The following is a 504928-nucleotide window of genomic DNA, read 5'->3' on the forward strand; positions in this document are numbered from 1 at the left end:
CCATTTAAAGTTGCATTAACAAAGTACTTTTTTTTTTAAATGTGCTATCCCACCTTTATAATTACACATAGTTTAATCATTTCACATTTCATATGACTTAATCATTTCCAGGCCTAATTTTTGGGAACTATTTCACATAAAAGTAGTCTTCCATAGTCTAAGACTGCTATATATATGATAGATCTGGGTGTTTTAATTTGGATACCACAATGAAAAGAATCCTGGAGAGAGGTGCCAGAGAACTGGATTCTAGCCCACCTTTATAATCACTGTATAAACTATTTAAGCTATCTGAGTTATAGTTTGCAATATTTGTCAAATGGAGTCATTAGAAGACTAAATGATCTCTAATGCAGAATTTAAAATTCTGTAATTCTCTTATCTGCATGGTAGCCCAGTTACCATGGGTCTCTCAAAATGCCAAGTGGTTAACAGTTAGGAATGTCTACAAGAGGTAGCAAGGCCATTCTTCTGTGTGTGTCACTACCAGTATATTTGCCTTGCCCTTTCTTTAATTGATGTAATGAGAGATAATGGAAGTTTGACCAGCCCCAAAACATCTCTCCTCCCTTATTTTTTGCTCTGAGGCAGTAGAGCCAGTGAAACTCAATTCATCCTCCCCACCGCTAAGAGATTCCCAACATACTTAGTGCTTCTCAAAAAACTCTCCAATAAGATCGAATACAAACTATTCTTGCCATTAAATCTCTTTACAGCAACCCCTCCCCCTTCACTCTCTCCTTTTTCCCCTCCCTCCTTCCCCCTTCTACATTACTACTCTCCTTTCCACAAACTCTAGTTTTCTTATACAATGTACCATTCAGGTTCTTTCTCATACCTGGAATTTAATCCCTCCTCTCTCCTAAGTCTTATAACTTCTAGTTTCATTCAAAACTCAGCTCAAATACCACTTCTTAAATGAGGTCCTTTCTGATTCACTAGGCTTCCTCCTCCCATAATATTTTATTTATATTTATATACTCAAATGTGTACATATCACTTCCCCCCCCACAGAATGAAAACCCCTCAATGATAGGGTCTGGTTTGTTTGCTATTTCTCCCCCCCCCCAAATAGTTTAATTGTTTGTATTTTAGAACTAGGTCTCGATCAAAGTAGTCAGGGTTAGCTGAAATCTTTTACGTGTAGGCTAAATGCTTTAATTAAGCTACATTTTGATATTCCAAGTACACTTTCCAGTACACTTACCATATGTTATGACTTTTCTCCTCTTTTTGATGTATTCTTATCCTTTTTTTCTTGTTGGGTTTTTTTTTTTTATGACCACTTAACACTATGCTGCTTAATCAAAATACCTGTTGACTATCTCAAATCTATGCAGAGAGTTAACATATTAAGCAACTGTCACTTAATTTTTCACCACTGATGAATTTAGAGGGTCCTAAAAGATCCCTGGGCAAACAAGACATAAAAAGTGACTTTTAATTGGGGTGGGATGCACAGATTCAGGAAAATTCCAAAGCAAGGATATTGCTTGGAGAGAGATCTCTGAAAGGGAAATATGCTGAGATAATTGTATAAATATGTATGCATATGTTGGATTTAACATATATTTTACTATGTTTAACATATATTGGATTACTTGCCATCTAGGGGAGGGGATGGGGAGAAGAGGAGGAAAAATTGTTACACAAGGTTTTTCAAGGGTTAATGTTGAAAAATTATCCATGCATATGTTTCGAAAATTAAAAAGCCTATCTCAGGTACTTCCTAGCTTCATGACCCTAAGCAAGTCTCAGCCTCAGTTTCCTTATCTGTAAAATGGGGATAAAAGAACCTACTTTCAAAGAGTTGTTGTGAGAACAAATGAGAATATTTACAAAGAACTCTGCAAGCCTTAAAGGGCCAAATAAATGTTAGCTCTCATCCTCACCATTTTTCCTTCAGGACTATCTAAGATTATTACTTCCTAAGGTCCTATCTCTAGCTCTTTTCTCTTCTGTACATACTTTCTTATTCTTAATCATTCTTTCTACACAGCTTGACACAAATTACATCGCACCTCTTTCACAAACTCTCGTACTGCATTTTCATTTGCCTATGATAGCTCAACCTGTATACTCCCCCTCATCTCCAGTTCAACATATTCAAAACTGAATTGACATTTTGTCCTACCTGCTGCTTCTCCTCATGACTGAGAGGATTGTCTTTGGCACATACCTGTCTATTTTCTATGTTAAATTTGGAGTTATTTTTGCCTCTCTGCTTGGTCCTCACCTCTCCTATCTAAAGAGTTATCAAGTACTATTTACCACTGACTGCCTTCTATTTCCACCTTCACCACACTTGCAAACTACCATTGCCATATCTGCTTGAAGAATAGTTACTTCTTCCAGAGCCTTTTTGTCTCCATTCCAAAGCCATCCTTTGTTGTTGATGAAGGTGGTAATGATGAGCTGCTTCAATCGTGACTCATCTAGGGTTTTCTTGGCAGAGATACTGGAATGATTTGATATTTCTTCTCTAGCCCATTTTATAGATAAGAAAACTGAGGCCAATATATTTAAGTAATTTGCCCAGGGTTACAAGACTAATAAGTGTCTTAGGCCAGATTTGAACCCAGATTTTTCCTGACTCTTATCCAGTTTGCCATCTAGCTACCCAAATATTACTTCTCTGCTTCAAAAGGGCATGTGTGGTGAAAATAGAAATATGTTTAGCATGATTACATATGTATAACTGACATCATACTGCTTTCTTTCTCAAGAGGTAAGAGAAGAACAAGAGGGAGGGAGAGAATTTAGAACTCAGAAACTTAAAGAAATGAATGTTTAAAAATGTGTATGTATACTTATGATTTATTTAACAAAATAAATAAAAATATATCAAAAGTCCTCCTAAAGGGCATGTGGAAATGATTTGGGGGAGGAATGGTCAAGAAATCCCCTGAATTTAAGAGTTAGGAAGTGGAATTACAATATTTAATACTTCATGTATGCTATGGGCAAGGAATGGCTGCAGCCTTCTTCTTAGATACTTCTATGCCAAGTAGTGCATTCTCGATTAGAATGAAAACTGTTAGAACAAGGAACTTCACAGATCACCACCAACAACTCTTACTCTCCTGAAAAAGTTCCCAATGAACATTATGTTAGTGGTGACTGGGGAGAACAGAGAATAGTAGGAGGCATAACCTCAAGATCCAATGAGATGAGAGGTTTTGTTTTTATTCTCAAGTTTATGGAAGATACCGATAAAAATACATGCCTGATAAAAAGAAGTAAATGCTAAGACACAAAACTATCATCTGCATAATGACAAATAACTCAAAAATAACACTCACCAAACCTGGGTTCAAGACCAAGTCTGACATTTAGTTAGTTATGTGACCCTCTGCATATTACTTCCTTGTGCCCCAAAACTTTGGTTTCTTCGTCTATAAAATGAAAATGACAGTTATTACCTACCCCAGTACCCCAAATGATTCTTATCTCCCTAAACTCAATATCTTGCTTAAATATATACAACAGAGAACTCTCCCTGGAGTTTGCTAGGTATGGAGTCCTGCAATTACCTAATGTCACCTTATTTGACTTCCTAGTGAAGGAAGAACAGAGACAATGAAAAATGAACCTATTCATCCCAGTGAGCTCCAGCAGGCCAGTAATATCAAGGACTACTAATAACATCTTATAGAAATGATAGTCATTGGAATTTTGTCCATCATCAGAGGAAATCTATCAATCAATGAAACTAACACAGACTACATTTCATGTTCAAACCTAAAATACATGTGACAGGAAATTAATGCAAAATAATGATGCTTTGAATTTATATACTACTTTTCTCCAAGAACTAAAGAAAATCTTTTACATATCAGTTGCTTAACTTTAGGTAAGTCACAACATTTCTGGGACTCAGTATCTTCATCTATAATAGAATGTTTCAGCTCTGAATAATCACAACTTTAAAACTTTTTCAGTGCCTCATAACTCATCATTTTTATATTCTACATAAAAGGAACTTTTAAATTTATTAGCATAATTACAGAATCAACATTTATTTCAAGATGAAAGGAGTAAATGGGATTACTTATTCTATTCCATGTCAGAAATAAATACCGAAAAGTGAGTTGATATTAATCTCAGTTGATAGTTTCCAAAGCAAGTCAGGAGTGAAGGGACATCTTCCTATCTAATAAAGACTTAGAACAGGCTTTATTGGTAATGGATTCAGAGCACTAATAAGCCTCTAGATTTAATTTTCTGAAATGAAGATGGCTTATTCTTTTCATTGTTTCTGTGCACAGGATTTGGCTCTGGCTTTATGACAAGTCAAGACAAAATTATCAGGAGTACTCTGTTCATACAACCTTGTATTACTGAAATATTCATTTTCTCCTGTTCTGATAGAAACATAAGGTGCAATCTATAGGGTTTGGGAAAATGAAAGCATGACACAAATGTAATTTACAAGAGCAGAACCCAACCCTCCCTCCCACCTGGAATTGCCAATAATGCTTCTACTTAGGTACAAACCAATATTTATGTTTAAAATCATAATAGAGACTGAATTCTGATTCTGATCTGTAATAATGTGTCCTATTTGTGTTCTTTTTTGGTGTATGAAGTGAAAGCACCAGTTTGCAAGTGAATTGCACCAGTTACTTGGAAACTCTGTAGTATTTTAACTTCCTGGAATTAGCCACAAATAGCAGGGATGTACTATACTGCTGCATGATTACCAATCAAAGAATGAGTGATGGAGAGAAGTAGTTCTAATAGTAGTACAGCAGCTCCCCCCCCCACCAAAAAAATATTTATACAACAAGACTACTTGGAATAATGGGTAGAATACTAGACTAGAAATCAAGAAGACCTGTTTTCAAATCCTGCCTCTTGTCAATTATAGGACTCTAAACAAATTACTTAATCTCCTTGGGGATTTAATTTCTCATGTGTAAAAATGACTAGGGGGTTCCTTCTAACTCAATTTATGATTCTGTAATTACTATAGTAGAATTTAGAGAAAATGTCTAGGAGCAAGGAACATGAAAAAAAAGATTCTTCTAAAAAAAAGTCTCTTCTAATATAATTAGGAATCATAAGACTCCTCTAAATTCTCCTATGATATTTCACTCTGGCATAGAAGTGACCCTAGTTGTGATTATGCTAATACAAGCTAGGGCAGGTACAACCTACAAAAATAGAAAAGATTTCAAGTATTAGGTCCAGTCACAGATGGCATATTGCTAGCAATAGCAACCTCCATGCCTTTCACTTGTGAAATTAGAGGTCTACCATCTAAATGACCTTGATAAATACACTTGAAATATTTTTTTAAAAATACATGTTCTTTTATATTAAGCTATGAAATATGTTACACAACAGAGTACATTTACACCTCATATCACTTGAACTAAGGAAAGACTACAAATGAAGTCAGAAGAAAACAAATGTCCTTTCTGACAATTGCAAGTTTTTCAACCATGCACAAGTCATTTAAAGCACTCTATAAGACATAAAGTTACTTAAAACCTTCTGAACATCAGAGTTTCCATCTGTAAAATGATGTTTATATACACAGAGTACCTATAAGAATCAAGTGAGATAATATTTATAAATTTCAATATACGAAAGCCAACTTTTCTTGTTATTCCCAAAAGGCAAGCAATTATAAAAAAAACTATTAGTTATCTTTTTATACAGCTAATGTTTTCTATGTTTTCTTATTAGATACCCCAAAGCACCCCATAAAGTAAAAACTATTATTATTATTATTATTATTATTGTTGTTGTTGTTGTTATTATTATCTCCATTTTACAGAGTAAATTGAGGGAGAGAAGTTAAATTACTTGTCCAGAATCACAAAAGGCATTAATTGTATAACCTGGAGATGAACCCCAGGTCTTCTATACCCTAAGTCCAATACTTTGGCTTTTTTGTACCCCTGAATATGTGTCATAAAGACTAAGAAAATCATCTAAGTGCAAAAGTGAGATTAACTTTTTGGTCTATCTAAAAGGTAAATTCTATGAATTGTTACGGTTTTCAAAGAAAAAACTCTCTGCCTTTGTTAAAGCATCTGTAGCATGGATTAATGCCTCCAATAATTTGGTGGATTTTTTAAAAATTAAGTTCTTTATAAGTTCAGATATGTTTCTCTCAAACCACAGGTTTCAGAAGTTATTTTTGACTGTTCTCTTGCATTTCTGACTTAAAAGTTCAAAACAAAAAGAAAGAAAAGCTGTGCGACAAGTTTCATCTTAATGGAAATATGAAATGACTGAAATACAAATCATGTAAAGGTGAAAAGAAAACATTAAAGGTTTTTCAAATTAAGTATCCATTACATGCTTTGTTATTATTTTTAAAAATTAGATCATGTTAAATTTATAATTCATATTGATAAAATTTGAAATTATTGTTTATTTAGTTATTTAGTCATGTCCAACTCTTTGTGGCCTCATATTAGTTTTTCTGACAAAGACAGTGGAGTGGTTTGCCAATTTCTTCTCGTGTAGTAAAGGAAATAGACATCAATGACTTACCCAATGTAACATAGCTAGTAAGTATCTGAGAGGGTATATGAACTCAGGTCTTCCTTATTACTGGAGCAGCTAAGTGGCAAAGTAGATAATAAAATGCCAGGCCTAAGTCTTAGCTTCCCGAGTTCAAATCTGGTCTCAAACACTTGTAGTTGTATGATGCTAAGCAAATCATTTTAGCCTATTTAGCTCAGTTTTCTCATCTGTAAAATGAAATGCAGAAGGAAATGGTGAACCACTCCAGTATCTTTGTCCAAAAACATCCCCAAATACAATTACGAAGAATTGGACACAAACTTAAAATACTAAAAAAAAATAGCAACAACTTCCCAACTTCAGACCTCTATCCATTGAGGTATCTAGTTGCCTCCTATAATGTGACATGACTACTCTTTAATAATTTTTATTTCAATTAACAGGTTTAATTACTAATTATTTTTGTTAAATTGTCAGGGAAGAGTTAATTCTACAGGGGAGTAATAAATAACTAACTTGATAAGAAAAAATGGACATGCTGAAAAAAGACATTATTTTTTAGTCACTATTACAGTAGATTAAGCAAACAACATCAAGAGTTTCATGAAAGCTCACATACTTCCCAAAGCAGTAAAACTCAAATTCAAAAAGAATATCTATAATTAATCAACAAGTATTTATCAAGTGTCTATTCTTTGCCAAAGTGTCATGGTAGTGGTAGAGAGACTAACTCCAAGAATGCATACCAATGCTAAAGATACAAATTCCAAGAATGAGACTCTATGTTCTCAGACTACCTAAGCATATGACTTCATAAAGAAAATATATTTACAATAAGAGGAGTCTACCTATTACTTATAGAATAAATTATACTTTATGTGATGATGAGGGTTGTCAGATGCTACCAAAATAAACAGAAACAAGGGTAAAATAAAAGGGCAGATCCTGCCTTTAAAAAATGGTGAATTGGGATACCTGGTAATTAACATTTGATTCTGAACCCTGGACTAAGTGTGCCCCCATGACTCCCTTGAAAATAACATTCTGCTTTAATAAATACAGTACTTGAAAGTTTCCAATGCACTATGCATACCTGGGAAAAAAGGTTTATATCCAGTCGTCTGGAGTTAGGAATTCCTGAGTTCAAATCTAGCCTTAGGCACTACAAGCTATGTGACTGAACAAGTTACTTAACTTCTTTTTGCCTCAGTTTCTTCATCTATAAAATGAGGATGGTAATAATAATACTCACCTTCCACGTTTGTTGTGGGAATCAATGAAAGAATACTTATAAAACACTTTAGGACAGCAGCACATATTAACCACATTCATTCTCTTCATCAGTCTCACAACTAAACTTAAACTGCTTACATAAAGTGATTTCCAAGGAGTTAGGCACTGGGTCAACATAAGGAAACCAATGAACACCTAGCTATTCCTGAGTCAATTCTTCATACTGTACCTTCCCTATTTTGTCCAAAATGGATGGGAAATGGTATGCCCTGTTTTTGGAGCAATGAATAAGTCAGCTGAAGGAGGTGACACGAACAGATATGTGCTTATATTTATTGAGTCCTCACTAAGCTAACAGACCCGAATTAACTATTGTGGGTGAGCCAAGTTTACAAGTCTTGCTTTTTAAAGAAAAATATATATATTGTTAAGGGTATTTTATGAGAGTTGATTCTTTAAATAATCCTCATCATTTTATGCATTATTTGGAGAAGGGGTCTATAGACTTCACCAGACTGCCACAGGGGCCCAGGAACCACCACACACAAAAGATTAAAACCCCATAATTATTATTCTCAAGGAGTTAATAATCTAATCAGTGAGAAAAAAGATATAAGCCCTCTCTTTCCCCCAGAAAAATTGTGCAACAAGAAAAGTTTAAGGCAGTGACAAAAGAGACATCAGAAGGTAGTCCATGATTAATGGTCATGAGTTGTACAAACAGTAATTGTTATGGATTCAAAGGAGGAGAGATCCCTTCAGGCTGGGGGCAGCCTGGAAAGCTCTAAAGGAGGGGTTGGGGCTGGCAATCAAACTGCATCTTTGGCTAGACACAGAGTCGGGGAGAGGACATTCCAGGCTGGTCTAAAGAAAAGGAGTTAAAATATGAAGGAAGACAAGGGAGAGGCTTGTTCCAGGATATAAATAAAAGAAATGTAAGTTAAAAATAAACACATTACCAAGACAAATATAAATGATTCTTGGATTATCAATGCCTTTCTCCTCCCCTTCCCCACCTTTCCTCTAGTATAAATACTCTAGAGTTCAATAGTGACCCCTCTCTGGAGAAAACATTATGAGTTGACAATAACATAGTCAGTGTTAACATAGTAAATTGCTTTCCATTCCAATTAACGCATTCTATGAATTACGCCTTCAGAAAGCAATAGGGCACTTTTGGCTCAGAGAGGATGATAATCAATGGGGTTAGATGCTAAGGGGTGTAAATTCCAACAAATGCAGTTGCAACAGAAGAATGTTTATTTGTTTGATAATTCCAAACCAAGAAATCATACGCATCATCCTTTCCTTTCATATTATCACTATTTTATATTCTAATCAGAGAAAATGCAGGTTACTCAGATCACACTTTGGGGTTGGAAAACAAGTTCTCCATGTTCAGGACTAATGTCCAGGACAACATCCCAGCTATTCACCCTTCCCAATTCCCCTCCTAGGTACTTAGTCCCTTGAGTCTATGCATGGAATTTCTCTTAATGCTATATTTCTGGAGGCAATGGCACAATTAAGGATGGCAGGAAAGCTTCTAGTTCAGATGTATGTTTTTCCAATACATGTTTAGAGATCAATGATTGAATTTGACCACAGAGCACAAGAACAAATACCAAAGTACTTCTCAGCACTCATAGATTATAAGAACTAAAAGGGATGGCAGAGGTCAATCTAGTCCAACCCCTTTCATCTTACAAATAAAAGAAAGATAAGGTCTAGAGAATTTCTTTGACTTGATCAAGGGAACACAGCTAATTACTGACAGGTTTCCTAACTCCTACTAACACAAGTGCTCTCTAGATCCTTTAAAGAAATAACATTAAATCCTAATACTAGAACTAGAACCAGATGGGGACTGATAAAAAAAAAATTAGTCCTAAAGTATAAAAATGCTCACAACAGCGTATAACAAAAAGCAGAAACAAGATATATGCCCAGTGATTGAGGAATCACAGGTCAAATTATGGTGTGCAAATGTAATAGAATAGTATAGTTCATAGAGTGATGAATATGAAAAATTCTGAGAAGGATGAGATTTGTATTAATGCAACTGAAGAAAAGAGAGCCAATCAATCAATCAATCAATCAAGAAACATTTATTAAGGGCCTACTACTATGTGCTAAGCACTACGCTAAAGGAGCCAACCACAATTAATACAGTAATATAAACAAGGGCAAACGGAAGACAACACAATGCTTATTTTTATGTCTGTATTCATACCATGCTATTTAATATAAAGATAGAAACTACTTATCTATCCTTTTTTTGTTAACAACAGATAAGATTTTTTCTGGATCTATACTTTGCAGGGAGGGCTATTTCAGTATCTATGAGGAAGTTTCTGTTGTGTCAAAACAAAATCATCAGTATTTTTTTTAAATTAGAAATTAATGTCACAGAAACAAAAAGTAGAAGAGGTTGAGGATCTATCAAAAATACTAAGAAAATACTGTGCTTTGGAACCAGACATATGCTCCAAGTATCAAGAAATCAGCACATTCCTCAAATTACTTTTAGAAAAGAATGCAGTTATTTCAACATTTTTTTCTTTAAATAACTTGAGTAAATATAAGTCAATTATCACATCTTTACCCATTGAAATAAAACCAAACAATAAAAAAATACATCTTTATCTTTTCTTTGTGTATGTGAAGGATTATGAGAGTAAAAAATAGTAAACACTGTCCCCATCAACTGATGGACAGACTGGTTGGTTATGCTGAAATGCTGTATAAAATACTTTTATACCCCTCCTCTTTTCTTTGTTACAAGAGATAAACTCTGAGAAGGAAGAAAGGTGTACCTGGAAATAAAGGTGACATAAAAACAAAATAGATTAATAAATTGTTTTTTAAAAATGAACAGCCTTTTGAGATCTGCAGCCAACAGGACTGAAAAAGAAACAAATGATGTGTCCTAGAAGCACACACTATTTGCAAGCTTTAAAAAATTTAAAAAATTATCTGTATACAAAGAAGGCCAGCTTTAATATTTGCAGTTCTGATTTACTTCAACAGATCTGGAGGGGATGTGATTCATTACAATCCATTTAGCTTTGTAACAATTGCAGCTCAAAAAAAAAAAATCAAAACATTTCTGAAAATGAACATATGTGCTCTCTTTGCAGCATAAACCTCAAACAGCCTGGGGCCAGTGCTAATACAAATGTAGTACAAGGCATTACAAGACTGTTGGATGCTAAAGCTAGCAATTATACTGGTATTTAACCAAATCTATCGCTCATCAGAACAGCGGTTAGTGCAGGAGTCGGAGCGAGACAAGCTGACACGGAGTGCAGCTACTTAACTGTCCCCCTCCAGCGATTATACTTTCTCAGCCTGAGAGTCATGTCAAATTAAACAACTGCACATTGACATTTCGTTTTTGTAAACATTAAGGGGTGATTGACAGCTCCAGGATGTGACTAGCCAATCATTATAATCAGCTAACCTTCAGTTAGCTGATTGGTTATGGAAAACGTTGAGCTCTTCTAATCTGCTTTTCTGAGCATGGTGAAAAGAAGAGAGCTGCTGACTTGGAAGCCAGGAAGATGTGAGTTCAAATCCAGTCTGATATATTTAATGTCTAGTCACTGAACTACTCTATGACTCTCTCTGTTATCTTCACCTACAAAATAAGGAGTTTGGACTCCAGTTCCCTTTTAACTCAAAATCTATGATCCAGTGATTCTTATAACATTTCAGTCATTCTTTTGTGTGAGGGGAGAGGAGTTACAAAAGATTAGGATCCAAATGTATTCAGAAATGCATATTTAAACCCACAGTATTGTTGATGGCTATTTGTCATTCCCTGCATATATATTTCAATTCCTCACTCCTATTTTAAGGAAGAGGCTTTTGCTTTTATTTGTTCTCATTCCCAGTTCCTTTCCCACATTCTTCTAGTAGAAAAAGAAAATAGGTCAAGAATATGTGGAATATTTAGAAGGACATTTTATTTATTTATTGCAGAGGACAAGAAAAAAAAACTTGATTTGTTTCTAAAATTTAATATCTCATTATTGAATAGAGGCAGCGAGGTGATCCAATAGACAGAGCACTGAACAGAGAGTCGGAAAGTCTTAAGTTCAAATATGCACTCAGATACTTCTAGCTATGAGAACTCTGGGCAAGTCACTTTACCCATTTACCTCAGTTTCCTCATCTGTAAAATGAGATGAAGGAAATGGCAAAATACTCCTGTATCTTTATCAAGAAAACAAGAATCAAGAAGAGTTAGATATGACAAACAACCATCACCAAAAAGTGTCTCACAGTAGAGAGAGCACTGAAGAAAGGGATCAGATCTAGTTTGTTTCTGGTTCTAGTACTGTAACACCAGATAGTTTGCAACAATTTCAGGCTCCTCATTTATAAAATGGTAATAATAATTTTTACACCATGTGCCTCAACTTAAGGGAATTAAATGTTTACCATAATAATCAAGTTGCATCATTCAAAAGCAAAGAAGTAAAAAGTATGTATTTCTGTTCAACCTCACAATTAAACTTCTAGAAATCAACCTTTCTAAGAAAAAAGCTTCAAAATTCTTGGAGTAAAAAAAAAAGAAGAAGAACAAATACAGGAAGTGATATAAAAAACAACACTGAGCATCTTACAGCTGTGTTATTAAAAATTCCATATCTAGTACCATATTGTGACTTGAACAATTCAACCAAATTAAAGTGTAAATCTCTTCTCTATTCAATAAACTCCAGGTTTCCTTTTGCCTTTCGGAGCAAATAAAATGTTTTGTTTGGCATTCATAACCTAACCCCTTCTAGTCTTCTTATTTCTTTACACGTATTCTTTTTCCTCCATGTTCTACCACCAAAAGAATCCATCCAACTCTGGGCATTTTCTCTGGCTCTCCTCCATACATGGAATGATCTCTCTTGTCTTCTCTGACTCCCAACCTCCCTAGCTTTCTCTAAGTCCCAACTGAGATCCCATCTTCAATAAAAAAAAAAAAAAAAATCTTCCCTAACACCTATTAATAGAATTAATAAATTCTAATATCTTACCTCTGATTATATATTTTTTATTTTATCTTATCTTATTATGCATCTGTTTGCATGCTATCTCCCCAATTAGACTGCAAGTTCCCTGAGGGCGGGGTACAGTTTTATGTCTCTACTTGTATCTCCCCAGCACTTAGCACAATACTTGGTACATAGTAGGCATATAATAAATATCTATTGATTGATTAATTGATTGATTTAAGAAGAAAACCACAAAGGCAAGAAGGGAACATGCAGTAATTGTTCTGGAAAGGGGCAATTGATTCTGGGGCTGCAGGCAAACAATAAAGTTAGATAGAAGAGGTTAAGACAGTTATGGCCAGTGTATTCAAAATGGGCCTTTTTCAATTTTGTTGAAACAATTCAAGATAACAGCTTGGAGGGAAATGCAATTTAAGTTAAGGTGACAAACAGCAGCTCCATTGACCTTGTGCAACTCCCTGGAGGTCTACCTTTCTCTATGTCTGCCACTGTACTGTGTTGATGTGTAGCCTAGACAGTGGCATATGTACCTCCTCAGGGTTCCTCATTCTATGTGGTCCAGCTGACACCCTTTTAAGCCTGATTTAGGAGTAATTTGTGCCTTTTTACTCTGGACATGCTCCAAAAAAATAATAATAATAAAAATTTAAAAAAAAAGACATGCTCTAACAGGAAAGTAGATTCCTATGACTGAGAACAGTGATTAGAAAAAACAACAATGACTATAAGGTACAAATGCTAGTCAAAGAAACAATTTTAAAATGCTTTCAGAATCTGGCAATTTTAGTACAGTAAACAGAATAACACATATTCCCTTTCTATATTCCAGCTACTAAACAAAAAAATAATTTAAATGTGAAGAAATTATGTTCTATGATAATAACATGTATCAGATTTTGCATGAAAAAAATCATTACAGGTTCTCTAATTAGTTCTCTAGCTTAATTAATGATTAAGGAGCACCTAGGTGGCAGAGTGGATGTCTTGGAGGCAGGAGGATCTGAGCTCAAACTCAGTCTCTGATACTTACTAGCTGTGGGACCCTGGCAAGTCACTTAACCCTGCTTCCCCCCTCATCCCAACTATATAAAGATTGAGTTACAATATTAGAGAAAGAGAGCTAAGTCAGGAAACTTGGGGTAGTCAAGTCCTACTTCTCATACATAATAATAATATCCAGGGCAAATCACTTCACCCCATGAGCCCCAAGTTACTCTCTAAGTGAAAGAGAAGGAAGACAGGAAGTTCCTCATTGGGAGCTCTTTAAAGGAATAGTCCAGTTAAAAAACAAACAAACAAACCAGGACTTATATGGTCTAAAAGGAAGCTTTTAAGAAGAAACCATCATTTCATGATTTGCCGTGGGTATATGTTGCCTCCTTTAGTATGACCTATGAAGAAAAGAGACCATCTTCTTTCCCCAACACTTAGCACAATGCTTTGCACATATAATTCTATAAATGCTTTTTCATTCATTCACCTTAAGGCAGTGTTTCATTCATTCATCTTAAGGCAGTGTTTCCCAAAGTGTGGTATACGTACCCCAAGGGTATGGGAAGAGTTTGGTGGGGGTACACGTTGCACCGGAGTTTGGTGGGGATATGCACCGCACCATGCTTAATTGCGCTTAATTCTTCTCAGGAGTCAAGTCAAGACAATCTTGTGAATCGTGAGATGGTCTGGTGTGACACAGTGTTAATATAATGCACTTCATTACAGAGACAACTTACTTCATTAATAGTGGCTTCTCAAGGCGCCTGTGTATTTTTAGCTTTTGTGCGATTTTTCTTATTGGAAAGTAAGTCCCACTGATTTTAATTATTTTTATATAGGAAGATGAAATTGTTTGTGCTGAGATAACAGATCGTCATAATTTGGTTCCCTGGTTGTTAATTTTAATCTGAGATGTGGCTCCATGTCCAATAGTCTGTTCCTTTTTTTCGACTTAATGTCTACAAATGTTGAAAAAGCAACTTCACATAAATATGAAATTGGAAAAGGCAAGATGTATTTCAGAACTTTTTCTATTGAAACAGGATACACATGTTGCATTTGTAACCAGAATGAAGTTAAAAGTACACTCCTTATGTTTATTTTTCAAGAATCTGTCTAAAGCCAATTTCAACAATTGCTCTTCTTCATCATGCAAGAAACCTTCTGGCATGGATTTTATTATATATTTTATTATATATATATATATATATATTATGAATAATTTTATTTTTCATTTATTATTATTTTGTGTATGTATCAAAAATATATTTTGATTATTATTAAAATACTTTTTTTTATGAGGGGTACTCAGCGTTAATAAATTTATAGAAAGGGTACACATATATCAAAAGTTTGGGAAACACTGTCTTAAGGTATGGTCTCCCTGATTTTATATTAGCTTCCCTAGTTTTAGATGGACATTTTTTGACAGACTATACTACCACTTTCTTTCTCTATTAGGTTTAATGTCACCTACCAAGGCCTCTGTTTTACTCCAGGACCACAGTTTTATATCACATTGTCCTCAATTCACTGGCACAAGTGGAGCCCATTCAACTCACCGAGAGGTAGGATGCCTACAATCTCAAAATTATTTAGACAATTAAGAAGTTTATAGATACAAAGAAAAAAATCAAGAACAAATATAATTTTAGCATTTGTTTTTATGTTCCTGTTTGCTATTGATGTTTGTGTACCATTTTCTTTTGAATTGCATATTAAAATATGTCAATGATAATCACAGAAGCTTAGAAATTGAAGTGGATTTTTGGAGTTAACCTAGTCCAAATTTCTCTTTTTAATAGAAGGAAGGATCCTAGAGAGGTAAAACTTAGTTTAACATCTAGTTAGTGGTAGCACTTTGGTGAGAACACCAATCTGCCCCACCTCCCCACCTCACTCTCCGTGTAATGTCCTTTCCAATAAACCTAGTTTTGTTTTGGGAAATGAAGATAAAAATAATCTCAATACCAAGCCATAACAAATTATTAATATTTTAGTATGATAACTTGGAAAAGAATGATGTGTCTTCTAAGTCAGAGATCTCAATGGGAAAAAGCACTGCAAGCACACATTTTGGCACTCAATGAATGAGTATACATGATGTATGATCATAAAACAAGTTTGTATCACCTGCAGAAAGAAAGGAATCCTAGGACCATTCATAGAACACTGGAGCCCTTTGAATGGGAGATGGACAGCTCTCCATACACAATCAGCTTGCTGTATCCACCTACTGAGGAGTTCTTAGGGACTTACCAGGGAGAGGAATGAAAGAGAGGATTCAGAAAATACTGCAAAGTCTCCCATCCTGAATTCCTATGCCAACTATGCATAAACACTTGTCTTTCATAACAGGACTAGGCATACAGTTGACACGCGATATAAACTGCATTCTAATTGACTCAACGGGAAATAAGCAATCAGTAGGCATTTATTAAGTATCTACTGTGAGAATTGCTTAGTCCTAGAGGGCAATGGGAAAGGAAAGGAATAAGCATTTATTAAGCATCTATTATGTGTCAGGCCCTATAAGTTGTGTCTGACTTTTTATGACCTTATTTAAGGTTTCTTTGGCAGAGACACTTTAAGTGGTTTGTCATTCCCTTTTCTCATTTTTACAGATGAGGAAACTGAGGCAAACAGGGTTAAGTGTCTTGCCTAGAGTCATACTGCTACTAAGTGTCTAAGGCCAGATTTGAACTCACCAAGTTACACCTTCCTGACTTAGCAGCAAATGCTCTATACACTGCACCACTTTGCTGCCCATTTTTGTTGTTTACTTTTTCAAGGAAGCAAAATCTGTCTCAAAGTAGAATGCAAAGTCAAAAAGATTCACTGCCACCTCCACTGTGAGTAGTTTGGGAATTAGTAAATTCCTCTTCAGTGGAGATCACCAAGAAGGGTTCCAGGGTGCTATAGCCAATATTGATGTGTTAGGTGGACAATATTTGATTCTTAAGATCCCCTCTGATTCAGCCATTAGATGATCCGTGATTCTATGATGAAAAACTGTTTGAAACTAAAAAAGCACACTGTTAAGATCACAGGGTTCAAATCCTGTCTCTGATAGTTAGTGCCTCAACCAATTTACTAACCTCTTCAAGTTGTTCATTTATGAAATGAGTGAGCTAGATTAGATGGTCTGAGGTCCCTCCCAGCTTTACAACATCTCTATGAGCCAATAGGAGACCAGCAGGCTGAATCTGAGAAGGGTTTGATTAAAATTTCAAATATGAACAATAGCAGTTTACTAATTATGCTGACATTTAGTTATAAAACTTGCTTGTTTGTATAAGATACAATCTGTTAAACAGCAAGTGGTATAGTATATGCCTGTTTCCTAAGAATAAATTCTGCCTATATTCATATCACCAGTATATTAGAAGTCAAACTCTAAAATTGAGTTGTTAAAATGGATGAAAATACTTTCAAAAAGGAATCTGAACTCACATCAATTTTCCCCCTACTTTTTCTGGACATTATTTTCCCCCACCCATGCAAGCCCTACTTCTGAGACCCCTAACAGTTCAGGTTCAGAGAACACAAATGCTAATACTGTAATGCACTGTTCTTCTTTTGAGCAGCTGGCCAGATATGGGTGGTGTCAAGTCAACCACATAGTATCCACCTCTCTTTTCAGGATTAAAACACAAAAGATACTTTATAGGTTGACCCCACATTACACCCCTCAAAAGATCATCACAGTGAAACTGTGAATGTGTTTTTCTTAAATACATGTTCGGTAAATTCAGATTTAAAATCAAGGCACATGTCACATCCTCATGGCCTCATTTTCCTTCATTTTAAGTTAAAAAAAAGGACAATCCACATGAAAAAAGTTCCAGGACAACAATAAATGCTATCTAATTATTATTATTTATGTCGATCTATTTTTAAAAGCAAAATAAACAATAACAACAAATTATTTGATATGGACCACTGGGGAGAAATTCTAGATTTTAGGATAAAATTCAAATCTGTAAACAGAATAAGACAGGTTATGTAAATATATATATATATATATATATTATGTTTAATATAGAATTTTGTTTAATATAGAATTTTTTTAAGTTGTGTAAGTGAAACAAGAGATGGTATATACTTCAGGGCCTGAATATTTTTAAAGTACTTATTTTTTAATATCAGAGCTTTTAGTACCAATGTAAACAAATTGTGATCATGCAATAACTTCGGTGTGCTCTTTATTTTGCAGATTTTTTTTTTTTGCTATAGTTTATTTTGTTAAAACATCATTAATCTCACCTTGGAAGCAACATCTTTCAGGATGACAGAGGCAGTAGTAGGATTTTCTGATAGTGAAAAATTAATAAATAGCTATCTGGCTACCTTAAAGAGCCTACCTATGTGTACCATACTCAACAACACAAATACCATGCCACACAAGTGACTGTGGTGGTTCTGCAGGGATCTTTCTTGAAGAAATATCTTACAATGTTATCTTAAGATTGTAACTCTCCCATTACACCAATAATGTATCTCCTTGTCTCCATACCAAAGGAGATCTTCAGAATGTAGTTCTCCAACTACAGCAATAATGTATCCCTTGTCTACATAGGAGAGGAGATTTACTAAAACCACAAAAGCACAACAAATGAAACCAAATTCTGTCATGAAGTGGTAACTTAGCAAATCTTCCCAACTCATTTTTGGGGGTTCCTTTTAGACCAATTTCAATTCACCATGAATTGAAGGTACATAAAATTTAGTCAGCATCCATTACAAATACAACCCATTTAGAATATGACCTAAGTCTCTAGAGTATAATCTAAGTATATGTATAAGAAGAGAAATATACACACACGCATATATAAATACATATAAAGCTAACTTTCAGTGTTCAGAAAACAAAACCTATCCCCATATAACAGCCAAATTCCTACATAACTCAATTTGGACATCTCATCTGGTGTGAACTGCACTCATTCCTAGTGTAAACCCCACTGCGCTCTGCAGTGATATACTGTAATGTCACATCGCAATGTGGATTTACTATAAAGGGCTGCTGACGAGTTTCAGAGCAGTAAACATTGCAGCGAGGTGTATTTCACACTGAGCTGGTTTTTATGAAGAACACTTCACCGCCCAGGCACGGCACCAGGATGATGAATGGTGAAAGATGCATGACAAGCTTCATCATTGTTTGTAAATCTTAACTGTTCCTGCTCACTAACTCTGGAGGCAATTTTCAAAGACAGCAGCCGATGGAAGGACAGCACAGCTTTCCTGAAGGTTATTCAAGTTGTACTTGGGCTAAACCGTGTCTAGGAAGGGCTGGGCAGTGAAAATCAACTCGCCAGTTACCCTGAACCCTAGCATTCAAATTGCTGTATACAGAAGAGATTTGAGGGCTCTCAGCGTGGAAATTTTGATTCAGAGGATGTTATACAAAAAAATCAAAGGCACAGTGATATTAGCTATTCAGAAACCTTAACTATTCACTAAATGAATCAGAAAATGGTAAGATCTGATGCTGTAACCAAGTCCAGGAGCATCTCTGTTAAGGGCCAACAGCATCCATAGCAGACAACTCAGTGTTCACAGTTCAGTGACATCAGCTTTTCCCCCCTAATGAACTGAAGCTAATTATTTCACCAAAATTAGGAATTACTACCACATTAAAGATCCTAGTACAAAATACACTATTTTATAAGATAATAAAAATTTGGTAATAGTTAGAAATCATAATAATTTGCTAATGATTTTACTTCAGCATAACAACCACAACAAAAATAATTTTTATTATGAGCAAGAATTACCTCAAGAATTTTTAGCTGAAATCCAAACTTATACATGCTGCTCTAGTCTCTGATCTCAAAAGATCTATATAGGCTATTTTGGTGTTAACATTCTAGAAAGCTGACTTAATTTTTTTTTTTTTTAACAAATTAGTAAAGCTGTAAAGCAGGGGTTCTCAAACTACGGCCTGCGGGTCATATGCGGCCCCACTGAGTACATTTATGCGGCCTGCGGGATTATGGCAAATGGGCTAAGGGGCAGAGACAGAGTGTGAGTTTTTGTTTTTACTATAGTCCAGCCCTCCCATAGTCTGAGGGACAGTGAACTGGCCTCCTATTTAAAAAGTTTGAGGAACACTGCTGTAAAGGAATATTTTCTTTCTTTTGCAAAATCATCTAGAGCAAGGATTTTTAAACATTTTTTATCACCAACTATGGCATGCAAGTGAAACTAATGGATCTCTTCACAGGATACTTTTTATTAAACGCACAAAACAAAATGTGTAAGACTACAAAGGAAACCAAATATGTTAAAATAAATGTTTTTTTTTTTTCCATCCAAGTCCACAGAATCCTTGAAATCTAGAAAATCATATTTAGAATCATAAAATACCTAAATCCAAATTTGGACTTTACTCTTTGTTAATTATATGACTTTGGGCAAATTACTTTGTATCTATCTATGGCCCTGTTTCCTCATCTCTAAGACAAGAAGGTTGGACCAAGTGACCAATAAATCCCTTTCCAATTCAAAATGCACAATCCTAAATGGAAATGCCTTTTAGGATGCTTGCAAAATTTATAACATCTTGACTAAATATCCTATATTCAGAACAGGAAAGTAAAAAAAATGTTTAATTGTAGTTCTGTTGACATTTTCATTTTTAAAGCTAATTACTATTTTTACTCGAGGTCTTCTGCCTTTATGGTAATACTTGTTATATTGACATCACATGTCTATAAAATATATGAAAATGCTTTGAAAAGTACAAAATGTTATGTAAATATAAAGGCATTCTTGAAGGGCACTCAGAGCTTTTTAGAAGGAAGTCAATAAATTCATGGCATATTTCAAGTCTTCCCTCAACTTTTCTTTATATCTTATAGTCAGGAAAAAGAGATCTGCATTGTGCAATTATACCACATATTTATGCACATAATATTAAATTTTACTACAGTGTGTAATACCATCCAATTTATGGATTTATGAAAAGCTATGTATCTCTGGGACTATATAACATTACAAAATAGGAGAAATGTTTTTCTCTAATGTTAGAATAGGGTGCAAACTGACTCTTCTTTTTAAAGTATCACAGTGGGCAGACAGTTTGTCCTTAGATTATCTACTGCAAGTAGTTCTTTTTGAAGTGCCTGCTATTTCTAAACAACAGTTTGGCAGTGATTTTTCCAATGGCAGCACCTTACAGCATATGCATTATGGCCTACGTCCTTCTATTTGGCCAAAGTTTTTCATTATATTGCAAATACTTTTTTTTTCTTCTTCAGGATTTTTTAAAAGAAAAAAAGTTTAAGAAGCCAAGAGAAGGGAAAGAAGAAAGAAGAAAAGATATATGTGTGTGTGTACATATACATACACACACACACACACACACACACACACACACACACATATATATATATATATATATATATCACACTAAGAAGTAGAAAAAGAAAAAACTAAATTGTTACTCATTAATTAGTATTCCAATATAATTTCTGTAATTTTCATAATAGGTGGTATATTCATTCATTCATTCAGATATACCTAAACATCTCATATGTGTCATATATTCTATTAAGCACTTAAGGACCATAGAGAGATATAAAATGTCCTCTACCCTCAAGGAAATTATCATGTAATAGAAGAGATAAGTTATATACATATATAAACAAAATACAACTAGAATGTTATTATATCAAAAGTAGTGATAAGGTCATACCATTTTTCATTAAGTACCTCAATATATTTTTCTAATGTAATTATCACCTAATTAATAATCATAACTCTATACTGTGTATAGCTATTTTGATCTCCCCACAGTATATATAGATATAAGTATCTTTATATCATGAAGGGAAAGGAGAGAGGGAGACAAAGAGAGGGAGGGGGAAAAAGAAAAGACAAATCAATTTGCCAAAAAAATCCCAAATGGATTTTCCATTTTTCCATTCCATTCCATTCCATTAAAGTTGGACATAGCTTAACAATAACTGAACAAGAGAGAGAAATGCATATAAAAAGAGCACTAAAACTCTAGCACCATCATTTTCTCCTCAACTTGTGGGTCAATTAGATTGTGTGGGAAAGAAGAGACTACTGGATTAGAAGAGGAATCACTAAGGGCTACTTCTTTCATTTTGTGACTTTGTGATACTTTGTGACTTTTGATGAGTCACTGGAGCCTTTTCATTTTCTTAAGTGAAAAGGGAGAAAGCAAGGGGAGAAGGGAAAAGATTGGACCAAATTATCTCAAAGAGCTTTTGCAACTTTAAATCCTATATGCTATCTTTTAGTTAATTATGAAAGGAAGAAAGAAGGCAAAATTTATTAAGCACGTATGCCAACCATTATGCTAAGAACTTTACAATTATTATCTCATTCGATTCTCATAACAACTCTGGGAAAGTGAGGCAAGTGGCAGTTAAGTAATTTTTCTGGGTCACACAGTTATTAAGTATCAAAAGTTGATTTAAGCTCAGTTCTTCCTGACTCCAGGCCAGTTGGCCAATCCATTGCACCACCTAGTTGCTAAACTGAATCACTAAATAGTGCCAATATGTTTATTTCAAATGATCTCTACACATGAACAGTCTTTTCAGTTGATTATTTTTAATCTATTAAAATTCAGAGGTTAAAAAGCCAACTTTACAAGCTCATGACTTAATTATCCTCCTAAGTTACAAACCATATGTATAACCAAAATCCTTTATGTGATATTGCCCTAGTACACTTCAATATAGATATTAAAAGGACTTTCTGATCTTCTACCCAAACTTTTAGAAAGTGAAGTCACAGTGTAGAAGTTGTATATGGCAGAAAGCACAAATCATACATGAGAAACCACCAATTAGTTTGTTGGTCTGCTCTGTTCTCCTTTTGTAAGACTCATATAAGTCCCAAAAACTTCAAAAATGGGAAACTAGGATTGTTGAATAATATCTGACCAAAGGAAAAAAAAGACCTTGTGATAAAAGTCACTTAACCTTTTGATTTCTATTTCCTTACATATAAAATAATAGGAATGTACTGGGGTCCTTTTAACTCAAATATCAAATATGACCTAAGTGAGTCTTTAGAATGTTATCACTTTTGTTTCATAACCATCCTAGAATATGGACCTGAAATACCTGGTCATAACAAACCCCAGGTGAATTCAAATTAGATAGAGGCATAATGCATTTTGCATCTGTAATTTCCAAAAAAAATTAATAATTTTACATAACAAATATATGCCAAAAGATATCAACCATAATGATTTTTTTTAATAAAAAGCTTTAAAAATTCTCTTTTAAAACTTCTAGCTTCCATTCTCTAATCGATAAATGGTCAAAGGATATGAAAAGACAATTTTCAGATGAAGAAATTAAAACAAATTCTAGTCATATGAAAAAATGCTCTAAATCACTACTGATTAGAGAAATGCAAATTAAGACAACTATGAAGTACCACTACAAGCTTCTCATAGTGGCTAAGATGGCAGGAAAATATAAGTGATAAATGTTGGAGGGTATGTGGGAAACTGGGATAGTAATATATTGTTAAATGTATTATCATACTTGTGACCTGATCCAATCATTCTGGAGAGCAACTTGGAATTATGCCCAAAGGGGAATTATGCCCAAAGGGTTATCAAACTTTTGACCCAAAAGTGACTCTATTGGGTCTATATCCAAAGACACCATAAAAAGGGGAAAAGGACCCAGATATACAAAAATGTTTATAAGCAGCCCTTTGTAGTGGCAAGGAATTGGAAACAGTGGATACCCATCAGGTGAAGAATGGCTGAATGATTTCTGGTAGATGAATGTAATGGAATTATGATTGTTCTATAAGAAGAGATCAATAGGATTTCAGAAAGGCCTGAAGAGACTTGCATGAACTGATGCAAAGTGAAATACATAGAAGTAAAAGAACATTGTACACAGCAATAAGAAGATTATGCTATGATCAACTATGATAGACTTGGCTCTTTTCAACAATGAGGTGTTTCAGGCCAATTCCAAAACCTGGGATGGGAAATCATTTGCATCCAGAGAGAGGACTGTAGGGACTGAATGTAGATCACAACATAGTATTTTCACCTTTTTGTTGTTTGCTTGTTTTTGTATTCTTTCTCATTTTTTTTCCTTTTGATCTGATTTTTGTTATGCAGCATAATAATTGTGGAAATATGTATAGAGAATTGCACATGTTTAACATATATTGGATTAGATGCTGTCTAGAGGAAGAGGTGGGGGAAAAAGAGATTAAAAAAAATTTGGAACACAATGTTTTGCAAGGAGAATGATGAAAACTACCTTTGCATTTGTTTTGAAAATAAAAAGCTATTATTTTAAAAAAAAGATCTTCTGGTTTCTCAAATATCTGTAATTCCAAATAGCAGATTGGGGGGGGGGAGAGAATGACTTTTAAAAGAGACACTGATTTGGGGCACTAAGACAGAACACCTGGAAATAGCTCAGGTTGAGCATGGGAAGAAAATGAAATCACAAACTATAGATAGATAGATAGATAGATAGATAGATAGATAGATAGATAGATAGATAGATAGATAGATCCAAAAGAGTCAAAAGTACCACAAGAAAAAAACAATTACATACTAAAAATTGAGACTGAAAAACAAATCGACAAGACAGGATAAAGGTACAAGTTTAAGCCATTTTAAATGTGAGCTATTTTATAGCTGTCTGTGAAACATTTCTGTAAGAACTCCTTGCATATTTTTATTTGATAGATTAGTTAGAGAGAGATTAGATAGATAGATAGATAGATAGATAGATAGATAGATAGATAGATACAGTCTCCCACCAGGATAACACTGGACCCCCCCCAAAAAATAACCCTTTTCTAAATAAAAATTAGTATGTTTTCTTTTCATAGGGAAGCTCTCCTTAAAAAAATAAAAAAGCCCTTTCAAAAGACAATCATGTTAAATCACTGGTATCAATTTCAAATTGAAATAATTATTCCAAAATGTTTTGAGTTTTTGCAGTACGGTACATAAAAAGGGAGTGAGGGAAGGAGAGAACATTCCATCTGTCTTTGGAGAAATTGGAAGCTTTGCACCTTCTTATCTTTTATGACTTAGAGCAAGTCATTACACCACAAGTGGACTTCAACTTCCTTTTCTATGAAATGAAGAGTTGCATGACATTTCTTTCCAGTTTTAAGCTAAGGAATTTATGATACTTTTCACTCTCAACTCCCAATAAAGACAAAGAAGGTATGCCTATGAAAAAGTCCTCTAGTCAAGATCCTTAGTAACTCCTATTTATATTTGCTGAAAGATAGCACTGTCATAAGTTTGATCACCTCATGTCCAGGGACCATCTGCTTCCGGAGAGCTTCCCCATTACCATTCACAAAATGAAAGCTAATAAAAGTCAGAGGTCATTTGACTTCCCCTCTTTTGTTCTACTGTGTTGATATAAGTTGATATAAGAGTATAATAGGGTAAGTCAAAAAATATCTACTATTAGAACCCAAGAGATGCTAGGATATGCTAGAACATACACATCTACATGGCAACTTAAGTCACCCAAATTTTATAACTACATGGCAACTAAGTCACCCAAACTTTAGAAATGGGAAGTAAAAATAATACATATCAACATGGCTCTTATAAATATGGAGAAAGAAAAGAAGACACAGAAAAGAAAATTTGTGTTGGTATCCAAATCAATAAATCAACTTGGACAGTGAGGAGAAGAAATTTCTCAGATCTCAATAAGTATTCCAAAAAAAAAATTATTGATGATGGGGCGATTTTTCTTTACTAAATGCAGAAGTCACTCAAGGCAGCAAGTATTGATACCAATTTGTATCTAGGGAAGTACAATTCTTCTATCGGTTTGTATTCCCCTCATCTTAGAGACTTATAGTCTAATTTGTATGACACTTTCAGGAATAGAATTAGGAGACTTCAAGGGCTAGAAGGGACTTTTCCATTAATATATAGCATTGTCTATCTGAACTAAAGAGCAGATCACACCATGTAATGACAAAGGAATGATGGAAATATTACTATTTTGAGAGTTTTTAGGGTATGAGAGAAAGACTTTGAATTGGATATCATTTTAGAAAGAAATATAATGTGGAAGGAATTTTTCGATTCTTATCTTCAACTATGGGGTATGGTGTATGTAGCAACTTACTCTGGTCATACATGTATGTTTACAATAAATTTCTTACAGTCTTAGAATCCCTCCGAATCATACTTTCTCTCCAAGACTCCAAAAGAATTTCTTTTATATAAAATAGTTTCTTTGGAATAAAAAGGCAGTTTTCAGGTTCAGAAGAAATAATTTAATCTTATCAAATTATAAACCTAACAATATTAATATATTAATTAATTACATTCATAATTTATATTATTTAAAATTCATATAATTTATTTAATTTACAATTAATTGAGGTGGGATGAAATAACTTTTATAGATAAGAAGAAGCTTTACTTTCTTTTCAGAATACTATTTTTAAGTTGCTTTTCATTATAATTTTTACTATCACTTTACATTGGGCTTGTAGCTAAGAAAAAAAAAATTAATGGAAGTAATTGGGATGGTGGGATTGGCTAAATTTGACCTGCCTCATGAGGGTCATTAGTTAGTGGCCTAGAGGTGATTGATGTGAAAATTGCCACCTTCAGACAAATGGTAAGCTTGCTCAGCAACCCAAGAAAGAAAACTATGTAGCTTAGTCTTAATTACAGAATAAGGAAGACACTGAGAAAAGTAGATGAGGAATTATATAATTTACTTCCAAAAGCAATTTAAATTCCAATGTAGTCAATAGTCTTGCCACACCTATGCAGAACTTCATGATATGAACTACTTTGTTGTACACCAAACTTTATATAAGGGGAACACTCTCCTGTCATTCCTTTCTTCCCCAACTGTCTTTCCTACTGCTAGCATCCAAAGACACAAAGTACAGTTGGAATTCTTTCCACACAGAAAAGTTTCCAGTAGATCATCTCACCCCTATATTCAATACACCAGATGATACCAAGGATGCCTTTCACTTGAAAAACCTACTATACTATATAACTCCTTATCTCCTTAATCTTTTTAAGGAACCTCTAGTTCTTCTTACAAGGAGAAAACTGACAGGATTTTAAGTGGGAGGGAATATCAAAGATCATCTAGTGTAACTAACCTCTGAAATTCAGAGTTGGATTTAAGTATAAAGAATGTAAATTCTTTGAGGTCTGGGATTGTTTTATTTTTCTCTATGTATCCCTTTGATATGCATTTAATAAGACTTCAGTTTTTAAAACATTTTTCTTATCATTAAGTTGTAATATGTTTTGCTACAACATATGCCCATTACTCCTACTTCTCTCTAATGAAATTAAGAACCAACCCTCTTCCACAAAGCAGTCCTAATATTTGAATAGTTACTTTATCAATTTTGTTTTGATTTCTCTAAGCTAAATGGTACTGATTCCATCAAGCAATCATTGCAAGGAAAGATTTTCAGTCTCTCCCCAATCTAGTCTTCTTCCTTTAGCCATGTTCTACTTTCCAATACTATTCCTAAAGTGGGGCAGCCAAAGTTCAACACAATATTCCAGATGAGATCTGACTACAACTCATAGAAAAAATTATCAAATTAGAAATACCACCTCCTTCATTCTTTTTAAAATAGCTTTTTATTTTTCAAAATACATGCAGAGATAGTCTTCCACATTCACTTCAGCAAAACCTTCTATTCCAAATTTCCCTTCTCCTTTAGACAGCAAGCAATCCAATATAGATAAAACATGTTCAATTTTTCAAAGAAAAAAAAATGAGTAAAAGAACCTAAGCAAGCAAACAACAACAAAAAGATGAAAACACTATGTTGTGATCCACATTCAGCCTCCACAGTCCTCTCTCTGGGTGGAGATGACTCTCTCTGTCACAAGTTTATTAGAATTGGCTTGAATCACCTCATTGCTGAAAAGAGCCAAGTTCATCACCACATAATCTTCTTGTTACTGTGTACAAGATTCTCTTGGCTCTACTCACTTCACTTATCAGTTCATGTAAATCTCTCCAGGCCTTTCTGAAATCATCCTGCTGATCATTTCTTATAGAACATTAATATTCCATAAGATCAATATACCATAACTTATTCAGGCATTCCCCAATTGATGAGCATCCACTCAGCTTCTATATCCTTGCCACTACAAAAGGTTGCTACAAAGATTTTTGTAATCTGGGTTCCCCCCCCCCTTTTATCCAGAGGCTGGGGTTAAGTGACTTGCCCAGGGTCACACAGCTAGGAAATGTGTCTGAGACCACATTTGAACTCGGGTCCTCCTGAATTCAGGGCTGATGCTCTATCCACTGAGCCACCTAGCTGCCCCCTTTTCCCCCTTTTTAATGATCTCTTTGGATATAGACCCAATAGAGACATTTTGAGCTCAAAGGATATACACAGTTTGATAGACCTTTGGGCACAATTCCAAATTGCTCTCCAGAATGATTGGATCAGTTCACAAATCCATCCAGTTTTCCCACATCCCCTCAAACATTATTATCTTTTCCTGTCATCTTACCTAATCTGAGAGGTGTGAAATAGTACCTCAAAGTTGTCTTTATTTGATTTTTCTAATTATAGTGCATTTTTTCATGACTAGAAGAAGCTTTAATAATTCTGTTCATATCTTTTGAATACCTACTTCAGTCTTAATAATATGTTTTATTCAATATAGCCTAAGGCTGTATTAGCTTTTTTTGATACCACATAATACATACAATTTATTCATATTAAGCCTACAATTCACTGACGGTCCTAAATCTTTTCTATTCTAATTTTAATATCACAATGACTATAATGCTTTTTCTCTTTTTAAAAACAAGGGCAGATTCTCCAATTGATAAATGATCAAAGGATATGAATAGACAATTTTCAGATGAAATTGAAACGATTTCTAGTCATATGAAAAGGTGCTCCATATCACTATTGATCAGAAAAATGAAAATTTAAAAAACTCTGAGATACCACTATACACCTCTCAGATTGGCTTTAAGATGACAGGAAAAGATAATGATGAATGTTGGAGGAGATGTGGGAAAATTGGGACATTGATACATTGTTGGTGGAACTCCGAACGAATCCAACCATTCTGGAGAGCAAGTTGGAACTATGGTCAAAAAGTTATCAAATTATGCATACCCTTTGACCCAGCAGTATTATTATTGAGCTTATATCTCAAAGATATCTTAAAGGAGGGAAAGGGCCCCACATGTGCAAAAATGTTTGTGGCAGCCCTTTTTGTATTGGCAAGAAACTGGAAACTGAATGGATACCCATCAATGGGAGAATGGCTGAATAAATTGTGGTATATGCATGTTATGGAATATTACGGTTTTGTAAGAAATGACCAACAGGATGATTTCAGAAAGGCCTGGAGAGACTTACATGAATTGAAATGAGCAGAACCAAGACATCATTATACATGGCAATAACAAGACTCTATACAAAGATCAATTCTGATAGACAAGGCTCTCTTCAACAATGAGATGATTCAAACCAGTTCCAATTGTCCAGTAATGAAGAAAGATATCTACACCCAGAGAGAGAGAGCTATGGGAAATGAGTGTGGACCATAACACAGCATTTTCACTCTTTATTATTGTTTGCTACATATTTGTTTTTCTTCTCAGGTTTTTTTTTTCTTTCTAGATCCAATTTTTCTTGTGCAGCAAGATAACTGTGTGTGTGTGTGTGTGTGTGTGTGTGTGTGTGTAGATATATCTATCTATATCTATATATATATGTATATATATATATGAATTTAACATATATTTTAACATATTTAACATGTATTGGATTACCTGTCATATAGGGGAAGGGGTGCGGTAAAAAGGGGGAAAGTATGGAACAGAAGGTTTTGCAAAAGTCAATGTTAAAAAATTACCTATGCATATGTTTTATAAATAAAAAGCTATAATAATAAAAACATAATGGCAGAACTTTATATTTATCTCTATAACATCTAAAAATCTAAGATGAACAATGAGTTATATTTGTAATTACATCAATCTCCTTTAATAGATACTCTCTTTTCTTCCTCAATGTAATGATTGGTGTATTTTTCATTCTACAGAGCTGGAAGAATTATGAGTGAATATAACACTTCTGGAAAGCAATTTAGAATTATACTCAAAAAAAGTTAATAAAAAATTGAATGTTCTTATCACTTTGAAGATGATATGATGGGTATACTTAGAAAATCCCAGAGATTATACTAAAAAGTTATTAGAAATAATCCACAGCTTTGGCAAAGTTGCAGGATACAAAATAAACTCAAATAAGTCATCAGCATTCTTATTTATCACTAACAAAATCCAACAGTTAGAGTTACAAAGAGAAATTCCATTTAAAGTAACTGCTGATGGTATAAAATATTTGGGAGTCCATCTGCCAAGGGAAAATAAGGAACAATATGAGCAAAACTACAAAACACTTTCCACACAAATTAAGTCAGAGCTAACCAATTGGAAAAATATTAAGTACACGATAGGTTGAGCAAATATAAAAAGTGCTAAATAGGTCAAGCAAATATAATAAAGATGGTAATACTACCTAAACTAATCTATTTATTTAGTGCTATACCAATCAGACTCCCAAGAAATTATTTTAATGACCTATAAAAAAATAACAAAATTCATATGAAAGAACAAAAGGTCAAGAATTTCAAGTGAACTAATGGGGAAAAAATCAAGTGAAGGTGGCCTAGCTGTACCTGATCTAAAACTATATTATAAAGTAGCAGTCACCAAAACCATTTGTATTGGCTAAGAAATAGACTAGTTAGGTTCACAGGACAAAATAGTCAATAACTATAGGAATCTAGTGTTTGACAAACCCAAAGATCCCAACATTTGGGATAAGAATTCACTATTTGACAAAAACTGCTGGGAAAACTGGAAATTAGTATGGCAGAAACTAGGCATGGACCCATACCCATACTCAACACCATTCACCAAGATAAGATCAAAATTGGTTAATGATTTAGGCATAAAGAACGGGATTATAAATAAATTAGAACATAGGATAGTTTACCTCTCAGACTTGTGGAGGAGGAAGAAATTTGTGACCAAAGAAAAACTAGAAATCATTACTAATCACAAAATAGAAAATTTTGATTTTATGAAATTGAAAAGTTTTTGTACAAACAAAACTAATGCAGACAAGATTCGAAGGGAAACAATAAACTGGGAAAACATTTTTACAGTCAAAGGTTCTGATAAAGGCCTCATTTCCAAAATATATAGAGAATTAACTCTAATTTATAAGTCATTCTCCAATTGATAAATGGTCAAAGGATATGAACAGACAATTTTCAGATGATGAAACTGAAATTATTTCTAGACATATAAAAAGGTGCTCCAAATCATTATTAATCAGAAAAATGCAAATTAAGACAACTCTGAGATACCACTACACATCTCTCAAATTGGCTAGGATGACAGGAAAATATAATGGTGAATGTTGTAGGGGATGTGGGAAAACTGGGTGGATTTGTGAACTGATCCAATCATTCTAGAGAGCAACTTGGAATTGTGCCCAAAGGTCTAACTGTGTATATCCTTTGATCCAGCAGTGTTATTACTGGGCTTATATTCCAAAGAGATTTTAAAGAAGGGAAAGGAACCTGTATGTGCAAGAATGCTTGTTGCAGCCCTCTTTGTAGTGGCTAGAAACTGGAAACTGGGGAATGATTGAATAAATTGTGGTATATGAATGTTATGGAATATTATTGTTCTGTAAGAAATAATCAACCAATAATGATTTCAGAAAGGTCTAGAGAGACTTACATGAACTGATGCTGAGTGAAAAGAGCAGGACCAGGAGTTCATTATATACTTCAATAACAATACTATGTGATGATCAATTCTGATTGACATGACTCTCTTCAACAATGAGATGAACCAAATCAGTTCCATTTGTTCAATAATGAATAGAACCAACCACACCCAGTGGGAGAACTTTGGGAAATGAGTGTGAACCACTACATAGCATTACATTATTTCAAAGTCCAGTTCTTCTTGTGCAGCAAATGACTATATGGATATGTATACATATATTGTATTTAACATATACTTTAACATATTTAACATGTATTGGTCTACCTGCCATCTGGGGGAGGGGATAGGAAGAAGGAGGTGAAAAACTGGAACAAAATATTTTGCAATTGTCAATGCTGAAAAATTACCCATGCATATAGCTTTTGTAAATAAAAGCTATAATAAAAAAACTGCATGTTCTTTGACTTAGCTATAACACTGCTAGCCCTACACATAAGAAAAATAAAAAAGAAGAAAAGCTAATATAGGCACACAAATATTTGTAACAGATCTTTTTGTAGTGGCAAAAAATTGGAAGTTAAAGGGCTGCCCATTAACTGAAAAATTGTTGAATAAACTGTGATATAGAAATGTGATAGAATAGTATTTTACTGTAAGAAATTGGGGAATAGATATCAAAGAGACGTGGAAGGATTTGTATAAACTGATACAAAGTAAAGCGAGCATAACAAGAAAAACAATTCATATTTTAACATAAATATTATAAAAATGAACAATTCTGAAGATTATTATAAATGATAAAGAATGAAATGAGCAGAACCAAGAGAACAATCAAGAACTTACTATTTAACAAAAATTGCTAAGAAAATTGAAAAGCAGTTTGGCAGAGACCAGTTATCTCACATTGTATATCAAAATCAAGTCAAAATGGAAAAATAATTCAGACACCAATGTACTTCCATAAGTATACCAGGGAAGCATGGGAAAATGTACCTGTTAGATCTATGGATGATGGAAGAGCTTACATCGAAAAAAAGAAAAATCACAGAAAGAAAAATGGATTTTTAAAAATTTGTGCTTTTATACAAATAAAAGCAATGCAGTCAAATTAGAAGGAAAGCAAGGAACTAGAGATGGAAATTTTACAGCAAATTTCTCTGATTAAGACTTCATTTCCCAAATATATAGAGAACTGAATCAAATATATAAAAATAGAAACCATTCCCCAATTGATAATCAAAGGATATGAATAAGTAGTCTTCAGAAGAAATCAAAGTCATCAATAATCACATAAAAATGCTCTAAATCACTGCTGAGTATAAGAAATCTAAATTAAAACAATTCTAAGTATCACCAGATTGGCAAACATGACAGAAAAGGAAAATGACAAATATTGGTGGGAAAACTGGGATACTAATGCACTGGTGAAGTTGTAAATAGTCCAACTACTCTACAGAGCAATTTGTAACTACACAAAAAGGGTCATAAAACTGCCCTTTAACCCTCTGATCCTGCCACTAGACTCTATCCCAAAGAGATCAAAGAAAGGGGAAAGGATTTATTTGTTTAAAAAAATTATGCCAGCTATTTTTGTGGTGGCAAAGAACTGGAAATCAATTGTAGAATGGCTGACAAGTTGTAGTATATGATTGTGATAGAATACTATTGTGCTGTAAAAAATGAATAGAATGTTTCTTAAAAACCTGAGAGAATTTCTACAGACTGATGCAAAGTGAAGTCAGCAGAACCAAGAAACACTGAATATAATAACAATAATGTAGAATAATAAACAACAGCTAAAGATTCAAGGCAATTCCAAGAGACTTATGATGAAAAATGCTTTTTCCAGAGAGAGAAAAAATGAATTCTGAACTTAGATTAAGTACTTTTATATGGAAACCATAGATGAGTTCATATGCATAATTAATATAAAATTGCTTGTCTTTTCAAGGAGGGGAGATTTTTAAAAGAGAATGTTAACTTTTTTAACATGTAATAGTGAAATATTTAATGAAATAGATAAGAATATAGTTTTAATTTTACTTGGTTAAGTAAACCACTTCATGGAATTGGGGACAATCTGAAAATGATGTCTTCAAGGTAAGAACAAAAGACACCTTTCCAGAAAATATTTAATTTTTTAAGATTTTAAAAGTTTCTTGTCCCTCTTATATCAACTGTCATTGAATTATTTGAAATCTACTCTCTCAATATCTACGGTGAAATGTCAGATTATGTCCAACTTTCATCCTTTTTTTTTATCCCAAATTCTAAGACGAAACAGACTTTTCATTCTTAAATTATCATCATTTCTACTTCAACAACCTTGTTGCTTCCTTGTTTGCAGGAATCAGGTTCAGGAGAGCAGTCCTCATTATTTCATCTACCTTTTGAGGAATGAAATTTTAATTAACAAGTGTCAAGAAATCATCAGCTTTGGGTAGAGAGAACTTCAACAGACACCTAGAAGAACACAAATTCTCTATAACATTATCTCCATGCCACATTTTCGGTCCTGATGTATATTCCAAACTATTTTCCTATTTCAATGTTCTGTCCAAGTAATCTGTAAAATACTCCCAAGATAATAAAGACTACTTACTGTTTCACTAATCCTCACTCATATGTCCTCTTTTGTTTCATGATTTACTAATTTAAGTACCTTCTTAATATACAAGAAGAAAATTATAAGTGAATATAATTTATTTATTCTATATCTTTTGAATAAATTTTTACTCTTCATAGTCATATTACAGGCATAGATCCCATCCCTAATAAGTCTAAGTTATAAACCTGTAAAATCAAATTTGTATCCTCACAAATTCAACTTTCTAATTTATCTGTATTTTGTGCATGAGGATATATATGCCCAGGATCATGAGTATTTTTTAAAATTCTCTTCTTAGATCTCACAACCCTGACATATGTACTGATACTTTTTGGCAGATATAGAAGGGAGTTTTTTTTCCTAGCCCTACATTTTCAATTTAAAGCTGCCTTGTGGATCTTTTTACTGCTCCTGTTTATGGGTATTCTATCTCTGCCATCATTATTCTCATAGTTTAAACTGGACTAGAAATCCAAATTACTGTCTCAGAAATTATCTTATTCCCCTAATCATCCTTTTCTCTTTTGAAGTCTTTACCTTCTCCTACTAATCATAATGAACCTATTACCTATTCTACTCCTTTAGAGTTCTCAAATTTTTTGTTCCAAACTTCAAAATTAATAGAACACTTCTTAGTCTATTTATTCCAAAATACATAATCATAAATAGGTAATAGTTATCAGATTCAACCAAATTTGAAGATTGGCTCTATGTCATTTCACTCATATACAAGGATATTGTTTATGTAAGGTCAACATAATATGATTGCTTTGCTACCCCTTTAATAAGAAATCAAAAGAAGACCCCTATTTGCTGCTTTTTTAACCATTCATCCTGAAAGATTTTAGGAAATTAAGATGTGTATGAATCCATACTTTAAGAAATAGAAACACTTTATTGCCCCTTCTTTTCTCTGCAGAAATCACATCCATTCTGATTTTTTAAGCTTTTCCTACAGAACTATATTGTATTCACAGTACAAAGCGATCAAGTTCTTTGCTATGTCCCATATAAAGTTACTATATTACAAATAAATATTAAAAGAAAAAATTCAAAACTATTCAAATAGTCACTTAGGATGGACAAAAATGTAGGAACATTATCTGACTTCTGGAAGCAACTCTTTTTATCAGCTAGAGTGTGAATATTAAAGCTTACTCATTTTATGCGCATAGTTTAGTTTCAAAATAACTTCTAATGGGGGGAAGGGAGTGTCAATATAGTTCCTGTTTGAAGGTCATCATAATGTTACTTTGCAGAATCCTAACTGGCCTTTTCTTTGTTTCTCTTACTATATTACTTTTCTTTTCTTGCTAAGTTATAATTTTCCATTGGTAGCTGATACTTCTTTTATTCTTCACAGAATTATTCTTGAATCTTATTTCTAATAAATATTTTTATTTAAATTTTTAAAAATATATCTAATGTAACACTACTTTTATCAAAGTACCTCTTTTTTCCTGATGGATTTTTGTTTCCTATCTATATAGTCTTAGGTGCCTAAGTTCAAGTTTTTCATTTCCTTTTCTACTGCTGCATTTATTAAACATAAACTCTTAATTCTTCACAGACACCAACATTTTCCCCTTGTCCTCATTACATGACTTTGTCAATCTGTGTCTCTTCTCATGTACTTTTGTCAAAACTTCCAACATCTTCAGCCATCTTCTATTATGCTTACAAAAAAAGAGTCCTCACTTTTCTTTATGGAAATACTCTTTTACTGAGAATATATTTCAATAATTTCATGGAATGACACATGTCTAACCTATTGAGACACTTATCATATATGACAATATATAGGCTGTATGGGGTAGGACAGAATCATAATTATTTAACTAATCAACCAACATTTATTGAAAACCTAAATCAGGCCTCAGGTATTCAATGTTGAGTATAAAAAGATGAAAATGAAACACACCCTTGTCCTTAAGAACCTTCCATTCCAATGTATTTGGTTTTCATAAAAAGCCTAGTTTAGTTATGTCTAGAAAACAATAAATCAAAGAAATAATTAATTCATTTATTCATTGCTGAATTAATGAACAAGTGAATGAGTCCCTACTGTGCCTATAGAATAGTAAGTTGTCCAAGTCTAAAATAAGGTTAATAAACTTACTACTCTGACACACATAAGATTGGTATTGGGAAGCAGTGAAAAATAAAGTTGGATGAAAGAAGAAAGAGCATACAAATACTAACAATAATAACATTATATGTTGAAAGCACTTTATGAAAGGAATAAATATGACAATATTCACATAGCACTTAGCACAGTACCTGGCACATAATTATACAAGTTCTTAATAAATGTTATCTTCTGTGGAAAGTACAAATTAGGTACTGAACAAGTACAGAGAAGAGGGGAATATAGGGAAAGGGCATTCAGAAGTAGAGTAATTGAAAGATTTATTATGACAGAGGTTTTATCTGAAATGGGCCTTTGGATTACAGACTTTAAGGGCTTTAAATGAACTTAGAAGTCATTAAGCACCAGAGGCAGTATAGGAGAATTTTAGGGTTACAATTTTGTACCTGTAAGTAATCCTTAAAAGTCACTCATTGTGAATTTCCTCATTTTGCAAATGAGTAAGTCAAAACCCCAAAAGATCACCAGGATCAAATATTTACAACAAAAAGGGACCTTAAAGGCTATCTAAGATTCCAACCCAACTGAGGCTTAGATAAGATTAACTTACTTGCAAGAGGTCACACAGGGAGTTCAGTGGCAAAGGAAGAATATGAACCAAAATCCCCTGACTCCAGAGACATTTCTCTTTCCCTGGATCACTCTAAGTGAAAAGAGCCTTAAACTAAGCCCTCTGGTACTGAATTCAATGTCTGCTACATTCCCCATCTCTGCATTCTAAGCAGATAAAATGGCTATAAACAAAGGGGTGTGGAGAGGTAGGAAAACCCATTCTTATGTGGAAGAATATCAAATAATTCAGAATCGACTATCAAAGGTTCTTCTTGAGATACAGTAAGAAATAAGGCTAGAATCCCTGAATGTCAGACTAAAGATTTTGTTTGAAACATAAACATTTAAATATATTTATAATCATGAAATTATTTCTGCAACTAATTTCAATATATTAAATATTTTTCTTAACCTTGATTTCTTCTACTCATTCTTTGTCATTTCAGAAATATAAACAGAAAAAAACTGTTTTGTTAAAAATCAATGCAAAAAGAATAAAGTAACCCAAAACTAAGAGAATAATGTACATACAAAAAAGAGAAAAACAATTCTAAAAAAGTTCAGAAAAACAGTTCAGTGACCAATGGTGATTTCTGAGGACCGATGCTCCCTCCCACCTCAAAGAACTAAAGAAGTAAAATAAGGCATATATTCTCAAATATGACCAATGTATTGTGTTGAATAGTTTCTTTAAAATGTTTCTTTAAAAGATGATTTTAAGAGAATCCATGTAAAATAAATCACTGTGACAAAACTTTCCAACATTAATGAATCTTATCCAATTCGTAAATTAGCTATTCCCTCAGTCTGAGACACTTTCTTCTCCATCTAAACTCAGCTCAAGGTAACTAGGCACCTACCACTTGCTTTGGCTTCAGAATAAGAAGGGCTATCTTCAAAAGCGAAAATCTGTGACACACTCTGGCTTAAGTATGAAGTCGCAGGATAATAAGAATGCATCCTGTACTGGGAACCCATGGCATGACGATTCTCGGTGTTCTTCATCTGTTAAAAGAAAAAATAAAATTAAGAAAAAATTCTAATTTAAAACATATCCCCTTTGTATTATGAGACAAACTCCCCTAATTTTTCAGATTTATGAATGTGGACTAAAGGATCTCATCAAAGAAATATTAATAATCAAGAAGTTAGACTAAGGCTAGTTGCATGGTGATCATAAGGAATGGACAGCCCATTCATTTGCTCAGCTAGAACCCTTAAGATGACAAGAGGGTACTTCAGGACAATGGGTGCATACTCTTTGCCAAATTTATGATTAGGAATGGATAGAATGGAGGAAATGCATTCTGCATCATGGAAGGAAACATCCATGTGCCCCCAGATTTATTTGAACTTTCAAACAGTTCTTCAAATCAAGAAAATAACCTGTATCATTAAAATAAAATAAAAAGATCATAAACTATTTAAACAGAGGCATAACCATAATTTCTGGTTTCCAAAGTACTCTGCCCCAGTCTAAAGGCCTTAATAATATCCTGATGAACTTAGAAGAGTTCCCAACTTTCAAGTTTTTTCTAAGCTATTTTAAGAAGAAAGGGAAAGAAGGAGGGAGGAGGAAGGAAATATAGCAGTCTTATTGCAATCATTCAATATTAAATAATAATAATACTGAGTTTCCAATCCAAGGAATGTGATCTTTATTGTAATATCTATCACACAGAGACAAGATAAGGAATGAACCTGTAATTCCACTGGTGAAGGGAGCTTCTAGTAAAGTTATCTCAAATAACACAGATTGGGCACCTTTTCTGCAATTTAGAGTCCAGAAAGTTGCCTGGAGATTACCAAGGTTGTGTGTGTGTGTGTGTGTGTGTGTGTGTGTGTGTGTGTGTGCGCGCGTGCGCGTGCGCGCACGCCTATGATCACTCATTCATTGTGTGCAAGAGATAGGACTTGAACTCAGGTCTTTCTGGTTTGAAGGCTAACTCTGTTCCACTCTTCCTTCTATAAACCACATAGATGTTATTTCTTACTTTCAACACAAAAGTCTTTACTAAAGATTGCACAGGATAAACTATGTATACATTCACAAGAAATGAAATAATAAATATTTTAATAGATATTTTATGGAATGCTTTTACAGGGTTGTAGTGATGAAGAGGGGCTTTATAAATCTTCAAGTATTATATAAACAAGATTTATTCTTAATTATCAATAATAGTGTCATGGCTAATATGGAAATGTTTTACATTACCTACACATTTATATTCTATACTAAATTGCTTGTCTTCCCAAAGAGGAAAAACTCGAGACTCACTTGGGATTCAAAATTTTAAAAAGCAAAATGTTAAAATATTTTGATTACACATAATTTAGAAAATAAAATAAAACAAAGTTAAGTTTTATGGTTAATTGGATATTTTTCTTAACTTAGAGCTACCACTTAATATTGGTAGCTTTCATGTTACCTTTCCTAATGGAATGGAAGCTCCCTGTGGCAGTTTGTTTTTGCCCTCCTTTTTGACCTCAACACTTTGCACAGAAGTGCATCTGGTGTCCTACACATCTAACTGGTCTCTTTATTTCGGGTTCTCCCTTCTTCAATCCATTCCCCACTCCAATGCCATAGGGTTACATTTTCTAAAGTCAAGCTCTTCCCCTTATAAAATGAGTGCCTGTGGTTCCCTAATCCTTTCCAGAATCAAATGAAAAAAGTTTTGGTTTAGTTTTTGCCCCTTTCCTACCTCTCTAGTGTTCTCACACTTCTGTGTACCCCAGCAACACTGAACTACTTTTGCCAGTCTTTATATATACATATATACACCAACTCCTATATCTCCATACTTTTGCACTGGCTGAACTTGGATATTTCTCTACCTTTTACCTCTTAGGGCTTCATTCAAGCTCTTCCTTCAGCTCTAATCACACCCGCAATAAGAGTTTTCCAGGACCTTTATCCTCTAATGTTTTTCCCTTTGCTATTCTCACCTTTTCTCTAACTATTTATTTATAGATAACTAGTTATTTATATGTGCTCTCCCCCTTTAGACTGTACTTTCCTTGAGAATAGGTACTGCTTTTTCTTTGCTCTATCCCCCAGCTCAGTACAAGCAACTGACTGGCCACTTGATTTCCAAATATAATTTCACTCATTCTAAAAACTGTTTTTTTTCTTTCTTTACTGAAGTTAATGCTATTGTCATTTCATTTTCAACAGATGTATTATTACTTTTTCTGGAAACAGTCCTACAAAAAAGAAGTAAAACAATCTAATACCACATCCATTTATTTAATGTTTCATGTATCACAAAGTAAGGACCCCGGTATTCAAAATTAGAAAGAGGGGGGCAGCTAGGTGGCGCAGTGGATAGAGCACCAGCCTTGAATTCAGGAGGACCGGAGTTCAAATCTGGTCTCAGACACTTAACACTTCCTAGCTGTATGACCCTGGGCCAGTCACTTAACCCTAGCCTCAGAAAAAAAAATAAATAAATAAAAATTAAAAAAAAAATTAGAAAGAGGCTTGGGACATTTTGTCAATGTTGGTAAACCTAAAATCTCCAATTCTGATACAGCATAGTAGTTACATATAGTGTCAGAGATCTAGAATTGAAAAAGTCATGAGATCATCTTCTTATTTTCAAGATGAAAAAACTAAGCTTCATAGTACCTGATTTTCCAGCACATGCAATCAGCCTACAATCTCTCCATTTTTACATCCACATCAACTCTCACATCTGATTCCTTCTTTCATTCACATAGTTATCACCTTAATTGAAGCCCTAAATACCTCTTATTTACATTTTCCTACAATCTCTGAATTGGCAGCCCTGTTGGGTCCATCATTCATCATCCACAAAGTCGATACCAAAGTGATTTTCCTTAAGCCAAACTACGATGATATCACTACTCTTCTTAGTCAATTTCCTACTGCTTGTAAGACCAAATATAAAGTCCTTGGTTTAGTTTTTAAACATTTTTACAATGAATTGTATTATCCCATGCCAATTATCACCTATTCTTCACGGAATACATTCTCTCTTTACCTCTACCTCAATAAAGCCCTCTTTTCCTTTAAGACACAGCCCTAATGAGGTTTCTTCATATCACTTTCTCATTTTTTAAAATTCACAGTATACAAGAAAAATTAAGAAAAACTTGAACTCTAAAGCAATCTCACACACACACACACACACACAACCAAGTAGTTCAAGATATCAGGTCTGTCTGATTTTCCCAAATCTTAAATGACGTACATCCAATTTTTTAGCCACATCCACACACAAGTAATAATCTCTCTATGGGCAGGGGTGCTTATCCTGAAGTTCACAAACTTTTTAAAAAAATTGTTAACTTTTTCAATATAATTGGTTTCCTTCGCATTATATGTATTTTATTTTGTGTGTTTAAAAACATTCTGAGAAGGAGCCATAAGATTTCACCAGCCTTCTAAAGGGTTCTATGATATCAAAAACAAAAAGGTTAAAATCCGTACTCTATGATTTCATCTTTGAACAGAAGCACTATTGAAAGAAACCTGTTTGCAAAGTTCTGCCTAACTGCTTCAAATCAGTTTAAATTTAATTTCTATCTGCAAATATCCCAGAAAGTATAGCAACAACAAAATAACCACCAAAACTGATGGGACATAAGCAAAAGAAGGGGCAACCAAGTGTACACAGTGTATAGAGTCTCAGAATCAGGAAAACTCAACTTCCCAAATTCAAATCCAACCTCAGACTAGCAGTGTGACACAGGAAAAGTCGCTTAGTCCTGTTTTCCTCAATTTCCTCATCTGTTTAAAAAAAAAAAAAAGAACTGGAAAAGAAAATTGCAAATCATTTCTTTGCTAAGAAAACCCCAAAAGGGGAAATAAAGAATCTGACACATTGGGAAGAACTCAATAACAACCAAAGTAAAAGAAGATGTTTTGAGGAAAAGAAATTAGTTGAGATAAAATTCAAAATTTCCAACTGGAAATTTCTTCTCTTCCCTTGCAGCCTAAAAAATTACAATCCTTTTAGAATGTGAATTGGTCATTAAAAAAAAAAAATCGTTGGATACTGAAAACATGAACCCCCTTTAAAAAATGTTTTTTCTTTTTATTTTTTTGTTCCAAAATATATACCAGGATTTTTTTTTAATCTTCTGATAAGGATCTGGGAATGTCACTGAAGCTTCAGAAATAACCAACTGAAGGAACTGGAGAAACCAATCAATCCTGATTAAGTGGACCACGCTTTTGTTTCTTTTGTCTCCAGGAGTGTGTGGAAGATGACCCATTTATTTTCAATATTATGCTTATTTCTAACCCTTTTAAATTAAAAAAATAATAAACAAAAGGAGTAAACTCTAAAACTCCAGGATTTCAATGAATTATGACTACTATTATTATTAGTGTGTGGTAGCTGGCAAGCAAGAGACATGTTTTATAATCTTATTATCCGCACCAACTCTATGAACCAGAGTACAACCAACAGATGGAAGCTAGGCTCTGCCAAGAATATGCATTGTATTAACCACTGAAGAAAATCTAAAGGCTTTAAGTTTTGTTTTATTAAACTGTTCAGAATACACATCACGATAAATCTGAACTATACGGTTTCTTTTTTATAGATCTTGGCTATCCTATTTTATAGTAACAATAAAATATCAACAAAGCATAAACAATGTTTGATCTCATTTCTATAGAAAGATTCCTAAATGAAATTCTTTAGTTTTGAATTAACTCTTCTTCAAAAAGCATTTTTCTACTTGAGTCAAAATCAGTTCTCCTGCCTGGAAATGGTTTTCATTTCATTTTGCTTTATTTTTAAGCCTCTAGTAATTCAGAACTGTTTATACAAGAGTTTATAAGCAGGCTTAGTTGCATCAAAATTAATGGGAAACAAAGGAAGATTTATTCTGGAGAAGAAATGTGGCGAGAAATTCCAAAACATCAGAAAACAAAGCGTATATACATAAAATTTAATATTCAAAATTCTAGGAACTGTTAGACACCATACCCTTGGATTTACTCTTTCAAAAGGACCATTTGAAACGAATCCTAGAATTAAATCAATGTTTCAATGAATTCAGTACACCCTGGACCAGGTGAACTCTGGGAATCCATGCTGATAGTAAGGGTGGTAAAGAATGTGACTTAACTTGTCCCTTTCAAGGATTTTTGTGGTTTTTAAGTGCTTTTGCTTTCTCCCTCCCCCATAAAACTCTCAAATTAGAAGGTGAGGGTAATCTAACTATTCAACCCTGATCTCATTACCCAAATCTGACATTTTTTTAAGAATAAAGATGACAAATCTTATACCTTTGTCATCTCAGACTTATTCAATCCATTTCCACATCTTCCTCTCTTTAACAATTTAAGGTTGCATTTCATAATGTCCTAAGCTGGAAATTACCAGGGGTGGAGGGGGTAAATTTTAAGTTTTTTAAGTTACTGACAAATTGACTGTTCCTGGTCCTAGAATGTTATACATCAAAAATTAGCCAGAGGGAACTGTCTTTTATCATTTCCAATTCTTCAAAGGAAATAATTCTTAAAGCCAAGCCTCAGTTTAATAACTTACTTGATGAGCAGGCTAAATCTTTCAGCTGCTAGATCTTTCTATAGATAATAGTTCTTGGATCACTAGGAAGTGTCTAAAAAGCCTAAAAGAATTTACTTCTTCATGAAAATACTGTTCTTTAACAGAGCCAGAAAAAAATCAAACCAATAAAAAATAATTTGAAATGTAGCCAATTTTCCTAATCAGTAGTACCATGACCAAAAACAGGATTTTAGCCTTTCTATTCCCAAACAGTTCACTATCTACAGTATAACATAGCAAGGACATACTCAAAAAACAAACTTTGCACAGAAGTGCATCTGGTGTCCTACTCATCTAACTGGTCTCTTTATTTCGGGTTCTCCCTTCTTCAATCCATTCCCCACTCCAATGCCATAGGGTTACATTTTCTAAAGTCAAGCTCTTCCCCTTATAAAATGAGTGCCTGTGGTTCCCTAATCCTTTCCAGAATCAAATGAAAAAAGTTTTGGTTTAGTTTTTGCCCCTTTCCTACCTCTCTAGTGTTCTCACACTTCTGTGTACCCCAGCAACACTGAACTACTTTTGCCAGTCTTTATATATACATATATACACCAACTCCTATATCTCCATACTTTTGCACTGGCTGAACTTGGATATTTCTCCCTCTTAACCTCTACCTCTTAGGGCTTCCTTCAAGCTCTTCCTTCAGCTCTAATCACACCCACAATAAGAGTTTTCCAGGACCTTTATCCTCTAATGTCTTTCCCTTTGCTATTCTCACTTTTTCCTCTAACTATTCATCTATAGATAACTAGTTATTTACATGTGCTCTCCCCCCTTTAGAATGTGCTTTCCTTGAGAATAGGTACTGCTTTTTCCTTGCTCTATTCCCCAGCTCAGTACAAGCAACTGACTGGCCACTTGATTTCCAAATATAATTTCACTCATTCTAAAAACTGGTTTTTTCTTTCTTTACTGAAGTTAGTGCTATTGTCATTTCATTTTCAACAGATGTATTATTACATTTTCTGGAAACAGTCCTATAATGTTCTCTTCTCTAAATTATAATTGTTCTGGAAGCTTCTGGAGGCAGCCTTAGTTTCAGTTCAGTATAATCACATCGAATGCAGCCAGGAATTAAAATGCAAATCCTTTATTCTTTTCTTTAATTCTTGTCTCTTTTCCTGGGCCCCGATTAGCTTTCTTAGAGGCCTATCTCTCTCTCCTTGGTTCCAAGAGCTTTTGCCAGTAGTCCTTTGTCTCTTCCAGCTTTAGCCTCTCCACCTTCCCAATGTCTCCAGCCAGCACAAAGTGGGAAGTTGGAATGAATTTGACTCCTCCTCCCAGAGAGTGGGCTTGTGAACTCCTCCTTATATATGCTCTCTAATGTGTGAATGTGTGAACTAATGTATGAACTCCTTTAAAGGTGTGAAGTACATAAGCATTAGCACCTTGTTTCAAGTTCTGGCCCATAACACAGACCTACAAAAAGAAGTAAAGCAATCTAATACCATGAGATCTAAAAAGGTAGAAGAGAATAAGAAATCATGTACAATGGCACTGATGCCATCAACCTTAACTGAAGAATGGTGGGACCCAGTTTGTAAAATCGCTCATTCACCTACTATATTTAAATAACTTCTATTCAGTTCTCCTGGTATAATATTTTACATGGCTGAAACGAAATCCCTATTGAGCTACATATAAAGGATTCATTAAAATGTTCTAGAATGTTTCAATTTCTTTCCAATAATAAGAGCTTATATTTATTATTTGAAAGGAATGAAAACATTAAACATGACCTTCACTGTTAAGGATTCCACCAGATTAGGAGTAGATTTATTCTTCTCATAATAGTATTTTTAAATGTGCAAAGTAAAACTAAAAGGAATACAAAAGAAACCAATTTTACTAGAAAAATATTTTTTAAAACTAAGCTCCCAGACCCAGTTATAGAACTCTTGATGTAAAGCTTTAGTTTCCAAGCAGTTTATATTTATGGCCTTGTTTGTCTTCATAATAGGAAAAAATTCAATATTTTTAAAACTGGAAGCACTGGCAGTATGTAAAGGTGTATGTGATATGGGAGGAGGACATTGTGCACCTTTAAAATTGACCAAATTGTTTAGCCACAACCTAGATGCTAATCACCAAAGCTTAGGCCCTAATTCCCTCCCTGCTGGATTGCTGTACTTATCAGGCCAGTCAGTTCTGAGACTGAGCTGTGAAAAGTGGCTAATCAGCTAATGGCTATTTCAAAGGGAATGATTATAGGTGACAACTTACTATGAAGCCTAAGCCCCAAGAGGACCAGTAGAATATGACAAGAACAGTTCATCTCCAATTAATATTATTCTCAGAACATGAGTCCCTTTCTTGGCCATTTTCCATCAAATCCCTTTCCTTTCCTTCTTTCTTGCTATACCTCCTTCATTTGATTTTCTATATTAATCATCTTCTCGCCTTTCCCAAATCTGCTACTCCAATGACCCTCCTTCCACTTGCCATCAATGGAATAAAAGAAAATATTTAATGTTAATTAATATTTAATATTTAATAATAATCAATAATGAATTAAAATTGTATTTATTGAATGAAAACTCCAACTGTAGATAGAAGTTGGTCTTGGAATTCAAGACCTCTTAACTCAAGTACTGCTTCTGATATATACTGTCTATATGATCACAAATAAGCTGCTAAATGTCATCTCAATACCCTCAGACAACTTTCTATACTATTAGTTATGAGTTTTTCATATGAATCAGTGGACACCAGGAATTCTCCACACTAATCAAGTTCAGTTAATGGCTCTTCCCTCATCCCTCCCTCAAAAAATGTAGATAAAGATTTTTATTCTTAGCTTCAAAACAAATAAAATTAATGCTTAGTACTTTAAAAGACAAAGCTTACTATTACTATGTGCCAGGAATTGTTCTCAGGGTCTGGAGTTACAAATATACAAAGAATAACTTTAACTGCTCTCAGAGATTCCATTCTATTGAAGGAGCATAAATGGAAGTTTTCCCTCTGGGTATAATGTTCACCAGAGAAGAGGCAAGTGGTTTGTTGAATGGCTTTGACTTGGTTCACTGTGGTGCCAATGTAGTTTTGAGAATCCAATTTAAATAAAGATCCAACTTTCTAGGACTGACTCTCACATCTCCAGGAACATGATCATAGAAATTCCTCATCCCAATAAATTCTGATGGACGTGGCCATCTTCAACAATGAGATGAACCAAATCAGTTCCAATAGAGCAGTAATGAACTGAACCAGCTACACCCAGTGAAAGAATTCTGGAGATGACTATGAACCACTACATTGAATTCCCAATCCCTCTACTTTTGTCTGCCTGCATTTTTTATTTCCTTCACAGGCTAATTATACACTATTTCAAAGTCCAATTCTTTTTGGATAGCAAAACAATTGTTTGGACATGTATACATGTATTGTATTTAATTTATACTTTAATATATTTAACAAGTATTGGTCAACCTAACATCTTGTGGGGGGGGGGAAATTGGAACAAAAGGTTTGGCAATTGTCAATGCTGTAAAATTACCTATGCATATGTCTGGTAAATAAAAACTATAATTTAAAAAAAAAAGAATTTTTTCATTCCTCCAGTTCCAAGGCTAGAAACAATGTCTGCCAACTTGACCCTTCTAATGGCTTTTGCCAAGGGAAGCATAGTTTAGATAGCATTTATAAATCTAAGAAAGACAAAATACTTAAGACTTTCAGAGAAAAGTATTGCATTTTCATATAACTTCTAAAGATTATAATTGATTTGTTTTGGGTTGTGTTTAAACAATAAATCAATGATGTAAGTTAGGGGACCCAGTTTCCAAAAATTCAGGAAAAAAATGATTGGTGTGATCAAATGGAAAAAAGGAAAACACATCAAGATGAATGGAATACTCACAAAGAAAAGATCCTGACAAAAATCATGAAAGCTTCTGATAAAGAAGAAAAGGGATATTTGTATGGTACAGAGAAATTATGTAAGGAGTATGGGTTTTATAGCAGTCATTCATTTAACAAATTCTGAGTAACGACTCCAGATCAGTTACTATGCTAGGAATTATAATAATGTGGAAATGGTAGAAAGGTTATGTGCTCAGTATGCAAGAAGGGATGGGGACAAGTTTAGGTAGATGGTAATAGATGTCTAGGTCAGTACTAGGTGCAATAGGAGGCAAGGCAGAGCTGTATAGCAAAGACATTTTACCCTGTGTTCTATAACAATGTTCAGTACTTTTCCCAATGGAAGGGGGTTCGTTATTGTCAGTAAAGGGTTAAGCTTTTGATGGGAAAGCATCTCAGAAACTGTTTTAATACAGTACTTCTTCCAAGAGGCCAACCATTCAGACATCCAAAGTATATACTTGGAAGCTTCAAGTCAAAAACCTTTGTACTTTTTTTTTTTAAGCAATGGGACTAGTTTACATCCTAATATCTGCAATTTACTACCTATTCAAAGTTGGGGATCTCAGTTTCCTTTACAGTTAAAAAAAAGGAGGGGGGGAGAAAGGAAGACTAGACTAGTCTCCTAAGGTCCCTTCTAGTTCTAAATCTATGGTCCTCTGTTTGCATATGAATATATGTTCTTATTTAAATCACTTTCTACCTTCTTTGGGTCAAGGATATTTTCAATATGAGTGTCAATATAGTGAGATTACTAAAAACTCTCCAAGGAATTAGAAGAAATTGTTACCTGTGTAATTCTGGCCTCACTCATTATAATATATTTTATGAAAGAAAAAAAGAAATTATATGCCTTTATGACTTAAACTGAGGATTGATTCAGTTCAGTCTCCAGACTTCACACCCACACCCACACAAACACACACACCCCTAATCTGCTATCAAGTTTTGTCTACCCTCACATGATATTTCTCTTATATGTCTCTCTCCCTGACAAAGGCAATCATTATCTCACAACTTGAATTTGTTGGTCTGGACATAACTTGTTGATTGGTCTCCCCACTTGCTAAAGTGATCCTCTAAGAAAATGCAAGTCTGACCACACCATCACCCTCCTCCCCTGTTCAGTTCCAGTGGTTCCCTTTTACTTCCAGAACATTTAAATTCTTTTGTTAAAGTTTTTAAATCCTTCACAACCAGACCTTCCCTACTTTTCCAGTCCTCTATAATATAATGACATTATTTTAAGGGACTTACTATCCCTTAAAATAAGAGGTGCTCTCCTTTTTCATCTCCATCTCTTGGTTTTTCAAGTTTGCTTCAAGATTTAGCTTAAATCCTAATTTCTGCAAGAAGCCATTCTTATCATTTTCAATTTCTTGTGCCTTCTGGCATTATCTGCCAAAAAAATTAACAAACATTTATTATGTATCTACCACATGTCAGGCACTATACTGAGTGCCTTTAAGGAGCTTACAATTTAGTGAAAGAGAAAATATGCACACAAAGCAAGGAAACTATAGGAAGGATGAATAGAAGAATTTGACAGAGGAGAGGCATTGGGATTAAGAGAGATTAGGGAAGGCTTCCTATAGAAGGAAGAATTTTAGTTGGAATACAAAAGAAATCAGGGAAGTCAGCCATTAGCGGAAGAGAGAATCCAGCATCTATCATTTGTGTGTGTGTGTATGTACATACACGTGCGGGCACACATGCATACAGGCATACATAATATATATATATATATATATATATATATATATATATATATATACATATACATAGATATATAGAATGTCAACTCACTGAGAGCAGAAACCATATTTTTACCTTTCTTTGTGGTTGGTAAACAGTTAGTGCTAGACTTAATTAAAGGGATGATGGGAAAGACCTCTTGCAGAAGGTGAGGTGATAGACAAAAAAGACGGATAGACAAAGAGATGGATGGATAAATGAGAGATAAATGAGTGAATAAAAATGAACAAATGAGTGAATAAATGCTTATTTTTATAATTTTGATAGTGAAGATGACAATGATGATGAAAACTAAAATTAATTTTGAGCTTTTTAGACATCAGTAACAACTAACTCCCCTCACTAAAGCCTATGCTGATGCTTCCTTGTGGTGTGAAGGTGTATGGAAAGGTGAAGAACTTACAGATTAAGCACATATTCATCAGAAACTGTTAGCTAATGTAGATCAGGCCCATAGGCCCCAGTCACATGATTTTAGATAAGGCCTGTCCAAAGAAGGGATTATGGGCAGAAGCTGTATATCACTTTGTCTACTGCCTTCCACTGACCAAATAGGGGAATAAAGGTTTATGTGACAATCACAACATATAGAGGGTGGGATTTTGGAAGTTCTTTGTCTGAAATGTATAAAAGCTGTGAACATTTTCAAGGGAATGGCTCTATCCTGCTGTGAATCTAGCTCACAGACCAGGATGGGGTGAGCTTCTCAAGATTCTAATAAATAATTCTGCTTTCTATGAGTGATCTCTGAGTAGTCAATCTGGGTAGATCTTTTTGTTCCAAACAGTGGTGACTCTGTGTTTTTGTAGGCCATGGCTACAAAATACAAGGTCTGATGGGGTCTACATCCATTGAAATTCCCAAGAATGAGACCAGCAGTAGACTGGATATCTATCACCCAAAGAACAGCCCAGCTAAATTGAGAATCAGCATTAGAAGGTGAGCCATGAAGTTACGGTTTTGGTTTGGCTTTTTTCAGCTAGAACTAATCAGGAAGACTGTCCAAAAACTAGAAGAGTTATAATCTCCTTTAATACTAATGCTGTCTATAAATTGTTTATATATGGCTATCTGATACTGTCTCTCCCATTAGACTGCATGCTCCTTGAGAGCAAGGATTTTCTTGTGCCTTTCTTGGAATCCTCAGTGCTAAACACAGTGCCTGGCAACATAGGTGTCTAAGAAATATTTACAGGATGACTTTTTAAAATAAAATCCTTGAGCATAATCTATCAATGGGGAGAGAGGCCAATCAAATCAAGGATTTCTGAAATAAATATCATTGCAGTTACCACACAAAACCCTTTCTTTCCCAATTTTAATATAACACAGTTGTCTATCACTAATATTTCAAAAACATAAAAATCTTTACAGATAAGACTTTATGCAAATGCTTAAAGATGTTATTTGTAGAACTGGACCAAAAGCCATTTCCCTTATCAAAAATGTTCTTTAAGTCTTTAAGGTAAAATAGAACTCCTCAATTTAGCCTTTAAAGAGCTTATAATTAGGCTCTGACCCTTTTGTTTATTTCACTTTCAGACTTAGCCCCCCTCCCCATCTTCCTCCTCCCACCTACTTCCATAAGATCCAATTCTCCAATTAAAATAACAAAGGCTCAATTTCCTGACCCCTAATTTTGTATACTTATCCCTCATCCTTATAAAATACTCCCTCTTCACCTGTCTTAGAATAGCTTCCTGGCTCATCTCTTTGCTACAAGGATTTTCCTAATTTTTCTAGTTTTAGAGATTTCTACTTCTTCACATTTTCTTGGACTTACATAATGACGACATGTTGTACTCTTCAGTAAAATGTAAACTCATTGTGGGACAGGAACAGTTTTTTTTTTTTTTTTTTTTAAATCTTTTTCTAACATCTAGCAGTGTCTTGCACACTATAGGTGCTCAAACAATATTGGCTAAAAAATGATTGACCTGAGTTTGAATCCTGGTTCTAACAGCTTGTAGTGATGAGACTATTGGAAAATAATCTTAACTTCTCTTAGTCTCATTTTTCCCCCCTCTATAAGATGAAGCTACTTTTAGCTTCATCTTATAGAGGGGGAGAAAATCAGAGTTTGTATTTTGAGGCTAACCTACTGTACAAGATTGATATAACTAAACTTTTAAGATACTGCAGAAATATAATGATGATTTATTATTTGCCATTTAGAATTCTTCTTTTATTTGATTCATAGAAAGACAAAGAAAGATTCCATATAATAAATTTATGTAATTACCACAATATATAAATGAAAATATCTAAAACTTTGTTATGAAAAATATTATAAACATACACCACATTCTTCAGTATGAAAAAGGAAAAGAAAAAGAGATAGTAAAGGCATATTCTGAGATCTACTTTATAATAAGAAATCTTAAATATTCATATTTGTCTCACCTTGATAGACAAACTTAATTAACCTTTTCTATTCTGTTCCAACCTACTGTTTTAGACAAAAGCCATGACCCATAAACAATATGTTGCCATCAGAATCTCAATTGCTGAGACACCAAGAGATATAGCCCTATCAGCAGTATCGGAAAATAAACCACTTAGATTAGTTCCTCTAAGAAATATGGATTATATGCATGTCACACATGAGCTGTCAGAAACATTAGGATACTTTTAGCATAAATCTGCTGTGTGAAGGCTATCTTTTGAAGACAGTACATGATATACTGCCAAAAGGCCAAGTTGGGATTATTTGAGGTTATCTATAAAGTTTGCCTATATACCTAAAAACACAAAGGCAAAGAGAAAAAAAAAATTTACTTATATATATATTTCAAACTTAACTAAAACTGTCAGAGCCCCTCTTTTAAATAAAGAAAATAAATAAAACAGATGAAAGTAATCAAAGAAATACAAAATTTAGAATCACATAACATCTAATTTTCAATAGTTTGCTCAAAACCTCACAATTGCCTTAGAGTATAAGCATAAGGATAAAAAACATCTTATTTAAACTTTGGATCTCTGCTAGCTCCTAATAGGGTGCTCTTCACATAGTAAGCACTTTAAAAATGAATAAATGAATGAAATATAAAAGTGACAGAGCTAAAGCTAGAACTAGAACCCAGCTTTCCTCATTCCCAACTCACCCGTTTTTTCTACTAATTAACTAAGAACATTAAGCACCTAGCTGCCCTGAGTTCTCAAACTTTAAAGCTTCAGTACAAAAATACCAAGAAATCTCATCCCACCAACATATTCTTCAAGATTATGGGTATAGAGGCATATCCACAGAGGCAGGAGTCATAGTTAATCTGGGAAACCCAAGATAAATACCAATAAAGGAGTTTCCTGAATCCCCAATATTGGTCTACAAAAATGTTTGCTTCTAATTGAGCCTTTTTAGAAGTTGTTACCCCTCACTCCAAAAATGAGAGGCAAAGGACCAAAGCTGAGACACAGCAGTCCTTAAATTTTGAAAGACTTGGGTTCAAATTCCACTTCACACATACAGGCTTCATGGCCCTGAGAAAAATGACTTATCTTCTCAGTACTGTGGGCAATTATCTACAACTAAAAAGTGCAAAGAAGGTGGTGATTGTCTTGACACGTGGAATTTCTTATCCAAGAGTCAATGAATACCAATGAAATCACAGGTTCAGTTCCAACCCCTATCTTCACTGTGCAGACATGCTCAATAACACACTTCCTATTTGGAACAGATTCTTCTAGGAAATCCCAGGATACAGTCACCCAGCTTCCCTTTCACAATGCAAAGACCTAGTACCTTTTTAGGATAATTTTATCCACAATGATTCTTTTAATAAAGAAAATGGCTTAGCAAACTCATTTCAAGATTATATATTTAGAACTGAAAGGAACTCAGGAGGTCACAGAATAAAAAACCTTCTCATTTTAGAAATGAAGGCCCAGAATAATGGCCACTAAAGTAACCATCAGAGATAGCATTTGAATCCAACTTAAGTCAGTTATCCTTCCACTATACCAACTTCAGAGAGAAGCATTTTATTTTAAAGTTAACTCTTTTTGATCACTTAACTGAACTTTATTTTAAAATGAGCTTTCTTCAAATAGACTTTGTATTTTCTCAAAATAGTTACTGCTGTTTTTATACATAAAATTAAAGGACCACAAACTGGAGGAAGGTCAAAATAGAAAAAAGATGAAAGAATAAGTCATATCCCTTTGTCATCCTTCCAGAAAACTTAGAAGTGATAGGGGGAAGAGGAGGATGATTATTTCTAGTTCACAAGAAGTTGCAAGGGTGTTGAGAAGTTATCTAGCAAAATCCCTTCAATTTACAGATAAAGAAATCAAGTCTATATTAAATGACCTGACCAAGGTCAACAAGAAAAAAGTAAGTTCTTTTTTGAAAATAAACAGTAAGATTTTTTTTAGAATATGTTCTGACTAATCTAGAAACACAATGATACATTGCACATAATTTGATTTGTCCCCAAAATTATATCTTAGTATGTTAAATGTACAAACAAGGCTAATTAAAATAATTTTTTAAAGTTTCCTAATTCAAAACATTTTTCATTTTTGCTATAAACGCAGCTATAAACTGTTGGTCTTTGAGGAACTCAGCATCTCTTACTTTTTCTAGCTTTAGAAAAACAAAAGAAAACAAAACATCATTTCATGGGACATCTGCCCATCTTGTATTTCAGTGTTTCTTTTAAAAAATTATTTAAAAGATAACTGCAACTTATATACCAACATCCTCTGGGTTCAATCGCCCATTCTTCACTTATTACCTATGTGACTTTTAGAAAAGCACTTTGCTTTCTCTGGTCTTTGTCTTCATCATCAATAAAATAAGGAAAAGATGATCTGAGATCTTGTCCTGTTCTAAATAGTGATTTACTTAATCTTCTGATCTTTTTGCAGAGGATGAGGAGATAGAAAAATTCTGAAAAGAATTCAGTAAGATTCTCCAAATTAAATCAAAATACTTTAGGTTAGAAGGGCATCAACATAACCTGGGTTCAAATACCCCTTTCAACATAACACTGGCTATTTAATTCAAGGCAAATCACTTAATTTCTCCAAGATCCCCATCAACTCACTACAATATTAAGTTTTGCGCAAATGTTGATATACACTGAAGAGAGATTCTTCACTGAGAGTTCCTATACCAATAAGATTAAGTAAAAAGAGAAACTGATACTCCATAATCGCAATGCAAAGGGAGGATATAGAAAAGATGATGAAAAATATGCTGGAAAAATGGTTTAGGATTCAGACCAAAGATTTCTAAATGACACAAGAAACTTGAACAAAACAAGAACTCTTTTTTCAAATTAGTTGGTAGCCATTGGACATAGTAAATACTATGCAAAAATAAAATTGACTGTCATTTTACCAAATATAAAAGTGGATATACCAATCCTAAAGCAGTTTGTAAAACTGCTTTACAAACCAGTTGTCTCTTTCTACCAACAAGCCATTGACATGTTAGGACAATGATCAAAATTTCTATCAGATTAGAGTTAAATGACCTCTAAAACCCCTTCTCAAACATGGGTCTAGTAGTTCTGTGAATTTTTGTCCTAGGTCACTGTTTATCTACAAAATAGCTGAAAAGACACCCTTCTTCTAACCTCCACCTCCTACCTCCCACCTATTAGAATTAGAAAGCTATGCTCTGGCCCTACAGTCATTTTTGTTCAGTTGCCAACAGGTATATTTTTTCAGTGGAAAAAAAAACAACACAAGTAACAAAGGTTTTATCAATGTGCAAAAAAACAAAAACAAAAACAAAAACAAAAAACAGACCTAAACTCCAGTAAGGATTAGAAAAATGAGTTTCTTAATTATCTTTTAACATGAATATATATGATAAAAGTCTTTCACAAAAACAAGATGGAGGACAGTATCATTAAGTAGATTTAAGGCTGATTAAATGATTGTACCAAAGAGTCTTGAATTAATATATTAGTTTTATTTTGGAGGGAAGTCAAGACATGCTGTAAAGCTACATACTTGGCACTGTTCTGCTCAATATTTTTATCAGCACTTTGCATGCTTATCAAAAGCATATTTATCCAAGCTCTAAGAAGGCAATTATCAGGAAGGCACTTATACACTCTTGATTTGTACCCTCTGACTTAGATCATAAGTTGACAAAAGATCATATACTGACACAGCTGGAAAAAATCTTAGAGGTCATTTGGAAAAGCCCTCATAGTTCAGACCAGAAAAGAAAAAATTAGGGAAGTGCCCAAGACCCTATGATCTCTGCTACTGCAAGAGGTGACCTCTGAACTCAGGTCCCCTGATTTTTAAGTTCAACACTGTTTACTTCATTTAACTAAGCTGGAAAATATAGGCCAAAACTAACAAGAACAAATTTTAATAGGAATTTTAATTTAATAGGAATAGGAATAAATTAACCAAACTCAAAAGTACCTACTTTATGCCGGATGCTATATAAACTCCCTGAATGTAAATTTTAAATTAACTATGGGAAATTTAGTCTGAAATAAATTTAAATGAAAAGGTCTTAAGGATTTTGGTTCTTTGAAGTTCAATTAAATCAACCATATGACATGACTAAGAAAAACTCCAATGCCAGCCTGGGCTTCAATTAAGGGAAATAATATCAAGAAAAAAAGTAAGTAATAGTCTTCTAATACTGAGTGTTGTCATAATCAGAGCTACAAAGATCACAGAATAGACAGCCTTGTGAGATAGGACCCAAGTTAAAAATCTGCTCACAATACTACTTAAGTGATTGTGCCTTTCTCAGGCTGGGCACAGGGTGACAATCACTTACTTCCATGGGTACCTGTAGGGAAGTCCATTCTATTCAACATCAAAGACTAGCAGAAGTCTATACATTGTCATTTGGAAGTAACATAGAACAATGGAAATGATTGTTACCTCTTTGAACCTCAGTTTCCTTATGTGTAAAATGAAGGAAGCCTTGGACAAAATGGCCTCTGAAAGCTCATTCTAAAACCACATACTGATTTGCAGAACACTGACTGAAATTAAATGACTAAAATTGTAGAATTACGTGTTGGAATTTTTTTTAAAGAACTGTTGTTTAAATAGCATCACATTAACTACTGGCATAAAGAGTAGAAGTACTGAAGTCTGCATATTACCAGCCATAAACGTATGCACACAGTGTAGACCCAGGCACACCTGATATCTCAAAAAATGTTAGTATTTTGTGTGGTGTGTTTTTTTTTAAGTTTGTGTTTCTCATATGACCCAGCCATACTACTACTGGGCTTATATCCCAAGGAAGTACTAAAGAAGGGAAAGGGACCTGTATGTGCCAAAATGTTTGTGGCAGCCCTTTTCATAGTGGCTAGAAGCTGGAAGATGAATGGATGTCCATCAAATGGAGAATGGTTGGGTAAACTATGGTATATGAATGTTATGGAATATTATTGTTCTATAAGAAATGACCAACAGGAGAAATACAGAGAGGCTTGGAGAGCCTTACATCAACTGATGCTAAGTGAAACGAGCAGAACCAGAAGATCATTATACACTTCAACAATGATACTGTACGAGGATGTATGCTAATGGAAGTGGATATCTTCAACATAGAGAAGAGCTAATCCAATTCCAATTGATTAATGATGGACAGAATCAGCTACATCCAGAAAAGGAACACTGGGAAATTAGTGTAAACTGTTATTTTTACCTTCTGAATCCAATTCTTCCTGTGCAACAAGAAATTCGGTTCTACACACATATATTGTATCTAGAATATACTGTAATATATTTAACATGTACAAGACTGCCTGCCATCTGGGGGAGGGGGTTGGGGGGAAAGGGAAAAAATCTGAATAGAAGTAAGTGCAAGGGATAATGTTGTAAAAAATTACCCATACATAGGTACTGTCAAAAAAAAAGTTATAATCTACAACCTTTCCCAGTAAGATCAGGAGTGAAACAAGGTTGCCCACTATCACCATTACTATTCAATATACCGTGTTTCCCCGATAATAAGACCTATCCTGAAAATAAGACACCCACATACTCTTTAATATTCCGCTAAAATAAGCCCTCCCCCGAAAATAAGCCCTATCGAACTTACTATGAAAACGGTCATCATGGTGATCCCCTGCGCTATATGCTGCGTAGAGGTACCTTCAGTAAGCAGCGCCGCCCTCCCCTCCCGGGTGAAACGCACGTCGCGCTCCGAGCTGCATCCAATCAGAGCTGCAGCAGTGAGCGCGTCATCCTCTTCTTCCCTGGTGATTTGCTTGCTGGCGCTACTGAGAGCAGCGCCGCGGAGTAGAGCTGAGACAGGACCATCTAAAAACTCGGTAAGTTCAGTAAGCGATGGAGAATAAAATAAGCACTCAGGGGGCATGATGGAGGCTAAAAGGGGCATGATGGAGGCTAAAATGGGCATGATGGAGGATAAAAGGGGCATGATGGAGGCTAAAATGGGCATGATGGAGGATAAAAGGGGCATGATGGAGGATAAAATAAGCCCTCCCCTGAAAATAAGCCCTCTGGTGTTTTTTAGTCCCAAAAAAATAATAAGACAGTGTCTTATTATCGGGGAAACACGGTAGTACTAGAAACGCTAGCCTCGGCAATAAGAGCCGAGAAAGAGATTCAAGGAATTAGAGTAGGAAATGAGGAAATCAAACTATCACTTTTTGCAGATGACATGATGGTATAAACTTAGAGAACCCCAAAGACTCTGCTAAAAAGCTACTAGAAATAATTCAAAATTTCAGCAAAGTGGCAGGATACAAAATAAATCCACATAAATCCTCAGAATTTTTATATATCACTAATAAAATGCAACAGCAAGAGATACAAAGAGAAATTCCATTCCAAACAAATGTTGAGAGTATAAAGTATTTGGGAATCCATCTACCAAAGAAAAGTCAGGAATTATATGAGAAAAATTACAAAACACTTGCCACAAAAATAAAGTCAGATTTAAATAATTGGAAAGACATTCAGTGCTCTTGGATAGGCCGAGCGAATATAATAAAGATGACAATACTCCCCAAACTAATCTATTTATTTAGTGCTATACCAATCAGACTCCCAAGAAACTATTTCAATGACCTAGAAAAAATAACAACAAAATTCATATGGAAGAATAAAAGGTCGAGAATTGCAAGGGAACTAGTGAAAAAAAAAACTCAGAGGAAGGTGGTCTAAGTGTACCTGATCTAAAGCTATATTATATAGCAGCAGTCACCAAAACCATTTGGTATTGGCTAAGAAATAGACCGGTAGATCAGTGGAACAGATTAGATACAAAGGACAAAAAAGGGTACATCTATAGCAATCTAATCTTTGACAAACCCAAAGATACCAATATTAGGGATAAAAATTCATTATTTGGAAAAAACTGTTGGGAAAACTGGAAATTAATATGGCAGAAATTAGATATGGATCCACACTTAACACCATATACCAAGATAAGATCAAAATGGGCCCATGATTTAGGCATAAAGAATGAAATCATAAACAGATTAGAGGAACAGAGGATAATCTACCTCTCAGACCTGTGGAGGAGGAAGGAATTTATGACCAGAGGAGAACTAGAGATCATTATTGATCACAAAATAGAAGATTTTGATTACATCAAACTAAAAAGTTTCTGTACAAATAATACTAATGCAAACAAGATTAGAAGGAAAGTAACAAATTGAGAAGATATTTTTAAAAGCAAAGGTTCTGACAAAGGTCTCATTTCCAAAATATATAGAGAACTGACCCTAATTTATAAGAAACCGAACCATTCTCCAATTGATAAATGGTCAAAGGATATGAACAGACAATTCTCAAATGAAGAAATTGAAACTATATCCACTCACATGAAAGAGTGTTCCAAATCACTACTGATCAGAGAAATGCAAATTAAGACAACTCTGAGATACCACTACACACCTGTCAGATTGGCTAAGATGACAGGAACAAATAATGATGAATGTTGGAGGGGATGTGGGGAAACTGGGACACTAATACATTGCTGGTGGAGTTGTGAAAGAATCCAGCCATTCTGGAGAGCAATTTGGAACTATGCCCAAAAAGTTATCAAACTGTGCATACCCTTTGACCCAGCAGTGCTACTACTGGGCTTATATCCCAAAGAAATACTAAAGAGCGGAAAGAGACATATATGTGCCAAAATGTTTGTGGCAGCTCTTTTTGTTGTAGCTAGAAACTGGAAGATGAATGGATGTCCATCAGTTGGAGAATGGTTGGGTAAATTATGGTATATGAAGGTTATGGAATATTATTGCTCTGTAAGAAATGACCAGCAGGAGGAATAGAGAGGCCTGGAGAGACTTACATCAACTGATGCTGAGTGAAATGAGCAGAACCAGAAGATCACTGTACACTTCAACAACAATACTGTATGAGGATATATTCTGATGATAGTGGAAATCTTCAACATAAAGAAGATCCAACTCACTTCCAGTTGATCAATGATGGACAGAGGTAGCTACACCCAGAGAAGAAACACTGGGAAGTGAATGTAAATTGTTAGCACTAATATCTGTCTGCCCAGGTTACATGTACCTTCGGAATCTAATGCTTATTGTGCAACAAGAAAATGGTATTTACACACATGTATTGTATCTAGGTTATATTGTAACACATGTAAAATGTATGGGATTTCCTGTCATCGAGGGGGGGGAGTAGAGGGAAGGATAATTTGGAAAAATGAATACAAGGGATATTATAAAAAATATATAATAAAAATTATTTTAAAAAGTTATAATTATAAAATAAAATAAAAATTAAATTAAAAAAATCAAAAAAAAGTTTGTATTTCTCAGGTAAAGTTGAATTTTTAAGGTTTATTTAAGTTTTAGTTATTTACTCTGATGAATAGAAATAAGATCTTTTAGGACTTAGTGTTCAATAAGTGTTTGCCTTTTTAAAAATGTCTTCAGTGCATATTCTAAATAAATGTGCTGTATACCACCATGGTTCAAGACCAATATGTTTTGTTTTTATGTTACATGTAACACTATGTGTGGCCTAGTCTTATTCCAAAAGTAAATGTATTTGAATAAGTAGTAAAGGGCAAGAGGAGTGATCTGAAAAACTTTTTAAACAGAAAAGGAATGATAAAAGATCAAGGTAGCAATGCATTTAAATAAAATGAAGTATTCATTGTAGGGTTTTTTAGAGGTACATTTTGAAATGTGAGTATAGTAATATTTCTCTTAATGAATAGAATGACTTATAAAAATGCATTTTGTCATGAGTAACTGTTATAGGGGGATAATGAAGGATATAAAGGATTTTATTCCAGTGAATTAATCCCATTTTTCCTTTCTTCTTGTACTTTTCCATTCATGTTATATTTCTCCTCAATCAAGTCCTGATTAAGTACCTGAGACAGTATCCAGCACCTCCTTTTTCAGCTGTCTTTGTTACTGCTCACTGCTGACGAGATCTAAATTAGTACTAACTCTTTCCACACCCAAATTAACTTAAGTGAAAGAATCCTGCTCAGAGATTTGCTAATCCATGTAACAGTGCAGATTGGAGAATAGTGTAAGCTTTATTGGACAAAAATCAGCCATCATCTCTCCAAACTTACACTGGGACTAATCATGTAAAAAAAATTTTTTTGAGACTTTTCCAGAAGAAATGGTTAATTAAGGGATAGTTATTAACTGCTTAAGGAAGTTGTTTTCACATTTCTTCATTGCAATTGATGGGAAGAATGTGTTATAAAATAAAACTTCCTGAAAATCAACTAAACCCAAGAACCTGATTCTCCCCCATCTAGACTATATAGCCTCCTCGTAACTAATTGGTCTCCTTGACTTCAGATTCTTCTCTTTCTAATTCATTTTTTATTCATCTTTCCAAATAAATCTCTATATCTGTTTGTATCTTTCTTTCTGTGTATGTGTGTATATGAAGACATACACATATTTATAAAAAACATATTACAAACACATACATATAGTATGTTTTAAGTATATTTCACACGCCTTGCTTGAAAATAATTTGCTGATTTCCTAGTGTCTATAGACTCCTTAGCATGGCATTCAGGATCCTCATTGGTTTTTAACTCTAGTTTATCTTTCCATTCTTCTTTCAGCCAACTCTCCTCCTCTCTTTCTACATTCTAAGACATCCTGCAATCATGGAATTATATAAGACAATTCTTTATTTTCTGGATTACTCTAGTCAATAGCTCTCCTTCTTCAAGGTCCAACTCAGTTGTTCTTAACCATGATTTAAGCATATTTTGCCTTTATGCTAGGTGTAACTTTTTTTTATCCCCTACCAACCTTCTCCAAAAGAGACCTCCCCTTCACCACATTTGGTAGGATAAAGGAGTGGTCTCCCATCTTATCTCATAAGTATATGAGACTCATAAGCATGAACCAATTGTTGAAAAGCAGCTACAACTTTGACTTGCTCCATTAGGTAGCCAGTTCCCCATCCCCCATCTACTCCTAGGGGCTGACCATTGGACTTAAGATGGACATTCGATCTGCTTTAGCCTTACTATAACACAGAACTCCAAAACCAATACCCTCAGTCTCTCCGGTAGCAGACACCTTGTCACCATGCCAGGACCTCCCCAGATTTCTCAGATTTTCTTTTGTCTGCAGCTCTTCTTTGCCCTTATTACATTCTACCTTTCATCATATTTATGTCACTGTCATATACCTCTATTAGACTTAGATCGCTAAGGACAGGAACTGTGGTGGGGTTTTGTTGTTGTTGTTGTTTGCTTTTTGCTGAAATATACCTTATACTGTCTTGGGCACAGGTGCTTAAAAAGTGCATTGAATTGAATGGCTTGATCAATACATACTTCTTTAGCACCTAATGCATGTGAAAGAAAGGATAAGCTATAGAATCATCATCACCAAGAATATCAAGGTAATTTTATGTTGGGTGCCCCTTATCCAAGGAGCAGCCTCAGAAGAATTTGTCTATCTTTGTCTGCATCTTCAGGCAATAGAAATTTGTGGCCTAATCACAGATTCTCTGTCCTGTTATGCAACAGGAATAACATTTGTGACACTGGAATAAACTCATAATCAATGACTATTATGGTTGTCCAGCAGCTCAGTTTCACTTCTGCATTTAATTGCCTGCAAAAACTGTTTATTGCCTTTTGCTCTCCTCCACCAGCAACATTATCTCTTAAATAAACATGTACTAGGTTGACAAGGGAGAGGCTAAGCCAAGTAAGCAGAAATAAATGTAGAAATGTAGAAAAATGCCTGGTAGAAAAGCCATAGACTTATCCAATGAAGTTGCCACCCCACTTTTGATGCTTTGCTACTTTCCCTTTCCTTTGTTATTACCTCATTCAACCAAATACTTAGGCACAGATCCCAAGCATGACGATTTGCAATACCATAAACAATAAAAATATCATGGCTCCATTTCTTCTTATGGAATTTTAGTTAGTTATTCTTCAGAAAGTCAACTATTGTTCTCTGTAATATACGTACACAGCTTACTATGCCCATCATTATACAATCAGAGAACTGAAATCTAAAGTAGGAAGGGACCCATCTCTTCCAACACCCTCTCATTTTACAAAGGAGGAAACCAAGGCTCAGAGAGTAAAATTAATTGCCCAAGGTCATTCAAGTAAAAAATGGGCAGAGATAGAATTCCAATCCACTTTGTGACTCTAAATCCAGTATTTTTCTCCTTGTACAACACTACCTCCAAGTGACTTCATCTAATATTTCTGATGTAAATGACAAACTTCCCCATAGGTACACGGTGAAATTAAATAATTGGTTGTCATGGGACACATCCTGAGAGAACTAGAAATGGGAATTATTCACAGAAGCATAGATAGACTCCTCCCACTCATCCAAACCCAGGGACAAAATCTTGAGAGGAAAAAGAAGAAAAAGCATTTAACTCTTGGATCAAATGACTATCTCAGATAATTAATTCAGTGCTATGCTAAAGCTGAGAGAGATCTTCAATTCAAGTGATGTAGTCCAAAGGAAGGTACCTTCTTTTTAGAGGCTCCTCTTAACCCCTTCTTAAAACTATAAAGTTTCACTAGTGTATTGGGAAGAAGAAAAAAAAATCTATAATACCCAGAACATAGCAAACACTGTGGGGAAAACAACATAATAAATTTAAAAAGCTGAGTAGATGAATGAATATAGAAATTTCCAGCAAATGAATTAAATCAGACAAATTTATTTCATTATCTTTTTATGGAGGAAAGTGTATCAAGATGTTCTTAACTATATTTTTCATTTTTGGTTGGTTTATTTAACTTCCAGGGGAATATAACAAGGCCTTTTTGACACCTCTCTCCACTTGAATTAGAGTAAGGTCAATTCACAGTGAAAGCAAAAACTTTTATAAAGGTGCCATAGAGTAAATATCATTTGTGGCATTGGGGGAATTTGGGAGGGGGAGGGACTTGAGATTCCAGGCTCAGCTAAAATTTAACATAAACAGATACACATTTTTTTCATATACATACAAACATAAGCATATCCACATACTTCTTTAATTCTTTATCATGTGAATCTTTATGCCTATAACCCTATTTATTCTATTTTCTTCTCCCTTTTAAAAAAAAACTTAAATTTTAATAACAAAAATAAAATAATTTTCTGATTGTAGTCTGTCATTTCCAAAACTAAAACAAAATATATACCAAAATTATAAAGATGGGGAAATTCTCCTTAGAATTTTCATGGGACAGTTCTTTAAAATAATCCAAAAAAGACTCCTCTTAACCCCTTCTTAAAACTATAAAGTTTCACTAGTGTATTGGGAAGAAGAAAAAAAAACTATACCATGAACATAGCAAACATTGTGAGGAAAACAACATAATAAATTAAAAAAGCTAAGTGGATGAATGAATATAGAAATTTCCAGCAAATGAATTAAATCAGACAAATTTATTTCATTATCTTTTTTATGGAGGAAAGAGTATCAAGATGTTTTTCATTTAAAAAAAATTTTAAGAGAAGTGGCATTTTTAGTAAAGTAAATTTTTAGTAAAGTAAATTTTTAGCAAAGCAACATTTTAACAGATAATAAATGAAATCAGAAAGCAGAGGTAATTAACATATGGAGATGGTGTTTGGGGGAGAAAGGTAGAGTATTACCAAACAATATCCTATCAACTCTTATCCCTTTTAATTGTCATCAAATAAATGAAAATATAAAGGAAGAGTTTTTAATTGGGGAGAAATCAGGTCAAAGATATCTCCAAAATCTCAAAGGCAAAATTTTAGAAATATCTCAAAATTTCAAGATCAGCTTACTTCAGGCACACTGTATGTCATACACCTGAAAGAAGGATCACTGTTCTCTCCCACCATATTTTCTACATAGAAAGTTCTCACTGACCTCTATACAATCTGGAGTGATATAGGTTGCTTAGTATGTTTCCACAATAGGAATTACACTGTAGAAAATCAGTCATCACTACTTACACAAACTCTTCAGCACAATAAAGTGCAAGCACTTTCTTTACTCCAAATTTTAAAAATAGCCAAAGTAGGTGCACTGCAGTGGTTCTCAATGTGTGGTTCAGGGACCCCTGAAAAATCCCTGAGACACTTTCAAAATGTCTAAAAGGTCCAAACTTTTCCTAAAAGTGTTAAAAGGTTTTAATTTTTATTACTGGAATTTGTCCTCAAGATAAAGTGATTCTCTTTTCCTAGCCCCCATTTTCTATGTTCATCCTCCCAAAAAAGAACACTCAGAATTTATATAGAGTTCTAAGCTGAGGGGAAAAAACAAAAAAACAAAAAAAACAAAAAACAAGCAAACAAACAAACAAACAAACAAAAGCAGCCTAGGAGTTCATCTATCAAAGTCATAGGACTGTTAGCCATTACGTGTCACAAACCCTTTTGGCAGTCTGATGAAGCTAGGATCCCTCAGAGTAATGTTTGTTACCTACATTAACAAATTTTTAGTGCTAAATTTCAGTTAGTGGTGCTGTGAAATAGCTCTACAGATCCTACAGATAAATCTTTAACACAGTTTAGTCCTCTTATTTTACAAATCAAGAAACTGTCAGAGATATAAAATGACTTTCCCAGAGTTACTCAACTAACTTAAATGACAATAGTTTAAATTGGATCCCAGTTCTTTGTGATCCAAAGTTCAATAGTCTCCCCTCTCATTATGCTTTACCTATGTTTCAGAGAACTGAAGTGAGCACTTCAGATAATGCCTCATGAAAACTCCTTAATCATAGGAAAACAGAAGTATGATCTACTAACAAGTTATCTTTTTCTGGGAGATTTTACCAATTAGACAGTTAAACAAAACAATTTTTAGAAAATTAGAAAAGTGAAATTTAAAATACAAATAAAGAAGCAAGACATTAAAGACTAAAGTGGAATTCTTAAGCTTTCTCTGTGTCACATACCCCCTTTGGCAGTCCAATGAAGCCGATGGATCCTTCTCATTTTGGTATTTAATTGCATTAAATAAAATACATGGAATTACAAAGAAAACTAATTATATTAAAAATAATTATTTAAAAATGAAGTTCATGGGGCACAAGTTACAAATTCTTATATTGAGAAAACTATGTTTTATTTGTTTTCATGTTTGTTTTAAATTCTGGAAACACTCTGTCCCTTTCCCTAATTTTTTTCTTATTCTCTCAAATTTTGTAGTCAAATTTCAAAATTGAGAAAATTTGAAACACAGGGAGAGGAGGAGACGAAGGAGAGCGGGAAAGGGAGAAGAGGGAGATTATGTGCCTCTCTATATATCTGTGTCTATGTGTGTGGAAGCAGGGGAGAAGAAGAAAGAGTGCACAATACGCTCATTTGGGTAATACAGTACCTGCCACTGGTTTCCTGACTGGCCAGACACATAAGTTGCTGGTAGGCTCCGAAGGCTGTTTTTCACTGGGGATCCCCCAAGTGTGCTCCCCATTTCCCCAGAAGAGGAATCAGTAGCCAAAGCCATTGAATACTGAGGGTAATTGTACAGATTGTTGTAGTATGGAAAGAGAGAGGGCTGGTAAAAACTGCCGTAATAGGTGGAATCTGAGACCAGGTCAGATGTGTTCTCCAAGTGCCCTCTGCTGGTGACCGAAGGGATGTCTTGAATGACCATCCGACCCTCTATGGAAAAAGAAAGAAAATAAACATTAACTTTTAAAATGTCCAGATCATCAAGAATTTTCCCTCCTCAACTCTAAGTATACAATTTCCTCATTTTTTCCCACTCTTTTTCTGCTCTGCTGATAATCATGTAGGAATTAGTGTGCATAAACTCAGGGCAAAATCTTTGAGACAATTATTTTAATAAAAATGTACATATTATGTGCAATACTTTTAAGATAAAGTTGAATTGTTTTTTTTAAAGCCAATAAGAAGCAATAAGATACTACAATTCTAAAATAGATGCAAATCAGTGAACCCTTAATATTAGGTTAAACTGTGTACGCAATTTCCTGTCATCAAATAATGAGGCCACAAACAGGGCAATCTGTCAACTTTCTCGGTCTTATCATTTTGAGGGATACACACATACACACATACACACACACACACACACACACACACACACACACACACACACGTAAAAAACACCAATTAAATTTTATATACTATCTGAATTTGAATGGATCAGGCCCAGTAAATTCTCTGCAAGCACATTACTAAACCCTTTCTAGATTTCATCTTCTTTTACTTTTTTCCTTTCTCCAGTTAATGAGGAAAGAAATTAAAATTTCATTATCTGCATCCTCCTGCCCCCAGCTCCTTTCAGTAAATGAGCTGATTATTTCATTTTCTCCCCTTGTGGAAATACAGAGTTTCATAGCTTCTCTTAAGGTAAAGTCTACTTTCTCCAGACTCCCTCAGTACATTTTTTTCCTCTTTTGACAATTAATTGCAAACACACCTTCTTTCAGTTGTCCATTTTTAACTCTTATAAGAAATATACTTAAATAAGACTTCATTGCCCTTTAAATATTAACCAAGTTATCAGGTAAAAGATAACATTAGAATGTGAAAGGCAAAGAACTATATTCTTGATTCACATTTCTCCTCATGGCACCAGTCACATTAGCTTCAGTTCTGACTCAATTTACCAATAAAAAGAGAATAGGAGTAATTCTTAAGGATAAAGAAGCAACATCTACAAATTCTTCCACAAGCAATAAACAAAGACTACATAAACTCAAAAAAATTATTTGACAGCATCTGAATGTGTACCGCTATCACTTTTCTCTTAACCTATTTTCTAAATTTCCTAGTCCCCATTTCCCAAAATAATTGTTTCATATGTTGTTAAATAACAATAGCTGACATATACACACTATGTTTAAGGTTTGCAAAAAAAGCTTTACACATATAATATGATTTGATCCATAAAACCTTCCTGAGTGACATACACTATAATACTGTCATTTTACAAATGAGGGACTAAAGCTCAGAGAGATTTTGTCCTGCCCATTGTCACACAGCTAGAAAGTATCAGAGATAAGAACTTTAGTTCCTAAGCACTGTCAGCAATCATGATCTACTTTGTTCCATTTTTAAAATAAACAGTAGAATAAAATTCTTGACAATGTCAGAAATCCAACTATTTTATACTTCATATATATGGTATTTTACAAATTAAAAAAGATAACTGCTAAGTCTCCTAGTCCTTATGTAAAAGTGGCTGCTTCATGTTATTTTTAATTATGAAGGATCAAGTATCCATGGAAAAGTGATCACACATGCTTTGACTGTGAAATAAAAATAGCGAGATACTCCTGCAACCATCCTGTCAGCAAGTCTAGATGTTAACTGAGACCACTCCCGACATTTTTCCATCTAACTCTCCTGATTTAATAAGTAGCATCTACAAAACTGGTTCTAGGTAAATAACTAGAGTTACTTTGGTACCTAAATCAATCCATTGCCTTATTCACACATCATTTATATAGTATATATGAGAGAAAATTTTTCATACACTCACGCTCCAATTCAATCTTGTCATCTTTTCCTGCCCTCAAATCCCTCTCTATAAAATACAATTATTCTCACTAATGAATGGAAAATCCAGTTGTGAATAATTCAAAAGAACAGATAACAAATCAAAAATATGCATATATTATGTATATGTAAACATATTTTTATTGTTTAGTCATGTCCAAATCTTCATGATCCCATTTGGGGTTTCCTTCACAAAAATACTAGGGTAGTTTGCCATTTCCTTCTTCAGCTCATTTTACAGGTGAGTAAACTGGGGCAAAACAGAGTTAAAGACTTCTCCAGAGGCATATAACTAGTATCTGAGGCCAGATTTGAACTTAAGATGAGCCCTTCATGACTCTAGATCCAGCATACTATCCATTGTGCCACTTAGCTGCTCAATATATATTGCCCAATATACAATAAATAAATATAATCATGCATACACATAAATGCCTATGTATATATAAAATCTTGAAATGTTTTATTGTAAATAGATTTCATTCACAAAAAAAGCATTCACTCAGTGCCTATTGTATGTAATATGTTCTACTAGATGTTATGGAGCGCAATAGACAATATACTCCGTGCCTTCCAGAAATTCATAATCTAGCGATGGGAAATTAACTGTATACAGAAACCTGTCATAGATGTCATAAATGGCAATATATAGGTGCCGTCAATGATTGAGGGGAAAGGAACATAAGATTTCAGAAAGCAACTATGGTGGTCATGAAGGTTTCATAGGGGAAATAATATGGATTTTATTTAAATGGCACAGTACTTGGCTAGAACTTTTAATGAGCAAAAAGGAGGAAAAGCATTGTAGGCATGGCAGAAAAGATAAATTTATATGTCAGGTTAGAAATAAACTTAGCAATCCATGGAATATAAATGCATTTTTAAGAAAATAATGAAATGTATTGTAGAATAAATTATCTTCATTATTTTGGTAAGTGGATTTTTTCTTAATTTATCAACTTTATCTAACAATTAATATCTAATAATCACCAAATTTGACAATTAAAAGAGAAAAATAATTGTTTTAGCCAAAATATGCCACACATATACAGTTTTCCTGTTTAGAAAGTTTTTTCTTTTAAGACCATTTACAAAAAGTTAAAACCAAAGTCACTGTGGCAAAAACAAGATATGCTCACATGGCAATGAAGAAAATAAGACAGAATAAATTGAGGGAGAATTAAAAAAAAAGAAAAAGAAAAAGAAAATGCAATCAAACTGTAAAAGGTTTTAAATTCCAGGTGGAATCAAAACATTATCCTGGATTCAGTGTGATTCATGGGGAGATGACATGATTCAGGGATGTTGTAAAAGAGCTAATCTGGAGATATGAGTAGGATGGAAATAGGCTAGGCATGTGGTTAGGTTAAAAAATAAACAAAAATCCTTATACACTAAAGTGAACGCAAAAGGAATGGAAAGGAAGGGACAGATGAGTCACCATAAAAGCCCATTTGGGGGTTTTTTTGGCAAGATAATTGAGTGATTTGCCATTTCCTTCTCCAGTTCATTTTACAGATGAGGAAACTGACATAAACAGGGTTAAGTGACTTGCATAGGATCATAAGTGTCTGAGGCTGGATTTGAACTCATGGAAATTGAACTCTTCCTAACTATAAGGTCAGAGTTCTATCCACTACACTATCACTATCCATTTCTCAATCCTACAATGCAACTATTCTCTGAAACCCACTGCATGGCAAAAATATGTGATTGTCTTAAAATTATGCACAAGCAGCAGTATCATATAATGCTTTCTTTTGGTTTTCCTTCACAGTATGCAAAAGAATAAAGGTAAAGTACATTTAATCAGAGAAGGTGTACAAATAGCAATAAGATTATGGGGCACATTTAAAAATCACAAATATGCTTTTTCCATGTACAAATAGCCACTTCTTTTGAAAAGGGATATTCCTGTTCATAAATAGCCTGTTTCTATTACAGAAGTCAACAACCAGTTCTAAAATCCTTATTTCACCAGTTTTATCTCTTGCTTTATCTTCTAATCACAGGAGATCTATCAATCCCAATCTAGCACATGAAAGGTCAATATATAAATCTAAAAAGGCATATTAAAGAAGCAACTATTGTAAACATGTAGGAAATCTTCAGGCTGAATTCCATTTTATTATGTTCTAGGATCCAAGTTAGCAATATAACTCCACATTTAAAGAAAAAAGCAAACTAACAAAAAACAACAAAAACCCCCAAGAATACCAGTCTTGGTCCTTAGAAAAATACAATGGCTTTCCAAGATAAATCATTACTTTCAGAATTATTGTTCATAGGTTGCAGTTGGGAAAATAAAGCTAAATACATTAAATATTCTCATTGCTGTTACCAAATCAATTTGTAACAAAGGAAGAAAACAAAAACAATTACTGACAGCAATAAGCCAAAACTAGAAAAAAATGAAGCAGAGGTGGGATATTAATAGAAATCATTTTATTCTATAGGCCAGTGAACTCAGAAAGTAACATAATCCTCCCCTATTCTTCCTCAGAATTAGGCAGAAGTAATGACAGACTTTAATACTTAGTAATCTAATACTAGTACTCAAAAATTTATTCAGTAAACTTTTTAGGTTTTAGGTTAGTCACTCACAGTACCTGATACTTTTTTTTCCCTCCACTAATATATACAGGGTGAAATATGATTCACTCAGTCATGAAAGATCAATATCCACACATGAGAAATATCATTATTGATCTTTCAGTACCGTATGCTAGTTTTCAGTTCTATGGCATATTAATAGCAGTTAACCAGTAATTCATTTTAAGGTATGTGGTTGGTTGGTTGGTTGGTTTGTGTTGGTTTTTTTTCCTCCCTCCAAAACAGATTCTAGCAGTAGCACATCTTGGGGACACTGTCAAATGTGCCTATTGAATTTCTTAAAATCAGACCTCTAGCCTCATCTACCAAATGATACAATTCTAAAAGGTATAAATAAAAATAAGTTTATTTTGTTTTACAAGATAAATGTCCAATATGCTGGTCTGTCCCCATGTCCCCTTCTCTCTCTCTCACTCTTAGTTGTCCAAAAGTAAACAAGAGTCATGGAAAACTAACTGATGAACTTTCTTTTTTTTTTATTTATAATATTATCCCTTGTATTCATTTTTCCAAATTATCTCCCTCTCCCTCCACTCCCTCCCCCCATGACAGGTAATCCCATACATTTTACATGTGTTACAATATAATCTAGATGCAATATATGTGTGTAAATACCATTTTCTTATTGCACATTAAGTATTAGATTCCGAAGGTATAAGTAACCTGGGTAGATAAACAGTAGTGCTAACAATTTACATTCACTTCCCAGTGTTCCTTCTCTGGGTGTAGTTATTTCTGTCCATCATTGACCAACTGGAAGTGAGTTGGATCTTCTTTATGTTGAAGATATCCACTTCCATCAGAATACCTCTTCATACAGCATTGAAGTGTACAGTGATCTTCTGGTTCTGTTCATTTCACTCAGCATCAGTTGATGTAAGTCTCTCCAAGCCTCTCTGTATTCTTCCTGCTGGTCATTTCTTACAGAGCAATAATATTCCATAACCTTCATATACCATAATTTACCCAACCATTCTCCAATTGATGGACATCCATTCATCTTCCAGTTTCTAGCTACAACAAAAAGAGCTGCCACAAACATTCTGGCACATACAGGTCCCTTTCCACTCTTTAGTATTTCCTTGGGATATAATCCCAATAGCAGCAATGCTGGGTCAAAGGGTATGCACAGCCCGATAATTTTTTGGGCATAGCTCCAAATTGCTCTCCAGAATGGCTGGATTCTTTCACAACTCCACCAACAATGTAACTGATGAACTTTCAGTAGTAGTTTAGTACTAAAAACCTAGGAGTACCCATTGACTGAGTTTAAATGGTACATAAATAAAATGGAGTAATACTAGTTCCATAGAGAACAATTAATATAGAGAACTCAGAGAAGCATAGGAAGATTTATATGAATTTATTCGGAATAAAGTCGAAATTAGGGAAATAATGTATACTTTAATTACAAGGCAAACAAAAAACCCCTCTGAAATGCTATATTGGCCCTGAAGATGAGAAAATGTAACATTATCCCCTCTCAACAGAGATTAATGATCATGGGTATGGAATATGGTATACATTCTAGGACATGAATGTTTTTTAATTGGTCCTCAAACATCTTACTCCCCTTTATGTTAACATCTTTGTTAGAAGAAATAGCTCATTAGTTAGGAGAAAGAGGAAATACATATTTAGATGTGTCTCACTCATAGAAGTTAAAAAGGGAATAATGAAATGCCTATGGCATTTCTTGGCATTCAATGTGGGAGCGAGTGTTCCATTGTAAAGAAAAGACTCTTCTTTATACCACACTCTATTGGTTAAGTGGGTTTCTGGTTCTGCCTAATTCTATCTGGGTATAATACTATATCCTCAATTTGAGAGGAGGCCCAAAACAACAGATACATAAAATCTAGATATTTCAAGAGATCATACATTTTCAGGGGAAGAGAGGCTAGATGGAAGACAAACACTTTAGAATCTGTAATTTCATCATGGTGAAGAATTACCTCCACAAATGCAGACCAAGAAAGCCATTTATCTCTTGGTAGTAGCTTGTCTCTGAAGGTTGTGGCCAAAAAATTCATTAACTGAAAGTCAACTTGGATATAATTAGCCTTCACTTGTTACAATAAAATAAGTAAAAAAAAAATCCTTTCCACTTCTGAATGTATGAGCCACTACTGAACAATCTGCCAGGTAGTTCTAAGATAACCTAATATACAGTCTTTGAGAACCCTTTAAGATCCACATCACAATAATGCACCAGTGAAGGATTTTTACTGAAAACAGAAAAATTATGTTGTATTAACTGGAAGTTTGAAGCCAAGTTACAAAGAACTTTAAAAGTTAAAACACAAGAGGAAAAGGGACACACATGTGCAAAAATGTTTTTAGAAGCTCTTTTTGTAGTGGCAAGGAACTGGAAATTGAGTGGATACCCATCAGCTGGGGAATGGCTAAATAAATTATGGTATATTCATATGATAGAATATTACTGTTCTATAAGGAATGTGAGCAGGTTGATTTCAGAAAAGCCTAGAAAAACTTACATGAACTGATGCTGAGTGAAGTGAGCAGAACAAGGAGAGCACTGTACACAGTAACAAGATAATGTGATGATCAACTGTGATGAACTTGACTTTTTTCAGTAATTCAATGATTAAAGAAAATGCCAATAGACTTGGAATGGAAAATGCTATCTGCATCCAGAGAGAGAACTATAGAGACTGAATGTGAATTGAAGCACAGAATTTTCACACTTTTTGTTTGCTTTTTTCTTTCTTGCAGTTTTTTTTTCCCTTTTGGACTGGTTTTCCTTGTTTATGACAAATATGGAAATATGATTAAAAGAATTGGACATATTTAACCTATATCAGATTGCTTGCTATCTTGAGGAGGGGAGAACATATAATCTTACAAAAATGAATGTTGAAAATTATCTTTACATATATTTAGAAATACAAAATACTATTGAGGAAAAAACTGGAAGAAGGCATTAGTTGAGTTGTAATAATAATTCACATTAAATTGTATTTAATGGTTTACCAAAAAAAAAAGCTAAGCACAAATTTATTTACTTCTAGAAGCAATAGGGAGTCATTAGAGTATAATGAGTGGGGGGGCATGACATGGTAGGATCCACATTTAAGAAAAATCACTTTGGGAGCTATGTGAAAAATGGATTAGAGTGGGAAGGACATAAGCATTTTATTAAGTTCTTACTATATGCCAGACATTTTGCAAATATGATCTCATTTAATCTTCAGAACAACCTAGTAAACCAGGTACTATTATTATCCCCATATTATAGTTGAGGAAACTGAAGAAAACAGGTTAGGTGGCATGCCCATGATCACATAGTAAATGTCAGAGGCTGGATTAGAAGTAATCCCTTAATCTACTGTACTACCTTGCTATTCCCAATCTGTGCAGTGAAGAGAATACAAGCAAAATGGCCAGTTAGGGGGCACAGTGATAAGACTAGAAGAAAAGTGAAGAAAGCCTGAACAAAGGCTAGAGAGAAAGGGTCAATTGTAAAAGATGTCATGGAGGTAGAAACAGCAAAATCAGCCAACTGGTTTGATGTGTGAGAGGAAAGATGAGGTCATATCAAGTAGGTGATGAATTACATGCCATTGTCCAGGGACCAGGCTAGTTAAGCTTCAAGAGCCCCACCATTTGCTTAAGCTTCAATTCCCCACCATTGTTCTTGGTGTAATAGCTTTTATGACAGTAACTTTCAAAGACCAATTCTCAAGTTGCAGAAGAGCTGTGATGTATATTAGTGAGAGAAGTACTTCCACTTAGAAAATTACAAATGTAAATATAATTTGTATTTATACAAATCACAATACAAAATTAAATTAAGTATTAATATTTACTATAGCATAGAAGGTAAAGGTGTGAATGTTACACACTCTTAATCCCTTAGGAGGATGGTAGTTCTGAGTTGCAGTAGGATTAAAGCAGACCAAATGTCCCCACTAAGTCCAGCACCTATGGTGCTGGAGCCTCTTGTTGGGGTAGAAGACTGTTTGAGAAGGGGTGAATTAGCCTAGGTCGTAACTCAGGATAAAGATTCTAGACAGACTGTCAAAGGAGTCAAGCCCATGAGAGTGCTGCTTCCAGCAGAGATATGAAGAGAATAAGAGAGGAAGTGAAGGACAGAACAAAGGGAGAAAGGAGGGGGAGAGAGAAAGACAGAAGAAAAAGGGGATAGGAGAGAGGGAAAAGGAGGAAGAAAGGACAGAGATGAGGGAAGAGGGATAGGGAGAAAAAGAGGAAGAAAGAAGGAGAGAGGGAGGGCTAGAAGGAAAGATAGAGACAGACAGACAGATACAAATAGAAAGAGACAGTGTGATTATTGAGGAAGGAGAAAATGCATGATATAGAGAAGAGGAGAAAAAATCAGTAGAGAGGGGGAAAATTCAGTAGTACTTTTAAAAATACAATTTCTAGGTTTCATGTTCATAAAAGAATATTTTCTATAACATTCGAATTTCCATAAAACTCCTCCCAACTTTTCCCTCATGCATCTCAGAAGCCTAACCAAGAAAATTATGTGTAGGGAGTGACAGAATATTTTCTCCTCCTCCTTCCTGCTGTTTGAATAATAGAAGAAAATAAAAGTACATTGGTCCCAAGGTATACATTAAGATGGGAGGCTAATAACTAGGAAAAACTAGAGAAATGAGAATATAAGGAAACCAGAGTCAGAAAGGAATGCAATGACAACATGGTAAGATGTCTTTGATATATTCTCCTTTCCAATGAGATGATTCAGAAATATAAGAACAGTTCAAAGATTATGCTCAAGAAATATCAATGGGGAAAAGATACATACTGATTTTTCCTCCAGTCGTCGTGCATCAAAATAATGGAATATATTAAGATTAGGGATGGTAATATCCATGTAATAGTAAGAGTAACAATAAAATTAACTGAGAAGGCATTAATAACTCTAAACACATATACCTCTCTCATCTCTATAAAACAAAATTAAAGTTGGAAAGCCTAGCCCTTTTATTTATAGATAAGAAAATTGAGACCTGAAAAAGTCAAGTGAGCAAATGCCTGAAAAAAATAGTATCATTTCTTATTTCCCTTCCTATCTCCCCACTACCTCTTTCAATAATGTAAACATAACAGATTCAAAGTATTAAATATCGAACTAAAACTAGGAATGATCACAAAGATAATTTAGTCCTACTCCCTCTTTAGACATTGACTCCCAGGTTTAGATGTCTCCAATGTCCACTTCCTGGCACCTCTGGCTTCTGTTAACAACTAGATCAAATTTTTTAATATATTAAATGGACACCATAATATGTAATTATATGCTCTTTAATAAATACATTATATTCCATGTTATTTATAATTCTTATATATTGTGTTGTGTTATGTTATATGTGGTATATTTGTATTTAGATGTTGAATTTCTGATTTTTTGCTTATTATCTCTCTCATTAGAATATAAGCTCCTTGAGGGTAGGTACTATATTTCTATCTTTCTTTGGAGCTTCCCAGTAATTAACAGAGTTTATGGTCTACACTTAAAGCTTGACAAATCGTGTGATGTTGGGCAAGCCATGAAACTTCTCTGGACTCAGTTTCCCTCATTTTACTCTTCATTGTTTCATGTAAGTTTATCTGTGCTTTTTTTAAAGATCACTGAGCTCATCATTTTTTATAGCACAAGTATTCTACCACAATCATGTACTAACCACAATTTGCTTAACCATTCCCTGGCTGACAGGCATCCCAGTTCTTTTAATTTCCAGTTCCACCTCTACCTCAATAATCTTATTTATTATGGCAGGGTTTGGTTTTTGCATACAAAGGAAAAATATTCTGGATGTAAGAAATTTTGGTGGCCAGGAAGACTGCATTTTCTGATTTACCTCATGTAAGCACCTAAACTTAAGTAATCAGAGGTGAATATTTAGGAACGGATATAGGGCTAGGAACTGGATCTGCGAGAAGGAACTCCCAAGCAATGAAACTGCCTCCAAAGGGAGCATTTAAGTAGCTGACATCATGTAAATTGTCCTTATCCTTAATACTGAGTATTTTCTGTCAGGCAAAGGATAATATCAAAGCAAAACTAATTTGTGTCCCCAAAGAAAAGATCTATCATTCAGCAAAAGATATATAAATAATTCAGATTCGAATTTGCACCTTGAGCACAGCCAAAGGTCAGACTTTAACCTCACAGTCTTTCCCAGTTCAAGTGATCATGGAAATGGACTGGATCCCTAGTTTTACTGCTAAACTATGCTGACTCAATTGCTGGCCCCTTCTCTGAGTTCAAACAGTAGCCTTGAAGGAAGTTGGTATGACATCATCCCTAAAGTCATAATCAGAAAATGTGGGAACAATATGTGTCTCACCAGACAATCAAGACAGAGCTACTATAAATGTTAAATACAAATCCAACCTAAGTACCCCATCTTTATATTTTTTAATGTACATTCAAAAGCAGAGTGGTGGATATTGCTGATAACTTCCCACAAACACACATTTTAATATTTTCCTCCTCTCCTCACTGCCTTTTCCTATTGTCCAGTTCTGCTATTGAGAAGATAGAGTTCTACAGTATTTCTCCTTAAGCAAAAAAAAAAAAGGAATTTTATTTTTTTTGGCTGCTGTTGTTCCAGTGCTAAACTTTTAGCTTGTCATAAAGTTAATGTGCTATTCAATGTTCATTCTAAGTAAGACTGTGGGGCTATGTATTTTCTGCCACCCCTCAAAAGGCCATTATCTGTAATTACCCATTACCATGCATAATTATTTCTCCTCTGGTCTATGACCTCTAGGACTTTATGCCGTCATAGCTCACTGCACCATCTTATCACATTTGTGAAGGAAGCTTTTTTGACCTTTACTGCTTTTCAATGCATGGACAAAAGCTGCCAGTAAATTGCCTAACAGGTAAAGCATGATTTATTATAAGTACACTTTGGGAGCATACACTATATTAATTTAGGAGAATTGCAAATCACCTACCCCCTTCTTGTAATCAGCCTATCACTGGAAGACCTGTTCTTAGGCTACCAAGAGCAGCAGCTACTAACTCAAGTTGCTGAGGACTTTTTTCCCTTATTCCAGTCAACCAATGGATAACCAGAAAACAGACCATTAGTACCACTTTCCACCACTGCATTCAGGTAGTCACAAACTTTCCCTGTCCCCAAACTAACCTCTCACTGCCCACTATATAGTCTCCTATAAATTATAGGATGTCCAATGTCAATTGGATGCTGCTGCCCACTTCCACCGGAAATTAGCTTCTCTAATACTTTACCCCATTATATTCTAAGTAAAGAACATTTCTCTTGCCTGAGGACTTGTCATTTGCCCTACAACTTTCTTGATCAAAACCTAAAACATAAGTACTATCTAGCCCTTCTATCGGTCATAAACTGGGGTTGAACAGCAATGTCTTCTTTTATGTCTTCTCTTTGTCAATTAGTGTGTGAATGATTTTAGATCAGGAAATATCTTGATTTTTCTATTACTATACTTGGTGTTTGGAACACAGTAAATAAGAAATGCAGTAACATTGCACTTTCAGAATCATTTGTTGAAGCCCACCCATTCTTAAAGTAAAAGGAAAATAAAACAGCTTTCAATTAAGTCAGACTCTGCCAAGTATCAAGTCCTTTCCTCCTTCCTCTCTTTTCCTTTTAGTTTTATCACTATCTAATAGCATTTCTACCCAAAAAAGAGAATAGTAACAGAGAGGAGATAAAATTCTAACCAAATACATCTATCTTATTTTAATTCTGTTTTGTATCAAGAAAAGTTATTTAGGATCTTCGTTTTAGATTCAGAATGGGATAGAGACTACTGAATGTAAACCTCTCATTTTCAGATGACCTTGAACAAATAATAACTTCTGGGAAACTCAGTTTTATTACCTATAAAATGAGAGAACTAGACCTCCATGTCGCCTTCCAAATTGAAATGATTTTTTTTATCCTCCTTAAGAGTCTCTCTTTGACTACTGGACATTCTCCTAGATCAGTCTTTCTCCAAAGAACCATTCCTTGAACTTCTAAGGTTTCTCCAAAAACAACAGGGGTTCTGTGAGTAATTTTTTTTATAATTATAACTTTTTTTTGACAACACATATGCATGGGTAATTTTTTACAACATTATCCCTTGCACTCACTTCTACTGATTTTTCCCTTTCCTCCTTCCACCTCCTCCCCTAGAAGGCAGGCAATCTTATACATGTTAAATGTGTTATAGTATACCCTAGAAACAATATACGTGTGCAGAAACAAATTTCTTGTTGCATGAGAATTAGAAGGTAAAAATAACCTGGGAAGAAAAACAAAAATGCAAACAGTTTATACTCATTTCCCAGTGTTCTTTCTCTGGGTGTAGCTGATTCTGTCCATCATTGATCAATTGAACTGAATTAGATCTTTGTCAAAGATATCCACTTCCATCAGAATACATCCTCATATAGTATCATTGAAGTGTATAATGATCTCCTTGTTCTGCTCATTTCACTCAGCATCAGTTCATTTAAGCCTCTCTGTATTCATCCTGCTGGTCATTTTTCACAGAACAATAATATTCCATAACATTCATATACCACAATTTACCCAATCATTTTCCAATTGGTGGGCATCCATTCATTTTCCAGTTTCTAGCCACTACGAAAAGAGCTGCCACAAACATTTTGGCACATACAGGCCCTTTCCCTTCTTTAGTATTTCTTTGGGATATAAGCCCAATAACAGCAATGCTGGATCAAAGGGTTTGATAACTTTTGGGGCATAATTGCAGATTGTTCTCCAGAATGGTTGGATTCGTTCACAACTCCACCAATAATGCATCAGTGTCCCAATTTTCCCACATCCCCTCCAACATTCATCATTGTTTTTCCTGTCATCTTAGCCAATCTGAGAAGTGTGTAGTGGTATCTCAGAGTTGTCTTAATTTGCATTTCTCTGTTCAATAGTGATTTGGAACACTCTTTCACATGAGTGGAAATAGTTCCAATTTCATCATCTGAAAATTGTCTGATCATATTCTTTGACCATTTTTCAACTGGAGAATGGCTTGGTTTCTTATAAATTAAAGTCAATTCTCTGTATATTTTGGAAATGAGGCCTTTATCAGAAACTTGGGTTGTAAAAATGTTTTCCCACTTTATTGTTTCCCTTGTATCAAAGCTTTTCAATTTGATGTAATCAAAATGTTCTATTTTGTGATCAATAATGATCTCTAGTTCTTCTTTGGTCACAAATTCCTTCCTCCTCCATAAGTTTGAGAGGTAAATTATCCTATGTTCTTCTAATTTAGTTATGATCTTATTCTTTATGCTTAAATCAAGAACCCATTTTGATCTTATCTTGGTATAGGATGTTAAGTGTGGGTCCATGCCTAATTTCTGCCATACTAATTTCCAGTTTTCCCAGCAGCTATTATTTCCTCAGATTCCAAAAGGAAGCAAAAGACAAAAATTCTAAACAAACCATTTCAATGTCTCTGAGGAGGCCCAGGGAGCAAGTCAGATTTCTCAGACTATTGACAAAGGCTCAAGGCTAGATAAAACATTTGTTGAGCTTACAATACACCTGGTACTGGACTAAGTCTAAGAAATACAAGTACAGTAAGACAGTACATATCTTCAAGTAATTTGTATAGCAGCAAACTGTGCCTAAAGAGGGACTGGAATAAAGAGCAGGGAACAGAACGCAAGGAAAAGGGATACTGGGTTGGGAGCCCTTTCTAAAATGGTGTTCCTACATAGAGGAGTAATAAAAGAAGGGTCAAGGGCAGAGATTTCTGAGGATCAGGGCAAGAGAATTTACTAGAATCACAGCTAAAAGGGAATCAAAAGTCCTAATATAAATCAAATAATGCTGGCAAAAATTTGATGAAACATCTTAGAAAGATGTAGATTGGGTCCTGAAACCAAAAGCAGAACCCAATTATAGGAAAGAAAGGAATATGTCTCATTGCACTTCTTCCTTAATCCAAGACACTACCCCTTCGTCTCCTGAGTGGTATGCATAGAATCACTATTCAAAGATCCATCTTTTCAATCTCTTTGTGAACACATCAATGATGGGTCGTGCAAACTCAGCAGACAAAATCAAAATCAATAGACAGCCCCAGTTCTGGCTGGAATATCAAGTGAGAGAAAGGGCAATAATGTATGAAACAAGACCTAGAAGGCTGTGCAATTGGGACTGAAAATACTAAATTATAGAGTTTATATTTTAAAATACAAGAAATAATAAGGGCCACAGAAGACTTCTGAGAAAGGAAAAGATTTTCCTTTTTAAAAAATTAAATTTATTTATTTAAAACTTAAATACAAAATAACAAAAGAAAAAAAACTACCATATGCACAGTGGAACATAACAGGATTCAAAATATGAAACAATAAATTTCCATTTCAAGACAGTCTACATGATAAATACTACACACTGTGTTCAGGATTGTCTATCTCCTTTTTTGTGGGTTTCTTTTTATTCTCTGCTGTGCACTTTTTACTTTATTTTTCCTCTTTTTCTCTCCTCTGCCTCCCCCAAGGAGACTATAGTTAAGCATGGGTGTATTTACATAAATATAGATATATACACACATACATATAGCTAAATACATATAATCATACACATATGTACTCATATGCATTCACATACACCTACATAAGGCTATACTATAGTTGCTGTCTGTTTCTGTTTCTTGTCTATTTCTCTGAAGATGGATAATATGATCTTTCATAAGTCTAAGTCTTTTCATATCTTTCTAAATCTACCTACGAACTCATAATTTCCTACACCACAGCAATATGGCAACCTTATACTATCTAGTTATTTTAAATAATCTAAAACCTTATTAATTAGTATGGCTGACATATAGTATAGTTTCCTTATTTTTCTCTTTTGATTAAATCTATTTTAGCTTTGTCTGAAATCAATAATTTTTACTCTTGCTTCCCCCCCCCATAAATCCTACTGCAAATCATCATTATGACTTATTATGTGTCTAATTTCCTCTTAATAACAGATTCTTTCTTAATAGTTCTTTGACAGAGTCTATTCTTGCTAACAGATTAATCACCCCAAATGCTAGTTAGTTACCCATTCCATATCACAGAAGTTAAAGGCACAGAACCCCTGCAATCTGAAAAATACATGTAACATTTTTTAGCCTTCCCTTTGCAATTTAAATGACACAAGAAGAAACTGAAGATGCAAAGATCACTGTGAGATCATTACAAAATGTCACAGAGGAGACACAGCATTTCCAAATCAATAAGAACCACAATTCTTTTTCTACAAATTTAATTTTTTAAAAATATAACTGCTCATTTATGTTACTAAACAGTAAAATATTGTATGTATATATATATATGTATATATATATATATATATCTTATTAAACAGTAATATATATTATACTATTATATCTAGTTTACACATTTTATACATTTTGGGAGTTACTAAATTTCTAAAATATCTCTACATTTCTGGTCAGCTGCCTGCTGAGTTTCACATTCTTTTTGCAAACTTTAACTTATTCTATTAACTTAAAAAAAGAAATTGTGTATATGGCAACAAGAAGACTATATGATGATCAATTCTGATGGACACAGCTCTCTTCAACAATGAGACAATTCAAACTAATTTCAGTTGTTCAGTGATGAAGAAAGCCATATACACTCAGAGGCCTATGGGAACTGAATGTGTACCACAACATAGCATTTTCACACTTTCTGTTGATGTTTGCTTGCATTTTGTTTTCTCTCAGTTTTTTTTTCTTTCTAGATCCAATTTTTCTTGTGCAGCAAGAAAACTGTATAAATATGTACACATATATTGGATTTAACATATGTATAACATGTATTGGACTACCTGCCATCTTAGGGGATAAGGTGAGGGGAAGGAAAGAAAAATTTGGAACAAAAAGTTTTACAAGGATCAATGTTGAAAAATTACTCACGCATATGTTTTGTAAATAAAAATCTTTAATAAAAAAGAAATTGTGTATATTAGTGGTAAAAGATAAAATATGTCTATATTACATAATACCATATATTTATTTTATGCAGTTCTGAGTTTCTAAACTGTTTCTGTGTCATTTCCTGGCCTTCACATACAAAACTATTTAATTTCTTATGTCAATCAATAATATATCAAAAAACCACAACAGAAAAAAATCTGCATCACATTAAGGAAATCCCAGATCCAATGTAAGCTTCAAACTAAGAGAAAGGAAAAGACATAAAAACACAATTACTATTTCAATAAAAACAAGGGTAATATAAGAGTGTGAAAAGACTAAGTCTTGAGTACTGAATAGTTAATGATTTTATCATGGACTGGGCAAGAAAAAGAAAAGCATCAAAGCAACCAGGGCTTAAATGCAAACTATGAATTGAGATGAGAAATGCTGACAGTATCTACTTCTAATAAGAAGCAAAATAAGAAACTATGATGTTTTTTCAGACAGGGATGAGAAACAACTAGAATGGCAGTTTAGAAAGTATGGAAGCTATCACAAATTTAATAGTTAGTACTTGAAACATTTCCCAAAAGATCTTCTTGGAAAAACTTAGTACAAGAATTCTGCAAACCTTAAAAGTAGCTCTGTTTCTTTCCATATTAATTTAAGAATGGCCTAATTTTTTCCCAGGAGGTCCATGCCCCCAATTTGGTACTTATAAATTGGTACTTATAAAGAGATAGTTGCGAACAATTCCAAGATACCCTGCGGATTTGCACTATTACACCTATAGTTAGAGCCCCCATGTGTGTTTAACATGAATACACAGGTCATACATACATTTAACTCCAAACAAATGCACTACTAAAATAGAACAATAAGAATAAAAACTAATAAATATTTCCTTCATAAACGTGCTAATGAGATAAGGAGATATTAGGTTCTTACTAAGTGCTATTGATATAATGAGATATTAGGTTCTTCTAAATGCTAAGTCGGTACTTAACAATTCTCTAGTTCTGGCCTTTAAAGGGAGTTTTACCCTTTGAACTTCTGGGGAGGAGCTTAATGTTTGAAAGGAGCAAGTTCATTGGTTGAAGTATTTTTTCCCAGAAGCTCCTGAGTTATTCCACGCCCATTCTCTGGGAGGATAAAAGAAGCAACATTGAGCAAGGGAAGGGGGTCTCTACTCTAGGTCAGAGTTGGCTCTCTCCAGGAAGAAGAATCTGGCTGAGAGATTGAGTTGAGACAGCAGATCTCCTCCCAGAGAGCGATCGGCAGTTTCTGGAGACAACAGGACATTACAAGTATAGTCTTCCACAAATACACAGTGTCCATGGAAAGAGCAGTCATAAACTTATGAGTATATTGTAGTGAGAAACACATGTAAGGAACACATGGCCAAGGCTATTCAGGTCTCCAATATTGTGGGACATTAATGTCCTTTTTCTTCTCATGAAGTCCCTGAGTGCAAGATTTCTGTTTAGCAGCTTGCTCAACTAAAGCTTTGTCATTCAATTCAACTCCTAAGGTTAGTTCTCTGCCTTGAAATGTTGCCTCAATTTGTCCATATCTGGCTCATGTTCTCTGTCAGATGTATCTCAACTGTGCCTTCTCCTGAGCAAGTCACTCCACGAAGAAATACCATGGCTAATGTGGTTTAGGAAGCAGCAATTTCAGCATAGTTCCCTCATAAAAGCTTATTTGTTTCTCATCTGCAGTCTGAAATGACTGTAAGAACTGGTGAGATTAGCTTTTTAAAAGTCATCATCATGGCCAATAATTCAACAAACTTTTGTCCAATCAAGAGAAAACTTCATGAAGTACCATATAAAGGGATGACAAGGTGTGGCTACATCTATAGAAATAGTCTATTACTTTGATATCTAATCCTCATTTTCTATGATTACTCCTGTGCTTCCTAGGCTAGGAGAGAATCAAAAACTTTCTCTCCCCCATATTCTCTCTCCGGGTAAACATTTGCTTACTATGGAAAAATCCAAAAGCATGTACATACATTTGTATATATCTCCCCTGACATAATATAAAATATTTGAGAGAAAAGAATGATTTTTATCTCTGCATTTTTAGTGTTTTAAAAATCTCATGTTCAGGACACATTGTGACTCCATTTGAAATTTTCTTGACAAAGATGCTAGAGTGGTAGTGGTGGGCCACTTCCTTCTCCAGCTCATTCTACAGATGAACTGAGCAAAACAGGGTTAAATAACCTTCCCAGGGTCTCACAGTTAATAAATATCTGAAGTCAGAGTTGAATTCAGAATGAGTCTTCCCAACTTCAGGCCTGACACTTTATCTAATGCACCACCTAGCTACTCAATACTTCCAAGTGCCTTTAATTACAACACTTAAAAGACTGTTGACTAACTGATTAAAATAAAAAACAGTAGCAAATCATTTGAACCAAAGGAGTTGGGAAGGATGACTAGCATAATGGGTGACAGAGCCAAGATCCAAGCATCTTCATAAAACTGAGCTGAATATAATAAAATGGATTTCAATAGGAATAAAGGTTAAAGTTTTAATTCTTGACAAAAAAAATCAGCTTCACAAGTACAAGATGTGGGGGTAGAGGAGCTCTGGTTAGGGAGCAATTGTTTGAAACCTATCTAAGAGTTAGTGAACTACAAACTCTATGTTTCAGAAGTGAGATGTGACTACCCCCAAAAAAGGCTAATGCAGAATGAATGACACAGTTATCAAAATAGGGAGGTGATCATCCCTCTATACTGTCCTTGTCAGACTTCATCTGGAGTATCATGTTCAGTTCTGGTCGAAATAACTTAGGACATTGATAAGTCAGAGGGTTTTCCAAAAGAGGGCAATCAGGATGGTAGAGAAAAACCTTGAGTCAATGTCATTTAAAGAATGGTTAAAGGAGCAGGACATGGTCAGTCTGAACTAGAAAATTTAAAAGGGGACAGAATATAAGAATTATCTTCTAATATCTCAAGGTCTAACACGTGAAGAAGGGATAAGCTGATAAGGGACACGGAGGAATGGAACCAAGATCAATGGTCTGGAATTTGCAAAATTGTTATAAAAAAAAAAAAAACAAACAAACAAAAAAACTTTCTAACCATTAAACTTGTCTCCACCTGGCATGGGCTGCCTCAAGAGACAATGATTTCCCCCTCTCTGGAGGGTCTTCAGTCAGAGATGTGATGCCCTTTGTCAACTATATTATTCCTTTTACATAGGGATTCCTTTTGTGTATGGTTGAACTAGATGTTCACAGAGAGCCTTTCCAATTTTCAAATTCCAGGATTCTATAATTCTGTAAAATATCACTTCTATCTAAATTTTCAACACAATACAACACAGCTTTAAACAACCAATTTTGCTAACTAATCATAAAATCCAAGGGACTCAAATGCTCCTCTGAAAAGATGATGCTACCCACAAGCCAAATAATTATAGCTTAGTACCAGGCATGTACTACCATTTTTTAAACTTTCAGAACATTTATTATATTTGTGTCCTGAGTCTTCTCACCTGTTCATCTTTTTTTTATTTTATTTTTTATTAATTTTTACAATTATAACATTTTCTTTCACAGTACATATGCATAGGTAATTTTTTTAACAACATTATCGCTTGTACTCCCTTCTGTTCCAAATTTTTCCCCTCCTTCCCTCCATTCCCTCCCCTAGATGGCAGGCATTCCCATACATATTAAATATCTTATCCTAGGTACTATATATATATATATATATATATATATATATATATATATATATATATATATATATATATATATATATATGCAGAACCGAATTGTTGTTGTTGCAAAGGAAGGATTGTATTTGGAAGGTAAAAATAATCTGGGAAGAGAAACAAAACAAAACAAAAACAAACAAACAAACAAAAAAAAAACAATGCTCACAGTTTACACTCATTTCCCAGTGTTCCTTTTCTGGATGTAGCTGATTCTGTCCATCATTGATCAATTGGAATTGGATTAGCTCTTCTCTATGTTGAAGATATCTACTTCCATCAGAATATATCCTCATACAGTATCATTGTTGAAGTGTATAATGATACCCTAGTTCTGCTCGTTTTACTCAGCATCAGTTGATGTTGATTTAAGTCTCTCCAAGCCTCTCTGTATTCCTCCTGCTGGTCATTTCTTACAGAACAATAATATTCCATAACATTCATATACCATAATTTACCCAACCATTCTCCAATTGATGGACATTCATTCATCTTCCAGTTTCTAGCCACTATGAAAAGGGCTGCCACAAACATTTTGGCACATACAGGTCCCTTTCCCTTTTTTAGTATTTCCTTGGGATATAATCCCAGTAGTAGCACTGCTGGGTCAAAGGGTATGCACATTTTGATAACTTTTTGGGCATAATTCCAGATTGCTCTCCAGAATGGTTGGATTCTTTCACAACTCCACCAACAATGCATCAGTGTCCCAGTTTTCCCACAGCCCCTCCAACATTCATCGTTATTTGTTCCTGTCATCTTAGCCAATCTGACAGGTGTGTAATGATATCTCAGAGTTGTCTTAATTGGCATTTCTCTGATCAATAGTGATTTGGAACACTCTTTCATATGAGTGGAAATAGTTTTAATTTCATCATCTGAAAATTGTCTGTTCATATCCTTTGACCATTTATCAATTGGAGAATGGCTTGATTTCTTATTAATTAAAGTCAATTCTCTATATATTTTGGAGATGAAGCCTTTATCAGAACCTTTAACTGTAAAAATGTTTTCCCAATTTGTTACTTCCCTTCTAATCTTGTTTGCATTAGTTTTGTTTGTCCAAAAACTTTTTAATTTGGTGTAATCAAAATGTTCTATTTTGTGATCAATAATGGTCTCTAGTTCTCCCTTGGACACAAACTCCTTCCTCCTCCACAAGTCTGAGAGGTAAACCATCCCATGTTCCTCCAATTTATTTTTGATTTCGTTCTTTATGCCTAAATCTTGGACCCATTTTGATCTTATCTTAGTATGTTAAATGTGGGGTCCATGCCTAGTTTCTGCCATACTAATTTCCAGTTTTCCCAGCAGTTTTTGTCAAATAAGGAATTCTTATCCCAAAAGTTGGGATCTTTGGGTTTGTCAAACACTAGATTGCTATTTTTATTCACTATCTTGCCCTGTGAACCTAACCTATGCCACTGATCAACTAGTCTATTTCTTAGCCAATACCAAATGGTTTTGGTGACTGTTGGTTTATAATATAATAATAGTTCTAGATCAGGTACAGCTAGACCACCTTCATTTAATTTTTTTTTCATTACTTCCCTTGAAATTCTCAACCATTTGTTGTTCCATATGAATTCTGTTGTTATTTTTTCTAGGTCATTAAAATAGTTTCTTGGGAGTCTGATTGGTATAGCACTAAATAAATAGATTAGTTTAGGGAGTATTGTCATCTTAATTATATTCGCTCGGCCTATCCAAAAGCACTTAATGTCTTTCCAATTATTTAAATCTGACTTTATTTTTGTGGCAAGTGTTTTGTAATTTTGCTCATATAATTCCTGACTTTCCTTTGGTAGACATATTCCCAAATATTTTATACTATCATCAGTTATTTTGAATGGAATTTCTCTTTGTATCTCTTGCTGTTGGATTGTGTTGGTAATGTATAAAAATGCTGAGGATTTATGTGGATTTATTTTGTATCCTGCAACTTTGCTAAAATTCTGAATTATTTCTAATAGCTTTTTAGCAGTCTTTGGGGTTCTCTAAGTATACCACCATGTCATCTGCAAAGAGTAATAGTTTGATTCCCTCACATGTACTACCATTTTTGAAAGACAAGAAAATATAAAGATAATATAGCTAAGAAACAAATTACAACTGGCTTTTTTCTCATCTAAAAATTTGTTTGAGTCACTGGAAAATCAAGTCCCATGAAAATTAATCTTGTTCTCCTATATTCTATTTCTACCAGAAAGTGATCACTGATAACAATCTCAGTTCAGTACTCCTCAAAACAGTATCTCCAGAAACCTTAGAAAAAGTTGCTTCCAGTATATCTTGTAACTTACATGGAGGTCAGCAGTATCATGTCAATTCTATAAAAAATTACACAGTTCTAAGTCCTATCTTCGGGAAAACGTTTTTCAAGTCTGTGGGCAGTGGCTGGCATGATCTAAAATATCTCAAATGCCAACTTCACCAATATATCTCAAGGTTTATCCTGTTGCAAGAACAATACTGATTTGAATATCAAGGGGGAAAAGACCGGAAAAAAAAAATCAAGGAGGCAAGTTATTATCGGAACTTGAAAACATAAGCATACTCCTACTAAAATATACATTTAGTGATTTGAGTTCTAAAACTATCAAAGAATGAAAACAATACTACAAAAGAAAAAGAAATAGGAATTTGAAAAATCTTAACCATCTTAAGATGTAGTGGGTAGTCCATGTGGTTGGTATTCCATTTCTTTTTTACATTATATAATATATATTATATTTACATTATATTTTTATATTACATTACATTTTTTAGGCTTAAATTCTTCACTAAACCTGTTCCCCTTAGATCTGGCTTTAGGAAAAAAACAAGACTACTGGTCAAGCTGAACATTTTTCAATTCTTCTCCCTAGTTTTTTCCCCTTCTACAGGCTGAAAAGATACAGTATTGAACACTTTGGAGAGGAAGAATTCAAGGTTTTACTTATTCATAGGTTATAGACTTAGAGCTGAAAAGTCTCCCAAAAACTATTACTACAATCATTTTATAAGGAAATTGAGATCCTAACATCTTTTCAGGGTCACAAAGGTAATTCAGAGTCAAGATAAGAACCCAAGTTCTCTGATCCCAGACCCAGTATTTTTCTACTACAATAATGAGTTAATATTTATATAGCATTTCAAAGTTTATTAAGCACTTTACAAATCTCAGTATCTCATTTTTCCTCACAATCCTGGGAGGTAAATAATATAATTATTCCCATTTTACAAATGAAGAAAATAAAGGCAGAGATTTGCCCTGAGTCACTTAGTAACTTGATTCAACAAACTTAAGTCCAACTCATAGGTGCCAATCAAATACATTTTTCTTTTGTAGTCACTGTGATTAGTACTGTTTTCATTCACCTTTTAATATTTGATATTGCAAGTATATTTATTAGCACTTCCTATGTCCATCAAATCTGCACTTGTTTCTATCAGTTTTACTGATTATATTTATTTCCTATTCCACTCTTTCCCTTCATTTTAAATTATCTAAGTATGATATTTTTATATTCTTTCCATTATAAAGGCCTGGTTTCAAAGATAACTATGAATTGCAGACTTTCAACAAGAAGTCCACAAAGAAATCATTTCAGAAATAGACATGTAACTGATTTACAAATTTAAGGGACTACATGTAAAATTGCAATACTGGGAGCTAGGAAGAGAGTCATGATTCAAAAAAGATCCAAAAAAAGTTGGAACACTGACTCTTCAACCAAAAAAAACCCAAAAAAACAAAAAAACACCTCATCACTTAACAGGCTCTATCAGTGGTTTCTATTTAGAACAAAGAGGACCAAGAAACTGAAAATATGGATCTATGGAAAGAACAATGTTCTGTTGAAAAGATTGCGGAGCTGTTAAGATTTGAAAGTGAAAATACTAAAGATGCTCTTGTGTAGGAGGATTCATGAAAAAGTAATCAAGGAGAAGGAAGAAAAACTTATTTCTAAGCAATATGCAAGTATTATATTTTTGTAATTATTTGTCATAAGGAGATTGAATGTTCATTCCCACTCATAATTTTTCTCTAATAAAAAGGATGGACCATTTTATATTATAACTCACATATGCATATGTTTACTAGAAGTTCAGTTAAAAAAAACCCTCATGAGTGTGTGTGTGAGAAAGAGAAAGAGAACACAACTATGAAACAACCCCAAAAGAATGTGGCAGACTGAATTATCACAAGCCAAAATAAAAATGTTAGAGATCCACATAAATAGCTAAAATAAACCAGATTAATAGACAAGGTAAAATTACATATATATTCAAAGTAAGATGAGGAATGTGATAATTTAAGAAAAATCTAGAAAATAGGATGAAGATACAGACTATTAATGACTAAGGGGACAAAAGGAGCAAAAAGAAGAAGAGAAACAGAGTCAACAGATTAAATATAGGTGGTTTTAAGCCAATTATAAGAGATCAAAGAGAACATGAGAGGGGAGGAGTAGCTTGCAAGTAACTGAGATAATAGACCTTGGGAAGAAATACTACCAGGATAAAATCATTATAGCTTACACTAAAAATAATACAGGGAGTGAGCTTATTGTACAAATTCACAAGGGGCCACTAAAAAAAAGTATAGCAACATGGCCACAGAAATCAAAAATATTTTTTAAAAGCTCGTGCAACTTTCAGAATGTAAAACTAATATATTAAAACAAAGTATTTAATGGTCTTTAATCACTCAACATTTCCGCATTAGCAAAACAAAATGCATCAATGAAAACTACTAGCACTCCCAGCTTGCTTTCTAGGTTATTATTTCTTCATGAGCAAGCTACATTATGCATTGTTACACAGTAAACAGCCAACAGCTCTAAATGCCTAGGCATAAGCTCATTATTCACTGTTTTATATTTCTAAGTTTGTCCCTTCTAAGGAAAAATGTGGCATAGCCATTTCTGCAAAATTAATTTCTCGTAACTACTTTTCCCAGATTTTCATAAACCTATACCAGATTACTAAAGAAAGGATTATCATTGGTTTTTAAACATGATACTACTAGAGATGGCTACATTACAATTTTGAGGAATGAATCAGAAAAAAAAATCTAACAGCCTTAGTTTGCAGGCCTTTAGAAAGGATTCAACATTAGGGAGACTAGTTCAAATCTTGATTTCAACACTACTAGTTTTATGACTCTGGACAAGTCACTTAACCCTGTCTCCCTCAGTCTCCTTATCTACAAAATGAGGAGAAAACAATGACAAGCCATTTTAGTATCCTTGCCAGGAAAACTCCAAATCAGGTCATGAAGAATCAGATATAACTGAAATAAAATGTCAAAACAAAAAAATGTAAAAACAAAAAATGTCCTTATACTTTTAATACATTAAAAAGATTCTGTCAATTTCAACACCAGAAATGGTAGTATGGAATTTTAGGCTGAATGACCTACCAATGTCCAAAATATTGTTTGGGAAAAAAAGACCTACCCAATTTGACTACTACAGAGATCACTCATAGAAAGCAAAATTATTTATTAGAATCTCAAGAAACAGACCCCATCCTGGTCTGTGAGCCAAATTTCACAGCAGGAGAGGGCCAGAGCCTTGAAAATGCTTACAGCTTTAATACACTTCAGACAAAGAACCTCCAAAATCCCGCCCTTTATATGTCGTGATTGGTCATATAAGTCTACTGTTCCCCTAGTTGGTCAGTGGAATGTAGTAGATAAGGTGATATACAGCTTCTTCAGTCACGTTGGACAATGGAATGTAGTCTAGGCCTTATCTAAAATCACGTGATTCCAGAGAAGCCGAAACTGAAGCCTATAGGCTTGATCTACTTCTCTGATCAATATGTGCTGTAAGTTCTACCTTTTCCCACACAGTATCTAGTACTATGCCCTAATTTCTCCAGAAACAAAGCTCTAGCCAAGCCAAATGCCTCTCAACATGATCCCTTGCATACAGTAGGTACTAAATAAATGTTTACCAAATTATCTTGTGGATTAGTTCACTTCAGTCTCACCTCCAGAAAACTGCCCCTGGGTAATGAGTTTTTAGGCTATAATAACTGAAGAAAACTGTCTAAAAATGTGTTAGAAATTGTCATAAGCATCAGTAGAGGGAGTAGGGTCGTCCTTCAGTCATTTTTCAGTCGTCTGACTCTCATGACTCTTCTAGGAATTAAGAGCAAATGTTAGCTAAGTTGTACATATATCATCTTGATGGACATAGTTAGAAATAACTGTCCTCTTCCTCAAATCTCTCATGCTATTCTGCTCAACTTCTCCTATTCCCTTAATTATATTTTGCTTTTCATTAATTAATGTAAGCTCCTTGAGGGCAGGGACTGTTTTATTTTTGTCTTTGAATCGTCAAATAATTAGAAATTGCAACTAGCATTTATATAGCATTTTAACAAATATAAAGCACTCTGTACACATTAATTCATTTGCTGCTCTTAACAACAATCCTGTGAGAGGTATATGCTATTATCATCATTATTTTCCAGATGAAGAAACTAAGGCACAGAGAGACTGTGTCTTACCCAGAGTCACAAAGCTAGAGAATAATTGACACAGGATTTGTAATCTTGCATTTGGTATTCAGAGCACTTCAAAAATCTAACACTGTCCCTTTAACCTTTCTAACCTTTTATGTTATATTTTTCCTTCCCACCAAAGAGACCATTTTCTTGCTATTTCTCAAACAAAATGACACTCCATATTTCTTGACTTCAGACATTTCCTCTGGCTGTCCCCCTAAGCATTTTAATAAATGATTTAAAAAAAAAAAAAAAAAAAAAAAAAGGTCCTCCTGATTCTAATTCTACCATTCCATCCCCAGGGGCACAACTTAAAAACCCATCTCAGATGATAGGACAAATGCCTGGCAGTTAATAAATGCTTACAGTTTCTGGTTATTTCTGAATGTGTTATCTCAGCCACTTTTTATATATACCAACAGAACCTAAGATAATGATTTATCTGCTGAACCTAGTTGAACTGAATTAAAAAGGGGCATAAAGAAGTGTGAAATATGGTATATCAAGGTAGAGTTTGAGGGTACATTTAAATAACAGTAACTAATTCCTAAGTAAGAAGTTACATCCTTGAAAACACAGTCTTACAGAGTCCCCAATGAAAGAGATGCAAGTCATCCTTCTCTTATAATCTAGAGACTCCTTTCACAAATAATCTCTGGAACTGAAATACAAGGAGGGGTTGGGAAACAAAGCCTGGCCTTCATGCAGTAAGCAAAGGACAAGGGCAGATCATGTCTACTTTCTCATTTGTACACTTTGGAGAGAGGGGGGACAGAAGCTGTTCCCAACTCCCCCAGAGTGCCATTATCAAAGTAGCATTCCGGGCCAGCCCTTTACAATAGATATCTAACCTGCTCTCAACAGCCCAACAAATGGGAGAACAACATGTCCTTGCCTTACTGCCCCCTTCTTAGACACAGGATTTGAATTTTTCTTTCAGTTCTGACCAATTTTTCTCCTACTTTTAAATGTGAGCTTTTGTTCCCTGTCAAACTGAACTCCATTCCTGTAAATAATCGCTCTCTCCATTTTATATTACCTCTCAAATATTTATAGAGTGTTATTTTCCTTTTCTCCAAGACATTAATCATTTTTGTTGTTGTTTTTTTCTAATTGTTTCTAGTTTATCTATATCTTTAGGGGACAAGGGGGTAGATACAGAGCTGAGATGCTCAGTGATGAAAAGAATCTATCAAAATCTATTAGTACCGGAACTAACAAGATCTTCTATTCAAAAATAAGCTAGACTGTTCCTGAAGAAAAATAACTATTTTTTAAAAATCTTTCACCCTTTAATCCAACTTCCAACCTCTTATCTCTCTGAAAACAAAAAGATCAAAGAAGGTTAGAGGTGGGGTTAACTTCAACTCATTTTTATCAAATATTCATTACATACTTAATATATACCAAACAGAGGAAATTAGCACCTGTCCTCAAGGAGCTTATATTCTACTGAAGGACCAAAATGTGTGCACAAATAAATAAAATATACAAAGCAAATAGATTGGCAGGAGCATGAAGTTTGCTATCAGTTCATAAGTTATTTTTTTTAATCTGAGCACAATAAGTCATGAATAATAGTGTGGTAGTGATAAAAGACTAGAGTTTCAAATGCTGTTTCTTATAATAGGATGTGTAAACCTGGGAAAGTTACTTCATAATGTACTAGGCTTATGTACTTAATATAATAATTCCTAAAAACTAGTACAGTTTTCAAAGATACCAACACTAAAGGACAGAGTATTTCATGTTAAAATTACTAGAATTTATTATACTCTATAACATATTTAACATATTTTGGTCAACCTGCCATCTGGGGGGAGGGGAAAAATTAGAACAAAAGGTTTGGCAATTGTCAATGCTGTAAAATTACCCATGCATATATCTGGTAAATAAAACTATTAAAAAAATTTTTTAAATACTAGCATTTAAAGAGTGCTTTTAGTTACACAAAGTATTATCTCATTTGCTTCTCACATAAGTCCTGGGACAGATTACTATTATTAATACTATTTTTATAACTAAGTCAGGCAGATGTTAAAATAACTTGCAAAAGATCATACATCAGGTAAATTGCCTGAGACCATATTTGAACCCAGATCTTCCTTACATCCAGAATTCTGTCTACTACACTACCTAAAGTGCCTCTTTTACTACTTCACAAGATTCAAATTGATCTTCTTAAAGTACAGATCTTTGCTTATCATCCTTCTATTCTTCCTCCCCGTATCTAATAAATTCTAGAGATTATAAATGTATAAGTTCTATTACTTTCAGGATCAATTATTAAATCTGCTTTTTGGCATTCAAAACTCTTTATAACCTGGCCTATTCTTACTTACTGTTTTAATCTTCTTATTCTGTACCCCCATACTCTACCCCATTCCTCATGTATTCTGTCATCCAGTTATTGGCTTTCTTTGCTGTATAGTAAAACATTCTTCAGATGATAATTTTTTGGTATTTGTCCCCACGCTTGGAATTCTCTCCTTGACTCCTTGGCTTCTTTCAAGTATTGGCTAAAATCTTACCTTCCACAAAAATTCTTTCTTAATTCCCCTTAATGAATTGACCTTCCTTCTATGGATTATTTCCAATTTCCCTTTTTGTACATAGTTGTTTCTATATTTCCTCCCCTATTATGCCTTAAACTCCTTGAGAACACATACTACTTTTCACTTTTTTGAATCTTAATCTTAGTGCACATATTAGGTGCTTAATAAATACTTGTTGATTGACTTCTTTGTAAATCAGGGGTTCTTAACTTGGGGATCATGAATTTAGCACAATTTAGCAGGTTATATTTATGGTTTATATGTTACAGAATATCAATTTGACAGGTTAGTTACAGAACAGATGCATAGTAAAGTCTCTGACTAAGAGTTCCATATATAAACAAAAGCATATTATTCCTTTTTAAAAAATTTTATTATTATTATAGTTTTTTATTTACAAGATATATGCATGGGTAATTTTTCAGTACTGACCCTTGCAAAACCTTCTGTTCCAACTTTTCCCCTACTCCCCACCCCCTCCCTCAGATGACAGGTAGACCAATACATGTTAAATATGTTAAAATACATGTTAAATACAATATATGTATACATATCCAGATAGTTATTTTGCTGCACAAGAAAAATCAGACTTAGAAATAGGCCTTGGAATTAGGAAGACATGAATTCAAATCATGCCTCATATATTTTAGTAGGGACTATTTAACTAGAGTCACTTAATTTCTTTCACTCTTCATTTCTTCATCTATATAATGTAGATAACAGTACCTCCCTCCATCACAAGATTGTTGTAAGGATCAAATAAGATAAAACTTAAGAGAAACATTTTGCATACTATAAATCATTATGTAAAATCTAACCAGTAGGTTAAAGTGGTGGCAGTAATAATAATAATGGAAATTGTACCACAGTGAATAGATCTGACTTGTTCCATAAAAGCTGTTTGACCCTGGCCAATTCACTTAACTTTAATGCCCTATGCAACTGAATTAAAGATATAAGTTGCAAAGCAAGCATTAATATACATTGGTAAGGAAAATCCTCTCATGGAGAGAAACTAGATTTTAGTCCTTTAAATAAAGATATGGTATTGTCAATTGTTTATATCAATACATAATATGCCCAAAAATATATGATGACCAGGAGTTTTTTCCTTTTTTTTAAATTATAACTTTTTATTGACAGAACATACGCCTGGACAATTTTTTACAACATTATTGCTTACACTCACTTCTGTTCCAACTTTTCCCTTCCCTTCCTCCACCCCTTCCCCTAGATGGCAAGTAGTCTTATACATGTTAATTATGTTATAGTATATCCTAGATACAATATATGTGTGCATAACTGAACAATTCTCTTGTTGCACAGGGGGAATTGGATTTAGAAGGTAAAAATCACCTGGGAAGAAAAACCAAAGTGCAAACAATTTACACTCATTCTGGAGGGTTTTTTTTCAATACTAAATTGTTTTCAATTTCCATTTTTTCCCCAGAAGGAATCCAAATGTAGCAAAATCCTGTATTCCCTCCCTAAAAATGAATTTGGCACTTTTGAAAGAGAAAGGATGTGGGAAGTTAAGGTTCTCTGATGTCACAAAAATTTTTTTCTCAAACAAGTTACTAGCCAAAAGAATGAAAAATATCCTCTCTCTGCTTCGTCTTCACTCTTTATTTCCAGTCAGACTTTGGGTCAAGTAACCAAACTGTCGCAAGTAACAAGGGACCATATTGTAAGATTTGGACACTACAATGAGCCTAGCCCTAAGACTGATGAGAATTCTGAATTACTCTGAATCCTGCTCATCTGATAGTGAGCCTGAAGTAATTCTCATTACATCCAGATTTCTTTATTCATGAGTCCAGAACAGATAAAATGGTTGCCCTTTCCTTTTAACTAGTTTTGAGTGTGAAGTCTTGGAGTTTGGGGTTCCTTATCTATCTACACAGAATATCTAGGGAAAAAAAAACAATAAAAAAACTAGAGCAAGATTAGTCTCTTTATCTATTTTCTTTTTAATTTTATATTTTATCAAATAAATTGTATGATCATTATCTAAATCTATAGACGCTATAGCTTATAGCCTGAGAAAGGAAATGCTGCTAAGGGATGGAGGCAACAAGTCTTCTATAATAAATTTAATATTTCAATATTTGATTAATATAGCATTTTAACTCTTAAAATAAACTGGAATTTGGTCAGCAGGGGTTTTTTTGGTTGTTTTTTGGGTTGTTTTTTTTTTAAGCTCCTGCTGGGATAACACATAAAGGCTAAGCTGGGGAAAAGGCAAGGCTTCTGCTATCACTCCATACAAAGGGATACTTCATTCTGTTTAAAAAGGGGTGGGGGGCATATAGGTTGTGCAGTGGATAGAGCACCAGCCCTGAAGTCAAATTTGACCTTAGACGCTATACGCTTCCTAGCTATGTGACCCTGGGCAAGTCACTTAACCCCAAAGCCTCAGCCCAAAAAAAAAAAAAAAAAAGTAGCACCACGAGACAGTAGAAAGCCACCTGGTGGCTACCTGAGATATTGCATGCAGAATTAATTCAAACTTCTTGGCTGGAAAATTAATTCAAGAATGGCTATCTATATGGAAACTAATGGCAATATAAAGTCAATATCATGTAAATTTGTGCTTCATATAAATACTTAATAATTAGACCATAGGAAACAGAGGGAACAAAAGGAGAAGTATATTGTATTAGTACAGAAATCAATATTGGAAATTGCTTAATATTGTATGCCATAACTTGCTATGTTATATTTAGGAACACTTATCAACAAACATATTCAGAAAAAACATCCCAAGTTACATCATCACATAAATCTGTAATGTATTTTTTTTTGTCAAAGCAAGTGGAATTAAATAACTTGTTCAGAGTCACACTGAATTTAAATTTAAGTATTTGAGGCTGGATTTGAACCTGGTTGTTTAATTTTAGGGCCAGTGCTCTATCCACTGCACAATGCATCTTCATTCAAAAATATATTCATTATTCATAAAAAGAAGTATATTATTTTCTCTTAAAATTTTTCATCTCTGGGGCAGTTAGGTGATACAGTAGATAGAGCACCAGCCTTGAAGTCAGGAGGAACTGAATTCATATCTGCCCTCAAACACTCAACACTTTTCTGACTGTGTGGCCCTGGGCAAGTCACTTAACCCCAATTGCCTAAGGAAAAAAATTATTCATCTCTATATATAAGGAAATGTGTTTTTCATAACTGCATATGTATAACTCGTCAAATTGTTTAACTTTTCAATGGAGGGGGGAAGGAAAGAATTTGGAACTCAAAATCTGAAAAATAAGAATGTTAAAATTGTTGTTCCATGTAATTGTGAAAAAATAAAATAGTAAACAAGTTTTTTAATTGTTTATTCTAATAATATAACTATATAGTAAGAAAAAATTATGACTTTCCCCTCCCCAACTACACTCATAAGATATGCTAAATATGAAAATCAGTAATTTGGCTTGTTGGCATCAATCAATGTCTCTGACTTTTTAAATAACAGTCGACAAACTAAATATATTTTATAAATTGCAAAGTAAGATAACTACCATCTTATTATGACATATAGATTATCATTCATGTTTGCTTCTGACAAAAAAAAATCAACCCTGATGAGTCAAAAATTAAATGCAAGATAAACCACTAAAAGAACTACTTAATTCAATGACCCAGAAGAGACCCTGTGCCTTTAATATGGATTACAATATTAAATCCTTTTCTCTAGTTTTCTCTTTCATTGTCTCAGACTGGACTGATCACATGGTAAGAACAAAGGATAATCCAATGGAGAAAGGAAAAAATAAGGGAGATATAGAAAAAGGTAGGAAGGAAGGGAAGGGGGAAAGAAGAGAGAAGAGAAAGGAAAGGAGGAAAGGATAGGAGGAAGGGGAACAAGGAAAGAAGGGAGGAAGGGAATAAAGGAAGGTATAATGAAGGAAAGACAAAAAAGAGGGCAGGAGGGAAGAAGGACAGGATGAAGGAAGGAAAAAAAAGGAAGGGCTCCAAACTGGACATTAACACCTGAGACAAATATATGAGAGGCCTTAGACAAGTCAGATTGCAACAAAATTATCCAGCATAAACAGATTGTAATCTGTATTGAGGTATGTAATGGTCACCTTGATGTGGTCATCATAAAATCATCTGAGAAGCTGAATAAAAGTGCATTTTATATTACCTTTACAAAAATGGATTTTCAATAATACATGTGCTATTCAAAGGAAGTTTTCAAGTTGTCCATTTAAAACACATCATATTACAAGAAATTCCACCAGTTTTTCCTCTTAACTGTGTAAAAGATCAACAATAAACTACTTTTTTCTTAAAGTTACAAAGAAAAAGTGGTACAACCAATTTTCTATGGCCACTCTCACTCTTCTTGAAGAAATGCCTGTCATAGGAGGTCTGAAAAAATGCTTCAAGGCTTTCTAAGGCTCTCTAATATTTTTGGCCTGTCAATAATATGGTTACAAGAAAGCAAGCCTGTCTCTGGCTCCCTAAATGATTTGTGACTCTTTCAAACACTATTCCTTGTTCATTGCAGAATGTATATGATGATGAAGTATGAGAGAAAAGAAGCCCTGCTACACCTCAAATTACACATTTGTCATAAGGTAATATCTACAAGTTCCCAAGCAATCTCACATGACCTGTACTCTCATTAACAAATTAAATATCTAGAACATTTCAGGAAAAGATGCAGCAATACTTCACAACACTCATGGATGAATTCACTCTCCAGACTTCCCCTTGTCTTCACCTTTTCATGCTAGAGAAGCATTCATCTTGAGACCCTACTCCCCAGACCACCAATTCATAAGTCCCCTTCTCCATGCTTTACTTCACTCATAGCTCAGCTTACTCTGCCAATTTTTTTTCTTTCTCCTAGAAAAGTGCTCTTTCTCTGTAGCTTGGATACCTCCCCCACTCCTTTCAATTTCATGTATTGCTTCCCCTTATTAGAATAAGCTCCTTGAGGGCTTGCTTGCTTGTAGTTATATCCCTAGCTCTTACCACAGTTTTTAACACAGTAAACCCTTAATAAATATCTGTCCTTCCTTTCTTTTTTAACCATCCATCTACTTGTGTCTAAGAAAATTAACTTCCATTTTTATTCCAAACTCTTTGCCTAAATTTAATAGGTATTACACTGTCATGTCTCATATCATTGAGTTTTCTGTTTTGTTTAGTGGTCAAGGAAGGGTTCCAAACATGGACTCCCTAGACAGTGTTTCCAAAGACATAATCTTCAACAAAGTTTTTAAGACAGTTGTCTCCAAACATTTTTATCATGTCCCCCCCAAATGTATATGTATTAATAACTTGATACATGACTACTGTATATCATATACATAACTTATAACAAATGCATATGCAATGTCTAGACATCTTAAAAGGATGAGATAAACATGAAATAAACAATTTTAAATAATTTTTACTTTTTTATTGGTTAAAATATTATGTCTGAATATACATCACTATTTTTAAAGTCTATTTTTAAAGTCTTAGTTTAACATACCTTTGTTGAAATTCAGCTAGCAAATTTTGATCTTTCCTAATATTGTTTCTTACAAATTTATCAAACAATATTATATTTATAAGTATATATGTAGGTACGTATGTGTACTCATCTAATTGGGCATATAATATATATGAAGAGAAAAGAAGAGACAGGCAGACAAGGAGAGGATAGATGAGTGGAAATGGGCTTAACCCTGACAGATACTCTTCATTTGGAAGCTTTTAAAATATTTTTCATAATTCTGCTTCCAAGAGTATTTTTAAGAATAAGAGTTTTTTTTATAGATGACATATAATTTTTGGTGCCAAAAATTTAGCTTTTAAACATTTTGCTAACCATGATGACTTCATACTATCAATAGCTAATATCTAAAGACAAAACACTCTTGAGGAGTTCATGGCTGATGATAGTGGACATAAATCCCTATTTCAAGTAATCTTGATAATTTCTAATTTGCCAATTGATTTAAAGTCTTATGTATTGTCACCAATCTTCTTATAATATAGTTTATGAAAAGATGGAAGATTGTTTAAATTCTCTTAACTTGCAGAACCCTACAAAAATGACTCAGACGTTGTGATCAGAACTATCTCCAAATCAGACCCCATAAAATTATGTTTATTTTTACTGTCTGATCAAAGGAAACAGTTCAGATAAGGAATTTCTAGATGTACCTGGTATTAGACAGAGGTACCCCTAAAAATTTTTAACAATTAGTTCTTCCCTACAAAAAAAAATACCAAATATACTTTTACATTTCTTCTGCATTGTTAACATTTTCTCCATTGCTTTCTTAAGTATAGAGAATCTACAAAAGAGTAAATGAAGTCCTGATTTGTCCCATTTGCCAATTTCTTAAGTGTAAATGCTCATACTGAAATTTTAACAATCAAATTTCCAGTTGAGCCAAGCAGGGTCTGGTATTAGCACTCTAGTCTCTGACTGAAGGTTATACAAGTCATCCATCTTTCTTTCATTTTACAGATGATATACACACTTCCCTTCATACATTCTAGGGTCTAGATACTCTCCCTATTCCTCACAACCACTTCTATGCCATGGTGAAGGCTAGCCCTATTGTGCCTAAAATAGGAGAAAACATGAGCCGGTAGATGAGAAGTCATGGCGACTGTGAAGGAAAACAACCATGGAGAAGGCAAGGGGAAGGAAGAACTAGACTGAATGATTCAGAATTCAAAGTAATTTCCACATCTACTTCTGTGTCTTCCCTCACAAACTGAAAGGTGGTGCACAAACAAGAGAATAAAAAAGAAGAGATAATGGAGCAAAATCCAGAAGGGTAATTAAATAGAAACTAATTAAAATAGGAAGCTATAACCTATGACTCAGAAGCTTTAATCCTATAAAGAAAAAAAAAAGATTAAAAAACAGGAATAAATCCAAGAAATCAGAGAATAAACCTTTAGAATAGATAGAAATGAAAAGATGAAGAGAACAAATCAAAGACAATTCTAAAAGACTCATGATGGAAAATGCTATCCACATCTAGAGAAAGAGCTGATGGAGTCTAAATACAAATCAAACCATATTGTTTTTCACTTTATTTTGTGGGGGGAAAGAGGTTGGTCTGGGGCAGGTTTTTTCCATAACATTACCAATTTGGAAATGTTCTGCATCAATGCATATTTACACCCTGTATCAAATTCTTTGCTGCCTCAGGAAAGGGGGAGAGGAACAAGGAAAGGAACTAATTTGAAATTTATTTATATATATATATATATATATATATATATATATATATATATATATATATATATATATATATATATATATGTACACATAGATAGTAGATAGATAGATAGATAGATAGATAGATAGATAGATAGATAGAATAAGTCAAAGAAAATATTAACTTAATTCTTATACTTTTAAATGAGAATGTACTAAAGATTTTCAAGAAAATGAGAATGGTAAAATGGATATAAATAATAAATCTTTTACTAAGAAAATAAATCTATAATAAAGCACAATCACAAATAGAATGAAAATAAGAAGCTTAGACAAAACTTATATTTTCCTCAAATAAATCCTAAAGAACCAGAGGTTATAATATTAGCCAAAGCAAAATAAAATATCACAATGCTAAAAGATTATCAAGGAAATTATATCACATGTAAAGGAATCAACATCAGTGTTAAAACACTTTTATACTACTATATTCATAAAGAGTTAACCATCTGCAAAGACAGATGGTAATACAATATTAAACCATTATTTAATGTTCTTCTCTCAGAGCTATAGAAATCAAATAGTAAAATAAAAGATTATCAAAAATCTGAACTATACATCTGTATGTAGAATAAGATTTCTATATCTTTTGTATAGAACTATTAAGTAATATATATTATGTAGCCAAAGGATATGAACAATTATCAGATAGAAAAATTAAAGCCATTTATGTCATATGAAAAATGCTTTCAATGCATTATCGATTTAGAGAAATGCATTTTAAGACAATTCTGAGGTATCACTTCATATCTCTCAGATTGGTTAAAATGACAAGAAAAAATAATAAATGTTGGAGGGGATGTGGGAAAACTGGGATACTAATGCTTTGTTGGTGGAGTTGTGAAATGATGCAACCATTTTGAAGAATAATTTGGAACTATGCTCAAAGGGCTATAAAACTGTGCATACCTTTTGATCTAACAGCTTCACTACCGGGTTTTTGTATCCCCAAGGATACTTAAAATAAGATCATAAAATAAGAAAAATAGACTCACATTTGCATAAATGTTTGTAACAGCTCTTTTTGTAGTGGCAAAAAATTGGAAACCGAGTTGATGAATGAATAGAATGGCTAAATATGTTATGGTATATGAATGTCATGGTAAATTATTGTTCTATAAGGAATAATCAGCAGGCTGATTTCAGAAAAGCCTGGAAAGACCTACATGAACTGATGCTAAGGGAAGTGAGCAAAACGAGGAGAACATTAGTCACAAGAACAGCAAGATTATATGATTGATCAACTATGCCAGACTTGACTTCTCAGCAATACAGTGATCCAAGACAATTTCAATAGCCTTGGGATGGAAAATGCCATCCAGATCCAGAGAAAGAGCTATGGAGACTGAATGTGAAACAAAGTATAGTATTTTCATCTTTTGTGTTGTTTACTTGATTTTTTTTTCCTTTTTTGGTATGATTTTTCTTACACAATATAACAAATATCACAGTATGTTTTTAAAGGAATATGTATTATATATTAAAGATATTAAAGGATGAACCTAGGTGGAGTAATGGATAAAGCACTGAAACCTGAGTCAAAAAGACTTAACTTCAAACTCTTTCTCTGATACCAATTATGGCACAAGGCTGACAAATCACTTAATGCCTGTTTCCTCATCTGTAAAATGGGGATGATAATAATAGCACCTACCCTCACAAGCCTATATTAAGATTAAATGAGATAATATTTATAAAGCCCTTTACAAACTTTAAAGTGCTATATAAGCTAGCTATTGTTATTAGCAACATACATCTTTACCAGAATTATATGGTACCTTTACAAAAATAGATCATGTTTTATCAAAAGGAAATGACAAAGGTTTACAAAGAAGAAATACTAAATCCATTTTTTGCAGACAATAATGCAATAAAAATTGTAATCAATATAGAGATTGCAAGAAAATCCAAAAGACCTAAACATAAATGTAATAAATAATTCCTAAAGAGTAAATCAAAGAATGAATGACAAATAAATACATATGGGAAAGACAATGAAAATAATAAAACATACTAAAATTTCTGACATACAGCTCAAGCATTCCTCAAAGAAAAAAACTAACTCTAAAAAGTCACGCATTGATAGGAAAAGAGAGATTAACTGAGTATTATAAATTTTTAAATCAGAAAATGAACAAACTAATCCCCAAACTAAATACAAAAAAAAAATCTTGAAATAGGTAAACTGATAACCAAAAATACCATATAAATGAGAAACAAAAGTAAAATCTTGTTCTTTGAAAATACTAAAAAAAAAAAAAAAAAAAAAAGTGACTAAAGCAGCCAAAATGCTTTAAAAAAAAAAAAATCAGGAAAATCAAGTCAACAAAATAAAAAGTAAATCGGATAAAATGACAATGAAGTAGAAATAAAAAGAATTGTCAAAAGCTATTAAAATTATAATGCCAACAAAACTGAGAATTCAAAAGAATAATGTTCAAAAATCTAAAATATCTAATTTAACAAAAAAAATTCCCTTCAAAATCTTAACAAAGACAATCCCCCCCCAAAAAAAGATGAAATTGAAGTAGCTTTAAAGAAACTAATAAAGGACTGAGGGGAGACTAATTCATATGAATTTACAAAAAATTCTATGAAGCTTTTTTAAAATAAGTTTTTTATTTTAAAAAACATGCTTATTTTTAAAAAGACTAAATTAAAATATATTCAAATTATGCCAAAATCATCTTCTATGATCAAACTAAACTTAAATCAGAGATGTTCAGAAAATCTTAGGAGCCACCAAAGAAATCGGTAGCAATTAAAGGATTCAGTTCATTTGGATTATCAACTGGTATTTACAGAGTTTGACAAAAATAATAAAATTCAACTAGAGGAATAATGCATTTAGAATATCAAGAGGGATAATTTTTTAAAGTAGAAATTAAGGACAAATAGCATTTCTAGACCTTGAATTGTTATAAAAGCTGTAATCATTAAAATCAATGTTATGAAATTTAAATGGAAAAAGGAACCCCTAAATTGTACATAAGGATCCTGATCACCATATTTTGACTTAGAAAACCACATATTAACATCATCTATATTATACTGTATATTCATTTATTTTGTTCAATCTTTTCCAATACATTTTAATCTGATCCAAGCAGGACTCAGAGTAACATTCTCAGGTCAAGTGTTTGAAATACCTCTAATTAAAGCTATTTGGAATTGGTTAAAAAATAGAAAAATATTATTTTTATTTTTAAAAATTCCAATAGAACAAAATGGACAAGGTAGAATAAAAAATAACTGAATTCAATAGTCCAATATTTAATAAATTTGAACATATATATTACCTAAGAAAGTCTAGTTAATCTCTGAAAAATTAGGTCTATCTATACCAACACCTTATTTCATATACACAAAATACTGTCATACCATAAACTCAAAATAGAGTTTTGGTGGGAATATTCAAGATCTCCTAATAAAAAAAAAAAATTATAAGAGAACTAGATCGGCTACCTTTTATAGCTATAGCTAGACGATAAATTCTTAGCTAAAAAAGCTATTCATAAAGCTATTTCAATAAAAATTCTTCTTCACTAATTTATTGAAAGATTTGATGAAATAGCACAGTAATAGAAGAGAAAATCCCCCTCACAAATTTGGACCTCATACTCTCTGGACACCATACACCAACATAGGGAGTCCAGTGTGGCATGCACACAGGAAACCAAGAGGAAAAATACACAATTAGGAAAAGGTGGAAGGCAGTATCAATATCTCCTGCTGACAGAATTCCACAACTCTCTGACAGCTCTTGTTTATTGTTGTTCATTATATCCTTGCTCCAACAGGTCTTCAGTTTCCTATCTTTCTTTAAGACAATCTACCATCAGGGGAGGAGATTGGTGTTAACAAGTCTCTCCATAATAGGAAACTCAATTCTCAGTCCAATGATACTGTGATGACTAAATTTTTTGCTGACAAGAAAGTTACAGATCTTTTTAGTCAATGGTCTCTAAAGGATGCTGGCATCCTTCAAAAACTGTACCTTCATAGACCATGATCATTAGGAGATAAGCCATTCAAAACTCTAAATTTTCCAGAACTCTGAATTATCTTCTCCACCTGTATGTTTTCTGTCCTGCTACAAAATTCTTCCTGCGTTTCTGCCTTTTTTGCTCCTTAATTTAAGAAGCAGAAATCAAATATAAGCAACATTAATTATTTATGGGAAAATTGAAAGTCCTTATTCCACTTCACCGTCCCCCCTATGTCTCTTCCCAGACTAAAATTTTCTTATCTGACCACATGCCCCTAAATATGGTTTCCCCCATTAGAATTTAAGCTCCTTGAGAACAGGAACCACCATCTCACTTCTATAATATTTTGACAGTTTTGTTGAAAAACACTTATGTTAAAATATCAAAATATAGGTTGTATATATAACATGGAAAGAACTAATTATTCACAATGTGATAATTCATTTGAATGCATATAGAAATTATTTTTACCTACATGAAACTGAAATGGGTGTATTAACTTTGCATGTAAGCTTCATTCATTAATAGGACTTTAATTTCAGAGAAATCAAGCAAGCAAACCTTTATTAAGCACCTAAGTGTCAAAAACTGTTTCTCTCAAGCCCCAATTAGTTGGTCCAATACTAGGCACATTCTTCCCCCATCTTCATATTCCCACCCTAAATTGAAGGATATACTGAGGACAAATGGTAGCTGAAGAGAAGCCTCATCAAATGTTAGAGACCGAACTCATCTAGCCAAAGCAAAAAAGATGACCAGAAACGAGCAAGAGGCTCAGGCTGCCAATAGGGCAGGCCAGAATGAGTAGAGGTTGGTTTCATCAGGAAGAATAAAGGAATGGCAGTTCCAGAAACCCAAAATACTCCTGAAGGAAAGGCACAGAGATAACATTCAGGGCTTTACTTATAATGAACAGAAAGGGAGGAAAGTTTAAGGAGGCCAGAGAATATGGACCATTCCAAGCCCTGACAAACTATGATATATAACAACCATAAGTGCCAGAAATTAAGAGGACAGTTGTAACTAATCTGTTATTTCATCATAATTCCAGATTCATCCTATCTTCCCTTCTGAGTAACCATGGTTCAAAAGAAGAAATTTTGCTCATTTTCACTGCCATCAAGAAGCAGGAACACCCTGCAAAGTTTTTTCCACATCACATTTTCTAAGCCCTTTTCATAAACACCATCAAGTGTTTCCTCTTCCTTCTTTTTAAAAAGCGGTACATTACTATATAAGACAAAGTGCAAAACACAATCTGCAAGAAAAAGACAGCTCAAGAATTACATATGTATCTACTAATGAAAAGGCTCTTTCTTAATTTTTTTTTTATATCAGAGATCCCTTCCCTTCGGTAATCTGAGGAAACCTATGGAACCCTTCTCTGAATAGTGTTTTTAAATGCATAAAATAAAATACATAGGATTGCAAAGGGAAATTATTATATTAAAATTAAAATTATTTATTTAATTATTATAATTAAAATTATATTAAAATTTAAATTATTATCTATAAAGGTTGCTAAATTGATAGGAGTCGCTCACAGTAAATCACAGATTCTTCCCATACTTTGCCAATAATAATTTTTTTTGTATACTTGATTTTATGTGTTAAAAAGATTTCCTCTAGTCTTCTGAAACACTTAACCAGTATTTGAAAAAAGTAGGAAAGAAATCTATTCAAAAAATCAGGTCTATAAATGAGGGAAACAAAAAAAAAAATCTAATTTATCTTAGAACTTACAATATAGTATTAAAAAAAAAAAGCCCACAATTATTCAAATAGTTTTTACACTTGCAAAAAATGGTGGTTCTCTTACCAGCCAAAATTAAACTGGTCTCATAGAAAAAGTACTGGATTTGGAATTAGGGACCTACGTTCTAATCCCAATTCTACCATACTAGGGAAATCACAAATTCTTTGACCCTTAGTCTCATCATGTATACAATAGGAAGGTTAGATTAGAAAATCTTTAACATGTATTTTATTCCAAATAACTTCAAAAACTCAGAAGTCAGTTTCTCTCTCAGGGCAGCCCTAATCCAATCTGGAAAGAAGAATAAAATTGCTCTGAACATAGAAATCATTCTATTTTTGATTTTCAATCTAATGAAATTACCAAATAGCAATTAAAACCAAATATCAGATAACTGGATTTCACCACTCCCCCTCTAATAGTTTTTTTTAATTATTTCCCTATTTAGAAATGAGTATTTTAAAAAATCAATACCTTGGACACTTAGGAGATCCCTGACAATAAGCAAGTAGCCTCTGAAATTTTCCCACGTTAAAGAGGATACTGCATTAAAAACATCAATTCAATAAAAACATACTATTTTCACTTTAATTCTTTTCATGGTTTTTCCTTTTGTTCTTTTTTTTTCTTTCTCAACATGATTAATACAGATATATATTTTACATGATTGTGTAGTGTAACCTATATCAAACTGCTTATTATCTTAGAGAGGGAGGAAAGAAAAAAATTGAAACTTGAAATTTCACATTAAAAATGAATGTTGAAAATTGTCTTTTCATGTAATTGGAGGGGGAAAAAATTCTCTTAAGGCTTACATATCCAAATAAGCTCTTTACAAATCCAGTCTTGTTTTTTGACTCCCATTATGGAAATATTTGTGTCTGATTTAATATCAGACACGAATATTAAAAATTATTAATAGAAAAGCTCTCCTGCAATTAGCTAATGTAGCAAATGGTGCCAAATAGGAGCATCTGGGAGGCACAGTGAATAGAGTGCCCACCTAGACTCATGTTCAAACCCAGCCTCAGACACTTACTAGCGTGATCCTGTTATGACACTGGACAAGTCAGTGCAAACTTTGTTTGCCTCAAGTTTCCTCATCTGTAAATGATCTGGAGAAGGAAATGGCAAACCATTTTGATATCTTTGCTAAGAAAACCCCAAATGTGGTCATGATGAGTTAGACAAGACTGAAATGACTAAACATCAATAAAAAAAAAAAAAAGGTGGGGGGGGGGGCAACTGGATAATGCAGTGGATATAATGACAGATTGGGAGTTAAAACAAGACCTGAGCTCAAGTCTAGCCTTAGTGACCTACTAACTCTTGGAAAAATCACAACCTTCTGGAGTCTGTTTCACAGTTTTAAAATGAATAGGTTAGATTTAGTGAGGTCCCTTTCAGCCCTAAGATTCCCCTTTGGGGTCCTTCATATAAACAGTATTTTGGCTGGCAGATGAGAATGGACATCACTTTCCTATGGAGAGCCTTCTCTACATGAATTAGCTATTATAAAGCTCTTTCTGAAACTGAAGGATACAATTGCCCTAAAAACTCTCAAGGTCCTTTGGCTCCAGAAGGAAGAAGAGAATTTGGTCACCCTCCTTTGACCCTGAACTTCCTATCTTGCTCCCACACCTCCTGTTTGTAACTTTCCCTATCACTGCCTCTGAAATGCACTACCAGAATTTGTTTACTTTGAGAATTTCATCTCCTAAAAACTCCCTTCTAAAGGCTCTGGCAACTTTGAGGTCACCCACTCTTCACACTTTCTTCCGTTGTTACAGAGATCTAAAGTGTCTAAGTTGAACAACCCAACGATCACTGCAATCTTTTCTGATTCTCGGTCATTCCATTTAGGGTCGTCTTGGCAGATATATACTCTAGTGGTTTGCCATTTCCTTCTCCAACTCATTTATAGATGAAGAAACTGTAGTAAGTAGGGGAAGTGACTTGTTCAGGGTCACTCAGCTACTAAGTATCTGAACTCAAGAAAATGAGTCTTTCTGACTTAGGTTCAGCCTTTTATTCACTGCATCACAAGAACCATCCTAAAGTTTAATATACAGTCCCTAATTTTCTATTCCTGACCCAAGTGAATCAATCCTCACCTAAATATTTTGCAAAGATCCCATTTTATCTGTCATTGGTTTAATCCACAGAAATCTGGGCAGCTAGGTTGTACCATGGATTAAGAGTACTCGGTCAGGAGTCAAGAAAATCTTGAGTTCAAATTCAGCCTCAGATACTCATTAACTATATGATATTGGGCAAGTTGCTTAACTGATACTTGGTCTTGGTTTCCTCAACTAAAAAATGAAGATTATATTACCAATCTCCCAAATTTGTTAAGATCAAATGAGATATTTGTAAAGACCTTATATTATTATAATTGCTGTTATTGCAGACCAGTGCCAGACCCTCAGAATTACAGCATATATTGGAAAGTTTAGAGAATTATCTTTTCTAGTTCAAGATCCTCATTTTACAACTCATGATCTCTCTGATCAAGAGAAGGAAAAGGACTTTTCCAGGAGCACAGAGCTATGTAGGACACTCAGGACTAGCCCTCTGACTACAAATATAATGTTCTTTAAACCAGGCTTATCACTGCCTTCAACATTATGGTGCTGCAATGGGAAAAAATAATTCTATCCAACTCTTGGAATTTGTTCTTCCTCTTTATCCACATTTACCTCCTCCCTGATTCTTTTCATTTTTAAGACTAAACCCCCAAACTCATGACCCCATCAAGAACACCAAATATTGATTAAATATAGCAAACTGGTTAACTCTTAATAATCAAGAGGGAACCACTAAGAATGACTGAGTACAAAGAAATAACATGCTCAAATCTGTGATTTTAAAAAAAAAACACTGGAAAATGTATAGAAGGTAGATTGTGAAGAAAAGCTTAAGGCAAAGAGACATTTGGAAGACCAATACAAATTTTGTGAGGGAAGTTGATGAGGCCCTAAATTAAGACGGACAGCTAAGTAGTGTAGAAGTGCCAGGCCTGAAATCAAGAAGAATCCTCTTCCCGAGTTCAGCTCTGGCTTCAGACACTTACTAATTATGTGAGCCTAAGCAAGTCACTTAGCATTTGCCTCAGTTTATTCATATGAGAGTAGGGATTGTTTCAGGTTTTTTAGCCCATTTTCAGAACCTATTATTATGTCTTTTAAAAGGGGTTACCGAAGACAAATCTAGGAAAACCCTTTCAAAAGAAAAATGGCCAATTGGAGAGAGAAGGAAAAAAAATGAATTCTTTTGATTTAATGTTGCATGTAAAATTTCAGTAATTCAATTTTAGCATTTCCTTTACATCTTAAAAAATAAAAAGGTCCAAACTTGGCTCCCCTTTTCTAAGCACCAATTAATGTTTGAAAGAATGAGACTTAAACAAAGAGATTACCTGAAGATGTGGTTGGAGTACTTGGGGCCTGGGTCGGGCTGCTGCTCTCAGACATCAGGCAGGAGCTGCTCCCATTATTTTCTCTCTTAACAAGCAGTTCTGCAGCACTGGGCAAGGGAATAGGATGGCTGATCCCGAGCTCCTCCTCCTGTGCTTGTTGCCTTCTCAATGCCACCTGAAAATTTTTTGGGGGGAAAACAACTTAAATACAAACTAAATAATGTGGGGGGTGAATTAAATTTACAAACATTTCCCCTAGTATTTATTTATAAAAGATTAATCTACAAACTACTTAGTACCTACTGTCCTGGATGATTCAGACATAGTCTAGGTTCTGCAAACAGTGAAGGAAAACAATCCCTGTTTTCATGGAGCTTAGCTTCAAAAGGGCAAGACAACAAATATGTAACTATATTCAGAATAAATCAAGGTAGTTTAGGGCTTAAGACCAGTAATAGCTGAGATAATAAGGAAAAGATTAACCAAGAAGTTTTCTTGAAGTATTGAAGGAAAGCAAAGTGTTCTCTCAGGTGAAGTTGCAAGGAGATGGCATTCTACATGTGTGGCATAGTATGGAGAAGGGTAGAAAATAAAATGCCAGTTTGGCTAGATGGTAAAATGAGGGAAGGGGATAACTGTTACTTATTATGTGCCAGGCACTGTTCTAAGCACTTTTGGTTCTTACAATGATCCTGGGAGAAAGGTGCTATTGTTATCCATTTTACAGATAAAAAACTGAGGAAAATTTCACAATTTCATTTTACAAATGAATAACTAAAAAAAATTCCATGATTTTGTGTACTATTTTGTGTAACTGTGCCTTTAGTAAAGCATTTTCACAGCAGGGACTTTTATCCCTAGCACCCAGCATAGTGCCTGGCAATCAATAGGAGCTTATTAATAAAGTCCTCTGCCCTCCAGAAATTAATTAAGATAATAATAGGGAACCCAAGTCTTACTATAACTAAATAAGGAAGCCTGTGATAAATGTCATAAAAATAAGGGCAGTGTCATTACTGCAGAGAAATCAAAAAGAATGAAGACTTGGAAAAGTGTAATTTTGACATTGATTCTTGATGACCTATCTCTAAAAGTGAATTTCCATAGACTGATATGGATGGTAATAGGTGCAAAAGATTAAGAGAAGTAGTTAATAGAAGTAACCAACCTTCAAATATGGAACAAAAAAGAATCAAAGAAATTGGGTTATAGCTAAAGGGAAAGTCAGGATCAAGCTAAGAATTTTTCAGATTTTGAGTCAAAGAAGAAACAAGTGTGTGACTGGGATAATCTACTAGAGTAGGAAAGAATAAATATGGAAGCAAAGAAAAGATGGAAAGACATAGATAAAAGAAAAATTATCACTTACATAAAACACTTAAAAGTTTGCAAAGCCCTTTAAATGTCTCACCTTGTAGGACAGTGACAAACTCCCTGGGAGAAAAGTGATTATTATCCCCATTTTACAGATGAGGAAACTGATTGGTCTTGAGTCATACTGCTAAGGCTGGATTCAAGCTGATGTCTCTCCAAATCAACATTCTATCCTCTATGCCACCTAGATGTTAATAATAAAGTAAAATAATGAAGGTTTTTATACTGCATTATTTTACCTTATTATTACTATTATTAAAGTAAAATAAAAGTGGGATATGTCTATATATATGCATCGACACATATAGACAAGGTCTGCTATTTAAAATAATTTGGGGGCAGCTTGGGAACTGACTCAAAATATCTGGCTATAGAAGATAAAGATAAAAGTGAAAGTGCAAGTACACTGGGAGAATAATAGGCACTAATCCTAATTCATACTTTGATATAAATAATTGCTATTAGTTTTTCTCCAGTGTCAATTTTTATAAATTACAGCATGAAGAAAAAAAGAGGAAAGAAGGATAAAATGAGAAGTAAAGATGTTTACTTCAATTTTATTTTTGTCTAGGGAGAAAGAAATCGATCACTAAAATGCAAAATCACCTAATGAAAGAATGGGATTAGGGATTAAAGGAAGGCTTTAAATGGCCACTCTACTATCTTTGTTGAGAAAATCCCAAATGGAGTCACAAAGAAGAGGAACACAACTGAAAAATGAATAAACCACAAACTACCTAAGGAATGAGCTATAAAAAATATTTTTCTCATTTCTAGAAAATAACTTTGCTCTGTGGTCAGCTAAGTGGCACAGTAGATAAAGTGCCAGCCGCCCTAGAGTCAGGAGGACCTGAGTTCAAATTTGGCTTCAAACACTGGCTGAGTGACCCTGGTCAAGTCACACTGCCTCCAAAAAGAAAGAAAATAACTTTGATCTGGAATCTTATCTCCTGGGTTATTAATAACAATATTTTCCCCCTGTGCTCTTAAAGCTAGGAAAGGCAGAGAGGGTATAGGGATTTATAATCAGAGGTCCTAGGTTTGATTTCCAGCTCTGCTTACTTAGCACCTGTGAGAGTTTAGTCAAGTCTTCACCACTCTATTCCTCAATTTCCCTATCAGTAAAATTAAGGGAGTGAATCAAATGGTCTACAAAGATTAATTGTATAAACCAAAACAGATCAATGAACAAAAAGGACAGTATCATGAAATTTGATCACCACTAAATGATTCCTTGGGGTCCATTCCAATTTTTGGACTGAAGCTTCAAGAATTAATTCTTTAGGCAGCCACAATACTAGTTACCCTTAAACTAAAACAGAAAACATAAAAAGTACAAAAGATCCTTGACTGAAAAATATTTTCTATAATACATGCATCAAAATGTTAGTCATCAACCAAGGTAGGAGAAAGGGCATTGATTTTTGGAGATCCCGAAAGTTAATCAGTGCAAGACTTGACAAAAACACTACCTGTCATAGCTACTCCAACAACAGAGCTAGCTATATTTCTATTAATAGCCCTAGAAGGGAGAAAATACTTTTCTAGAAATCATCAAAAATGGGCTCCAACACTTCCAATAGACTAGTGATAGAAAGTGCTTTCTGCATTTAGAGAGAACTATGGAACCTGAAAATGGCTCAAAGGATAGTATTTTCACTTTTTTGTTGTTGTTGTTACTGTTTGCTTTTTTCCCCCCCTCTTGTTATTTTTTTTTTTTTTTTTTTTGGCCTTTTGATCAGATTTTTTTTTTTTTTTGTGCAGTATGACAAATATGGAAATATGTTTAGAAGAATTGCACATGTTAACCTATATCAGATTGCTTGCTGTCTTGGGGAGCAGGGAGGAAGGGAGAGAGGGAGAAAAAATTTGAACACGAGGTTTTTTAAAGGTGAATATTGAAAACTATCTTTGCATGTAGTTGGAAAAAACACTCTTTCAAAAAAAAATTTTAATGGGATTCAAAAGCTTATCAGTATTAGATCAAGTCCTAAATCCCAAATGCTACAAAGAAGACACTAGGACAATATCATCAGGAGGAAAAAATTTTATAGAGATATAGATATACATGTATATGTACACAATATATACATGTATATGTATACAATATATACATTTAAGCATATGTGTACATATAAGCAATATACATGTATGCATGTATGTTACATAATTTTAGTATCCCTGCTTTTGAAAATAGAAAATATAAATTTTAAATTAATGTCAAATCATTCCAAATTTAAAATTATGATATACTTTACCAGCAGTAGAAATCCAGAAATGTGAGTGGTCATGTAAGTCTCATTGCAAAGAAATATTTTAATAGTATCCTACCTTTGAATAAATGCTTCAACTTATTCCCACAACAACCTTTTGGCAATGTATCTAAGTAAAAAGACTGACTTTTAAAATCATGATAAGAGGACTGGTTTTCTTAATAAAAATTTTAGAAGGTTCAGAAATTAAGTTTTAATTGCTTTGTCTAGATTTATACCTATAACTTAAACAGAAATTTCCAGGTTAAAGTGAAAAAATACATATCCCATATAGTTATTCTAAACTTTTAAGAATGTGTTCACTTTTTAAGTTCACAAAGCACTTTTATCCAAAAATAAATAGCAAGTATATTGTCCTCATTTTACCAAAAATGGAAACTGACTTTCCTAAGACCACACCAGTTAAGTATGGAGCACACCTAGGACTAGTCTTCTGACTCCAAATTACACTGTCATCTGAGATACAGGCACAAGGGAGAAAAAAGGAGAAATCAAATGATCAATAAATCACTAAAAAAAAAAAAAACAATTTGGAAGCCAGCTTTCAAGTCTGATAAATTAGCACTAATTAGGTACTATTTAATTGAAAAAATGGTTCACTTTAAAATTACTTAAATATACAGCTAGGGTACAGATGTTAAGCTTTGGCTTACAAAGTGACCACTTAAAGAATAAGGCAAAGATTTTAAATGTTTCTATTAAAAAAAAAAAAAGGAAGAAGGAAGGAGAAGGAGGAGAAGAAGAGAAGGAGGAGGAGAGAAGAAGAGGAGGAGGAGGAGGAGGAGGAGGAGGAGGAGGAGGAGGAGGAGGAGGAGGAGGAGGAGGAGGAGGAGGAGGAGGAGGAGGAGGAGGAGGAGGAGGAGGAGGTGGATCTAGGAGATTTGGTTTATGAAAAAAGAAACAAGCAAAAAGTCCATTTAGCAGCTAACTTTTCTGAAGCAAATATAATGCTTAACAAGGAAATGTACTTTTATTAGAGTTTTTAATGGAATTTTTAATAATTCTCATCAACAAAAATTGCTTGACAGAGAAGGAAAAGTTTATTAAGAATGTAATAATTAGAGACAGTCCAAACTGTGTTCAAATGTAATCTAGTTAATGTGACTATGAGTCTCATTATGCTCATCTGGGGAAATGATAAAATGTTATTTAGCCAATATCACAGAAGTATTGTGCAGAAAACACCTTATTAAATCTTAACATACACAGAAGTAGGAGCTATGAAGTTAACAGTAGTAGTATATTCTTAAATCAATTTTTAAGGATTAACATTAACTTGGGGGGGGGGAAGTAGTGTATTATTCTGGAAATCCTGATATATAAACCTTACCTGAATAATAAGTTATCTTTTATTTTGGAGAGGGGTTTGTATCTAGGAAATAAACTTTAAAAAATAAAAACAACTAATAGCCAATATTTATATAAAACTTTAAGATTTAAACTTTAAGTTTGGCAAAGCACCTATATACATGAATACATTACATACATTATCCACAATATTTTGTAATATGCTTATTATATTTACACACTGTTCTATTAACTACACTGTAAATACTGTATTATTGTATATATGTAAGTTTATTATATACATTATGTATAATACATTCATATATTGCATGTATGGTGTACAATATTTATATTGTATTGAATCATTTCTAATATATAACACATGTAATTTCATCATATCTTATGTTATCTCCAATATTTATGTATACTTTTATTTCATTTGATGTTCAATCGTCTACTAACATCTTATATTCAATTTTACTAATTTTATTTTAAAATAAGCAATTTTTTTGAAATGTTAAATCTTCATAAATAATAGTGAAGGGAACTATTTTGAGAAACTATGAACAGATTAAATGCTATTTTCCCCACTATATATTTTAACACATATAGAGATCTATAAAACTTTCTACCTACAAAAAACATTTTAAACCTTCAAAAATGCTTCAAATGAACCATTTTTATGTTGTTATAGCTAATTCTTTTCAATTAATTGAGATTAAGTAAAAAATGAGGGGAAAAAACAAATCAATTTATTTTCATCATTTGAGTAGCATCCTGATATCTTGAAAAAATACTTTGAAATGAACCAAAAAAACTGTAAAAAACAAACAAACAAAAACCTTTTGAATTAAATAAAAATACAAAGATCAAAGGCATAAGATTTATTTTATCACTATCAATCGATAAATTTCAAAAATTGACATCTAAACCAATTCCAATGAAGGATATTTACAAGTTTGTAATCAAAAGTAGCAATGCTTAGTAAATACTTCTTTTCAATCTTTACAATAAAAAATATTCTTTAAAAAAGAAACAAACTAGGTAGAAATAATGTAATTTTCTTTAGTAAATAAAAATAAAGGCTCTTTTCCTGTTGACATGGTAGACTAGTCTTTCAAAAGACTTTAAATTTCTAAGATTTTAACTTTCCCCCCCCCCTTAAGATACCTAAAAATGCTTAAGATAAATACTTTAAAATAAATCATGTTTTGTTTGACTGTATTTAAGTTAACAAAGGGTTCTCCCTTCCCTGCCTTCCCTCTCCCTCCCCCCACTGCCGTCGAGGGTGAAAGAGGGGAAAAATGAAAACTGGATAAAAATAAAATATCAAAATTTTACAAATCCATATAAAACCTTTGGGGTGGCATATTAAAGAAAGCTTAATAAAACACTTGATTCCCCTTGAATCAAAATGGCTAAACTATTCCTATTGCATCATGGGGGAGGGGGGGAGACATTGCATTCATTCCAAGACCAAAAAAAAAAAAAAAAAAAAAAAAAAAGCAAAACCCACAATTTTCCTTTATTTGACTACTGCAGGAAACTAATGCACTACAAACTTTAGCTTTTAATATGCATTATTCAGATCATCCCCATCCCACACCACCTCGCCTAATTCTCCACTTCCCGTAGCAAAAGCTAGACGCCAAGGTCTCTCCTTTAACGGTTTTTGGCGTTTCTTAGCCTCTCAGGGGATCCACCTTTCTTTCCGAATAACGAGCTGAAGGGGTCCGCTAAGGCCCACTACCCTCCCCCCCTCCCCGATAGCGCGGTTGCCCGGCGGCCGACTGGACCGATGCTGGGAAGGAGGTAAGTAAGCGTTTTATTTAAAATCCAATTTCGTCTCCCAAATAGACACCCCACATACACAGGCTTTCTCCACAAACCTATGAAATCGGAGCAGCAAAAGGTGGCTCTAAAGTTTAACGCCCTCTCCCAAAGAAAATAAAAATTGAAATAGAGAATAGAATAGAATAAAATAGACGGAAAAGGAACAAAGGGGAGGAGGAAGGGAAAAAGGGAAAAAAGAGTAGAGGAAAGAAATGGAAGAGAAAAAGGAGGAAAGGGAAGAGGAAGGAGAATGGAAAAGAAAAATGAGAAGAGAAAGGATAAAGAGGAAAAATAAGATAAGAAAAAGATGGTGGAGGGAAGGGGAAAAGAGGAAGAAAAGGAGACAGGAAGAAAAGGAAAATGGAAGAGGAAAAGGAAAAGGAGAAATGAAAAAGAAAAGAGAAGAGGAGGCGTCGGGGAGGCGAAATCATCTAGCCACGCGTTTGAAGCGCCCCAGGCCCTGCGCCTCCCCTCCCCCTGCGGGGCTCACCTGTGCGGCCATGACCCGCTGTCTCTCGGCGATCAGGTTGCACTTCTTGCACTGGCAGTCCCGCCACATGCAGAAGCGTTTGTGTCCCTTCAGGGGGGACGCGTAGCCGTGGTTCCTGCAGCGCGCGCACTTGGGCAGACGCGGAGACTTCTTCCCCGCTGCCCCCGACGGCCCCAAGCCGCTGGAGCCCGAGCCCGAGCCTCCTCCGCTGCCCCCGGCCCCACCGCTGCCGCCACTGCCTCCTGCCACTCCTAGCATGGAACCTGTGCCCTTTCCGAAACCCCCGGCCTTGCCCCCGGGCCCAGGGTGCCCGTCGGACGACGTCGAGGGCTTGCTGTAAGAATCCTCGTTGGGCATATCTCCACTATTGGGTGATCTCTCCCCTGAATCAGAAGGAGGTTCAAAAGTCACCTCAAGATCTCCTTTACGCTCCACCAATGTAGGAGAGCTGTGGCCCCGTATAGAGCCCCGAGGCGATGGCTAGGCGCGGGAGTAGCAGAACAGCGGCCCGAGCGCCGAGCTCAGTCGCTGCAGATGCGACCCCGAGCTGTAGCACGGAGCGTGTGAGGGCGTGTGTGCCTTCCTGCGCTTTTCTACCCTTCTCTCTCCCCACCCCCCACCTTCCTCTCCCCCACCACTTCCCCCCCACCCCCCACGCCTTTGGCGCGCTTGGCGGGGAACTTTTGGATACTTTTTCAGAACGTTCCCGGGACAACTAGAGGGGAGAGGGCGCGAGGGAGCCCCGCCCCGCCAACTCTCAGCCCACGCTGCAGCTTGGGCAGCTCAGAGTTGAAAAGCTACTGAATTTGCAACCTCGTCTCTTCCCTCCCTAGCCCAGGACTACGGATGCCACCTTACCCCTTCCCTTCCCCCTTAGGAGCACAGATATGCAAGGCTCTCCTTTCTCGTTTCCAATGCAAAGATAAGAAAAAGTGGTGTAGGGAGAGCAGGCAGTGTAGGACCATTTCTGGAACCACGGCAGTTGGAGGGACGAGACCGAAGGTGGAGAATGAGAAGGACTGGAGCCGCTGATGAACTACTGTTAAGTAGTCTTCCAAAGTTACCGTCATTCCGTCACACACAAGCCCTAGCCTTTTTGAAAAATTGATTTTCTTGGAAAATCCAAATTCCCATAGCCTGACCTTCAAAGTGCTCTATCATATCGATTCCTTCTTGTATTATTATCAATGCCATTTGCTGTTTATTTCTCTGCTTGGAACACCTGCTATTTCTCCTGTGTTCCTTAAACATTCCGATTTTGAGATCTTTGCATATATCAATTGGGAATGCACTTTCCCTTCATTTTCCCAAAACCCTACCTCATTAACTGCACACAACTTTTAACACTTGCCCCTTAACATTTAGGAGTTGACATATAAAGTGTTACTTTATGAGAATTTCTTATTGTTTGATGTTTTGCCTAGTTAAAGGTATTTCTGAAGTTAGGTATTATGTGTTCTATTTCTTTTCTGTCCCACCAGAGTTGACCTATCGATTCACTGTCTCTTCAATAAGGAAAAAAAATTTAACAGCCATTGACTTAAGTCAAAGCAATGTTACCTGCTGTTTCATGTAAAAGGAAATTTCCATTCATCTTCTGTAACCCTAACCCTTTACCAATGATAATAATAACACCACATATTCACACACCACTTCGAATTTTGTCAGTTTATCACACAAAATGAATTTAATCTCAACAAAAGCTGCAAAATATATCCTGGAGTCAGGAGGGAACCCAGAAGTTATATAGTCCAAATCACTCGTTTTCCAAGTAAGGAAATTGAAGTCAGAGAAATTAAATGAATTGTGGAGGAATAAACTGTGAAGAGCCAAATTCAAACTCATATTCTCTTAGTCCAAATCTAGTGTTACCATTACCCCTTGCCACCTCTTACATAATCTGACATAAAATGAAATCGTGATCCCCAGGAAACAACTTGGTCAAATTCATGAAAATTTTTACGAAGCAGAGTTAGGACTCAGATCCAAAACTTTTATCTTCCAATCTTCTCTGTTTTTGTTGCTGTCTATGTGACTCTCTTTCTCTCTGTGTATCTGCATCTCTCTTTGTGTCTATTTGTCTCTTTTGTCTCTCTTGTCTCTCGTGTCTCTGTTTCTATCTGTTTTTCTGTCTTTATCTTTGTGCATCTTTTTCTTTCCTGATTACACTCTTCTCATTAAATAGCTCTTTATTCAATATTCAAATATGTCCATAAGGATATATTGTGACTAGAATATAGTCCCCAAGCAAATTCCAAAATCACCAACCATTTAAAGTGCCAGCTCTCTTCAACCCCTCCATAATAATCTTCTCCCAATGGCTTAATCATGGCCAAGTGATGACCTTGACAGCTACAAGGGACAGAAAAGAACCTCTTATGAATCCTACTTGATTTCAAAGCCAGTCAAAAAATCAGCAACAGCCTCTATTATTGAACTCCAAATACTAGGTAAATTAAGAGAGCATCCTCACCAGTAAATGTGCCACTAGGTGCTGAAATAGTTTTTTGGTTTTTTGTGTTTGTATTTTAGCTACAGCTTACAAAAACTCTCTAGTGAGATGCAGTGCTTTGCTTTAGTGAATCCAGAACCTGGGATAATAAAAGCCTCACCCCTCTTAAATCCTGAAGTTCATTGTTGGGAATAAAAAGATGGAACCAGAAATGGTACTTGCTTTCAAGAATGGTCCAGAAGAAAGAAGACAAGCTCACAAGCTATGAAGTCAGAGGCTCTGGGTTAAAAATCTAAACTGATTCTTACTCCTTTGAACAACTCACAAAACTCAGTTCCCTCATTGATAAATTTAGAAAGCTGCAGATGGTCTCTGTAGTCCTTTTGGGATCTAGATCAAATAATTACAGTAATAAATAATAAATTGTCATGATACAAGTTATAAAAAGTATATAGGGAAGATCTCAACAAAGAGTGGTAAGGAGAGATTTAAGAAGAAAAAATCCCACTTACAGCTAGTAAAATCAAAGAAAAATTCATGGGAAGTGAACACCTAGACTAAGCTTCAAAGGAAAATGGGAAACCTAATGGTATAGAAGAAATTTTTAGTGCTATTGCTTGAATCAGAAAATCATGGTTCAATTAAAAATCCAGTACTTAACTTATGTATGATCTTAGACAAATCACTTTACTTCACTATACTCATTTCCTTCTATACATTAAAGGAGTTGGACTAAGTGGTCTTTGAAATCTTTTTTCAGTTTTAAAACTTAAAATTCTACTAAGATTTTTCAAAAGGGGAGTTTGAGTCAGGAATAGTATATGCAAAAATATGATCCTATAAGTTTTCCTTTTTTTAATGCAATCAGGATTAATTGACTTGCACAGGGCCATGTAACTAAGTAAATATCTGAGATCAAACTTGACCTCAGGTCTTCCTGAGCCCCTCCACGGCCAGTATTGTGCTATCCAGCTACCTATACTCGTTTTCAAAAATGCAGAGATTAGAAGTCAGGGACATCATAAGCAAAGATATGAAGATGAATTTGAGCAAAACAAGACCACAAACAGCAAATTTTCTAGTCTGACTGAAATCTAGAATGTGTGAAGTGGGAATAATGTGGAAAAGTAGATTCTGGAATGGAAAATGTATTTTTTTCAGTAAACAATGGAAAGGAACACACAATCCTGACAGCAATATGAAGGACAGAATGGAGATGAGCAGAGGCTGGAGGCAGGGAGGTCTGTTAAGAGACTATAGGAGCCTAATGGGAGAAGTACCACAGAACCAGAATCAGCAGGACTTTGGCAGCTGATTGGATGGAAGGGAAGAGTCAAAGGTTTCAATAGTTAAGGAGGTTTTAAATCTCCTTCAAACCTGGATGACTATTTGAGCTAAATGATCTCAAAGGTCCTTACCAAGCTTCAGTCCTATAAATCCTATGATAGTACCTTACAAAGGAATACAAAATAAAAATGATAAAAGGGGAAACTATATTTAATGGAGGGAAAGATGGGGGAATTCATTTTTAAACATATTAAGTTTTGGGGTAGAGTTGACAGTTTAATGGGTCCCTGTGGTGATTATTTAGAAATATCTGCTCTTTGATCTTAGTTCTTAACACCATTTATACACCAGTTATGTCAACACCATTGATTAAAAATGGGAAGATTTTCTTTAAAAATTGATCCCCCAGTTTCTAGCTTCTATATCATTGCTAAATTTGGAATCGCCATCCATGTTCCATTCACATTTGTAATTTTAATTTTTGCTAATTTAATTTTAACTAATTTTAATAGTATCTCTTTCCCTCTCTGATATTCCTGGTTGAAAAGTATCCTTTTCTTCATCTGATCTGCAATTCTTCTATTTGTCATCCTCATTCATAGTAACATACATTTAGATCTGGAAAGTCAACTAATCCAATTCCTCTGTATTAAACGATTTTGCCAAGTCATAGAAATAGTCAGGTTCTAAATTGTTTTATTTATTTGCATGTCAAGCTATTAGATTAAAAGCTCCTTGGGGCCAAAATAAGCATGTATCCTGGCTATTAAGTGATAAGAACATTTACAGCCTTGTGTTACTGCTCTAGTGAGAACTTTTTTTTCTACTTTACATACGGTCTCTGTGTATATAGAAATATGTACATAGTAATATATATTTAATAACACATTTAATGAGGAAATTTAAAAGGTCATCTTACAAAAAATCAAAAAGCCTTAAAAGTATTAAATAAATTTTTCAAACATCTTTTTGAAATTGGTAACACCATATCCATAAGGAAAATGAAATTGAACATTTGCCTTTGTAGTAGATGCCCTTTGTGAGAAACACAAGCTTATGGTGTTGTGTTGACCTTCCTTTTTTTGAATCTTGAGCATATTTTTTTACAGTTTGCCTAAAGATCAAAATATCAAGAGTTTGTGCAAGGTTAAATTTTACACTGAATAAATCAAGCTTCTAATTCAAGGAAGTCTTGGCTGCATGTGCAGTTCACCAGTAGCCTTGCATTGCCATTAAGCACAGGATGTATGGGAAGGGGTGAACGTTGATGGTGGTTGTCATTTAGAAAATCTTGCTTCTCTTTTCAAAGGATTTCTGTTCAGCTACAATGTGCTGCTGGTATAATTAAGTTAAAATGGTCCTGGATTGACCTGAGTAGCGGATTTTAGGCTAGAGGTTTTTGCAATGTACTTGATTTTTTTTTTAATTGAGGAGCCTTTCTTTTTATTTCATAGTTTGCCCAGCCAGTGCTTTGCACTGGATATGTTTTTTTGGACTAGAATTGATTTCATTGATATAGAGGACTTCTTCTTACCCATGCAGGTTAGTAAATTCCTACAATTTATCAATTTAGAGAATTACCTGAGAGATTATGATGGTGAATGTCAGAGGTGGGGCTTAAACTCAGTTGTTCCTCCAAGGCCTGCTATTTATCCACTAAACCACACTGTCTCTCATTGCACGTGGTAGGTTTTTAAAGATGTGTTTGTTGACCAAAAAAAGGGAGAGGGAGAAGGGATGGATGTTATAATTAATAAATAGAGCACTGGCCCTGGAGTCAAAAAGATCTGAGCTCAAATTTGGCTTCAGACACTTACTGAGTGACCCTGGCCAAGTCACTTAACACCAATTGCTGCCTCTACCCAAAAAAATGTCTATTGAATGAATGAATTAATGAATGGATTTCTTAAATCCTTCTGCCTTGAGCCCTAAGCTTTCTTCATTTTTTCTTTGCATCTGGAAATAACTGTTGTCTCCTAATTGTCTAGTTGTCAATCCTTTATTTATGTTCTATTTAAGTATGCAATTCAAGTTACTAAGAGGACTGAGGGGCACAAATCCATATAAAGTAAAAACGCATATACTCTCACATTATCCAGCTTGACACAAGCTGCCAGGATACAATAGCTCTTTCCCAATGGATCTTATCATTATTCCTTTAGTTGAATCCTAAAACCTTTTTCCCAATCCTTCTAGTTACAATTTTTCATGCTAGTTCACACTGATTTCCCCCACCCCTCACTTTCAGTCCAAGGTCAGGCCATCATCTTCTCTAGTCCCTTCTTGGTCAGTGGAAGAAAAAAATTCTTTCCTGTTGGGAACTCAAGTCCACCCCCGTTTGGCTTCTGGTCAAAAATTCTGCTCGCACAGCCAGTTCTCAACCAACTCAACTGATAATCCTTTAGCTTCAGTTTGTAAGAATCTTTTCTCTTATCTCATCTCCCTAATCCTTTTCTGAATGTTCTTGAAGGTTTTTCCCCACATCTCTTCCATTCCAAATCAACTCATGCTGTATTCTCTCTATCAGCTTTCTTGTTATGTTATTAGAAACACTGTTTTCTAAAAAACACATGTTCCTAATGCCCCGCAACTGGACCCTCTCATTCCACACCATTAAGACAAAGGGATTTCATTCCCTTATGTTCACTTAGGGTTCACATTCCTTTTCAGGAGTCCACCAAACAGTTCTGTGCCAAAGCTAATATCATCTTTCTAAGGAGAGCTCCTCTCACCCCCATTTTCTACTATTAAAATATTTAAAGTCCTTAAATTAAACATATCCAAAAAATGAACCATTATCTTTCTCTTCAAACCCTCTTATTTTCCAAATTTTGTTATAAGAGACCTTTCAGAGATCTGGGGGAAGCCATATATTTTTGTAATGTTAAAACAAATCAATAAAACAACCAAAAAATTTGTCTTCTTTCTTCTGAAGCCTTTTATCTACACAACCTCTGATCCACTGTGTCCATCTGCCCAGTCATCCAGGCTTTCAAACCCCCACTTTTTCACACACACACACACACACACACACACACACACACACACACACACACACTCACCAGCTCTCCTTCACAATCTATTGCCAAGTCCTACCTTCTAAACATAACTGGTATGTGTCCCCTTATCTCCTCTGACACTGCCACCACCCTGGTATATGTAGGCTTAGATCCTCTTATACTTGAACTATTGCAATAGCCTACTATTGGTGCCCTACATCATCTCTTCCCACTCCACTCAACTATCCAAGTGATCCTCCTAAAGTACAGGTCTGGCCCAGGTTTCCAGGGTTTCTTCATCCACTTCATACGGGAGCAGAGTATAATAAAATTTAGAACTGAAGAGACTTAGTAATCATCTACTTAAGGGATTCAAAGCTTTTTTATTGTCATAGATCCTTCTGGTAGTCTGGTAAAGCCCATGGACTTCTACTTACAATTCACAAAATAAAATAAAAATCATGAAATTACAAAGGAAATCAGTTCCATTAGAATACACATTCAGTATATCAAATTTTAATGTCAAAAAGATTTTAATAAATTCACAATTCTCAGATTATCCATTTAAGGAAATTAAGCCCCAGAGACAGTCACTTTTTCAAAAACACAGATACTCAAATAGAAAGGTAAGCCTTGAAGTGCTCTGTCTCAAAAATCAGTACTCTTAAGGATGCCAATATAGGCATGCAGGTCTTCCATCTGTCATCTATCATTCTCCATTATGACTAGATCACCTCTTCTTCCATTCACATATACCTCTGATGTCTTCTCTTTCTTGGAGTATGAGTTTTATGTCTCAAAATATCTAGTATAGACACGTTTATGTATATATATGTAACATATATAATAATTAATAGAACATAGATGGAGGAAACTAGGATTTGGGGGGGAGGAATAGGCCCAGAAGGCTAAATAAATAAAATTTGAATAGAGAGGAGTAAAACTGAAATTCTGTCTTGGGGAACAGTATGGACAAAATCTTAGAATCAGGAATATAAGGAGCTTACACTATTCATTGAGGGATGCAACAAGTACATGTAAAATAGATGCATCATAAATTAAAAGTTAATAAATACAATATATACTAAGTAGTTAAATATAAGATAGTTTAGGAAGGAGGGTACTAGCACTTAGGGTTTCAGAAAAGGTTTCATGCATAATAAAATGGTGCCTGCTTCTTGAAAGAGTGAGAGAGACTCTATGAAGCAAAAGAGAAAGAAAAAATCAATATAAGGACACAAAAGTGGAAGATGGAATTGAATGAATGAGGCCAGTTTAGCTGGTTTCAAGGATATGGAAAGAGGAAAAAGGTCCAATAAAGCTGGAAAGAACCAGGTTGCATAGGTTTTTAAAAGCTCAACAGAGGGACAGTTAGGTTTTGCAATGGATAGAGCACCAGCTTTGTCAGGAGAACTGAGTTCAAATGTGGCCTTGGACACTTAACTAGTTATGTGACCCTGGGCGAGTCACTTAGTTCTGATTGCCTCCTTGTCCTCTCGGCCCCCAACAAAACTACAATGACCTGTTTATATTTGATCTTGAAGATAAGAGGAAGCCACTGAAATTGAGGGATTTTGGGGTTGGATCTGTACTTAAGGAAAATTACTTTTATATATGAAATGCATTAAAATGGTGAAAAGCTTGAGATAAAGAAACCAATTAGGAGGCCATTGCAATAACTTAGGTTATGAAAGTCTGAATTAGATATTGTGGGTATAGAAAGATAGTCACATGGAAGAGATGGTGTAAGGGTAGAAATTAGACTGTTTTCTAGGTTCTTTCAAATTAAATTTTCATGAAAATAATTGCTTGAATTTTTCTGTGATCAATTGCTTTGTTCTTTTTCTTTCTTTTTTTTTTTTGATGTGAAGAATCAAAGTGGAGGTTGCAAAGTTTATTTTTGTGGAAAACATTATAGTTAATGTTTATTACTATTAATCTGATTCATGAGAACAACCAAAATCTATCAAAAGCAAAAGTGGCAACAACTTACAAAGATCTCTTTCCTTTAGCAAAAACTATTGAAAAATTAAAGAGATATTTATATTTTAGCCATGTCATATAGTTATTCATAAGTACTTTCATAATTGGGTTTTTTGGTGAAATTAGCATTATTTGAATTTGCTAGGTACTTGTTTTATTGCATTTTTTCAAAAGAAAAGGAAAGAGTAAAAGTAAATTATAAAGTAATTGTTAGGAGTTCAAAAATTATTTGGAAGTAAAAAGTATATTTGACAGTGGTTATATTATGCCTTTTTTCCATATTCTATTACATTTCCAAAGTCATTGTTAATAAAAGAAAAGAAAAATGTGAATAGGCCTTCTGCCTGGCAATGATTCTGCTTGAAGGAAAAACATTATAGGTAAATAAAGTTGCAGTCTGTAATTTTTTCCATACATTTTTTACATGGTATAGAAAGATTTAGGAATAATATAATGAATAGTTTGTGTCTCATTCAGAGCAAGGAAAATGAAAATCTTAAGTAGACATATAACTGCTATTATGTATTTTCTACAAAGTTTTTTTTAAAAGAAAAATCTGTCAGATTTTCTTCTTTGTTAACTTTTGGGAAAATAGCTCTTATGAAATAATAAATTAACTTAAATTGGGATGAAGGAAATGGTAATTGTGTGAATGAGAAAAAGTAGATGGAATATGGTATATCTTACCAATGATTATATGCTTTCTTTTTTTTCCACTTCAATCTCATTTAAAACATTTTTGGCATTTTGTGTTACAAATTATTTTATAATAATTTAATTATTCCTAATTATGTAGTATTGTGATAAAATTATTATAATAAAATTATAAGTTAGTAATCTACATAAGATTGTGATAAGAGTTTAGTGCTCTTAAGTGATTTAAGAAACACCAAAAGGGCTGTCTGATCAAAAACTACTTCCTTCCCCTTGTTCTTCTTCTTAGCACTACCACCTATTGTATTCAATTTAATTAGGTTAAGCCAATATGTTATACCATACTATTACAACTAATAATAATCAATATAGCACTTTAAAGTTTGCAAGGCATTTTACAAATATTACTTTATTTTATCTTCTCAGCAACCCTGGGAAGTAATTATTATTGCTGTCTTATTTTACAGATGAGAAAACTGAGGCAGACGAAAGTTAGATGACTCACCCAAGATCATAGCTAACCCAAGATCACAAGACAGTGCATAAGTCCCAAGAAAAATCTCTTCTTCAGGAAGCCTTCCCCAACCCCTGTAAATTCTAGCACTTTCTGTCTGATAATTATTCCCACCTACATTTGTCTGCATGTTGTCTCCATTAAAGCTCTTTGAGAAAAGGGACTGATTTTGTCTCTTTTTCTGTTTCCAGCTTAGCACAGTTCCTGACACATAATCAATTAATAAATATTGACTGATTGATTGATTATAAGATTCTAGAAGGCAAGAACTATATTTTGCCTTTTTTAATCTCCAGCTTTAATACAGTGGCTGGAATATAGTTGTCACTTAGTAAATATTTATTGATTGATTGAATTAAGAGCATTTTTGCCCTTCCATTTGGCAGAAGTCATTGAATTAAGAGCATTTTTGCTCTTCCATTTGGCAGAAGTCATAAAATTCAAGTGTCATTAAAACTATGGAGAAACTGGTCACATGTACAATACAGTCTGCCTGGATACAATCTTTTTGTACCGAACAATCAACCAGTATTTTATTTGTTTTCAAGTAATAAAATTGACACTCAGAAATTATACCTTAAAGAAGTAATTATAAAAAAAGTTATCATCATTGATCATTGACTGGACTCTAAGCCACCTTTCTCTAAGGGCTGTTAGAAGTTGCCTATTAGTGTCTTTGGGGAGTTCTGTATTTCTGTGGCTGACAAGTAAATGACACATAGCTGACCACATAACTCTTCAGCCTCCCTGGCCCCCTTTTCCACTTCATTTTAACTACACTTTAGCATGTCCTTGGCCTGTATCACCTCTAGGCTATGTAAGGCTGCACAGTATGATGGCCATCTAGCTGAATTTAGAGTCAGAGGTTTTTGAAACTTGCCTCTGCCCCTCTTATTTATTCCCTCTGTCACTTTGGATGAGTCTTTTCTATTGGTTTCACCTCAAATAAGATTATTGTATTGATCTTTTTACTTATTTTTTTCTTTGTTCATTCTTTTTAGTGGGGTAAAGAGCATTTCTCCAAAAGACTCTGATTTAAAAATAAAATCCATTAACAAAACTTTTTTTAAATTAAAATGTTTAAGTGAACTGAGGGAAAACTAGAACATCAATAATAGCAATATTGGAATGATAATCAACTACTCTGATGGGTACTGTACAATGAATGATCCATGTCAATTCAAGGAACTCATAATGAGAAATGCTATCCATTTCCAGAGAGAGAGAGAACTGATGTGCAGATTGAAGAGTATTTTTAAATTTTTCTTGTTCTTTTTTCCCTACAACATATTTTGTATGACTTCATATCTATAATGGTTATTTTATCCCTTGCCTTTTTAATGGGTGAGGGAGAGGGGGGGAAGCAGGGTGAAATTTAGAAGTGAAAAATAAAAGAAAAAAGAGGGTATTTGACTAGGCCATCTATTGGATTCCAGAACATTCTTGTTTCTAAATGCCCTTAGAACATGACTACCAATGACCTCCAAGGTCCCTTCTAATTTATTTTAAATCCATGATTCTTAGAGCTAGGTCTCATAGCTGAGTCACACTCTATGTATAACTATGTGATATTATGATCGTCAGTTTTGAATTTTTACTCTTTAACTACTACCTATACTTCCAGTCCTATGTTTTCTCAGACTAACTCTCAAAATCACAGAATCTCAAGGGATTTTAGAAGCCTTCTCTAGTTCAGTCTGTTCCTGAGGAAGGTTTCTCTCTCCAACATAACCTGAAAAGCAATCATCCAGGCTTTGCTTGTAAAGTTCTGGTAAGGGGGAGCTTACTATCTTCATTTTGACCTGTCACTTGAGGTGTTTGCTTTATACTTTCATTGTGGCTTGACCCTTCCCTTTCTTTTCAAATCTTCTTCACTCTAACTCTTTCACCTTATGCTTTAGGAGTAGGGAATTAAATAGCTGAGGTAATTAATCCCCAATCCCTCTTCCCCTTCCCTTGAGTTAATAGAAACCGATAGAAGTGCAGTCATGGCAAGCAAGAGATGGAAAAAATGGCTAAGGACTAAATTGATAGACAGTGATAAGTCTGGAGCCAGGGTAGTGTAATCCACATTACAAATTAAAATATGTCCTATGAAATCTTCACTGCTTATTGAAGCAAAGGAGAGCAATGAGAAACAATGACATGTCTGTGACTGAATATAGGTATTTTCATGAACATTTTGTGGGTTTCTATTTCCACTTGCTTTTGGGCCCTGGGAGTAGAAGATATACCGATTTTCTGAGTTCTCTAGTTCCTCACCCTCCTTGTTCCCTTTTTGCAAGGCATAGTGCCAACAGCATCTCCACTCTTTCTCTATTTAGCTTGTCTTCGATGGTTGTATCACCTGAATATGTCAACCATCAATTGGCAATCATTCAATTTAAAGGGTCTTATATCTTTAGGGTTATAGTTTATAATAATTTTCTTAATTTATACAAGGTATTTCTGAGGCATTTTATGTTTGTACCAACCTATATATTTCCTTAAAAAGAATTTCTTCTTCTTTCACTTCTATTTCTTCCTTTTGTTTCTTTTTCCTCTCTTCTTTTTTCTCCTTTTCCTTCCTCTTCTTCCTCCGTCTTTTCTTCTCCTTCTCTTCATTTTTCTCTCTGTGTTTCTATTTCTCTCTCCTCTCTTCTTTCTCTCCTTTTTTCTCTTTCTCTCCTTCCTTTCTCTGGCTCTGTCTGTCAATCTGTCTCTCTCTCTCACACACACATACACATACACATATAAACACGAAGAGAGTTCATTTATTAGGATTTGGCCTATTGACTATTGCTAGAAAATAATAATAGCTAGCATTTATATAGCACTTTAAAGTTTGTAAAATAATTTTCATTTATTTAATTTATTTGATTTTTTATAACAACTCTATGAGGCCTAGGTATTATTAGTATCTCTAATAGATAGACCTATTAGTATCTCTAAACCAAGTAGCAGATTGATGATGCAGTAACTTTCTCATAGTCACACTAGTGTCTGAGACAGGATTTGAATTCAGGTCTTCTTGACTCCAAATACTTCACTGCACCACCTAGTGGCTCTATGTTATAAATTAGAAAGAGAAAAAGAGGGATCATATCCTACAATTCTCCTAGGAGCACTGTTTTTTTAATTGTTGTTCAGTAATTTTTCAATTGTGTTCCACTCATTGCAACTCCATTTAAAGTTATCTTGACAGAGATACTAGAATAGTTTATCATTTTCTTCTTCAGCTGATTTTATAGAAGCAGAAATGAGGCAAACAGGATTAACTTGCCCAGGGTCTGAGGTCAGATTTGAACTCAGGAATATGAATCTTTCTGACTCCAGGCAAAGTTCAGTGAGGCACTGTTTCTGTTGTTCTTAATGGACAGAATTTTTAAAATGATAGCAAAAGTTTAAACAAAAGAACTTCAATTAATGCTGCTTCACCATTAGTTACTTGTGTAACTCCTTATAATCTGGCTTCCATCACTATTATGTACTGAAACTGCTTTCATAAAACTTGAGGGATTTTTTTTCAGTTTTCATTTGATTTTCCAATATTTGCATCATCTGAAAATAAATATTTTTATCCAAGACCTTGATTTTTAAAATGTCAAACACCCCAGATCACCAGGGAACTCTACTGCTGACTCATGAACAAGGTAGCTAGGTGGCTGGCCTGAAGTCAGGAAGTTTTATATTCCTGAGTACGAATCTGGTCTCAGATGACTCTGGGCAAGTCATCTTATTTCTCATCAGTAATATGAGCTGGAGAAGGCAATAACAAACCACTCCAATAGCTTTGCCAAGAAAACCATAAATGAGGTCACAAAGAGTTGGATGCAATTGAAAAATAACTGAACAACAAGATATGAATTCTACCTATTGTTGTTATTAAATTCAAATCTGACCTCAAATACTTTCTATTTGTGCGACCTTGGGCAAATTATTTGATCTCTATCTGCCTCAGCTTCCTCATCTACAAAATGCAAATTAAGTAATAGAACTTATCTCCCAGGATTGTTGTAAAGGACATTGCAAGCCTTAAAGGGCATAAGAATGCCAGATATTATTATGAATAATTATTTTTTGTGTTCAGTTTTTCAGTTAATCTAATTGTACATTAATCTTGCCCTTTTCTCTCCATCTTGTCCACAAGCAAAGAATGAGAAACTGTTAAATGTTTTGCTGAAATCAAGGAGAATAAACATTCTCCTTATCTACTAGTCTTGCAATCCTGTCCTCCTCTCCACCCTCTTCTACCTCCCCCCCCAAAAAAGAAAGTTGTCCTTGGTAAAGTTATGTATGGGTAGAAATAACTAGAAATTTTAACAAGCAAAGATTATAATAGAAATAATACAATTCTACAACCTGATGAAGATGTTTGTATCTCCCAACCTAACATTTGGAAAACTGATTATTCCATTTTAGCATCCTTTAACATGCTGATGTTAATAAAATATTTTGCTCAGACTGTGATACAAGAACTACACTGAATTGAAAGCTTTTGTTTGCTTTTTTAATGATGCCTTGCATTGATTTACAAAATAACAGCCCCTGCATATGAAGTATAATTACCTTGGGCATTTGCAAAAATGCAGAACCAGCACTGAATGTTTCATTCCTAGAAAAGGGCCCTATACCAACTACTTCAGGTCTCTGTGTACTTTAGCATGGGAAGATGTTGTACATTTGCACTAGGAGACTGAATATCTTGCCCTGCTGATGATCTCCTCTCCTCCAGATCTCCTTGTGTCCCATTTTTCATAAGAAGGGAGTAGAGGGTGTAGGGGCTACTATTCCTGTGGAATTATTTGATCACAGCATGTGCCTTACTTAGAATATGTCCTACATCTCCCTGTGAACAAGGAAAGAGCACTAACTCTTTGGCTAAATAGATTTTGTTTTTGTTGTTTAGTCATTTCAGTCATGTCCAGCTCTTCCTGACTCCATTTGAGATTTTCTTAGCAAAGATACTGGGGTGGTTTGCAGTTTCTTTTTCCAGCTCATTTAGCAGATGAACAAACTGAGGCAAACAGAATTAAATGACTTGCCCCAGATTACATAGCTAGTAAAAGATACTTAATACCTGTTGGCTATCAAATCTCATCTAACAGATGTGATACTTCTCCTAGATTCAAGTTTTAAAAGATTTCTCTTTCAAATTAAAAGGAAAATAAGTAATTTTACTAACAGTTTATATTGTACAACCCTTCATATACATATGTCAGTGCAGTTATTAAGCTTATAGGTTTAAGGACATCTAAGTGGTTCAATGGATAGAATGTCAGGACTGGAATCAGAAAGACTCATTTTCCTGAGTTCAAATTTGGCCTCAGACAATTTTTAGCCATGTGATCTTGGACAAGTTATTTTTATCCCTGTTTGCCTCAGCTTCCTCATCTGTAAAATGAGCTGGAGAAAGAGATGGCTCCATCTTTGCCAAGAAACCCCCAAATAAATGGAAAATGCCATCTGCATATAGAGAAAAGACTATGGAAACTAAATGTGGATTGAAGCATAGTATTCTTTTTAGGGTCTCATATATTTATATTTACATACACACACATATATGGTAAGGCAATTGGAGCTATTTTCACCTTTTTATTTGTTCTTTTGCTTTTTCAGTCTTGTGATTTTCTTTTCACTTTTGGTCTAATTTTTCTTTCACAACATGACAAATATGGAAATATGTTTTAAAAGATTGCACATATTTAACCCATATCAGATTATTTGTTGTCTTGGGAAAGGGGAAGGTAAGGGAGGAAAGAAGAAAAATTGGGCCATAGTCTTAAAAAAATGAATGTTGAAAACTATCTTTACATGTATTTGGAAAATAAGATACTATTGAGAAAAAAAGAAGAAAATCCTAAATATGTTCACAAAAGGTGACTGAAAAGCTTGGATATTTAAAATCCTATATATTAATTATCTCATCTTTACAACCTTGAAAGAGTGGAAGTATGATGTATTATTGAAGAGACTGTGGGACTTGGACACAGAAATTTGAGACTTAAGATTCTATATTAGTTGTGTTAAATCACATTTAACCCTTTTTAAACCTCAATTTCCTCATCTGTAAAATAAAATGTGAAAGTTCTTATAATGTCTACTTTATTGGATCATTTGTAAGTTATTAATTATAAAGCTGCAAGTAATCTTAGAACACTATTTAGTTCAATCTTTTCTTTTTACAAATAAGATGAATAATAGTCAAGTTAAGTGCCTTGACCAAGGTCACACATCTACTAAGTGATAGAGCTATGAGCAAATCTGGTTTCTCTACATCCAGATCCAACATTACTTCCACTTTGCTTTGTGTAGGGTAAAGCATGACATAAATGTGAGTTGTTACTATCAGCTATGTTCATTAGACTGTATGTTCCTTGAGGTCAGGAACTGCTTTTTGGTTTTCTTTAGATTCTCAGCACTTAGCATACTAATTGGCACATGGCAAGTGCAGGTAGCATAAAATAAAGTACATTTTTATATAAACCTCATTGTTACATAAATTTGAGTTTTTATTATTAAGAGAAATAGCAAGGTAATGATTGATAAGAACATTGACTTTGAGTCAGAAGATCTGAGTTCATAGTCAAACTTTATCTTTTAATAGCTCTGTGATCTGAGGCAAATTGCTTCAATCTTCTGAACCTCAATTTTCTTATCTGTAAGACGGGGAGAATAATACTTATGCCTTATACTATCATGAAAAAATTAAATGCTACAGAAATATGAATTACTACTGCTATTACTACTGCAAGTACTACAACAACAACAACAACTACTACTACTATTACTGTTATCTTCTAAATTCAAAGGCCAGTGCTTTTTACATTATACACCCTAAATACTCGCACAGAGGACAATTTAGGAAGCTTTCAATAACATCTCACCATCTTTGTTATTGTTCAGTTGTGTCCTACTTTTTATGACCCTATTTGAAATTTTCTTGGCAAAGATGCTGGTACGGTTTGTCTTTTTTTTCCCCCAGCTCATTTGACAAAAGAGGAAACCCAGACAAACAAGGTTAAGTGATTTGCCCAAGGTCATATAGCTAGTAAGTGTATGAGGCCTGATTTAAACTTGCCAAGGTGAGTCTTTCTGACTCTGGATCTGGTGCTCTTATCCACAGCACCACCCAGCTGTCCCACTATTTACTAACTTTTCCTACTCTTTTCTTCAGTAGTTCTTCCTCAGACGTAAAGTCAGAAAAAAGGAAATCCTTTTCAAACTACAGGGGAAATCATAGTAGCCAATTCCCTACATTGTTTTGTAGAATGTTGAGTTGTAAACTCAACCTGCATAGACTTTCCTTCCAATTTGGTTACAGCATGACTGTTTAACCAGATGACTCACTGACAAAACTGTTGACCAGGGCAGTGATTTTTTTTAAACATATGCATGGCTAATTTTTCAACATTGACCCTTGCATAACCTTGTGTTCCAAATTTTCCCCTCCTTCCCCCTCAATTCCTCCCCTAAATGGCAAACAAACATGTTAAAATGTTAAATCCAATATATCTAAACATATTTATGCAATTATCTTGCTGCACAAGAAAAATCAGACCAAAAAAGAAAGAAAATGAATAAGAAAACAAAATGTAAGCGAACAACAACAAAAAAAAAATGAAAATGCTATATTGAGACCCATACTCAGTATGTAGATGGCTCTTCTCACCACAAGACCATTGAAACTGGCCTCAATCATCTCACTGTTGGAAAGAATCACACCCATCAGAATTGATTGTCATATGATATTGTTGTTGCAGGACAGTGATTCTTAAAGAGGGGTTTGTGGCCCACTGGTAGTCTTGGGGGTGGAATGAACCAATCCTTGGAGTCTTTCAAATTGGTCGAAAGTATGTGACAGAATGAAATCAACATACTTGATTTTTTTTAGTGTAATTTACATTAAAATTTGAGACAGTGGATAAAGTGATATTAATTCAAATGTATCTTCTGACGCTGGGTGACCTTCACATGGTTGAATTTCCCTAAATTGTAAAAGGGGCATACTAACAGCATCTACATAGGGATGTTATGAGGATCAAATGAGATATTTGTAAAGTGCTCAGCAGAGTACCTGAGAGAAGTTGCTATAGAAATACTTATTGCCTCCCCTCACAAATTAACAATATCTAAATAATAGACTTTTTGATTATATTTAACAAAATTTTTTGGATTTATTTTAATTTTTTTGAGAGGGAAGGCTGCAATCAAAAGAGGTGGAAAAACAAATACTTTATTAGATGTTTTACTCTCTTGTCATGGTTTTTAGAGACATAAAAAGGTATATGCCATAAATATAGCCCAGAAATGCTACATTTCTCTAGGGGAGCTCAAGAGAATGAAAAAAATCTGGAGCTCTCAGTCCCAGAAAAAATGAGGAGCAAAAACAATTTCGTAGTGACCTGAATAAAATATGGAATGTTAATATTTCTGTCACAGCTAAGTGACTGTTATCTTTGTTCAAATTGCTGGCTAGTATCCTTCCTAGAAGAAAAAATAAAAGGGGTCAAGGAACTCCACTTATCAAAAGAATTAAATGTTCTTTATAAAACGGAAGAAAAGCCTCAATGAAAAAAAGACCTGAAAAAGCAAAGGAGAATCCTGACCTGTGTCAGGAGGGTGAAGGGTGGAATGAAACAAAGAAGGCACAGGAACAAAGAACCACTAATATTTGGTGACAAACACATAGAAAATTGTTCCCAAAGAAGAGGAAGTTGGAAAGGAGTATTGTTGGGAGATAGAGATGCTTTCAAGGGAGAATTCATCCCTTAAGAGTCAGAAGAAGAAGAGAAATGGGGGTCATAAACTCCCTGCTTAGGGGTATTAAAGGCAACTATATATGGACCTGGTAATAAAAGTAGAAGCTTGATGTATTAGTGAGGCTTGTGCCCAAAAAGTGTCAAAGAAATTTTTAGAACTTGTGAAACTAGATGATGACCACCCAATTCTGGTCATTTATTTTACTTTAACATTACAAAAATTTACAAATTCTGGGCCAATTAAGTGATGCAATAGATAGAGCATCAGCCCTAAAGTCAGGAGGACCTGAGTTCAAATCTGATCTCAGACATTTAGCACTGCCTAGCTGTGTGATCCTGGGCAAGTCACTTAACCCCAGTTGCTTCAGAAAAAAAAAATGACAAATTCTCCCAATTCTCTGAAAGGTCTCTTATTACAAAGTATAATAATTAATTAAAACTAATAATATAATGATCTTATCTGAACATGCTTGCAAAATTCCATTATCTGTAGCATCCTTACCTTTCTATAAAAAACAAACAACTTGACAAAAATCCATTTTCTCTCCCTTCAACATGTATCCCAATGAACAAAAATAAAAAAGGAAGGAAGAAAGGAAAGGAGGAAGGGAGGGAAGGAGATAGAGAACAAGGGAAGGGAAGGGAAGGAAGGAAGGAAGGAAGGAAGGAAGGAAGGAAGGAAGGAAGGAAGGAAGGAAGGAAGGAAGGAAGGAAGGAAGGAAGGAAGGAAGGAAGGAAGGAAGAGAGGAAGGAAGAGAGGAAGGAAGGAAGGAGAGAAAGAAGGGAGGAGGGAGGGAGGAGAAAGGGAGGAGAAAAGGGAAGGAGGGAAGGAAAAAGAAGACAAGAGAAACAAATCCTCTTTAATAAATATGCATGATTAAGCAAATCAGATCCCCTCAGTGGCAAATCTTTTCCATCACAGAAAGTGTCTGGGGTCCTTTGGATTCATAAACAGTCATCATATTGATCATAATTCTTACAACTTTAAAGTGGTTTTTTTATATCATTGTATAAATTATTCTACTGGTTTTGCTCATTTTATGCTTCACCAATTTATAAAAATCTTTTAAAATTGTTTATTTTGTATAATATTACTATTATGATATAAATTGTTTTTTTTCAGATTTTGCTCACTTCACACTATTTGAATGTCATTGCATCTTTTAAAAATCATTCCTTTCTTTATTTCTTAAAGCATAATAGATTAATAATATAATAGATGTAATATGATTACATTCATATACCACAATTTATTTAGCCATTCCCCAATTGATGAGTTTCTCCTCTCCTCCTCCTCCTCCTCCTTCTTTCTTCCTTTTCCTCTTCCTCTTCCTTTTAATACATTACTCTAGACAGGCAGCTAGATGGCACAGTGAATAAAGCACTGGCCGTGAAGTCAGGGGGACCTAAGTTCAAATACAGTCTGAGACTTATAATACTTCCTAGCTGTGTAATCGTGGGTAATTCATTTAACCCCAATTGCCTCAGAAAAAAAAAAAAGCATTACCCTGCTGGGAGTCTGCTCTGAAAATCCTAGATTTAGCTCTTAGATATGCTGTAAGGTTTTCAGGTGACCAGGTGGACAACTCTGGTATCTTTGATAACATACCAAAATCTAATTATTCCACAGCATCTACTTCAGCAGCCTTCAACAACAAATTATTCTCATCCTGTTGGGAAAAGTCTTTATATGATTGAGTTAGAGAGGTTTGGGTAATACTAAACTAAACTAAACTAAAGTCCTATCAAGTAAAGAATGAAAGGGGCTTTGATCCAGCAGTGTCTCTATTGGATTTGTATCCAGAGAGCATAAAAAAAGGGAAAAGATTCACATGTGCAAATATGTTTGTAGCAGCCTTTGTTGTAGTGGCAAGGAACTGGAAACTGAGTGAATGTCCTTCAGTTGGGCAATGGCTGAATAAGTTATACATATATACATATACATATGTATATATGTGCTATGGAATATTATTGTTCTTTAAGAAATGATCAACATAATGATTTCAGAGAGGCTTAGAGAGACATGAAAGGATGCTAAGGGAAGTGCTTAAAAAGTGCTAAAATGATGCTAAGAGATCATTTTATACAGCAACAATAAGAATATACAATGATCAATTTTGATAGACATGGCTCTTTTCAACAATGAGGAGATTAAGGTCAGTTCCAATGGTCTTATGATGAAGAGAGTCATCTGCACCCAGAGAGAAAACTATGGGAACTGAGTGCGGGGCATAGTATTTTTACTCTTTTTTGTTGTTTTTTCCTTGCATTTTGTTTTTTCTCATTTTTTTTCTTTTTGATCTGATTTTTCTTGTGCAGTACAATAATTGTAGAAATATGTATAGAAGAATTACGCATGTTAACATATATTGAATTGCTTGCTGTCTAAGGGAGGGGGTGGGGAGAAGGGAGGGATAAAAACTTGGAACATAGGGTTTTGCAAGGTTGAATGTTGAAAACTATCTTTGCATGTATTATGAAAATTAAAAGTTATTATGAAAAAAAGAAAAAAGAATGAAAGGGGCTTCTGGAAAGAAAGCTAAGAGAGAAAGTAAATATAAGTTCAAATTTGCCTCTACATACCTAGCACCTCAAAATAACTATAGAAAGACCCCAAGGACACTGAAAGGGGCAAAAAAACCCATCATGAACTAAAAAAAAGAGTAAAGGGGAAGCCTTTCTTGTATAAGAGGCTTTAGTGATGTCTTAATGTCTAAGCTTACCCCACCCTCCTCTACTGTCTCAAAATAGCAATATATATGCCAAAGAGAGTAGAAGAATAACAAAAAGCAAAGAGGTAAGACTTTCGAACAGACTAGGGATGTCACATACCATCAGAGGGGCAGAGAAAGAGAAAAACTGAAGACAGTAAAGGAGAGAGAGAGAGAGAGAGAGAGAGAGAGAGAGAGAGAGAGAGAGAGAGAGAGAGAGAGAGAGAGAGAGAGAGAGAGAGAGAGAGAACAACAATAAATACTATGGGATGGAGGAATTCCACTCAAAAATCTCCAATAAGATAGAAAATACTGCAATAAATTCTCTAAGACCTCCTGAAATTGAACAGCAATAACATTTAGAATGATTCAGAAGATAATAAAAGAATTAAAAAGTATAAATAAAGAAGGGGATCAGGTCAGAAATAGAGCTTTCAAAAACAAAATCAATAAGACAAAAGAGTAGATAACATACAGAAAATGATGGAGAAACTCCAAAACAAGAGCTCTTCAAATAAAGAGAATGGCATATTGGGATTCAAAAAATAAAAAGTCCAAGAAAAACTGCTTAAACAAAACCAAAAGAACATAAGATTAGAATATATATTACATAATAGATATATGTTAATATCAAATTAATATATTAATGATATATTGTTATATTTATATATCTCATATATAATCTTTTCAAGCCATGAAAACTTAACTTTAAAATATTATATAAAGAAAAAATTATCCTAGACCTTTCAGAAAAATATAAGGTAATAAAAACGTGAATGTCTTGATTCAGGAATGTAACACACACACAAAAAAAAACTCCACAGAAGTATTGAAAATACAGGACAAAGTGTGATTAGGTAGAAACTCCAAATTTAATTTTAAAAAACAACAATAAAGCGATCAAATTATGAAATTTAGGTTTCAAGCAAAAAAATTCCAACCAAAAGAAAATCCTTCATTTAATAGTGAAAAACAGTCAAAAATGTTACCACTTCTCATATTATGTGAAATCAAATGCCATTATTTGGTTTATTTCCAAAGATAATTAGGAGAAAAAGAAATAATCTATATGTTCTAAAATATTTATAGCAGCTCGTTTTGTGGTAGCAAAGAACTGGAAATTGAAGGGATGCCCATAGGTATACAAATCAAATATGTATGATAATAAATCAAATAAATTTACATCAAAACAATTGTTTGGTATACATATAATTCTATCATTTATTAAATATGAAAGCAAATTTGCATACTAATGAGATGGCTTGCTAGATTATTTTTACATAAAAAATTAAGGCTTGGAAGAATATTTGATATCTTTTACTGTTGCCAAATTTTTCTAAGCCCCCCATTGAAGGTGTTCAGTTATGTGATCCCATATGAGGCTGTGACTTACAATTTGAGAAGCTTTGGCCTATAGCACCAAGAAGTTAAGTGCCTTCTCCAAAGTCAGCCAGCCAATATGTATTAGAAGACTGGAATCCACACTGAAAGCAATCCCCCACATATACTGGCCTGGAACTCTGAAAAGGTGTACTTGAAACTAAGACAGCAGGATGCTTGTAGTTAAGTACCTACTGGGTGTGAGATGGTGGTTCTTTAGGTGCATGTTTAATGTTATGTAATGATGTGGTCAATCTAGTTGGCTATACTTAGGGTGATGTGGTGATATGATGTTCCACAGCTGCACATGCCCAGTGTGGTCTCATAATATAGTCTTGCTGGGGTATTTTAAGGGAGACCAGAGACAGAGGGCTCTCTCAACCACAAATCTCACCAAATACAAAATACTTAAATGACAAAACAAGAAATAAATATATTACCCCAATATTAGATAATAAGTGATAACTGTTAAGGGTGGGGTAACTCTTGGTCTAAATTAATTTATAAATGAATTATATGAAATATTTTAAAAGCCATGGTGTAAAAATTATTCTCAATAATTGAAATAGAAGACATACTTTTTACAAAATATAGTCTTTATACATAAATCAGAGAAAGATTAAAAAAAAAGAATTATAGCCCAGGCTCATTCATGAATATTTATGCCAAATTTTAAAATAAAATTTTAGGAAAACAACAGCAGTATATCGCTAACTATTGATTATTACCAAGTTGGACTTATAGCAGAGATGACAAAATGATTTTATATTTGAAAACAAAATTAATTAACATGACAATAGCATAATTAATTATATAAATAATAACCCCCATATCAATAGAACCTGAAAAAGACTTTTTGACAAAAATACAGTATTTAAACATATTTAAAGCCCCACAAAAATATGAATGCAAGGGCCCCTCTTTGATATAATTAAAAGCTATAATTATTTGCAACTGAAGAATGCTGAAAACTTAGATAAAAGATATAAAATAGGTGTGCCTCATTCTTTATTATTATTTAAGAAAGGACTTGTGATGCTAGCAATAGCATTAAGATAAGAAAAAATTAAATAGCAGCAGAAAAAAAAGATAAAATAACTTCTATGTTTAGGAAATATGATGACTTATATTTGAAAATCCCAGAAAATAAGTGAAAAACTGAGGTAATTAAAAGTCTGAGCAGTGAGGCATAGTGGAGAGTGAATTGGCCTTAGAATCTAGAAAATCTGAGTATAGTGCCACATCTGATAAATACTGATTGTGACTAAGCAAATCATGAAATAGTTAGAAGAGAACTTTTCAAAACTATGTGGGGGAAATCGAGAGAGAATAAATAAAATCTAAAAATAATTACATAAAAATGTTCCAAATAAGAGAAATGCACATTAAAAGAATTCTGAGGTATCCCTTCACTTTCATCAAATAGAAAAAGTTAAGAATGGAGAAGAGCAAATGGCATAGTTTTTCAAATAGGGAAAGAATAGAATCAGGAAATTGTAAGACAATGAATTTGATTTTGATTCCCAGCAAAATTTTAGAATGGATTTTTTAAAAGGGTGGCTAGTAAAAATCTAGGACTACTAGATGGTGAAATAGCTAGAGAGCTGAGTGGAGAGGCAGGAACATTCATCTTCCTGAGATCAAATCCAGCCTCAGATATCTTTAATAGCTGTGTGAGCCTGAGCAAGTCATTTAGCTCTGTTTGCCTCAGTTTTCTCATCTATCAAATAAGCTGGAGAAAGAAATGGCAAACTCTCCCAATATCTTTGACAAGAAAATCCTAAGGGCCATCATGAAGAGTTGAATACAACTGAACAACAAATACAATATCTAGGAAAAGAAGCAGTAAATTTGATTTTTTTTAAAAGAGAAATATTTAATTTCGAAAATCAAAAGAATTCACAACAGATGAAGAAAAAGTAAAAGGAATGATTATAAACTATTTTGTCCAATTATATGAAAACATTATGGATTGATATTTACTAACCTAGATTAACAAAATTAGAAATTGAGAATTTAAATGATGCAGTCTCAGGAGAAGAAATTGATTAAATCATAAAGGAACTAAAAAAAAAAACATCATTCAAAGAATAAGTCATTTCAATATTACATAAATTATTTACAAAAATTTGGAAAGAAGACATATTACTAGAATCTGGGAAATAAATATAGTACTGACATCTGAACCAAAGAAATATACATTAAAAATTAAAATTATAGAACAATATTTCCATAGATATCAATGCAAAAAAATTGAATAGGATATTAGTAAAGAGAACACAGCAAATATTTACTGATTGTTATTATGTATAGAAAACTGATAGATGTTATATGGGAAATAAAAAGAAAAACAACAATCCTAAGGAATCTACATTCTATTGAGGAGAAAAAAAATATGCAAAAAATTAAGTTTATGCAATATAATACAAGGTGACTTCAGTGGGGATAAGGCACTAATAGCTGTGGGAGAGGAAGGGGAGAAGGATTCAGGAAAAGTTTTTTGCAGGAGTTGATGCCTGTGATGTGACTTAAAGGAAGCTAGGAATAAGAGATTTAAGGAAGAAGAGTGCATTTAAGACAAACCACAGTTACACAAACATAAACAAGCAGAAGATGGAAATAGAAAGGGTACAATTACTAAGTCAGTTTAGTTGAAATGGAAAGTTCATAAAGGAAAATACTATCAAGTAGGATCAAAAGGGTATGTTGGAAACTAGTCTGTGAAAGGCTTTAAAAGTATTTTATATTTCACAAAAGAATTTCATATTTTGGAGGATTTCATATTTCATTTTGGAGGCAAAAAAGAACCATTTGGCAGCTTTGCCGGTGGACAAAATGGAGATATTGATAACAGAGAAACAAATTAAGAAGCAACCAAATTGGATAGCCAGAAATTGGAAACTGAGTGGATGCCCATCAATTGGAGATTGGCTGAATAAATTGTGGTATATGAATGTTATGGAATATTATTGTTCTGTAAGAAATGACCAACAGGATGATTTCAGAAAGGCCTGGAGAGACTTACATGAACTGATGCTGAGTGAAATGAGCAGAACCAGGAGATCGTTGTATACTTCAACAACAATACTATATGATGATCAATTCTGATGGACGTGGCCCTCTTCGATAATGAAATGAACCAAATCAGTTCCAATAGAGCAGTAATGAACTGAACCAGCTACACCCAGCGAAAGAACTCTGGGAGATGACTATGCACCACTACATAGAATTCCCAATCCCTTTATTTTTGTCCGCCTGCATTTTTTATTTCCTTCAAAGGTTAATTATACACTATTTCAAAGTCCGATTATTTTTGTACAGCAAAATAACTGTATGGACATATATACATATATTGTATTTAACATATACCTTAACATATTTAACATGTATTGGTCAACCTGCCATCTGGGGGAGGGGGGAAGGGCAAGGAGGGGAAAAATTGGAACAAAAGGTTTTGCAATTGTCAATGCTGAAAAATTACCCATGCATATATCTTGTAAATAAAAAGCTATAATAAAAAAATTAAATTGCTAAAAGAAGAAGAAGAAGAAGAAGAAGAAGAAGAAGAAGAAGAAGAAGAAGAAGAAGAAGAAGAAGAAGAAGAAGAAGAAGAAGAAGAAGAAGAAGAAGAAGAAGAAGAAGAAGAAGAAGAAGAAGAAGAAGAAGAAGAAGAAGAAGAAACCAAACTATCCAGAAAAGAAATGAGAAGGGCTCTAAGAAAGAAAAAAAAAAAAAAAAAAAAAAAGATAGAGCAATGGATAGAGCACTAGCCTATTCAGGAGGATCTGAATTCAAATTCAAATACAGCCTCAGACATTTACTGGCTGTGTTATTCACACTTGAATTCCTAGGTCTTGGACTCTATTTCCTGAATGGAAAGGGCAAATTAACAAGATCAAAACCTCAAACCTGTTTCTTATGGGCATAAAACGTAAGAGAATCCCCAAATTACCATATGATTCAATGAATAAATTCCCCTGGGCACTGTTGGAAGAGTGAGTGATTATGTTTTATGTATATCACAGGGCTTGTGGTCTTTGGGAGGCAAGAGGAGAGGAAAAAAATGTGAAACACAAAGTTTTGAAAAGATGAATGTTGAAAACTGTCTTTGCAAGTTTTTGGAAAAAGAATTTTTTTAAAGTGATTGTGCCAGGAAGTTCTGGCTATGTAGCCAACAGAAGGAGGCTGTTCTCTCTCAAATATGTGGTAAGACTGTAGCAGGATGTCTTTTTCCCAAAACAGGTCCCTCATATCTCCTACATGGTTGTTTCCATATTAAGTTATCTGGGTATGCAACAAACTTTATTATATATACATATGCATATCTTATACATGCATGCATATACATATTATATGTGTGTTATGGACACATGTATGTATCTATATATCTATATCTATAGATAAATAACACATATATTCAGGTATATAGAAAAAAAATTCTGCTTACATTGAAATTTTACTTGGAAGTCACATCATGGCATGTAGGATGTACGAGAGAGCACATACAGGCCCTTGTAGTTCCCATGATTCTAGAAAAAAGACAGAGCCTGGTTGCAGATTACACACCTGTCCTATGAGAATCAAGTCTAGTTTGTAAGAATAAAAGTTTCATCATGACAAGACTGACCATAAGGTGATGAAATTTCCTGAACACACAAAAATGTTCTAGCGGGGTTAGCAAGATAGTGCAGTGGATAGAGCACTAATCCTGGTGTTAGGAAGACCTGAGGTCAAATTTGACCTCAAACACTCAACACTTCCTAACCGTGTGACCCTGGGCAAGTAAATTAACCCAATTGCTTCACCAAAAAAATGTTCTAGGGTTGTGGTATGCATTGGAAGACCCTATTTCTAGACTGAATTTTTTTTTTTTTACTTTTTAATACGCATTGCTTTATAAATCATGTTGGGAGAGAAAAATCAAAACAAAAGGGAAAAACCACCGGAGAGGGGAAAAAAAAACCAGAAAGAAGATGTGAACATAGCATATGTTGATTTACATTCAATCTCCATAATTCTTTTTCTGGATGCAGATAGCATTTCTATCCAAAGCCTATTGGGATTAATTTGGATCATTGAACCACTAAGAAGAACTAAGAAGTCTTTCATAGTTGATGATTGCACATTCTTGCTGTTATATCCAATGTATTGTTCCTGGTTCTGCTTATTTCACTCAGCATCAGGTAGTGTAAATTTTTCCAGGCCTTTCTAAAATCTATTTGTTCATCTTTTTTATTGAAAATTTTGGAAAATATAGAATATTTCATTACCACAGTTTGTTCAGCCATTACTCAATTGATGGGCATCTACTAATTCTCCATTTCTTTGCTACCACAAAAAGAGCTGCCACAAACATTTTTCCCTAAGGAAAAGGAAGAGGCTCCTTTTCTCTCTTTTATGATTTCCTTGGGTTACAGACCCAGTAGTGGCACTGCTGGGTCAAAGGGTGTGCACAGTTTTATAATCTTTTGGACATGGTTCTAAATTGCTCTCCAGAATGGTTGGATCATTTCACAACTCCAGCAACAATGCATCAGTGTCCCAGTTTTCTCACATCCCCTTTAACATTTATCATCATCTTTTCCTGTCATTTTAGCTAATCTGAGAGGGGATACCTCAGAGTTGTTTTAATTTGCATTTCTTTAATCAACAGTGATTTAGAGCATTTTTCATATGACTATAGATGGCTTTAATTTTGTCATCTGAAAAATGTCTGTTCATATCCTTGGACCATTTATCAATTAAGTATTGACTTGTAATCTTATAGATTTGACACAGTTTTTTATATATTTTAGAAATGAGACCTTTATTGGAAACAATGACCACAAAATTTTCCCTAGTTTTGTACTTCCTTTTTAATCTTGTTTTTGTTGATTTTATTTGTGCAAAAACTTTTTAATTTAATGTAATCTGAGTCACCCACTTTGCCTTTCATAATGTTGTCTACTTCTTTCATCATAAATTTCTTCCTTCTTCAAAGATCTGATAGGTAAATCTTTTGCTCTCCTAATTTGCTTATGGTATCATCCTTTATGCCCAAATCATGTACCCATTTTGACCTAATTTTGGTATGGCATATGAGATGTAGGTCTATGCTGACATATTATTTTCCAGTTTTCTCAGCAATTTTTGCTAAATATCCCAGAAATTGGAGTTTGGAGGGTTATCAAATATTAGATTACTATAGACCTTGATTATTGTGGCATATATATCTAATCTATTGCATTGATTCACCACTCTTTCTTAGCCAGCATCAAATGGATTTGATGAATGCTGATTTGATGTTTTGATGACTTCATTTTAGGTTTGGTACTGCTAAGCCATCATCATTTGTATTTTTTTTTCCTTAATTCCCTTTATATTCTTGACCTTTCGTTCTTCAGATTCATCAATAATTACTTATTTTTTCTAGTTCTATAAAATAATTTTTGGCAGTTTGATTAGTATGTCACTGAACAAGTAGATCAATTTAGGCAGAATTGTCATTTTTATTATGTAAGCTCAACCTACCCATAAGGAATTACATTTTTCCAATTATTTAGATCTGAATTTATTTGTATGAGAAGTGTTTCATATATTGCATTCATATAGTTCCTGAATTTGTCTTGGCAGGTAGACACTCAAATATATTATTTTGTCTACAATTATTTTAAAATAAAATTTCCCTTTCCATCTCTTGCTACTTTGCAAGTAATATGTAGAAATACTGATGATTTGTGTGGGTTTATTTTATATCCTGCAACTTTGCTAAAGATATGAATTGTTTCAAGTAGGTTTTTGGATGATTTTCTAGGATTCTCTAAGTATATTGTCATATATCTACAGTGATGATAGTTTTATTTCCTTGTTGCCCATTCTAATTCCTTTCATTTCTTTTTCTTTACTTATTGCTAAAGTCAACATTTCTAGTATGATGTCAATTAATAGTGGTGTTAATGGGCATCCTTGTTTCACTTCTGATCTTATTGGGAATGTGTACAGCTTCTCTTCATCACAAATAATGCTTCCTGTTGATTTTAGATAGATAATACTTATTTTAAGGAAAGCTCCCTTTATTCCTATGACCTCTAGAGTTTTTAATAGGAATGGATGCTGTATTTTGTCAAAAGCTTTTTCTGCACCTATTGAGATTATCATATGATTTCTGATTGCTTTATTATTGATATGGTCAATTATGGTAATAGTTTTCCTGATTTTGAACCAGTCTTGCATTTCTGGTATAAATTCTACTGGTCATAGTGTATTATCCTACTGATAAGTTTCTCTTTGCAAATATTTTATTAAAAATTTTTTGCATCAATATTCATTAGGAAAATTAGTCTGTAATTTTCTTTCTGTTTTGCCTCTTCCTACTTTAAGTATCAGTAACATATTTGTGTCATAGAAGGAATTTGGCAGGACTCCTTCTTTACCTATTTTTCCAAATAGTTTACATAATATTGGAATTAATTGTTCTTTAAATATTTAGTAGAATTAATTTGTAAATACATCTGGTCCTGGAGATTTTTTCTTAGGGAGCTCATTAATGACTTGCTCAGCTTCTTTTTTCTAAAATGGGACTACTTAAGTAATTTATTTCTTCTTCTGTTAATCTTGGCAATCTATGTATTTGTGAATCTTCATCCATTTCAGTTAGATTGTCAGATTGGCATACAGTTGAGTAAAATAACTCCTAATTATTTTTTAAGTTCTTTTTTATTGGTAGTAAGTGTACCCTTTTCATTGGTAATTTGGTTTTTTCTTTCCTTTTTCTAATCAAATCAACCAAAGATTTATCTGTTTTGTTGTTTTTTTTCCATAAAACCAGCTTTTAGTTTTATTAATTAGTTCAATAATTTTCTTAGTTTCTATTTTATTAATCTCTCCTTTGAGTTTCAGATTTTCTAATTTGGTATTTAATTGAGGGTTTTTAATTTGTTCTTTTTCTAGCTCTTTTCCTTATGTATCCAATTAATTGATCTCCTCTTTCTCTATTTTATTAATGTAGCTAATTAGAGATATATAATTTACCCTAAGAATTGCTTTGGCTGCATCCCACAGGTTTTGGTATATTTTCTCATTATGTCATTCTCTTGGGTGAAATTACAGATTATTTCTGTGATTTGTTGTTTGATCCACTCATTCTTTAGAATTAGATTATTTAATTTCCAATTGGTTTTTAGTCTATCTTTCCCCAGCCCTCTATTGAATATAATTTTTATTGCATCATGCTCTGAAAAGGAAGCATTTACTATTTCTGTCTTTCTCCATTTTATTGTGAGGTTTTTATGCCCTAATACATGGTCAATTTTATGTAGGTGCCATGTATTACAGAGAAAAAGGTGTATTCCTTTCAGTCTCTATTCGGTTTTCTCCAGAGATCTATCATATCTGGGCTTTCTAGGATCCTGTTAATCTCTCTAGTTTCTTTCTTGTTTATTTTGTGGTCAGATTTGTCTGATTCTGAGAGGGGAAGGTTGAGGTCCCATACTAATATAGTTTTGCTGTCTATTTCTTTCTGTAACTGGCTTAATATATTCTCTAGGAATTTGGATTCTCTACCACTTGTTGCATACACATTAAATATCTTAAATACTTTATTATTTATGGTACTTTATTAAGATGTATCTGAGATCAGAATTGCTACTCCTGCTTTTTTTCTTTCAGCTAAAGGTTAATAAATTTTGTTCTAGCCTTTTATCTTTACTCTGAATGTGTTTCTCTGTGTTAAATGTGTTTATTGTAAACACATATTATAGGATTCTGTTTTTTAATTCACTATGCTATTTGCTTCTGTTATATGGAAGAGTTTATTCCATTCATATTCGTAGTCATGATTAGCAGCTCTGTCTCCCTCCATCCTCTTTTCTTTCCTGTATGTAGTTTTATTCTCTTTTTCCATCCTATCCTTGGTAATGTTTTCTTTACCTTCCTCACTAACTACCTTATCTTCTAACACCCCTCCTTCCTTCTCTTACCTATTTTCCCTAGAGTTTCTGCCCTCCCTTCTATCCAGCCCTTCCCTTTTCTTTCCTCTTTCTTGTCATCCTTCTTTGTAGGATTAGGTAAATTTCTATCTCCAACTAAATGATTAAGTTATTCCCTTTCTGAGCCAAACCTAATGAGATCAGCTCATCCCCCTCTCTTCTTTTTCTGGATTGTAATATTTCTTTTGGGTCTTTTTGTGTTAACTAATTATCCCATTATACCTTCCCTTTCTTCCTTTTCCAGTGCAGACCTTTTTCTGTCATTTAATGTCTTTTTCTTTGATGTCATCACATCAGATTCCATTCACAACCACACGCTCAGTCTGTGTAACCCCCCCCACCTCTGCCTGCCCCAATAACAAATATAGCTCTCAAGAGTTACAGATATCATTTTCCCATCTAGGAATATAAATAGTTTAATCTTTAAATAATATATTTTCCCCTGTTTACCTTTCTATGTTTCTCTTGAGTCCTATGTTTGAAGATTACATTTTCTGTGTAGTTCTTTTTTTTTTCAATAGAAATGATTAAAGTCTCTTACTTCATTGAAGGTCCATCTCCTCCCCTGAAAGATAATACTCAGTTTTGCTGGGTAATTAATTTTTGATTGTAACCCCAGGTCCTTTGCCTTCCAGAATGTGGCATTCCAGATTCTCCGATCCTTTATTGTAAAAGCTGCCAAATTCTGGGCAATCCTGACTTTTGTTCCTTGATATCTGAATTATTTTTGCCTGGCGGCTTGCAGAATTTTTTCCTTGAGATTGTAGTTCTGGAGTTTTGCAACAATGTTTCTTGGGGTTTTCCTTGTGAGATTTCTTTCTGAAAGTGATTGATGGATTCTCCTTTTACTATTTTCCCCTTTTTTCTTGAGTATTGGGGCAGTTTTCCTTGATAATCTCTTGAAGAATGCTATCCAGGCTCTTTTTGTGGTCATGGCCTTCAGATAGACCAATAATTTTTAAATTATCTCTTTTGGATCTGTTTTCCAGATTAGTTATTTTTCCAATGAGGTATTTTATGTTTTCTTCCATTTTTTCACTCTTTTCAGTTTGTTTCACTGTTTCTTGATGTCTAACAGAGTCATTAGCTTCTATTTGCCACATTCTAGTTTTTATTCTGTGATTTTCTTCAGTTAGCTTTTATATCTCTTTTTCCACTTGGTTAATTCTTATTTTGAAGGTGGTGTTTTCTTCAGTGGATTTTTTTTTTGCATTTGGTTAATTGTATTTTTTAAGGATTTGCCTTCCTTTTCCAAGCTGTTGACTTTCTTTGGCATGCTTCTCATTTCTTTTCTCATTTTTTCTTTTACTTCTCTCATTTGTCTTTTAAAATTTTTTTATGAGCACTGTCAAAAAACCTCTTTGGGTTTGAGGCCATTTCATATTACTCTTTGAGATTTATTCTATGAACTTTTTTTCCTCAAATGAATTGGTGTTTTAGTCTTCCCTGTCACAGTAGTAGCTTTCTATGGTCAAAGTTCTTTTCTGTTTCTTGTCATTTTCTTTCTTTTTCTTTGTTTTAACTTTTAAAGTTAAGTTCTACTCCTAGGATAAAGGGGGCACTGTCTCAAACTTTTCTGTGCAACTCTGAGCCTTGGCTTTGAGCACAGGAGACCTTTGTGTTTGCAGGGTACTTTATCTGCTCTTTCCAGGAAATTCCCAGAATTTGCCTTCTGAGCTGGGACCAGGGACTGCTTTTCTGGTTTGCTTTGCTACTGAGCCAGAACCAAGGGTCTCAGTTGGTGATCTGTTGTGGTTCAGACCCTCTGGCTTTTGCAGTTTCTGTCTGTTTGAACACCCCTTTCACTCCAGTAGGACTGACCTTTCTTGAAGTTTTTCCAATCTATCTTGAGCTGGAGAGTGGTTTCATTCCATCAGACTCTGTTTAGAGGCTTAGTTTCATATGGTTTTCAATGGTAACTAGGAGAGTTCAAGCAGCTTCCTGATAAATTATAAGAGAGTAAGGGGACTCTGTAATATAGTTGTTTAGTTATATGTGACTCTTTGTGATCTTATAGAGGATTTTCTTGACAAAGATACTGGAGAGATATGTAATTTTCTGGAGATTACATTCCTTGCCATAGTCACATAGCTAGTATTCAATCAGTATTCAGACTATATTTGAACTCAGGTATTCCTGACTCCAGGCCCAGGGCTCTATCTACTGAGCCATATATATCTGCCATTCATTATCTAAATGTACCACATTTTGCTTAATCAGTTCTTGCTGAGGAGCATATAAGTTGTTTCCACTTTTCTACTGTGCAAGTAATGCTGCTACCTTTGTATAAATAACTTTTTTTCTTTTGGATTATTTTGAGTTGGCTTTTCAAATTCCTCATATTTAAGAGAAACCTTGGAGAATGTCTCAGAAGCAGTGCCTTTATTTAAGGCAGCAATCTGGCAGCTCCTTTGAGAGATAAAAAGAATAGCTGACAATTTCTAGAAATAAATTATATTTTGAACAAGACAAATACAAAAGGAAGACAATTCTAGCTGTAAATTTAACCATAAGTTTTCATAATAAACACAACTTGTTTCACTGGTGCTATGATGAAGTTCTTCTGTGTAGAAGGGAAAGAAATCCTGATGTATGATGGCAGTAGGCAGGCTGTCAGAAATTGAGTAATGCTACGTTAGTTCTATAGCTATTAAAAGCATAATCAATTTCCATGAAAATTACTTTTAATACTAAATGGCTATGACTTAATTGTCACATTAAAAAAAAAATAAAGACTGGTTAAATTAAAGAGCACTAATTCTTCTCATTGCCCATAAAGTTGAAGCTAGATTAGAAATAAAAAGTGAAATCTACATAGTTGAGATTACTGAATTGTAGAATTTCCTTTTATTGCCAAGGATATTTAAATTCAAATTGGCCATTTAAAAGGTGGTCAAAAACCTACAAGGAACCAAAACCAAAGTTGTAGGAAAATAAAATAAAAAAAATTTCAGAGATACAGTTAACGTAAGAACATTGTCATGAGGAACCCAAACTTGGGAAGTTAAAAGTGTATATCACAATAAAGCACAGCTAATTAAATAATTTTTCTTGCATAACATTACTCATCCCAACCAGTAATTAAAATAATCCTAATGTAGAAACATTCAATTTTCGCAGGTTCATAGATATAATAGGAGTTTATCTGATTGAAGGTGCTACATTTCCCATGAGCTTCTTGAACTTAAGAACAGGATTGGGTTAGAATTTTCAGAATTGAAATCTCATTAATTTACATAAGATTTTATTAAAGATGGTAAAAGGGGGGGGGGAATTAACTACATGGAAAAGCAAATTCTGAAGAGTCCTTGAATGTTCCTTACCTGCCATGAAAACTGTTTCCTTCTTACTCTAGATCTCCTAGAGGCCTCTCTCTGAGGCCTCACCTGAGGCCCTCTCACTTTGTAACATCCCTCTGCCATAACCAGACTCTTTTCCCACTGAGGAGTTCCTTTAGGGAGGGGTGTCTTTATACTGGGGATAAGTCCAGGTGAGCCATACTTCTTTCCTTCCTTGGCTCTCCAAACTTTGTATTCTCTTCCTCCTCCTTTCAGGCTTAATTTTTTTTTGTCTTCCTCCATTAAAATATAAGATCCTTAAGATCAAGGAACATCTTTCTTTTTGTTTGTATGTGAGATTTTACATAGTGCCTAGAACATAGTAATTACTTAATAAATGTTTGCTGTGTGCCTGCCTTATTTGACTCAATATGAATTTACAAAAAGGCAGCTAGGTGGCACAGTGGCTAGGGTATCCCACCTGAAGTCAGAAAGACTCATCTTCCTGAGTTCAAATCTGGACTCAGACACTTGTTAGCTGTGTGACTGTGGGCAAGTCACTTTACGCTGTTAAATTTCTTCATATGCCAAATGAGCTAGAAGAAGAAATGGCAAACCATCCCAGTATCTTTGCCAAGAATATGCCAAAAAGGATCACAAAGAATTGGACACAACTGAATGACAACATTGATTTTGCACCAGCTACTGGCTAAGAAATAGAATAGTGGATCGATAGAATAGGTTAGGCTCACAAGATACAATAGTCAATGATTATAGTAATTCATTCTTTGATAAACCAAAAGAATCTATTTGACAAAAATTGCTGGAAAAAACTGGAAATGTGACAGAAACTAGGTACTAACCAACATCTTACACACTATATCAAAATAAGGTTGAAATGGGTTCATGTTTTAGACATAAAGGGTGATACTATAAATAAATTAGAAGACCAAGTGATAGTCTACCTCTCAGATCTGTGGAGAACAGAAAAATTCATGGCCAAAGAAGGATTAGAAAACATTATTAAATGCAGAATGGATAATTTTTATTTCATTCAATTTAAAAAAATGTTTTGCACAAGCAAAACAATTGCAATCAAGATTAGAAGGTGTAATATTCTTCTCTAAAATGTAATGTTCTTTTAGGAGTAGCCTTCGTTTCAGTTCATTAATCACCCCAAATGCAGCCAGGGATTAAAGTCCAAATCCTTTATCGTCTCCTTCAAGTCTCCTTCACTTGGGGCTCAGCTAGTTTTTCTTAGAGGCCTTCCGAATCTTGGTTTCAGTGTTCTCCCCAGGACAGCTTGCCACCACTTCTCTGTCTTCCTTAGTTCTCCCCGACTGCCTTCTCTGGCTTCTGAATCTCCTCAACTCAATCCTGGCTGAGGCTCCTAGCTTATATATGCTCTCTTAAAGGTGTGAATCTTGTAGAACTCTAGTAAGTACTAAGTACCTCTAGAGAACTGTTAAGCACCCTGCTAAATTAGATCAATTCTACTGACTTAGCACTTTGTTTTAAGTTCTGGCCCATAACAAGAACAGAAAGCTCGGGGAGAGGGGAGGGCAGAAATTTTATAACCAGTGTTTCTTTTATATAGCTTCTTATTGACAAAACATATGCACGGGTAATTTTTCAACATTGACCCTTGCAAAAACTTCTGTTCCAACTTTTCCCCTTCTTCCCTTCACCCCCTCCCTTAGATGGCAGGCAGCCCCATATATGTTAAATATGTTAAAGTCTATGTATATACATATTTGTACAGTTATCTTATTGAACAAGAAAAAATCAAATATAGAAAGAAGGTAAATATAATCTGGGAAGAAAAACAAAAACGTAAGCAAACAACAACAGAAAGAGTGCAAATGCTATGTTGTGGTTCATACTCATTTCCCAGTGTTCTTTCTATGGGTGTAGCTGGTTCTGTTCATTACTTATCAATTGGAACTGATTTGGATTCTCTTATTGCCGAAGATAGCCACTTCCATCAGAATTGATCCTCATCTAATATTATTGTTGAAGTATATAATGATCTCCTGGTTCTGTTCACTTCACTCAGCATCAGTTTATGTAAGTCTCTCCAAGCCTCTCTGTATTCATCTTGTTGGTTATTTCTTACAGAACAATAATATTCCATGACATTCATATACCACAATTTATTCAGCCATTCTCCAACTGATGGGCATCCATTCAATTTTCAGTTTCAGGCCACTACAAAGAGGGCTGCCACAAACATTTTTGCACATAAAGGTCCCTTTCCCTTTTTTAATATCTCTTTGGGATATAACCCCAGTAGTAATACTTCTGGATCAAAGGGTATGCACAGTTTGACAACTTTTTGAATATAGTTCCAAATTGCTCTCCAAAATGGTTGGATCTGTTCACAACTCCAAGAATGCATCAGTGTCCCAGTTTTCCCACATCCCCTCCAACATTCATCACTATCTTTTCCTGTCATTTTAGTCAAGCTGAGAGGTCTATAGTGGTATCTCAGAGTTGTCTTAATTTTCATTTCTCTGATCACTAATGATTTGGAGCACCTTTTCATATGGATAGAAATAGTTTCAATTTCATCATCTGAAAACTGTTCATATCCTTTGACCATTTATCATTGGAGAATGGCTTGATTTCTTATAAATTAGAGTCAATTCTCTATATATTTTGGAAATGAGGTCTTTATCAGAACCTTTAACTGTAAAGATGTTTTCCAAGTTTATTGCTTCCCTTCTAATCCTGTCCGCATTAGTTTTGTTTGTACAAAAGCTATAACCAGTGTTTCTGATAAAGGCCTCATTTCTAAAATTTATAAGAATGTAAGACATTCCCCAGATGATTAATGGTCAAAGGATATAAATAGATAATTTTCAGATGAAGAAATTAAAGCTAATTCTAGTCATATAAAAATGTTCTATATCGCTATTGATTAGATAAATGCAAATTAAGCCAACTCTGATGTACCATTTCATACTTCTCAGGTTGGCAGATGACAAGAAAGATAATGATAAATGTTAGAGGGGATGTGGAAAAATTGGGACTGTAACTTTTAATGCAATATGGCTCTAGCCTTATCTTTTCCTATTCTTCATATTTTCTACATCACAGCCAAATTAAACTTTTTTTCTGTCCCTCATTCATGTCTTGTCATACTATTTAGGAGAATAGACTCCCTATTTTCTCTCTAGCAATTGATGTCCCTCTCTTTCTTGAAGTTTTGATTTATGCTTTTGTTATCATACTAACCTGAAAGTAATCATTAATTCATCAAAGTTATCCTGAAACTTTGTCTGGATTCCCCCTTGGACTTATATTCCACCTTATACATACACAACACAAATTTAAAGTTTAACCTATATAATTACCATTGTCAATTTTCCTCAGTGTAAATGCTCAGGTCAATTATTGTTTGGTTGTTTTGGTCTTATTCAATTCTTCATGACCCCATTTGGGGTTTTCTTGGCAAAGATTTTGGAGTGGCTTTCCATTTTTTTCTCCAACTCATTTGAAAGATGAGGAAACTGAGTCAAACAGGGTTAAATGACTTGCCCAGACTGAATGTGTATCTCAACATGTTATTTTCACTTTTTTATTGTTATTTGCTTCTTTTTCTTTCTCATTTTTCCCTTTTTGGATCTGATTTTTCTTGTGCAGCATGATAAATGTGGAAATGTTTTTGTTTGTTTGTTTGTTTGTTTGTTTCTGAGGCTGGGGTTAAGTGACTTGCCCAGGGACACACAGCTAGGAAGTGTTAAGTGTCTGAGACCAGATTTTGAACTCGGGTCCTCCTGAATTCAGGTCTGGTGCTCTATCTACTGCGCCACCTAGCTGCCCCCTGGAAATATGTTTAAAAGAATTGCACATGCACCTATATTGGATTGATTGTTGTTTAGAGGAGGAGGGAAGAGTGAAGGGAGGGAGAAAAATTTGGAACACAAGGTTTTACAAGGGTGAATGTTGAAAACTATCTCTGCATGTATTTTGAAAATAAAAAACTATTATTAAAAAATTTTAAATTTCTTGCCTACAGTCACGCAGCTAATAAAAGTATCTGAGGCCACTTTTTGTAGTGGCATGGAAGTAGAAATTGAATGAATGCTCCTCACTGAGGAATGGCTGAATAAGTTATGGTATATTAATGTAATGGAATATTATTATTCTATAAGAAATGATGAGCAGGCTGATTTCAGAAAAGTCTTACATGAATTGATGCTAAGTGAAGTGAGCAGAACCAAAAAAACATTTTTACTTTTTTTTTTTGCTCAGCATGATAAATGTGGAAATATCTTGGAGGAACTGCACATATTTAACATATATCAGATTGCTTGCAAAGGTGAATGTTGAAAACTATCTTTGCATGCATTCGGGAAAATTTAATATCATTAAGAATAATAAGAAATCATTTTTTTCTATGCCTGTAAAATAAGAATCTGAGGCCAGATTTGAACTTAGAAAGATGAGTCTTTCTGAGTCTAGGCCTGGCATTCTATCCACTGTGCTACCAAGCAGTCTTGTAGAAAATTGTATGGAAGTTAAAATGAGGAGATTTCAGTTTTGAAAAAGAAACAACTTTTAATTACGTAGATCTGTTCCAAAATAAAATGGGTTTCTTTTTTTATTTTTTATTATAGATTTTTATTTACAAGATATATGCATGAGTAATTTTTCAGCACTGACAGTTACAAAACCTTTTGTTCCAATTGTTCTCCTCCTTCCCCCCACACCCTCCCCCAGATGGCAGATAGACCAATACATGTTAAATATGTTAAAGTATATGTTAAATACAATTTTTGTATACATGCCTATACAGTTATTTTGCTGTACAAAAAGAATCGGACTTTGAAATAGTGTGCAATTAACCTCTGAGGGAAATCAAAAATGCAGGAAGACAAAAATAAAGGGATTGGGAATTCTATGTAATGGTTCATAGTCATCTCCCAGAGTTCTTTCGCTGGGTGTAGCTGGTTCAATTCATTACTGTTCCATTGGAACTGATTTGTCATTGTTGAAGATGGCCACGTCCATCAGAATTGATCATCATATAGTGTTGTTGTTGCTGTGTATAATGATCTCCTGGTCCTGCTCATTTCACTCAGCATCAGTACATATAAGTCTCTCCAAGCCTTTCTGAAGTCAACCTATTAGTCATTTCTTACAGAACAATAATATTCCATAATATTCATATACCAGAATTTATTCAGCCATTTTCCAATTGATGGGCATCCACATCCACAAACTAGGCATCCATAAGCCCAATTTGATAACTTTTTGAGCATAGTTCATTCTCCATAATGGCTGTATGTGTTCATAATTCCATCAACAGTGTATCAGTGTCTCTGTTTTTCCACATCCCCTCCAACATTCTGCATTATCTTTCCCTGTCATTCTAGCCAATCTGACAGGTGTGTAGTGGTATCTCAGAGTTGTCTTAATTTGCAATAAAATGGGTTTCTTGATTAAATAATTAATCTTCTGGGTTTGAAATGTTCACAAACTAGATTGTAGTCTTTGAGGAATACTGTAAAGGTGATTTCTGTTTGAGAGATTAACAGGGACTAAGAAAGCATGCGCCCTTCAACTCTAAGATTCATAGAATCACAAATATAAAACTGGAAGGGGTCTTTGAGACTCTTTCACCTCCAACTCCATCCTGTCCTTTATGCAGTGCAGGGCATTCATCTCCCCCAGTGAGGAGAAAGTCCCAAATCAATATACTTTGGGGCAGGGGTTACATAAAGATGAAGATATAAAGCTGAGCCTACAGGGATTAAATAGTTTTTTCCAAGTCCACACAATAAGTTGCAAAGCATGAATTTGACTACAGGTACTTTGATCTGTAATTATAACTCTTTTCATTGTTATCACTCTGCCTTTCAAAATTATAGGATTAGAAAAAAAATTTAAGCCAATATTTTCTTTACCTCTGTTCCTAGTTCTCATTTTTAGTCGTATTTGCCCCCTTTTCATTACACACAGGAAAAGAAATCACATTTCTCTGGTTTTCAAGTGACCACAAATAAAAATCAGGAACTTGAATCCATCTAAACCATGAAATTCAAATTGTAATGAATCATTATTTCATCTTTGTGCTAACCTTGAGATTAAGATCACAATAGTAAAATGGAATATTAGCTCCTAATTCAGGATCCCCTAGAGCTAAATGTTCAAAAATCATTGATACATGTTAATGATTTTATACCATATAGAAATTAGGCTAATATCAACTCTATTTGTCTTGTCTAACCAATCAGTCAGTCAGTCATTTGGCCAGTTAATAAGCATTTATTGAATTTTTGCTTCATCTTGCCCTGAGCCAGGCCTCTACTTCACTTGTAGCCATAATCTCAAATTACTCACATGGTTATTTCCCCATTCTCAGCTTTCCAAGGTCTCCCACGGCAGTTAGGGCAACCTCCAGACTTCTTGATCTATATCTGGCTAGATGTCTATGGAGGGAAAGTGAGGCAAGTGACCTTGTCTATCCCTCCCTCTCTTAAATCCAACTCACATCAGATCATAGTGTCACCTCCTTGAGGTCATGGTCCTCTTCAAGAATGAAGAATAAATAACATGTGCTATCTTTCCCTGTTAGAATATAAACTCCTTGAGGATAAGAATTGTCATGCTTTTCTTTATGTCACTAGTGTTTAACACATTGCCTGACACATAGTGACCACTTAGTAAATGCTAACTTATCTGGCAACTATCTGTCATACTGACCTATTGCTTAACTGCCCATCTAGCTAGCTAGCTAGTTATTATCACCTATCTTTTGTCTACAGTATGCCACATTATTTGTATTAAGGACATAAAGATGAAAAAGAACAGAGTCTCTTCCCAGAAAGACCTTATATTTTACACAGAGGGAGAGGGCATACATGCCCTTTGTCCAAATGACTGGACTTTGGCACTTCCAGAACCATAAAAGTAGACAAAGAAGATACCTTGCAAGTCATCTAGTTCAAAGCTTCTTAAATTGTGGGTTGCATACCTATATGGGGTATAATTGAATATTATTGAATTGAACATAATTGAATGTGTGGGTTGTGAAATTATTATTTATTATCAGTAAACATTTGATTTGTATACCTATTTACCTAGTCATATAAAACATCCTCAGGTGAAAAGGGATCATGAGTGGAAAAAGTTTAAGAAGCCCATCTCCTTCATTTTACAGATCAGGAAACTGAGACCAGTGATGCACACAGGTAGCAAGTGTGAATGGTAGGATTTAAATGCATAGTTTAGTAACCCCATTGCTTCCTGAATCAAATGTAAATTGCTATTTAGTTTATAAAGCTTTTTGCCATCTCACTCTTTCATACCTTTTCTAGACTCTTATTCCCTCTACACACTGATCCAGAAACATTGGCCTTCTTAGTGTTCTCTACACACAATATTCTGTCTTTTAACTAAGTGACACTGACTGACTCCAATATCTAGAATATCTCCTCACCCCTCCTTCTGTCTTCCTTAGGTTCCTTCAAGACTCAGCTTAAATCTCACTTTGAGCAAGAAGCCTTTTCTTCTGAGCTTCTCTCCATCTGTCCCCCTCCAACTGCTTTCTCTCTCGGGTTACACACACACACACACACACACACACACACGGCCTTCTTTCCAGTTCTCATGATATATATGTGTATATATATATATATATGTGTGTGTGTGTGTGTGTGTATAATATATGCATTATAACAAAAGCCTTTTAACTGCATTATATTGTGTGGTATATATATATGTGTGAATATATTTAGTAAGATAACAAAATAACAAAATGTGTATATATATATATATATATATATGTGTGTGTGTGTGTGTGTGTGTGTAAATATATACACTCATGTTTCTATATATTAAATGTGTCTGTATAAATATACAAATATATATGTATACATATATATAAACATATATTCTATGAATTACCTATATTTTGATTGATAGGTAAGATAATAGTCTCCAGTATCTTTGTCAAGAAAACTCTGAAAAGCTGAACACAACTGAAAAATTACTGAATAATGATATATAGATATAGTTATCTCATGAAATAACTGATTTTTTGTTTTTTCTCCTATTATAATGAGTTCTTTGAAAGCCAGAATCATGTTTTTGCTGTTCCATCTTCAGCACTTAGCACAGTGCCTAGTACATAGTTAAACATTTAATAAATGCTTGTTGATCAATTAATTGTTGTGAACTTTTGGAATCACCAGTAAGTCAAGTTGAAATGTTCTGACTTTGAAGAGGGTGGGAGTCCTATTCTGGTTTACACATTTTTCTTATATTCATATCATATATGTATATACATACATACACACACACATATATATAGTCACATACAATACAATAATAAAATAGTATAATAATACTATTATTTATTATATGCAGAAGCCTCTTGTTATAATGCATATATGTGTGTGGTGAGAACTAGAAAAAAGGCTTGTAAAGGGCTACTAGCACTGAGCAAATGCACTTGGATAATGGAGCACATGAGACTAATTGCCAATTGAACGGTTCTCTATTAACGCGTTTGAAGGATGACCCCCCCCCCCAACTATTCTGTGCTGACTTGATTGGTGGGACAAAGAAGGGGAAGTGACTTGTGTGGGTAGAATAGGAGGAGGAAATTGATTCGTTGTCCTGGCGGTGGAGAGAGAGGAAGGTGGTGGGGAGATTGCTAGAGCTCATCCCCTGATGGGGACCTCAAGAGACCAAGAATAAAGACTTTTGATTAGCCTGACTCCAGCTGATGTCTGGGAAGACAGGGTTCCAGCAAAGGCCCTAAAAAGTTTCTAAAATCATATTCTGTTTACACTTTAGTATAATGAATTTATCAAATCAGCTAATTATCCTCAGAGGATGGTAAATAAAAAGTTATGTGTATAAAGAGAGGAATCTCAAATGTGATTTAAAATGAAAAGTCTTTGCCTTCAGCAGTGTTGTTTGAGATGTGAATAAATATGCAATCTCGAGGTCCAAATTTTATTAATTAGAAGACATTGTGTGAGCAGAACCAGGAGATCATTGTACATGGCAACATCAATATTATAAGATGACAAATTCTGTTGAACGTGACTCTTTCCAACAATGAGATGATTGATGCCAATTCCAATGATCTTGTGATAAAAAGAGCCACCTATACCCAGAGAGAGGCCTGTGGGAACTGAATTGTTTGCTTGAATTTTGTTTTCTTACCTTCTTTCCTTACTTTCTTTCCTTTTTGATCTGGTTTTGCTTGTGTAGCAAGAGAATTGTATAAATATGTTTACACATATTGGATTTAACATATATTTTAACAGGTATAACATATATTGGGTTGCTTGCCATCTAGGGGAGGGGGTGGAGAGAGGGAAGGGAAAAATCGGAACAGTAGTAAGTGCAAGGGATAATGCTGTAAAAAATTACCCATTCATATGTACTGTCAAAAAAAAGTTATAATTATAAAATTATTTTAAAAATTAAAAATTAAAAAAAAAGAATTAGTTCTATCCTCTGCTGGAGATTGCACTGGTCTTGAACCTCCAGCACAGCCCCTTCCATGATACTGGCTGAGTTGGTCTAGTTTTTTTACTATGGCTTCCAGAGTGCTAGGGAGTGCAGAGTCAGACCCTGTCTTCTTGTACGATGACCTAAAGGAATTGGATTTTTCTCCCTATTTCTGTTCCTGACAAATCAGGGTCAAAATCTATCTTCGAGATCCTAATTACTGGATTTTGTATTGGTTTACATTTACTATGTTCAGACTGCTGGTTTGCTTAAGATCCATTTGTGGAATCTTTAGCTGGTTTGGTTCTTGTATGTGGATTTTTCAAGCTTCTAGGCCATCTGTAACCTATTATTATTGTTGCTGCCATTATTATTGTTGTTGGCTATTGCTATTGTTTTTATTACTACTGCTATTAAATAAAATTTATATGGCAGATTAAGATTTGCAAATCACTTTTTATATCTTTTTTTTTCTTCCCCTCAGCAATTCTCTAAAGCATTTTAGAGAAGGGGAAACTGAAACCGGAGATTAAGATACTTGTAGAGAGGCATACCACTAATATCTGAGATAGAGATTTGCTGTTTTGTAGCACCTGTAACAGTTGCTAACTTCTCTATTTACCACTTTTGGCTTTTACCCATCTTATTGTACACTTGTAGACTGGGTAAAAGAGCTGTCTTCTGCCTTTTTTTCTTTTCTTTTCTTTTCTTTTCTTTCTTTCTTTTCTTTCTTTCCTTTTCTTTTCTTTTCTTTTCTTTTCTTCTTTTCTTTTCTTTTCTTTCTTTCTTTTCTTTCTTTCTTTCTTTTCTTTCTTTCTTTCTTTCTTTCTTTCTTTCTTTCTTTCTTTCTTTCTTTCTTTCTTTCTTTCTTTCTTTCTTTCTTTCTTTCTTTCTTTCTTTCTTTCTTTCTTTCTTTCTTTCTTTCTTCCTTCCTTCCTTCCTTCCTTCCTTCCTTCCTTCCTTCCTTCCTTTCTTTCTTTCTTTCTTTCTTTCTTTCTTTCTTTCTTTCTTTCTTTCTTTCTTTCTTTCTTTCTTTCTTTCTTTCTTTCTTTCTTTCTTTCTTTCTTTTTTGTATTATACATTTTTTAAGGATGCCTGCAAGTATTTGCTGGGATTTATGAAGGAAAGTTGTTTTGTTTCCTTTTGTTTTGTTTTGTTTACAAATTTTTATGTTTCACCCCAACCAGAAGTTTGTTTGCTTATTTTGTAAAAGAATTATAGATGTAGTGTCAAGGAGCCAAGAAATGCTAATTGTACCTTTGCCAAAAGGCTAAGTTAAATGACTTGCCATGGTCCTGTATAATTCCTTTGATTCCAGAATAATTTTATCTTCTAAACTAAAAACTAAGTACAGGGTGCAGTAATTCAAAAAAGACCCAGAAGGTGGCAGAAATAAGCCATTTATTTGTAGTTACTTTTATTCTGTGTAGAAGTATATTCTCAGGCCTTTGAATTTTTAAACTATGGAATCAGAAAGAAGTTTCATTAAATACAGCAGCTTGTGAAAAAAAAAACAACCTTTGTTTTTCGAATGTCCTGAATTTTCCAGTAAAAAATCATTTTGTAAAAGGAATTTTTTTCATTGACCTTATTTCCTAGTATATTAAAATTATTTTTACTATACTAATAATATCCCTCTTGTGATAATAAGAATGTTTACAGTTCCCAATTTATAATAAGAAGTATATAAATCTTAACTATTATTATCATTTTATTTGTCACATTAGCTCAGAGCATCACTGAAATTTCAAATATATGGATATGTATCAAGATATTATTCCAAATACCCTGGCCTTCTATTTAAAATACTTTAATAGTTCCCTAATGTCTATGAAAGAAAATCTAGCCTTTTAGCCTAACATTCAAGGCCCTTAACAATCTAAAACCTCTATCTGCTGCTTTTCCGCAAGTGGTGTTCACAAGTTTAATACTGGGTAGGGGGGTAAGAGGGAAGGAAAGGGGAAAAGCATAAGCAGGGGTTAATAGGATGGCAAGCAATATAGAATTAGTCCTTCTAACCATAAATGTGAATGGGGCAAACTGCCTCATAAAGAGGAAGCAGTTAGCAGACTGGATTAAAAGTCAGAATCCTACTATATGTTGTTTACAGGAAACACACCTGAAACAGGGTGATACATTCAAACTAAAAGTAAAAGGGTGGAGCAGAATCTATTATGCTTCAGGCAAAGCCAAAAAAGCAGGGGTAGCCATCTTCATCTCAGATCAAGCAAAAACAAAAATTGATCTAATTAAAAGAGATAAGGAAGGGCATTATATCCTGCTAAAGGGTAGCATCAATAATGAAGCAGTATCAATATTAAACATATATGCACCAAGTGGTGCAGCATCTAAATTCTTAAAAGAGAAATTAAGAGAGCTGCAAGAAGAAATAGACAGCAAAACTATAATAGTGGGAGATTTCAACCTTGCACTCTCAGAATTAGATAAATCAAACCACAAAATAAATAAGAAAGAAGTCAAAGAGGTAAATAGAATACTAGAAAAGTTTGATATGATAGATCTTTGGCGAAAGCTAAGTGGAGACAGAAAGGAGTATACTTTCTTCTCAGCAGTTCATGGAACCTATACAAAAATTTATCATATATTAGGGCATAAAACCCTCAAAATCAGATGCAGTAAAGCAGAAATAGTAAATGCATCCTTTTCAGACCACAATGCAATCAAAATTACATTTAATAAAAATCCAGGGGAAAATAGACCAAAAAATAATTGGAAACTAAATAATCTTATACTAAAGAATGATTGGGTAAAACAGCAAATCATAGACATAATTAATAACTTCACCCAAGAAAATGACAATAATGAGACATCATACCAAAATGTGTGGGGAAGTTTTATATCTCTACAAGCCTACTTGCATAAAATAGAGAAAGAGAGGGCCAACGAATTGGGCTTACAACTAAAATTGCTAGAAAAGGAACAAATTAAAAACCCCCAGACAAACACAAAACTTGAAATTCAAAAAATAAAAGGTGAGATTAATAAAATTGAAAGTAAAAAAACTATTGAATTAATTAATAAAACTAAGAGTTGGTTCTATGAAAAAACCCACAAAATAGACAAACCCTTAGTAAACCTGATTAAAAAAAGGAAAGAGAAAAAGCAAATTGTTAGTCTTGAAAATGAAAAGGGTGAACTCACCACTAATGAAGAGGAAATTAGAACAATAGTTAGGAGCTACTTTGCTCAACTTTATGCCGATAAATTCGATAACTTAAATGAAATGGAAGAATACCTTCAAAAATATAGCTTGCCCAGATTAACAGAGGAAGAAGTAAGTAGTCTAAATAGTCCCATCTCAGAAAAAGAAATAGAACAAGCTATTAACCAATTTCCTAAGAAAAAGTCCCCAGGACCAGATGGATTTACATGTGAATTCTACCAAACATTTAAAGAACAACTTACTCCAATGCTATGTAAACTATTTGAAAAAATAGGGATTGAAGGAGTCCTACCAAATTCCTTCTATGACACAGACATGGTACTGATACCTCAACCAAGTACATCGAAAACTGAAAAAGAAAACTATAGACCAATTTCCTTAATGAATATTGATGCTAAAATCTTAAATAAGATATTAGCAAATAGACTTCAGAAAATCATCCCCAGGATAATACACTATGACCAAGTGGGATTTATACCAGGAATACAGGGTTGGTTTAATATTAGGAAAACTATTAGTATAATTAACCATATTAATAATCAAATTAATAAAAACCATATAATCATCTCAATAGATGCAGAAAAAGCATTTGATAAAATCCAACATCCATTCCTACTAAAAACGCTTGAGAGTATAGGAATAAATGGACTATTCCTTAAAATAATAAGGAGCATATATTTAAAATCTTCAGTAAATATCTGCTGCTTTTCCAAGCTTTATAACTCTCCCCTCCATTGCTGGGATTCTCTAACCACACTGGATTACTTGCAATCCCTTTAATATACCCTGTTCTCTCTTTACGTTTTTTCTTATACTATTCTCTGGCTTGGAGTGCCCCAATGTTCCATTTCTAGTTTCTAAAATCTTATGTACCTTAAAAGACCCAACTCAAATGTCTCTTTTTTAAGGAAATCTTTCCTGATTCTCTTATTTCAAATTAAGTTTTGCTTTCTCAAGTAGCCTCAAGTAGCATCTTTACACTTTACTTATGCTTTTGATAATCCATTCTGCACTGTAATTATGGTCTAGTATTTATTCTTATGTGGCTTTCCAGAATTTCAAAATAATAAAATTTAACTTAATTTATTATTAAGATTCAAATATAAGTGAAAAACCAGCTATACATACAAGAGATTTGCCATTTTATATGTAATTCCCCTTTCTGTTATTCTTTGCATATATAAATGAACATTTTTTCACTTGATTCAGAATTTTTTTATTTTTAAAATGTATTTATTTAATATTTTCCCAGTTACATTTAAAACAATTTTTACATTTGTTTTTATAACTTTTGAGTTGCAGATCCTTTATCCCCACCTCAGTCCCTATTAAGATACCACATGTAAAATTATGCAAAACGTTTCCATAAAAGTCATGTTGTAAAAGAAAATGTAGACCTCCTCTCCATTAAAAAACCCTCAAGAAAAATAAAAATAAAGTTGAGAGAGAGAAAGAAATACAAGACAGACTCAGAGACAGAGACAGAAAGAAAGAGAGACAGAGAGACAGAGACAGAGAGAGAGACAGATACAGAAAGAAAGGGAGAGAGAGAGAGAGAGAGAGCACTCTTCAATCTGTATTTAGATACCATCAGTTCATTCTCTGAGTATGGATAAAATTTTCCATCATAAATCCTTCAGCATATTTGTGGATCATTATATTGCTGAGAATAGTCAAGTCATTTACAACTGGTAATCCCAGAACATTGCTATTATTTTGTATACAGTACATTTTACTTTGAGTTTATGGAGAATTTTCCAGGGTTTTTTTTTTCATCATTTCCAATAGAACCATAATATTCCATTACATCATTTCCAATAGAACCACATTATAATTACGTACCATAATTTATTCAGTCTTTCCCCAGATTGATGGGCATCCCCCAACTTTGAATTTTTTGCCCTGAGAAGAGAGCTGCTGGGTTTTTTTGTGCATATAAGTTCTTTTCCTTTTTAAAAATATCTCTTTTGGTATTCATGCTTAGTAGTAGTATTGTTAGGTCAAAGGATATGCATAAATATTTGTAGCCCTTTGCATATAGGTCATATTTTTGATCATTTATCAATTCAAGAATGGCTCTTGTTTAAAAAATAAATTTGATTCAATTGCCTCTGTTTGAGAAATGAGGCCTTATTAGAAAAACTTGCTTCAAAATTCTTTTTACGATTATTCTTGCTAATTGTATTTCCCCCTCTTTATTCTATTCTCTCTCTCCTTTTACCCTATCCCTCCTAAAAAGCGTTTTGCTACTCCCTCCCCCAATATGTCCTCTCTTTTATCACCCTCTTCCCTTCATATATCCCATTATTTTCCTGTAGAGTAAGATAGATTTCTATATCAATATTGAATGTGTATATTATTTCTTCTTTAAGCCAATTCTGACGAGACTAAGGTTCACTTACTGACCCTCTTTTCCTTTTTCCCAGTACAGTCCTTTGTTGTCACTCCTCAATTTCATCTTTAAAAAAAAATTATCTCTTTGTATTCAACTCACATCTGTCCCTTCTGTCTATATATACTCCTTCTAATTGTCATAATAATGAAAAAGTTCTAACAAGTTACAATTACCATCCTTCCATCTAAAAATATATAGAGATAAACCTTATTAGGTTTCTTATATCACTTTGCTGATTATTTCCTTATGCTTCTCCTGAATTCTGTATCTGAAAATCAAATTTTCTATTTAAGTCTGATCTTTTCATCATGAATGCTTGAAAATCCTCTATTTCTCTGAATGTCCACCTTTTCCCCTGAAGGCTTATACTCAGTTTTACTGGATAGGTAACCAGAATTTTAAAATAATAAAATTATTCTCATATGGCTTTGCACATTTTCACCCAGAGGGATGATAGACTACTCTACTAGCATCCTGGAAATGTCAGGAGAAAGCAAGAAATTCCCCAGATCCCTAAGGGCAGGTACCGTACTTTATCAAAATTTTGCACCTCCCTTGAGGCCTGTAGTGTGCATAACATGTCTTGTAAATCTTAAGGTATTTGTCTCTTTCTGAAGAGAACCGATATCATCACATCGTTGAGATGATTGGTGAAATCCTGACATAAGTATGAACCAGAATTTAAGTGAGGCAGAGTTGCACCAAGTCATCAACCTCACTCTTTTTTTTATTGAAGTTGAGCAGTAGGACAAGAGTCAAGACAACTACTGATGGGTTGAGATGCAGAGGATGACCTTGATGTCTTCAATGTCTGACCAAGAGCTCAGCACTCCACAGTACCTGCTTTAGCTGCCTTTGTGGACATTGGAACAAAGTGTTCTCATCTTGTATGAGACAATGAGCCTTACCCAAATTAAAATCAGAGACTCTCAAGGTAAAAAAAAAATTTATTGTGATCTCAAGATAAAAAGAATTTATTGTGATCTCCTGAGAAAGGGCAGCTTCCAATAACAGCAATGTCAGTATAGTAGTATAAAACACAAGCTGCAAAACACAGGATTATATAGACCCCTACACGGAAACTCCCACCCCCTTCCAACCTTTTCTTCCCTTGGCTGAAAGTCCAGGCTTACATTCTACATCTACCCAGAGACTAACTAAAAATCTACCCAGAGACAAAGAATACTAGCCAATGACACACTCTTTACCATATTAGGAAGTTAATGCTAATTGTGGCAAAAAGAGCAATATAAGGGAAATGTATGTTTACTTAAGATAAGGGAACATCTGTGGGTTTTGATTATAGCACAACTTGTTATTGCAAAATTTCACATTCTTTCTTATGAGAGAGCTTCACTCAGTTTATCCCATTCATCTACCCATTCCACCAGGAAAATTTTCATGTGCTTGGTTTCTCTCCAACTGGTGAGGCTCATCTGCTGAGATCATTTTACTAGTATGTGGTCATTGAATGCCACGGTTTCTTGGAGCCACAGATGAGAATGGGGTGAGAGATGGACAGCAGAGGTAGATAAGTAGTCTTGAAAAAGGCTCAGGAAGTTCTCACACAAGAAGTTCTAGTCCTCCCTGAATACCTCATAATTCATAAATTATGCTACATCAAGGTAAGGTATAATTAGATTAGTCTATAGAGTAGGAAAAGGTGTGTGTGGAGAGTAAGACCCATTTATAATCTGGAGGTATTGGTTAGTACTGATTTAAACTGAAGTTTAGAGGAGTGAATGTATATATGATTTCAAATAGGAACATTATATTGCATTCATTATATTTCTCCCAAGACTTTTTTTTCCCGAGATCCAACCCTAACAATAGAAATAATGTTGAATCCATTGTGAGTGCTAGATGGCACAAGGAATAAAGTACTGGACCTGGAAATAAGAAGACCTGAATTCCAAATCTGGCCTCAGGCACTAACTCACACTATAATCCTGCTAGTCATTCAATTATATTTTGATTTAGATCCCTCATCTGTAAAATGGGGCTAATAGTAACATGTCCCTCTTGTTGTGAGTGTGTGGAGTAAGATATGGTGAAGAACTTACAGATTAAGCACATATTGATCAGAGACTGCTAGCTAACAGCAAACCAGACCTATAGGCCCCAGTCATGTGAAGGCCTAGGCTGCATTCCATTGTCCAAAGAGAAAGAGGCTACAAATCACCTTGTCGGTTGCATTCTACTGACCAAATTGGGGGGCGGGGGGAGGCTGCAGATTTGTATGACCAATCACAACCTATGGAGGGTGAGATTTTGGAGGTTCTTTGTCTGAAATGTATAAAATCTATGGACATTTTCAAGGGAGTGCCTCTGTCCTGCTGTGAATTTGGTTCACAGACCAGGATGGGGTCCGCTTCTCGAGATTCTAATAAATAATTCTGCTTTTCTATGAGTGATCTCTGAGTACTCATTTTTGGATAGCATTTTCTATTCCTCACATGAGGATAAAATGAAATTATATTTGTGGAGTACTTTCCAAATTGTAAAAGGTTTTATAAATGCTAACTATATTGTTATTATTTCTTTTTTTAAATGGCATTTTATTTTTTTCCAATTACACATAAGATAGTTTTCAATGTTCGTTTTCTATTAAACTGAATACAAAATAAGAAAAAAAAACAGAATAGAACATCAGGGAGGATTCAAAATATATAACAATAAATTTCCATTTCAAGAAAGCAGATACAATAATAGAAGAGATTATAATCATGAGTGACTGTCTTCCTTTTGCTTCCTTGTAGGTTATTTTTTTGTTTTCTGTTGTGTACTTTTTACCTTATTCTTTTTTTCCCTTTTATTTCTCCTACCTCCCCCAAGCAGGTTACAGTTAAGCACAGATATATTTATACATACATATACTCATATATATATTCACATGTACCTATATATATATACATATATCTACATATACCTACCTACAAACACACACACACACACACACATATACATTTACCCATATATAAACACGCATCTGAAACTATATTTATATGGCTGACACATAATGTATATTTCTCTTTTGATTGAATCTTTAAGTGTGACTTTGTCTAAGATCAATGATTTCTAGCCTTACTTTCTTTTCTAATAAATTCTACTCCTGATCTTTTTGTAGTGTTTTTTATATCTCCTATTACTCATCTCTGATTACTTTTCTACTTTAATTCTGCCCTTTAATTTGCCTTGATATTATTTAACCTTTGTCCACCCATGGAGTCCTCCCTTATTTTCTCCCAAAACTCTTTCCTTCCTTCTTTATTTCATTCTCATTAATCTACACACTTTATGCCATTCCTGATAATCTAAACACTATTGTGTACCCAACTGTATTCTATGCCACTCTTTCACCACCTCTTTATCCCTTTTCTATTAATCTAGACACTTTATCTCATAACCATAACTTTACTCATCTTTCTATACCTCACTTTTAACCCCTATCTATTAATCTACATACCTTGTCCCTCTGCTATAAATCTACACATCCTTCCATGTCCCATCTTATTCTATTCCCTCTCCCCTTATTTCTTTATAGATTTTGGAGAGTGCTTTACCCTTCGTGGTGTATATGTAATGTTGCCTATTTAACCCATTCCTGATGTGAGTAGATTTTCACAACTACAAGCCCTCCTCTCCCCATGTCTCTGTTTATTCTCCTCTGCACCATATTTATATAACAATTACTCTTTTTACCTTTTCCTAAATAGTTTTGCTTTTTAAAGTCTGATCATACTCAGCTCTACCCCAATATTTCTTTTGAACTACCCAATTACCGATGTCAATCTTAAATATGTGACATAGATTTCCGTGTAAAAAAATATAAACAATTTGTTCATGTTAAGTTCCTTGAAATTAATTTTTGATATTGACTCTTATATGTTAAATTTTCCATTAAGTTCAGATTTGGTTGAGACAAAGTCCTGAAAATCTGTAAGTTTGTTGATTGTTCTTTTTTTAAACTCAACATTATGGATAATTTTGCTGGATATAATATTTTTGACCACAGGCCTAGTTATTGTGATTGTCAGTAGATATGATTCCAGGAACCATGGTCTTTTATTGTGGTTGCTGATATAAGTCCTATACAATTTTAATGTAGTTCAAGCCTATTTGATTTTTTCCCCTTGTTTCTCTCAAAATTTTGTCTTTGATCTGGGGATTTCAAAATTTAGCAATAATATTTCTATTTGTTTTCCACAAAGGATTTCTTTGAGGTAGTGATTGGTGAATTTTTTTTTCTACTTTCTCCTTCATGTTCTATCATTCCAGGACAATTTCCTTTAATTATTTCTTGCATTATTATATTAAGGTTCTTTTTTTTTTGATAATAGCTTTCAGATAGTTCAATTATTCTTTTATTTTATCTTTTTGATCAGTTCTCCAGATCTGTTGTTTTTCTTATAAAATATTTTACATTCTATTTTATTTTTTTCATTCTTTATATTTTGTTTATTTTTTATTATTATTAGTTATTTCTATTGTGTCAGCACAAATGAATGCAACCTGGGTTTTCCACCATGTCTGGGCTTCTTTTTATGCCTCTGAGTATGAGGTAGGAGATAAAACTTATTCCACAAATCATTGAAGTATGACCTAGTCACCTCCAACCTCTTAAATCAAGACATACACTTAATTGCTATTCTCTAATTTATTATCTTTAATCTCTCGCTGGATACAGTTGATTTACCATTTCCTGGGATGAGACCATAGCATGAATTGCAAAGAATAATTTGTAAAATAATGAAGTAATTTCTTTGTTACAAATTACAGCTCAGCCAATCTTCCTTATCTTTCCTTCTTCCCAGAAACCTCTATTTCCAAAGAATGACACTTATTTTTTCTTCTCTTTGCTCTCTCCCTTCCTGGTCATTGGTTTATCTTCTGGGCCAAAGGGATCCCCATATATTCCCAGGAATCATTTCCCCAACAGCCTCTAAAACTTACATCCAATACCATATATTTTCTAGTGAAATATTTGAGTGGATAAGATAAATGTATCAAATAGCTCCTTTGGTTTTCCTTCTACTGACCGCAAGGCATTATTAATAGGAAAATTTGGTCTGATTCATCTCCATTCTAACAACACACTTCAAGATTTATTGATGGCTAAAGAATTCATCACCAGGTAGACCACCTACAGGTGATGAGACTCTTCCTATCTGGGTGGACATGCCCTTAGGAAACAGTCATAGCCTGCCAAGTTGTACTTGAAAGTCTTTTCAGCATGATAGAAATTGTCAGTCTTTGTTTTACAATTAAATTTAATTTTTTTTCTATTGAAAAATTTTCACTTTCTCCTCCCCTACAAACCCCTATTTGGGAAAACAAACAAACAAACACACTCATACAACCTTGTAATAAGTATGCATAATTAAACAAAATAAATCCCTGCATTGGAAATGTCCAAAAAATATGTCTCCATCTGTATCCTGATTCTACCCTCTCTCTGTCAGAAACTGGGTATCCATCAGTCCTCTAGAATCATGGATAATCATTTCATTGATCAGTTAAGTTATTCAAAAAAGCTATCAGAATTTAAACTCTAGCAAGAGGTCAGCTTCATCTCCAGGCCACAATAAGGCTTTGGAGCACTACTTTGTGAAAAAATTTAAGTGCCACAGGCTCCTTCTTTCCTTCTTTCTTTTTTCTCATTTTTATTCCTTTTTTCATCCTTCCTTCCTCTTTTCCTCCCTCCTTTCCTTCCTTCCTTTTTCCTTTCTCTCTTTCTCTTTTCCTCCCTTGCTTCTTTCTTTCTTACCTAAATATATGAACCATGTTGGAACAAATTTGAATTTTCAAATTAAGAGGTAGAATAGAATTGACCATATTTATTTATTTATTTGGTTTTAATGATATTTTATTTTTCCAAATACATGAAAAAATAGTCCTCAATACCTACCGTCACAAAACCTTGTGTTCCAAACTCTTTTCCCTCTCCTCCCTCTTTATCTCTAAGACAGCAAGCAGTCTGAAATAGGTTAAATCTGTACAATTCTTCCAAACACATTTCCACATTCATCATGCTAAAAACTAAACAAAACAAAACCCAGGTCAAAAGGGGAAAAAAAAAAACATGAAAAACAGGGAAAAAACCAAGCAAATAAACAACAAAAAGGTAAAATTACCATGCTTCAATCCACATTCGATCCCCACAGTTCTCTCCCTGGATGTGGATGGCACTTTCCATCACAAACCTACTTGAATTGTCCCAAATCATTTCATTGACAAAAAGAGCCACCACAGTTGACCATCATCACACAATCCCCACCATCTCTGTTGCAGTGTTCTCTGACTTGCTTACTTCATTTAGTATCAGTTCATGTAAGTCTTTCCGAACTTTTCTGAAATCAGCCTGCTCATCATTTCTTATAGAACAATAATTATCCATTACATTCATATAGCATAACTTATTCAGCCATTCCCTAACTGAGGGGCATCCACTCAATTTCCAAACGGACCCTATTAAAAGGCTAATGTGTGAAAAGGAGCAGATTCATTCTTCTTGGTCTTAAAGAGACAAATTCAGAGTTGATTTAAGGAAAAACTTCCCAACAATATTAGAAATTCCACTATTTAAAGGTAGAATGAACTTCCTTCATAGATGACTGGCATTCCTCACTTAAGATTTTTAAGTAAAGGCTAAAAGATTCAATTCAATTTAATTCAATCCAATTCAACAAGCATTTATTAAGCAGCTACTTTGTGCCATGTCTGCTGCTAGGTGAGGGGAATAAGAAGACAATAGTGAAGCTGTTTCTGCCCTCAAAGAATTTTACACACTATAATGGAGAACAATATAACCAAAAGAAAAATATATTCCAAATATTAACTCACTTGTTATGAATAGGTGTGGTATACTGGTAAGTGTTTACTCTCCAGAAAAAAAAATATATACCCATTATATATATATACCATTACATTTAATCTGCATTGAAGCATATTTTATTTTTCTTGAAGGTTTTTTTGGTGTGTGTGTGTGTAGGAGATCTATGGTTTCTTTTGCTACATAACTTTTATGGAAATGTTCCATATAACTTCATATGTACCTTCTCCATGGGGAGAAGTGGAGAAAGTAAGGGAGAGAATATGGAACTCAAAATTTTAAAAACAAATATGTAAAAAATGTTTTACATGTAACTGGAGAAAAATAAAATGTTAAAAACAAACAAATATAATCTACATTGTTAACATTTTTCCCATCACTTTCTTAAGTCTAGAAACCAACAAAAATATAAGCCAAGCCCTGATTTGTAAAGTTCACCAATTTCAGTTTAACAGTTGGCTCTCCGGAGTTGTCTAGAGGTGAAGCCAGAGCATCCCTATGTGTTCCAACCCACTTACTACTTCCCCAGATACAATTGGAAAATGGGGGAAATCTTTTTCCAGGTGCGAATTGAATCAGATGGCTTGTAAGGTCCCTTCAGGTCTAAGATTTTGTGATTTTGATCCTAGGACTTCCTGAGTCTGCAAGGAAAGAAATATGTGATTTCTTGGGCCCCTTCCAACTCTTAACATTCTATAGATGGCATTCTGAAGGATAAACTCTGGGCTGGAATTTTCAAAGAGAAAATTTGAATTCTGTCAACTGAAGTGGAAGCAGAGAAAAAAGAAAAGGAAGAAAGTAATTAACAATTACACAGAAAGGGGCAGCTAGGTGGCACAGTGGATAGAGCCTTGAATTCAGGAGGACCTGAGTTCAAATCTGGTTTCAGACACCTAACACTTCCTAGCTGTGTGACCCTGGGCAAGTCACTTAGCCCCAACCTGGGGGGGGGGGGGGGAATTTGTTGGACCATTTTTTGGAATGCCTTTGCTCTAAAACTTGCCTACTGCATTAAACTCTAGAACTTTGCAGAACTCCTAAATAAGATTCACAATAATACATTTTTTTTAATGTCCTGACTATTCACACTTGAAAAATCGAATGAACAAAGAGTGCCTATTGTCCAGATTGTCCAGGCTCAGAAGAGACTGGATGTTTTTACAATTTTGTAAGAATAGAGGAATTTTACCAGGCAACACTTGGTCTGACCTGATCATTTCTTGGTTTTGAAAAGTGACTGCTGTTTGTTCCTAATAACCAAGTCCTATTATGATTTTCACTGGATATATGGGTGCAAATAGTATGCATTTTTAAAACTGTCCAAACACCTATTTATTCAATAGACCATAGCTCCCCTCTCACTAAGCTGCCGTGGTCTATGAAATAAATGATATACATTTAAAAAACAATCTGAGTATATGTTTACCTGAAAGGCAAGTATGACTTTTTAAAGAGCATATATGGGTCATTGGGTAAATAATACACATTTTAACCAATTTTAAAGCTGCCATGTCTATCTGGGAGTCATTCTATCCATCATATTCACTCTTGTACACTTCAATGTTTTACATCATTTATTTTTAAATTATTTTTTTTAAATATCACATTACAGTCCTTCAAAATTATGAGATAGACAAGGCAAGCCTGAAATGATTAAATTTGGGGGCATGTATAGTTTCATGTTTCATAAATGATGGCATTTTCTCTTTTTTGCCCTACCTGCCCTAAAGACTGAAAAAAAAACCCTGAAGTTCAGTATCACCCAAAGGGCAATGTATAGCCACATAATGGGTGCGAGAAGGCTGTAACACATTATAGATGAGGAATTACAATAGAAAAGTAGGGAAAAAAGGGTCATGTCATCAAAGAAATATATGCTCAAAAAAGATGGGTTAGTCATATGGCAAGATAGCCTTTTAAGGTTCCCGAAGCTCCTTACAAAAATTATCCCATTTGATCTTTACAATGCCCTTTTGAAGTAGGTACTATTATTATTCATTTTGTAGCTGAGCACAATAATAAAGAATAACCAAAGGACATATATATGCCCTACTGGAATATATGAGAGAGATACAAGAGAATAAGGAAATCATACTTCCTCTCTTGCCCTGCATAATGTGTGGTCCATGGGTCTTTTCAACAATGACATGATTCAGGCCAGTTTCAATGACCTTGCAATGAAGAGAGCCACCCAGAGAGAGGACTGTGGGAACTAAGTTTGCTTAAATTTGATTTTTTTTCTCATTTTTTTCCTTTTTGATCTGATTTTTCTTGCGCAGCAAGATAATTGTTTAAATATATATGCCTATATTGAATTTAATGTATATTTTTACCATGTTTAACATAATCGGATTACTTGCCATTTAAAGAAGGGCATGGAGAAGGAAGTGAGAAAAAATTGGAACACAAGGTTTTTCAAGAGTCATTGTTGAAAAATTATTCTTGCATATGTTTTAAAAATAAAAATCTTCAATAACATGTGGTCTCCCTGTGATAAATTTATGTAGGAATATGGACGAGATGACCAGACATGGATAAGTAGTTACTGATCTTCAGTGTTGGAGGAAATTTTTTATTCAGCCATTTCAGTCATGTCCAGCTCTTCATGATTCTATTTGGAGTTTTCTTAGCAAAGCCACTAGAATGGTTTTCCATTTTCTTTTTCAGTTCATTTTACAGATGAGAAAAGTAAGGGTTAAATGATTTGCCCCGGGTCACTAACCTAATACATATCTGAGGCCAGATTTGAATGCAGAAAGATAAGCCTTTCTGACTTGAGATCAGTTGCTCTATCCACTGAGCCACTCAGCTGTTTCACCAATGGAGGGAACATCCACATAAATAAATGAAATCCTGATCCTTTTTAATGTTGTGTTACCCTTTCATTTGTGGTTCTTTCCTAGTTTTTCATGTAATACTGTTCATCTTTTTAAAGTGGTTATCCTCCCTATCCATTTGCATTGTGATTTGCTGTGTGGGGTGACTGAAAAGTGCAGATTAAGAGTCGAAGAAATTAATTTGTGATATGAATGAAAGTACTAAGCTACTAAATCCAAGTAAGAGGAAAATGGGTTGGAGTGATCACTAATGGGCTCCAGGATCCATCAGATAATTATAAAGATGACTAAAAGATTAGAAAATAAGATTGAGAGTACGAGTACTCCATGCATTGCATAGTTGTTTGCATGTAGACTCTTAGATCTTAGAGACTGATCATTTGCATTTCCTGGATTTAGCATAGTATTTAATGGGAGGCACTTAAGAAATGCTAATTAATTGATTGACTGAAGGATTCGGGCTTTAGGCTTCCATTCTCTCTCTAGGACAAAGTGTCAAATTCCATGGAGTAGCATCACTTCCCTAGAAGCCTCTTTCCAAAGCCATCATTTAGCCAGACATCATGGTCATTCCCAGAGTCTACTGAAGATTGATTTAGTCTATCCCCAGGGAACTCAATGAGGATAAGAATGATGGTTAAGGATAAACAGGTGTTAAGTTAAGGGGACTGGGATCTGTCATTCACCAGTGAGTGCAACAGGAAATTAAGAACTTCTCAGAATAGTCACTTGATAATTCTAGATCCAGTTTCAAAGGTCTGTTAATCATTAAGGCTCTGGGAAGGAGAACAAAAGACTTGCTCTACTAGTAGAAATATCTGAGGTGATCTCCTGGACTTTTACTTCAACTACTTACAGAAGAATCTTAACTATTTAATGGCCTGGAGATATTCTGAGAGGTCTATAAACTGGCTAATCTCTATTTGTTGACAAATCTCCTTATTGTGGGGGATTATATGGTTTCTTATAAAATTATTAACTATGGTAGATTGAACCTGTAACTTGAATTCAATTTATCTAAGAGTTTTGGGAAAATGAAATAGGATGCTCATACTGGCTCAGGTAAACAGTCATAAACCTTGTAAAACTGACCACCATCCATAAGTTTAGGAAAAACCGCCTGCAAACAATGACACTGATCATATGGGCCTGACTGGAATTTGGCAAATTTGTGACTAAGCAGAGAAGTGAGAATTGATTGATAAGAGAAGGGGGGGTGGGGTCATGGATTTTTGTGTTTATGACAATATAACCCCCTTCAACTTCTGTGGAAATTGACCTCTGTTCTCTGTGAGTAGTTAGTGTGTGTCTGCTTCTCATGAGATTCTAATAAACATTTCTATTCTTCACATGAGATATCTCTGAGTATTTTTGAATTGAATTTGCCATAACACATACCAGGGATGTGCTCATGCACTCAAATGGGGAAATGAAGAGTAAGATACAACTGAACAACAAAAGTATAAGTCAAATATAAAAATATGTAAATTTTTTTGCAAACAAGTCATAAAAATTAGTTTTAAATGTCAATGGGAGCAATTAGTTGGTGCAGTGGATAGAGCACGAGCCCTGAACTCAGGAAGACCTGAGTTCGAATTTGGTCTCAGATACTTAATACTTCCTAGCTGTGTGACCCTGGGCAAGTCACTTAACCCCAGCCTCAGTAAAAAAATAAAATAAAATAAAGTGGCAGTTATTTATAAGTATTTGTAAGATTTCTTGTGTAGTTCAATTTACAAACATCTACAAAAAATTCTATATAACTTTTCCGATATATATATCTGTTTTATCTTTAACAGAGAATTTTGTTTAAGTTTAAAATCATAATCTAAAACTGAGATGAGGTTAAGAGTCATTTAATCCAATAAGTCATTGAATACTAAGGAAACTGAAGGCCAAAGAAATTAACTGATTTGCCTAAGGTCAAATTTGAGCACTGGTACTCTTAATCCTATAGTTAGCACTTTATCTGTTGTACCATCTTATACCATTTATTTTGAAATTTTAAACAAAATTTTATTTTATTTTAATAGAATTTTATTCTATGTATAGTCTTTATATTTAATATGCATTTATAACTAGGCAAGCAAGCAAAATAGATTTCTTCATTAGCCAAATGTAAAAATGTCAGGCTCAATATGCACATTCAGTCCATTGCATTGATCAAAATTCTTAAATCTTTCAAAATTTTTCAAAAAAAAAAATCTTTGTGTTGTATTTGTTGTATAAACTGTTTTTATTTGTTCAATTACATTCAGCAGCATATTAGTTTTCCCAAGCGTCTCTGAAATTGTCCCTTTCATCATTTCTTACAGTTCCATAGAAATTTATAACATTTATATACCATAATTTGTTTAGCCACTTCCCAGCAAATGGATGCCTTCTTGGTTTTTAGTTCTTTGGAACTATACAAAGAGCTCTTTTAAAAATTTTTTGAGTCTTTTTCATCTTTTTTTAAAATCTCTTTGGAATAGACTATTAAGTCTTATTGTTATTAAATAATGGTCACTGGGCCAAAAAATAGGCAGAATTTAGTGACTTTTAGTTCCAAATTGCTTCAAGATGAGCTGGAATATCACATTAGCATGCCTGTTTTCCCTTAGATCCTACAACATTTTGCATTTTCCTTTTTGGTTAACTTTGCCATCATATAGGTTAGTGTGATATTGAGTTCCAGAGTTTCTTCATTTTCTGCTTCTTGATTTGGAACATTTTTTCATGTGGCCATAAGTAGCTTGGAATTCTTCCTTTGAAAACTTCCTATCTCTAGACCATAGAAGTATTAAATTATTTAAATATACATTATCTGATGATATACTCTTAACTGGGCAGCATTGTATCAGGACTAGTCAGGAGAAGTCAGGTCAGCAAATTCATCTCAACAGGAGGAAGCTGGAAGACACCAGATATCTAAGAAAGGCAGGCAAGGCCTAGAATCCAGAAGGTCAAAGTATGTATCAAAAAATACAGCTGTTGTATAGAGTTGACCAAATATAATCCTAGGGTAATAGTTACCTGCTATCTAATTTGTACCATACTTCCTGGGATGATACAGGTATCATATACATGATATGAATAACTCTGGATTTATTGATTATGGCCAGAAGTTCATAAGTCAAAAGGTGAATTCTTTCCCCTGAGATGAGAATACAGATGCTAAAATTACCTAAAAGTAAAGATTCTGTTTTTTCCCAAAATATCAAGATGTTGACTCGTTTTCAAGGAAAGCCTGTGGGAATAAATTGGAAAGATGTTGTAAAGGAGAGCTGCATCTCTAATATAAATAATAGTTCAGTTCAGGTGGAAGCATTTTTTCTAGAAGAGATAGGGAATTGTTCAAGAAATGTTAATTTATTTTTTGAAATATTTTTATTTCATTAAATATTACTAAATTACATGTAAAATCATTTTTAACAATTATTTTAAAAATTGAGTTCCAAATTCTCTCCCTCCCTCTCACTCCTTCTCCTTCCTTGAAAAGGCAAGCACTATACATTGTTGGTGGAATTGTGAATATATCCAGCCATTCTGGAGAGCAATTTGGAACCTCGCTCAAAAAGTTATCAAACTGTGCATACCCTTTGACCCAGCAGTATTTGTACTGGAATTATATCCCAAAGAAATACTAAAGAAGGGAAAGAGACCTGTATGTGCAAGAATGTGGCAGCCTTCTTTGTAGTGGCCAGAAACTGGAAACTAAGTGGATGCCCATCAATTGGAGAATGGCTGAATAAATTATGGTATATGAATATTCTGTAATACATTGTTCTGTAAGAAATGACCAACAGGATGATTTCAGAAAGGCCTGGAGAGACTTACATGAACTGATGCTGACTGAAATGAGCAGGATCAAGAAATCATTATATACTTCAACAACAATATTCTATGATGATCAATTCTGATGAATGTAGCCATCTTCAAAAATGAGATGGACCAAATCAATTCCAATAAAGCAGTAATGAACTGAACCAGCTACACCCAGTGAAAGAACTCTGGGAGATGACTATGAACCACTACATAGAATTCCCAATCCCTCTATTTTTGTCTGCCTGCATTTTTTATTTCCTTCACAGGCTAATTGTACACTATTTCAAAGTCTGATTCTTTTTGTACAGCAAAACAACTGTTTGGACATGTATGCATATATTGTATTTAATTTATACTTTAACATATTTAACATGTATTGGTCAACCTGCCATCTTGGCGGGGGGGCGGGGGGGGAAGGAAGGAGGGGATGAATTAGAACAAAAGGTTTGGCAATTATCAATGCTGTAAAATTACCCATGCATATATCTGGTAAATAAAAACTATAAAATTTAAAAAATTTAAAACAGAAAGAAAAGGCAAGCACTTTGATTTTGATTATACATGTGAGGTAATGCCAAACATATTTCAATATTAGCCATGTTGCAAAAGAAAACAAAAACGAATTAAAACAATAAAAATAGACAGTAAAAAAAATGCAGTCATACTTCATCAATCTTCTCTGGATATGGATAGCATTGTTCATGGGTCCTTTGGAATTGTCTTGGAGCATTTTCTTGATCAGAGTAGCTAACTCTTTCATAGTTGATCACCCTTATAATATTTCTGCAACTGTGTACAATGTTCTTCTGGTTCTGTTCACTTCATTTTGCATGAGTTCATAGAAGTCTTCTCAGATTTTTCCAAAATCATTCTGTCCATCATTTCTTATTTCATCATAGTTACCATAACTTGTTCAACCATTCCCCAGTTGATGGGCCTCCCCTCAATTTCCAATTCTTTTCATTATAAAAAGAGGTATTATAAATATTTTTGTACAAATAGATCACTTAACTATGCCCAAAGGGCTATAAAACTGTGCCATACCCTTTAATCCAGCAGTATCTCTACTGGGTCTATATCTTAAAGAGATCATAAAAAAGGAAAAGGACACACATGTGCAAAAATGTCTGTAGCAGCCTGTAATGTCTGGGCTAGCTCTCTGGAGGATCTTGGGACCAACCTTGGTCTTAGTGGAGGAGTGAAGTAGACAGGAGATCCACCAGGAGGATGGTCAAAGATGGAATGTCTCTATTTCCAGTCCTCGAAACTACCTCAGTATGAATACGTCATTACAGCACACTAAGTATGTGTAAACTAGAGAACCATTATATTCACCATACTAAATACTAAGTATATGTGAAGTAGAGAACCATTATCTCATCAATCACACTGAATTAAATACCCTGCTGTAAGTATCCTTATTTCATAAGGGCTGAATGGGCTGAATCAGATATTATATTTACATCTTGTAATGTTCTGGTTTGCTTTCTGGAGGTCTTGGGACCAACCTTCGTTTCAGCAGAATAATCACCACAAGAATAGTCAAGAATAAAGTTCAAAATCTTTATTATCTCCTTCATGGTCTATCTCCTTCGCCTGGGGCCTGGCTAGCTTTCTGGAGACCCACAATAATGGGTCTTGGTTTCAGTGAAGGATAGGCCAGCCACCTCACTATGGTGGGAGATGGAATGTCTCTCTCCCAATCCTTGTTGGCTCTTATATACTCTAAGTACATCATCATTGGTGTCAGTCTTGTAGAATAGTATCAGTCTTGTAGAACTATATTAAGTACTAAGGACATGTAAACTAGAGAATCATTATCTTAATTCCACTGAGTTAACATCTTGTTTCAAGTATCCTTCTCCAGAGTTCTGCCCTTTACAACATCTCCTGGATAATAAGTAAGAGTTAGTATGATTGCATACAATTCATTCTGCTGAGTGAACTGAAAAGAAGTTCTAACTACTCTTTATAGTTAAGTCATGAGACAGCACAAATGTTATGTTTGGATACATTTGTAAAGATAGTTGGTCTTTTAAGAGGAAGCTTAGAAAACTTTTCTTCAAAAATCTGTGGCCAATTATGTAATAGCGAGGTTATTTTTAATGGAGACCCATGTGTAAAATTTGGAGCTGTGGCCAATAAAATTTGCCACTCTGGATTAGTTTCACAACATAGATTAATTTGTGCATTGGTATAAAAGGTGTATATCTTGTCAGGTCTTATCCCAGATAATTGTACTACTCGCTTAATGGCTTTTAATAAAATTCTAGCCACAAGCACTGGGTAAGGAGTAAGGCTTTGTTCTGGTTATGCTGTCTCCTTGATGCAGGACTGCTGTGGATGTCTCTTTTACAGCAAAAGCTGATATTTCCAAGAGTTTCTGAGTAACTCTTTCAACTACACTGGATAAAGCCAGTTCAACTTCTCTCAAAGCCTCTTGAGCTTCTTTTATAAGTTGGTGTGATGAGTATAAAGCAGTGTCTCCCATTAAAATGTCATATGATGGTTCCAATTGATAGTTAAGCCTAACACTGGATGCATCCATTGGATATCTCTTATCAATTTATGAAAGTCATTTAAGGTGTTCAACTTCTCTGTTCTTAAAGAAAGTTTTTGTATTGTAAGCACCTTAGGATATACTTCATATCCTAAATATTGAAAAAGAGCATGCCTTTTAATTTTTTCTGGATCTATATCCAATTTATGGTTTTTTAGTATTTCTATGGTCTGTTGTAGGCATGCCTCTAACATTTGCTCCTCAGGTGCATACCCCAAGATATCATACATGTAATGTAACAACATAATGCTTTTCTTACTGGAGTAAGAGCAGCATCAACATACATTTGAAACATAGTAGGGCTATTTTTCATTCCCTGTGGCAAAACTGTCCATTCATATCTTTTATAAGGCTCAGCTAAATTAACTCTGAGTACTGAAAAGGCAAATCTTTTCATATCCTCCTTATCTAGAGGGATAGAGTAGAAACAATCCTTAATGTCTATAACCCAAAGAGGCCATTCTCTAGGCAACTGAGTAGGAGATGGAAGTCCAGGCTGAAGAATTCCCATAGTTTCTATCTGTTCATTTATTTTTCTTAAATCAGTCAACATCCTCCATTTTCCAGATTTCTTTTTTTACAACAAATACAATGGAATTCCAAGGACTTAGAGAAGATTGTAAGTGTCCTTGGTCAAGTTTGCTTCTGTACTATATCTAATAAGGCCTGAATTTTTTTCACTTGATAAGGGCCACTATTCCACCCACACTGATATATCACCACACTGGTGTATGAGTTTTCTATTGGATGGGAACAGGTGAGAGTACAGGCAGGCCTTCAACAGCAGCCCTGCCTAAAAAGCCGAAGTACTCAATTGTAATCCTAACTGTTGTAAAATGTCTCTTCCCCATAGATTGATGGAGAATTTTTTTAACTACAAAAGGAGTAAAAACTCCCGTTTTACCTTCAAATTTCCATCTCAAAGGGATAGCACTAATTTCAGCTAGTAGAACAACCTGTCCTATGCCAGACATATGGGTGCCTGCTTTAATCTTTGGCCAATTGGCACCTCTAATGATTGTACAATCTGTACCTGTGTAACCCTTTCAATGGTATGCCATTACATAAATAGTGAGCATAGGATGGTCACCTGTAATGCCTGCAGTCCAGAATATTCCTGGATTGTATTGCTGGGAGTCAAATTGCTTATCAGGAATATGTATCAGTAAACCTGATGCTACTACTTCTCCTAGGTGATAGATCACACATTGTCTACCTATATTAGTAATTGGGATATTAGTTATGCATTCCCCAGTTTCCCAAATCAATGTATGGATGGATACTGTTTTGTAAGTACTCTCAGGAGATGAAATGATCAAGCCTACTGTGGCTGGAGGCAAAGGATCTATAGGCTGGACAGGGACAGATTTCACCTTTCCAGGGAATATCTCAGTAGTCCCAACTGCATACAACTCTATTCTCCCCAATTGCAATCTCTTTCCCCTGTCAGGTTGCTTCTTGGCTGATTGATCATATCAAAGTACTGAACTTCTAAAGATTCTCTGGGTGTAACATCAGCTGCCATCATGTGCCAAGTGTTTTTTGCCTGGGGCCCTGGAGCTGAGCCCCACTTCCAGTTTCCCTGAGTCAATCTACATTCTGATGCCCAGTTTATTGCATTTTGGACATAGGGTCTTGTTCTCCCACTTTATTTTCTCTATCTCTATACCAACACTGTGCTTTCAAATGCCCTACTTTACCACATTGAAAGCATTGACGAGTCTCTCTGGAAGGCTCTTGCCAAAAGGAACTCTATCTTCCCATGTTCAGATCTTGAAAAGTCTCATAGCCTGGGTATAAAAGGTATTTGTGCCCACTGTGGCACAGTGTCTTATGATCTCCTCTAAAGGAACATCCTTGTGTAGTCCTAGTATAATTTTTCTACAATCCTCATTAGCATTTTCTCTAGCAAGTTGTCTTATCATAATTTCTGTTGCTAAACTTTCACCAATAGTTATATTACAGCTGTCTGCAGATGTCCCACAAAATCAGCAAAGGGTTCATTTAGACCTTGCGCTATTTTCATGAAGGGTTCCCCTCTATCTTATCTTCCTGGGAGAGTGCCCCATGCTTTAATAGCAGCAAAAGCAATTGTTTATATGCTGCTATAGAGTAATTAATCTGCTCTAAAGTGTCTGCATAAGGACCTAAATCTGCTAGTTGTTGAAAGGTGACTGGTATATTAACTCCAGGTTGCCTATTTCATTGGACTTGTATTCTACAGAGTCCACTATACTCAAAGAGCCACAACAAGTTTTGTCCGGGTTCTAAACATGTCTTTGCTATAGATTTCCAGTCAGTAGGGATTAAAATTTCATAAGCCAAATTCTCTAAAACCATCTTAACATAAGACGATGTAGACCCATAAAGAGTGAAAACCTTTTTCATATCTTTGATAATTTTCAGATTAAAAGGAGTGTACCTTCTTCTTTCTTGACCTGAAAGAGTCAAACTCTTCAATCCCAGTGTATGCATCTATTCTCAAATCAGATGTATCCTGTCCATTCTCTTTAGCTTTAACTAATGCCTTTTGTAATTGTGTCATAGGGGGTGGACAAAACTGCTGCATCAGTGGTGCTGATGGTGTCACTGCCCCTCCCACTTTTCCTCCTCCCTCCACCTAGGAAGAAGAAATTGAGGGGGGAGGTCCAGGAGATGGGAAATGCCCTAAAGGTATCTGTTGAGAAGCACCACACTCTTTAAGTTCATCAGCACTGCACTTAACTCCTTTCTTGTCCAATTTTCCATGCTTTTCAGCTGCTTTGTCAGTACCATCCCCCTCCTGCTCTTTCTCCTCACACTTCCTTGTCTGGCTGTCCACATTAAAATTTTTCCTTATTTTAAAACTTGTGGGATTCTTTAAAGCCAATTGTATTATATTATATATAATGTTTCCTCAGCAATTGAATCAGGAGCCTTAGCTTCATAATATTCAATTAGTTGCTCTCCCACTAGTTTCCACGTATCTGAATCTAATTTTTCTTCCTTAGAGAATCAAGGAGACATGCTCTCTAATATATTTAAAAGTGCAATGATCTGCTTCCAAATTACCAACAAACCTTGCTTCTTTATTAACCTCACTATGCATTCTACACACTTCCCTTGGGGTGGGGAAGGCTCTTTTCTTAGTATTTGCCCATTTCAGCTGAAAAAACTAAAGTGACTAGTTTAGCCCTTACCAGAGTTTCTTGCTTGTCTATTTTTGTACTCACCCTATTTCCAGGTCACAGGGATTTCTCCACTGAGTTTATGATCGCATCAGTCAGTCTTTATGTCCAGAGCCTCAAAATGTAGTGTGCTTCTTTCAGTGACCCATGTTCAGATGCCAAAATGTAATGTTCAGCCTAGTTCTCTGGAGCATCTTGGGACCAATCTTCGTTTTCATGGAGGATCGAAATAGGCAGGAGAGCCACCAGGAGGATGGTCAAAGATGAAATGTCTCTATTTCCAGTCCTCTCAGCCTTTAAATATCTCAGTATGATTACATCATTACAACACACTAAGTATGCATGAACTAGAGAACCATTATCTCATCAATCACACTGAGTAAACAAACACCCTGTTGTAAGTATCCTTGTTTCAAGTATACCTTTCCAGAGTTCTGGCCCTCTAAAGTAGCCTTTTTTGTAGTGGCAAGGAACTAGGAACTGAGTAGATGAGTTGGGGAATTTCTGAATAAATTATAGTATGTGAATGTAATGGAATGTTATAATTCAATAAGAAATGATCAGTAGTACCCAAACCAGGTAGGTTGAAAATGGAGAAAGAAAAGTATAGACCAATCTCCCTAATGAATATTGTTGCTAAAATCTTAAATAAGATATTAGCAAAAAGACTACAGAAAATCATCCCCAGGATAATACACCATGATCAAGTAGGATTTATACCAGGAATGCACCCAGTTCAATATTAGGAAAACTATCAGTATAATTGACCATGTTAGTAACCAAATTAACAAAAACTATATGATCATCTCAATAGATGCAGAAAAAGCATTTGATAAAATCCAACATCCATTCCTATTAAAAACACTTGAGGGTATAGGAATAAATGGACTTTTCCTTAAAATAATCAGTAGCATCTATTTAAAACCATCAGTAAGCATCCTTTGTAATGAGGATAAACTGCAGTCATTCCCAATAAGATCAGGAATGAAACAAGGTTGCCCACTATCACCATTACTATTCAATATTGTATTAGAAATGCTAGTTTTGGCAATAAGTTGAGAAAAAGATTAAAGGAATTAGAGTAGGTAATGAGGAAACCAAATTATCATGGTATTATTGGTACCATTATGATGGTATACTTAGAGAACCCCTGAGATTCTACTAAAAAGCTATTAGAAACAATCTACATTTTTACCAAAGTTGCAGGATACAAAATAAACCCACATAAATCATCAGCATTCTTATATATCACTAACAATATCCAACAGTTAGAGTTACAAAGAGAAATTCCATTTAAAGTAACTACCAATAGTATAAAATACTTAGGAATCTATCTGCCAAGGGAAAATCAGAAACTATATGAGCAAAACTACAAAACACTTTCCACACAAATTAAGTCTGATCTAACCAATTGGAAAAATATTAAATGCTCTTGGATAGGGCGAGCAAATATAATAAAGATTAACAATACTATCTAAACTAATCTATTTATTTAGTACTATACCAATCAGACTCCCAAAAAACTATTTTAATGACCTAGAAAAAAATAACAAACTTCATATGGAAAAACAAAAGGTCAAGAATTTCAAGGGAATTAATGAAAAAAAAAATCAAATGTAGGTGGCCTAGCTATACCAGATCTAAAATTATATTATAAAGCAGAAGTTACCAAAATCATTGGGTATTGGCTAAGATATAGACTAGTTGATGAGTGGAATAGGTTAGGTTCAAAGGACAAAATTGTTAGGATTACTAAGTGAGAACTGAGGTTGTCTGGACAGTGACAAGGTGAGAATTCAGGTTTTCTGGACAATTACAAGGTGAGAACTCAGGTTGACTTGATAGAGGGGGCAAGCTCATTGGCTGGGGTGGTTCTTCCCAGAAGCCCTTGCATTATCCCACGCCCATTCTCTGGGAGAATAAAAGAGAGCTTTCAGAGAAAGAAGAAGACTCTCTGCATTACATCAGGCCTGACGGGGCTCTCTGCAGGAAGGGAAGTCACTTCTAAGGACAAGAGTTAACAGCAACTACCTGGAGACAACGGTTCACTACAGGAAGAAGAATCTGTCTGAGAGATTTGAGTAGAAGACACAGCAGATCTCTTCCCAGAGAGCGATCTGGCAGCTTCTGGAGACGGCAGCTCGTTACAATTGGCGCCCAACGTGGGGCAAGGACTTTTGCTTATCCTGACAAGAGGAGCTAGACCAGACCTTTGCAATTTGGCGCCCGAACAGGGGAGAGGGTTTGCTTGTATTTCTTCAGCAGGAGAAGGAATCAGATGGGTGCCAACGAGTCATATTCGCCTTGTCCATCAGAGAGAGACAGAAAAAGAGAAAGACCTCAAAATAAAGGAGAAGATCTAAGAAACATCTGACACTGAAAGAGCATGGATAATAAGAAGACTGTTAAAGAACTTTAAAACCAGCAGGAATCATTGGACTTCCTCACACAAGATGAGACTAATGGACAATGGACTTATGGACATTTATAAATTTTCAATTTATGATTATGTTATATGCTTCTAGCATGTGTTATGTTACTATGTTACTATATGCTTATGTAATTTATGTAATTATCTGTAATACTTCCCATATTGATGGATTTATGTTTCAAGGTCATTTATGTAATTATCTGTAATACTTCCCATATTGATGGATTTATGTTTCAAGGTCATGACTGTCCTATGTTCTAAATCAAAAGAAAGGGGGAGATGTTAGGATTACTAAGTGAGAACTGAGGTTGTCTGGACAGTGACAAGGTGAGAATTCAGGTTTTCTGGACAATTACAAGGTGAGAACTCAGGTTGACTTGATAGAGGGGGCAAGCTCATTGGCTGGGGTGGTTCTTCCCAGAAGCCCTTGCATTATCCCACGCCCATTCTCTGGGAGAATAAAAGAGAGCTCTCAGAGAAAGAAGAAGACTCTCTGCATTACATCAGGCCTGACGGGGCTCTCTGCAGAAAGGGAAGTCACTTCTAAGGACAAGAGTTAACAGCAACTGCCTGGAGACAACGGTTCACTACAGGAAGAAGAATCTGTCTGAGAGATTTGAGTAGAAGACACAGCAGATCTCTTCCCAGAGAGCGATCTGGCAGCTTCTGGAGACGGCAGCTCGTTACACAAAATAATCAACAAATTTAATAATCTAGTGTTTGACAAACCCAAAGACCCCAGCTTTTGGAATAAGAACTCAATGTTTGACAAAAATTGCTGGGAAAATTAGAAATTAGTATGGCAGAAACTAGGCATGGACCCACACTTAACACCATACTCCAAGATAAAGTCAAAATGGGTTCATTACCTAGGCATAAAGAATGAGATTATAAATAAATTAGAGGAACATAGGATAGTTTATCTCTCAGATCTGTGGAGGAGGAAGGAATTTGTGACCAAAGAACTAGAGATCATTATTGATCACAAAAGAGAAAAATTTTGATTATATCAAATTGAAAAGTTTTTGTACAAACAAAACTAATCCAGATAAGATTAGAAGGGAAACAATAAACTGGGAAAACATTTTTACAGTCAAAGGTTCTGATAAAGGCCTCATTTCCAAAATATATAGAGAATTGACCCTAATTTATAAGAAATCAAGCCATTCTCCAATTGATAAATGGTCAAAGGATATGAACAGACAATTCTCAAACGAAAAAATTGAAACTATTTCTAGCCATATTAGTCAGAGAAATGTAAATTAAGACAACTCTGAGATACCACTACACACCTGTCAGATTGTCTAGAATGACAGGAAAAGATAATGCTCAGTGTTAGAGGGGATGTGGGAAAACAGGGACACTTTATACATTGTTTGTAGAATTGTGAATACATCCAGCCATTTTGGAGAGCAATTTGGAACTATGCTCAAAAAGTTATCAAACTGTGCATACCCTTTGACTCACCAGTGTTACTACTGGGCTTATATCCCAAAGAGATCTTAAAGAAGGGAAAGAGACCTGTATGTGCAAGAATGTTTGTGGCAGCCTTCTTTGTAGTGGCCAGAAACTGGAAACTGATGGATGCCCATCAGTTGGAGAATGGCTGAATAAATTATGGTATATGAATATTCTGTAATACATTGTTCTGTAAGAAATGACCAACAGGATGATTTCAGAAAGGCCTGGAGAGACATGAACTGATGCTGAGTGAACTGAGCAGAACCAAGAGATCATTATATACTTCAACAACAATACTCTATGATGATCAATTTTGACGGATGTGGCCATATTCAACAATGAGATGAACCAACTCTGTTCCAATAGAGCACTAATGAATTGAATCAGCTACACCCAGTGAAAGAACTCTGGGAGATGACTATGAACCACTACATAGAATTCCCAATCTCTCTATTTTTGTCTGCCTGCATTTTTGATTTCCTTCACAGGCTAATTGTACACTATTTCAAAGTCTGATTCTTTTTGTACAGCAAAACAACTGTTTGGACATGTATGCATATATTGTATTTAATTTATACTTTAACATATTTAACATGTTTTGGTCAACCTGCATATATCTGATAAATAAAAACTATAATTAAAAAAAAGAAAGAAAGAAATGATCAGTAGGATGATTTCAGAAAGGCCTGGAGAGACTTACATGAACTGATGTTAAGTGAAAGAGCAAAACCAGGAGATCATGGTACACAGCAACAAGAAGATTACACGATGATCAATTCTGATGAATATGGCTCTTTCCAACAATGATTGAGGCCAGTTCCAATGATCTTGTGATGAAGAGAGCCATCTGCATGCACTCAGAGAGAGGGCTGTAGGAACTGAATATGGATCATAACATAATATTCTCATTTTTTGTTGTTCATTTGCATTTTGTTTTCTTATTTATTTTCTTTCCTTTTTGATCTGATCTTTCTTGTGTAGCAAGGTAATTATACAAATATGTTTACATATATTGGAGCTAACATATTTTTTTTAGCATGTATAATATATATTGGATTACTTACCACCAAGGGGAGGAGTATGGTGGTAAGGAGGGGAAAATTTGGAACAAAAGGTTTTGCAATTGTCTATGCTGAAAAATTACCTATGCATAAAATTTTTGTAAAAAATAAATAAAAATGAAAAAAAAAAAAGAATTTGGATACTTTGCCATTTAGTACATATATGGTTAGTATTGATATTACTTTATTATCAATGGTTCCTTTTAGCAAGATGTAGTTTCTTTGCATATTATTTTTAATGTCTGTTTTTGTTTTTGCTCTATCTGAAATCATGATTATTAACCCTGCCTTTTTTACTTCAGCTCTGACGCATAATAGATTCTGCTCCAGACCCTTCTTTTAATTTTGTGTGGGCCTCTTTGTTTCAAGTGTTTTTGTGTAAATAACATATTGTTGGATTCTGGTTTCTAATCCATCCTGCTATCCTCTTCCATTTTATATGTGAATTCATCCCATTCATATTCATAGGTATGATTACTAACTATGCATTTCCCTTCATTCTATTTTTTTAATTCTTTTCTCTCTCTCTCTTTTTATTCTGTCTCTCATCTAAAGTCTGTTTTGTTTCTGATCACTAATTTCTTTTATCTGCCCTCCCTCTTATTAGCCCTTCCCCCCATCTTAGATCTTTTCCCTCCTACTTCCCTGTTAGGTAAGATAGATTTTTTTTTTAATTACCAATTGAGTATATATGTATATTTTCTCTTTTTGAACCAATTTAGATGTGAATCAGGTTTAAGCATTGTCCCTCTCTCCCCATTGTTTCTCCCTTTACTATAAAAACACTTCCTTGACATCTTTTTTATATGTGACAATTTTCACTATTTTTCCTTTTCTCTTCTCCTAGGCCATCCCTTTTTCTCACCTATCCATTTTTTAAGATCATCCTAACATAATAGACTTGCTCCTGTACCCTCTATGTATTATCCTTCTAAATATATAGATAGATAATAGATAGATCTAGAAATGATATATACAACTTAATCTTATTTAATCCCTTATACTTTGAATTTTGTATTTCAAAGTCAAATTTTCTATATAGTTCTGGTTTTTTCATCAGGAATTCTTGAAAGTTCTCTATTTTACTAAATATCCATTTTTCCTTTGAAGGATTATACTCAGTTTTTGCTGGATAGATTCTTCTTATTTATAATTTCAGTTCTTTTACCTTCTAGAATATTAGATGCCAAGTCTAATACTCCTTTAACATGATAGCTGCTAAATCTTGAGTGATCCTTTCTGTGGTTCTATGATATTTGAATGGTTTCTTTCTCCTGCTTGAAGTATTTTTCTCTTTGACCTGGAAAGTCTGGAATTTGGGTATTTCATTAGAAATTCATTTCAGGATCTCATTCAAGTGGTGGTAATGGATTTTTTCATTCTTTATTTTATTCTCTGATTGTAGGATATTGGGTCAGTTTGATGAGGAAACCCCAAAACTCTTCTCCTTGGACTCTGCCCCACCCCAAGCACAAACAGTTTCCTCCTTATCTAAAAACCCCTTGAATTTTATTCAAATTCTAATCCTGGCTGAAGCTCAAGCCAGAAGCCAACCTGGGACTCCACTCACGAGCCTCTTCTGATTATCAAAAGCCCCCCTATTATAAAAAGGGCAAAACTGGAGTCCACTCTTTGCAGAGATCCCAAACATGGCATTCTTATGCAGGTCATGTCAAGGATTTCTGCCCATCAGAACCAACCCTGGCTCTGATGTCTTCCTACCTTTTAACCTTACTTCCAAACCCCATAATAAACCTCTTTTATCAATCTAGGTTTTGGAGTCTGGAAATTCCTTTACAGAGGACTCTTGCACCACTACTAGACCTCATTTAACTCTGTATCCTTGCACTGAATCCAAAGGGATTGCAGGGGAGCTCTATTTGACTCCCTATATCCCAAACCTGCCACTAGACCTCAATTAAACCTAATTTCATTTAGGTATTCCTTACCTAGTTCTCATCAAGTTGTCCTTAATAAGTTCTTGAAAATGATAACTAAACTTTTTTTTTGATCATGGCTTTCAGGTAAACCAATAATCCAATTATCTCTCCTTGTTCTATTTTCCAAGGCAATTGTTTTTCCAATTAAATATTTTATATTTTCTCCTAAAATTTTCTTTTTTTTTTTTGACTTTGCTTTATTTTTTTCTTTATGTCTCATAGAGTCATTAGTTTTTATTTGCCCAGTTTTAATTTTTTAAGGAATCATTTTATCCAGGGAACTTTTGTACCTCTTTTTCCATTTTTCCAATTCTGTTTCTTAAGGTGTTATATTCTTCAATATTTTTATGCCTGTTCTGACACAGTGCTTATTGTCTTTTCATAATTTTCTTTCATTTTCTTACCTAATTTTTCCTCTCTTAATTTTGAAATTAAAAATTTTAAAACTCTTCCAGGAATTCACATTTTTTAAGCTTTGATTAAACTATTTTGACTTCATTATTTTCTTCTGAATAGTGCCCCTGTCACTATAGTACTTTTTTATGATCAGTTTTTTTTTTAATCCATTGGAGAAGGAAATGGCAGACCACTCCAAAAATTAAATTAGAAAAAAAAAAAACAACCCATGAATATTATTGGTATGATTGGTATGCTTTGGTCCACAGAGTCACAAAGAATTAAACATAACTAAAAAAAACCAACATTCTTGGCCGGGGAAGAAGGAGAAGGGGACTCTTTCTCAAATTTCAGACTTTTTTGGCACTGCTATTTTTTGAGATATGACCCAGAAGTGGATATAGGCAATGGAGTTGTTAAAGAGCATCTGGTCCTGAATCCAGTGCTAGCCCATGGGATACCCTGTAATTTCTTTCTGACCAGTTGTCAGATCCCCTTGAAACCTCTGTCTTGAGGGCTCTTAAAGCTGCTGCTACTTCTGTCAACACTACCAAGTCCCACTGAATGGGACTGACTGGTAAAGTTTTCTCAAGAAGTCTGAGCCTAGGCCTAAATCACATGATCCCTATTCCCAGAGGTCTTTAGAGCCTTGGACCCCAGGTTGCAAGAATCTGTTCCTGTCCCCGAACCTCTCTGAATTCTGCCCATAGCATGAAAGTGCATGATAATTATTGCATCATCAACAAAAACCCTTTTGACCATTTTCTAAGCTGAACTAATTTATTTAAATGAGATTAAAGCAATTGTTATATTATTAGCCATCAGTTATTATGAATAGTCAATTGAGGTTACTTTAAAAAAAGATACAGAAGCATTCATTACTTTTATAACTTTATATCTAATAGCACCTCCCTCCTAGATCTATTAAAAAAGATATTTGGGGAAAAAAAAATTGGCACAGTGCTTGGTACACAGCTGATGCTTAATAAATGCTTGTTGCCTTCCTTCCTAGGACAATCCCAGTCACTTAATACCTGTTTGATCATAAAAACCAGGCACACGTCAAAAATAACCCTCTAGACTGAAGTAGATAGTGAAGGTATTATTATCCCTAAAAATATGGATGATTTTATATACAGATGAAGAAATGAAGGGAATAATAGAAATAATAGCATTGTTTCTACTATGTGTCAGGCACATTGCAAATATTATTTCATTTGATACTCATAAGAACACCATGAGGGAGGTAGTTATTTTCCCAATTTTACAGTTGAGGAAACTAAAGCAAACTGACTTGCTCAAGGTCACACAGCCAGTAAAGGCATGGAGAAGCTAAGATACAGAAATAAATTGACTTGCTCAAACCCATGGTTTCTGACTCCAAATTGAGCATTTTCCATTATCCCATGGACTACTCCTCCTATTTTATAAGGGCAGAGACTTTATATTTTAGTGAGAGCCAAGTAACTAACAAGGAGAAAACTCCCTTTTGCACAATGAGGTACAATCTTCCACCAGCTCCCCATGCTATTATTCCAAGCAAAGGAACACACCCTAGACAAGTCATGCTTCTGACTAAAAGGCCTCGGATGGCTTACTCAGGGCTTTCCTTGCCTGACTCACTGTATACATTTTACGTTCTGGGTTGCTGTTCTTTACCATTGCCATTGTCATTTGCTGCTATGGACTAGAGCCTCTATCTGGCTAAGCCACACATTTTCAGCTCTTTTATTAGACTCACAGCCACCCATACTATCACACAAAAAGACCCTCCCCCAGGAAGCTGTTAAGATCTCTGTTTTTTCAACACACATACTTTTTCCAAAAAGAGAAATCTCTCAAGCTCTCTTTTTAGTTGAAGCTTAGTATGAGGGCAGGTCTCTATCCTTCTTTAAAATTAAGAAAGAGCAAATAACCAGATTTCTGTGACAACAGAAGTGGGTGGGCTGTTAGAGAAAAGGAGCTCTCTGCCACTGGAGATATGCTTATTTAAGACTAGATGACAATATATCACAGCTACTCTAGTCTCTTCTTTTTGTCTGTTTTTCATAACCTGGCCTCCTTCCATGTAAAGAGAACTTAATCCCCTTCACATACAAAACCATGACTCTGGTCTACTTGTTGTTCCTACGCAAAATATTCCAGATGCTGTGCATTTTCATTGGCTGTCACACCTGGAGGGCTCTTTCCTCATCTATCTCCTTATTTCCCTGATTTTCTTCAAGCTTCAGGCAAAAACAAACAAACAAACAAACAAACAAAAACAACCCACCTTCTACTAGAGGTCTTCCAAGGAAGACCTCTAGTCTTCTCAATGTAGTGACTATTCCCTAAGATTAGCTGCAGTGTGTTATCTCTATATCTAATTTGTACTAGTTGTTTTCATGTTGTTTTCTTCACTTGACTATGAGCTTCTTCTGGCCGGAGATCTTGTTTTTTCCTTTCTTCAGACCCCCATCCCTTAATTGGACTCATAGTAGGTGCTTAAAAATGACCAGGTTCTATGATGCTTTTTCTCCTATACAAGGCTGATCATATATCAAGACTGAATAAAATCTCAACCTTGCTTTATTTGTATACACATTGAATTCTATGTATCTCTTCCTATTCTCTCACTGTCAGTTAGGGTGGCTCAATTAGTAAGTCTGTGCCTTCCATAACCCTTGCACATCTTTAGTTTTGTCATAAATAATGTTAACAATAACAGATGACATGTAGGCTGCATTAAGATTCACCAGATGTTTTATATATGTTATCTTCTGTAATCTTCATAATGAAATAGGAAGGCCAGGAATCTGTGTGAGATAACAGAGGCTGGGGGGAGGGGGGAGAGAAGGAGAGAGGAGGGATTACTTATCTATGCAGCCAAGATAGTAAATTACAGAACCAAAATTTGAACTTGGGTCTTTTGTGTAAAATGTCTTAGGCAAGCAAAAAAAAAAAAAAAAAGATTCTCCTATTGTTTTATTATTGTTATCTTACTTTAAATTTGCTTTTTCCTTTTGTCTTTATGCCACAGTTATTTTCCAATATTCCCTGCCCCAATTAAACACTCTTTCCCATAGCATAACAAGGTGATAAAGAATGCTCAGATTTTCTGATCCTGAAAGGATAGAGTACATAAATGTTCTTTTTGCTAACAATTGACCACTTGGGATTTTTCAAGATTTATCTACTCCTGGAGTGATCAATTGCTGAAAATTTTTGATATTTTAACATCATCACAGACTCTTCATAATCCCTTGGTTGTCATTTATTCCATGCATGTGCACACATGTGTGCATGTACACACACACACACAAGGCTGGAGTGGGAGAAATTGGAGAGTTTTATCCTTGAGTGTGACTATCTAGGTGGGAAGATATATTCTAACAGTGTTTGTAAATCACTAAATCCTACTTAAATTGTTCTATTAATGTATACTATGATTATTCCTATGTATAATTTCTCTCTCTTTAGAAATAAACTACCTGCCCCATCCAAACCCATCCAAACATGTCAACATGTTTACACATTGAGAATCTTTTTACTCCCCAACTTTTCCAATCTTGATGATTCTCTTAATCTTTTTGAAAAACTATTATTATAATTAGTAACATTCCCAATCAGGGTAAAGATGTATTAGAAAGGTGAGAACGGGGTGCCCAGTTTGAACCTAAAAAACACTAATTAGAGGTCAGGCTTTCCTTACATCGAACCTGGTCTAACATCATATTGCTGGGGCAGTATAGGTCAGGAGGGAGAGGTTCTGACCCTGTGCTCCTAGGAATTGCTCTTTTGTGTAAGACTAATAACAAAGAAAAATGATTAAATAAAACCACTATCTGACAGTGAATATGGGTATGTACTATTGCCCTGCTATCTCTATACCAAGAGGAGGAAAATAGTTCATTATGTTTCCTATGATCAAAATTGTTATTGCCATTAATCTGAGCTTGTTTTCATTTATGTTATTATAATTATATATATGCATTCACATACATTATATATAGATAATAAAGGATGAAATATATATTACACATATGTGTATATATACATAGATATATATATGCGTTATATTTATGGGGAGAGACCATATTTCTCTGAAAGATATATACTCATCATTTCTTACAGTACAATAATATTCCATGATATTCATATATCATAATTTGTCAAGTCATTCTCTAGCTTATGGGCACCTGCTTTCTTTCCAGTTCTTTGCTATCACAAAAAAAAAAAAAAAATTTGCTATGAATATTTTGGTATGTTTGAGACCTTTCTGTCTTTTTGTCAGGGTTTTAGGGGTGCTGGACTTGCTGAATCATGGGGTATGAATAGTTTAGTTGCTTATCTTTTTTCCAGAATGGTTGAACCAATTCACAACTCCACCATGGTTGTTATTTTAACAGTTCAGAGACCTGGAATAGGTATCTCTGCATACTCCTGTTCTAGGACTCTTCAAGGGTGGAAAGGAAAAGGGTACATTAACCCGGATTTTTGACTCTAGAGTCAGAGGGAGAATACTTATGGATGCTTTCCCCTAGGCTACAGAATGCTATTGATGTGTAATACCTAGGGACAACCACAAGATGGTACAAAAATTGTGCCCAATTATGGCAGAGCAGGGCTTGATAAACTTTTTCCCCTCCATTGCTTTTGGAGGAAAACTGATGTCCCATTTATCAAAAGAAAATTTTTCTGTTTAAAAAAAGAACAGTCTTTATTTTTTAAATTAACCACTTGCTATTGAGTTATTTTAAATTTATTATTTTAAATTAATCTACTAGTATTGCTAGTGGTCCATAACCACTGTATAGGAGCTGCTTTCTCCAAGTTCATTCAAATGCAATGTCCATATCCTTCTTGAGCTGGAATTGCTGAACAAATTGTGATATATGAATATAATGGAATACTATTGTTTTGAAGAAATGATGAATATGTATCTTTCAGTTTTTCTTTCAATATTGTTTGGTTGTTGATCACGGATCTCTTCTTGTCTCTCTACACTCTCTTTCTTGGAAATAATCATTTGTTCCTGGGTCTTCAATCCTTTCAAACACTTTATTTAGATGGCTCCCAATCTATGTCTTCTATCCTGACTTCCCATCTATATTCCTAATCTGTTGTCTACAGCATCACAATTGATCTTTTGTTTACATATTTGTAAACTTGGATTTCTTTTGGGGGGGATGGGGAGAGTGGGTACAGTAGATAGAGTGCCAGGTCTAAAGTGAGGAAGGCTCATCTTCCTGAGTTCAAATCCAGTCTCAGACATTAACTAGTTCTGTAACCTTGAGCAAGTCACTTAATCCTGCTTGCCTCAGTTTCCTCATCTGTCAAATGAACTGGAGAAGGAAATGTTAAACTGTTCCAGGATCTTTGCCACAAAAATCCAAATGGAGACCCAAAGAGTCAGATATGACTGAAACAATTGAACAACAACCAAGTTTAATGTACTTTGCCTGGCATTCAAAGCTTTCCACAAACAATCTGTCTCTCCAAACTTATCTCATATTACTACCTTCTACATACAATCCACTCTCCTTCCTCTGTATCAACTTTGCTTAGGTGTTAATTGTGTCTAGAATATGATACCTTTGACTGTTGAATATTTTTTCTTATTAAAAAAAAAAAAAACTTTGGTAGTATCTTTTGTTTTATACCATTTTCATTCCCAAATATAGGGTGTCCCAAAACTCTAGAAACTTAATAGCACACTATATGTTACCTCTGCTCCCTTGCCCAATGAGTCCTCTCTTATAAGAAATAATAAGGAGGTAGAAAAAGGCAGTTCTGCAAAATCAACCAAATGTGCAAAGCAGGCCTGACAGTACATCACAGTTAATTCCCTTTCCCCCCCTTCTTCTTGCTATGAAGAGAATACAATGAACTTTCTCTTCTTTGATCCCCTCTAGTTGTCAATAGCTCAGCCTTCCCAATAAAACCTCAACTTAGTTTTGTAACTTTCTAGTGTAATTAGATTTAATTTTGTGTATTCTAATTATCTCTTTATGTCTTACTCCGTCCTTCCCCACCCCCATATCCCATTAGGTTGCAAGGTCCAATAAAATGGAGACTATCATTTTTTTCTTTACATTTTTATTTTTAATCTTTTAAATCCTCTCTCCCTCCTGCTGTCCTCACACCTTTTCTTGTCAGTTGAGGTTTTTCCAGTTTCCTTTGAGCCTTAATTTGCATTTCTCTAATTATTTGTGATTTGGAGTATTTTTATATGGTTATTTAGAGCATATTTTTCTTCTTTAGGACTATCCTTTAACCATTTCTCTAGTGATTCTTTATATATATTGGATATGAGACCTTTATCAAACTTACTGGAGAGATTTGTTTTAATTATAATTGTATTAGATTTGTTTGGGATTAAGTTTTAACACAATTATCCATCTTGATAACTAGCACTGTGCTCCACATTTAATTAATGTTTATGTGGGGGGGAGGGGAAATGTTTATGTGAACAGATGAAAAGATAAAAACAGAAATTTTGCCTTTGGAATTATTTCCCAAAGAGGTCAAAGATAGGTTATACACATACAATTTACAGCAGCCTTTTTTTGTGGTAGCAAAAGATTGGAATTCAACTGAATAGGAAATAAGTGCAGTATTTGGTATATTTGATTGATAAAGAATATTATTATACAATACAAAATAATATGAACAAGTCAGAGAAACATGGTAGGGGGGAAGGGTTTTCTTGTACTGTTGTAAAGGCAAGTAAGCAGAACCAGAAGAGTGTATATCCAATGACCACAATAATGTAAATAAAGAAAAACAACAATAAAAGACATGTAGACAACATTAAAAATATGCCAAACATATTAATTGTTCTGATAATAACCAATCAGGGTCCTCCTCTCAATTAAAAGGTAGGGAGGCCATGGGAGTTGAATATAAATTATATCACTGTGATCATTTTGGTTTTATTGTTTTTCTCTCTTAGAACAGTTGGAAAATAGAAGGCAGATAGAAGAGGTAGAAGAAAATAATTGTGGTATAAAAATATTCTAGTAATTTTTAAAACAAAGGGACAAATAAAACCAACAAAACAATTTGTTTTTTTAAAAATCAGTTCAATATTATATTGTCAGTTTAAAAATCAAAAGAGGTGAAAAACATTAAACAGGAGAATGATGACAAAGATGAAATCTCAGTGTTTATTAAAACCTTGAATAGCATAGATATTTGTTAATATTTTTTCAAAACTCCAAAGGATCTATGACTTCATTGACAGGGACATTTCCTCCAGTAACATATAGCACAACCCATATACTTCTTATCCAAAGTAACTCTTGTTCATGTCTTCCCCAAATCTTCCACAGAACAACCTAAGGGTGTGCTTATAAATATTTAACAGCTGGCTCTTGCAGTGGTGGGAGGTGGGGTGGAGAGAGTATGCAGAGACTTTAATCTGTATCATTAACATTTTCTCCATCACTTTCTCAGGTCTAGACAATCAATAAAACCATATATCGAGCATTGATTGGATATTGACAATTTCCAAGGTGTGAATAAAAATTTAACCATCAGCTCTGTTAGAAAGCATTGCTGATTTGGAACTATGCCCAAAGGGCTATCAAACTGTGCATATCCTTTGACCCAATCGTATGAAAAGAGATCCACATGTGCAAAAATATCTGTGGCAGCCCTTTTTGTAGTGGCAAGAAACTGGAAACTGAGTGGATGTCCATCAGTTAGAGAATGGCTGAATAAGTTATAGCATATGAATGTGATGGCATATTGTTCTGTGAGAAACAAGAAGCAGGATGATTTCAGAGAGACATGAATTAAAGCTAAGTGAAATGAGCAGAACCAGGAGATCATTGTACACAATGCTGCCATACACAGCAACAAGATTATACAAAGATCTTGGCTCTTCTCAACAATTAAATGATTGAAGTCTTCTATTGATTTTGTGATGGAGAGAGCCATCTGCACCCAGAGAGAGGACTGTGGTAACTGAGTGTGGATCACAACATAGCATTTTTATTCTTTTCATTGTTATTTGTTGCATTTGTTTTCTTTCTCATTTTTTTTCCTTTTTGATCTGATTTGTGTGTGTGTGTGTGTGTGTGTGTGTGTGTGTGAGCAACAAGATAATTGCATAAATATGTATGTATATATTGGATTTAACATATATTTTTGCCATGTTTAGCATATATTGGATTATTTGCCATCTAGGGGAGGATGTGGAGAGAAGTGGGGGGAAAATTGGAACACTAGGTTTTGCAAGGGTCAATGTTGAAAAAATTATCCATGCATATGTTTTGAAAATAAAAAGCTTTAATTAAAAAAAAAAAAGAATGCATTGCTGGACCTATTTAATGTATTATGAACCTTCTTGATTTCTTAATTTTGTGAATAGCAATGATATCATGTACAATTAACTGCTTTAAAAATGAATTGGTGCAGTACACCAGCACCTAAGTGTCATTAGTAAATAGAATGCTAGAATTGTAGTCAGGAAGATTTGAGTTCAAATTTGACCTCACATATGTGTGACCCTGAGCAAGTCACTTTAATCTCTGCCTCACATTCTTTATCTATAAAATGGGATTAGAATAGCATCTATTTCCTGTGGTTGTTGACTCAAATGAGATATTCTTAGATTACTTTCTAAACATGAAAGTTACCTAACTGCTAGCTATTATTAATTCTTATCTCTTGTTCTTGGTAAACAAAATTTCTACTTTCTATTGGGTCATTCATTCATTTATTTTTTTTTGAAGATTCCTTTTTATCATGCTCTATACATGCAACTTATTATTTATGCCTTTTTTCCTCCTCCCCATTCTCTCCCTATCTTATACCTATATTTGGATGACCTGAAAAATCTAATCAGACTAATAATGCTTTATTTTTTTAAAATAATATTTTAGATTAGATGTAACATGCCCTCCTGGCAGTAACAATTACTAGTCTGTCCTAGGCCCAACAGAGTACCTTTGACCACTGACCTTTGCAGTGTCATCTCTATCTGGCTTGCCTCCTCTGAGACCTTCAAAGGTCTCTAGCCACAATTTCTTGAATAGTAGTTTAATAACCGGTAGCGCACTCAAGAACAGCCATCTTAAAAGCCTTTATTATACCTACTCACATAATGCCCTGACTTGATGCCCTGACTTGTTTGTTCCCTAGTGAACACCTGGTCTGAAGACCCACGTGTTCACTACCAAACTTCTTACCTCTCGGCTATCCATCAGCTTGGCTCAGTTACCCCAGGCTAGGGAGCCAGGTTAAAGAGCGCCAGGTTAAAGAGAGCAACTGCTGTCTGCAGTGGGCTTATAAAGGGCCTGTGAGGTCACACACACAGCCAACCAGCGAGAGAGCCATCACCCATTATGAAGCTATCTCAATCTGGCCAGATCCCACCCACAGGGCAGTCCTATATCCACAGAAATTACTTCTGTGCCACTCAAATCTCCTGTTGCGCTGTGCCTGCGCATTTAAAGGACCCTTACAATTCCCTTCTCTTGTTTTGCGGGAACCGCACCTTACAATTAGAACATTAGCAAATAATGCCATATGTATTTTAATTTCTACTGAAGGTCTGGGAATACTACAATTGTTTTTAATCTTGTTTTCTATGTTTTAATTCAAAAAAGAAATTTGTTGTTGTTTCATTGTTCCAATTGTATCTGACTCTGTGAGGGTTTTCTTTTTTAGGATTTTAGGGTTTTTGTGGTAAAGATACTAGAATGGTTTGCCTTTTCCTTCTCCAGCTTATTTTTACAGATAAGGAACTGAGGTAAATGGGGTTAGGTGACTTTCAGAGGGTCACACATTTGATTATGTGTCTAAGGCCAGCTTTGAGCTCAGGAAGATGAGTTATCTTTACTTCAGGCACTCCAATCAATACCCCAACCACCTTCTCTTTAAAAAAGAAAAACTTTTATCTTTTAGAAGAAGTATGGGCCAGGGGGCATTAATTTCAATTTATAGGGATTTGCTAGGCAGGATGGAACATAATAAACATCCTCTTCTTCTCATTTATATTGTTACCAATCCTTTTAAAACTTGTATTTCTCTAATAACCCTCAATCGCATCACTTCTCGATACATGTCCTCTAGATATAATGAAAATAAACCCATTACAAAAGACAAGTGTTTCAGCTCTAGTGTAGTAAAATATTGTGTCCTAGAACCAAGAGGCTTTGAGATTCAAGGCACCATCCAAGATACCCTTGCTTTTTCTTTCTTGTAGGCTGAAGGAGATGGTATCCATTGGCCAAAAAAAAGAAAACATTTGGATGTTTTCAACTAGCCTAAAACATAAAATCAAAAAAATGAAAATTTCCATTAAGAGGGTCAAATTTGGAGGACAGACCCAAGATGGCAGAGAGGACCACAAGCATCTATCTAAGCTTTTCCTTGCTCTCAGAGTACTTCTTTTATGAAAGGCCTCAGAATTGGTGCTTGACTGAAAAAACCCACAAATATTGGGAGTATAACACATTATCAACAGAAGATATCCTAGAAATTTGCCAGAAAAAGTCTGTTTTTGCTTGCAGGCGGGTATGATTAGATCAGGCACAGCATCAGGCAAGTTGGCAGTGACAGCACGGAAGGCAGACTGGAAGGGTTCAGCCGGGAGAAAATTTGCAGGGAGAACTTTACCACAGAGTGAGCTACTTTGCTCTGGCAACCAGAGAAGCTATAAACACAGGGGGTAAAAACTATAACCCCAAAACGCTAGAGTTTCTCGGGACCTAGCCACACCCACCCAACACTCTGAGTGACTCAGCACACTCTCAGAGCACAACTGCTGTGCAGATGTAGCACAGTTATTGCTGTCCCACTGATGCTTCACTGATATTTCCTAATGTCTGTAGAGGAAGCTTAGTAATACCATACTGCCCCAAAAGCAGATCCCACTTGGGTTTTTTTTTGTTTTGTTTTGTTTTGTTTACTTCTTTTCTGTCAAAATGAGTAAAAAGTTAAAGCGAGCTCTAACTATGGATAGCTTCTATTCTTATAGAGAGCAGACTTCAAATCCTGAGGAGACTAAAAACAGATTGTCTCTAGATGAAACCCCAAAGGGGATATGATCTGGTCCTCACCACACAAAGCTCTCATAGAAGAAATTTAAAAGGCTATTACAAGAAAGTTAGAAGAAAAATGGGGAAAGGATAAGTCATCCCACTCATTTAAAGATAGAGTGGATAAAGAAATCAAATCCTTAAAAACAGAATTAGTGAATTAGAAAAAGAAAATATCTCTCTAAAAAATAAAATTGGTGAAATGGAAAAAAATTCCATAGCACAAAAAAACTCATTTAAAAACAAAATTGGACAATTACAAAAAGAAATTTAAAAAGTAAATGAAGAAAATAATTCATTAAAAATCAGAATTGAACAAATGGAAATGAATGACTCGAGGAGACACCAAGAATCTGTCAAGCAAAACCAAAAAAATGAAAAAGTTGAAAAAATGTTAAATACCTGCTTGGGAAAACAACAGACCTGGAAAAATAGATCTAGGAGAGATAATCAGAGGAATATTGGACCTCCTGAAAATAATGATGAAAAAAAAGAGCCTAGACACTATTTTTCAGGAAATCATCAAAGAGAGCTGCCTAGATGTTATAGAAACAGAGGGTAAAATAGACATTGAAAGAATTCATCGATCACCTACTGAAAGAGATCCCAAAATCAAAACTCCAAGAAATATTGTGGCTAAATTCCAGAACTATCAGACCAAGGAAAAAATACTACAAGCATCTAGGAAAAAAAAATAAAATACAGAGGAGCCACAATAAGGATTACTCAGGATCTAGCAGCATCCACATTAAAGGATTGAAGGGCCTGGAATGTGATATTCTGAAAGGCTAAGGAACTTGGTATGCAGCCAAGAATAACTTACCCAGCCAAAATGAGCATTTTTTTCCAGGTGAGAAAGAAATGGACATTCAATGAAGTAGGTGAGTTTCATCTATTTCTGATGAAAAAAACAGAACTAAACAAAAAGTTTAATCTCCAAATATAGACTCAAGAGAAACATAAAAAGGTAAAAAGAAATCTTGGGAACTATATTTCTGTTATGAGTATACATAAAGAATACATGTAAATATGGTTTTATTGTTATAATATAAAAAAGAAGCTACAGGTGGAAAGGAAACTGTATCAGAAAAAGGGAAAAATGAAGGTACTACATCTCATGAAGAGGCAAAAGAGACCTATTATATCTGAGGGAACGAAGAGAGGGGGATGAACATAGTGTGCATTTTACTCTCATCATAATTGGCTTAAAGAGAAAAATATTAGCCATATTGGATTTACAGAGAAACTTCCCCCACCTCATTGAAAAGTGGGAGAGGAAAAATGAAAAGGGAAGGTGAAAGCTAAATAGAAGGGAATACAGAAATAGATTTATTTAAAACTGTCAGTAAGCATCATATGTAATGGGGATAAACAAGTTCTTGGCTTTTTATATAGAATGTAAGCTTCTTAAAGGCAGTTAGAAGGTGCTTTCAATCGAGGCTCATCCAAAATACATACTAATTTTTAATTAATGAACAAAAATTAGGTCTGAACTTTCAGGTAGAATCTTCAACCAATAGAAAAAATATGTTTAAAACAAGCTACTGTTCAATATTCCTTTGAAAATACTTCATTATTATATCTAAGAATTCCTAGACTACTGTTTTATGTACCACATTTTTGCATATATTATAAATGTTCCTTCCCTAATCTCCAAAAGATGGCAAATGTGGAAGGAAGTCATTTCCCACTTGGAGGATAGAGTACTGGGGTTAGAATTTAGAAAAATTATCTTCACAAATTCAAATCCAGCTCCAGATACTTAATGTGTGACCTGGACCCAATTCACTTCACCCCATTTGCCTCAGTTTCTTCATCTATAAAATGACCTGGAGAAGAAAATGCAATCCACTCCATTATCTTTACCAAGAAAACTACAACAAAAAGCTAAAGGGAAGAGAAAGGAATATATTTTATTTAACACCTGTTATATACCAGGCACGATATTTTATATTTTACATCTTATAACTATTATTTGATCCTCACAATAGCCCTTTGAGGTGGGTAATATTATGATTCCCATTTTATAGTTAAGGAAATTGAAGCCAAACTGAGGTTGTGACTTGCCCAAGATCACAGAGTGAGTGTCTGAAGCAGGATCTGGACTCTGGGCTTTTGGACTCTAGATTTATTCTTTCCACTGTGCTACCTAACTGCATATGGAAGCCAGGGGCCGTTTCACTTTTGCCTTTATAAAGACTTAAGTATAGTGTCTGATACTTAAAGACAAGGACTGGACCTGTTATTTCAAATGGTATAAGCATAGTATTTTCATTTTTGTTGTTTTTATTGTTGCTTGTTTGCTTTTTTCTTTCTCATGTTTATTTCCCTTTTGGTTTGATTTTTCTTGTGCAGCATGAAAAATATGGAAATATGTTTAGAAGAGTTGCACATGTTTAACCTATATCAAATTACTTGCTGTCTTGGAGAAGGAGGGAGGAGAAAGAGGAAACTTTGGAACACAAAATTTTATAAAGGTGAATGTTGAAAACTTTCTTTGCATGTATTGGAAAAATAAAATATTATTTTTAAAAGTTTTTTTTAATCAAATAGCACAATGAATTCCCAGGTGAAGAAACTCTGCCAATGCAAGTGAGCAACTTTTCCTCTACCAACAGCCCTAGAGGAGGAAGGAGAGCATTGCAAGATTAAATAGCTAGTGCAGGATTGAATGACCAAGATGTATCAGAGGCAGAGACTTTAACCTGCATCTGTGACTCAAAACTCAGGACTATTGCAACAACATGCTTCAAAGACTTCAGGCTGACTCTAATCACTCAGTTAGAGTCATTGATTGATTGATCATAAGTATCCAGCAGAAAGGGACGTTAGGGGCATTCTAGTCCAATCTTTTAATTTTATAGATAATGATACTAAGGTCAGGGAATTTAAGTGATTTGTCCAATGTTACACAAGATAATAGGCGCCAAAAGTGTGTTTTGAATCCAGGTCTTCTGGCTACAGTCAGTAATACTTTTCCCTGTCTCACATAGTGCTTGACTATGCTTGCTGATTGAGATAGTACTTTTCTCCCATCTCAACTTCACTCTCCCCCATCCCTATCTATACACTTCTTATAAAAGATCCTCATTATTTTCTGTCTTTTAATTAAAAAAAATTGTCACATATCAGAAAAAAGCATCCATAATCCAATTTTCCTTTCCTTTATGTGTTTAGGTTGAGATTTGAACTTGGGTCTTCTTGACTCCAGGCCCAGATATTTAGCATTAGTTGTATCAGGAATACAGAACCATAGTATAATACATAGTACTAAAGAGTCAGAAGACCTGAATTCAAGTCCTTTTTCTATCATTCCCTAGTCATGTGGCCTTGCATAATCTGTAACTCAACCTCTATTTCCTCATCTATGAAATGAATATGCTAACAATCAGATGAAAACTCATATGTGAAAGTACTTAAAAAACAAGGGAAAAAAAATTCAAAGATACAAAGTTGAACACCCAAAGGGTGGCACGAAGTATACCGGGATCTGATTTTTCCATCTTTTACTATGTCCACTCAGGATGTAGTAACTAAACTCTGAGTCTTCAGGTTACTTTCTTGGTACTGCCATTTATCAGATAAATAATGAATACATTATCTTGTGCAGAAATTATCTTAGTCATACTAGCAATGAATAATGCCGTAAAATCTGTTGATTTTGGCATGGCGTATATGGAAAAGAAATTTAACTCATATCAAGCATTTTCCTTGAATACACTCAATATTCTGGGTGAATTTCCTCTGGCATCTCCCTGTATTCCCTGTATCCTAGGACATGAGTTCCTAAAGCTGGAGATATAATCCTAGTCAGTCTGGGCTATGGACACTAAATGTTCTTATCTAGAAATGCATCATTGATAAAATTTATTGGGATAGAACACACTTGTTAAAAGATAGAGCTTGATTGCACCCATAAGCCTTCATGATGGAAATTACTTGGTGGAATGATGTTGGAGGAATACAACTAATTCTGACTTTATTTCAATTCTGAATCTTCGCATTCAGTGTTATGTTCTTCCCTTGAAAACATCCCTTGAAAGAATTTCAATCAACAATCTCAACTCCAATATTTTTCTTCAAGTTCTTAGATTGAATATGAATGATTGAATAGTTTCACATCACTTACAATTGTTTCTCCTGCTGCAGTCCCACTTATCAGCAGTCTTTATTTTGCTATGAGATTGTTATTGGGACCAATAACTGTTGATAAGAATCATAATAAAGGGGTGGTGCTGATGATAATAAAGCTGATCACTTACATCAGGGCACCTTTCATTTGGATGTTGGAGAGATGTTGCAAGCAACAATTAGATTTCATACCATTTCCATGACTAGCAGGGTCAGTTTTGACATCCCCGCCCTGTGTTATAGGAAATTAATGACGTCTATAGACATGTTTTATTTTATTTTTTTGGGGGGGGGAGGGTGGTTTGTGAGCAACAATGGCATCATTGCTTGAGTTTATTAGGATGGTATGTGGAGTGATTAGAAGGCAGAACTTGCTGCTTCCTTGGCAAATTTATTGCAGGCAGTTTCTGCTTTCCAATACAATGTGCTCTTAGAGACTATGTCTTCAAATGGAGACCAGACTCTGCATGTACCATAGCCTTTGTCTGCCTGGACATGTTCATCATCCTTGGCAGAAACTAGAGAAAGAATGGGTAAAGATGGTGAGAGGTAACTTGACAAAGAAGAGAAGAGGAGATTTTTCTATAGTTTTATCAATTGCAAAGAACATATGGAATTTTCTACATAGGCAGAGTAGTTTATTTGCCAATGAGGAAGAATGATGAAAAATGCTATTCAAGTACAGAGAAAATTGATGAACTCTTGAGTGCAAATTGAAGCATGCTCTTTAAACTTTACTTTTCTTGTTTGTGTGTGTTTTCTTTGAAACATAATTATTACAGAAATATGGTTTATATTATTTTGTATGTATAATCAATATATTGCTTGCCTTTTCAATGAGTGGGGGAGGTACTGGCAGGCAGGAGAGGATTTGGAACTCAAAATTTTAAAAAATGAATGTTATTTTTTTTACAAGTGATTGGAAAATATTTAATAAAATACAAATATATACTTAAAAAAGAAATGGTAGAGAACAGACTGGCTTGGGGCAATTAAACCAACTTCTTATACCTATGAGGAAAGAATCATGTTGAATAAGGTTGAGAAAATACCATGGCAGAGAAACAGCAAGATGGACAGAAGTTTGAACTTGAGTCAGTAGTGGGAGAAAAGTTGGAAAAATTGGGACATGGCTGATATTTGAATTTTGCTGAACTTTCTTGCAGGCAAAAGCTGAAGTTTGCTTCTGTTACCCAGTCAATGAACAAATATTTGTTAAGTGTTGCCATATGCTAGGCACTGTTAGACAATGGCATCAAGAATGAAACAATCGTACAAACTTACTATCTAATGAAGGAATACAGAGAAAAATATATACACAAGGATTTGTAGCAGTAAACAGATGAATGTGGAAGAGAAAATGCCAAGTAAATGTAGCAGAGAAAACTAATTTAAAGAAGGGAGAAAAAAAAGAAGAAAGGGGAATTGGTAAGACTGCGGTAAATTAAACAAACTTCATTTAAAAGGCCCCAGGAACTAAACCTTCCATCTAGCAGCAGGCTATTTGTATGAAGACTACCAGTAAGAAATTTAGAGAAATGCAAATCTTGAAAGGCCAGATTTTGTACCAACTCACAGAAGGTTAGTGTTGTTGGCACAGGTTGCTTTCTGTCCTAGAAAAAAGATAAAGAGTAGGAGGAATGCTATTACTTTTCAAGTTACCAGGTGCAATTGAATTCCTTAAGAGATGAGAATTGCTTCAAATAATTGCCAACATACCAAGCGCTTAAAGATCACAAAACATTTCACAAACATTTCATCTGATATTCACAACCACCCTCAGAGAGAGGTCATATCCTCATCTTACAACTGAGGAAACTGAAGCAGACAGCTAGGAAGCATCTGAGGCAGAATTTGAATTCAGGTCTTCTATCTTGAGGTTCCCACACTAATCATCATAATATCTAGATTCCTACATAGTTTCAAAGAGAAAGCAAAGAAGAAAAGAAATCTGAAGAAAAAGAGGAACCATGACTGGGTTAGTAGACTGAAGAGAGGAAAAAATAATTGAGAGGAATGGAAGAAGTACTATTGAACATTGAGAGCTACCTAATAGATTTTAGGTTCTTTTCATAGAGGGAAGGAAGAACTGGACCCTCTGAGGAAGAAGCAGCTTCTTGTGCTCCAATGACTGATGATATGGATCTCCAGAGCACTTAGGAGATAGGTCTTCTTGTAATGAATCATAAATTTAGATCTCAGAGGTCATAATAAGAGATGAATAGTACTAATTGATGATCATATGTTGAGGGGTACCAAAGTCCTAAAACTGACCTAAAACAGACCGAGTTTTGTGTCATCTTGGGGCATATACCCAGAATAAGACAGGCAGCTTCCTGAGACTTGTCATGGCAAACTTAATGTTCACCATTCCCATAATTCATAAAGAGAGATGATACTATCTAAAGGAACCTAGAAAGTGTTATTAAACATTATTAATTTCTGGAAGGAAAATGAAGTCCTTTAGGGTACAAGTGGTCAAACACCAGCTGAATGACAGAGATTAAGAAACCAGGTAGATTTGGGAAATTAATATCTGATTATGAAACTGGCATTAGAGCAGTAGACCTGGATTTCTGGACCATGAACAAACAAGCTCTTAGGTTGGGATGTGGTACATCTAACAAGTAAGTTTCTTTGCCTGGGGTGTGAGAACTTTGCCTTTGTGAGGACTTTAAAATGGGGAAAATAGGAAAAAAAAAACCTCATCCATAGCAATCTACCAAATAAAATAGGACAGAGTAATGGTTTCAACATAGGAAGAAAATAAGAACAAAGAGGTTTGTAGCAATTTATGTGAAATATACATAAAAAGAGCAATCAATTTTAAAAAGTCAATGATTTCTAGAGTTCAGTTAAGAAAATGCACTTCTAATTGGAATAGTAATGGCCTAAGGGAATGGAATATTTCATATTCAGTCAGATTTGGATAATGTGTTCATTATTATATTTTAATATTTAAAATAATTATAACAAGGAAAGATTGGCTGGGTGGTAGAAGTGAGAGAGGTATATCTGGAACTAAATGTGATATGCAAAAAAATTCCTCAATAAACTTTACTAAAATACTATAAAGTTACAAATAACAATATATAAATGTACAAATGAAAGTATACTAAAGATCCAACTTAAGGATGCAAATTCACCTCATAAACTCTTGGTGGGATAGGATTCTTGACTTGAATATGATTATAGACAGGCATATCTTATATTTTTTTAAAGGAAGAGATTAAGGGGATAGTTAAATTACAATATAAATTTAAAATATGAACTTAACTGAGCTGTTGTTATTGTTCAGGAATCAGAAAGGGGAAGCATAATGAAGACCATTTGAATGAATAAGAATGGAAGGAGAAACCAAAATATTTATTGTTCTTGGGGGTGAGGCATCATATCATATATCAGCTATCTAGGAGTCATCCTGGACTTCTCACTACCATCTTACCCCTCAAATCCAAGCTATTGCTAGGGCTGGTGGATCTCACCTTTGCTACAATTCTTGAATGGCTGAATTCTTATAAATTTGGATTAATTCTTTATGTATGTTAGAAATGAGGCCTTTATCAGAATCTTTGAATGTAAAAATGTTTTCCCAGTTTATTGCTTCCCTTCTAAACTTGTCTGCATTAGTTTTGTTTGTACAAAAACTTTTTAACTTAATAAAATCAAAATTATCTATTTTGTGATCAATAATGATCTCTAGTTTTTCTTTGGTCACAAATTCCTTCCTCCTCCATAGATCTGAGAGGTAAACTACCCTATGTTCTTGTAATTTGCTTATAATATCATTCTTTATGTCTAGATCATGAACTCATTTTGATCTTATCTTGGTATATTGTGTTAGTGTGGGTCAATGTCTAGTTTCTGCCATACTAGTTTCCAATTTTCCTAGCAGTTTTTGTCAAATAGTGAATTCTTTTCCCAAAACTTGGGGTCTTTGGGTTTGTCAAACACTAGGTTACTATAATTATTGACTATTTTGTCCTGTGAACCTAACCTATTCCACTGATCAACTACTCTGTTTTTTAGCCAGTACCAAATGGTTTTGATGACTGCTGCTTTATAATATAGTTTTAGATCTGGTACAGCTGGGCTACCTTCATTTACTTTTTTTTTTTAATTAATTCCCTTGAAATTCTTGACCTTTTGTTCTTCCAGATGAATTTTGTTGTTATTTTTTTTAGGTCAGTAAAATAATTTCTTGGGAGTTTGATTGGTATAGCACTAAATAAATAGATTAGTTTAGGTAGTATTGTCATCTTTATTATATTCACTCTGCCTATTCAAGAGCACTTGATATTTTTCAAATTGTTTAGATCTGATTTTATTTGTGTGGAAAGTGTTTGGTAGTTTTGCCAATATAGTTCCTGACTTTCCATTGGCAGATGGATTCCCAAATATTTTATACTATCGACAATTATTTCTCTTTGTATTTCTTGCTGTTGGATTTTGTTAGTGATGTATAAAAATGCTGATGATTTATGTGGATTTATTTTGTATCCTGCAATTTTACTAAAGTTGTGGATTATTTCTATTAGTTTTTTAATTGATTCTCTAGGATTCTCTAAGTATACTGTCATATCATCTACAAAGAGTGATAATTTGGTTTCCTCATTAACTACTCTAATTCCTTTAGTCTCTTTTTCTTCTCTTATTGCCAAAGTAATCATTTCTTATACAATATTGAATAGTAATGGTGATAGTGGGCAAACTTGTTTCACCCCCATCTTATTGGGAATGGTTCCAGTTTATCCCCATTACATGCTTGCTGATGATTTTAAATAGATGCTACTGATTGTTTTAAGGAAAAGTCCATTTATTTCTATACTCTCTAATGTTTTTTAATAGAAATGGATGTTGGATTTTATCAAATGCTTTTTCTGTATCTATTGAGATAATCATATGATTTTTGGTAATTTGGTTATTGATATAGTAAATTATGTTAATAGTTTTTCTAATATTGAACTAGTCCTGCATTCCTGGTATAAATCCTACTTGGTCATGGTGTATTAACCTGGGGATGATTTTCTGTAGTCTTTTAGTTAATATTTAAAATTTTTACATCAATATTCATTAGGGAGATTGGTCTATAATTTTCATTCTCTGTTTTCATCTTACCTAGTTTAGGTATCAGTACTTTGTTCCATATTTTTTCAAATAATGTATATAGTATTGGAATTAATTGTTCTTTAAATGTTTAGTAGAATTCACATATAAATCCATCTAGTCCTGCAGGTTTTTTCTTAGGGAGTTGATTAATAGCTTGTTCTATTTCTTTTTCTAAAATGGGACAATTTATGTAATTTATTTCCTCTTCCGTTAATCTGGACAATCTATATTTTGTAGGTATTCCTCCATTTCACTTAAGTTATCAAATTTATTGGCATAAAGTTGGTCAAAGTAACTCCTAATTATTCCTCTAATTTCCTCTTTATTGGTGGAAAGTTCTCCCTTTTCATTTTTGAGACTAAAACTTGATTTTTCTTCTTTCCTTTTTCTAATCAAATTAACTAAAGGTTTACCTATTTTGTTGGGTTTTTTCATAAAATTAACTATTAGATTTATTTATTAATTCAATAGTTTCTTTACTTCCAAATTTATTAATCTCTCCTTTTATTTTTAGAATTAAGTTTGGTATTTGATTGGGGATTTTAATTTGTTCTTTTTCTAGCTTTTTTAGTTGCAAGCCCAATTCATTGATTTTCTCTTTCTCTATTTTATGCAAGTAATCATCTAGGGATATAAAATTTCCCCTTATTACCACTTTGGCTGCATCTGACAAATTTTGATATGTTGTTTCATTATTGTCATATTAATTGTGTCTATGATTTGCTGTTTCATCCATTCATTATTTAGGATGAAAATTAGGAAAAAATTACTTTTTGGTCTATTTTCTCCTGGTCTTATATTGTGTGTAATTTTTATTGCATCATGATCTAAAAAAAATGCATTTACTATTTTTGCCTTTCTGCATTTGATTTTGAGGTTTTTATACCCTAATACATAGTCAGTTTTTGTATAAGTTCCATGAACTGCTGAGAAAAAAGTAAACTCCCTTCTGTGTCCATTTAATTTTCGCCAAAGATGTATCATATCTAACTTTTCTAACATTTTGTGTACCTCCTTAACTTCTTTCTTATTTATTTTGTGGTTTGATTTATCTAGTTCTAAGAGAACAAGGTTGAGATCTCCCACTAGTATGTATAATTTTGCTGTCTATTTCTTCTTGCATTTCTCTTAACTTCTCTAGGAATTTCCATGCACTTGGTCACACCTACACTATTGCAATAGCTTATCTCCACCCTCTTTACACTCCAGTCTATTCTCCATTTAATCATTACAGAGATTTTCCTAAAGTATAGACTTAATCCTGTCACCTGCTTACTCTATAAATTCCAGAGGTTCCCTTTTGATTCCAGGAACAAATACAAAAATACTGTTTGGCATTAAAAGCCCTTCATAACCCATCTCCCTTCTAACTTTCTAGTATTCTTATATTTTATTTCTCAATATATACTCATTGATTCTCTAACACAGACTTCCTGGATCTTCCATGCACAACACCTTGTATATCTTGGCTGTGGACATTTTCTCTGGATGTTCCATAACTGGGATGCTTTTCCTCATCCGCTTAAATTACTGACCTTTCTGGGTTTAAATGTCAATTAAAATCACACCTTCTTCTGAAAGCTTTCTCTAATCTACTTTAATTCTGGGGCTTTCTCCCTTTTAATTGCTTCCTAATTATTTTTTATAGCTCATTTTTTAAATAGTTGTTGCATGTTGTCTTCCCCATATGATTGATTATAAGCTTCTTTGTGGCAGGGATTGTCTTTTGTATGCTGAGATGATCCCAACATGATACTTAGCATGCTTGTTGTTGAGTCATTTTTTTAATCCTCCAGTTGAGGTTTAGGGGTTTTCTTGGCAAAAATACTGGGGGGGTTTGCTATTTCTTCTCCAGGTCATTTTACAGCTAAATTATGAGGAAACTGAAGTAAACGGGGTTAAGTGACTTGCCCTGGGTCACACAGCTAGTATCTGATGCCAGATATGAATTCAGGAAGAACTCTATCCATTTCTTCTTAACACATAAGCATTTGATAAATATTTATTGACTAACTTCTTGAACATCCCCAGGCAAAGTGGTCAGTCAGCCTTCTCTTGAAGTTCATTCGGAGGATATTTTTGAGAATATCCTTTTTTGGACCACTATAGTTGTTTTTTCCTTTTTTCTTTTTTATTTGAAAAAAAAAGAGTAAGAATAAAAGGAAAACAGAAAAGAATTACAAAACAAAACAAAAGAGAATATTGTCATATGCCCACAGAACATCAGGGAGGATTCAAAGTATATAACAACAAATTACCAGATCAAGAAAGTATATATATATTAGTAGAATAAATTATATTCATGAATAACCTCTTTTTTTTTTTTTTTTAGTTCCTTATAAATTTTTTTTCGGTTTTGCTGCTTACCTGATTTACTTTGTTCTTTTTTCCCTCTTTCATTCCCCCCACCACTCCCAAGCAAGCTACATTTAAGAAAAGAAATATAGATACATAGATACATACACATACTCACACCTACTACTTCATACACACACACACACACACACACACACACACACACACACACACACACACCTTTCTCATCTTAGCTGCCTCTTTAATTAAATTCTGCTCCATAACTTGCCTTGCTGTTGCTTAACCTTCCTCCACTCAAGAGTCCCTCCCTTGTCTTCTTTATTCACTCTTTGCTTCCCTATCTGCTCATTCCCCCCCCCCCCCTTTATTTCTTAATATATTTTGGTATTTGGTATGTAGTGCTACCTATTGAACCTATTCCTAATGTGAGAGGTTTTCAGAACTATGATATCTCTAATACCTGTCTGTTCTTCTATACCTCATTTGTATAACACAATTGCTGTTTGTATTTTAACTGCCAATATATATTTTTGAGCTACTCTATTGTTGATTTGAATCTTATATACATACATACATACACACACACATATATAATATATATGTATGTATACATATATATATGTATATATATATATATATATATATATATATATATATATATATATATATATATATATATATAAGTAATTTGTTGATGTTTAAATAGTTTATCCCTGTTAAGTTTCTTAAAATTGATCTTTCATATTGGCTCTATATATGCTAAATTTTCTATTAAGTTTGATTTTGGTTGATAGAAAGTCCTGAAAATCTGCAAGTTTGTTGAATGTCCATTTTTTTCACATTCAGGATTATAGATAATTTAGTTCTTTTGATTGTTGGTAGATATGATTCCAGGACCTGTGGTCTTTTTTTGTAGCTGCTGATAAGTCTTATTCAATTCTAATTGTAACTCCAACATATTCAAATTATTTTTTTCTTGTTTCTTGCAAAATTTTCTCTTTGATCTGGGGGTTTCAAAATTTGGCAATATAATATCTTGTGTGTTTTTCACAAAGGAGTTTTATAAGGTGGTGATGAGTTGATTTTTTTCTATTTCTACTTTCCCCTCATGCTCCATCACTCCAGGACAATTTTCTTGGATTATTTCCTGCATTATTGTGTCAAGGTTCTTTTTGGTCAGAACTTTCTGTCAGTCTAATTTTTCTTATATTTTCTTGATCTGTCATTTTTCTTATAAAATGTTTCACATTCTGTTCTATTTTCTCATTCTTTATAATCTGTTTTGTTATTTCTTGGTCTCTCAAAACTTCACTTGCTTCCCCTTGCCCAATTCTAATCGTTAAAGAATTATTTTTCGTCCTTTTAAGACTCTGTACCTCTTTTTCTAGCTGGTCAGCTTTTTTTCCATAAACTTCTTGTTTTTCTTAAATGTTTTTAGTTTTTTTCTTTAGTTTTTCCTTGATGTCTCTCATTTGATTTTTTGAATTCTTTTTTGGGTTTTTTGGACAGAGAACCATTTCACATTACTCTTTGGGATAGAAGTTGTGTTTTTTTGGTGATGGTTGTTGTTGTTTGTTTCTTTATTAAAGTGTCCTCCTCTAAAGATGAATCCTGGTCTTCCCTGTTTCCGTAATATGTTTCAATAATGGGTTTCTTTCTTCATAGCCGGTTCATTTTTTTTAAAATAAGAAGTATTAGTGTAAATTCCTTTAATTGTAGGGTGGGGGGATAGTGCCTCAAGCTTTCCTTCACCTTTCCACTCTGACCAGGAACCCCAAAACAAGACCTCTACCCTCCTGCAAGTGCCCACAGCCAGCAGTGTTCCTGTCCCTCTGCTTTTGTATTCACCTGGTTCTGGTTCCTTCTTGCTAATGGCTGCATCTCAGCAGCACAGGTGAGGTTTTCTCATTCTTCCAGGACTCAAACCTCTGACTCCACATCCAGGAGGTGAAAATCTCTGTGGTTCCTGTTGGGGCTTCAGCCACATCCAGCTACCCTGAGGTGTTTGCACTTCAGTTAAGTTAATCCTCAGGCCAGGGCATTCTTCAGACCTTATCAAGACTTCAGTACTGTCCCAAATCTTTTTGATTTTCCTGGAATATATGTTCGCCCTGACGTACAAATTTGTTCTATTTTGGGGGGGGAATCAGGAGAACTTGAAATTTACCAACCTACTCCAACATCTTCCCAGAATCCTCCCCTCACCACTATATTTCTTAAGAAGTTTTTCCTTACATCTAGTGGAAATATGTTTCCCAATAACTTTGCTCATAATAGATGAATTTTGGGTCACAGTCATGATTCTCTTGTTACTACCTCCCCCCTACCCATTTCCTTCGTCAAATCTTAGTAGTGGGCTATCATTTTATAAATATTTAGGAGGGGAGGTACTCATCTCTGGGCAAGATAAATTGCTATAAGAAAACTGGAAATATGATTAAAATTGATTCCTTCTCTCAGTGTATAAATGTATTTGCATTATTCCATCAACCATCCAAAATTGTAATAAAAATTAAAAATTAAAAAAAGTTAAAAATGAACGGTTATGGTTAGGCTATATTATATTTTTTTCCCTACAAATTAAGTATTGTGATAAAGTAGATGGAGACAGATCTAAGCTCTGGTTTTCCCTCTACTACTTCCTGTTTCTGTAATTTAGGTGACATCTGTCTGGGCCTGGAATTTCTTACCTGTCTAACAATACCTGAAGTCAAAGTCCTAGGTCAGATGATCTTAAGTTCCCTTCTAGAGGCAGGATCTGTAACTTCAGAAACTAGTTTGTTGAATTCCATTGTTTTTAAGCTTCTGTCTTCTTCAGTTACCTGCCATAGTGTTAAACACCTTCTATTTCTTGTCTGCAATAAAGTCACATATTGTGATAAGCCCTTTCATATTTATATTAGTAAAATTAAGAGGCAATCATAGGTCAGGGAATGAAGAACAGGTCTCAAAGAAGATAAAAGATTTAGGTCTTGCCTCTGACAATGATTAGCCATGTGACCCTAAACTAATCTCTCACTACTCTAGGTAACATATTGACCTGCTCTGGCAGGAGTTCCCTTAGCATATTATACCAATGAAATTATGGGTACAGTGCCTATTCCTATCTAAATAAAAGCATATTCTACAAGACAGGACAAACTTTCTATCTGATCACATATCCCAGCAGTATATATGGGCAGGATATTCATGACTAAAGTTCTGAAGGTGCTGAAGACGTGTGCCTCATCTGAAACTTTCACAGATTATTTGATTGATGGAGAAAATGTGAACAAGTTACCTTCTCCAGCCAAAAGCACAGATTTTCCCAAGAAATGCTGGTTTCTTTTCCCTTTTATTGTTCATGTCCATCCAATCAATTAACCCCAAAGATAAGAAAATGTGGTATGACTTCAGATAAAGTGATTCTTCCATGTTGGCTCTTGGATCCACAGGCACCTGTTATCTTTTGGCAAATGCTTTTCTCTCATTAGTCAATGAGCACATCCAGGGTGACAGCAATCAAAACCCTGAAGAGACAAATCATTGTAGCTTCTTTGCCAATTCAGATGAAGTACATAAAGTCAGAATTCAGAAGAGAACAGCTGCAAGGAGTACCAATTGACACAGCCCTCTCTCCCTCCACAGTTCTGTCTTCTGTGTGTCTCAGAAAGTCTTGAAGAAGAGCTCATCCCACTCAAATCAGCATTCATTGAGTCAACACAAAGAGTGGAAATGGTTTGAATTAACACAAGAACTTCTTTCTCTCTTTCTCCAAGTGAATATGTTGAGTCATCTTGCTTACAAGCATCCTGTAAGGGAAATCAAGGACAAGTTGCCAGCACCCAATCCAGAATGTATAAGCATTAATTCCTAATCTTTTGCTTTTTTAGATTAATGATAAACACCCTTAAACACAAGGTATGATTATAGTTACTACTAATAATAGCTAACATTTGCCCAGCACTTTAAGTATGGCAAATGGGTTTTATATATTAGCTCATAGATTTGAGTTACAAGGAAGAAAGATTTGCTGTTACATAGAAAGCATTCATAGTCCCCATGTGAAATGTTGGAAAAACTAAATTCATGGATCAAATCAGGGAAGTTGAGAAAATGTACTGACTAGTTGATAGTCATATCCAGAATCCTTGTGCTGTAATTTCATACACCGGAAACACATATTTAAAGATTTTAGGACCACAATACCCATCTGGAACAAAGCTTTTTTTTTTTTTTCAGATATTAATATTTTCAACAAACTATCTCTTTTGGCTTCTCAGTTCTCTAATTAGGCTCTGTTGTGTCCCTGGACTTTATTCCTTCCCTCCCCTAAATATGAATTTATATATTTTACTTGTATCTGATTCCTTCATGAGGATGTAAAATGCTTCTTCCTTTGTTAATTTTATCTTTTAGGTATAGGACTTACTTTCAGTCTTTTTCAATTCTTCCTAGAGGTTGTAAGTAGTCACTTATTTTTATAAGAAGCTTCTTTTTCTCCATTCATTCAGTGGGCCCTCAAGGTTGGCTCTCATAACTTTTTGTTTGGACTATTGCCAACAGCCTCAAAATTGTTTTCCTGATTCCATTCTTTTCACTTACCAACTCATTCCCTACACAACTGTTTAATGAAAATGTCTAAAATCATATGTGCCTATATTATTCTTCCACTCAAAGCTCTTCAGAGGCACCTTGTTGCAATCAGGATAAGACATCAGTTTTCTGCCTGGAATTTAAAGCATTTCACTCCCATTATCTTTGCAAACTAATTTCATATCACTCCTCCATCCATATAATTATCATTCCCATCAAACTTGTCTACTTGTTTTCTGTATGCTATATTCCATATACTTTATACTTTTGCACATTCCTGAGTCTTTAATGACCTCCTCTCCTCTAGCCTTTTCGAAGCCCTGACTTCATTTACCTCCTCATCTCCTGTGTGAGACCTTTCTCTATCTTCTATATAGTTGTAGATATTCCTTACCTCTTGAAATAACTTTGTATGTGCTTAGTATTTATTTTTCTCAACATATATTGCATCCCCCTGGTAGAATTTAAGCTCCTTCAAGGTAGAGATTTATATTTTTTTCTTTATAGATCAAGAATCAAGCACAATGTCTTTTTTTATTATAGCTTTTTATTTACAAGATATATGCATGGGTAATTTTACAGCACTGACAATTGCAAAACCTTTTGTTCCAATTTATCCCCTCCTTCCCCCTCCCCCAGATGGCAGGTTGACAATGCCTTTTTTAAAAAAATTATTCTCAATAGTATTTTACTTTTCCAAATACATGTAAAGATAGTTTTCAACATTTTATAAATTTTTGTGTTCTAAATTTTTTCTTCCTCCCTCTCTTGCCTCTCCTCTCCCCAAGACAGCAAGCAATATGACATGTTCAAGTTTTAAATATATTTCCATATTTGTCATGTTGTGCAAGAAAAATCAGACCAAAGGGGGAAAACCCAGAAAGAAAAAACAAACAAAAAAGGTGAAAATAATATGCTTTGATCCACATTCAATCTCCATGACTCTCTCTCTCTCTCTCTCTTTGGATACAGATGGCTTTTTCTATCCCAAGGCTATCGAAACTGTCTTAGTTCACTGTACTGCTGCTGAGAAGAGGTGTCTATCATAATTGATTATCATATAATCTTGTTGTTACTATGTACAGTGTTCTCTTGGTTCTTGACCCAGCATCAGTCCATGTAAGTCTTTGCAGGCTTTTTTGAAATCAGCCTAATCATCACTTTTTACAGAACAGTAAAATTCCATGACATTCATATGCTATAACTTATTCCCCCAACTGATGGACATCCACTAAATTTCTAGGTTCTTGCCACCACAAAAAATTTTTGCATATGGGGTCCTTTTCCTTCTTTTAAGATCTCTTTGGAGTACAGACCCAGTAATGATCAAAGGGTTTGCACAGGTTTATACTCATTTGGGCATAGTTCTGAATTAATATAATGTCTTGCAAAATGAAGTGGGGAGGGGGAAGAGGAGACAAGATAATGAAGAAAGGGAAATACTTGTGTTTTAGGCTGTTTAGGGAACTCATAGGTGCAATGTTCTTTTTCTCTAAATTATAATCATTCTCTGGGAGCAGGTTCTTGGGGAGCTTCTGGAGGCAACCTTCCTTTCAGTTCAGTTCAATAATGCAGCCAGGAATTAAAGTCCAGATCCTTTATTGTGTCCTTCAAAATCCTGAATCTTTTCTTGGGTCTGGTTAGCTTACTTAGAGGCCTCTCTCTCTCTTTGGTTTCTGAGAGCTCTTGTCTGAGTGTCTCCAGCCAGCACGAAGGTTGAAGTTGGAATGAATCTTCACTCTGCCTCCAAGAGTGTGGGATTGTAGGTTTCTGCCTTGTGAATCTCCCAGAAGTCAATCCTAGTTCTGAATCTCCCAAAATCCTCTTTGGCCCTGAATGTCCTGGAAGTCCATGAGCAGGCTTTTTCTTTAGACTTGTGAATCTCCTGGACTTGTGAATCTCTCTGAAATCTTCTCTCAGAGAGTAGGCTTATCCTTTTATATGCTCTCTAAAGGTATGAAGTCTAATGTGTGAACCAATGAGCGAACACCTTTAAAAGTGTAAACTCCTTTAATGGTATGAACTCCTTTAAAGATGTGAACCAAGTACATAAGTACCTTGTAAGAATCCTAACTTATAGGGAGAAAATTCTCCCTAACAATTTAGATCAGTAACTGTTCCATAATTTATAGTCCAAAAAAACCTTGCCCATTATCACAGTCAATATATAAATATCAGGGGTAGGATTCAAACCCAGGTCCCTGACTTTAATATCAGCTTTCTCTTTACAATACTCTGGAGTATCACGTATCTTACATATCATAGGTGCTTAAAAAATGTTTATAGGAAGTGGAGAAAGGAAAAAAGCATTTATTAAATAAACATTTAATAAATATTAAGTGACATATAATTTCCTTTTCTTTTTGAGAGAAGGGGAGGCAAAGGTTAAATGATTTGCCCACCATCATACAGCTAGTGTCTAAGGACAGATTTGAACTCAGGTTCTCCTGGTTTCAGGGCTGAGGCTCTATCCACAGGGCTCATATAGGTTCTTAAATAAATGTTTATTGATTGATTACTGCATGCCCAGCATTTTGATTAAATATTTTACACATTATCTCATTTGATTTTTACAAGTACAACAACTCTGGGAAGTATGTGCTAATATTATCCCCATTTAGCATATGAGGAAACAGGCATATAAGGTTAAGCTCAGAGTCACAGCTGGTGTCTAAGGTTGGATTTGAACTCATCTTTCTGACTCCAGGCCCAGTGCCCTGTCCACTGAGTCATCTATCTAAATCTAATTATTGATTTCTGTACAATAGAATGGGGATATGTTCCCATTTCATCTTGCATTCAAAATTCCAAATGAGTGTAAAGTTTTCTTCCATGCCCTAGTTGTAAGGTTTTTTTGTTTTGTTTTTTGCTGGCCCACCTTTTTTGTGTCTTTTCCCCTCTTTCATACCCAAAGAAGTGTGTGTATCTTCATCTGCTCAATTCAAGTTATCCCCCAGGGACAAAAACTGTTGTTTTGGGGCTTCCTCTGTGGGAATATGAGGCTCATAATGTGGAAGTGGCTGACGACCAGGTTCCTTGAGTTCCCAAGATGAGCCAACATTTGGCCCCCTAAGGCTGGAACTTCCAAGTCCTGACAGATGATGATTCTAAAAATTGTTGGCAGGAAAGATGATCCTTCCTGTCCAAAGTCCAGACTTTTAAAGGATGATATATCCCAGCAGAGAAGAATGAGGTATCCAAGCCCTCAGAGAAATCCAGGAGTAATTGATGATTTATCTCCATTATTCAAATAGATGGAATCTTTCCCAACTTGGTGGAGTGTGGACAGCTGGGAGAAAGATGAGGATGGCTCCTATTTCCAGGATGTTAAGAAAACTCAAGAGGAAAATAATCTACCTTGTCCTTATGCTTTTGCATATTTTTTTTGCATATTTTCCTATAATGGGGCAGTTCCAGTTATTGCTTCCTGAATAATGATGCCCAGTTGAGAAGACACCCTTAGGTTGTCTTCAACTTTCTCAAGTAAATAGCCTAGTGCTGTCAGGCAGTTTTTCAAACTGGAAACTTCTGGAAGGCTGAGAATTTTTGTCTGGCCATATCACGAATTTGCAATTTGATCTCAGACACCCCCCCCAATTTTCTGTTTTTAAGAATTATGCACATGACAAACAGCAATAAAAGTGAACATTTTCATGTAAAAATAGGAATAATACTGTATATGAAATGGTAAATGTAGAAATTGCTTGCCTTTTTAGAAAGCACATTTAATAAAGTAGTTAATCAGTAACTGTCTTACCCTTTGTCCCCTCGTGAACAATTTGCTTGCTTTGGCAAATTTTAAAATGCTTCATTAGTATTCTTTTAAAAAAAATCTCTAATCACTATTTCCCTTCACTGTCCTAGTCCAAAAGTACTTCTTTTTAAATCACAGCCATGCAAAACAAATTCATGTTGACTTTGTCTGAAAAGCATGTTTCATTCTGCACTTAGTCTGTCATGTCTGCCAAGAGATGAGAAACATTCTTTGTTAGTCTTTTAGAGACATGTCTAAATATTACATTAATCAAATGGTTATACATCATGATTGTAGAGGGTCATAGTCAGTGGGAAACTGGGTAAGGTATAAGACCCTTCAGCCCAGAAGGAACCTGCTAACAATGTCTGGTTTGGTTCCCCCTCTTCCCTAAGGGCTCTCTGCTTTCCTGAGAAGTCGAGGGGAGGTGACAACCTGTGTTGAGACTGAAGCAGAGTGATACCAGGTGGAAGAGTGGTACCAGCTGACAGACTGGTACTGGGTGGCAAACTGAATACAATAGCAAGTTGTCTATGTGCACAGTGTCATTTTTGTTACATTATATAAAGGGTAAATAAAAGGACACCCTTGGGAGTCGGGCCTCATCACTTCTCCACTAGGAAGGTATATTTTAATCACCCCAACTTGGGGGCTCTAGAAAGCAGGGCACAGCAATGATGTTGGAGTCATATAAACTATTCTCCTCCTCATTTCACTATTTATCTGCTCATAATAATTCTTTCCAGGTTTCTGTAATCCACTTTCCATCTGTGGTTCTCAACTCATCAAAAGTCCTCAACATTAAGATACTATGTAGCTTGTTTCTCAAAATGTCAGTTCCTTCCAGCACAGTTGCCTGGCATGTTATTAATGCTTACTGACTGTCTTCTGAACATTCTCCATATCTGGTGTATTCTTATATCTATTCATTTATGAAATAGCTTTTGTGAGTTGGCTGTGATGTAGAAGCTGAGCTAGATTGAAGAAAGATATTTCCAAAGATATTCCCAGCCCACAGGATTCATTTGTCTCAGCTAGTAACACTCATCATTTTTGTTCTTTTCCCCACTGATGGACCCAGTACTAGTTAGGAATAGGAATACTGGTGCTAAGATAGAAAATGGAAATCTAAGACCCTTTAGAATAATTTAGGGAAATTAGTTCAATCACATCTTCTTGCAAAAACCAGCCAAGTTACCCTTAATATTTATATATATGGATATATGTATTCCCGTAAACATAGATCATTTTGTTGTTCTTGTTTATGGTTTCCCACAGGCCTTCCATATATTATTTAATGTGCTAGTACACTATTTCACAAAATCTTAGATGAATTATTGTGTTGTGGCAGTATAAACTCTTGTCTGGTTCCACCATCCTGGAAAGTCTTTCAAGGTTATTCCAGGGACAGGATTCAAGGATTAACCTAGTAAAGAAAAGACTGGCTCATATGGCAACCCATGATTTGCAAATAGATATGAAAAACCCACTGGCTTCTAATCTGTGGTTGTGATAAATAAGAAAGAAGTAAACATATGATTAGTAATTTCTTTATGGCAGGAAGCAGAAGAAATAAGTGGTTTGTGGTCATAGACCAGTGCTAAATAAAAAATCGCACTCTGTAAAACAGAAAATGTAAAAATGATGCGGTTACAAATTCTGTTTGGAAGTTCAGTGCTCTCTTCTGAACTGAGGGGATAAGTTCCTGCTATTAGGAGTTAAGGAAAAGAAAAGATAGGCCTGGAAAATTACTAGAAGGACCAGTTTGCTTACCATATTTTGCTTTTCCCTAAGTGATCAAATGTAAGACAGCAATGTTTGTAGAAGGAGTATTGAATTTGGAGTCAAAGAAGACCTGGCTTCAAATTCCATTTCAGTCATTAATTATATGACCTCTAAGTTAGAATTTCTCTAAAGCTCAGTTTCTACTTCTGTAAAATGAGGGCTTTCCAGTTCATTTGTCCAGAATCCTATATTTATTGACCATTCATACAGTATGAGGCACTTTTCTGCATTTTCTTACACAGTAAGTCCCTATGGAAATAACTTCCATGAAAGATAAACTACTTCATGGACACATATTCAACAGCAAGGGATAGACTCAGAAATGTAGTGCTCTTGTAAAATAAATAGACTTTAATACTATTTTTTATTAGAGCTTTTTATTTACAAAATATATGCATGGATAATTTTTTCAGTATTAACCTTTGCAAAACCTTTTGTCCAAATTTCCCCCTCCCCTAGCTGGCAGGTAGTCCAATACATGATAAATATGTTAAAATATATGTTAAATCCAATATACATATATGTATTTATACAGTTATCTTGTTGCACAAGAAAAATCAGATCAAGAAGGAAGAAAAAGAAAAGCAGAAATAAAACAAAATGCAAGCAAATAACAACAGAGAGTGAGAATGCTATGTTGTGGACCACAACCAGGTTCTCTCTCTAGGTGTAGATGATTCTCTTCATCACTGAACAAGTGGAACTGATTTGAATCATCTCATTATTGAATAGAGCCACGTCCATAAGAATTGATCATCGCATAGTCTTCTTGTTGCCATGTAAAGATCTCCTGGTTCTGCTCATTTCACTTAGCATCAGTTCATGTAAGTCTCTCCAAGCCTCTCTATTCATCTTGTTGGTCATTTCTTATAGAACAATAATATTCCATAACATTCATATACCATAATTTACCCATCTATTCTCCAATTGATGGACATTCATTCATTTTCCAGTTTCTAGCCACTACAAAAAGGGCTGCCACAAACATTTTGGCACATACAGGTCCCTTTCCTATCTTTAGTATTTTTTTGGGATATATGCCCAGTAGTAACACTGTTGGGTCAAAGGATATGTATAGTTTGATAACTTTTTGAGCATAGTTGCAAATTGCTCTCCAGAATGGTTGGATTCATTCACAACTCCACCAACAATGCATCAGTGTCACAGTTTTCCCACAGCCCCTCCAACATTCATCATTATTTTTTCCTATCATCTTAGCCAATCTGACAGGTGTGTAGTGGTATCTCAGAGTTGTCTTAATTTACATTTCTCTGATTAATAATTATTTAGAACATCTTTTCATATGGCTAGAAATAGTTTCATTTTCTTCATCTGAAAAGTGTTCATATCCTTTAACCATTTATCAAAATGGAGAATGGCTTGAACATTAAAAATTTGAGTTAATTCTCTATATATTTTAGAAATGAAGCCTTTCAGAAATTAGATATGGACCCACACTTAACTCCATATACCAAGATAAGATCAAAATGGGTCCATGATTTAGGCATAAAGAATGAGATCATAAATAGATTAGAGGAACATAGGATAGTCTACCTCTCAGACCTGTGGAGGAGGAATTTATGACCAAAGGAGAAGTAGAGACCATTATTGATCACAAAATAGAAGATTTTGATTACATCAAATTTAAAAGCTTTTGTACAAACAAAACTAATGCAAACAAGATTAGAAGGGAAGTAACAAATTGGGAAAATATTTTTACAGTTAAAGGCTCTGATAAAGACCTCATTTCCAAAATATATAGAGAACTGACCCTAATTTATAAGAAATCAAGCCATTCTCCAATTGATAAATGGTCAAAGGATATGAACAGACAATTTTCAGATGATGAAATTGAAACTATTTCCACTCATATAAAAGAGTGTTCCAAATCACTACTGATCAGAGAAATGCAAATTAAGACAACTCTGAGATATCACTACACACCTGTCAGATTGGCAAAGATGACAGGAACAAATAATGATGAATGTTGGAGAGGATGTGGGAAAACTGGGACACTGATACATTGTTGGTGGAGTTGTGAAAGAATCCAGCCATTCTGGAGAGCAATTTGGAACTATGCCCAAAAAGTTATCAAACTTTGACCCAGCAGTGCTACTACTGGGATTATATCCCAAGGAAATACTAAAGAAGGGAAAGGGACCTGTATGTGCCAAAATGTTTGTGGCAGCCCTTTTTGTGGTGGCTAGAAACTGGAAAACGAATGGATGCCCATCAACTGGAGAATGGTTGGGTAAATTATGGTATATGAAGGCTATGGAATATTATTGTTCTGTAAGAAATGACCAGCAGGATGAATACAGAGAGGGTTGGAGAGACATATCAACTGATGCTGAGTGAAATGAGCAGAACTAGGAGATCACTGTACACTTCAACAACAATACTGTATGAAGATATATTCTGATTGAAGTGGATATCTTCAACATAAAGAAGATCTAATTCAATTACAGTTGATCAATGATGGACAGAAACAACTACACCCAGAGAAGGAACACTAGGAATTGAGTGTAAACTGTTTGCACTATTGTCTTTCTACCCAGGTTACTTATACCTTCAGAATCCAATTTTTAGTGTGCAACAAGAAATTTGGTTTTACACACATATATTGTATCTAGCATATACTGTAACACATGTAAAATGTATGAGATTGCCTGTCATCTAGGGGAGGGAGTAGAGGAAGGGAAGGGAAAATTTGGAAAAGTGAATACAAGGGATAATACTGTAAAAAAATTACCCATGCATATGTACTGTCAAAAAAAAATTATAATTATAAAATTAAAAAAAAAAGAAATGAGGCCTTTATCAAAACCTATGCATGTAAAACTGTTTTCCCAGTTTATTGCTTCCCTTCTGCATTAGTTTAGTTTGTACAGAAACTTTTTAATATAATCAAAATTGTCTAATTTTTGATCAATAATGATCTCTAGTTTTTCTTTGGTCACAAATTATTTGCTTCTCCACAGATCTGAGAGGTTTATAAAGTATCCTATTTTCTTGTAATTTGTTTATAATATCATTCATAAAGAATGATACATAGACATAAAGTCTAGATCATGAACCCATTTCGATCTTATCTTGGTATATGGTGTGGGTCTATGCCTACTTTCTGCCATACTAGTTTCCAATTTTCCCAGCAGTTTTTGTGAGACTTTTAATATTAAAAAGGAAAATATTGTAATTTTAAAAAATTGGGGTGGGGAGGTATTAGGGGTTACATGACTTGCCCAGGGTCATATAACTAGGAAGTGTTATCTGTCTGAGGCCAGATTTGAACCAGTCCTGACTCCAGGACTGGTATTCTACCCACTGTGCCATTTAAGCTATCCCAATGTTGTACTTTTTAAAATGAGAGAGGATTCCTTGGTTCTTCCAAACACTGTTTCTGAAGCTGACTTATGATAAATAACTTGGATTTATCACTCTCTCCCTCTGATGCTATTTTCTTTTCTTTTTTCTTTCTTTCATTCTTTTTTTTTTTTTTTTTTTTTTGCTGAGGCAACTGGAGTTAGTGACTTGCCCAGTATCACACAGCTAGGAAGTGTTAAGTGTCTGCAGCTAGATTTGAATTCAGATTCTCCTGACTTCTGGGCTGGTGCTCTATCCACTGTGCCACCTAGCTGCCCCTCTGGTGCTATTTTCTACAAGTAAAGAAAGTATTACAAAAGGCTGGATGTCCTCAGACTATCAAAAGTTATTAAAAAGAAAACTGTACAAAGACTTTAAAAATTCTTAAAAATGGAGATTAGATTATAATAATATCTTTATAATCTACTCAGTCCATGATTTCTATACCATTCCTGCTGTGGATTCTATGTTCTAGCTTCCATCACTTTAGCTCCAAAAGCTCACTGGCCTTGAAAGCAGGAGACTTAGGATCTATTCCCAGGCCTGACATCACAAGATTGGGTAAATAATCTCTCTGTTCTGTTTTTTCATAAGAAAAGGTGGACCAGATCTATGTATGCATAATCCTTCAGTTCTTTGATCTCCAAGGTCCCTCTTGGTTTTTACATTTTATGATTTCTTAAAAGAGCAGACTGCATATGACATTTACTGGAAAGAAACAAGAAACCCAACAATTTGGAAGCCCTGATTTCTACATCCTACTGAACTGCTTGACCTGTCTTTGTGAACTTACTAAGTCTCCTGATACAAATTCTTTTCACAAACTAGCCTCAATAAATCTAAGGGAATTAAATAACAGGGGATAAATAAAATTTGTTTATACAGCTTAGATCCAAAGAGAAAAAGAATTGAGTGCCTAGTATTATAGTAAACAAGAAATAAATCAGGTTATATGAGCCAAAGGTTATATATGTTAAAACCAAAAAACCAAAACAAAACCTACTTCTCCCTCATCGTATAACAAAAACTACTTAGGGTGCAAATATATATTTATATAGATTTACAATAGCAACTGCATATTTTCTTTGGAGAGGAGAGAAATAAATGCTTAGTACCCTGGGCTGCCTGAAAGCCTTGTTCAAATTCTTCTCACTCAATATCTTTCTTGAAGACAAAAAAAAAAAAAAAAAATCTATGATGTCACAACTTTTACAAACAAGCATACAACATGTCATTTTAATTTATCATGACATTTCAGACCTAGGGAAACTGGGACTTGAATAATTACTAGAGCTGAAATTTACCTGTAACCCCAAAGCTAACAGTTCTTATCCTGGAGGAGACAAATGACCATAAATAACAATTTCAGGAGTTCCTATGAGACCTCACTTTTACAGCTCACCTGAAAAGACAGCCTTTCTGCCCCCAGAGCTCCTCTAACATTGAAGGGACTGACTGACTTTGGACTTGAAACCTTTTTCTAAATCACTAGCCCATTTTCCTAAAATGCTGCTCTTTGTAAAAATTCCTTCCTGAGTTTACAAGAAAGTATTTCAGTTTATAATCCAGCTCTTAGAAAAATGATTTCCTGACACATCTTCTGTCCCTACAACATTAAAGCAAACTTTTCTTTAAAATTTCTGTAGGGTGGTTGACACAAATAACTTGGTCTTTAAAATTCACAACTCTCCCTTGTCCCATAGGCCCTAGCTTCCACTTTGACTAGCATTCAAAGATGATTTTTTCATTTCCTCTGTGACTCCCTCACATGGCTAAACAGGTGCTATTTGAAAAGAACAAAAAGGAAGTTTCACTCCTTTATTCTGTGTATCACACATTGTCTTAACAGTAAAAATTAGAAATCAAAACTTGGCATATTTTTAGACATGACAATAACCAACTCTGGAAGCTCACCTTGGAGATTACCCGTCAGTTAATAAAGTCTTAAATTTCAAAATTATGACATGTGACCTGAGCATTGCTGCAGGAAATGTACCAGTAGCCTCAAAAGACGACTTCTTCACATCAGTAGACCTAGACCAGTGAAGCACTCACTCTCATGGCCTCACTTAATACATCAATCAGCTTTTACTGCCCCTGCCATAACTCAACAGTGTGGGGAGAGGACAGCAATCAAAAGCCAGGCAGAGGAAGAGTAAAATAGCATAAGGAAATTTTATTTTGAAAATATGGCAAGAGTCCAAGGCACTTCAAACATTTAAATACATATAAGCCGAAAGTGAGTGTGACATATAAAGATTTCCATAAATATGCAGAACTAAAACTATATTCCTCTACAGATGGATATATTCCCAATCCCTCTAACATAAATCAAATCTTAAACATTAGCTATGAATACAGATGTGCAATCATTAATAAAAATCTAATAATATTACACAAAATTCTTCATGTGTTTAGTTACTAGAGAATATAAAAGTTGAAAATACTGTGTGAGTTAATTTCATATAGTTATCTTTCATATAAAAAGTTACATAATATATCCAATAGACATAATGAATTGTAGACATTTTCTTTAGTGAATTTTAGATGTCAGAGAGTTCCACCTTTCATTCCTAAATCTGAAAAAAACAAAACAAAACAAAACAAAAACACCAGCTTACATCCAAGGACCTTAAACAACCAAAGCCATTCCAGCTTTTTTAGCTTGAAATAATGAAAACAAAAGGGAAAAAAAAAATCAACAAAATCTTTCTGGAATGGAATTTAAGAGAATTATTACCAGCAAATTCCATATTTAGTGAATACAAATATCTTTCAAGAAAAAGAAAGCACACATACACAAAATCTGACCATTAGACAAGAGATATAATTGAGATCGTGACACTATCAAGAATGTCACAGGGCTGGGGACAGGTGAGAAGAATAAGCACATAAAAGCAGTCTGTTCAGAAGAGTGTACAATTCCTGGAAACTATACATAATTGAACAAAAAGACTCAATAGCAAGAGAATGGCTTGATGGTGGGTCTTACATAGGTGGAAAAATGGTCAAAAGTTACAGCACTACTTGTACTGAATAGCAAGGTGTTCTGCCTATTGCTTTTTCTGCCTTTCACACTGGGCTTCTGCTCCCTGTTTGCTGGTGAGTCCAGGCACAAGACATTTACATTCAGTTTCTGTCACCATGAAAACAGTAACAGTTAGCAGCTTAATAATAGCATGAACATGCAGGAACATTTGCCCATCACTAATCAAATGACCCTCTGTGGGTAGGCCCAGGTGACATCTTCCTTCCAAGCCGAGGTGTGCCCTAGAAAATACAAAGAAAAAAAAAGGGAGAGGATGTTATTAAGAATGACTTCAGCAGTTCTTAATAACAGAGAAGCAGTGTATTCTAGTTTCTGATGCAATGTATTCACTTTCAAACAAAAGTGCTTCACATTAAGCAAATGAGCCATAGCAGGTCCTAAAGAATAATAATGCTAAGTCAATTCTGAACTGAGGCAGGTACTGAAGTTGGGTGAGTTTTGGGGCTCTAAAATCCCTAAAAGCAGCAGAAATTTTGAAGTTATTCCTCTTCCTCCCACCAACCTCCACTGAAGATAATTCCTCTCCAAAGGTTCAGTTAATATAGATAACACCTGTTTCCAAGATTCATGTTTCTGATTAGTGTGAGCATGAACTGAAGCTCAAACTGGACTTATCCCTGAAGTGAAAAAGAAGAGAGAAGGGCAGAGATATCACAGTCTAAGTTGTCAATTTTTGACAGTATTTACAAAGAAGACAACAATCACTTTTTGGTAACAGAACAGCCAATGTGTCATCTCAGAGGATTAGGGAGGTGTTGACACCTTCACTGTTTCAGGTCTGCCTTGTCCTTGAGAGAAGGCCCAGGTTGTTGAGGGAGAAGAATTCAAGCATTATCAAGGACATCAGAGCATCTAGACCAGGGGTTCTCAACCCTCGGGCCGCATCTGGCCTGCTGAGGACGTTAATGTGGCCGTGGGGTTATGGCAAATGGCTGAGGGGCAGAGACAGAGTGTGAGGTTTTGTTTTTACTATAGTCCGGCCCTCCAACAGTTGAGGGACAGTGAACTGACCCCCTATTTAAAAAGTTTGAGGACCACTGATCTAGACCTTCTGAGCCCCCACCAAGTAAGAGGAAATAAACCTGGGGAATTTCAGCTCATTTCTAAATTTTCAGTATTCAATACTGACCGGTGACTGGGGTTTGGAGAAGTTAACATGGGCATACAGAAGAACAGCTATGTCTTTGTGTCCTGCTTCCAAAGCGATAGAGAGTGCAGTACTTCCATCCTTGAAGAAAATGGAGAAAACCAAGTCAATAGTTTGAAAGTTTTAATTGTCTTCATCTAAATTACAGGCTAAATCTATACCAAGAGAGAAGACTGTGGGAACTGAATGTGGATCATAATATATAACATTCTTACTCTTTTTTGTTGTTTGATTGCATTTTGTTTTCTTTCTCATTTTCTTTCCTTTTTAATCTGATTTTTCTTGTGCAGCAAGAGAATTTAGGGTTAGGTTTATGCTTACACATAATGGATTTAATATATATACATATATTGGATTGCTTGCCATGGGGTGGGGGGGAAAAGGGGAAAATCTGAAACACGAGGCTATTCAAGGATCAGTGTTGAAAAAATTATCCGGGCATATGTTTTGAAAATAAAAAGCTTAAAAAAACAGATTGTAAAAGATTTTAAAAAAAAACAAACAAATTAATTAATTCTGAGCTAAAAGGGGCAGGAGAAAAAGAATCAACCAAATTCTAGCATTTAAAAGTTATGTCCAAATGGAACATCTTTGCTTTCCCTGTAAACCCAATTCCCTTCCTAACTTCTCTATTTTCATTAAGAGCATTCCAACTCTCTGATGATAAAAGTTCATTGGATGATAAAATTTTGGACTTAGTGTTAAAGGGACTTTAAAAGCAAACCCCAAAATGGAAATGTACAGAGATTAAACCAAAACTTCTTAAACTGTGGGTCACAACCCCATGTAAGATTGCATAAGTGAATATGAGGATTGCAAAATTATGGTTTATTATCAGTAAATGTTTGATTTTTATACTTATTTAATATCTATTTATTCAGCCTCCCCCAGTTATAGTCTGGGACAGGATTTAAATTCAAATTCACTGAATTAACCTAAGTTCAAAAGTTCAGTTTTCTTTGATTCTTCCAGTCTCCTCTCTTCATTCCTCCACCCCATTCAATCAGTTGTTAAATCTTGTTGATATTCTAACTCCTAAGCATCTTTTGCCCCCACCTTTTCCCACCCCTGAAGCAAAAGGGGCTAAGTGACTTGCTTTAGGATCAAACACTAGGGAGTGTTAAGTGTGAGGCCAGATTTGAACTCAGGTCCTCCGGACTTCAGAGCTGGTGCTCTATCCCCTGCACCATCTCACTGCCCCTAGGAGTTCTTTAAACCTGGAATCTCTCACTTCTTCCTTTACCTGAGCTGTTTCTAATGTCTGGACTATTCCTCCATGACTCATCTACACCTTTCATAAGTCCTGTTTCTTTCAAGAGTCTACTTAGGTGTCATTTTCTCTATGAAGCCTTTCTGGATACCACCTATTACTGTTCTTCCTACTCTGTTATCTTATAATATTAATTATATATTTGTCCTTAATTTATTAATCTATACGTCACATCCTTCTGGTAGCATGTAAACTTCCAGAAATCAGGATTACTTTTTTAATCTTTATTAAGTTCCAATTATGTATAAGAAGCTATAATAACAAATATTTGAATTGAAATTATTTTTTTGAGGAGGCAATGGCATTGTTACAAATCCTCTTTTCAATCTTAAATTACATTATAACTTATATTGATGAATTAGTATAATTCCTGATGGCTTATGTAAATTGGGTATTTACAGAAATAGAGCAAATACTAATCACAAATATCAAAAATTAAAGGGATTATAATTTATTTTCTTTATTCTATAAAAGTTTGTCAATCTCATAATGTCTTATATATTTCCACGCTGTTTAAAGTTTTCTCTCTTTTAAATAATGGGGATTAAGATTGATAGAAGAAAACAAGCCATGACAAAGTAATTCAATTTATTTTCTCCATAAGCTCAAAAAAAAGGTCTCCTTGGTCATAAAAGTAAACTGCCTCCTCTAGTTGCTCCTGTTTTTAATCCATTTTTTAACTCTGCTACCATAATGATCTTACTTTGGAAGAGCGTAGAGTTGACCTCAACTTGCCTGCTCAGAAACCTCCAGGAAAAAAGTGGTAATTCCTTAGGCTGTATTTAAGATCTCCTAGAGTCTAGCTCCTTTGGCAGTCTTATTTCATGTTACTCTTACATTTCATTAACATTCAACCTTAGGTCACATTTATTTGGTCACGTATCATATCACTATTAAAATTAAAAGGACACCAAGGCATGGACAATTATTGACTCTCCTCCGTCACACTGACAAACAATGTCGACAGTACCCCACCAAAGCTTTCATATCTATTCTCTCCTGTCTATTCTCCCTGGATACCAATATAGTACTGGTACACATTACCATTCTCCTGGACTACTAAAATAATTGGTCCTTCTGCCTCTGTTCTCTCTGCCTTCCAATCCATTTTCACATTGTTGCCTTACTTATCTTCATTATTCATAGTCATGTTGTCCCTCTATTGGAAACCTGTAAGCCTTTTATTTTGTATCCCTACCATAATGCCTTGCACAGAGTAGGTGCATTATAAATGTCTGATTAAATGAAATGTTTGATTAATAGGGACCATAGCCAGTTGCTTGGCTTCTGTTTAGCTCTGATTCATTGCCCCTACCCTGACTCCCACACCCTTTTCCTTCTGATAGATGAGGATGTAGAGGCAGTTAATTAAAGAGAGGCAAATCAATCTGAAGACTTCTTGGACATTCAGTAGGGCTCTGACAACCTTTTAACATTGTTGATACAAGTTGCCCTTCCCTGATATTAGCCTTAAAAAAAAAAAATAACAACCTACATCTCCTGTCTGAAGGACTAGGATAGCTGGAAATGTTATCTCCCCTGGGGCAGAATTAAATAAATCTGCAGGAGGCAGTGGAAATGCCATGGCAGCTTACTTCATGTCCATAAAACCCTCTAGTGACTTCCTTATCTTGCTGACTTAGCCTCTGCTAAATGGTTTGAAGTTTGAAACAAAGGAAAACGTTTTCCTTCCACTTCTTCAATGGACTTTAACTGAAATAAAGCTGTGGTCAAAAGCCATGCTCCCCACAAACTAGCTTTTCAGAATTAGAAACAAGGAGTTGTGCCGGCCTCTCTATGCCCTTCTCAACGGACACCACCCCAGAGCTGGTTCCCTTGCTGACCCTCATCCTTGCCCTAGAATAAGATTTCAGAATTGTTTAACTTTCTTTTCCCAATGGAAAGAGGGCAGGACATCTGTATAATACCAATTAAAGTGGGGGAAGAGGCATAGTAAACTGAAAACCAATCTGAGAATTTAGATAATTTGGGTTCAAGTCCTCTCTCTGACACCAGATTTGTGACCATAGCAGTACACGTAACCTCAAAACAGAAACAAAACTAAAACAAATAACAAGAAAAAATAAAGTAAAAGAAAAAATGTTTTAATCTGTATTCAGACTCTACCAGTTCTTTCTCTGTAGGTTGAGAGCATTTTTTAGCACATGTCTGTAGGAATTGTGCTAATTGCAGAGCAAATGATTCTGCAGTTTCCTCTCCAGGAGTCCTCTCTGTATTAATGAGATGACATGTCTAGCTCCCCAAAAGATAAAAAATTGTGAAAAGTGCATGGGGTAGATGGGTATAGAAAAATATTTGTTATCAATTCTGCAAGTCTTGACTTTTCTCTCCTGAATTACCCACTTATTATCGGCTGGCAAGTCTTAACCATTCTACTCACCTTTCATATCTATTCTTCCCTATCCTCACTGCTTCCACCTTAGTGTAAGTACTCACTACTGCCCACTTATAACACTGAAATTCTTCCAAACTGGTCTTCCTACCTCTTTTCTCTTTGCCCTCTAATCCATTTTCACATTGTTGACAGATTAATCTTCATTATTCATATATCTGGTCAGGTAAGTCCCTCTGCGCAAAACTCCTCAATGGCTTACAAATGCTTACTGAGTGAAATTCAAACTCCAAGCCCGGTCTGTGAGATTGTCTATAGTATGGTGCCATTCTAGCTTTCCAACCTTATCTCATATTATTTTCCCCTCCTAATCTCACCCCATCCCCTTCAATATATGCTGTTTGTTCAGCAAATGAGACTTGTTCTCTCAATTGCCTGACTCCAGGCCCTCAAATCTGGTACTTAGATGAAATCTTCAAGTTCTAGCTCAATTGGCATCTTTTCCACAAAATTTGCTAAATCTGTCCTTAAGTGAAACGTCAAGAAATTAAGTGATGGGTCCAGATGCACAGTTAATAAGTGAGGCTGGATTTGAACCCCAGTCTTCCTGACTCCCCAGTGCTTTACTGACTACACTATCCAGATTTAATTGCTTGCATGCCTCTGCAAGAACAATGAATCCTGGGACTGAGTCATAGTTTTCTTTAATCTCATTTAGAGTTGAGCATTTGGCCAAATAGAAAATTTACTCTACTTTGTTCTCTTGTCCTAAATAAGGTCTATCTAAAACACAACATAGAAAATTTAGATCAGGAGGGGACTTTCTGAGTCCCAACTAGTCCAACTCCCTCATTTTTTAGATGGGGTGTATGACTTGCCCAACTGGATTCTAATCCAGGACCTCTGACTCCAAATCAATTATTTGTTCTACTAATGCTATGTAGGTTTCAATATCCTTCAATATCACTTCATTTCTTTTCCCTTCTAAGAAAAAAGGTTCTCTCTTCTAAGTCTTTGTTTAACTTACATTGTCCTCCAAGGTACCATTGCACCCAGGCTGTGCCAGCAGGAGCTTAACTATTTCTACATGGCCGTGCTCACTGGCACACATCAAGGCAGTAGAACCCTCATCATCCTGGATGTTGACATCTGCTCCACAGGCCAGCAGACCCTTTACCATGTCGATTCTTCCATGACTGACTGCAAGCATTAGGGCTGTCTGTCCAGCCTTCAAGAATAAATCACAACAGAAAGTTAGAAATTGTCATGGAGGTCATGTTGGAAAAAGTTGAAGGGGCTGAGGGTCTTTATCAGTCTTATCTCTATAAGGAAAGTATCCTAGCTGGAGAAAGCTGAAGGGGCCAAGGATTAATATCAGACTAGAAAACAGGAACAAGATAAAGAGTGACAGAAAAGTTGAAGGAAGAAGAACATTTAAAAAGGAGATAACATAACACATGAAGAAATTTTCTGGGAGATACCATCAAATAAAGTGCTTCAAATACATGCAGGTTTGCAATCTAAGAGCATTCAAGGGAAAGGAGATAGAAGATGAGCAAAGATTCGATTTAACGTTTTAATCTCTTGTTTCTGGCTGACTGGCAATTAGGTATTTACAAGCAATCCTGTGCTCAGAGATTGCCCGAGTGTAGCAGTGACCAGGTAGAAGCTGATTTTATTAGAAAAGAAAGTTAGATATATGTGCCTGCCATTCCAAGATGCTAAAAACAACATTTCCTCAGTCTGCCCACCTCCTCAAATGGACCCACTCCATATGAGAGAGCAAAAGCACTGACCTGGCTAGCTTTGGCATTTACATCTCCACAGCCAAAAAGTTCTTCCACGACTCTCATATCTTTCTCAGCTTCCACAGCGGCTAATGCCGCAAGCATGATAGGGGTATAGCCAGCTTTGTTCTGATGGTCTACATTACATACATCTGCAAGGAGAAAAGTCCCTTCGAAACACAGCCCACACATACTGAAACCATAGTATCCAAAAATGTGGCAGGCATTTGAATATGAATAACTCAGAAAGTTGAGGAAATGAGATTTTAAAACAAAATGTCCATTCCCTCCCCTAAAATTGATATAAGTGGAAGAGAAAGTATGTCACCCTTCATTCTCTCTCCTCCTTCTGTTCCCCACATATATTTCAAGTTAAGATTTCCCCCCACTTCTTCTGCTATAAACACAAAATTATGTTCTTTTATTTTAATCTTTTTAAGTGCTCTGTTCCCATAGATTTGCTTCCTCTCTTCCTTAATTCCTTATTTCTGTTTGTTACTCCTTTCTCTTTGAGATTTTGTTTGGGTTTTTTTTCTCTCATATTTTTGTGGTTATGACAATAATGATAGCAAATATTCACGTGGTACTTATTATGTATGAGTCACTGTGCTAACAGTACTTTATTAACTCCTTTTTGCAAATCAGGAAACTGAGGCAATTTGAGATTAAGTGACTTGACCACGATCACATGGCTAGTAAATGTCTGAGGTTGAATTTTAACTAAAATCTTCCTGACTCCAAGTTTAGCATTCTATCTTTTGTGTCACTCCTCACTACCACTTTTTTTCTCTGTCAAGTAGAGTCGCCTTTGGAAAAAAAAAAAAAAAGAAAAGAAAAAAATGGATTTCTATCTACTCTTTAATTATTCATCTCCTCTGTCTTAAATTAATCCTTCATTCTCTAATTCACAACCCTTATAATTATATGATCTCTCTCTTCCCTGTATTCCTTAAGTCATCAAAAGTAATCTAGGCTCTAGGGAGTTTCTATTACTCTCTTGGAGAGCTTCTCTGAGACCTCTTTAAGCAATGATTGTGCTGGAGGAAAAAAATGAATGTGGTGAAATCCATTACATCTTGGAAGATCATGTAATAAGAGCTAGAAGGGCCACTGAGTCCAACCCCTTCATTTTATAAAGCCCAGCTTCTTAAACTGTGACTTACAATTCCATATAGGGTCTCATAACTGAATATGAGGGGTCACAAAAATTATGATTTATTATTTCATATACCTTTGTAACCAGAATTATATAAAAATTTCTCAGGTAAAAAGGGGTCACAAGGATAAAAAGTTTAAAAAGCCTGGTTATAGATAAGGAAACTGAGGCACAATTAAGATTAGATGATTTCCTTAGGGTTCCAGTTGAGCTAGTAAATATCTTGGAAATAAAGTGCAAGTCTATGAGAAGCACCAAAAAAAGAGAAAAAAAAATAGAGCTTGTGTGGGCTTTGGATGTCTCTTGTGGCTCCTTGCTGTTGCCACAAAGTATTTTATAATTCACAAAATGCTATTTTTGATGTTTTTGAACCTTTAGAAGTTTTACTCCAACTAAATGACATTGAGCCCCAGGCCTATTTGGTCTGAGAATGGATCTGCTAAGTTCTCTAAGAAACTGCCAAGAACTAATAGAGTCATTCTTTCTGTACACACCTAATAAAGCCAGATAATTTTCTATTCCTATAATTCTTAAGAAGTTTACTGAGGCTTACTAATTTACCATTTAGTAGGTTTTAAATGGGTCTAGTGCATTCTAATTAAAGGAAAGGAATGGGAAGGGCAGGAAAAGGGCTTTATGAGACATCTGTGTAAGACCAGATGTTTAAGTTAAGATGTTAAAGATGTTTTCATAATGAGGGAAACATTAGTTCGATAGCCTATTCCATTCCAGGGACACTGTTCTCTGCAAACATGTACAAAGATACAAGGAGGTGAAATGAAGGAATGGGTTTGCACTTTGGGGACCTTTAATATTCAGTGCTGGGCGCCTCTCAGATCAGATGCCACATGTTTCTTTCTCTCTGTGTCTGTCTCTTTCCACACACACCCACACACACACTTTACTGATGTAAGCTAGCTATCAAGAATTTTTTTTCTTTTTTATGTCGAATCTGAAGGATTCTCTATTTCCAGCATAGCATCAACTTATTTTCCACAACATATAGTTACCATTCTCCAAATAATGCTGTGGCTTTTTGCAAATCTATTTTCAATTACTATCTTAACATTATCACATCTTCCACTTTAAAATTCCTTTTCTGGCACTATCAAGAAGTAGAAAGGTCTCAGATTCTTTTAAATCAAAGTAATTAATTACCAGCTTACCTGGTTGTCCTTCATAGTTGGAGAGGACTAAAATGACATCATTATGTTGGGTCAAGGTGCAATGTGTTTGACTGTGGCTGATAAGACCAGTACAAGGTTGGAAGGATCTAATCCATTTGAACATTTGATGGAGGTAAGATACGTGCTTCCTTTTTGTGTAGTTAAGAAGTGATCAGTGAACCACTCTTTCCTTGGAATGTGAGCAATGGTACAGTTTAGTAGGGAGGTGGAAAGTAGGAATGAGAAGACTTGGATCAATTTCCAGTTTCTCAAATCAGATCTTCCCCTTTTGGCTTCATTATTTATTTCCAGGTCTTCTTGGTTTAAAAGCCAATTCTCTATCTAGTATACTATGGAATGTATGAGGAAAGGAGGAATACACACATACATACATATTTCTCTGCACATACACACTGCATAATAATTAGTTCATATACCAATCCACAGTATGGCATGGAGAGACTATCTATTCTTGAGTTTTTAGAATAACTGCATTTCTGATAAGAGTAATACTGACCTTAAACTCCTGCCACTGTAGTAGAGTATGTGTTGGCATAGTGAGGTGCAAAGAGCAGAATATGTAGTCAGAAAAATATTTACTTTTTTCTTTTACTAAGAACCTAGGCATATCATTTTACCTTTCCTCAGCCCACCTCATTTGTAAAATTAAGAGGCTAGACTAGATGATCTCTAAAGTCTTTTCTAGCAGTTAGGTCTGTATCTAATATTTGCAAAGTCTCTTGCTGAATTTCCCTTTTTATAGCAAACATATTATAGATTTATTTATTTTCATATTACATATTTATATTATACATAAATATATTATATAATAAGTGGCTAGAATAAAATCTACTGTATGTATTCCTTTAGCACAGAATTCTAGTCAAATGAGTTAGGGGTAGATGGGTAAAATGAAACCAAAGAAACTTATTAAGAGTAAGATAATAACACTAAATAACTATCTACAGATATAACACTAAATAATCCAAGAGTAAGAATATCACAATATTATGTATGTATAAATTATATTATCACAAGATTATATTATCTCTCTTCTTTTGTTACTTGCCTATAGCAAGATGATCTCCAAAACCTCTTTTCTAGCCAAGCAAGACATTCTTTATAAAGCATTAATTAGAGTTTAAGCTTCACGTGTTTATTCTAGAACTAAGCAAATAAATTATATTCTGTATTATGTGAGGGTGAAGGAAAAAAGTCATTGAATTCTGAAGCAAATAAACCAGATTAATAATAATGTACATAAGATCTGAGTTCAAATTCAGCCTCAGACAGTTGGTAGCTGTGTGACCCTGGGCAATTCTGTCCTAGTTTCCTCATTTCTAAAACAGAGAATATATAGCATCTCTTCTCAAAGTTGTTGTGAGAAACAAATGAGATAACAACAAAGTGCTTAGCACCCTGTAAGAGGGGTAGCACAAATATTCTCTCCATTTTACAGATGCTAGAACTGAATCCCAGAAAGGATGACTAAGGGAAAGGTGTAGGTTGATTAGGAAATGTTAAACAAAAGGGATTTTCACACAGTCTAAATTCTTTTTTCACTTCTCCTAAAAGCTATCTGAGGAATGTTACAACTCTCATTTTGGGAGATGAATGGGGCAGCCATCATACCAGCATCCAAAAGTAACTTCACAATCTCGAAGTTGGAATGGGAGACACTGTAGTGGAGGGCTGTGTTTCCATTGCCATCTGCCATGTTGATGATGTACTGCAAGACCTCAGGGGAGACCTCCTCAAAAGCAGCGATGTAGTCTCCAACCATGTCAGGTATAGCTGCCTTCTGACTTGATACCCGAAACCATTCGTGCTGAATAGTATTGAGACAGAATCTCTGCCAAAAATACAAAAGCATTATAATTGTTTCACCCCATTTCTATTTATAGGTTTTCTAAGTCATAAGTTAACAGTTCAGGAAACCAGCCCCTTTTTTAGTCAAGTATAGGCAAGAATCTGGTTTCAGAAACAACTAATTCTACCTCTTTTCCCAGTCAATACTAACAAATAAAATCACATGTTATACAAGCATAATGACCAAGCAAATGAAACACTGCATTTAATATAGTTTTTAACTGTAAAGAACTGTGCAAAGGCAACTTAATGCCGGTTTTTATATGAACCCTTAAACCAAAGAATTATAGAAAGTCATCTTCCTTTTACTTTTAAGAGGAAGTGGGGTACCAATAGGTTTGGAGTGATGACATAGAAGACTGGACTTTTTCAATATGTGGGTTAGTTCTGATGAATTTTTTTCCTTTCATTTTTAAAGGATTATTTATTAGGACAGAGAAATAGGGAAGAATAAATGGTTAAACAGAAATATTACAAAAAATTAATAAAAATAATTTTAAAAATGTGTACATTTTAATCCTTTCTGCATTATTTACAAAAGACTCCCCTAAAATCATTATGTCAATATATTCTCTAATGTCCCCAAATACACTTGACGTTACTACCTTCTCCTAATCACAACACTGGAAAATATTATACATTACTTTATAGTTAAATCTTGTTAAATGTAGTATCTTATTTGACTCTTGTAATTTACCTTGCTAAGATTTTAATGTTAACTATTTAACCTCCTTTTAGAGATTTAGGCAAATTACTTTTGAGAAAGGGTAGCTAGAAAGGGTAGCTCTATGTGGTATGCCTACCATGTAGAGCTAGGCAGTTCTAGAGTGCTAGGCCTATAGTCAGGATGACCTAAGTTCAAATCTAGTCCCAGACAAGTTTCTATCTGACCCCTGGGCAAATCACTTAATCCCTGCCCCAGTTTCCATATTTGTTTAAAAGGAAGACAATAGCAGCATTTAGCTCCCAAGGTTGTGAGGATCAAATGAGATAAAATTTGTAAAGTGCTTAGCACAGGGCAGGTCATGTAATAGGGGCTGAAAAAAATGCTTATCTTTGCTTTTTTTCAAAGTAGCCATTGTGTTTTCTTCAGAGCTCAGGAATTTTGGAGGAATGCAGGTAGTTTTGTTTAAAATTTTCATCTCTATAGCTCACTGTCACATCCCTTTTCTGCCCTGCTTCAGTGATGTTGCTAATGGATTAGCTTTGGTGGGTTTATATAATTACATCAAATACGAGAATTAAATATACAGTATCTTTAAGAGAAAATATGCTTTACAGGTCAAGAAGTAGAGAGGCTCTCTATTCGGAGAAAAATAAGCCCAAGACAAGGCTTCAGGCAACATGCATTCTAATCTCAGCTCTGTTATTAAGCGGCCAGCCCTAGGTCAGCCACAACTTATCTAGATTTCAGTTTCCTAACCTGTAAAATGACAGGGCTAGTCTAGGGTATTCCAAAAACAGACCTGCATAGGATATAAAACAGCACAATTTTTTTTAAATTTCAGACTTTATTTAAAGACAAGTATAGATATGCAAGAATATAAATGGTTCCATTTGTATGAGGCAGTTTATAAATCTCTTCTAATTCTCTCTGATGCTGTGAGTTTAAAAATCTACCTTTTTTTTTTTTGGTTGTTATTATTGAACTACTATTATCAGTCATAGTAGAAAAACCTCAAATGTACGTGACTGTGGAGAGGAGTTTTCTAAATGCTCCTAAGCTCTGGATTGCCAAAGAAAGGAACTCACACTTTCAGCTGAATCAGAAACCCAAGGAATTTGTAGACAAGGTTTGTCAGATTCAGTTAATGTGGCAGAACACAACAACAACAACAAAAAAAACATCTTTCCCAGGACATTTATAATTTTTTAAAATAGTTTTTATTTACCAGACATATGCATGGGTAATTTTACAACACTGACAGTTGCCAAACCTTTTGTGCTAATTTTTCCCCTCCTTCCCCCCCATCCAGATGGCAGGTTGACCAATACATGTTAAATATGTTAAAGTATAAATTAAATACAATATATGTATATATGCAGGACATTTATAATTAACAACATAACTTTAAATCCATTTGTTTTCAGTTCTTTCAAAACCTTCTCAAAATGTGAGAAGGCCACCATGGTTGTTCTTAGGGTTAAGAATATGTATGCATTACACATCAGAAGATAATATGCAGTTTTATAATAAAAAGAAATGCTGATTTCTGTCCAGAAGCTTAAATAAAAACAAATATGCCTCAAATCCTAGCATGCTGATCCCTAAACCATGATGATCTTGAAAACCGAAGTGGAACAGGCAGATGCAAAGAATCTGTATCTCATTCACATTTCCATTTCTGAGTATATGCCTCAGAGATGAATACACACTCCCAAGAAAAGTACAGGGTGAGTAAAGAATCTCCCCAGACAGGATGGAAGTAAATGGTCACTGGGTTGATTGCATAGAGAAGAAGCGATCCTATTTGTGTTTGGCCAACTCATTCCATATATGGTCCAGGGAAGAAGAAGGTTGAAAAAGAAAAACAGTTTTAGAAACAGATTTTGGCTAGTATGTAAGTGATGACTCACACTAAACCAATTTTACAGAGACCAGTAGTAATAGGGACTATACTTTGTTCTGACTTACCATATCTTTGCTGGTCAAAGCTTTAGGATCATTGATGTTATTTTTCAGTAGATTACATGCAGATAGCATCTTTTCATTTAATTCATATCTAAGGATAAAAGAAAAAAGCCAATTAAATTGGATTTATAAAAAGTAATTCTTAAACAAATTCTTTAATCTTTTAAAATAAAAGAGGTCAAAGACCCAGCTGAGGCCTCAAGTATAATAATGGACCCTGAGGATCAAAGAAAAGAGCTGGTTGATATTTGAAACTCCATACTTCGATTTTATATTCACCTCTAGCTTCTAGTCTTTGCCGGATGATATATCAAAATCTGATTTAGAATTAGGTTTAAAAATCATTATTTACTTCCTAAATTTGCTTAAAATATTTATATGTAGAAAGACCATTATTTATACATATAAGCAAAAAGATAATTATAAATAATAAAAATAAACAATTTCTATTATTCTACACACACACATACATACATACTACATACCATACCTTGGAAGCACATTTTATTGATCAGAAAACTAAAAACTTGTTTTGGTAGCTGGAAAAAAAAAAAAGTTTCTTTCCAGACAGTAAAAACTTAAAAACAAAACCCTGAGTTAATTGCATACAACTGCAATTAAATAAAGACCAAATATACTTACCTTCCTCTAATGCAGTCTTATTTTCCAAATAATCTTATTTTCCAAATAAAAATGAAAGGATCTTCTTAGAGGGACTGTTTGTATTTAATGAAGTATCACAGTGTATTGTCTATTCTCTTAAATCTTTGGCTTTTATTTTCTCTTTTTAAAAATGCCTACTCCATATTTGTTGGTAAACACTAAGAATTCCCACACCCTCAGCTAAGTATATTTTTAAAAATCAGACCTGTTTTTTTTTTGGGGGGGGGAGGAAATTATTTCAGTTGGTTATTGGTGATATTCCCAAGTTCTACACCTACTGGTATTCTCCATCAGTCAACTTACAACAAAATGAAAGATTCCTGGCACAATTCATCTTTCTAATTTTCACTTTTAGTAAAAATTCATAAAAATTCTACTCGACATTAAGATGGCTTAATAATATCTGCAAGGAAATAAATGGCTAAAGATAAAGCTTTTAAAAATATTTTTAAACTGTTTTCTGTCACTAAAAAATTTCAATTATTCTTAGACATACGAATAAAAAAAAAAGATTTAAAAGAATATGTGAGTGGTATTCTCAGGTATAAAATTTGGTATAGCAAAATGAAGAACAAAGATTTCAGAAATCTTTATGGTGATCAGAAGCCAAATAATCCTTACCATCAGAAGATATGTGGTCATGTTCCCTAGTTTGCCTGGTAATAGAATGACTAGGAATGTGAACATCGGTCTGTTTGTTAGCTTTTTTTTTTTAAGGAGCTCTGGACAAGAATGTTCTAGTTAGATAACTCTATTGCACCCGCAGTAAACATTTCATATATGATATGACAGGGGAAGGGGGAAGAAAGAGAAATGTACCACACCTCTCTCTGATTTCCACCTTCTCTGCTTTGCTTTCTGGAACCTTTATATCATTTTCCTCCACACCGACGGATCTGAAACTTTCAACATTAACTGCATGATGCCCTTCCGCCATTCCCTGAGTGTCCTCCACCTCCTCCTCTTCAAGGGCATCACATTCATCATCTGACTCGGAAGAAGAGCTTTCATCTGAGCTGGAATCATCGCTTGAGGTTGTTTCATACCTAGGTGGCAATTGGGATTTCAGGAAATGCACACGTGTGTCCAGATATGACTCAGAAATTTCTATTAGGGTATATGGCATGAAGGTTAGTGGAGAGTCCCCCAGTTTAGAGCATTAGAAGACCAGCATTCTAGTCCTGTGTGCTGCTGCTGTTTGACTGGGAACAAGTTACTTTTCTGGTCTCACTTTATTTGTAAAATGAGGGACTGTACAAGATACTCTAGAGGTCCTTTTCAGCTCTTTAGTTTTATGAAGGGAGCTTTTGAAATAATACCAACATTAAATACCAATTAACACCAATATTAACACTAATATTAAAGTTAGGACTTTAAGCTTTAATCCTAAGTTATAAAGACTGACCCCCTTCAAGTCATTTAAAGTCCCGTGGTTTTAGGTGTTGAGGACACTGAAATAATTCTGAAAAAAATAAAATGTCCTGGGCAAACAACAGATTATGATGCACAGTTTACAAAACAATTCTGTTACATCTACTGCAAAGTAAGGAAATACACTTATGAATCTAATTCAAAAGCCAACCAGGTCTGAAGTTGTACAACCCTTAGTTTTTATTTTTCATTCCTTTTATCCTTTCCCTTTTTTGGGGGGACCTGATAAGACAGAATGGATCAAAACACAGATGTTAATTTTAGGTGCCTTAATGTTTATTCTAAATAGCAGTTTTCTTGTAAGTACCTTTATAAGAATTTTTATGCATGTAATTTAAAAAAGCAAATTTGGGTCTCTTTGCACTGGTTAATTGCTTGGGTCATTTGAGGGAAAGTGCCTGGACTATTTTAAAAAATAGAAAAAAAATCAACCAGTAAAAATTGGCTATAGCACACTCTAGCTGGTGATACCATAATCTTTGGCATGGTTATTCATTAGATTAAAAGATCCAAGGTCTTTCAAGCACTAAAAGCTAAGCGTTACTTAAAGCAGAAGGCCAATTTAATTATGGCTTTTTGTTTTCTTTCTCTGAGAAGTTTAAGTGTGCACTATTTAAGGACTACCCAGAAATGTACTGATTGTAATATATTTCAGGTTTGGTTATTTTCTTGAGTGAGATGAAATATGTTCATTTTCATCACATGCTCCTTAAACAGAGATTACCAAGAAGATAAAAGAATTGGGCAGCTGGATGGAGGATGGCTAGAACACCAGCCCTGATGTCAGGAAGACCTGAGTTGAAGGCACTTAAACACTTACTAACTGTAACTCTGGGCAGTCATTTAACCCTAATTGCCTCATGCAACAAACAGATAAACAAAAGCAAAAAGAAGATAAAAAGAATCTCCAAACATGGCTTTCTTGGGTATTTATTATATCCAACCATAGGCCAGGTAGCAGCAGCCTTGAGGGTAATTCAATACAGGAAGGAAGGAAAGGAGACAGGTGATCAGTAAGAGAAATAGCATTACTCTTTTGACTTACCCTCCATTGATGCCAACGAACTGAAGATTCTTTTTGGTGCTGTTGGATTCCTTTTTCCCATCTTTCTTCATAATAGACTTCAGTGTAGTGTCATTATTGGCACATACTGTGAAAAAGAAAACAAAAGCCAGGAACATGCATCAATATTAACTGGACAAAAGACTCGTGCCTCTGAAAGACAAAATCATCGTAAGCATTTCTTAAATTTCTATGTACAAATACCATATAATTTGGGACAGGTATGCATGAAAGAAATGAAGCAAAACCTGTTAAAAAACTGGGTATATAGAGCATATGACATTTTTTTTTCAAAATTACATTGAAAATACTTCTAAACCTCCAAGTTAAATGAGACCATATCCTCCCACACACAACTTTGTCTCCTTTGAATATATTTATTTGTTACAAGAGTGAGGTTCTTCACTGTGAAACTGTGTTCCCTTTAAAAAAAAAGAGTGAGGTTCTACTTGTGGAGCAGGGACTAGAGAGTAGTGACAGTGTCAGACACCTCCCCCAAAAAGGGGGAAAGAAAGTATCAGTAAAATTTTATAAAAACATACAAAATATTAGAAGGAATTTCAGTAAGTGAAGACAAGCAAGACAGTTTTATTGCTTCTTGATAAAGATCATTAATGATAGCTACCCCTTCTAGAAAGCTTTATGGTTTGGGAATCACAGCCACATCAAAGTGTCTGAGGCCAAAACTGGGTCATTGTGATACTAGGTCCCATGCTCTTTCTACTGTTACCACCTTCCTGCCTCACTAGAACAAACTAAGAGAACTTTACAGTTTCACATATAATCTACCCTTTCTGTCCCTTGTATATTAAAATGTTTATATTTATTAAGTTTAAAATTTTAAAGAGAAGAAAACTGGAAAAAAACCCTTTGAAAAAGAAAAATAGTTGTTGTCAAGTCAAATTTCTTTGTCTTTAAAGCAGTACCAAGAGAGGCATGTGAAATTTTTTTCTCCTATCAAATCAATCCCTGAACTTTGTGATTTCTTTAATAAAGGAATTTCTAGGTAAGGGACACTAACTACCTTCACCAATACTCATCAGCATCTTCGCTGTAATGTTGGACTTAAAATTTGCCCAGATCACTGACCAGACAGATTTACAACTTGATTTAATATCGTGGCCCATGCTAACTCTACATGTAGTAGTTGCTTATTAAATGTTTGTCCAGTTACATTTAATTAGGTGGCTAGAAATGTTTTACAGAGGATGTGGTATTAAGATACAGATTTAACAAGTGTGTGGAATTACCATAGAGGCCAGCAGCAATTTGATCATCTGTTAGGTTAACTGGAGATGTTGTGTCTTGAGAGAGGAAAGACTCTTGGTCAGAGCCAACTCCTACCATAGTCATCTTTGTCCCTTTTCTGATCTTGGCCTCTTGTTCATGTGTTGTGATTTCACCATTTGAAGTCACAACTGATGAAGTAACTTGAATATTACTGATAAATTCCAAATCATGTCCTGGTAGAAGAGAAAGAGAATAAAACAAAGCATTTAGGGTTGGAGTAAACACCTCTGTGTCTTAATGCAGATATTCTAAAAACAAAACTACACACAGATTAAACAGTATAGTGGATAGAGTACTGGGGCTGGAGTCAGGAAGAGGCAACTTCCTTGAGTTTAAATCTGGTCTTAGACACTTAATAGCTATATGAGTTCAGGCATTCCATTTAAGTCTGTTTACCTCAGTTTCTTCATCTTTAAAATGAGCTGAAGAAGAAAATGGCAAGTCATTCCAGTATCTTTGTTAAGAAAAACTTAAATTGGGTAACAAAGAGTTGGACACAATTGAAGAAAATTGAACCACCAGGACAAATCACTGAGTTAGAAGATTAAATGTTATTGTCAATCAATACTATGGCAGGGATAGGAGTATTGGGGGGAGGGATGTCACCACACAAAGCTTACAACTTGATTGAAAATATAAAACAAAAATTTTTTTTTCTAAGCAAATAAATTAAGCAGTATGCTTAATTAATTTCATTCTCTATTCTCAATTTACACTCCCTCAATCCTAGGTTTAGTGTCTTACTCAATTCAACCAATATTTATTTTTTCTACTTCTACAACATCTCTCTACATCCCCTTCTTTGCACTTGTACAAACTGCTAACTCTAGATCAGTTATTCATCACTTCTTGCAAGGACTATCATAACAACTTCTGTTTGGTCCCTTTGCCTCAAGTCTTTTCCCTCTTCAATCCATTCTCTCTCCAGCTGCCAAAGTGATTTTCCTTAAACAAAACAAACAAACAAAAAAAGGGTCTGTTCACATTACCTTAATACATCCCTTAATACATCTAGAATCAGATAAAGTCATGTTTATTTGTTACAAGAGTGGGGTTCTTCATTAAGTCTTCATAGCCTGGCTCTTTCCTATCTTTCCAATCTTTACCAAACACCTTGATCTCCTTTCTGTTCCTTACAATACCTCCCATTTCTGTGTCTTTGTGTCTCTCATCTCCCTCCTGAAATGATCTCTCCCTCACTTCCCACCTTCTGGAGGACACTTATGCCAGACCCCCAGCTGCTAATGTCTTTCCTCCCAGATTTCTTTCCATCAACTTGAATAAACCTTGTATGTACTAAGACATTTATAGGTTATCTTTCTATTAGAATATTCTAGCACATGGTGGTAGGAACTTAATGTTTTTGTAGCTTGATGCCATACAGGCTTCTGGGAAAAATTTAAAGATAAGACACAATTCTTGTCCTTGAGAAGTCTAAGTTTTGGCATGAAAGTTTAGGCATAAACATTTTTTTTGCTCATTTTCCTAATTCAGTCTAAAGAACTACAACTCATTTGTCTCTGCCAGGTTCATATTATCAGGGCAATTAAACAAAACAAAACAAAAACAACCTATGTTTCCTGATTCTTTAAGAACCTATTAATGGTTTTAAATCCCTTATTAGATTAATTTCTAATGCCCTCCCCCTACCTTTTTTTGGTTTAGGAAACAAAAAAAGCAGCACAGGGCATAAACAAGGCCAATTTTGTTTCTTCATGTTAAATTTAACGCTCTTAAAACTTAGAAGAGGTAGTTTGGCTCAGTGGATCCAAGTTCAAATCCAGCCTTAGACATTTATTAGCTATGAAATGGCAAACCACTCCACTAGCTTTGCCAAGAAAATTTTATACTGGGTCACAAAGAGTTGGCTTTTACTTTACCTATTTACTCTTGATTTCACTGTCCAAAGCTTCTTGTCTAATCAAGCTGTTGCTGTGCTCTCATTCCCCTCTTCCTTCTTCCCCCAACATTTAGAGCCAAATGTTTAATTGGCTCAGGAAAAAAAAAAAAAGTATTTGTTTTTTTTTTTTTAAAAAGCTAAGAATAGGATCATGTTCTAAAACACATGCAAACAATGCTACATTTCTACAAGTCAGAAGAAGCATTTGAGCCCAGAGAACTTTGTACTAACCAATATTATACTTCCTAAGTGAATGTGACTTTTTTTTTTTTAACAGTTTATTAGTCTAACTCAATTCAGAGGCAACTTATCTCTATTATTATCAAATACCTTTCAGAATGTAATTACACTCTGCCTGACCTTGAATAGATCAAACTCTGAATCTGTGCAGGCCTCTATTTGTATTTGTAAGGCATGCAAACCAAGAAAGGTTACTCAAATATAAAAGTCCAGCTAAAAGAGCCATGCTTATACAAGCATTTCATACAAAGTTTCTATTCCACGGACAGAAATGGAAACTTCCAAGAGGCAAATCTGGTGCTAATGTTTAAATTTCCTAACAACTAGATTTATCCCAAAATGGAACTTTTTACTTTGGGAGATCACTGGATTATATAAATTTCGAGTTGGAAGGATCTTTGAGATAATGTAGTTTAGGGCCTTTCATTTTAAAGATATTGGAAATGAAGGCTTGGAAAGGCTGTTTTGTCCAAAGTCTCACAAACAGCAGCAGAAGTGAGATCTAAAGGAAGATCCAACATTTTTTTACTCCAAATAAAGCATTTTGTTTTTCATGGTACCACAATGAGTTCTCTCCCAGACTTCTTTCCATCAACTTGAATATACCTTGTATGTGCTGAGAAATTTATAGAATTAGAATGAATACAGCATTAGGGAGGCTTTCTCTTTATGAGGTATGTATGATCTGAAACCTCTACTAATAATCTTCCAAATTAGTTACATATTTATAAGCATTTAGAGCTAGAAGTGATCTTAATAGTTGTCTACCCTAAAGCCCTCCTTTTACAAGGAGGAAAGTGAATCCTAGAGGGAAAGGGGTTTAATTGTGCTTAATGTACAAACTTTTATTATAATATCCTAGCACATGGTGATAGGAACTTAACTTTTTGTAGCTTGATGCCATACAGGCTTCTGGGAAAAATTTAAAGATAAGACACAATTCTTGTCCTTGAGAAGTCTAAAAGTTTTGGCATGAAAGCTTAGGCATAAAAAAAAAAAATTTTTTTTTTTGCTCATTTTCCTAATTCAGTCTAAAGAATTACAACTCATTTGTCTCTGCCAGACTCATATTATCAGGGCAATTAAATAAAACAAAACAAAAACAACCTATGTTTCCTGATTCTTCAAGAACCTATTAATGGTTTTCAATCCCTTATTAGATTAGATATGAGTTGGATTAGACAGCTTTTGGGGTCACTTCCAAATATGAGATTCTGTGATATAATCAAAACAGAAAGATCATCAATAGGATGTAGAGCTGGTTCAATTTTTATTTTACAGAAAAGGAAATTAATGTTCAGCTGGGTTCAATAACTTTCTCAATGAAATGGGAATTGAGGATTTCCATTTAACAATGTGCCTGGCACATAGTAGGTTCTTTACATTTACTGTTTTGAGATCAGATCAGTTTTGAGATCAGATACTCCTAACTAAATACAGGCTATAGCCAGGCAGAACAAAACTGCAACCTTAAAGTAGTCAAGAAAACAAATCAATATAAAACAAATGTGAGTATTTAATTAGAGTTCAAAGTTCCCTTATAGTTCCAATATATTTATTTTTTACTTCCTAGTGCATAATGTTAGTGGGGTTTTTAATTGTTTTCAATCGTGTCAGATTCTCGCTGACCTTATTTGGGGGTTTCTTGGCAAATATAGTAGAGTGGTTTGCCATTTTCTTTCATTATACAAATAAGGAAGCGGAGGCAAACAAGGTTAAGTGACTTGCCCAAGGTCACATGGCCAACAGATGTCTGAGGATGGATCCATGTCTTCAGACTTTGAGGCCCAGCATTTTATCCACAGGAGGGTTTTAGAGTAGACAACTATTAAGATCGCTTCTAGCTCTAAATGCTTATAAATCTGTAACTAATTTGGAAGATTATTAGTAGAGGTTTCAGATCATACCTCATAAGGAGAAAGCCCCCCTAAAGCTGTATTCATTCTAATTCTATAATATATTTAGCAGCTATTGTAGTCAGTAACCATAAGAACTTAGACTGCATCATGATATAAAAATTTTGAAAAAAGCACAATCCAGCATTTAAAAATATTACAGAATCACTGAGTAATGAAGCTGAAAGAAATTGAGAGATGATCTTTTCTACCTACATTTATAGTTATTAATTTAGAATGTATTATCAATTACAAGAATACATTAATTCATCTCTTAGATGTAATGAAATGGAAAGTTAAAAAAAAATTGAATTGTGTGTTGACTTACAAAATAGTTCAGAGTGTTAATTCTAATTTCTGTATTTAATTATATATACTTTTGAAATCATAGATAAGAACCAGACAAATAAATTTCAATTCACTCAAAGTATTATCTAACATGGTAGAGAGAGCTGCTGCTTCCAAATTGATGCTGTATTCCAAGCACTCACTTTGGAATTCTGGCTAAACTAAAGATCCAAAGGAAAAGAATTGATTTAATTTAATCTAATTTCTTTTTAAATTTGATTTAATTAGATTGATTAAGTTAATTGATTTAATATTGACCATAATGGTACTGGCAGGACATCAGGTCATTTGTTTCATGCTTAGATGTGTGTGTGTGTGTGTGTGTGTGTGTGTGTGTGTGTGTGTGTGTGTGTGCTTAAATGAGCAAGAGGTGGGAATAACAACTTATTTCCTTCCTGCATATTTTAATCATTTTAGAAGTAGAAAGTAAAGATTTTTCCTGTTACACATTCTATAGCATGTCTACTACATATTCATTCAGAGTTTCTCTTAAGAATATTCTCTTAAAAGGCAGGGGGGGTAGCTACCAAAGTGGCCAGTCAAAATGAAGGATTGAAACTTATCTTTTTGCTTAAACATTCAGACCATAAATATAAACACTTTTAGGAAACATGGTCATGTTTAGGGTCATTTTTTATTTCACGGATACATGCCTGGGACTGTCACAAATATAAGGAAGGGCAAACATTTAATTAGAAGCCAAAAAACAAAACAAACCCACCCCACCCCCATTGGATTAAAATCAGATTCTCCTTCACCATAGCCCCACCCACCTTTAATTACACACCCTCCCAAAACTTGACCCAGAAAACCCACTTAAATACTGGATTAGCCAAAGACGGGGTGTCGAGCCCAAGAGCCTGTACATCTTTACTGATCCAAGCTGAAGTCTCATCTATGAAATTTTTTGTGAAGGATACCAGCCCACAACGGGCCTTCTTCCTTCTCTTTAACACTATAGGTTTTCTAGTACATTCTACAATACTCCCTCAGAACTCTGACCCTGCCTTCTAGGGTTATCACCACAGTTCAATCTTAGTTCCTCAGCTAGAGCAGGGGGCTGGGAAGATTTCGTGTCTGTCTGTATTCGAGTAGATAGGACTGAGCAATACCAAACTGTCAGGGAAGATTCTGAAGCATGCCCTTCCTTTGCCCCATCTTGTTATTCATGCCAGGAAGGCTGCTCTTCCTGAATTAAGATCGTGTCTCAGTCACTTCCTAGCTGTGTGATTCTGGTCAAATCACAACTCTTTGCCTCAGTTTCCTCATCTATAAAATAAGCTGGAGAAGGAAATGGCAAACCGTTCTAGATCTCTGTTATGAAAACCCCAAATGGGGTGACCAAGAATCTAAGCATGATTCAAAATGATTGAACAAACAACAAAAGGGTTATTAAGAGACATATGTCTCTTAATAATCTGAAAGCTGCTTAAATTCAAAGATTATTTCTATTATTTCTTTTTGTATCCCCAGAAACTCAGAGTCCCGATATACCAGAGGCATTTATTAAATTCATGCTGAGAAATTGCACTTGGAATTTTCTAAAAGTTTAAGTCAATTTTTTTTTCTCAGGTCCCACCACATGATTTAAAAATCAGGCAATATTAAATAAACTCATATATAAAAGTGATCATATAAAATGTCTTAAAAATTAGAATTCTGTGAAGTTCTTCCCTTCAGAAAAAAAAAGCAAGACCTTTCTGCTGATACATTTAGTCAAAATTCAAGCCAAGGGTATCAGAAAAAAAAAAATTAAATTAGAGAGAAAAATAATTTTCAAAGAATATTTCCTGACCACATTAAAGATTTCTTTTGATAAGAGTAGAAAAGGATTTCTCCTCTAATAATCAGGCTAATAAATTTTAAACTAGTGTCTTTATCTCTTTGGTGGCCAGACAGCACAGTGGAAAGAGTATACTGTATTGGATTAGATTGTTTGCCTTCTCAATGGGGAGGGGAGAACAAAGAGAAAGAGAGGCAGAGGGAGAGAATTTGGAACTCAAAAAAATTTTTTTAATGTGGAAAAAATAGATAAATGAAAGAGTATATTGGATTTGTAGTCAGGAGTTCTAAGTTTGAATCTTACCTCGGATGCTTCCTAACTTCATGATCCTGGGCAAGTCACCTAACCTTGCTCAGACTCAATTTACTCATCTGTAAAACTCTCTGGGCTGCTATAAAGACCAAATGAAATAACATATAATAATTCCTTCACATATTGGCTTTCTCCATTATAGCTTTGATATATCATATAGCTTAGTATAAGAAATTAAATGGGAATTTTTGGTGAGTTTTGCAGAAGCCTCAGATGATACTTGAAGGCTAGCAGACAACATTAAAAAAGTTTAAAAACTCAGAAATGAATAAAAAGTATTATTGCATAACATCAACATATTTTATCTTTTAATACCATAACAATTCAGGCTTTTGTTCTAGTACAAAGGGAGGACCAAAAAATTTTACACAGATTTTCCAGATTAGGGGGATGCCATATCTCTAACCCTTGTGATATGGAAAGGATAATTGTATATAAAAAGGGGCTTGCAAATCATAAACAATTCTTATTGTTATCTCCATTCTAGTATTTTTAGGTTCATTATTTAATTTCCTTCTAAATTTTAATTTCAGAAATAACAGTCTCATGTTTAACTTCTTGTGCTCCTGTGGACCTTATCAGTCAGTTACTAAGTATTAAGCACTTCCTGTATGCTACACTATACTAGGCCAAGGACCACTCCCTCCCCCCTTTATATTCTGTAGAATGTTAAAACAATACACTCTAATTTTAAAAAGTTAATGAAATTTGGGGGATTGGGGATGTATACCAAGACAGTTAACAGACACATTGTAGGAACATGAGGAAACAGGATGAAGAAATACAAGCATGTCAACAAGAAATAAATGGTGATTTATATAGATTTTCCATCTTGGCTCAACGTCTGTGCCCACCAAGTGGGTTTTGTAATTATATAAAGTGCTTATAATTCACCCACTTTATAACAAAATGAAGATAAAGAAGACTATAAATAGAGAAGTTGTACTTGTGAGGGATGGATTTTAAAAAGTTATGGTAGACAGCCTATCTGAGCTGAGTTCAGCTGTTATTTATAATTTGACTTACATTAGATTTCAGACACTACGACAGCTATATTTTTAGAACATCTGTAACAGCAGTGAGCATATCTAGACTCTCCCCTCTTTTTAAAAAGGAAAACAAAACAAAACCCACCATGACCTCTCAAATAAATCCCAATGCCAATTATAATAAAGAAGAAAAGCACCAACCATCTTTTCAAAGGATTTTAAAAGAACAGCTGATGGAGGCTTACTTTCCCCTTGATCATTTGGTGATACCAAAAGAGAATTAAAACATCAAGTCACCAAATCTCAGCTATATCCCTAGCACTAAAGAAGCCTCATATTCTAGAGAAATTGATGGAAAGAAGTTCCCTTTATTTTTGTCAAATAAATTCCCTGATGCCAGAAAACAATATCGTTTTACAGCATGAATGGAAGGAGGGGAACAAGCATTTATTAAATGCCTACTGTGTGCAGGACATTGTTAAGAGCTTTGCAAATATCTCATTTGAGGGTGGATGAGAAGGCAATAGCTTTCAGCAATATTTCAAATAATAAAGAATCATGAGAATAGATGTAAAAGGGACCTAAAGAGATCATTCAAGATCCTTGTTTTATAAATGAGAAAAATGAAGGATAGGAGGTTTATCCAAGGGAAGACAGATAGTAAGGGATCTGAGCAGATTTGAATCCACATCCTCGAGTCCAGAGTCAGTCTTCTTTGCACTATACCCTGCTGGCTCTGGGGTAATCCCTTTTTAGTATGGTAATCCTCTTTGATAACCAGTGTCTCCCCCCAAACTAGGCCCAGTGTCAAATCATTGGTATTCAAAAAATAACTTACTGATTGGTTATTCAATGGATTTGGTTATATTATAGATTGAAAATTATCACTTATCACAACGCTCACCTTTGAAACTGGAAAAGTCTTTAGTCCAACTCCCTCCATTATTATTATTTTAAAAATTAATAGTATTTTATTTTTCCAGATACATGCAAAGATAGTTTTCAACATTCACCTTGTGTTCCAAATTGTTTCCTATTATGCTCCCCTCCCCCTTCTTCTAGATAACAATTTGATATAGATTAAACATATGCAATTCTTCTAAACATATTTCCATATTCATCACCTCAATTAAATTTTTAAAAAATTATTATGAACTTAAAATAAATCAACAAACACGAACATATCTCCATCCATCATCTGTTATAAATAATAACTAGTTGTTTCTGCAAATGAAGAAACAACAGTTGAGTTGACAGGATTTTTTGCCTATAGTCAAATGAATAGCAAGTATCAGAGCTGCTTGCCCTCCATACTCAAGTCTGTAGTTCTCTGACCAAGTCTCTCTGAAACCCAGGGTATTTATAGCACACTACATTGGCCTTTAAAGAACTTATTAGATTTGGGTTATATTTCTAGATAGCTTTGGACAAAATACTTACCCCTTTTCCTTTGAGAATTCTTATTTGTACAGGCAATCTCTTGCTAAAGACGGCCAGAGACTTTTTGTGGTGTGTGATGATACATGTTTTTAACGACTAGTGAAAATATTATTATAGTGATATGAAGCTGCATTAAGCAAAATAACTTCTGCATGATTTAACTGGTTATTTTCCAATACTTGTAGAATTGTCCAACATACTGGCCTCATATAAATACATTATTTGTGTTTATTCATGCCAGAGCAACAACTCCTTGTGGCCTAATTTTGGGTCCATTTTTAAAAACTAGGATGAGGAGCAATCCATTTTGCATTTTGACCCAGAATCCATTTTTTTTTCCCCTTTCTTTCTTTGCTCTTGGTAGTCTGATTGATTGTTTGTAATTTGCAGCCTGTATAAGCTAAATCATATATCCAATGATAAAATATCAAACACAACAATGAGTTTGTCATTTTAATCTCAACTCTTTAACATTGAAAATGGGACAGCATGGGGTGGGAGAAGGCAATCCACAATGTTTCCCCAAACTCCCTAATCTTGCTGAATTGTCATGAAAAGGCACCTTTCAGTAATATGGTTAAAAACACAATTGTGAATATAATGTAGATCTGTATTAGGCAGAGTTGTTCCTGGATATATTAAAGGGACAAGCCATGTTAAGTTTTAGAAATGCTACCAATTTTTAGCGTATGGATACTATCTCATAAAAGTTAATGTTTAATGACATTTTTTTAAACCTATTAGTGAGGTGTATGTGTTTGTAGGAGAGGGTGAAATGTCAATATAAATTGAAATAGTCAAAGTGATGTGTTTTGTGCAATGTGCCCTGACAGACATTACTCTATGTTCCCAATTAATGACTTTATAGACCAGTCATTACAATGTTACAACTCATTATTTTTGGCAAGAATGTGAAACAGAAAGCTGAGTTAGGAAGAGAAAAGTTGTTATTAATAGATGATGTTATACTGCACCTGTGTCTAGAGATATTTAAAGATTTTATTTTGGACTTAGGAACTGACATCATGTTTTTAATGCCCTTCCTCCTCCAGCTTCCACTTTTAGGTGCCTATCCACCCTTTAATGCCTAACTTAAATGGGCTTTGAATGGGAAACTATCTCCAAGAAATTTTTTCTAATTTCTCAGAGTGAAAATGACCTTAATTTTTGAAAAATTTTAAAGCATTTTTCTTTTGCTATTTTCTTTCTTTTTTTTTTGGAGACAACTGGGATTAAATGATTTTACCATCTCACACATTAAGTGTCAGACATCAGGTTTAAATTGGTCCTACTGACTCCAGGGCCAGTGACACCTAACTGCCCCTCTTGTGTTGTTTCCTCAAGTACATTTATAGTGCAATATACTGTGTTGATCCAACTTTATGGGCTCCTGCCTTTTTTTTTTAAACTATTCTGCAAACTACACTAGGGCAGAGCCTATGCCCTAAGTAAGCTTTGTTATCTAGCTAAGCACTTACACTCCTAATGTGCTACATATAGCCAATACTTCATTCCTTAGTCAAAGAAAGAGAAAAAGTCCATTCTTTGACTGAATTGTTGTCTTTTTGGAGGATTGTGGTAGTTGTTTTTAAATTGTAATAAACAACATCATCCTATGCAGCTGTGAAAAAATGACTAAAACTTGATTGGGACCCAGATTTTCTTAGGATAGCCTTATTAAAACATAAAAGAAGCCAGAAGTTTAATCCAACTTAACTGTCTTTTCGGAGAAAACTTAAAATTTCTACACATATATACCACAGGGTCATGGATCTAAAGATGGAGGATATCCAAGAAATTATCTAGTCTAAATCCCCTCCTTCTATAGATGAGGAACCTGGGACCCATCAAGGTTAAGTGATGCATCCGATGTCACAGACTTATAACCTGGCATTTAAATTGGGATAGTTTGGCTTTAAGTTCCTAAATTGGGAAATTTTAAATCATGGCTTATTTAGAGAACAAGGAATTATGGTAAAAGTACATGGAGTGCTGAACTTGGGAGTAAGAAGATCTAGATTTAATTCCCATTTCCTCCATTTACTATCTGTGTGACCATATAAGTCTCTTCATATCTGTCAGCCTTAATATGAATAGCAACTAGGCAGCACAGTGGATAGAATGCTGGGCCTGAAATGAGGAAGATGAGTCTTCCCAAGTTGGAATCCAGCTTCAGACATACATATAAGCTGTGTGATCCTGGACAAGTCACTTCACTCTGTTTGCCTTAATTTCCTCATTTGTAAAATGAGCTGGGGAAGGAAAAGTATTTCTGCCAAGAAAACTCCAACGAGGGTCTTGAAGAATTGGACATGACTGAAAGAATACTGAACATCAACAATAAAAATACTTGCAATTTCACTAAATTATTGGGATGATGATGGGGGAGAGCGGAGGGAAATTTGAAAACTTTAAAACCCTATGGGAAATGTGAGTTATTATTATTATTAATATTATTTCAGCACATGAAGATATGTTCAGTAATGTTTACTTTGCATGTATCAGAAATATCACTGGAAACTCCCATGATACTCGGTTTCACTGGAAAGCAGGATTTCATTATACTCCCCCAAATATGCACATACATTTTAAATGAACAGAAAAGAAATGACCTGTCAAGTAAGTAATTTTCACTTTTAGAGAAACTGATGAAAGTTTCTCTTACATCATCTATACAAAAAAAAAAAAAAATCCCACTGGCTTGCTTACTGGAAAATGCATAACAAATCTTGCAGGGGAACTAGAGATATTATTTAGCATTAGCTTAAAGAAAAACAATTACTAACAGGATATTCTATAGGAAAGGGAGGGAGAAAAACCTAAAATTTGCTGTCAAATTTGAATGGTAAAAAGAATTTCACCATTTTTGAAAGTTCTCAGAGGATTATTTCCCATCCATCAATTTTTTAGGGGAAGGGAAGACAAGGAAGAAGAGGTGTTACAAACCTTTAATTTCACTGATGTAGGGAATTCTCATTGAGAAAACTTTTATCAGTGCAGATTAACAGCTGTTCTGGAAGGTTGTGACTTGCTTGGTTTCTGTGTCTCGCAGGTAACTCAAACTCAGGTCTTATTATTTCTGCTTGCCTCCCTCTTTCTCCCTACACCTACACTAATATTTAATTAAATGAATTTTAACATACTGTTAATTATGTACATAAATAGTAATAAATTTGTTCATAATAAACAAATTTGTTCATAGCAAACCAAGTGGGAAGGCCAGAATATATCTTCAGCCCCATGACCCAGGGAACTCAGCTCCTGCAAGCCTGACCAGGGGAAAATCGTTGGGCCTGAGCTGCCTGCCTGGATTAAAAAACACCAAAAAAAAAATTCCAACAGTCCAAAGTAACTCAGAAAGACCTCACTGCCACCTTTCCCTACTTCCAACCAAGCCCATCTCAAACACAGCTTACCTGCCAGGTTCTGTTTCTGGAAGTCTGTGTTACTTAGCTCTTCGGTGTTGGCATATTTCATAACAGAATTGATGGATGACAGGGTGCTCATGAGCTGTGAGTTAAGCGAGCCAATCTGAGAATGAGGCTCCCCAAAAGCCTCTGCCAGCTCACTATAGTTTTCAGCTAGTAGTGTCTGTTGCTCTGCCAAGAGCTTCTGGACAAGCTCAATGTAGTGATCCAAGCCAGTCATTATTTCAGGAGCCTGGTTTAAGGGGTTTTCTACCAACTCACCCACAGGTTCATCTCCAACACCAATGCTCCTCTTGCTGGCTGCTAACCCCACAGACAACTGTGGGGGCCCACAGGCTATATTCCTTAATTTAAGACCCACCAAATAGTTCTCATTAATGTTTATTTGTCCCACTCCTGAATCTTTGGTCTTCACAGCAGATGGCTTATCAAATCCAGAATCACTGGAAAGTAAAGTTCCAACCCCAATGGAACGAGTCTTGGAGGAAGCGTTGACATCCTTGACTCTGCCCTCCCCAACTGCCACGGTCCGCACATCCACAGTCCTAGTATTGGTCTGTTTGTCAAAAGTGCTTAGGAAAGTGTTAGTGCTGGAGTCCATCAGAGATCTCATCTCTGTATTGGTGAATTGATTTACCTGTTCCAATACTGTAGTGGTATGTTGGTTCATGGTTTGAGGCACAGCCATGACAGAAGAATTCACCAGGAAAACAGACTCTGTATTCACGTTTTGGGAATTATATTCCTTCGGAGAGCAGATAGTCACATTTATAGAACAGTCTCCACAACCTATAGACCGTACTTCTTTGAGATTCAGCTGTGCCTTGCAAGGAGTCCGATCAAACAAAGATTCTTTTGTATTACTGCCTGTTTCACAAATGCTGGTTTCTACACCCACATTCTTGTCACACATCTTCACAGACCTTCCAACACATTGGTCACACATCTCTACATGCTCCTTCACAATCCACCAATTCATGGGCAGCTCAGGCCCAACAATCTTATTCTCCCAATCAGGCTTGCAGGAGATGCCTATGCTACATGTTTGTAGCTGAGTCCCCACACAAGCATCTATCATGTCCACATGACTACCAACCGTTTGGTCTCTTGTCTGAACCACTGCCTCCACCATCCTGCTGAGGACAAGTGGCTGGGCCATGGAGGCTTTGTCAACTTTTTTCCTGGATCCAGCAGCCTGCAGTTCTTGTTTTAACTTGGTCATCTCCCGGTCATAGGTGGTTTCCTTGAGCTGAACCTCAAGCCTAAAGATTTTGTCTTTCAGAGCTTCTATTGTCTGCTGCTGCAGTTCTATTTCTTTATCTGCTTCAGTGGTAACGCCAAGCATTGCTTCTGTTACCCCAACTCCAGAGTCCCTGGTTTCTGCCTCTGTTCCCACGGCAGCTTCCCTGAATGGCCGAGAGGACTTGTGATACAGGACAACATCATCCATGTTGTCATCAGCACCCACAGCAACAGACTTGCACTCCTTGGATGCACACTCCCTGTTTTCTCTTATCTCCAAGGAAGCCCCATAACTACTATCCTGTATCTTCTTCTCCAGTGCTTGCATCTCTGCAGTGAGCTGCCGAAACTCCTTTATCCTCTTTGTACTCTGTTCTATGCTCTCCATCTCCTCCTCTTCACAGTCTATGTATAGTTCCCCTCTGTCTCCTCTCTTAACCCATGAGAGCTGCTGCAGCTGGGAAGCATTTCCAGCACTGTAGGATCGCTGCCTCACACCACAGGTGTCATTCTGTGAAGGCGACCTTTGGTTCTTCAACTGTGAGACCAGCTGTCTCTTTTCCTCCTGCAGGACTGAGATCTTGACCTGCAGCACTGGAATGGTCCTTACCTGCTCTTCCAGTTCCTTCAGGCGTTTCAGGGCGATTGCCATTTGTTCTCTGATATGTTGCAGGTGCAATGGGCTTACATTGGTCACAGGTGTGGAAATCCCAGAGCTCATCGGGCTATGCCGGAGAGAGCTCCCCATAGAAGAGGTAGTTCCAGCAGTGGTGTAAATACTGTATTCCCCGTTGCCTTGGTACCCATTCTGAAGCTGATGGGCTGCTGGATTGCGATTCCCAGATCCCATAAAGGAGGGGAGTGAGCCTGTGGAGCCCAGACCACCAAAACTAGCCAGTCTAGGTCTTCGAAACTCTCCTGGAGTCATCTGCATATTGACCTTCTCCTGCTCTAATCTTTTCCGAGTCTCCATCAGAGTTCTGGTGACATGAAGGTTATGCTTGGGAAGCTGAGGGGAGGGAGGTGGCAGCTGTCTATTTTCTGGAATGGCAAGGAAAGTGGGAGAGAGCTCGGGAGGGGCGGGTTGCCTGGTGGCTGGAGGGACTGTTACTTGGCTCCTGGCTATTAGGAATGAGGGGCAGTACTTATTATCATCACTATTAGAAGAGGAGAGCGATTCAGTGGAAGCCCATACATCTAGCTGGCCATGGGTATCCTTGGTTCCTGTGTGTTGTGGCACTGACTTTTGCCTCTTCTGGATGTTAAGTTTTTTGATGGTGTTTCCCTTCTGTATGTCATCTACATACTTGAGGAAATCTAAATCCAGTTGGTAACCATAAGGGGTCTCCACAAAATAAGGATCTTTTTGTTCTTTTTCACTGTTTCCATTTAGCACACTCTGTGATTTTCCTGCAAAAGAGAAAAAAAAAAAAGTGTTCATACTATTTATTTATTGTAATGGTAATGATAAAATTTGTATAAAAACTATAAATATAAAAACTAAAACTTCAACATTTTTCTAGAACAACAAAGTATAATAAAAGAAGTTAGGTTTTAATCATATTTTACCCTTGGCTTTGCCACTCATCAGAAATATGTTTCAAAACAGTAACTAGATGATATCCAAGAGTCAATTCATAAATATTCAATGATTCTCTGGTCAATGTTTCCCTTGTTAATTAATAAGCATTTATTAATGGCCTAGGCTATACCAATCATTGTGCTAAGTACTAGGGGCATAAAAATGAGCAAAACAATTGCCTCTTCCTTTGAAGAGCTCACACTCTAATGGAGGAAGCAAGCTATATGTAGAATAAATAGAAAATAATTAACAGAGAGATGGCACTAGAACTAAGAGGAACTAGAGAGAGTTTCCAGTAAAAGATGGAGTTTTAGTTGGGACTTACAGCTAGAGGTTAGTAGTGAGAGAAAGGTATAGTCAGGGAAAATGCCTGGAGACAAGAGATAGACTGTCTTGTTTGTGGAACAGCCAGGAGGCCAGCAGCACTGGACTGAGGAGTATATGTCAGGGAATAAAGTGTAAAAAGGCTGGAAAGATAGGATGGGGCTAGGTCATGAAGAGCTCTGAATGCCAAACAGAACATTCTGTATCTGATTGAGTCAATTAGGGAGGCACAGCTATTTATTGAGAGTGATAGAATTAGATTTATGCTTTAGCAAAATCACTTTAGTGGCTGAATAGTAGTAGATAGATTGTAGTGGGGAGAGGCAACTGGCTACATCAGCAGGCTATTACAACAAATGGAAAGGAAGGACATAGCTGAGAGATACTGGAAAGCATGGCAATAGATGGGGGAGGGGGAGAGATAGTGAGGAAACCAGGATGACTTCTTGGTGATGAGCCTCTGAAGGGGAAGGTGGGAAGGAAGTGAGGAGGATTTAGAAGGGAAAAGAATGAGTATTATTGCTGTGAGGGTAATTAGGATCAGATATTTATAATTCTTACTTTTGCAATGTGTAGACAGTGGTACAGGATTTATTTTCTAACCAGAGCAGATTAAACTCCAAATCTCTCATTCAATTGTCATAATTCTAGGCTGCTCCATCTTGTATTATTTCAGAGGCTCTGAGGCAGAGCTCAGTCTCCAATTTATTATACCCAACATCTGCAATGGTGAGACTGCTAGATTTGCAAAGGATGTGGATTCAAATCCCAGTTCTGTCATTACTGTGACCTTTGACATTGCCTGTCACTTGACCTTTTAAGCTTAAATTTCCTCCATTCTAAAATAAGGAGGTTGAACTATAATATGATACTATGATCCAAATTCCACTCATCAACTGTCTACTTATTTAAAAAAAACAAAAGTTCCTTCACTTCAAGAAGCACTATCTGCTTCCAATTCTTTGGACTAAATCAATCAAAAATATGGAATAACTCTGTTCCATCTTGAACAGATGAAACCATGCTCAAATTACTGAGTCAGTCCTATGGCATTTAGTAAAAGCTGTTTCTGACTAACCTAAACCAAGACAAACAGCAGACTTTTTTTTAAAAAAAGGAATTACAGGAACCTCCAAAGTTCAGCCTTACGGATATGGGAACAGTATATCTATTCCTGCCAAATGTCAATAGGAATCATGTATCTTTTTAAACTATGGACATTTTCAGGGAAGTAAAAAAGGGGAGAAAAAAAAGCCCTTTGGTGCCATGTCTCAGAGAAAATGAAAACTAACTTTAAAATCTAAACCCTGACTCTCACCCCATCCCTTCAAAAAAAAAACAAAAAAAAAAAAAACCAAACTCTCCCCCCAAAAAACAAGAACAAAAAACCCCAACTAAATCCAATAGACAAAATAATCCAAGTTATTAAAGGAAGAATTGCAAATTGTTAACGATATTAAAAATGCTCCAAATCATCATTAATAAGAGAAATGCAAATCAAAACAACCCTGAGATTTTATTTTACAATCAGGAAAATGGCAAAGATGACAAAAAGATAGAAATGGTCTATTTTAAAGGTGGTGTAAAATGACAAGTATACTAGTGCATTGTCAGTGAAATTGTAAATTAGTACAACCATTATGGAAAACAATTTGGAATTATGCAAATAAGATGGCTAAAAGTATGTATATTCTTTAACCCAAGGACCTACCCACCGCTAGGCATATACCTCTAAAGTGCTCTTTTCCCCCACTTTTGTCTCTCTCCCACCCCTCCCCATCTAGCATTTTTTGTGATAAAGAACTGGAAATAAATAGATGCCCACTAATAAGGAGAATGGCAACACAACTGTGCTATAGGAATGTAACAGAATGTTATTGTGCTAAAAGGCAAATATAATAAACATAAAGAAGTCTAACATGAACTTATACAAAGTGAAGTAAACAGAATCAGAAAAAGAATATACATAATCACTAAATTTCAGTAATGTACAATGGAAAGAAACACAAAACAGTAGAAAATGAATGTTGTAAAATTGTAAAAAATAAGCTTGGCTCCAAAAAAGAAATATTAGAGGCTACTTCCCTCCCTCAACAAGTGACTTGCCAAGGACACACAGCTAGGAAGTGTTAAGTATCTGAAGCTGGCTTTGAACTCCAGTCCTCCTGAATAGAAGGCCGGTACTTTATCCATTGCATCATCTAGCTGTCTCTTCCCTCCGCTCTAAAATATGGCAACTCCAAAAAACAAATTCAGGGGATCCCTTAACAGAATACAAAGTTGGATGTGAAACACTGCATATAACCATAGATTTCCCCTCAAAGTATTTGTTATAATTCTTTTCTTTTTCTTAGGAAGAAAACAAAAACACACACACACACACACACACACACACACACACACACACACACAAAAAACACCTTGGTATGAGGGATTCTTTTTTTTTTTTTTTTTTTTGAAGGGGGGGAAGGATGCAGAGGGAAATCTAGATGATGTGAAGCAAACAATATCAGTAAAAACATATTAATTTAAAAATACATTATGTAAAGTGTACTTTCAGAAGTTTCTTTTCCTTCTACCCACTGAATATTTACAGCTGATACAGGTTTTGCTATTTTGTAACCCATTACTGTTTCAAAGATTCCTAACTTTCTTTATAAAAGTAGGAAGAAGAGACCTTTAAGAGGGAATGTAATATACATTCATTTGTTGTGGGGGGGTTTTAGATTCCACCGGCTATTTAGATATTAAACAGTACTTTTGATTCCAAGCCTCTTTAAAGTATTCCATTTAAGATCTGATTATAATGCAATTTCTTTCCTGCTTAGAAATATATGACAAGAACAGAGGAGACACAGGGCTCACATTAATCATAAAAGTACCTTTTAAAATATATCTATCTCAATTCCACAAAAACATACTTACTAAAAGTATGCAGTTAGACCCGTTTCCAGTGCTGGCTTGAATTCTATAACCAAAAGAGAAAGTGCAGGCTCATATGTCAGCCAGGGGCAAACAGTTCTTCACAGCCACGGAACTCCTATGTCATCCAGGCATTCTCAATCAAAGCAACCCAGACCCTATCACAAAGTCCTGGGAGTTCAGTCTTTCTTCCTAAAGCTCTCTACTGTGGGCTGACCGAGCAACAAGAAAATTCAATTCTGTAGCACTTACCAGAAGCACACTTGACTCAATAACCTTCATTCCTCTCCCTTTCCCCTGTTGTACCATCGTGATTTGTCACAAACAAGCTTTCAAACTAGCCGAAGCTCTGCCTCTAAATGTCCTCATCCCTCACCCCAAAAGGAAAAGAAAGTCTTAGTGTAAACTTAGCCAAGCCAAGCCAAGCCCACGATGTCATAGGCTGAGTTTTCACCAATGAACTCTCTCGCTTACTCTTCTTACCAGCCCCAAGGATTCCTAGCTGCTCAGCATTCTGTTTTCTTAATGAAAATAGAAAAGTGGGTGAAGGAAGAAAGGAGAGAGACAGAGAAACCCACTTTCCTCTGTCCAATTTTCTTCCAATTAAAACAAAGAGCAATTAAACACCTCCAACCTAAAGTCTGTCTACCTAGTGTACCAGCAGTGACTATTCTACCAATCAAAGACAGTTTGTATTTTGCCAGAAACTGGGCAGAAACACAAACCCTTAACTACCTAAGAGGATCAAAAGCACAATAGATTTCAATGTTCTCCATGGCTTCCCAACAGAGTAGCCTTGCTGTGAGTAGAGGGAACACAGTGGCTAGCTTTATAGTATTACATGAAGTCTGGCTCTTCTCAACACTTTGGCATGTAAGTAACAAGTAATCATCTTTTAGAAATAACCACAATAATGCTTCTTTGGTTATTAAGGGGAAAAAAAATCTAGGAACTTTTTAAGATTGGTGGTTTTCCCCCCTCTCCTTTCTTTTGAAATAGGTAAAAAAGTAAAAATCATTGTAATCAATTTGATTTTAAGATTTGAGAATTCAACACAAAACATCATTCTAAATAGCCCATACTTTTCCTGGTAGGCTATTTAAAACTTCCCAGGATTGTTTATGACAGGATCATGAGAACCAATAGGAGACGGCAATTTAGTGTGAATTAATTTGGAATCTCTAAATCTAAGTTTCAACAAAGCTTTGAGCTACAATATAATAATTAGCAACTAACATTTACATAGAGCTTTAAGGTATGCATTATCTACTTTGATTCTTATAACAATCCTTCAAGGTAAGTGCTATAGTCATTATCATCAACCCCATTTTGCAGTAAGGAAATTAAAGCTGAGAAAAGAGTTGATTTCTTCCCTGAGTCACATAATGTTTGAAATGGGATTCGAACCAGGATCTCACTGCATTCATGCAAGACCTTTTCTCCATTGTGCCAGTCAGGACATAACTGTACATGTATATTGTTTGTTCTGAGAACATCTTGACCCTTATAAAGTTTGCATTATCATTATTTATTTATTATTGAGAGAACAACTTGGTAGCAATCAACACTTCAAGTCCTTTGTTATGAAGACTAAAAATCTTAAGTATCACTCTTCTCTGACTAGAAAACGGGAATTTTTTTATTGAATGGATCAATGGCAGAATATAATTGCATACATTATGACCTCTTAGTCAAAATATTACTGCTATATTACAAAATGGAACTGTTAGTATCATGACATTTGCACTTATTCCATAGAATGGAGTTTTTGTGACTTACATCTAAATATCAGCTTGGACAACCACAAAAAAAAAAAAAAAAAAAAAAAAAAAAAGGAAATGTACTTAAGTAAAATATAAATAATCAAATGATTGAGTTTAGGGAGGAGATTGAATGTGAAAAATAATAAAAATCTAAAGAGAGGTACCTTTACTGGCAAAAGAAAATGCTTTAATGTTGACAAATCTAGTTCCTTTAAGAATAGTATTAAAATAAATAGATAATGATTTTTCTTAATTTTTAGCTATTTTACTAACAACTAGAAATATGTATAAAAATTAGAAAACCACAGATTAGTCAACATATTATAATCTCACATGTATATCAGTAGGCTTTCAAATAAAGATAATAAGTGTGTGTGTAACTCCATCAGGCATACTCCCTCCTCTCCCCACAGTAAGTAGACTGCCTTTGTCCAAGGAGGGAGATATATAATTATAAATTATAAATGAAGTTAGGTTAAAAAAAAAACCCAGAAACCAGTTTTTCTGATGTTCTAAAGGAAACTTTGATTAGGAAGGCAAAATACTGAAGAATACCTCCAAATAAACCTTGTCTTTCTATAATTTTGAGATTCTTTTTACCTAGAAGCTCTACCTGTTGTTAATTAAGCTCAGAGTCTAGCCAATTCCTATTAAAAAGAGTATCTCATTAGGGATGAACACAATGAAGGAAAATTGCTGAGTCAGACCTGGAGAAGGACCTTGTCATGATCTCTTTTCCACATTTACAGACTAGGAGGGTACAATCGCTTTGTTCATAAGCTATTTAAAAGTTTCAATATCAACTAGGTCCAAGTGCTGGGAAAGTTAAAAAAAAGAGCATGAAATAAATTAAGAAAAGATGTGGGATTAATGTTCTCAAAAAGCTAATGACTCTGATCATTAAAATAATTAAATTAACAAATCAGCTTGTCAGAAGGTTGAACAATGGGATAAAGAGAAGAGTGAAATGAGAGAGAAAGCATTTCAAACAGGTTTAACCGGAAGACTTCCCCGAGGAAGTTGTCAGCATTCAACTATTTGAAAAACTAAGTTTCTGTGTATGAGGGTCTGTTAGAGAAATTGCTTGATAAGGTGACCATAACTCAGCCACTGTAAAGTGACAACAGTAGCTTGATCAGCTCAAATAGACTTGCAATAATGAAGCAGTACTCCCAATCCTCTCCCTCTACCCTCCAAATGATAAATAGGGCCTAATTTTTAAGATAACTACTAACCCAAACTTAGGCTGTTCTCCAAAACACTTCTGTAAGGGTAATAATAACATTGAAAAAATAGATTACTATGCCAAAAACTCACAAGAAATTACTGGCTAAAGAGTACTGCGCTATCAACATGTCTCTGTGCTAAATATTAAAATAATGTGCTTATGAGATGAAATCATTTCTTTGTATCAGAGAGCTGATCTACCAATAAAATTTTATTTTTGGCCATGGCAATTCATGAACCCATCCACTAAGCTAGTGTGTGTGTGTGTGTGTGTGTGTGTGTGTGTGTGTGTCTATCTGTCTCTGCACATGCCTATGCAATTTATTCCATCAATTGATGGAATACCCACACCAAAATGACTATGGCTAAATCATAATGAAGTTTAGTAAACAGTTAAAAAGTTTCTCATGTCAATGAGCCCTTTTAGCTCTGGTCCCAAATCCTCAGACTTTCTTTTACAAATGATTCCATTTCTCTTTTCCCCATATGTCACATAAATTACTGCTTTCCTCCCCACATCTGTTCCATTATCTCCAGTTTTCCAAAAGTCCCATGTTTGGATTATAGGAATCCAAGAGTGAATCTCCAGACCTCATACTAGATGGTTGGTCTATGTGAGAAAATGTGTAAGATGAACAAAATAACTATCTAAATTCTATTGTTCCTTCTAGGATCAGCTCAGATCTTATCTCTAAATGCTTCAGTTGATAGTAATCCCTTCTCTGCATTCTTTTTTCATTTGTAACATCTATTATGACACTTACCTACATTGCAAATTAGTTATTCTCTATATACAAAGATATGTGCATTATCTTTCAAACCAAATTATAAGCTGTTTGGGGCAATGGGGGGACAACTAGATCTATGTTACAAGTTGTAAAAACTTTATCCAATATCATGGACTAAAAGTTAGTTGGAAAAGGCTAAATTTAAACTCAAGTCTTCTGATTCCCTGTCTATTTTTTTCCACTATAAACTTCACATATCATATGTAATTAAAGGAAAATGGGAAATTCTTAATTATAGTCAATTTTGTTGATTTTATTAGCATATACTGTGCTAATCTGATCTGATTAGGAGTTTAACTGAATAAACCCAAGAATCTGAGATGGGAAAGAAAAAGCAGACTACATCTGAACAAATGGCAACTGGTTATAAGGCTCCTCTTGCATTTGGCATTCAATATTTTCATTCACCAGAGTCAACCTGAAAAATAGAATTTGATTTCTATTTTTTTCTGTAGAATTACCCCAGTAAATCTCTCTGAGATTGAGAGAGGCAGCAGTTCACAGGGTCCTCAAGTTCAAAATTATTTTTATAATGATTTTAAGACATTATTTATCTAACAACTATTCACTTTTCTAAATATCTGGGTAAAGCCTGATTTTCTTCATGTACTTCAACCAGAACAATATTATCACAGCAGATTGAGTGTGAATGAAAATATGAGAATCTCATTGTCTTCTATTAAGCTAGTCATTAAAGATATTTGAAAAATATACAAAGCAATGCCACTGTTCTCACTAAATGTTGATGTTAAATGTAATCTAGGATAACATGTAATGAGTTTGCTATTATTATTTTTAAAGTGAAATCAGTAATAAATATTTTATAATTTACCTGTTTTAATCTCTAATATGGTAAAATATCATTAAATACAACCAGTGTTGTAGTAAATGTTTAACAAGTGACTCTCCAGAGGAAAAAAAGAGAATACATAAAATATTTCAAATTCTGGTGAATACTTTCCACCATCACTCTGCTATATCAAGACAATTAACAAAACAATAACTCAAGCCCTAATCTGTAGCATTTGCCAATTTTTGTGTTATAAATGTTTACATTAAAAATTTAACAATGGACTCCTCCCAAGCTGGTTCAAACTGACACTGGATATAATATGCATAAATAAAAGGTTTGGAGGATCCTCAGTAACTTTTAAGAGAGTTAAGGCATTCTGAGACCAAAAAGTTTGAGTACTGTTGCTTTAAGACATCTACTTAACATTGAGAACTTCAATAATAACTTGTTATCTAATGTGATTATTTTTCACTGAAAATATGGATTGGATGCACATAATGCTGGGCTCTGATTCCATGAGTAGAATCAATTATTTCATGCATTATTTCTTCCTAAGTTCATGTAATCTTGTTAAATTGAGTGACTTTAGCCAACTACCATAGAGTATGACCAAGATTCTATTCAGCATTTAAAAAAACTTCAGCATTTAATTTTTTAAAGGTCTCTTTCTTATAGAGACCTTTTATTTTTATATGTCCATAATTTTTAAAATAATGTAGTTTACTTTTGTAATCTTGATATTCCAGCATTTTTAAAAATTTATTTTTAACACACACTGCTTTATTAATTATGTTGGGAGAGAAAAATCAGAGCAAAGGGGAAAAACCATGAGAGAGATAAAAAACAGAAAAAAGAAGTGTTGATTTACATTCAGTCTCCCTAGTTCTTTTTCTAGATGCAGATGGAATTTTCTGTCCAAAGTCTATTGGGATTGCTTTGGATCACTGAACCACTGAGAAGAACCAACTCTGTCAAAGTTGATCATCACACAATGTATTCCTGGTTCTGCTTCAGTTCAGGTAAATTTTTCAAGGCCTTTCTAAATGTTCGTCATTTTTCATAAACAACAATAATATTCCATTATCTTCATATATCATAACTTGTTCAGCCATTCCTCAATTGATGGGCAGCTACTCAGCATTTAATTTTTAAAGTGAATGAACCACAAAAGAAAAAAGAAAGGTACCATGTATAAGGGATTATTCACAGCAGCACTCTTCATAGCAAAGAAATGGGGGGGAGGAGGAGAAAGATGCCTACTGAATGGGAAATAAATACACAAATTGTGGTGCATTAATATTGTGTCATAAGAAATAATGAGTAAATAAATCACAGAAACAACAAAGATTAACATGAACTGCTGCAGAGTGAAAGCAAGCAGAACCAATTGTAGTATAAACAATTATTACAATAGTATAAATTGAAAGAATAAGACATAAAAACTGAATGTGCATTTATAATGACCAAACTTGGCCCTGGAGAAAAGCTGAGAAAACTCTTCTACTATGAGTGTGAAAGTCACATCAACAAGCACTTAGTACCTAATATGTGTCAAAGCAAAAACAGTTCTTGCTTTCAAGGAGCTCACAGTCTAATAGGGGAAGACAACATGCAAATTACTATGTACAGAGTATTTACCTTCCTTTTATCCTTGTTTCTAAGTAATCTCAAAAGGAAGACACTAGTGTCAATGAGTTCTTGGAAAAGCTTCTTGCTAAAAGGTAGAATTTTAGCTGAGAAGAACAGAGAACTTAGAAGGCAGGTACATTAAAGGCATGAGGGACAAGTGAGAACAATCCACTGCTGCTGCACCATAGAGGGGGGTATAAGGTCTAAGAATATTAGAAAAGATAGGAGAATCATGTATAATGTAAGGTATGATGGTTGATTTTGTCAAAGTCATTTTTTCCCTCTTTCTTTTTAAAATCTATTATTTTTATCCCCAAACCTACTCTTCTTCTTGGGAAATGGGGATGCCTACTATGAACCTGGCACTGTGCTAAGCGCTTTATAAATATTATCTTATCCGATCTTCAAAGTTCTCTGAGATGTGTACTGTTATGACTCTATGTACTGTTTTAGTTGGGGAAACTGAAATAGACAGATTATATGACTTGCCCAGGATCACATAGGTAATGTGTCTGAAGCTGGTTTTGACTGATCCCCGACTCGGAGCTTTATTCATTTTGCTACCTAGTTGCCTCTTATTTCTGTTAAGGATAGCACCATCCTTCCACTCAAACAGATTTGCAAACTTTTCACTCTCCTTCCTCATCAACAAATCTTGTTTGGATGTACAATATCTGTCCCCTTCTTTCAATTTACATGGCTTAATTCAGATCCTTTTCATCTCTTACCTGGATCATTTCAACAGTCTCCTAAGTGGTTTCCTGGCCTCAGATCTTTGCCCTACCTAAACCATCCTCCACCAAACTATAAAAATGATACTCCAAATGTGCAGCTTTGACCACATCACTCCCCTACTCAATAAATTCCAATAATTTCTTAGTTATTGCCATGAGTAAGTATAAACTTTTTTGCTTGCTTTTCAAATTCTTCACAATCTAGCACAATCTAGCATAATCTAGCACTAATCCAGCCTTATTATAAAATCCTTTTCTTGCCCTCTACAGCATCAGGTTCCTTTCTCTTCTCTTACAAACAGCATTGCCATCCCCTGTCTCTGGATCTTGGCACTGGTTGTCCCTCTATGGACAATTATCACCACTACTTTCCTTCAACACTTAGTTCAAGCACTAATTTCTGTATAAAACCTTTTCTGATCTTCAAAGATCTTTTATACATATATACACACACACACATATATAATACATATGTATTTTTCTATGTTTTGCACATATTTGTGTATATTTGCATATATTTTGGGTGTATATATATGTGTGTATGCATATGTACAATATTGTCTTCTAAAGTAGAATGTCAGTTATTCAAAGGTATTGATTGTCAAATCTTGTAATTTATAACCTCAACAGCATTTCTTCTGTCCAATATGGTTTTTTTACTCCTAGCCACCACCTTAATTCAAGCCCCATCACCTCTTACCTAGATTATTGCAATGAACTCCCAATTAGTCTTCTTGCTCATACTCTTTAATTTCCTTTCCCCCAGTATGACTCCCGACAGCTGCCAGCAATGCTTCTTAAACAGACCAGATAGTGTCACTCTTCTACTCTATAAACTGCACAGACTCTCACTTATCTAAGAGTATGTGTATGTGTCTGAGCCTATGTGTATCAATTCCGCCTTTTAGCTTTAAAGAACTTCAGAAACTGGCATTGTCCAACCTTTCAAGCTTCTTTATATATTGTTCCATCTCCCCTTTCCAAACCTTTGCATTGACTTTGCATTGCCTGAATTTGTATTTGCCTTTATCTGAATAGTTCCATCTTTATTTATACCTCACAGAATCCTCCTCTTCCTTTAAGAAGCAGCTCAAGAACCACCTTCTTACATGAATTAACTACTACTATCTTTTCTCCCTAACTATTTTGTACTTATCTACAGTGCAATGTATCTCTGGGGCACGGAGGGTAGAGTGCGCTGGGTCTGGGGTCAAGAAGACCTGAATTTAAATCCAGCCTTGGATACTTGCCATATCACATGGCTCTGATCAAGTCATTTAATCTCTATTTATTTTCGTTTCCTCCCCTGAAAAATAGGGATAATAACAATACCCACTTCCCAAAGATCAAATTATTGCAATGATCAAGGATTGCAAGGTTAAAATGAGACAGTATTTGTAAAGTGCCTAGCACAATAGTAAATGCTATGTAAATGCTAGCTGTGATTACTTATTTTTCTTTATATTTATTCTGTAAATACTCAAATATGTACTTGCTGATTCCCCTTATTAGACACAAATTCCTTGAAAGTAGAGATTTGTTTCATTCTTTATGATTCTGTCCCCAGGAATTAGCACAGTGGCACATAGGAGATACATATTAAATGCCTATTGAATAGTTTTAGATGCTTGAATGTTGAGAAGCTTCTTTGAAAGAAACTCCAATCAATATAATCACAACTACCCAAAGAACTGTGCACCCTTGAGATGATAGAGCTTCATCTAGTCATCCATAAAATTAGTGGGTCACTCTAATTCTTTCCATGATTATAACTCTATGATGCATAACACCTTATAAACATTTATAACATCACTTTAGTTAAAATACTCATGGACTCTTAATTGAGAGCATAATACAGTGAAAAGGACAGTGATTAGAGCACCAGAAAAGATCTGGATTTGAATCCAGGTCTGTTACTCGCTAGTTACAGTATCTTACTCTGTTGTGTAACATCATCATCATTTGGTAAAAATATTTCCTTTATTGCTGAGAAAGATTGATGCTTCTTTGAAAATCAGTTTTCTTTTCTGTAAAATGGGGGTAATATTTCCAACATCTGACACTCCAGATTATTGGGAGTAAAGTGTTTTGCAAATTTTAAAGCTCTATAAAAGTGTGGCACAGTGGATAGAGTGCCAGGCTTGGAGTCGAAAAGACCGGAGTTCAAATCTGACCCCAGATTGTTATTAAGCTATATAATCCTGAGCAAGTCACTGTTTCCTTCAACTCTTCATCTGGAAATTAAGCTGGAGAAGAAAATGGCGAACTTCTCTAGTATTTTTACTAAGAAAACTCCAAATGGGATCACAAAGATTTAGATATGACTGAACCACTACTGCTACCTTAATAAGTAATAAAGCATTTTAAGACTTGTAAAGCATTTTAAAAATACATTATTTTATCATCATAATAACTGTAATAGAGAGGTAATATCGTTATTCCCACTTCTACAGGTGAGGAAAATGAGGTAGAAAGAGGCTAAATGATTTATTGAAGATCACACAATTATATTTGGGTCTTCCTGGCTCCAGATTCAGTCTTCAATACACTGAATCTCCTGGCATATCAGTGATTAGTTACCAATTCACCAGTTCAGTATTATGTGGTATTTTGGAAAGCCCATTAATGGAATAAATTATTTCAGAATAATGTCCAAATCATAAAATACTAAAGTTTTTTCTTGTGTAGTTATGAATGATGTTTTTCAAAATTAATTTAAAAAAAAACACATTGTAGCTTTAACAATGGGGAGGAAATGTGTGACCTCAAAGAGTAATTTTTGAAAAACTGCAAAGTGACTCAAATCAGGCACATAGAACATAAGAGCTTTTACAGTAATCCACTGTAGGCTTTTAAAAAGAAGCTATGCTATTTCCAGAACGCAGTTCATTTTAAATATCTTTTCTACTTGAATAGCAAAAATATGCCTTAAAAAATTCAGCTTTAAAAATAAAGAAAACTGTGACTGCCAAAAATGTATCTAGAGGGTTGAACCACGACAGTTAATTTGAGAACTCAGCTAAGCCATCACTAACCTGTCTGTATAGCTGGAGGTAGCCACAGTGCCTCAAACAATAACACCTTTATGTTCGAGAAAACACAAAACTGAATGTTCCTTTCTAGGGGAACAGTCTCTCTCCATCTGTCTGTCTTTCTCTCTCCTACTTTTTCTTTCTCCATCTCTGTCTCTGTACCTCTGCCTTTCTCTCTTCAGTTTGCATTTGCTGGTTCTAATGCCAAATTAAGATTCTCCTCCCCATATTCAGAACTTGGCATTCTTACTTACCCAAACCCAAAATGAAATAACACAATTTCCAGTTAGCAGGAAGTTGAGTCCTAAGCATGTTTCCTCTGTGGCATGCTCGGGAATGCACACCAGCTCCGGACACATCAGCAGGCAGAGTGCCTGGGAGCTGCCTCAGAGAATTTATTTATACCCATTTGGAATTTCCTGACAGAGCCAGAGCTGGAGGCTGCCAGGCACTGGTGTTTCATTGTGGTGTTTTTCAACATCAGTGAGACAACCACAGTTACCAGTGAACAAAGTTTCTTGTGAGGAATTCAGCTCTCCAACCAAAATATACTTGATAGAACAAATCACCTACTACCAAAGTCCCAAAGGGGACATTGGGGGAAAAAAAAAAAAAAAAAAAAAAAAAGGCAGCAGTAAATGCTGGGGATAAAGCCTACTGCTGACAAGGAAATGTAGATAGAAAGTCATCAGTCGTTTCCTTAGTCTTCCTTTTAACTTATTTCCCTTTCGCTACTCCCGGTCTGGATTGCACAGAAGGGCTCATTGATATAACTTAGACCTTAGTCTATACTAGGCTACCAGTGAAGGAAATGATTCAGGTTTAAGCTGCACCCAATATGGGCGGATTGGTGGTGAATGGCCTATTTTTCCTGGGTTACTCTTGTTTAATTCAACATGTAATTTAAAGGCTAAAAACATTCAGTGTTTACAACCTACAGATCCAATTTTTTTAAGGGGATGATAGAAGGGTTATACAAAGAAGAAACATCCAAGTAATATTTCTAAATTGGATCATATGCTTTTTATCTTCCAAAATTCCCAAAACTTTGATTTCTTGCTAATAATAACATTAAAAAAAAATTTCATCAAAGCCTTATTTTTTTCCTAACTGCAGTGTACAGTTACATGCTTAGAATTTATGGATAATTTATATTTTTTAATCACCTAAAAGAGGCTCATATTTTTAGCCCTCTGAACACTTTTGCCTAAAATGCATATATTGAGTAAAAACAATCAATTGTCTCATTGGGCAAACAAGTAAATCTAGTTCAGATCAGATCAGAGATTTTGGATGATTGTAAATAATATCTTTGTAAATTCATTGGAAATCACATCTGCAATCTTTCCCAAAGAGATACCTGGGAATTTTGTAAGGCTCTACAGATCAGTTATTTCAAGAAGTTCAATTAAACATGCTGTGCACAAAGTAAAAAGCCATTTCATTTCTAATCTTTGCAGAATCTGTAAATGTGAAGGTATATCTTTTTGTGTGACTAGAAGAAGTCAGAGACTCCTGAGTTACGTTTCCCCATATCCTGAGCTGAAACATCCTGCACATTCTCACCTGCCGACTATGGTCAGACTATACTTTGCCAGATGCTTGGCTAGAGTTGAGGGTGAGGGGTTATCTATCACCATACAGATAGGGTTTCAGCACATACCACCCATATTACTATAAGAAAACCACTTGAACCACTTGAGTACCACAGACAAGTTGCTGATCTCTATCTGCAGAAGGGGCAGCCAGGTGGTGCAGTAGAATCCAGAATTAGAAAAATTCATCTTCCTGAGTTCAGATCTGGCCTCACATACTTTCTAGCTATGTGACCCAAAACATGTCACTTAACCCTCTTTGACTCAGCTTCCTCATGAATGAGGAATGGAGAAGGAAAGGGCAAACTGTTCTAGGATTTTTGCCAAGAAGACCCCAAATGGAGTCACAAAATGTTGGATAAGACTGAAATGTCTGAATAATATCTGAAATAAACAAACATGATGCAAAAAAGAACAAAGCTAGGTAACTCTCTAAGTCAGTGGTCCTCAAATTTTTTAAATAGGGGGCCAGTTCACTGTCCCTCAGACTGTTGGAAGGCCGGACTATAGTAAAAACAAAAGTTCACACTCTGTCTCTGCCCCTCAGCCCATCTACCATAACTGGTGGGCTGCATAAACATCCTCAGTGGGCTGCATCTGGCCCGCAGGCTACAAGTTTGAGAACCCTTGCTTTAAGTCATGGAACCCACATGTGCAAAAATGTTTGGAGTATCCCTTTTTGTAGTGGCAAGGAACTGGAAATTGAGTGGATGCCCCTCAATTGGGGAACAGCCGAATAAGTTATGGTATATGAAGATAATGGAATATTATTCTATAAGAAATGATGAACAGGATGATTTCAGTAAAGCCTGGATTGACTTACATGAACTAATGCTAAGTTAAATGAATAGAACCAAAAGAACATTGTACAGAGCAACAAGATTATGTGATAATCAACTGTGATGGACTTGGCTCTTTTCAACAATGAGGTGATTCAGGCTAGTTTCAATAGATTTGTGATGGAGAGAGAGAGCTGCATCCAGAAAGAAGCCTTAGGGACTGAATGTGAATCACAACATAGTATTTTCACCTTTTTTGATGTTGTTTGCTTGCTTGTTTTGTTCTTATTTTTTCCCTTTTGATCTGATTTTTCTTGTACGATATGATAAGTGTGAAAATATGGTTTTTTCCCTCCCTTTACTCCCTCCCCTAGATGACAGGCAATCCCATACATTTTACATATGTTACAATATAACCTAGATACAATATATGTGTGTAAATACCATTTTCTTGTTGCACATTAAGTATTAGATTCCGATGGTATAAGTAACCTGGGTAGATAGACTATTTAAATGTGCTAACAATTTAAATTCAATTCGCAGTGTTCCTTCTCTGGGTGTAGTTGTTTCTGTCCATCATTGATCAACTGGAAGTGAGTTGAAGTGTACAGCGATCTTCTGGTTCTGCTCATTTCACTCATCATCAGTTGATGTAAGTCTCTCCAAGCCTCTCTGTATTCCTCCTGCTGGTCATTTCTTACAGAGCAATAATATTCCATAACCTTCATATACCATAATTTACCCAACCATTCTCCAATTGATGGACATTCATTCATCTTCCAGTTTCTAGCCACTACGAAAAGAGCTGCCACAAACATTTTGGTACATTCAGGTCCCTTTCCTCTCTTTAGTATTTCTTTGGGATATAAGCCCAATAGCAGCAATGCTGGATCAAAGGGTATGCACAGTTTGATAACTTTTTGGGCATAATTCCAGATTGCTCTCCAGAATGGCTGGATTCTTTCACAACTCCACCAACAATGTATTAGTGTCCCAGTTTTCCCACATCCCCTCCAACATTCATCATTATTTGTTCCTGTCATCTTAGCCAATCTGACAGGTGTGTAGTGGTATCTCAGAGTTGTCTTAATTTGCATTTCTCTGATCAGTAGTGATTTGGAACACTCTTTCATATGAGTGGATATAATTTCAATTTCATCATCTGAGAATTGTCTGTTCATATCCTTTGACCATTTATCAATTGGAGAATGGTTTGATTTCTTTTAAATTAGGGTCAGTTCTCTATATATTTTGGAAATGAAACCTTTATCGTAACTTTTAACTGTAAAAATATTTCCCCAATTTGTTACTTCCCTTCTAATCTTGTTTGCATTAGTATTGTTTGTACAGAAACTTTTTAGTTTGATGTAATCAAAATTTTCTATTTTGTGATCAATAATGATCTCTAGTTCTCCTCTGGTCATAAATTCCTTTCTCCTCTACAGGTCTGAGAGGTAGACCATCCTCTGTTGCTTTAATCTATTTATGATCTCATTCTTTATGCCTAAATCATGGACCCATTTTGATCTTATCTTGGTATATGGTGTTAAGTGTGGATCCATATCTAGTTTCTGTCATACTAATTTCCAGTTTTCCCAACAGTTTTTTTCAAATAATGAATTTTTATCCCAAATGTTGGTATCTTTGGGTTTGTCAAACACTAGATTGCTATAGATGTAACTTTTTTTGTCCTTTGTACCTAATCTGTTCCACTGATTGACTGGTCTATTTCTTAGCCAAATGGTTTTAAAGGTGACTTGCTTAAATAACATACTTCTTGTATCATACACATTTCTATTGACTGAATTCTCTAAGCCTGTTCATACATTGCAGATGATTCAGTTTCACTAAGTGTTCCAGTTAAAAACATGACTTCTTTTGAATCAAGAACCATTTATACTGAACACATTATAATGTCCAATCCCAACTGTAGCTAATCAAGTGCATCTACAAAAAACATGACCATGACTACAACCTTTCCAAGTCTTTGAGTGTAGGAAAGGAAGAAAAGAAGAGAGAAAGGAAAGGAAGGGAAAACAAGAGGAATACACTGGAGGGAAAATAAGAGAAACTGATAAAATGAATTAAAAAAAAATCAAAATAAAAACTCACATATCTATAACCTTTTAAAAAATGATGAGCAGGCTGATTTCAGAAAAGCCTGAAAAGACTTACATGAACTGATGCTAAATGAAGTGAGTACAATCAAGAGAACATTATATACAGTAAGTAACAAGAAAATCATGTGATGATCAACTGTGATGGACTTGGTTTTTTTCAACAATGAGGTAATTCAAAGCAATTCCAATAGACTTATAATGACTGTTATCCACTTCCAGAGAGAGAAATATGGAGACTGAATATGGATGAAAGCATAGTATTTTCAGCTTTGTTGTTGTTGTTGCTTGGCAACAACCTTTTTTTTTCCCCTTTCTTGTGTTTTTTCCCCCCTTTTGATATTTTTCCAGCGCAGCATGACTATACGTTTAGAAGAATTGTACATGTTTAACCTATATCAGATTGCTTGCTGTCTTGAGGAGGGCAGAGTGAGAGGGAGAGGAAGAAAATTTTAGAAACACAAGATTTTGCAAAGGTGAATGTTGAAAACTATCTTTGTAGGAATTTTGAAAAATAAAATACTATTAAAAAGTGTTTTTAAATGTCATGAGACTGACTGGATTTAGGAGGGCACGACCATTTGCTCCTAATCCCACTCCCCCATTTTATAACTGAGGGAACTTGGGTATAGGGGCACTTTAATGAACACAGTTTAGAGTTTACTCCATGGTCACAGTACAAAGCTAGAATTAAGATCTAGATGGTGCTGAGTCCAAAACTATAATCATGTTATACCAGCAGTTCTCAAATGTTTTGATCCCAGGAATGCTTTAAAACTCTATTGAGGACCCTAAAGAGTTTGCTAGGACAAATCTAACAATATTTATCCTTTTAGAAATTATAACTGATAAAATTTAAAAATATTTATCAATTCATTTAAATTAACAATAACAAACTATGAAATGTTAACAAATTACATTTTTTAAAAAACTTGATTAATATTAAAGTGGCATTATTTTACTTTTTTTGGGGGGAGAGAGGGAATCTATTAATAGAAGACAGCCAGAATCTCATATCTGCTTCTTCATTCAATCTATCAAGCTATGGTGTTGTTTTTTGTTGTTGTTGTTGTTGTTAAAAAATAAAAAAATACAGCCTCATGCAAATATGTTATTGGAAAAGGGAAGAAGATAAGGCAAATAATATTTTAGTATTATCATGGATCCCTCTGAAATTGTCTCTGGGACTGCCAATGGTCTGTAGATCACACTTTGAAAACTGTTTGGTTTTTGGGCTCTGATAGAAGCAAAGAACCAGGAGCTTAAAAGACAGCACAGAGGAGTCAGAAACTTTGAACTAACTGGTGAAGTAGTATTTCAATTGGGAATATTTTTCAATTTCAGATAACTTCCCATATTAGCGTTTTCATCAGGTAAAATGCTGGAGTCTAATCTTTGTTTTTAAACAGACAAATTATCTTTTTTCTTTGATTTTGGAAAGAATTAAATTCAAAGCATTACTTTCAAACTAGCAGCGTTAAAGATTATTTTGTTTGTTTGTTTTTTAAAAATTGTCAATATAAGTCCAAATGTGGTCTCTGATAAAACTGGGTTCGAAAAATTTTGTGAACTAAATAAAAATAAATGCTGATGTACTGACAAAAACTTGAATTTGAGTATGAAAAATAAAGTTTCATGTTCACTAGTGCCTTTTTAGTTCAAAATATTTAAGTGCATAAGAGAAAATTATATATTTAGAAAAAAATCAAAAGAACATTGAGGTGGAGTCACATCTGGAGAAGCCTGAGGGGAAAAAATCTCTTTAAAGACTCAGTAGCAGATAAGAACTAAAAAATATCAGTATCATTTAAAACACAAAACAAGCCAATTAAGCTTTCTCTTTTAAAATTTTTATTATGAAACATTTTTGTTTTTATGGGATGAAAGAGCTATTTTAAATTTAGTGGGAAGACCAAAAGAAAAAGAAAGAAAAATGTCGTTGTTGGAGAAATTATAGGGAGTCAAGCATATAAATGGTACTGTGAATTGACTCAGTCAGTTGGAAAAGCAATATAGAACTGCAAAAAAGGTGATTAAACTGATTCTTCTCTTTGAACCAGTAATCTCAAGTAACGGGTATGTGATGATTGGAGAATAAGGACAGAGACAAGGGTCTGACATATACCAAAATATTTGTACCAGCACTATTTATGATAGCAAATAAATGGGAAAAAAAGGTTTTCATTTTATTAGGAAATAATTAACACATAACTTAGTTGGTTAATGTTCAGTAAAAAGTGACATGTGAAGAATTCATACAAGATTTATATGAATTGATGTAATGTGAACTAGATAGAATTAGAATCAAACAGTAAGCACTGTATTAGTGTAGAACAATATTTACAGCTACTAAAAGGAGATCACTAAAAGGAAAACAAATGATCAAACATAACATTCCTCCTCACAGCAGAGATAGAAAAAGCAGAATATGGCATTACACCAATTGGTTTTACTTATGTTCTTTTGTTTGTTTGTTATAAAGGCAGAGTCCAGTTTAGGGTTAGAAGTACTTTTTTTCATGAGAAATTTTCTTATAAAAAAATTTGCATTTCATCAAGACGGTTGGTTGCTAGGAGTCACTTTCGTTAAAAAAAAACACCAAATCACCATATGTAAATGATGGGCAACACCTATCAGTTGGCAATACTTGTTAGGAAGCAGCTATACTCAAGAGGATGATGGAAAACCACTCCCTTCTGATTGGAAAATGGGAGTCAGAAACTTAATATCTTTTCTGAAAAAGAGAAAACAACACTTCCTCACCTCCCATTCCAAAATCCAAACTCACAAAAAATTGTTCTTTCTATCATCTTACTCTTAATTAGGTTTCGCTGGAAATACTATTCACCTCTTTACAGTGTTGGCATACTCTTACACCAAATGCCAGGCCCTTTTGACTTTTTAACTGCCTTATCACTGACATTCTTCCTCTCCTCTAGAAAGCCAATTGCACTACTACCAGTACAAGCCTGCACTAGCGCCAACCTGAATTGTTTCACTGCCCTCCTAACCTCTGCCTTTCCCCTTTTAGACCTTCCTCTGACCCACCTACCCACTATGCTTTGTAATTATTTTTTTTTTCTTTTCAAATTTACAAGAGATATTTTCAGGTTTACAAAATACTTTTCTGTAGCTTGGTGTACAATATTGTTCTTAGAATTTTATAAAAGAGGAAAGTCAAGGACACACACTGGAATAGGAAACAAAAATGTAGCTACCAGGGGCAAACAACAGCCTAAATTCCAATGTACAGGGGTGAAGGATGCAAAGAAGAACATTATTAATACTAATATGAAAATTTCTTATATGTTTCATAATTCTGAAGAAGCCTAAAAGCAAATTTTAAACCTTGAATTAGTTTATGGGTCATTCAAGAAAAGATATATTCATTGGACTTTTTGAGAGAAGTTACTAAAAAATTACTAGGATACCCTGAAAGGATTTCTGAGGCCAAATTGTCTCAGAAGGATAAGACTGACATAATAATTCAGAGTAGATTACAAAGGAAATAAAATTTAAAAAAAATTAAGTAATAATAATCACTGTTAAGGACCAAATGACAATGATGTGACCCCTATTTGGGTATGTCTTAAAAATCTTTTCTATATGTGGGGGAAAAAACCCACCCAACTTAGTAGAGTTCTTGTTAATATTTAAATTAATATTTAAATTTAGCTTTTTCCAAGATAATTTTTATAAATAGAATACAATAAAAAAGTTTTTAAAATCTACTAATTTTTAGAAATATAAAGAATGAACATTGCAAAAATCATGACCATGAACAAAAGCCTGGAAGTTGTGCCTCAGTCAAAATTGGGAGAAGTGGGATGCTAAATCCATCTTGCTGTGTTTTATAGAATCAAGGAATAGAAAAGCATGTCAATAGGATATTTCCATCTTAAGTTGGTGCTTGGGAGTATGAAGATGTAAAAATAGAGAGCAGTGATCATACTTGCACAGATGAATAAAGGTCCATCTCTTCTTTCATGTCTTATGGCTAACCCCCTGCTCCACCCCCAAAAGACACTTCAAGCATTGCCCAAGAGGTCTGACAAAGAATGAGGTAGATCAAAAAGACTAGCCCAACTAGTGCTCCTAGATTTTCTTGTATACAAAGTTTCAGGCATTAGGAGAAGAAAAAAAAAAAAAATCCCTCTCAACATCTCACACCCACTCTAATGGGAACAAGCGTTGATATTACTGAATATTCAAGGAAAGTCTATGTTGTAGTGAATATCTCTGAAAAAGGAAGAGCTCTGTTTATCAAAGGAGGTTCAAAACAACAGAATAAAGAGACAGGTATCAACTAGAGGACATAGAGGGTGCTATGGATGAGATCACTTGTAGGGCCTGTCAAGCAGGTTTTCCTAATCTGTCTAACCAAACTTTCCCAGTCTCCACTGGTTCATTGTCCTTTGCAGGTCCTTACGTGTGGGTACTCTTCTAAGCCCTTTTCTCTTTCTTGAATGCTAATCTCATCTGCTGCCACAGATTTAAAAATAATAATAATAATAGTTTTTATTTACCAGATATATACATGGGTAATTTTGCAACATTGACAATTGCCAAACCTTTTGTTCTAATTTTTCCCCTCCTTCCCCCCCTCCCAGATGGCAGATTGACCAATATATGTTAAATATGTTAAAGTATAAATTAAATACAACATATGTATACATGTCCAAGCAGTTGTTGTACAAAAAGGACTTTGAAATAGTGTACAATTAGCCTGTGAAGGAAATCCAAGATGCAGCTGGACAAAAATAGAGGGATTGGGAATTCTATGTAGTGGTTCATAGTCATCTCCCAGAGTTCTTTCGCTGTGTGTAGCTGGTTCAGTTCATTACCGCTCAATTGGAACTGATGTGGTTCATCTCATTGTTGAAAATGGCCACGTCCATCAGAATTGATCATCATATAATATTGTTGTTGAAGTATACAAAGATCTCCCGGTCCTGCTCATTTCACTCAGCATCAGTTCATGTAAGTCTCTCCAGGCCTTTCTGAAATCATCCTGTCCGTCATTTCTTACAGAACAATAATATTCCACAATATTCATATACCACAATTTATTCAGCCATTCTCCAATTGATGGGCTGCTGCCAAAGATTTTAAGTATTTCCTCTGGGAAGGTAATAATCCACCCCAACCAGACCTCTCTCCTTGAGTATGGGCATTATAGTTTTTTGTTTTTTTTTTTTAAAATCTATGAACAGAACCCTAAATATAGTCTTTGGCACATAGTAATTATATAACAAATTTTTGTTGATTTGTTTAACTGGACTTGCTTAAAATGGACTACTTATTTTTCAACCCCACAGAATGCTGGAACAGAGGGAACACAATCCTATCAAAATAACTGAAGCCTTAAACTGGAAGCAGAGTGAGTTTTCTAAGATTATTTGGTACTCTATAGTTTGAACTTTTGATTTTGCTAAAAATCAGTCATGGAAACCATCTCAAAATCCAAGTTAGATATTAACTAATTACTAAATGAGAAGGAGAATATAGGGAATGTATAAAGGTCTTAGAAATAATTTTTTGGGGCAGCTAGGTGGTGCAGTGGATAGAGCACCAGCCCTGAATTCAGGAGGACCCGAATTCAAATCTGGTCTCAGACACTTAACACTTCCTAGCTGTGTGATCCTGGGCAAGTCACTCAACCCCAGACTCAAGGGAAAAAAAAAAAAAAAAAAGAAAAGAAAAAGAAAGAAATTTTTTTAAAAAGTTAAGTCTAACAGTTCCTAGCCTATTTACAGTCAGGATATGGATTAAAGGCAGTCAGGTGACTCAGTGGATAGAGCACTGGATTTAGGAATCAGAAAGACTTGAGTTCAAAGGCAAACAAGTCATTTACCTATTTGCCTTAATTCACTGGAGAAAGAAATAACAAACCACTGCAGTATTTTTGCCAAGAAAACCCTAAATGGGATCATGAAGACTGATTCAACTAAACAAACATTGACTAAATAAATCAAGGTAGGAGAAAGACCAAGGCTGAATTCATTATTCATATTCTCACTTTCACTCTCTCTCTTTGAAGGGTGAGGACAGTGTCAGGAAATTGAGAAGTCAAGCTCACTTCTTTAGATACTTCTTATACAAAAGACCCTGATGGAAAAACACAGGTTCTGGAATTGGAGAAAATGGGTTCAAATGCCAGCTCTGACGCTGACCTACCTGGTGTGACCTTGTACACTTAACATCTCCAATTCTCAGGCTAAATCAGATAACTTCTCAGGTCCTTTCAGCTCAATGGTTCAGTGATTTTTGAATTCCCATTTGATCTTATTTGATATTTAATTTCCCCCCAATTACATGTAAAAAAACCTAACATTCTTTTTTTTTTTTTTCAAATTCTCTCCCTCCTTCCCCTACTCTCTTATATATATGTAGTCATATAAGACACATTCCTATGTAAGGTATTCTGTGAAAGAAAACATAAAAAAAAAAAAACAACCCAAGAACAATAAATAAAAAAGGATGTTTGATCTGTAGTCAGCCTCTATCAGTTCTTTCTCTGGAGATGGGTCAAACCTTTCATCCTAAGTTCTCCAGAACTGTCTTGGATCATTGTATTACTGAGAATAGCTAAGTTTTTCATAGTACATCATCATACAATATTGTGCTATTACCATGTACAATATTCTCCTGATTCTGCTCATTTCATTTTGCATCAATTCATGTAAGTCTTTCCATGTTTTTTAAGAGGTTCCTGATCATCTTTTCTTTTTGACAGATGATTTAATCTTTATTTTTCTCAACTTCTTAATACCGTGTTTCCCCGATAATAAGACACTGTCTTATTATTTTTTTGGGACTAAAAAACACCAGAGGGCTTATTTTCAGGGGAGGGCTTATTTTATCCTCCATCATGCCCCTTTTATCCTCCATCATGCCCATTTTAGCCTCCATCATGCCCCTTTTAGCCTCCATCATGCCCCCTGAGTGCTTATTTTATTCTCCATCGCTTACTGAACTTACCGAGTTTTTAGATGGTCCTGTCTCAGCTCTACTCCGCGGCGCTGCTCTCAGTAGCGCCAGCAAGCAAATCACCAGGGAAGAAGAGGATGACGCGCTCACTGCTGCAGCTCTGATTGGATGCAGCTCGGAGCGCGACGTGCGTTTCACCCGGGAGGGGAGGGCGGCGCTGCTTACTGAAGGTACCGCTACGCAGCATATAGCGCAGGGGATCACCATGATGACCGTTTTCATAGTAAGTTCGATAGGGCTTATTTTCGGGGGAGGGCTTATTTTAGCGGAATATTAAAGAGTATGTGGGTGTCTTATTTTCAGGATAGGTCTTATTATCGGGGAAACACGGTAGTATTTTATTTTTCCAAATACACGCAAAAATAGTTTTCAGCATTCATCTTTGCAAAACCTTATGTTTCAAATTTTTCTCCTTATCTCCCCTCTACCCCATTCCCTACACAGCAAGCAATCAGATATAGGTTAAATGTGTGCAATTCTTCTAAACATATGTCCATATTTGTTATATCACACAAGAAAAATCTGACCAAAAGGGGGAAAAAAAGAGAAAGAAAAAACAAACAATAACAACAGGTAAAAAATAACATGCTTTGATCCACACTCAGTCTCCATAGTTCCCTGTCTGGATGCAGATGGCACTTTTCATCCCAAGTCCTCACTGTTGAAAAGTTGCTCATTATTTTTTAAAGCACAGTAGTATTTCATTACAATCATATATAACAACTTGATGAATTCCCATTTGAAACAACAGTGTTTAATCTTTTTCTTCCCCCAAATTTTCTAGGTGAAAGCAAATAGTAAAATGGACTTATTTGAATTTTATTTCCTGTCTCCCTTTTTAAAATGTCTCCCCTCTAATTTGTGTTTAGGAACTTATATAAAGTTAAATAGTTAAAAACCAACTATCTAACAGAAGACAAAGAAATATAGACCAAGTGATCCGAAAATACAATAGATGATCAGATATTGGATATAAGCACAATGACATTTAGTGGAATAGGAAACAAAACCATACAGCATAAAGAAGGATCCTTTGGGTCCTATGCTGCCAGCTACTGGTAAACATTCAATGAGAAGGTGGGTGTAAAAGATAGTTCCCCTTGAACTTTGAAATTCTACAATATTTTGTAATAGGCGGCCTATGAAAGGCAACACAGCAAACGAAAAGAAAGCCAGCCCAGTTTCAAGTCTGGCATTGCCAAAACTGATTGTGTGACTCCAGGCAAGTAGGTTAACTCCAGTGCTCCAGGCAATTCTATTATGTTCCATAGGTTTGCATAGAGAGAAGTTCCACACCTGCAGTACCCAGAAGAAATCAAAGGTCCAATCTTAACTAATCCCATCCTAGATGCCTCTCAGAGGAACTCAAGGTATGAAACAAAATAGTCCTAATACTAAAAAGAGCTAATACTTCTATAGACCTTATAAAGTTTACAAAATGCACTACATTTAGTATTTTAGCTGATCCTCCTAATAATAAAAGGCACTACTGTCTCCCTTATGACAATGAGGAAACTGAAGTTGATTTCTCTAGGTCACCAAAATTAGTAAAGCATAACTGAGGTGGAATTCAAACTCAGGTCTTCTTAACCCCAAGTGCAGGACTTTTTTTTTTTTTTTTAAATAACAACTACGGGACATAATAGAGTGACTCTCAGTACAATCTTTATTCAAAGAATAAGAAGATGGGGAAGAGAGAATTGTGTGGCAAGAGTTCAGGAAAATAATTTTTAATTAGTCAGAGCAAATGTCTTATATGTAGGAAGTTACTGATGGAAACCCATATGGAAATACAAGATTATTAAAATGGAATAAGAAGAGTTTACATCCTACTGAAAATTGTGTACCGCAATGGACTAGAAGCCTGAGAAAGCTCATCCTACTTTAGGTATCGGGGTGAGAAAACAGAAGCTGGTCTGGGAAAGAACAATGGAAACAGGCCAAAATAAGGCCAAAGGCAGAGTACAGAAGAAGAAAGGAGAGGATGTTGCCTGATTCAACTCAAAGGAAGCTAGAATTATGTTTGCAAAGAGAAGAATAACAGAAGAAAGCTCAACCATCTCTAATCTTGAAAGCCATCCTTAACAAAATAGCATTGTGTGGAGACTCAATATGTGAGAAGGGAAAACTTTCACTTAATCTCACAGTGTGTCCTGTGTACAAAGAAGGAAGTGAAATAGTTCCTCATACTAGTTTGCATCTGACCAATAATATACTGAATAGATTTTCTGTTCAATCATTTATCAGCAGAGGGCTGAATGGCAGGATTTAGGTAATATTCTAAAATTACTCTATTTTCATAAGTTTCTTATTTGTTTAATTCTCCCCTAATTTACTTAACCCGCCCAAACACCACCAAAATCTGAAATCCTCACAATTTGCTGAATTGGACAAATTTTGAATTTTAGCTTTGCCAGAAAGCGAGAATTTTTTTATTCCCTGTGTGATCTTCAGTAAGTGACTCAGTTCCATAAAATGAGAGGGTTGAATTAAGTGGCTATTAAGGTCTCCTTTAGCTCTAAATTTGTGATTCTTCACAAGCTTTCTTCAAGGAATCCAACCACAGAGAGCCAAAAAACAATGCCCCAGAGGAAGAGCCCTAAATCCTAAAAGGCTTCAGAATTAAATGGAGCCAGGGAGATTCCCTGTCTCCTACTTTTTTACTTAAAATCAATATCCTCAGGTGGTGAAAATTCCAACTACTGCTTTTTCTTCATGTGCCAAGAGAGTTTTCTAGCATCCTCTTAGAGAACACAATTATTACTCATACATGTGTGTGTTTGTGTGTGTTTGTGCATGCGTTTGCATGTAAGCTCAGAAGTTAAGGCCCGATGAGAAGAATAGGTAGATAGTCCATTACTCAGCCTGTGCTGTTGTGTCTGTTTTCTCTCCCACTTTCAAATGTGAACCAGAGGGCAGATTGGGTGTGTTAATGGAAAATCTGGTAGCACAGTGCCCTAGGATTTTGCAATTTTCCTGCAAGCTGCAATTGTTGATTCTATGGCCCCCTCCTCCATTAGCCCCCAGCCAACCTCTGCTCCACTTCCCCAGGCCCAAAGATTTCCAGCTCCCCACCCAGGTTTGTTTTAAATGATTATAGTGATTCACTACTTCTCAGGGTGGGGCAGCAATTTTATTGTATGTGGTATGAGTTCTACAGGTACTTCTGCATATATTTCTGCCAGAGCACATGAAGGGAAAAAAAAAAAAAAAATCAGCCTTTGTCCTCAGAGCTGGGAAGCAATATACCAGCCTTGATGGCCAAAGAAAACATTTCCCTGTAACCACCCTCATTTGAATAGAAGGGGGGGGACAGTCCAGTCCACAATGTTGGGGAAACTGATTCCAGAAAGATAAGTAGGAGATAAAGGGTTATCAATAGCAGAAGGAAGAGAAAATGTCCTTTTAACCTTTCTAGACAACTGGGGGACTTATTACACAGAGGGCTTAAGAAGACCTGACTTGGAATCCTAACCCTGAAATTTATTAATTGTATGACTCTGGACAAATCACTTTTTTTGTGTCTCAGTTTCCTAATCTGCAAAATGATAGGGTTAAATTTAATGGTCCTAGTGTTGCTTCTAGGTCGAAATCTATGTCCTTTGATTTTCTTTGTAGGTCTTAAGTTTTTGTGGTAATTTAAGTTTATTTCCAAAAATCCTCAGATGTATTTGATAGGAAAAAGCATTTTTGTTCTAGTTTAGAGGTCAAGAAATAGAGAAAAGTGGGAAGAATTGGGCAAAACTTGCAGGCCCAACAGAACTGGTGATTTTAAAAAATTCTTTACAAAGCTGGGTTGATGTTCAAGTAATATGAAAACTATGTTAAGAGAACAATGTTAAAGGACTGGACTAAGTCATCTCTGATCCTACATAATTATATTATAACTATATAATTTTATCAGAACAGTCTTCCTTTGACTCAGAAACATCATCAACTTGCATCCAATTTCTCTTTATTTTGTGGGCCCCAAAATATTGTGAAGTAACATTTAGATGATAGTTATGCCTGTGGCCTAATTATCTCAAATAACACAATCTACGTATGATTGCATGAAAACTTTAAATACATAAATATAAAAGTTTTAAAGGATACTTCTTTAGCTATTTTACCTTATACAGAAACATCGAGACTCAATGTTCATGTTTTTGTCACAGTCTTCTACTTTTTCCCTGTAATTGAATACTAATTCATTCCTTTCAAATCCTGTAGTGACACCTGAAGGTTGAACAAGTTTTAGTTCACTTAGTAAACAAGAAAGAACTTTACTAGCTGCTCCCTCTAATGGTCAGAAAAAAGAAAGCTTCACACACACAGGAGAAGACAGTAAATTAGAAAAGATTCTTCATTTGTCTTATAAGAAGAAGAAACACAGAAAGGAAGACTATTTTTTCTAATCCCATTTTAAAAATAAATTTCAAGAATACAATAACAAAGAAAAATAAAGTAATATGATATTCACTAGGTTTGGGATTAAGAATTTTATCATAATTTTTCTTGGCATATATATATATGTGTATATATATATATATATATATATATATATATATATATATATATATATATATATATATATATATATATATATATATATATATATATATATATATATATATAAAATATTGGCTTCTAAAAGCATAGATTTAGAGCTAGAAGTTCAATGAGGTTCTCAAAGCTACACAGGTAGGATTAGGCAAATTTAGTGGGTGACACTGAAGTCCAACAAGTTCCTAGGACAGTAAGTCTTACCATTTTCACCATTAAATTTCTATATGCCTGTGGCTATATTTTTCCATCAAAATTTAGGAAAATTTTACTAGATGAAAAAAATATTCTGACTTGTAGATGATGAATACATTTTTATTAAACATTTACTGTGTGCCAGACATATGCTAGAAACTAGGAATTTACAGAAATAACAATTACTGAAGTAAAATCAGGATATCTTAAATGTGAGTGTGCATTTTTTATAAGCAATGTTCTGATATAATTGCCTCTCTTTACCAGAATTCAATTTTTTAAAAGTACAAAAAAACAGTTTTAGAAAAAAAATTATATTTAGAAAGATAACTATGATTTAAAATTTATTTTCCTAATCAGATATCTTGGTGAGGTAGAGAGGTGAAAGAAGTAGGTGAATTTTAAAAAAGGAAACTTCATAGTTAAGTAGGTGAAGGCTATGTTTCAGAAGTTTTTTTTTTCAAGCTATAAATTTATGGATTCTAGATGGGAAAACAACTTTATACACACACACCTATACACACACAGGGAAGGTGGGAGGGAAAGGGAGAGACAGAAAGGTGTGGAAGGAAAATATTTTAAGTGTTTTTAGCTATTAAAACCCTGGCAAATACTTTAACAACAAATAAACAAAGAATAGCAAGGGAGCAGTATGATACTATGGAAATAACCTTGGATTTGGAGTCAAAGGGAGGAAGTATTATGGTACAGCGGAGATCTAAGTTTCAAATTCTGTTCAAATTCAAATTCTCAATTGCTTGCCATCTAGGGGAGCATATGGGAGGAAGGAGGAGAAAATCTGAAACCCAAGGCTATGCAAGGATCAGTATTGTCAAATTATTCGTGCATATGTTTTGAAAATAAAGAACTTTATTAAAAAAACAAAAAAAAGAAAAAAAAGGTCCTTGAAAGTAAAAAACAAATTCAAATTCTCAGGATCTTTAGTGCTTATTATCTGATGTGATCTTGGGCAAGTCAAAAAAAGAGATTAAAAAAAAAAAAAAAAACCTCCTTGAGCCTCAGTTTCCTCAGTTGTAAAATGAGGGAGGGAGTTAGATCAGATGGCTTGTGAAGTTCCTTCTAGAATTTGTGATTCTATGTTCTGGATTTGAATCTACTACAATTTTAAATGTTTACTCTTTTTCAGCCTTGTTCATAAAATGAGAGGACTGGTCTAAATTATTGGTTATCAAAATCTTTTTATCTTAGGATCTCTTTATATTCTTAAAAGTTACTGATGTCCCCCAAACTACTTTTGATTATGTGTGTGTTATATCAATAGTTACTATATAGACACTAAAACATCTTACTATTATTAAGAAAATAGAATGTTCTTTCTATACCATCTGAAAGAGTCTCAGGAACTTGCAAAGAACCTGAACCACACTTGCCAAGACAATTTCCTAGGTTCCTTCTAATAATCAATCTAAAATATTCAAATCAATCAACCAGACAATCAATAGGTTCTTTTAAGTAGCTACTATGTGCCAGGCACTGTGTTATGTGTCAAGATACAAGTTCAAAGAATAAAGCAGTTTCCACTGGCAAAGAGTTTACATCCTAATAGAAGGCCAGCCTCCCCCCCCCCAAGACCCTCTCCCAAATATAATGATTCATAAGTAACAACAATAACACAAAAACACCTTCTAATGTGTGATTGTTCAAGGCCACTTGCAGAGGACTACAACAGATGCCCCTTTGCATAAAGGTCTGTAGGGTAAGTGTAAATAGATCCATGACAACTAACACAGCCATGAGTAAGCTTCCCTATTATCAATTACTCATAATATTCAGGTCTGGTTTGTACCCCAAAAGTTATAGGTTCAGAACAAATCATGATGGGGCAAAAATGCCATCCTATAGTTAATGTGCAAAATGAATCAAACAAAATATCTGTTCCTGGATCCACTTCTTTTTTCCCACCACATTCTAGTATATTTACTTATTGTAGTTGTATGGACTGTGCCTCTACTCCCCATCCAGTTTTAACAACAGCTCTCAGAAATACTAGGAATAGAAATCTTCTCACTGTAAAAACATGATACATATTTTTAGGAAGTGAAACCTCTTTTCTATATAGAATTGTCAGGGTTGCTAAAATTCAGCAGGCTAAGATGTACAAATGAATGTTTTGCACTTTTTAACCTCTTATTTCCAAAGACTTAACAAATTAATGAATGAAAATGAAACCTCAAATAGGAAGCAGACCTGGTTTCTCAAATATGAGCATTGGATATCATAACCATTTGAAAATGAATAAATAAACTTCAGACTGAGATAAAAAACATTTGATTTAAATTGTAGAAAGTAAAAGTATAATCAATTTGGTGTGATGTTTGAGTGTGAAAACAGGAAATAATTAAGCAAAAATAATCGTTTTTCAAAGTGAAACTTTTTAAAAATCTAAGACCAATTGTGTGATCACTTTGTCAAAAGTTTTAAGATGAAACTTTTTTTTTTAATAATAAAGATTTGTAACAACTCCTTCTGTTTTTTCCTTCAGATCATATCAAAAACTGAAACCACTCTATACCAAGAAACTTAAGGGAGAAATGTCACAACAGTAGATTTTTTTAACTGAGTTTTTCCCAGAAATTCCATAACATAAACTTTTTGAGAAGCATTTGTTAGATAGGGAATCAGAAGAAAGAAGGAAAACAGCAACATCACCAGGTGTTTATATAGCTCTATGGCTCAGTTTGTCCATGGAAGTAGACTCAATTACTAAAAATTCTCAGTACTCACTCAGTAAATTTGCCAGTTATCATAGTGTGGTATCTTTTCAGCAGAAGTGGTTTAATCCTTTGGGAGAAGAACCAATCAACTTCCTTAGAAGAATGATAGCCACAGTTGAAGTTCTGAAGGTGGTCAACCTATCCACTTTCCCCCCTTTTTAGAGATGATCCAAAAGGGTAAGAGTAAAAATCCCAGAGTTCTTAAGTTTATCTCTGTTCGACACTCTGACAGGAAGCAAGAGACTGGATTGCAGGCTTCCAACATTCAAATTAGCTCCTGCTAATCTGAAGATAAATCACCTGTACTTGGTCTAGTATGAGAGCTATTCATCTGTGTCTGAAATCTGATGCTTGCCCCATTAGAAGTTGCTCAAGGTTTGAAGGAAGAAAACTTATAGGGTGAACCTAGTTACATACTAACCATAAGCCTTAAGGGTTTGCAAGACAGGCACGCCCCACTACAGACAGAGAACTCTAAAGAAACTTTTTTTCAGGTTCTCAGTTATCGAAATGATTTCTTACTGAATCAAACAGGAAGATTCTGTAATTTAAGGGATTCAATTGCAGATGATCTCAAGTATTTTAACATTTAAAAATTCAAACATGAGTGACTTTGTTTTTAAGAGAAGCAATCCTTACTGAACTGAACTTTAGAATTCAGAAATATATCATCTATATAATACACAAGAAAGTAACTTCTGAGTTATTGATTAAAGCCCCGCTCCTATTAGTGTCTAACTAACCCACCTATAGTGACACAAAGAGCTAAAATAAATATAGATATTATCCAAATACAGAAATTTAAACTAATAAGTTATGGTAATATTTTTCAAAGTGCTTTTTGAAAAGCAGGAAGTGAGGCATCAGCCCTAAAGTCAGGAGGATCTGAGTTCAAATGTGGTCTCAGACACTTAACATTCCCTAGCCGTGTGATCCTGGGCAAGTCACTTAACCCCAATTGCCTCAGCGGGGGGAAAAAAAAAAAAAAAAAACAAAAGCAGGAAGTGTTACAGAAATAGAAGATACTTTTGATTATAAATGTACATTTATTTTCTATCAAATTGGCTATATAAAATTGATCATCCATATGTTATTCTAAAAATCATGTTACATACGATAGGGAGAAGCCAATTGTTATTAACTATATTTTTTTCATAGTTTTTTTGTATTTTTCTCCTTTTTTCTTTCTCTTTCTAATACATCTTCACATATTTTTTACTTTCTTCTGTAGTCAAAAGGTAAAGTTCCATAAATGATCAGAAAACTGATGACACATTGTACAGTATCTAGATTCCAAAGACTTGGGTTCAAATCCTTTATTATTATATGGGTAACATAGGTAAATTACTTAACTTCTTTGATCCTCAGTTTCCTCATAATTTATTTGCAAGGAAATTGGGGTTAAGTGACTTGCTTAGGATCAAGTGCTAAATTTAGACTCAGGTTTTTCTGACTCTTACTCCATTTGCTGTGCCACCATTCCACTTAATGAATATTTGTATATATTATGACTTGGAGTGGAAAGAGGAAGAATGCAATAAAGACCAAAAATTAGTGTGGGAAAATATGAGCAAGTAACCATGTAGAATCTAGAAACAAAATCAAATAACTTTGTTGAGCATTTAAAACCATTTACAACCTGGCTAAAACCCATCTTTCCAGGTTTCTTATGAGTTGAAACAAAATAATCTCATCAGGGAAAGAGCAATTAAATGGAACAGTAAATAAAGTGCTAGGCTTGGAGTTAGGAAAACTCAATTTCTTGGGTTCAAATCTGGCCTCAGACGCTTAGTAGCTGAGCAGTCTTGGAAAAGTTATTTTACCCTGTTTGCCTCTGTTTCCCCTCTGTAAAATGAGTCGGAGAAGAAAATATCAAACACTCTAGTATCTTTGCCAAGAAAATCCTAAATGGGAAAACGAAGAGTTGAACATGATTGAAAAATGACTCAACAGCACAAACCTCCTCAGGGACAACATTCCCCCTCCATGCCTTTGCATAGACTATCATGGGTCTCCTCTTTCTCCTTATATCTAGAACACACTCCCTTCTCCAAATTCCAGGTTTCTTTCAAAATAGTACAAAAATCACCTCCTTAACTAATCCTCTAAGTTATTATCATCTCCTGAAAATTACTCTTGGTATGTTTATGTGTGTATACTCACATGTATAATTGTCCTCTCCTCACTGCCATGTAAATTTCTTGACAGTTATATCTCTAGCAACTAGCATTATAGATCTAATAGTGTCTAGTAGATCACTGGAACTTCATAAATGTTTGTTAACTGATTGATATTCCTAGTTTCTAGCACAGTCTGTCACACAGTAATAGATATTCAAATGCTTATTAATAGAAGGATAATAGTCATTTTGATTGATACAAATAAGAAAGGCAATACTGCACCTTACTTTTGTATAGATTTTATCTTTTCAAAGTGACTCAATACCTATCTATTTCTCCCTCCAAGTTTCCCTGAAATATAGCATTGCCATCTTCATGTGCTGTGGTGTATCCTAAGGGATTGGAAGCTTTTCCAGACCCCTTGAAAGGAAACATTTCTGTTACATCCTGTCTCCCATAATTAGAATGTAATCTCCCTGAGGATAGGGACTATATCAATCAGTTTGTAGTTGTTTTTCTAGCACTGGATACACAAGTGCTTAAAAATGCATTTTCAATGATTCATTTATACTGTTGTTACTTTCAGGACCAATGACATCATGAGGATGATGTCTTAACTTGCGCATAAATTGGATATAAGACAGCTGTGCAAAGTTGTTTTACTCTCTCTCACACACACATACTACATATTTACATTTTATTTTGTTTCTAAAAACTTTTCCAAACACAAATTACAGTTCTATAACTTCAAAAGATTAGTAGATCAAATATATAAAGACACAGGTATATAAAAATATAGTAGAAACACTCCCAACCTTAAAGTCTAATTGTTTTGATTTCAAATGAATGAAATGATTCTCTTAACACTTGCCGGCTTTTCTTGCCTTAATCACAAGCCTTAAAAGCAATAAATTATCATAACCATTTTATAGGGCTCATATCATTACATTTAATAGCAACACCAATCTGCACATACTCAAAAAGAATGAAATGTTGTTGTGAAATAAACTAAAACAAAAATCACACCTGTAACATTAGCAAGGTAGAGTATTTTGCAGTCCCAAATGACTGTTCTTAAAAAAACAAAACAAAACAAAACAAAACCACACCTTAGTGCTCAAAGGTTCCTGGGAGATTATTTCATCCAAATTCTCTCTCTCCAGGGGAAGTTGAGGCATTGACCACAGTCACATATGAAGTGGAAGAACAAGAATTCAAACTTATTCTAAATTTAACCTTCTTTGCATTCAATTCCAAGGGATGTTTTAATACTAACATTTGTACTTAGAATATTTTTTTCTGACAATACAATGAAGAGCTGAGCTCCTCCAGAGCCAAGGAGAAAAGGGGACTAAAATATAATGCAAGAATTTTTCCTTCTGAAAAAGCACTCTACAGAGTGACAATGATAATTCTACATTATGACCTAGTGTAGTGGAAATAAAAGCAGAATTAATAAGTCAAAGAAATATAAAATAAATGATGAAAAAGAACATGGAATTTTAAAGCTGAATTCTCACTCAACTCCCACCTTCTACCTTTTATCTTTCTAAATGAGAAGTTGGAAGTTGAAGAAAAGTTTAATGGCTTTTCAAGAATATAGAATTACTGGTAAAGCTAGGAGTTAGAAGATAGGTCTCTTAAGTCTTAAGTCACTGCTGTTTCTGAGCAAAGGAAAAATAGAAAACTGATGGATAACTATGGGGACTAAGTGTATAAAGCCTATAAGTCTTTGGTATTGAGATAAAAAAATCAGCCTTAGTGATCATGGCCACGAGAGCACTGTGGTGGGGAAACAAACAACTTATTTAATAAAAATCTACAGGTATTGTTCAAGTGAATATTTTTAAAGCCTTCTACACTAAATCTTTTAATAAGAAAACCATGGGGTTTATTTCTCATCTTTAGTCCATTTAACCTTAGGAGAGTATGCTGATGAGGACAGAAATTTGTCAAAAATGAGGCAGTGGGAGAAAGGAGGAAAAGAAGAAATGGGCAAGTTGAGATCATTTGTCTCTGAATAACCAACCATATACTGACTCTGTCTCACAGATTAGCCATTTATGGCATGCATACCAAAAGTGATATTAGATTTTTCATAATTTTGGCAAATGGAGCTCTAGAGAAAGATGTATGTCGAATGGAAATTTCTATTTTATCACCTTCCTTCCTCTCTTGTCAGTTAATTAGTATGTCAGGTCTCTTTGGCGTTTAAAGTGACAGGATCTTGGCATTCCCTCCCGTGAAGTATCCTCAATTATGATTGAGAGAAAGTAAAATTACAATGACCAAGATTGACTTTAATGAAGATTTATCAGGTGGAAATGGAAGACTGGTATGGGACACAGCATATAATATAAGACTTGATTGATGTGTTGATTTAGTTTATTATTTATTAAAAAACTAAAGGTGAGGGTAGGGAAAGAGATATTGGGCACTGAAGTGTTATAAAAACAAATAATGTCAAAAATATTTTTAAAAGATCATAAAAATAAAAATTTTTAAATGTTCATAGCATCTCAAAAATGTAAAGCTTAAAATTGCCCAAAGTATTTGAGACATCTTACATTTATGAATTAATATGTAAATCCGCAATCTCATTACCTAGCCAATCCCTTGGAAAGAAGATAGGCAGTATAAATTACATATTGTGGCAATTTGCTGGATTTCATATGTCTTTCCTGAAGCAATGATAGAAACTATCCAAGACAGTTGCCAACAGAATAGATCACAGTGAGCCTAAAGCAATCTAAATGCTGAGGTTCTGCTCCTATTCTTCCTCCTGCCCTGTGGCAATCTTTTTCTGGGCAGGAGCCCTCCTCAAACAGGATTCTGAATATACTTCAGCAATATTTAGAACAGAGTTTGTCAGTTTAAGATTTAAAACGATATGCTGGAGCCATATTGTGAAGAATTTTAAAAGCTAAACAGAAGATTTTACATTTTATCCTAAAAGCAGTAGGAAGCCAGTGCAGTTGCCAACAGAAAATTAAAAAAAAAAAAAAAAAAAAAAAGACTATTTCTTAGGAGAATCTAGAGGAAACATCAATGAATAGAAAATTATTCTGAAATTCTAGTGACTTGTGCTGCATACTATTGTCTTCATATTAGTAAAAGCAAAATCACTTTGTACAAAGACACATAGTATCAAAAAACAAAACAAAAATTGCTAAATTACCTGAGGTACAGAGATTGATATTTGCCATTTGGGACATTTCTGTTTGAATTCAAGGTCAAATCCAGAAAGGAATTAGGAGACATGCAAAGATCCCATCAAGTCCTGAAATGTGTCCAGCCTGAAACACAGAGAAAGTGCCATAATATTTTGCATAGAATAGAGACACACTGAAGCATAGAAATAGCCAAACTTTTTAAATTTTTTTGTTTTTGGCAAGACAACTGGGGTTAAGTGACTTGCTCAGAGTCATACAGCTAGTAAATGTTAAGTGTCTAAGGCTGAATTTCAAGTCAGATGCTCCTGATTTCAGGAATAGTGCTCTATCCACTGCACCATTTAGCTGCCCTGCCAATCATTTTTGGAGCCTTCTCAGGCATGACATATTAATTAAATTAGCAAAGTCTATTTATTAACATCCCAAAACAATATCAAATGAGATTTTGAACTAGTACTAGATTTTGAGTACAGACTAAGTAAGTCTAATTTATGCGCCCATAACACCTGACTAGCTAGTCAGAAACTCAGAAAAGTGTTAGTGCAGATAAACAATCCCAGCTGATCCCAATCAGCACACCCATTGTATGAATGGGGATCCTTCTCTTCAGGATCATTGACAAGTGGTTATCCAGGCTCTATATGCCAGAAGATTTCCAGAGATAAGAAACTTTTTCTTCTGAAAGTGACATTCCAGTTTAAGATATAAGTTCGAATTGGTAAAATTGTTAAGGAATTCTTAAGGAATTTCCTTATATTAAAATTTGCTTCCCTGAAACTTCCATTTATTGTTCCTACTTACTCTGTGGGGCCATGCAGAAGTAGCCTGGGAAGAGAAAAATCCAAGAAAGGGGATGGGAGATAGATGTCAATAAAAGTCACATGCATGGACATAATCACATAAATGATTTCCTACTGCTACTGTCCTTCCAAAGAAATTCAAGTTCAACTCATGCATATACTTCTAAGACTGGCATTAGAAAGTGAACAAAAGATAAACACAAATATATTATCTTCTTAGAAAATTTATTTTATATTAACTTCTAAAAATTAAAGTGAATATGTAGGAAATTCTGCTATTTAGATAGGTCATACTGGAATATAATTTTCCTAACACATTTCACAAAGCATACAGTACTCTTAAACAAAAAACCAAACCCATTCCAGTTTTCTGAGTTAATTGTACTATAGTTTTATCTACAATGGCAAATTTCCAAACAATCTTTAGAATTAGCTAAACTTAATGCAAACATTATAGATGAATCTTATGGGATCACATATTTAGAGGTAGAAGGGATTGTGAGAATTGAATCCAATCTCATCATTTAAAAAATATGTATTTTATTTGTTTTAATCAGGCAAAATCTGCCTTTTCAAACTTCCCACCCTAACTCCTTATTTGAGAATATACAAAATCCAGTACCAACAAATATTAGTCAAACAAATTTCCATGTTGATCATTTCAAAAAGATAATTTTTGTTTCATTTTGTATTCTGAGTTATTCTATCTGGTAAAAGTTAGAGGTAAGACTTAGCTATGTGTTAGACCAGCTAGAAGGAGCCTATTGTTAAATTTTCAATGAAAGCAATCACACCAGTGAAATTGGCAGTCACTACCAACAGGACTTAATTTATTGTTTTGTTGAGGGCAGTTAGGTGGAACAGTGAGAGTGCCAACCTTGGATCAGGAGGGCCTGAATTCAAATATGGCTTCAGATACTTACTAACTTTGTGATCCTGGGCAAGTCACTTAACCCTGTATGCCCCAGGATTGTCATCTGTAAAATGAGCTGGAGAAAGAAATGGCAAACCACTCTAATATTTTTGTCAAGAAAACCCCAAATAGGGTCAGAGTCAGACATGACTGAAATAACTCAAACTACAAAGAAAGTGTTAATAATGAAGGTTAAATTTAAAATGTGTACTTTATAATTTTCTCTCCTCTGGGGGAAATGTCAAACTGGTTAAAGAAACCCTTCAAATCCCAATTAGGCTGGCTAATTGGGTTTTTCCATTATACCTTTCAGTATTCACTTGCTTTATCTCTGTGCCATTCCTCCTCCTTCCCCCCCCAAAAAAAGGGGGGTTTGAAGCTGGTTAAATCAATTTCACTTGAGAGTAATAACAAATCCTGGAGACTGGTGAGGGGAGGGGGAAGGAGAGAATTTTCAGAAAAACTACTATAGATGCTAAACAAAAAGAAAATAGCCAAGCCAGAATGGCTTATATAACTTATACTTCTAACTCCTGTTTCTCACACAAATAAACAAGAAAGAAAAGGAAATGACTGACAGCTTTGATAGGGCAATACTTCTTTATTACCTGACAAATGAATTTCCCCTGCCCTTCAAATAGGTTTGTCCTCATAACAGATACCTGTGCAAAACTACAAAAGCCTCTCTATTAGAAAGGAAACCCAATACAGTTTTTTTTTTTTTTAAAAGGAGAGGAATAATGTTGCTCTTAGCTGAGTTAATATTCAGCCTTCTGAACTTGCTAGTTGGACTGCCTTTGCAATGGCAGTGTCCATAGCAATGGTAGGGAGAGTTCTACTGCTAAATCCTCTATAGGGCTGCTTCAATACACCTCCCCCAGGCCTCCTTTACTTGAACTAGCAAATGTACTGTTAGGTAACAGGATAATCTTTTCTTAAGAGGTGACAGTCACCTGCCATTCTCTCAAAAAACAAAACTATAGTTCAGCTCTAGGGTCATATTTGGAGAATAAAAACTGTCTGAACTAGCAAAAAATTTGAGGGATAAAGGAGACATTATCTTGAACCATACCAATACATTAAAAAACAAAAACAATAAATGAAGCTTTGTTTGTTGATGAATGGAGAGCCTAGAATCTCATCAATCATTTCATCAATATCCAGAATCAACCAATCAACTAACAGTAATTTAGTTTTATAAATATAATTTTATTTTCCCAAAAACATGTAAAGATATTTTTAAACATTCATTTTTGTAAGGCTTTATGTTTCAAATATTTTCTCCCTCCCTTCCTTACCTCCTCCCCGAAACAGCAAGCAATCTGATAAAGGTTAAATATGTAACACTAATTTTTTTTTAAAAGCAACTACTCCCTCTTCAAGTATGAACTAAGTATTTACTAGTCCCTTTAAAGTGTCCTATATATTGTATATCTATCTTCCCTTCAAAAATCGCAAGTACATATTTTAAATAGCTATTTAAAAATCTTAAGAGTAAATAACAAGAAGGCAAGCAATGACAAGATCCATGCCTTATGAATGAATGAAGTATGTCTCCCAGGTATTTTGGTTTAGAAAGCCAAACCTCCTTCTCAGCTTCTCAGGACTGGATTCCTTCACATTCGCCTTTGGCCTGAAACTGTGAATGAATTTCTTCTTGTACATGGGGCAAATGATCTTTATCACCAACTCAAAGTTGGATATTCACAAATATATATAAGTTCAAACTGTTTAGAAATGTCAGCAATAAATGGCACAACAAACACTATGACAGAGGTAGCTAAGTGGCGCAGTGGATAGAACACCAAGTATGGAGTCAGATACTCATCTTTGGGTTTAAATCTGGCCTCAGGTCACTTAACTCTGTTGGCTTCCGTTTCTGGATTTCTGATTCTGGCATACATGGACACATACATAAGCAATCTCCATATGTTCAGATGAACCATCAGGGATCCTTCAATGTCATAACAATTTGGAGGAATCCTCCATAGACAATCACAAATGCAGTAGCTATTTTATCTCTAGACTTATAAAGCTCAGTCTTTCAATAAAATCATTCAAGTACTATGTGAAATTAATTTACAAACAATACAGCACTCAAACTAAGCAATCATCTACTACTGAATTTACATAATGAATGCAGGTAGTGTTTATGGAGAACAGGTTTTATACTGTATTTCCCCTTTGCTCATTATTGTCCAGTGCTGACTCAGTGGCAGGTAGCCACAACTGTGAGGACTCTTTATTTTCAATGTTATGCGATTCTTGCATCAATGGGGGCAGAAAAATCAGAGGAGCATTGCCAGGGACACATCTCTCAAACTGTGGCTCCTTTCTCCTCTCTAGCCATGCCAACTAGTAAATCTTTAGTGGTACAATGGTACCCTAATGCTGCCAACAAAGAAGGAACACTTTATCATGGTCTTCTTTTAAAGGCTTTGGGAAAAGATAAAAGAACAAAAAATAATTTGTCTTCCCTTTTCTTTACTGCTGGGGTGAAAGTGCAGATGCTAATGCTATATTTAATGAAAAATAACCTAAAATAGCCAGATAAAATCCTTGGGCTTTCTAGAAGCTAGAATTCCACATCTCCTAAAGTTTAAAAAAAAAAGAAAAAGAAAAAAAGAATGCATGTGAAAAATATACATTAAAAAAAAAAAGAAAAAACAAACAAACTAGGTTCCACATAATCTCTCAAAACAATTATAAAAAAGTCAGCTACTTGTTTGTGAACTTTCAAATTTTAAAAAATGGGGGGGGAGGAGGAAAGAAGGGGTAATCTTTACACATCCATGTCCCATCTGATAGTTTGAAGAGGCAGGTTATATAGGATGAACTTAGAGCAAATGTGTAAGGAATATTATGGTCCAAATAAATTTTCCTACACAAATTTCAGGACTTTCCTACTCTTCGTCCTATAAAACGTATTATTATGAAATTATAAGCCTGATTTTAAAAATCATTTGTAACAAATAAGTATTATCCTCTTCAAAGTTCCCTTGGGAGACAATGCATTCATTTTGAATGTTCAACTCAATTATGAGCCTTTTCTTTTGCTTTAAAAGTTTATAGGGCCATGTGAAAATGAGTTATGCAGTTTTACATATCGCCCATAAACATTTTCTTAAGGCAAAAAAAAAAAAATTCCAAAATTGTGCCGAGCATTCATAATGAATGCTTCATCTCCCAGATATTTAATGGTGAGTTTTCTTTTACTCTAAAACAATATAATGCAGCTTGAACACTCACCTTTTTCACTAGCTTTGTTTCCAAATTACACCTGGTTGTTTCCTAAGATCATATAAACTACAAATGCTTTAGATTGCCAATAGATAGTCAAAGAACATATTAAAAATAACTCAAAGCAATATGGAACTCTGCCCAAAAGGCTATCAAACTGTGCATACCTTTTGATTCAGCAGTGTCTTTACTGGGCCTGTATCCCAAAGAGATCATATAGGAGGGAAAAGGACCCACATGTGCAAAAATGTTTGTGGCAACCCTTTTTATAGTGGCAAGGAATTGGAAACTGAGTTGATGCCCTTTAGTTGGAGAGTGATTGAATAAGTTATGGTATATGAATGTTATTAAATATTATTGTTCTATAAGAAACAATCAGTAAGATGATTTCAGAAAGTCCTGGAGAGACTTAGAAATGAACTGATGCTAAATGAATTGAGTTGAAATAAGATTACGCTATACACAGCAATAACAAGATTATGTGATGATCAACTCCGATGGACTTTGTCTCTTTTCAACAGCCAGGTGATTTGGGCCATTTCCAATAGTTTTGTGATGGAAAGAGCCATCTGCACCCAGAAAGGACAAGTATGAATCATGACATAGTATTTTCACTTTTTTTTGTTATTGTTGCATGCATTTTGTTTTCTTTCTCATTTTTTCCTTTTTTAATCTGATTTTTCTTGTACAGCATAAGTGTGGAAATATATAGAGAAAAACTGCATATATTTAACATGCATTGAATTATTTGCTGTCAAGGGGGGGGAGGTAGGAGGAAAGAAAGGAGAAAAAAATTGTAACACAATGTTTTTCAAGGGTGAATGTTGAAAGCTATCTATGCATAATTGTATAAATATATATGCATATATTGATTTAACATATATTTTTACCATGTTTAACATATATTAGATTACTTGCCATCTGGGGGAGTGGTGGAGGGGAGGTGGAGAAAAATTGGAACACAAGGTTTTACAAGTGTTAACACTGAAATATTATCCATGCATATGTTTTGAAAATAAAAAGCTTTTTTAAAAAAAGTAAAGTCAACTCAATTTTTTAAAAAATGACTTACAATAGCAATCTCACTAAAATAAAAACATAGTCTCTTGGATTTGAGGGAGAAATCATATTTAACTAAGTCAGTTTGGGTATACTTATTCTCCCTGTCCTGCCCTTCCCCCTCCAAAAAAAGCAGTCACATTTCTTTATAGTCATATTTCAAATAAAGTGGTAGAAAAAATAATGCATGTGAAAAAGGAATAAAATATGTATACAAATGCAGCACTTTAATTGAAAACTAATGTAAACTCCATAATTTTTTTTAAAAATCATTTTAATTACCTTAATTTAAATTTAAAATTTTAATTTAAGCATATCCATCCTATAGCATAATAAAAAAGATGATTGCATATGAAATTGTAAATCTATTATGGATAACTTGATATTCTTTTAAAAATATAATATTTATCATGTAAATTTTTTCACCTTTTTTTCCCCTCTCCTTTACTCCCCATAATGTTGTTGTTGTTCAACATATCTGACTCTCTATGATCATATTTGGTATTTTTAGGGCAAAGATACTAAAGTGGTTTGCCATTTCCTTCTCCAGCTCATTTTACAAATGAGGAAACTGAAGCAAATAGGGTGAAGCCACATCTTAGGAGAGCCTGATCTGAAAAAAGATCACTTCCCCCCACCTTAGATTCTCAATTTTTTTTAAAGAACATGAAAAGTGTATTGTGAATTAATTCCAACTTCATTGGTATACAAATTATGTTTTAAAAGATGAATTAGAGTGGGTGGGGGAGTGAAATATTCTATCACTAAAGGAGATTACCAAAGTCCTATTTGGATGACTCATGGAGAGTCTCACTTTCCACATTTGTGAAATAAGGGGGTTGGACTAGACAATCGATCTTTGAGGTTCCTTCCAGATTTACATGTATAAGCCTATGGGGTATGGATGTACCTCTGGATTGTTAAAAGGCTGTGTTGAGAAGGCAAGCCAGGCTTAGCTTAGAGAAATCCATAACAACAAAGTTGACTTGCAAGGGATATTTTTGGGGGGAGAGAGGGGTTTTTTGGTGTTAGCTGGAAAAGGAGCTCTACATCAACACATAAAATCTATGTAGAGAGATTGAAAAGAATGTTCTGGGAAAAAGTATTCACAATGAGAAAATAAATCACAGCTCTTTCTAAGTATCAAAGAGATTACTTGGTAACCTTAAATCTAAACTTTACCAAATAAACTATATCAAATGGGAGAGATGACATGGAAATAAATAAGTACAAAAAAAGATTTATATAGAAGCAAATGGAAGGCACTAGAAAAGAGGAAGGTTCTTACAAAAGGTGAGTTTTAAGCTGAGGCTTAAGGAAGATGGAAAGGCAGGGAGTGGAGATGAGGTAAAAGAGCATCCCAGGCATAGGAGAAGAGGGACATCTAGTGTAAAAAGTATGGTGATGGAAGGTGGCCATGTCACATGCAACAATTGTAATGTATGTACTAAGTATGACTGTATAATTTTTTAAAATAGCTTTTATTGACAAAACACATGCATGGGTAATTTTTCAACACTGACCCTTGCAAAAATTCCTGTTCCAACTTTTGGCAGGGAATGCCAAACATGTTAAACATGTTAAAGTATATATTAAATACAATATATGTATACATATTTATACAGTTATCTTGTTGCACAAGAAAAACTGGATTTAGAAAGGTAAAAATAATCTGGGAAGAAAAACAAAAATGCAAGTAAACAACAACAGAAAGAGTACAAATGCTATGTTGTGGTCCACACTCATTCCCCAGTGTTCTTTCGCTGGGTGTAGTTGGTTCGGTTCATCACTGATCAAATGGAACTGATTTGGATCCTCTGATTGCTGAAGATAGTCACTTCCATCAAAACTGATCCTCATATAATATTGTTGTTTAAGTGTATAATGATTTCCTGGTCCTCTCATTTCACTCAGCATCAGTTCATGTAAGTCTCTCCAAGTTTCTCTGTATTCATCATTTATTACAGAACAATAATATTCCATAACATTCATATGCCACAATTTACCCAATTGATGGGCCTCCATTCAATTTCCAGTTTCTAGCCACAACAAAAAGGGCTGCTACAAACATTTTTGCACATACAGGTCTCTTTCCCTTCTTTAATATCTCTTTGGGATATAAGCCCAGTAGTAACATTTCTGAATCAAAGGGTATGCACAGTTTGTCACCTTAACAAAATTAAATTGTTGTTTTGGAAATTGCTCTGCACTCTAGCTTTGGTGATAAAGATTAATACAGTCTATGCAAGTTGATGTCATTGTCAGCTTATGGATGGCTTTCACCCATCATCCTTGTGGCACCACACTTTTGAAAGCTTTTTGGGAGGTGTGCCTAGCTTAAAATGATTTATAGCTGCTGGAAGTGGCTTAGATAGAGTCTGTAAACAGATATTATTTGGTATTCTTTACACATTCATACCCAGTTTGATTTGTGTAAAAGTAAAGTATGTAGGACAAATTTATAACATGGATGGAATAAGTATAAGAAGCCAGTTTCTTTTCCTAGATATTTGTAAGGTGTATACTGTAAATCTGAATTATCATGGCCAAAGTCACAAGTTTTGATTTCTCTTACAAGGAAAGTAAACATAAACACTTCTGAGAAGCAATATTAAAATTTGTTTTTACTTCTTTATTGTAACTTTCTAATCACACAATTATTCTCATTTTTCCTTTTTTTTTTTTTTTTTTTAAAAACTACAATGTCAAACCTACAGGGTCTTAAATTTAATTATCCCAAGGCATATTTTTCATATTTAATTAACATTAATAAGTGCCTGCAGCATATATAAGTATTGTCCTAGGCCCTGGGGATCCAAAGACAAAAATTGGAGAAGTCTCTTCCCTCAAAGAACTTCTGCTTTTCTAGAGCTGATCTTCAGTAGTTGTTTTAATCAATCTTCATCATTTGCATTTCTTTTCAGTGTGGAACTATAGAAGTTTAGTTCCCATATGAATTGTTCCTACAGCAAGTATACAAGTACATATAAAAGAATAAAATATAAATCAGAAGGAAGAAAATACTAATACCTGGAAAGATCACAAATGGTCTCATGTAAGAAGACAGAAAAAAAAAAATCCTAGGATTTCTAGAAGGCAAGTGTGCAAAAGAAGTGCATTCCACATAGGAGGGAACAAGCAGATGAAGAGGCTGTCTCAGATACTAACTCAGACTGTGGGTAAATCATAACTTCTTTCTGTCTCAGTTTCTTTTTTGTACAGTGAGGAAGTAGTAATTGATTAGTAATTCAGATTTTTTCTTCCTTCTCTCTCCCTGTCCCCATTAGAAATGATCCAGTCAAAAACATTTTCATAATTAAAGGGTCTGATAATGGCCTCATTTCCAAAATATATGCAGAATTAGACTCTAATTTATAAGAAATCAAGCCATTCTCCAATTGATAAATGTGGATATGAATATGAAAGGATATGAACAGACAGTTTTCAGATGATGAAATTGAAACTATTTCTACTCATATGAAAAGGTGTTCCAAATTATTATTGACCAGAGAAATGCAAATTAAGCCATCCATAAGCTGACAGTGACATCAGCTTGCACAGACTGTATTATCTTCACCACCAGTTCAGAGCCCTGAGCAATTTCCAAAACACTTTAACAAAATTAAAAGAGACAATGATTTCCTTCTAAGAAACTTACCAGAGTAGAAGCATCTCAGAGTATGACAATGTGAGATGAAGACAGAATGAATTAAATTTTAAATAAAGGCCAAAGTGATTGTAGCTGAATTTCAGGACAGCTGGTGATGGCTGGGGAAGGGGAGAGTGGTGCTGGTAGTACTCAGTTTAACAAGAAATTTTTAATGTGTATGTACTGATGTTTTTCTTTTAAGGAAATTATTTTAGGGACCTTTACGAGGCTTAGTAGAATATTACTGATTGACTTACTGCAATATACTTATAATTAGTTTAATGTATATGTTTGGAACTTCTCTGAGATTATCTGTAAATATGACCATCTCATCCGAACATTTATTTACCATATATAAATATATATATATATATGTATTATAGATTATATTACATGTTATTAAATTGATTGCACAATACAATACATATAATACTGTATCATGTAATATAATCACAAAGGATTATATATTATATGACATTACATATTATGTATACATATGTATAAATGTATACTGTATATATATATGAATATATATCTATATGCATGTATGTAAGCATATATGTGTGTGTATGTATAATATGGTGGGACTAGAAATAGGAACAAAAATTGGTTAAGAAATGATTCCTAAAATTAAAAGGGTTTTGCGCAAACAAAACCAATGCAAACAAAATTAGAAGGGAAGTAACAAATAGGGGAAACATTTTTACAGTTAAAGGTTCTGATAAATATACAGAGAATTCACTTTAATTTATAAGAAATCAAGCCATTCTCCAATTGATAAATGGTCAAAGGATATGAACAGACAATTTTCAGATGATGAAATTAAAACTATTTCCACTCATATGAAAGAGTGTTCAAAATCACTATTGATCAGAGAAATGCAAATTAAGACAACTCTGAGATATCATTACACACCTGTCAGACTGGCTAAGATGACAGGAACAAATAACGATGAATGTTGGAGGGGCTGTGGGAAAACTGGGACACTGATGCATTGTTGGTGGAGTTGTGAAAGAATCCAACCATTCTGGAGAACAATATGGAATTATGCCCAAAAAGTTATCAAAATGTGCATACTCTTTGACCCAGCAGTGCTACTACTGGGCTTATATCCCAAGGAAATACTAAAGATGGGAAAGGGACCTGTATGTGCCAAAATGTTTGTGGTAGCCCTTTCTGTAGTGGCTAGAAACTGGAAAATGAATGGATGTCCATCAACTGGAGAATGGTTGGGTAATTTATGGTATATGAATGTTATGGAATATTATTGTTCTGTAAGAAATGACCAACAGGATGAATACAGAGAGGCTTGGAGAGACTTACATCAACTGATGCTGAGTGAAATGAGCAGAACTAGGAGATCATTATACACTTCAACAATGATACTGTATGAGGATGTATTCTGATGGAAGTGGATATCTTCAACATAGAGAAGAGCTAATCCAATACCAATTGCTCAATGATGGACAGAATCAGCTACACCCAGAAAAGGAACACTGGGAAATGAGTGTAAACTGTGAGCATTTTTTTTTGTTTTTCTCCCCAGATTATTTTTACCTTCTGAATCCAATTCTTCCTTTGCAACAACAACAAAATTTGGTTCTGCACATATATATTGTACCTAGGATATACTATAAGATATTTAATATGTATGGGAATGCCTGCCATCTAGGGAAGGGGATGGAGGGAAGGAGGGGAAAAATTCGAAACAGAAGGGAGTACAAGGGATAATGTTGTTAAAAAAAATTTACCTATGCATATGTACTGTCAAAAAATGTTATAATTACAAAATTAATAAAAAAATAATAATAAAAAAAGAAATTATTCCTATTATCAAGGAATTTTATTGCAGGATGATTTTTGGTGATATTTGTTAAAACTCACAGATCAGCAATCCAGCTTGGATCATGACAATAGAAACAAAGATAACAGAGGCCAAAACATAAATTCAAGACATGTTAAATCCACATATTATGTACATTTTACCATAATTTAAATGTTTTCATCATTTTTTCTAGTAAAACTTTTCCTAGAATCTAAAGATCAAAAGTGACAAGTGTGAAAAGTAAGAGGAGGGATTCTTCCTTCTGTTTCCTTTTTCACAAATCAAAATATTTTCATAGTTGGAAAGGATTTCAAGGACCATTCAACTCATATCTAGAAAAAAAAAAAATTCTTCCACATCTCACCCAACAGATGATCATTCACCTGCAATTTGAAAACATCAGTAAGAGGTTTTCTCTGGGCCTCAATATTCCCATCTGTAAAATGAGGGAATTGGGACTAAATAGGCTTGGAGGTCCTTTACAATCTCTAGATCCATGATCCCAGGCAGCAAATGGCATGGTGGATAAAGTTCTGAACTTAACAGTCAGAAAAACTTGTGGTTTAATGCCTTCTGCAGACACTTAAAAGTGTGACTTTTTCAAGCAATTCACTAAACCTTTCTTCCTCACTTTCTTTATCTACCAAATAACAATGAGACAACATAAAGAACTCTGCAAAACCTAAAAGCACCACATAAAGGCTAGCTATGATTGTAGCTGTAGTCCCATCAAATCACACATATATCAATCAACAAGCATTAAATGCTTCCTGTGTTCCAAGTATTATACTAGATATCCATATAATAAATGTAACAATTTGTGCTCACAACAAGATTACATTACAGACCAAAGACAGCTTCTAAGAAACAATCTGTACTTAAAAAGAGATTACATTTGAGCCCCAAAACAACTTGTACAGAGAAAGTCTCACATATGTCCTAGCATTAACATGACTAAAATTCAAGTAGCTCCTTATATATGCTACTAGCCAACCCAGAAGGTCCTGAATAATGCTTTTCTTTAAGAACAGCAAATCTCCCTTAATCTGATACTCTATTGAAAGCTCAGAATAATGATGACTTTGCCTTCTCATTGGAATGCAATAAGCCTGCTGTGACAGGCAGGACCTTGGTATGCATGACTCAGCCTGAGTCATGTTTGTGCTCATCTGCCTACAGTGGGGTGTGTCTTACTGCATCAGATGGCTCATTGGCTTCTGTTCTGAACAGGTCTGGTTCAACACTACAAAGTGGCTGAATGACCCTTGTTTCAGTCAGCAACTTCCCCTAAACCACAGCATTCAGGAATTCTAAAATGGTGTGACCACAACAGGACACAATGAAGTGTAGTGGATGGGGTTTCATCCTTGCTTTACTATATATTACTTATTTCTTTTTCTCCCCTCCTCTTCATCTCGTATTATTTGGCCATCTTTCCCCTGCCTCCAGCACATTATCTCTTTTTTTACTCTTAGTCTTTAATGAAGAGGTGGCCTTTTTCATTGACAAGGCAAACACTTCTATATGTATTTTTGATCCCACCTGATCAGTCTCTCTAGTCTTTTGTAGCAAACAATACTCACTATCTCACCTTCTCTCTAATCTTTAATCTCTTATCTACAGTCTCCATACCGGCAGCCTACAAACATTCCTATGAATTACTTATCCAAAAGAAATAAAGAAATCAACCAACAAAAATCCCTTGCTTGATCTGGCCATTCCCACTAGATATCATCAGATATCTCTCCTTTCCTTTTGGCTGAACTGCTTGAGAATTCTATCTACAAAAAGTGCTTCCATTCCTTCTTTCACTCCTAGAAACGAGAAAAGAGAGGAGAACCATCTAGAATTTAATTTCCAATCTTATAATGGCCTTTTCTCAATTCTCCTTCTCCTTGATCTTTTTTTTTGGTCTTTAATCCTATTGATCACCATCTTCTCCTGGATATTCTATCCTCTCCAAGTTCTCATGATACTGTTTTTATCTTGTTCTCCTCTTACTTGTCTGCCCAGTATCCATTCTATGCCTACTCATTATGGGTGCCACCCCACCCCTAGGCTTTCTTCTCTTTTTCCTCTAGCTTAGGGATCTCATTAGGGTTCAATTATCATCTCTATTCAAATCATTCCAGATCTCTCTACTGTCTCCTAGTTTCTCTCCTGAGTTCTAGTCGGACAGCACCAGATAAATGCCTTTGGAGCATCTCAAATTGGATGTCCTGTGGCACCTCAAACTTATTATGTCCAAAAGAGAAATCATTATCTCACATAAAAAAAAAAATCTTTGAACTTTCCTATTATTATCAAGGACAATACTGTCCTTCTAGTAACTCCGTCTCAAAATTTTAGGACCATCTTTGACTTTATTTCCATTCACTTCACATATGGAATTATAAAATCTTATCATTTGTACATTTATAACCATCTTTTGTATATCCCCTTTCTACTCATATAACTGCCACCCTAGTTCATATTTGTTACCTGGGATATTGCTTTGGCTTCTAATTGGTACCCCTCCAATCCAAATCTCTATCCCCAGCTATTAAAGGGATCATCTTAAATAGTAGGCCTATAATATAACTGAATTGGCTCCTTATTTCTTCTGAGATCAAATATCATCCCCATGTTTGACATTTAAAGTTCTTCTTCACCTGGCCTGTTCCTACCTTTCTGGTTTTCTTATATTTTTACTCTCCATCCTGAATTCTACCAACCCTGGTACACTGGCCTGTTCACAGTTTTTGGAACCCTACACTTCGTCTCCTGATATTATAGTCTTTACTCCCTGTCCTCCAAACAGATTCAAGAATGCCCTTTCTCTTCATTTCCACCTCTCATTTGGCTTTCTTCAAGACTTACCTTAAATACACTTTCTCTAAGAAGTTTTCTCAATTTCCCAAATCTCCTCACCCAGAAAATACCTACCTTTGGAGGTTGTCTTCTATTTACTAGATATTTCTAGTGTGAACACAGTAATTTACAAGCTGTTTGCCCCACTAGAGTAATAACTTTTTGAAGATAGTTCTTTTTTTGTATCTTCAGTGCTCAGCATAGTCACTGGTACATAGTTGGTGACTAATCAGTGTTTATTGACTAATATTAGCCAAGTCATTTAACTTCTCTGAATTTTGTTTCTTTATCAGTACAATAAGAGAGTTAAGTTCCATGATCTTTTTGAACTTTCATCCACCATATCTATATAACTGGAACAGAAATCACTCAAAACCTTCAGAGCTAATACTGGACCAAAAACCAAAACAAACAAACAAACAAACAAAAAAAAACCATACAGGCTAGGACAATTCTTGGCCTTTCAAAGAATCTCTAGGTATCTTAATAGGAAGATCTCAAAGCCCATACCATGAACAAATGCAACAACATCAATGATCCAGTAGAAAGAGCACTGACTTTTTATACTAGTTAGGGAAATTGGGTAAAAACTCCAGTCACTACCTCTATGGAGTTTGCTTTTCTTATTTGCTTGGACTGGACAGTCTCTAAGATCTCTTCTACATCTCAATCAACTACCTTGTGCTTCAGGCAAATTCTCTACTTGAAGTCCTAATTCTGGTTATCCTGCTTAGCACAAGTATCCAGAGGGTAGGGTCATAACCTCGGCCTAAATCACTGTCCTGTGAATTCTCCATGTCCCCAAAGCAGTGACTTTAGGGAGAAAGAAATGATAAATCAATGCCTTTCAAACTGTAGTTTAAAAAGAAAGAAGAAGAGGAGGAGGAGGAAGAGGAAGAGGGCGAGGAGGACATGACATCAAATTCAACTTCAGACACTTAAAACTTACTAACTGTGTGACTCTGGACAAATCTCTTAACCCCAACTGCCTTGCTAACAAAAACAACAAAAGTTCTCCATCGCCACCTGAACTGCTATTCCCTCAAAAATCACAGAATCTCATGGTTGGAAGAATCTTGGAGTCTAAAATAGCTCTGCAATATGTTTTAAAAATAGTTATCCAGAACTTGCTCAAAGACCTCTAATGAAGAGAACCAATGAGGAAAACTTCTTGAAGCAACCCATTTTGAGACAGCTCTGATTTTTTTTTAAAAGACATTCTTCCTTAGATCAAGCTTACATTATCATCTGTGCCTCTTCCATCTTCTTTTAGTTTTACTTTCTGGAGCCAACCTGAACAGCCTTTTAATTAACTTCAAGAAAATTATTGTGTCCTGTCTTCTTCCCTCTCCATAGTTTGCAGGGTATACACAATTGCCATTTTGGGAACTTCTTTTCCTTTCCAAAGGATGCCAATGATGTTTATTTTAACTGTATTTTTTTCTATTTTTCTATTTTTTTTTTTCTATCTTGGATAGAAATGTTGAGGGGGAAAGAGTCAGGCCCTGGCTAACTTCTTCTCTTGAAGAATACCTGAAGAGGTATTGCTGCCTGTGGGTTCCATCCCAACTTTATCTTACAAAAAAATTATTTTATTTTTTAAACATTTGAAGACGGCTTATAGGACATGAATTGAATGTATGCGAAATTATTTCTGTCTCAGCCTGGCCAAGTGTGTTAGAGGAAATACCATGTCAGGGGGAAAGTTTAACTCTAGACCAATGAAAGAAAGAAAAAAAAAATGTGTATAAATAGTAACAGGGACTGAAGTTTCTTTAAAATATAATAAACTTCTCAAATGTGATGACTAAAGCATCAGAGTTAAAACATTCAATATTCTATTATCTTTTATTGTGAAGCATGAAAGAGGCATGAACAAAACAGAAGTTCTCACAAATGGAATTTAAAAAAAACCAAACACTAAGTTTATCCACAAATTTCAGATTTCTCCCTTAATAAACTTTTCATTATTTCCCACTGTGAATAATGGGACTAAAGTTTTTTATTTTTCTTTCTCCTCCTTTTGACCTGAGTTCAAATCTGACCTCAAACATTTAGGACTTAACAAGTCCTGGCTGTGTGACTGTGGGCGAGTCATTAAACCCCAATTGCCTCAGAAAAAAAAAAAAAAAAAAAAGTTAACATGATATAAAAATAAGAACTATCAATAAAATTTCATTAAAAAAAAAAAAAAAGAACCTACTATGTGTCAGGCACTAAAATAACATCTATTCCAGCACAGAAAGAACTATAGATCAAGAATTCTTCCTATACCAAAAGCCTCAGTGATATGGATCCATTTGGCAGCCTAGAATATGTATGAATGAAAAGTCTGGGAAGAGGAATAAGAAATAAGAAGACTGGAAAATTAGATTTTAAAGATTCAGGTACCAGGCTCAGAAATTTATATTTTAAGATTTTGTTTGGGAGGCAATGTTGAGGGGTGTTTTTGTGTCCTTTTTCAGGAAATGTTACTTGTATATCTTTCTTGGATTCTTATTTCACTACTTAGACCATGCCTACCTACGTTAAATTAAATATAATTATCAATTATTTTGCTTTTAATTGGGCACTTCTGTCATTTCTTTTCCCGTATTCCTATTTCAAAATAAAAACAGGAGGATATAACTATTAGAGATAAAATAATTCCTAGTTGACTATCAAGAATTGTGTAAATGTGAAAATATTTATGGAAATGTACTTACAACTTCCAGTTTCTATTTTAATAATATTGTCACCAGAAATTTGACATCCATTCCCATAATCATTAACCTTCTTCCCTTTCAAAGAAATTCTGATCATGTGAGTGTGTGCATGTATGTATATATGGGTGTTGTGTGTATGTTTTGCTTTGAAGTAATACAACTTTCCCCTACAGTGACCAAGCAGCAAAAACAATAAGAAATGGAGATCTATCTTGCCCCTAATTAGATGGGTGGCTTTGAGAGAGCCACAGTTTATGCTCAGTTTACCCATTTGTAAAAGAGAAACCATGGAAAATAAGAGTTGTCTGAAAGAGCTTACAGTATCAACCTTTTCCTCAATAGTAAAAGTCCTAATTGATTTAAAGTTGTTTGCAATTTATAATATCCCAGCAACTAATCTACATGTCACTGATTTAGGACCCAAAATTTTATTGCTGGAAAACTCTGGGGATTGCCGAATGTTAACTATTTTTGTCATATTTGTCAAAAAATTATGTATATGGGTCACTATACACAAGGTGGCCAGCACTCAGAACAGCACTAGAAATACTAGTATGAACTTAATAAATGCTTTCTGATTGATTTGGAAGCACTAGAAGCCAACTGAGAACATTCGCCAAAATGACAAGAAAAGCTATTTAAGAGAAGGCATGGAAACTGAAGCCAGCAGAGCTAAAAACATATCAGGGACTAAGCACCATCTAGACAACTGACTAGAGACATACTTTTTAATTTGTGTGGGGAGTCAATCTAATCTGATAAAGAACTGATGCTAGAAATAAGAAAGGCTGCCATGCTCTCTGACACTCTTTGCAGCTTAAGGGGAAACCCTTACATTGTCCTTTACCACCCTCGAAGGCTGGGACAGCTAGGTGACAGACTAGGACTGGAGTCAAAGAGACACATTTTCCTTAATTCAAATGTGAATACTTACTAGCTGTGAAACCCAGGGCAAGTCATTTAGCTCTTTTTGTTTCAATCTTTTCATCTATAAAATGAACTGGAGAAGGAAATGATAAACTAACATCTTGGACAAGAAAACTCTAAATGGGGTCATGAAGAGCTGGTCACAATGAAAAACAAATGAATATCACAATGCCTTGAAAGGGAAAACCTCTCAAAGCCTTTTGGAAGCATAATAGCTTTACAGATTTCAGGCTTGAAGGAAATGGCTTTTCCCTGAAAGAGTGTACAACACTCTTTGTCTCAGTATCTAGTCAAGGGAGCAATCTCTAAAGCAGTGAAGACCCCTGACTGGCAGCTGCTGTTAGCTTAAAAAGGCTTTGCTTCAGAACTGTAGAATATCAGAGAAGGGGCTTAAGCAGGAGAGAAGGGAATCTGGTAAAAGTACAGCCCAGTAAGTGACATGTGATATAGACTACTCCTAAAGAGACCAAGCACCAAGTCTGGAGTTGTGAACTGCCTCAGGCACATAGGCTTCTATAATCACATGCTTCACCATTAGGGGTTTCTAAGTTTGTGGCCACTGTTCTACTCTTTTTTTACACTGAGATTGTGTTAGTTTCTTGCTACATTACCTGCTTACGTTCTTTTATTTTTTTACTCTTCAGTACTGAACACAAGTAACGTTAGTACATTTATATAACATTTAAAAATCTCAATTAAATGCTTGGTCTGCCAAAAATATAGGGCATGGTAATCACAGTATCTTAGGGAATTTAGAAAACATCTTTTTTATGGAATTGAATTAGATTGACTAAAGCCTATTCTTGCTCCAGATATCTGAGTCTATAATCTTATGAATGGATATAAAGTGAAGTATGCAGAGCCAGGAAAACATTACACACAATGTAAATGGAAAGAACAATAAATCAAAGCTGAATGTTGCATAATTATAATGATCAAAGAATGATCAAACTTGGCACAAGTTGAGAAAATGTATCTCTTTCCTCTTGACTGTAGAGGTAGGGATCTACTGGTGTGGAAAATTGTAGATGCTATCAGATGTGGTCATTCTAATGGTTGGATTTCCTTTTTAATTCTTAATTTATTTTTGATAATATTGAATGGCTTGAGGGGAGTTGGAGGGAGGAGGTGATGACTGTTCAGAAATAGAAAGCATGTGATATAAAAAACAAAGGGAATCAATCAAAAGAGTTTTCTTTTAATTATTGGAACTTCAAGCAACAGTTTGGATATGTGAAGAAATGGCAGGCAATTCCCTTACCAACCATTTCTCCCACCCCCAATTCACCCTCCAATACTGGAGGTATGAGGTAATCATAATACTGAGGCAGCATCTTTCCATTTGGTGCCAGAATCCCTGAATGACAGAAATAAATGCCCTTGTGCTCTCATAATTTGCTCTCTCATATCCTAAGGGAAAAAAGAGAGCCTTAGCAGTAAACAGCACCAATTCTACCAGCCTACTTTCTACTCCTCTATCCACTATGTAATAATTTGAAAGAGCCATAAAGATAGGCAGGAGAGGTGGCTGAAATGAAAGTTTGCTTGGCTTGATGTAGATGGAGGGCATAAGAAATGGGGATCAATAACCATCTTAACGCATATGGAAAGGAGCCTGTGATGGTCCTTTAAGAAGGAATGTCAGTCTACAAGCTCCAACAAGTTATGCTCTTGTGAAAAATGTTGAAGTGTCAAGGCCAAGGCTCTGTGCTAGCATGAACAAATAAATATGTTTATCTTAACAGCTCATTAGGCAAACTGCTATGGATTCCAAACTATAATCAGACAACTCCTACTAAATCGACCAAAGTAAATTTAAAGGTTGCTTTCCAGCTATTAATATATTAATTGGACCAAATCCAGATTGGGAGAGAATGTGGAGATAAACAAACTAACAGACTCACATGGCAGATTTTGCCTAATTTTTTTCTATATTCCATCCTATGATATTACACACTGCAGGGTGTCAGGAAGAAGAAGAAGGAGGGGAAAAAGAGAGGGATGGGCTTTGCTCTCAAGTATACTGAAGCTGGAGAAGAGAAAAATACATATTGCTAGAAGATATTAGCACTTCAAAGAACTCAGACTAGAAAGACATTCTAAGAATAAGTTTGGTTCTCTTCTTAGTTGCTTAATAAATAATTGTTAACTTGGGGCAATAAGGGAAAGGAGAAAGAATACTGAACTTAGAAAGATGTGAGTCTTACTTGACTATGCTGTTTACTATCTCTTAGTAGCCTTCCCTGAAGAAGTTTGCTTGTCTGCAAAATGGGCATAATTATTATTACTTATAGTAGTAGTAGTAATAATAATATTTGCACTATTCAACTCAAAACTGTTATTAAAAATGAGTCTGGTAAATTTGAAAGCACCAGCAATGTGAGTTGTTATCATTATTATTCTTACTCATGACAAATATGGGAATATATTTAAAAGACATACATATTTAATTTTTATCAGAATGCTTGGCTTGCTATCTTAGAGAGGGAGAAGGAAGGGAAAAATTTATAAAGTCTTATAAAAATGAATGTTGGAAGCTATCTGAAGATAGCTAGAAAAATTTAGTTAGAAAAAAGTAGAAATTTTTACAAAATTATTATTATTATTGTTGACTTGAGCAAAAGGCTATTGAAATATAAATTACCACAGCAAGAAGTCACTTTAAGGAAGAGTTATCAAACAAATAAGCCCCTTGTCAGCACAACACTCTCTAGTACAATCCAAAGCAGATGGAAATGTAATTGGGAAATTTAACAAAATAAATAAAAATACAATAGAACATAAATAATGTTTTTATGTGGTTTTATTTTTTTCTTTTTTTTGCTGAGGCAATTGGAGTTAAGTGACTTGCCCAGGGTCATACAGCTAAGGAAGTATTACATGTCTGAGGCAGGATTTGAACTCAGGTCCTCCTGATTTCAGGGCTGGTGCTGTACCCACTGTACCACCTAGTTATTCTGATATGTGGTTTTTCTAAGTCAATATGTGGCCAGTCAGGATCCTTATGTACAGTTTGGTGGCTTTGTTTTTTGTCTGAGTTTGCCACCACTGCTTGAAGGAACCTGAGATAATGATTCTATTATCTCTTGATTCCAACTCTCATCAGAGAAACCTGAAAGAAGCATGCTTGGCATTAGCTGTGTCCTCATTCTAAATCTGGGGCTCTTGGGATAATATGATTTTGGGGCTTAAGTTTGTGTGTGAGTGCCCTGATAGAAATTCTGATTCTAACTCTAGCTTTTAAAGGACTCATGGGGTCATCGAACACAGAATCCCTTTTTTTTTTTTTTTTTTTTTTTTTTTTTTTTACAAACAAGTAAACTGAAATTGACAGGGATTGACAGGGTTTAGTGAATTGCTTAAGGAAATCATAAGTGGAAGGGCTCAAGTTTAAACCCAAGTCTTTGAGTTTTAAATCTCCTTCCATTGCACAAAATTTGGTGATGTTACATCCACTGTTCCCCACTGTGTTTTTCCATTTGGGTCACTTCTCACACATGTAAAATTACGCACGGGTTTTTTCCTACCCAACAACCTTTTGGATAAGATGGGAAGAACAGAAATAAGTTTATATAATCTATGTTCTTTAAAGAAGATATGTACACTGCACATGTATATACACCCACATCCACACCCACACACCCTGATTTATATCTATTTCTAAACTGCTACTTTAAGAATCTAAAAGCAAGGGGCAACTAGGTGGCACAGTGGATAAGAGCACCAGCCCTAAAGTCAAGAGGACCTGAGTTCAAATTTGACTTCAGACACTTAGCTGTGTAACCCAAAGCAAATTGTTAGTAAAGACGTATTATGCTTGACAGGGAATTAAAGAAAGATCCTAAAGAGACATAAAGGTCTATTTCCTCATTAACCTCAAATTCCTACAACTATTTTCCATATCATACAAGAAACAAACTAAGTACATACAGGTAAACAGACATATATTTGTACATATTTATTAAAACATATAAAAACATCATCATGCCTGTGATATACACTAAGAATATGTGATTCTACCAGTATGGAGCTTCTTCCATTGACAGAGATTATATCTTCAGTTCATTTGGGTAGATGATCCCCCAAAATAGCCAGAGCCAAAAAGATCCATCAACCCTTTAGCAAATCTAATGACAATCCTTTCCACATTTGGCTATTATGTCACCAACCTGTACTGAAACTCATATACTTTGTTTGTCCTGGCCTTCTTTTGTCAATCAGGTTGGAACTTATAAAATCCTTCCCAAAATCTTTTTCTATAATAATTATATATATATATATATATATATATATATATATATATATATATATATATATATATATATATATATATATGTATATATTACAAAGGAAACAAATTACACTAAAATATTTATCAAAATATCAAAAACAAAACTCAAGTTAACAGACCAGGTTAGGAACTTCTTTCTAGCCTATCAGAGCATGTGAAGAGCTGGTTTTCTATTGGTATAGTCTTCAGAGTACCAGTCAGGCCCATATCATGTTGGCACAATCAAATAAGGATATATCTTTAATATATATATATATATATATATATATATATATATATATATATATATATATATATATATATATATATATATATATATATTTCTTAATATGCCAATGAGAAGCAACACCCTAGAAAGAAAAGAACATTTGGATTGGATTTGGGAAAGTTCTGGAATTGAATGTCTGTGCTCATTTTGTGACTATAAGCAAGTAATTAACTTGGAATCTCAGTTTATTCATCTGCAAAAATGTGGATAATAATACCCAAAACACTTCATTCACAGAGTAGGAGAAGGATCAAATGATATAAATGCTTTTCAAAACTTAAGGTACTATACAAATGTCACTTATATTATTAAATTATTATTCCTTCACAATATCTGGTAATTCTCATCTTCTGCAGAGATGTCTCAATTTAAAACAGGGCAAGACCAAGACATTAATAGGGCAAGACAAAGATCTGTTTATAAAAATTAAAATACCTCTGTTATTTCTCAATTATCCCCCAACCTCCTTTGACTCAGAACTTGAAATCAGTTGAGCTCTGGTCCATTCATGTTTTTCAGTATGTCAAGTCTACAGAGTAAAAATGATAAACAATGTGTATGTGTGTGTGTATGTGCACACATGCACAAATAATACTATATTAAAAAGGAGGCATTTGGATAGAATGCCAGGCGCAGAGAAAGGGAAGACAAGTTAAATCTGGCCTCCAATACAGACAAGCTGCATGACCCTGGACAAGTCACATCACCCTGTTTGCCTCAGTTTCCTCATCTGAAAAATGAGCTAGAGAAGAAAATGGCCCAGTTATATTTGCCCCCCAAAACCCCCCAAAAATGCAAATAGCTATGAAGAAATGACATAACATGACATAACAAATGAACAACAACGAGAATAATTAAAAAAGATATATTCCTTAATCTTTTAAAATAGTTTATTTGCCACCAATCTAAGAAATTTGAGGTCAGGAAAACTATTTTTACTCCAATTCATGTGATGCCTACTTATTTTACTTTGTTTTACTATATATACCTAGCTAGCCAGTTTCAATTGATTTCTAAAATTTAAAAGACTTATCTGTAAGTGAATGGACCTTTCAAACTAATTTATTTCATCAAAATAAATAGGCAACAGAAAGAACTTAAGATTTAATTCTCAAAGTCCAATTCATTGAACCCTATAGCTCATTTATTTTGTTTTCTAGACAATTGTGGTAGATTCCTAAATGAGTAAAACAAATAAAAGATCGTAGATATTTATCATTCTTTATGAAAATGGATCTGATTCTGTAGTAAGGAAAACAAAACTATTATTTCTTGTTGATCTGTGGAAAGAAGACTAGCATTCAGGATTACATCTACCAATTATACACTCAAACTTTTGAGTCTGGTTTGCCTCGCCTAACATGGTGCTGACTATATGAAAACATACAGTAATTGCATGAAACACCACCATTTATGATAGTAACCAAAAATTACAAACTGTATTTTAAAAGATCTTGGTGTGACTGATATTATGTTATTCAGATCAGAAGTGTTACCAGAATGCTACAGTTTAGGATACTCCATTACAAGTCTAATTTCCAAAAGAAGAAACTGACTGACAGACTAGACAGTTACTTTTAAGAAGCCTTGATTGGAGGAAGGAGAGGAGAGAGAAGGTAAGTGACTAAACAAAAGAAACAAAGTATATCTCAGAAAAATAAATGTAGAATCTAATATAATCAAATGATTTAAATAAACTATGCTCTGTGCTATCATAGTTAGATATGCCAAAAAAGTTCCCTTCTTTCTTTCTATTAAATATGTAAAATATTAAATAAAATTACTTAATTACATTTAATATTTTATTTTAAATCATTGTTAAATATATCATTTAATTATTATTTAATCTTACCACTCTATGAAATGTAACTCTGAATGACAATCTGAAGGAAACGTAAAAAGGACTGAAAGAAAATTAAAATTAAAAAATAAAAGAGAAATAAAACAACAATCCAAGCACACAAAGACATTCTTTAAAAAAAAAAAAAAAAAAAAACAAACAACCTTCTCCAGAACATAAGTTTATTACCCAGTGGATCTCTCCTAATCTGGCTACACAAAATGGGAATTACCAGTGAGCTGAAAAGACTGCCAAGAACAGATATAAAAATAAAGCTCTCAAATACCAAAAAAGATATATTCAATCTGTCTATGGCACTGAATGGGGAGTAATCCTAACACCCATCACAGACTTATAAGGAGATGTTGAAATGTTTACTTATCGGGATGAACTATAGAAATATTAGATTTACCTTTGGAAATGACAATCTATTTTAAATATAAAATTACTCATCACAAAGCTCCCAGCTGTCTTGCATTTTCTATAGTGGAAAGAGTAAGCACCAGGAGTCAATTTGAATAGTGATTGTTATTTACTATCTTGTGCAACCCAGGGCAAGCTCCTTCCTCTCTTAACTTCATTGTCTCCATCAGTAAAATGAAGAAGGCAGTTTGGATGACCTCTTTTGTGTTCTCATCCAATTTTAAACTGATAATTCACTGAAAATCACAAAAAGTTCAAATCCCATCAATTCTATCACACTTTGTAGTTGTAGAATGATTTCAGTCATGTCTGACTTCCAATTGGGGTTTTCTTTGGCAAAGACAGAATTCTTTTCTTCAGATTATTTTGCAGATGAGGAAATTGGGGCAAACAGGGTTAAATAACTTGCCCATAGTCACAGAACTAGTAAGTATCCTGTACTGGAACTCTATGCATCACAGCTGTATTCTATCAGACTTAAAGACTTAAATTTACTGAGGGCAAGGACTATTACCTAAACACTGTATCTTCCTTAGTGCCTACAAAAGTCAACAAGTCAGCATTTATGAAAAGAGTATTATGTGCTAGGTACAGTGTTAAATTCCAAAGCATGTGTTTAATAATTATTAAGAGCTCAGAAACTTTAGCCACCTATTCAGTTTTATCTGTAACTATCAACTATTAACACCCATTCGGTCAGCTTGGGAAGTATAGAGAATATGTAAATAATGTTTCTAGAAAAGCTACTGTGATTTCAAATTCAAACTCCTATATAAAAATTCTAGCCATCTTAAGTTCTATTCCATCTTCCCTTTATCAATATAGCCAAAAAATATTTATTAAGTGCCTACTACATGCCAGATATTAGAATAAGCTCTGGGGTTACAAGAAAGAGGCAAAAGACAGTTTCCTGTCTTCAAGAAGTTTACAATTAATGGAAGAATCAACATGTAAACAAATATATACAAAATAAGCTTTATATAGAATAAATATGAAATAATTAAAAGAGGAAAGGTCCTAGAATTAAGAGGGTTTGGGGAAGGCTTCTTGTGGAAAGTGGGATTTTATGTAGGACTTAAAGTCAGGAAACAGTAATTGGAGAGGAGGGAGAGTTCTGCAGGGATGGAGGGTAACCAGAGAAAATGTTCAGAACCAGAAATGGAGTCTCTCATAGTTGCAACAGCCAGCTGTCCAATATTATTACACTGAAGAGTACATGGGAAAGAGTAAGGTGTAAGAAGACTCAAAAAGATATGAGATTAGCTTAGGAAGGATTTTGGATGCCAGGGCATTTTGTACTTTTCCTGGAGACCTTAGGGAGCTATTAAAGTTTGTACATTGGAAGGAGGAAAGATGCAGAGGCTCTATATGTTTGCCCAAAAGTCAATTATTTAGAAAAGTTGTAAAAACATATATGTCCGTGATTGAGGAAGTTCTCTATACCAATGAAAAGGCAGGGAGAGGTTTGTAAAAGCCCCCCCTTTTTGTATACTGGTAAAAGAACAACAAAAAGAAAGGCTATTGTTATCTTTTAAGACCACAGAAGGAATATATGCGTGTATCACAGGGACTCATGCATTCTCCTAATCCATTTATTCACATGCTTCTGACCAATTATGGCAGTAAGAAAATAAACCTCATGAACAGAAAGAGCTGGTGCTTCTGAAATAAACTGTGACTTGATTTTAAAGTAGGGAAACTCAAAACCCAAGCATTCATTCTGTCTGAATTTAACTACTGGTTGCATTCTAACAACATGGGGGTTATCTCCTGAGTACATCATTGGAAGTAAGGGTCAGCAGCAACCTGTGGGAATTAGAACTCCAGATGGATAGTCAGGGACAGCTGCAGGCAAAACTTTGTCTTGACAGCTTCCCAGAAGTTACCTAGCCGGTTCCTTTCCTCTCTCCTAATTTGTATCCTATCCCTTCTTCCCACCACCTAGCATATAAATTGTGTGCTGTGTGCCTTATTCTTGACCTAGTCAATTAACCAACCTTGCTTTACTAAGTGCTAAATAAAGCACAAGTTAATAATTTTACAAGAAGCTCTTGCTCTTCCAAACCCAACTGAGGATATCTGCTTTTTAAAGGAGGATAGACTCACATTACAAGTTCTCTGCCATCAGATACTATTTCTAGTTGTGATCCTATCTCCTATAAGGGTAGCTCTGTCCAAATTCTGACTCAGATACTTCTGCGCTTCGTGATCAAGGATAAGGCACTGTTTGACTCAATTTCTTGATTTGTAACAAGGGGAAAATAATAGCACCTCCTTCACCAGGTTACGGTGAAGATCAAATGTGATGACATGTATTTGCTTTGCAAAGCATCTTACATATATGTGTGATATTATTTTGATACTGTTCTATGGGCAAGTTAGATAATCAAGAAGCTTTTATCAAAACACATGATGTACCAGGCTTTCTTTTATCATCAAAAATCAGATGGGTGGGGTCCTACATAGACAAATTGCTGTACCCATTATAGGAACAAAGGAGATTTAAAGTGGCATATTTGATTCAGAAAAGCAGAATACTGGTAGCTGAAGGAAAGACACAACGAAGACTATTACAAATGACTGAAAGAAGGAAGCATGCTTAGACTAAGTGTGAATAAAGAATTTTTTGGGATTTGTTTTGCTGAGGCAATTGGGGTTGAGTGTAATGGGAAACTGAGGACATCTCAGATAATTCCAGACCCAATTTCAAAGATCTATTAATCATTAAGGCTCTGGGAAGGAGAACAAAAGACTTGCTTTTCTAGTAGAAATATTTGATCTCCTGGACCTTTATTTAACTGTTTAGAGAAAAATCTAACTATTTAATGGCCTGGAGATATTATAAAAGGTCTATAAACTGGCTAATCTCTATTTGTTGAGGAAGCCTGAGGTAAACAATCTCCTTGGTTATTCTAGTTTAATGAACTACTTACCTCTAAACAAGTCTGCTCTTTGTCGGGGATTTCTTATAAAATATATGGTTTCTTATAAAACCCTTAACTAAGATAGATTGAATTTATAATTTAGATTCAGTTTATCTGGGGAATTTGGGGAAATGAAATAGGGTAAATAATTGTAAGCAGTTGCAAAACTAACCAACATAAAACATACCTGCAAATAGTTGTAAATCTTGTGAAACTGATCATCATAAAATTCAGGTCAAAAATTTAACAAGTTCAGACTCCAAGTCCACTTGTCTATCCATCATACCACATCTACCTCAGACAGGTTTTGTGGCCATGTATTAAAAAGATAACTCAGCCAATAGGGTACTACTGGACTATCTGGTGGGGGGACCTTTTTGCACATTATTTATGATGTTCTAGATAAGGGATAAGAGGCTGAATTAGGGCAGGAATGTCACAGAGGCAGAATAAAGAGGGGCTCAACTCACTTAATCCTATTTGCCTCAATTTCCTCATCTTTAAAATGAGCTGGAAAAGGAAATGGCAAAATACTCCAATATCTTTGCCAAGAAAACCTCAAATAGGGTCATAACTGAGATGACTGAACTCCCAAAACTTATGAGGTAAAGCTGGCAGCTGAATCAAAGGTTACAAAAGACTAATTGGAGAATGGGCAGAATGGTAGCATGGTAGGGGCAAGGAAGAAGGCAATGTGCAGTACAAAGGGATTGGTAAATTAATAGAAATAGAGATGTAAGGAGAAGGGGTAGGTCAGCAATGTGTTCACAGATAAGAAATTTAAGTTTAAATGTGTTAAGCTGGGGACACCAGTGGGAAATGCAGGTAAGTTTCCTTCAGGAGGTTGGAAATATGAGACTGGCTGAGAGCAGATTTAGGATCAGTTGCCTAAAGGGGATAACTGAAATCTTTAAGTGCATGAATTCTCTCTCTCTCTCTCTCTCTCTCTCTCTCTCTCTCTCTCTCTCTCTCTCTCTCTCTCTCTCTCTCTCTCTCTCTCTCTCTCTCTCTTTCTCTGTCTGTCTCTCTCTCTCTCTGTCTGTCTCTCTCTGTCTGTCTGTCTCTCTCTCTCTCTCTCTGTCTGTCTCTCTCTCTCTCTCTCTCTCTGTCTCTCTCTCTCTCTCTGTCTGTCTCTCTCTCTCTGTTTCTCTCTCTCTCTCAAATAGCTTTTTATTTACAAGATATATGCATGGGTAATTTTTCAGCACTGACAATTACAAAACCTTTTGTTCCAATTTTTCCCCTCCTTCCCCCCACTGCCTCCCCCAGATGGCAGGTAGACCAATACATGTCAAACATGTTAAAGTATATGTTAAATACAATATATGTATACATATCCACACAGTTATTTTGTTGCACAAAAAGAATCAGACTTTGAAATAATGTACAATTAACCTGTGAAGGAAATAAAAAATTACAGTGGATAAAAACAGAGGGATTGGAAATGCTATGTAAGGGTTCACCCTCATTTCCCAGAGTTCTTTCGCTAGTTGTAGCTGGTTCTATTCATTATTGAACAAATGTAACTGATTCGGTTCATCTCATTGTTGAAGAGAGCCACATCCATCAGAATTGATCTTCATATAGTATTGTTGGTGAAGTATATAATGATTTCCTGGTCCTGCTCATTTCACTCAGCATCAGCTCATATAAGCCTCTCCAGGCCTTTCTGAAATCATCCTGCTGGTCATTTCTTATACAACAATAATATTCATAAACCACAATTTATTCAACCATTCTCCAATTGATGGGCATCCACTTAGTTTCCAGTTTTTGGCCACTACAAAGAGGGCTGCCACAAATATTTTTGCATATACAGGTCCCTTTCCCTTCTTTAAAATCTCTTTGGGATATAAGCCCAGTAGCAACACTGCTGGATCAAAGAGTATGCACAGTTTGATAACTTTTTGAGCATAGTTCCAAATCACTCTCCAGAATGGCTGGATGTATTCACAATTCCACCAACAATGTATCAGTATCCCAGTTTTCCTACATCCCCTCTAACATTCTGCATTATCTTTCCCTGTCATTCTAGCCAATTTGATAGGTGTGTAGTGGTATCTCAGAGAGATATCTTAATTTACATTTCTCTGATTAATAACGACTTGGAGAATCTTTTCATATGGCTAGAAATACTTTCAATTTCTTCATCTGTTCATATCCTTTGACCATTTATCAATTGGAGAATGGCTTAATTTTTTATAAATTAGAGTCAATATATTTTGGAAATGAGGCCTTTATCAGAAACTTGAATTGTAAAAATGTTTTCCCACTTTATTGTTTCCCTTGTATCAAAGCTTTTCAATTTGATATAATCAAAATTTTCTATTTTGTGATCAATAATGATCTCTAATTCTTCTTTGGTCACAAATTCATTCTTTCTCCACAGGTCTGAGAGGTAAACTATCCTATGTTGTTCTAATTTATTTATAATCTCATTCTTTATGCCTAGATCATGAACCCATTTTGACCTTATCTTGGTGTAGCATGTTAAGTATGGGTCAGTGCCTAGTTTCTGCCATATTAATTTCCAATTTTCCAAGCAGTTTTTGTCAAACAGTGAATTCTTAGCCCAAAAGCTGGTATTTTTTGGGTTTGCCAAACACTAGATTATTAAAGTTACTGACTTTTTTGTTCTTTGAACCTAACCTATTCCACTGATCAACTAGTCTATTTCTTAGCCAATACCAAATAGTTTTGGTAACCACTGCTTTATAACATAGTTTTACATCTGGTACATCTAGGCCATCTTCATTTTATTTATTTATTTTTTTCATTCGTTCCCTTGAAATTCTTGACCTTTGTTCTTTCAGATGAATTTGTTGCTATTTTTTCTAGGTCATTAAAATAGTTTTTTTGGGAGTCTGAATGATATAGCACTAAATAAATAGATTATTTTAGGTAGTATTGTCATCTTTTATTCTATTCGCTCGACCTATCCAAGAGCACTTAATATTTTTCCAATTGTTTAGATCTGACTTTTATTTGTGTGGAAAGTGTTTTGTAGTTTTGCTCATATAGTTCCTGACTTTCCCTTGGCAGATAGATTCCCAAATATTTTATACTATTGGCAGTTATTATAAATGGAATTTCTCTTTGTAACTCTAACTGTTGGATTTTGTTAGTGACATATAAGAATGCTGATGACTTATATGGGTTTATTTTGTATCCTGCATCTTTGCTAAAGGTATGGATTATTTCTAATAGCTTTTTAGTAGAATATGGGGTTCTCCAAGTATACCATCATATAATCTGCAAAGAGTGATAATTTCGTTTCCTCATTACCTACTCTAATTCCTTTAATCCCTTTCACAACTCTTATTGCCAAAGCTAGCATTTCAAATACAATATTGAATAGTAATGGTGATAGTAGGCAACCTTGTTTCACTCCTGATTTTATTGGGAATGGTTCCAGTTTATCCCCATTACATATGATGCTTACTGATGGTTTTAAATAGATGCTACTCATTATTTTAAGGAAAAGTCCATTTATTCCTATACCCTCAAGTGTTATTAATAGGAGTGGATGTTGGATTTTATCAAATTCTTTTTTTGCATCTATTGAGATGATCATATGGTTTTTGTTAATTTGGTTATTGATATAATCAATTATGCTAATAGTTTTCCTAAAATTGAATCAGCCCTGTATTCCTAGTATAAATCCTATTTGGTCCTGGTGTATTATCTTGGGGATGATTTTCTGTAATCTTTTTGCTAATATTTTATTTAAGATTTTTGCATCAATATTTATTAGGGAGATTGGTCTATAATTTTCTTTCTCTGTTTTTGTCCTACCGGATTTATGTATCATACCATGTTTACGTCATAAAAAGAATTTGGTAGGAGTCCTTCATTCACTATTTTTTCAAATAGTTTATATAATATTGGAGTTAATTGTTCTTTAAATGTTTGGTAGAATTCACATCTGGTCTTAGGGATTTTTTCTTAGGGAGTTGATTAATAGCTTGTTCTATTTTTTTTTCTAAAATGGGACTATTTAAGCAATTTACTTTCTCCACTGTTAATCTGCGACTGTATATTTTTGAAGGTAGTCATCCATTTCACTTAAGTTATCAAATGAATTGTCATAAAGTTGAGCAAAGTAACTTCTAATTATTGGTCAAATTTCCTCTTCATTGGTGGAAAGTTCTCCCTTTTCATTTTTAAGACTAACAATTTGATTTTCCTGCTTCTAAACAAATTTAACAAAGGTTTATTTTATTGTTTTTTTCATAAAACCAACTCTTAGTTTTATTTGTTAATTCAATAGGTTTTTTACTTTCAATTTTATCGATTTCTCCTTTTAGTTTTAGAATTTTAAGTTTAGTATTTGATTGGGGGGGTTTTAATTTGGTCCTTTCCTAGCTTTTTAAGTTGCAAGACCAATTCATTGATCTTCTCTTTCTCTATTTTATTCAAGTAAGCATCTAAAGATATAAAATTTATCCTTATTATTGCTCTGGTTACATCCCCCACATTTTGGTATGTTGTCTCATTGTTGTCATTCTCTTGAGTGAATTTATTAATTGTGACTATGATTTGCTGTTTCACCCAATCATTCTTTAATATGAGATTATTTAGTTTCCAATTCTTTTTGGTCTATTTACCCCTAGGCTTTTTGTTGAATGTAGTTTTTATTGCATCATGATCTGAAAAGAATGTATTTACTATTTTTGCCTTTCTACATTTAATTTTGAGGTCTTTATATCATAATATGTGATCAATTTTTGTATAGGTTCCATGAACTGCTGAGAAGAAAGTGTACTCCTTTCTGTGTCCATTCAGTTTTCTTCAAAGATCTATCCTACTTAACTTTTCTAATATTCTATTTACCTCTTTCACTTCTTTCTTATTTGTTTTGTGGTTTGATTTATCTAATATAGTTTTGCTATCTATTTCTTCTTGCAACTCTCTTAACTTCTTCTTTAGGAAGTTAGACACTATACCACTTGGTGCATATGTAATTAGTACTGATATTGCTTCATTGTCTAGGCTACCCTTTAGCAAGATATAGTTTCCTTCCTTATCTCTTTAAATTAAGTCAATTTTTGCTTTTGCTTGAGATAAGGATGGCTACCCCGGTTTTTTTTACTTCACCTGAAGCATAATAGATTCTGCTCCAGCCTTTTATCTTTATTCTGTATGAATCTCCCTGATTTAAATGTGTTTCATATAAACAACAAATTGTAGGATTCTGACTTTTGATCCAGTCGGCTAACTGCCTCTGCTTTATGGAAGAGTTCATCCCATTCACATTTATGGTTAAAATTACTAATTCTGTATTTCCTGTCATCTTACTATCCCCAAATTATGCTTTTCTTTTTCTTGCCCCCTTTACCCCCCTCCCCAGTATTAAACTTATAGGTACCACTTTCCTCGCACAGCTCTCCCTCTTTAGAATCCCTCGCTCCCCCTTTGAATGCCTTCCCCTTTCTTATATCTTTCCCTTATTTTTCCTTTTTCCTCTCCTACTTTTTAATGAGGTGAGAGAAGTTTCTCTATAAATCAAATATGTCAATTATTTTCTCTTTGAGCCAAATCTGATGAGATATGATTCACACATGTTCCTCTCCCTTCCTAAATTCCCTCAGGTATGATAGGTTTCCTTTGCCTCTTCATGGGATGTAGTTTCCCTCTTTTTAAATCTCCCCTTTTCCCTTTTTCTGATACTATCTGAAAAAAGCTTTTTTTTTTTTGCCTTTTTAAAATTAATTTTATAATTATAAAATTTTTTGACAGCACATATGCATAGGTAATTTTTTTTTTACAACATTATCCCTTGTACTCCCTTCTGTTCTGAATTTTTCCCCTCCTTCCCTTCACCCCCTCCCCTAGATGGCAGGTATTCCCATACATATTAAATATCTTATAGTATATCCTAGGCACAATATATATGTGCAGAACCAAATTTTGTTGTTGTTGTTGCAAAGGAAGAATTGGATTCAGAAGGTAAAAATAATCTGGGGAGAAAAACAAAAACTGCTAACAGTTTACACTCATTTCCCAGTGTTCCTTCTCTGGGTGTAGCTGATTCTGTCCATCATTGATCAATTGGAATTGGATTAGCTCTTCTCTTTGTCGAAGATATCCACTTCCATCAGAATACATCCTCATACAATATCGTTGTTGAAGTGTATAATGATCTCCTAGTTCTGCTCATTTCACTCAGCATCAGTTGATGTAAGTCTCTCCAAGCCTCTCTGTATTCATCCTGTTGGTCATTTTTTACAGAACAATAATATTCCATAACATTCATATACCATAATTTATCCAACCATTCTCTAATTGATGGGCATCCATTCATTTTCCAGTTTCTAGCCACTACAAAAAGGGCTGCCACAAACATTTTGGCACATACAGGTCCCTTTTCCTTCTTTAGTATTTCCTTAGGATATAAGCCCAGTAGTAGCACTGCTGGGTCAAAGGATATGCACAGTTTGATAACTTTTTGGGCATAATTCCAAATTGAAGAGCTGAAACTCTTCAGTTAGTGCACTGAGTTGGACAACCAAGCACTTAAAGGCTAATTACTGATTGGACAATACTCTATAAGAATATCCTTGGAAAATGGCCCTTCCCACTATCCTGTGCTGGCGCAATTGTTTGGTATATATAGGGAATTGTAAGAGAGACTATGGGGTGGAGTAAGACTAGCCAGGGTCACTTCTGGGCGGGAGACGAAGAGGTGAGGCCTCGGAGATCCTGCACCCATCCCCTTGATTTCTACCACTAAAGACCAAGGACTTTTGATTATCCTGACTCCAGCTGATTCTAAGGTATCCAGGGTGCTAAAGTGGTCATCACAACTATCCCCTTTCCATTTCTACTTTCTTTTTTTTTTTAATATTATATCAGTAAAATCAAATTATACATGAACTCTTTATGTATGTCCATAACAGAAATACAATTCTCAAGAGTTCTTTTTACCTTTTTCTGCTTCTCTTGAATCCCATAGTTGGAGGTCAAGTGCATGAATTCTACCAGATTAGAGTACATTGTTAGGGGCCAGAACTTTGAAACAAGGATTCTTACAAGGTGTTACGTCAATGGAATTGATAAATACAATGGTTATCTAGTTTAGCATGATGACTAATAGTTTTCTAGTTCAGAACATGAACTTAGTACTTAATATAGTTCCACAAGATTCACACCTATGATAATGGAGTATATAATAGCCAGCAAGGACTGGAGGAGATTCATTCATTCCATCTTTGGTCAGACTCTTGGTAGCTCTCCTGAGAAGACAAGGGGACTGGAGGTGGGAGTTCAAGCCCTAGAACTCAGAGAGCTTCATTTCCATCTTAATCAGCCTTGTGATGGCAGGCTCCCTTTTCACTTCTACACTGAAACCAAGACTCTGGAAGGCCTCTAAGAAAGCTAGCCTGGGCCCCAGGCAAGGGGATGAGATTGTAAAGGAGATAATAAAGGATTTGGACTTTTAACATGTGGCTATTCTCATGGTGATTACTTGGCTGAAAAGAAAACTACCCCAAAGATCCCCAGAAAACCAACAAGAACATTACAGTATATAATTAATAACAATAATAGATATTCACATAGTGCCTTAAGATGTACAAAGTGTTTTGCAAAATTTCTCTAATAAATGTGGTCATTTTACAGATGAGGAAGCTAAAGCTTAGTGGGGCTCAGTTGGTGGTGCAGTAAATGGAGGATTGGGAACAGTCAGAAACACCTGCTTTCATATTTTACTTTACTTAAATTCTGGACAAGTCAGTCAATTCTGAAACAGGGATAACAGCATCTACCTCTCAGAAGATATTCATAAAAGAGTTTAGTGCAGTGCCTGACACATAGTAGGCATTCCATAAAAGCTTATTTTCCTCTAAGACAAAAAGAGAATGGTTCTAATTCAAATTATTACAAAGCTGAGCATTAATTTTAAGAAGTTGCCTATCATGAATACATCAGGGCTTTGTTCATTGCTCACACTTCATTCTCTGTTTCTTATTTCTGTCCAAACAGTGCATAGTATATTCTTTTTGCCTAAGATATCCCTAAACCCAAATGTTTTCTACCATGATCCCTTACCTTTCCCCCAAATTTCCCCACATGATTATCTCCTTTTAATAGTCAATTTTTATTTGCACGTACCCTTATTAAAAACAACACAAACAAAAAGCACTTATGTGACTTCCAAGGAAGCTTTTAGGAAACCAAAATCTAGGTTCTTAGGAAAGTATTTAAAAAAGAAGAAACTTGTAGGAAATGTGGGAAAGGAATCACCAGGAATAGATTTTTCTACTTAATGTAAATCAACATGGAAAATCTCTCTTAGCCTAGAAAAGATAAGGTGACTAATTAAAGTATTTGATTTTGTGGATTACAGTGCATAGAATCACCAGGAATGGATTTTGTTTCTTAATGGGAATCAACACGGAAAATCTCCCTCAGTCTGGACAACGAAAAGTTGACAGATTAATAGTATTTGATTCTGTGGGTGATAGTACATGACTATTTTTAGCTGGTACACAGATATGCTTAGTTAATACCAATAATGAATGAAATTTAAATATGTTAACTAATCTGCATTATGCCCAAGTGGTTAGTATCTAAGTTTCTTAACAGGGACAAGTCAAGTACCTAAGTTAGAGACCATAAAAAATCTCAGTGGCCTGGTCAGGATTATATATGAAGTATACCAAATAGTTCTAAAGATTTGAACTCAGGAAGAAGAATTTTCCTATCCACTGCATCACCTAGCTATAATGATCATTATTAATCTCAAGGATGGCTAGGACAATGACAACTGTAGATAGTAATGATTGAAGAAGTACCTACTCAATGCTTATTTTGTTTGCAAAAAAATTTTTTCTGCCAAGGTGAATATTATTCATTTGGAAAGGAAAAGACCAAAATAAAAAATAATTAATAAGAAGCTGATAATCATGTAAAACATGAGGATAAATAAGAGCTAATTAACTACCTTTGAGAAATAGTTCAAGTACATAGAATTACATAAACAATCCTTGGGTAATATAACAAGTTGAAAGTTATCTGAGAAACATCATGGAAAAAAGGTAATGTACTACAAAACAAGAAAAGAGAAACTAGATGACACAATGGATAGAATACCAGTCAAGAAGCCATCTTTCTGAGTTCAAATCTGGTTTCAGATGTTTACTATAATTGTTAGACCCTGAGCAAGTCACAACCCTGTTTTCTCATTCATAAATCTGAATTGGAGAAGAAAATAGAAAATCTTGCCAATATCTTTGCCAAGAAAATCCCAAATAGGTCACACAGAGTCACAGCACGATCAGTTTGGAATCAAGTCTTTCAGTGGAGCTACAAAGGGATTTGTGTTTGTCCCTGCCCTAGTTAATGTTTTTATTAGTGACTTGAAGAAGTGTAGATGAAATGTTTATCAATGTTGTTGCTTAATGTCATACATCTGAGAAGGACAGTGGATGATTTTGAATATTTGAAAGACTCATAATTTTTTTTTAAATTGACTGATTGGAATGTATCAAATATAATTAGATGAAATTTTATAGAAATAAATTCAATGAAAAAATTATTTTCACAAAAACAAGATGGGGAAAGTATAGCTAGATAGCCATTTATCTGAAAAAAACACAAGAGGAAGAAATAGACTAGAAGCTCAATGAGTCATCAACGCATTATGTCAGTGCAGAAAGTCAATGTCATCTTGGGCTGCATTAAGAGAAGCACAATTTGGCCAGAACTACTGAGGTGATAGCTTCATTATTCTTTGACCTAAATTGGAGCACATCTAGAATATGCAGTTAGCTCTGGTCAGCATATTTTGGATATACTTTGAAAAGCTCAGGAGTCTTCAAAGGGAAAGAAGGAAAATAATGGGCCTCAAGATCATGCCATGTAAGGTTAAATGGAAAAATAATTAAAGATTATTGCAATTAGTCAAAAAGGGCCGAATACCCTTTGACCCAGCAGCGCTACTACTGGGATTATATCCCAAAGAAATACTAAAGAGCGGAAAGAGACATATATGTGCCAGAATGTTTGTGGCAGCTCTTTTTGTTGTAGCTAGAAACTGGAAGATGAATGGATGTCCATCAGTTGGAGAATGGTTGGGTAAATTGTGGTATATGAAGGTTATGGAATATTATTGCTCTGTAAGAAATGACCAGCAGGAGGAATACAGAGAGGCTTGGAGAGACTTAAACCAACTGATGCTGAGTGAAATGAGCAGAACCAGAAGATCACTGTACACTTCAACAACAATACTGTATGAGGATGTATTCTGATGGAAGTGGAAATCTTCAACATAAAGAAAAACCAACTCACTTCCAGTTGATCAATGATGGACAGAGGTAGCTACACCCAGAGAAGAAACACTGGGAAGTGAATGTAAATTGTTAGCACTAATATCTGTCTGCCCAGGTTACATGTACCTTCGGAATCTAAAGTTTATTGTGCAACAAGAAAATGGTATTTACACACATGTATTGTACCTAGACTATATTGTAACACATGTAAAATGTATGGGATTGCCTGTCATCGGGGGGAGGGAATAGAAGGAGGGGGGGATAATTTGGAAAAATGAATACAAGGGATAATATTATAAAATATATATATATAATAAAAAAATTAAAAAAAAAAAAAAAGGGCCGAACTAGAAACAGGGGATAAATATTGCAAAGAAACAAATTTAGGTTTCAACCAGTCAATAAGCATAATTAATTAAGGGCCTTGCACTGTATCAGGCACTGTACTCAAGACTTTTTAAAAATTATTTTTCCTTATTATTGTTCTATAAGAAACAATCAGCAGAATAATTTCAAAGAGGCCTGGAGAGACTTATAGGAACTGATGCCAAGTGAAATGAGCAGAACCAGGATATCACTGTACATGACAACAGCAAGATTATACGAGGATCAATTCTGATGGATGTGGCTCAACAATGAGATGATTCTGGCCAATTCCAATGGTGGTGTGATAGAGAGAGCCATCTGCACTCAGAGACAGGACTATGGGAACTGAGTGTGGATCACAACATAGCATTTTTACTCTTTTTATTGTTGTTTGCTTGTATTTTCTTTCTCATTTTTTCTTTTTGATTTGATTTTTCTTGTGCAGCAAGATAATTGTATAAATATATATGCATATATTGGATTTAACATATATTACATTACTTGCTATCTTGGGGAGGGGATGGGGAGAAGGAGGGAAATTGGAACACAAAATTTTTTAAGGGTTAATGTTGAAAAATTATCCATGCATATCTTTTGAAAACTAAAAAGCTTTAATAAAAGAATTCTTTTTCTTTTTTCCCCTCAATAATATTGTTTCCCCAAATACAGTTAAAGATAGTTTTCAACATTCCTTTTTGCAATATTTTGTATTCCAAATTTTTCTCTCTCACTCTCTCAAGAGAGCAAGCAATCTGATCTAGGTTAAATATGTGCAATTCTTTTAAACATATTTCCATATTTGTCATGTTGTCCAAGAAAAATCAGACCAAAAGGGAAAAAAATCATGAGAAAGAACAAGATAAAAGTGAAAATACTATGCTTCAATCCATAGTCAGTCTCCATAGTTCCCTCTGTAGATGCAGATGGCATTTTCTATCCCAAGTCCATTTGAACTGTCTTCAATCAACACGTTGCTGAGAAGACCATCACAACTGATCATCACATAATCGTTTTTACTGTGTACCATGTTCTCTTGGTTCTATTCGTTTCATTCATGTAAATCCTTCGAGGCTTTTCTGAAATCAGCCTGCTCCTCATCTTTTACAGAACAATAGTATTCTTCATTTCATAACTGATTCAGCCATTCCCCAACTGATAGGCATCCATTTACTCAATTTCCAGTTCCTTGTCATTACAAAAATTGCTCTACAACAATAAAATTCTTTTTCTTAAGGATCTTATAATTCTTATAGGGAGAGAAAATATACATATATAAATACACAGAGATACAAACTAGGTGGTTAGGAAAGGAGCATTCTAGCATTTGGGAAGGAGGAATGAGGACAGACTTTACACAGAAGGATGCTTGAGCTGAGACTTGAAGGAAAGCAAAGGATTCTATTAGCCAGAAGTGAGAAGGGAGATTTCAGGCATGGTGGATGATAAGTGAAAAAGTATAAGACTGGAGATAAAGTGTGATGTTTGAGAAATAGAAAGAAGGCCAGTTTAACTAAACCATGAACAAACATAAAATATAAGAAAGTTAGAAAATAGTTTGGGGCTGAGTTGTGAAAGGCCATAAAAGCCATACTGAGGAATTAATATTTTATCTTAAGAGGCAATGGTTTCAAAAATCTGTGCTTAAGGAAAAATCACTTTTTGATAGTTGTTTGGATGGGATGGAGTAGAGAGATACAAAACAGAATGACCAATTAGGAAACTACTAAAACAGTGGCAGCCAAGAGGTTAAAAAAGAAGACCTGAATTATGGTGATGGTGGTTATAATACAAGAAAAAAAACTTCCTAACAATTACAGCTAAGTAAATAAGAGTTAGGCTTCTTTGGAAGATAGTAAGATCATTTTCACTGGAAAACTTCAAGAAAAATGGATTCACCATTTGTCTATTATATTAAAGAGGGAAATCTTGTTCTCCTATGAGATGTCTAAGGAGCCTGAATTTTGTGACTATGAAGCTTATAATAGAATTGGTAGGAATTCACAAGGGAAAGGATGACTCGGATTAAAACACAGCAATAAGAACCTAGCTGAAGTTAGCACAAATTTGTTGTGAACCTATTCAGAAAATCCCACTATGTCCAGAAGTAATATTCAGCAGCCTGGGAATGAGAATTGGGTAGGCAGATGGTAGGAGTCACCCAGTGTTAAGGATTAGACCTTATCTAGTGTGTTTTCATTAGTCACTAGCATATCCATGCAAAGTGATTTCAATAGACAATGCTTTGCTTTGAATCTCCCATCTAAGAGAACACAAGCACAGGTAGAATTACTAAAGATATACAAATAAAACAAAACTGAACAAATCCACAATTGAACTTAGCACACAGTTGCAAAGAAAATAAGCTTATTTAATACACTATTAAGGGAAGACAATAAGCTAGAAGTTATGTATATTTAAAGGAGGGTTAAGACTTACATGAAAGGGTATTTATTTTCCAAGTAGATAAGAATTTCTTGAAGGAGGTAAGAATACAGGAATTTGGAATTTTGTTGTTGTTGTTTTTTAATAATGAAAAGAAGAAAATGTTCTACAAAGATAGTGAAAGAAAATGAAATGAGGGTTGAAATTTTTCTGTAGAGAAGGAACAAGTAATGTATTGTTGTTCAGTCATTTTAGTCTTGTCTGCCTTTGTGACTTCATTTGGGATTTTTTTTTTTTTTTTTAGTAAAGATGCTGGAATAGTTTTCTATTTCCTTTTCCAGCTTATTTTTACAAATGAGAGAATTGAGTCCACCAGGGTTTGATTTGCATAGGGTCACACTATTAGAGACTGGATTTGAATTCAGGCAGATGAGTTTTTCTGATTCCGGATCCATCTCTCTATGTGCTGCTTAACATTGCCTAAAGAAACAATGTTAGGGAAAACAAGCGGCATATAAAGAACCTTCAGTGACTATCCCATTCAACCACAGTCGTTTTACAATTAAGAAAACTGAGACCATGGGACCCTGGACAAGTTATTTTATTTCTCTGATAAAGTGACTTATCCAAGTTAACAGGCAGAAAATGAAAGAATCAAGATTATGGAGTGACTGCAAACCTCTGGGTCACTGCCTTTTAGCAGTGGACCCTAGAGATGATAGTGAAGTCAATAAGAGCCTAAATACTTGGGAGAATAGTTGAGATTCTGCAAAATGAAATGAAACACGAAAAGTGGTCTAAGTACTAAAAGGTAAAAGATATGGGATTTCTACCCATAAGATGCATACATTTTATATTTGAAGAGAAGGGAAAGATATAGAAACATGTATGAAATAAATAGTAATGTTGCCAGTGGGAAGGGAAAAAAAAATATCACAATCACAATTACAGGCCAGAAACCCAAGAAGAAAAAAAAAAAAAACAACACATAAATTTCTGGCAAATCAAACTACCCATGAGGCCTGCCTAATGGCAATAAGGACAAAAGAGGAGCAAAGAAGATAACCTCTATGTTGATGGACGGAAAAGGACCCACGTGTGCAAAAATGTTTGCAGCAACTTTTTTTATGGTGGCAAAGAATTGTAAAAAGAGTAGATGTCCATTAATTGGGAAATAGCTGAAGAAGTTATGGTGTATGGCAAACAAGATTAGAAGGGAAGTAACAAATTGGGAAAATATTTTTAAAGTTAAAGGTTCTGACAAAGGTCTCATTTCCAAAATATATAGAGAACTGACCCTAATTTATAAGAAATCAAACCATTCTCCAATTGATAAATGGTCAAAGGATATGAACAGACAATTCTCAGATGATGAAATTGAAGCTATATCCACTCATATGAAAAAGTGTTCCAAATCACTACTGATCAGAGAAATGCAAATTAAGACAACTCTGAGATACCACTACACACCTGTCAGATTGGCTAAGATGACAGGAACAAATAATGATGAATGTTGGAGGGGATGTGGGAAAACTGGGACACTGATACATTGTTGGTGGAGTTGTGAAAGAATCCAGCCATTCTGGAGAGCAATTTGGAACTATGCCCAAAAAGTTATCAAACTGTGCATACCCTTTGACCCAGCATTGCTGTTATTGGGCTTATATCCCAAAGAAATACTAAAGAGCGGAAAGGGACCTGTATGTGCCAAAATGTTTGTGGCAGCTCTTTTTGTAGTAGCTAGAAACTGGAATATGAATGGATGTCCATCAATTGGAGAATGGTTGGGTAAATTATGGTATATGAAGGTTATGGAATATTATTGCTCTGTAAGAAATGACCAGCAGGAGGAATACAGAGAGGCTTGGAGAGACTTACATCAACTGATGCTGAGTGAAATGAAAAGAACCAGAAGATCTCTGTACACTTCAATGTTGTATGAAGATGTATTCTGATGGAAGTGGAAATCTTCAACATAAAGAAGATCCAACTCACTTCCAGTTGATCAATGATGAACAGAAATAACTATACCCAGAGAAGGAACACTGGGAAGTGAATGTAAATTGTTAGCACTACTGTTTATCTACCCAGGTTACTTATACCTTCGGAATCTAATACTTAATGTGCAACAAGAAAATGGTATTTACACTCATATATTGTATCTGGGTTATATTGTAACATATGTAAAATGTATGGGATTGCCTGTCATCTGAGGGAAGGGTGTGGAGGGAGGGGGGGGATAATTTGGAAAAATGAATACAAGGGATAATATTATAAAAAAAAATTACTCATGCATATATACTGTGGGAAAAAAATTCTAAATAAATAAAAAAAGTTAAATAGAAAAAAAAAAGAAGTTATGGTGTATGAAAGTAATGGAATGAAAAGTTCTTTAAAAGTTCTATAAAAAATGATGAACAAGATGATTTTAGAAAGGCCTAGAAAGATTTACATGAACTTATGCTGAGCTAAACAAGCAGAACCAGGTATACACTAAACAAAACAACAGAAAAAATGTGTAATGATCAACTACGAAAGGCTTGGTTCTTCTCAACGATTACTGATCCAAGATAATCCCAATAGACTTTGGATAAAAAATACCAGCTACATCCAGAGAGAGAACTATGGAGATTGAATGTAAATCAACACATGCCATGTTCACTTTTTTTTTTCTTTTTCCTGTTTTTCTTCCCCCTCTATTGTGGTTCTGATTTTTCTCTCCCAACATGATTCACAAAGAAATGTGTATTAAAAACACCCAAAAAAACCCCAAATGTATGTGTATAACCAGAAAAAAATAAAACAATCTTGAAAATAATTTTTTAATTTAACAAAAAAGAAAAAAAACAAAAACAAACAAACAAAAAATCTCGATGTCATATTCAATTTTATGTGATGAATAACTTCATTTGTAGAACTTTGTGGAAAGGTGCCTACTTTGTGTCTATGACAGAATCATACTAAAATAAATTGTGAAACTGTCTTGATATAACTATAGGTACAGAAAAGAAACAAGGGCATAAAAAATACAAAGGTCACTTAGATTTTTACTATCCCCAGTGACTTTCTGCATGATTATGTTTTTAATTTAGTTTTAATTAGTCCAATATTAAAATGAATTTGAAAATTCTCTCTTCAAGTCCTACTCAAGGCATGAAGGTGACAACAATCTGAAAAACTATGCTGTTGGAGTTCAAGCTCTAGAAAGATCACCCAAGAAGGAAGAGTGTTACTAAAGGAGTTGTATTGTGTCTTATCAGTGAAGAAGCTTTGCTAAATTTTAGAGAGGCTTCTCATTACACTGGACATGGAATGACTTTTTTTTTTTTTTTTTTTTTTTTTTTAGCCAAAGCAATTCACAAAGATAATCTAGATTGGAGAAAATTTATAATCTGTGTCAGTATCCATTATTTGATTAATAAAAGTCAAATTTCTTTAAATCTAAGAGGGATTACTTAGCCCCTGATAAGGATATATTTAGCAGTCTCAGGAAACAGAAAATATTACTTTTATTAACCAATAATCAAGTATTTACTACATACCTATCATGGAGCAAGGTATTTTGGGGAAGGCACCTTGGTAGTAAGATAAAAATTTTACCTCCAAGGTGATTATAAAATACATGGAAGGGAAATAACAAATAAGATTGCCATCTTTTGCCATGGCAAACACCAAAGGAGTGATAGCAGCAATAAATGTTTAAAGTTGATCAAAAAAGTTACAAAAATTAAAGCCTCATGAAAGGAAGAAACAGAGCTCAGCCTAGGAGGCTTGATGAGAAAAAATATGTGGCAGCAGGTATATAAAGTGGGCACTTGAGATGGGTCCTGGTTCGGACATGGAAGGAGGACAAGCTGACCCTGACCTAGGAAGGACCGTTCCAGATCCTCTTGACATCAGATACAGCAGTGTGTATAAAGGAAAGAGGATGGACTCAGCATACCAGAATTAATGGACATTTCAAGGGTGTGGACTTTCAAACTGAATCCAGAGAACAAGCTGAGACAAATATTGAAAAAGAACTGATGAACTGTGCATGTAAAATATTGATAGTAGTATTGATCTGGGGTACCTTATTGAGGCATTGCCTAAATCAAACAGGTACAGGGCCTGGAGAGAGTAAGTGTGAATGGACTTTTACTCGTTGACCAGAGAGGGTAGATATTATAGATTATAGTGAGTATAAAAATAGATGGAGCAAGTCAAATATTGTTTGTAATGTTGAATCAATGCTTAATTGTGTCCACCAGCATTCATTAGAGGGTAATGAGGACAAAACTAGTGATGCTAATGGGTGGGGAGATGCCTGGCCCCCAGCACAGATCATCATGGAATATGGACCGGTGACACAGGCCCAAGATGGTAGTTGGGGATATCAGACACTATATATTAAACAGATTAATTCGACTGCAAGTAATCTTAAAGGTAACAACTAACCAAACTGCTTAGGCCTTTAATCTATTAGTTGATCAAGTCACCCAGATAAAAGAAGTGGTTTTATAACATAAATTAGTTTTAGATTATCTGTTAACAGAGAAAGGAAGGGTCTGTGAGAAACAAAACCTGTTTACCTCTTGTATGCAAATTGATGACAACAGACAAGTAGTAAAAGAAATTACTAAGGGTATTTGCAGGATAGTTCATGCGCCTGTGCAAGTTTGGAAATCTCCCTTCACAAATAGCTGGTGGTCTTAGTTCGATGGTGGCTGGTGAAAACAGCTTTTATGGTATAGACTTATTGCAATCAGTGATATTATTCTGTTGCCACTATGTTTACCCTGTATAACTACATTGGTAATAAGAATAGTTCAAAGATCATTGCCAAGAATCTTACATATGGAGGATGCTATTAAAATGACAGAAAGAGAGATGGGAGGAGCAGGGGATGATCCAGATGAGATTAACAAGCAATATGTAGAGATGTTAATTGAATTTAATCACAATGTTAGTTCTTTATGAGGAAATATGTATATATACACTTATATATTTATGAATTATAGGGGGGATTGTGTGAGAAAAAGGTGAAAAACTTAGAGATCAAGCACATTTTGATTAGGGATTATTAGCTAAAGCCTTAAAAGCCTCAGTTTAGGAAGCATGTGATTTTAGATAAGGTCTGAACTATATTGCATTGTTCAAAGGAGGATGAGTGGTGAGAAAGCTATACATCACCTTGTCTACTACATTCCCCTGACCAAATAGGGGAATAGAGACTTATGTGACCAATCACATCATGTAGAGGGTGGGATTTTGTCTGAAATGTATAAAAGCTGTGAGCACTGTCAAAGGAGTGGCCCTTTCCTGCTGTGAAATTTGGCTCACAGACCAGGACGGGGTCTGCTTCTCAAGATTCTAATAAATAATTCTGCTTTCTATGAGTGATCTCTGTAGTAGTCAATTTGGCTAGATATCTTTTTGTCCCAACCATACAGATGAAGAAATTGTGGCAAACAGGGTGAAGTGATTTGCCTAGAGTCACATAGCTAGTAAGTATCTGAGGAGAAGATAAGTCTTGCTAACTCCAGGCCTAGCACTCTATTCACTCTGCCACCTACCTGCTTCATAATGTACTTAAAATATCTCTTAATATATGTATGTGTACATATACATCTAATATATATTTTAACAAAACTTAACATACTAAATATATATTTTAATGTGTACATATACTTAATATATACTTTTAACAAACCTCAATATACTTAATACTTAATATACGCATATTATATTTAATACATAATTTAACAAAGCTATAATAGAGTCACAATTTCATAGATAATCCTTTTTTTTGGTCTTATGTTACAAAGATAACAGGAATAGATCTAACCTTGGTCCAGTTCTCTGTGTATTTGGTATATAACAATCTTTGATAAGGCACTGAGGCAGCCTATATTATACATTAATCAATTAAAAACCACACAGGTCACCCAAGTGGAAGAGTCAAATATATACACAAAGCCTATGCCTTGTTCCAACAGTAATTGATTTTTAAAAGCTTCTTCAGGGAAGTTTTGCCTCTTTTGGCCCTGGAAATTGCCAAATCTGCAGGCAAAAGTAGAAGTAGCCCTCCCCCCCCCAAAAAAAATTATAAGCTGCTTTAAGGTTGTATGAAACACTGTCTACACCAGTTACACCAGATGTAATAAACAATCATCTTCTCAATGCTCCCAATAATTATCTCCTCTAACCAGTTTTTAAAGTATTTCCTGTTCAACTTTCTTTTCAAGTTTAACAATAAGATTATTAAGCCATTGATTCTGTTAACCTTTACTTTGTAAATCTCAAGGCGAGGCCTCAATTGCTTAGACAAACTAAACTAGTACATGCCTCTACACAAACAAGTTAAATTTTTCCATATCATTTTCCTAGAGGTCAAAGGGTGAACAAAATTCAAAAGTGGAGTCAGATTAAAAGGGGATTTAAATCTGGTACAGACACTATAATACCATGTTTTTAGTATGTGTGTGTATGTGTGTGAACACATATAGCACTATAAACTATACTATTGTTAGTGTATTTATATGGTATTATATATACTCTATTTTGGTATGTGTATAGTAGTACATAGTGTGTGTGTATGTGCATGTACTGGACACACCATTTTTAAAGTAGTAACTACTAAATACTTTTGTCATATTACCTTCCATACCCAATTCAGTAAATTTCACCAACTCCTTATCACCCTCAGGATCAATTATAAAATGCTATTTGGCATTCAGGGCCCCTCACAACTAGGCCTCCTAGTTTTTCAGACTTCTTACTTTAGGGATATCTGCCTACTGAATATTTCTCCAAATAGAAACTCCATCAGGCCTTTTTATTGACTATCTTCCTCCCTCTCACACACCTTCACATACCTATACAAACCCCCACACACCCTGTACTTATTATTCTGTTTTCATACCCATTACCTGGCTACAAGTTCCACTAAAATTCCATAGTCTACAAGAAGCCAATTCTGATTCTAATGTCTTCCCTCTGTTGCTTATTTCCAGCTTGTCCTGTATATAGCTTCTTTTTACATAGTTGTATGTATGTTGTCTTCCCCTGTAGACTGTGAGATGTTTCAGAGCAAGGACTTTCTTCTTTCTTTGTATCCCCAGCATGGTACCTGGTACACTCTAGTCACTTAATAAATGCTACCAATGCATTTAGATCAACATTCTCCCAGATTTCCATCTAAAATGATTAATTTTTTGGTTATTCTTTGTTAAGGAATATTCTATTTCTTCATTACTTAAAATAGGTTATATTTGGACTTGAAGCATTGTTAGAGGTAATAAATACTTATCTAGGAAAGTGTTAGGGTATAAAATGCTCACAAGATCAGAGGTCAGAGAAATACTGGCGCAAAATAAAAGAAGTTAATCTTGCTCTTGTGCCCAAAGATAGCCATACATCAGAGGCATTCAAGCAGAATGAAGTAATGTGGAAGTTTTCAAAGCAGAAGATTTAAGTTCAAATTCTGATATTACCACTTACCTCCCATGTGAATCTTGATCAAATCCCTTAAATTTTGGGGGCCTCATCTTGTTCATCTAGATGTCACTAAAATCAGATCCCAAGATCCGAACACAGACATCCTAACATTTTTGGCAAATCAAATTAATAATTGTTTATCTTGAAGTATTTCGTAGACCTAAGAATTCTATAGTTAATGGTTTTGTTTTATAAGGAATTTCCATCTACAATAAAAGACTCAGATATTGGTAGTTTTGTCTTTTATATTTGATAGTGGTTCAATCTTGGTAGGCAACTGATGATGAGGATATAAGCTTTACTGACTGGGCAACACAGTCCTCATTTTTTTTTCATAAGAATCTACTTTTAATTTTCCTAAATTATAAATAAAATTACAAAAATAAAAAATATAAAAAATTATAAATTAAAAAAAAAAAGGAGAATAGAACAGAGAATAGAAGAAGAATCAGGTCCTTGTGGTTGAATTAACTTGTCTCTTTTGTGCTAGAAATACCTATAAGCCTTGAGAAAGGAATGTAAGGCAGGAGCTATAGGTCTCCAAATTAAGCAGAGTGGGTTTAGCTAGCCAATCAAAACCAATCAATTGGGAAGCTTTTATCCATTTTATGTGTAGAGTATGGTCCTAAATGAGGCCAAAGTCAGGCACTTGTTCACAAATAAGCCAACTACTTCATCCTATGGATACATACTGCATTCCCCTACATCAATTTCTATCTCCCCAGCACCAAAGAAAATGGGGTAAAATTCTATACATGAGATTAGTGCAAAAAAAAAAAAAAAATCACATTATTAATCCTGCAAGAAATCAATTTTTGTCAATTGAAAAAACAAAATTTGATTCAAAATTTAATAATAAATTATAACTTTTATAGACTGTATTAGGGTTTGAGAAGTACTACACAAGTATTATCTCACCTTTATCTTCATTTTACAAATAAGGAAACTGGGGCAGACAGATATGAAGTGACTGAAGCTAAATTTGAACCAAGATCTTAACTTTTTGGTTAAATGCTCTATCTACTGCATCACAAAAGTGCCAACAAAAGCTAAAACATTATTGATTTAATCTTGCTAAAAGAAAACTTGGATAGTGGAAAATGTAGTAGTAGAATTTGACTCAGAAGGGCTGGGTTCAATTCTTGGCTTTACCACTTAGTAGCTATGTAACTTTGACCAAAACAGATGCAAAACAGGGATAATACCAATTATTGTACTATATCATCATCATAAGTGACACCATCATATATACACTTATATCTCTATGTATGAATACATATGTGTGTATATACACTGAAACACACTGTTATTTATTGTTCAGTCATTTTTAATTGTATTCAACTCTTTGTGAAGCTATTTGGGATTTTCTTGGCAAAGATACTGGAGTGGTTATCCATTTCCTTATCTAGTTTTGTTGTGCCACACTTCTCTTTTATTATCCTGACTGAGTTTCCCTAATTGTCCTAACTCAGTTTCCCTAAATTAGTTCTGCCTCATTTTTCCTAATTGGTCCAGTGTGGAAAAGGTGAAGAACTTACAGATCAAGCACATATTTATCAAAGACTGTTAGCTAAAGTCTTAAAGGCCTCAGTTTAGAAAGCATGTGATTTTAGATAAGGCCTGTATTACATTCCACTGTTCAAAAGAAGGATACTGGTGAGAAAGCTGTACATCACCTTATCTACTATATTCCACTGACCAAATAGAGGAACAAACTTATGTGACTAATCATACCATATAGAGGGTAGGATTTTTGGGGTTTCTTGTCTGAAATGTATGAAAGCTGTGAGCACTGTCAAGGAAATGGCTCTCTCCTGCTGTGAAATTCGGCTCATAGACCAGGATGGAGTCTGCTTCTCCAGATTCTAATAAATAATTCTGCTTTTTATGAGTGATCTCTGAGTAGTCAATTTGGGTAGGTTTCTTTGTCCCATATAGTCCTGCCTCAGTTTCTTTAATTGTTCTGCCTCAATCCCCTTAGTTGCAAACCCTCCCCCCCCCCATTCATGAAGACTGATATAACTCAGGGCTATTTGCTTTAAGGTTATAAATTGTCAATGAGTAAACTCATAAAAGGGGAATCCAGATTCTGTGTCTGTAGTCAGACACTTTCTTAACTCTTAGTTTGTTAGAATTTATGGTCCTATCCCCCAACCTGTCAGAATTGAATTAATGGTTCTTGCCTGGAGATTCCTGCTCATCAGAGTTTGGACTCCCCCCCTTCCCCCCCCCCCCGCCTTTGTTTAGCTACTATGTATAAGTATGTCATTGAGAACTTGAATTGGCTGCTGGATGCTGGCTGGATGCTGGATTGTTGGAGATTATAGTCTCATTCAGCCCTGGGACCAAACCATGGATCCATTTGGTCCCAGTAAATCTCTCCCTTTCAAATAAAATATTAAAAACTCTCTACTTTCTATTTTGCCTCAGTTTCTCTGGCATTATAGTTTGTCCATTTAACAGATGAGGAAACTGAGGCAAGGTTAAGTTGAAGAAGGGACCGGAAAATCTTCAAATTTGCCTTAATGAGGGGCCCCGGCCAAAGAAAAGAAGACAATTTCATTCTGTTATCTAGGTGGGGTTGGGTCAGTCCTAAGAAAAAGAATCCTGCCACACTTAGCTGTCCAGTTATCTCACTTTTGCCTTACAAACAATATACTCTAAATAAACAATTCAGGGGAGGAAGGTTATATCTAAACTTTGGGGAGGAAAACTGCTTTTCTATCACTTAAAAAGAAAAGACCTTACTTCTTGCTCTGGAAAAGGAGTATCTTTCATTGATAAATTTTAGTATCCTGTCTCCTTAAAGATCTTTTTAAAAAGACAGTACAATGCAACCAATTACCAGGTAGATATATCCTTGAGAGACAGCAGTTAAGTCAGAAAGCTTTCTTTCCTCAAAACCCCATAACAAAAACCTGTAGAACAGAATTATGATTTCTTATTAAAGCCAGGAGATCAATTAGGAAAATGAAGAAGTCTTGCCTTAACTAGAAATTAGATAATACAAGAAAAAATCAGGCAACATTGATTCTTCCCATCTATTTTCTAGGGGGAAAACTATACAAGAAGACTACAAAATCACAAAGTACTGCACTCATTTAAGGAAGTCTTGTTCTGGGGAAAATTAAAATCATCATGATTCCAAGCCATAGGAATAAAGGCACTTTATTCTCTCAATACAAATATTTAGCCATTTATTATTCTTGATCACTTGGTTGTAGGACAGAAAAATCAAACAAGTTACTTCAGTTCTAAACTTAAAATTAGGGGAGATGAAAGGAAGGAAGGAAGGATTACTCAGGGGAACTTTTTCTCCTCAATATTTGCACTGATGACCAGGTCTATAAATTATTCATCCAAAATCTGGACAATAGGCACTCTTTGTTCATTCAATTTTTCAAGTGTGAATAGTCAGGACATTAAAAAAAAAATGTATTATTGTGAATCTTATTTAGGAGTTCTGCAAAGTTCTAGAGCTTAATGCAGTAGGCAAGTTTTAGAGCAAAGGCATTCCAAAAAATGGTCCAACAAATTTTCCCCCCCCTGAGGTTGGGGCTAAGTGACTTGCCCAGGGTCACACAGCTAGGAAGTGTTAAGTGTCTGAGACCATATTTGAACTCGGATCCTCCTGAATTCAAGGCTGGTGCTCTATCCACTGCGCCACCTAGCTGCCCCAGGTCCAACAAAATTGTAATTAAAATGTAATTGGAAAATAGCTAATAAAATAAAAACACAAAAATCAAAGAGAGGATTATGTTGTTAATTTTCTAAGTCAGTATTCAGCTTCTATTTGAGTTTGACACTATTGCTCTAGAAGATCTGACCATTTACAGAGAAATTGTTCTTCTACTTGGACTTTATGTTATATACACCTTTGACAAGTAGATATCTTCCCATTTCTCTCTCCTATAACGTTGTTTTTAACTCACTAACAACCTAGTCATATTTTGTACTCCAGCTATCCATGTTGGTAGCTTAGCTGCCTTCTAGACTATAATCCATGTACATATATACTATTATATTTCATTTATAGTATCAGAATTGGCAAAAAAAAAAAAAAAGTTTTTGCCATTTATAAACAATTTCTTCAGGAAATGTGGTATAATATCTAGGTCAGGACAGCACTTGTTAAATAATTGAGCCATATTCAAGCTCTCAAAGATTTTCAAATTTACAAGGATCCATCTTTGGTCAATCATTCAACATGTCATACTTTTCTTATTTTTATCATTCAGTCATGTCCAATTCTTTATGACCATGTGGACCATAATATACCAGACTCTTCTACTTTCTTCTGGGTCTTTGCTTCCATGATACTATGTATCCATCTCATCCTCTGTTATTTCTTTCTCCTTTTGCCTTCAATCTGTCCCAACATCCGAGTCTTCCAACTGCATCTTTCTGAAGAGCAAAAAATCATGAAAAACAACAAAGCCCATGGCCTATGACCAAATAGTTCCTTCATTAAGAATATTCCCTTGTTTTTGCATAACTTCACATGTGGTTTCTTAATGGGAGTTGGGGATGGGGATAAGGAAGAGAATATATGAAACTCAAAAGTTTAAAAAATGTAAAAAGAATTGTTTTAAATGTAACTGGGGAAAATATTAAATAAATAAGAAATTAAGACTATGCCCTAAGAGTACTCTGATAAAGTTATAACTAAAAAGCAAATTTGTTATTCCCCAGCATTGTAGAGAATTGCAAGAAACTGGAAACCACCTAAATATCTAATAAGAAGGAAATGGCAGCTGGGTAGCGTATAAAGTATTATAAAAGCCTGAGTTCAAACCATTTAACCAGTTTGCTTGAATTTCCTGAGGGGGAGGGGAAGAAAAAGAGTGGGGAGAGAGGGGGAGGAAGAAAAAAAGAGGAAGAGGAGAGAGAGGGAAAGGGACAGAGAGGGAGAGAGGAGAGAGGGACAGAGAGAGAGAGACAGACAGACAGACAGACAGACAGAGCCAGAGAGAATGAGAACGGCTAGAATAGCATCTATCTTCTAGACTGTTATGAAAGTCAAAACAGATAGTACTTTGTAAACCTTAAAGCACTATATAGATACTAGCTGCTATTATTTTTATAAGACAAATAAGATAGACAAGTGTTTTAATTACAAAGAACTCTGGAAAGACCTTTGTGGGATAATGCAAAATGAAAACCACCATCATATGAATGGGGTTAAAAAAAAAAAACCACACACCATCAAATAAGAAAAGTGGATAAGACTATTGTCTTATAGACAGTAATAGTATATACAATACTAGAATAGAATAGTATTAGAATAGACAATAGTAACCAGATGCTGAGGAGAAACTGAAGAAGAAAAAAAAAAATCATGATACTTCATGAACTGAAATAAATTTCAATGTTATTAAGCAAGTATAGTTGCTTATGTTAATGAGTCCAATAAAATAGGTAATTAAAAGAACAAGGTAAGTGTGCATAACAGAAACATAGACTTAGATCTCAAAGTGTCCTTAGAAGTCATATAAGGTAACTCCCTCATTTATAACAAATTACAGAACTAAGGATACAGGAATTTGAGTGACTTCCCATTGGTCACACATGAGTGGTGGGATTTGATCCCAGGTGTGTGTGTGTGTGTGTGTGTGTGTGTGTGTGTGTGTGTGTGTCTCTCTCTCTCTCTCTCTCTCTGTATATATATATATGTGTGTGTGTGCAGTCAATGCTCAATCTGGGGCCATGTACATAGAGTCTAATCTGGACAGAAGGGAATTAAGTGACTAGTAAAAGTCCATTCTGGCCTCAAATTCTGTTATTTGGTTTTCTGAAAGTATCATAACAAATAAAATAAGGTTAATCTTGTAGCTTTTCACAGAGGCTTAGAGAAATCAAGTAGGAAGGTATAACATAGTAGTAACTTGTGATTCAAAGATTTGGAAAACAATTTGCTAACCATAACTGTGAATTTCTTACTGTGAAATTTAAAACTAGCATTAATTCTGTTGGGGTATGAAATAAGGGAAGGGACATTCCCACTACCCTGTATCCTAGTATGCTCACAACTAGAGCAGTGTGTCTGGTCCTGGGTGCCATTTTTTATGAAAATAATGCAGACAGGAGTTAGGAGTAAGAATGGTAAGAGGACTGAACAATATTCCATTTAGAAGTCAGATATGAGGGGCAGCTAGGTGGCACAGTGGACAGATTACCAGTCTTGAAGTCAGGAGGACCAGAGTTCAAATTCTGGCCTCAGACACTTAACATTTACTTCCTAGCTGTATGACCCTGGGCAAACTTAATTTCTCAGCCTCAGTTTCCTCAGATATAAAATGGGAACTACAATAATTATTTTACAGGGTGGTATAAGGATGAAATGAGATATCTATAAACCTTAGGTGGCAGACCTGAGTTCAAATCCCACCATAGATACTTAACATTTACTATGTCCCTAACCCCAACTACTTTGCAAAGGATAAGACTCTTAGAATACTACATAAATTCTACACATTATTCATTATTCAATTATTCATTCAATTATTAAAAATTATTATTATTATTATTAAAAAATTTTTAAAGCTAATATTACAGAATTACAAAGAACAAGCATAGCTCAAAAGAAGAGATAGGAGAAGATATCCCATCCCTATCCTACACCTTTACAAGAGTGGGAGGTCATATAAGTGATTCATTGCACATAACTTTTGTTAGTGAAGATATTAGCCGTCAAGGATTAGATTTGTCCCAAAGCCTAGAAACCAGAAGGAAAGGTAGAAGCAGCACAGTTTTAATTTAAGTTTGATCTCTATAATTGATGACTAATTCTCCCATCACTGCAGATGCTTTTGTGGAAGCTGGACAAACAACACTTGGTAAGGATGTTAGAGAGGGGACTGACTCTTGGTTCATGTACAATTTGGGCTAGATGACTGTGGACTTTTCTAGTTTTGAGATGCCCTGAATGGCTAACAAAGTAGCACAGCAGCTTTAAGATCTCAGAACAAAGGCAGTCACAGAGATAAATTGTTCATCATAATTTATCAAAACTATATTTCTAAATCCTATTATATTCAGATATCTAATTCTGCAAATGACTGAATCATTCATTTCAGAGCAAAAACTACTCTTGTTTTCCTTGGTCTACAGAATAAGGTCAATAGTTGATGGGTGAGAGAGGCTAAGACCAGTTGAATGTCCTAATCCATGCACTGTGAAAAATAAAAGGGAATGAAGAGAATGTCAGTTTGTACTCATGTACCTATACAAAAATGTTCATGCCTGTTCAGACTTGAACTGGTCAGCTAAGGATATAATACTTTTTTTTTAAAAGAAAGAAAGAAAAAACCTTGATCACCTGGAAAAACAATCCTAACAAGCTCCATCCATTCCAAATAAAAGCAGAGGAAACCAAAAAATATATAAAAGACTCATTAGCACAAAATGCTGATAAATACATCAGAATTGTTGTTTATGGGAAAGGAGGCTAAGACAAAAGCAAAAACATTTTGTGTGACATGGTCAGACCTGTACTTCAGAATCACAAGAAGAAGGCCTTTGGCAGCTGCGCTGAGGAAGGAATAGAGAGGGAATAGATGAAGATAGGCTCATTCAGAAGCTATCACAATAGTTTACATAAGGGCTGAGAATCTGGACCAGAATATGGCTAGGAGAGAAGGAAAGATGTCCTATAAGAGAGATGTTGTAAAAGTGAGAGGACTAAATGTTTATTTCCTATTTATGTATGTATCTTGTTTATACATAATTTGCATGTTTCATGTCTCATTCCCTCTCTTGAAAGGAGGTACTTTTGTCTTTCACGAATCTCCAGTGTTTAGCAGAATATTCACAAAGTAATCACATGTTTAATAAATCTTGGCTTGTCTTGACTGTAACCTGAATGATTTATGGAAGGCTAAATTTGATTATTTTAAACAGAACTGTTAAACATGGACAGGGGGAGAAAGAAGTAAGGACGACAGAGAAGATTCTGAGAAGATGAAGCAGTAGATTAGAAAATTTCAAGTTCTCCAGATTTACCCTCTGGTATCAAAATCAGTCACTTGGATGATTCTGAATTCTTATGCATTTTGGTGTTGTTTTCAGGGTACAACTTTTGCTTTAAGAAAAGCCTCATGTTGAACTAGATGGCCTTTGAGTTTCTATTCATCTCTGATATTCTATTTTCACCTTGAAAGTGATGTTTTGCACAGGGACAAATACCAGAGTAGTCACAGACCCCATGAAAAATTAAGGTCTCATACCAAACCTATCCCTGACATTTTGACCTTAGTCTCAGCTTTGTACTCCTTTTTTCCTTCCTCACTGGAACAAGAAAATTAGCATAAAAACACCCATATCTCTGGAGTGTTGTATGACTTAAATAATTAATACCTATAAAGTCATTCAAGAGGCATGGATGAAAGGCCCCATAAAAGTCCAAAATACTGTATCATTAAAATCCCCCTCCATTCCTCTGTAATTACTCTACGATGATATCTGGAAGCAAAAACTAGAGAATCATAGCAACTATAACCATAGTGCCGATAACACATTATGAATGTAGATCTTCAAACATACAGCATACTGCCTTTCATTACCAATGACCATTCCTTCTGAGATCCCTCCACATTTTAATTTTTTGCAAAAATATTCTTTAAGGGAAAGTCATGTATGGGTCAATTTCACAGTCCAAATGATCATTCTCAGTGTATCTTCCCTCTACCTACTTCCAAATCCTTCCATCTCCTTGAAAAACAGTAAGAAAAAGATAATAGGCACAGATTTTTGTTTTTTTTCCCCTCTTCCTTAACAAGTTTATTTGCTACTTCATAGTAACCATGATGAATAAAAGGTAACTTATTGGAGGATAGGGATTGTTTAATTGTTGCTTATGCAATGCCTTAATTTTTTTTTTTTTTGGACTGTTAAAAAGTTTAGAAACTACTGGGCATACTATGGATAGCAATTAGGTGATACACATTTTAAAAGAGGACACTCATCAGATAATAATAATAATAATACCTATCAATTATATAGGGAGCTTTAAAGTTTGCAAAAATAAATATAACAACTCATCAATAAAAAATTTTAATATAAAGTATGAAAATATGCTTCAAATTCATTTTCTCTTTGGAGATTCACAATACTCCTATGAGGTAGGTATAAAGAAATTATTATTCCCCAGTTTATGGATAAAGAAACTGAGGTTCAGCTCTTCCTTCCTCCCTCGATGAATTCATTGCTTATCTCACAATCTCTCAACATAAAGACTCTGGCCTTGACACTGTGACTCTTCACTATACATATGGGTACTCCTTTAAATACTTGTTCAGTTCATTTTATTCAATTTGTTTGCCGAGCTGCTCTCCGTCTCCTTATTTTTACCTACAGCTTTCTTGGTTAGCTGGATATAGTGTAGGGCTGAAGTCAAGAAGATTCATCTTTCTGAGTTCATATCGGCCTCAAAAACTTAGTAGCTGTATAATCCTGAACAAATCACTTAACCCTGTTTGCCTCAGTTTCCTCATCTGTAAAATAAGCTGGAGAAGAAAATGCCAAATCACTCTAGTATCTCTGCCAAGAAAACCCCAAATGGAGTCTGAAATGACTCAACAGCAACAATCTTAAACATTCCATATTCTCATATTCCTTGCAGCTGATTTTCACCATCCCCATGACTTCCACTCCCTACCTTTACTGACTTCTCTTCCCTAGCATTTGTAGACAATTTAATGAGCCAGTTCAACCATACTCTATTGTCTACTTTGAATTTCTTGTCTCTTTGCCTTCTTGCTGATGATAGTGGACAGATAGGGTACTGGTTTGAGTCTTCTCAAGTCAGGCTTCAGATACTAACTAGATGTGTGACCCTGGGCAAGGCACTTAACTCCTATATACCTTAGTTCCTTATCTGTAAAATTAGGATATACTAGAGAAGGAAATGGCAAACCACTTCAGTGTCTTTGCCAAGAAAATTGTGGAATCACAATCAAATATGACTAAACAACAACAAAATTATAGAGGGAAGGACTATTCTCCCTTTTAGTTCCTAAAATTTACATTTAAGGATACCAAGAAATGAATTATGTAAAAAGTATTACTTGAAAGAGTTCTTGAAGCATGAGATCCTATGAGGCAAGAGTGAGGAAGAGGAAAATCATGGTGAGGTAAGGGTGGAGGGTAAAGAGCTGCTGGCACTGAAACTTGGAGATAACAGTTTCCTTTAAAATACATCTCTTGGGATGTATTCTGATGGAAATGGATATCTTCAACAAAGAAAGGATCTAATTCAGTTTCAATTGATGGACGGAATCAGCTACATCCAGAGAAGGAACACTGGGAGATGAGTGTAAACTGTTTGCAGTTTTGTTTTTCTTCCCAGGTTATTTTTACCTTCTGAATCCAATTCTTCCTGTGCAACAAGAAATTCGGTTCTGCACACATATATTGTATCTAGAATATACTATAACACATTTAATATGTATGGGACTGCCTGCCATCTAGGGGAGGGAGTGTAGAGAAGGAGGTAAAATTCGGAATAGATGTGAGTGCAAGGGATAATGTTGTAAAAAATTACCCATGCATATGTACTGTCAAAAAAAAAGTTACAATTATAAAATTAATTTGAAAAAAATATTTAAAAAGATACATCTCTTGGTAGACCTAGAAAGTCCCTTTTCTTCCAGAAAAAAAAAAAAAAAAGCTACAAAAAATTTAAATCCCTGTTCTCCATTCTTTAATGAAAAAATTCTTATCCTGAAAACACAGAGTAGGATGAATTTTATTTTTAGCATAAATAAAAGTGATCTTCAATGGGGATAGTATTTTCATTCTATTGTTTATGATTATCCACTTTGAGCTCTACAAAACTAAAAGTACCATATAAATAAAAGTTATCATTATTAAAGTGTTATTATTAAAATGCTTTAGAACAATGGTTTTCAAACTTTTTGGTCTCATGATCCCTTTACATTCTTAAAAATTACGAGGACCTCTCTCCAAATAACTTTTGTGGATGTGAGGGTGACCTGGCTGAAACATCTGTCACCCCATTAATTGCTAGGGTTGATTCAGCTGATCTGCTGGCTAAACGGTTGTCCCCTTCCTCTTTCACTGCTCCCATGTGCGTCCCTCCTGAAGCTGTGCGCTTGGTCAAAGAAGATGACCTTCCCCAATAGAGGTATACTGTTCTTTGATCAAGGGTATAAAAAGTTCCCTGTTACAACAAGCTCCCAAGGCCCAAATAATTTTTATGTGAGTTTTATCTATTGATATTTGAAATTAGACTATCAAATTAGTCAAGCTTCCTTACAGTGACGACATTTTTCATTGTGTAATTAAAAAAAAGAGGAGTAAAGACACTTGTTTTTTGTTTTTGTTTTTTTAAATAGTTAGTAATCTTAAGAAGAAACAACTGAAAGAAATCCAAACTGGAAAGAAGGAAATAGAATAAGCAGCTATAAATGTGTGAGTCAGGAATTATGCCTGCTGATTAGTTTTTCTGCCAGGAAGATAAGCAGCATTCAAGCTATCAGCTGAGGCTCAAGGTGGTAAAATTGTAAGCTGAGAACCACTTTTCTTTAGCAGGTCACTTAGATGGGACTCTTGTCCTCACTGCCTGAATCAAATAAAGTTTCTGTCTTTTTGTCACCATCAGCTAACTGTAAAAAATTGACACTAAGTATCCTTGAAATGAAACAAAGCTTCTACTATTATCACACCAGGATCAGCCAGAGGGTGCAAGGTTGCAAAGACCCAAACTTCTTCTATCTGGCTCAAGACAAAAAACAACTGCTTATTGTGAATAAACTAATCTATCCAAGGAAGCAAGCTTCCTCCCTCCCTCACTATAGTTTGAAAAACATTTTAAGTATTACCTTAAACAAAGCACTGATGTATTCTTTACAGTAGAGTTTGAATGCTTGGCAATTTAGTTCTGGAAAGGACCTCAGTATCTTATCCTGCCGGGTAATCTTCAAATAAAGACTTCTTTGAACTGATACAAAGCAAAGTAAGCCAATTCAGTAAACCAAGGAATATATATCACATATTGGAGTGCACAGCACAGAAGTAAAATACAAAGTAATCTGAAGGAAGTTTGGAATGGATAATAGGGTTAGAAAAAACCTTATGTGGGTTGTGTAAACAATGATTAGAGGAAACTAGGGATTTCTCAGTAGAAGTAGAAGGTAGAACATTCAAGACATGAAAAATGTCAGCCTGAAATCTGACAACAAAAAGACAGACAGAAGATGGAATGTTGAGACTGGGGAACCTCTAGTAGAGTCAGTTTAATGAAAATGGATAATATGACAAGGAAAGTAATATAAAATATAATGGGAAAAAGGAGATAGGTATCAGATGTGAAAGCTTTAAATCCCAAAGAAAGCTTAAAATGAAAAAATTTACAGTAGCAAATAGATCCTTAAGCCTGGACTCAGGAAACTAAGTTCAAATCCACTCCTAGTTCTTACTACCTATGACACTGTAGGGGAAAATATCCAACCACTTTCTGACTTAGTTTCCTCAACTATGAAAAAGGGGATAATAATGATACTTATTTTCCAAGAATCAAATGAAATAACATTTGCAAAACAGTACAATGCCTGAGATACTATAGGTGCTTACTAAATGCTTGTTTCTTTCCTTCATTCCAGGAATAAACCCCAAAGTCACTGACAAATGAAGGACTTCACGCATACCAAAACTTTATCATTGCACTTGAGATGCTGGAATTGGAAACAAACTAGGTATCCACTGACTGAACTATGACTAAATAAATGTGGCAGATCAATGTAATAGAATATTACTGTGCTGTAAGAAGATATAATGGTTATTATTTTTCATTCTTGAAGAGGACCAAAATGACATCACTATGTTAAGGGTCAAAATACAGGGTCTCTGACTATGGCTGATCAGAGCTACGTGAGCTTGGAATGTCTTGCCACAGGTCAGAGAAATATTCCCTAGGACTATTTGGGGTGAATTCTCTAACTCTACATCTCTAATTCAATTCTGTTTTGCTTACAGAGTACAGCATCTTCTCTGATAAGAGCACTCCATATTAGACAATCCTGTGTCAATGTCTCCCATGTCATGCACTCAATTCCAAAGTTCTTCAGAGAGACCTTGAAAGAATCCTAGTATTGCTTTTTTTTAATCACTTTGGGAGACTTACCTTATGTGAGTTCTCCATAAAATAATCATTTAGAATTTGAACAATGTGGTCAGGCCAAAGGAATAGAATTTGAATGCTTGGCATTTTAGTTCTGGAAAGGACCTCAGTATCTTATCCTGCCAAGTAATCTTCAGATGAGTACAAAGAAACACCAGAAAATTTCTTCAAACTGATACAAAGCAAAGTAAGCAATTAAGTAAATCAGTTTATAAACAGTGATTCCAAAAATTGAAATGGAAACAATACAAATCAAAATGGAGTTCTTTCAAAATTATAATTAAGTTTAGCACTTAAAAACAGCTGAGAAAACACTGCTTTGCCAGCCCAATTCTGTTCACTATATTACTTCAAGTCCTAAAAACCCATTTTTTTTTAAAACTTAAAGCTTTTTCTAACTCCTCTAAATTATAGTTCATTCCCCGTCAATTATATCATATTTACTCTGCATAAAGCTTGCTTTGTGTGTATCTGTTTGCACATTATCTCTCTTCCATTAGATTATAAATTCCTTTAGGGCAGGGACTGGCATTTGCCTCCTTTTGTATATCGAGTACTTGGCACACAGTAGGCACATAATTGCAGAAGAGAAAGATGATATGGGATATTCAATATGATATACTTTTTGATATATTGTATAATGTGCAGCATCTCTTTCTCCTGACTTTATTCATATTTCATTATTACGGACTACTCCGTAGGAAGGGGGACAGGGAGAAAATTAAAAAAAAAAAAATACAATCATGTATGAAAAGATATTTTAAAAAATTAATTCTAAAAAACTGATATGAAGGAATAATTTTTCACCCAAAAATGCATGAATAAAATTAAATCTCTCTGACTAAAGCGGGAACAGGAAGTAATCTTTCCTACTGTTGGGCTTCCTTGAAAAGTGGCATATGTAAGGACATCCATGACATGTGTGAAGAACATCTAAAATTACAATAAATGAATATATATGCTCAACAGATTGACAGATCTGCTTTTACAGTTTCAGATCATCTGTTGGAAGGTTAACAGTAACCTAAAAATTATTGTAAATATCCAGGCTGTAGAACAATTATCATAAGGATTAATCTAGACTGTTCTAAATTATCCCAGAAGCAACACAAAACTAAGGTCTGGGGATGATACCTTTACCCATATAGCCTTTTTTTTTTTTTTAAAGATCCCCTCTGACATAAGACAGAACAAGTTGACTATGCAGGATGGATGAAGCTCAAGTGAGGGGCAACCTTAACTGACACTTAAATCTATCTAAAAAAAGGAGACAATATCTGCAAAGCATTTTGTAACTTTAAAACACTATATAAATGCTAGTTATTATTATTATTATTATCTGATTGATCATTTACCTATAGAGTGAACACAAAATGTAAAGTTAGGTAAATAGATAGGTCATAATTTTGGGGGGGGATTCAGTTTCCTTATTTGTAAAATGTTCAGACAATAAAACCATGAATTCTCAAGTTGGGATCCAAGAACTTTGAAAAAAGTCATTTTGATTGATTTTATTCAAATATAGTTGGTTTTCTTTGAACTCCTATGTATCTTATGCATTTAAATGAAAACATTCTTCTGAGAAAGGATCCACAGGTTTTACCAGAGTACCAAAGGGGTCTGTGATCCAAACTTTTGTAAATCTTCAAGTGCTATATAAATGCTAACTATTATTATCTGATTGATCAACTTCATCAAGAAACATTTACTTATATAGCAAACACTAAGTGTATAGTGTGCTAGACTGCAGGGAAAAAAAAAATCAATAATGCATTGATTAATTTTCACTTTAGAAAAGGCTTCATATGCCACTTTCTTTACACATTCTGGGGGAAAAGAAATTTATTTAGGCAAGCAAATGCCATTAAGTTAGTTGTTATAAACTGGAACTCATGAACCAGCATTTCATTTAGATTTCAGCACAATCAAATCAGTTGGAGCAGGCCAGACAATTTCTGTCTCTAAACAATTTCTGTCTCTAAAGAGTATCTGTGTATTTCTCTCTTTCCCACTCTAGTGTTTCCATTGGAGAGGTTCTGCTACATTCTTTGTTACTCTTCTTTGTTGAAAAAACCTTAATTAGAAAGGCCAAGGTCATCCCTGAGCCATCATCAGTCATCTTGCCTTATGTCTTCCTACTGAACTTTGATGACTCTAGAGGAGAGAGTGAGACTGACAATTATGTAAAATGCTACTTCATTTTAATCCAATTCATGAGCAAGTCAAGACATCATTTTTATGATATCATTGCTCCTCTTTCGAAAATGAAGGACAAACAACAATTTAGATCTAAGAAGGAGAGACAAAAAAAAAAAAAAACTTCTTTTCAAAACAGATTTCACGACACTTACATAGCTTCAAGCATCTCAAAATTTCCAGAGAGGCTTTCTGAAGGACCAAATCAAATTCAAGGTCAAAGAGAGCAAACTGAGTGCACAGGTAGAAACATCAATGAAAGGTTTACTTATTGAGAGCCTACTGTTGTTCTCAATTATTAGGCAACAGAAGAATAATAAAAAGCTATTTCCACCTTCAAGGAGCAGTCCTGAGGTGTGGGGAAATGCAGTTTAATATATATGAAACCTTTAGGAAATAATATAAAACAGCATATAATCAAGTTAGAAGTGTAGTGCACTGAATGCAATTGGAACTGGGGACCTTGATTCAAATCAAAGCACTACTGGGTGACTGATGTTACAACCATTCTGATACTCAGTTTCCTCTTTACTAACTTATGACCTATTATGGTAACTGTACTCAAATTCAATTGCCTTCTTTTGTGATTCTTTATTTTATGCATTTAAAAAAACAAAAAAACAAAAACAAAAACAAAAAACAACCTTCTGAGTAGCCATCTATCTACAGGAATCACCAGACTGCCAAAGGAGTCTGTGAATTTTTAAAAAAAGCTAAGAATCCCTGGACTGGATGTAGTCTCTAAGGTCCCTTCCAGTGCTAACATTCTGATTCTACACAGCTAAATGGAAAAAGAAAAAAACAGATCTGGGAGGTAGACAAAGGTCCTGGAACTCAGTGTAAGAGACTTAGCATCATCCATTCCAAATATGTTTGGCTACAGTTCAATTCCAGGAAAGGTATGACTTCCCCACCTATGGTCACACAGCTAGTCAATGAGAGAGCAAGATATAGAACCACTTGTCTCTTCACTACCAGTCTTGCTGTTCCTTCCATGACATTTGTCTCAAAATAGATGTCGATCACTAACTTGGATCTGGATCAGCAACTCCAAAAGGATCTTAACCAAGTTTTAAAAACTAAAAAATTAATCTTCACCAAAAAGGAAACATGTCTTCACCAATTTGCTTAACCAAATAGGGCACTTCAAAAACTCTACAATATAGTCAAACTGGTCTATTTGATAGCACTTGAATTCTAAAGCCTAACCGCTATAGCACAAGACTGTTTTTCCTCAGGCCTGGTATGATACATTTTTTTAACTTCTACTTTTTAGAACCCCTGATTCCTTTAAGCTTTTACTGATTTCCCCATTTCAAGGACTCAGCTTGAAGGGGATGAGAGAAAAATTATAGCTTTATAGTCACTAATTTCTAACTGAAACTTAACATTTCACCTTTTTATGCAACTCCAGGTGTATAGGCATGTAAAACGGATATACTCCTCAAATATTTGCTGACAATAAATCATAAAGAAATTTATTTTAAAATAATTCTTTGGTATATAAATAATTTTACTATTAAAGCTGAAAGAAAATTTGCATGCTAATGAGGTAGATGTGTTTATTTATTTTTATATAAAGAATTAAATCTTAGCAGAATATGTAATATCTTTTACTGTTATTAAATTGTTAAAGATCCCCACTTTCAGTTACCTGACTCCATATTGGATTGCAACCCACAGTGTAAGAAGCTTTGCTCTAGACCAAATCAACCTATCTCAAATGGAGCCACACACAGAAGGACAAAAGCTTTCTTTGCTTTCTACCCCTTTGAAGGGATAGCAGTGAAGGTACCTGGAAATCAATCTGATGAAAAAGGCAATGTAAAGTTTTTAGGAAAATGGATACGAGTAATCAAAAAAATCTCAGTCTTTGGTATCCTTCCGTGTTCAAAATAAAATAAAATAAAATAAATATAAATGTTGGGTTATTATGGTCACTTGTGTCAAATCTCTATCATCTAGGATGCTGAATCATCTGCTTTTGCCTGTTATTAAGGATAATTTATAAGTTCCAAGAATGGCAACCCTCCTGGGGAAAGAGGTGTGGTACACACCATGAACTAAAAGAATAAATGTAAAAGTTATCCAGGGTCAAGAGAATTAAGGATAACCAAATCTAAGATAGAGGGAGCTCCCAGAAATGGTTCAAATCCAAAAAGATCAAAAGCGAATAAACAGATAAATGAAACACATTAAGAAGGTAAACAAAATGATGATTTGTCTCACCTCTGATCCATTAATCAAACTGATGGACAATTTTTCTGTGACTTACTTCTGTGACTTTAAATTCAGCAATAGACCTTATACTAAACCAAGATGATTTCTAAATTAATCCATTTCTTCCATTTAAAAAATAATTTAAAATATGAAAAAAGGCACTATGGCATAATTGTAAAAAGGGCCTGCACAAACACACACTTAAACAAATGGAGTTTAGTTTCTAATAAGACTTATACCACCTTTCCCCCATTCCACAGGACAATTTTTCAGGTTGCCCCGCAGCAATGAAACCATGTTCAAACTAGAATAGCTACCTGTGAGAGTCACATAGATAGAAACTATTTGGAGAGTTTAGAGTGTAACCAGTTATGGGAATAGGGCCTGATTGCCAATGTCAGGGTAAGAGACATGGCTTAAAGTAGAGGTATTGCTACCAAGAAGCTGCAATGAAAGGGACTTTATTAAATGACCCTAAGAATTCTAAAGCTCAGAGGTAAGAAAGAGAACTTAATGGGGAAAGATTTTCCAATCTTTTTCTACCACTTTTGGCCCTCTGTGCATTAAAAACAACCATCATCACCAACTCTTAGTGTTAAGCACTACTCTGTGTTTAACAAATGCCTGAACTAAACTGAATGTCTTTGTTTATTTAAGTGTACAAAGGGGAGCTGAGGATCCTCTGAAAGACACAAAATCCTCAAAAGTTCAGGGAAGATAGAGAAATTATTATCAGACCAAAGCCCCAAGAATTAAAACTAGCTTGTCTGAGATCCTAGTCTAAAAGAGTTTTTTCCCTAAACTAATATTGTATTACACATGGAAATTCACTGTATTTTAGACCCCAAATCACTCACTTCTACCTGATGTCAACATTAAATTTTATTACAATCCTTTGGAAATAAGAGAGTTCTTGTGGAGGGGGGGGCACCCAAGGGGGAGGTAGGGTAAGGAAAGCCTTTTCATCCCAACAGTCAAAATCCACAAGAGGACTTCTTAAGCAGACCCCAACTAATTAGCTAGAGTATTATGTTGCACAAGGCTTTGGAAAAACTTGATTTCATTTACATGTGTTGATAATTTTTTCTAGCAAACAAAAATAAAAAAGAATATGGAAAGTCTTTCATGGGGAATGCAAAGTGGAATCTATTAAATAATATTTTACTTTTAATATACTTTTTTGGGCCTTTAATATTCAGTTACAATGTACCTATTAAAAATGCTGCCAATACTGCCATCTAGTGAGCAGTTCATATAACAGAAACTTACCCCCCCAAAATCAATTCTATACTGCATTTTAAAATGGTCTCAGAAGGTCAATAAATATCCTATTTTCTACTTCATTAATGTAACATCCATTTCTAACTTATTCCTTAAATGAGAACTAGGCAAGACTTAAAAAGGCACAATATTAATAACAAAAATTATTTGACAAAAAAACCCCACCAAACTGAAAAATTTACAATCATAAAATAGGACTAGGAATCAAATTTGTTTCAGAAAGAATACTTGTGGTCTTACTTCAATAGAACAAATGTTAACAAGTTATAAAGATTTGTCCTATGAAAGTTGTACAGTTTAGATCTCCAGAATTGAAAGGATTAGATAAAAGCATTTTACTGTCTAAGGAGAGAAAAGTTTTGAGCCCTTCCCCAAACCATGTCAAACATCTCTGGATGACAGGCCCTTTATCTAATTACAAATCAGAACAGGTTCCACTGATATTAGAAAATAAAACACTCTTAAAAGCAGAATTTTAAAATAATAGAATTTTAATGAGGGTCCTTGAGAGATTATCTAATCAATCCCTCCATAAGACTATCTCACATGTTCAGAAGACCTAGTGTTAAAAGATGATCTAATACAATCCTTCCTTTTTATAGGTGAGGAAATTGAGACCCATAAATTAAGTATTATGTCCAAGGTCACACAGATTATAAACAGAAAAGTTGGGATTTGAACTCAAACCCAACACCCTCTCTGTACCACTTGGAACTCCACTTCTGGCTCTCCTGCTCCTCTACTACAGAGGCCTCCTCCCTCTGGAAGGTCACCTCACCCCTGAACTTCTCAAATTGGATCTCTCTCTCTCTCTCTCTCTGATTAGCCAGTATCTGCATTTTAAGTAAAATGTCCAAGCCTTCTATGTCATCTTCCTCTTGAGGATCCACTCCAGATTCTCCTGATTTTCTCTGTCAATATCCCATCTGGGTAATATTCCTCCATTTTTAATTCTTTTTTTATGTGCTAAGTGTTTCCATTAGTAAGTAAGCCTCTTAAAGGAAAGGACTATCTTTTTGCAAATATTTGCATCTCTAGCATTTATCATAGTGCTTAGGGGCATAATAAGTACTTAACAATTGCAAGTAGACTTCTTGACCACTAAATCCAAAGAGATTAAATGAGATGTTCCCAAATGCAACAGTAAATTACTATTATATTTTAATATTATTACAACATTCTTTCTCCATTTGAGAATATTCGCCATATCTCCTCAACTAAGAGGTTAATCAATCAATCAGTAAACTAAGAGGCCTGAGTTTGCTGTTCTTAAGGAAAGATGACAATGAGGAAATTTGGGAAGGACAATATATCACAATAGCTTTTAATCTAGATGATAAGGGGTAGCTGCTAAATCAAAGGGAGGAAGCTGAGGGGGCAAGGTTATTCCCCTCCAGGAAAAAAAAAAAAAAAAAATTGATTGGAAGAAACAGGTAGCAAAGTTTGAGGAAGATTTTTTTTTTCTTGAACTGAAATGCCTTTTAATAAAAACAAGCCTCATCACAGCCTTGCACTCTTTTCTTTAAGAAACAGGTGGGCTAAATATATGTAAAAACAATGAAGTCATAGGGAACAATTTCTACCTCTTTTTTCAGCTGTAAACACCAAAGATAGTGGAAAATATCATGATTACTGTCAAATGGTTCTTAGTGATGTACAGAAAAATGTCCTGGTACCATAAATATTGTTGTGCCACAGTGCCTTTCTAATTGTCCTTCCTCAGTTTCCCTTAATTATTCTGCCTCAATCACCCTGGTTGCAACACCATCTTTCCCTCCTAATCATTAGAAATGATATAATTTAGGGGTGGCTACCCTAAGATTATAAACTGTAAATGTTTAATCCAGATATTTTAGACATAATCCCAAACCTTTCCTACTTATCATCAGAATGTCTGGTGCCTCCCCCCACCCTATCAGAACCAGATTGCTCCCAGTGCTCTGACTCCACCCCTGCCTAGGTCTACCCCAGTCCCTTAGAGCCATGTGTATATATTATTTCATGGGAAACACACATTAGCAGCTGCTTTGAGAAATCAGCCCTGGGGGCAACATGCTCCCAGCACAATCTCTCCCTCTCAAATAAAATATTAAAAACTCTCTAATCTCTTTCTTGCCTCAGATTCTCCAGCATTACAATATTACCAAGTTAAATTCTTTAAGTATTTCACACAACTCATCACATTCAAACTAAAGTACTTAACAATGCTTGCTACAGAATCCTACTTTTATCAACACAAACTGCTATTTTAAACAACCACAGAGCACCAGCCCTTTGGAAAGAGAGAATGGCTTAGATTCAGCTTTCAAAATAAAAACATACATACAACTAAATAATCCCTTGGATTCAGTATCAAAAAGAGTGACAGGAAATGATGCCAAATTACTACGTTTCTATCTCTCTCAATGCACTCATAAACAGAAACATTTTTACACCTGTTCCACCTCTTCCATCACCACTTCAATTCTCAACAGTTTTCAAATGGAGGGATTATTTAGATTGAATTTTCAGTTTCTTTGCCTTAATCACATGTCCACTTTCTTTAGAAAAATCCCATTTCACTTCATCTACCACATATCCTTAGAATTTAAGTTATTCCATTATTGCTCTGTAAGAAATGACCAGCAGGATGAATACAGAGAGGCTTGGAGAGACTTACATCAACTGATGCTGAGTGAAATGAGCAGAACCAGAAGATCGCTGTACACTTCAACAACAATACTGTATGAAGATGTATTCTGATGGAAGTGGATTATCTTCAACATAAAGAAGCTCTAATTCAGTTCCAGTTGATCAATGATGGACAGAAACAACTATACCCAGAGAAGGAACACTGGGAAAGGAGTGTAAAATGTTTGCACTATTATCTTTCTACCCAGGTTACTTAGACCTTCGGAATCCAATTCTTACCGTGCAACAAGAAATTTGGTTTTACACACATATACTGTATCTAGGTTATACTGTAACACATTTAAGATATATGGGATTGCCTGTCATCTAAGGGAGGGAGGGGAAAATTTGGAAAAGTGAATACAAGAAATAATGTTGCAAAAAAAAATTACCCATGCATATGTACTGTCAAAAAATTATAATTATAAAAATTAATAAATTATATATAAAAAAAAAAAAGAATTTAAGTTATTCCGTGGAAAACAAAAGAAAATAATGCCATGAAAACAAATTTGGGAAAAGATTTTAGATTTCTAAGATAACATTTTCACTAAATCTAGAGCTAAAAGAGACCTAAACTATCAACTAACAAAGGGATACTTCCTTTTTAATGTCATCCCAAACCTATCTATTCATGAATAATCGACATGTCGTTCAAATGACATTCTTATAAATTTGACAAAGTTCTCTATATGTATTTGAGATATGAAATAGCATATATATATATATAATGTATATATTCTTTTTACCAATTGCTTTCCTTCTAATTCTGGTAATATTGTTTTGGGGAGATTCCCCCCAAAAAGTCCAGACAATTTATTTTTGTCCTGAGAACTTTTCTTTTTTGATTTCTTGAAATATAGCTCTGAAAAACAGGCTTAGAAAGTCCATTATGTTACTTTAAACCCAAAATTATTCTGGCTTTCACAGAATGGACAATGTGAGGGATAGAAAATCTTATCCAAAAATGACTACTCAGAGATCACTCATAGAAAAGCAGAATTATTTATTAGAATCTTGAGAAGCGGACCCCATCCTGGTCTGTGAGCCAGATTCACAGCAGGAGAGAGCCACTCCCTTGAAGATGCTCACTACTTTTATACCTTTCAGACAAAGAACCTTCAAAATCCCACCCTCCATAGGTTGTGATTGGTCATATTTGGTCAGTGGAATGCAGCTGGCAATGTGATTTATAGCTTCTTCGACCCCCTATAGGTTAATCCCTATTTGGGCAAAGGAATGCAGCCTAGGCCTTCACGTGACTGGGGCCTATAGGCCTGATTTTACGTTAGCTAGCAGTCTCTGATCAATATGTGCTTAATCTGTAAGTTCTTCACCATACCTTACTCCACACAGACAATAAGTTCATCGCAAATTCTGTGGCTCTTATGTTTGATGGCTTAGAATGAATAGAAATACCAACTGTTTTCAACTGGGGCTCCTGAAACCCTGAAGATCTTTCCCCTCAGATTTATATCCTTGGGGTGATAAATTGGGCCAACTTTTGTCTTAGTTCTTACCTAGCCCTTAATCATTGAGTGGACCAGACCTCAAGACAAACTGAAATCTGAGAAAGACCTTAATTTAGAAAAGTCAAGCCATCTAACTGCATCTTGTGTTATCATCAGTCATCTTGACCTTTGTCTTGCCACTGGAACTTGAATGACTTTGGAGGAGAGAGTGAAGCATCTGATGACTTTGTGCAGTTCTGCTTCGTTTAAATCGAATTCATATAGAAATTTTGAGATCATTGAGAAGAAAAGAGCCAATAACAACAGCAACAATATGGAGCATTTCAGGCAGTGTGATGAAGTCTATGGATTAATACCATTAAAAATTAAATTAATACTTTCAAATATTTTTCAAAAAAGAACATTTTATATTAGTGTTGTGGCCAGAACTCTGAAACAAAGATTCTTACAAGATGTTAACTTCAGCATGATTGATTTAATCTTACAACAAATAACAGTTTCCTAGTGATATAATGATTGGTTTATACTCAGTGTAGAGTATATAAGCTGGGAGCCTTAGCCAGGTTCATTCAGAGCTACAGAAGACAAGCTTTGGGAGCCAAGGAGAGAGATTCATTCCATCTTCAGTCAGGCTCCTGGTGGCTCTCCTGGGGGACTGAGACACAGATTCATTCACTACATCTCACAACACCGTGGTGGCAGGCTCTCCTCCTTCATTTTCTCCACTGAAACCAAGTCCCTTCTGAAGGCCATGAGAAAGCTAGCTGAGTACCTGGTGAAGGAGACAATAAAGACTTTTGGACTTTAACACCTGGCTATTCTTGTGGTGATTACTTAGCTGAAAAGGAGGCTGCCCAAAGACCTCCAGAAAATCAAACAAGAATATTACAATTCAGAGTCAGGAAGACTTTGGTTCAGTTCCCAAAATGTTTTTAAATGCATAAATAAAGCACAAGAAAGGAAATACTGAGATACAGATCTCTGTATAGATACATATTTTTTAAAAAAAATCAAATTTCAATTTCAGATTTCAATTTAAGAACTTTGGATTTCCAGAGAAATGCAAATTGAGACAATGCTGAGGTACCATAAACACCTCTCAGATTGGTTAAGATGAAAAGAAAAGATAATGATGAATATTGGAGGGGATGTGGTAAATCTGGATATATAATGTTGGTGGAATTGTGAACTGATTGAACCACTCTGGAGAGCAATTTGAAACTATGCCCAAAGGGCTATCAAACTATGCATATCCTTTGATACAGCACAGCCTTTACTGGGTCTCTATCCCAAAGAAATCATAAAGGAGGGAAAGAGACCCACATTTGCAAAAATGTTTGTGGCTGCCTTTTTTGTAGTGGCAAGAAACTGGAAACTGAGTGGATGCCCATTAGTTGGAGAATGAGAGAATAAGTTATGATATATGAAATGTTATGGAATATTATTGTTCTATAAGAAACAATCAGTAGAATGATTTCAGAGAGGCTTGGAGAGACAACATCAACTGATGCCAAGTGAAGTGAGAGAACCAGGAGATCATTATACATGGCAATAGCAAGATTATATGATCAATTCTGATGGTTGTGGCTCTTTTCAACAACAAAGTGATTCAGGCCAGTTTCACTGGCCTTGAGATGAAGACAGCTATCTGCACCCAGAGAGAGGACTATGGGGATTGGATGTGGATCATAACATAGTATTTTCATTCTTTTTGTTGTGCTTTCATTTTGTTTTCTTTCTCATTATTTTTTCCTTTTTGATCAGATTTTTCTTGTGCAGCAGGATAATTGAGGAAATATGTATAGAATTGCACATGTTTAACATATATTGGATTATTTGCCATCTAGGGGAGGGAGTGGGAGGAACAGTGGTAAAAAAAATTGGAACATAAGGTTTTGCAAGGGTGAATGTTGAAAATTATCTACCAGAGAGCTAATTTTGGTTAACTAAAGCCAACAATACCTTCCTTCCCTTCCAAGAGTGAATCTAATTCATAATGTTAAAGTAAATCTAGAACAAGTGATTTTAATTTCATATGGAAAATAGTCAAACTTTGAACATTACCAAAAATCAAACAACATAAAGGAAAGAAACACTGCTGGCTAACCTGCAGGGTCAAAGAAGACTAATTCAATTTTCTTTGTATTTAGACTTTTTTTTTCTCAACAACTTAATAAAGTCATATACCTACCTTTAGCCTATGCACTGGGGCAAAAAATTCATAAAAAGACACAACTCTTACCTTAAAGGAAAAATGTCCTGCAATCTGGTAAGGAAGGAAAGAGGGGTATAGAATATATAAATGAAACAACAAAATAATATGTTTTCTTTAAAGTGGTCATGCAGAGAAAGGAGCACCTGATTTGAAATCTGAGAGTTTGTATCCAAGAGCTGCCTCTAACTGTGTCACTTTAGACAGGTCATAGTTTCTTTGGACCTCATATAAAATGAGGGGTTCAAATTAGTCTATGTGTCCTACTCTTTTAAAAAGAGATAGAAAAAATAGAGAGAGCAGAGAACTAAAGCAAAGTAAGTGGCCACAAGGAAGCTTGTCTCTTCAATTTCCTCTTCAAAAACTACAAAAAAAAATGTCAAAAGAAGGAAATACACAAAACACTGAAAAAAAAATTTTTCATCTTTCAAAGAAATAAGAAAAAAAAGTTCCAATAGAGTGAAAAAAAAAGTTATAGATTTAAAGGAATCAAGGGGGAAAGTCATAAAAAAGGTACTGAAATACTAGATGGAGCAACTAGATGGGCCTGGCATCAAGAAAACCTGAGTTCAAATGTGGCCTCAGGCACTAATTGTATGACTCTGGGCAAGTCATTAGGAAAGGGAGTTACATTAGCTCATAGAACATAGTACTTTCTCTGATAAAGGCACGTCTTGCTGAGGAATCTTGTAGGGGTGTCTCCCATGTCACACAATCAATTCCAAACTTCTTGAGATTTTGAGAGTGTCCTATGTTTGTCATTTGAACAATGTGGTCAGCCCAAAGAAGATGTGCTCTCTGTAGGAAATTTGGAGGAAGGGGAAGGGAGGAGGAAGGGAGGGGAAGGGAAGGGAGAGGAAGGAAAGGGAAGGGAAGGAAGGAAGAGAAAAGAGAAAAGCAAAGCAAAGCAAAGCAAAGAAAAGAAGAGAAAAGAAGAGAAAAGAAAAGAAAAGAGCAATGGCCCTCTAATGCAGTAAAGTTTTTCAGAGTTGATTAGAGAGTGGAGTAGAAGGAATTTATATATGAATTGACAGGCCCATGAGGGTATTATCCAATCAATTTATGTTTAGGCCTTAACTATTTGTTTTCAAGTATATTATATAACATGACAAATATAATTTTATGACTATTCTTTGCCATCCAGGAGTATTCAAATAAAGTAAAGAATGCTAATCAAATACGAAAAAAGTTTTTATCGTAAAATTATTCAGATATTCCCATTTGTTAAATAAGATTATGCTTTAAAACTGATTTATATAAAACTAGAGAACACTACACATCTAATAGATATGGGCAAAACAGCACACATGGGAAAAACCATGTCTATTCCAAATATATTATTGTTTAGATCATATGACATCACAGAGATTTCTTAAATTTCTCCAGAGATGCTAGTTCTTCTGGAACACTCATACATTTGGATAGATACCTAGTAAATTCTCTTATTTGCTAGATATCATGGTTAGTGAGCTCAGCCCAGAACTGAACTGGTAGGTAGAAATCAAAATGAACAAAAATAAAATTATTTATAAGAAATAAAGATGTACTTTCAATGACCTCAAGTTTCACAAAGTACTTTATGAGCATGAGAGTGCACGAGAGCACACACACACACACTCATACCCTAGTTAACTATTCCAACCTGTGGACCTAGGAAACATGGAGAGAAAACAATTTACTGTAACATGTGTTGATATGCACTATTTTGCTTTGAATGTAACTTCAGATGATGTACTTTATAACTTACAAAGAAAAGCCACAACTACTTAGCATCTCTTTGGTTATATATAAAACAATATATTACACAGTGCCTTTGACACATAATGGCTATGTGACCTCGTGACCTCGTACACACATAACTTTATATTGCCCTGGGCAAGAAACACATAGGTTGTTAATTTGAATTTCCTGAAGAGATTTTCCATACCAGTAATTCCCCACACACATGAACTCACATTTCTGGATCAAAATATAAACATCTATTAATTATTATCAGATTACATTTAAAAGCACCTACTATGTGCTAGACATCACTGAGCACTAAACAATTCTCTCATGTGATTCTCCAAAAAACCCTGAGAGTTAGGTCCTATCACTATCCCCATTGTATAGATGAGGAAACTGAGACAAACAGAAGTTCATAGATTTTTCATTGTGCAGCCTTATTCTGTATATGTCCATAAATTGGAAAGTACAAGATCTAAAGCAAAGAGACCCAAATTACTGTTCTAGCCCTTCCACAAAATTTTACTATGAGCAAATCATTAAATTTCTCTGAGCCTGGGTTTTCTCATCTTTAAAATTTGGATTGGATTGATGCTCACTAACTCTAAATTCTATGATTTTAAACAAAATTCACAAAATCAGATTAACTGCTTATGAATACACAAATTCTCTACTCCTGCCAATAACAGGCCTGCACCAAATCCTAAAATTTTTCATTTTTTCAACTCTATACCTTTGTTTACTGTTCCTGCTGTTTCAAATGCACATCTCTGCTATGGGACTTCTGCCCATTCTTCAGGGGACAATTGAAATGCCCCATTCCCCCTCTTTGATTACTACTACCTCCATCAGAAGTGATTGTTTTTTGTCACTTCCTTTCTTTGCAAAAATGAAAGAGTTGGAAGATGAAATATTTCCTAAATAATCAGATATGGCTGATGTGTTTCTTTGTCTTGGTGATCTTTCACTCTTCTCCATCTGTCTTTTTTTATTTGTGAGACAGCTAGGTGGTTCAGGGGACAGCTTGAGGAATTTGGAGTCAGGAAGACCAGAGCTCAAATACAATCTCCAACATTTCCAAGCTGTGTGATTCTGAGCATTTCACTTAACCTTGGTCTGCCTCAGTTTCTTCAACTATATAAAATGGGAATAATACTAGCACCTTCCTCCCAGAATTATTGTGAAGGTCAAATGAGATAATATTTTTAAATGCTTAGTACAGTATTTGGTCTTTGCTGTTTAGTCATTTAGCATGTCTAACTCTTTGTGTTACTATTTGGTATTTTCTTGGCAAAGATACTGAAGTGGTTTGCTATTTCCTTCTCCACCTTATTTTACAGATGAGGAAATGGAGGAAAGTTAAGCAACTTTCTCAGGATCACATAGCTAGTAAGTGTCTGAGGTCAGATTTTACTCTGGCCCTCCTAACCCCAGGCCTGGGAAATTGTCATTTATTAAGTGCCTATTAATATGCCAAAAAGGGTAGTTAGATGGCAAATAAATTACTGTTTCTTCCCCTCCTTATTATAAGGGATGATTAACAAGGAAAAGGGAAGGGATATGTTTGAGAATGCAAGCAATGTAAGATCAATAAAAGTAAAATTAAAAAGCAATCTTCCAGGGACAGCTAGTTGGTGCAGTAAATAGAGCATTGGCCCTGAAGTCAGGAGGACCAGAGTTTCAGGAGGACCAACACTTACTAGCTGTGTGTCTCAGAGCAAGTCACTTAATCCCAATTGTCTCTCCCCATAAAGCAATCATTCCCATCTTTAAAAAGTGCTCTATTTGTGCACTATATACAAGTCTTTACTAATATGTATGCATGCCTTATAATTTTTCTACCACAGAGCAAGCTCCTGGAGGTTATGAACTTATTCTTAGGGAATCTCATTCAACCCTGCCCAGTGTATAAACTACCTAAGGGACACTCAAACAAGTATTTTTAAATGAACAAAAAAATGTCTAAATTGTGCTTTCAATTAGTTGTTCTCTCCACAGTAAACCACTCAAACTGGAAGAAAGAAGTTAGGTTGCCATTACAAAAGCTATCAAAAAATATAAACTCAAACAACCAAAACCTGGGGTGGTTTAAAATATTTTAAGGTTTGATTGTCTTGTAGTTCAAATTCAAGCAACAAGCTCTACTCATCCTACCACAATGGTTTTGAAATAAATGCCCACAAAGAGACCGACATGTGCAAAAATGTTTGTGGCAGCCCTCTTTGTAGTGGCCAGAAACTAGAAAATGAGTGGATGCCCATCAATTGCAGAATGGCTGAATAAATTATTTGTACATGAATATTGTTCTTTAAAAAACAACCAGTAGGATGATTACAGAGAGGCTTGGAGAAGCCTACATGAACTGAAACTAAGTGAAATGAGCCAAGAGATCATTATATATAGAATAACAAGATTATACGATGATCAATTCTGATGGATGTGGCTCTCTTCAACAATGAGATGATTCAAACCAATTCCACTTGTTCAGTGATGAAGAGAGCCATCTACACCCAGAGAAAGGACTAAGGGGATTAAGTGTGGAACATAACATACCGTTCTTACTCTCTCTTGCTGTTATTTGCTTGCATTTTGTTTTCTTTTCCTTCCTTTTTCATCTGATTTTTCTTATGCAGCAAAAGATAACTGTATGAATATGTATACCTATATGGGACTTAACATGTATTTCAACATATTTAACATGTTTTGGACTATCAGCCAGCTAAATGGGGTGGGGGGGGAGGAAGGAGAGGAAAATTTGGAACAAAAAGTTTTGCAAAGGTCAATGTTGAAAATTACCCATCCATATGCTTTATAAATTAAAAAAAATTTTTTTTAAAAGAAATAAATACCCAATCAGAAACTATTAAGCTGATGAATCATTTCCAAATTCAGCTCCAAAGCTGACCTCTAGATACCCTGTGCTATTATAAAGAATGATGGCGTATAATAAATAGGAATGCCAGGGCAAGCCACTCAAGACAAAGAAAGAAGGAAAAAAAAAAAGAATGACCATCTCTTTCAGAACAGTATATCAGCACACAGGAATGCTCACAAGCAAGCTATGAATGAATGGAGGAGCAGGATATTTACTACACTTTTATGAATAACAAGACTTCTAGGTTCACTGCTTCCAACATTATTAAAAAGGAAAATTAAGAATTTGTATTTGTTTTACTTTGTTTTCTTAAAAGTGAAAATAAGACTCTACTTATGAAATGTATAAGTTAAGGAAAACATTCTTTAAAATTGAATTTTCTATCAATTAATAAGTATTTCATTTTTTTCTCCCTAATGGAAAAAGAAAACAAAAACAAAATCCTCTAACTAATATGCATAATCTGACAAAACAGATTCCTTTCATTGACCACATTCAAAACTGTTTGTCTCATCCTGTAACTTGAGTTTCTTGTCTCTCTGTTAGGAGTCATCAAATATCTTCTAGAATCAGAGTTTTTTAAAGTCTTTCAGATGTCCTTGTTTTTATAATGAAACTATTGTTACATGACATTGTTCTCTCCTGGTTGTGCCCACTTCATGCTACATCTGTTCATATAAATCTTTCTAGATTTCTCTAAACAACTCTTTTCATCATTTTAAGAAATGAAACACAATAGTATTCCACTGTATTCATAAACCATAATTTATTCACACACTTTGCATTTGATTAGAACCAGTTATCTGCCATCACAAAAAAGCTATATGAGTCCTTTTCCTCTTTATTTGATTTCTTCTGGGTATAGACTCAGTAATAGCATTACTAGGCCTAAGAGAATGCACAACTTAGTAATTTCTGGCACTTGATATCAAATCAAATCTTTTCAATCCAAAGGCATAACGTGATACTACTTCCCAAAGATTTATTCCTTTCGGCGAAATCAAATTGATAGTTTTTCCTTCCCCTAAATTAGAGAACAAAAGACCACAATGCCCAGCAGATATCTGAGGATTAATCAGGAAAAAAAGAGCAGCTCCTCAATCTTGATTAGACTTTGTTTCAGGTGACTTTGTCCAATTACAGGAAATGCTGTAAAGAGAGCTTCCTCAGAAGCTGGCATCTAATCTTATGAAAATAGGTCTCTTTGTCCCAGCAGTTGTTTCTTTTCAAATAAGAAGGATAAATTTGGAAACCATGGCCTTGTGAGTTTTGAAAGGTCAAGAAAACATGCAACTGGAGGACAGGTTGAGAGCTGAGTCTATCCCAAGTTTTGCATCCAGCTTAGCATCAATATCAAGCAGTAGCTGACCACAATTCAATCAAATAATAAGAAATTTTTAAAAGTCTGAGTCCAGTCTTTCCAGTGACCAAGGTGGAATAGATGAGGTCTGAAATGTTATGGGGGCCAAAGAGGGATGATAGAAAAGATTTTGTATGCCTTCAAAAAAAATCCTTTATAATAATGAGAGATGGACAATTAAGAAAAGAAGAGAGAAGGGAGGAGAGGGGAGGTGGAGAGGTATGAGAAAGGAGAGAGGAGGGAATGAAAAGGGAGAGGAGGGGAGGAAAGTAGAGGAGACAGGGTTATAAAAGAATGGGGAGAAATCTAAATTGAATAATAGAAATTCCAGGGTAGGAGCATCCTGATTATAGCTAGATTTTATAAGACTTCTAAGACTACAGAGTTTATATTTTCATTCTCAAAAACAATACTGTTTTATCTGACCTCTCAAAAAGATGCTTAATGAACATCTTCTAGTAGAAAACAAATCTTTGTATTTTTGCATCAACATCATTAGTATTACTCAGAAACCTCCAAATCTTAAGCTTTAGCATGCACTGGGATTTCTGAGGACTAAAGCTCAACAGAGAGCATGAAAAGAAGAGGGAAGAAAAAAGAGAGATGGAGAGCAATTCCAACCTCCCACAGCAACCACTACGACTGGACTGAGTTTTTCCTAAGAGAAAGAACTTAGCATTCTTAGGTGCTAGGTTGAGAGAAAATACAATACAGCATTGCATGTGGGGTAGAACACATCCCACACTTCCAGACTATGCCAAGGCAATGGAATGCGAAGATTAGACAAAACGATCACATTTTCCTTTTCATGGGAATTAAAAGCACTGTGAGTTCTAATTAATTTTCCTTAACACTGGCCCTCAAAACTAAAAGCCAACTGGATTTAGAGCTTTAAAAAAGCAGATTAGACAAGGGTGAGGAAAGTTAGAGGTAAAATTTAGGGTAACTTGAGTTCACAGGATCATAGATTTCAAGCTGGAAAGAACCGTGGAGGTCACCTTATCCTCCTTCACCTTTACCCCTCACTCTCTATTGTTGAATCCTGTCTGACTCCTTGTGACCTCATTTAGAGTTTTCTTGGTAGATATTGGAGAGATTTTCCATTTTATTCTCTAGCTAATTTTACAAATGAAGAAACTGGGGCAAACAAGGCTAAGTGATTTGCCCGGGGTCACATAGCTAGTAAATGTTTGAGCCTAGATTTGAACATGAAATCTTTTTGACTCCACATCTGACACTCTAACTATTGTGATACCTAGCTACCCTACTCTTAGCAGATGTAGAAACTGAAACCTAGAAAGAAGTGACTTATCCCAGATTACCCAGGCAATAAGAAAAAGAGGTAAGATTTAAACCTAGGCCCATAGAATCCAGAACCAGCCCTCTTTCCCTCCCAGCCATCAATCAGTCAGTCAGCATTTTTTAAGAGGCCATTTAGTACAATCTTTTCATTTTATTTATGCAATTAGGTAGCACTGGAGATAGAGAGTGAAACCTGAAGTCAGGAATTCTTGAGTTCAAATATGACATCTGACACTTTTAGTTGTTTGTCTCACTTTCCTCATCATTAAAGTGCAAATAATAATAGCATCTACCTCAAATGTATTGTAGTACACAGAAGACATTTAATAAATGTTTATGGAAGAACAAATGAAGACCCAAGAGATGTTCACCAAATAACTTGATCAATATCATAGATCATAAGAGACAGAACCAGGATTAGACCTTTATGCCAATTGTACTTAGTTCCCAAGACTCAACTGGGAGCAACTGCCTCATACGTAAGGGAGACTTTTAAAAAGAAATGCATCTAAGGAATATGAAAATATGTTTAGAAGATTTGGAACACAAGAATTTTAAAAGGTGAATGTTGAAAACTATTTTGAATTTGTATTTGGGGAAAATAAAATACTATTAAAAACATAAAAAGAATACATCACAGGAAAGAGTTACTCCTTCAACTTAGCACTTATGTTTTGAAACATGGCATGTAATATGCTCTTAGAAATCATTTTTTCCCAAACGCAAAATACAAATTTAAGTTATTTTCTAACCTGAAGTAAACTTGAACTATTATTTTTAATATGAAGTCAGTAATTACACATTTATAGGTCACCAGCAAAGATCTATATGATGTTGACATAAATGATGCCCCAAGCCTCTTAAAGGTTCATGCATTTAAGGTAGGGAGGATAAAGTAATTCATCTAAGATATGATAATATGAAAATATCACAAAAAATAGAAGAGCCATCCCTTGTATATCAAGCTCCCACTCATCTCTTCATTCACTAATAAGTCAAGGATCAATCAGAAAAGCATTAGAATCATAAATCCAGAATTAGAAGATTTTGGTCCATCTAATTTCATTGCCTCATTTTACAGATAAAAGAAACTGAGGCCATCTAGCACAATATTCTCATTTAACAGATGAGAAGACTGAGTTTACAAAAGGTGAGTGTTCAAAGTCACACTGGTAGCATGGGGCACAGTTGGGATTCAAACTCAGATCCTTGAACTCCAAGTCTGGAGGCACAAGGCACTTGGTAGTACAATGGATAGAATATTTCAACTGCAGTCAAAAAGGCCTGAGCTCAAATCTGATGTCAGACACTTACTATCTGTGAGAACTTGGGCAAGTCATTTGCCTCTGCCTCAGTTTCCTCCTCTATAAAACAGGGATAATAACTTCTCCCCAAAGTTGTTATAAAGTGTTTGTAAACCTTGAAGTGCTATATAAATGCTAATTACTAGTATTTACACTGTTCAGTGGGACATCCCAATATGATTAGATCTTTACTAGTGCAGATCTTAACTACTACTATGCCTCTGCAAGACACTTTCTAATGTCTTGGACCAAAGTGGACCAAAATATTATTGCCCGGTGGTCCTTGGACAAAATTCTAAAACCACGTTCAAAGACTTTCTAATATGGCAAAACTCACCAAAATTTATACCCTAATGGAAGAAAGGTGCTTTGGAAATTCAAAAGCATCATAATAAGTTATTACTCAAGAAATAAGACATAGTAGAAAGAATGCTGAATATGGAGTCAAATATACAAAAAGAAACTAATCCATTGAGAAGAGAGTCTTTAATTATTTTTTTTTAATGTCTTAATTATGCCCAAAGGACTATAAAACTTTGACCCAGAAATACTACTACTAAGTCAAAGAGATTAAAGAAAAAAGAAATGAACCTCTTCTCATGGGGCGATGCTCATCAATTGAGGAATGGCTAAACAAGTTGTGATATATGATTGTAACGAAAAACTGTTGTGCTCTAAGAAATAATGAAGCTTTAGAAAAACTGGTAAGATGAACTGATGCTAAGTGAAATGAGCAGAACCAGGAGATTGTTATACACAGCAACAAGAAGATTATACGATGATCAATTCTGGACATGGTTCTCTTCAACAATGAGATGATTCAGACCAGTTCCAATGGTTTAGTGATGAAGAGAACCATCTACACCCAAAGAGGGGACTGTGGGAACTGAATTTGGTTCACAACATAGCATTTTCACTCTTTTTGTTGTTGTTTGCTTGCATTTTATTTTGTTTCTCTTTTTTTCTTCTGGTTTGATTTGATTTTTCTTGTGCAGCAAGATAATTGTATAAATATGTATGCATATATTGGATTTAATATATATTTCTACCATGTTTAACATATATTGGACTACTTGCTATCTACTAAGGGAGGGGATTGAGAATGGGGGGACTGGAACACAAGGTTTTGCAAGGGCTAATATTGAATAATTGTCCACACATATGTTTTGAAAAATAAAAAGGCAAGTCACTTAAACCCAATTGCCTCGGCAAAATAAGTAAATAGATACATAAATAAAATTTTTAAAAGATACATATAGCTGATGTAAAGTGAGTGATCAAAAACAGAATATCATTGGTCACTGTACCAGCAATATTTTAATGATGATCAACTATAAAAGATTTAGCTGCTCTTATCAAAACAATGATCCAAGACAATTCAAAAGCATACATGATGAAAAAAATGCTTATCTACTTCCAGAGAAAGAACTGAGGAACTCTGTACAAAATGAAGATTAATGCCACTTTTTTTTTTTGTAATATAACTAATATGGAAATATGTTTTTTTTTTTATTTCACATATATAACTGATATGCTATTGCTTACCTCCTTCCTTGGTGGGGGAAGGGTGGAAAGGAGAAAGATAAAGCCAATAAAAACAAAGGAATAAATTTATCAATCAACGACTTAAGAATATGTAAGCATGACATTATGCTAACAGACAAAAGAGAAATAGTGTCCTCCTAACTACATAAAGCTTGTATTCTATGGTCTGCTAGAATAGTTCCTTTTTTAAAGACAAGGTTTAAAGAGAATTCTGAAAAGGATCATCATTGAGTAAGGAGTTGGAAAGTGTCTCAATGCTGTCTAATTCTTTCATTTTTCAGATGAGAAAGCTGAGACCCAGAGATGTTAAGTAAAACATAAATATAGCAGCCTATCTTACCTCATACATACAATTAAATATAATACATCTTCATTTTATTTATAGAAATTTATTTACAACTCATGAACTATTAAACAATTCTATTAAAACTAGTGTTTACATAGCACTTTAAATTTTTCAAAGCGCTTTATCAATATTATCTCATTTGATTCTCACATCCCACAGAGTAATCCAGGTCACACAACTAGTAAAAGTTAGAGTTAGGAAATGAATTCACATTTTCAGGTCTCTGAATCTAACATTCTATACATGCCCTAATCCAGCTACCTAACTGTTGAAATAATGAACACTTTTGGTAAAGTTATGAGACTTACACTGTCCAATTTTAAACATTAAGAATGTCTCCCTATTGTAACATCCATTCTATTATACATAATTTAAAGATCTTCAAAACCCTCATTTTATAGGCTGAAAAAAAAAATGACATCTAAAGATATTATCCCTACATAGTCATATACAGTGACAAAAATCAATCAAATTCAACAATCACTTATTAAGTATTTACTGTGTTTGAGACCTTATGCTTTTAGATCTCAGCCTAGTGCTCATTTCAATATATGACCTTACCCCTGCTTCAGAATAGTGTACATAAATTCATGATGAGAAATCAATAGCAATCTATCAAAGGAATTAAAAGTAGGGACATTTAGAAGTAAGAATATCACTAGTAAGGCAACTGTTATCTTTTGGAGAAAGAGGGAAGAAAGATGGGAATTTCCAACAAAACAATCCTAGACTTGATATTCAAAGACAGAACACTTGGTTGGATGGTTCGTTTGACTAACTGAATATGACAATTTTTAATTACCTTTAATAAATCTATAAGCATTTATGAAGGACTTAATAAGTGCCAAACACCATGGGTATACAAAGAGAAAAAAAATAAGAGTTCCTGCCTTCAAGGAGCTTACACTCCATAAGAAGAGATATCACGTCCTCAAGTAGATAAAAAACATTTAGAAAATAAATTCAAAGTTATTCCAACTTGTCTTCACTGGGTTTACATCTTAAAACTGGAGCTAGGAAAAGGCATGACATTGTGTCATGCAAATCACAATGATTTACTTATTGCCTGACTATGAGATAATCTAGAACAAGCATTAGGTATGTGCCACAGTTATGCTCACAAGCAAAGACTCATTTCTAATATAATGGAAGAGATTGATAATTGTAATTATACCTATTAATCATTTCTACCTAGCAGCCATTTAAATCTACTTCACACAACATGTAGCTCCTTCAAATCACTGACAATGTGAGAACCTAGTTCCCAAAAGAAGGGTCAGAATGCAAGTTGTCAAAAACAATGGGTCACCCTGCATTTGTAGAGACCAGAAAATAATCTTTCCTTTTCACACCCACAAATTCCATGCCAAATATAGAACCAGAAAGAACCTCAGATGTTCTAGTCCAACTCCTTCATTTTATAGAGAAGGAAAATGAAGCACAGGAGGTTAAATCTAAGATCATACTGGAAAGAAGCACCTATGCTAGATTTGAACTCAAGTCCTCTAACTTTGGAATCTGTTCTTTGCATAGTTTTTCAGAGACAGATGGAGGGAGAGGAGAAAATAAACCTAAGTCCTCTTAATCCTTTAAGAACATTCTTTAAAAAAAAAAAAAAAAATCCCTAATCTTGTCTTATTTGGGATGTTACCAAGTTGAAAGGGTTGGGCATTCATGGAATCTGTCAACAAGCAGAAATCTTTTAGCATAAGACCCAAAAGTATATAAGAGTAGCTTGCCAATATTGGGTGTGGGGATAGCGCAGGGATAAAATCATATATGTAATGGGGGCCTGGGAAAGGAGTGGGGAAATGAAGCTAGGCAACCAATCCGAGGAAACATGGCTAAGAGACAGAAACCTATAGCTAAATGTTTATCTTCTTCATCTTCTGATTTAGGCTGGGCTGCCAACATATTTTGAAACAAGCTATTTATCCAGGAGAAAAGAACTGGCGTAGAAGGTACATTCTGTTCAAACTGTTATATTTTGACATGCATATGGATCTAAAGACTACCCTAAAACTACCTAATGTTTCACCTTTCCCTTTTCTAAGTATATATGGTCCCCTCAGCTAGAATAGAATATAAAATAACCAGCATAGCAACTAGGTATTTCAACAAGCATGCTATTTTAGTATGGAATAATGGGAGGGGAAGACAGGAAGGGTATCAGCCTTTTCTTTAGTCAGAAATGCCTAAGAAAGCAAGCTGTGAGCTTTTATTGTCTGTGTCAAAGAAACCAAGGACACTTTTTAAAAGCCTCCATCTTTCCAGGCAATGTCATAATATAATAATATAATAAATGAATACTTGTTAATGGATAGTTTAGGGAAGCACCAATGAGAGTGGGGAAGGAGATTAAAAACTAGCTGAAAAAATACATTCCAAAAGTAGAAAGGCAAATTATCTTAACTCAATGCAACTCCTTAGGAGAGAAGAAATTAAATCCTCAAGTAACAAAGGCAGAGGGCCAGCCCTAAAGCAGAAAACCAAGTGCCTCATCACAGATTTTAATCTCTGTGCAAGAAAAAGCACTGCATAGAGGAGGATGGATTATTTTGCCATCACTGGCATTCTGAGAAATTATTTCACAACTACAAACATTTAAAGTAAAAAAAAATCTATAAGAACATAAGCTCTAGGAGGGTAGGCATATTTTATACTTTTCCAGTATCTCATAAAATGTTGGGCACAATGTAGATTGTGGCCATAAATATTTCCTGATTGACACAGAAAAAAGCAATCACCATTATATAGAAAGTTCTAAAATTAATTAATTAATTAAAAAAAAATAAAGTTCTAGAAATGAACTTGATAGCACACAATATGAAAAGTCTGTACATTTGAGGAACTGAGCTAAAGTAAATTTTGGAAAAAAATTTTCAGTGCCCTATTCTTTATTCCTGTGTACAAAAAGGAATTCTATCAAATCATCATCAATGTTAAGATTATATCATCATTATTTTTAAAAATCCAAAGTGTTTCTCTGCTTCACTTAAATCTTTTGCAGTTCCAATTTCCATTTCAAAGTGAGATATTTATGTTAAGGTAGAGGACGTAAGAGATTTACAAAGTCAAAAAGAATTCATAACTCCTACATTTTTAATCATCTATACTCCCAGTCTATGATTTAGTCCATAATTCCCATGAGAAAAATGAAGAAAGTTTTGAAGAACGACTTATTCCCAATGTAAATCTCCAGCAAGCCTCTGTCAATCATGTAAATTCTTTTGCCTCTGGTTAGCCTTTCCCTACCTCAAGCCTGAAAACTACATTACTATTTAATTGCTTTGTGACTTCACATTTTATTAAAAGGTAGAAAAAAAACAATGGGAGCTCAAACAGAGAGATAAACCCTCCACAGTAAATTGTCCCCTTAAGCAATGAAACTTACCCCTCAAATGTGAGGTGAGCACTGTGCAAAACCCAGACAAGGAAAATTCTGCATGCTAAATCCACAACTTTGATCACTGAAGAAATCTTATAGTTCTCTGGAGCACAGCACTGTAGATCAGAAGGCATTTTACACACCTACATGATTTCTCAAGTTGGTGTGAAGGGCACAACCCAATGAGTCACTTTCTACCCTGGCCATCCAGCTTATCTTTCATCTTTCAAAGCCCCCCCCCCAAAAAAAAAAAAGAAAAGAAAAAAAGAAAACAGGGAGAGTAGGGGAACAGAGATTTTAGAATGGGAGGAGGCAGTGGATAATTTTACATACTCCCTATACTAAAATTGTGGATTACAATTCCACTTTAGCAAGAAAAAAAATTATCCTTTTAAAAGGTGGGGATTTCTTGTATTTCCCCCAGTTTCCCTTTTAAGTTCTTAATAATTAGCTATAGAAACTATTATCAAATTATATGATATTTCTGGATATATATAGAACTAAGTAGCTCTGAGGAACTACTTTGCAGACTAACCTAGCCTCCATCATCTTGCATGAATAAATGGGCTTATGACAGGGTTCAGCTAAACAAAAAGATAGAATTTTTCTCTCTCTCTTCCTCTTTTTCTCTCTCTTTCACACACACACACACACACACACACACACACACACACACACCCACACACACCCACACCCACCCACCGCTTCAGCTTTATATCTTATAAATACTTTCTCCTGATAACAGCAATATTCCATCTCATCATCACAAGCCAGACTAAGATGACAGAACCTATGTATACTTTCCTGGGACAATAAAATACCTTCTGAATTAGAGGCAAACTTCTTGGGACTCAACTAAATATATATAAAGCCAATTGAACAAATATTCTTAAACAATTTTATATTTTTTAAAAATTTAAACAATGTTTGCACCCAATACTACAGAGGATACAAAGCAGAAGACACAACACAGTCTGAGCTCCCTTCGATCACTAATTTTCATTTAAAGGTGCATGTCTGCCTTTTTTCTGCAGTTCCTGTCCATATAATAAATGTCATCCCTGGGATCTGAGGTTGAGAATCACTCGTAAGATTTTCCATTGTTACAAAAATGAAGATGGTACAAGCCTGTACAACACCCACTGATATAAAAGTTCAGAAACAGCCTCATGATACACCTCCTTTCCATGCCCTGCTGTGAAAACTTCCAATGAGAAACATATTAAAACCTAGAAAGCAATCAATACAGATGTGTGTGTGTGTGTGTGTGTGTGTGTGTGTGTATTCATTAGTATGTACTGGATTATTTATTTAGAACTGGAAGTGACCTAGTTCCTCCAATTACAGGTGAACCAAGTAAGGTGCAGCAGGCAGTTGTATGTTTATGATCACTAAAGTTAACACAGGGCTGGGATTTGAACTCAAGGGGCTAAGCTTCTGATCCAAATTCTTTCTAAAATCATCAACTACTGACATTCTATACACTCCAACAGATAAGAAGAATGATAGCTAGAATGAAAAACTTAAAATCAGGAAGTATTGAGTTTAAATCCTATCTCAAGACACTACCTTGCAGGGCACAAGCTTAGCCTGTTTCCTCATATACATAAAGGAGGCTACTCTAATACAATTGTTGTAAGGATCAAATGTGCTAAATGCAAAAGTTAAAGTATTATATAATTGTTGTTATATTATTATGTACTCACAAATGAGTCTAGAATAATTGATTTTGTGCAATTCTTTAGTCATCACCATAAATTCAAAATTATAGAATACTAGAACCAGATCTTAAGAGAATAAATATCTAATCTAAACCTTTCATTTTACAGGTCAATCAATTAAACAGACCAAAAAAGGGAAAGGACTTGAACAAGATCAGACCTAGAACTAAAACTCAGGTCTTCTGGATTCTTACTTGAATGTTCTTTCAAGTATAACATGATCCCTAGCTTAAGAGAAAGGAAAAATCTTTCTGGCCAATTCATTCTTCTTCTGTATAGCTCTACTTATTCAATTCAATTCCATAAACAAATTATAGTCAAGACACTGGAAATAAGAAAAACCAAAATGTTTATAGAAATTTTTTTGTTTTTGTTATTTTCTTCCTTCTATTTCTGTTTTCTAAGAGCAAATAAAACAGATTTAACCCTCATGTGAGAGTCCTTCAAATATTTGAGCATAATCAGCATGTCTTCCTAAAAGAGAGCTTCCAATCTGGGGCTTATGAAGTATTTATTCTTAAAAATATTTTATAATATGATCCTATGTATCTTTAAAAGCATTATTTGAATAAGAGGTCTACAAATATTACCAAAAGATTCTGTGACAGAAAAAAAGTTAAGAATCCTCAACCTATATTGTCTCTTCCCCAGGCCAAACATTCTCACTTCCCCCCACCCAGAAAGTCTTCAAGCAAAGAACGGATGATTTTATTAGACAAAAGATTCTTAATTAGATACTAATTGAATCTGAGCAATGAAAGCCTGATTCTCAAATGGACCTATCCCCAAATAAAAATTCTGCAGGAAAAACCTATGATCCTCATCATTTAAAAAAATAAAATTAAAAAAAAAAACAAACAAACCCTTATAGCTTAGCTCTCTGGAACACAGTACCATAGATTAGAATCTAAACTACTATAGCTACAAGTTTTCTCAAGTTGGTGTGAAGAGAACAGCCCAATGACTCATTTCCCTGCCCACACTCATCATCCCCAATGGATCATGCATTCTTTTTTAGAAAAAAAAGGCGAGGGGGGACAAGGAGAATGTTGAATGAGAGTAGGGGTAAATAATTTTCAATCCTCTCCTCTTTTTTCCCCAAACCAAATTTATAACTCATTGAAAGTCAGTTCTATTTTGAGGCCTCTAAAGTATCTTCAGACTAAAGAGTCTAATATCAAAGTCAGATAAAGCTTAATTAGCTTCCTTGCTAATATTAAATTAGCTGTGTTCAGATTCACATGGCCATGGCTTAACAATGACCTATAGAGTTATCCACATGTATTTAACTTATGAATTTCTTGAAATTCTGCATAAAGCAGAATATACTTGGTACAAGGTGTTAACTGGCCCAACCATTCAGGAAAGCCATTTGGAATTGTACTAAGAAAATGAATTAAATATCTATACTCTTTGACCTTTTTTATATTTTATAAAATATTAGGCTTATATTTTTAAAAATGAGTTCAAAGATAGAGAGGTCCATATATACCAAAACATTTATAGAATATATTCATTATAGAATAATATTCTTTTTATAGCAGTAAAGAACTGTCCATTCATTGAAAAATGGCTAAATAAATTATAGTACATGAATATAATAGAATTACACAGTCAATATTTAAAAGAAATTAATTCAGGCTATTCACTGGAAGATCAAATACTGAAGCTGAAATATTATGACTATGTAATGATTGAAAAGACAGGACTCATTGAAAAAAATCCTGATGTTAGAAAGGATGGAAGGGAGGAAAGGAGGAAGGAAGGAAGAAAGGCAGGAAAAGAAAAGAAAAATGAACCAAAGTTGGCATGTTAATTTTTCTATAACTCCCAAACTAGAACTCTTTTCAGAAAGCAGCCTAGATTATTATTCTCTATTCTAACTTCTTGGTTTTTCTATTCCCTTCAAAGTCATCTCAAAGTTACCTTCACTCAAATAGCCTTTACTCTCTAGGAAGTTGTAGTTGTTATTGACTTGTTTTAGTCATGTCTGATTCTTTCTGACTCCATTTGAGCTAAAGCCAGGCAAATAACTATAGAGACCTATGCCCTACAAACTTTCAACAGTCTTACAAGTACAAGAGCAAATGCATTATTTGACTTTGTTGACTTCAAAGAAGTTCAAAGAATTAAAGCTATTTGTTGTGTAATAAGATCAGAAAAGTCCTTTCCACTGGATATTGACATTTCACAAATACGTTTGAAAAACAACCAAATACTTCTGAAATTAGGACTAATTATCTTCAGTTAATCTATGCCATGGACTAGGCAGAAAAATTCTTTGTTAAAAAGTCAAAATGTTATTTTTAAAAGTTTGAAACATTAATTTACAGCCAGACTTTCTCCATTAATTAGATAAAAAGTGAAATATTCTTTTCTGTAGCGTGCTGTCGTCTCCAGAAGCTGCCAATCACTCTCTGGGAAGAGATCTGCTGTGTCAACTCAAATCTCTCAGACAGATTCTTCTTTCTGTAGGGAACCGTTGTCTCCAGACAGTTGCCATTAACTCTTGTCCAGAGAAGTGACTTCCCTTCCTGCAGAGAGCCACATCAAGCCTGATGTAGAGCAGAGACTTCTTCTATCTCTGGAGTGCTGTCCTCTTTTATCCTCCCAGAGAATGGGCGTGGGATAATGCAAGGGCTTCTGGGAAAAAGTACTCCAACCAATGAGCTTGCTCCTCTTAGAATTCCTAAGGTGTAAACTCCCTTTAAAGGCCCAAACCAAAGGTCTGAGCCAGAGAACTGTCAAGTCAACCTGAGTTCTCACCTTGTAATTGTCCAGACAACCTGAATTCTCACCTTGTCACTGTCCAGACAACCTGAGTTCTCACCTAGTAATCCTAACACTTTTCTTTAAAAAATATTTTTAAAAACTGCTTAAAAATGACAACTTCACAAATATCAATGTGATTGCTTTATTTCTATTCTTCTTTGTTAACCTAATGGCCTTATTTCTTTCACATGTGTTTGCCATGTTGGATGGTATAATGCAATTCTTAGGATAAGGGAGTTAATCTGATTACCATTTCAGTTTTTTGTTAACTTGAGCTAAGTAATGGAAAATCTTATTCTCTGGGACACATGGCTCAATCCTAATCCTACATATCTTCATGAATACATACATGCTCATTTAGTAAAATAAACTCTGTAGGAGGCTGTGAGATAGATGCCTGAGACAGAAAGAGAATATATTTAACATGATCCTAAACCAAAAATAAACCTCATTTTGAATTGCAAAATCATACCACAAAGAAGCCTACCTTATTTGTGTATATCAAAGATTTTTTAAATCAAGTACTGTTTCCAAGTTGATATCAGCTGAAGGGAAATAATTAAATGGTTCAGTAAAGCAATCCATCCAGTTTCATGAAAATCGTCCTGAAACGGCAAAGAAAAATATCATTTAGATATATTAGAATATATTTCAAGTAAGATGTATATAAAATAGTATTAAATCAAGCACAATAATTAAATGTAATACAGCAAAACCTCAGTAGCTTATAGCAATTGATGTAACATATGACAAAGAAATGCCCAGAGACAAGCCTTGATAAAGGAAGATTCTGTGGTCAACTTCTCCCAGAAAAACTCAAAAAAAAAAAAAATATTGGGAAGGTTTCCTTTCCAAAGATAGAATCTTAAGTCCATTGCTTTTCTAGTTTAATGAATTCTTAAGTAGTTATGCATTTCCATTCCTCCTCAATGAAGCTCTCTTCAAAACAGCCCAATATCAGCCAACTATTGACATCATGGCCCCACAAGGTCGCTTCTTCCTGACTTTGAATTCTATACGATCAATGCCAAATTTATGCTCTAGAGAACTGGGTTTAAATTCTGGACACCAGGAGAAATACTGACAAGCTGGAATCTGCCAGGATGTTTTGGGAAACTGAAAGCCTGCCATAGTGGGATAATTTATTTGTAGGCCTAAAGGAGACTTACTGGAGACCGTCATTGCCTTTAAATATTTGAAAGACTGTATTGGTTTTCCTGTGCTTTGTGCCAGAAGGCAGAACTATAAAGTAATGGGTGAAAGTTGAAAAGAAGCAAATTTTGGCTTGAGAAAGAAAGTTTTCTCACAATTACAGCTTTCAAAAAAAATGGATCTAGACTCATCTTCTCTATTCTTGGTGAGTGATCAATTCTTTCTAAAATATGTGAAGGAAAATACTACTTCATATATTTATCTCTGAGGTGCTGTCCAACTCTGAGATACCAGAAGTCTATCCCAGATATGTACACCAAGCACTTTTCTACATCAAATTGGTTTTTAATTAAAAGATATTTTTGACTATTTATTAATTGTCTCATATATTTATTGTTTTTATAAATTTTATAGTTATAACTTTTTTTTTTTGACAGTACATAGGCATGGGTAATTTTTTACATTATCCCTTGTACTCCTTTGTTCCGAATTTTCCCCTCCTTCCCTCTACTCCCTCCCCTAGATGGCAGGCAGTCCCATACATAATATGTTATAGTATAGTATAGTATATCCTAGATACAATATATGTGTGCAGAACCGAATTTCTTGTTGCACAAGAAGAATTGGATTCAGAAGGTAAAAATAACCTGGGAAGAAAAACAAAAATGCAGACAGTTTACACTCATTTCCCAGTGTTCCTTTTCTGGGTGTAGCTGATTCTGTCCATCATTGATCAATTGGAACTGAATTAGATCTTTTCTATGTAGAAGATATCCACTTCTATCAGAATACATCCTCATACAGTATTGTTGTTGAAGTGTATAATGATCTCCTGGTTCTGCTCATTTCACTCAGCATCAGTTCATGTAAGTCTCTCCAAGCCTCTCTGCATTTCTTACAGAACAATAACATTCATATACCACAATTTACCGAACCATTCTTCAATTGATGGGCATCCATTTATTTTCCAGTTTTTAGCCACTACAAAAAGGGCTGCCACAAACATTTTGGCACATACAGGTCCCTTTCCCTTCTTTAGTATTTCCTTGGGATATAAGCCCAGTAGTAGCATTGCTGGATCAAAGGGTATGCACATTTTGATAACTTTTTGGGCATAATTCCAGATTGCTCTTCAGAACGGTTGGATTCTTTCACAACTCCACCAACAATGCATCAGTGTCCCAGTTTTCCCACAGCCCCTCCAACATTCATCATTATTTGTTCCTGTCATCTTAGCCAATCTGACAGGTGTGTAGTGATATCTCAGAGTTGTCTTAATTTGCATTTCTTTGATCAACAGTGATTTGGAACACTCTTTCATGAGTGGAAATAGTTTTAATTTTATCATCTGAAAATTGTTCATATCCTTGGACCATTTATCAATTGGAGAATGGCTTGATTTCTTATAAATTAGAGTCAGTTCTCTGTATATTTTGGAAATGAGGCCTTTCTCAGAACCTTTAACTGTAAAAATGTTTTTCCAGTTTGTTACTTCCCTTCTAATCTTGTTTGCATTAGTTTTGTTTGTACAAAAGCTTTTTAATTTGATATAATCTAAATTTTCTATTTTGTGATCAATAATGATCTCTAGTTCTTCTGTGGTCACAAATTCCTTCCTCCTCCACAAGTCTGAGAGGTAAACTATCTTCTGTTCCTCTAATCTATTTAGATCTCGTTCTTTATGCCTAAATCATGGACCCAGTTTTGATCTTATCTTGGTATGTGGTGTTGTGTGGGTCCATGCTGTCTTATGAATTTAAGTGGTATTTCCCAACTACTTAGTAAGTTTTTTTTTTTTTCAATCATGGGGTCTTATATACCTAAAATAGTAGTGAGAACATGTACTTTATGTATAGAATAAAATAATGTAATTTCCCAAAGTTAATTTTTTGACAAATTTTACAAAATGGAATTCAATCAAGAAATTATAGACTCCTTTTAAATTCAGGTAATATTTTTCTTATAATTACTTCTGATTTATAAGATATGAGCTATCTAATAATATCTAAAACATTTCCATATAAAACCTTAAAATTATTTCAATATTTGTAGAATACCTAACAAATTAATTCTTTTCTTGAAGCAAACTGCTATTTACTTTGATTTTTCTTTTGCAAAAAGAAAAAAAAAATTATGTAAATGTTGGATTCTGAAAAATCTCTTACTTATAAACATTTACACTTTGAAATAAAGTTTATTCATCAACCCACACTTGTTTCCCCATTTGAAAGAGGTAAAGTACAAAATGCTAACATAAATATTATTATGTACAGAAATCTGGGAGCTCTGACTTAACCTAGGGGATGAGTGTCTTAAGAGTACCTAGGATTATAATTCAAAGGCAAATATATGTAAGTAAATACATTCCTTTAATAACACATGTAATATCAAACTGCATCAGCTTTATGATCTAGTTCAGAGTTCTAAATATGACAGAATTAGCAAATAATATGACACAGAGTACAATGACTGTCCCACATTATCATGACTAGACTCCTTCCTTCTACATCACAGAGATTAAGTGGCATGATACCTCTATGGTCTGGATGTAAATTTTTTTCACCCTCCTTTTGTGTCAGAGAAGTATGAATTATCACAATATTAAAAAGATAAAATGTTGATATTATATAATGCTATGCTTTTATGTTACACATTTGTGAGTTTCTAAAGTTATTCTGTGTCACCTGCTGGCTTCTGCATGTTATCTATGGCTTAAGCAAAAACTCCTAAAATAATTCTAAATCATTTAATTTCTTATACAACCCACAAAATATCAATGAGGAAAGTTATGATGTGGAAGGGATAATTGTATCATCTCTTGTTCTGTACTGTCTAAATGGATAGTTAATTAGGTACATAGTCAAGAGTTGATAACGGCAACATTTATTATATTGTCTTCTAGGATCTATAAAGTTCTCTCTCATATGTGTGTTTGTGTGTGTGTATATAGATGTCATTTGATCCCTGAAACAATCTTATGAGGTAGCTGTTACTATCACCTACATTTTACAGATAAAGACATCAAGGCACAGAGTATTAAAAGTTTATTTGTGATCACATCACTTTTTATGTATTAGAAATGGGTTCAAACCAGGTCTTTTCAGATTCCAAGGTCATCATTCTTAACACTATATTGTGCAATTTAATAAATATATTTAAATTTATTTATTTAAACATATTTATTTACTAGTAATAATTTACTTATAAAATTCTTTAAGCTTTACAGTATCCCCTGACAATAACCCCACGAGGCATTTATTTAAATCAAAGCTAGAATTCAAACCAAGGTTTCTCTGAGCTCCAAATCCAATATTCTCCATTATATAAGGCTAAAGTCAAAGAGGGGAGATGAGGGAAGCAAGAATAGTATGGAGTGTCTACTTAGACCAGAGTTTCTACCTTTTTCTGTTGTGATTCTGTTTGTTTGGTGAAGCCTATGCCCTCTTTCTCAAAGTAATGACTTTATTGAAAATTTCTTAATTGAAGTTAATGATACATTTTGCTTGGGAATTAAGATGTAATTTTTTTTCTCATCCAAGTTCAGAGACTCCCTAAAATCTTCACATCTCTTTTTCTTTACCTACAAGTCACTAATCAGATCCAGCATCTTGCAACTGGTCTCCTTGCTTCAAATCTCCCCTTTCCAAAACAGTCTTCAACACAGACGCTACATACAAGTCTAACCATGGTAGTCCTATACTCAATAAACTTCAATGATTCTCTACTCCTTTTAAGAGGAAATACATAAAATAATCTATTTGGCATTTAAAGCCTTTCAAAACCTGACCTAATCCTACCATTTCAGTCTATATCACTACTACCTTTTCACACATAGTACAATCCAGCCAAATGGGTTTTCTAACATTCTTTCCAGTACCTTGTAAGACTCTTTTTATTTGAACTGCATGTTCCCAATGCCCAGAATGTCCTCCCTCATCACTTCTGCAACCCTAATTTTCTTCAAGACTTAGTTTTCTCCAGGATCCTTTCCTTTTCCCTCTATTTACTATTGCTTTATCCCTAAATAATAGCAAATGATATCTATTTTGTGTATATGTGTATATGTATGTTTGGCTATCAATGTATACAGGCATGTATATGTGTATATGTATATATAGATATATTTGTGTATGAGTATATATATGTGTATTATGGAGATATGTATTTCTATTGGCATATATAGGAGTGTGTATATAGAGATGGATGCATGTGTATATAGGTGTTATATGTACCCTTGCTCTAGGCAAATGAGAGCTTACAATCTAATTTAAATCAGCAGGCTAACCAACAAAATTTAAAATGAGCCAACAAATCAAAAAAGTCTTCTAGTTAGAAACTTTGTTACTCACTTTGAGTGATCTAATAATTTACTTTTTTTTTTCCCAACCATCATTTATACCATAACTAATTAAACTAGGTATTAATTCTAAAGAGTGTTGACCATACTGTGTGAGAAGCTCCATTGTGCCTTGGCATTGCTCTTCATTAACTTAACTTAGACAAATCATTTTACTTCTCTAAGACCTCAGTTTCCACATCCACAAAATACAGGAGCTGGCCCAATAGCAGCACCTAATACACCTTTAAGATTCAAGTTCAAATGTTCTTTTAGATATTATCTCAATGGACCAGAAGGAGCATAGTATTGTGGCCCTTGACCTCTCAGTCAGAAAATCCAGGTTCAAGTCTCTCTTAATAAAGTGACTGATAATCAGCCCAGCTCTTGACAAATTATACTACTTTTCAGAGGCAGGCATATGTCTTTAGACTGTACGTTGCAGAATAAGAAGACAAAGATCTGTATGAACAGAGGGAATTTCTATATCAGGAATGCCCTCTAGCAACAAAATCACAGATCTGTATCTTCTCACTTCCAAATATTAGATTTTTACAACAAATACTATGAGGTTTCATCCATTCCATTTTAGGGTTAAGGAAGCTAAGGTTCTTATGTGAAGCACCAGAATTGAATGCAACTCTTGAGCCTAACTTGAAGTCCAGTGAGATTTCCACTAAACCATCCTTTCCAGCTGTGAATCTGGTAATCCTATAACCATGTTAGTGTCTTCATCTCTCTGCACCTCAGTTTCCTTATTTGTAAAAATGAGAACAGTTGTGCTACCCATATCTCTCAGCATTTTGTTGCAAGAGAGTTGGTGTTAAGTTGTCAACTTTAAGAGTATTGAGAATAAATAGCATTGACATTTGGCTCTTCAACAGTTTAGAATAAACATAACTCCAAAACATGTTTTCCCTTTATCAGTAACATCACCTCTATTACTACCCTCTCCCCTTCTCCCTTGCTTTAATAGTTTGGCCAAGAGCAAAATATATTGTTCACCCCATAATCATGATCTTAATTACTTTCTACACTGAATTAGCCTTCCTGTCCTGCCTCCTTGGAAGTGCCTTTCCTTATTAAATTGAAATTTTAGTTTAAAAAAAAAAAAAAAAAAAAACAACTCCAGATGTCCAGTGACACTTCTCCAAAAGAATGTATACCTGAATCTAAATGACAGGAGAAGAGCAGCACTGCCTTCTTATATATAAATATTTTATGTACAGCTTGTAATGAAATTCTAGATGAACATATAGTTGGAATTAGCTAATTTGCAATTAGCTAATTGTACAAGTGAGATTTCTTTCAATACTATGGAAAGAAAGGCTCATTTCATTCTATAGGAATCCTCATGAATTAGAGCTCCCCAAATGCTTTTACTATTAAATTTTCTTTCCTTTCAAAATTCCAAAGTTGTACAACTGATGTCCTCTAGGGAAACCAGCCTGCCAAATGGATGTCAGACTAAGTGATTGGTAATTGGGTCATAAGAGACTGGTGATATTCAGTTAATTCATAATCACTAAGAGGACAAAAAGGGCAACTAGGTAACGTAACGGATAGAGACTGTGCCTAGAGTCAGGAATACTCATCTTCCAGAATTCAAATCTGGCCTCCAACACTTACAGGTATATGATTCTGGGCAATTCATTTAATTCTGCGGACCTCGGTTTCCTCATTTGTAAAATAAGCTAGAGAAGGAAATAGCAAACCACTCCAGTATCATTGCCAAGAAAATCCCAAATGGGCTCACAAAGAGTTAGACATGACTTTAAATAACTGAATAACAATAGTAACAAAAAGAGGGCAGAAGATCATAAAACCAAACCCTGTATGTTTCAAGTCATATTTCTTACAGGAACTCACTAGCCTCTTTAAAAAACAACAAAAGCAAGATAGTAAAATAAGAGGTCATCCCACCACAATTAAATATTCTTTATTTTAATTGCAAAATCTTGCTTATTCATTAAATACATCTGCAGAATCTTCAGGTCTTCCAAAATAGCTTTGGCCTGGAAAATTGGCTGAAATAAAAGCAGAACCATAAAAAGAAAACTGAGGTTACACATAACAAGACATCACTGCTGAGAAAAGGTATTCCATAATGATTAGCCATTTCAGCTTAGGGAAGAAAGAGAATGCTAATTGGTCGGCAATTATCTTCCATAGGGCCAACTTTTCACAAGAAGGCTGGGAAAATTTGGATGGAAGACAGAAAAGGCGAGAAGGAAGAAAAGCAGCATGGGAGGTGCTGATGGGGCAGCAAGCCTTTGGAGAAGAGTGCCAGCAAAGAGAGAACTGGTTTGCAGAGTGGGGCCATGCCTCACAGCCCAGTCTTATTAATATGTTTATTCACCTGAAAAATGAGAAAGGAAGGAAATTGGGTGAGAGAAGAGTGTGAAACAGGTGGCTGGTAAGGTTATCTTCTCACTCTTTAACTGTATATTAAGCTCAAAGCACATTAATCACAAGAGGGTGGTTGTTCCATGATGAGACATTACTATAGCTTACCTTAAAGAAACAAGGTATCTGGTAACACTGGCCTACTCATGTTACTCACAGAAGCAAAAGAAAACCCATATGAACTATAACTATTAACAATAATTGTCATTACTATTATTATTAACACAAAGTTATTCCTCTAGGAAGCAGGACTCTGAATAAAAATTGAAGCTTAATATTCTCACTTAACTTTTTCTTTGGCAATATAACTAATTTGGAAATATTTTATAATATTTCACATGTGTAATTGATATTTTCTGTGCCTTCTTAGTGGGTAGGGTAGGGGTGAGAAAGAACTTGGATCTCAATTTTAAAATAAAGAATGTTAAAAATAAATAATTTATATGTATATGCATATATATATTTTTAAACTTTCAAATTATTATCAATATTAGGTAAGCAGTATTTATACAGGGATTTAAGGCTTCCTTGTGACAATTCTGAGTTATCTTTTGATGACAATAAAGAATATCTACATTTATATATTTTTTTGAAATTTCACTTTTAAAAATTTTTATATTTTTCCAATTACATGTAAAAAGTATTACAATAAAGAATCTCTAAGTTCAGAAGGAGCAAGTTCTCTTCAAAATAACCTAGCATAAACGTTTGAAGTAATAAGGGATAGCTAACAATTTTTTAAAATTCCTTTATAATCACTAAAAATAGAAAAAATAAAAATTAAAATTCTGGGGTTTGACTTCACATCCATTTTGGAAGTAATGGAAGACCTGAGTTCTAATACCACTTCTAGCACTACTATGACCTATGCCTGTTTCAGCCTATTCATTTATAAAATGAGGACAATCTAGATGGCTTTTAAGATGCCTTCCAAATCTATTTCCATAACTTTAAAATAACAAAGATGATAAAAAATGTAATAGTTATAGGAAATTAGCACTATTAATAATAAAATGTTGATGCACAAAAATGTTTATAGCAAAGTTTTTTTGTAGTGACAAGGAACTAAAAATTGAGTGGATGCCAGTCACTTGGGGAATGGCTAAATAAGTTATGGTAAATGAATGTAATGGAATATTATTGTTCTATAAGAAATGACAAGCAGGCTGATTTCAGAAAAACCTGAAAAAGTATGAATTGATGCTGAGTGAAGTGAGCAGAACCAGGAGAAAATTGTACACAGTTACAACAAAACTACATGGTAGTCAACTGCAACAGACTTGGCTTTTCTCAACAATGTGGTGATTCAAGGCAACTCCAATATAATTGGGATGAAAAATGCATTAGTATTTTCACCTTTCTGTTATTGATGTTGTTTGTTTGTTTGCTTGTCTTTTTTTTTCTTTCTCATGTTTTTCCCCCTTTTACTCTGATTTTTCTTGCCCCGCAAGATGAATATGGAAATATGTTTAGAAGAATTGTACATGTTTAATTCAAATTGTTTGCTGTCTCAGGGGCACAGAAGGAAGCAGAAAATTTTTGCACAGATGAATGTTAAAAATTACCTTTATATGTATTTGGAAAAATAAAATAAAATGTAGAAAAGCATTAAAAAGTCTAACCTTTCTAGATTAATTCCAAAATGCTCACAATTTCCACTACTGAACATATATACTCCAAAGGAGTTTAAAGACAGAAGTTTTGTTTCTATCAAAATAGTCATAGGATTAGGAATGGGGATTGAACATGCAAGTTCATTAGGGTAGGGAGCTAAGAGTGGGAGACTTCTAGTGCTAGTCCAATTTTCTGCAGATTTGTAGTCTAGGGAATTGCCCAGAGCAGTTATGAGGTTAAATGATTTGCCCAAATACATACAACCAAGTATATTTTCTGAGACCAGCCATACCACACTTCTCTATTCATAATACTGTGCCTTTTTTGTGGTAGCAAAGCTGTTGTTTGTCCTTCATTCTTGAGACCCATGATAATCAGGGAGGTGATGTTGTGACATGCAAGTAAACTGGATTTGAATGAGGGAGGGCTGTACAAGATCACCTGCCTCACCTTCTCCTCTAGAGCCATCTGGGTTCAGTGGCCAACTATAGATCAGGATCATGGCCCTTGATGAAATGGGAAATCTCAGTCTTTTTAAGCTAAGGTCTTCAAAAGGATCTGAATTTGACTGAGGCTACACACCTATTCAATGATTAAGGCTAGTTGGCAAATGAGGCAGAGAATCTCCTCTTTCACCTAGTCAAAAATAAAAGAAACAAACAAACCAAAACCCCCCCCCAAAAAAAACCCACAACTAAATAAATAAATGAACAAAAGAATGAATCTAGGAGGGGAAGACTCTCAAGATTTCTGGCCAAAATAAAAAAGACTGCTTATTTACATTCAATCTGAGTCAATCAGGACCCAAACAATGACCAAATAGGGTGGCCTATTAGGGTGGCCTAATGGGTGGCGAACTAGAAAGCAAATTGGTTAACTCATATTGATATATGATTGTCATATTACTGTATCATAAAAAAATAAATATCAGAGAAACATATAAAACATAATACGAACTGATACAAAATGAAGAAAAGAGAATGAAACGTGCAAAGTACACAATGACTAAATAATGTAATTGAAATAACCTGAAAGGCAGCAGAACTTGGATTAATGACCAATATGGTTTCTTGAGGACAATTATAACATGTTGGATGAATCTCTATGATGTTTTTACCTTTCTTAATTGTTTTCCTTTGTTACTGAGTGACTGGATGGTCAGAATAATGAAAAGACATTGTAAGAGACTTCAAAAAAAAAGCAACCCATTTTTAATATTATTTTTTGCACTCACACTCCATGAACTGTTATGTCACAGTTCTCTTTTATTGTCCTCACTCAGTCCTGCCTTGGATTCCCTAATTGTTCTGCCTCAGTTTACAATTGTTCTGCTCAGTCCTGGGAATTCACCCCTCCCTCTTTATCAGAATATTTGATAAGGATAAAAGATCTTATATTTTAGAATATCAGAATGCCTCTCCCCATCCCAAGCTACAGAATGTCCGACACCGTCTTATCAAGACGCCTCTCCCCATCTCCAGGGTTCTTCCCCCCACATGCCTCCCCTCACCCTGTCAGAATTGTTTTGTCAGTCCCATTCCCACTCTCAGTACCCTGACTCTGCCCCTGCCTCAGTCGACCCCCTGAGTCTGAGGCATGTATTTGTATGTATATATATCATCGAGAACTCTGTTTGCTGGATTCTTGGAGACGATAGTCTCATTCAGCCCTGGGACCAAACCATGGATCCATTTAGTCCCAGTAAATTTCTCCCTTTTAAATAAATTATTAAATACTCTCTAATCTCTATTTTGCCTCAGTTTCTCCGGCATTAGAAAACCAGCTATGAGAATGTTAGATAGGAGGGTGATCACAAACTGGATGGCAACATGAATCACTGTTATCAATGTAGATAATCACTGAAAATGTTTTATGAGGGGTGCTAACCAATCAGAGGAAATTTGTGGAAAGAGAAGAGAGAATTTTTCTTCTATGGATTTGTGGGGAGGGGAGAGACTAAGAAATCTTTCAGCCTTTGATTTAATAACTCATGTTGCAGAGTACCTGCTGTGGTGTTAAACTTCCTCTGGATGTGTGTGTGTGGGGGGAAGGGGAATGTTACACATGCCTTTACATTCCACTTTTATTAAAAAGAAGCTAATTATCAGAGTAAATCAGCATCAGACCTTTGAGCTCTAAATTCACTAAGCATGAATTCATCTCTGTCTCCATGTGCTGTAATAAAGAAGTGGAAGCAGTCTGGTTTCAAGTGCTAGCTAGCTCTGCCACTTATTAACTTAATTTAGGAGAAATAACCTAAGGTCAGTAAACCTTGGTTTTCACTTCTATAACATTGTGATAATTCTGCTCAAATCCCACAAATAAAGTAAGAAACCTTGCCCAATCACACTTCTTCTACCTTACTGCCTGATATATCACCTCCAATCTACCTTGTATATATTGTTTTCCTGTTGTCTTCTAGGCACCAGGCTGTATAGTCAAAGCAATGTTTATTCCAGGAGTGACATATAGTTGTGAGAATTGGACTATAAGGAAAGCTGGGCATCACAGAATCAACACTTTCAAATTGTGATGCTGGAAAAGACAAATCAGTCAAATACCTTAAATTAATTCAGACTATTCATTGGAAGGACAAATACTGAAACTGAAGTTTTAATACTTTGACCAAAAATAAGAAGGCAGGATTCATTGGAAAAGACCCTGATGTTGGGCAAGATTGAATGAAAAAGAGGATGAGATGGATAGTGTCCTGGAAGCAACAAGCATGACCTTAGATAGACTTCAGTTAACAGTGGGGTATAGAATGGCCTGGAATTCTATGGTTCATGGGGTCAGTTACAACTGAACAACTGAACCAAGAAATAAATACTTAATGACATCTGGCAAATATATTGTATATTAAGGTTGGCTAGATGCTTCACAAATACATCATTTGATCCTCACAACAACTTTGGGAAATAAGCTACCATTATCCCATTTTACAGATGAGGAAACTGAAGGGTAGTTTGCCCAGGGTCACACCACTATCTGAGGCTGAACCTGAATTCAAGTACTACTTATTCCTGGTCCAGCCTGTGCTACCTACTGATTGCATGATCTTGATCTATGTCTTGGCTCATGTCATTCCTACTGGGTGAAAATGTCCTCTCCTCTTAAACTCTTACTGATCTTTAAAAGACCTGCTGAAATTTCACCTCCTTTTCAGTGGCTGAAAGCTTGCTTCTCTTCTTTGAAAAGATGTAGAATTTTATGAGTCTTTGGATAAATCTGAGACCCACTCAAGTTAAATTTGGGAGGTATTGTATGGCTACACTTACTAGTATGGCTACTAGTGATTTTTTCAGTCATTATCCCTAATAGAAGACAAGTCAGGGAAAGGTTGAAATGGGTAAGTATGAAAGGGCTATAATCTCTGTATATGAAACCCACTTTGATAATATCACAAAATCATAAAGTACTCTCAGCTATCTTTTCTTGGGTACTGGTCTCTCTTCTCAAGATCTCTTACATCTCTTCTGTGCCTTACACACAGTAGCTACTCATTCAATATTTATTTGCTTGATACTATTTTTTTTTTAATTTTCAAATTTCAGGTGGTAGAAAAACAATATCCGATTTTGGATTTTAAGCAAAGTATTCATTAGTCACTCCCTTCCCATTTCCTTATTCCTTAAAAGGGAGATGAGGACTAGGACCACAGAGGAAGACAGAATTTGGTATATATATCTCATGGTCAAAATTTTGTATTTCCCCTAAGACAAATGGTCAGCCAGTCAATAAGCACTGACGAGCCTAAACACTAGGGATACAAAAAGTGTGAGGGGGAAAAACATGTTCCTTTTCCCTAAAGTTTTCACATTTTGATGGGAGTAAAAATATGTGCCAAAAAAGTCATACAACATACATGCAATGTAAATGGAAGGCCATTTTTTGGTTGCCACTCTTTGTGATAACTTCAACTACTTTGACATTCTTAAAAGAAAAAGTAGGCCTTGAAGTATCATTAGGAAAATTGCTAGTTAATAAGGTAAGGAAGCATGGATCAGTGGGAAGAGCACTGGTTCTAGAGTCAGAGGGCTCTGAGTTCAAATCCTACTTCTGATAATTACCTTAGGAAAGTCTTGGGATCAGAGGCAGAGAGGTGGCATAGTAGACAGAGCATTGGACTTGGAGCTCAATTACAGTCTCATTTTCAAATAACAAGCGATCTGATAATCTATAAAAATATGAGTCATTCCCCAATTGATAAATGGTGAAAGGATACAAACAGGCAATTTTCAGAAGAAGAAATCAAAGCTACCTAATCATAGGAAAAAAAATGTTCTAAATCATTACTATTAGAGAAATGAAAATTAGAACAACTCTGAGGTACCACCTCTCACACCTATCAGACTGGCTAATATGATAGAAAAGGGGTACTTTTGGTGGAATTATAAAATGATTTAACCATTTTGGAGAGCAATTTGGAACTATGCTCAAAGGTCTATAAAACTGTACATACTCTTCTATGAAGCAACACCACTAGTAGTCTATGTCCCATAGAGTTGTTTTTGGCAAAGAATTAGAAATTGAGGAGATGCCTCAACAAATTGTGCTGTATGATTATGATGGAATATTATTGTGCTTTGAGAAATTATGAGGGGACAGTTAGGTGGTTCAGTGGATAGACAACTAGCCCTTCAGTCAGGAAAACCCGAGTTCAAATCTGTGTGACCCTGGGCAAGTCACTTAACCCCAACTGCCTCAGCAAAAAAGGAAGAAGAATAACAAGAGCAACAGAACAAGAAGAAGAACAACAACAACAAGAACAACAAAGACCAAGAAGAACAATAAGAAGAACAACAAGAAGAAGAACAACAGCAAGAACAACAATAACAACACAAGGATAAGAAGGCAACACTACTGGATCTGTATCCCAAAGAGATCATAAAAGAGGAAAAAGAACCCACATGTGCAAAACATGAACTGATTCTGCAGGAGAACACTGTCCATAGTAACAACAAGATTATGTAATGGTCAACTGTGAGAGACTTGGCTCTTCTCAACAATGTGGTGATTCAAGGCAATTCCAATCATCCAAAGATTGAATGTGGATTGAAGAATAGTATTTTCACTTCTTGTTTGTTTTCTTTCTCATGGTTCCCACACCACACTCCCTCTTTGGTCTGATTTTTCTTGTACAACGTGGCAAATATGGAAATATATTTAAAAGGATTATACATATATAACATATCAGATTGCTTGCCATCTTGGAGTGGGGGGGAGGTGAAGGAGGGAAAAAAATTTAGAACACAATAAATATTTAAAAACTATCTTTACATCTATTTGAAAAAACAAAATACTATTGGGAGAAAAATGATGAGCAAGATGCTTTCAGAAAAAAAATGGAGTTACATGAAGTGATGCAAAATGAAATAAACAAAAACAGGAAAACATTATATACAGTAAGAGCAATATTGTACAGTGATCAACTGTGAATAACTTAGCTATTCTCAGCAACACAAAGATCCAAGACAATTACAAGGGATTTATTGAAAAATGCTATGCACCTTCAGGGAAAGAACTGATGGAAGTTTTAAGAAATGGCTAACAAAAAAAAAAAAAGTGATAAATATTACTCTGCTGTTAGATATGATTTATATGATGAATACAAATAAGTATGGGAAGATTTACTCTTGTTTTATTCTTTTTTAGTTTTTGTTATAGTTATTGTGTGTGTGTGTGGTTTTTGAGGACTTGCTTCCTTTGAGAAATTATAATGATAAAGCTTATACCCAGAGAAGAAATGAATAGAAGCTTTTTTGCAAAGGAAGATTGTGAGTGTGAAATACTATATATGTCAGAATTTTTCAATATATTAGTTATACTAAATTGATTCTCCTCCCTCTGTCTATAAGAAATAGCTCCTTTTTTGAGACAATGTGGAGTAAGATGCTTTGGGAAATAGAGCTGATATAAAAAACAAATGATCAACAAAAATGCATTTAAAAAATAATGTATCATCTGCAACTGTCTCTTCATTTAATGATCTGCATTTCTTGAGAATCCTAAAACTAGTTGCCAAGTACCTAAAATTGAGCTAGGTAGCATGAAAATCAAGGGGATAGTAAAATGCTGATGTGGAAAGAGTAACATCAAAACTGAGCTAAGCCTGAGGTATTTCTGCTTAGAGATCATAGATCTAGTCCAAGAGAGTCCTTAGATATTATCTGGTCTAACTTTTTCATTTTACAGGTAAGGAAACTAAGGCCCAAGATCCCAGGGTAAATAAGTAGTAGATGAGGGATTTGAACCCATATCCTATGGCTTCAACTAGTTTTAGACTCAGCTATTAGTTTGAAATATAATTATACAAACACTAGCCCTAAAGTCAGGAGGACCTGAGCTCAAATCTGTTCTGACACTTAATACTTCTTGCTATGTGACCCTGGGCAAGTCACTTAACTCCAATTGCCTCAGCAAAAAAGAAAAAAAGAAATATAATTATACAAAAGTGCTCGCAAGGACAGCTTTTCAATGTGATTTACTTTGTTACCCTGTGAGAAATCTCTCTTAAAAACAACAACAACAAAAAGGGATAGGCTGGTACATCCACTTATTTCAAAGATGACTATCAAACTTCTCTATAAAATAGAGTTTTCATGGTATGCAGTAATGAGGAAAGAGGCCAGTGTTCCCCCCAAATGCCCTTGCGGCAACTCAGCAAATTGTGCCAATAAATTGTTCTCTCAAGCTTCAATTAATTATCAAGAGGATTAGCTGTAGCATTTCAGTGAAAGCAGTTAAGGATCTGGCAACCCACTCACTCACCAGCCTAGAGCTCCTAGAGCCTTCTGGAAGGTTTAAAACAAAATCCCCCCAACAACAGTGGACCCTCTAAACATTCCAGCTTAAGATTCAATGTTATGCAAAAAAAAGAAAAAAAAATCAGTGATTCCAATTTATATTAAATTGTAAAGATGGAGCTCCTATAATGTAAAGCAGCAAAACTCAGGAGTCAGATTCCAGGGTTACTTAGCACTGGCTTCTCTGGAAGAATATATTAGAAGCAATTGGGCTACCTTCCAATCAACTCTTCATGCCCTTCAGAACCAGTCTTTCTCCAAGTAACTCATGACTTTCTACAATGAGTCTCCAGTTGAAATTAACTCCACAAAGAAAACAAAGAATGTCCTGTACTCACATTATCCATTTGCATGCATTCAGCTCAATCTTCTAATATAAGACTCAGTATTTTATGTGTGTCTATCAGACACATGCAACAGTTTCCCAAACTAGTCATACTTACAGAAGTTCAATAAATTCTTGAATATTTATACTCGGGTTTTTTCCAGTTATCACAATCAAGTTGAATTGAGAATGTTTTGAAATTTATTTCAACCATTTTCTTCAATGTTATCTTCCAGGTTAAAAAAAAAAAAAATCTTCCAAATTCCTTACAACTTAAAACTTATCCTTTTCCTGGCTCTCCCTACTTTCAATAATATCTAGCATACACAGAACTTTTAATTTTGTGAATATTTTCTCATATTTGGTCTTCAAAACTACCACTTTTACAAAGGTTCAAAACTATCTTTGCATGTATTTTGAAAATAAAAGGCTATTATTAAAAAATTTAAATACACACACACACACACACACACACACACACACACACACACACACACACACACGATAAAATGAAAACAAAACAAAAAACTACCACTGAGGGAGGTTGTATTATTTTTACAGGTCAAGAAACTAAGGCTCAGAAATATTAAATGATTTGTTCTGGTTGATTTGGCTAGTATCTGAGGCAGAAATTGTTTTCAACTCTTCCTACCTCCAAAGTCCAACATTCTATCCACTATGACATCTGGGTCCTTTCTTGAAGGAAGGAAAAAAGGTTGGAATCATTTCCAAATTTTTTGGGGGAAATAAAATTCTCTTTACAACACTAATAGAGCATCTTATACATAGTAAGCGTTTAACATTTTTAAAAAGTTATTAAGAGGTACATGTGAAGAAACTATTGAGTTCATTTTTTCAAGTCTATAAATTATATCTGCCAATATTAGACCCTTTAGTACATATTAACTCATTTATGCTACAAGAAAATAATTTTATGCATTATAGCAGTAGTATGCTAAGTAACTTTTTTTTAAAAATGCCCTGGTGGGGCTATAAAATTGTATATTTTGATCCTGCAATATCACTGCTAGGTCTGTATTCCAAAGAGATTTTTAAACCTATTAGTAAAAAAATACTTATAACAGTTCTTTTTTGTGGTGGCTAAGAATTTGAAATTGAGGGGACGGCCATCATTTGGGGAATAGCGTAACAAGCTATTGTATATAATTGTAATTGTGCTATAAGGATAATTTCAGAAAAACCTGGAAAAACTTAAATGAACTGATGCACAATGAGATAAGCATGACCATTGAACACAGTAACAGCAATGTTGTACAATGAAGAAATGAATAACTTGGTAATACTGGTTGTTGTTTGTTCTTCATTTTTGAGTTTTGAAGAAAAGAAAGATATTATTATCCATAAAATAAAAATTGGCTTTTAAATATAAACCCGTAATTGCTCTCCCTAGGTATATCTTATGTACTGACAAAAAATGGTTATCAGCATTAATATATTTTATACTAAAAAGACATTTCCTTAGCTTTGTCCTCTTTCTTTCCCATCCAAGACAAATGTTCTCTATTTTCCCAAGGCTCTACTAAGATAACACCATCACCTCTTTCAAGTTGACTTCTCTGAATTTTATTTTTGAAAAAGATTTGGATTCTCATTTCTTCCAAGCTGAAAATATAGGGGCTATTGCCCCAGTATTAGTGATCTTTGGCTTAGTCCTCCATTTGTGGTTCACCCCTTCTCAGGGGTTCACCATAGTGATATCAAACAGTACAGATGCCATAATTTTGTAGTCTACTGCAGCTTATAACTCATGAGCTCAAGAAATGCATCAGCTTCAGCCTCTCAGGTATCTGGGATTACAAAGATACACCATCCTGTCTAGCATTTTCCTTGATTCATCATCTTATTTCTTCTCCCCCCTCCAAAAAAAAATCCCTCTGCACAAATCACCTAGAAGTTCCCCAGACAGATTAAATCAAAGATCCAAAAGAGCATCTGTTTCCCCCATATACATAGATATGTGTTTATACATTTAAACATGTGCATACATGTATATAATTATGTATATATATATAATATGTATACATATATAAGCATCAGCATCTAGAAATTTATACACTAAACTTTTTCTAATACATTCATGTAAAACACCTGATTAAAAATGCCATGATAAATGAGTGCTTCTCATATCCTTAACTGAAAAATTGTTGCTGAAGAACATTTATTGGCCTTCAACTAGGGAGACTAAATTATACATATCTTCAAAAGTAAATGTCTAGGAAAAAACTTCCTCTTTATCATCCCCAATATATCCTATTTTGCTCTTGTTATTCTAGAAAGAGCATCCCATTCCCAGTAAAGTTTCTGTTTTATCATCCTATATTTCTTGAAAGGATACTTATAAATTTGTGATAAGAGTCTCAAGTATTAAAACAACTCATTTAATTATCTCTTTGGCACTAAAAGAATAAACCTGATGAAGTATAGAATTTTGCAAATTACCACACTCTCTGGGAATTGTCCCTCTAATGAATCTTTTCTTTACCATATCATGGAATGAGATCATTCATCATTGATGATGGTTGTTACTTTAGCAATGCTTTTCTCTGTTGGAGACACTGATATTATATCACCATCTGAATCATAGGTAACCAATATTTTATATCTAAGAATTCAGTTAGTATCCAGTTGGATTCTGTTTTTGTCTACTCCTTAGTAGAGATTTTCAAAATTTATAAATTTTCAAGTATATGAAAAATTGCTCATGTTAATGTAACTGTTTTAAAAATGACATCTTTAATTTTGGATTTTCAAAATGGCATAATTTCAAGTTAAAAACTATCTGATGATAAAAACATCATGGTAACATTATAATAACATTATCCTGTGTTGGTTTTTTTTCTAACTTTAAAATGGTAAAAATTAACATGTTTAACCCTTTGATTAGATCAGTTAGAACTAAGTAATAACACAATTATCATATTATAGATAACATTACCTCATATTGATTTATTCTCATTTAAAATCATACATACACACATAACAAATATGAACATTTTAACTTTTCAATTATCGCAACTAATTAGAAATTAATTTTAACAAGGCAAAAGATACTTGTACGAGGCAATCACGCAGTTCAGAAAGTTCCCACACAATCATATAAATTTAGTTTAAAAATATACTAAACATTACAAGATCACATATAAGAGCCTACCTGTCCACAGCTTTACTACTATCTACATAATCACCTCAGCAAGTGATAAGAGGCCATGGAGTGAAAACATGACTATGTCACAAATAGAAGTCTGTGGAGAGTTTTAAATAAAAAATTGTTTAGATGTTAGTCCAAAGGATAAGATACAGTCCTCTGCCTTCAAGAAGGTATAAGGCATAGAGTGCTGGCTCTGGAGTCAGGAGGACCTCAAGATTCAAACTCAGCTTCAAACCCTTATCAGTTGTATACCTTTGGCCAAATCATTTAGCCTCAGTTTTCTTAACTATGAAACAGGGTTCAAGTATCTACATTGAAGGGCTACTGTGAGGATCAAAAGTGATAATATTTATAAGGGCTTAGCCTGGCACTTAGTAGGAATTATGTACATGCTTTTTCTTTTCTTTTCCTCTTTTAGGACCTATATAGATAGATGCTTATTTCTTTCCTTTCCCCTTCTACTAGGACCTATATAGATGCTAATTCCCTTTCCTTCTCCTTCTTTACACTAGGGAGACACATCATGTTCACAAATCAGTAAATACAGAGATTGGGAAGAGAGTGGGCCAAGGAGATCAATTGTTAAATCAATGAATGAATATGAATGAATGCCTATTTCTGAATTGTACCATATAGAGATTTTAATATGGAGTAGTGTGGCTAAAGAGTCAACCTCAGAGTCAGAAAGGCCTTGGTTCAAGTCCTTCCTCTGACCCATATTAATATGGAAATTAGTTAACCCTGTGCCCCAGACAGCTCCTCAAAACCATAAACTACAAACAGATGGTAAGGATGCAATAGTGGGGAGTTTCCACGTGGAGAGTTCACTAAAAAAATAAAATCAAGCATTAAACATCCCAGGGGACTCATTAGATTCAGAATACAGTCCCCATTGAATAGTTCCATCTGATTTGTGGGTCACGAAGAGAAATGATGAAAGAGCCAGGTTGGACATTCTTTTATCTGGAAAATGGTGTAAGTTGGAGGAGGTATCAGACTCCTGGTGCTACAAAACTTCCCAGTGTGGCCCAAACCAGCTTAAAAAGTAATTGGAAAATTATAAACGGGGTTAAATGATTTACTCAGTTGATAAGTAGTCGAGGCTGAATTTGAATTCAGGAAAATGAGTCTTCCTGACTTCAGGCCAGAAACTCTTATCTACTGTTCCACCTAGCTGCCCCAATTTTGTTTGTGCCTCATACACAACAGATTTGCATCCAAACATGGAAGTGTAATTCTCAGTGACAGGTCTTCTTTAGGTCCTTTCAAGGCATGAAATGTTCTTAGTTATTAGTGTGACTAAACCTATTGTGAAACTCAATAAAGGGGGCATTTAAAAATATACTGTTTTCCATTCAGAAATGATTCTGCAATTTACCTAAATTTACCTAATAAACATTATCCTAATTTTATTTGATCTGACATATATTTAGGGAAAGAGAATTTTGGATTGCAAAGGTCAAAAGATGATCATTCTTTATCAATAGCAAAACACAAAAGAAATCTTTGATAATATTTATAAAACTCAGTATAACACATCTATTACTGTATTGTCTCATTCTTCATTTCATTATTATAGAAAATATATTTCTCCTCTTTAATTAAATGAACTGCATATATAAAGCAAAGTTAGTTTCACATATGGCCACCTTTTGCTTTTTAAATAACAAAATGTTATATTGATTTTTATTAAGTTCATAATAAAAAATCAATTATAATTTTTTTTAATATAGCTAAAACCTTTCACCTCTATATGAATGATCCCATCCCTTACCCTTTAGAATCATGCAGTCAGCATAGTAAAGAACAGAGATGTCAAACTCAAATAGAAACCTGCCTCTTTAAGGTACATTAACTTAGAAAATCACAAATTAACATTACCTATATTGTATGATATTATATTTTAATTTATTTTTAAAACACTTCTCAATTATATTTTAATCTGGTTCTAGGTTTACCGGCAAGTTTTGCTACCCAGAGTTTGATAATTCTGTATAAAAGAAGGACATCTGGACTTGGGGAAGAGAGACTAGGGCTCTAACATATGTGTTCATAATACACATTCCCCTCCCTCTCCAGCAGCATCAATCTTCCTTATTCAAATATGTTTGGGTCCTTCCTAAGGATACCATGGTCAAGGAGGCAGAGTCCAAGATGGCACAGTAAAGACAGGGATTTCCCCAGCTCTCCCTCAAACCCCTCCAAATACCTTTAAATAATGACTAAAAGTGTAGAGCATCAGAACCCTTAAAAACAAAAAAACAAAAAAACCCAGATGAAACAAATGAAACAATTTTCCAGCCCAAGACAACTTAGAAAGTTGACAGGAAAGATCTGCTGCTCTAGGATGAGTGAAACACAGTCCAGAGCAGACCAAGCAAACCAGGCTGCAGAAAACCAGAGACAAGCCTTGGGATGACTAAATCAGTGGCAGCAGTAGTAATTTCCAGACCTCTCAGGCCACAGATAACAAAGTCAACTTAGAAGACCAGCAGGAAAGGTCAGTCTCATAGAGGTCAGAGTGGAACATAGTCTAGTACCACCTTGGCTCTGGCAAATCAGGAGTAAGCCTTTGGAGCCACTGAATCAACAGCAGCATCTTCCAGAGCTCTCAACCCCAGATGTTTAAGGGATCAGATGATTACAGGGGTTTCTTTGCTAGCCGTGAGGCAGGAATCTCTTGCTTTTGCACATAGTTGGATTTGAGTCACAGTTCTAGGCGGCAAAGGAGGAGCTCTAGCACTCTAGACACAGTGGAATAGAGACTCTCTTACAGTTCCAGGATAGAAAAGAATGCTTGTGGTTGCTCATAGACCAGAGCACTAGTGGGCCAGGAGAGTAGTAAACACACCTCTCCTTAGTTCACGCCATCTTGGAAGAAATGAAAATGTACATGTTCTAGGAACATTTCTGAAAAGTTATATAAGCCCCCTGAATTTTGAGATAATGCAATCATCACCCTGGAAGTAGAAACCTAATTTAACGTTAAAAGTCAAATAATAGGCTGGGAAAATGAGCAAACAACAGGAAAATAAATCTGACCGTAGAAGGTTACTATGATGATGATAAGATCAAAACTCAGAAGACAACAAAATTTAAAATTCAAAACTCCTACATCCAAAATTGGTCTTAGGCCATGGTAGAGTAAAAAAAAAAAAAAAATCTCTGAAAATCAGATAAGAGAGGTAGAAAAAAAATTGGGAAGAAAAATTGAGAAGGGCAGATTAGTACTGAATAGAAGTTCCAAAAGACTAGGTTCAAATCTTGCCTTAGACATTTATTAACCTTCAATTTCTTCAGTTTATCTAGAAAATGAAGGTATTGGGCTCAATAGCTATATGATTCCTTCTAGTACTAAACAAATGACCCCTTTGTGAAAACAACAAAAAAACTCTTCATTTGATCCTGCTGCCTGAACTTTTCACTTTATAGATGAGAAAATTTATGTTCAGATATTTGAGGTTCACACAAGGATAATTATCAGAACCAACATTTGAACAAGGTCCACTGAGTCCTAACCCAATCTGCTCATTCTAATGTCACATAATTCTTCCTATTTCTCTTTCCTTCCACTGAATTTCTTAAAGTTAATTCAATAAATGAATTGTTTGCACCATCTGTAAGGAACTTTGGTTAATTAAAAAAAAAAAAAAAAAAAAAAAAAGAAAAATAGCCCTTGATCTCAAAGTATTTACAGTTACTGAAATGGACCACTAGACACTTCCTTTGTATTTGCATCCCTACCATCTTGGACAAGGATTATTAAGCACATAAGGCTTAATAAATAAATACTTATTGACAGTGATTTTTCCAATTATTTTCTCCTCATTGCCTTGCAATCTAGTTGTCTCCCATTTTATATTGAAACTGATGCCAACTCTCCTCAATTCCAATGACTTTTTGCTCTATTCTTTTTCTTGACTACCAGGCTGGATTTATTACTATTGACTATCCCTTCCATCTTGAAATTCTCCTCCCTTGTCTTTAATACATTATTCTGCCTTTTTATCTTCTCTAATTTTTCTTCTATAGAATGTTCAGAAAAGAGTGAGAGAAAAGGAGCCACTATAGCATATACATTGTGAAGGAGCTTACCCAAGAAGTAACAGAATATATAGAGATATAAGACAATAATTGGTGGAGACAGTAGGATTAAATGACAGATTATTTTTAGGATAGAAAAAAAAAATGAGCATGTTAGTAAGCATCAGGGAAGGAGCCAGTAGATATGAAAAGATGGGAGATAAGATCTTAAGAGTAATTGAGGGTAGCTGTTGAGAGATTGAGAGACGATAAAAAAGCTGATCTTTAAATATACAAACACACAGTTACAACATCTCATATAAATTATCTATTGTTCAAAATAAACATAGTCAATTCCTTCATCCAATTTAATCTTCTAGTCCTTTCATCAAGCTGATCACCATTTCCTGGACAAAATTTGGTCTTTCCTAAAATGTAGTTCACAAAAAGAACTGAACACAATACTTTGGAAATGATATCAATAGAGCTAAGAACAGAGCAATTACTTCCCTCAATCTGGACATTAATACATTTCTCGTAATGCAGCCTAGGAGATTATTGGGCAACTAGGTGGCAAAATGGATAGATATCTAGCCTGAAGTCAGAAAGATTCATCTCAAATCTGGCCTCAGACACTTACTAGCAATATGACCCTTGCATATCACTTAACCTTGTTTCCTTCAGTTTTCTCATCTGTAAAATGCGCTGGAAAAGGAATTAACAAATCACTCCCATTATTTTGCTAAGAAAATCCCAAATGGGGTTACAAAGAGTCAGGCATGACTGAAAATAATTAAACAACAAAAAGATACTATTACCTTTTTTGGGTTGGGAAGGAGAGCAAGAGATCTACCCTGTACTGTAACAACACTTTGATGGTATACCTAACTGAGTAAAACCCCTGTGGAAGATCTACAGGGGAAACAGACAAGAGTCACACAAATGAGTGTTCACAGATAACTTGTGGTCTGCAATTACTGGAGGAGAGACCTATAGTAAGATTACAGATCTATTCAAATGTCAAGCAAATAGTCAACTATACAGAACAGTGGATAGAGAACTAGGTTTAGGCTAAGGAAGACCTAAATTCAGATCCTAAAACAGATCTTACTAGCTGTGTGATCCTGGGCTTATTGCTTAACTCTTCCGTCTGCCTCAGTTTCCTCAAGTATAAAATTAGGGTGGTAGAAGCCTACTTCTCAAAGTTGTTATAAGGTTAAGATAAAATCTGTAAAGTACTTAGCACAGTGTCTGGCACATAGTAAGCCTTTAATAATTGACTGATCTTTTCCTTTTCTCCATAGTGTAATGAATCAAATACAAAAGCCAAACATGACTTCAAACACACAATGTACAGTACAACATGTCATCTCTGAACTCAAATGTTTAAAGGAGTAGGTATTAACAAATGCTAGTATCCCACAAAATCCTTAGGAAAAGTCTTGACAAGTATAGTTCACACTATTTTATAAAGAGTGAAAAAAGAATAGCCCAAGGAGGTACTTATTTAGCACTGTGTTCAACCTGCCACTCTAATGCAAAGTTGATCCTGGGTTCTCAATCAATTAATGTTAACTACCAACTTTTTGTTTAAAACAATGCCACACTGGAAATACAAAGAAAAATGTGAAACAACCTCTGACCTTAAAGTACACTATCCAGGCATGTATGCTCCCAAAATGTCTGTTCCTTCAGAACAAAGGCTTATGCTTAATCATTTCTTGGTACCCTCAATGTCTGGTACTATAGCTGACATGCAATGACAGCTTAATAAATGTTTGTGGATCAATGTAATTATGTTTGGAATTATTGGAGAATTGATTATCAGGTAATGAACTAGTTTGACTCAGAATCTCCTGAAATGGCTACTAAGATAAAGAAAGGGGCTACAAATGTTGTTGGTTAATATAAATAACAAAAATACCCATTTTCTGAAGACATGTTGAGCACTGGGAAGACACTTCATATTTATAATGATGGCCTTAAAATAGGACTGAACTAAAAAATGAAAAGAGCAATAAGATGGTGCCATAGTACATAGCAGGCTCAGCCTGGAGTCAGGAAAATGCACTTTCATAAGTTCAAATTTGGCTTCAGATTCTCAATACCTGTGTGACCTGGGCAAGTCACTTAACCCTATTTGCCTCAGTTTCTCCATGTATAAAATTAGCTGGAGAAATAAATGGCAAATCACTAAAGTAGCTTTGCCAAGAAAAGCCCAAATGGGGGTCACAAAATAGTTAGACAAGACTGAAAAATGAAACCAAAATGGAAAACCTTGTATATGATCTTAACTATACTCTAATAGTACACTTCTAAGTTTTTTTCTTTTAAAAAACATAAAATCATGCATGTGATTAACTACACAACACAGCCTTGTTAAAACAGACAATTTCCCATTTGGATAGTGCCTCTTCATAAGTTTACTCTTTCAGTGATATCACATTATCAAGAGAGACAAAGAAGGGGCTATTAGAACAGAAACAATACTCTTCTTCCCAACAACAATGCAAGCAAATGATCCACACAGAAAATTACTCCAACCACCCAGGATTTATTCAGACCATGTCAATGAAAGAGACATTCATATTTTAAGAAAACAGAATCCACCCAGGAATATATAGACACATACAACTTACCCAGGCAAAGCTAGCCTCTTAGAAAACCCATTGTTTTGTTATTTTCCTTGATAATAAAACTTCTGTGCCACATAAGCAAAGTGCTCCCCAGCCCCCCTTCCTGCTTAATCCCCCCCAAAATACTGATTTGTCTGCCAATAAAAAAAAAAAAACCCAACAACTTCCTACTTATTTCTGCGAAATATGCAATTATCCGCCTCCCAAAATATGAAATCTAGGGAATAAATTCATCACTTTTCCAACATACTTAAATTTTTACATCTACAGAAAGATATAGTTGGGTAAGTTTAACAACCCCAAACAAAACCAACCTCTGAAATTCTCCAACAATAGGACTTTGAGCAAATTATTTTCTCTCTCTAAATTTAAGTGAATGGGACTGATTGGATGAAATTTTCTCAATTTGAGAGTAGGCCTAAATCACATGATCCCTATTCCCAGAGCTGGGAGATCAGAGCTTGGACTCTGAATCCAAGAAGGACCCTGGGAAGTCACATGATCTCTAAAAGGTCAGAGCCTAAGAGACAGGAAATTACACAAAGTGACATGACTCACAGAAAGCAGACAACATTGGTGATCATTGGTCAAGGAGGATTACTTCCTTTTAGTCTATCCAATGAAAATGCTTGAGTCTTTTGTTATTTAATTCTGAAAAGCCTGGAGCTGGGATGGCTCCCAGGTGTGTGTCTGGTCCTCTCCCTGCAGGGACTAAATGAATGCTTTCTCTTTGTACTTGAAGATGTCTCTGATTAGTTAATTTGGGAAAGGGGATCTAGTGTCTGTCCCACACATAAGGAGAGGGAAAATGAGAATATCATCTTAATGCATTTCACAAGCCTATATGAAAGATCCTATATAATATATATCCACCCACACATATGACATAATACATTGTGAATTCCTATTCTGGTTTGTGACAGTTCAACATATTTCTCAAATTTCTCAGGTCCTTTTCCCTTACTGATCAAAAAATGATACCTTCTGCAAATTCCACAACATTGTCCTGATTTTGAGCTCTCTGGTTTTTGTAATCAAGATAAATGAAATAACTTGAACAAATATGATATTGAATAGAAGTCACAGTACTTAAAATGCCATTTATTTACTCTGAAAAAAATCTAAATATAGTACATATAATCCATTTACAAACTGTTTAAAAGTTTATATACTGATACAATCATTTGTCAAGAGTTGTATGTAATCTCCACTTCTTACCAATGCCATTTAATAGAATTATTCTGCAACTCATATTTTATATGTTTGTTGTCTAAGGAAATGGTTTTAAAATTGTTGAGGCCACCAAAATTATCTGCATTCTTTTTTGGACAAACATTCATTAAACACAGGGTTCAGAGCATTGAGATAGGGAAAACTAAAGGTTAAGTAAAACTTCACTCCCCTAATGGAGTTTATAATCTACATAATTCAGAGAGAATTGTAATACAACAAAGTTAAATGCATTAGAATTACAAAACAAAAGCATTTAGTCTGAATGAAAAATTACAACTAATTGTAGAATTTTGTGAATGTTTATTGGAAGAATTGGTGAGAAAGGAAATAACATCAAACAAAGAGTGCATAGTATATATTTGAGAGGTAGAGAGTACATAGACAGTAGTCAGGTTAAATTATGGAGTGTAATATAAGGCAGAAACTAGAAAGGTAGACTTGTGTAAATTGTGCAGGCCAGAATCCAGTGCAAAAGGGTAAAAACAAAAACAAAAACAAAAAAAACTTTAATGATTTCCTATTGCCAACAGACTTGAATGGCTAAGAAAGATTATTCTGCTTAGGATGGAAGGATTAGAGATGATTTAGAATAGTTATGGGAAGGACAAATGTGTTTCATGCAACAGAACCCTACCATGTAGTAGGATTGCAAAACAAGTTAGAAAGGGAAAGTTAATAATTTGAATGGAGAAAATAGTGAATTAAGCAGATTGATATGAGCCATAAACATAAAATAAGATAAAATCAGAAAACAAAAACAAGAAAACTAGCATTAACTGGAAGAAATGAAAAAGAGAACACAATTTTTTACCCAATCAATTTGGCATGTCATTATCAGAGCAAGTGAGAATAGATTTTGCAAATGCCTTTCAGAGGTCTGTTTTTTTTTTTTTTTCCCAGAAGAGAACCTAAATAATTGCATACAATATATAAACTAATTATAAATCACCATCCAGTCAATATCAGTTTTGTTATTTTTCTACCACAAAAACAATCTGCATTAACAACTTGTTAAGGCAAATCAGTGATAAGGAAAAAAAAATGAACTATTTCATAAACTTCTGGATTAGGAATTTCTCTTTTTATCTAAATTCAATTGGGACTTTTCACTTTTAAGTCAAAAGTGGAACTTTAAAATAAATCCACATTCCTTAGATTTTTCTTTAAGGCTCATTATTTATTCTGAGGGAAGGGGTTAAAAAGGTATCCAACAGACACTCAGAAAGTCTGGGTCTAGTCCTGCACATGCCCCTTCTTAGTTATGAGACATTGAACAAATCACAAGTTCTCTGAATCTGTTTCCTCATATGTAAAATGGGAATAGAATAATGCCCTACTCATTTTGTCTAGGTTTTATCTCAAATAAGAAATATGTGAAAAGCACGTAAGAAATTTTAAGGTACTCTATAAAAATGTTTTTTTAAAGACATCAAAACCAAGATCTACAAATTTTCACTCACTCACCCTCCAAAAAAAAAATCCTTTTCATAAAATGTCATGATGCTAGAATGCTCAGTTTCTGAATCTGTAAATGCAAATTGTGACTTCCAAGGTCCCTTCAACCTATCATTTCAGGGTAATTCTGTCCCAAAACACAGACAACTGACTAAGACTAAATGTTCAAACAAAACTGAAATGTCAGCTAAGTGGTTTTGTACACTATAAGGATCAGAAAATAAGAACTCTTCAAAAGGGTCAAGTTGTCAACTGATGAAATATATTAAAACAAAAATTTTTATTTTAAAGTAAAATTGTTTTTAAAAGTGTTAGTTAATATGCCAGGTTGGTCCTCTATTGTTAAACCATGACTGAAAATATAGATATTCTATGTTCATTTAATTCAACATTAATAGCAGTTACTTCAAATAATATACATCAGGGAGAGAATTCAAGAGACAATAATTGTAAAGAAGTGATTAAATCACTAAATGACAGCTCAGGATTTCATCCTTTTTAGACTGTGACCTTCCAAGAGGAAAAGACTGATTTTGTCTTCCTTTGCATCCCTAAGGCTAAGCAAAGTACCAGTACCAAGAAAGCACTTACATATTTGCTAACTTGACTCATTCTCTCACCTTGATTACTGCACTTATTGCTTCAATTCTCTCCCCTCTCTAATGTATCATACCTGCAGTTTGCTAAAACATAAGTCTTATCATAGCAATAAATTCTTGTGGCTTTCTATTATTTCTATTTTACATTTTAAGACCTTCACAACCTAGTTCCAACCTATCCCTTTTAAACTTTATTATCTCTTACTCCATTTTATAAGCACTTTGGTCCAGTTGAACAAGTATTACTCATTGCTCCTCACACAACACTCCATGTCCCATTATCTTGTATATATTTATGTCTACTCACATGTTATTTTCCTCAATAAAATATAAGCTTTGAAGGGAAGACCATTTTGATTTTAGTCTTTTAATTGTCAGCATCTAGAAAAATACTTAAGTATTGTAGAACACCTACTGCATGTTAGGCACTCTACTAAGTGCTTTTTACAAGTATAATTTCATTTGATTCTCACAACAACCTTGCAAAACTAGGTACTGCTCCTTTTGTTGTTGCTGTTGTTGCTGTTGTTTGCTTATTTTTGTTCTTTCTTATTTTTTTTCCCCTTTTGATCTGATTTTGTTTCATAGCATTATAAGTGTGGAAATAAGTATAGAAGAATTGCACATGTTTTACCTATAATAGATTACTTGTTTATTATGGGGAGAGGAGAGGTAGGAAAAGAGGGAGGAAAAAGTTGGAACACAAGGTTTTGCAAGAATAAATACCAAAAACTATCTTTGCATGTATTTAGAAAAATAAAAAAGCGATTAATGTTTTAAAAAACACAAAAATGATATGGAGATAGTGAAATTAATTTTTTTTTTTCATTTAAGGGAATTGAGACAAACAGAGATTAAGTGGCTTGCCTCGATTCGCACAGTTTATAAGGTTTAAGGCAGAATTTGAACTCAGATTTTTTAAAAAATGGCTTCAGGTTCAGTATTTTATCCACTTCACTACCAACTGCCCTAGAGAATAACTGGTATTTAATAAATGCTTGTTGCAACTGATCAATTATCATATGCTGGCATTTAAAAAAAATTCTAAATTGTTACCTCCTCATGTTTTTTCCAGTAGATTGACTAACTGCAATGAGCCACACATGATTTCTTGAACTCTTGTACATATTTCTGAGATGGGGCTAGAAATTCTGAGAAATGGGTGTAGAAAGGGGTAGAGGAAGGAATAGGGGAAAGCAAAGGGAGGAAGAAAAGGGAATCAATATTCAAATTCTAGCCATGCATTTTAACTAATACAGAAATTGATCCATTGCTGTAATTATAAAACACTGAAAAAAAAATTACTATTCTCTTAGCTATGTATCTTTGGACATTTCTTAAGTAAAAAATAATTAAATCAAATGGAATCTTCAACAAATGATATATGTTTCCCTCCTGTTGCTTCTCCTTCTTAATTAGTGGTAAAATAATCAAGTAACTTAATCATTTTTAATAGCTAGGATGAATTTGCTGAGATTCTGAATGAGCAGTTACTCTATCCTCCTACATTAGTACAAAGTTTCCTTTTAAGTGAACCTTCTGTTTATGTGACTACTTAGCAAGATGCTCTGAGTTTCTTGAGGAAAAACTTCTTTAACAAAAAAAAAGTTTTTGATTTTCAAAATATATGCAGCAAAGATAGTTTTCAACATTCACCTTTGCAAAATCTCGTGTTCCAAATTTTTCTTCTACTTTTCCCCCACCCCCACCCATAAACATGAAGAAATCCGATATAGGTTTAACATGTACAATTCTTCTAAACATATTTTCATATTCACTATGCTGTACAATATCAAATAACTTTAAATAGTTCTTTACATTGCATGGCTAAAATTTCATATCTTCTATTCTCCCTACAAAAGTCTGCTTCAAAACAGCATTTTAACTTCATGAAGGTAAGTGAGAGAATTCTGTAGTCACTAAAATGTACTCACTTCTGTAGTGAAAATATAGCTCCATAATCTAAAATATTTCCAGTATTTCTATCAAAATGTTTCTGAAACATGGCCATAGTCTTGCTATATTAACAAGTTAAACAATTAGATAATGTAATACACTTTGTCAATGAAAAAAAAAAAATCACAAATGTATTCATATTTTAGGAAAGCACTAGCATTAGGAAAACATTTCATTCTGAAGAGAGCAACCATGTATCTGATCTAACCACAAATACCTTAAACAAGAGAGTTCATTTCAAATTATTTTCTTTAGAACTACCCTAAATTACTCCAGACAAAAAACTGAGGGTGTAGAGTATAGACTTCATCAGATTAGAAGAGAATGTCATTAAATGAATTAAAGAAATTATATTTTGGCATAAATATAACTCTATGCAACTCCAAACATTTCAAATAGCAGGCAAACTTCCAAGTTCTTGCCAGTTCATTTACATCACTTCTTACATACTTCTTTCATACTCACCTATTTGTAATTTATGAGATAACAATGGAAGCCAACTTTAATTTCTAAAACACTCTATTCTACTGCAACATAATCAGAAGACTAGCTAGTAAAAGAGAAGAAACTATTAATTTAAAAAGCTTTCAAAATTCAATTGCTTAAACTAGTTTTCTGACCAAAAAAAAAAAAAACCCCCACAAAACTATTTAGCATCCTTCTAGACAGTCATTTAGTCAGTATGAAAATCTCAACTACCCTGTAATTAATTAATAAGAGAGATCCTCCTTATCCACATCAACAAAATGTTCCTTTTCTTTGTAAGCTCTAGGATTCTGTGTATGTTAATGATGGGGGTTGAGGTCCCTTTAAGATTTCCTTTCTGATTTCCCAACCCCCATGGCTGACCTTTGATTCACAAAAATCCTGGTCAAAAAGCACCCTTTTGAATATCTGGGCCCAGCCCCCACAGGATCTGAGCTGGCTTGGGTTTTTCAGCCCCCACTATCTGCTCAGGTTTCCCCAACCCCCCACAAACAGTTTCTTCCTTATCTGAAAAGCCCGCCAAGAACTTGGCACTGCCCACAAGCTGGAGCTCTCTCTTGGCAGGAGCTCTTCCCCCCAAACATGGTATCCTTCCGTGTTAGCTTCTTACTAAGTGCTAATGAGATAATGAGATGATAAATTCATACTAAGTGCTAAGTTGGTACTTGACAATTCTCTAGTTCCAGCCTTCACTGGGAGTTTTACTTCTGTGACCTCCTGGGGAAGAGCTTGCATGCTTAGGAGGAGCAAGTTCATTGGTTGAAGTAATTTTCCCCAGAAGCACTTGCATTATCCCACCCCCATTCTCTGGGAGGATAAAAAGGGGCGGCATTCAGGAGATAGAGAGTCTTGTCTGGACCAGACTTGAGACCGCTCTCTGGAGGAAAGAAGAGTCTCTGGAGGAAGAAGTCTCTCCTCTAGACCAGAGAGCTATCGGCAGTTTCTGGAGACCACAGCATGTTACACTTCCGACCATGTAAAGGTTCCTGCCCACCCAGTGACCACCTTTAGCCCTGGCGTCTTTCTACCTTCAACTTTACTTCCAAATTCCTACAATAACCTTTTATTTTATCAATCTAGGTTTTTGGGCCTATAAATTAATTTACAGGGGACTCTCGTGCTGCCACTAGAATTCATTTAACTTTGTATTCTTGCGCCAAATCCAAAGGGATTGCAGGGGAGCTCCATTTGACTCCCTATACCCCAAACCTGCCACTAGACCTCAATTAATCCTAATTTTATTTATTGTATACAATAACAGCAAGATTGTGCATTGATCAACTATGAAAGGCTTGATTCTTCTCAGTGTTCAATGATTCAAGGCAATTCCAATAAATTTTAGATGGAAAATTAATCCAAAGACAGAAATATAGAGATTGAATGTAACTCAACACATACTATGTTCACTTTTTTCCCTTTTTCTTCTGTTTTTCTTTTTTCCTTCTCTCATGGTTTTCCCCATTTGTTCTGATTTTTTTTCTCCCAACATGATTAATAGGGAAATGTGTTAAAAAAAAAAAAAAAAAGAAAAGAAAAGAAAAGAAAAAGAAATGAAACCAGAAAAGCAAACAAACAAACAAACAAAATCAAAGGGCAGAGCAGGGACCTTGGAAATCATTTCATTAACCTTCATTAACCTGAGAAAATTCAGATACAGAATTATTAACAATTCATGGGAAAATCAAAATTCAAGCTCGAGTCTTCTGACTCCAAAATTCTTTCCCACAATAATACCAACAAGAGATTCAATAGAGACTGCTGCAATGATGATTCTCCAAGAAAGAGAGACACCCTATTAAACTGCATATCCTTTGACCCTGATAGTGTCACTATAGAGTCTATATCCCAAAGAGATCATAAGAGGGGACAGAATCCACTTGTGCAAAAATGTCTGTAGCAGTACTTTCTGTAGTGGTGAAGAACTGGAAATGAAGTGGCTGTTCAGTTGGAAAATGGCTGAATATTTATGTAATGGAATATTATTGTTTTATAAAAAATGATAAGCAGGCTGATTTCAAAAAGGCCTGGAAAGACTTACATGAACTGATGCTGAGTGAAGAGAGCAGAACCAAGCATCAAGATTAAATGATGATCACCTATGATGGATGTGGCTTTTTTCAACATTGAGGTGATTTAAGGCAATTCCAATAGACTTGTGAGGGAAACAGCCATCTGAATCCAAAAAGAGAACATTGGAAACACTGCATTTTCATCATTGTTTTTGTTTTCTTGATTCTTTTATTCCTTGTGAGGTTTTTTCCCTTTTGATTGATTTTTCTTCCATGGCATGACAAATATGGAAATATGTTTAAAAGAATTACACATGTTTAACTTCTATAAGATTGCTTGTTGCCTGGGAGAGGGAAAGGGAAAAATGTTGTAACAAGGTTTTGCAAAGATAAATTTGAAAATTATCTTTACATGTATTCAAAAAGAAAATAGAACCACCTAAACCATCATATCTTCCTTCTCTATCTCCAATTTATATGAAAAATAAAAGGAATAAGCACTTATTAAGCACTGTGCTAAGTACTTTACACATCTCATTTTATCATCACAAAAAATCATGAGATAGTTGAAGAAACTAAGGCAGAGAAATGAGTGACTTGCCTAACATCACACGTGTCTAATGCTGAATTTGAACTCAGTTCTTCCAGACTCCACTTTAATACTCTACCCATTACACACATCAAATTTTTCTCATATAAAGAGAAATGCTTATCAACGACTGAAAAATTTCAATAATTTATTCAAAGATAATATAAATCACTGGCACATCTCCAAATATTTACATTTCTTATACATGTCTTTAAGCTTTACAAATGCTTTTCTCAGAGAAATCCTGGATATAGGTACAATATTACAAATATCATTCTTCTATTAATGATTTTAAAGGAATTGTTGAAGAATTTAAAGGAAAATTTCCAAAGGAGAGGCCAAAGGGTATGGATTTGACAAAGAGATGCTAGATCTGGGACTGAAAAGAACCTTAGAGGTCCACCCCCCTTGTTTTACAGATGAGGAAACAAAGACCCATATTTGTCAGGTCACAAGCTGTCATCTAGGTGGTAGAATTTGCATCCAGGACTCAAGTACAGTACTTGAAGACAGATGACAAAAGGAAGTTCACTATCTATTGTTGGATTGAAATGATCAAAGAATGGGAGCAAGAAAACTAGTTAAAAGGGTTACTATAGGGGCAGCTAGATGACAACATGAATAGAACAACCACCTTGTAAGATGGCCTGAGCTCAAATCTGGCCTCAGACACTTAACACTTACCGTAAGTAACTGTTATGGGCTAGAACTCTGAACTTAAAACAAGGATTCTTACAAGGTGCTAATTCAGTGGAATTGATAAAGACAATGGTTATCTAGTTTAGCTTGGTGGTTAATAGTACTCTAAGTTCAGTATGATTGATTTAATCTTACAACAAATAATGGTTTTCTAGTGATATAATGATTGGTTTATACTCAGTGTAGAGCATATAAACTGGGAGCTTCAGCCAGATTTCAGAGTTAGAGAAGACAATCAGATTGGAGGCAGAAGCACAAAGCCCTTGGACTCAGATTCATTCATCCCATCTCACACCCAGTGGTGGCAGGCCTGTCCTCCTTAGCTTCTCCACTGAAACTAAGGGAAGGCCTCTAAGAAAGCTAGCTGAAGCCCCAGGCAAGGAGACAATAAAGGATTTAGACTTTATCACCTGGATATTCTTGTGGTGATTAATCTACTGAAACAAAGGCTGCCCCAAAGACCTCCAGAAAACCAATGACAACATTAAAAGTAACACTTAACACATGGTAAGTGTGTGACCCTGGAAAGTCATTAACACTTTCCCAAAAGGGGGGAAGGGCTTACATATTCACTAACTGGATTAAGGTAGAAAAGATTAATAATTTTGTTGTGCAGTTATTTTTCAATTATGTCTGACTCTTCATGACCCCATTTCAGGTTTTCTTGGCAAAGATATTGAAGTAGTTTGCCATTTTCTTCTCTACTTCATTCTACAGATGAGGAAATAGGCAAACAGGGTTAAGTGACTTGCCCAAGATCACACAGTTATTAAATGTTTGAAACCAGATTTGAACTCAGGAAGATGAGGCAATTCCATGTCTGGTCAAGCCACTTAGCTGCCCAATGATGATGATGATGAAGACAAACTACTTTTAAATAACACTTAATATGTGCCAGGCATAATAAGTATTACAATTATCTCATTCCATCCTTACAACAACTATGGGAAATATGTAGTGTTATTATCCTCATTTTACAGATAAGGAAACTGAGGCAAAGAGACCTTAAGTGCTTTGCCCAGCATCACACAACTAGGAAGTGTCTGAGTCCATGCTTGGTGCTCTTATCTATTGTATTATCCACTGCCCCAATTAGTGTGGTAGCCCTCCCCCCCCAAAAAAATGTGGAGAAAGATTTTATACTATATTTCATTCTGCTCTATCTCTCCATGTGTGCCTCCCAGGCAATTCTCTCAAACCAAATTGCTGAATAGTTGCTAATCTACATTTGTAGAGGGAGTACTCTGATCAGGAGGATCCTTAAGGCAAAGCAATCAAGGATGTAATAGAAAAATTATTCCCATTTTACAAATGAGTTAAATGGGGCTAATAGTGATTCCATCACATAAATGATAAACATGAGAGCTGAGCTGAGATTGGAACTTTGGTCTGGAAATCCAGTTCTCAGTCCATAATAGAAGAATACCCTAAGAGTATTCTTTGTAATCTTGTTTCTGTCCTTAAAAAGAACTATGGTTATGGGTGAGAACTTCCTTGTTAGAAATAAAATATTAAAATTGAATTTAAAATATTGAATGTGAAATAACATGTCATACATGCTCATTACATATAACAATCTAGGTCTGATTTCTTGTATGGTGCTCTAAAATTTCCCCACTCCTCCACTGTTTGCTAAAAATGCCAAAAATGAACACTACTGACCAGCTATATAACTGTGGGGTAAATCACTGTGCCACTCTGGATGTCAGTCTCTTCTTCATCTTAAAAATAAATAAATAAGGTGGGTAGGGAAATTTGGACCAGATAGTCTACAATTTTATATGGCTAAGATCTCTTCCAAGTCCAAAATTCTATCATCTAGATGTTTTATTTCTGAGGGGGGAAAAAAACCACTATATAACTGTGATTCATTTACAGAAGTCTTCTTTAGGTTGTCAGCAATTCTGTACTTGATAGCTGACTATTAGTGATCATTTTTGACAGGTAGGTAGTAGCTTGGAGTCAGAAAAACTTGGGATCAAATCCTACCTCAGACACCAGTACCTATGTGATGCTAGGCAAGTAATTTTACCTTTGTTTGCCTCAGTGTCCTCCTATGCAAAATGAGGATAAAATAGCACCCATCTCTTCAGGTTGTTTGAGAATCAAATAAGATGATACTTAAAGCATTCTTTAAAGCAAACCTCATAGAACACTATAGATAGATAGACAGACAGACAGACATATAAGCTTGATATTTTTATTATTTTCAGTGGGAATCAAAATTCTTTTGTCAAGTTAAAATGGGAGAAAAAAAGTACATCATAGAATCTTTTTTCCAAATAAAAGAACACAGAATTTGCTGCAGAAAACTTCCAATGCTGAAGTCATTACTAGTAAAAGATGAAAAATGCAAGTCATCAGAAATGGCAGCTAGCAGTTTCCATACTGAGAGGATGCTTTCTTGCTTACCAAGAGAGCCTCATGGACACATCACAGAAAGAGCTAGGCAGATGGCTGTTTGGAGAGGATCTTCAGAAATCAAGTATTCCAAACCTATACATTCCTTTAAAAATCTTTACATTAAATAGCTGTATTTATAACTATGATAAATACCAAGGTTACAATTGAAAGTTTTCTATTCAATAGTGTGTGGAATGGAAAGATGAGATGAAGAACTTACAAGGATGTGTGAATGCTTTTTCTTTATTTTATTTTCATTATTTCTGTATCTCCTTATGACCTATGTGTAATCCTCTATTTACTGAAATTTGGGGTCAGTTGGCAGACACATTTACTTAACCTAAATTAGTAGCATTCATCAATGTCTGACATTGTTTAACTTATTAGTTTAAACATTGTCAACTCTGATTTAAAGTTTCCTATAAGGCAGGTAATTTCAGGGAAACTGAAATATTCCATTCCCATTTTTTTGACAGCGATATTCCATTGGGAGACCACATGCTTCTTAATGCTTTCTAATTTATGGTGCAATGTCTGGTAACAAAACCTATAGAATGGTATGTCTGTACTAACTCTTTAGCCCTCCTGCTGTGAGAATTTTCACCTTCCCTTTTGCTCTCTAAGAAGGACTGCTAGCACTCATGAGAGCTTTAATAAACCTTTTCTGCTTGTTACTTTGAGTGAACTCTGAGTAGTCATTTTTTTCTTTTGCATCTCACACAATAGAAAAGCCAGCTGGAGTTAAACAAAATGATCCAAACTTCTTAGGTTTCCACTTTCAACTGCAGGGATGCATTATGGGTGTTTTTGTTTTGTTTTCCTTTCTCCATATTCTTTTTTTTCTTTTTTTTTGCATCCTTCTAAAATGTGTCATATCTCATATTTATTTATAATTATTCTTAATTGCCTCAGAATCTCTTTGTACATATACTCTCCAGAAACTGTAAAAGTCATTTTTTATGCCTACTGAGCATAATCCCTATTTGGTACTCGGTAACCCCCAGCAAATTATTTAATGGCTTAGTGCCCCCAGGCTCCTTCTAACAAAATAAACTGCAGAGCAGAGGATGATCTGCATTGAGAATTTCTTCACTAAAAAAAAACCACAGTCCAGATTTTAAAAAAAATTTTTTTTAAATAAATCCCTATCTAGTACTGTAGAGGCTTTTATATGTATCCTATGTATTCATTTGTATATGTATTTTTAAAAAGAAGATGTAATTCCAGCCCTCCAAGAAGATAGATTTGCTTACTTAAGGCACTAGTCAACAAATGCAAATTACTATCAATACTGGGAATTTGAGTATAATCAGGACCTGCTAGAATCTCAGTCAGGGAAACTTTTCCTGAAGAAACTTAGTTATTTTAAGTCAAGTTTTAAAGACACAGAGGTGGAGATGACACAGACAAGAGAGACAGAGAGAATGAGAATTGAGGGCTGGAGAGTGGAGATTAGTACAAAGTCTCTGAAGGGCAGGTTAAAGGTTATAGATTTAACATAGGATAATAGATAGAAAGGATCTTAGAGGTGACCTTGCACAGCCCTCCCTCACTTAAATACAATTCCCCAGTATGTCCTAGCATTATCTGCCTGATGCCCTGATCCTCTTTCCAGAACAAAGGGCAAAGGACAAACAACAGCAACAACAACCAGGATCACACACCATCTGAGGCAAGATTCTTACCCAGTTCTTCCTGACTCCAGGTCTTGTGGATCAACAAAGGCTAAAAGAAAGTTCACCCTAACTATTAAATATAGGATTGAACTTAAGTGCCCAGAGATGGAAGAAAGATGGCAAAAGGATGGCTGCCAAGTGGGTAAGAGAACCAGGACTGGAGAGCCAGCAGTAGCTGTGGAAATGGGCAGAAAGGGGTGAATATAAAGAATCAACAGAATACTCTGAGTGTTTGAGCAAGAGGTAGAAATAGAGTTTAAAACATATAGGATTCCACAAGGCAATTTGTCTATAGGAATGGGAAAACTGGAAAGGAAAACCTACTTTTGTCACATTTTGGTAAGAAGCAGGATAAAAAGCTCAATTTTTGATATGTGAAATATCCTATTGATAAAGAGTACCTAAATGAAATTGGGTTTAATTGAGGTCTAGTGGCAGGTTCAGGGCACAGGGAGTCAAATAGAGCTCCCCTGCAACTCCTTTGGATTTGGCGCAAGGATACAGAGTTAAATGAGGTCTAGTAGCGGCGCAAGAGTCTTCTGTAAAGGAATTTACAGACCGGAAAACCTATATTAATAAAAGAGGTTTATTATGGGGTTTGGAAGTGAGGTTAAAAGATAGAAAGACATTAGAGGCAAGGTTGGTTGCAGAAATCCTCGACATGACCAGCAAGGATGCCATGTTTGGGATCGCTGCAAAGAGTTGACTCCAGTTTGGTCCTTTTTATAATCTGAAGGGGCTCGTGGGTGAAGTCCCAGGTTGGCTTCGGGCTTGAGTTCTAGCCAGGGTTAGAATTTGCTAGGTGGGGGATCATTAGAATGGGGGCTGGGACAGACCAGGTTGGGTCAGATCCTATGGGGGCTGGGAGAGCCCCATATCTCCCACTGGAATTCAAAAGAGTGCTTTTGATCAGGATTTGTGAATCAAAGCTCCTAAGCTGCTTCAGCCATGGGGGGTTGGAATCAGAAAGGACCATAACTCACATTATTATGTTCGTGGAATATGGAAGTGGCTAGTGTTTCTGTAAACAGAAACTGGGGCCACTAATCTAGACATTAGGATTCCTAAGGACATATATGGATAGGATGAAGAGTGGGAAGGTGGGGTAAAAAGATAGGGAAAAGGGAAAAGGAGAGGCTGAGAAAGAAATAGTGAGGAAAAATAAGAGGAAAATTTATAAATAGCAATTATAACTTTAAATGTAAATGGGATATTTATAGCTGCTTTCTTTATGGTAGAACAGATCCAGATCAATTGGAGAGTAGCTCAACAAATGGTAGTATATGATTGTGATAGAATACTACTGTCTTATAAGAAAGGATGAGCTCAATGATTTCAGGAAGATGAGGAAAAACTTATGAAATGATGAAAAATGAAGTGGGCAAAATTAAGAGAATACTGTAAACAGTAAGAACAATATTGTTTTTAAGAACTGAGTGACTAAATCATTTTGATTTTTATAAATACCCAAATTAAAAATAAAGAGCATATTTTTAAAAACCCACTATCTGTAATATTTCCCAATTATATTTTATTCTGGTTCAGGCTGGCTGGCAAACAATGAACTGGGAAGTCTAATACAGTGCAAAAAGCATTGAAATCTGAAGATCAGTTCAAATTCCATTTCTGAACACTATCCATGTGACCTTGAACAAGTCATGTAAGGATGCGGTTCCCGCAAAACAAGAGAAGGGAATTGTAAGGGCCCTTTAAATGGGTGGGCACAGTGCAACAGGACATTTGAGTGGCCCAGAAGTATTCTCTGTGGATATAGGACTGCCCTGTAGGTGGGATCTTGGCCTTATTGAGATAGCTTCTTAATGGGTGACGGCTCTCTCGCTCGTTGGCTGTGTGTGTGTAACCTCACAGGCCCTTTATAAGCCCACTGCAGATAGCAGTCACTCTCTTTAACCTGGTGCTCTTTAACCTGGCTCCCTAACCTGGGGTAGCTGAGCCAAGGTGATGGATAGCAGAGAGGTAAGGAGTTTGGTAGAGAACAAGTGGGTCTTCAGACCAGGTGTTCAATAGGGAGTTGACAAGTCAGGGAATTATGTGAGTAGTTATAATAAAGGCTTTTAAGATTACACGTGGCTGTTCTTGAGCGTGCTACTGGTTATTAAATTATAGATTCAAGAGATCGTGGCCAGAGACCTTTGAAGGCCTCAGAGGGGGCGAGACGGATAGAGTTGACACTGCAAAGGTCAGTGGTCAAAGGTACTCTGTTGGGCCTAGGACAGACTAGTAATTGTAACTGCCAGGAGGGCATGTTACAAAGTCACAATTTTTTTGAACCTTAGTTTTGACCCTTAAAATAAGGGGAATAAACTAGACAAAATTTAAACTCCCTTCCAACTGTTATGAACCTGTGATGTTGAATCACCTGCATAAATGGGAAATTAAATATGATGTGACAAGGTTGAAAGCACAAAGAAGAAAAAAATGAGGTTCAATAAACCTTGCTATCCATGTAAAATGGGCAGAAGGAGGAGATTTTAAGGGAAATAAGCAACTGAAAAAAAAAGAAAGCCAGGATATTTGGGGATATATGTTGGAAACTGAAAGGTCATCTAGTCTAAACCCTTCCTTTTATGGATGAGGAAACAGAAGACCTGGGTTCAAGTCTGGCTCTTGACACATGCTGGCTTTGTGTTGCCCTAGTCATTTCATTTAACCCTATTGTCTGAGACAAGTTATATAGCAGATATGGATGTGTGTTGAAAAATCTCACCTAGGGGCAACTAGGTGGCACAGTGGATAGAGCATCAGTCTTGAATTCAAGAGGATCTGAATTGAAATCTGGCCTCAGACACTTCCTAGCTTGTGACTCTGGGCAAGTCACTTAACCCAATTGCCTCAGGGGGAAAAAAAAAGTCTCACTTGAAATAAATATAATGGAATATTATTGTTCTATAAGAAATGATGAGCAGGGTGATTTCAGAAAAGCCTGGAAAGACTTACATGAACTGATGCCGAATAAAGTAAGCAGAACCAGGAGAACATTGTATGCAGTAATAGCAAGACTGCATGATAGCCAACTATGACAGACTTTGCTCTTCTCAACAATACAGTGATTCAAGACAATTCCAATAGACTTGGGATGAAAAACACCATCCACATCCAGGGAAAAAAACTACAAAAACTGAATGCAAATCAAAGTATCTGATTTTCACTTTGTTTTTTTTTTCTTTATTGTGATTTTTTTCCCTTTTGAACTGAGTTTTCTTGAACATGACAAATATAGAAATATCAGTTTATTTGCTATTTGGGGAGGAAAAATTTGGTAAGCAAAAAAGTTTCACCTGAAGCTTGTTCTATCTAGAAGAAATCATAGGTATGGTCCAACCAATGTGAGTTATTAGGCTTTGTTTGACAGTAAGTCCTTCTTCTCTCTCCTCTCTCCCTCCTTCCCTCTTTCCCTCCCCCTCTTTCCCTCTATCCCTCTTTTTTTTTTGCTGAGGCAACTGGGATTACCCAAGGTCACACAGCTAGGAAGTGTTAAGTGTTTGAGACCACATTTGAACTCAGGTCCTCTTGAATTCAGGTCTGGATAAACTATGGCACCTAGCTGCCCCTGTATCGCTTAATGACTTGAAGATGACCCTGGGTTCTCACAGGTTATCCTTGTTTAAATTGAGGCAAATAGGGAATGTCTGAAGCCTCATGAACCAGGTTCTCTTGACTTTCTAGAGTTAGTATTGTACTGAGCACACCACCACACCTTCAATATTTAAATATTAGTGAAAGTATATCTTTCCCAGGGGGCAGCTAATCCTCCTGAGTTCAAATCCAGCTTCAGACTTTTTGTAACCTTGGACAAAGTCACTTAAGCCTCACTTTCTTTTGCCTGACCTTCTTCATCTGAAAAAGAACTAGAAAAGGAAATAGCAAGAAATAGCTCTCTTTGCTAAGAAAATCCCAAATGAGGCCATAAAGAGTCAATCACAACTAAAATGACCCAACAACAGAATGTCTTTCCCTGTAAGTAAGTCTTGTGTTACTATAGCTATAGCTACAAAAATTTGTTATCTCCTCAGTCAGTGCTCTAGTGCCAAACTTCTACTCTTAACCCTGGACTGGTCCTTCCAGAGGCACACAGCCCATACTCAAACAGTTTTTGCTGACCTGGCATAACCTGTGAGAACCCAGAGTCATCTCCATGCCTCAGAAATATCAGAGGAAGGATGTAATGGCACAAGTAAAGCATTTTATCTCCCATTTTGTTAAAGGGCTAAGTTGGAGGCAGGGTGTGGTGGAAGATTTCTTCTGGGTATAGGGAGCTCTGGGTGAGAAACTGCTTTTTCTAATTAATATTTGTTCCACACTTTTATATTTTCAGCCAGTTCCTTAGAGGCACTAAGGAACATCCAGAATGTGTCACAAGGTCCAGATTTGGATACAGGTTTTCTACACTAAAAGGCCTTATTATTTACCATGCTAAGAAACCAATCCTTACAATGATGGTATTTTACAATTTACAAAGCTTTTCTCCCAGGCTAAGAGGACTGCTGTCCTGGGGCTAGACTGATTGGTGAGTGCTTCGAATGTGGCTCACTGAATCCAGCTAATTGCTCCTGCCATGCTTTGATTTATTCCTCCATCTCTTAATCTCCAGACCCCTTGATGCTTTCCTTCACGGTTTCCTCTGAAACAACCATTCTCTAATCCTCTACATGAAACGAGTATTCTTCATTGAAACTCTAAGAAGTCTTGTGTAAAAGAAGCTGGCACACCTGCTTCTGGGATAACATGGATTAAGAATTACGATTCAGAGAGTTCTTAGTTCATGTACTGGGAACTATTCTTCCTCCCAAGGGTACAGAAAGCTGAAGTCTTAGCAAGACTCAAAACATGGCAGTCAACCATACTCTCTTGTGGTCAGGTTATGCTAAGCCCAAAAAACAGAAACTGAAAACCACTGTTATCAAAAAGTATTTGATAGCAAGGAAGATAATTTCTTTTGGGCTCTGTGTACTTTTTAATGGCTTGAAGAAATAGAAATTTCTTAAAAAAAAAAAAAAAAAAAAGCAAAATTAGTTTTGGAGCAACTAGAGTTGAAATGCTAACATCCACTCACTCAATGGCACTTTTAAGGAGGTACATAATAATTAAATCAAGAGTATCCCAACCTAGACACACTGCAGTCAATTAGGTAGTAAAATTGTTGTGCCACAGTTCTCTTTCAATGTCCAGACCTAGTTTCCCTAATTGTCCTTCTCACTCTGCCTCAGATTATAACCATTCTCTCTAAATGTTTGATAGGATAAAGGTCTTATATCTTAGATCTTAGGCTATAGTCATTCCCTCTTAATGTTTGATGGGATAAAGGTTTTTATCCATTTTAGACATCATTAGAATATCAGGAGCCTCTCCAGTACCTTCCTCCATTATGCCGGTCTCCATTATGTCATCCCCATCCAGGTACCTCCCCCATTATGTCATTTTTCTTGTTACCCTATAAAAGAATCTTGTTATCATTTAGTACTGGATTCTTTGAGACAATAGTCTCCTTCAGCCCTGGGACCAACCATGGATCCATTGGTCCCAGTAAATCTCTCCACTGAATAAATTCTGTATTGAATACTCTCTAATCTCTATCTTGCTCAGTTTCTCCCGAATTACAAAATTAACTCTGGAGCAATACAAAATTCTCACTTCTTCAGTGACTTCAGTCACCCAGCATGGAGATAGATTCCCAAATATTTTATACAGTTATTTTGAATGGAATTTCTCTTTGTATCTCTTGCTTTGGATTTTCTTGGTGATGTATAAAAATGCTAAGGATTTATGTGGATTTATTTTGTATCCTGCAACTTTGCTAAGGTTGTGAATTATTTCTAAGAGCTTTTTAGTAGAATCTCTGGGGTTCTCTAAGTATACCATTATATCATCTGCAAAGAGTGATTGCTGTAACTCTGTCTTCCCAGAAATCAGCGGGAGTCAAGGTCACTAAACGTTTTTATTCTTGATCTTTTATGGTCAAAGTCATAGGATTAGGTCTAGCAATCTCACACATACTTTCCTCCCTCAAACACTAGCTCAGCGTCAGCGTCTCAGTTTCCTCTTCCTCCTCCTACTCCTCCCACACACATCACTTCCCCCTCTTTGTCCCACCAGTCAAGTCAGCACAGAACAGCTGGGGAGGGTCAACTTTCAAACAAGTTAATATGGAACCATCCAATTGGCAATTAGTCTCACGTGCTCCATTATCCAAGTTTTGCTCAGTTCTAGCCCTTTACAAGTGATAATTTGGTTTCCCCATTACCTACTCTAATTCCTTTAATTTCCTCAACTCTTATTGCCGAAGCTAGCATTTCTAATACGATATTGAATAATAAGTGATAGTGGACAACATTGTTTCACTCTGATCTTACTGGGAATAGTTCCAGTTTATCGCCATTACATATGATGCTTACTGATGGCTTTAAATAGATGCTCCTGACTATTTTAAGGAAAAGTCCATTTATTCTTATACTCTCATATGTTTTTATTAGGAATGGATGTTGGATTTTGTCAAATGCTTTTTCTGCATCTAATGAGATGATATATGATTTTTGTTAATTTGGTTATTGATATAGTCTATTATGCTAATAGTTTTCCTAATATTGAACCAGCCTTGAATTCCTGGTATAAATCCTACTTGGTTGTGGTATATTATTCTGGGGGTGATTTTCTGTAATCTTATTGCTAATCCATGTTTGAAAGGAATTTGGTAGGACTCCTTCAATCCCTATTTTTTCCAATAGTTTATATAGCATTGGAGTTATTGTTCTTTAAATGTTTGGTAGAATTCACATGTAAATCCACCTGGTCCTGGGGATTTTTTCTTAGGGAGTTGATTAATAGCTTGTTCTATTTCTTTTTCTAAAACGGGAGTGTTTAACCTCTGTTAATCTGGGCAAGCTATATTTTTGAGGGTATACTTCCATTTCATTTAACTTATAGAATTTATTGGCATAAAGTTGGGCAAAGCAACTTCTAATTATTGCTCTAATTTCCTCTTCATTAGTGGTGAGTTCTCCCTTTTCATTTTTAAGACTAACAATTTTCCTCTTTCCTTTTTTTAATCAGATTTACTAAGGGTTTATCTATTTTGTTGTTTTTTTCAAAAAACCAACTCAATTTTATTAATTAATTCAATAGTGGTTTTTTTTAAATATACTTTCAATTTCATTAATCTCTCCTTTCATTTTTAGAATTTCAAGTTTAGTGTTTGACTGTGAGTTTTAAATTTGTTCCTTTTCTAGTTTTTTAGTTGCAAGCCCAATTCATTGACTTTCTCCTTCTCTATTTTACACAAGTAGGCCTCTAGAGATATAAAATTTCCCCTTATTATTGCTTTGGCTGCATCCCACACATTTTGGTATGATGTCTCATTATTGTCATTTTCTTGGATGATAATATCTATTATATTATTAGATTAGATTAGATCTAATTATAGCTATGATTTGCTGTTTCACTCAATCATTCTTTAGTATGAGATTATTTAGTTTCCAATTTTTTTTTGGTCTATTTTCCCCTGGCTTTTTATTGAATGTAATTTTCATTGCATCATGATCTAAAAAGGATGCATTTACTATTTCTGCCTTTCTGCATTTGAATTTGAGGTCTTTACGTCCTAATATATGGTCAATTTTTGTATAGGTTCCCTGAATTGCTGAGAAGAAAGTGCACTCCTTTCTGTCTCCAAAGATCTATCATACCTAACTTTTCTAGTATTCAATTTTTTGAATTTTGACTCTTTGACTTCTTTCTTATTTATATTGTAGTTTGATTTATCTAATTCTAAGAGTATAAGGTTTAGATCTCCCACTATTATAGTTTTGCTGTCTATTTCTTCTTGCATCTCTCTTAATTTCTTTTAAGAATTTAGATGCTATACCACTTGATGCATATATGTTTATTGCTTCATTATCTATGCTATCCTTTAGCAAGATGTAGTGCCCTTTGATATCTCTTTTAATTAGATCAATTTTTGCTTTTGCTTGAACTGAGATGAAGTTGGCTACCCCAGCTTTTTTACTTCATCTGAAATATAGTAGATTCTGCTCCAACCTTTTACCTTTACTCTGTAAGTATCGCCCTGCTTCAAGTGTGTTTCCTGTAAACAACCTATTGTAGGATTCTGGCTTTTAATCCAGTCTGCTATCTGCTTCTTCTTTATGGGGGAGTTTACCCCATTCACATGTATGGTTAAAAGTACTAATTCTGTATTACTTGTCATCTTGTTAACCCCTGCTTATGCTTTTCTCCTTTCCTTCCCTCTTACCGCCCCCTCCCCAATATTAAACTTGTGAGCACCACTTGCCTCTCACAGCCCTCCCTTTTTAGGATCCCTTCCCCCATCTTAGAGTTCCTCCCCCTTTCTTACTCCTTTTCCTCACAATTTCTGTATTCCCTTCCACTTAGCTTACTCCTTCCCTTTTCACTTTTTCCCTTCCACTTAGCTTACTCCTTCCCTTTTCACTTTTTCCCTTCCACTTTTCAATGAGGTAGGAGAAGTTTCTAGGTAAATCGAATATGTCTAATATTTTTTTCTTGAAACCAATTCTGATGAGAGTTAAGATACACACTATGTTCATCTCCTTCCTTTCTTTCCCTCATATATAATAGGTTTTCTTTGCCTCTTTGTGAGATGTAGTAATCCGACTTTACCCTTTTTCTAGTACAATTTCCTTTCTAGCTCTAGTTTCTAGAACAAATTATACATGTATTCTTTATGTATATTTGTAACAAATATAGTTCCCAAGATTTCTTTTTACCTTTTTATGTTTCTCTTGAGTCCTGAATTTGGAGATCAAACTTTTTGTGTAGTTCCAGTTTTTTTCATCAGAAATATGAAATTCACCTATTTCATTGAATGTCCATCTTATTTCCTGCTCATTTTGGCTGCATACCAAGTTCCTTAACCTTTCAGAATGTCAGATTCCAGGCCCTTTGATCATTTAGTGGATGCAATAAGGAGTAATACTTATTGTGGCTCCTCTGTATTTGAATTGTATTTTTCTAGCTACTTGTAGTATTTTTAACTTGGTCTGATAGTTCTGGAATTTAGCCACAATATTTCTTGGAGTTTTGATTTTGGGATCTCTTTCAGTAGATGATCGATGAATTCTTTCAATGTCTATTTTACCCTCAGTTTCTATAATATCTGGGCAGTTCTCTTTGATGATTTCCTGAAAAATAGTGTCTAGGCTCTTTTTTTCATCATATTTTTCAGGAATTCCCAATAATTCTCAGACTATCCCTCCTAGGTCTATTTTCCAAGTCTGTTGTTTTCCCAAGAAGGTATTTGACATTTTTTTCTATTGTTTTATTTTTTTAGTTTTGCTTGACTGATTCTTGGTGTCTCCTCGAGCCATTCATTTCCATTTGTTCAATTCTGATTTTTAATGAAGTATTTTCTTCATTTGCTTTTTTTATTTCTTTTTGTAATTGTCCAATTGAGTTTTTAAGTGAGTTAATTTGTTCTATGGAGTTTTTTTCCATTTTGCCAATTTTATTTTTTAAAGAGCTATTTTTTTTTCACTTATTCTGTTTTTCAAGGATTTGATTTCTTTATCCACTCTATCTTTAAATGAGTGGGATGACTTATCCAGAACCTCTTGCCAACCGTCAAATTTAATAGATGAAAAAACAGAGATCCAGAAATTGTGACATTCTCAGTTATAAGGCACTGCTAAAAGCAATGGACTAAAGGCAAGGCTGCATATATTACCAAGGTAAGAATTTGTTTTGCTTTATTATACAACATATTTGTATTTATCACAAGAGTTTTGTTTTTCTTTCTTTTTGCAGGGGTAGGGAGGTTTGAAGGAAAAGGCAGAGTAACTATAGATGGCAAAAAAAAAAAAAAATCCAAGGATAACTGTAACCTTCAAACAAATACATTGCAGAACACAGTACTAGTATATTCAATGAACTCCAAAATCTCAACAAATAAGACTGAAAATTCACTATTCAATCAAATAAGGTTCATGAAAATTTAAGAGAGACAATTCTGACTATCTTAAATTTTTAAAAATTTGCATAACAATATCAATTCTGTTAAAATTGAAAGAGCAACAATAACTGGGAAATGAAGCTTGGTGTCAAAAATTTCTGCTAAAAATCTCATTTCAAAAATGTATAAAGAGCTGATTCAAATAGAGAAGAATGATTTCCCAATAGATAACTAACCAAAAATTATGAAGACATAGTTCTCAGGGGAAAATCCAAGAAGTAGATTCTTTTTAAAATGTTTTAAAATATAAATATTTTTAAATGTTACAAATTACTAATAATTAGAGAAACAAAAACAATTCTGAGGTTTCATCTATATTAGCAAAGATGACAAAAAAACAAAATGACAATAACTGGAAGAGCTATGAAAAGACAAGCAAACTGGTCCAGTTATTATGGAAAGCAATTTATAACTATGTCCCCCAAAGGACAACAAACAATGCTTAAAATTAGCCCCAAAATTCTTTTGCCAAATCTGTACCCATAAATTAAAGAACAAAGAAAAATAATATCTATATCTACACAAATATTTATAGGGATACTTAAAAAAAATAAAAACCTAAAACCAAAAAGAGCAAACATCAATTTGGGAAATAACTAAAGAAATTATAGTAAAGAAATGGAATGGAATATTATTGTGGCATAAAAAATAACTAAACGCAGGGTTTCAGAGAATCCTGAGAAGAACTGCATTCACTAATGCAGAGTGAAATGAGAAGAACCAAGAGTAAAGTAAAACAACTTTGAAAATCTTACAACTCTGATCAATGAAATAACTATCTTTGACTCTAAAGGAATGATGAAAAAGCAAGTTTGCTATCTTTACTTCCTAACAGAAAGGTAATAGTTTTACATTACAGAAGGGACATACATGTTTGAAAATGACAAATATGTATGTTTATTTTGCTTGACTATGATTATTCAAAGGATTGTTTTAATTTTTTCCCCTTGGGGAAGTAGAGAATGGAACTTGTGAAAAGGTTGGGGGAAAATTTTTCAAATTCATAGAAGAAAACTAAGAGAGATGCAGAAAAGGTACTGTTGAAAGTTATATACTTAAGTCCTTAGATACTGTGTATGTTCAATGTAAGTGACTTAGAATTTGCAGAGGTAGCTAGGAGTGCAGTGAGTACAATGCTAGGCCTGGAGTCAGAAAAACCTAAGTTCAAATGCAACCACTTATTGAGTGACCTTAGGCAAGTCATTTAAATAAGGACTGCCTTAGTTTCCTCACCTGTAAAATATGGATGATAATAGCACTTATCACACAAGACTATTTTTGTGAGGATCAAATGAGGCAATATTTGAAAAGCATTTTGCACAATACTTGGCACATAGGAGGCTCTTAATGCTTTTTCCCTTCCTCCTTTTCTCTCATATACAATCTTTTTTCTCTGATCCACCTTTATATTTTATTAATGTAATTACATTACATTATTTAATTAATAAAATTAATAAAACAAAAGCTGTTTCCTTAATTCTAATTTTTTCTTTTATAATATATATATATATATTTTTTTTTTTGGTTAACCCAGGTGACTGTCCCAAGAATCAACAGAAAAGCTATTTAATCTCTTTGTGCCTCAGTTTCTCTACTTATAAATTGGGAGCAATCATATCTACTTTTTAAAAAGTTTTATTATATCTTTTTATTTACAGAACATATGCATGGGTAATTTTTTCAACACTGACCTTTGTAAAACCTTCTGTTCCAAATTTTCCCCTCCTCCCCCCACTCCTTGGGAGTGGACTACCAATACATGTTAAATGATAATTATATGTTAAATCCAATATATGTATGTATATCTGTAGAGTCTCTGAAAATATTTACTTGAAACAGACAGCAGAGCACTTAAGGCTAATTATCTATTCGATGTGAGATAATAGTTCTATTATATATATATATATATATATATATATATATATATATATATTTAGATGAGATGGTTGTGTAATGGTTTTCCTCACCATTAGTGCTTGCTGAATGTGTATGGTGTTAAGGCAATTGTAGGCAAGGATTGGAGGGCTGAGGGATAGAGTCAGAGTCGCTCTGCTAAAGGACGGTAAGGCTCCGGACTTGAGAATCCAGGATTCATCTTTGGCAAGCCTCATGGCAACTTGCCTGCCTTCACTTCTCTTCTTAAAGACCAAGGACTTTGATCCTGACTCTGACTGATCCTGAGGCCCTCCAGACAGCTAGCCCAGACATTATACATACCTATATAGTTTATCTTGTTACAGAAGAAAAATCTGATCTAGAAAGGAAAAAAAAAATCCTGAGAAAAATGTAAACAACAACAAAAAAAGTGAAAATGCTATGCTGTGGTCCACACTCAGTTCCCATAGTCCTCTCTCTGGGTGTAGATGGCTATCTTCATTACTGGACAATTGGAACTGGTTTGAATCATCTCATTGTTGAAGAGAGCCACGTCCATCAGAATTGATCATTGTATAGTCTTGTTGTTGCCGTGTATAATGATCTCCTGGTTCTGCTCATTTCACTTAGCATTAGTTCATATAAGTCTCTCCAGGCCTCTCTGAAATCATCCTGTTGGTCATTTCTTACAGAACAATAATATTCCATAACATTCATATACCACAATTTACCCAACCATTCTCTAATTGATGAGTATCCATTCAGTTTCCAGTTTCTAGCCACAACAAAAAGGGCTGCCACAAACATTTTTGTACATGTGAGTCCCTTTCCCTCCTTTAAAATCTCTTTGGTTATATAAGCCCAGTAGTAACACTGCTGGAACAAAGGGTATGCACAGTTTGATAACTTTTTGAGCATAGCTCCAAATTGCTCTCCAGAATGGTTGGATTCATTCACACTTCCACCAACAATGTATCAGTATCCCAGTTTTCCCACATCCTCTCCAACATTCTTCATTATCTTTTCATATCATCTTAGCCAATATGAAAAGTGTGTAGTGGTATCTCAGAGTTGTCTTAATTTGCATTTCTCTGATCAATAATGAATTATATCTACTTCTAAGTAATAGAGAAAGCTATCAGTAGGACAGTCTGATTCTCTCCTTATATGACTGCCTGATTGACATGGATGCTCTTATAATAGTGAAAAAGAAATGAATGCAACTGCTTCCTATAGGTACCATATAATCTACTACATGCTCAAAAACGGATTATTTTTTAAAAGGAAGATGTCTGCATGGACATGTTAAAACAAGGTTCCTGGCACCAGTTCTGTCACTAGTACTTGGATGCCAGGCAGTTCTCTTTGAAGTGAACAGTCTTTATGAAAAGGAAGGAGGGAAGGAAGGAAGGAGGCAAGGAAGGAGGGAAGGAAAGAAGGAGGGAGAGAGGGAGGAAGGGAGAGAGCAAAGGGGGGAAGGAGAAAGGGAAGGGGAAAGAGAAGGGGAAAAGGAAGGGGAAGGAAAGAAAAGGAAAGGATAGATGCTTCTATGAGTGACTACCCCCCTAAAAAAAAAAAATCAGATAGTATGGAGAACAGTGCCAACTTAGGTAGGAAGTAATACAGCCAAATCCCACAATCTTTTATGTTTTGGGTAGAATCCAAAGAAACTATATGCTGGGGGGCAGGAAGTCTTTGATAAAAGAAATCACTCCTAGTGCTCTAATCTGGCTTTCCTTTTTTACATTAGTTACCTCAGTCCAGCTAAGATATGATTACTATCATAGTAATTTACAATCTTGGTATAAGACTAAAGCTATTTCTATAGACACAAAGCAAAACAAAAACCAACACATTCTCTGGATGTTCTCACAAAGTTTTATGAATGAGGTATAGTTAAAAAAAAAAAAAAAAAAAAGCAAGATGTTTTAAGAACCGTTTTTTTTTTTTATCTTTTACATTGATGTAGTGGGTTTATAAATTTTAATTAGATCATCCTTCAGCCCATCTGTTTAAATACCAATATCCATCTGACAAGCTTTAATACTATCTGGCCAGTCATTAAGAATATCACTGAAAAAATAAACGCTTGAAAAAGGACATGGAAAAACATGAACTAACTATATATAGGGACAGCCCAAGAGGCACATTGGTGTAGAGGGTCACAGTCAGTGGGGAAACTCTGGGTAAGGTATAAGATCCTTCAGAGGGAACCTGCTAACAATGTCTGGTTCAGCTCCCCATCTCTCCTAAGGGCTCTCGGCCTTCCTGAGAAGTCAGGGAGCAGTGACAACCTGTTGAGATTGATAGCAGGTGGAAGAGTGGTACCAGGTGGCAAACTACATAGCAAGTTGTTTATGTAGTCCTATGTGCTCAGAGTTGTTTTTGTTACATTATAAAAAAGGGAAAGCCTTTTTCCCACCATCCTTGGGAGTCCCACCTCATCACTTCTCCTCTATGAAGGTATATTTTAATCATCCCAGTGTGGGGGCTCTAGAAAGCAACGGTACATTTTATCACCCCAACTTGGGGGCTCTAGAAAGCAGGACTCAATATTTTAATCACCCCAACTTGGGGCTCTAGAAAAGAGGACACAACACACTGGCACCCATGAAATGAAAAAAAAAGATATAGACTACAATCTCTAGTATATTGAACAGATCTTCAGAGGAGATTTAGGAAAACATAATAGAAAAAAATAGGGATGAAAAGGCATAGAAAGTTGACTCTGAAATGATGAGGGGATATCTGTACAATAATGTCATAAATATTTATCAATGCCAATGAGCTCAAGGTTTCTCTATGAAAAATTTATGCCAAGATTTATGCTCATCAAGAAGGAATTGATAGTACCATACCTAAAATGCTATTACAAAGTGGCAGTCATCAAAACCATTTGGTACTAAGAAACAGAGTGGTGGATCAATGGAATAGAAACAAGACATAGTAATTTACCATTTGATAAACACAAAGACTCCAGCTTCTATAAGAACGCACTATTTGACAAAAAATGTTGGGAAAATTGCATGGCAGTAACTAGATATGAAACAACATCTTAAACTCTATATATACCAATCTAAGGTTGAAATGGGTTCATAATTTAGACATAAAGTTTGATACTATAAGCAAATGAGGACAGCAAGGGATAGTTTAACTGTTAGATCTGTGGAAAAGAGAGGAATTTATAGCCAAAGAAAAACTAGAGAACATTAAGAAATGCAAAATTTAAATTACATTTAAATTACATTACATTAAAAGGTTTTTGTACGAACAAAACCAATGTAGCCAAGATTAGAAGGGAAATAGAAAGCTGCAAACAATTTTGACAACCAGTGTTTTTCTGATAAAGACCTCATTCCAAAATATGTAGAGAACTGAATCAAATTTATAAAAATATAAGTCATTCACCAACTGATAAATGGTCAAAGGCTATGGACAATCTTCAGAAGAAATTAAGATTATCTATACTCATATGAAAAAAATGTTCTAAATCACTACTGATTAGAGAACTGCAAATTAAAACAACTCTGAGGTACTATCTCACAGCTAGGATGACAGGAAAACATTAATGATATAGGAAAAGAAAGAGGATATGAGAAAACTGAAACACTAAATGCATTGTTGGTGGAGTTGTGAACTGAGTCATTCTGGAGAGCAATTTGGAACAATGCCCAAAGGATTATAAAACTGTGTATATCCTTTGATTCAGCAGTGTCACTACTGAGTTTCTATTCCACAGATCATAAAAGAGGGGATCTTTGTGCAAACATATGCAAAAATGTTTGTAGCAGCTCTTTTTTGATGGCAAGGAACTGGAAAATGAGGGATGTCCATTAGCTGGAGGATGGTTGAATAAATTATGAATATAATGGAATATTATTGTTCTATAAGAAATGATGAGCAGGCTGATTTCAGAAAAGCCTGGAATGACTTACATGAACTGATGCTGAATGAAGTAAGCAGATGCAGGAGAACACTATATACAGTAACAGCAAGATTATGTGATCAACTGTGGTAGATTTGGCTCATCTCAGCAATTCAATGACCAAAAATTAGTTTTGGAACAGAAAATGCCATCTACATCCAGAGAGAAAACTATGGAGGCTGAATGAGGATTGAAGCATACTATTTTCTCCTTTTTTGTTTGTTTTTTCTGTCTTGTGGTTTTTCCCTTTTGTTCTGATTTTTCTTTCACAATATAACTAATAAGGAAGTATGTTTAAGATGCTTATACATGTATTAACTGTATTAGATTGCTGCCTGGGGAGAAGAAGGAGATAACAGAGAATGGAAGAAAAAAATATGGCACGCAAAATTTTATAAAAATGAATGTTGAGAACTATCTTTACATGTAATTGAGGAAAAAATACTACTGAATTAAAAAAGAAGGAATGGATAACTGAAGAATTACTTCATGGAATTAAAAAGAAATTATCTGGAAGAACAAAAAGCCAAGACTCTCTTGGGAAATAATGAAAAAAACAAGAAAAAAGGGGGCCTAGAAGTACTACGTCTCAAACTAAAATATAAAGAAATAACCATCAAAATGATTTGATATTGGCTAAGAAATAAAAAGGTCAATCAAGACACATAACATGAAAAAGCAAACACACAGTAGTGGTCTCATATTTGAGAAATCCGAAGACCCTCTACTGGAGGAAGAACTCAATACTTGACAAAAATTACTAGGAAAACTGAAAAGCATCCTGACAGAAATTATAAACCTATACTAGATACTATATACCATGATAAGTATGGTATAAACATGAAATCAGATATAAATGGTAACATTTGGAGGAACATTGTCTTTCAGATCTACGGGCAGGTAGAGTTCATGATCAAACAAAAAATAGAAAAGATCACATAAGATAACTTTGATTACACAAAACTGAAAAGGTTTTGCATAAACAAAACCAATGAGTAACATTAGAAAGGAAATATAATACAGAATTGAGGGGGGAATGGGGCTCTAGAAGGAATTTTTGCAGCAAGTTTCTCTGATAAAAGTCTTATTTCCAAGAGGAAACACATACACACACACACACACACACACACACACACACACACACACGGAACTGACACAAATTTAGAACAAGAGCCATTTCCCAAATGGCCAATGGTCAAAACATATGAAAAGGCAGCTTTCTAAGGAATAAATCTAAGCTACCAATAGCCATATTTTAAAAAGTGCTCCAAGTTACTATCAACTCCAAAGTTCTACCTTACAGCCAAAAAACTGAAAAATACAAAAATAGAAAGTGATGCATGTTGGAGGAGCTGCAGAGGAAAGAGATATATGAATGCAGTAATGGTGGAACAGCAAATTGTTCTAGGCCTTCTGGAAAGAATTTGGAACTATGCTTAAAAGTTACTAAACTGTGCATATCCTGTAACCCAGTGATATTATTGATATCTCCCTAACAATTCTGGGAGGATTCTAGTTAAGATGAATTTATTCAATAATATTTATAGTTTCTTTTTTTATAGTAGCAAGGAACAAGAAACTAAGGGGGTGCTCATCAATAAGGGAATGGCTGAACAGGTTATGGCATATGAATGTAATAGAATGCTACTGTGCCATGAGAAATTACAAAGGATAACTTCAAAAAAAACCTGGGAAGACCTATATGAACTGATTTAGAACAAAAAAGTAAGCAAAGATTTAGAACAAAGGTAAGCAAAATCAGAACAATTTACAACAGGAAACTGTGTAAATATTAATAAATTTGACAGAACTGATCAACACAGTAACAAACTATTATTCCAGAGGACTTATGATAAAATATCAGGGTGTAGACTAAAATATACATTTTTGGGGGGACATGTTCAATATGGAAATTTGTTTTCCCTGACTATACATATTTCTTTGGTTTGATTTTTCTTTTTCCCTTTTTTTCCCCACTGGGGAGAGTGAGTAGAGAAAATATTTGTATAATTGGAAAAAATAAAATTAATTTTAATAAAACAGATTATTTGAATATGCATCCAAAAAGGAATAAATGGATAATAACAAATATAATGTTTAGCATTTTATATATTTACATATTTACATATGAAGCTCTTTTAAGCTTCATAATTTTCCTATAAGAAAAGCAGTAGTATTCTCATTACCTTATCCATAGGTTATGCAAAGATTAAGTAAGTATCTGAGGAAGACTTTAAACTCAGGTCTTCTTGACTCCCTTCCTAATGGATCAATCCTTCTCTAGGTGCAGGTAGGTAAAGTAGTGGATAGAATATCAGACATGGAGTCAGGAAGATTCATCTTTCCTGAGTTCAAATATGGTTTCAGATACTTATCTATGTGACCTGAGCAAGTCACTTGACAAACCACTCCAGTATCTTTGTAACCCAGATAGGTGACTGAAAACTGAACAATAACAACCACAAAGTCCAGCAATTCTACCAAAATGCCAACTAACTGGTTATGGAGATGGATGACAATTAGCACAAGTGGAGAGAAAGCCAAAGCCAATGAGACAAAAGATCCACTGAACAAAATTAAAAGATAATACTTACTTGCCAACCAGCTGACTATTACATAACTATGGAAGAAAAATTTACCTCCTATTAAGATAAAAAACAAATGACAAAACTAAATCAAAGCAACCACTAATATATAAGGAATAGATACGCTTCTGTCAAAAAGCATTTCTGGGGGGGAGGGGAAACCCATATATATATGATGCAAGGACTACACACTTATTTAGAAGGCACTGATTCTTACAAATGATGTTTTTCCCACCAACTCAGCTAAAGTAGATTTTTTTTCATTTGAATATATGCTAAGTATGATATTAATTTTAAGAGGGTAAATTTAAAAGAATTTAAAGGAGAAGATAAGTTTTAAGTTATTTTAAGAATTAATATTGTGGTTTTAGGAGCTACAGCATTTCTGCATTATATTTTGTAAATTTCCTCTGACCACAAATTATAGAGATTTAAAAGCTTATTCTTTTCATTCCCACTAATAATTCACTTGATATTGTAATGTCCTTTTTTTACATTTGATAAGGGGAGGAAACTATCAATTTACGAGTGAGTGCTTTATTTGGATGAGTCTAGTTTACCAAAATTAAGGCAGCTAGATGGTACAAGGGATAAATGTTGGGCCTGTAGTCAGGAAGATTCATCTTCCTGGGTCCAAATCTGGACTCAGACACTTGCTAATATTGTGATCCTGAGCAAATTATATAACCCGGTTTGCCTTACTTTCCTCATCTTTAAAAGTAACCTGGAGAAGGAAATGGCAAAACACTTCAGTACCTCTGCTAAGAAAACTCCAAATGGGGTCAAAGAGTCAGACACAACTGAACAAAATTTAAAAGATTATAGTCTTTGCCCTTTATCTCCAAATTATATAAAAATAGTTAATAATAATATATGTAATACCTTTTGATTCTGCAATGTTTCTACTGGGTTTATATTTCAAAGAGATCATAAAACAGGGAAAGGCATCTACATGTGCAAAAATATTTGTGGTAGCCCTTTTTGTTGTGGCAAGAAACAAAAACTGAGTGGATGCCCATCAGTTGGGAAATAGCTAAATAGGTTAGGGTATATGAATGTTATGGAATATTATTGTTCTATAAGAAACGATCAGCAGAATAATTTTTGAGAGGCCTGGAAAGTTTTACATGAATTGATGCTAAGTGAAATGAGCAGAGCCAGGAGATCATTGTATACAGCAACAAGAAGACTATACAATGGTCGATTCTGATGGATGTGGCTCTTTTCAAAAATGAGATGACTGAAGCCTTCCAATGATCGTGTGATAAAGAGAGGTACCTACTCCCAGAGAGAGGACTGTGGAAACTGAGTATGGATCACAATATGTGGATCACATAGCATTTTCACTCTTTTTTGTTGTTGTTTGCTTGAATTTTATTTTCTCTCTCATTTTTCCCCTTTTTTGATCTGATTTTTCTTGTACAGCAAGTTAATTGTATAAATATGTATACATATTTTGGATTTAACATACATTTTTAACATGTTTAATATATATTGGATTACTTGCCATGTAAGGGGGGGGGGGGAAGAACACAAAGTTTTGCAAGGGTCAATGTTAAAAATTTATACATGCATATGTTTTGAAAATAAAAGACTTTAATAAAAAAAAAGAAAGTTAAAAAAATAATAATAATATGACAATAATAATAATAGTGTTATGGAGTAAAATCTATTTGCACCCTCCTACCTAAGTCATCTTAAATGGGAGAATAATTAAACAACTTGTTATGCATGAAAACAGCAGAATATTACTAATGTTTAAGAATAGATAAATATGATAGATATAGAGAATCATAAGAAGGCTAATGGGAAGTGATGTAAAGCAAGTAGAAACGTGAAAATTATACACAGGGAACAAAATAATGGAAGCTGAATACTTCAAAATGATAATGACCAAATTTGGCTATAAAGAGACACAAGAAGGAACCTCTGTTTTTTCTTATAGAGGTGGGTAACACTGTATATAATGATAAACTTGGCTGAACGTTGCTAACTTGCCAGGATTCCACAGGTAATAAGTGTTTAAGTATGTTAGGCTAGATTTTAACAAAGGTGTTTCCAATTCCAGGCCACTGAAAATGTATCTGGAGAGAGAAGGGGAGAGGGAGAAAAATATATTGAGGAATCCAGCCAACGAAAATAAAAATATTAATTAAATTCATTTTTAATTATGTGGTACATTTAGAGAGCAACACATTCAATCTCATCATGTTATAGATTTAAAATGCAAAATACTGAGGCATAGGGAAGATTAATTTTTTTCTGAAGTTGGTATCAGAGCTGATCTGAGAACTCAGATCTCTAGTCTTCCAGGGGTTGGCTTACACTCCACACTTTATCACTTGTTTCAATTTGATAATGAAGCCAGCTAATGAAAACAAAACAAAAATTCTAGCATAAGATTTGGGCGGACTTTTCAAAGAATGCATGCATGACCTTTGGATCTGCCTCCTTTATTCTGCTTTCCCTTCCCTTGAATGAACTGCAAACTAGAAATGCAGGACTTCATTTTAGTTGGAAATAACTGGGGATACCCACTTGCCCCAGCAACTGAAAGTGACCATCTAACAGCAATTCAGGATTTAAATAAATTACAAGTTACTGATTTTATGTATTGGTGAGAGGGAGAAATAGTATTTTTCCATTATACATAGGGGTCATCGATCCAGAGTTCAAAGAGGCTTCAGAGGTCATCTAGTCCAACACTCTCACTTAAGTCCAATTCATTCCCAAGTCCTGTCATTGGTCCTCTTCAAGGACGAAGACCCACTGCCTCTTTCTGCAGACCAGAAAACTGAGGCCTAGAAAACTGACTTTTACAAAGTGACTCAAATATTAATTGGCAAAGGCAATATTTGAATGAACACGGGTACTCTGACTTCAAAGTCAATGTTTTTTTCAATGCCCTCAAAAGATAGTGACAATTTCTAATTCTTTCAGAAACAAAAAATCCATTATTGTATATTCCCATATCACTCAAGCCTAGTCAAACCCTCCTTAAGACTTAATGAGTTTTACTAACAAAATTAAGGATTATACCTCTTTCCCCTGACCTCTATTCCTACTTTATGAAAATTTTTAAAAGGAAAATATACTTTATTTGAGAGCATTTAATAATACATACAAGTTCTATGAATTATGTCCAAATCTCTCTCATTTTTATTGAAGCTTTTTATTTTGCTTCTTTATGAAATTAAAATAATCCCAACTTCATCTCTGACCTGCAGTTAAATTATGTTATTACCACAGCACTGTTTTCAAAGCAATGAACTAACTGTAAGTATATTAACTCACGTAAGCATATAAACTCATGTTTATAAAGAATAAAAAATCCAGATCCAGATTCCTTCTTTGCAAGCAAATTGTGCAAGGCTCTCCATTATCTGTAGTAAGCCACCCACATCTTCTAGCTGGCAGCTGTGTACATAATGTTTATAACTGCTCTCCCCAACTCCTTTCACTCCCAGACAGAGATAAGAAAAATAGTGAATGAGATGCCACTAGGGAGGAAAAGCTCTCATAGTTTTTGGAAAACAAAGTTTTTATCTCATAACATTTTTCCATACATGAATTGTTAGGATTTTTAAAAATACCTTGGCATTCAGAAGCCACTTATCTAAAACAGAATTTTGGTCTCATGGACTACCTATTCTTCAAGCTCTCCCCTAACCAAGTGAAGAGCATGAAATAATTACCTCCCCAGGCTTTAATTTCCTCATCTGTACAAGGGGGCAATGGGTTAGATAGCCTCTAAGATGTCTTCCAGATTTAGATCTATTATTCTAATAAATGTACCTACTTACTAGCAACAGACCTGGAGTCAGGAAGATCTGAGCTATAGACACTTACTAGATATAAGTCACTTAGCCCTGTTTGCCTCATTTTCCTTATTTGTAAAATGAACTGGACAAGGAAATAGCAAATCACTCAGTAGCTTTGCTAAGAAAATAAAAAATGGGATCATGAAAAGTCAAACAAGACTGAACAAGAAAATCCTGAGAAGTCAATCAGTGAAAATACTTAAGCATTCCTTTGTTGTTATGCTACCAGGTGCCACCTTGACAATGGCTGCTAGAGATCCAACCCAGACCTGCAGAATGGATCTCCTCATGTGAAAAGATGATATAAGGAAACTGAAAGGCAACTGCTGTTCTCTGACTTCTCTAAGAGTCCATTGCATTGTCTGACCTCTCAATAATTGGATCTCCAGCAGCCACTGTCAGGTGACTCCCGTGTTACAACATATGGCACCTGAACGTGGGGTATGAGAAGTACAAGAATTACAAGGAGAAGCAGCAGCATTCCAGAGCTGTTTGTGAGAAGAATCCTTAGGTACCAATACATCAAAGAGCCGAAGGGGACTGATGAGAGACTTAAATATCTATTCTGACTACAATCCTTTTCTCCACTTAAAAGTTTGCTTCCATGATAAGACCAACACCTGCTACAACCATCCAGAGGTGATAATGCTGCTTGCATTCCTCAGGGTGCAGACCATGCTGCGGGGGAAAAATAACAGCAAAAAAAAAACAAAAACAAAAAATGGGGAATTGTTAAGGGACAGGTCAATTTTCTGAGAGACTCCACAGCTGTGGATCATAACATCTGAAGGAGTTGTAAGACAGCCTTAGTTGACAGGTATTGTGTACTGGGAATGAGATAAATTGGAGGCAGAGGGAAGAGGAAGGAGGTCAGACAATGCAACGGCCTCTCAGTCAGAGAATAGCAACTGCCTCTCAGTCTCTTTGTATCATCCTCTCACATGAGGAGATCCATTCTGCAGGTCTGGATTGGATCTCCAGCAGCCACTTTCAGGTGGCACCCGGTAGCATAAAATTCAGGCCTTCATTACTATTCTTAATTTTTTCCCCCCTGAGAGAATTGGGGTTAAGTGACTTGCCCAGGGTCACACAGCTAGGAAGTGTTAAGTGTCTAAGACCAGATTTGAACTCAGGTCCTCCTGATTTCAGGGCTGGTGCTCTATCCACTGCACCACCTAGCTGACCCCCCCATTACCATTCTTGAAAATTATCGTCAGATCCCCTTTAAATAAAGTATTACTATTTCCAAAATCTTACCCTTCTCCAATCTAACCTGTGAAGTACATAATCTGTCAACTAGTCTGCCCTAGAATTGGCACCAAGGATGCATTCAGTAAATAGGGAGAAGAGATTCCATCCTCAAATTTTTATTCAATAATCAAAAGCAAATTTTTTCCACACACCCCCCGTTGCAATAGTCCATAGAACATTAAATATAAAATAATAATAGTGGCAGAGTGACTATTTCTTTCTCCACTCCATCAAAAAAGGAGCATAAAATAAGAACTATATCAAAAGGTCTTCAGTCACTAGTTTCTTTTAAGAAATAAAGACAAGTTTAAACAAGAGTTTCTCATTCCAGGATCAACTAAGAAAATTATTCCTTAAGATTCATTTTGCAATCTGTTTATAAGCCAAGCACAAATGAACAAATATGTATTATTTAAGCACCTACATGACAGCTAGGTAATATAGTGGGTTGAGTGCTGGATCTGGGGTTAGGAAGACATCTCCAGAATTCAAATCTGGCCTCAGACACTAACTGTATAACCTTGGACAAGTCACAACCCTACTTGCCTCAGTTTCCTTATCTATAAAATAAACTGAAGGAGAAAATGGCAAGCCATGCCAGTATCTTTGGCAAGAAAACTCTAAATGGGATTATGACAAATTGGACACTGAAATGAGTGAACAAAACCTACTATGTACAAGGAATAGAAAACAGAAGGACAAAAATGAGCTCTCTCCAGAAGTTTACCTTCAAATAGAAAAAGAAGCAATTCTCTAAATAGATGATACTTAGCCTAATATAACTTTCAAGATCCTACTGTAAGAAATTACAAACTCCATGAAAATAGTTCCCAAAACATCACAGTAGTCGTTTAAACAATGTTAACTTAATTTAGCATGATGAGTTTTTGTATCATAAGTTTCCAAAACACCTGATATTTTGAGACAAACAAAATACTTAAAAAAAAAAAAAAAAAAAAAAGATATTGGAAATAAGGTCCTCCTTACCCTCCCCTCATTTCTGGATAGGAGACTAAATCAGTAGCACACTTAAGACTTGACACCGGGAAAAATACAATAGAATCAAAACAGAAAACCCACAGCTGCAGAGGCTTGGCTCCAAAACTACTGATCTCCAAAATAACTGAAATCTTGGGCAAATTGTCTTAATCTGGGCCAAAGCTCAAAAGAAAAAAAAATAAAATAAAATAAAGCAGCATTGTTAAGTTCACCAAGCCAATCAAATCTACAGAACTCAGTTCTTTTTATTTCATATGTTAGTTTTATACTTTGTTACTGATTTAAAGGGGGGGGGGGTTTGCTTTCTTATTTTAATACAACCCAGTTATTGTGTTTAAAGAAGTTTTCCCCAAGTTCCAAATTAGTTACCAAAAAATGGGTTGAGTGATAAAAAATGTCAAATAAAAATACAGGAAACCATATTCAGAAGTAATCTCCAGAGTTCTAAAGAATAGAAATGTAAATAATATGTAAATGTGTATGCCATATGTATTTTAGCCAAATACATTCTTCTCTTCAAAATTCTGAATAAATAGTTATTTGGCAAAGCAGCAACATTTGATCAAAATTTCCACTTTAAAAGATTCTGATCATAGTTATTTTGAATAGTAGAGCAAAGTAAGGTGTGTGCGGGTGTGTGCGTGTGTGTATGTGTATGTGTTATATGTCTGCTCAACTCCGGCTTTATAATTTCATACTGCATATCATTTTGGTTTTGCAAACACAAAACTCCAAATGGGGTTGGACCTGACTGAAAGAACTCAACAATGTTTTGAAAATTTGTGAGTTTAAAGAAATATTTGCTGGACAGCTAGGTGGCGCATTGGATAGAGCACCAGCTGTAAAGTCAGGAGGACCCGAGTTCAAATCTCATCTTAAAACACTTAAAACACTTAAACTTCAGTTGTGTGACTCTGGGAAAGTCACTTAATCCCAATTTCCTCAGCAAAAAGCAAAAATAAAAAAAATAAAGAAAAAATTGTAGTAAATTTAGGTGTTGGTTTGCCCTTTTAAAAAAATTTATTTTTATTTTTTTTTTTTAATTCAAGGATGTTGCTTGTCTTTCCTCTGCAAGAAGAATGTAAGTCTACAAGAGACCCTGTTCTCTCAATGATAAGTTAGTTTCTTTGGCTAAATGCTGAATTAACATAGTTCCAAATTTTCAAATTTAGATAGAAAATTCTTTGAACTTAAATTATAATTTTGTAAATTTTTATGACTTGTAATAATATAAAAATAGAACTTCAGATTTATTTCACTCAGCCTGATTTTTGGAAACGAATTTGTAGGTCAGGGAAAATTTTCCTTTTATCCCACTAATTAGATTACATCCTTGGCATCAGAATGAGAATTCAAATTCAAATTCAAATGCCTTTCTTTCACTATACAAAGATATATACAGACAGTATTACCTTTGGAAATCAATGCTCTGTACAAATCACAGAAAAACAGAACTGGAATTTTTTTTTAATCTTCATTTATTTACTCAGCCACTTGTTTATTTACCCATCTCTCTATTTTTGTTTTTACATCACTTATATTTTCCAATGTAACTCTCCTCCCACCCTCTCCAAAAAATAATTTCTAAAACAAAGAAATTTTAAAAGGAAGAAAAAGAAAGGTCAACAAAATTGATCTACATGCCCAAGAAAGTCTAGTTACAGATGCAGTGTTCTCTCCTGGTACTATCCACTTCTGCAAAGTGAGTGGGGGGAGGGTGCTTTTTTCTTTTCCCAGTCATTTTATAGATGAAGAAATTGAGGCAAACAGTGTTAAGTGACAACTATCAAGGTTCTGAGCCTAGGTATGAGCACAGGTCCTCCTGGACTTCCAGCATCAGCTTCACCATCCAGTTTTCCTAAAACAAAACATTAGTCTAATTATTCTTGTACCCAAAGGATTTTCATTTGGAAAAGTGCTCTTCTTTCCACATAGTATCAAAGAGCTGGAAAGCACCTCAGTGGTCACAGATAAAATCCCAAACTTCTTTTAAAAAAACTCAATCTTATAGACTTAGAAGAAAAAACATGTTTGGGCTTTCGAGTTTTTATTTTAATAATTAAGCCTCCTTAATCTAGGAAAACTTTTCCTTCTAACAAGTTAGAAGAAAAAAAACCAGACTTTTTATTATTTATTAGTCAATTTTCATGCTAAAGAAATAGATTACAAAGTTTAATGGAAATAGCTAAAGCCACTTCTTACATTTTTACCTTATGGGAGCAGGTGGAGGTATGGGGGTGAAACAGAACATCTTAAGTTGCTTAATATTTCTCTGGCCTTTAGAAAATCTTGAGAATAATGGTAATTCAGAAGGCAAGGTTCAATTGCTCATTTTGAAGGGGCGATGGAACAAGACTAAAGGTTATAAATTGAAAAGGCAGACTAATCTCTTAAAGATAGAGGCATCCCAAGAATCCAGCTTATAAATTCTACCTTGCTGCTTAGATAGTATAAGTCCTTACATGGAATAAGATTAAAAATTAATATTTGAGATAGATCTTTATTCTAGGGTTTTAAATAATTTGATTATGGCAAAATGTTTATTTGAATGAACTAATGTTTAAAAAAAATACTTTCAACAACAAAAGAATGGTACATCAGCTGAAAGCTGATCTGATAAAAATGAATATGTATTCATTTAACAAAAAAAGTCCAGTTTCTTGAGAATACATAAGTAAATGTGAGGGTGGTTCTTTCACATCTTCAAAAACATTATTAAGAAAAAGTCTGTAGGAACATCCCATTTAAAATGTTTCTATATGAGGTAGCATGCTTTTCTTCATCAGGAGCAAATACAGAGTCCATGGCTTACCCGGAGGCCTGTTGAAAGATAATGCCCTGCCTTGCCTTAGAAACTACAATATCTGTTCTCCAGCTCCAGTTCCAGGCCAACAGCTTTTATTGCCAAACCTTGCAAATGTAATGAGACATAGGATTGCTGTCTTACACAAGAACAAGAACAGAAGAATGGTATTTCATAGGCGTTCAGAAGATCCCTTGAAGTCACAGGTTAGGTTGTGGCCAACATTACCCTCCCCTTCCCCCCCCCCCCCCCCATGCTTAGGAAAGCTTAGTTTCTGGTGAGAATAGAGTTCAAAGAAACATTCATCTGGGGAGAACAAGAGCCAGAATAAAAATATTTTGCCAAACTAGTAAGTTATCCTAGCTGGGGTAGATCAAACTGAGTGCTAAGAGGGTCAGGTTTGTTTTGAAAGGGATAATAACAATTGACTCAGGGGACTTAGGAAGGAACAGAGAAAGGATGCACAAAGAGAGAAAAATTAGATAGCCTTACACAGTAAGTATAAGCACACCAGATGCACTTAGATCCTTTATAATGGATTTCAGTGAGCCAGGACAAAAAGGCAGGAGGGCAAATAAACCCAAACTACAGACAAAAACAAATAAAAATCTGGCCAAATTTGGGAAAGTAAACTCAATAGCTCAGGAATATTTTGTCAAATAAGCAATGCTAATAAATTAGCACAATGTTACTCTTTTTAGTACACTGGCTACAAGATTCTTTACAATTTAATCACTAATATGCCTCAATGGAGGGCATTCCACACTGGGAGCTACCTATAGTGATAAAGATCACAGTTCCAACATCCCTCCACCCTCAAAAATCAAAAACAAAAACACTACATTCACAGTATTTACTTCATGAATGAAAACAATTATTTCAGCATTCCTCAAGTCTGGAATGCTCACCCTCCTCACCTCTAGCTCTTGCCTTCCCTGGATTTCTTCAAGTCTCAGACAAAAATCCCCCTTTTCCCAGGAAGTATTTTCCCATCTTCCCTGTGGATTATTTCCAAGTTATTCTATATATTGCTTGGGGTTTTTTGGTTGCTGTGACATTTTGTCTGCATGCTAATCCATTAGACAGGAAGTGTTTGGAAGATAAGCACTGTCTTTTGTCCCCAGATCTCAGAATAAAGTCTGTCTTATAGAAGGCACTTAGTAAAAGATCGTTGCCTGACTGACTAATAATATGCTAAGTACTGAGGACACAAATACAAAAGTGGTGACATTTACCCTTCAAAGAACTTATATTCTAATGGAAGAGATGAAGTTGATTTCAGCTGTGTGGACATTCCTCGGATAGGTGCAAGATCCTATCCCACGCAGGACATTTTGCATGCTGGGCAGTTCTTACACATCTTTGCACAAACCCTTTAGAAGATCTCTGAAAAATAAAGGAGAACATAACACCCAAAGAGAAAGGAAGTCTATATATTTCGTAGATATAGAACATACAGGCAACTTGTCTGTATTGAGGATTCCTAGGAAATTGTAATCACCAGGCTAAGTAGGGTAGAGTTATACCATGATAAGGTAAAAAAAGCTAGCTATAAATCAAGCATCTCTAAAGTGGCAGTTTGCCAGGGCAAGTGTCCAAGAAGACTACCAACAGGAATGGCAAAGATTTGAAATTGTTGCTTCCACAGCAAGTACATGTGTATACACATACTCACAACAAGGTAATTTTTTCAGTTATTGCCAAAGAGTTTATGTTTCTGTCGAAGATATGAAACAGCTATGTATTTTTCCACACCCAGCTGATTTCTGTGGTGGGAGAAATATAAAAAATCTCTTTCTTCTTAAAAGTTAGTGTAGTTTTCCCCTGAAAGATAACAAAGCTGACCCCTAGGATTTAAGTGGTTCAGGGGGCTAAAGCTCAAGCTAAGTCTTGATTAGTTCCTTAGTAGCTTCTGGCTCCAATGCCATGGTCATGTAAGGGAATAAGAAGGCCCTTCAGACTAGCTCCAGGTACTCATATCTTGCCTTTATGATGAGACTCATTTCCATGCTTCCATGTGGAAACACACATTTCTATAGAAATTTCCACAAAAGCTAAGTGTTAGAATATCCTGATTGAATATCTTTTCCATGCTACAGCTAATTAAGTCTTTTACTCACCCATGAGTATCTCATTTTGTTCCAACAACTACCCTAAACAGAGTACCAGCTCCAAGTTGTGTCTGCCCACTGAAGTCTCACACCTAGAAAAGTTAACAGCTCCAACCTATGTATCTACTTCCCAGGTCACCAGGGAAAATTAATTGCTCATTGAAAGAACAGAAGAAATGCTCCTAGACACCCAAAGAAGAAAAAGGTATCTTATTTACAGAGAATATACCCTGTTCTTTGTCAGGATGTTGGAGGAAGAAAGAATTCAGTAAAGTAGGTGGGTAAGAAGAAAGACCAGTGAATACTTATTCATAAGAAAAAGATTAACGTGTCTTTCCCCCTTCATAAATAAAAGATAAAAGTTGTAGCTGTGCCTCTGAGAAAAAAATAGCTTTTATGAGTGAAGGAAAGATGACAGTGGATCCAAAGATACCACCAAGGGAGAAATAATTCTCCAATAATCAGAAGAGAAGATAAGAGTGGTAGTAAAAACTCACTGAGAAAGAAAATTTGGATGTCCATTTGATAGGCATTCTCAGGTCAGAGATAGATTGAATTAGATTTGATAATGGTCTACTCTCAGAGCTCATGTTCAGAAAGTGATAAAGAAACATTTGGGTCTTGTCAAATCTGATGATCCCTAACAATACTAGAGATTATGAAACACTGGGTACAACAAAAACCTTATAGGCACTGCTGGTATACTGCAGACTGAAAGCAATAATCAAAAGATTAAGGCAGGACCAGAAAGTAAACAGCTTAATCAAAAATTGGTATATGAACATAGAATTTCTGAATCACCAATGAAAATATGGAATTTAGCTCATGAGACTAGTACAAATAAATTTTGTCAAATGACAAGATAGAAATAGTTAATGTTGGAGGAGAAATTGAATAAAACTAGGCATGATACACACATTGGTGAATCAGTCTAATCATTCTGGAACTCAATTTCATAAATTGAGCACTTTCATAAAAGTGTTAAAAATAAAGTGACAAAAATGTCCATGCTCTTTGACCCTAAAATCTCACTGTCAGGCTTCTACCCTATAAAAGATGCACTCACAAAGGTCTTATATGCACTAAAATATTCCTAGCAATACTTTTGCAGGGAGCAAAAAAAAAAAAAAAAAAAAAAAAAAAAAAGTAGATACAGATTGGCGAAAATCTTCACTAGAGGAATGGTTTCATTAAGTGTGGTATGTAAATATAAAAAATTCAGGCAAGCAAAGCAAGACATCAACTGATGCAGGATCAGAAAAACATACATAATGACTAGAAGAGAATAAATTTTAAAAACAACAACAGCAAAACCATAATCTTGTACAATTATAAAGTTATATTGTCATACATGGAAAAAAACCACCCCACAACAAATTCTTATTTTCAAAAAGAAAAAAAAAATATCTAAGAGAGACTTATGAGTAACTCAGATTCTAAATAAATGTATAGAGAAAAATGGAAACAAAGATAAATAATAATGGATAAATATAAAAGAATAGAATGGTCCCACATAGTGGAGTGAATAAATTTGAAAGGGATTGAAAGAACAGACCTATGGAATGGTCATTAGGTAATGTGAACTTGGAGGGAGATCTGTGGTAAAGTAGTCAAGGGGATCTGTCTTCAGCATTGTGCTGATTCAACACTTTTGTCCACAATTTAGATAAAGACATTGTTGACATGTTCATTAAATCTATAAATAAATTATGCCAGCAGGAATAACAAAATTATTGAGATCTTTTTGAACCCTATCACTAAATAGGCTCTGATGAGAGTTTAGCCAAATCATACCTGTGAAAAAGAATTGCAATTTTTAGTAGGAGAGAAACTCAATGTATTTCATGATGTCCACAAAAGCTAAATTTATTTTGGGTGGTAATAAGAGATGTAATAAATTTTTCTTGAATTTGGCCAGAACCAGGAAGCAATTTGCAACATTCTATAGTGGTCTAATCACACCTCAAAGCATCATATTCAATTTTGGACACTTTACTTTAGAACCAACAATGAGAATGAGAATGGACTAGAGACCATGCCATGTGAGACCTAGTTAAAGGTACTTCCAATCTCTGAAGAAAAAAAGATTTATGGAGAGAAAGACAGCTATCTAAAGACAGCTATCTTCAGTAGTGGAGTGACTTGTGGTGCTCAAGGATTAGCTTTGTTCTACTTTATCTGATAGTTCAGAACTTGTCCAGATGGAAGTTGCTCTTAGGCAAATTTAGATTCCCATGTACTGGAAGTCTTTAAGCAGAGGGCAGATGATTGCTTATTTGGATTAGGGTGGAAGGGATTCCTGTATAGATGTGGGGTTCAACAAGCTGATTTCAAGTTCTGAACTCCTTCCAACTCCAAGGTCCTATAAGAAAGGAAACTAGACTTTCAGGGTCTCAAAAGACTGGCTGGACTTAAAATCAAGATAAATGGATTTGACTATTAAGTTTAGATTCTTAGTGTGTGACCATGAATGAATCATTTAATTTCCCTGAACCTATTTTCTTATCTCTAAAAAAGAAATAACACCTGCCCTACAGAACAGGACAGGTGTGAATAAAGCCCTCTGTACCCATAAAGTGCTATATAAATGTTTGTACTTTTTTTTTTAAAGTTTCTAAGAGAACTATTAAATGAACTTGAACCTCTTCATGATCTTTCATTCACACCATCTTTATTAAGTATTGAGTCCATTTAAAAGGTTTTTTTTAAATTAGATTAAGCAAACATGAAAAGACTGAGATGAAAGAAGCCATTTCCCCACTGTTTTTAAGATATTTTGATAATTTATTCATTTTGTCTTACAGACAATACTTTGTTCTACTGAAGACTTGAAAGAAAATTCCGGAAATAAGTGGCAATTGGACAAAAAAACTGATGAAACATTGTTTCTACTCATGAGAAAAAGGTACTGTAGGCTTTGTGGAAGAGGTTGGAAGAAGCTGTAAAACCAAATGGTTTTTTACAAACAGATTTATTTGTTCACCTATGAAAACAATACCTAAAATTTGGCATCCCTACCTCCAAAAAGCCAAGGTCTCTGTTTATCTAGCAATTGGTGAAAAGGCAGGCAAAACAAAGTTCACAAGACCTTTTAGATATGCTCCAAAAAATATAAGTCAAGGGCTTATTTACTTCAAAAAACACAATAAAACAAAATTCCAAGTCAACAAAATAATCTAAGTAAGCCTTTCAAGTAAATGGCGTTAAATTTATGCATAAAGTTGTTAGAAATAATTTTTAAATAAGTTAGCAAGTTTCACCCTGAAGAGATGAGAAAAATTGCAGAAGGGGGATTCTACAGGTATGGAATCTTGGTATTGAAATCTCAGTTTATAAATTGATTTTTTTGATAAACTATTTCCTACCCTCTTCCAGCTTCCAATTTTTATTCTTTATTATAGAAGATAACTATCCTAGGAGAGAGGGGAGTATGTATTTGGAAGTAAGGGTGATGTAGCACAAAAGAATTGTGTCAATAAAAACAGTTTAAGAAAATAGTAGTTTTTGACTTTAGTAACAAATTCTCATTGTCTCCTGTTTTGACATATGTGCTAAGTTAATATTCCAAGATGGAAGAGCATGTAAAATACTATTATGCAAAGTTTAATTTCATACAATACTGGAGTGGTTTGCTGTTTCCTTCTGCAGTTTATTTTACAGATGAGGGAATTGAGGCAAACAGGGTCTGACTAACCCAATCAAGCTTCAGGATGTGACAACATCCATTTAATGTACTTAGGTAGCAAAGATTACTGTGTGGCTCAGAATGGTGAGGGGTCACCATTTAATAAAAAAGCTGGAGAGATTTCTAGGAGCAAAGCAAAAGTTTATTGTACGTTCTCTGGAGAATCTGGCATCCCACCCATGGAGCAGGCAATAGAAGGGAGGAGGCACCTTCTGAGATAGGCTTTACACTTTAAATAGTCCCTAAGGCAAACATCCTCCCATCACTGACCATCATCTTCATTGGCTGTGAGTCTAACCTTCTAAATGAGGAAACAACCCAAGAAATTGAATTTGGCCAATAAGTACATAGTTGCCCATATTTGATTGAAATAGAGAGAAAATGATGTCATAGGACGATAGCAGGAAGGTGACTTAGTTGTGCCCTTGAGTCAATGCCCAAGGACATTCAGGCTCTAACTCTGAAGTAGATGAAGCCTTACTGGATTTTCACTCAGATTTGTCCTGAGAGATCTCACCCCATCTAGTTCATATCAATGTTGGTGTTTGTATTTCCCTTCAAAGGGCCTAAAACAAGTTCCATCCCCTTCCCCCCAATAGAAACAGTATACAACCAGGAGAACCAAAACTCTTTCTTAGGTCTCATCATCTCTCTGCAGCTGTTGAAAGTGAGCTCCTATCCCAACAATGAATTTAAACACCTGGAATATATTTCACTCCAAGATCTTAGGGAATGGCAACATCACTAAGTTCAATGATCAAATGTTGAAAAAGGAAAATCCTGTGTATGAAATTTCAGTCTCGAAACAAATGAAATACTGTAATCCACAAGCCAGGAAGCATGCCAAATCATCAGTTTATTCATGAGCAGAATTCCTCTCCCACAACCTGAACAAAAAGGGAAAAAATATTTTCCAAGACATAAACATTAGGGACTTGCATACAGAAGACTGGCCTCCTGCCTGGCCAATATAAAGAGTCCCTGAGAGTCCCACTTAACAACAATTAGCAGCCTTCCAAAATGGCCGAACCACTTTGTACCACCTACTTCACAGAGTGGCTATCAAGAAAGCGCTTTGTGAGTTCAAATTTGCTGTGGAAATATCTGCAAAGTCTCAACTAGGGTGGAGAGAATGGAGCATTGCCCTTAAAGTATTAAAATTTAAAGGACAATGTCAGCACTTATGTTTCTTCAGGAAGGGGGGAAAAAAGAGTTTAGCATCTGATTAGCAATAATAATTAGTTGAAATGGGATGGAAGACACTATTTTCATCCAGAGAGAGAACTATAGAGATTGAATGTGGATCAAAGGATAGTAATTTTACCTTTTGTTTGTTTCTTTCTTTCTTTCTCATGTTTTTTGGTATGATTTGTCTTGTACAACATGACAAATAAGGAAATATGATTACAAAAATTATATATAGATAATCAACTGTAATTGATTTCACTCTTTTCAACAATGTGGTGATTCAAGGCAATTCCAATAGACTTACCATGAACTATGAGGTTGAATGTGAATCAAAGCATAGTATTTTTGCTTTTGTTATTGTTGTTATTTCTTTGCTTGTTTTTTTTTTCTTTCTCATATTTTTTTCCCCTTTTGATCTGGGTTTTTCTTGCAAAGCGTGATGAATATGTAACTATATTTAAAAGAGCTACACATATTTAACTTAAATCAGATTGCTTGCTGTCTTGAGGCTAGGGGTGGATAAGGGAGGAAAGGAGAAAAATTCAAAACACAAGAGTTTGCACAGGTGAATGCTAAAAACTCTTTACATGTATTTGGAAAAATAAAATATTATTGAAAAAAGTTGTACATATTTAATTTATATCAGATTGTTTGCTGTCTTGGGAAGGAAGAGAGAAAAAAGAATTTGGAACACAAAGTCTTACAAAAATGAATGTTGAAAACTATCTTTATGTGTATTTGGAAAACAAAATAGTACTAAAGTTCAAAAAACAATAATAACAATTAGTTGAAATAGAAAACTACAAGATGGAGAAGAATTCCATTTCTTTGCTATCCCATGAATATTGGAATCTATTCCCTTCTGACCCTCTGCCTAAGAATCCTCCTTTTCTTTCCAAACTCAGATCAAAAAACATTTCTATTTGAAGCCTTGTTGGACTGATTCCCTAAGGTGCTGAGAGCTTCCCAATGCTGCTGAGAGCTTCCCAATGCTGCCTCAGAGTTTACTTTATAACTACTTAGATATAGACTTGTTGTTTCCATAAAGAGATGTACATTTCTTGAAGAAGAGCATAGGATTATAAAATTGAAGTTAAGCAGAAGCTTTGATGCTATCAAGCCCAACTTCTTCTTAAATCAATAAACTGACTTTGCTCAAGGTCCCACAGTTACCATGTATCCAATGCAGGTTGAACTCAGATCTGATTCTCAGTGGAATTCTATTTTCTATCCACCATACTACCTGAAACTGTTACTTTTTTTGTTTTTGTATCCTCAGTACGTAGCATAATCATGATACACTGTAGGCCCTTCAATGTATGTTTCTTTTTTGAGTGATGGAGTGCTTCCTTCCTTTTCCCCTCCATATTTTGCACCCAACCTCCTGCACCATCCATCCTGCTCCATCCCTTCTCCAGAAACACATGGAGTCAATGCTGTAACACTGATTTCTTCATGTTTCTGGGGGTTCTTTCCACCTCAGTGTCTACACAGAAGTCATGTTTCACCACAGAGCATTGAGTCCTAGTTGATCTGCTAGGTACTGCTCTGTTTGCTATTAAAAATTATTGAAGATATTTTAAAAGCAAAGATGAAAGGCAGAATAAAATAGCTTGAAATATGTTACCAGTGATGACTCAGATTAAGAAGTGGAATAAAAGGCATAATCCTGAATATATGCAGGTGGAAAAGAAGGGACAAGAAGAGGGCAACAAATAAAACTAGTGAGAAAGAGACAAGTAGTCAGTCCAAAGCACTTACTGTATGCTGGAACACTGTGCTAAATGGTAGGGATACAAAAAGAATCCAATTTCTACACAAAAAAGGTTCACAGGGCAGCTAAATGGCATAATGGATAGAGCACCAGCCCTAAAGTCAGAAGGACCTGAGTTCAAATCTGGTCTCAAACACTTAACAATTCCCAGCAAGTCACCTAACTCCAATTGTCTCAGGGGAAAAAAAAGTTCATAATGTGTTTAACATTATTTATTTAACATGTTTGATTTAATTATTTAACATATTTAACCTATGTCAGATTGCTTCGCTGTTTTGGGATAAAAGAAAGGGAGAAAGAAAAATTTGGAACTCAAAATCTTAGAAAAAAGAATATTGAAAGCTATATTTATATATAATTAGAAAAAAACAAAATACTATAAAGTGAGGGAAAAAAAGAGTCTACATTCTAATGGAGGGAAGACAATCTATAATGTATGAGAAAGGAACTTAGGGAGAGAAAGAGGATAAGGTAGATGCTATGAAGGTGGAGTGGACCAGAGAGTGGACCAGGGAAGGAAGTGAGTGAGACTTCTGATGATATGGCAGTCTTGCCAAGAGAATCATCCATCAATAGAAAGGCAAGAAAGCCAGTGGAGAGGTGAAACATCTTGGAATAGACAGAGTGGTACTTCCTCCTTCCAAAATTTAAAGCAAAGAGAGGAAGAACTCCAATATTAGATGCGTCCTTCATGTAGGATTTATGAGGAGACAATAATTGTAAAGGGCTAGAACTGAGCAAATGCACTTGGATAATGGAGCACGTGGGGCTAAATGCCAATTGGACAATTCTCTATTAACATATTTGAAGGATGACCCTCCCCAACTATTCGGTTCGGGCTGGATCGGTGGGTGTGGACAAAGGAGGGGAAGTGACATGAGTGGGTGGAGTAGGAGAAGGAAATTGAGGCATTCTCCAGGCGGTAGAGGGAGAAAAAGGAGGTGTGGAGATTGCTAGATCTAATCCTCTGACCGAGACTGCAAAAGACCAAGAATAAAGACTTTTAATTATCCTGACTCCGGCTGATTTCTGGGAAGACAGAGTTCCAATAAATAATAATAATAATAGCAGAGAATATAAAGAGAAGGCCAGGTTTTCCATTTACACAGGTAGAAGTATGACCAATAAAATGAAATCACAGATTTGATATCTTTAAAATACCAAGTATTGAGTGTCTATGTCTAAACCATTTCTTAACACTTGTTTCTACTTTCTCACTTCCTTTAAGAACTCTAACAGGAAGTTCTTTTTAAAACCAATAGTCAGTTATGAATTGAATCACTGTATATACAATGTTATAGAAAGACTTTTAAAAAAAAGGAAAAGAAGTAATATCATCATGTAATAAAACTTTACTTATGACAAAAAAAAAGATGAGGGAACATTTCTCAGGCTGTCAACAAAGATCAATAATTAGGTTCCTAAGTTCAATTTCCCCCACCCCCACCCATGGGAAAAATATTGTTGGCAGAATAGTAGGAAAGAGAAAAGAAATGTTCTAGCAGGGACAATTCCAACAGGCAAAAAGTTAAGCAGCTATTTGTAGATGGTACTTTGTTGGGGGAGGAATGGGAACAAAAAACCAATCACAAAGGATTCAACATAGTAAGAGGTAGGGGGTAGGGGCAGGAGAAATGGGGGTTTATGTGTATTCAGGGAGTCACAGAAGCAGAAAATCTCAGAAGAGTCCTCAGATCTCTGAGTCTAGAGTTTGAACTCTATTCTCCATGACTCAAATGAAATCTTTTCACATTATTTTCAGATATCAAGAAGTGAACAAGTTCAAAGTGGTGCCTGATGAAGAAGATATCACCATACCATTATTTCCCTTCTAACCATCTTAACAAAAAAAAAAGTTGTTCAGTTCAGTCATTTTTTCAATCATGTCTGACTTTTTGGAGTTTTCTTGGCAAAAGTACTAGCATGGTTTGTCATTTTCTTCTCCACTTCATTTCACAAATGAAGAAATTTAATCGACTTAACCAATATTACAGAGATAGTAAGTGTCCAAGGTCACATTTGTACTCAGAAAGATGAAGCTTTCTGACTCCAAAGTCAGTGCTCTCTAACCACTGTTGCATTCTCAATGAAGGAAGAAGGCAAAGAGGGAAAGGAGGGAAAATAATGAGTTAAAAAAAAAAGTCAGCATTTCCCAAAACAATTTTCATTTAAATTGGTAATATTTTGATAGTACTTTTAAATTCTGATCTAGGAGATCTGAGGAATGAAAAGAAAGCTTAAAATGGGGGTAAGGAAATGTTAGAGGAGATTAATCCATTTTCCTAACAAGGCTCATATCTAAGTATTTTTGGTTCACTGAAGTTGCTCAATGTTCACCAGAGTTCAATGGAAATACCAGATTTCAATGGAAAGAAGGCTGGTTTTTGAGTCAGTAGATCTGACTTTAAATCCTGGTCCTGCCACTTCCCACACCTGTAAGACCATGGACAGTTCATTCAATTTTTGAAAGGCCTCAACTACCTAAGTAAATAAAGTGACAATGTTGAACTAGATGGATTCACAGGCCTCTTGCAGCTTAAAAGCTGGGATTCCATATCACTGGGCCACATGTTCCAGAATGGAAAGAATATGGTCCCAACAAAATTCTCCTAGAATTGTCATCCCAGGATCTAGAAAAGATTAAGTATCGGGCATTATGCAGATATTGTTAGCTTCTTACTTAAGTGCTAAATTGGTAATTAACAATTCTCTAACTCAGAATTTACACCTTTAGTTCAAACCTTTAAGGGAGTTTTCACCTTGAAGGAATACTTTAAAGAAGCAAATTCATTGGCTGTAAGAGTTCCCACAAGCACCTGGGAGTACTCACAAGCCCATTCTCTGGGAGGATAAAAAGAGACAACATTGAGCCTGGAGAGCAGTCTAGACTGGGACATTGAGTTTGGATGGCAGTCTGGATTGAGTCAAAGAGAAGTTGTCCCGTGCATTCTTAAGTCCAGCAATCCCACACTTTTGAAGGGGAAGGCTCCAGAAACCTCCCAAGAAACCTGCTCACAGAGGAAAAGATTATACAGAAAAGAAACCTCCTCCCGGAGAAAGATTATAACTCAGAGATGGCAGGACATTACAGGATATAATTGTAAACACGAGGCAAACACTGCTTTTTTTTTTTTTTTTTAATAATTTTTATTTACCAGATATATGAATGAGTAATTTTACAACATTGACAATTGCCAAACCTTTTGTTCTAATTTTTCCCCTCCTTCCCTCCCTCCTTCTCTCCCTCCCTCCCTTCTCCCCCTTGCCAGATGGCAGGTTGACCAATACATGTTAAATATGTTAGAGTATAAATTAAATACAATATATGTATACATGTCCAAACAGTTCAAACACTGCTTTTTGGAGGCAAACTCTGCTTACTGGAACTTACATTCTACAGAAAGGGCACAATGTATTCATAGATAAGGAAACAGGATACATACAATAGAAATTGAGAGAATTGAGAATACAACTGAAGGAATCAGAAAATGCCCCTTAAAAAATCTTAAATACTTAAGATAAGCACTTGAAGGGAACTTCATCCAAAAGCTGGCTATAGCAATTTATGAAACATTTTAGTAGGTAATTTTATGTTGTTCTATAATCATTGAATAAAGTACCAATTAGAAACTCCTAAAATAAGTTATTTGCTAAAATAAACATGGTATCCAGAATAGTATTTTTAAAAAGTATAATCTCATTAATGGTACCCAAAAATGAGGAAATTGTAGACAAATATTTGGAAGACAAAATAGTCCCAGCATTTTAAAATGTTCCCCTAGACAGGTATGGGACAGCAAACTCCTCCACGTCATTGAACTTTAGAAAAAGGTCATAATTGTGAGTTACTTATCAACTTTGATTTTTTTTTTAAGGTTTTATTTTTTATTTTCTCGTTATCTGTAAAACATTTTTTTACATTTGTTTTTAAAACTTTTGAGTTCCACATTCTCTTCCTTTCTCCCCTTCCATCCCCACTGAGAAGGCACATATGAAATTATTCAAAATACTTCCATAAAAGTCACATTAGGAAAGAAAGAGATTCCCACCCCCCCCAAAAATAAAAAAAACCCTCAAGAAAAAAAAAGTTTAAAAAAAGTATTCTTCAATCTGTATTCTGTCACAATCTGTCCTTTCTTTGGGTATGGATAGATCTTTTAATCATGATCATTGTACTGCTGAAAATATCGAAGTCATTCATAAGTAATCATCCCACTACTATTACTTTGTACACAGTAAATTTCACTTTGCATTCATGGAGCACTTTCCAGGTTTTTCTGAGAGCATCCTGCTCATCATTTCTTATAGAGCAATAATATTCCATCATAACCACATATCATAATTTATTCATCCATTCCAATTGTTGGGCATCTCCCCAATTTCCAATTCTTTGCCCTGAGAAGAGAGTTGCTATAAATATTTTTATACATATAGGTCCTTTTCCTTTTTAAAATATCTCTTTTATAATTCATGCATAGTAGTGGTATTGTTAAGTCAATGGATATATATGATTTTATAGTCCTTTGAGCATAGTTCATCTTTTGAACATTTATCAATTGGGGAATGGCTCCTTATTTTTTATATATTTGACTCAGTTCTCTACACATGAGAAATGAGGTCTTTGTCAAGAGAAATTTGCTTTAAAATTCTTTTCATAATTATTACTAACTGTACCTTCCCCCATTTATTCTATTCTCTCTCCTCCACCCTGTCCCTCCTCAAAAGTGTTTTGCTTCTGACCACCCCTTCCTCAATATGATCTCTCTTCTATCATCTTCCCCCCTTATTATATTCCCTTTCCCTCTTAATTTCCTGCAGGGTAAAATAGATTTTTATATCCATATTAAGTATTTTTTGTGCCAATTCTGATGACAGCAAGGTTCTTGCTTCTTTTATAGCAGATAATTTAAACCATTCTACTTCTTCCTTTCCTTTTCTTCTAGTATGTTTCTCTTTCATCTCAATTTTATTTTTTTTAGATATTCTTTCATATTCAACTCACATCAGTGACCTATGTCTAAATAAACACCTTTTAAGTGCCTTAGTCATGAGAAAATTCTTATGAGTTACAAGTATTACCCTCCCATGTAGGAATAATTTTCCTGATTACCTCTTTATATTTCTGAATCCTGTATTTGAAAATCAAATTATCTATTCAGTTCTAGTCTTTTCATTATGAGTACTTGAAAGTCCTCTATTTCAATGACTATCAATTTCATTGACTATCTTTTTTGCTGAAGGATTACACTCATCTCTGTTGGATTTTGCTATTTGCTAGATTAATTCTTGATTATAATCCTAGCTTCATTGCTTTCTGGAATATCACATCCCAAGTCCTTTAATGTAAAAACTGCTAAATCTTGTGTTATACTGATTGTAGCTCCCATATACTTAAATTGTTTCTTTCTAGATGCTTGCAGTATCTTAAACTTGACCTAAAGTTCCAGAATTTGGCTATAATATTCCTGAGAGTTTTCATCTCGGGATCTTTCAGGAGGTAATTGGTGGATTCTATTTTATTCGCTGCTTTTAGAATATTAGAATGTTTTCCTTCGTAATTTCTTTCTTTTTTTTTTGCTGAGGCAATTGGGGCTAAGTGACTTGCCCAGGATCACCCAGCTAGGAAGTGTTAAACGTCTGAGACCACATTTGAACTCAGGTCCTCCTGACTATCCATTGCACCCACGCAGCATTAATTTCTTTAAAATTGATGTCTAGGCTCTTATTTTGATCATGTCTTTCAGGAAGACCAATAATTTTTAAATGATCTTTCCTGGGTCTATTTTCCAGATCAGTTATTTTTTTAATGAGATATTTCACATTTTTCCCTATTTTTTTTCATTCCTTTTATTTTGTTTTATTGTTTCTTGACTTTTCATTAAGTCACTAACTTCAATTTGCTCAATTCTAATTTTTAAGGAATTATTTTTCATCAGTGAGCTTTTGTGCCCCCTTTCCCATTTGGCCAATTTTGTTTTTTAAGGCATTTTTCTCATTAGCTTTTTGTATTTCCTTTTGCACTCTCATTTCTCTTCCCAATTTTTCCTTTACCTCTCCTATTTGATTTTCAAAATCCCTTTTAAGCTCTTCTATTATCTAAGACCAATTTTTATTTTTCTTGGAAGCTTTGGGTACAGGAGCTTTCACTGTTTTCTTTTGAGTGTGTATTTTGATCTTCCTTGTCATTATAGTAACTTTCTATGGTCAGAATCTTTTTCTATTGTTTGCTCATTTTCCCCAACCTATTACTCAGCTTTTAATTCTGTTAGAGTTTCCAAGGTGGAGGGTGCAATGTCCCAAATTTCAGGGGTTTTATGTAGCTGTTTTCAAAGATCCTTCTAGAGACCAGTACTATGAGCCAGCACTGCTACCCAGATCTGAATATGGGCAAAGCAACAATGTCCTGCCTAAGTATCAGTAAACAAGTCTCTGCAATCTCCCTCTGACCATTTATTCAACCCCACTATCTGCTGCAATGCCACTGCTGATTTAATGGCTCCCAAAGCCTGCTCCTAATTTGCACACCATAGTATGACAAATGTTTCCCTACAATCTTCCAAATAGTCCTTGGCATCTGTGGGCTGAGAGATCTGGAGATTGCCACTATTGCCACTGATTCACAAGTCCCAAGGCCCATCCCTAGCTTGCTAGGTTTGATGTTGTGCTGGCAAATAGTGCACCATATCTGTGATCTAGTCTTATCTCAGTGCAACAGTCTGCTCCTACCAATCTTCCAGGCTATCTTCAACTGGAAAATTGTTCCCCTCCATCTTTTTTGTGGGTCCTGACACAAATTTATTTAGAGTTATTATTTAAAAGTATTTGGAACAGTTTAAGGGAGAAATGGCATATGTTCCTGTTTTTATTCTGACATCCTGGCTCTGCCTCATCTATTTGCCAACTTTTGAAAGAGGATAAGAATTAAAATGGACATCTGTGATGAAATTCTTCATTAGATGAGTGGTTTAAAAAAAAAATTTAATATGCATTTTATTGTTTAGTCATGTCCACCATTTGGAGTTTTCTCAACAAAGATACTGGGGTAGTTTGTCTTTTCTTTTTCCAGCTCATTTTACAGATGAGGAAGCTGAGATCAACAATGTTGAAGTCACCTGCCCAGGATCACAAAGCTAGTAAGTGTCTGAGGCTGGATTTGAACTCATAAACATGAGCATTCCTGATTTCAAGCCCCTCGTTCTATCCACTGAACTACCTAGCTGCCCAAACAAGCATTTATTAAAATATGAACAAACAGTTCTCAAAAGAACTAAAATTTAAATGACAAGAGAATGCTCCAAACCATTAATAAAAAATGGGAATTTTTTTGTAAAAACTTAAAATTGTATTTCATATTCACCAAATTGATCAGAATGACAAAAGGAGACAGTCATTATTGGAAGGGTTGCAAGAGATTCAAAGCCACTGGTCTATTGTTGGAGGAACTGTAAATTTGGTCCAATTGTTCTTGGAATTAATTTGTCAGTAAAATAAGGAAACATAAAATATCCCTATCCTTTCAAGCCAGAAGTGTCACTACTAGGTAAACACTTCAAAGAAATCAAAGAGAGAAAAATAGCAAAATATTTAAAGCATCACTTCTTAATGCAACAAAGAACTGGAAGAAAAGTAGATGCCCACTGATTGGGGCTGATTAAACAAATTTTAATACAAAATATTACTGTGTTCTAAGAAATCAAGATGCTGGGGTAACTAGGTGGTGCAATAGATAATGCACCAGTCCAGATGTAATATCTGGACTAGCTCTCTGTAGAGCCTTGGGAATCAGGCTAAGTCCTTGGTCTTAATGGAGTAAAGGAGGCAGGAGAACTATCACGTGGCTGGTCAAAGATGGAGTCTGGAATCTGGCATCTTCTCTTGTGTCTGTGGCTAAGAGCTGTGGTTGAAAGTTCCCAATTGTCCCAGCCCTTAAATACTACAGTACGATTACATCACTACACCACACTGAGCAAGCACTAGCTGTAGAACATTACATCATTACATCACATTAAGTATCTCATTAAGTATATGCTTAGCTGGAGAATCATTATCTCATCAATCATATTGAGTCTTAAATTCTTAAATATACCTTTTCAGAGTTCTGGTCTACTACAACTAAAGTCAGGAGGAACTGAATTCAAATCTGGCCTCATACACTTTATAGCTGTGTGATTCATTTTACCCCAAATGCCTCATCAAAAAAAAAAAAAAAAAAAAAGTAATAAAGAAAGAAAGAAATCAAGATGCTGGAGCCTGGGATCAAAGATCAAAGAAGCCTGGGAACTTCCCATATCTAAAATGGAGAAAGCAGCAAGAAAACATACACAATGATAATAACAACAAATCAAATGGTAGGAACAATGATAACCAAAAAACAAAAACAAAATAAAAACAACCCAGGACACTCTAATTATAACAAAGTTTGACCCTGTGAGTGAGAGAGTCATAGTGCATATATCATCAGGCATATTATCAGAAAAGTGAGACACAGAATTGTTAAGTGACTTCTCTAAAGTCCGGAAGGGATGAATAGCACAATCAAGATTTGAGTTAATGTGTTGTTGAACTTACTTAAACTGCTCCTTTCACTTTAAATCACTTTTACAAGGAATGGTTCAATTAGTTGGGGAGGAGAAGGGAAAAGCTGGAAATGAAGGTAATGCAAAAACAGAGTATAAACAAAAATATGATTCTTCATTAAAGAGAAGAGTCTTCTAAAGACTAAAACTGACTCCCATTACTCAATTTGATTAGCTAAGTGAATTAAAAAAATAACACCCCATTTCCTCAGAGTTCAAGAAGTGCTAAAGGTGCTCCCAATTAACTGATTGCTTCTGTAATGAAAAAGCATAAACTGCTGCCCATTTTGGACAGATTTTTCTAGCAAAAACAGAACAAAATAAAAAAGCAATCCACCAATTAAATCACACATCTGTTACAAGATTCTTCTAAGATAATTTTTTGCATCCACTATTTAGATGTATCTAAAGAATAGAGAAGGAAAAGGCAAAGGTCTAAAGTTTAAAAACCAAGGGATGGAAAACAAGCATTGGATTACATAACTACTTAAGAGCATATTCCCAGGAATAAACAACATGCACATTTCTAATACTGCAAGTTGTTAAGAGTTTCACCACCAGAAATGCTTTATATAGAACAATGCCACTGTCCCCTCAACTATTTTGAATGACTTAAAAAACAACAACACACACATACTAGGTTCACAGTCCATTAAAGGACAGAAGGCTGGGCACTGTAGTATTCTAGCTCAAAGGGGAAAGGATGTCACTCTAAAAAGCTATTAATCTAAGTACCACTGAACATACTTATTTAGAGTTTACTATGAACCAGATATTATACTAAAGTGTAGTTATACAAACAATGGCAACTTTCCCTGTCCTCAAGGAACACACATAAGCAACATGCATATAACCGCATATTATACAAAAGTTACACACAGAGTAGATGGAAGGCAATCTACAAATAACCACATACATACAAGATACATACAGAAATCAATGGAAGTTAATCTGCAAATCACTATCTACATACAAAATTCTCACAGAGTAGATGGGGAATACTTCTGGGTACAGTAATAACAGCTAGAAAAGTGAAGAAAGCCTTCTGGTAGAAGACTGAATTTGAGCTGAGTTTGGAGTAAGCTAGGTAAGCTGAGGCAGAGGTAAGAAGATCAACAATCCACACCAAGATAAACTTCAAGTGGATATGTAATCTAGATACAACATAAACAAATTAGAAAAACATGGAAAAATTACCTATCAAATCTATATATTGGAGAAAAGTTCTTGACTAAACAAGATTATAGAAAGGATCACAGAAAATAAATGGATAATTTTGGATAGCATTTAATCAACCCATTAGATGGATAACATTAAATTTGCACTTTTACACAAACAAATCCAATAAAGCTGATATTAAAAGGGGGAACCTGGGGGAAAATATTTCCAATAAGTTTCTCTGAAAAAGATCTCATTTTCAACATTGGAACTGATTGATATTTATAAAAAGAGCCATTTTCAAGTCAGCAAATGGTCCAAGAATACAAACAGGCAGTTATCAAAATAACATGTGACTGAAAAACAGTCATATGAAAAAACACTCCAAAGTACTACTAACCAGAGAAATGTAAATTAAAACAATTCTGAGATTTCATCACACACTCTTCAGTGTGAAAATGATAATGTTCAAAGAGCTCTCAGAAAACAGGCATATTGATGCTCTATAGACGGACCTCTAGATAGATATAACCATTTAGAAAGAAATTTGGAATTGCACACAAAAACTTACTCAACTACTGTTGTATGCCTTTTGACCAAGCTATATCACTGCTGGATTTACACCCAAAAGTTATAAAAAAATAAAATAAAATAAAATAATAATAAGAAGAAAATATCCTACATGCACAAAAATATTTATAGCAATTTTTTTTCAATGACAACTAAAAATTAATGGGATGCTCATCAATTGAGGAATGGTTAACTAAGTTATGGAATACGAATGTGGTAGAGTACTATTGTGTTTCAAGAAACAAATAGATGATATCAAAGAGACATGGTTGTTGATAGGACACAGGATAACATTCCATTAAATAATTGTGATTTCTAAAAGTAAAACAGAACTACCACATTTGCCAAGGTAAACACAGGAATAACTAGGATATTTAAAAATCTTGACAAAATCATATCCTGAAAATACTGAATAATAAATATCCTAACCCTACTTGTTAGGTCTAACATTGTTGGATAGGAGAGTAAGGATACAAAAAGATAGTGACAGCCTAGAATCTTAAGAGGGACAAATGTAAAATTTCACATTTGGGTTCCAAAAAACAAAATCAACTTCCCTAGTTTAGACAAGGCTAGACAATAGTATGTGGGGAAATGGTCTAGAATTTTTAGCAAGCTGCAAAGTCAATATGAGTCAAAAGTCTTACATAATGGTATTAGCCATATTTTACAGTTGAGAAAATTGAGGCAAAGGTTTAGTGACTTACTCAGTCACACAGTTAATAAAATGTCTAAGGCCAGATTTTGAACTGTCAAGTTTTCCAGACTTTAGGCTCAGTATTTTATTCACTGACCTAGTGCTTCTTTAAAAGAAGCACTAATATCTAGAAGGAAATAATCCTGATCAATACAATCTAGAGTATACTTTCCAACCTCTCCTACTCACTTCTCTAAGGACTTGCCCAAGGTCACTACAACAGTAGGCAGAGTTAAGATTTAAACACAGGTGGCTCTAATTTCAGTGTCAGGAAATGTTCTTTCCAGTATACAACAAACATTATTCCCATTTTATAGGTGAAGTAACTGAAACTTTGAGAAGCTAAGTATAACCTAGGCAAGGATAACATATGTAAATCGGATCCAGGACTCAAATTTAGATCTGAATGCAGAATTTCTGAATCCAAGGCCAGTCAGACATTAAGGTCTTTCTCATGCATTCCAAAATTAAGATCATAGATTTATGCAAAAAGCTTTCCAACAATATATTGTTCATATTATACAATATATATTCAGCTATTGTCAAAATAGGAAATTAGGAAATCTCAACTGGTAAAGGGGATCAGCATTAAGAAGAGGGGATAAATTGAAAAATAGATGTCACTTAATTCTTTACTTCATAATGGACAAATCTATCACAAATTGGGAAAGAGGACGAATTTGGAAGCAGTAGGAACTGCCCCTTTATAAAGGAACACAGCAAGCTGTCCATTCTCTGCCAGCGGAGTTCTGTAGACCAGACTACCCAGCCTTACTTATTAATTAATTTGTTTTTGTAAAAAAAAATTAATTAAAAATCAACTTGTTTTGTATTAATTAATTTGTTTTTGCTAAAAACAAAATAGTCGCTTAACCAACGCCTTCACTAAGATATCCGAGGATCAACAGTTTACCAATAAAGTTTCAAGAGAAACAGGCAAATATGTTATGAATCACAATAGAAAAGGAATGTATGCAAGATTTGACTTTCCAGGAGTGGGTTGGGAAGGGGCTCAGGGAAAAGGAGAATTAATAAATTGGGGGTTTTATTAACTATTATTCTCAGAGGGTTGTAAACTCTATTCTCACCCCAACAGAACTTGATATGCCATAAACAAAAGGAGTCTTCACCCTCTCCGGTCTGGCATGGGAGAAAAAGGAAGAAGGAAATACTCTTTCCTTCTCCTACTCCTTTCTCAAACTCTCGGGCCTAAGCAAAGTCAGTTGAAGGAGAAACCTAGACAACTTGCTGCCTGAGGGTCTAAACAGAAATGTAAATAGCAAAGCTGACCTTGCCCAACAGAAAGGAACTGGGGAGGCAGGAGAGGAAGCAACTCAGGTCGCACAGGATGAAGCCTCAAAGAGTAGAAAGCCCCTTCTTCCACCAAGAAAGAGTTTGGTGGCCATAGTCTTGTGCCCTGTGAGGCAATCCCACCCCTCACCCTTAGCCAAAGACTGAGCAGGCTGAGGTCAGCAATGCGCCGCCTCCCCTTCGGCTGAGCGCTACCTCCCAGAAGCCCGGCCCGCAGTCCCCTTTCCAACATCCCGACCGGCTCTCTCTCTCCTCACAGTCCCTTTTGCAATAAAAAGGGAGAGAAGAACCCAAAAGCAGGAGGTCCCAAGCAAAGCGAGGGAGCAAGGGCGTAGAATAGCAGGACAACGAAAAGTGTCCAGATGCGAAGGCAGCTGCTCCCCACTCCCGGCTGCAGCAGATGTTCTTTCCTCCTCGTCGGGCCAACAAAGTGACTAAGTGGAAGAAGGGAGTCCTCTTTCCCTTCCTTAACTCCTCTAAAGCCGTGCGCAAAGTTTGCCTCTCACCCCAGGGGTTCCCACAAGGGACTGGGTGCCAGTGTGCGTCACCGCGCTCTGCCCCGCTCCGCCCCGGGGAAATGCGACTTAGCTGCCCCTTAGCTTACTCACCTTTCGCAGCTCTTCTCAACCTGCAGCTGCGCGGAGCCCCGGCGCAATGGTGCTCGCTCCTCCTGCGGCAGCTGCCCAGGACGGGGAGGAAAGAGAGGGGAGGGAGAAAGGGGCGGAGTTTGAGAGGAATTCCAAAGCGCCAGAATTCAAACTCTCCACCCTAGAGTGTTCCCCGGTGCCTGCTCTCCACTCCGGACAGAGAAGGCAGGGAGAAAATCGAAGGGGGAGGGGAAGAGGGTAAGAAAATGGGATGGAGGAAAGGAGGGAGAAAGACACAGACAGACAGACAGACAGAGATCCCGAGCAACCCCATATACTGCCTACTCGGTTATCTGGTTAGCTCCTGATCTCCAAACTTCACCCATGGCCAGTGTTCTCTTTGTAACAGAGAACTCGGCCACCGATTGCCGTTCAGTGCGCCTGCGCGCGCTGCCCCAATTCAACAATGCCACTAAATTAGCCTTATTCTCTGCACCACCTCCTCCTCCTCTCCTAGTCCACCGACGCTTCTACTGAGAAAGAATTGTAGCCTGTGTAGTTCTTTCGGTGGAAGGTTTCCACCATATATATCTTCTTTGTGAGGGACGGATAAATTAGTTCAGCTTGGCTTAGTTATCCCCGAGGCTGTACCATACCTCGCATATCTTGTCACCCGTTAGTCTCCAAACTTCCCTGTGACCTTTTTTTCTCTGATTAGGCTTTTTTCTATTCTTCCCAAGCTTGTCCTCCTCCTCTCCCCTCTCCCCCTCCCCCCAGAAGTTAAGAAAGTGGAAACACCGACGAAGTGGAGGAGTGAGACTCCAGAGACTGGAGCTCTATTCATTGATGACCAAATAAATGGGCACTGCAACCTCACACTTCCCTGTATAACCAGGAAGGGATTCCACTGTCAATGTCAATATATTTAAAGAGTTTCACATGTTTTTCAAGTTATCTTTACCACTACCACTACCAGAAACTAAGTAGTGCCAACCGTATTTCTCTCCCCACCCCCACTCCCCATATCAAGCTCTGGTCGAGTGACTTATCTAAGATCATACAGTTCAGCCAGGTTCAAACTTACGGTCTTCCACTAAAGCCAGAATTTAAAAGATCTATGTGATCTCCGGCAAGTCACCTAACTTGGGTTTCAGTGTGCTTCTCTGGAAAACAAAGTAATAAAATTTGAATTTTCTAGCTTGCTGAGTTTTTATGACGATAAACAAATAACATGTAAAAGTTTTGATATAGTATACTTCTAGGCTAGGTGATTTCCTCAGAGTAGTTCTTCATATTACAATTTGATGTGAGGCAACCTGGCTAAGTATATGGAGTTGACTTCCAAATCAGGAAAATTTGACCTCAGGTCCAGTGTCTGGTACAATACTGGATACTGGACAAATAACAACTTCTGGTGCCTCAGTTTTCTCAGCTTTAAGCTGTGAGGATCTAATGACATACTGGTTAAGGACTTAAAAAAGAGCTACTGGCATATAGTAGGCATTTTATAAACATTTCCTTCCCCTTCTTTATTTGTCCACCTACAGGAAATTGGCAGAGAATAAATGCTAAGTGTTGTATTATTAACAGGCTAAAGTTGTAAAAGGAATACAAAGAAGCCAGGGATTAATATGACCTGACAGGAGAGGACAGTTAAGTGGCACAGTGGATAACTCCTTGGCCTGGATTCAGGAAAACCTGAGTTCTAATACAACCTCACACACTTACCAGCTTTGTGACCCTGAGCAGAAAACCCTGCTTGCTTTAGTATACTCCTCTGTAAAATAAGTTAGAGAAGGAAATGGCAAACCACTCTAGTATCTTTGCCAAGAAAATTTTCCAAATGTGGTTATGAAGAGGAGGGATACTACGGAACAAAGATGAGTGGAAGTAATCTAAAATTCGCTTGTCATTAATATCAACTCAAAATATACTTTGATTTTAAAAGGAGCTTCCCCCCCCCCCCAGAAAAGCCCTGAGAGACTTACCTGAACTGATGCTAAGTGAAGTGAGTAGAACCAAAAGAACATTGTATATAGCAACAACAAGATTATGTGATAAACAACTGTGATGCACTTGGCTTTTTTCAACAGAGGTGATTCAGGCCAATTCCAATAGATTTGTCATGGAGAGAGCCATCTGCATCCAGTAAGAGGACTATAGGGACTGAATGTGGATCCCAACATAGTATTTTCACCATTGTTGTTGTTTGCTTGCTTGTTTTTTCTCTCTCTCATTTTCCCCTTTTTTGATATCTTGTGCAACATGATAAATATGGAAATATGTTTAAAAGAATTGAAATACTTATAGTCTAGGGAAGGGGGAGGTAGGAAAGGAGAGAGAAAAATATGAAGCACAAGGTTTTGCAAGGGTGAATGTTGAAAACTATCCTTTTTTCATGTGTTTTGAAAAATAAAAAGCTATTATTAAAAAAAAAAAAACAAAAAAGGGAACTTTTCTTCAGGGAACTCAGAGCAACTTACTAACTAGTCACATAAACTGAAGCTTCACTTAAAAAGAAATCTTGTACTAAGGTAGGAGGATAGAGTAACAGCTCAATCAGAATCTCAGCATGTTCATCTAGGGTGGACTTGTAGATTTTTCAGTTATCTGGACTCACTAAAGGTAGGGAGAGAGGAGAAGATAAGAGGGAAAAGAAGGAGAGGAGTGAAGAGAAGGGCAAGGAATGGAAAGAGAGGAAAGTGGGGGAGAAAAATAGAAGGGAAGGAGAAAGAGGATAAGCCCACTTGTTAAAAGGGATAAAAGAAGAGCTAGGCTTTGGGGAGAAAAAAAAGAGAGGAGAAAGACACTTTCACAGAACAACCAACTGCAGATCAGGGAGTGAAGAAGTGAATATATGACTAGTTTTTTATTTGGGAGAATAATGGAGAAACATAAATGAACATAGGGGAAAGGGGAGAAAATATTATTGTTTATGCAGACAAACTATAAAACCCCAAAAAGTTATTTTCAGTAGCTTTCTATTTTCTGTTCAACTTCTCATAACTTTTCTGATGCCCCTTAATGGTCATGGTACTCATCCTTGATCATATCCTTCTGCTCTGGATCTTTTTTCCTCTTTCCCTTCAAAATTTACCAGTCTTGATCATCATTATGTTAGGATCTGGCTAGTTTAATCAACACAAAAATCCACTGGAGGCTAAAAATTAAATTGAATTTAAAAAAAAGATTCAATCTTCAAGTTTATTTGTATTTATAAACTTATTTCTCGACAATTCACTTAACTCCAATTGCCTTCAAAAACAACAACAAATCTTAGCATTTTTGTACTGTCTTGGCTTTTATTTTTATTTTTGAGAATGGAAAAGTATTTATTCTAAGTACATCAAGGTAGCAACCCACTAATGGCTAATCGCTGGAGATAAGTAATAGCTAAGAGATAGAACCAGCTTTTATTGATAACTTACATAATGAGTTCAAATGTTGAGACCTCTTGATTGTTGTTGTTATTTTAATGCTTAGTCTCTGTAAACTTGTTTTTTTTTTTTTCTGTGAAGTTAAGTGGTGTTTTAATACATACATCTTGAATTGGTTTTTAAAAGTTCAACTTTAATAGATTCTTTAAAACCAGGTTGCTATATGAATAAGCTATATTAATTGTTGCTAAAAGTCTTTATCCTAGACCAGGAAATTTGAGACAGGGTAGTCATCATTTTAATCTTCACTATCATCATTAAACATTCATTAAGCCTTCAAAAGATATAGGTGTAGCTCTCCCCAGAGCTGGGGTAGAGGGATTATATGCAGACAGATGACACATTAACTACAGCTTGTGTTTTAGATTGTCTTCTCACTACTGGAGTCATTCACTCAATTTTTCAAAGAAACATTAATCATTTTATCTTTTGACTCTGACTTCCCTAACACTATCCTTTAATCCCTCAGAACCAATCATAGAGACAACTTGTGGCATAAATTAAATGGAAATTTTCAGGAGTCTTATTCAGTTTATATAGGATCATGTATTCGACATAATGTTCAGTGAATAAAGTGCTGGACATGGAGTCAGGAAGTAGAGTCCTCTTTAGTTGCTTCAGGAGGAGGAGGAGGAGGAAGAGAAGAAGAAGAACTATAACAAGTACTTAATAAACGTTTGCCAGTTGATGTTTAGCATTTGTAAATAGTTGTAGGATCTGGTACCTACCACTAGGGACACCTAGGAAATTATTGTTATTGGTGTTTCATAACTCTGCTCCCCTCTGCCTCCTAATGTTGACTGATTTCCCAAGTTTCCTTTGTCATCATTGCTTTCCATGAACTAACTGACTTTTTGCCTTCAATATAAACTAAAAGAACAAATTATCTAATTAATACATTTGTGCTCTACAAGTGTACTTTGCCTATAGGATTTTTAGTTTTTTCCTCTTTGGTATTGTCTGTTTCAAAACTCTTTGAGAGCAGAGAAAGAAAGAATTCAAAAAATATTAAAAGAACTATTCAAAGAATCTGTGATTTTATCAACATGCAGACTTCAGCTAAGGGATCTCCTTCCATGAAACAAAATAATAAATGAAAAAAATGGAACTCATTTCATTGTGATCCCAAGCCCAACAGTCAAACTACTTTGTCAAAAGTTGCTTCTCAGGGATCTACTATATGCTTTAATTAATCATAAAAATCATTTTAAATTTATTTCTCTTTACATAGCAATATTTCTACTTTTTACTTATGCATACAAATATAATCCTTTATACTTTATAGTTGAGAAAATGGAATAGCAATTCCTTGTACCTAAAGTAAAGAGTAAATGTTATAGAATCAGAACTAGAAATTAAGCTCGTGGAAAACTTTTGAGTAAAGATGATAACAAAGACAACAACAACAATAGCACTAAAGGGCTATTTTTGCGCATTTTATTATTGTTTGAAATAGCTCAGTTAAAGATGCAGGTAGATAATGAAATATATAGGTCTCTAGAATAGGTTCCAGGAATACATGAGTTCAAATCTAGCCTTATTTAGACGTATTGAACTGTATGATCCTAGACAAATCATTTAATTTCTTATGCCTCAGTTTCCTCATCTATAAAATGGAAATAATAATGGTATCTACATAAAGAAAGTGTCAAAAGAGATATCATATAAAAGATGCTTTGCAAACCTTAGTTATTAGCCTTCCTTATTTTTTCTTAAACTAAATATTGATTGACTGATTAAAATTTTTTGACCAAATTGGACAAAGTTGATCCCTTTTTACTTTTATTAAATTATAAAGCAACAATATATAGACAGATAGGTAAAATTCTAGTCTCACTATTCCCTCCAAAACTGAGAGAAAGAGCTGCCAGTTTACTGGTGTTCTGGACTTGTCTGCTCCTCTTTTCACTTATATTCTGGTTCTTCTCATCTTCTCAAGAGGTGATCTCAAATGGTATCCATCCATACCCATTCACAACTTGAGTGTCTATTTTAACAGACAATCCAGGTGTTAACATACATAGTTTTACATGGACACAATACATTTTACATATAAATGATTTAAAATTTTTAAAATAATAGCTTTTTTTTATTATCAAAATATATGCAAAGATAGTTTTCAGTATTACCCTTGCAAAGTCTTGTGTTTCAAATTTTTTTCTCCCTTCCTTCCCCCCACCTCTTCTCCCAGACAAGTAAAGTGAAATTCTTCTATACATATTTTCACAATTATCATGCTGCATAAGAAAAATGAAATTAAAAAAGAAAAAATGAGAAGGAAAACAAAAAGCAAGCAAACAACAACAAAAAAGTGAAAATACTATGCTCTGATCCACATTTAGTCCCCATTGTCCTCTTACTGAGTGCAGACGGCTCTCTCCATCACAAGTCTATTGGAATTGTCCTGAATCATCTCATTGTTGAATTGATCGTTGTATAATTTTGTTGTTGGTGCATTTTGTGTATTCCCAAATGATATGCTAATTATTGCCCTTTTTCTAGACATATTGTTTGATAGGTCAGTATTTGTTACAACTTTTCCTAGCACTGCCTCTATGTATTGAAGGTAATTCTGCTAATTTTACTAAGCCAAGTTGAGAAGTTTTTGTTTTTTAAAAATATTTTTATGTTTTTTTTTATTGCCTAGATTTCATCCAGTATTCTCCCTTACCCACTCTCAAAAAACTTTCCATTATAACAAAAATATTTTTTAAAAATGAAAAAGGAATCTCAGGTTATTTTTACCTTATTTCTAAATATGATTTTTCTTGTGCAACAAGATAACTGTATGGATATTTATACATATATTGTGTTTAACATATACTTTAACATTTTTAATATGTATTGGTCTACCTGCCTTCTAGAGGAGGGGGTGGGGGAAGGAGGGGAAAAGTTGGAGCAGAAGGTTTTGCAAGGGTCAATGCTGAAAAATTATCCATGCATATGTCTTGTAAATAAAAAGCTATTAAACAAAATAAAATAAAAAGGAAGAAGAAAAATTAAAAAGGATGACAATACTTAAAAATTTTTAATATTATATATGTTCTACATATGTGAACCCCTTCCCTACTTCTACAAAGGAATGAAGAGTAATCTCTTCTTTGGGGTCAAATTTTGTTCTTTACAACATCCATTTTCAATTATTTAATGACTGTTATTTCCATTTACATTGTTATAGTCATTGTGTGTATAGTTTTCTTGGCTCTTACATCACTTTACTTCACTTCATGTAATTATCATGTTTCTCTTTGCATTGTTGATGTAACTGTGAATTAATACAAACATTTTGGAAAGCAACTTGGCATTATAGGAAATAAACATTTGTGCAACACCTACAGTGTGCCAGGTACTATGCTAAATGCTAGGAATACAAATATGAAAAATGATAGATTGTCCCTAACCTAAGGAGCTTTTATAATTTAATGAGGGAGTCAACTTACAAATAGATATGTATAAACAAGCTATATACAAGATAAATAGGAAACAGTCAACAGAAGGAAGGCATTAGTATTAAAAGGGATTGAGAATGGCTTTCTGTAGGCAGGAGGATTTTAGCCAAGATTTGTAAGCCAGAAAGTAGAAATGAGGAGGAGAGAACATTCCAGATATCAGAGACAGCTAAGCAACCGAGGGAGTGTCTTGCTCTAAAAATGGCAAGAAAGTGTCACTTTGCATATGGGGAAAGAAATGCAATAAGCATGCATTTAGTGCTTACTATGAGCTTGGGTAGTAAGTGCTTATTTTCTCATTTTATCTTCATAATAGCTCTGTGAGGTAGTTGCCATAATTATGCCCATTTTATATTTGAGGAAAATGAAGTAGAAAGAAGTGAATTGCCTAGGGTTACACAGCACATTATAACTAAATCCCAGAGCTTCCAGATTAAAGAGAAACTGTTTCAAGCAGCCAGAAAAAAAAAAAAAAAATTCAATTATCTTGTAGTCACAGTCAGAATCACCCAAGATTTAGTATTTTCCATGTTAAAGGAATGAAAGGCTTGGAACATGATATTCCAAAGCACAAGAAGCTAGGATTACAAGCAAGAATTACCTACCCAGCAAAACTGAGTATAATTCTTCAGAAACTTCCCAGCATTCCTGATGAAAAGACTAGAGGTGAATAGAAATTTTGACATTTGGGGGCAGCTAGGTGGCGCAGTGGATAGAGCACCAGCCCTGAATTCAGGAGGACCTGAATTCAAATCTGTTCTCAGACATTTAACACTTCCTAGCTGTATGACCCTGGGCAAGTCACTTAACCCCAGACTCAGAAAAAAAAAAAAAAGAAAAGAAAATTTGACATTTGAACAGAAGACTCAAAAGAAGCATAAAAAGATAAACATGAAAGAGTTATGAATATGATCATAAAGGTCTCCATAAAGTTAAATCCCTTACATTTCTATATAGGAAGATGATACATATAACTCCTGAAAACTTTATAATTAGGGAAATTAAAAGGAATTTACATACTCAGAGGGCATAGATGTGAGTCTATGTTGGAGTGATAGCAGCTACCCCTCCCCCCCAAAAAACGAGAAAATGAAGAGATGAGAAAGAAGGATGAATTGGGGAAAGGGGGAAGGAAACAGAAGAATGTGAAAATATTTTTCACATAAAAGAAGTGTATAAGGAAGAACTTTTACACTGAAGGAGAAAATGTTGAGATATGTGGTGGCAATAATTTAACCTTACTCTTTTTGGAATGGTTAATTTTTTCAAGGAGAGAAGAATACACATACACACACACACACACACACACACACACACACACATTCCATTGTTCACGGGAAATATATAGAAATAGGAGGGAAAGGAGATAAATGAAAGGAAAGAATGATAAAAGGGAGAGCAGACTAAGGGAAGCAGTGGTTAAAAACAAAAGTGAGAGAAAGGAAGAAACAGAAAAAAAAAGGGATATACAGAAAAAAATACAGTAATTATAATTATGAATGTAACTGGGATGAGCTTATCCATTAAATTGGAAATAGCAGAATGGATTAGAAATCAAAATCCAATAATATGTTGTTTACAAGATACATGCTTGAAACAGAAAGACACACAAAATTAAAATAAAGGATTGGAGCAGAATCTTATTTTGCTTCAGCATAATTTAAAAAAAAAGGCAGGGGTAGCAAGCATCATCTCAAAGCAAAAACAAAAATAGACAATTAAAAGTGATAATCAGGGAAATGATATTTTGTTTAAAATTACATAGACAATGAAGTAATATTTTTAAAATTACAGCAAGTTTCTCTGATAAAAATTTAATTTTTCAAATATATACTGAATATAGAACTGAGTTAAATTTATAAAGGTAAAAGCCATTCCCCAATTGATTAAATAAAGGATACAAAGTAATTTTGAGAAGAAGAAATAAAAAGTATCTAAAATTATATGGAAAATGCTCTAGATTACTATTGATTAGGTAAAGGGAAATTAAAATACTTCTAAGGTACCATTTCACATCTATCAACAAGGACAAATGCTGGAGGAGATGAGGAAAAAATAGATATACTATGATCAGCTGGTGGAATAGTGAAGTGGTCTAACCATTCTAGAAAACAATTTAGAATTAAGTCCAAAGGAGGGCTATAAAACTGTGCACTGCCATTACTAGATTTGTATAAGAAAGAATAGAAGAAAAAAAAAAGGTTCTATAGCTACAAAAATATTTATAGCATGTAATGTTCTCTTGTTCAGTTTCCTTGGGGTCTCTGGGAGTCTTGGGAGCAGTCTTTGTTTCAGTTCAGTAATCAACACAGAGTAGCTAGGGGTTAAAGTCCAAATCCTTTATTATCTCTTTCAAAGTCTTGTCTCCTTTCTTGGGGCCCTATTAGCTTTCTTAGAGACCTATCTCTCTCCTTGGTTCTGAGAGCTTAAGCTCCTGCCAATCATTATATCACTAGGAAAACATTATCTGTTGTAGGATTAAATCAATCATATTGAATTTAGAGAACTAATTAAACATCATGCTAAACTAGATAACCATTGTCTCTATCAGATTCCACTGATTTAGCACCTTGTAAGAATCCTTTATTTCAAGTTCAGAGTTCTGGCCCATAACAATAGCAGCTCTTTTTTTGGTGGCAAAGAATTGGACATTAAGGGAATATTCCTCAATTAGGAAATGGCTGAACACGTTGTGGCATGAGATTGTGGTGTATTACTATAGTGCTATGAAAAATGATAAGGGATGTGCTTTCAGAAAAACATGGAAAGACTTGTGTGAACTGATGCAAAATGAAATGAGAAGAACCCAAAGATTATTATTCGGTCACAGCAATGTTGTAATAATGATCAATGATTCTATAGGACTCATGATAAAAAACAAAACAAAACAAAACAAAAACCTAAAATCTACCTCCAAATTGAAGTGTAATCTTCTCTATTTTCTTGCTTTTGAGGGGTAAAATATGGCTAATATGGAAATATGTTTCTCGTGCGTTCACATGTATAATTAATGTCATACTACTTGCCCTCTCAGTGGGGGATAGTGGGAAGGGAGAGAACTTGGAACTCAAAATTTAAAAGAAAAGAATGTTTAAAGACAAATAAAGATTCAAAAATTAAAAAGTAAGATTTAAACCCAATTCTTCCTGCCAGCTCACTAACTATTTGATCATGCTATCTTCCAACTATTATGTGTTTTAGATATTACTCATTTTATTCAAACTATTTAAATTCATTGTAAAAATAACAATTTAAAGAATTAAAATGGAGTAATAGTAAAATGGAGTAAATAGCAGCTAGTAAGGCCCAGCAGCACTAATATCCCCACTTCTTTTGCCACCTAAGTATTGGTCTTTGTCCCTGAGATAGTGTAGCTGGGATTTCTTTGTCATCATTCTACCGCTAGAGCAGTAATGGCTTATCAATATCTTCCAGGTGTTTTATTTTGTTTTAATATTCATGCCCCGGATGTATGATTATATTATGTTATATTATATTTATTATATTATATTATATAGAGAATTGCCTGGGGCCACAGAAAGCCTCAGACACATAGAGCCAGTTATATGATGGAGGTGACATTTGAACTCAGATCCTCCTTGTTGGTTTACTTTCCATTAGACTGTGCTGCCTTTCCACTAAGTATGTGTGTGTTACAGGAATTATTATTTCCAGTTTATAAATGAAGATCCAAATAAAATTTTGAGAAGTACAATGTCTGATTGTTATGAGAAGGGATGGTTTCATTCTTTAGGTATCCTCACTGCTGAGCACAGTGCCTGGCACATAAAAAGCATTTAATAAGTACTTGTTGAATGATGTATCAAATAAGTGTCAAATGTGATTGAAACTAGGTCTCCCCATTCCATGTCTCCACAATAACTCTTCATTCCTTTTGCTAAAGGTTTGGAATTTCGGACCCAAGACACTGACTTCATTTTGAAGCAATCTCTAAAACCAACAAACAACAGCCCCAACTAACCTCTCCCTCTTTCTCTTTCACTGCCTCTTCCCCCCTCAATACATATACACATATCCCACATATATTTCTAATATATGTAAATAATTCTTATGTAAAATAGATAATCTTATAATATATAAAAATATATTTTACAGATTGCTTTGAAACGAAGTCAGTGTCTTAGGTCAGGAATTATTCTACTGACTTCATTCTGAAGCAATCTGTAGAATATAATGATATATTTAATTAATAATATATTTAAATTATCTATAATATGCTAATTATTATATTATACCTTACTGATTTAAATATATCATTATATTGTAATTATTAGATATATATTAATGTTATTAATAATTTTAATATATTAATTTAATATGTCATTATATTCTATAGATGATTGCTTAGAAATAGTGGAATAATTATAATAGCTATCTCTTAGATAATTCTATGTATGTATATAAATATATATATATATCTAGATACACATGTATATCTAAATGTACATCTTATTAATATATCATATCAATATATATTTATATAGACTTTTATTCTTTAATAGTCTAAATATATAAATGTATATTTATATTACATATATAGACTTATTCTTTAATCGTCTAAATATATGTATATATTTATATAGAAATAAAAGCATATATATATTTATATGGACTTATTCTTTAATAATAATCCCTTAATAGTTAATTTAACAATAATCTTTTTAACCTTTAAAGAATTAGACTTTAATCCTTTCCTATTCTTGTTCTTAACATTTTAGTGTGGCAGTTGAATTCTTCATAATGGGATTTGCCTGAAGGTCACAGAACAGAATAGGGACAGTTTCCATCTTTCTAACAATTTGAACTCCATCAAATGAGGAAAGGAAGGAGGACTGGTTTACCAGCTATTTTGGGGAAAAAAACAAGTAGGAAGGAAGGTAAAAGCTAGAACAATAGTTGAGTTTTGTCTCAGCTGCACAGTCTACCAATCACTAGACTTCTTTATTATTATAATCAATCAGCATTTGTTGACTCTCTTTCAAGGTATTTGGCAATTCTCTGGACCTTATAGTATTAAACATTTTGGAGTTTAGACAAGGTCCTAGTTCCTTTACATAAAAAAGGCATTCAATTGGATTGTCACTGGGATAACAAAAGATTTGATGGTAATTTTCCCATATCAGCCAAGATATCACTTTCCTGAGACACTATTCCTCCTAAAAAAGATATTATTTTTAAAGTAAAATGAGAATAGATAAGAGATCCTTCCCAAGCAAAACCCTTGCCAAAAAATTTTGGACCCAGAGTAAGAGTGATCTAGTTTAAATTCCTTATTATATGACTAAGCAATTTGTCTAGATCTTAGTAGTGAGATAATAAACAGTCTATTTTTTTTTTCCATTCACTAATAATGCTTAAGAAAACAGTGTCCACATATAAAAGTGGGACCAGAGAAAAGGACTAAGTTCTGTTTTTATTATTTTTTTTAAAGGAGCTCTTTGGTTTGTTTTTCTCCTCTCCTTTTCTCTTTTCCTTTCTTCTTCTTCTCTCCTCTTCCTCTTTTCTTTTCTCTCGTCCTGTACTCTACTCCCCTGTCTTCTCTTCTTCTGTCTTGTTCTCTCCTGTTCTCTTGTTCTTCCCTCCTTCCTTTCTTCCCTCCCTCCTTTTCTTCTTTCCTTCCTTCATCCTTTCTTCCTTCTTTCCTTCCTTCCTTCTGTCTTTCTCCCTTCTTCCCTCTCTCCTTTCTTTCCTTTCTTTCCTTTCTTTCTTCTTTCCTTCCTTCCTTCTGTCTTTCTCCCTTCTTCCCTCTCTCCTTTCTTTCCTTTCTTCCTTTTCTTCCTTCTTTCCTTCCTCCCTTCTTTTTTCCTTCCCTCTCTCCCTCCTTCTCTGTCCTTGTGCTTCTGTCTCCTCCCACCCCTCCTTTCTTTCTTTAATCTAGAATAAAGGGCAGCTCAGAGTCTGGTGAAAAGGTCCAAGATATCTTCCAGAAAGGTTTCACTTGGTGTATATGTACAATGATTTGAGGGGTTTCCAGAAGATAGTCTGAAATTATTCCCTATCAGTTTACCCCAATGCTCCTTAGCTCTGGTTTTAATTCCCACAAATGAGTTAGACAATAAATTTAGGGTCATTCTTTCCAGAAGCCTCCAGTTAAAATTGCATTTGGTTACCTGGCAGCTCTTTGCTTTAATAGATCATCAGGAATTAGTTGATGAGATTAGCTAGTTGACACCTTGGGCTTCCTCAGGATGAGCTAGGGGTTTAATTAGAGAGGGATCTTAAGGGAAATTACTTGGTCAGAATGCAAGGATGATGGGATACTTGAGTTAGGGGAAAAGAGGAGAAAACTCCAAAAGGATGTTGGGCAAAAAGGATTTGGAGAGGGGCAGCTAGAAGGTGCAGTGGATAGAGCACCAGCTCTGAAGTCAGGAGGAACTGAGTTAAATCTGGCCTCAGACACTTAACCCTTCTTAGCTGTGTGATCCTGGGCAAGTCACTTAACCCAAATTGCCTCTGGGGAAAAAAACCATGCTAAAAAGGAGTTGGACAGAGGAAAGTAAATAAAGTTAAAAACAAACTTCACCTGATTTTATAATTTTGTCTGAGACAAGCTGGATATTCAAATATCCCTTTGTGATTAGGTCTTTCCTCAGCTCCTTCGTCCCTAAAGTTATAGAGATTTTTGTTTCCTTTTACTTTGTTCTAATGCTATTTTATCTCCTTAGTGTTTGAAGAGCATCCTGATCCCAACTTGGTCTTGTGTCTAGCTTCAGTGAACTTCTGGATCTCACTCAGTTTTAGGATTTTAGAGTTATAAAAGGAATCTTAGCGAAAATGTTATTGAAACCCTTCATTTTACATATGAAGTCACTGAAGCACTATTGCTGTTGATCTATTTCAGTCGTGTTTGACTGTCCATGACCTCATTTGAAATTTTCTTGACCAAAATAGAATCGCAGAGAATTTAATTGGTTTACTCAAAATTACATTACAATTTACCCTTGCATTAAGATAAGAACCCAACTTATAAGACTCCTATTTCAGGCAGTTCTCAAATTGGACATTTGAAATTTTTATTTCCATAACTGGGGTCCACAGGGATACACTGAGAGGCTTGGTCAAATGTTATAATTGTCGTTGTAGTAGTGGTGGTGCTAGTTGTAGTCATAGTAGTTATAGTAGTAGTTGTAGCCAGCATTTATATAGTGCCTATTATGTGTCAGACATTATGCTAAGCACTTTACAGATCTCATTAAATCCTCATGGCAATCAAGGAAAATAAAAATATTAACCATATCAGACATTAATAAATATCTGAGACAAGATTTAAACTCAGGTCTTCCTGACTCCAGGTTCAATGTTCCATCTGCTATATCACCTGGTTGTCTCTAGAACCTTGTTGAAATCAAGTCATGATATCTATAGCATTCTGATGCTTAGCCTGATAATCCTTTCAAAGAAGAAAGTAAAAATAATTTGGTTAGATTTACTTTTATTGACCCTTAGGGATTACTGCTTTTTCTTCTAAGTAGTTGTAATGTTCTGTTGTCTCTCAATTGTAATCCTTCTCTGGGAGGAGGTTTCTTTTCTGTAAATCCTTTTCTCTGGGAGCAGGCTTCTTGGGAGGCTTCTGGAGCCTCCAGCCAGAGTGAAGGTAGATGTAGGAATGAATCAGACTCTGCCTCCAAGAGTGTGGGATTGTGAGTTTCCCAGAATTCAATCCTAGTTGTGAATCTACATGAGCAGGTTTTTCCTTTAGTTCTTGTGAATCTGCTGTTGTTCAAGTGTCCCCAGTCAGCACCACAGTAGAATCTTGAATCCTCTTCTTCCTGAATCCTAGCTCATTAAATCCTCCCAGAGAATGGGCTTGTGGGAACTTCTTACAGAACCAATGAGCTAGCTTTTTTAAAGGTGTTAATTCCTTCAAATATGTGAACTCCTTTCAGAAGTCTATAGGTGTAAACTCCTTTTAAGGTGTGAACTCTGAACTAGAGAATTGTTAAGTACCGACTTAGCACCTAGTAAGGATTCTAACAGTAGTAATGAAACATTTCTTAATAATCTATTCTACAATTTTATCATGGATCAACATCAAGCTGAGCTATAATTTATAGTTTATCTCTTCTCTTTATTGAAAATTAAAATAATTCTGAGATTTTATTAAATGTTGAGGGGAGGGGAACTAAAAGAAGGTAGCCATACTAATAAAAAGTGAATAAGAGTAAAACTATGAATTATAACTAACATTCTGGATAATCTATTATAATTATACAGAAAGATTTATTAAATTATTAAAAACTCTGATCCAAACATATGTACAATACATACCAAACTATTTCATAGCAGACTTTTTTTGTGTTGGCAAATAATTGCTTTAATCTGCATTACTTCATTCGAACAGAGTCATGCTACTCTTTTACTTATGTACATGTAAGAGTGGAGATCATCCTAGACAATTATCATACTCCAAATAACTGACAAGATGCTATGCCCTGATATGAGAATGCATATCAATGGATCATTCAGAAGTTGAGCTAGGTGTGAATAAGACATAGAATCTGCATAAATATGACAGGATGTCTACTTTGGTTGAGGGACAGGGTTATAATTTTGAGAGCATGTGCAAAATCAGTGATGTTGTTTAGAATGGGAGAATCAAGTGTCCTATAGTGGAGAGAAGGGAGAATCACCACTAAAAAGGAATTATTTGAGTGAGGACAAATCTACTTCCTTAATCAGAGGAAGATCAGAGGGTTCCATCTATATCTTATCAACATCTCTATCATCAACCAATAGTTGGTGTAAGTTTCTGAACCAGGATCCATGATGAGAAAAGAAAAATCCAAGACTGTATAAGATCCCAGCAAAAGAAAGTTATGCTATATGTAAGAGGAATATCTTAAGGACTCCAAGTAAAATGACTTCTTCATAAACTATGAATTACCTATTTTTTTACCTATCCTTTCCCTTGGACTCTATATGCATTGATAGAAGAATGTGTCATAAACTTTGGGGGAGTTATTTTGTATCAGCTATTATTCCTCTATAATAAATATCAATTTCTAAAAGCTAACTTAATTTGGCTGAATATTTGATATCAACTGATAATGAAGAAAAGAAAATTACTGGTTGGGGCTTGTGAACTATATAGTAATAGAAAAGATACCTCAAAGCAAGAGTGTGATGTGGTAAAGGCTTAAAAATTGGCTCTTCACAAAATAAGAAAAATATGTAGGAGCCACTTTAAAGTTTAATCTACATTATCAACATTTCCTCCATCATTTTCTTAGGTATCGACAATCAACAAAATAACATATCTAACCTTGATCTATAGCATTTGCCATTTTCTTTGGTATGAATGCTCACACTAAAAATTTAATACAACAGCAAATTCAAAATGACTCCAGCATATCCTTGCCCCAGGTCCTTCAAAGTTATCCTTATACTATCAGAGAAGGAGTGGCAGTAAAGCACTGGAACTCTGACCTGACAACATGGGATAGTTGAGATGGTGTTTCTAGAGAATTTGTTACATGTATTTTCTCCTGTGTAAAATACTTGTTCTTTTATAAATCTGCGATTATTAAGAGTTCACTGTGAAGCCATATTCATTTCTTGAGGTGTTTTCCTATTTTATTTTTCACTGGCATTATTTATAATTAATATGAAAACTTGCATTTTAGAATGGGCTAGTTTGGAACATGGGCATTCAGTTGTCTGGTGGCTTAGAGAGATAATAGTTCCAGCTAAACTCTGGAGAAGGAATCTCAAGGATGTGGAGAAGATTCTTGCCTTTGTTTTTAATTCCTAACTTACCCCATCTTACTTAGGAAAACCTTGTGAACTTGAAAAGGTTAGAAGATTTGGACTTCTTATCAGTGTCTTGGGGACATCCCCAGAAAAACTTCAGGAATATAATAAAAAATGACATTATACCTAAGGGAGAACCTCATGAAGGTCTCACAAAGGGGAAAAAATTACTTCCAGAAGCTGTGAACTATTTCCAGACCTTTGCCACATAAATAAGTTTGTATTCATTTTCCCCTGGGTTCTGTAGTACTTGTGGAAGAGTATGCCTCCAGACTTTTGTTCCAATTTCTCTTCCTGCACCTTAATAAATAATCTTAATTAAAATTAAGTCTGACTGGTTACTTGGTGTCAATTGGTAATACAAAGGGGAAGACTACTAGTTAGGGCTTATGAGCCATAAAGTTAGAGAAAACCACCTCCAACCCCTGGTGCATAGAATGCTGAAAGGAGAAAGAGAATCAACCTTCTCATAACTCAAACTTCCAGCCTATGAGTAAGGAGTTGGAGATGGTTAGAAGAATGAATGCTACATCAAGCCTTTATCTGCTTCTTTAAAACTTTCATATTGTTTTTCTTAGTTCTGTGTCGTAGGGACAAACATAACAAATCTTTCTTGACTATGACAGATTACTCTACAGACACTTGAAATATGCTGTGTATAGTACTTCCTCACTCACCCTTACATCTTCCCCTTTCCAAGCAACATCTCCATTACTTCTGTTAATTTTCATATGGTATGGCAATCAGTTTCCTCCTTCTCTTTGTTTCTCTCTGAGATTTTTCTCTAACTTGCTTGCCAGTATTTTTCCTGAAATATGATCCTCAACAATATCATACTTCAAATGTATTCTAATCCTAGGGGAGTAAAATGGAATTATGGTCTTTTTTTGGACATTATTCCTCTTAGGCCAGCTTAGGAGAATATCAGGGGTTTTTTGGTTTTTTGTTTGTTTGTTTTGATTACCATATTCCTCTTGTTAACTCATTTTGTACTTGCCCCCAAACTCAAACACCTCATATTTTCCAAATGACCAACTGAACTCTCATTTGATAAATGTGAATTAATTTTCTGAAACCTTTGAAACCTTGATATTTATCTCTAAGACATTTTATCATGAAAGGCAGTAATAATGTAATAAACTAGGGACCAGCCTTACAGATAGGAATGGGTTCAGATCTTGCATATGAAACATACCATTTAATCATGAAGTTACTTTCTTTTGAAGTCCCCTAGGCAGGTTGTTAAGACTATAAATTACAAAAGAGTTATTGATCTGAATCAATGGAGGAAATTTCTTTCTATATGGAGAGTTATAGCAAAGAAATTCTATAGATCCAGGCCAAAAAAACAATTATCTTATTAGGTTTAGACCATTATTTTAATCTATTGTTATCTTTTTGAATCCTGTCACCCAGTATATAGTTTATCCCTCCAAGCACTGTGTCATTTGTAAATCTGACAAGCTTGTCATATCTGTCTTCATCCAAGCTATTGATTAAAATGTTAACAGTATAGGTCCAAAGATGTATCTTAGGAGCATTTTATTATAGACTGTAATGTGCTGTTGTCTCCAGAAGCTGCTGATCCCTCTCTGGGAGGAGAACTGCTGTGTCAACTCAAATCTCTAGGACAGATTCTTCTTCCTGTAGAGAGCCGACTTCCCTTCCTGCAGAGAGCTGCCTCAAGTCTGTCTAGAGCAGAGACTCTTTTTCCTCCAGAGCTGCCCTCTTTATCCTCCCAGAGAATGGGCGTGGGATAATGCAAGGGCTTCTGGGAAGAGTTACTTCAACCAATGAACTTGCTCCTCCTAAGCATGCAAGCTCTTCCCCAGGAATTCACAAGTCAAATTCCCAGGAAAGGCCGGAACTAGAAAATTGTTAAGTACCGACTTAGCACTTAGTAAAAACCTAATATCTCATTATCTCATTAGCACTTAGTAAGAACTTAACAATAGACCTCCCTCCAACTTGATTTTGACTTGTTAATCAATGATTAGTTTTCATCCAATTCTGAATCTAAGTGTAGTATTATTTTAGCCCCAATTTATCTATCTTATGTCCCCAAGTATAGCACTGGAGAAACCTTATCAAATATTTTATTGAAATCTAAGTATATCATTTCTTCCTAGATGCCTGTAGGTAAAAAAAAAAAAAAAAAAAAAAAAAAAAAAAATGTGTTAGTCTGGAATGACTTGTTCTTTAAGAAATTACATTGGATCTTTGTGATCAGTTTCTTTTTCTAAATGGTTACAAACTACCCTTTTAATAATGTGTCTTAGAGATTTTCTCCAGAAACTAAAGTAAAAATCACCATTCTTTACTTTGTGCACTCTACTATTTTCTTTGAAAATTAGAATGACATTTCCTTTCTTCAGCCCTGCTCTGGAAAATATCATTCAGCTGGGATCTGTGACTTGAACTCATTGAGGGAAACTAGGGACTTTTCTATCACTTCTCAACTTACCTAGGATTTCAACTCTCTTAAAAGCCCTTTCCCCCCAAATAAAAGTTGAATAAATCTGTAAGTGGTTTTCTCTTCCTCCTCCTCCTTTTTTTTCTTCTTTTCCTCCTCTTCCTTCTTCTCCTTTTCCTCTTCCTCTTTCTTTCCTCCTTCTCCTTCTTCTTTCTCCTCATCTTTTAACATCTTCCAATTCCCCCCCAAAATATTCTTAGCATCTTTTTTTTTTAACCTTATCCTTTTCTTGCTTCCAATATGACTTTTTTTTTTTTTAAGACTTTTTAATGTGTGTGGACTTAACATTAGATCTTGAATCATAGCTCATTCTAATCATGAGGGCTTTTGATTATGTTTACAATTCCATTCTTCTCTTTTGTATTCATTCTGTTACCTGACCTTACTTTCATCTTCCATTCATGTCTTTTTAAAAAATCTGAATGGTCAGTGAATTTCCAGTGGAGAATAGCACCATGAACTACATGACTAAAATCATTCTGATTTTATGGGAATTCTTTGGCTTTGACCTTAGGTGACCACTTGGGCTTCAACTACTGAGAGACTCATCTCCTTATAAAGCTTTTTTCTTGGCATACCCAAGTTTTCTCTATCTTTTTTTTTT

At 34.8% G+C, this 504928-nt stretch overlaps 2 protein-coding genes across 6 annotated transcripts in view; both read right to left on the reverse strand.

Annotated features, from left to right (window-relative positions):
• The window catches only part of DMRT1 (doublesex and mab-3 related transcription factor 1), a 144411-nt gene extending 24912 nt beyond the window's left edge, over positions 1-119499 (reverse strand). Inside the window, exons 1-4 of the mRNA XM_074280653.1 lie at positions 118899-119499; positions 111642-111816; positions 65757-66040; positions 37680-37824 (exon numbers count right to left, since the gene is read on the reverse strand). Of these exons, the coding sequence (XP_074136754.1) occupies positions 37680-37824; positions 65757-66040; positions 111642-111816; positions 118899-119255 (961 nt within the window). The 5' untranslated portion in view covers positions 119256-119499. The remainder of the gene's footprint in view (positions 1-37679; positions 37825-65756; positions 66041-111641; positions 111817-118898) is intronic.
• Positions 119500-233627: 114128 nt separating this feature from the next.
• KANK1 (KN motif and ankyrin repeat domains 1) lies at positions 233628-485594 on the reverse strand. Of its 5 annotated transcripts, XM_074280654.1 has the most exons (13): positions 485216-485594; positions 397194-397311; positions 304973-305090; positions 264671-267334; positions 252308-252520; positions 251040-251145; positions 249388-249609; positions 247904-247991; positions 245032-245251; positions 241087-241229; positions 240318-240518; positions 235650-235748; positions 233628-234741 (listed from the first exon to the last, which is right to left on the reverse strand). In XM_074280654.1, exons 3-13 carry the CDS (start codon positions 305007-305009, stop codon positions 234679-234681), a joined length of 4056 nt encoding a protein of 1351 aa, XP_074136755.1. In that variant the 5' UTR covers positions 305010-305090; positions 397194-397311; positions 485216-485594; the 3' UTR covers positions 233628-234678. The 5 variants fall into 5 exon arrangements, with proteins under 5 accessions (XP_074136755.1, XP_074136757.1, XP_074136758.1 ...); XM_074280656.1 differs by lacking the exon at positions 304973-305090; XM_074280657.1 differs by lacking the exons at positions 304973-305090; positions 397194-397311; positions 485216-485594 and adding an exon at positions 299685-299948.
• Between the last annotated feature and the right edge of the window lie 19334 nt (positions 485595-504928).

Source organism: Sminthopsis crassicaudata, chromosome 1 (assembly GCF_048593235.1).
Source record: "Sminthopsis crassicaudata isolate SCR6 chromosome 1, ASM4859323v1, whole genome shotgun sequence".
NCBI classification, from domain to species: domain Eukaryota; kingdom Metazoa; phylum Chordata; class Mammalia; order Dasyuromorphia; family Dasyuridae; genus Sminthopsis; species Sminthopsis crassicaudata.

Bases quoted from the DNA above. Each gene is read 5' to 3' on its own strand.
- KANK1 (XM_074280654.1), bottom strand. From the start codon at position 305,009: ATGTCCCAAATGGCAAATATCAATCTCTGTACCTCAG. The intron at 247,992-249,387 runs GTGTGGTACATT...TTTTATCCTTAG, and splicing joins AAGGTGGAAATCAGAGAGAG to ATATGAATTAAATGAAAAGA. The intron at 245,252-247,903 runs GTAAGTCAGAAC...TATTTTTGGCAG, and splicing joins CTTTGACCAGCAAAGATATG to AGATTCTGTCTCAATACTAT.